Genomic DNA, 543,275 nt, shown 5'->3' with positions numbered 1-543,275 from the left:
TGGAGAAAACCAAGGAGAACATGCAAACACAGAAGGGTCCCAGTGGGCCAGCAGGTTGAAACCCAGAACCTTCTTGCTGTGAGGCCTCTGTGCTCACCACTACACCACCGTGCCACCACACATCAGAAATCAATCCACCTTAATTGGTCACATTTCATCAGGCAAGCCTTGACTGTTTTAACCATTCCATTGTTTGTTTGTTTCGCTGCTGCCGGAGGCAGCGACTACCCAACAAGCATGTTGATCAAAGATTCCTTATCAGGGTGGCTGGCTGTAGTCTCTGAGGGCAGAACCAGAGCTACCAGTCAATGGCTGTGTCTAGGATCATACCTGGCAGGTAGCCCCAACAGAGTACAGGAGGGAAATCTGAGATGCGCAGCAGTGCAAAAATACTGAACCACAATGGCCTCACAATTTAGGAGGCACATTTGTGCATGGACCTGAGTAATTGTCTGATGTGCCTTAACTTTGAAAGAAATTAATGGTGTTCTGTAAGAGTTTCCAATACTTAAACTAGATTAAAAAGAAGTAGAAGTGCAGTCAACACATCAATGCAACTTCAGAATTTACTTAAAATACTGGACAAATTAGCATGCAGATTTTTGCAGCCTGCATTTCCTTCTAAATAATTCCCGATTTTAATAATTTTTTTTCCAAACCATTGCAAAAACTTGAAGCAGTTCAGAGCTGAACGTCTGATTTCATCCAACCAGCATCCATGCTGGTGCTGAGCCAGACCAAAAGGGTTTCAATTAGAGCCTCAAACTGAAGAGAAATAAACCTAAGAAGTTTTTTTTTTCTTCTGGCTTGCGTGTAGCCTACTGCAGTTTGCAGTGAGCTTTAGGCAAAAGATGTGTCCAGTTGAATTGGCTTTACCACCGTGTGAAGTATTCTTCTGCAGGCTGTGCATTCAAAAAAGGATTTACAATCAAGCAGCTGAATTTTTACATCATTTCAACAACAACAAAAATATATATTATTATACATTATTATAATATATTTATAATATTATAAATATTTAAATATATTTTTTCAAGCTATACATCATCAGTGTGCATTAGAATGAAATTTCTTGCACAACTGCGGACATACACAGATGCAAAAGAAAACACAGTGTGTGTGTGTGGTGGGGGGGGGACAATAATTAGCATATTGCAAGTAGTTTAGCATTTCTTCCATCAGCCTGTATTTTTTATTATTATTTTTTTCTTCTGTCGAGCAAATCCTCCAGTAACTCAGGAATTTCACCTAACCTAACCCGACTTTCTCTCCATTGTTACCACAAGGCACACCTTCCACACCTTCCAGTCAGACTATTACTCCTCCTTTTTCTAAGTGTAGGTTTGTGCAATAATAATAATAATACTAATAATAGGTGCCCGTTCCTAATAATCATATAACGTGAACTCTCTTTTGTCATAATTTCTTTTTAGAAATGAATAGCAGCTGCTTTGCTGTCTATTATACTGTGATTCATTAATGAGTAATTACAAGCCATAACTGCAACTTTGGTTTAGTTCACTCTACTAATATGATTGCTTTTGTTATTTAATCCGAGCATCACAGCAGGTCTCAGTTATTGTAAACTTCTGTATTTATTAATTCGATGCTGGTAGAATGCAAATGAATCTGATGTGTACAGTCTTCTACAGTTACTCTGTGCCCTGGATAAGCACAAGTTACATTTTACTGTTGGCACTACTTACAGTGAGAAGTTAGAAAACCAGTCCAAGGCTAGAAAACCACTGGCTTCTCCTGAAACTCTGTTGGAGTCATAAAGGTGTAGTAGCTCAAAGAGAATATGCAAGCAGATTGATTTGTTCCAAGAACTTATCTGGAGGATGTTTCTACCAAAACTTGTAGAAGATGAAAACAGACTCAGGTGGCATTCTCTTCAGCTAATTCTTCCATTCCCAGCTCAGTCACTCAGCACAGCAATTACATTAACTAAGAAGCACACTGGAACACATAGGCCTTCTCAAAATATCATTGCCTCTGTTTAATTCAAAGCACTTGTGTTTAGACTTCTCCCACACTAATGAAACATCTGTCCCTCACATGAAAAACTGTGGAAATATTCCAGAACTGAATGAGATAATCTAGCAGAGATGTGTTAATTGCGCAGCCGTTTAAATTACTTACAAATACAATGAAACAATAAAACAAAAGAATCTAACAAGAGTTTGTGCTTGTATTGTGCAGTCTCCAAGCGCCTACCAATAAGCTTTGTGTCTTTCATTTGATTCTAAAGGACTGAGCAGCCTTTTAAACCTTAAGTCTCCAGATAGGAAAGGATGATAATCTCACATTCAGTGCTTCCCACGCTCTATCATCACTCCTTGATACAAAAGAAAACAATTGCAGCGTGATACCATCTGTATAAGACCGTTTAAGTGAAAAAAAAAATCTAATAGTGCTGTCGATGAGCACAGTTGTCATAGCAGAGCAACTAATGTGGATACCAGATTGCTATCATATCTGCCGATGGTTTTCCCTCACTTATCTCTAGCTCCTTCTTATCTAAGTCCCACAGAGGCATTCTGTCACATATATTCTATCCCAGCAGCACTCGAGGATATTGGGAAAGGAAAGTGTAAGATAGCTTGAAGTTGGCCAACTGGTCTTTTGACATTTGATTTGACATGCTCTGTGGTCCCTGCCAGTCTGCTATAGGAGCGTTTGTCAGAGGGTCCTGCCTTGCTGTTGTGTGACTAAATCCTGCACGAGAGAGTGAATAACAAATCTCAGATTTAGCCAGAAATAGAACACTGGCTGAATTTAATAAGGGGCTGTGGTCAGATATGACTGAAGAAAACATTAATGTGCTTGGTGGAGGATGGTGGAGCATGAAACAAAAGTCAAAATGCAGTGTGGCGAAATGTGCGTATTGTGTGCCCCGTGACCTTAGACCCGGGAAAAGAGATGGGACAAGCAACGCAGCTGCCTGAAAGACCACATTCAAAAAGCTTTCTGTAAATCAATGAAACTGACCACATGGACAGGAAGGGCTTTTGTCTTCACTTGCAGACACAGCTAAGGCATCCAGCAGTTAAGAGCTTGACTCCAGGTCCATAGTTCAACAGCATATCTTGTGTTTACAGAGGCTAAGTGGTAATATCCCCCTCTTAGCCACTGCAGAGGAGGAATAGTTATGAAGAGGGTCAACAGCCGTGCCACGTTCAAATAAAGTACCCCCCTACCCCCCTCGCCGTGTTAAAGCATACAGAGATGTGCTCTTTGCTTTCCCTCCCACTTCCTTGCCTTCTTCTCAACACCAACATGGACGCACACTGTTTATTTTTAGTATTTTATTCCCACACCCACAAGTCTCATCTGCAAAAACTGAGAAACACATTGGAAAATAATGACTCATTTTAATAAGCAGTATTTGGCACCAGCTGCAAAGTTATTGAAACTGAGAAATCTCGAGAACCATGGTTTTGCTTGAACGACAAGAGCCACAGGGTTTATCTGAAATATATGAGTGTGAGACCCAGTAAGGGAGTGTCTTTGGTTGATATTCTCCTGATGGTGATCAGCTCTTTAGTAACTGTCACTTTGAGAAGAAAAGTAGGTAAATAAATAAACAGGCCAGCTTTAGTTTTTGACTCAGTTTCACAAATTAAATAAAAATAGCCTTGCTGCAAGGCTGCTGCCCAAAATAAAGGACGAACGTGTGCCTGCTGCTGAAGTTTCATCAGTGAGAGTTGATCTAACTTGAACTACAAAATGAAATAAAATGAAGTAGAACATTAATAAGCCAGCCCATCAAAATAAAAATGAAAATAAACCTTAATCCTAGAGGAAACGGAGAAATACTGCACAGCCTTTACTTTGCTCTTGCTTGGTTTGAGATTGGACGTAGTTGAAGTTTCTTTCAGCACTGTGAGGGTATTTGTGAAATTAGTGGTTTGTTGTAACACAGTGTCTTTTATTTAGGAGCCGCATTCCACTTCCTGAACAGCATCAATACAGCTGAAACTTACAGAAAAGTAAGACATGTGCATAATAAGCACAGAAATAATGCATCCATGCAAGCCACAATAAGGACATTTTATTTTTAGTATTTAAGATATTTGTATAGTGTGGAGGAAATTTCTGTTGTAAATGAAGAAATCAGAAGACTCTGGTCTTTCTGTCTGTTTAATTCAGCCTCTGCAGATGGGCTCACAGCACAGACAAAGCACCAAGCACTGAGAGTGGCAAATGAGCAAAGAATACACAGTGAAGATCTGTGTTATACTTCTTATCTACAGGAGGTCACATTGTTCAATCATTTCTGCCATCTGTCTAGCTCCCAGACACAGGCCCTGAAAGAACACAAGGATACTACAGAACATATGACATACATCTCAAGAGATTTACAGTTTAAAGCAGCATCCAAACAAACAATGTGTATTGACAGTGTGAAAAATTGCCATTACAGCAGAAACGATCTATTCTTCTTGATCCCTACAGAACAATCTGTGCACCTTTTGCATGGCTTTAAAGTGGACTGTGCCATTCAGGAACCCTTTGTGCAAACCTGATTATAAATTAATGAATGAAATGAAATATCTGGGACTGATGGCTGTTGCTGTGAGCTGGAGGCCTGCAGGTCCAGCAACTGTTGCTAGGATGGCTTGATCTTGGTCAGGAAGTTTATGTGACAGACTAGTTTGGATAAGTTTAACACAGCTACTCACTCACAAGCAGTTTCTGAACTGAACGCCAGAAAAGTTCACGTTACCAATTCTGTTTTACTTCAATATGTTTTACTTGAATGGGGACCCTCCCATGCCCCTCCCACCTGCAGACAGAAGCACAGAAATGCCAAGTTAAACGTTTTTCATATGACAAAGTGGGAGCAGCCCCCTTGTCATTAGCTGCAGACTGGGCTGCAGAGTGCTGAGGATGCAGAGCAGTTGGCTTGGTGCCTTCACAGTTTCCATGCGAGCAGCCGAGCTGGGTCCTGCACAGCTGTTTGTGAACCAGAGGTGCTGTGACCAACAGGGCCATGTCTGTTATCTTTGCAGGTCAACAGCTCTTTAGAGGGTGAATAAAATAGACATGGAGTGTCTGCGCGAGGGATGGATAAACTTTCTTTGTCAGCTGACACCTGCTCAAATCCAACTGTACAGTTTTCTTTGTAACAGGCGCAGTGCGCTACAACATGAGTCCCTTCAGAACGACATCAAACAGTGTTATTCAGAGGCAGTTAGGCAGAGAGCTGCTCTTTGTTGAGTCACTTCTGTAGTTAAATAGTGTGAAGTGCTTGTCAGCTCAGTTGTTGCAACAATGCTTTGCTTCTCTATCTGGGGTGAAGTCTGGCTGAGGTTAGTGCCATGTTCCCTCCCTTGATGAAGCTGAGGGTTAGTTGTTCGGGTGCTGCCCCTGTGCACACAGGAACATTCCAGGCACACAAATAAAGCCATAGCCGTGCCTTTTGTTGCAGTGCTGACTAGACAAGAGCCTTTCTGCAGGGCTGCTGCCTTTAAAAAGATGAAGTCGTGCAGCCCCGCTGGTAAATGATCTGACACACTTTTTACCGCTGCAGTCTTTTCACAAGCTCTTGTTGTGGGGCTGTCGTTGTTATTCCCCCTCACTATTCCTGCTTTCTTGGTTCCTTCATTGTCTCCCCCTCCCCTCTGTCTTTCATACAGTTTTGCACACACATTGCAAGCAGATGGAGAAAAGGTGTCTGTTTCGAAGATACTCCCCCCCACCCCTTCTGTAGGCAGGCTTCCACCCTGCAGAACCAGCATGGGATTAATAAATTCAATATGAATTGAGAGCTAATGAAATGTGCTCCCCCCCCACCTTTCCCTCCTGACTGTCAGCCACTGGGAACAAGGCTGAGCACAGAGCTCCTTGAGATCAGGCAGGGAGAAGGAGAGAATGAGATCATTGTCACAATTAAACCATTAAAAGCAGCAGTCAGCAAAACCATAAAACTGGCCCGCTGTCAGGAGGCTGACCTGCGTGACTGGCTACAACATGCCCGGCATTCCTCTCTGACACGGTGCTTTGTCATTTTCTTTGCAGTGACACTGAGGAGTGGGCAGCATTCACACTGTGTCAGGGCGTGGTAATTATTCGGGTTTACAAAGTCTGCTCCTGTGTAAAATAAATAGGAAATACAAACTTTAAAATGATAAATGTGATCTCTTGGATTGTGGAATCTTCTGCCGTACAAAAAAAAAAAAAAAAAAAAAAAGGACACAGCAGCCACTGGAAATACCTATAGGTTTGCAAACACTGCAGTTTTCCCACCATCCATATGGACTGCTGCTGCAATTAGATCAGATAGACAGAGAGGGGAGAGAGAAGGAGCAAGAAGGGACAGTGAGACAGAGAGTGATGGAGATGTTAGAGTTCAACTCAAGGGCATGGTGAGTGGTATGGAGTAGGGTGTCTGAAGGGCTGTTGATGCAGGGGAGGCTCTTGTGCAGCAGGACCAGCCATGTTTTGAATTAGAGCAGCCCAGGCCCCTAATTGCTTAATTGGAGGCTGTGTGTGGGATGGAGGAGGCTCCAGAGCCCATGTGTTCTCCCCTACCAGTCAGCTGATTGATATAGAGGCCCGTTAACCGCCCAGAAGGCTTCCAGTACTCATGATAGGATCTGATTGCCCCATCAGCAGCGCCCCCAACTTGCATAACCCCCCTCCTCGCCCTCCCCCAGCCTCAGCTTCCTGCAATGAGCCCATTACATTAGTTGATGACGCTGAAAAAAAATGCAACACTTGCAGAAATGTGTAAATTAAAGTGGCGCTGTGATTGATTGAACATTTTCAAACAAACAACAGATGTAAGACACAATGAAGCTTGTTGGAGCCGCTTAACAAGTGAGTTCCGAGTCTCAATTCAATTTCCAGCTCATAAGTGTCAAGGTCTGAGATACAGTGTGGCTGCAAAGTCACCTCACCAGCATACGGTGAAACAAGTGGGGTCGTATCCAGTTGTTGCCTAGCAAACATTTAGAAAATTATTATTTTCTTATTACAAAAGTCTTTCATATGTTCAATAAATCTTCTATATCAGTGCATCATGTGATTAGTTACAATATATCATAAATATATATTAAATGAACCATCACTCACATTTAGATTTTGATTAATGTTTGATTAATTTATGAAATTTAATCTAGAAATCGTACGTATTTTCCACTAGTAACAAGAGAAATTCCTCAGGTGTTTTTCACACTTGGTGTGAAAATACAAGGTGTCATGGATGGCAGAATAGCTTTCTTCAAGGTGCAAGGAGGAGAGAAAGCAGAGTCAAAACTCCAGCAACACTTATTGGAAAACCCACGTTTTATGTATAAGATGCGTAACAAACCTAATTATAATGTTATTTGTAAAGGTTCTTCCAGCAGTTAGCTGAGTCTCATTATGTATGACATTTGAACAGGCTATAACATCTCAGCTAATGGTATATTAATAAAATCTAACATAAATTTGGACGACATTTTGGAAACCATTAGGTTGGTAAATGAAGAATTAATTTCGAATACGACATAAACATTGAAACCATTAAATGATGAATTAAATGTAGGAAGTTTCTCTGCTGGTTTTCCAGACAGCATCCACACACTGTAGCTTTGGAGACATCACCACCAGGTTCTACTACACACAAAAGTATGACTAAAAGTATCTATATACAGTGTATATATATTTTTAGTTAAGTTAAGCTTATGTAAAAAAATAAGTAAAATGTTATTTACTCAAGATTCTAAAGTTCATGCAAATACCATCTATGCATGCATCTGCAGGGAGACGCACAAACACACACAACCAGAGATCGAGCGGAGCACACTCGTCAATATTTTATGGGACTTTGGTCAATATTCATGAGCGAGGTTTATTTGAACATACTAGTTCCTGGTCAATAAGTTTACCAAGTGCAGCATCCAAGGTCTCTGTAAATAGTCTTTTTCCAACAGAGAATACAGACAGATACAGTATCCTCCTCTGCCCAGTGATCAATAGCTGGAGCACACTAAATCTGTTCTGGATTCAAGGAGCTGCATGATAAAATACAACCGACAATCTGGTGAGTGCTGTAATGCACATTTTTATTAATAATGTGTACATGCCATTACTTGCTCAGTGCAAGCCAAGCTAGTAGTAAGATACAGGGTGTAAACTGCCAACAGGACATCCTTCTGGGCTGTCAATAGACACTGGATTGCTCAGTGTGTATGTGTGTATAATGTGCATGTGTGTACACATGTGAGGTTGAAATCATTATTCACAGTGCAATATGCCATAAATACTCTCGGTAACGCGGTGCACTCACATCACAACGGGAACACTTGCTCCACACTCATGCATAATGCATGTTTGCATCTGCGCCTTACGTTTACTGTGTAGAGAGTCTTGTTCTGAGGGGCAATGTGGTTGGCGTGATGTGTGTGATCAGCTTGAACCATTTTCCCGTACTAAGTGGAAGGTAGCAGACATAAGCTCAGAATTTACCATGTGATATTATATCTTACTTGAAGAAGAGTTCATTTCAGTGCACAGATCCAAATTGCCAGCCTTGATCACGGTAACTTGCAACGTATGGACAAAAAAGACGAGCATGAAAATTACAGTTTATCTTATCTAAAGCTTCCTCCATCCTAATCTCAAGACACTTGTCTGCATATTGAATGAGACATGTGTAACTTATCATTATATCAGTTTATCTGCAGCTGTGAAAAGCCCGTATCCCCACTGTAAGTGATATGATCCAGTGTTAAATGTTATTAGTATTTTTTTTTTTTTTACATACTCCAGTTAAAAACAACTGAAAGAGTGTGTTTTGGCTGAGGGTATTTGGTTTGCAAATCAGATTTGCCCTTACATGTTTGAATGCTTTCATAATACCACTTACAAAGCTCGGGAAGGGCGCAGCTGGCTGAGTTCTCTTCATTCTCATCATCAGGGCTCTGACTGAACCTCTGCCGCAGAAACTCAAAGCCGCTCAGTTTAAATTCCCACAACAGGTGGAGCAGACAACAACAGTATATTTACTGGAGCCACTGTGTAATAGATGACAGATGATAAGACTTTGCTGTAATCTCTTTGTGTTCATATTGATTAGAGATAAACATCTGCCAGGTAGTAGCAGCCACACAGGCTCTGTGTTGATGTGGTTCTGAGGACATATTAAACCCCTTTATTGCACTCTTGGCACCCCCACCCACTGCCCACATACACAACGCACATACACCATTTGCTCCGGCCTTTTCTCTCTGATTCATGGCAGTGTGTGACCTGATGAGTCAGAGCAGGCCTCAGTAAAGCACGACTGTGGGGTGGGAGTCAGCTAACTTCTGTGCCACTCTATGGCATTTTAAACCGTACAACAATTACATCACAAGACCTCTACCTCCAGTTACGCGAAGCCTTTTCAGTGCACAGTCGACTGCAAAACAAAAGTATGTAAGATAAACATTTGCTCATTTTCCTTAGAACTTGTCCATCTCCTGGATGTTTAATCATAGCGCTGCATAAACTGTTTCTGATGATGGAGATAAAACCATAATCATAGGCTTTGATTCACAGTTGTGTTTCATTCAAATTATCTCTTGGCAGACATGTGGTAGACATGAGGGTAAAGAGGCACCAGAGTTCTCTGTTGAAATCATTTTGATGACAGCTGGCAGCGAGATAAATAATTATAAAACAATGATAAGTTTACAACATTTGAGTGGCTAAACAAAGTTTGCCAAGAAAATCTGATTCATTGAGATTGATGAGAATCATTGGTGTTTTACGACTGCGGATGTAGACGTGCTCAATTGGAAAGTATGCCTACAGCTAAAGCAAACAAAATTATTACATTTAAATATGAACAATTAAATACACTGATCAGCCACAACAAGACAGGAGGATTAAATAACATTGACCACCTTGTGACAATACAATTCTGCTGGGAAACTTTTGTACCTGGCATTCATGTGGATGTTACTTAGACATGTACCACCCACCTAGACCAGACCAGACACCCCCACCCCATAGTAATGACACTCCTTGGTGGCAGCTGCCATAACACACACACAAAAACAGTTTAGGAACAACTAAAAAAAAATGAAGAACAGCACAAGGTGTTGACCTGGCCTCCAGATTCACTAGATCTCAAACTGATCAAGTTTCTGTGGCATGATCCACAGAGGCCCCTCCCCTCAACCCATAGGACCCAAAGGCCCCCACTAACACCACAGGACACCCTCAGAAGGCCCATGTCCATTCACTGATGAGTCACGACTGTTCTGGATGCACAGGGGATACCTACACAATATTAGGAAGGTGGTCATAATGTTATGCCTGATCGGTGTATATTTCAATATGAAAAAACAACTCAGAACTGTATCGGCTTCATACGCAACATGAAAATGATGCAGACTGACAGATAACCATGTGATTACACAAACTTCAGATTAGTCAGACCAGTTATTGTTACGCCACCTCTGGGTGGAATGACAGTCAGATTCCTGCCTGGAATAACTATATCACCAGTTGAGAGAAACACAATCGATCAGGAAAGCAGCTAAAAAGCTTTTCGGTCTGATCAACAATAGGTTTCATGCAACATCTCAGGTGGATCATCAGAACACCTTAGAAAAAGCTATTTAAGGCATCATTTAATTGTACATTTAAAGTACAGTGGGGGGTTTTATCACAGACCTTGTGGGATCAGATCAACAGGGAAGAGGAAAGCTTCTCTCAGTCAGAGTCTGTGAATGCAAATTCCATGTTTTTCCATCTAACAGTCACAGCAGGGAGCCATACATACTGGATGTCCACTACCTGTGTTCATCAGGGTGAGCTACTGCTGAGAGTCAAAGAGGTCTTGCTGCACTGAGCTCACAATGAACCCTTTCCAGAACCGGAACTGCCCTTGAGTGCAAATTTAAAAACCCTCACTGGCCTTTCCACCCCCTTGTGAGAAGACCTATACCTACACTTATACTGTGCTTTTTGGAGTCCAAAAAGCACAGTATAGGTGGAAGTCAAACCAGCACTGAAAAGATGACTGATTCTTCCTACTACTTGTTATTTATTTATCTTTTTAATGGCTCAGCTTTGCCAACTCCTTCTGAGACATGTTCAAATAGAAAACATAAAGGAAACTGCATTATAATTCCCAACAGCATTACAACAGTATGTGTGTATTTTAATATTGGTTAAACCATTATGCGGTTGTACACTTTACTTCCCGAAGGAAAAAGCCGAAAGAACCTCAGAAGAGCAGAGTGGGTGTAAATAATTTAGAGAAAATGGTCCTGGCCTTCTATAATGACATTTTTACGCCAAGTGGGCATTTTCTTACAATCGTGCATGTAATCATTTCGAAACTGACCTGGGACCTGAAATCAACTCACACTGCAGAGTAAAATCTTTTCCAGATTGCAGAATTGGAAATAAAAGAACTCCAGACAATAATAAACCATCTCATATTTAAGCTCTAAACACACACAGACAACCTTTACTTCCTTGCTTCCTGGAATAATTTTCATATCTGCAACATGTAATACATTTGGTGCACATACTGAATGCAAATGATACCTGCCACTCAGCAATTCATTTCCATCACCACTGGTAGGTTTGAGGTCCAGAGTTAATGGAATTTTCTAGAGGAAAGGCACTTTCCGATGTGGGAAATTAGCTTTGGGTGGTATAAAAGGTAAAAGCTTTATGATTATCTGCCTTTCTCTGAAGTCCAGTTTGCAGTATGTACTAAAATTTATAAAAAGCTAAACCACAACACGCATTCAGCAACTGGTGTACTGATGATTCAACAGTTTGATTTGGCTCCAACATGCCACCTGATGTTTTTCCTCCCGTGACTACTGCATTCTCCAGACATGTCCTTCTGTTGTGTCTGGTGGCTCTAGCCTTAAGTAAGAGGTAGAGGACTCTTTTCAAATGTCTCTGGATGCTTGATAAAATAAAAGATCAGATGTGGCCAAGACGAGACTGGGAATGACTCCTCTGGCTTCTCAGGATGTTCATACTTCTGTCCTCATGAGGACCAAAAATAAAGATACTTGGCACATTCAGTACACAACTAGTTACTCTAGGGCTGCCCTTCCTCCTCTGTAAGATGTCGTTATGCTCATTTTAAGTTCATTAAAACAAGTTGTTGTATTGCTTTTCTCCAGAAACCAAACCTTAATGACTCCCCTGACCTTTCTACTCCTATAGCACTGCCACGATGCTGATGGTTTTAAGTGAAGTGTCTCCACAACTGCTGAACTCCTTCAGAATTGGATTTTGGCGGATTATGAATGAACTCACTAATACTGATGATAAACACAATACCTGCTAAACACGGGTAAAGATTCACAGAGCTGAAATTCATGTAAATCCAGCTTCCTCCTGACCATGTTGCGTATCTTCTGCATTTTATAAGCTGATTTCAACCAGTTATTTTCAGCTGCCATTTTCTTTTCTTTTTTTGACAGCAGTGAAGAGAGCCATGGAAATAGCAAGAAAAAGTACAAGAAAAACTGAAGAAAAGAGTTTAGGAGATATGTATTTTCTGTGCATCCTCTCTGATGTGTTCCCCTGCCTGGTAGTTAAATAATAATGCAAAATTAAGAATCTGGAAGTTTGTTCTTGGATTAACCCCAAAACTGTGAACGATGTCTGCAAACGCCACTTGAAGTTGTGGCCTTTTCAAATGCTGCTGTCACAAGTCATCAAGTCATCTAATCTGCGCTGTGTGAACAGGTAAATTAACACACACCAAGAGCCTCTATGGAAACAGACTCGACTGTTAAGCACACAAGTTCAACTCCGACTGCTATAATTAGACTCGGTTATTAATCAGTGTTAGCCGTGTAGCTACGTGTAATCTTAGCTGTCACACATGCTCCACTTCTTGCACCGGAACAGCGGCTTCAATTTTGACATTGGCAGGAAAAGAAAAATCTGATGAGGATGCATTTGATGAACAATTCATATATTTAGCTTTTCTGTCCTTGTTTACTTTCTGAATATTTAACACACACATTTGATCAGAGACACATTAACCGGATTGTCGGCTCAGCTTTTCCCCCCAGACAGCTTTTCCTGCCTTTGTTTCTCAGTCCTGTCAAACATGTTCTCCCATCTCTCTCTCCCTCTCTCCCTCTATGTCTCTCTTTCTTTGTGTCTGCCTCTCTCTTTCCAGCCCCCTCCCCATACAGCTCGGAGAATACCAATTGAATGTCAGAGCAAGGAGTGTGTGTTTAGATTTCTGCTGAAGGAAATACATATTTAATGACAAATCTGCAATGGTGTCTATTTCAACCTCACCCATCCCTCCGACACCTCTCTGGGGATAATGTCCTTTCCTATCCCTCTCTTTATCCCGCCATCACTGAACACTGAGACAAAGGGCAAGAAAAAAAAAACTCACGCACATGCTTGTTTTACAAGTAAAGCTTTAGCAGCAGTCAGGCTCACAAAATGCAGGAACATACGTCCGGACTAAGTTAGATTTGCTGTATGCCTTTATTTATTTATTTGCCTTTCAACAACTGATTAGTCTCCCATGGCCCCGGAGTTTCATGCTAGACTTAGCATTTCAATTCAGCACACATCTAGCTTTATCCTGAAGCCAAATAAGTGTCTGTCTCCAGTGGGAGTTTCAGCCCACAAGAGCGCAACCACTTCTGTGAATGGTGGAGGGGTGCGTGAGCAAGGACGGAGGGGGGGTTAAAGAGAGGAAGGGGGAAAAGGCATGGCACGCTCACTCGCGAAGATGAAAAATGACAATGAGTTATCGCCGCGAGGGGAACGAGATCTTGTGGTGTAGACGGCATTGCAATTACGATAGGCAAACTGGACAACACATAATACTCTTCCCTTCAATGTGAGCTGCAAGCAGCTGGAGAGGCAGCGGGGCTCTTCTCTTCTTCTTCCTCCACTGCTCTCCACAACGCAGGCCCAGAAGCAGCAGCAGCATCAGCAGCACGGTGACTGAGGGGGCTGAGGGAGCTGAGGGGGGCTATTTGTAACAAGAAAACACCTTACCAGTACATCTTAATGACAGGTGACAAATGAGCCTCAAGTTCGGCTGGGTTATTCCCTGTTCATAAATCAAGGCAAACTGCAGACAGGGGTGTATGTGAGAAGATTGGTTTACTCACTGCTCCAGAACAAACCTAAATGACACCAATGAAGCAAGCAATCTAGATCACAGATGTAGGCAGGAGGACGCAGAATTCTGCCCGTAAGCACTTTGTCACGCCAACAGCAGCTCACCTTTTATAACCCGCCACAGAGCACGTCCAAGTGAAACACACCACCTCATCATTTAAATATTCTAATCATTGCAGGACATGGAACGCAGCCATCACGATTTCAGGCTTTTGTTCAAACTTGTAAAGTATGCTCATGGGATCTCAAGTTACCCATGAGGAAGCCCTTCCTTTAATCTCCATGTTTATCATTGAATCAAGGATGGTGCATGTGAACATCTGGAAGACACATACACCTATATAATACGCTAAGACTAAAAGCTCTGGAAAAAAAAAAAAAAAAAACTTGCTTGTGATTTAAGGCCTTTTCATTTGGCCATCTATCCTCCCAGAGTCCCATTTTTACTCTTCCCTTGTCCTCTTACTCCAGGCAGTGTTGGAATAGACGGATGCTTTTTGCCGGACTTTTCATTTGCCAGTGAGCTTGGCACAGGAATAATTACCTGTCTCTATGATCAATTACCTGATTACTCACCAGAGATGCACAAGATGTCTGAAGAGCAGAGCCTGGGCCTGTGCTGTAGTGGAGGACGGGGCTGCTGCACTGCCTGCACACACAGAACGCACAGAAAGCAGGCGCATGAGGAGACAAGCGTGTATGCTAAGCAGGGATACACACTACATATAGATGGCACGCGCACACACGTGCACACTCATGGGATCACATTCTCTTTATGTTCTCCAGGCAGCTAAGCAGCTGACAGAGTCAAGGACACGCTGACTGGTGGGCCATTGAAAACACAAGGAATTCATTAAGAACGATCCTGACACACATCGCGGGTAGAAAGTGTCCCTGTGCGAGGCAAAATAATCTAACTAAACTGCCTTGTTATGATGAGAGATGTTCACCTGGGGGCAATACATGAGGAGAGAATAAGCTGTAAAAAGGAAGTGCTGGACGTTGTAATGTGATATTCAGATATCATCCCCATGGTCTGAATAAACACTTGAGTCAGATTATCGTTGTGGTTTGCAAGGCCCCTGCAGTACCACTCATGATATACAGCTTGACCTCCAAATAACACTTACACATGAGCTCAGCAGCCTCCTGATCTACACGGTGATTGGCCCCACGCGCGACACAAACAACGCAGATGGAATCACCATGACATCCCCTCCATCCACCGCCGTGTCACATCTAATCCCACACATGGCACACAATCTTGTGTAATGCCTGGTCGTGAAGCAATGTGTGAAGAGGCTTTTCCAGACACCTCTAAAGAAGAATATTTGTTCAAGCACTGTGCATATATTTGTCTTCTTCGCATCATGTGACACTAAACTTACACTCTGTTTCTTTTCTCTTAATTGAAAGTTAAATTCAACATAAGCCGTGGTGAGCAGACCAGAGCTCACAGGAAAATATAGATCACACACCGTGGAACGTGCAAGGTGAGTGTCAGGTTTGAAGATTTGAGTCCAGGAGTTGCCCCCTTTTAATAAGGGATCAACAAAAACAAGCTGTTTTATTTCATCCACCTCCTTGCTCAATATAACATAACAGTGTTTTAAAGGAAAATCATATAGATAAAGGTAAACATATTTTTTGACTCACAGAAGTCTGCAGTCTGCTTCCTCATTAAGGGTAAAAAGATCTTTGGCAGATATGGAAACTTTTACTGTACATGGGGTGACTCGGGTTGGCAGAACGTATGGATTCCTTTCTCATCTTCTCATTTCTTCTTTTCCTTGCATGGCTTAATTTGTCATTCTCCTGTCCTCTCCTTCCTGCCTGCCTGCTTTTCCATTTCTCTCCATATGTTCAGTGCTGCCCAAGCCTTCAGCATTTTCCTGCTAAAAATATTTTGAAATTCCTTCTCCACTTTGGTTTTGTACTGCGCGCCAGTTCAAATATTCTGTCTTACAGTAGCCTCGTCAAGATGTGAAAGAATCTGGATAAAATCCATGTATTGCATTACTCTGTAGGCAGGGGGCTTGCAGGCTTTCAGTTGTTTGAGGGGCACGGAGTCACAAAATTGACACTGGAGAATTCCAGCTGAGCCGTTGGGAGGCCGTGGCTCTGTAGGTAGAGCGGGTTGGCCACAAACGACATGCCAAAGTGTCCTTAAGCAAGACACTAAACCCAAGGTGAATGTGTGTGTGCTTCTGTGAGTAAGAGGGTAAATGTGTATATAAAGTGCTTTGAGTATCAATAGGTAGAAAAGTGCTATATAGATACAAGACCATTGACCTGCAGAATAGGTCATTTCAAATGACTAGAATGGGAAGAGACAACATATAAAAATATGTAAAAGGTTATTTGACTTATTTTTCACCGACCACTATTGCATTTAATAGAAAACTGAACAAGAAAATGTAGTTGAATTTTAGTTAAGTTGAAAAATTTTACATTCTCTATATGTGGCGGCTGTCTTTACTATTTTAGAGTGTGTCCCCATAGGTCTGCTTCTCTCCTACTTGTTTTCATTCCTCAAATTCAGAGCACACTGCTGAATAGCTGCTTAAAAGTCTAGATTCAAGTGGTCTTCCGATATGAACCTTGACGAAGACACGCCAAAGTCTAAATTGGTTTGTTTTTATATAGTTTATTGAACAAGCTGTGTAACCAATAAAGTCTTGCTATTGTACGTCGACATCAATCCCGTTTCTTTACGTGTGAGTGCATAAAGTCTGACGATGTAGCAACTGCCAGGTGGCATTATGTCAGAGCCGCTTTATCGGATCGGCCTCTATATTCTCATTTGCTGTTATTATGCTGTCCAGTCACTGCACATGTCCATGCGCCATTACACAGTATATAACTCACTCAAACACGTATGAACAGAAATCAGTTCCCTGGGAGTCAGCTCTTTCACTCGGAGAAAATAACAAAATCTTTCCAATCAATTTACTCCATTTTAGCCGGTAATGAAGATTGGCGGGCTTGAAGACAGCATCTGCCTTCCAGCCACTGCTGAAGGAACAAAAACCACAAGGTCTGAGTGGGGATAGGTAGGGTAGTGTTCACAAGTCAGACTCAGTGGAGCTGGCTGCTACAGCAGTGCCCTGCTTTGATTCACTGCACTCACTCCACAGCAGGTAACTCACAGTCTGCGGGAGTTGAATTAATGCGCCACACTCCAGATTCCTAAAAAGAATTACTAAAAATGAATTAATTATTTTAAGCCTCTCATATGCACGCACTAAGTAAAAAAAGTCACACAGACACACAGTCAGTCATTCCTTGTGTCTTGCAGCTTGGCAAGTCAGTCACACAGACAAAGCTGTGCTCAGGGGCGATCAAAGCTATGAATAGCTCTGGTTAGTACACACAGAGAGTGAAAACCTTGAAGCTGACTGCTTTCATGAGACGCCGACTCTGAGTGGCAGGAAAACACAAATACTATTCTACAGTGCTTTCTTCTCCTCTAGCAGACGCCACATTAACATAATATAGCCTGCTTGGATTCCTTCGTCTCCGCACAATTATGGCTCCCCATTTAGACTCGTCTGCTAGTCAATAAATCCACGGAAGCGAGTCACAGCCACTCTCGCTGGCTCATAGATATGCAGGAGTTATGATCCAGAGGTCCTCTTATTTCCCTCTGTGGGAGAAGCCATTGACCTTTTCCAGTCCCCGCATGTGTCAGCGCAAACAACAACAAAGCTTGGCAGAGGGGCACTGTGGCCCAGAAGCCCATCATCATTCAGATTACATACAGGAGGCAGATCACAGGGAAATGACTCGCGCAAGGACAGTGGCACTATTGTAGTCGCATGAAGAATATAGAAGCAGTGGAGCCAAATGTGTCATTAAAGCTGTTAAAGCTGGGATGTCTTTGAATGAGCAAACACTACAACCAAAAACATGTTCTTTACTGCAAGGAGCAGCAGCAGCAGCAGCCTGTGTGTGAGAGAAACAGGTTCAGAAGTGGTTCAATTCTGATGACCTGCCAGAAAAGAAAAGAAAAAAAAAAAACTGGATAAATAATATTCTTTGATGTCCAAGAAAATGCGTCCAATGTGTACCAAGGCTTCAAACACTGAGGCTCATTCACCAAGCAGTAAGCTTCCAAGAGAGTTTGTCCAGAGGAGGAACAAAACAACTCCACATGGCTCCAGTCATGTTGCTAATAAACACCAAGCTTGTGAAGCGTGCTGTATAATGTTACCATTTGGACGCCGTCTCAGAAAGAAGTTTTACCCAAAATGCCCCCGACAACAATGGAAAATTAATTTACACTTCAGTCTGAGTCATTTTTCATACTCCAAAAAAAGAAAAAAAAAAAAACACAGTACAGTTTTCCGGTGAGCAATATTTTACAAGGTGCAACAGCTTTATTAATGCATAATTAATCGTCTCTAGACCAGAAATAATAAGCTAGGCTATGACTGACCTGACTTGACTCGGCCGGTTTCACATTGTTCTAATATTAAAATGCATTTATAGTCGAAAGGCAGACGGTGGAATGTGTTCCCCACCTCTTCCATCTGAATCCCATTAGAAATAAATTTCCTCATGACCTGCATGAACCAGAGAAACAAACTAACAAATATCTCAGAGTGCATATGGCAAAATGTGTGTGCTGAATTAAACTAGACATTTTAGGACGTATTTTGATGAGACGGGAAGACGATCAGAGCTAGTTAAAAAACGACAAGGAATAGGAATAAGCTGCAGCCGAAGGGATTTTCACACCCTGTGTTATTATAACTCATTACTGATCCGTGCCAGTACTTAACCCCTTTTTAAAGACTGTCTGGTAATGTAAAGATATACCATATTCCGGTAGTCTCGTCTTTGCCACCGACTTCAGGACATATAAGATGACGAATGAATGGAGAGTGTACCAATGTCTTGCCCACTGATAGCTCTCAGCTGGGGCCTACACAGTATATCTTACATCCTATAGGTCTAAAATTAGAGAGCCGCGTTATATGAAGAATCCCTCGTTCCCCGGAGAGAGGCTGTATGGCTGTCAAAAGCCTGTAGTGGGAGGTTACCACTACTGTTCACTACACAGTAATTATAGCTCTTTCATTACTAAGCTGTACTCTACGCTACCTTTCTGTAGAGGGTGTACACATCCAGGGAGCTCTTTTGATCACACAACGCAGGCAAACTCTCCCAGGACAATTTCAGCATGCGGGCTATGGTATCATTTCAATTCCTCTCCAAGGCAGCGCTGCTTATTTACTGCACGCAAGCTGTTCTCTGTAGTTTTGAAGTGGTTGAAGGTTTGCTTTCATGTCAAACTGCACTACACTGCATCTTAACCATTTTCTTCCCCTCTCTCCTGTCTCCACATGCACTTCAGCAACCAACCTCGCCGCAAGAGCGAAGAGTGTGTCTAATAATCATCAGGGTAGGCGGTGTTATTCTAATAGATGTTGTATCTACGAGCAGTGTGAGTCACTGCAGTTCCACGGAGAAGGTGGTGACGCTCAATTATACAGTGATCCAGGAAAGGGCGTGAGGCGGGGATAAAGGGGGGGAAGCAAGGGTGGGAGCCTGGCGCCTGTTTCACAGCACGCCGAACGCCTTCCTGGGAGCTTTCCGCCTGCTTTGATTCCTGACACTGCGAGATGCCAGCGAGAACCTGCTATCAGAAGAGAGGAGGGGTCAGGAGAGAGGAGGGGAGGGGGTGAATGAAATGGGAACAGAAAGAGATGGGGAGGGTGAAGATGGGCAGAGATAAAAAGAGGTGGAAGAAAAAAAAGAACTCACCTCCTCGTAATACATTGTGTCCCACTAATCAGAAGGCTAACGGCGTTCTAATTATCGTAAGACTTCATTTGAGAGCAGAGTCTGAAGCAAAATGCGGGTTAACCCCACCTTAGCTCTGCAGAGACGTTTGACATTGTTCACAGTTTTCATCGCCAGCATGTTGTGTCATGTTGTGTCATTCAAGCGTCATGGTTCCAGAGATGGCAGACTTAAATGTTCAGTCCTGAAATATGAAGACAAACACTAGGAAGATTTTTGATTTATAAATAGTCATTTTAAAAAAAATAAAATAAAATCATCCAGTATTTTAGGTTTCTGACCTGAAAAACGTGTATTTAATGCTAACTGGCGAACGTTCCTAATCACACCTCATAACATCAACATGCAGCTATTATTGTGAGTAATTGAGTTGACATAAAATAGAAAGCAGCTTTAAAAAGGATCTCTCTTAAAAAGCAGAAGCTTACAGACAGGTGACAGGCAGCCGAACAACACCAGAGGGCAAGTGAGTGCAGAGATTGTGGCACAGACAGGCAGAAGAATATAAATACAACCTGTCAGCGGAGTGGCTGTGGAGAGAGAAAGTCTGCATACTGAACAGTTGAGCTGATTGGTAATTGGTCACCAGGTGAGGTGGGTGCGGCAGACCTGGATCAAGGAGAGAAACTGAGGACATCTGCTGGATGAACGGGGGTGAAACACGGAATGTTAAACGAGCCCGGAGCGAAACCGTGACATCCACTCCCCTTTTCACTCCTGACAACTAACAAAAGCCGGCGTTTCGCTTCATCAGGACACCTGGACACAATTTTGACTGGACAAGTCTAGCAACAGGGGCCAGTGGAGACTGTGTATTATTATTTCTTTTGAGCGGGTCGAGGGTGAGGAGGGGGCAAGCTGAGGACTGATTACACAAGCCAGCGATACAGGCAGCTGCACAGGCATATTCCCCCCTGGCACTGTTGGTTCTGCCTGATTATTTAACAGGAGCAACTGGAAGTGGTTGACATGGTTTCATGGGCTTTGTGCAGTGCACACTCCTCAATTATGGATGGGAAAAGTGACACTGTGACAGCTGTAGCTCTCAGGGGGTCGGAGAGGGAGGCAAAGTGAGAGACGGAGTGAGAGTATGCAAGGAGTAATTCTTTCCTCCTCAAGCGGGAAGATATGAGACAGTCTGCAGCATAGATGTGACATACACACAAAGGCGCGTGCACAAATACGCGCACGCACACTTCTCTCTCTTCTTGTTAAATTAAATATGGCTTGAAAATGACGGGAGGGGTGGGGGTAATGAGGAAATTATTCACAATCTTTGACATGCTTTAAATCAGATTATACTCTCCGCCTGCCTCACCGGGCCCAGTCTAAAGACACAGACCAATCCATTTCTTGCTTAAGGCATACCGCCTCCTACACACACACACACACGCGCGCAATGAGAGGTATAGAAAACCTCATTTGCATCCATCTCAGTTAGAGACAGGAAAGAGAGAGAGGGGAGGTGAATTATCCACAGCTTTGCCTATGGCTGAGTGGAAAGTGGGTTTGGACCTACTGCCATCTTGGAGAATCATACCATCCAGTCCTGGAGGGAGTCCTGCTGTGAGTGGAAGAGACGAGCCAAAATAGCATGGTTCCCGTCTGATGAAATGCATATTAACCAGTAGAGAGGGATAGGGAAAGAGGAGAGGAGGGTGAGAGAGACATCACCGGCTCCAGCCCACTCCCCTTCTTGTCAGCTCACATGCTGTTACATACCTCCACAGAGGAAACAGAGGTCCCATTGTTTAGCATTAAGGGCTCTTATACTAAAGAGACACCCTCGCTGGTGCACCCTGCAATTATGTGGAAATGAGGTCCATGCATTTCACATGCCTTGAGTGGTTATGGCAGGTAGCAGTGCATATAGCGTGGAGCAATGTCAAATCTCACGTCTATAGCTCCTGAAGTAAACCAAGGATGTGCTGTCACGGCTTTCAGACATGTTATCCTCCCAATTATACAAGGGATCTTTTCACCAGTGACCTTGCTAGCAGCCTCAACATGTATGATCTATGGTAATGTATGTAAATGGGGTACACTGATTGCATAAACTGGAGCTTAAGATGTGTGTTTTGACGTGTGTGTGTGTGTGTGTGTGTGTATTTGATGTGGTGGGTCACACAGCCCACAGCAGCTTTGGTTAAAGTCCGCAGCTGGAGGCGCTGGATGGGCCGGGTCTCAGAGGCAACAACATTCAGCTTTTACAAACACAGCCAGGCGAAAGAAGTCAATCACACACGCGTGCGCACGCAAACACGCACACAAACACACGCACAAACAGGTGCAAAGACAAATGCATCAGCACAAGTGCAAGTTCTAGTATGTATATGCACGTGCACACAAACCTGCACACACCTAATTCGCAGAGTTTCTGCTGTGTGGGCTCATTTGCAAACACACACAACCTCTGACTATTTATACAGCAGTGCAGTGGGGCTGTATATACCTGCATCCCTTCGCACAACAAGTTCATCTGCACAGAAGCATTATACCCGCTCTTCACTTCCTGGGATGCATTCCAAATCCATTCTAAATCACATTCTGTCTTACAATATAAATACACTAAGTAGCCCTTATCGGAAGCAGAGGTGAGCTACACTAACAGGAATGTTGACCGTCCTGCTAGCTACAGTTTTAAACGGCCAGAAGCATCAGTCTGCGACTGTCCCTGAAGACCGAAGAAGAGAGACAGAGTAAGCGGTTATCTTAGATATCTACCAGCACCACGGCTGAGGCCGAGGGCAATAGCAACAATTATGACAGAAGAAAAAAAAAGGTAAAGACACAGAGGAAATGAAGCAAGGGACAAATGTATGACATACAAAAAAATAACTAAAAGAGAAAGGGGCGCAGGGAGATGATGAAAATTCCAGCCTTCGGTGTGAACAACAAGAAAGACTTCGCCTAAGATGAATGGCTGCCTCTGGATGTCCTCAAATAACCGCAGACACTCCAGGAGAATTGCACAAAACACATGCTGACGGCTGAGTGCTTCACACAGTGAAGGGAGGGATTCAATACATGTGTCCTGTCTGCACAGGACATCAGGAATTTTGGAGGACGGTGTACAGTAAAGATGTTACAACACGTCCTTTCATTATACAGAATGTGTATGTCTTTTCTTGGGATTTTTAACTGTGTCACTTCACTTGTGGGGCTCTACATCCGTCTTTCAAATCCCATATGGGCAAAAAAAAATCCTTGCTATTAAAATAAAGGTTAAGTTCAACAAGAAAGTGGATTTATTTTAGAGTCTTTAAACTGTTATTTTATGCAATAATAACCTGAAGTTGGACACCCTCAAGAAACAAGTAAAATCTGTTAAAGTCACATTTCAGTTGCACAATTTTAGCTGCTGACGGCTGCCAACGTTTCCACAGATACCAAATGTGTCAGGTTTAGGTTTATGTTTGTACAAAAACACAGTTGCGTGTCTTTAGCACTTACTTTCATTAAAAACATTTCCAGATCATTGCTTAATCATAACTACACACGAGGACCTTGACAGAAGACCAAAATACTGATTTCCCCAATAATAATAATAAAAAAGATAACTTCCTTCTGCAGTGACAAAGAAAGCATTTATTAATTAGACTGATCGCCCGGTGGTTGTATGACTTTTCCAACTAGTTACAGTTTAAGTTTATCCAGACTGCAATGTAGACTTTGAATGAATTAAAAAAAAAAAAGGGTTTTCACAGATTGATGCTGCCCTTTTTGTCCTCTTTGTCGTTGTATGAAATTTTTCATGACAGTTAGTGCCCCTGAGCTATCCCTACAAGCACAGATGTTGTTGGCACAGAGGCATGGACACACTTGACAACATGAGTCAAACCAGGGTCACATGTCACAGACTCTCACCTTGGAGCATCTGACTGTCTGATCCGTGTAATACGAGCACTATGGACGTCCAACGACACCATGTCTGGGCACATTTCTCAGATGTACTACACTTAGGACATCTAGTTATTTTAGAGTCATATCACTGGCTTTATAACTGGCCTGAGCTGAATGCAAAATTGTGTCGTCTTCCTCCTTTTATTCTGTCCCCGCGTTTCATTTGCACATACGATATGTCTGGAGGAGCAGCTGCAGGTATGGCTAGAGGTCACTCTTAATACTATCATTTTGCACAGCTGTGAGAACGGTGTGGAGGGACTTACTCGGTACAAGGGCAGGATCATATTTTAGAGCTGACTCAACTTCTTGTGAAGCATAAAGGATCTTTTGCTTCAACGGAAGAGCTCAAATCACAAGTTTTTTTTTGCCATCAAAGGCTTATAGACGTATAGCGAGAAATAAAAAGTGTTACCTTGACGCCTTTGCGGTACCACCTTCGTGAATTCAACTCTTTTGTTTTAAACGTATTCTGACAAATCCATTTCATTTCAGCTTATAACATGAACCGCAATGCGAAACCCAGCAACGCCATGACTTCCTGCTGCCGTTACCCTTTTTTTCCAGAGCTTATAACGTATGCTTTCAATAACCAGCAACTGGGGGGAACAAGGCTTTCCATCAGCAGTATGTGTTTCTTGTGTCATGTTGCATTACCAGATCTGTAGAGGCCATAAATAGTCGATAACACTGTTGTGTGATTCTTGCCCTAACCTTCCCAGGCACGAAGATCTTGAGGGATGTGCTTATAAAAATGTATTAGGATGCAAGGTCAATCAAGTCGGCAGCCCAAAGCTGAACAGAATACAAAAAAGCCATACAGTAATTTCATTTTCGTCCGGAAACAATAAGTAATATTTATGAGCCTTATAAAGGAAATATGGAGAGGGGAACGACTCTGATAGAAGCTCATCAGCTCTACCTGTGCAGCTGTTTTATTCTTTACCGCAGAGAAGACTCCAGCAGTGGCCAGCTACAGCAACATTATTTGCTTAATGCCTTGAGGAAAACAATTGGTATCCATTCTACTGTACTGGTGGAGGAGTTTCGGAGTAATCGCACACACAATATCATTAAGAAGCCCGTTTTACACAGTTCAAATTATCATGATATAGTGTAGCTCGAAGATAATTAAGTGGAGGTGGAGGTTAGTCCTACTGGAGATAAGAGATTTTGAACAAATAATTGCAGTCCGTTATTAATGAAGCATAAACAATTACCCAAAGTTTAATACATTTCCCACGTACCGTACTGAGATGGAGTGTTCATGCTTGAGAGGTCTACCAGCGCTCGGCTAATGTGAGCGTTCAAATCCAATCAGGGGCTCAAGTGAAGGTGAAGAGGCATGGTGTGGAGGTTTCATTCTTGCCATCTATAAGTGGACATTTCAGCCCTTGAATCGGTTGAAATATGAGCGAGCGCCTGTGCTATGACATATTCAGTGATGAAAACTAGCAAAGGTGTCATGCCTTAGTAGTGCGTTATATATTGGGAGGCCTGTTTTGGAGAGTAACCTCCAACATGGAACAAAAGTGCGCAGCATTGTGCCCGTGCGATCACAATCTTTCAGTGATCTGCATGGCTATGGCGTAATAAAGCCACCATTTTGGCCGTGTGTGTGACAGCTGAGTGCTAAGTGCACCTTGTTATCATGATTTAAACAAAGGTGGAGGATGGCGCGTGTACCCCCAGGACCTTGAGATAGATGGGACGGGAGACAGTGAGGGAGAGAGAGCGTGATAGTGAGAGATGGATCAGTGCCTGGGTTGGTACGGGGAGTTTATCAGAGAGAGAGAGAGAGAGAGAGAGAGAGAGAGCAGAGCTTCATTTGCATTCACGACAGACCGACAGTGGCGGCACAAACCGAACCGGGCCCACCACCACCACCCTACCCCCCCACCGTGCCCCAGGGGAACCGCTGCTGCTCTTGCCCAGAATGAAGAGATGCTCGGCCTCCTCTGCTGATGAGCAAGCATGATTGTATTAAACAAATACCAGAGAGATGGGGAGACAAATGAGAGACAGAAGGGAGGGTGTCCAGGGGTGAATTTTGTTTTTGCCGTGCGGAGGACGTGAACTCTTGGATATCTGGATGCAGGTTTCACAACAATGTTATCACTGCTGTGCATAAATTACCACAAAAGGGTTAGTCACTAGTTTAATCTGTCAGTATGGACTGTATTTTATGTCATCATTTGTTTTATGTCAGATCTTAATCTGAAGAGTTACTAGTACATATGCATGCAGTGTCACAAGAGTAATAATTCTCTTTGAAATACAGTAGAGCAGAGGAGTAAAAATGGAAATGCAATGCCTTAAAACCCCAACTGAAGTACAGGAAATACAGAAGATGAACTTAAACATGTTCCCCTTGCTACAGTTTATTTTGATGAAAACATTCTCTTTGCCGACTGAGCTCATAATTATTGTTATCAATGAGATAAAGTTAATTAAAAGTGGTATTATCAACTCTAACACGCTTCGTCCCAATTTACTCTGACAAACTTTAAACCAGAGTCTATCAGCTCAGTTCACAAGGTCAAACGCTGGGATTCGTGGCATTAAGTTAGAGAAAAAGCTGTCTTTTTCCCTCAGACAGGAAGGCATTGAGCTAAGTCCTGGCCCTGATACTCTGTGGGCAGAAGGGTCAGCCGATGCCAAGCACAGTTGTGGATCCTCCCATTCCTGTAGGATCCTGCTGGGCCACACAACATCCGCCCACTGCAGTAATTAAACACAGCCCACGTGCATACACACTCATGCACTAATTGCAGGCAGGAGGTCTCCTACTCATTATAGGCCAAATTAAAGCGATCAATTGAAACTAGAGACCAGCAGGGAGGTATTCAGTCATGGGGGTCTGATCTCCCCTATAAAGGCTGCACAGGCTGCGTCCGGCATATATCTAGACAAAAAAAACCTTCCCTACTGACCAGGCTCTGACACGCGATCAGGCTGTTAATCATCTCAACAGTCAGATGAGCTTCAAGAGATGCAAATACATTTTGGCTATTCCATGTTGTATATGAAACCCTTCACTCTCGTTTACAACACGGACTTATGCTCCTCTCACTGCCAAGAAAAATCTCCCGGCTTTCACGAGTGGCTACATTGCTGCGCACATCTGCAAGGCATTTCCTCGTCCAAGTGCTTCTCTGAAGACAGTCCTCTTTCCTTTTGCTTTGTCCAACACAAACACACACACCAGAGGGGGTCAAAGTGTCACAAATAGTGGAGAAAAAAAAACGAGTGAGGCAGGTAGGGTAATGCTCTCTGATTGTCTCTGTGTTTAGCACAGGGAGCTTGAGAAAATGAACACATCTGCCAAAATCAGCCTCTGCATCTCCGTGTAAGCCTGCTTAAGGGAGAGTGTGAGCATATCCAGTTCCAACATTCTCAGTGTTTTTACAAATACATCACACTCCTGTCACCAGGGAGCCCCCTCCCCTCCCCTCCCCTCCTCTCCTCTCCTCTGCTTTCCTCTCCTCTCCTCTCTTCTCATCCCCGCCAGCCAGGCCAACTGTTGCTCCAACTCCGGGGCAGATTAGGGGAAGTGCTGGCTCCTGAAGAATGCAGGCCTGCTGCTGCTGCTGCCGCCACTCTCAACTGAGGATTTATTAGGACTGGCATGGAGGCCCAGGCTCTTGGCCTCCAGCTAGCAGGGGAGAGAGGAGGCGAGGGCGGTGGAAGAGGAGGACCTCTGCTGAGATATTACATGCCATCAATAGAAAACATCATGGTGCCTCTTAAAGAACCGCAGCAGCTTTTAAGTTTAACTTCACTCCGATGCTTTCTTTACACTGCTTTCATAAGTCTGACAGCTGTAAACAGCTGTAGGGAAAAAAAAGTAGGGAAGCAGAGTTTCGGGACAAAGATCATATTTTTGCTTCTCCTGTAAACTAAAGGTTAATAAAACCATTTCATGAGTACAGGTAAATTGTTTGTGAGTGGCTGCCCTGCTATATCTCCAGTCAAGCTGACTGTGAACAAATGTAACAGGTCACGAACGTTAAGCTGCTCGGTGCGATGTGAACATTTAAATGGACACCACATTATACCCAGCCTGAGCCACAATAACAAAACAATTACACCACGACAGCAACAAGATGTGAGCAGCGATGTGTCTCCATGGTGAGCGGCTAGGAGCCTCCACAGCTAATGCAGTGGCCTAGATCCAGGCTGCGCACATCGATCAGATTGACAATTGAGGGGCCGTGTCGTGGTTGGTAAGGCAGTTTTTTTTCCTGCCGCCGCTGGGGAGAAGCCCATCTATTAAGATGAAAGGGAGAAGAACAGAAACTGTGCCACTCTAGTGGCATTGAAACAGACTTGAGTGAGTGGCTACCTGGCCTCAAGAGGACTTGGAGATCAGGAAAGGTGAGGCTTCTGAACAAGCAGCGACACAGAGGTCACTGTGGAAGGATTGTTTTCATCTTGGCCACTAGTGTGTTGTAGAGACGAGCATAGAACTACATTAATGTGCAGTTCACCTTTCTGAGAGAACTGTTATATATTCTGCAGCTTAGTTAACCTGTGTATGCTGATGTTTCTTGATGACTGATTTAAAATGCTAATACTAATAAAGAAAAAAACAAGAACCCCACACTTGTAATATATCAATGCAGCCCTAAATTTCTTCAGTTAATGTTACTGTTTTAAACAGTAGTCTTGAAATTGCATTAACTACATCTTTGATGGCAGTGGTTGCCATACTGTATCACTGTCTTCTGTGAAATCAATAACTCATCTGTGCTCCTTCTTCTGCTTTCCATCACTTATCACACAGCGCCACCTGCTGGGCAGAAGAAACTAGTGACCTGCAAAGAGCTGCTGTAAATGATCAGGCAAATGATGTCCTTCGGCATCTTTGCATTCCTTCCACTTGTGACTTTATGATGCATACAATAAATGTGGGAGGCCAGAGGTAATGTTTGATGCTGCTGCACGCAGTCACATTCCCTGTAATGTTTGTATGGAAGGCTGTAAGTTGTGAAATTGGGGAGACATTTTCACAAAATAGGTTCAAGAATAAATATACTACTGAATTTTGTCTCACTTAATGAATTAGTCAGTGGGGCAACATTTTTATTTTTTTTTATATATATATATATATAAACCTGATTTGAGAGATGTAAAAAGTACTTATAGACATGTATGAGTTAAAGTAAGCTTAGAGTCATAACCATATTTAAGGCGGAAGATGAACAGTGTAATGCATGATATACAGTATAGAAAATGTGCTGTGGGAGGACAAAGATAAGGCAGGAGTTCTTCACTAAATCGACAGACCATAAACAGAAAATACTACATGAGCATTGCCTGCAAACTGATTTGTCTCAGGGAACGAGAACAAGCTTTACAAATTGTACGGCGTGAGGAATATATCCAACACTGGCAACACACATTTCCTCTCCAGACCAGACAAGCACACACACAGTAAATGAAGGCTCCAGAGGTAAAGCATGCTTCCTACAGGCAGCTTGAAGAACCCATTATGCCTATCTGCAGTTTGCTAAACATGTGGACAAACCGGGAGACTATTGGAAAAATGTTTTGTGGACAGAATAGACCAAAGTATAATTGTTTGTCTTAAATAAAAGGCTCATGTTTAGAGACGAAATAACACTGCGTTCCCGTTCATGAAACATGGGGGTGGTAATGTCCATTTTGCTGGTTCTGGACCAGGATGGCTTACCATCATTGATGGACCAATGAATTCTGAACTATACCAGCATAATAAAAAAGAAAATGTCAGGACGTCTGTCCGTGAGCTGAATCTTAAGAGAAACCGGGTCATGCAGCAGGACAATGTCACCAAGCACTACAGAAGAATGGTTAAAGAAGAACAAAGTGATCGTTTTGGAAAGACCAACTCAAAGTCCTGACCTTAATCCAGTAGAAATGGTGTGGAAGGACCTGAAGCAAGGAGTTGATGTCAGGAGACCCACCAGCATCTCAGAACTGAAGTTGTTCTGTACTGAGGAATAAGCTAAAAAATAAATAAATAAATAATAAAAAATCCCTCCGAGCTGCTCTAGATGACAGATCAGCTGTTACTGGAAACGTTTAGTTGTGATTATTGCTGCACAAAGGGTTCACTTACTTTTGCAGCTCACAGATATGTATGATTATTTTTCTTGAATAAGTAATGCACAAGCATGATATTTTGGTTTTATTTGTTTCTTTGTCTACTTTCAGGATGCTGATGTTTTGTGTCAAACTTTTAAGCGGCACTGTACATATGATCAACTTAGCACATGCACTCTGAATAATGTTTGATATTATAAAAGTGAGAGATGTTCAAAGTCACAAATTACACTGATGCGTCTAATCGCATGTGCACAAGATAGGAGAGCTGAATCTCTGGCAGCTCCAGTAAGACATCAGAGGAAGCAGCAGCTGGCTCTGTGTACAGAGAAAGGAAGGGAGAAAGATGACTGGGGATATACGGAGTCTGTCAGAAGAGATGTCAGGTCACTGCTCTCCTCATCTGCTCTCTGGCGAGTCCCATTCATCTTGGCAGATAGCAATTTATATGTCAAGTTAACCTCGCTGCGCAGAGTTGGCTCAGATGTCTTGACTGGGGCAGTACAGCTCCGCTGACAATTGTACGGTGCAATAACACAATTACAGAGAGCGAGGCAGAGCTGGGGAACAGCTCTCATGGCCGCAGTACATTAACCTCCGTCTGCCACAATGGCTGACTTAATGCTCATGCAGAGACTAGAAAAACCAAGGCAGACTTTGGAGAAAACAAACCTAGTTTAACAGAAATAGGTCAAAGGGACTGCAGTTAAAAACCTCTTAAATACACAGACTCAGATCTTTAACTGCCTTGTACACAGGATGTTGGAATGTTTTATTTGAGGTATTGTTGGTATTGCAAGTAAGATTTTGGAAACAGGCGCAATAAATGCCACTATGGATTGTGTTATCTACAATTTCAATTCATATAAAATGTTCCCAATATTGGATAGGTTTGAATTTTAGCAGCTCACAGTTAATAACATAATAAAGATTATCTCCTGTCAGTGCATATCCAGCAAGTACCCATCACGGCAGTGCTTTAAAAAAAGAACAAATGTGAACACACAATCACAAACAGGCCGAGGCCATAATCTTGAGTATATTGCACAGAATCGTAAATATTAATGGTGGGTTTTATAGTCACAGAGTGTGTTTAAGGGGCTGGATGGCTTTGGGGAAAACTGTTCAACAGGAAAGAAATACCATATATTAGATGGTAAATTGGTTCTTTTCTGCAACACGTTGATTGTGGAAAAAGGGAACAAGTGCAAAGACCTGAAGGTCCATGATGGTCAGGGCACCTCCACAGAGGAGAGTACCTCATGCTCTAGGCTGCAGAAGGATAAACCATGAACTGCCTGTGGTGCTTGATGTGCTGGAATAAGTCTGGCCCATTTACAGCTCCAAATCACAGCTTAACAAGACTTGATGAATCTGCTACCGATGCGTCAGTGCCAGAAAGCGCAGGGACTCTTCTTGTAGAGCTCTGCTGCGTTGGCTTGGAGAGGTTTTGGCAGGGGCAGTCGTGACGGTTTAGCTTTTGAGTTTAAATCTTTCTATAAAAACTATTTTCTTTTAAAGCATTTCCTGGTTTTCATGTAGAATTTGAAACCTAGGTACGACTGTATTTTTTCTTTTTTACACTGTAGTATTGCTCCTGTTGTTAAGTATCTGATCACTTGCACCATAGTCCAGTCAAGACGGTTGTTTTACTGAGAAGTAGCTTAAAATCTCCACAAAAATACCAGAGGCATATTTCATACCTCTGCCAGTGCTGAAACTTGGAGTCAAATCCCACAGGAGGAACTGAAGGGAAGTAAGTGCACAGTATAATCCACAAAACACAGTCTGTCACAGAGGAGATTAGGTTCAATAGCACTTTCCGCCCTCTTCCGCTTTGATTTCCACAATTTGTTATATCGTGGAAGATCATATCAGCTGCAGGTGAGCAGAGGCAGGCAGGCATGGCTGTGAAAGAGCACACGGTTGGCCAGGGGCCCAGAAGCAGCAGGCAATAGAAGAAGATTAACAGCATACATATTGTAAAAGTTTGTTGGCTCGCTCCATCTGACTGCAGGAGGAGAATCAAATAGCCTCATCAGCGTTACATACTGGAGTTTGATCGATACGAAGCGATAAAAGACGCAGTTGAGTTGTTTTATGAGCATTGTAGTGTTCTGCGTTTTTTGGAACCGAGTCATTTTAGACAATAAAAGTCTAAATATCTCAGCCTCTGCTGCTTTGATTGAGACTTTCTTTTCTTGGAAAGCTTTCCACAAGCCTTCATTACCTAACCGCAGGGGATTTGCTAGAAGTCGGCCATAAAAGCGCTGGTGAGATTGGCCACTGATGTTAAACTGCCATGGCCGGGCTCACAGCTGGCCCTGTTAATCCCAGCGGTGATGGATTGGGTTGAGATTTGGGTTCAAACAAGATGTTCCACACGGATTTAACTTCAACATAAGGGTCGTAAAACAAACCACAAAAAAGGAACGCCCAAATAAATGCAAAACTACAAAGTTAAACCACATAATGTCAGTAAATTTAGGATGCATCTAGACTAGCTGACACACATCAGCACAGACAACAGACCTCTTTCACAGTAGTCATGACACAGTTACATTTAGTAACCCAGTAGCCATGACAATGACCCAACATGTGCAAAAGGCTTGACTTACATCTATTGTAAGTACACACTGAGCACCGATCTTCTAACTTCTTCTGTCTCATTCTCCGTCCATGTGCTACTATTGTAGCACGTCATTAACTCTCATTAACGCTTTTCTGATCGGCGGAGCAACAGATTTCTCATCTGTGGTCCTGCTCCCACCAACTACCACCATTGTATTTAACTATCATCAGTGTCATGTAACCTGCATCACCATCATGTACTCTTTATGAATTCTTCTAGCTACTTCTGCTGCTGTCTTCTTACTCTCTCCCTCTTTTTTTCTGTCTGACTGGTCTCAAGCAGAAGGGTACCACCCTCCGCCCATATGAGCTGTGTTCTGCTCAAGGGTTCTTTCTGTTAAAAAGAAGGTTTTCCTTTCCACTGTCACGTTAGTGCTTGATCAGGGAGGTTTCAGGCTCTGGGTTCTATAAAGCCTCTTGAGACAATTTGCATTGCTATTAGCTCTATATAAATAAACTTAATTTAGCTGCACCGAATGTGTTTTCCCTACAGTGGCAATACCAATGGCTGCTGTGAAAAAGGTCTTTTCAGATTCACTAGTGGAGGTATTATGCTTTATGACTTTGACAGTATTACTTCCTGCAGGACATACACACAAAGCAGCAAGACTGGATGAAAGAATAAAATTCAGTTTAATGAAAACTCACTCAAGGTAGTGACATAAGGTGCTGCCATGAAAAAGCAGGTAGTCTGAGCAAGAGTCCAAACAAAGGAGTAATCCAACAGAAGGTGATTCATAATAATCACAAAAAAACAAAAGAGTAAAGAAAAATAAAAAATACAAGCAGATAGGAAATCACTACTATAAACAGCAAAATAAACTATTAAAGCCATCAGGGGAGACAAAAGACAAGGTGACAAAGGGAAAAGCAGGACACACACACTGAGACTAATGAGGCTCAGGTGAGACTGAGAGCAGAGCACACAAAGAGAGACCAATTAAACAATCAATGGAGAGAAAACACAGGAAGTAAAGCCAGAAACTAAACACCAAGGAAGAAACTCTCAAGGCAGCAACAGGACACGCAAACAGAGAATCTTCAAAAGTCAATACCTTCACTATCCCAATGATAGAAGCAGTAGTGTCACACACCGGGCACACTGACCTGTACTTTTTCTAGAACTATAGAAATAATTTCTCAACTATTTTTTGAGGGTGAAAGGTCTCAAAAGCTTCAGAGAGCTCTAAGTTCTTACTTTTCTCCTTTTAACATTTTAATATATCTGCTACCATGATAATCCTGATACCTGATTTATTTTACAGTGACGTTAACCATGAGAACATTACAATAAATAACCATGGAAAATATGATAAAAAATGACTAACCAACTACCAGTTATAGACTACAGGAAGGCTGTAATTCAAAGTTCAACACATACATTAATGTCATTCATAAATAAATTGTATTAACACTTACATTGTTAACTTCATTTTGGCATCTAAGTTCAGTTCAACAGTTTAAATATTTTGCAAACAGTGTTTTAATTTGGATTTTAAACAGTTCATGATATTCCAAAGTCTGGCTGCATAACATGAATGTCTAGAGTTTTATGCATATGCTGAAAGGCAAAGAGGGTCTGTCGCTGTCTTTTAGAAATCAAATTCCTTTCCTTCAGGCCTGCACTGTGAATTACAAATCTCCTAGATAAATACTGCATGAAGAGATGTCTGTGAGAAATCTCAGTCAGTGAGTCGGCTCCAGCTTTTAATCTAAAGCCTTTACCCACAGCTTTTTTCAGAAGTCCTCTTCTAGCAAGAAACTATCTCTTCACATCACAAGATATGGCACCTATTATCAGAACGTAATGTGATATCTCTGGCGAATAACCGGATCCTAAATCTGAAATACTAAAGCTTCCTGCTCAATTTTCCTGCTGTGGATGTGATTAAAGCCAGTGATAATAGTACTAATGTAGATAGATAGATTGCTGGCTTCGGGAAAAGGCAAGCTCTCTTGTCGACTGGGAATGGCTCGATGACTTCCTCAGCTGAGGAGCTCAGGCTGTGATGTGTGGAGGAGAAAATGAAATGAAATGAGAATGAATGAAAGGAGAATACGAGAGCTAGTTTGTCAGAATCAGCAAAGCAAGAACACTACTGTCTGCATCCTGTGGTTCGGCTACATCCTTTTTTACTCAGCATACCATTCTGTGAGAAAACGTGAAACTATTTCTGGAGGGTGAGCAGTAACAGAGCTGAGCAAGTCTCTCATTTGCATTCATCCTAATGATCACAAATAACTCAGTTCACAGTAGTGTTAATTTTTTTGTGCTTTAGTTAAATCAGAGGAAAGTGAAAGTCACTAAATGTGGTGATAAATTAGGTATAATAAATAGGAATAAAATCAGGTAAAATGAAAAAGAAATATCAATATGCTTTGAGTTAATGATCATAAATTGTAAACCTGAAACTTGGGTATCATTATACATATCCCCAGTAGGTGGCGGCATTGCCACATTTTAGATCCTCTACGCCGTAAAACGCCAACAGAAGAAGTTTGCGACGTCTGTTGCCGTAAACAACGTCAGGATGTCTGAACGGGCAGCTTATGGCTTAGCCTGAAAGCTAACAGCTTAGTTTTGTTTTTAGTTTCCTTTTTCTTTAGTATTATCGTTTTGGCGTCTGGGCCTTTGTACTAGATGGGGACTAAGAGCTTACCATGAAACTCCGGGTGCAGACTGACAGGTGAGCTGTAGCTCTAACAAGTATGGCCTAACAGAAAACATCTGTTAGCTGCTAATGCTATTGCTAGTTCTGTGTAGGAGACGGCCAGCTGTGTGTTACCTGTGTCTGTCACTGAAGCTACTTTTTGATTTATTGATAGCCTATATCTAAATCTATATTGTTACAAAGATATGATCAGGATCAGTTTCCGCAGTGTTAGTTTAGTATTATTATTTCTGACATTAAATTAATTTAAGCCAGCAAACAAAAGTTTAGCTAACCTAACTACAGTCATCAGACATTAGATTATGTCTGGAATAAATTATTACCAGTGTGACACCTACGAGTTATACTTCATGTATATCTCATGTATTCAGCGCTTTAAAATGAACTAACGTCGTTTATTGTCACTAACCTTGGACGTAAACTTTGTTCAGTAATACAGCATCGATGACTAGATTATTTTCTGTGACCTTTCGCCACTAATTATTGCCGGATCATAAAATTAAACATAGCCAGACTTAAACGTAACTGGCTGTCTTCAAACACGCTGCTTTACCAGTTAACTTAGAAGTCATCAATACATCTGTAGTGACAGTGGTTGTTGGACACATTGTGACTGAGACTATACCTACCAACCACAACACTAAAACTACTGATAGGTTGATGTTAATAACATTGACCATTGTGGGACAACTGACAAATGTTCTGCTGGGAAACTTTTGGACCTGGCATTCATTGGTGTGGATGTTACTTAGACATGTACCACCCACCTAGACCAGACCAGGCACCCCCACCCCATAGCAATGACACCCCTTGATGGCAGCAGCCATCCCCAGCAGGATGCAACATGACACACACACACACAAAACAGTTTAGGAACAACTCAAAAAACATGAAGAACAGCACAAGGTGTTGACCTGGCCTCCAAATTCACTAGATCCCAAACTGATCAAGTATCTGTGGGATGCACTGGAACAAGGACTCAAAGGCTCCCACTAACAACATCCTGTTGCCAGACACCACAGGACACCCTCAGAAGGCCCATGTCCATTCTCTGATGAGTCATAATATTAAGAAGGTGATTTTAATATTGTGGCTCATCAGTATATAAAAGTTTGTCTTTTGTGTCTAAGGAGTGATTCCAGAAGAAGCCTAAAACTGAGAGAGTCTCCGACTGTAATGCAGCCAAATTCAAGCGAGAGGGCGGATCATGCAGGAAACGGTTTATCCCTGACTCTGCAACCAGAGCTTCTCATCAGGGCACCGGGCACCGGTGCTGCTGCTGCCAGCTCTGAGAGCAGTGACGTGCGGGTACCCATGACGGGCGGCCCCGGGGAGTCGAGTGGAGGCGCGTCATCCAGGAGGTCCAGGGTCAGCTCCCACGGTCACTCCCACTCGCATTCGCACGGACATAATCGGGCGCAGCACCACTCCAGTTCAGATCCTGAGCATGACCCGTCTGACCCTGATCTGGACTCTGGAGAACCCAGCACCTCCCTGTCTGAGCTCCGCTGCCTCTTCCGCTGGCTCCAGAAGAGTCTTCCTTTCCTTGTCATACTGTGTGCTAAGCTGGTCATCCAACACGCTCTTGGTGAGGATGAGTAATAAGCAAGCGTCATTCCTGCAGCCTGGAACACAAAACAACTTGCCATAATTTCTCTCTTGATCCACCAGGTTTAGCTGTTGGGGTCGGGCTCTTCACAACCTTTTTATATGTGAATAAAAACATTCAAACTCAAGTCTTTCTTCAGGTAAGTGAAGAACTGTAAGGGCACCCATGATGTATTTGTGAGTATTGCTGTTAGATTCCTAAAGCCTGATGTTGTATCCCCTCAGGACCGTCACTCAAAGCTGCAGTGCATATGGCTGCTCGTCTTCCTGATCTCTTCCACCCTCCTGCTTTACTACACGTTTCTCACTGAGACACTTTACTATTGGTAAGGCTTAGTTTTTTTTCTCTCTCTCTTGTGGTGACAGTATCTCTTAGTCGGTGAGTCAGCAGTAGCCGAATCAACAAAATCATCTTTCACTTTGTCATATGCTTGTCTTATATGTGCTGTATAAACTGAATGTGACCCTTCTTCTAGCCTCATCCTCCTGAGTCCAACCATTGAGCCGCTGGGTTTCTGGGAGATTCTATGGGTCGTCGGCATCACCAATTTCATAATAAAGTTCCTCTTTATGGGAATTAAGTGCCTTATTTTGCTGGTGCCCTCTTCGCTGGTGACCTACAGAACCCAGGTAAGATCATCAGGTTTCTTCTTGGGATTGTTGATTTAAATGATTTAATTCTGTGTATTGGCAGTAGCACAAGTTAGTTTATGTCTCCAGGGGCGGTGGCTGATGCTGACTGAGGAGCTGGGTCAAGTCCACCAGGCCACAGCACCTGCTCCACTATGGTTCCGCTACCTGGTCACCTACCAGGAGATGGATGGGGGCCCTGGACTCACGCTGGGGGTCCTCCTGGCTCTGCTCTACCTCATACTGAAGGTCCGGTGGCACAAACTAACAAGCAGTAATGTTCATAGTGTTACTGCACACACCGTCTTCCCATATTTAGAGTTAAAGTGAAACGATTTTTGTTCTTTTTCTTTCAGCTTTTAGGATTGTACACACAGTCCACATCTTTACTGAAAACTGTGAGGATATTTCTAATGGGCGAGGTCAGTGGTAAACAACTTCCTGGTTAAATATTAAACGTTCAGACTCGGTGAACAGTAGTGAAGTGTTTGGGTTTTTTTTTCTTCGATTTCTCAGCATACAGGCGCAGCAGCCACAAGGAGTCAGTGCAGCGAGGCTGGAGACATCTGTCCCATCTGTCAGGGAGAGTACAGGGAGCCTCGATCTCTGCTCTGTCAGGTAAAACACTACAGGATCTGTTTAGACGTACACTCTTAGTGGGAGAGAGTTCACTCCTTCTCGGCTTGCACTTTTCTTTATCACTACATTTTTCCTTTTTTTGTTCATACTTTGTGGTCCCTTATGTTCCTTAAATCATAATAACTTTTTACGTCTTTGTTGTACAGCACATATTCTGTGACGAATGCATCGCTCTGTGGTTTAACCGGGAGAAGAGCTGCCCACTCTGCCGTACGGTGATCACAGAGAAGGTCTACAAATGGAGGGACGGTGCCACATCTCCACATCTGCAGATTTACTGATTAATAAGGCACAGATCGGGAGCCTTTGGGTGTGGGACATCGGTATTAGCTTGTACGTATTATGAAATTTTTTATTTTATTTTTCATTTTTTCCCCCACGATTGTCAAACCCGACTGACAAGTAATGTCGTAGACACTGTTTCATTAATCATCTAAGGGCTGGGCTCTCTGCGGGCTGGGCTGAGGTCAGTACTTGCACCTACAGTAGGCTTGTTTCTGGCTTTTTAACCAGTACATCCCTACTGATCACTTTCATTATATTCACGCCCTCAAGTATTTTTCCCATTTGAAATTGTTTCTTTTGTTGTGTTGATTTTATTCACCTGCAATTTTGATATATACTTTCCTTATGACAGAGGTGAAATTGTCATACTCCAGTTTCTTCTACTTGTAAATATGGGAACATAAGAAAATTATACAAAAAAGTATTTTAAACAGATTTTTCTTTTATCATATATTTGAACAAACATGAAGCCCATGAACCCTGTCTTATCATGTGTCTAAATTTGTGGAAGCAACTCTTGTAAAGGCTGCAGAATTCTGGTTTAGATGGATCCCTCGGCTTGAAATTAAAAGCGAGACTGAAGGGCTGACAATGCAACACCTCAGTGTACGCAGTAACATGACACAAGTATGGACAAGGCAGGCTAACGAATTAGGATTTACAGTTGCGCCTTTTGCTAAACTTTACACGGCCGATGAAAATGATGCAGCCGAGCTTGTGAGATTGATTAACACATAAATTATTTTTCTATAGGGGTGACGCAACCCCCTTTTTGTTAAAACCAAAGACTGGGAGAAGCATCTATTTTACGTATGAAAATCATTTCACTGTGTTATTTTTATCCATTAAGATCCACAAAGTATCTGAATAAAGATCAACATTTGAATTACAGTTCTGACTTTTTCCTTCATGTTGCAAACTGGGAACAAGCTCCAACAAATATCAGCAGGTTAAATGAGTAAATCTTACTCACCACTTGGCTTCATGCTGTACATTCGACTGCACTGACCTGGTTCACAAACAGGACGCGTTAATTGAATTCTTTTATTTTGATTTAATTATGTACAGGATACATACATGATACATGCCCATCAGAAGGGGCTGGTCTAGGAGTGAAACAACAACAGAAATAATGTTATTCAGTGACCACCAGTGATTAAAAACATCCCTTCTACTCAAAAGATGTGTTTCCCCACCAGAAGAAGCTTGATAAGGTTCCCAAACATCCCAGTGTGGAGGGCGTTTCTCAATCCCGCCTTAACCAGAAGCAGAATATCGTATTTTTTGTTACCAATCTCTGACAGACTTGACACATGATCCCACTAAGATCAAACCACAATGAATTAATGAAGCAAAGAAATGCACACCCTGGAGAGACAGGAGGTGAATGTTAGGGATCGATCCCAGCCTTTTCCCAAGAACGATTACAATATACAGCTGTACATACATGATGTACTCGGTCAGCACAAGGCACAATGCCATTCCCATTGGTTTTTGCATCGGTTGTCTTTTTACACAATACTTTAAGCACTGCAAAAAGGAAAAAAAAAAAAAGTTCAAGTTTTAAGCAAGTCTTAAATATCGAAAAATGTCTTCTGAGGATCCCCTTTGACTGTGATACTCTGCCACAAAATAAATACCGCAAGACATTCAGGCCAATTTTGGAATATATATATATATATATATATATATATATGTATGTATGTATTAAAAAAAAACGCATCTGAGGTTGTTGTAAGACATACTGTACATGACAAAATTAATCAAATTATCACACATTCTGCTGCCTCGTCTAAATAGTACTACATAATAAATACATAGTTTGCATAGTGTGGACAATGCAGTGGAACCACAATGGCACTTGAAATAAATAGAAACAGAAAGTCAGTGGAGTAAAAAGTGGAGTGACTGCTCTTGGTTATTGTAGTGGAATGGTAGAAGACGATCCGTTCAGCCCGACAACGATCCGGACAAAAACTTCACCCATGTGTGAAACAACTACACGGCGACTTCCATGAACACGTTAAGCGTCAGTTTAGAAAGTGTCGTTATGATCTAAAGTCTGACGGCATGAAAAAAACAAAAACAAAAAAAACATTTGAACTTTGAAAATGCGGTTAGAAATATCAGTAACACACGTCTTCGGTAGTTTTCCCATGATTGAAACAGTGTCTTTTGGTCATTTCGTTAAAGTATTTGGATAGACAGAAACCGTTCAAACGTGAGATAATTTTTACTCATTCAGTTTTCATTAGCATGCTGGGAATCGACAGCCGACAATGTGGTCAGTTTTAGAAGGAGTGTGTCGAATGGCTTGATTCCAGAGGCTCATGTAGCAGCTTCACATCACACAAACAAGTCAATTCAAACTAGTTCTTGTATATGGTCCACTCATATACAGTACCGATCAAAGGTCTGGACACACCTTCTCATTGAGTGTCGTAGATTAATACCGAAGACAAACTATGAAGGAGCACACATGGAAATGTGGAGTAAACAAAAAGGTTTTTAACAAACCAGAATATGTCTTAGGTACTTCAAATTAACCACCTTTAGCTTTGCACATTTGTTCCTCCTTCAAGACCTCATGAAGATGACAGAGAATGCCAAGAGTGTGTCATCAAAGCTAAAGGTTGCAATAATATGTAGAAAATAAACAGAAGCATATTCAGTGAAAAGCTGTGTCCAATCTTTTGACTGGTACTGTGCACCCGGGCATACCTCCTCAAACACAGAGAGCCACGTTAATGTAAATGCACTCACAAAAAAAAAATATACTCAGAAAAAGCACCAAAGCACCCCAGACATGAATGAATCTGTTAAAGGCAGTGATACCCAATCTGGCTCAGAGTATTTTTGGGTTGACATGCTTGTTAGTCTCCAGTCGTAACCCGTGGCAATGAAACTGCATGAGTACAAGAGTCAAAAAATAAAATGAGCGCAGGAGATTTAAGTGAGACACAAAAAGGCTTTTTTGGAGTCTGTTTACATTCAACACAAAGAAACCAAACGGTGCTTTCTGGACAGGCCTCCTACTGAAAACCTTCCAGTCAGGGAAGCAAAGCAGTGCCAGCATTTGGTATTGATTGTGGTGGAAGTGATGCTCTCAGCTGAAGTTTCACATGTCTTTATATAGCTGCTTTCTCCACCTACTCCTGACCCACGCTACAGTGACAAAGGCAATGTGTTTCTTTCCCTCAAACATAAAGGAATACTGTGATCATTGTGGATTCGTTATCCAGTAAATCTACCTACTGACAGTGTTACCATTCACTAAAAAGCCTGGCATGTTGAGGCAGAAATAAAGACTCTTGTAACCACATTCTCTCTCTCTGTGAAGAGGGTAACCAGTCATAAACCTCACAAGTAACATTGCCCAGACTTGGGAGCACCAGTAAATCCTCATGATAATGCCAGTACACCGAAACCACCTCAGCCCACTCATCTGCTGGCATTATTGAGCCAACAGCCGAAAAGACTTTTCATTAAAGAGCACCTCTCACACACAACACACGCCACTCCACTGACTGATCAGATGTCTACTGCTGATTATCTGCGGCAGGCTGAGGAGGTCAGGCTGAGTCGGGAGGATTCCAAGGAGGCAAAGGAAGGGAAGGCGCTGCTGGAAGAGCTGGTGATCGGCGTTGACAGTGTCAGTCAATTTCTTAAAAAAATCTACAAGTCTCTTTGAAAGGAAACAATAAAAAAGGAAGAGGAGGAGAAATTGAAAGAGAGCTAGAGTTCGCAGGCGAGCCGAGCGTCATAGGTTCATGCGGAGATGTTCGGGCCGCTTGGAGTTCATGGGGTAGGCCTGCTTTTTGTAGGGCCCTGCATTGATGCCTGAGGGTTGCCTGATGGGAAGCGGAGCCGAGGCTTCAGTGGTGCCACTGCTGCTCGTGTCCATTTGCTCCACTGTCGACACCTCCATGGGTTGGTCCACAGAGCTGCTAGGGGACAGCAAGGAAGGGCTGCCGGTGGCTGAAGGTCCTCGGGGCCAGCAGTCCCCTCCAGCAAACTTCAGCGGACTGTGGTAGAAGATATGAGATACACCTATTATTCCTCTGAGCTATCCTCAAGGAGGTCATGTGGTATTGTGTGAGAAGTGCGATTATGCCGTATAAATAGATAACTGTATACTAAAACCTCCTCCTTTTAGCTCCAATTATTTTAGGTCACAATTTACCCAGCTCTCCTAATGGTGGCTTCATTTTAGCCAAGCAGGCAAATAAGTCAACACTGTTGTTCAGGATTGTTTTGGGGAAAACCTGTACATGACAACTACAGTTCTACAGAACTAGAGAGACAAACAACATGCTGTTACCTCACAGGCGTCCTCGGGCTCCCTGGGAACTTTCGGGGTGAGCGGACCTTTGGCTCGAAAGAAAACTTCTCTTTGACGTTCTCAAGCACAGACGGGGCTACGTATGTGAAACCCTGGGGAAGGGTTGGGGGACAAAAACGGAGAGAGAGAGAGAGATCTAAGTCCACCTCTTCAAAGAGCATCTTTCCAAAAACAACCCACAGCTGATGATGAGCAATGCAACGCTGAGTAAAGCACATCATGCAATGTGGTGAAAAACAGTGAGTGAAGCTTCCAGGAAAACCAACAGGATTAAACCAGATGGGACGCATTAACTGATTCTCGTAAGACATACTTGTTGAAAAGGAAATATAAAAACACTGTGTCCAGAGCTGACCTCCGTTTGTATGTTTACTTGCAGATAACACAGAAGCAGTAGAGGCCGGGTGTAAATGCTCAATTTTTCATTGTTTACTTAAGCAAGTTAACTTGAGCAACATCACCTTCAGGAATATCAATGTTGCACTAAAACGTTAGATTATTATGTACCTTGCAGCAACTGTGAGTTACATTCAGTTTTAAAAACATTTGAAAATGGCTCCAGGTTTTGAGTTTTCAGTCACATAAAGCTGAAACAAAGGCAACTGGACTTGTAGAGTTTATAGATGAGTTTCGCGACTCATCCAAGTCGCTATATATAGGAACACAACACACACAACTAAGAACTGTTTACAACCAGATGCTCATGTGCAATTTGAGGAATCTGTTTGAAACCTTTTAGGGGAGATGTTAAGATCGTGTTGTAAGTGGCTGAAGAATTAATTCCTAGTCCACCTCCCCTGTTTAGACAGACGTTTTCCCTTTTTACATGAATGGCCTCCTCTTTCAAACCATCCGTCTGCTCTGGCTAAAATGTGGACGTTGTTGTCCTCAGAGGTTTTCCTTTGTCCTTCTGGTGTAGGTGGACGGCGGACTCCAGGGCTGAAGAGGCATGGAATTTGCAGATGGGCAACGCTCACAAATGTTGCTATAAAAGATCCAACTCCCAACAAGTCCAGTTTCCCTCGTTTCAGCCTGTTTTTTGGATGGATGACTGAGCAGCTTCACAGCCATCAATAGCATAGCTCTTTCTTCATCATATACACTTCTTGATTTTTGTTTAATACTCTTTCCAGACTCCAAAAATGAAGACGGTGCCAGTAAAAAGTGGCCACACTCTATATAAAATTATCTAACTTTTGTCCTTTGAATTATGCGTTACATTTAAATCGCAGCATAATTTAGCAGGGATTATTTCTTGTATAGCATGTTACGTTATGCTACCCACCAGGAAGACTTGATTGGCACTTTCGCTGAGCGTGGAGTCATCAGGGCTGTCCACTGGAGTCTGGCTGGTGAACTTGGAGTCAAACTGGCTGACGTCATCAGCTGATTGCTGCCAACAGAAGTTGGTAAGTTAATCACCATGCAGGGACGGTTTGCAGAGGAAGCTGATGCACAGAAAACAAACTCACCAAAAATGGTTTAAAAGGAGGCTCTACTTTGCGAGCGAGGAGGTCATCCCAGTTTATATGCCGGAAGAATGGGTGGGCCTGTGAAGGACAATGACAGCTTCAAGTCTTTTGTATTTAATGAGTGCGCTCATCTTTCTCAGTTATCGTATTAAGTATCAGTGACACAGTGCATACAAAAATGTGCAACTCTGCCCATAAGAGACATATTTACCTGAACCTCAGCAGCATCTCCTGGTCCAGCCCCGAGTCTCAATGAGGCATTTCGTTTCAGCAGCTGCAAAACAAAGACTGGAGACTATTGTTCTGCCTTTCTAAATGTTTTTTTTTTTTTTAGTAGGGGCAGCACAGCCAGTGAAGCAGGGGGCAGAAGGAAGGCTTTAATAGCTCACCTTTTTCAGGAGGTCCCTGGCTTCTTGAGTGAGGTATGGTGGAAGGCTGAGTTTGCATTTTAAGATTTTGTCAATCGTCTTCTTCCGGTTTTCACCAGTGAATGGAGGCTAAGAAAGGGTAGCAGTCAGAAACAACAGCTCAGCTACACGTTAGCCTACTTACTTACTTACATTAGTAATGGTACAATGGGACTGACTGGTGTGTACTTACTGCTCCTGTCAGCATGTCGTACATGAGCGCTCCCAGACTCCACCAGTCCACGGCACGGTTATGTCCACTCCTCATTAGAATCTCTGGAGCCCTGACGAAGGAGAGAGGGAGGACAGGTTGATACAGAAGACACGCCACACTGTGTATAAAGTTAAGAACATTATCTGAATGTATATACAAGTCAGAATAATGATCACTGTGTGCCATACATGTATTCGATAGTGCCACAGAAGGTGTGGGTGACCGTTCCGTCGTGGATGGACTCTTTGCATAGACCAAAGTCGGTCAGCTTCACGTGTCCTAGAAAGCAGACGTAAATTACAGTGAGTGCAAATAAACAACCCATTATCAATACATTAACTACTCAGGCTCCATTCATTAACATCCGTCCTGGGCAATCCGATAGCAAGTGACCATCTTAAAGGACCTGTGTTCACACCTGGCCTGCGTCTCCACATGAGAGCACTTCAGATCCAATTTTTATCCAATCCAATATTTTAATAGCTAGTGTCCCTAATGGATTGCTACTACCGTTTCAGAACTTGTGTGTCCTTTATGACGCCTGATACATATTATGGAACAAGCTCTGAAGTCTGATTATTATTCGTATTAAGCAGTGATTATTATTCATTTATTGCCACCCTGATGTTATTTGCACAAAGCTTAGATTATAACTGAACCGCAAAAGCTTCCATGTATAATAGTAGCGGTGCGTTGTTTTTCTTGAATGAATGAGACAAATTTTCATTTATGCAAGAGCATCCCTGCTAAGTAGGTGGTCTTTAATGTTCACACTATCAAAGGTATTCGGTCAAATGTGGTCTGAGATCAGAACGCTCAAATCCGTCCTCAGTCCTGAACTTAAAGCTGGTCACTTGCGTTTGGATTGCTCAGGACCTGGAGAAAGGACTTCATGTGGAAACAAAAGGTCGAGTTTGTGAAGGACAAACTTTTATTCAATGTGCCTTTTTAAAGAACACTTCAGGTTTCCGTACCGTTGTTGTTGAGCATGATGTTCTCAGGCTTTAAGTCTCGATAGATGATGCCTTTCTGGTGCAGATGACCCAGCGCCATCGAGATCTCAGCCAGGTAGAAACTGTCAGCAGAAACAAATGAAAATTTACTGGCATTCATACAGTCTATTTTCCCTTCTTACTCATCACTGATCATGTGCATCGTTTTAACACAATTTTCTCCCACATATAAAGCTTATACACCAGTCCTCCTCACAAAGCTGCAGTGAAGGTGTTACTCTCAAAGCCACTTAGGTTATTCCAGGAATATTACACACCCTTATTTGTCCAGCAGTTTGGTTCATGTAATCACCATTTTCATCTACCGGCTGTGTTTATAAAACAGAGGAACATGTTTGTCCCTGTACCACATGACACTCACACCGCCTGAGAAACAGTGTCACACAACACATCTGTGTGCTGCTGTCAGAATTGAAGGAGGCCTTGATTGTCTTTAGAAGCATTTGTTTAATTTTAATTAGTTTCTGACCCTGTACTGAATGAGTCAGCAGAAAAGATCACTAAGAAAAACAAAACACAACACTGGGTGTTTGTTAAGATGCCCATGCGGTAGTCATTTGGAAATGGTTTAGTCCTTTAAATACAGGGGGTGGCTTTAAAATATATAATGTGCAAGTGGAAAGCAGATGCAGCCATTCCAACGAGGAGAAGAAACCCCATTGAGGATCTGTGTTTGGGTTTGCTGCCGGCTGATTTCCTGCTTGACTTTAATCCTTCCTCTGAACGGCAAGTTTCTTCTTTACATCTGGCGCTTGAGAGATCTTTTTGGACCCAGGTTTCATTCTTCCTGACTAACAGAGAACTGATAGAACCCAAGTTACATTATCCGCCGTATCCTAGTTGCTTCACGGCATCGTATCAGTCATTGCGTTTTTTCCCCTCTCCAGCTCTGGCACACAATCTGTGCTTGCCAGTACAAGCACTACCAGTGTGACACGTAGGAAATTTAAAAAAAAAAAACACAAAAGATTTAAACCTCTGGTATACTGTGAAATATAGCAATTTACCTGCTATGAACTGGCTTCATTGTGTGAATTTGTTTGGCAAGTGACAAACGTTCATTAATTTATAATAGTCCTGCAATATAGCTTTAAAAATCCTTTTCTTGCATTTATCTTGCAGGAAAATGTCTTTTTGATCAGCAGAGACACCGTAACTAAATCAGAGGAAACATAAAGGGGAATGTTTTCTGGCAAGATTGTTCAGTCTTGCCTTCAACAAATTAACTCACCATGCTGTGTCTTCCATGAAGATGCCCTCTCTCTCCAGCTGCATAAACAGCTCCCCTCCTGCAGTGACCACATGCAAAAAAAATAAAATAAAATAAAACAAATGCCATTCATATGTGATCACTTTAAGACAAATGTTTCTCTATCCGTCCACTATCATAAAATGTCGACAGATCATCGCTATGCTCACCGCTCAGGTACTCTAGGATGAGGTAAAGCTTTCCGCCTGTCTGGAAGGCATAGATGAGGTCCACGATGAAAGGATGCTTCACCTCCTCCAAGATATTCCTCTCAGCTTTGGTGTGCGCTGTGTCCTTTGCATTACGCACAATCATGGCCTGGCGAGGGACAGAAAAGCAGTCAGAATGAAAATATTCATTCACAATAAATTGAACCCTGTTAGCTGGCTTGCATCACAAGTTCAACATCAGCTACAAGGGCAGAGCAGAATGAGGACGCCAGGATGGTAGCTGCAGTCTCATTAAGTCAATAAACACAGTCATTAACTAAAACCTCAAGCTTCTGGGAATGTGAGCTGGCTTTTCAAGCAAAGTCAGTCGTGAGCTCTGTGTCAACTGCAGAGACGTGAACAGAAGAAGCAGCTGTGAGGTTTCATGGGAAAAGTCCTGGTGCCATTATTTTGGGTGGTCTGTCCTTATTTTCAGGCCTGATCTATCAGTATGTCCCCAGAAAAGGCACACAGATGCGACTCAAGCACCATTTCCACATTACCACACTACCATGTAAGTGCACTAGGGGGCAGTTAAGCCTACCTTTAATAGGGTGCTCTAACATGACATAACTGGGTTACTCTATATATTAGTGAGCTACAGGCACATTTACTTACCTTCTTCAAAACTTTCATGGCAAAGATCTTCCCAGAGGCGGCTCCTGACACCTTCCGAACTTGAAACACCTGTACAAATGGACGGGATATGAAGAGGAGTTCAGACAATCACACATATTTAAATTCAAGACTTATTAACCCTTAACATCACACATACTCTTGTGTATTTTGTTTTACAGTCATACCGGCCAAAGTAAGATGAAAGACCAGTTGTGAAAACGACCTAAAACTATTATATCAGATGTGTTTTTTTTTTTACATTACTTAGTAGTAATAGAAGTAGCCGAGTACAACGGCATTTACTAATGACAGAGCTAATTAATGTGACATGGATGAAACATCAACACACGCCCATAAAAAAAACAAAGAGGTTAAAACACTAGTGCAAAGAGGTTGCACTGGGGTTTGATGTTGCCGACTGACTCTTAATAAAGTTGACTAGTATTGTACAGTACTTTTCACTGGTCATTGTTTTTTGACGAGCTGCAACCACATATGCAAGAGAAAACTACAGATGATGTAGAGTCACTAATCCTTTGGCTGAGACGATCAGATATGTCTCAACTATAGATTGTAAAATTATATTTTGCCATGCATGGAACATACAGAAAAAGCATGAAGATGAGAAATTATTGATGTGCATAATTACTCTGCATGAAAAAATATTGATCGTTTATAAAAAATAAATGAATAAAAAAAAAAAAAAAAAAAAAAGTCTGTACTGCTTCTATTGTTTTGCCTAAAGCTCAACTGGGAACTGCTTTGATTCTGAGTGAACCAAAATCAGCATCTGCATCTCTGCAGAATTCCTGAAAGACTGCTCAGGCTATCAGGGGTGAGGCAAGGAAACTTCAGACCTATGCCAAAGCTTGTGCTGTCATAAGAAGATTTAAAAACAAAAGCCACTGCGTTAGAACAAATATGCATTTACTTTGTAATGCTAAAAAATTCCCGAGTTACAGAAAATGACTCCTTAGTCATCACAGACAAAACCGCTTCAAGACAGAGTAAGTCATGCATCTGCTTGTTCGGTGAAGAATGTTTCCAAAATAACACAGATGTGCACTGTCATTGTCAAGTTTAGAAAAACATCAGAAAAGATGTCAGGCATAAAAACCCCCACAATATTTACACTAAAATATAACCATAAAAACAAGACAGATGTCTGCATGCATATATTTAGCTATCAAACAAGTGGTGCTGTAGATTACAGTGGATGCAGGCAAAACAGTAGACAATCCATGACGCCAGATCTTACAGCTAAAGGTGCAAAGAGATGTTCTTTAACAGCAGATAAACACACATTGTAACACATCTGTGGGAAAAGAGTTGTTGATAAACAGCAGTGACAATGAAAACACTGCTGAAATTTCCAGCATGCAAAACTCAGTTTCCAGTTACTTTGTTAAAAAAAAATCCCCACCCATTGGAATCTCACAACAACTGCAAAGTCCTCCCCCACACACTGGTAATGTAGCAGGTCCTGAGCCAAGACAAGCAAATGACAAAGTGGTAATTCCCACACATTCAGAAAATAACTTCTTAAGAACGCTCCAGTGACCTGGAGTTTCAAGTTTAGATTTCAGATATCTCACCTTTCCATAGCCACCTTTTCCCAAAACTTTCAGCAGCTCAAAGCATTCAGGCCTGATCTGCTCTGTTCCCTTGTTCACGCTGTTCTCTGAAATTTCAAACTTCTCACAGTCATCCATGTTACTGGCAAAACAAAACAAAAAAAATAAAGATGAGACGAAAATAAATTAAAAAATAAAAAAGCACATTGAAAACATTTACTCATTGTTCTGTTTACAATTTCCAGGGCATTCAGCTGTAATATTAACAAGTGTTCGAAGCACTTGAGCCTACACATAGGGGTCGGTGGTGGTTGAACTGAGGGTGATACAACAGTTTTGTTTGAGGGAATAAACAGCTGACTGACGGAGACCAGTGAAGTGGTTGCCAAATGTTTTATTACAAAGATCCCTCTAATCGATCCAGATGAGTGCAAAGGGATTAAATTAAACCACTGCACTGTGAGATCATCTTTTTAGGGTAAATGCCCAAGGGGACCAAGTGTCCGTGAATGCTTTGAACAGAGTATCAAATAATGGCAATTTTAGGCCCTGTTCAGACCTTGCAATAACATCTGTCCCAGGCAATCCGATCGCAAGTGGCCAGCTTTATGTATCTGTGGTCACACCATCCATTAAAATGGGAGTCCACGTGTGTGTCCAACCAGCACTGGCCAACAGTTTTGTGCTGAGTATTCAAACAAACGCCAACATCACTTGTGGTACAACGGAATATACAACAGCTGCTGTCTCAGATGCACCAACAGCTGTTTGATGTGGCATGTCATATCATATCATGATACCTATTTCGGAACAAGCTGCGAAGTCTTCTCACATACCGAAATCACAAGCGTTTATTTATTTATTGACTACCGCCCTGACGTATTTTGGAAACCTACACAAAGCTAAGGTTATGACTCAAACATTAACTAATTACCAGAAGAACCTTGGTTAATAAAGGTAAATACCAACGGCAGTCATCACTGAGTATATGTCAGTAATGTGTCACTAAACTGCATGCAACTTGTTGTAGCCTACAAATAATTTCAATTCTTGTTTAGATTTATATATTATTTAGCTAACAGCTACAAGGACAGAATATTTTAAAATAACCTAGTTACGAATGAACAGACATTATTTACTGTGTTGTTGTTTTTTTTTCAAATGATCATTAATAATAACGATTGTGTGATTTTTCTGAATGAATAAAGCATACCATCGCTTGCACAAGAGCAACCCTGCTGAGTAGGCGATGGGATAAATAAAGGATTGTCTTATTTTATTTTATCTTATCTTATTAATAAGACCCAGGAGTCGTTGTGTGTTCGCGCTACGGTCAAATGCGTCCAAGACAACCTCCAAATGTGGTCAGTGATCGGATCACTGAAATAATACTTAATGTGTCAGATGTTAATACAAGGTCTGAGTGGGTCCATGGGGCATGATAATGTAGACTTCCACATGTCTGCTCTGGAGGCGTGTGATGCTCCCTGATGTTTTGTTACAGTCAGCCATCTATTACTCCTTGTGGACTGGGGAGAATACAGTAAGCTGACTTAAACTGGGTCAGTGAAAACACTCAATATAAAATACAAAAAAATACATGGAAAGTTAATGCATTACAGGTCCATAAAGTCTGGTACTTTCCCCTCCTTCAAGTGAATGATACATCTGTTGTATACTCACAATTCAAAGCTACTGCACTGGTCCATGTATTCACTGAGCTGACCCTGAAAACAACAGGACACAACATTTAAATACAGGGATGTAGGGAGGACTGATATTTATATGAGGAAACATGATTTAGTTAACACTGTACATTGTTTCAACTAGTCATATATTACAGCCTAGTTCTCTAACACGATAACTACCAAACTAGTTAAATAGACCTTTCCCTTTACATTAACTTAGCAACATTATGGAGTAAGGCTAAATGATAACCAATGAAGCAGTGGGTACAGTAGATACCTAGTGGTGTAGAGGCTAGTAAACAGTGCCGTCTCTTTAGCTAGCATCGCGTTAGCATTGATAGGATTTTAGCCAGTTGTTGGTCAGCTGAGGAGTGAGTTTTTATTTTATTTATATGCCACTTATAATACACAGGTCGCCATTCATGTCAAAGCAGTTGTCAAACAGCAAACGCCACCTTAATGGAACAAACAGCCGGTTAAACGGAGATGTGACTACACCTCTCACAGGCGAATGCCGATACAGCGCGTTAGCCGCTTATACCTCCATTATCGGACAACTACGTACGCCCGCCGCAGTGGAGGGGCAAGTACTTTTTGTTTGAACGCGGCTTTTGTTTCGTTTCATCCTTGGCTTCGTTTTAGATTATTTCGTAGACTATTTATAGACAGGATGGCGTTTAAAACGCCGCTGTCTGCTCTCCCAAGAATGAAGCATAATGATGGTCACTTTAACTTGAGCCAAACTGTGCGCTGTTCCAACACTTTCGGTGTTGCGGATGCGCCTGTCCGATATTGGTGATGAAACTGAAATTGTGCTCGGCAATCATTTTAAACGCGACGGAAGTGTGTATATGTTTGTGTGTGAATACATTGTATTTCCTTTTAAATGGAGCGCAATAAAAATCCGCGGGAAAGGGCTGGTCGATGACTTGTCCGATAATGGATTAATGACCAGCGATATTAGCAACGCAGGCCTACGAGCGGCTACTCGCTAGCTAGGTAGCGGCGGCGGCATTAGCCTCGACGTTAGCGTAAACTCACCCCATCCTCGAGTTCGTCGTCAGAGACATTCTCATCCGGTTGATCCAAATCGATGTCAAAAACCCCGGCCATGGCCACGGCACTACGCTCGGTATTTAATCAGAAAGCACAGCACCGCTCTCCCGCCTCATGGGAGAGCCATCGCCGTTACAACCGGCTACAGTAGAAAGCATGGGCTAACCCCCAGCTAAACCAAAACAACGCAGAAGCCGAGCGGCGGGATGAGCCTCTAGTGTCGGCCACCGGCACTGCCCGGCTCAGCCTGGATCAGTCACAGCACAGTAGCAGGAGAGAGATATACATCTCAAGAGGATACGATGTTAAAAATAAAAATTCACACACAAATTTAAAAAAATTCTCTCGAAATAAAATGTGTCAACGAAAATAAATAAATAAATAAATAAATAAATAATAATAATAAAATAAAAAATCACAGAAGGTTGATTTTCATAGTATGTGTGTCTTATTGTCACTGATTAAGTTTTGTTAAAGTGGGTCTCAAGATAATATTATTAACTGTAGGTTAGCTTATATTTTAGAGCTCAATTTATTTAAATTCCCTTGGATATGACTACAATATCTATAATTTTAGATTTAGGTGTATTTAATGGAAATCTACATTTCATTTTCAAGTGTGTGAATGATGAGAAAATACAGCCCTGTCAGGCACTCTAAGAATACACGCCTCCAGATGAGCTTTATGTCAAGGGTCATAAACAACGGGCAAAATCTCTCGACGATGTTCCAGCGCTTCCCTTTAATCTGAGGCATCATCTGATGTCCTAATTGTTTTACTGACAGCAGGATGTGAACATGTAAAAGTAGGCCTCTACTTATCAGACTTCTCACTTCCTCTGAATTCCTCCACCTGCAGCACACACAGTCATCTTCATACCGTTCAAAGTCATAATCTGATCATGTAAATATGATTTACCTGTGGTTGGGTTGGTGGTTTAATTAAGAAAGTAGAGCATCCGGTTCATTGCTCTGCAGATTTCCAGAAGACGTCAGGTTGCTCTCATTCTTAATCTTGAAACTTATTTATGCAAATGAAGGTGGTCGCTGTCTCTGATCATCATCAGAAGAAAAACACACAGAACAGACAGAATATTTCCATGCTGTAATACAATATATATCTGTAGTTCAGTATTGTTCTGTGATGATCTATAGTGGCTCCACTTTAGATAGATGTTTGGTAAGACCACAATACAAATTATTCAAGCAAGAATGTTCACGCACAATAACAACATCAAGTAAGTGAAGTATATAAATCTGAAATGATTAAGCAATGAATCAGTCAACAGAAAACCAGTTTCTAGCTATTTTGATCATACTTTAAATCACCAAAACATTTTTAGAACAGGAATTTGCTGATGTGCATCTTTCTTTCTTTCTTTCATTCAGATCCAAATTCAGAACTGATAAAACATAAAGGCTCTAATTATTGAGATTGGATGTCAGAATCAAGTATATTTTTACTTATATATTTTGAGCAGAATTATTCACCATTTACATTTAGTCTGAAGACGTTTCAGCTAGTCACAGCGGGAGCAAGCGCAGGAGGAAACAGCACAATGAATGACGGTGCACTCCTTCTAGCTGCTTCAGTTTCAGGGTCCTGGTGCTGTGCATGCTGACTCCCTGTCACACCGTTATAGCTCAGCGTTATCAGGATCACCGGTGCTTTTCCACCTTTCCACCTATGACAAGACCAAATGTCTGCTGTTGAAAAAAAAAAAAAAAAGCCTGTTTGAGTCTGTACACTGTAAGAGGTTAAGTCTCTGCTTGTAGTGGGCTCCACCCAGTCATAATCAGATCATATCCCTGTAATTCACTGCAGGGTCTCTCTACAATTTTCCTATCTTACCAGTAGGTGGCACCAAGAAAAAGGGAATTCTTTTCTGGATGTGAGACCCATTTTTTAAAAAAATTCATCCTAAAATCTGCCTTTATAGCCAAGGTTTATTGAAACCATTCAGTCCTTACAATATGTTAATACATTATTAAATGTTAGGGGATTTTGTTGTGGACAATCAAGACTTGTTGGTCCCCCTTGTGGTTTAGAACGTCATCACAATGTAGATTTCTTTCTTTCTAAAATGACGAATGAAGAAACAGAGGACAAACGCCATGGTATAGGATAAGAATATAGTTGTGAGTATATAGACAGGTGTTATACCTCTCACAAAGGCATCGTAGGAGCACCTCAGCCTGAGGCTGAATTGTGGCCTCTCAGGTTGATGCTATATTGGGAATATTTACTCCACAGTAATGTTTGCAGAAAGATGGTTTGTTGCTGTTTCCTCCCACTGTATTTACAAGCCTAAAAGTCTTTTGATTTACTTCCCTGTGTTGAGAGAGACGAAGAACTGCATCTTTTAAAATGGCAAAAATGCCAAAGCCAGATCGTGTCTTCACAGTGCGTCATTTTCATCATGCTTTCCGAGATACTGTCAGATTGACTGGGACGTTGTAGACGGCAGAAAGCCGCTAGGATGTTGAGACGTCCTGGATGGTTTGTGAGTTCAGAGCGCAGTGAAAATGTAAACAAGTAAAACATTTTCAGTACAACACATTTTAAAGTGGTAAGTTTGTGGCGGTTTCCCAGCTCAACTGAATGCCAGAAACAACTTGATATTTGCTCCATAAAGAATACAAACATGGATCTTTATGATGTATATATTAATGTTTTTAAAACCTGCGACCTTGGTTTAAACACATTCCTGCTTATACACATCTGCTTCCTCACTGTCAGTGAAGAAATCTATATTATAAACGTTGCTGAACAGTCCATTATCACCTTATGTGCCCATTAACTTAAGTGTCAAGGTGACCACGGAGACACTTTACCTTGTCCTTTTGTTTCAAAGTCCGCATGTTTTGATGGAGCTGGACTTGAAAAAGTTCATTCGGGGCAGATAGATTAACCTCCCAGTACAAATATAAAGCTATAGGTCAGGAGGATTTTCTCAAATGGAGGAAACAATGTCGCGGCCAACAAGCGTGCGTGTCGTGATTACTCATGGTGATGATGGGGTAAACAGGAAAGCTTGTTAAGTGCGTATTAAATAAATTGAATCATTCCCTTCTGCTCCTTTTCTTCAGTACATTCAATGGGAAAGCAGTCAGCAGGGAGTCCTGGCTGCAGCACGACATAAATACCGCTTGCTTAAAAGAGAGCTCGACAGTTAAATTAAATTTGACCTACACCGTATTTAAGTAAAAGTGACTGTGATTCCAGATGAAATTCCCAGCATCCTCAGCTTTGGGAGTTAGAAGTTCAGCCTTTACCACAGCTTCTTTTTTAGTGGGAGGTTTGCCTGAAGTCTTAGTCAGGAGGCTGAGGAAAGCCCCCCACGGGTCAGCGTTACTTTGAGCGCTGCCTCGATTCCATCTGATAGTTTGTTTAACTTTGATTGCCCAGTGATCAAAACCAGCTGCACTGCATAACAAAATATGTTTTCTGTGTGTGTTCTCTGTTTTGTTTAGCTTTGTTTATGCTGACGAAAGAACAGACCAGAGACTGGTATAAGGTCGCAGCGCTCTGTTGTGGGCCCGTGTGATGACTTGAGGTTGGTATTGTGTCCTTTCAGAAATCACTTTGCATATCAACTGACTGTGTTGTGTTCTCGTGTTTGGACTTTGTCAATATGGAAGGCCATTAATTTGAAACTCGGGGTTAGAGCTGTCAGCGGCTTCATTTTTCTCTTTGTTGAATGCATGCGCCCCGTGTTTACTGCGAGGCCTGTGGAGTGTTCCATCGCAATCCGAGTGTTTTTATGTGAACAATAAATACCAATAACGTGAGAAAACAGTACAGTTTTTATGATTCTCAATTGGCCTTTAAATACGCAACGGCTTAAATGGCAGGTGTTCCCCTTTAACTGTACAGCGGCCTGTAATTGACAAATTTTCACGGTGTGAGTAAGCTATCTGATCAGAGCGCGGAGCCAACGTCTAACATCAAGTGAAAACGTGACAGCAGAATTTATTGTGACACACTGGACGGGGTGGGGAGGACCATTTTCAATAGAGAGTAGGGCTGACAGCCAGATCTGTGTGTGTGTGTGTGTGTGTGTGTATATATATATATATATATATATATATATATATATATATATATATATATATATATATATATATGTATGTATGTTTAAAGAGCCATGGGTCAGTAATAATGTATATGGCAGGTCCGCTGTGCTCACAGGTGAATAAATGGTGCAGTTGAAATTAACGAATAGTAGTAATAATAGTTTAAAACAGAGGTATGGTGTAGCAGAAGCATGGAGTGTGTAGAAATAGGTCTTGTATAGAAGCCACTTACTGACATAAAAAAATACTACATATAAAAAAAAAAATTCTGAAAAAAAAATTGAAGGAGAAAACTGACACATTTAGAATAAAATTGGCAAAACTCGTCGAAACTGTTGCTGTCTTTGACTCGGCAAGCTTTGGGGTGCTTTCACACCTATATTTCATTCCAGTCCAGGAGTAATTGATACAGCATTGTTACCATGTTGCATTTATTCTTGGTTTGGTTCGTTTTCACAAGGCAATTGAGACATGTCAGCCGAGACAAAGTTCTGACACGTCTCGACACTACATTCTTGTCTCCTTTTTTGTGATTGGTCAGAATCCTGTGTGGGGGAGAAGGATTACAGGAAATCAGGAAATAATCAGACTGAAAACGGCGCATCGGCAGCGAGCTTGGGCACTGACCTTTACTTCTGCTCTACGGATCATGTACAGACACCTCGGTTGGGTGTGCACTCCACCAAAGATGCATCAGGTAAACTGCTTGGTTACGTTATTACAAGGTAGTCGTATTGGCCTGTGGGCTACATGTGTTCACTGCAAACGAACCGCCCCGGGGAGCGACTGCCACTGGGCTGAGACCACCCTCTCTAACTGGGCTCAGCTCGGTTCACTTGTTCCGAAACGAAGTGTGATTGCTGTGTTTCCCTCCAGCCCAAACAATCAGCCCGGCGGATAAACGCTCCCGGTTTCGGAACAACGACCTAGCTGTGAAAGCACCCTTAGTGAAAAGTGTGGCATAACTGAGTGAGCTATAAAAATAGGAGGGGAATTAGACATTTTGAACTGCTGTAATTACTTTCTGATTGATAATAGATCTCTCTATGGAAGACCATTTCAGACATTTATAAATCACTGACTCTTTTATTTTATTAAAAATGTTATTTTCCTGTCAGAAATGGGCCTCCGTAGGACTAAATATTTGGAGGGACATTCAAAGAGAGGTCACAAAATAAATGTTTAATTTCCTTTTAGACATTTAATTTCCCGAGAGATTCTGATTGGAGGAGAAGATAATGTGAAGCACTGATGTACCTTAATAATCAGGGCAGCACAGGCAGATTTCCATGAACTCCTGACACCCACTCTTGAGTCCTGTGTCCGCTTTTGTTGTGAGTTCTGTGGACAAATGCAGCAGGCGAAGTCAGGTACAACGATTATGATAATGCTGCTCAACACCGAAGCTGCGACATCAATATTAAGATGAGAATCATACACCACGGAGGTTCAGGTGAGGCCGGAAAACAGTAAAAGTCCTTTTGCAGAGGAGCTATTCCAGATGAGCAGGGGCCACGGCACATTTGCTGCATGGTCTGCTGTAAATGTGTCGGTTTTGTTTGCTCTTTGTGGTCGTGTGCAGCACGTTGATGGGCATGCTGCACACAACCACACTGTACATGGTAAACAGACCGCATGCAGGGTACGTGGACAAGAGTAAAATTGGCTCTGATTGCGATGACATTAAAGGGAAGAGCTTACATTTGTAAAGTAATGTCATATGGCTTCGATGTCTGTATACTGGCATAGAAGGATTCTGTGGTGTGTCGGACAGATTTCTGTCTGTACTTTGGTGGACTTAAGAAAATGTTGAATCTAGAAAGTAGTTCCTCGATTCTCAAGGACTGACGATCAGGACTCCAAGAATCTGATACAGGTTTGTATCTGCGCTGTTGCTCTTTAAGTTTCTTTGTCTATGTCAGTTAAGTCTCCAACATGGATATAGAACGGTATATTGTGAGACACAGTCCAAAAGCCTTTGCCCGACATGTTGGCACTGTCTTGTGACGACTGGCAAGTTGCAGCAGCACATTCAGTTACTACTACCATCCCTACTAATGTACGATAACATAACATGGAACATATTTGCTACGTGGTGTTGTACATCTGTGCTTTCCAATATCCCATGCATTCACAGATTTTGAAAAAGAGAACATTAATCCAGGCATATTATGAATGCCAAGCTCAGGCTGATGACAAGAAGTCACAACTCCAATAAATCAAAAGCTTAAGCTACACAAAAGACCGAAACCTGTTTTAACTTTTCTTCATTTTTTGCATTTTCACATTCTGGTTTTACATTTGTTTAGCGAGGGAGACGTGCAAAGTAAGAATGTTTGTTTGTGTGCTCTACACTGCTGTTTTTACCGTGCACATGACAATAAGCGTCTCGAGTCTCGAATCTCGAATCTCGAATCGTATGCTAATTAAAGACAAGCGTTGAGTGACAGCTCATCTGTCATGTGTCACTCAAAGCTGCCACGCTCTAATATAGGCCTTCATAAAACCTAAATGGATGACTTGCATAACCTCTCGTACGTCCGTCATGACTGGAGAAAATAGCTAGGCTGAAACCATTTTTTTTACATACTCTCTCATGGAGCTGTAGTTTTAGGTGCCGGTGCAATGACTTCACCTTACCTTCATTTTAAGCTAAACGATCCCCTTCAAGTTGCCTCCAGTTTCACAATTAGCACACAAACAAAAAAGAAGAGCATGTATATTTGCCTAAATTTCAGACTGTTCCTTTCTAATGCTAACTTTGACACGATGTACAAGTAAATCAGTGGCTGATAAAGATTAATGAAAGATGAACTATGTGGCTACAGATGACACAATACACCCTTTTGATTATGATAAGTAGTTTCCTCTGATGCCAAACAGCAAGGTTTTATATATATATTTTAATGAATAATAATAATATTATTATATGTTATATATATTAGGTAAAGATATCCATGGTCCCCAGAGGAAATACCCTTGATATTCATGGATATATTAAACTTAATATGGAGAGTGACTATTTCCATTATTTCCCAATCATTCAATAAATGCTACTCAGTGCTACAGGACCTAATTCAAATCACCTATTAGAAGTTTTGCTGGTTCATTGTAGTGTTGCCTAATTTGCAGTGGAAAAGGGGAGACCACATATTAGCGGCGGCGCTGGTATGCTTGGAAGCCAGTATGAGGCACTCCTGAGAAATGTTTCTGAGATGGCATCATGTCATAACGCAGAAACCTGTGTTGACGTGTAAAGCTGTGCTCGAGCGACACTCGGCACCCGAGGGTGAACGGGCTCCGGAGGAGAGTCCATACCATCAGATTTCAAGTATTCCAAAGGTTGACTCAGTGGCTGCTTCTATCAGTGTGCGCTGGACGTACACTCGTGACGATTTCCGCCCACTCTGCTCCCAGGCACGCTCTGCCTTGTTGTGTTTCCTAATCTTGCAGCACATCCCCTCTTTACGTATGGCACACCTGAATGACGCAGTTTCCTTGGCAAAACTCCCAGGGTGAAAGTAGGACAAATGAGTAAGCATGACAAGCCGTTATGAAGGTTTACCACGTATCCGTCTAACATAGCGCATTGCAAACCTAAATGAGAGTGCCTTATGGTGAAAGCAAACAAAAAACATATACACATACAGGCAAAATTCACCCCTTAAAGTCCAATTTGCCATTATTTTAAAAACTATGTATTTAAATGTTTAAAGAAATGCGATTAAAACACATAAAGGCCAGCGGCAAGATAGTAGGAGGCAAGCAACTTCACGAAGGGTAGAGGGTTGTTTCCTTTTTGCAGAAGGGACAACTAAAACTACTACTAAAACTATAAAAACTGATTCTTCTCATCGCAATCACCTACAAATGATTAGGATCAATATGTTCATTTTAAGAAACAGAAATTATTAGGACAGGGACAAAACAATTGGTACAGAACATCTACAAAACATAGTAGATTACGTAAGGGTGGGCTGTAGTGTGTGGGTGCTAACTGAGTCTAGAAGGAAGTATATGTGTGAAAAGGAGGAAAAGGAAAGAAAAATGCAAAAATGAAAAAAAGTTTTTCACGCGTTTAAAACGTTTAATTGCTGATCTTGAATTCTTCAAGATGGGCTTTGAGAGTACAACAGCGAACACACTGACTTAGATTGGCTTGAGACAAAGGGAGGGCGGAAGAGAAAAGGATGTGTGTGTTTCGTCATGGCGTCCTGGCATCGCCACCTGGCATCGGCCATTAGGCTGTCTGCCACGTTGGCACCGTGTGGGCAGGAAGAGCGGACGCTTATGCCAAACTATGCTCTGTTAAAATACCCACACATAATTTAGCTCAGCTCAACGCAGGGAGACATGTTTTGTTGTGTCAATATCAATTTGTGAAACCATGTATTTTTACGCAGCGATGGTTTGAGTGATCGTATTTAAATAATTGTAAATCATCAAAAGCAGAGGCCAGCCAAGTGCCTGTTGATAAGTTCCGTTAGACACTCAATCACGCTGAACTGATCCCATGATCTAGCTCAAATGTGACCAATAATATCTCTTCTCCCAGATGGAGTGAATTATGAGGAGTCTGAAGCCGCTGATAAGTCCGTTTGATCTTGGCATGCCAAAGCCACAATAAAGGAAACAAAGGCTTTTGGGGCCGGGGCTTTGCACTCACCACAGTTATGATGTATGTGTGCACGCATAAACATGTGTAAGAAAGAGATACCCACACAGTCGCTTTGGTCACTTGTGAATACAAATAGGACTTCTATGTAGCTCAGACATGAAACAAGGTTTATGTGGGCACTCACAGAAAACATTCATCTCAAAATGTCATCCTGTTTTGTTTTTATTTGCTTCTCCAAGTATGTTTTAATTTATTTATTTTTTTGCAGTGTTACTATTAAGCAATTTGTAAAGTAGTATTGGACCGTGATCATGATTAAGCCAAAAAAAACTTATATAATGTGTATTTATGATTTGTGACTGACAAGGATTCTCTACAACAACAAAAAAAAAAGAAAAGTAAAATGACCTGGTTACTCCATTCTATTACGAGACAGAAGATGTCTTTTTCCTTAAACAGTCAATTCTCAATGTATTTGCTCTGGAGGTTTTAGGTTTCACATCACACATGTGTAAATTTCATTCTGGAGCAGAATTGGTATGTCCAAGTTCTGAGCTGTGATTTAAGCAACCAGAGCTTTGCTGCTTGGCATTTCTGTATTTAATGGAGTAACATATCCACGACCTGTGAGCAGCCTTTGGTACCTCAGTACCATTTGGTCTTCCTGCTCACTCCACTGTGCTCTGATATGACCTCCCTGGCTGCTACTTACAAAAACAAATGACCTTAATGTGATTTTGAATTTAAAAAAAGGGAAAGAAAAGAAATCCACATGGTCAGCATAATTTAATGAGACAGAGTGTGAAAGGAACTAAGTGGATAACCAAATGCAGAGCGGGCTTGTGGGTGGGTGGTGGATGAAGTCAGTGATATTTCAGCATCCCCCGGTGGTTAGCCTGCTGAAAGGGAGGGGAAAACTCCAGAGAGTGAGAGACACTGAGGGAGGTAGTGGAGGTGGGGGTAAGTGGGTGGGAGGGCCACTGTGCCAGAAATGAAACCAGCACGTCGGGATTTAACTGTAGAATATGTACAGCACATGGAATGATCAGAGAGAGAGGGAGGAAGGACAAAAGCATTGTCATTATTTGAATATGAGTCCCCCAGCCTGTTTAGACAGGCAGGATTTGCATGTTGGGTTTTCAGCCGGAGCCCCGGGGCAGCATGGGGTGGGGTTGGTGGAAACAGTCGTCTTCATGGTGCTCTGGGTGTGGCTGCGGTGGGAACTGCAGAGGACTCAGCACAGGTCACACATCTGACCTCAGGACACAAAATCATGCTATGTACCAATGTGAGGTTCCCGTTTTCTTACTTTCACTTCTCAGTCACACAGAACTGAGCTCTAAAATACCCACATGACGTGAAACCAATCTGTGTGTATAGGGTGTGTGATATATATATATATATAGCTAATATATATGGTGTAGTTCTATAACCCCTTTGTATCAAACATAAACATTTCTATAAAATGAAGCCTCTTCAAAAGGTAGAATCATTTTGCACAAAACCGTTAATGCATCCAATCATTTTTCACCTCATGTTTGTTTACTAATAACAGTATATATTTATTTAAAAAGTGCTGAGTTTAAATCGAGAGCGTAATTGAAGCTATAATTCAGATCTCAAAGGCTCAGCTTGGAATCTGAAATGGAGATGATGTCAACGTGGAGAGGGCAAATCAGTAATGTGATAACGGTTTGGATGTGAAACATTAGACGGAGAAATCGGAGTTGTGATGCACTCGGTATCCTCCTTGTCCCTCTTTCTTGGCTGACATGTGAGATTCTTTAGAGGCTTGAGGGTCAACACCGACCCAGAGTGGTCACAACTTATCACATAATGAACAGAACACGGATCTTCTTTTCAACAGACTTTATTTATAGTGAAAGCAGGAAAACGTACAGTGCATACACCTTTAAAATAACCCAGGTACAGACATTTATTAGACAAGAAACACAGGCACTTACACAGAGAAATATAAACAGAATTTCTAGACAAACATGCACGCACACACACACACATTCAGACAGTGGTGCCAAAAGGGGGCTCCCTTATGGAACAGGACATCCTGAAACTGCCAAGAAAAACACTCTTTAAGCCAGCGAGCCACTCCAGTGTTATCCAGTGATTTTGCTTTAATGACCAGGAAAAAGTCTGACCCTTTTGCTCTGTACTAGAAAAAGAAGAATCCAAAATAAAACTGAGGCTTTGTGGCAAAAGTATCCACTGGTCAAGCAATGATTTTCAGCTTTGTATAATTACCAATTTGTGGCCCTTAGAAAAACAACCCCTCAAGAGAGCTGTTCCAATAAAATGCAGCCTCCTACAAAAAAGTGCACATTGAGCAACAGAAGAAAGTTCTCAGTAAAACAGAAGAGGGAAGTGTAAAAGGGAAGGGGAGAGCTGGGTGAGCACTGCGTGTACTATACCTAGGAGCGGGTGTCACAATGTGATGTGTTGCAATAAGGTGTGTACTGTCTGGATTCTCTGGAAATTCAAGAGGACAGAGCCAACTCTCACACACACACGTACACAAACACAGAAGTACACTGCTGACATCACTACATCTGCATTTGCAAACATGCGAATGCACAGTTCCTCACATAAAACCACACAAAAACCCTCAAAGACATCAGCATGGAGGAAATAAACAATAGACCCACATCTCCGACGTTTCACAAGCGGTTGGGATAAAGGGAACTGACATCGCAGCACACACCTCTAAATGGGAACTGATGCTAACTGAAACAATGACAATAACAGAAGGAGGACAAAACAGGATGCTGGTCAGATGAAAGAGCCCGAAATGTCAGACAGCCTACAGACTGTTGTCGCCTTGCAATCTTAACAGCCAACACCAGTCTGATAAGCTATCTGACAGGCCGAGAGTGACGGACATGCCTGAGACATATGCATGTACAGAAACGACAACAATGGAAAAAAAAAATAAAAGAACCCTAATCCTACTTACCATGATAGGAGAAAAAAGGAGATGTGAATGTTCTGACTAGAGCTGGTGCAGAGCGCAGGATTCAGCTCGCTCAACAGTACCCCTCTGTTTTGAATCTACTCGAGTGATTCGTCTCCTGGCTCCGTGACTGGGGCAGTGCAACGAGTTCATTCGAAGGTTCAGCTGAGGTAACGGCACAGACGCTTTTCACTGTGCGCTTGAGGGTTTTTTTTTTCCCCCTCCTGCTTGTGCCTGCTCTAGCGCCCACTGCGCTCAGTCCACCATAGCACAGCAGCGGTACAGCGAAGGAGAAGAAAATAGCACATTTCACTGGCAATTGCAGAAAAAAGGAAGGTATTGCGTATATCGAGAGCCAGTAGATGTTATCCAATGAAGAAGAAAAAAAAAACGACAAAAAGCAGAGTTTTTTTTCTAAGAACTGCTCATGTAATGTCAAACACGAGCAAGCCGTCCTCGTCTGAGGAAAAGGGATTAAAAAAAAAGCTCCATGGACAAGTGAAGACAAAGAACACATCATGACACTGACCCTGCCTTTAAGTTAAAAGCAACAGCCACTATCTGGTACACCGAGTCTTCCAGGCAGGCTCCTAGTCTATTAGTGGAGCACAATCTGCTTTAATCCATAAAAGATAAAAAGGAGAGCAACAAATGTGGCAGCAACACAACCTACTATCTCTGTCTCGCTCTCCGTCTCAAACACTGGCACGCGCACACACAGTTGTAGATCTGATTCAATATATGGCTGCATCTGGTAAAGTAGCCCGGGGCTGACTCATGCGCTCTCTTCCTGGAAGCAGAACAATAAGGGCAGACAAAGGGACCAGCAGGGTGATTCATAGCTGATTTATCATTTCTCATTCACAAGTACTACGATGAGCTTTACCGCAAACACAAGAGAAATGCTCTTCCAAAGTACCATGTACAGTCAGAAACATTCATTAACATCTCTACTACAACTGATCCAGAGCACTACAATATGTAGAAATTAGATGAAGCATTTACATGTCTTGCCTAACCATAGCCAATACTGGAAAACAACCCTACAGTGCAGTAATAAATACAGAATCTATAATTAATAAACTCGCAAATATCGCTAATAAATAAATAGATTATTAATCAAATAGCTCTCCGTTGGTTTTATAAAAACACAACATAATTAAAACAATCTAGCTTATTCAGATAAAGTGACTCTATGGACATATGAGAGGTTCTTCTTGTGGAATAAACAGCTTAAGGCCTTACTGAGGGGAATTATTGCCAGAAGCTTCTTCTCACGTGCTCGGGAGCTGCTAAAAGCAAAGCACCAACATGGACCCTTTAACAACACAACAGATTCGAAACACTCACACGCACCCCAGCAAACACCTACCTTACACAGAATAATTGCAGAAATCACTACCAAATGCAAAGCCTTCGAAAACAAGTAAATGGTAGTCCAAGTTCAAAATAAACATGTTGCTACAATAACAAGAGAGAAACCAGATGGGGGCTGAAATTTTGCTTCAGATAATGGTGGGTTATTGGCCAGGAGAGAGAGCGATATATGGAGAGGAATGGTGGGAGCTTAGAGAAGCAAGGAGGCTCCTGGAGCTGATGGTCCAGCATGATCTGGAGCTGGCCTTCACTCTGTCTTGCTCTCCGAGTATTTCTCCTGCTGCTTGCGCTTGGCGTAGGTCTGAGCCATGGAGTTGACAATGGAGCAGACAAAGAAGCATACCATGATGACCACAACCTTCTCAAAGAGCCACGACAGCCAGCTCTCCTCCTGCCAGGAACCACAGGGAGAACAGAAAGAGAGGAGAGGCGCTCAGTCAGTAAGCTAAAGGCCACCCCCATTCACCCCACACCCTGCTCTCCCTTCTGCTCCTGATGCTGTAGGCTAGGTGGGGATCCAGCTCCATGTGCAGGACAGATAGAGATCAGGGGTAATAAAACACGCGGCAGCCCCCACCGTCCTCCCTCCTAACGCCCCCACTGACCCCAGCCTGCAGCCTGCCTCCACCAAGTTAAATTGCCTCGCTTCTCTCCTGTAACTGCTGGAGGCTCAAGTTACAAGAAAAAAGGAACATTGTTCTGGAAATGCCTTAATCTGTCCTTGTGCAACTCAAAGTCTATCCTTTTTTTCTTCTCCTTCCTAGTAAGCACATAAAAAAGAAAAATATCTTTCAATGAATCACTTGAAAAAAGAAGGAAAAAAGAGGGAGTGAGAAATAGAGAGGAGGGGAAAAAGCTTTGAAAGAGAAACAGGCTACAGCTACAACTGGCTCTTTTTGTTCTAGACAGGGGGGTTTGATGGATTGTCACTGGCAGAGGGGGGGGCCACCCCAGTCTACAGTTAGTGCTGGGTTCAGGCGGGGCACTGAGTGCAACTGTGTGTGTGTGTGACACATAGGGGAGTGACCACACTCTCACACACTCTCCCAATTGGTAAGATGGAGCATGAGTCAGCACGCCCCGCGCGCTACAGTAGTACAGTTCAATACAGCAAGTGAAGCCAGACCCCACACTGGCCCCTCTCCTCCTCCCCTCTTTCTCCTCCCTCCCTCCCTGAAGCCCGCCCAGTGCAGTGCTAACCTACTCTGTCATTCTGGTCCTAAACAAGTTTCGGTAATTTACTGTATCACCATAAGTTATAGCAAAAATATAAAACATGGTCATTAGTGTTATAATGAAATTATCCTTAAAAATACATGTATATATTTTTTTAAATAGTTAGAAGCAAGAGGAACAGGTAAAGCAGGTGAAAAAAGAATTAATTGTGCCCATGAGAAAAAATGGGTCAGGGATATAATGGAAGGCGTAGATAAAGAGAAGAAAGGGACAAAAAAAAGTGGAGGAAGAAGCAAAAGAGGCAAAAGTAAGGGGCCGCATTCTTGTCTTGGCGCGCACACGTGAATGAATAGAGTCTATGAGCTGGGGGCTGAGGCCCCTGTACTTACAGTTGGGATCCCCTCTCCAGCGAAATGGTGCAGCTTGGCCTTCTGGGCCTCCAAGTACTCCCTGAAGGGCTTCTGCAGTGCCGCACCCAGCAGTGGAACAGCTCTGTTTCCACCAACAGGGGTGGGGGGAGCGGGGTGGGGTGGGGGGTAGGAAGGGGAAAAGAGGGGGAGGGGTTGGGGTGGTGGGGCACAAATCACGTCACATCATTGTTACTCACCAGCCCAAGGGCAGCAACAAAGAGAGGCATGCTGTCCTATCTCCTGTACACTGTCGGTCTCACCGGCTTCCTCTCTCCGAGAAGAGAGAAAGACGGCGAGAGCAACGAGTGCGATCCCTTCGTTGCTCATCCCCACAAACACACACATAAACACACACACAGACAGCAACAAAAAGATAGACACTGCTACAGAAAATAATGCCGCGCAAACAAACAAAAAAAGAAATAAATAAAAATAAATAAAGAGACAAAAATAGCAGGAATAAAGTTGGCCGGTCCTCATACGGCAGCTGCGGCAGTAGTAGTCACCCACATTCTCCCGCTCTGCTGTGCTCTGCTCTCCTCTCTCACACACACGTACTCGGCTTCCTCTCCCTCTCACGCACACACATCGGTGAACTCGTTCAACTCCCCTGCAGTGCCTCCTCTGCCGCTGCAGCGAGGAGAAATGAATGACTTCTCAGAACTCTCACATTTATCACTGGCGGTTCCTGTAAGAACTGGTTTCAGCCAATTAATGAGGAAGTGAGTCGTACCCAAGCTGTGTCATCACTGGCTGAGACCTGGGGGGATGGCCCACAGGGGAGGGCACTCTTCTAAGACGGCCCATATTAGGAAACCCTTTACAAGACTTAAGCCACTAACTACAAGTATACTACTGAACCCCCCTTCTCTTCCCTTCCCTCCCCTCTTACACACACACACACACACACACGCACACACACTCAAAGAAAAAAAAAAAAGACGTAAGAGACTGCAGAGAATGCCCTAGAACAGCGAATCAGTGGCCCATCCCTAGGCTGGAGTTAGTGATTAATCATTAAACAAATACATACTAAAGACCATATTCTCTTTTGTGGCTAAACACCATCAACTACATCCCCTGAGCCATTGTTTTAAAGCACTGCTTATGTTCTACTTATATGTCTTTTGTTCATGTTTAGGAGGCATCATCAAAGCTCAGACACACTTCAAAGATTTTATGGCAGTTTGCGTGGGCAGTCATGTCACATACGGTTGAGTTTATAGCTGATAACTTTCTCTGAAGGAGGCAAGTCATTTCCGTCCCTTCCCACCTCCACGCACAGAGATACATGAACACTATGTTACGGTGAGAGAATAAAGCCTTTTAGTAATGATTAACTTTATAACAGGTAATAGATATCCTACATGTGAATAAGCATAAAGCGGACAGGAAGTCTAACAGATGGATCACGTTTTAAATTACACAATAGGACACATGGTATCAAAAATCAAGCTAGGATTTTTTTTTTTTTTGGAGGGAAACAAAGCGTCTCCTATTCCCATCCCCCACTTTACAAAATTCCTAACTCATTCACATACAGAAAGTTACCAGGGTAATCTAAAAATAGAGTATATAACCTGGATGATGAGCAAAACATACGTTTGCAGAAGGAGAAAGATTACAAAACACAGGAGAAATACATTACTTTAGTAGTCAAATCCAAACAGGCAAGAACAAAGAACGAGAGAAACAGTTTTGAGAAATGGCGGGCGAATCATCTCCTACACGATGAGCAATACTGAGTCATGAGCCTGGGCAAATCCACCAACAAAGAGGCTCAAAGCTACCAGTCTAAAACAAGAATTTAATGGCACAGAGTTAGGACTGGCTCTTCGTCTTTCCATTAAATATTTGAAGGTTTTCATGTTTTTTTGGGGAATATATTTTCACTTTCTGCAGAAGGTATTGACAAATTGTTGGATTTAAGAATTCCTACTTTAAGTGTGTTCAGAATTTACCCGTGAGTACCTGTGCTGAACATCTTTCTCTGTGTGTGAAACCAGTTCAGTAGATTACTAGATAAAGTTAATTTCCTGTTAGTTGAGAATTACATGAGAATGTTGTGTCACTTGTGCATGCATTCAGTACAAGCAAACATGCAATATGTTGTGTAGTAACTGTTGGTTTAGATGATTTAAATGTTCAGTAAAAATGTGGAAATATAAAGCTGGGTATTTTCTTCTTTCTTTCTGAGTTGAGGTTGCGGCGGAGGGAAAAAGTAAAAGCTGAAATTTATAACAGCAATAAGATGTAATTTGGCAAACAATAACTCTTTACTGCTGCTGAACAAACTTTAACAACTGCTTTATAAAAATTCTGTGCTTTAAGTAAAACAAATCCCCCTACTTGTATCTTTATTCCTTAGAGACTTTACAACACAATGGACTTGAAAAATAAATCAGGGAAATAAATCAGTTTGGACAAAACTATTTACCACACTCTTTAAAAAGTCTCATTTTTATACTCAACAAAGTTATAGCTACATATCTATATATCTATATATATAGCTTTATATCTCTCTATATAGAGAGATATACAGCTATATATATATATAAAATTTAAATATCACGAATAAAGGCTGATTTAAAACAAACAATGACCATGTATAAATTCCGTGATAGAGTAGAATAGGTAAAAATCACCCAAGCTGCATGTTAGCTGTAATTCACATAAATGTACAAAATGCAAAAATATGCATAATAAAAATAAAGCTCCCGGTGTCATGAAATTTTATTCAATGAATAGTTTCTCTCCATTAGTTCTTCTCGTCATTTAATGTGATATTGAATGAGAGAACGTCACAATGGACTCTCCATGATTAGTAATATATAGTATTTGAATAAGCAACAGTTTTGTGTTTGTTTGATAATCCTCTGTGTTTGCATTCAAAAATAAAAATGGAAATTATACATTTATTATCAAGTATAAAACAAAAAAGTTGCAGTTCATTTTAACAGAGCTATAAAATGTGACTCTTCTCACATTCTTCTCCTAAAGAGAAAAATCTGGGCTACTTTAAAAGGATAATAATAACAATAATGAAACGTCTTAAAATGTAGGTGGTTTACAACCATAAAACCCTGCATGTGTGGATCCTATCAAACTTTATAACAGTCGTTCTCCAATTGATTAAATTACTTCCAGAAGCAGTGCAAAAGCTAAGGGGTTTCACTTAGTTGGGTTATAAAATGATTTCTAATGTATATGTGACTAATTATTCACACAGTGAGTATGTTCTATATACGAGCACATATTCTTAAAACAAAAGCAGCGCAGGTGGTAATTTATTAATCAACATGAAATAGGGAAAGCGTGGGCTTCTGAGTATTAAGAATGACTGACTGTAGTGTCATCGAATTCTTTCCCATTAGTCTAATTGAAACAATAAAGCTCTTAAAAAATAAATAAAAAATAAATAAAATATTGCAGTCAAAGGTAAATATTTAAAAGATACAACTTTTATTTACTCAGTTATCTGATGTATCAGATAAACAGTAGCTGTTGCAAAAGCACTACAGCAAAGTAAAGAAAATCCACTTTTAAAAGTTGTTTAACATGACTGACTGGATTATGCAAAGCTCAGTAACTCTAACAGATGGGTTTTTAATTTTTTCTTTGTTGATTTAGGCTGAAAAAGGTTTTATATCTCCTGGGAGACAGAATGAAAGTTGGCATTTAGCATCACAGTTTCTTTGTCCATGCCTGTTCCATTTAAGTATGCAAAATTACTTTTCTGAGAAGGGGAATACCCCATCATCCAAGAATACATTCGAATTAGACCAAAAGAATCAAATCAATATTTCTGAACACTAACAGCTCTTGTCCAGAGATACAGTAGGAACCGCGGCACCACCACTCTCCTACCATACCACTAAACCAATCACTTTTTCCATTTTTCCAAATACTTCTTTGTGCGGTCACACTGCGCATCTGTGCAACATAACCATAAGAACAAAAGACAAAACTGTTTGACAATTTGCATCAGTGTGTTTAGTGAAATGCAACAGAGCTGCCAGTAAGTGGACTTTATAAAACAAAGTCAATTTTAATTTAATGCATCAACCCAAGGAACCTGCTTCATTACGTGATTGATTAAGGAGAATTGAGTGGTTGGTTGCCATCTCTCTCTCACACACACACAGCCACACACACGCGCACTATATTTAAATGTTTTATTGACTCATACAAAATAAAATTATTTTAAGCATTAAAACCAAAACATCGCTAAATACTAAATATTTGGGAAAATATTCCTTGTGAACTATACCTTTACACAGGGATGACAAAAATATTAAAAACACAATCACCCACTTTTGCGTAGCTTTTATGACACAGATATCAAACAGTGTTTCTGTATTTTGGGGGATAATGCATGTTGCTGGGCTTGTATATCAATATCATTTACAAAATACCCCATTAACTGTACCTAGGTGTGTATAGGAATGTGTGTATAAATGTGTATATGTTGAGAATGTTCTCGGTATATATATGTTTTCATGTGAGGCTCTGTACAAACTGTGGCAACACATTTCCTTAAAAGGACAAAAAAAGCATCTATCTATCTATCTATCTATCTATCTGTCTATCTGTCTATCTATAAATTTGCAACTTTAAAAATACAACTACATACGACATTATTATTATAATTATTATTATTTTACTCCACTTGTAGTTAATTTTCAATAAAGCTGCATGTGTGTCCAGTAGACAGAGAGGTGGGGGCATTGGCAAAACAAGGAAATATGAAGGGAAAACCCCACATTTTTCAGCTTCCTGCAGCTTGATTATTGCTGTGAAGAGTTAATATGCGTTCAACATCGCAGCTTTTTTTTTCCTTGTTTTTCAATGAACCATCATTTCCTTCTCATGGAGTATGGAGTGTGTTTAATCGTTCTGTGTTCGTTTCATGAAAACTAAATTCCACAGACCATGAGTCAAAGGTGACCTTTGACATGTCTGCCCCTTCTGAAGGCTGCCGTCTACAATGGTCCTTGAACACACACACAGATACACATTCACAAAACCCTCTAATTTTGGTCTTTGTGTTAATGAAATCCCAAGAGCCTGCACACAAAAAAATGACACATGCAGGAGCACACAGACCTGCCCTGACGTCCCAGGCAAGGGAAGATAGAGAACAAGGGCTCACATGACAACCAAACCCTTGCCAGGTCCAACAGGTTGCAACATCATCACACCAACTGGTTTAGGCAATCACTGTTATTACCCAATTCTCCACAGGGACATAGTTCACACCTACATAACAGCCCCAAATTGCAAGATGCACAGTGTTGGCGGTGCACTGACCTGTGGTTCTGAAACTCTGACCTCTTCACCATGTCTATGCAAAACAGTGACTCTGAATTTCTTTTTTTTTCTTTTACAATCAGCTTTGTTACTTTATTTAACTGGCACTGCTCCAATTTGTTATATTAAGTGTTAGAATCATGATATGACGGAATTAGGGGAGGAGGAGTGTGATTCACATTTAGGTAAGGAAAGATTTGACACACGTGCATATGTTGTAAGGTAATATCTGCCTGTGTGTTTGCATGTGGGTGTGTGTCTGTTCCTCCTCCAGTTCAACCAGGCTTTTTCCCAATGACTTCACCACTAAAGCATGGAGCCCACTCCTGGATGGAGATCCCCCTGCCCAGGGTGTTTATCACATCCTTGCTCCGCAGCCATCTGTGTCAGCCAGCACACACACATACATACATTATATACACAAGCATGGACACATGCTATCCCCTTGGGAACCTGCAGAGTTGCCAGGAAATCTGGGGGCACCAATTATAGCAGTCTATTATTCCTCTCACTTCCCAGACAGCCACATAAAACAGCCCTCCAATCCCTATGACCCCCCCCAGGTTCAGGTCAGCATGCCTACACAGGCCCTCTTGGTCTGGGTGTGGAGGGGTATGTAGTTGCTGGGTCACTGGGTAACCGAGGTCCAGATCATTCCATGGACAAAAAAAAAAAAAAAGGTTGTTCAATGAATCAGTATGACTGGAGACGCATCCAGACAAGTCATACTACTACTTGTAGAGCGGCAGCAACAAGCGGGCTACAAATAGAGGAGGCCAAAGAATAGAAGAAGAGGTGTTACTCAGAGTGTCTCCGTCCATTCTGTGATGTTATGTTTGGAGGAATGGCTGCAGTACAGGATCTATATTGACACCGTTTCCAAATATCTAGCCCTTAGAATATCTAATGAACCAGTGATATTGTATATCAACTTAAATGTACACTACTAGTAATGGGAAACCTTGGTGCAGAAATTCAGAAAACCAAAAAATACTTAGGGGTTAAATGATCACATTACGGTATATTAAATAAATGTGAAGGGCAGAAACAAACCAAAGAAACGAGGTCAAAGAGGTGGAAAATGAATGGCACATGGAATAAATGAGAACATGATTGTTCCATAAATGCAATGTGTGTGGCTAGCTCAACATACAGTAGCAGCTTAGCCTGTGAACCCAAAAGTGTTTGTGAGGGACTTTCACTATACAATACATTGTGGGGCTGTATAGATCCTGTGTGGTATGTCATATAGATGCGACAAACTGCTCAAACAACCACATAGGTTACTACGTACCTGTCAAAAGCCACAACATATTCTATATCTTCCGCTGCAAAACTGTATGCTCACTGAGGAAGTGAGTTCTTAACGTAACAAGAGGAAGCAATTAAGCACTACGACGGGCAGCAAATCAATCAAATCTTTTTTTCTAACATGGTTTGCACAAGGCGGAAGCTAAAAATAGTAAAACTGATTACCTGATTTAATTTCTGATCTGTTGTATAGACATTGTAGATTATTCTTTAATTTCACATGCTGCAGAGGTTGTGGTCAGAAGTCAGCCGACACAAAGTGAAAGTTCCAGACAAAGTTGCTGAAGCCTGTGTGACAGTATGCTACATAACGTCTTAGTTTGCTGGCACAAGACAAAAAAGTAATGTAGCAAAAACTTATTTTTTCTGAATATGAATTAAGCCAGCTATCTCGTCCTAAGCTCTACAAGATAATAAATAGAACTAATTGTTTTTACAGTGGTGACTCTTATATATAAATAATAGGCAAATTATTTATGTGTCTGGGATGAAACAAATAAAACACAGCCTCTTCATATTGCATTTATAATATATTAATTTGTGATTTCACTGGTTTTAGACTAAGGCCAAACACAATTACGAAATAAGATTGTCGTCTTACTTAAAACTGGACAATACAGTGCACATTCAGTAAGACTGATCACAAACAACCCTCTTTATTATTTGTCCTACTTCTATATTACTTGTCGCTCTTGAATAGTGTTGATGGGGGACAATTTGTCTGTTCTGACTTAGGTTTGATTGATGCTGGGTGGGGTGTAAGAGGGGTCCGGACGTCTGCCGGCTGGTCTCTGAGTCAGGGCTCGTCTGGGATGACTCCTCTCACAGAACACAAACAAGACACACATCCTCATGACAACTGGCGAAATTACAGCACGCATTACGATGGTTATGGGATTTACAAAACAATACACTTCAGTGGATGATGCTGATTAAGAGTGTTACAAATGGACGCTGTGTTCCCCTGGTAAATGAGCTGCTCTAAAAATGAATCAATGGCGTGCTGTTTCCTAAAACAACATACAGGCCATTTGCTGTCCTGATAAATGAATACATTACTAATTTCAAAGCCCTGGCCTGAGCATCTGCAGGAATGATTTGACGAGTGACCAGCATGTGTAGTGTGGGACAAAGTGTGAGACTGAGGACCAAAACAAATGAATCAGGGATGAATAGAGCAGGAAGTCCTGGGATACATGCTGTGCCTGAGAGACACATAATATGACACCAGACCTGGAACACACATCTGACCTCTCCCTTTCTTTGTGTCTATCTCTCTTACAAACACACACACACTTAGTAAAGCTACAATTACATTCAGATCTTTGTGTACCCCTTCAGAGTCCCTCAGTGTGCTATTAACAACAGAAACAGGCCCGCACTAAGCGACGTGTACAATAAGTCTTCTTGAGCGATTGAATATTATTCTAAATGACTGCAGTGAGACTTTTTGGCTCCGAGTCAAACCTCTCACTGACTGTTACTGCCTCTGTGCCTCTTACTGTCAGAGCCTGAGGCCAAGATAATCAGAACTGAAGTGGGGGAGATGAGAAAATAGACGCCCCGCTGTGCCTCGTATTAAACTTAATGATGCCATATAAAAAAGGAGTTGGTTGCGACCTGCCACACCACCCCTTGCTCCCACTGTCTTGCCCTGTTTGCTTGTAATCCCATCATCCTACGGAAAGTGTCTGACTGTGTTTGGGTGAGTAGGGCAGGCAGTGGAAGGACTGATCAATGCCATCTTTGTCAGGGCGCTTCTCAGGTGACCAGAGCACCCAGTGACTAATAGGATCGAAAATACTCCCTCCCTTCAGATTGGGTTAACAGGAAGACTTCGCTCATATGGCTCAAAGAAGGCTATTTACAGGAGCAGTATTGTGACAGAGGTACCACAGAGTTCACCACTCTACAACAAAAAGAGAGGCAACGTTTTAACTTCAAATACAAACGTAAGCTCAGACTGCATTTCACATTTTTGTGTTGTATGTTAGATACACAAAATAAAACACTGAACAATCACGAAAATTGAATGCACAAATTGGGTGCACTGTGCTTCATGCAGACACCTGTGGTGACATAGATAGCATAAAAAAATCCCTCCCTGCAAGGTGACTTTCAAACCTACCAGTAGTACGCCAGTTAACTTTAACCCAGACAGCCCCACATTCAGTATGAAACCACACAAACCCAGTTTCTATATGAGCAAAGACGAGTGAAATTCAGTGGAAACAAGTAGCAACGGACTTTTCTCCCCTCAAACTCCAGTAGTTCAGTTCTTCTGCACGCACACAAATAACTGCACTACTGCGAATACTCAGAATAGTTTGATTTGCATGATTCTCAGCAATTTCACTTCTCCAGTAACCCGAGTTTACATCATTGCTTTAAAGTTTATGTCTTTGAGAAGATTTGGTAACCCCGAGGCTAGTAGGGAACAGAATTAGAAGCAAACAGAATAAACCTTTTATCACATGTATGAATTCAAAGATTACATTAGCATAATGTTCAAAAGCTGTGTTATTCCCACGACCACCAAAGCCTTCTTCTTGGTATTGCTGTTTATTTTGTTATCTTTTGGCACCAAACAGAAAGGTTGAGAACGGTGCAAATGCAGAAGGTCGAAAAAATTTCTTGCTGGTATTTTTTCTTACTCCAATGATAACCTTGGAGTACCCAGTTAAAGTGTAGCAAGACAGTTTCTTTATAATCATACCATTACATTGAATGCCAATTGTGATCTGGAAAGTCCTAGTATAATCCAGTGAAGGGCTCATACCTCCACTGGCCTCCCTCTGAGCAGGGCGGCCTGCTGTGATCTCCTAATGCTTACAGTCTTGTGAAGCAGCAACAGCCATCTGCAGGTCCATTGTGCTGGTAATGGACTCCTGCCTTGGAGATGGACTCACATGGAAATAGGTGCATTCACATGGAGACGTGCTGGTTCTCCCCATGGCCCCAGCACACCAGTTTCTACTAGATAAGCCTTTCAGGTCTTGACTCTTCCTTTCTGCATGTCAATGGCTTTCTCCCTGAGATTTTAACAGTGATACTCCCTCCCTTGACAGATGTCTGTGAAAGATTTGTCAAGCTCCATACAAGACACAGAGAGTGGTTGACTCAATCAAAATGATGGATTATTGAGAAGACTTATTTGAAATACTGGTGTGAAGCTGGCAGATACTATACATGGAAGTCAATGTTGTTGCCATGCTTCTCTCCTTTCCAAATAACCTGCCTCAAAGTTTGTCCTCTCCAAGACCTCTACAAACTAAACCAAGTCCCACCACAGTCACCACTGACAAGGTGTAAACACATTGGAATCCTGCAGCGGGTGAATCAGCAGCACTTCAACGCCAAAAGCCAGGTCTCATCACTACAGCTTTTCTCATAATTAGGGAAGACTTCTGTTGTTTCCTGTTTGTGTATCCTCACATTGCTGAAAAAGTGGCATGAATTAGCCTAAACACAACGACTCACAGCAGAACAAACAAGGAGACTGGAGACCCAGACAACATGCCAAACACAGGGAAGCTTCCTGTTCCATTACTGCATGCAGTAGGTGATTTTGAGTTTTTCCCGCTGTATATCACCAAGTCACTGGCTGATGGAGCTCTCGCCAAGATAAGAAAAAGGAGGATAGGGAGGGATGGGGCATAGAAAAGCATAAATCTGTTGCCCCAGAGTTATATAGAGCACAGCAGCAGGGCCTTGACTGGCCTCTTAAGTCTTTCTGGGGTTATGAACCTCACTAGCACAATAAATAAAAAAATCTGCATGATGTGCATAAGGCAGAGCACTGGTCATAAATAAGAATTTAAGGTAATCTTTAGTTTTATTTTTTTGAAGTGAATGGTACCAAATACTTTTTTTATTTCATAAAACTTACTTACTTGGAAGCTTTGATAAAAAAATAAAAAAATAAATAAAACGTGGAAAGCATTTGTGGGTGCTTTGTGACTACACTTAAAAAATGCACTTATACAATAACAGCGTGAGAACTCTTGACATATTACTGCTTCAGATCTTGATCAAAGCCTTGCAAAATGTGAGTTTGCAGAATTTTCTCCTGATTTAAACAATGAGTGTACACGCACGGTTGGTCTTGAAGAGGAGACAGCTGTACATTAGTCACAGGACGTAAGAAACCTAACAAGTCTGATCAGACACACAGCTTCATCCGACCTGCTTATCAGTTCTTGTTATCAGCCCAAAAGGCATTTGAGGAGGGGGTTATTGTGACTTTGTGGCAGTTCAAAGCAAAACTGTCTTTATTATTGTCCCACTACTGCTAACAGAAGGTTATAGATTTAACCTTAAATGCTTGCGCTGCAGGAAAAGACTAAAAACATTCTGCCAGAGATACACAAATCTGCTTTCACAATACACACGTAGAAGTCATACATCAAGTTTGAAATGTCTGACATGCATTTTTTTGTCCCAAATTGACAGTGATTAGAAAAACAGTTGAAAAGGGAAGAACAGTTTATTTGAATGAACAAATGTCAAAGGAAAGAACTTATTTTTCCACCAGGTCAAGCTCTCAGAAAGGAATATCAAAAAGTCATAAATGTATAATGGAAAATTTAAGTCATTAATATTCTACATGTTCTAAAATGGTCCTTTGCATATTCTTAACTTTCAAAAAACGTAGAAGTGGGTCATTTATGTCAAGAGGTGTTAAAAATATTGTTGACAGTTTTAGAGCCCTGTGACGTTAAAGCTTCAGATCTAAATCTCTCCTGTGAGACTCAATTTCAGCAACACACATTTTCCATTTGTCATTCATGGAAGAACTACTTCCCTGATTTAAAGTAGTGATAAATGACTGAAAACTAAAATTTCCCTAAAATGCCTGTATTTGGAAATAAACTCATTTATAAAATTAACTAAACCGGACAGAACATCATCACATGATGGTGAACAACTTTGATTACCAGATGTGCCACTGTGCTGTGAAACACAGAATAGTATTTTTGTATTTTAATTTACTGTATCTCTGGATTGTTCCTGTAGAACATGATTATCCCTTGTCATGATTACAGGAATATCAGACAAATAGACATTACTGCTGTACTGTAGAGCTAATTTTATTAAGATAAGAAAGGATAAAATAAAATAATCCTTTCATTTGTCCCAAAGTGGGGAAATCTGCAATGGTGCAGCAGGATACAGTTTAAAGCTGCACACAAGAGATGAAAAAAGTAAACATTAAATAAATTACAATTAAGTACAATAGAACCATGTATGGATAAGAGAGTTGTGTGTTGTGATTGTCCAGTGTGTGTGTGTGTGTGTGTGCGTGTGTGGTCTACTGGGAGCAGGCTTGGCTGTACAGTCTTATTGTGGACAATCACACTACGGCATCTAGCAAGTAGCGGGTGTTTGACTATTTGAATCTCTTCAACTTCCAATGATCCCATCGATGTTAGAAAATACAGGTGCCAATCAAATATACAGTCTTTCCCACACACACGCCACATTTTTGTCATCATCAAGAGAAGTGCATATTTTCACTATTACTGAAACTCAAGGCCTGAACGTAGATAAAATGTAAAGGTCACATTACAACACACTTGGCACATTTTGAATAAAAGGCTAGTTTTGATGGACTCATGCTGAAAAATGTTACACTATATTTTGTCAGAAAGATGAAATGAAATAATTATCACATTTAAGAGTAATAAATAACTTATAAAAAATAAAATCAGAAAACTGTGCTCAACCTAAAAAACATTAGCACTTAAAATCAGTGAAAAAAAGTTCTGTAAATCATCACACCCATGACAGTAGAGCTATGGACTTCTGTGTATTTGGTGTGTGCCAACTTGCTCACCTAATAATCAAAAGCTGAAAATACACTGCGTAGCATTATATTATGTCATGTGAGAATGATATCACCATGGACAAAGTCCAACGTCCACCTCATTCACCCACAAAGACAAATATTATTATCTCAAGTTTAAAAAGACTCCAGATACAAGCAGACAAAAACAAAACCTAAATATTACAAGACATAAATTGTGTTTTATTTTATTTATTTAATTATCGAATGCTTCTTTTAACCTTTCTAACCCTAACAAAAAATAAATAAAAATTAAAATGCATGTTGGTATTATATCTTGGAATACCAAACGATAGGTCACAATCCAAACATAAAAAAGTATTTAGTGAATTTCTTTTTCAATATTTATAAGACTTTCTGTTTGTAGACATGGCTCTGTTTATGCAACACCAAGAAATCAGAACCTTTGAATTTCCATAATATCAAGAACAACATTTTCAAACAAATAAATAAAAAAGCTTTCACTGCAGTTCTAACAGCGGCCAAATTTGAAATTCTTCATGTTTTTTCCCATTTAATTTCAAATATGAATTGGCGGGACATTTTGAAAAAGTTCTGTGGCTGAGATGAGAAAAAATCATGATATGAATGAATTGTTATAACCAGTTATAACCAGAAAAGGGCATCCAGAGGACAAGTAGTTGAATTTTTACTTGTGCCTGTGCAGATGTGTGTGCGTAAGAGATTTGTGTGTGTGCGAGAGAGCACACACAACTGTGCAAGTGCGCAGCAGGCACAGGCAAATGCACACCTAACATTGTGGTTTGTCAGTGAAAAGGGTTACATTGGAACGGCTGTCACCCATTCATAAGGTGATATCTGATTGATAGTGAAAGTAAAGGCGGCACAAAGAATCAGAAGTGAAGGTGGAAAGGCCTCAGTGCGGAAGGAAGCCGACGGTTGACAAGTCGTGATGAGGGAAACTTCCTTTAGAGAAGAAGCGGGAAGTGAGTCAGAGTGAAACCTGTCAATAACCTAGGAGCTGACGCTTTGAGTCTGCAGCTCAATGAAGAGTGACTGCCAGAAGATACACAGGCACGCACGTACATGTATATACACACACACACACACACACACACACACACACACACAAATATGGATATGTTGTGGCCCTGCAACAGGATTAAAATACTGTCTATAAAACCAAAAAAGTAAAAAAAAAAAGAGCGACAGAAGTTTTTTGAAAGCTGTCCTTGACTGAGGTCTTCCAAAACTCATTTTAGAAACAAAGCAAAAGACAACATAGCAAGGAAGAGATCTGATGCAATCTCATCGCCTGATTTCAGCAAGTCTGTGCGTGAGACCAAGAGTACCTTAGTGAATCACATTTGTAAGAGTGTGAAAGAGACAGAAACTATAGAGGAGTATATGAATGTGTGTGTCTCTTTGTGTTTATCTGTGTAATAAATGGCACTCCCACCAGCAGGTGTGTTGAGGACAGTTGGCCCTTCTACAAGGACACCCATCATGTCACCCAACAGCACCCACACCCAACAACAAGACTATTTTAACTGAAATTATATCAGGCCTTTATTGTCAAGAAGCCCAGAGTCTGTATGTGTATGTGTGAGTGAGTTTTAAATTTGCTCGGCACTAAAAGCAAAACAATGCAGTTGGCATATTCAGTAAACTGAACCTACAGTATATGCTATTACTAAGCTTTGTGAAAGCTCTCTGCGTTTCTTTCCTTCCAAGAGGTTCAAGGCTAATAAAGATTAGCACATCTTGCCAGGATGTCTGAAAAGGCCTATTTTATTGCAAAGATAAAAGGCTGTTTCGTAGTGATCTACCTCAAAAGTAGATCTCCTTTGGATTATGCTCCCCATGACAGACGGTGCGGTGCGTAGGTAATAACATGGAACAAAAACAGTATATCATGAGAGATAAAGCAGAGAAGAGGTTACTGTGATAGACAAGAGTTCAGCCTGTCCTGTGAAGCAGCCAGAACATGATCATGCCCATAGTCATCCAGTGGAAAAATCCAAGCCATTAATCTCCATGCAGACTATCAGCAGAGCAAGGAGCCAAAAGAGGAACAAAATGTGACAAAACCTGAGTCTGCACCAGTTTTAGTTTAGTATATAAAACAACAAGCCTTCTTCCAAAATCACCAGGTTAAACTCAAAGCCTGACCTCAGTGTGCACAACGTGTATCAGGGTCACGAACAGAAGGAGGAGGAGGAGGCAGAGTTCACACAAAGGCACATAAATTACCTGAATGCCCCATGACCACCCAAAAGGTCCCCCAAGTTCTGCATTAACTCACACTTTCATGTGTGATATCTGTACACTACACAAGGTACTTTTAGTGAGCAAACACACCCACTGGGGTTTACTCACCCGATGAAGGAGACCATCTGCTCTACTATGTGCCTGCTGAAGGTGATGATCACAAACAGTTTCTGTAAGACAGAGAAGCACATAGAGAAACAACGAGTCAGTAATTGTATCATGATCTCACTGCTGGGGTGCTGAACAAGGCATGTGTATCATAGTTCGCTCAGTAATTTCTTTATTCAACCTCACACACACCCTACTCATTATACCCAAGCTTATGGCTTGCATGACCAAGGCAGTTTGGTCTAAAAGCAGTCATGAAAGGCAAGAAATAAAAAGTCGGGTTCTATGACACACCGCCAACTTAGTACACTAGGTCAGCATATCACGGTGGTTGTCATCTGATGAGAGTTGGTGTGTGTGTGTGTGTGTGTGTGTGTATACGTGTGTGAACGCTTAAAGGACGGATGGCTAGAAGAGTGGAAGAATCAAAGGAGATGTGTCATTGCTTCAGAGGAGGTCCGGATCCGGCTCCTGTCCTGTCTGATTCCTGATTAGTCACTATGACAGAACGGACAAACAGACAACTGGCAGCCATTCTGGCTCATTTTAGCCTGGTCACCCTGATGGGGGCTGGGACGTGCAGACACCAACTGACCAGATTTTTCAGTTTTATAAATGTGTTTCAACCACTAAAAGTGTGGTCTAGTAACATTTAGGTTGTCTTCAACATGCCATTGGAAAGGCTCAACAGCTACAACAACAGAGCATTTAGCGGGTCCATCATTACAAACTCACATTGTACATAAAACCCACAGAGCATTATTTTAAATTCAAGTCCAGATCCCAAGGTTTCCAAGGATGCTAAATATATACTGACGAATTACAGGGAAAAGTGTATAAAATGATACATGAGACATTTACAATTTTCTCTTTTATGTAATGATGCAGCAATGAAAATGCCATCTGGGAAATGAATGTGTATGAAAATCTCTCTCACTATAATTGAGAGAGATTTTTCCAATTAATACATAGTATAAATGTGAAACTGTCTCAAAAGCCACAATTTTCAATTACAATCAGCACAATCATGATTCGAATATTTTGCACAAAATCTTCTGCAACCGAGTAATCAAATTATCTGAAACTCCTGACACGCAGAGAAGTTTCAATACTCAGTCTTGGCTTGCTACTGAGTGAGGTAATTATATTGACTTAAGGTTTGCAAATTGAAATGCTGCAAACTGTTATCTCAGAGAAACTTTAAAAACAATGAAAGGGTGCAACTGGAAAAAATTGTAGAGGGCATACAGAGTAAGATAAAGTGCACTATGGTTGGACAAAAATAAATGTGACAGCCTTGTCAGCACAAGCCCCAGAAGCTCACATCTGAACGTTCACACGACAGATCGCTCAGCACCAGGACGCACTAGGGACAATTTTAATTTCATGTGACAGGACTCTTTGATCAATGCTCTGTTACAGTGTTCGCTGTAAGGTTTTCCAGGTCATCCAAGCATTGCCATTTGTTTTTTTAATTAATTTACCTCACAATATTATTGTGAATTAAACAGTGTCAAAATTTTACAACGCCACAAAAGTAATAAAACTCAAAATTGGCTTTTACAAAATCAAAAGACTGACCTTTGCTATCACATGATTTTTCTGCCTAGAGGGAATAAACAATAATGTCACCGTCTCACTTCAACTTCTTAACTTTAACAACAGTTAGATATTTTGGAGCAATGATCTTGGATATTGCTACCACAGTTCCCTTACAGATACTGACAACTGATCTTCTATCTTGCACAAAGCAAGGAGGAAGGGACAGACACAGGAAAGCTGACTAAGATGTCTTAGATGTGTCTGCTCGGAAAATGATGGTGACATGCTTGCTGATTGCAGTTAACTGATATTGCTTCTAAGAGCGACGCACATCCCACTAAAAACTCTTTAACACACTTCTACACACACACACACACACACACTGACAAGAGGAAGTCATTGCATCAGTTCTCAGTAGTTTACAGAAAAGGACAACTCATAATTGGGAGCGATGAAACGCACGGAGGGAACTGACAGTAATATGGAAGTGAGAACATCCCGTTTTAAAGGCACTTTAGTGACTGACACGATACACTCAGATTTCTTTTTATTTTCTATATGAACGTCCACATCCTTTGCTACATCTCACCACACCTCTGTTCACCAGACAATCTCAGGGGTCTGAAACGTGCCCTTCCATGACATCACCCCATGATCCTCAAGTGACCTGCCGCTGACATTAACCATTCAACAGTGGATATTCAGACGTGGAGCTTGCTGAGCAATAAAAGGAATTGTTACAGAATAAAAAGCCTCTCCTTGGAGACTGGTGAGAACACACCTGAAGCACAGGTAAAATCCCAGATCAAAAACGTGCTTTGAAGCACTGAGGCTGCTCACATTTTTACGCCCACACACACACACACACCCACACACACACACAAGCCTCAAAATCCCCTTTTGTTCCCTCTTGGCCCAAGAGGGAGAATGTCACCTGCTCTCTAGTACGCTTTCTTCTAATACGTATTGTTTTTCTGCTCACACACCGTAAATCACTGAAGCATTTACATTAGAAACAAAACTTGAGCTTGAAGAAAATTAAACTGAGCAGATACAGGAGAGATTGGGGCCCCAAGACATGCAGGAGAGCTGGGTGAAGTCTTTCTTTCCGTGAGACAGAGAGGGACACACCTCTGTCGGTGGGGAGCCCCTGGGACCCCTGGGTGTAATCTGGTCCTGTGTGTGTGTCTGATTGTTACTGCCTTGCATGCAACCCCCCTCCTTCTCCCCCCATCTGTCCCTCTCTCTTTCTCCATCACCTCCCACAGACAATGTTTATCTGCTTTAGCTTGAGCTCCCTCGGTTCACATATGTTTTTCTCAGACTGGTGGAGAAAAATACTTTCTGTGTATGAGGAATAAGGCCAGAAAATACTTTTCTATTTTTTTTCAGTTTTAGCTTAGAAAACAAAGTGTCGAGCCCCTGACGGTAATCACAGACATACTGCAAATTCCTGGACACAAATTGAAGATTTTCCAGGATCAGTACGAAGGTTTGTGATGCCAAGCTTTCAAACTGGAGCTTCTCATTCCAGGTTTACTGTGTAGCTTTTACCCTCCTATAAGTTTTAGATCTACTGTAGCCTGGTCAGTCAACTGTACAATGTACTGGGGAGGCTGCAGCTGCAAGCACAAAATGGTTGACTCCCCCTACTTTTGCTACACAAAATGGCCTCCTTACTGCCAGCTGAGTACAGTGCAGAGATGCTTTGGCTGAGTGTGATTCATTATTAATCACATTCCTCCCTCTGCACAACATTAAAATTGCATTCACATCTATGGCTAAAATATGTTTTAATGTCTCTGCAAAATGAAATAGATAAATGACAAATACTATGATATCAAATGTTGAGAAACTGTTCTTTAACATCAGTACACTGTATTTTAACATAATCATTTGTGGTGGGAGTGTGTGTGGGGGGCAGAGCTCTTGCACTAGTTACATGGAAACAGATATCATTTAAATGCGACTCACCTGAATGTGCATTTTGATGACCGCTTTCCCTATGAGTGTTGCTCCAAAGAAAGTCCAGAATGGGACCAGGAAATGTCCACATGTTATCCCTGCGAGGTCAAACAGGGGATTTGGAATCTGAAGGAAAAACAATATAAACAATTAAGCTTGATATTGTATAAAGCCTCCTAAAGAAATACAAAGCAGATACAGATAGAGAAGAGATAAATAATGTCACAGGATACTGAAGTGCATTCAGTATCTTTGCTTACATGTGTTCTACAGGAAAAAGAAAAAAAGGGTGATTGATTTTGCCATGAGAACTACAATATTTATTTTTTGCTCAAATGTTGAGTTATTTTAAATGCTGCACAACTGTCATATCATGTGAATATGGATATGCAAATATTATTTAGAATGAAAACCCCCATAGAACCATTGAAGAATATGTTTCATATATAAAAAAACAGACAATTGTTGTGTGACTTACAGAGGCGCAGGCTAAGATCCCAAAGAATCCAACCTTCTGGATGAGTTTCTGTACCGCTACTTTTGCCCGGGTTGCAAAGTCCTGAAAAACAGAAAAGACGGGAAAATGTTTGAGTCACCTTTTTGAGGTTTACTGATCATATACTGTTGATCTATTCTAAAGACAGACAACAGATGGACAGCAGACAAACCTTAGAAAACCTTTCAGAACAGAGTCACTGATTTCTTTTTTCTAAACTGAAAATTGCAAAACAAATAATTACTCTTCTAATTACTGTCGTAGAGTTTCTATCAGATACGTGTCATGCTGTATTTATAATAAAAGATAATTTCTGACAGTTTCAAACGGTCAGAAGTAATTAAAGGATAATTGGTGATGTGCAGTTAATATGACACATTATCAGTAATTATTTTCTGGTAAATTTCAGCTTGATAAGTAAATAGTTTTGAACTGAATTAATAAATTGCAGTGCTGAAATTCAATAAAGACAAGTTGTTCCATTGTTTTTTAAGCATTTAAGCAGAAGAGGGAATATCACGGAGTTGAGTGAAATAAATGTGTGTAGTCATCACCACTGCTGCTTTTGAGGTGTTATGCAATGAATGCTTTATAACCCATTCCAATGTCAGCATAAAACAAATGAAGATTTTAGTATAACTTAAGTTGGGATAATATTATAAGATGGCCTATGAGCTGTGTTTTCAGGATTTCTCTGTCTTCTCACAATGTTTCCTTTTCTTTACAATTTCCTGTCTCTGTTTCAACATTAAAGCTTTCCATTTTAAATCTAAAAACACACTATTGTGTAAATGAAACGAAAAATAGGTGAATTAACCGTTTTTTGAATCACTGCTTCTTTCTAAATGAGTGTGAAGGAGCAGCAGCTGCAACAGGACAATTTTCTAACTTCTGTAAATCTGCCCTCAACTTTAATCAATTACGGTCTAAAATGTAACCAGACAAACAAAATATTTAGATCTTGAAAATAGAGAAGTACAAGAGTACAGACTGTTTAGAGCTTCAAAGTGCACATAATTTAAAGAATAATGAATGAGTGATTTTCACTTACTAAATCTAAGATTTCAGTTTCTTAATCCTCCAAAATTTAGATGCTTAATTTTAAGTGATAAAAATACACAAAAAAACAACACTAATGCATGTACTTTTTGAAACTATTTGTATAGTTGTGTGTATAACTCATCCAAATTTATAAAAACAATGTGAAAAGTACAAGTGATTTTGAAGTCTTGGTGGCAAAAAGTTACCACTGTGTGTATTTAGCACACTAAAAAATTACTATTAAGCAATTTAAATGTAAAAATATGGATTTCAAGATTAAATCAGTTCTTGTGCTTAATTCTTCACCACTCTGCCAACATAAATACAATGAAGTTCACATCAAAATGCAGTGAGTCACCTGTCACATTTTCTAAAAGAATTTCAAGGCTCATCTGTAGACATGTTTCTTCATATAGGAGAGTAGAAAAATGGTTTTATCATGTCTGTATCTTACCTCTAATGACAGTTATTAACTCCTTTGTCACTGGGAATGTGAGAGCAAGACAACGGACTTTGGTCATTCCAGTGACTCACAAATTCTTAGCTTTTCTGCTGGTCTTACCCTATCCCTCTTGACAGCTCCACAAAAGCCTCTATTCACAGCAATGACAGTTTTTTTCCTCAATATACCTTTTCTGGGAAAAGAAGCTTTAATCTGTTTGGATTTTACTTCTGGGAACTTTGTGTGAAAACAAAGGAAAACCTTGGACTTTTCACATGTTTGGATGGACATTCAATATCCAGGTAATTTATAAAGTCACTACTTTAATATCATAACAAGATTTGGAATTGTAAAATTATTATTTCTTCCCCCAAAGAAACCGTGATGGTGGGTGTAAATCTGTACACTAAACTTTAAGAATTAAGAATATTGTTTTTCCAAAAGTATTTATTGGAAGTTTTTCTTTTATTTGTGATCTTTTATGTGTGTTCCTCATTTCATCAGCAAAATTAATATTTTACAGCGGAAAAACTGCACAGCGGCTTTCATTCTTTCTTATTTCTACATTTGTCTGAGCATCTCTTGAAGTTGTTGAACTTTTGATGATGACGAATAATAGGATAATTCTTTGCATGCAAAGCCAATTAAACTATGTTGTAATATTGTCTATTTTTTAAATAGTGAGAACTTGTAATGTATTTAAACAATTATTTAAGCACTGCAAAATAAGGCATTAGTTTAGCACAACTCTTTAATAGGAAACTTTTGTCTAATGGTGTCTAAATAATTATTTTGCAGAACAAAGCATTAAAGGCATGCTCGATTTATCCTGACATACAACTAAAGAGTAAAAAAATAAGAGATTTCAGGCCTGTAATCTGAATCTGAGTCTGCTGCAGAGACAAAATGTTTGTGTTTTGTCACTTTGCTATATGAAATTAAATACATTTTTTAAATTAAAAGCAATCCTTTGTGCCTTTCAAATCCAACTTCAAATCCATTTTCTATTTCAGCAGAATATTTTAATACAAAACAAACTCATATTACTTGCTTAACATGTGCAAATACAGTTCTCAATAATAAGTACAGGAAGGCCCTTGTTCTAAAGTGACACTGGAAAATCCTCTTTTTAAGCTGGCTGCAGGTATGAACATTTATGTTTAATTTTACATATAAGACATTTATAAAACTGTTTATTTTTGGAGTTTTCTGGTGATTTTCAAGTGCAAAATGTTTCCAAAATGCATTGACTGTACTTTAAATAAAATAATCAAATAATTAGTGGTCCTTGAGGAATATTTGCTCTATTTGAAGCAAATTTTCCTACTGAAAGCACATTTATTTTCCACCTAAAACAATACTAAATCAAAAGGGAAAGAAGCTGGAGAAAAAAATAATTTGTGTCATAAGAAAAGGCAAAGGAAAGTGGATCTCTTTTACAAAGTAAGGCCTCAGTTCTAAAACATATTAGTTTTTAAAATGAGGTGCAGGAAGGGGGCTTCCAATACATGATCATACCTAATATGGTCAACAAAACCAGTACAGTGCTGATGACATTCTTTGCGGGGTGTAACCCAGTGGACAGGAAATTTGAGAGACGTGGGAGGTCGCCTAATAAGGTGGTAGTGGGGGGAGCGAACGGACGCACTATTTCATTGGTTGAAGATTTGAATTTCTGCCTCCACTGATGTCCAATCATAAAGGTTTCTCCTTGGACAACCCTGTAGTTTTAATTCTAGCCTGTCCCCATGTGTGCACATGTGTGTGTTGGTGTGTGTGTGTTGAGTTGTTCAGCTGGTGGGAGACAGGGAGGGAAGGAATGTGTATGGCTGGTTTACAGCTGAATTGCAGAGGACCGTGTCTGGACCGGGACACCTGACAAACACGCCTGTTTCAGCGCAGACAGAATCCTACAGAACCAATCAGTGCCACTGGCCCTTGAATCCCTTTCATTTTCTTACGTCACATGCACTGTTTACATTAGGTGCTGTAGTTAAAATTTTGGCTCATGCAGAGAGAGAGGATGGAAATATCACCACAGTGCGAACACAGGGTCCCCAAGGAGGCAAGGGGAGGGTGTAAAAGGATGTGTGTGTGTGTGTGTGTGTGTGTGAGAACTTGTGACACTGTGATTTACTATAGTTGAAGTGTGTGCTTTGATTCTCTCTGTATTCTTCATTTCTGGGCCAGGGAAGCGTCTATCTTGGATGGCTGGGGTTCAGACATCCAGACTCTGCTGTTGGCGGCTTATGGAAAATCACCATTTCTGCCAGGCAGCATGCCAAGGACTGTCTGCTGACCCCCCACCCCCCCAACCACACCACACCACAGCTCCCATCACTGCTGGCCTGTAGGGCCGGGCTTAGCAGCAATTACATTTGGTAAGATCTTGTCAAGGGTACAGCGTCATAAAATGATGGAGGTTTGGGTCCGGGTTTACTCAGCAATCTTCACCCCACATGGAGTCAACCCTTGTGTGAAACAGTGCTTTGTAGGTTTGTTTTTCCCCCCCTTATGCTTGGCATGGTGAGATTACCGAAATCATCATTTTAATGAGCAAATGATAAGTACCGGTAAAAATTGTTTAATTTTTGGTTTGGTTGTTCTCTTTACATCACATTCCCACCATAGGAGCGGAATTATTTAACTCTTTGGAAAATATAGAGACTGTATCTTAAGTTAACCTCACAAACATAAGAAAAGCACTGCATTTGTTTTCATATAACTGTGGCAAATATACTGTAGATTAATTAATGCAATACATAGGGAATAGCAGGGTCTGGTCGGCACAAACTAAAATATGTCACTAGGATGATAAATGAAAATAATTCAAATAAAAATCTGCTGGAATGGAACCGATTTAGATCTCACACAATAGTCTGAATATCTGAGGTTACAGTTGCCAGGTGATGGTTGAACAAAGAGAAAAATTTTTTTTTTGAACTACAGCAACCTCAAAGTAAAATAAACTCTGATATTGAGGGATGTTTTCTTTATGCGTTTTCATCTAAAATGCATTGTACAACACACAGCATGATGATATCTGTTTATTTTGGATTTACTGAGAAGTTCTTCACTTTTCATTGTGAAAAAGTTGACAAAGTAAACAGTCTTCAGTAGGCTTTGGTAGTTCTGATGAGGTACAAAGTTCAGATAGACAAAAAGCAGGCAACTACAGGGCACTCTGCTCCATGTGGAAAATTAAAGTGTCAGACAAGGAAAAATCTATGCATAGCCTATACACAAGTCAACACCCACGCACATTTTTCTCTCCCTCTCTCTGTGTTTTCTTTTTTTTTTCTCAATGAAAGTCTTTCACACAGAAGACACACATCTCGGGAGCAGTCGCGAGCCCCCTGACACGAAGACGGCTAAAGTTCATCTCATTAACTCCTGACAAGCCCGCGCCCGCTCTGTCTGGCACAGGAAGTGGAGTGATTAAAGACTCCTGACGCAATCGAAGCTACAGTCCTCTTTCAAGAAAAAGAAGATGTACGCATTGAAATCTGTCCAGAAGCGTACACGTGCCCGCACACACGCACGCACGCACACACACACACACACACACACACACACACACACACACACAAATGCACCCCTGAGTCCACGTTGACAAATTCTTTAACAAGCTGTGGTTAAAGGGAAGCTGGTTTTACTCTGACTCACCCCCCTCCTTTCAAACAGTTTACTGGAAATAAAGAGGGAGGAGGAAGGAGGGGGCACTTTCAGAGAAGTCACGTGACGGGGCTGGGCAAACCACAGCACAGAGAGCCTTTGAGTGCAGTAGGCCAGGGGGGGAAGACAGGCATACGCCCAGCGCAGATGGCCCTGATTTGAGTTACAGGAGATACAATCCTGGGAGTTGGCAATCAAGAATTCACAGCCTGTTAACCCTTTCCGTGCCAGATGGAAAAAAAAAAAGAAAAAAAAAAAGCCAGGAAATAACTTCGTATCAAGTTACAAGCTATCACAGACATGACCCATGCAGGATCTTCCAAGACTGTCTGTGTCAATACTGAGTCCTATCCTGCACACAGTGTTCTTGTACAGAGCAAAAGATTTAAGAGGGGGGAAAAAAGCTGATGTTCATGACATCAGCGTCTGGAGCCGTTAGAAAAGGCATGACTTCATTATTTTTGAATAGCTCTGTTGAATGAATGAGAAAAAAAACCCAGAGTGCTTTGCTGCCGCGCATCACGTGCACTTGTGGCAGGAAGTTGGCACGTGTAGGCTGGGAGAAATACCACCGCGTTTAAGTCAAACTGCTGGCACCTACAATCCTCTGTAACTTGAGCGCAGGGGACGATGTCAGCATCTTAATCCAGCTCTGCTGCCACAGGGTGGAGTGTGTGTGTGTGTGTGTGTGAGGAAAGAGTGTGTATGAGGAGCAATGCAAGGTTGTGCTGTCACATCCTTGATTACAAAATTCAACTACATCCTGTCTAATACACAACAATCCAAAGATACCAGAGTTTCCATCCCATGGGAGCCTGTCTCCACTTTGTTCAACAACTACTGATTTTTAAGTAGTTGTCCCAAAACAAACGCTGACACAAATCCACAGCAGATGCATCCGTCCTCCTTAAGAGACGTAAAAGTGTAAAGGGTGGAAAAGTGCGAATCAGAGAGATATTGCAGGAGCGCCTTGAGTAAAACAGGGAACCCCAAGAACATCCGAGTAGTAGTAAAAGCCCTGGTGAGAAAAAACTATTTCCGTATGTGGCAGGTCCTTGCTGGTGCAAGCAACCTGTCTCCAGATGCTGTCCAATCACGCAAGCACACACAACATACATACAAATACACAGCTGCCAGATACCATGAGTGAGAACAAGAGAGACAGAGAGAGTAATACACAGTAGAAGACAAACAGACTTTGTGAGAAAGAATAAGAGCATATGAACGGAGGGACCGAAAAAGAAACAGAGAGGAAACAGAGAGAGAGAGAGGGAGAGAGGGAGGGAGAGAGAGAGAGAGAGAGAGAGCGAGAGAGCGAGAGAGGCTAAGGCTGTTTACAGAGTCAGCAGCGTCACTTCTAATCTGCTCTTCCACGGATGTGAATCAAACAGATGATGCTCCTCCTGCGTCACAATGTTAGTTTGAGAAAAGACACGCACAAGCTCTTCGATGCTGGGGCGGTCATTTAGACAAAATCTCTTCTTCCCAACGCCGCCCATTTGTCTCGCTCTTCCACTGTCTCTAGCTCTTTCTTTGGTGGGAAGCGCCACTTTATCAATAAGTGATGTCAGAGCTGTGCTCCCACACACGTGGTCTGAACTATGGACAGGTGTTAGTGCCAACCAGCAGCCCGGAATCTTCTCGCTGTATAATTTTGAGACTATAACATTAGTGTCTCAAAAGGTCACTTTGGTTTATGTATTGGGAGATAGTTAAACTCCCTCGATCATTAAAAAATGTGGTTGATGCAAGAGTTCTCTGGTCAACATTAATTTACAGCATACATAAAGCAAATCTGCAGTACAGTATATCTCGACTACCAACAAACATGCTTTTTATTTTGAAAAATATATAAAGTAAAATTTAATTGTTTACTTGATGATAATTTTAAACTCCGCAAAAAATCTCATGCTTTTAACCCATGTCTATCCATTTCAGTCTAAATACATGCAGAAAAAGCAGACACAGTGTACAGATCACCTCTTACAACTTGGGGAATTTACAGTGAGCATGAGTAACTAATTAAAGTCAAAATACTGTACCTGCTTTGGTTGCATGTGGTTCAAAATGTTATCTTGAAGAAAGTTCCCCAAGGGTGATTTTCTGCCACTAGAAACCAATGTTTTAATTCAGAGTCCAGGGGTTCTTAGATGAAAAGAGTCTGAATAATAATTTGTGTAACTTTTTTCATCTATGACAATAGTGGTGATATTCTTGAACTAGTGCAAGAGAAACCATTCAAATTATGGATTTGTTATTTATGTGAATGGAGTAATATGTAATTTAAAAAATATTTTTATTGTTCAGCCCACTCTTTGTGAAACAAATGCATAAATAAATTGTTGTAGCTTACAGTAAGTGAAAATTAAGAAATATAAATATGGAGAAGATGGAACAAAAAATGAAATATTCGGAAAATAGTCATAGAAGAACTAATAACATGAAAAGAAGGCAATGATTTGTACGGGATGCCATTTTCATACATACAAAAAGCATGGAATACCATGGAATATGTCGTAAACATAATTATCAGGCATTCAATCTAAACTATGGCCAGACAGTTTATAATCTCGCATGCATGCTGAAAAGTAAAATACACACTAAAAATGATCAAAAATGTTCCTCTGAATCAGTCCCTTGATTTTGAGATAGTCTAGTTAAAAAAACTGGGGAGTTATCATTCACAATTTGGTACTGTCTGCTAAGGTTTATTTGCAAAGGGAAGGCTAAGTGATTCTATTGTAAAGTTCAAAACCATTTACGGGAGCAGTTGTTTAACTGCACTTGACCTGTCTGATTGTTTGACCGACTATGGCAGAGTGAGAAAAGCATTCCACAGACTGAACACTGGACAGACAGATTTGATGAAAAGCCTTGACAAAACCACAAGCATGTTTCCCTTCATTCCTCCTCCTCCATTCATAATCACAAGATGGTGGGAAAATAAATATTTACAATGAGCAGTTAGGCACTGTTGAAACAATTGCAGGGATGTTTGATATAAGAACATATTGTACCAGCGATTTCTAAATGAGGGGCCGGAAATGGCAAGAACATTTTACTCGAATGCATCATTGCTGTTCTCTTTGTCATAACGTTGTGAAAGCACTTGATTCCTCTTGTAACGTTGAGACACTGGGATGAGGTGTGGTCAGGACCTACACACACAGTTTATAACGTGCGGTAAATTTGGCACACCAGATTTGACTTTAGAGAGATGGCAATGACTGATTTATAGAAATACTTTGAAATAAACAAATACTTCAACAATATAAATCAAAAATTAATATAAGATAAGATAATCCTTTAATTTATGCCACAGTAGGGAGAAGCGCACACATTGAAAAAGAAATGTGAGAAGTTTGTAGAAGTAAAAACGCATTGCATTGTGGGGAGTAAGGCAAACAAAAACAAAGTGAGGGGATTACTAAATGGAGAGTGAGAGAATGATGGGTGATGCGGGGAGTAGTGTGTCACCTGTGCGGACTCAGTCTGGTCCAGCATTTCCTCAAATTTCTGGTAATCCTCATCATCAGGTTCAGCCCCAGACAGCCGCGCAGCCCGTGCCATAAAGTACGGTGGAAGCTCTCCTATAGCTGTACCCGCTCCCTGTTCACACAGAACAAATACACAGACATATACAGAGATGTTTAATTGGTGCGTCTCAGCTCTTCATGTTTATACCACTCACCCACAAAGAGTGAGAAAGACGGAGACAACCGCTCAGAGATAAAAGCTATCATCTCTCTGTGCACATGAATACTTCTACATAAATGCAGAGTACGGGTTTTTTTATTTGTATCCATTTCAGTGGACTTTATTTCATGTGGTTTATTTCTTTGCTTTGCATTGTTATGGATTTGGTAGTTTGGCTGTAAAAATGCAATATATAACTTTGCTAATTCTTAACACAAGTACAGCACCATGGTGCCTGGGGGGTTAATGTAGCAGAAATATCAATATCCACTTTCCAAAGAAGCTTGCACTGCTTGACGTCTGGGATTGTGTGATCAGAGCGCTTAAATGGGAATAAAACGGAAAGGATTTACGAGAATGAAAATCCCAGAGATTATTAAACGATCATGGATACATTAAACAGAGGCCCAGGGATGGTGAAAACCCATATGCTAGCCCTAAACAGCACATCAACAATTGTGCTGTTAACTGCTCTGTGCCAATATGCTGTGGACATGTGGAATGCAATGTTTTTAAAATTTAAGATGTGTTAAAAAGTCCAAGAAACAAGATATCAATGTCCAACAGCTAAAAGGAGCTTGTAGTCATAAAGCATTGGAGCCTGTGTGATTGAGAGGGATTTAACAGGAAGAAAGCGGAAGTGATTTGAGGAGAATAAATCCTCAGCATTTCAGTCGGTTCACCAAGTTCATCCACCAAAACATGAGAAAGGGGCAGGAGTGGGGGGAGAGATGGGGTAAGGGTTACAGACTTAATTAACACAATGAAAACAGCCGCCAAGAAATGCAGTGTTTTTGGAGTTTCTCACAGCTCATTATTTTAATGTTTCCAGGCACAATGCGGAAAGTGTGGGTGCAGGGGGGATGAGAAGATATGGTTAGTGTAAGTTACAATTACAGATTGGAAATGATTTCAAGCCTCAACGCATCTCTAACATCCTGCAGAGACAGCAATTGAAAAATCTGTCTTTTGCACTGAAATTCAGTCGTCTAGGTGAAACGCACACAAATCACAGCCTCAATCTCTCCCAAAAGAGAATAACTAACTAATCACAGGCACATTACTTGTATGTTGCTGAATGGCTGAGCCAGAAGATGATTAGTGGGTAGTTAGCAACCATGGCAGCGACAACAAGCCCAAACAATCATTCTCAGGAGGCGGTGCTATCCCTAAACCTGGCAGACTGCATCTTTAATCTGGACACCCTGTTCTCTTGTTAACACTGCAGTCTTTGATGAAATCTGCCAGTTTTTTCTCATAATGGAGACGTGTCTTAATCTCCCTGGCAGCTGCTCCATTCAATAGCCCTGCCTCTGTTTGTGAGCATGGGGCTGTGTGTGTTTGTGTAGGGGGCAATGAAATACGTCCACCTGCACGGTGGTGGTGTTTGAAGTGGAGCACTTAAGGGACCTACAGTAGTGGACGGAGAGGCTTCGAGAGGGAACAGAAAAGACAAAGAAAGAGGAGGAAAGAAAAAGGGGAGAGGAGGAGAAGAAGTAGTGGTGGTTGTGAGGAGGGAATGTCTCATGTCTCATCTCCGGCATATCCAGAAGGTGGGAGGGTGGTAGGAGGAGGGGATGTTGGCGTGGGTGCTTTGAAACTGTGGGCGCAACAGGTGTCTCCAACTGTAGAGCTGACAAGCCGAGGCGGAGGCGATGCCAGGCTGAGGTTACAGAGGGTAGTGGTGATTGGGTGGCTGTGAATCCAAGGGGATTGGGTGGCACACACACACCCACAAACACAGAATTGGATATCACTCCTCAGAGCATGATGCTGTTGCTGGTGTGGCTGCAAATTGGCTCAGGAAATTTGACTCCATTTTGAAGCCAGAAGAAATAAAATGCTGTACCTATCATTCAAGCGTACATGCTGTTTTATGTGCATGGATAGGATGAAGATATATTAAGACTAGAAATATAAAAAGGGTATAATATACTAGAGATTTAATATAAGAGTGTATCAAAATAATGTGAACTGACGTGTGAAAGCTGAGGATGTCTGTATAATTTATTATGGTATAATTTTTTGATATTACATTTATATATTAATGGAACAGGCTTCATGTTAAGGTTAGAGGAAGGATAAATATTATCAAGAGAGAATAGTTATCCAATAAATTAAATACCAACAAGTTTGTATTACACGTGGTGACTTGATGTCTGTGTCTTAATTTGACATTTGGACATGTGTGTGTTTGTAGGTGTAGTTAAAATATTACAACAATAAGGAAGCACAAAGGCCAATTACAGTAGACAGCAGGTTATGTAAAGTCTGCCTTGTTCCTGTAAAACCGGCCATAATGAAGAAGTAGCTCAGGATGTGTATTTCCCCCTGACATCAGCACCTTCCATATTATGAAGAACAGGGAAACAGATAACAAAGAACGATAACTCAGATAATGTGACCATGACCAAGTTCTCTTTCCCCAGTGTTCAGAGGTTCTGCCTTTCTTTGATGAGAAAAAAAATTAAAAAGGTGATGAAAGTAGACATGGAAACATTTGGTAGTTACAATAAAGTTGATAATGGAGTGTGACTTCTACACACCTCTGTTTTTGCGTTTTTATGTGTCCTGCATGTGTGTGTGAACTTTGCACAAGCTATTGTCAGTGGTTTCTCTGAGACACATGCAAGTCATTGATAAACCACCAGAGCCCCTGCTTATCGGGGCTTAACTAAAAACTTAAGTATAGAAGGCTGCTATTTTTTTAGAGTCAAATCTCTAAGAAAAACCTCTGACACTGTGTTTAATTTACCAAGATATTTTTATACATTTTTAGTTTAAATGGTAAAATGTTTCTTTACAAACCCTGAAAATAGATTGCTTGAAAACATTTTATCTTTTTTGGCAGCCACAGATCTGGTTAGAGGTGTGAAACCATTGACGCTGCTTGAGGGAAATTCATAGTAGCTGGGGTTTTCCAAGTAAATGAGTTATCAATGAATACATTTGCACTCTGTGTCATTTCTAGCTCGAGTCTTTACTGGTGAAGGCTCTGTTAAAAAAAGAACATAAAAAAAAAAAGGAAATGATGGCCAAGATGACAATGACAAAATTAAGTTGCAATGAATACTATATGTTCAGAGAGTGTGCTAAAAGAGTTTAATTATTCTTTGTATTAGGATGTTAATAAGACAAATAAACAAATAAATAATTGTCTCTTATGTACACCTAATTAGTGTCCTAGGCTTGTACAGTTTAATCCTGCCCTTGGTTTAAAAGCCTTCAATATATGTAATTTTCATGTTTCTACCTCCCTCTGTCTAATGACACCTTTCAAACCTACTGGATAAATTCAAAAATGCACAGTGGTCAAGCTGAAAACAAGATTGTTTTTCTTAGCTCCTTAGAAACGGGCTTTTAGCAGATATGAGGTTTTCACCTGACAGCAACAGTATTTCAAAGCATTCACTATGAATACTGGTCATGGCTGTGGCAACAGTGCAAGGTCACTGCAAATTGCAACCAAAAGTTAGAGTAGAGACATGTTTAGAAAAGCTTAATTCTGCAGAATCTTTAGTTGTTCAGGTCTATAGTTTCTACAGCCATAGTATAACAAACTCACCCACATACAAGCTTCCAGGCGGACTTTTGACATGATTGTCCAAAGAGAGATGCTTCCTTGGAGGGTTGCTGATCCCACCATCTTGTCCACTCCCAAGGACTCCACGCCCACCTGCTCAGCATCAGAGCCTGACGTTTGTGCTTCCTGCTGGGGACAGACTATGTGGTCCGGATAAGGTGGCTCTGGGAAGTCCACAGAGCCACATTCATAGGCTGCCAAGGTCACTGATGCTATGTGTGGTCCCTAAAATATATATACATTTAAAAAAACAGAGAGAAAGACAGAGAGAAAGAAAGACAAAGAGAAATGAGTCAAGAGAAGAGTGGGAGTAAATGTGTCTATTGGAAGTATTCTGAGTCAGAGGAAGACCCCTTCGTTATTAGCATAGGAAGAAAGCAGTGAGTCATATACTGATTGATAAAATTAAGACAGTTATATGTGGGCCAGTCCTGTATGAGATACAGTATCCATGAGAAACACATAACGATCAAGTTGGACAGTTCCACAAAAACTATAATATGCCCTTTAAAAAAGGAGGATCAAAGTGTCAACAGATATAGAGTTGAGAGCCCCAAATGGAAACAATCAGAGATGAAAACCAAAGCTGGGCCACAGAACTCAAATGCTCTTAATTATGTGTGCACGTACACTCATTCACAAATAATAAATAGCAATATGGTGAGCGAAACATTTTTGCATTAATATAATTTTATTAAACTTAAATTCCACTTTTCAGCCATGAAGAGCCACGAAGAAAAGAGTACAGAGATAAAAAAAAAAGCAAGGTCAGGTTTTGATGGTTCCTGATGTAAACACTTTAGCATACTTGAGGGCTCACTTTTTATTATATGGCCTAATCTTGTTAACCATTCTGGTTCTTGTTTATTTACTTGTTTCAGGTAGGGCTCCTCTGAGAAAAAAAATGATGGTTTGACGTCTGGTGGATGGTGAAAGTTTTGCCAGCTTTTTGAACAAGGAAATCCTGAAATAACTCATTTCAGTAATGTCGCTGTGAAGAGAGACTCTGAGGCCACACGCACTGATAGCTAAAGTGAACTACACAGAAGTAACAAATTAACTTATCAGGGTAGGAAATCTCTATTCTAACACATTTCTGGCATGTTACGAAACGTACCAGAACTGGTTATTTAAGTCTCTTTTCTCTAATTGCATCCTAATATTTTAAACACATGCTGTTGAACTTTCCATTGCTTCCTCACAAAATGGGTTCAATAATTTATTTTAATTACAGTTTTAAAGAGTCATTTCTTTCAGCACAACTATTGTGAGGGGTACTTTAGCAGTCAGGGTCAAAGCAAACGTCAAAACGTGAGCACCAACTGTACCCTGCTGGCAGTATACAAAAAGCAATTCCTGTAAAACGAAGCAATTCCTCAATTCAAATTCAGTTATCAGTGTTTGTTGTCTGAGAAGAACAAGGAAACTGTTCAACGCAGGCTTTTTGACAATAAGGTTGACGACATCGTTGGAGAGTACAGCGTTTGATTTGACTGATTTTATATGGAACAGGGGCCAACCAGGAAGAAAAGGGCATGCAACTTTGCATTTCCTCTGTAACAACATATTATAAACGATGAACAATTGTACAATTGTACATGGCGGGGAATGACAGATGATCAAACAGGTTTGTACCACTAGTATGATTCCTGCAAATAAAGGCAGGTCCACAGAGTTGGCCAATTCAGCAAGGCACTTTGTTCTCCATCTATTCCGTGTGTTTACACTCGTGTGTGTGTGTGTAGGATGGGTGCTCCCAGTGACGCACAAGGGCAGTTTGGCATTACACAATGTAGAGCCAAAGAAATCTGGCAAACCTGGGGTGGGGCCTGAACTTCCGGAGCTGCATTGGAGCGGGCAGGACAGAACAGGATGGGACATGGGAGGGACAGTGGTGTGTGAGGCAACAGGAAACAAATGTCTTCTCTAGTGCACTCCCTTTAGATGACACAGATTAATTTCTGTACACACAACATTAGTAAGCAGACACAGTAATACTTACAATAACACTCCCAGGACTCACAGAGAAACAATCTGGTGCTCACACAGTTGTTACCAAAGCAGAAGACAAATAGGAAAATCTTTAGTGACCTACAAGGAGAAGTCAAGAAACTCCCACCACTGACCCAGTCAGACTGGACACTTCCCCAGCTCATATCTTCCCACTGACTCTTCATTGGGCTCATGTTGCCCTGACATCCACACGCACACACAAACTCATCAAGGAGTTTGTGTGGACAAGAAAAATTATACTGCTCCCGTTCACACCTCCCAGGTCTACCTCAGGTAATGTGTGTTTACCAAACACACACAGACAACCTGCCAACAGTGTGTTGCGTGACTGAGTACCTGTTCTCTCTCGTTCTCTCTAACACTGTGTTGCTGCTCCTCATCTTACACTAAAGTCCAGTCCTCTCATGTTGTCCATGTGACTCAACATTAAGTTGCAGCCCAGCCCACAACAGCATATCTTCACCCAGGAAAGCATAATAGCTTAATAACAGCAGAAAACATCAAATACACAGTGAAGTATTTGTTCCCTGTCTGACAAAGCACTGTTCCACACTGTTTACTATAAACAAAGTCACGGTGGCGTTTTAAATATGTGTACTGAAATAGCAATGTGAAATAGGGATACTAAAATTGTTTTTCTACCACCCAGCTCCGTGCGCTTTGACACCTGCCTAATGGTGATGATGATGTATGCATCCACTAAAATACACATTAGTACTGACATCGTTCCTCTCTCTGAAACAATAAGATCCATACTGGAGGCAACATTTCTGGAATTCCTGTGGTGCCCTGCAGAAACCAACGGCTGCCTTCTAAAATGAGTGGGAACCCCACTCTTGGGTACAAGTATATCCACGGAGATAAACACATGCTGTAGTGTGGAGAGTGTGTATGTGTGACAATATATCATGTAGAGCAGAGCAAATGAGTAAGCACACACAGTGAATGTTGAACGCTTCCGTCAAAAACAGTAAAACTGAGTAAAAAGACTTAAAAATAAATCAAACTGGTCAGTGATTTTAATGCCACCTGAATGAGCATGGTAATTCATTTCCTCCATACTCTACTAATTATTAGACACACAATTACAAAACTTGCTAGTATTCCTGTAATTTAAATCGGGGGATATTTCAGTTCAGTCTAAAACCTATATAGAAACTGTGAACATAAAATGGTTTCTGCTCATTGGGTGGATGTTAACACCAAAATATAAGCTTATTTGGAAAACCAATTCAATTACAAATTTATAAGAATCATGAGTCAAAGAGGCTAATATATGAACTATTGTAATGACAGGTAGCTACTGTTAACTGAACTAACAACAAATTGTATTATTGTAGGAAACTGTTCCTTGAGCTCAATCCTGGACGAGTGACAACAAACATGGCAGTTGCTCAGTGTCACAGTGAGAAAAGTGTATGTCAGTGTGTCCGCTGAGGGAGGGCTGAGCACCTCTTTTGGATCATAGCATGCAGCAGTGTTGAATTGTTAAACACATCACATACGAGCAATACTTTTCCTTTTGTCTGTGACCTTTTGTCCTTGTGTGTCACAGTGAAAGTGAAATTGGTATTAGACAACAGAGTCATAGCTTTAATGGAACAGTGCAGTTGTCATCAAGACTTAGATGCAATGCAGCTTTTGTAAGGATAATGTATTTTAAACGTTAATTCTATACACATAATGTGATGATGTGGAGAGAATGCATTCATGACTATATTTAATTGTGCATCAAGTGGAACTGCAAATCCAGGACATTCGCAGATTCAGTCTGTACACATTATAAAATATAGAATAGGATTTTCGTTTTTGTGGGGACATTCCTTTCCTAATTCAAATGTTTTGCACGAGGCTACCGGACAAATTATTTAACATTTTGTTTTAAATGTGATCCAAGCTGATATGGTCCATAATTGTCCCAGTCACCACTCATGGTGTGGCTCCTCTTGTTAGTTTGTAGTGAAAAATGCTGTTGCTTCTGAAGCCCAAACCAGACATTAATGGGTGACCATAAACTGACCAGTTCTCAGTGACCACAGGATGGTCCAGTCATTAACAGGTCGCTGTGGTTGTCAAGGGCCATTTAAGCACATTAGACACGGTCTGGCTAGCATAACCTGTTTACCACTTCTTACAGTGGGAGACTGCTGGAGGCAAAGTAGGACAAACATTAGAGGTTACTTCATTATGAAGAAGCCCTGGTTAGGATCTCTCAGGGAGGTAAGAGAACATTGGACGGAGGCCAGTGAGCAGAAATGGAGGGGCTGGGATATTTTAGAGCTGGGTGGTAAGTCCACACACACATACACAAATGTTGACTGTGAGGAGGTTGGAGGGGCTGGTGATATATCCATGTGGTTTCACCATATGACTTCATGTTCAGAAACCTCTCCCTAGCAGACAGACACAGACACTCTGACCCCCAACTGTGCAATGGATTACACTTTCAAATAAATAACGCTTTCATTTCAGTAAATTCAAATTATTTTCCACTAACGCTTTCATTTCAGTAAATTCTAATTATTTTCAACAATTATTTCATGTACAAATTCAGAGAAAATTATGAAATCTCACATTTAAATGAAAATATGCTGCGTTCATTTGCAGTAACTTCTGAGATTTGAGTGCTTCATAAATTATAATAACTGAAAAAAGCGGAGTTTTTAATATTCTTTGTTCTCTTTAAGCAATATTAAACAACTGAATCCACTAATATGCAGTCCTTTTTCTGCTAAGGTCATGCATACAATTAAAAACCTGTTTCACTGTGTTACATAGTAATGCATGCTTTGTATTAAAAATATTGATCAAGCTCAAAGCTTTATTTTTACCTGTAAAACTCTATAAGATAATCCTTTATTTATGCCACCCTTCATTGCCTTTAATTTTAATTTTGTAATGAGTCATCACAATACGAGCAATAACCATAAGTTGAGAAATATAATTAATTACATTCAAATTTCAGGTGGAAAAATATTCAACATTCTCTGGTTGGACTTCTGGATGTAGCGATTTAAAATAATTTTTTAACAATTTTTGTTGCAGATTCCAAGAAATGGTAAAGAAAGAATAATCAAACAGTTAATAATAACTTGCTAAAAGCCCTAATCACAATTAAATTTGACAAAATCTGAAAGGATAAAAAAAAAAAAAAAAGAAAAAAAAAAGGAAAAAATAGCTATTCAAGCTGAGGCATCTTTCACTCTCTGGCTGATAAGGTAGATTTCTTGCATTAGTGTGTCTCATTGATCTAACTGATATATGAGGAAACAAAATGTTGGTACACATATAACATGTGTGGCAGGTAGTGAAAAGCCCTGAGTGACCTTTAAGGAAGAATTTCATAACAAAACCATGCCTCAGAAAACCAAAACACCTGCAGTTTGCCAGCAACACTCTGGTTTGGTCTGGTCAGGTTTGGCTTGTTCTGGGTGGGTAGTTGGTATCATTCCAGACTGCACACTAAGCCCACTTTGGCCCACGATTTGCTTCCTATGTGTGTGAGTGCATGTCTTTCAGACCATTGGTTATTGTACTTGGTATTAACAGGAATCCTGGGGCCTCAAAGACAGACAGACGCATGCCTTGGATGACTGAGGTATGACAGTTAGGACTGAGAAGCCATTAGAAATATCATACACCCCCCCACCCACACACACGCACAAAGCTCTCATTTACACATCTTGCTGGTAGTCATCTTTGAATGAGTTTGGTGAAGATGAGTAAGTCACAAGATGTTTGGGCATATCTATGTCTCCAACCTTGTGAGGAAGAAAATGAATTAATTAAAAATCATGAATGAAAGCAACTGTGTTGCTGGTATTTTTTTAATGTTTTTGACAAATTTTTTTAAACGCTAAGTTGGGTAATTCCCTCTTACTACTACTGTTCCCCAGCTTAACAGTGTAAAATTCCCAACCAACGTATCTTTATGGTATGTAAGTAATACTGCCTCTTCAGCAGTGAGAGAAAGAAATCCAGGCGATAAAGTTCTGACATACTATCTAGATGTAGTTAAAAATGAATGGCTTCAAATTGAATTTAAGAGGTGCTGAAGTTAAAGCGAGAGATCCGTTACTGCCAGCCAGTGGTGAGTCAACAGTAGCTTTACAGCTTTTCAAAGAACAACTGAATTTGATCTTGATGTGTCATTCACGTTCTGGTAACATGCATGCAGGGTATCAAGTCTCACCTTGGTGAACAGAGGAATGATTGTGCTGTGCTGAATCATGTCCTATATCTAAGCATACAGAGAAAAGTAAAAAAATAAATAAAAATATGAATCAGTGTCATGGCAAGGTTTATGTATACAGTCTGTATGGTAATTATTTCAACACTTTCTTAAGAGCTGGATCTGGTCCTTTACTTTGAGCAACACCTGTCAACACCTGCCATAGTGGAAAATTTAGACCAGGTCATATAGACCAGCAGAGTATGTGAGTCACAACTCAAACAAAGCAACCAGTTTCCTGTCTATGTGAATGTGAAGGTGCCCTATTGTTTGCTTGTAGGATTATTGTAACGTTCGTCACTGTAGAAGCCACACAATGATCAGATGAGTGAGGGGTAGGGCATCTCACGCACACACACACGCACACACAGACACACACTACTACTTCATCCGATACCCTGCCATGCCGTGACTGTGTGACCTTAACAGACACACAATCTTGAGATGTGTGGGTGCATTTGACTATATAACAGCATGTACTCCAGAAAACATTAAGGCCCAGAGGAGTAGTATGGGACTGTGCTAGTAACAATAATGCAGGATAGTGTGTGGAAGCCACATTCTGAGACCTGCTTAGCGCTTCAAGTGATAGTTGGTGCTAATTAAAGCTGTGCTCCTGGTAATTGCCCACAGCCAAAACTTAATTTTAGGGGGGTTGCTGGGGAAAATCTGTATATTCTACACAAACCTCCCCTGCAACCTATAATTTAGCAACCCTAAAAGAAACTGAATATAGAAAACTACAGAAAGTTCCTTTATTTAGATGAGCCACTGGTTTATTTTTTGAAAGACAAGGGACAGTAAATCACAAGTCATATGAAAACATGGTAAGATATTTTACTACCCAATTTCTTCCCACTGACTGCTGATATGTATGCTCCTGGAGAGACATAACATCTACACCTCTCACTCATAAAATTGCTCAAAGCTAAGAGGGAGAGAAGAAAACACTACCCTAGTTGCTGTTATGTAAACAGCAACGTGCGCAGCTTCAATTATAATGACTTTAATGCTTTGTTTCTGTTGATTTAACGTCGAGCACAACAATTTTCATGCTGCCCATAATGACTTAATGGCAACAACCATTACTGAAAGTAATTTAATGGTGGATGACTCAGATGAGCTCTCTTCTAAAATATTTACAGCATTCCCAAGCTTTCGAGAGTCACACTCATTGCTAACCCCTTCTCCGTTAAAAGAGGATTTACGGAGAGCAGTGACACTGGTTGTCACTATAAAACAAATACTTAAAAATGTAAGTGGGGATGAAAGCTGGTCCCACTCATAACTGTGATCTTCACATTCATTATCACGGATAAATGCACAGGTGCAGGACTCGGTGTGCATACACATGCGTGATGATCCTTGCCTTCACAGCTTCTGCCGAAACAAGATCTCTAATGTTCCTGTGTGATTTTATTGTTTCCATGGTATGTATTGTAATCGGCCACCCACTACCTCCTCTCTCTGAGCAGCGGGATAAAATATACTCGTTGATGTGCCATGGGTGCCTTTTTTTCTTCTCTATGCCCGCCTGTATTGCTGCATTTTATCTTTCTCTATTAACCAGTTGTGAAGCATGTACAATGATCTCCCGCAGTCTCAGCGGGATGCAAACACAGAGAGGAAACACAGGGCAGCAACTGACAATGTCAGGAGAGAAGCCACTTCTGCTTAGTTTCATTGTACTGGTTTTGTATCACCCTCTGTTGGTGACTCTGCAGCACTCACACAACTTTTACCGCTTCCTGCCCAACACAAAAGATGTGTGCTTTCAGAATGTTGTGTGATCATTTATTTCTAACAAAATATCTATCAGACAGCTGGGATAGGCTCCAGCCTCTCCGCGACCTTTCACAAGACAAGCGGAAGACGAGTGAATGATTGAAAATACCTATCAGAAGTACAAGATTGTCATATCAATATCACAAAGCTTAAAGAGAAACCCTGCATCTAAGAGTCTGAGTTCAATGAAGTCAACACTGTGTTGACAGAAAAAGAGGATTACAAATTTACTCTAACTGGAGGAAATGAAAGAATTAGCGTCAAACAAGAAGAAAAGTTTTTTAAATAAGTTAGATATAAAGGACGTAAAGTCCGCTGGACATGCACAGGAGGTCATTTTAACTGTAGAACAGAGTCAAAGATTTGAATATAATGTAGTACAATATAATCATGAAAGTTCTGCTGTAGCCTTTATGTGAATAAATTATTAATACCTGTATCAATATAAAGATTATTGACATCTTTAGACCACTGGCCCCCTCTACTGACTCGTCACAAAAAATAATACAGTCAGACTGGGTTATTTACAGACCACAAATGAAACCAATAACAATGATGTAGAATGATGTAGTCCCTTTCAAAAACAAAATTACTAGGTGCTGTACAAAGCAGACACTGACATACAAATGATAAAAAACTAGAAAATAATATATGAAAGAGCGGTCACCTCAAGTTCAGCAAGAACAAGTTCACAACTGCACAAGTTCAGCGGGAACTTGAGGTGAACTTCTCAGTTTAAACACCAGTCTTCAGTAGTGTGCCATGTAATGTTAACCTTAAGGGCTATATTGTTAACTGTTGTCAGGACTGCAATGTTAATAAAAATATAATATATAAATAGAATATAAATATATAATCATATTTGTGATAATTTGATCCAGCGGAAGATAATAAAGGGCCAAGAATGGATACCTGTTGACTATATTCTCTAATTCTAATATGCCATACGGTTTTGTTCCAAGAGCTACTTGTGATTTTGTTAAAGTCAACCTTGTTATTATTTCCCAGACCCATGATGGTACTATTGAAGTTCTGTTTGAGAATTAACTGCTCATAGTGTTGTAAAATGAAGACCACCTAACAGTCCACAGCTTAAACCAGGTTAGTTTGACGACAGAAGAAAAACAGAAAGAAAAATATTCCAAATTCTCAGTTACAAAAAAAGTACTTCCATCATGTTTGCTTAAAAAAAATGACTTGTTAAATTGATTATTTAAACTGTTAAAACAAATGCTTGGTGGTCAGCTAATCAACTGAGCACCTTATCATTTGAGTTCTGTTGTCTAGTCTGCTAAGCTCCTCATAATTAGAAAGTTAGTTGAAATGAAAATGAATCAAGGGGTTTACCCAATTGTAGCCTTACAAATAGATATATTTGAGATACTGTGTACCTATCTACCCTGTGCTGGTGTACATCTACAGCAGAACACTTGCTTTACCACTAAAACCACTAAAGCCAAATGTTGACATTGGTGTAAAGTCAGAAGTTAGAGTTTTAATTAGATTTGTAAGTTTGTGGAGTGTGCTCTGAACTTGTTTGACCCAGTTACACTAACTGACCCAGTCCAGTCCTAGTTTGAAAAAACAGGGCACCATGCCCGGAAGTATTCTTCAGTTTTCACTTACCACATAAAGTCTTTAACTCTTTCATTGTCAGATATCAGAAATGTCTTATTAGGTCCCAGATATCAACGAAATAACATAGGAATCATTATTATACATCTTAGATTCCTATCTGCAGTGATTTTTGTGCTTCTCACTCATTGAAGCACATACTAGGTCGGCCAGTATTTGGCTATATTTCTATACAATTTTAATATCAGCCAAATGAAGAAAATTACCAATCACTGATCATAGACTCTTAATATCTTCTAGATCAGGGGTGTCAAACACATTTTCGTTCAGGGGCCACATACAGCCCAATTTGATCTCGAGCGGGCCGGACCAGTAACATAATAGTATAATAACCTATAAATAACAACAACTCCAAATGTTTCCCTTTGTTTAAGTGCAAAGAAGAAGAAGTGCATTATGAAAATATTTATAATTAATGAGCTGTCCTTTTACACAATAAAGTGCGATTTTATTGCTGTCTGATGTTTAGTTCTGGATGTTGTGTTCTGTTTGCTAGTCTTACTAAAACAGTGGATACCTAAATTAAGAATAGCAGTCACTTTTGTAGCGCTCTGTTCTCTTATTTTACAGGAGGGTGGGTAAACCGCCTCAAAACTATTCTGAGTAATCACTCTTTGCATGGGAGGTGAATGGATGACGGGTCTGCTAAAGTATTAAATTTGGGATGTGTGTATAGCAGCAGTCAGAATGTATGACTCATTCTAGGGTTAACAAACATTAACAAAACCACTGTAGCCCCATAGTTCCCTACTCGTTACCAGGAAATACATTATCACAAAGGTACCTCTCGAAGCACACATAACATTGATTTTTGACCAGGTGTTGAATTTAATATCAAAACAAACAAACAAACAAACAAAAAGTATTTTGAATAGATTCTTAGTTAATTAGTGTATGGTACCAAACCACTGGCGCGCATGTTGGAGCTCATTTAAATCCAGTTCGCAGTGTCTAAACCGTACTCACAGTTCCTGGGATGCAGGATGCTGTTAGATATAGTTTGGCAAACCCCTCCTTCACCAGTGTCCCGTCACTGTGATAAAGAAACACGTCCTCAAGCTCCGTCTACGTTCGTAAGCATCCAGTAGGTTCTCGGCAGCTTGGTGCAGTAAGTGTTTCCCAAGAACTAGTCTCTCATACTGCTAGCACTAGGAGCTAACTAGCAACCGTCCGCAGTGTGGTCACGGTTTAGCATCAATTAAGTAGAATTCCCGACGGAAAAGGCTTCCACTGAGCGTCCATTCTCTCCAGCAAACAAATACACCAAGTCGTGCAGGCAGGCACGTAACTAAATCACACCAACTTAAATAAATATAGCTTATTGAACTAAGTTTTAGCGGTGACTTCCATCTCTTTCCTCTCGGTCCCACCCACCTAACTTGAACGTCACTAATTGGCTAATCAAACAGACTGACACCTGTCCATACAATTAACGCCACAAGAAAATGGTGCGTTCGGGAACCACGTTGAACGTAGGACATTCCATGTACTTAATGGACCGTCCTAAATACCAGTAATCTTCTATGTTATTTCCACATTTTGCACTTTGCAAATTCACGCAGACCCACCAGGTTAGATCCTCTGGCGGGCCGGTTTTGGCCCGCGGGCCGTATGTTTGACACCCCTGGATGTTTAGTCAGAAAATGAATTGGATTAATTAGAGGTGGACTAGTCTGTCTGTACAAACCAGTGACTAAGTGATATTTTGTTCAAGGCCATGAGCTATGTTAAAAAAAGAAACTTTTTTTTTTTAAATTTAAACTCTTTTAGTAGATTAAACCTAGAATATCCATAAATGTCGATGGTAGTATCGGCCTTACGAAAACAATATCAGTCAACCTCTAAAAAATGCACAACAGCAGCTCAAGCAAAGAGCACCAAGTTCTGCCATGAACCCAATGACACCACAGCCTGCAGTAGCAGCCATGCTCACTAGATGGTGACATCGTACTTTAAAACCTTCCAAATTAGCGAGCTAGCTCAGTAAGATAGACTTGAAAAAACTCTCGAATTACGTTTCTGAGCATCACAGTTTGCCTGTTAAAAGCAGAAGAATGGAGGACATGTACTTCAACGTTTCGAGTTCAGCTCCACTGGGCAAGGACACACAAGTGTGACAGTGGACCTCATCATAGCAGATGGACTCGGAGCAGTGAAGACAGGCAGATGTTTTAGGATCCTGATCTGATAAGCAGTACAGAAGCAACACCCCATGCTCTAAGTTAAAGAAAAAACAATGCTCAACACATAGACTTCAAGAGTTATGGGTAAAAGCTGAAAGAAAGAGAAGAAGGGAGAGAAGAAGGGAGAGAAGAAGAGGAGTAAAACAGGGAAGCAGAGGAGAGATATAAAAAGGAAAGCGAGTAAGGGGGAGGCAGTGTCGGAGAAAGTGAGAGTGAGCAGCACAGTGGGGAGCAGGAAAGTGGGGAGAAAGGAAAGAAAGAACTCAGAGAAGGGAGGGAGAGTGTTTTTATCCTCATGTGCACTCAGTCAGAGGGGTCACTGAGTGCGATTGTTCCTGGACTGCCTGTCAAAACAGTGTGGCTACCACAGCCTCTATTCATCTCCGCCCCACTCTGAAATGCATGCGCACACAAACCCATACTAGCATACTAACATATGCAATAGCAAATGCATGAGAAGCCTCCAAAAGCTTTTAACAGAGCTCCTACCTTAGCAACAACTTAGCAACACAATCAACACAGCCTTTTTTGATCTGCGTCACTGCACCACCATCATCCACTGTGTTTGAGGTAGAGCTTTGTCATAAACATGCACAGGGAAGTGAATAGCAGCAGTGTGAAAGTAGCGAGCAACTTGTTGTGAAGGGCATAGAGAATCTTACCAGGTAAAGCAGGAAAGTGTGCAGACCAGTGCCAAGACCCACAGAGGAGAGGATGCCCAGGCCGACCCAGTAGGCACACCACAGCGTCTTCTTCTCCATGTAGCGCACATACTGAAGAGGCCAGAGAGAGGGACAGTCAACCACATGGTAGAGACACATGCACAGAGTGTGAGGAAAACAAGAAGAGGGAGGGGAGGAGGGGGGCATCGTGCGAGGAAGGGAGGGACAGAGAGTGAGAGAAGGTACAGAGAGTGAAAGTGTGCAACACAGAGGGCACTTTAAAGGGTGGGAGAGGGCAAGTGAGAGAGGGAGAGTAAGAGAGAAACCTTTCGAGACAGAGGCTGTTGTTGAGTTTAGAGGACGGAGCCGTAGGGTAGGAGTGTTCAGCACACTGACAGAAGAACAGCTCCATTATTCTTTTTTGGTGGCAGCTCTTACACAACTTGTCAAGCAAGGCAAGCCAAGATCTCCCCATCTCCCTCTGTGTTCCTCCAACTCATCCAGCATTATCACTCCATCTCTCACTCCATTTACACCTCCCCCTTGCGCTAAGGCAGGTTGTTTTTAGGAGGAAGCATGGAGTGTGTAGATTACGGGAAGAAGGGAGGGGACTGGGAGGGGGGCTTTGACCGAAAACTCAATTTCCCAGGAAACCCGGAAAAACAACGTCAGTATCCCCTCTCTCTGTGCTGGCAGAGTGCTGGGAAGTGCAGTGCAGGCCATGGGCGACTGTTACGTGTAGTTACTGAGAGCTGATTACACAACTCCTGAGTCTCTGCATAAAAAACTGAAAAAAATGTTCCATGGCAGTGGGTTTCACAATAGCACAGCTCATGGCAGGCATACACACAAAGTGGAAAAAGCCAAAGTGGAAGTGCCAAGGGAGATATAAAGCAGTGTTCTGTAGTTCACACACACAACTCAGATTAGAAATGGAGATAAGATATTAGCAGGTGAAAGTGAGCTTTGAAAGAAGTTAATAATTAAGCAAGTGTCATGTGGGCACAGTCACATATACACTCAGAGATATCCAAAGGCTCAGAGAAATAGTAAATTATCTGCACTTTTATAACACAAGTGTCTTGTTATAGCAGACTACAACCTGTACACAGGAAAACCAGGAATCAAAACCATTAACCCTGCAATGTACAATGTAGTACACATCTTGACCACAGCTTCGCTAAATACACGATATATTTAGTGTTGTAATGGCAGAAAAGGTAGAACACTGTAGCCTCTACTGACACAAACCAAAATGTATTAAATTGCCCACCTTCTGATGTGTTCCTTCAATACGGTAGGCGATGGACAGAAGGAGAAGCAGGAGCAGCAGGCCAAACACCGTCTGTCTTTGCTGCCAGAGCCTGGGTGAAAGAGGTGAATGAAGGGGAGTGGAAAGGATCAATTAAATGTGAATTTACATGTGAGGGGGAAGAAAATTCTGAGTAAGGAGAAGAAAGTATAAGGGATCATTCAAGTATGAGTTAAGAATATTAGCAAAAGAAAAACACTGTGAGGGGCCTCTGTGGATCAGGTTTGTTCCAGTGCGTCCCACAGATACTTAATCAGTTTGGGATCTAGGGAATTTGGGGGCCAGATCTTTTTCATGTTTTTTGAGTTGTTCCTAAACTGTTTTTATGTGTGTGTGCCTGTGTCAGGCTGTATCCTGCTGGGGATGACTGCTGCTGACATCAAGGAGTGTCATTACTATGGGGTGGGGGTGCCTGGTCTGGTGTAGGTGGGTGGTACATATCTAAGTAACATCCACACGAATGCCAGGTACAGAAGTTTCCCAGCAGAACATTGAATTGTCACAAGATGGTCAATGTTATTTACTTCTCCTGTCACTGGTCATAATGTTGTGGCTGACTGGTGTATGTCCTCACCAGTCTTCACCAGCAGGAGTGACTTTTCCTCAAAGATGATATTAAGATGAACAATAGATCTTTTTTACAGCACACATTTTAACCTATCAATGTAGAAAAACACGGGTGGGAATAATGTAATATTGCACTAAGGAGAGATCCTTGTCGACATGAAACACCTGACAAATTAAGAATCAAATACCCGGATGTAAACTTTTATCGGGAGATGAGACAATGACTGTCCTTCGTGCTAGTCTGTACTTCAGATTCGAACAGATTCAGATTTCAAGTCCCAGTAACTACCAAGTACACGAGTCCGAAGTTCACGTAGTAGGCTACATGGTACGAATAAATAGCCCCTGCTTTTTAGCATGGCTTAATGGAAGTGAGCCATCTTACACCTGCGCTACGCCCACTGAGACATGTCCAAAGGTCAGTACAGTCAACTGGTATTTTAATAGGAACACCTGTGTTATTAAACCAACGAAACAGCTCTACCATAAAGTGGACTTTAACGTTCATCGTAATAACATACATTGGGAGGACAAAATACTAGAGTCACCTTTTAATACACACCACCCCTGTACACCAATGAAAACCTCAACAATAATAAAAGTACAACATGCAAAAACTCTTTGACAATATGTCATTATATGCAACGCTTCCTTATCTGGTGTGTCAACGAGTACGCACGAATGCCTGCGCTGACTGTGCTGGTATTAAGAGATTATAAATTCAGATATAAACACACACACAAAAAAATGTGTCGACATAGCGACTTTAAAGTTGCTATGTCGACATTAAACTCGACATTTCGAGAATAAAGTTGAAATGTCATGTCGACTTTAATCTCGACGTGTCGACTTTAAAGTCGCCATGTCGACATTAAACTCGACATTTCGAGAATAAAGTAGAAATGTCATGTCGACTTTAATCTCGACGTGTCGACTTTAAAGTCGCCATATCGACATTAAACTCGACATTTCGAGAATAAAGTTGAAATTAGTTCAAAATAGTTTGAGACAGGATACCCGCACTGAATCCAGAATCAGACAATTGGCTGACGATTCAACACAATGCCTTGTGTAGATGATTTGGTCAAATTGTAGGCTACTTCAGAATCGGGTTTAGCAATAAGGAAATCCTCGCTCTTTCAGCGCAGAACCACAATGTGGTGATTAGTGTAAGGACGCTGAAAAGGTTGTGCCGAAAACTTCGTCTGTTCAGAAGGAGAAATCATACAAATTTGGAAGAAGTGGCCGCATTATTGCATACTGAAATTGCTGGAAATGGGCAGATGCAAGGATATCGATGGTTACATCTGCGTGCAATACAGAGAGGTTATGTTGTATCGCAAAATACAATAAGACAATTGATCAAGTTGCTCGACATTTCGAGAATAAAGTTGAAATATCATGTCGAGATTAAAGTCGACATGACATTTCAACTTTATTCTCGAAATGTCGAGTTTAATGTCGACATGGCGACTTTAAAGTCGACATGTCGAGTTTAATCTCGTCATGGCAAAAAATATTTTTTCTTCATGTGTGGCCCTAATACTCCGTCGTAATTTTAATAGTAGATTAGACAATCGAAGTAAATTCACTTTATTTTGATGATGGAGAAGTGCGTCAAGTAAAACTATGGTATACTAGACAGAAAAAGCTGGTCCTTTTGTGTGTAACACTGCATGTCTTCAATCTAAATATATGTTGTCTCAAGGGCTGCAAGACTCTCCCCTTTGTATTGAGTGTAAGGTTTTTGGATGTAGAATTTTCTTTAACTTAACGATAAATATTTTAAACAGACCACATCCATTATTTCACAAGACGCTTACATATATATATATTAAAAAAAAACAAGTGAAGAGCCACAACAATGGACAGTATGTCGCCCCAAAGACTCCCTCAGCATATGGAACACATGCTTTAGATTACAAACCACTCCTAACGACATTTAGGTCTCTGTGTGCTCGTAGACTCAGCCATAATGTGTTCCCCTGCAGCAGGAACAACACCACGTGTTTAAAGTGTTGGTGAACAGCAGCTTCTCTCAGTCAGAACGCTGCTCGTGGTGCTTGTGGTTCACCACATCCTCTTGTAGTTCAGAAAGTAAACACGTTGTCCTGACACATTTAGCCACAAAAGGCCCCCCTGAGAGAACACTCTGACCTTCTTCTGTGTGCCCTCGCATCAACAAAGATTATCAGGTGTGTAAAAGACATACAATGCAGCGCGTGGAACTGCAGCCAAGGCGATGTCTGACATAGTGTGGTTTGATGATGCTGCTATGTTGGTCTCATGACATCAGCCTGTGAGGCGGAGAGACTTTATTGGATCAGTGAACGGTAAGTATGAGGAGTAAAAAAAATAAATAAAAAATGATAAGCAGATCCTGTCATGTTTCTTTTGTGCTGTATTAACTGTCTGGCTGAAGTCTAGACTGCGAGGGAGGAGGTGTGCTGGGTTGCTAGCTTTGAGAAAATCAAGGTCACTTTTTGTCTGGTGGTGATTGTGTCATTTTGTGAGAAGCAGAGCGTGGAAATGTATGATATATGTACATCTTGTGTTTCAGTCAAATTTGCACTGTGGCACAAAAGGTTTAGAAATGCATACTTTCGATTGGCTTCAGTGGTTTTGTATGAACAGTAATAAGATTTTTAACCTTAAATTTGACCAGAAGCGTTAATTCATGATGCCACTGGTCAAATAAAAAATAAAATAAACATCGGTTTGTGTGACAGATTGCATTTATGGAGAAAAAGTGCAGTTAGTTCACCTCCGTATCCAGCCTTCAAGGGTGATGAGCAGTTCCATAGTGAAGTAGTGAAGCGTGAGCACAGGTTTCTTCCATAACACCAGGGTTTCCCTCTCCTCCCTCTCCCTCTGCTTCCTCTCATCCACAGGAGGCTCTGAGTCTGGCCACACAGTGTGGGTGTTACGTGCACACACACACACACAAATAAACATATGAGTAATTAACTAGCTTAAATGAAAGTCAAATATGAGAGAAAGGGTTTGCATCTTTTCAAAGACATCTTAGAACTGATGCATTGATAATAAGGGCATCTTTAAGAATACATTTGATCTATTACTAAGCTGCATATCTGTTGTTTTTTGTTTTCCACCTGTCAGCTCTCCATTTTGCTGCTCCTTCTCAACTCGATGCATCTGAAGTAGTTCACAGTCAGCCCCACGTTCTGCCATGTTGTTCATCTGGAAGGAGTTCTGTTGAGACAAGAGACAGCATCACACGCACCACTCCCCAGAGCTGAAACTGACACGAGTTCAAAACAAACGCAGACTCACATGCAACAACACACAGACACACAAACGCCCAAAGCACCCTTCACTCTCAGACACGTTCGTACACAGCGGACCAGCTTGTGTTGTCCTGCTCCTGCATCCTGCAGACCACTGGTGACCTGACCGGGCTGTGCATGACCGAAATGAGTTTAATTAACATACATTTTGACACTGGGATATTTTCTGTGTGCGCTTCTTTTTTTTTTAGAGGCAAATCCCCACTGGTGATAAAAGAATATACATCGTGGAAGAAATGGCAATATGTGTAAATAATGTATGTAAGACAATACACAAGAAATTCCCACACATTGAGTCACATGCATTCAGACTTGTGAATGTCTCACTGCAGGGCCTCAAGTCTTTCAGGAATCTGTCAGTGAGCAGTGAGATGGGGACTCTGACACTGAGGTATGCAGCTCACCATCTGGTGGAATTGTCAGTTTCTCATGTAGACACACACACACTCAAACCTTAATCCCTCTATCCTGTGCCCTAGGTCTGGGCCTCTGGTTTCTGTTTCCAAGAATTCACACTTACTCAGTTTTGAGGCATCGGATAGACTACCTCACAGAAATAAAAATTCAGAGGTCATGATATCTTATTAAACCTGCAGAAAGTTTTGTGAGATTTTTGAGAGTTGCTTAGATTTTTTTTTTTTAGATGGCTCCTCCGGTGGCAGTGACATTTCCAATAATTGCTTGCTGTAGAGCCAAAGACCTGAATAGATGACACCACTATGTAGTTCCAGCAAGTTTAGGTATCGAGTGTCAACCTGATGGGCACACACCGCTGGACAATTTGTGCGACTGAAGTGTCAAACAGGGGGGAAAAACTTCTCAAACTAATAGACTGCGAGGCATTTTGAGCCTTTCTTGGCTTTCACAGTGAACCGCAAAACAAAAGCTTTTCATCACAGATTTTAAACCTTAAGCACACAATGTTTCTGGTACACCGGTATTAAATGCACCCTAGCATTTCTCCTCTTGCACTGGGGAGAACAAAACACTGTCCGACAAAAGGACTCAACAAAGTGTGACAATTTATGACATCCTACAGGAACTCAAATCGGTGCTGGACAGGCCAGCTTGTGCAAAATTTAGCAAATCTGCTGTTAGTGTGCAAGCATATGTTTTATTCTGCAGAACACTTTGATCTTCAATTACGTCTCAGTGCATTCTTTAGGACCAGTACCTTGGAGACAGTTTCATAACAACACTTCTGCTTGTGTGAGACGCAGTAGCACGGCACTGCTCCAGCACTCCATTGCGCAATCACTGCTACCAAAACAACCCAGACCTGTTGAGTAACTCTAGAGCGGGGGGGACAATGAGTATTTGAACACAGAGCACATACACTTCAGGATGGGAAATCCAATAAGATGTAATCAGTTTCCACATTTCACACGGAAATGACCACAGTGCACTGACACATTTACACAAAGTGTAAAACAAAGCAGGGCTGTAATATAACACTATAACATATTTTGGCAATGCATCATGCACAGAGGGTAAACTCACCGTTCAGCTGATGTTCAGTCCACAATGAGCTCTGAGCTCAAATAAAAAACTGTGGTGGAGCCCCAGTGGCAATGTAGGCCAACAGTACGCTACGAAGTGCATCATAACTTGAACGCAGGGTGTGGTGATGAAGGGGGCCAGTGAGGGATAGAGCGCTGATACAGGGTTGCTGGGGGAGGGGGTGGGGGTAGAGGGCATTCAGGCTGATAGAAGAGAGACACAGAAAGAGGCAGAGATTTCATCATTTGCCTAATAAAACCTCCAGAGAGCCAGTCTAATTAAAGCTCTATAAATAAGTGGATCACTTTCCTGGAGCGCACTTCTAACGCTTCTCAGGCCTCCGTAGGTTTTGCACAGAGTCAACGAATGGCATTTGGGCAAAGAGAGCTCAGCAAATCCCCAAATGGAAACAGAAGAAAACAGGACACCACAGTTTTTCAGGTCATAACTAGAGACAGAAGAGTGAGAAAATCTTTCAGAGCACTTCTTACTGACTCCAGCAGGTCACTCTATTCTCTCTGCTGGAAGTTGTAATTGATTGACACAAATCACATGTTCTGAATTACTGTCTCTTGGGATCTAGTTAGGAAGGTGCAGTAGGAGTAAGACTTAAGATTCATTCACCATACGATCACCTGAAATGCATGGCAGTCTTTGCAAAAATAAATATTCTTAATTATTCTAAAAACATGCAAGACCTGGCCGACATCTGTGACACAGCCGCTGGTGGCTGCCTGGAAACCATAGCCCTGTAGTCAGATCAGTTACACCTTTCTGGGTTTTGACCTGGTTTTGACCTGTAGTACTGCTGAGCGGTGAAATTGCTGCGAGGTCATTTAGTTTGTGCAAGATAAGCACTGGATTTAAAAGAAAATGAGTCCAACAGAGGCTGGTGCAGGCCACAGAAATAAGCCTCAAATCTGTACACAGTATAATATCACAGGACGAATTATGACCTGCAGTTATGAAATGAAACTGCACCACAAGACTTATTCATTATTGCCATGGGTGACGTTTTTCATTATAAGTATACGAACCACCTGTTGATACTGTTTTTTTTTTTGTCCTGAAGGAAGATGTTTAAATCATGTTAATAGAAGCCCACTGCGATGATCTGCAAGAAGAGATAACGTTGAACATGGCTATTTTCCCAGCAATCCCAGCATATCGTGCCTGAAAAATGTGAAGGACGAGAACAATCACATGAATTTACCATATACTTCAAATGAACCGTACATGAAGAAAAGCTCTAACACTTACCAGTCAGCTGATTTCACCCAGTTGTCCCACTTCTGATATTGGCAGCTCATGTTTGTTCTGGGTCATGTCTTGTTCAACAATGCACATTGCACCAAATTACATGGAGCCCACGTGTCTGAAACATAAGAGGGAAGTACATCCAGAGAGGTATCAGTCTATTTGTGTGGACACGTTTAAAAAGGAGAAGAATGAATAAAACTACACATGTGTCATGAAGAAAGGGAAGTTTATTGTTAATGTAGAAAGACAATGCATGCTAAGAGCACAGATACTAGATAGCTATATGATGAGAATTTATTTCTGAACAGAGATTTAGCTAAAGGTCAATGGCCCGTACGGGGATCGAACCCGCGACCTTGGCGTTATTAGCACCACGCTCTAACCAACTGAGCTAACCGGCCATGAAACTACACATTTCCAGAATAGCTGAAACACTAAAGCATGGTTTGGTACTGCTAGCACATTCTTTTAACACAACTACAGTCTCCAAAAGCTGTTCATCGTGCATAGGCTACTGATAAACTGTAAGGAAAAGAAGGAATGAATCCCCAAGGCGCAGGAGGTGGTGACGAAGCATGGCTACTTTCTTTGATTTAAACAATCACCAGCGCTTGGTAGGAACGACGAAATATTTTCGTCAGTTTGTGAAATCATTTTTGACATCATGCCTTGAGCTGCATTTTTGTTTTTAGTCACATCAACTTTGACCAGTAGAGGGCAGTGTTACCTTTCCTCACTAACTGTCGGATCCTCCAGACAGAGGCGCATTTATTTGATCAACAGAAAGTGACTTCACATTTAATAAGATAAGTGACTTCTAATCCAGTTAGCTACGATAAATTAAGTGCCTTCTGTGACGTGTATAATAATTCAGACTGCATCCTGTACTTTTTATTGGTGCTGTACACGGACAAATGTCTGTTGTCCCATTTTTGTCTCATGTTTGGTTTGACGAGTCCAGGACATCAAGTGAATGAAGACCACCACAAGTCACAACAGTGAAGGATGTATACTACTAATACAACTATTAAGCTCATGCTTAACTAATTATTAAACATACAGTATAAAGGCGGCATGCACAAATATTGCAGCACCTAACATAGTCTCTTTTCTCCTGTCTCTCTCGGCCTATGATGCCCATCATTCATACCCTATGGGGATGCTTGCTCAAGGTTAATGTTGAGGAAGAGGTGTTTCTGATGAGCAGTTCCATAGTGAAGTAGTGAAGCGTGAGCACAGGTTTCTTCCATAACACCAGGGTTTCCCTCTCCTCCCTCTCCCTCTGCTTCCTCTCATCCACAGGAGGCTCTGAGTCTGGCCACACAGTGTGGGTATTGCGTGCACACACACAAACACACACAAATACACATATGAGTAATTAACTAGTTTAAATGAAAGTCAAATATGAGAAAAAGGGTTTGCATCTTTTCAAAGACATCTTAGAACTGATGCATTGATAATAAGGGCATCTTTATCTATTGCTAAGCTGCATATCAGTTATTTTTTGTTTTCCACCTGTCAGCTCTCCATTTTGCTGCTCCTTCCCAACTCGATGCATCTGAAGTAGTTCACAGTCAGCCCCACGCTCTGCCATGTTGTTCATCTGGAAGGAGTTCTGCTGAGACAAGAGACGAGTGCATCACACGCACCACTCCCCGGAGCTGAAACTGACACGAGTTCAAAACAAACGCAGACTCACATACAACAACACACAGACACACAGATGCCCAAAGCACCCTTCACTCTCAGACATGTTTGTACACAGCGGACCAGCTGGTGTTGTCCTGCTCCTGCATCCTGCAGATCACTGGTAACCGAATTAGGCCTGTGCATGACCTGAATGAGTTTACTTGACATCAGTTTTGACACTTTAAAAAAATTCAAAGGCAAATCTCCACTGATTACAGCAATGCACAATGTAGATGGCAAAGAATTCACTGACCACTAGATAATTCACAGCATTAAAATCTACTGCATTTCTAGTTAAATTACATTGTGTTGTGTAATCTGTCTCAATGGTTTGAATCACAGAAACATGTGACTGAAAACTTACAGTGTCAATCCTGCATGACATCTAATGTTCAGTGTAGGTGAAAACATCATCACAAAAGGTGACAATTCAACTGTATTATTATTCGGAGGATGTAGTTTGTGGGACTGTTAGACTGTAATGAATTAAAAACTAAAGTGTTTCTGTCATTTAGCCGAGCACACTGACTAAAAGGGGGTTTAGTCACACAATAAAATCTGATATTACTACAAACCACAGCCTACAAAATGGAAATAGATGATTTTACAGTTCTCTCAGTTATGTGAAACAAATGCTGGACACCATGACCTTCATGAAGATGAGATTTAGTGCAGGACTGCTATATCAGAATGCATTAATTTTCACTAGCGTACCCAGTGAACTGGCAAGTGAGTGTATACAATAAAACCACTGACAGGAGAAGAAATAACATTGACCATCTTGTGACAATACAATGTTCTGCTGGGAAACTTTTGGACCTGGCATTCATGTGGATGTTACTTAGACATATGCCATCCACCTAAGCCAGACCAAGCACCCCCACCCCATAGCAATGACACTCCTTGATGGCAGCAGGCAGGATGCAGCCTGACACAGACACACACAAAAATGCTTTAGGAACAACTCAAAAAACATGTAAAACAGCACAAGGTGTTGACCTGGCCTCCAAATTCAGTAGATCCCGAACTGATCAAGTATCTGTGGGATGATCCACAGAGGCCCCTCCCCTCAACCCATAGGACCTAAAGGCTCCCAGTAACAACATTCTGTTGCCAGACACCACAGGACACCCTCAGAAGGCCCATGTCCTTTCTCTGATGAGTCACGACTGTTTTGGAGGCACAAGGGAGACCTACAAAATATTAGGAAGTTGGTCATAATGTTATACCTGATTCGTGTATGTTGATAGGCTATACATAGTGGATTTAGGATCCGGAATACAACGATGTTACACAGTCTTGTCCAGTAAGTGGCAGAATATACCTCAACTGTTGGTTTGGTGTACACAGTAGTCGAGGAAGAAGAAGAAGAAGAAGAAGAAGCAGCAGAAGAAGAAGAAGAAGAAGAAGAAGAAGAAGAAGAAGAAGCCGGTTGTGTTACGTCATCACCAACGGACCATAATCGAAAGAGTTTTCACTCATGTTGTCGGCACGTCTGACAGAGCAGCAGGTATGAAATGTAACAGGTGTAGTTATCTACGAATCTATTCTTCTGTTCTTGGTCCACACACTGGGACTTGGACATTTCATTTCAACACACTCTGTAATTCTTTAGGAAAATGATATCTACTGTACCGAAGCCATGACGCTAGAATACGCCTTGCTTGTAGCCAGGAAGCTAATGCTAGCTAGCTAGGCTGGTTGTGCATGTGAAGTTAGTAAACTTGTGAGCCCACGAATTGGTCATTAACTCGTACATCATCATTGTACAGTAAATATACGCATATGTGGGAGATTTATAAACTGAACTGTGTTTAAATCTTCAGAGGAATTACTCAGCCCTGTACTAAACCAAAACAAACAACCATATGTACGTCCAACATTGGTGAGGCGAATGAGCAATCCATTCTGGAGCTCTGAAGAATGTTTATTGATATTTGACATTTGAACTTGAATGTGGAGAAAAGGTGTACCTTTAATATATAACTTACCTCAATGTATAAAGTAAGTTTACTCTTAGTTTACTTTTGATCATTTTCATTTACGTCTATTCACTTAATACGTTTTTTTTATCATCTGATTTGATCGATCTTTCCTCTTTTGTGCTGAACATTAGTAACAAAGCGATATTACTGTAATTTGATCAGGGGCGTTTCTATGACATCAAAATGGAACCTTCTAATGAAACGTTCAGGAACGGTTAACGTCAGTGACTCTTGGTGTTTTTCAACTAACATTTGGGTTTTGATCTGCAATACTGCTGGTCATGTACAGTAGTTCATGTAAGAGAAGCCCTGGATTTAACAAAAGGTGAGTCCAGCAGAGGCCGGACATGATATCAGAGGACAAGCTCGATCAAACCTGCACCACAACACAATGCATTGTTGCCATGAGCGACAGTTTACATTATAAATCTATGGACCACCTGTACATACGATTTTTACCTCTGAAGGAATATTGTTCACTGTCATCACATCACATCAGTATCTGCCAGAGGAAATAACTGAAATCGAGTGAATGATACAACATCTCTTTGCAGTAAACCACATGAGGTCTGGCAATCCCAGCATAGCCTTCCTGGGTAACATGGAAGAATATGATATTTACATGATCTTACTGTATACCTAAAATGTACATGAAGAAAAGCTCCATCACTTCACCCAGGTGTCTCAGTTTAGATCTTGACAGCTCTGGGTCATGTCTTGTTCAACAATGCACATTGCACCAAATTACATGGAGCCTACGTGTCTGAAACACAAGAGGGAAGTACATCCAGAGAGTGTTCACTCCAATTGTTTAGACACGTTCAAACAGGAGAAGAATGAATTAATCTACTCATGTGTCAGGAAGGAAGGGGAGTTTATTGTTAATGTTGAAAGACTAGAAATACTGGATTATAACTTTTTATTGAGATAAGACCTGATTTATTTCCGAGGGGAAATTCCAGGTAACAACACTGGCCCGTACCACGATCGAACCCACGAACGCCACGCTCTAACATTTCCAAGGTCTAAGAAGGGGGATTTAACCAACTTTAAAATGATGTTGCTGGTTTAGACTTTCTCTTTTTTTTTTTTTTTTTTTTTTTTTTTTAAAACTTTTGTTTGTGTGTAACATAGCTTCACCTTTCTGTTGTGTTTTTGGTTCTGCAGGTTTAATAATATGGATTTGTGGTATCGTCCACTGGGCTTGGGTGTAGCAGCAGGACTGGGCTGTGGGCTCATCCTCGGTTGGCACCTTCAGACCCGCTTTGGCGCTTCGTCCAAAAGCCAGATGACGGCGACGGGAAACGACTCCGGAGAAGCAAGCGTGATGGGAGAAAGCGGAGAATTCAAGATGATTCTGGTGGTGCGAAATGACCTGAAGATGGGCAAAGGGAAGGTTGCCGCCCAGTGCTCCCATGCTGCTGTATCAGCTTACAAGCAGGTCCAACGCAGGGATCCCCGGATGCTCAGACAGTGGGAGTACTGCGGCCAGCCCAAGGTGGTGGTGAAAGCCCCCGATGAGAACACCCTGATAGAACTTCTGGGTCATGCCAAAGAAGCGGGGCTTCATGTAAGCCTCATCCAGGATGCAGGAAGGACACAAATTGCACCGGGGTCACGCACTGTGCTGGGTATCGGCCCCGGCCCAGCTGATCTGATTGACAGAGTCACCGGAGACTTGAAGCTCTACTAGACTTCCAGCTTGCATCTATAGGACTTGAACATACAGTTTCCTGCTTCTTAAAACAAATTTCAATATAAAACAAGCTGAGCCACATGTTTATATTTTTATGCAACACCTGCCTCAGTTCAGTGCATTTATTCCTTTTACCTCAGATGGATATTGAACAGCAGTAATGACAATTTGGTGAACCATTCTCATGCAGCAGTCGGTCGAATGCAGATGCTCAGAAAGAAACTAAATACATGATGAGTCAGTACGATTGTTATTGGTCTCGTTATAATCACAGCACAGTGAAATAAGGCGTTATGTCCCCAAATTACACACTGTAAATAATAAATATACATTTTGAAATTAAGTTATTGTCATTCATCATAATCCAAGGTATTTAATACTGTTCTTTTTATCACAAGTAACAATTTTACATGAATTTGCCTCGCAGCATAGGGTTACATGAATGTAATATCAATATTTTTGTCAGACTGGACATTATAAAGTGATAGTACTTTTTCTTGGTCAGTTATGTGCTTTACAGCTATAATTTCGGATTTCTATTATGAAGCAATACAGCTCCCATAAAGGACTGCTACAGTAAAACTGCACTACCTTGAAGTTAAGGGGGCCTACAAGAGAGATTTTGACGAAGAATGGTCAAATTCACCAGAGGCTGAAAATGCCATGACCTTTATAGTATTGTTGAAACTGCAAAATACTGAACCCTACAAAGTGTAGGGGGTCCTGTCGTCCTCTCTATTCTCCCCCTCTCTGGAATTTAAATTTATGAAGATGTTTTGCAGAAGAACTCTTCTAACAGATCAACCTTTTACACCTTAGCCATAAAGGTGCCATGTCCAAACACTGAACAGTGATGCTGAGGACGTCGTCTGAGCCAAAAAGACAGATTTATACTTCTGTGGAATTTCCCACTCTGGTTTTATGATCTAATTAGTCCTGAATCGAAAGAACAGCAACACTATATCAGGAACTACAAAGAATGAAAGTTTCCTCTTCTACTTCATAAGGACAAAATCAAGAAGCCTTAATGTGATACTAATTATGTTTTAAATCTGTGGTCGATTAATTCTTCATTTTTAGAGACACACACACGCAAACATAATTAAACACGTTCTTGCTCCCCCCTCCCAGGGTGACCAAGGGAGTGAAACACAGATAAGCAGGTCGTAAATAACTTTCTTTCCCCAGAGCCAGACTCTGATCTGCATTCTCCTTTCTAAAAAGAGCCTAAGTTTGATAATATGACTATCGAAATTGTAATAACCTGGTAAGTTATATATTGTTGTTCGGGGAGTGCTTAGGCTCACAATGAGACGATTTGGATCCTTGTACGATAAAGCTAGCCCAAATTCACATAATTTGTCACAGTAAGGATGGATCAACATTGCCATCAAGTGGCCATCTTTAAAAGTATTTTCTTTCTTTTAATCATTGTTGAAGTTAAAGCATGTAGAACCTTAGATATGTTCTTATATTAGTAGCTATTAGTTGAAATCATAACTATTGGAATTGTTATTTTAGAAACCCCAACCTTTTATTATTTGCAAAATGTCACTGTAAAGAGAACCTGAGTTTATTAATTAGGCTACTCTTGCTTATGAGTTATTTTGATGTGGTCATTCTGATACGCCATCTTGTAATGTTGAGTGTTGCCGCATAGGCAAGAACATCGCAAACAAGCCATGATGAGTGATGGAATGATTAAATTTAGTAATATAAAGTGGGTTAAGAAGATCAGGCAATAAGACATCTTGAGACAAAGAAGTACAGGCGTCCCCTTCTCTTTCCGCGCGAAGAATTGGGAAACCCCAATAATTAACACATAAACCAGAGACGCTCCCTCTTTCTCCGCACTTCTAACTTTCCACTTTCCGTTTACGTTTTACTTTTACTTGCTCTTCTTTTAGTCTTCTTCTTTACGTACCTAGTCACGTTTATACTTAGTAACTTTGTTTTAAGAACAACTTGAATATTGTTCCGAGGTCATTTTCAAGCTCTGTTAGTTTCTCGTCGGACTTTTTTTCCCGACGTACAGTTTTTATAGTGACTTAAATATTTTTCTAGTTTTATTCATTTTTTTACTCTACAAACCGAAGTAGCTACTGATAAAGAGAACCAACATCGTTTATAAGTTAGCCAGCGTAGTCAGCTGGGATATCAGAGAAAGACCCAATCTCTTCGACGGATCAAGAAACCGTGGAGGCTGTTGTCATAGCAACGAGCCGAGAAAACGTGACGATCCGGCTTCCTTCTTCAAACACAAAGACATTGCAAAGTGTCATCTACTGCCTTCGACTGAACACCTACAGCGCTCTCATGCAAAGCTGGGTGTTGGAGGTTGCAGACCAAGCAACAAGTCCCGTCTACCGGTCCAAGAGAGACCTGCATCAGCTGCGCCGTTTCGCCACCACCTCGTCACACCGACGCTTCGCCATCACCGTGCCGAGAAGACCCCATGAAAAGTAGGCTGAATCGTTCCTACCGCTTCAGATAAAGAGCTGGTGTCACTACTTTGAAACTCCCTATTAACATATTTTAGAGAAGATTGATTAGATTAGGTATCAAATCCATTCCCGTTAGATTAAACCTTAAAACATCTCCATATCTCAAGAAAGAAATTATTTCATACCTTATCATATTCGTTTTATTTGATTACACTCCTATATTCTATTAGTCCCTCATTTATTCATAGTTGTCACTTCATTAAATAAATATTTGTTCACACTTAAGTGTTTGTTTGTGATGTAGAAAAGGATTCACTCCTTCAGATATGCAAATTATTTAACTGAGACTGATAAAATGATTTAAACTGTGTTCTTCCTACGATAACAGGTGGTGGTGCCCTAACGAGACATTTAAAAGTGTAGAATATCCTACAAAAGCAACTGAAATGCATCTTTTGTTAGACTTCTCTGTGCCACTGTCAAACTCGGCGTTGATCAGAATGTATCCACTACGAACTGACTATCAGTCAGTTACGAACATTATTGTAGGTCTCCCTTGCGCCACATCAGTGAATGTTACTGGGCCTTCTGAGGGTGTCCTGTGGTGTCTGGCAACAGAACATTGTTAGTGGGGGCCTTTGGGTCTTAAGGGTTGAGGGGAGGGGCCTCTGTGGATCATCCCACAGATACTTGATCAGTTTGGGATCTAGTGAATTTGGAGGCCAGGTCAACACCTTGTGCTGCTTCTTTTGAGTTGTTCCTAAACCGTTTTTGTGTGTGTCTGTGTCAGGCTGCATCCTGCTGCTGCAATCAAGGAGTGTCATTGCTATGGGGTGGGGGTGTCTGGTCTGGTCTAGTTGGGTGGTACATGTCTAAGTAACATCCACACACATCCAGCAGAACATTCGCCTGTACTTCCGTCAGTGGTTTTAATGTTGTGGCTGATTGGTGCATATAGTATAAATAGAAACGGCTCACCCCAAGCAGAGAAGACCGGCTGTGTAACTTCTAGCAGCTTCCTGCACGTACCAGCAGAGGGTACTAGTACTTCATCCATGTCTTAAGTGACTCACTGCTGTTGAAGTCATGGCAGACATTCCTCCAGACAGATGGATACAGGAGCATTTTACTCTTTTCTTCAACTGAAGCCCGTGCAAATGTACCTTCTCTGGCAGTCTGCTCTTTCAGCTAATGGAGACAGTTTAAAGCAGCCTTTTATCACATGGTCTTTTACAACATTACTGAGCCATGACATCATTTCCCCTTTTGGGAGCCAAGGGTTCAGTCAGTTCTCTGGATAAAACCGCGCATGTAAGAGACGTTCACACTGTTCTTGACAAACAAGAAGCCTTTATTTAAGTGGAAAACAAAACCGCTGTTTCATTCATTAGGATCCTGATTATGCACAATCAAGTATCTTAAGTGCACAATTTAAATCTAAGGTAATTTAGATAAGAATATAAGTTCAAAGGAGTTAATGATTGATTTCCTGTATACACGCAAGCCTTTGATAAAAACTTCAAATTCCCACAAATGTTGTGATATTGTTTCCGATTTGGATAAGCAGGTCAACTGAAAAGGTTAAAGGCGCCCCCCGATGGGACGTGAGGAGAAAAACTATTTGAAAATCCTCTCCTGCGCCCTCGGCGACAGCGACCTAAAGTGATATCCGGCAGAAACAAACCGCAGCTTAAAGAAAGGGGGCGTGGGGCATGTTAGTCAAACACAAACAGGTCTGCAGTCCCTCCTGAGGTGGAATGGTCCCACGTTAGAGCATATGTACGGAAAGCACACGGACAGGTCATCTGACGTAAATTTGTTTGGAGAGTTCTGCATAGGCTTTGCTGGAAAGAATCACGCTTTCCTGAAAATCGTATGTAAAATACTCTCTTGGATTTTCTTCCACAAACAGCCCTAAAGTGTGAGTGTGGGCACATGACTGGTACGACGTAGTGTTTCAGGATTGTGGTCATGAAAGCGGCAGTCTCATGTTCAAATACAGGAGAACATAGTAGCGGTTTGTGTGTCTGAGTACAATAATTAAATGCATTTTACAGTCAGACAGAAGAAGCTGCTCACACGCATCAAAAGGAGGAGGTTCTACATGAATTTCTTTTCACTACAGAGTGCAAATCAGATGCTTCACAACAGACCTTTTTTTTTTTTTTTTTTTTTTTAAACTGAGAAGAGGACTAGCTCTTCCCACCAGCCCCCCCATTGTACATAAACCATTTCCCATTCAAATAAAATAGACATAAGAAAAATTAATCTAGTCAATACGGAATGTGAGAAAATTAATCTTTGTGATTCAATCTTTTTCTTTCACAACAGAAATAAAACTGAGTCCTTCATGACAGTTTAAAAAGGGGGAGAAAAGTAAAAAAAACAAAAAGAAAAAAGTTTGTTGGTGTTATCCCCTGTTCCTTTGTGAGGGGCAGAGGGACAGTAATGGTCTGGTGAAGGACTGTGGGAGATGGATGGATGGTAGCTCCAGCCTAGATGTGGAGAGAAGCGGGGTGGGTTCTTTACATGCCGTAGCCGAAGCCTGGCTGAGCTGCTGGCTGAGGGTATCCTGCAGGCGCCTGGTAGCCGTAGCCGTAAGCTGGCTGAGGGGCCACGGGTACGCTGGGGCCCGCTGTCAGCATCAGCTGTGGTGTTCCTGCAAGACACAGACATACAGGGAAGGTTTGAAACTCATAACCCGTCTCTTTGTTGTAGTTGTTAAAGCAGAACTGATGTACAACTTGAATGAATGGCCACAGTGCTTCCTCATTGGTGCATTGTAGTTACGCTCTTTCAGACCGCAGGGACTTTTTCACTTTAACTGCTGGAGAAAGTAGATCCTTTTTAGTGTCCCCACTGCAGGAACTGAGAACTATCAGAGTTCCTCCTAGAACTCAGTTTCTGGGGTGTTTATAGCTGCTACTTCAGGGTAGGTACTTTCTCAGCAATGTTAGATTTGAAATATATATATATATATCACACAGAGCAAGGTGATGTTGCAGTACCATCCATCAGGCAGTTATCATCAGTCACCCTTTTAGACCTGGGACTAAAACTACTGCTAGAATGATGAAACTATCCTTGTGTACGGTTTGAATAGGCCTTCTTCATTTGTTAACGTGGACATATTTAGTCACATACCAAAATATTCTTGTCCTTTTCGGGCTTTAATATAATCAAATTCTCAAAGTTCTATGAAGCTCAACAACCACAGAGAACTTGGAGAAGATCATTCAGATCAACAAGTTCTTTATGAGAAAAGACGAGTGTACCCTTTGATAGTGATCACAGTGAACGGCACATGGATGTCAATATTGCATTTTTACCGTAGACGATGGGTTGCGTCTCTGTTGCCTGCTCCTCTTCTTTCCTTAGGGACTCTGAGGTTTCTAGTTTATCTACCTGCAATGGAAAAATGCGAATGCATTTAGAGCGATGCAACAGCACTTAACAGGTGAACAAGCTAATCATGATAAAAACTTGAATTGATGCAAATGTTTTAGGCACTGATGTGATGTTTAGACTCTTAGCTAAGATGACCTCAAACTTCCCCGAAGTCAGCCAATATTCCGAACAAGCAGTCCAGCATGATCTCATCTTTATGGAGTCATTCTGGTATGACATGAACTAACAGAAGCAACCAAGATGCTCAGATTTTTTTCTGTTTACTCTTCATGATGGTAGGTGAAAAAAATGGCAACTGCACTTTTAGTGCTTAAAACATTTGCACAGTACTGTTTAAAACTCGACTATTTCTTTTCTGACAGGAATGAAACTACAGATTTCTACAGTTCATACTGAACATGTGTTAACAAGTAAGCTCCCTTCTTGTGGATAAAATAAAAGGCATAGATTTCCAGCTAGTAATCTAAAAAAAAAAAAAAAAATCTTCTAATCCTTTTCATTTCTTCTGTCTGACAGAAAAAATAAGAACAAGAAGAACTTCTTCAGGCGGCAAGTCAGATGCAGTGATAAACAAAATGCACATACGAGGTCCTGAGGGGAAAGCAGCAGCACCTGGATGCAGGTTATTTCTAGAGCTGAAAGCAATAAGGGCTTGCTCAGCAGTGCACTTCCATGTCGTGTATACATATGCATTAATCATTCAGTTTCTTCATGCCCCGTCATAAACAGTAGCTCTTCAGATCGAATTCTTTGCACACAACGTCAGCAAGCCGAGAGAGAGTTGCTGTAAACACAGACAGTCTCATGCTGAACGTGTTAACACAGCATTCAATAAGTAAGCTGCAGCACTGAGATGCAGTTTGGTGGGAGGAGGAGAAGGAGGAGGGGGAGGAGGGGGAGGAGGGGGAGGAGGAGGAGACTCTCGGGACACATGTCCCTAAAGTTCAACACTTTCTGCAGGAAGCTAGACACAATCAACATCCTGACGCTATGTATCAGCAAGAGACATTTTCACACATGCGTCTTCCAATAACCAGGAGAAAAACATAAACACACATCAACCTTTTACGAACACATACAGCTTCATATTATGCAGTGTCTGTGAGGAAATGCACTTTTTTCAATTTATTATATTTGTTGAAACTTCACCGTTTTGAGCACCAGGTGGCAAACAAAAGGATTTGTGTTCTCATGAACTCAAAAGGTAAAACGTTAATATTTAAAGTGCATTTTCTCCAACAACCCTTTCAATGTAACAACACAGAGAAAACAAAACCTCATATCCACTATGCAGCTACAGTTACACGTCCTTGAAAGATTTATTAGTGGCTATATGTCTAGAGTGTTGTCCAGCAATTACAACGCCAGACCGACAGATGTATCAGTGACTGTGTCCAAGTGAGGGTGCAATGCGGGTGACAGCTAAGACCATGCACACTTGAGGCTGCAACCTTCCGAGCTAAACACTAAATCAAAAACAGAGCTTTTAGCTTTCACCTGTTCCTGTACTGCGTCAACCTGGAAGAAAAGAGGTGCAGCATAGGAGACGACAATTAAAAATGTTTTCCCATGAAGGAATAGAGTGGTAAAGTGGTAGAGGAGGGAGGCGATGCTAAGCTGTTAAACGTAAGCCCTCAGACAAACTTCTGGGTCAGTCTTTCATTTGATGCCGAGTTAGTTTTACTCATTACAAAAGAATGACAACACTACGTTCATATTTTTAATCCTATGAAAATTACGATCTTCTAACGATCCTCTCTGACAGTAATCAAAGGTCACTTAACTCTAGCCTGAAAACGGCTGACCCACCTTGCTGAGGTACTCCCTCATGACCTGAATGAAGTATGGCATAGAAAAGTCCATGATGTTGTGCCTCCAGGCCGTCTCCAGCACCACGTCAGGCCGCAGCAGGTCATAGCAGGTGAACAGGCAGGCGGCAAAGCACTCCTTCTTGTCCTCCTGTAGGAACCAGGATAGCAGCTCCTCTGCCAGCTCTGTGTCCTTGGACTCTGACGCATACTGCATGGCATCCTGCAGGGGGAGACACAGCATGGACAGGGTCAAGAATAGTACAAGTCAGATGCTGTGGACCTTTAAATTAACAATGGCATCATATGTTCAAGATGTCTGTGTTCAGGTTTGACCATGTTAATTATCATGACTATTTAAAGAAAATAATATGGAACGATTCAAGGAGAAATGAAACGGCACCTTGTAGAGCTTGTCCTTCTTGCAGAGCTCCACACTCTGTTTCCAGCGGTTGTTGCCCTTGAAGAGGTAGGCAGCGATTCTCCTGAACTCAATCAGCTCGTGCCTCTCCAAGCGTTGGGCCAGCGAGATGTTGTCGAAGTTGTCGTAGGCGTCTATTGATGTCCTCAGCGCCTAACACGAGCGACATGGATATTAACTCAAAGAACAGCGATGCATCATGCATTGAAAAGGTTCAACAACATAAATGTCAAATGTGCTCACCTGATAATCTTCCTCTGTGATGAACAGGTTGTTAAGTGCTTCGTTGACTGATTTGTTGTTGTGGTTCTGTACTGACCGTAGGTAAGGTTTGACCAGAGGCAGCTGTTTCACCTGTTGACAGACATATCCAGTGATCATCTCAGAGATAATGTGCATCTTGGTCCATCTGCATCATTATGAGAGACATTTAAGTGTACCTTGTTGAAGAAGTTGACGGCACGCGAGTGGTCCAGTCTGGGAGAAAGCACTATGAGCAAATCATTCAGTAACAAGGGCTTGAACTCCAGATAGAACTGGATGGCTTTGTAGTACAGCTCCACATTGGCCACCTACAAGGAAAGGGAAAGTGTTTAAGAAACAATGATTTGGTAAAACAATCAATGTTTGTTTTAAATAAAAAAAAATAAAATCACAGTTAAAAGAGAAGAAAATGAATATATAATACTACAAGCTATGACATTAGTGTCAATTAAACTAGAAGATACACCCAGTTAAAGGCATGTACCCTTTAAACCAGGCTCTCCACTTGGATATCAAATCAAATTGTACCTTGGTGATGATGTCTTTGAACTGGCCCTCCTTCCAGGCGTCTGTTGGGTGGTTCATCATGGTGATGATGGCGTTGTCGAACTCCTCGTACTTGTCGTACAGGAAGACCAGTTCGGCCCACAGGTGAGCCTGCTCTGCTGCTCTCAGGACCTTCGGGATGTTAACTCTGGACCAGAAGAGCTCCAGATGCTCCCTCATCTTCTGAGGTTTGAACTTGGAGTAAAGGATGGCCAGCTCTGTGAACATCCCCATGTGAGCACGCTCCAGGCCCAGGGCGGCCTCCAGCATGGTGATCAATTCCTCAAAGTAGCCGCGGTCCTGAGAGAGGGGAACGAGGGTGGCATAAGGTAAATGTATGCTTGTGTGTGGGGCAATTATTAAAGTAGCATGTCTCAAAGCTGTAATGTAAAGTATAATTTCTATCTTACTTGGTAGTAGTTAATCAGCTCCTCCAGCTCGTCAGCGTGCACCACGATGTGGAGACCGCACATCTGGGCCAGTCTGAACTCTTTTCCATCCACACAGGCGAAGCACACTTCTTTCCAGGTGCGGGTGCTGTTGGCCTTACGGGCACCATCCACAGCAGCCTGGTACTCTCCGAGGTGCACCAGAGTTGAAGCCAGACGTCCAAAGTTGGAGACATTGTTGTATAGCAGTTTAGCTGCCTCGTACATTTTCTCGTCGTAGCAACGGTCACCAACCTAAAAAAACAACCGTACAACAAAGACATTTCAGTTTTGACCTGACAGCTTAACGTGGTTAGGGTTGTATGGGAGCGAGGCTAACCTGCTGGATGTGAGCGTTGTTGGGTCCATTGATGAATTCCTCAAGTTCAGCCAGGCGATTGGTTTTGGCCAAGGCAAAGATCAGCTCCGTCTCTACATAGGACTCACGGGCCTTCTTACGAGCCATCTGAAGGAATTTGACCAAGTCCTCCCAGTTACCTGAAATACAGGTACAAAAACGGTGAGCCGAGGTTCTGTTTTCATATTTTTCCCAGTAGATGTGGAACACTGTCAAATATCCCTGGTGGACAAAACTTGAACTCAAACAAGTCAATACGATTCATTATTTTCAATTAAAGTGGCAATGGCAAATAATATAACTAACAGCTTTCACTGAAACCTAGTGATCTATGAAACCTATGAAATAAAATCAACCAAATTCAGCTTGAACTCAAGTCGCCTTACCGCTCTTATCGGCAGCCTGTACCACTTCCATGTATGCAGAGGGGTCATCAGCTTTGATGTAGGAGTCAATAGCCTCCTTAACCAGCTCTTTCTGCAGCTGAGCCTTGGCCAGCTGGCTCCACACAGCCGGCTCATTGCAGCGCTCTGCGAACTCATAGGCCCGGTCCAGGTTTCCAATGTGCTCGATCAGCACCTGGGGGTAAAAAAAATTGATGATCAACCTTCTTCAGTCAATAAAGTATTAAGCCTATGCGCTATAGAGTCATGACAGACCTGCACAGCAGAGGTGTTAACATCAAACTTCTTAAAGATGGCAAAGGCCTCCTCGAAGAGCTCATTGCTGATGGCGATGTTTGCGATATCAGGAGCATCGTAGTTGTCCAGCCTGCTGATGTACTCCATCACACGGGTACGATCAGCCTTGATTGCTGTCAGGATCAGCAGGTTCTGCAGATTCCTGTGGGAGACAGGGAACGACACCCTCAGTACACGGCACTAAGTAAAAGAAAGTGTAAGAGAAAGGAGCCGAACATTGTCTAAATAACATTTTACTGCTAAACACCTGTGTTCGCTGAAGACAGAGTTGTCCAACACGATCTTCTCAAGCAGCTCAATGAGCTCGTTGGGCAAGTCAGCTGTCATGAAAGCCTTGACAGTGACGGACACCTCCTCTGGATCCTGGGTTTCTGACAGAGCTGTCTGCACCACCTGAGAGCAAACACAGACAAGAAAAGAAGCTTAGAGAAGCACCAGGCAGGTGTATCAAATAAGATGCAACTCCTCTTGTGTTCTCTGTACCTGATCGATAAGTGGTCGTCTGAAGGGGTTTGTCTCAAGCAGCACACTGGCCCACAGGTCAGGGTCTTTGCGTCGGACCAGGTAGCGAGACAAGCTCTTGAAGAGGGAGTTCTCATTGCACACCTGATGTACAAAAGATAAAAATTAAAATGCTTCCAGCAGCTGAATAGACAACATCAACAAGAGATGAGTGGACCATAACAGAGACATTTGGAGAAATTGTTTGCGTGTCAAAAAAATGTCTCCTCACATTGATCAGCTCCTGGTCACACTGTCCCCTCTCGTAGGCCACACAGGCCAGATGGGGGTCTCTCTTCTCGCAATACTTTCCCACCACACGGCTGTCATAAAAAGGGTTTTCTCTCAGGAAACGTTCAGGGTTGTTGTTGCTGTCAATGTAGATCTTGGCCAGGGCATTGTGGGTGGCAGGCTCTTCACATCCTTCGTGGATACGAGACTCCAGCCAGGGCAGCAGCAGCTTCAGCCTGTAAGAGACAATGAACGTCAGGAGACTCCAATATAAGATCTAAGATTCTAAGATAATAAAGTAGTAAATGTTACTAGGAGAACGTTCATGTTAAGCCAACTTAACAACTGCAATAAGCAACTGCTCATTGGTAGCACATTTATTGTACTTTTTAAATTTTAATCAAACATTCAGATCAATATCAGGGAATTCATTCAACAAACATAACTGAATGAGACCAGTACCTGTTCCTCTTTTCCACCTCAGCAACCAGTTCATCAGTGGAGAACTGTCCCCTGACAACCAGGATCAGGCTCTTGATGACATCCTCAGAACAGTCCACGTCCAAGAGACCACCGACCACAACAGGCAGACGGCTAGGGTTCACCTAAGGCAAAATATTGTGAATTAATCTTGTATGCCTTTTAAAACCAGGCTGCAGTGTAATACTAAGTGGAGTGTCTCTGCATTGACCCTTACCTTCTGAACGTAGATCTCAATGTACTTCTGCAGGTTGTTGCGGTACAGGTAGAGGACCAAGTCATGGACAAAATCAAAGCGGTCGCAGACGATGATGAGCGGCAGCTGGTCGGTGAGTTTGGCTTCCTGTGTGTCACATGGGAGGAGGGAAAGAGAGTGAGTAAGATACTGTAAGCAGTGGGAAGACCTCGATGCAAGCTGCAATCAAACAAACTTGGTGGAACAGGGTTGACCTTTAACTACTTTTGGTATTTACTGGAATACAAATTAATTTTACTGCACCTATGCTTGTGCTGCAGATAATTTAAAATGTTTCACATTAACAAGACCTTTAAGTATTTTTTTTTCTCCTATGAACAGACAGAGCGGTGCCAGTTGTCAGGTCACCACCAGGCAGCGCTGACCACTCGTCCATGTTCCACTATTTAGTGGTGTGCTGACACACTGCTACCAACCACAGGATTAACAAACTGGGATTGTGCACTATTATTCAAGAACATGCTCCACTGACTAGAAACTCGTATTACAGGACTACACACTCCACAAGAAACTGTCTTTAAATATAGAGTACAGAACCCTAACTTGTACACTATTAACTGAAATTACACACAAAACATCCAATGAATGAATGAATACAACTATGCTAAATTTAAACAGAGCTGGTTGTACCACAGTGGGCGTATGGATCGTGGTGTATAAACATATACACCTTCATACAAATCCCAGTTTCAATCCTTTATCTAGAGTTAAAGGAGAGGGGGGATAGAAAAAAAGAGAGAGCTAAGTCCTGCACTGTAGGGAGGGATAGATTTACCTGATAAATGTCCTGCCATTCCAAAGACAAACAGGAAAAGCACAAAAGATAATTGACTGCCATCAGGATTGTTGCTTGAACATTCATAACCAATACAGGCAAACTGCAGAGGCTCTATGAGTGATGGTAATAATATTCTTTCGAAAAGGGTAAAAATATAAAGTTGTGAAGATTTTCTTAGTATAATTTGTAATTTAAATATCCATCCAAGTAAAATACGTGATAAAAAAAAAAGAAGGCATATTGAAATTTGAGATTCAATAGCAACAATAGCATCATTTAAAAGTTTTGTCTTCAGACCAACGTGGCAAAAAATTATGAAAACCTACTGAAGTTCCAACAAGATGTTACAATGAAAAGAGCACCAGGAACAGACTTGGGAACAGAAAAAAACATGTAGTGTACGAGGATGAAAGAGCGAGAGATAAAAGTAAAAGTAGAAATGAGCTGATAAGTGTCAGTGTTTGATCAGTTCATCTGTCCCCCTGGCTTTACCTTGAGGAAGTTCTTGACACGCTCAGGGTCGTAGCAGTTGCTCTCTCTGCAGATCCTCTCCACCTCTTTTATCTGGCCTGTCTTGCAGGCAGCCTGGATGTATTTGAAGTGAACTTCAGGATCCTGACTGAAGTTTACAATAGAGCCCAGGAAGTAGAACAAACCTGAGGGACAGACAGATGCATAAAACTTAGAACAATATGTTTTTTTACAAGCACCCCGGGTCTAGTGACAGCATTGTCTTTAGGAAACTCCCTAGGGCTAAGGAAATCACCAGCATAAAGGGTCAGACAGTAGAGTGTGTCGATAAATATAAATACCTTGGGACTATCATTGACGATAAATTAAATTTTGAGGCAAACTGTGAGACAGCGTACAAAAAGGGGAACCAGCGTCTATACTGTCTGAGGAAACTGTCCTCCTTCCACATCGACAGAAAGATGCTCACCATGTTCTGTCGCTGCTTCATAGAATCGGTCATTTCTTTTAACCTGGTGTCTTGGCTCAGCAATTTACCCCTAAAAAATAAGAACTCCCTGAACCAAATTGTGAGGTGGGCCAGTAGGCTGATTGGAGAGCCACAGCTGAACCTGGAATCCCTACACAGCAGGCAGCTACAGAGGCTAGTTGGGTCTATCCTAGAGGATGGATCCCACCCACTGCATGGTGAATTTCAGCCGCAGGTACAAAAAGGCCGCAGGTACAAAATGCCTGTTTGCAAAACTAAAAGATACAGAGGCAGTTTTGTTCCCTCAGCTATCAGAATGTTAAATAGCACTTAGGCTATTGTTAGACTACACACTAACTTATTTAACTTATTCAACTTATTGACTGGATTTATTGACTGCATAGCCTTCTTAATGTATTTATTTATTTAATCTGGCTTAGCTCTTGTATCTGCTATGATGACTTTTATTCTGCATTTTTATTTACTGAATTTTGAAACTAATAACATTCATGTATACTTTTTATCTATAGTTTTATGTCTGGAGCACTGTTGCCACTGTTATGTCACTGTTTTCTGTCAATGTCGTTAATGTTGTCTATTTGTGTGTGTGTGTGTAAGAAAGCCACTCTTTTTACCTGCAACCAAATCTACCCTTGGGTACAAATAAAGTTACCTTACCTTACCTCACCTTGTGGATCCAGTAATAAACCGAAAAGATAAAACTTATTATCTTGTTCCATGACTGAAACAGTTCTCTTCCATAACTAGCCTTCTTAACCTTTGTGCTCCATTATGTCAGTAATAGTGGAGGAGCTGCATTAGTTCACCTCCAGGTCATTTTACACAGCCTATTGATTGTCCTGCCTCTGCTCTGGCCTGCTTGTCTAAGTGATAGCTGCGGGATATCTATGGACCCAGGTCCAGGCAGGAAGCAGCATAACAGGGTGAGAGACAAGTTGAATGCTACTCTAAAGTAGCATTTGACTCGTTCAAGTAGAGAAATATTTTAGGTGAACTGCTCTCTCATGCAAATGAAATTATGTTATTATGACTGTACTGACCACTTTTCAAGACTTTCTGGCTCAACGTGAACTGGGGTTTATGAGGAAGATTTACATCAGCGTGTACAAACATCTAAAACTGCAACATTTGTGTTGTGGGATTATAAATATCTACTTATCAATGCCGTATGAAGTTTGGGGTCTCACCTTCAAAACTCTTGAAGGACTCAAAGAGTTCGGTGAGGGCCTGTGTGGTGAGCTGTTCATGGTACTTGGAAGCCACCTGGACACAGATCTGCAGGTTCTGGCGGATGTTGGCTGAGAGCATGGCCCTGAGGCACTCCAGAGAGTCCTCCACCGACAGGGAGCCAAAGAAGTTCACCAGCCACTGGAGTGAGGGAGTGAATGTTAGTTTAAGTCAAAGGTTGCTCAGTTTTTCATAATAACACACGATGTACAGTCACTGAAGCCTACCTCTGGGTTGAGCAGATGTGTGTGCACCACAGCACGCTTGATGTCGTACAGGTCAGTGTAATGCTCCAGTGCCCTTTGCAGGAGTCCAGCCTTCTCACACAGCTGGGCGATGTGGGCGCGATCATAGTTGGTGAACATCTGGTTGCCCAGGATAGCATCAGCAACCTATACCCACGGCAATAAGCAATAAAAGGGTTAGAAATTGACGGAATGCTTAATTGACTTAATTTCACTTGGCAATGCATGTGTCACTAAGTCTACCTGTGGAGCATGCATGAGGTTCATCTCCAACAGGCGAGTCTGCAGTGGTCCTTCTGAGGGTCTATTGTTCTTCAGAGCATCCAGGAGGAAAGACGTGCACTGCTGGATCAGGTTGTACTCCATGAACACATCCACAATCTGGACAGAGACACAAAGATGAGAACTTTAACTCCACACAGAGACAGAGAGAGAGGGAGACCATGCTTGTGAGGCTGTTAAAACTATACAAAAAAATTGCCAAAACCCCCTTTTTTTTGTATTAAACAAGGAATGTTTCTGTTATGGCTTTCCTCCATGAACATGAGCCCAGTTGCCACAGTTCCTTAACATTCTGCACCACTGGCAAGATTAAATTTGAGAAATGAAAGGCCACACACCTCTCTCGAGCTTTAGGAACAGATTGAATGTAAAGTAAAAGTTGTCTGAGTGTAACACATTTCTCGGGACTCCAATCTAAGAATACCCCTGATTCAACGGGTTGCATCCTTAAACGCATTATTATCTGCAAGTACAGCACTTCAGGCAACACAGTAAGCTGTGTCAGCAGTTGACATTTGCAGTGCAGAGTCTGCAGTGGCAGGAAGTAAAGGAGGAGGTGCATTTCCTTTATACTCCATGACAGCTGAGGCAGATGTTAGAATGTGTCAGTCAAAAGCATTATTTGTTAATAATTTGGAACTTTTTAAGCAAAATCTTGTCTCCTGATGAATTGCTAGAAATTCCTTTCGTTTTCCCCTGACCTGTGTGATGTCAGCCAGCGGCTCTTCATCCTGCACAAGCATCTGCGCAAACTGCAAGCCTTGTTCTGGGTTGATCCGCATCACATTCCTGAGAAGGAAGATCCAGTCTGGAGTGTAGCCCACCTGAAACAAAAAAGATAAATTAATTAATAAAACAAGTTTTAGGGACATCATTCAAATTCATTCATTCATGTAGCAAAGTCCATCAAGACGTGGCCTTATGTTAATTTATACTTAACAGAGACAAACATCTTCATTAAGGATGTAATATTTCTTATACTGTTATAACTAGTGTATTGAACTAAGAAACAAATTCCATCTCAGACATACCTTCTTGGCATACAGGACGATCTTAGGGAACTGACCAGTCTCTGCAAAGCACTGAATGACCTTGTTGGGGACGTTGGCCCTCAGGTAGACACTGAGAGCCAAGGTGGGGTCCACTGCCTTCACTAGGTCACCCAGTTCCTCCGAACACTCCAGCTGAAACAGGTTAACATCGGGAGTTTAGAAATCAGTTTTATTTGAATTTTTTAGTCTCATTGTTTCCATACTTATACTGAATATGTTTTAATTCAAAAAGGTTAAAAGGGCAAATATATTATTGTATATAATATATAATATGATATATTAAGTCATTATATCTGTTATGCTAAATGATTAAAAAATGAATATCAAACATGGTAAGGCTATGTATGACAAACATTTCATTTCAGAGACATGTTTATTTTAAAATAAAAAGTTAAATACATGTTATTTACACCCCAATCCATAATTTTCCTTTTTACTACTGAGACATTTCAGATCCACCCAGTTTCTACGGAAATTTCACAAATTCCTTTCCTATCCGATGATCTCATGTGATCCCAGATAATAGACGAGTTACATAAACAAAATGGTAGCTCAGGAAGAGCCTCTTTGTGAGAGTGCTCGCTAAAACGGACATTTACAATACCTTGTCTTCCTTCAGCCACTTCTCCAGCAGCTGCTTTCGTCCCTGCTGGAGGACGGGCCTGCAAAGCTCGAGGGACTCAAACTTGTTGAGCTGGCCCTGGTCCAAGAGGATGCCGAAGTACTGCAGCAAGGGGGATGTCTGACCTGGCTGAGTGGGAACACCCTGAAAGCGACGGATTGTGTCTGGGGTGCGCAGGATACCCTGAGAGAGAGGAGGTCAAGTAGGTAAGAGCAGACAGAAACGGATGACAAAGTACAATCCAATAACCCTTCAAGAAACACAGACATCCGGCGCTTAGATTAGACTAGGTCAGAGAGGTGAAGACTGACCTCATGCTAAAAGAATGAGTACCTTTGGTGCATTAGCAGCAACCTTGGCTGCCTCGGAGTAGTTGCCAGCAGCAAACAGGTTGTTGAACTTGCGTGCAAACAGTTCTTCAGCCCCAGCGAGGTTGTTGCGGACAGCCAAGCGGAGGGCCAGATCCGGATTCTGCAGCACATTGGTGATGTAGGGAATGATGTTTTCCTCTTCCACACAGACAGACAGCACCTGCATCACAAAGAAAAGCAGAGAATGTTGAAGTACAGTTCACTAGAAACCAGATTTGGTAACATTTGTTTATTATTTTTTTAGTATTACCCAACTTAATTCTTTGGTATCGCAAAGACATACTATGCACTCCTTCAAAGTTAGTCTGTAATTCCACAGTTAAGCACAGAGATGTTTGCTCTCCATTGTTTCATTTGTTTTCAGCATAAATAAACCACCAATTAATATGAGACCAAGCGCACTGTTCACCAACGGCTACATTCTGTGGTAGGCAATATTTTTGTGACATATTCCTTCTCGGGTAATGGATGATCTTTTATATTTGAAAAAATCTAAGATACATGAGGACAACACTGGTATGAGTCAGCGTATTCATCGTTTACATCCTGTGCCAGAAATCAGACTGAACAAGCTCAACTGAATGTAATTGTGGGCAATAGCATTAAACTCCATTAAACACTGTCTGGCCCTGGGATGTGGACGCTGAATGCAAATGTTTTATTACTGGGTCAGTGTAACGCGGGGCTTTTGTGAGTGGTCTGGCAACAGAGAGAAAAAGGAGACCGAGTCGAATGAAAAGAGCAGGGTGGAGAAAAGGGGAGGGGGGCTGAAGGAGAAAGACGGCCAGTGTTGGCCCCACTACAAACAAGCCCAGCAGGTCAGTGCCCCAGCTTTTCATACGGGTGAGTAGAGCTCATTCTTTCTGCCACTGAAGCAGGGTCACTCACTCACTACAATGTGTGAGGACTAATTGGGAGCAGTTGAAACAAAAAGGAGGAGTAAAAATAGGTTTCTTAGTTGAGGGGCTGGGTTCTACTCAGTATGTAGTAGGCGCGATCAGGGAGGAGCCTACAGTATTACCAACAGAATATGTGAGTGAGACAAGACTGGATACTGACCCAAATCAGCTACAAACCTCAATAACATGAGCTGTAGTGTCAAGATTCACTTGTCCAGGCATAATCTCACACACAAGAAAAGTAAACTTGTCTATAATATTCTGATGACGTATAAAATAAGGTGGAGACTGACTGGAGGAGTGGACCTGCTCTAAGAGGATTGAGGGCACCAGGCTCTGCCTCCCACTCACATCATGTGGTAATGGGAGGTGGGCCCTTTTCTCCCCTCTGTCACTTACTTTCAATATTTTACCAATTCTGTTCCCGTCTGTTTTTTGTGCAGCAATCAGTGCTACATATACCATCGTTGCACATCACTGACAGATCTGGCGATGTATGCTACCCAGTCTGAGACACATGCCAGACCTGATGCTAAGACCGAAAAACCTGCAGTCATTGTTAGCACTTCAGCTACCAACAAGAACATTGTTGACACCTACAGGGATCAGTTAGGGCATTGTGCAGTAATAATGATGAGATCTGACCAGATATGATTGCTAAAAAAACAAAACCGGGTGAACAAGATCAAGTTTTAAAGCTGAAGAGGGGGGAAGGGTTACATATAATTGAGATAACAGCTTTATAGGGAGGTTGTTTTCATTTTGTTTACTTACTTATAATACTAGACAAAATATTCAGCTCAAGCTTGTTCCATTTGTCCAGTCAAGACAGAAAGAAAAATATTAATTATGAGTTTCCAGTCATCCGGTTTGCTTTATGGATGTCTTTGTGAAATGTATATAGTACTGTATTAATGTCAGTGTCAGATTACTAATTTTGTCAGTAACCAACCCAACTTTACTGGTATCACTGAAGGACCGTGGCCCATTATCTCTCAGATCACTGCCTCCGTGTACGCATTTGTGTGCATGTGATGTGTGCACACAGACGTAGACACAGGCACTTCACTGCGCCAGCATACAGGGAGATCTGTCACTGCCTCAGATCAGCTTTCCTCTCTTCACTCAATTATTCATGTGGTGTGTGGCCTGGCTGGAACATTATTCATCAGCTGGCTGTATCCAGTTCTCCTCTCTGGTTCAGCTTTACAAAAGCAGTAAGACACCGCTCTGTGTGAAACTCTATATCTTGGATTATTTATAATGTCTCTGGGTAAAGTCTGAGTCCAGCCTGATGTTGACAGACAAACAAGGGCCTGCTGCTCTCCTTAGCCTACACAACAACTGATGTTTGCTGTTGCACTTGTACATTCGTTGACTTGTGTCACATGCTGGACATGTGGCTGCCCATGAAACAAGGGCATAATAATGAAGTGCGGCTGCATGATAGAGCTTACAAAGATCATCCTACTTATTTTAATTCTACTTTGACATTAACAAGACTGAGCAGCTTGCTAGAAATCAAGGTAATTTCCCTGAGCAGATAGGACGAGCACTGGTTGACATTCTTACCTGTCCCTTCCTGTTGACCCCAATGATGCCTGAGGTGGCCTCATGCGGAGCCGTGACAAAGATGGTCTCTCCACTGATGCGGTTCATGTAGATGCAGGTGCCGGTCTCCAAGTCATACAAGTGGATGTAGCCGTATTTGGTGATAAGGAAAACCACATCCTGCTTGGAGCTTATCTGTGGAAATAAAAAAAAAAAAAAATGAAATCAGTGACCCTACATAAATCTATGTCATCTGATTTGCTTTAACACACAAAGTTTGATGTAAATAATTTAAATTCTCTGAACTTTTTGCCACAACAATCTCAGGGATCCTTATGGGGGTTTTCACAGCGTGTCTGGGAAGCCACTAACTTGCTGTGGGGTCGACTCGATTTACTTGTATTTTGTGGATACTGGATGTCAGTTTACTATCTTACAAATACAGGTGACCTATAACTGTGTGCAAAATTCAGTTTGACAAAGCAATGTACTCATTTAAGCTAACATACCTGCATGGCCACGGGGAAGTCATTCTGGGCCTCTGGAGGGAAGAAGACATCCACGGCTTTCTTTGGGAAGGGCTGGTTACCAGTTGGTGGGGTGCCCACTTCAATAATGTGCAACTAAGTCAAAGGAGGAAAACATTTATGAGAAACAGATACAGTATTTTTCTAGGATAATGCCTCTAACATTAGATGAGTTTTCTCTTATAATATTCACAGTCACCTTTCCACCAGCCTGGCCTCTGACAGCAAAGCAGAACAGAGTGGACTCCTCTGAGTTCCCTTCCATCTTAAACTGGGCGAAGCTGGCAGCATGGCCTTCGATGGGCTGAGAAACTTTTCTGTCAACAGAGTACAGCTGCATGGCTCCCACCACTCGATTTTGCTGAAAAAATTAAACAGTATACATAAATATGAATACAGAAATGAATAAATGTACATTTTCTGTGATGAAGACATGTTTTAAACTGCACAATACTGACCTCAGTATTTAGTGTTTTTCCGAAAGAAATGGAAAACAAATCACCTGAGCTGAGATACCGATGAGCAGGAGCCATTTCTGCTTGGCGTCAGTGCGGTAGTTGATGATCTGGCAGCCTGCAAGGCTGGAGTGGCGGTCAAAGACTTTCACAGGCTGTGAGTCACCCTCCATGCTCCAGTGGTAGACAGCGTTGTCAGTTACAAGCGCAACTGTGTTGAGGGAGATCCACTTCCAGAAGGTGACATCGTCGGTCATGGTGTGCGCCTTCATCTTGCTCTTCATCTCAATGTTAAAGATCTGAAGGGTTTTGGCGGCTAGAGAGGGGAGAAAGAGGGCAGGAACCAGGCCCCAGAAGAATATTAAAGTTTCTGACACGTGTGTCTGCACACAGACACAAAACGTATGTTCATAGGAAAAGAAACACAGAAAATTTGAATTGAGACGGGAGATTCAAGTTTGAAATATTGTAGTCATCAGACAACGATGCCATGACTGATAGACAGGGGTATGCCAAACATGCTGTAGTCGGAAATTGTGTCATATGTAGTGTAGTGAAGGTTGAATAGAAAGAATGAAAGAGTGAATTTAACTTCAGTCTCGTGAGAGCCTACACAAGGTCTGACTCTATCAAATACACTTTAGGAAATAGATCTTCCCATTCCAAACACTACTTGTACATTACGCTGCAGTCCAATAACACTGCAGCTTAGCTAGTGAACAGGTTCAGGACTTTTTAAGTTACAGGTAACAAGTTATTTTCAATGTGCAAGTTAATTAATAAAGCAGTGAGCAAAACTAAGACGCAAAGTGGGTTACAGGTGCTGCTTGTGATCTGTGAGTGTGAATGGCTGAATACAGGCACACCTCTTTCTTAGGACAAGTCCTTCAGACCAAAGATTAAAATGTGTTTAGTAAATGCACTAAGTGTGTGTCATGTACCATGTCCGACCACATGGCCAACCCCACCAAATGAACACCCCTCAGAAAGAGAAATAAAGCCGAAGGTAGAAGCAAGAAACAACTCACAAAAAAGGCAAACACATCTGCATCTGAGACAAATATACTGTGTAACAGTGGAGCAGGACAGTTAAACAGAGGTGCAATTAAGGGCGAGGGGTACATTTTGAGCAATCAGAGATTTTAGACGGGGATGGAAGAGGTGTCCAATAATGATTATGGTTGATTGCCTACAATTGAAGTTAAATATGCTGTGTGATCTCTGAATAACAGACCAGAGACTAAATGTTTAAAAAAAGATTCACTCACCTGCGTTTTTCTGTTTTATTAGTGATTGTTAATTTAGTGAGCTAAAGCTTTATTTAGAAGCAGTGTGACTTCCTTATTTGCTCATTATTTAATACTCATCGACAACGTGAGAAAAAGCAAAGACCAATGCGTTAGCACAACAACCATCAAGATAAGTTTGCCATCACTAAGCCATGGGATCAAAGTATAATAAGCAGTGTGGCAGACGGACCACTTTCAGCCACAGCCAAATTTAAAAGAGCAAGCAAAGGGATTGTTTTTTTTAATTCAACCATGATTAGCAGTTGGGAGGTGTGTGTGTGCGCACTGTGTCCGTTCTTCAGACGTGGTTACGTGAAAAGGTTAAGGCTCATACTGTGTCACGTGACAAGGTCAGCTGAGAAGTATAATGATGGTAGACTGAACAAGGAAGACAGTGAGGGTGGAAACAGAAAGGAGGGTCTACACTGACCCTACGCTGCATCATTAGAGGTAAACAAAAAGGCACTACAATTTGATAAGCTAGGAGGACCATCAGCAAAACTAAGAGGTTTAAATGATTTTAACAAGACTATGTAGTATTTAGAGAGCCAGGTTCATGTATGCACACTATCAGACCTGTCAAATTGTTTTACTATTACCAAGCCATCATAAACATTCTGCTGTATCCACTACAACCTCCTTGTTGGAAAATATTAACATTTACTGAGCTCCATTAGATAGAATAACTTGAAATAAATACATTTGATCTGGTTACTAGTTTACACAATTTCACATGTAGAATGAACTGAGGTAGATACACTGATAATAAAATGGTGACCACAGGAAGGTAGTCTAGCCAAAAATACTACTCCAACTAAGTCAAACTTTTTGGCTAAATAAATGTTATTTCAATTGCTGAAGATGGATATGGTCAAGAGCTGAACACATACAGTTGCTGATGCTTCTAAACTCTTCTAAAATCTAAACTTACTCTCTAATTTGAACACCCTAACAAGCAAATCCCACTATCCAAAGTCTGTTTTTGGCCCAGTACCCTCTTCATCTGGGACTACTCACGATAGCACGTGAAATCAGATCAATGCTGATGGCAGACTACAAGCCAATGCTTTCATTCTATGCTCGCTACGTAGTTGGACCAAAAGGTAATCTCTCTTTCTTGAAAACAACAAATTTGTCAAAAGGTACAAAATGAAATATCAAATATTAAGCACAGCCGGGAAACAAGTGAAAATCAGGTTTGGGTAATTACAACTTCACACAGATGGAAGACGACATGGATTTCAAATGAAAACCGAGAAATGCGAATTAAAATGAAATCATTTTTACCCATAATATCATCACACGTACAACAAGTCCTAAATCACTTGAACATAAAAATGATGGAATGCCAGCAAGCTGTAAGGCTGTGAAAGCTAAATCCTGTTTATAAGGAATATTTTCAGTGGCCTACATGTGGAAAAAGTTCCAAAAACGTACCCAGTTAAAATGTGGAAAATATTAAAACCTACCATTTAGCTTACATGCTTTAAGAGCATTGGACCAAACCCAACAAATAGTAGAAGTTATGTCAGTTATAATAGTAATAGTGTGTAATTAATAGTAATAGTGTGTAATTTGCTCATAAATACTGTCTTGAAAACAGGATTTTACTTCCACAATGAAGTAGTTAAATTTCAACTCACCATCTGCAAACACATAAGAAAGCAGTAAAGAAAAAAGAACATAGAAAAGACAAAAACAAAAACAACAAAAAAGTCAAAGCAATCATGGATGCTGGACAAAAAGAATAAAAATATGCTATTCTGAGTATTTACAGGACAAATGTCTGGAAAAAAAACATACATGTTGGTCAATAAAACTGCTTTACAGTGAAAAACTAAAGTAGCTGAAGTGTATGGACATAAATACATGAAAATCACTTATAACTCTCAAATTATTAAATGGATAATGTTGCTTTAAAGAACATACATGTCAGAACTGAACGCTGAAAGCCCCTTACAGGTGGTTAGGTAAAATACAACAGTGAAGTAAAAACACAGATCTCTTTCTTACAAATAATTACTCACTAAGTTTATTTAGACAAATGTGGCATCTTTAATGCCGATGCATTGCCATACCTTTGAGTGCAATGACCTTGCTGGCTGGATTCATGATGGCGCTGTCAGCAGAGATGGGCCTACGGATAGGTGTATTGGGGTCGGCCATGTCGATGATCACCACCTGAGTCTGCTCGCCCACCTTCTCCCGGATACAGATGAACTTATCCGACTCCATGGTGAGGGTGCTGAAGCCTATGTTGGACGGATTGATGCCCAAGTTTTGGAGCTAAACAAATAGAATAAAAGAAGAGGACATGTCAGAAGGTCAGTTAGAAAGTCTTTTACCACGCTGTGGCCACAGTTGCATCACAAGGCGATTGTAGAGGCAGAATGTGTTACAGCATATAGCATACACATAGCAAAATACATGGAGCCCGGCCTAAAATTCCATGTGCTCTGGTCACTGTGTTAAGTGAAAACTAATATGAATGGTAAAATTATTCAAATTGTCTGAACCTGACCAAACCACCACAATGCCCAATAAGAAAGATGTGACTTTAAGATACTTTGCTACTTTACCGGAGTGATCACAACAGTTGTGAGCTGCGTGGAGAGCTAATCCAGTGCCAAGTCTTCAAAGCATGGGCCAAAGAGGAAACTACACCATATTACACAACCCTGTAGTCTGAACATCAGCTAATTTTCAAGGTCAGACTCTGCTGTAACTTACTTAGAAATTGCGTTTGGTTAGATGGAGGTTGTTATGATGATGTGTGGCAATATTGCTGCATGAATACACTTGTGTATTGTCATGCTAAATGACCAAATACAAACATGAATCCTAAGGCTGGGCTGGGCTATCCACCAACAGGAGTATAGTATAGTTCAGCTGTGTTGCATCACTCTCCCTGACTTGCTAGTGTCCCAACAGAACAAAAATATGATACAGGACATTAAGAGGCTTAACCTGCACAGGAACAAAAGCCTGAGGCTGTGGGTGAACTGATTTGCAACACATTAAACCAACAAGTTCTGCAGACCAGCTTACTGCCAAGGCTGGAAACAGGGCATGCTGCTTGCCTCACACAAACCCTGACACAGCAGTACCTACTGAGAACAGCCACAACGGATAGCCGTGCCAAAACCGCTCTCAGCAGCAGTGTCAAGACTCTGGTACAAGTGCAAACCATGATTTTTGGTTGCAGTTCTAACATAGTATCACTGCAACACCAATTAAAAAAACAACCATTACACATATCCCAGTGTCGTCCTGTGCATCAGCTTCAAACGGAAACGCTGTATGAAGTGAACTCTGAGGAAATGAAACTACCAAAAACACTTACCATAGCCCACGTTTTGCTGTTGCAACTTCCTCTACTTTTGCAATCTATTACTAATATACAACTTTTGTAGAATTTCCTACAACTGTGTGGAGCACAATATGCTGTGCCTTGTGGTTAAGTATTTGTAGCTTTGTTGTGACACAGATTGTCACAAAATGTCACAGACCTGAAGCACATTCCTGATTTCATAAAATATTTAACATATTTCCAGACACCAAGACATCATCAGACCACAAATGTCTTAAAAATAATCTTAAAAAATGTCTTAACCACTGTACAATTTGGTCTGCAGAGGCACTAATCTGAGATATTTTCTCTCTAGTAAGAAGCATACTCATTCATGGCCATAAATAACTGTCCATGATCAAATTACATAACTAAATGACAAGTTAGCTCTACTGCTTAGCCATATAAAGAAATGTTATACTTGCATCTTAATGATTTGTGCTTGAGGGACAAGTATTGCTGCTTTACTTGAGCAGTGATATGTCAAAAGTAGCTTTGTGAATATAACCTGGATTTCTGCCAAACAGACTACCAGACTTGGCAGCAACAGCCACAACATATCCATGTTTGCTGGCGAGCGTTCATTTTAGGGCTTAATGATAAAATGTGGCTCCACTGTCAACAATTTGCCAGGGTTCGTTCTAATCAGCAAACACAAACCACCAGTTCCGAGAACTGCCCAACGAAATGGGAACACCTTTTATCAATGACAGGACACACCCTTCTCTCAGCCCTGCCCCACCCACATTCTTTTAACAGTGTGTAACCTGGTTCCCTCTCAGTGACATTGAAATAAAGGACCTGGCAGAACAAGTATGTGGCTACCAACTATGGGAAAAGAACTGAAAACTGCTTTAAAGCAGTGTTTTTTTTTTTTTTTTTCTTTGGTGGGGGGTGACATCATACAGTAACGTCACTGCAGCTTCAGTGTTTCTTATCGTTGCCATTGTAAAGCACAGAAGCCTTGTTTACCAAGACAACATTTATAGAAGCACCAGACAAGGCAAACAGCCTGTAGAGAGAGACCCTGGTTACATCTGCTCTCAGTAATTACTCGCGACAGTTTGCATTATCAGACACAGTATAAAAGCCACCATCGTCCTTGAAATTCACTAAACATAGATCCAAACACATAGTTAATTTGCTGAAGAATATCCCATGCAGTGGCTATGAGCTCCAAGTCTGTGTGAATAAACCGTTTGCCTTTAAACCATCTCTCTAATCTGGGTGAACCAGACCAAGGTATGTCTGCATAATCACAAGAGGGAGGTTGTTCCCTACGATTACACAATACTCCTAGACGGATTTAGGTGCATTCTCTCTCTGTCTCTCTCTCTCTCTCTGACACTGCCATCTGTCATCTATTCTGGGGGCAGCAGGAAGCCCTTTCATTCACAATGAAAAGCATTCGTAAAACAGGAAAGAGAACATGGCCTAATCACAATGAATAAAAAAAAAAAAAAAGAAACACAGATAGGTGGCGGAAGACTGACCACACCACAGTCTGGTCTGGCAGACTGGTTTGCCACTGAAGCCTTATGGTAAATCGCTTCTGCGGGCTAACACTGCTGTGACATCAATGAACAGGAATTTGGGGGAAAGCAGGTCAAACCAGTGGAGCTACAACAAACATGGAAAATCATTTAGCCATTCAGTCTAACTTTCCCTGGCCTTCCTGCTGATGCTTTTAGCTTAGCTGCTAGCTGCGTTGATTAAACTTTTTAATCCATTAACAGTTAATTAATAGCAGGGTCGCAAAAGGAAAGCATTTGAGAGACTGGATAGTTATCCAAGAGAAGACTGAGAGCCAGACATATTTGGTGATGATGTATGTAAAAAGATTGTTGATAAAAACAAGAGAAACTGTGCAATACTTTATAAGGATAAGGAAAGCATATGGTACAAAGCTTGTAAATGGAGAAATTAATACTAAGTTGCACCAAACACTGATGTATCTGAGATCTCAGTTGGCCAGTGCAACGGAAGCACCAAATAGCCAGCAAGAGACATTAGTCCCTTATTAAACCATTAACCCCACCTCATTACCCCATGCCTCACATTTGATAGACACGACATTACAACTGGGTCTATCTAAATTGCTGCCTTACTGCAAGGCAATGTTTTTACACCAGAGAGGGTGAGCAAAATTGCCAAGCAATGTGAACTTCAACTTCTAGTTTAAAAGGCAACCAACAGGGAAAGTAGCAGAGCAAAAGCACCTTTAAGTCTCGCCACTGTCAGAAAATGAAGGCCATCTTTATCAACTTCCTGGAAAATGAAGTAATGAACATCCTGTACATTGACTGGGGGTACTAGAGTTTTCCTGATTTATTTATTTTTTAACTATAACACTTGGCCTGACGCAGAAATCTAATTAAAAACGCTACCAAATTTGAACTTTCGTTTATTACCAGCAGTGCCTGTTATTGTGTGCTTCAATTTTAATGTGTAACAGATCACATGTGCAACGTGCAACAGACTACAAATGACACTGACCATCCTTATAATTTTCTTTAGCATCAGAAGCCCATAAAGCTGGAAACTGGTGCAATATAATCAGCCATCTATTGAATATTGTCCATGACATTGTTTGATGCAACTCTTCTGAGTACAAATAAATAATACATCATGCAACCCTTGTGAGGATGTAATCTGATCCATAGCAGGCAGTTATCCAGCTCAGAAAACACTGTGCTCTCTTGCAAGGAAGTCATGTCAAACAGTAAATTCACATTCACTGTCATACAATTGAGCTGATAGTTGCTGCATCATCTTACAGAGATAAGGAATCAGTCAGCAGATTTGAACTACTCCAAATGACCTTAGGGGAGTCCCTTCTGTTGATTTAACCAGTATTGCCTTCCTTTAAAGGAAAGCAGCATCTTGCTCAGCAGAAAAAAATCCGTATGTATGTCCTGCACATGTAAAGTTCAAGGCAGGGCATGGAAGGATGTGCTATGCAATGTGCTGAGGCTTGCAGCACTTCATCGCAACGCTCCACAACAGGAAACCGGGAACCCATTGTCTACCAGGACTGAAACAACAGGTCTGCTCAGTGCTGTGCTGCCTCCTCCACTACCATGGTCCACTGGCGGGGGACATGTGACCAGCCCAGGGGTGAGGAGCAAAAAGGCTGCCTTTGGTGTGAGATAAAGAGAGATGAGGGAGGGGGGACGATGGAAGGAATGTGTGCATATCTGGAGCTCATCCATCTCCACTCCAGAGCACTTCTTGCTGAGGTGGCTGTGAGACAGCAGTTTCCCTTTTCTCTGCTTTATCGTACATTTGGACCGTGCTGCAGAATGTGGAGTGTTCAGCAGATCTGTATCCTCACCAGTCTGTCACGAGGTCCCAGCTGGTCATTTACTAGCATAGTTCAAAGTGCAAGGTGCAAACTACAGGTGGTATATAAAGGCTATGGTGCAATAAACGCTATTTCCCAGAGGACAAACAGAAGGGATGTATGAGTGCTACAAAAATCTAAAATATTAAATTTACTATGAAAGACTATTGAAAATACATCTAAAGCAAGTATCCATAGCTATTTGCCAGAGTTTTCAAAGAACTAAATCCTTTCCCAGAGCACCAGCATCTAATTTAAAGCTAACCACAACATTTATTTGAATTAACATCCAAAGCAAACTTGTGTATTTGGTTCACAGCCTTCCTAAGACAATGGAACAATGTTGATGCCCAATTATAAACAGTAATTCGCATTCAAAACACTTTTTAAGTCTTCTTCATTTTTGTTTGAGTGGGGGCTTATTTTATTCCTTTTGGTTATGACACATTATTTGCAACATTAACTGCTGGGATCTGAAGATACTTTGCACCCGTAGATAAAGTTGGAAAATCATAGTCATGTCCAAAACAGATATTATACTCTTAGCAACAATGTGTTCAGTGTTTCGTAATAACTTCAACCTGTTGGCAACTTTCGCAAACATGAATTACTGTGTATACTTGGGAAACATCCATGTATCCACAGAAAGGTAAATTAAGAGTAATGCATCATCATGGAATTGTATGGGAAATACTGTGTCTGTGTTGAGTCAACACATTATCACTGGTTTCCCCACGAAAATAGTCAACACAAACCTGGGTTGTTAAACCCTGCCTACTAATGACTAGTTGCAGGGAGAGACTTTGTCAACAGAGAATGGACACCATGTCGCCAATGCACAAACCGGATCAAAGAGTCAATTTTAAAGATGGCACACAGGCACCTGCCAGGTGAAGAGCGGGTATTGAGATCCCATCTTAATCTGATTCTGGTTTAAAACATTTGAGCTCCTGGGCAGTCAGTGTCAATTCATTCATTAAACATTACGTATTCTCAGTTTTCCTACTGTGGTGGTGTGTAATATTCTGCAAGCAGCATTCCAGTTGATAGCCGAAGAGATACAATTCCTACAACAAGAATACTCATACAAAAGTGGAGTTGAAACGTGGCCTGTGTAATGTGAGGAAACAATGCACTTTTATTGGCCATTAAATGTCTTTAACGGGAGGCAACAGCATACAATATAAATGGTTGATATATAAAATTGCAAGGCATGCAAGTTGACCAGATGACAGAGGACACATATTTGCAGAGTTTGAAGGAGAGAGTAAGGGAAGGGGAAACAGCAGAAAAAGACTAAAGTCAATATCCAGTAGGAAAGGCCAATATTAGTGCACGAGTCATCTGTACATCTACGTTATTCATTAGTATTATCTTAACTTTACATATATAAAGTACATGATATTTGTATGTGTTGGATCATTAAATAATGTCATTGTTATTCTTTAATGTTTTATTTCCATGACAAAAAATAAGTGAAATAATTCCATTAATGTATGTGCTGGAGTTTAGTATAATGTCGGACAGAGAAAACAATCAAATTCTCATAATTTAGGAGCTAAAAAACATAAAATATTTTTTACTACATTTTTGCTTAAAACGATTACTAAACCGACGAGCTGTTGTTTGATTTTCTGTGAATATAGTAATAGATTAGGCAACTAACATTTACTTGGTTCTCAACTGTGGCAGGATGGCATCTTAAAGATCATGTGACTCTACTGTACCAATAAGGTGGTAGAATGTCTTTCCTACATTGCACTAGCATCATATTATACTTGGAAATCAACTAAACGAATGGGCTGACCAATAAAAAATGAGCCAACACACACACAAAAAAGATTATTCCTAATATATATTTCAGGTCAAAATTTTCAGTTCTAATAACATACACGGCCCACCCCATGCCGTGAAACATGCAAGAAATAGCATATGCAAATCATGCATTAGTGATAGTTGCTGGAGATCCCTTGGTAGTTGATTTCTCATACAAAATGACCTTATGAGGTGCCAGTGACACAAATCAGGTCAAGCCATAGCCTGGCAAATCATATCATTATATAAGACCTACAGTGTGGTATAATACGTAATGTGATTAAAATATTACTGAATCATAATTCAAAATTGTACAAGAACAATGCTTCAAACAAGAAGTAGTTTGTGTATAGCTTAATGTTGTACATATACATATTTGTCCACTGAATTAAATCAATCTTATTTAGATTAAAAGTTTCAATTTCACCGCAAAATTGCCAATTTAGTGTCATAGCACCAAAATTATAGTGTCATTTTTACACATTTGGCTGAAGATAAAGTATTAGTTGAATTTTAATACAATCACATTGCAATTCACCACCTCTGACTTGCTCCCTCGCTCTTCACTCCCACTCCTCCAGTCAAAATGACTTAACAAGGGAGTCAAAAATCATTCCATAATAATTTCATTGTAACTGTAAGCACAAAAGCCCTTTGCTTAGCTGTGTGAGAACAGCCTCCATACAATCTCTTGTGATAGGCCTACTTATTAACTCATCATCTCCTGTCACACAGCCTAAGATGGTAATACCACAGTGTTGGGCGGCGCTGTGACTTCAGTTGTTTTATTTTAAGACAAAGTTATACATCTGTCCGATTTTGACAGAACACAGCAAACAAAAGTCTGAAAAAAACCTGCAGCATGCATCTGTTATGAACAAGAACACGACACCTCACTATCATTACAAGATCTGCAATCTGGATCACGGTTTGTGAATAGCAAGAAGAAACCACAGGTTTGAAAATGCAGTCTGCTGAACTGAGCGTCATGATAGTTACAATTAATTCCCACGGTACTGACCTTGACCTCTGACCTCTCTTCAAGGATCAGTGTCCACACATAAAGGAGGACCAGAGCAGATACTTTGGTATCAAGTTGTTGCCAAAATTCTAAACATGAGAGTGCTTGATTTTCTATGGCACCAAATGTACTGTAGATGCTACAGGTACTGGAAATACTGGACAATAACAACATGCAGAATGGTGGTGGCAAGTGCAGCTGCAGCAACAGGTCTGCTGTGACTTATGATAAAAAAAAAAAAAAAAAGGCACATACTGAATTGAGTGTGGAGCTATTTAGTGTTTGTGTGGGATGATCAAATTATAGACAACCAAAGCCCACACAGAGAATTTGAAACGAAAGCAGGAGGGAGATCAACTTATTTAAGCAGCTAAAAGACGGGTATCTAGATTATATATAGAATTCCAGTTAAGAGAGTCATTTGCTTCAACTTAATACTAAAGAAATATCTTCAAAGTGCACAGATCCTTAAATATGTTTAGTACGACAGCTGCATCTGTTGCACAAATACTTGACGGTGTTTAATAGGGCTAATATTAGCTTGCTTTGGCTAACATAGCAATTTCTCATAACTGACCTGATTGAAGCCCATTACTTTAGTACAGTGCAGTTATCTAATCAGACTGTCAGTGAAATTCAATGGTACTCGTACTGCCCACTAAATTTCAGAAAAAGTGTTAAGAAGAGAAAGAGATACTTAGAAAAGAAGAAAAACTATCGAAACCAAAGGAACAGGTAAATGTTAGAAGTCTTATAAGGCACAAAGTTGTTTATGTCTACAGACAGGACACACATTTGCCTAATAAATTAAAAGCCAACAGACGGGCGGATCAAATTTTTCATTTGGAGTCTGAACGAAACACCCAAAGCCACTGTTTTATTCATTACATCTTGAAAATCAGCACTGCAGACTGAATCCATTAGCTTCCTGCTTCCTCAACCTGACCTGTTTTATTGAGGCTATAGTAAAGGTGTGGCCATTTAAGACAGGCATAAAGGGCAATCCTGGTAGTACATGTTGAGGAAAATCTGAGCAGCTGTATAAAAATATGTGACAGTTGCTTCCGTGCAGCCACATCAAGGGGAAAGGTTGTTATTTTATTTATTTATTTATTTTTAAAGGTGAAAGAAACCGAAATAAACTGAAACTGTTCACACTTGAGCCTCAGCCAACTTCGTCAAAGTCATTCAACAGGGGTAGTTGGATAGCTATCTGACACACCACATGACCATTTCTACAACCAGCCAACGTGATATCCTCCTGAGGTCGGATAATCGCTTTCAAAGAAACAGGGCGACGCAAGCACAAGTTAACAGTGAAAGTTACGATATAATTACTTTTTATTTGGCTGCCAAGTCATATGAGGTGACAGTTAATGTACTGATGTCGAATCGCTGTTGACATTACACTTGATCGGAATAACTAGTGAATGAATACATCTAACAATGACACAGCCTTGACAGCGACAATCGGTACTAACTACAGCAGGGTTCACTTCGAGAAAACACTTTTCTAGCAATTTGGTTACGGTCGATAAAACTTCAGAAAAATTCACATCGCATTTTATTACGACCTACTCGCACCATTTGTATGCCATTTGGTTGTATATACTGCAGACTTCCATTATTTAAATCATGAGCAAGGGTGACCAGTCAAAGAGTTAGCAAGAGGGCTAGATTCATGCTAAGATAAACGTCATCCACCCTGCCAGGCTAGTTAGCATAGCTCGCAAAAGCTAACTTAGCTTGTTAGCAATTTCTCACTTGTATTTACAAAGTCTCTGAAGCGACAGCCGACATCGCAGTGGCTGCGACTGGTAGACAAACTTTACCAAACAATTTAACCATTCATTCATCCACATACCTGCAGGTGCTCCTGAAAGCGAATAGGCAGGATCTGAGCCATGGCGGTTCCTCTCTCACTCTCCTCCGGTTACTTCTAATGCTAACAAACTACGGCTGCGTCTCTCAGATCCTAACCAGACAGCCAGGGAGCCTCTAGTCTAAAAGTCCAATTGAGAATGAACCCTAAGCCTTGTTTAAAACGTGTTGTCGGTGCGATGGTGCTCTTTTATTCGTTCCTTGACTGTTAACTTGCGGTCTTCCCCTGGCTAACGACTGACTGCCACTACACCGACTCCCTGGACCTGCAATGGCGGTGGAGGTTGGTCAGCACAGAAAACATCCCGGAAATGGAAGTGCACTGACGGGGCGGATGAATACGTAGTCGCACTTTTTAAAAAGTCTATTATGCCGTGTATACCTACTGTTTCTTCAGCATATTTACAACATTTTATATTCTCTTTGATATATCAATCTGCCACAGACTTGACTTCTTCATAAAACAACAGAAGAACAAACGCAAAAGTGGATCTACTTCTTTCTATTCGCCCTTTGATTTTTGCCACATCATTCGTCTTTGTAAATTAACGTCATTCCTACGCGTTTGTACAGCGGTTGAACGCTTGTTCCTCTCAGCCAATCAGATCCCTTTGAACTCAAATTAAACTTTTTCTTGAATTCAGTAAGCATGTAAACAACGTTAATTGTATTTACATGAGGTTTTATAGCATAACTGTCATTATCATTTTCTTATTACATATATAATTGACTGAATTGCATTTTTATCACACATTATTAGTGTATGTGCATTTAGAATGGTCCACTTCAAAGGACTAAACTCTCCCATTACCTGATTACACAACCTCAATGACAGATGTAGCACTGGTCAGGTAGATTCATTCAGATGACCATAAACAACAGCCATTGCACAGTTTGTGCATTCACGAGTAGCCTTCATGGAAGAATAACATGTTAATGAAAATGTGTGTAAGTGTGTCTGTTTTGGTTGGGACCTTGGAATATGTGTTGGGTGGAGTGTGCACTCCAGTATTCATTTCCCTTTTTTACATCCACAATTTCTGTTGGCAGAGGATGTCTGCTTATTGCTCAACGTAAAACTGAATGCTGTGAAAGCTATCTTTCGAATGAACTAACCCTTCTGCAGAGATCTCATTCTGTTGAGCCAGCAATTATGGCTTATGAGGAAAGAGACTTTGCAGGAAAATGACTACATGGTATTTGTCAATCACACACCACTGATGTCTGTGGAATCCAGTAAGGTCCTTAAACAATTTCCCTGCAGTTTGACACTTAAGATTACTGGCACCTTATTTAATAAGACTGAGTCTCAGGGAAGGTCAGATGAAAAAGAATAAAACTGTGAATCAAAACTACAGACACATTCTTAATCTTATGTGTGCTTAAAACTCTAAAAGGGGAAACCCTAACCCTACATGTCAAGTGTTTTTGCATTGATGAATGAATTATCTCAAGTATGAAATGCATTTGCAAGCTGTAAACAATTTATTTTAGGGATCCATATCATCAGTTCCAACATCATCCACATGCATCCAGACAATTCAAATTTGAATTAAGTTAACTTCAACACCGTGTCACTGCTGTCAAAGGATTTCTTTGAAAATCTCTGCAATGCAGTCACTGCTTTTCTTGTTTTTCTGCTGGACAACATCTGGATGGTGATCCGTCCAGTAAGCTCCTCAGGCCAAAGAACGGAAATATTTCACAATCAAGTTAAGTGCTGAGGGTAGGGATAAATGTTTATAAGTGAGCAAGAAAGAATTTTTGCCTTGTGCATAAGCTGTATGTTCATTTCAATGGTATGTTACAGTTTAATATGAGTTAATAATATGAGAGTTTAATAGAGTCGTTGATATGTAGAGTTTAAATCTTTGTTTCGTTTTGTCAAGCTTTAGCCAATTTCCTATAGTAAAGCAAAAAGGAACTTCATTTTATTTTTTTCCTTAATTATTTGATGAGTTTTGTTTCTCCACCTAGGCCAAATCTAACGGAATAACTAATTTACTTGTCAAGTTGACAAAACCTGGATCCAAGCAGCCATGCATTTTGTTTACTAATCTATAGTTTCAGAGGCAGAGCGTAGTGGAGGCCACTCTGAATAGACCATTCAAGCTGCTGTTGCCATGGATTCATCGGCTGAGGAAACACAAGACACAGACACTCACAGAGAAGCCATGTGTGCCGCGTTAAAAGAGTGGCCTTCGGACTCTCTTCAAGGATGTCACACTGGTCTGATGAGGCTGGAATTAGCCTCAGGTTCCAAGCGAAATAAGAGGCAGTTCTAGTTCTGCAGCTTTATCTGAAGTCTTTCTGTCCAGGTTCTCTAGCAACATGTCCCCATCTCTCTTTACTCTGTCTCATCCCCTGCAGCTCGACGAAGAGTCAAGTGAGGTCCACAGAAGAGAAGCCATGCTTGGACAGGAGACATGTATAACAAATGGGATTAAGTTTACAAAAAGGTAACTGTCTCCCTCACAGATTTCTGACCGCAAGTACACTCCAGTGCTTTGGCAAGGCTTTAGGCACAGATGGGAGCTCCGTGTCTTCCTGTGGCTGGGAGGATCCCATTATGGACAAATGAGAGGGACAGACACTTGGATCCGGAACTAGGATTGAAAAGCCCCATTGGGCTCTTTCTGTTTCTTTCCCATTCCCTCTTCATCACTCCTCTCGATCCAGGAAACATACTGTAAACACAGACTCTCTGTGTTTTGTTTTGTCTGACATCTAGCAGGTTCAAGTTTTTTTTAAGACACTCATCAACCTCTTTAACCTCCCCTGACACATGTGGTGGGTGATTCCCAGCTATTGTAAACTTAACACTGGGTTAAGAACACACATTCTCAATCATGCTTGCACAAATCATCTTGACTGATTTTCATTTATTTTTCACAAATACCGGTCAATCACGTGCAGTATATTGTTGCTTAACCTTTGAACAGCAGTTCAAGTGAAGTTACTAATTGACTGTGTGTGGGCCTTTGCTCCGTTCCAGCTGGAAGAAGTATATTTAGTTACAAATGCTTGCCTAAGGCCGAACCGACAATGTCATTTTGATGCAAGAGTTGAACGGTGAACTTCTCAGAGCATAGAGCTGTGGTCGTCCTGGCAATAAAACCAGGATTCACAACCTACATTGGGAATGTCAAAATTTTCCCAAAATTTAAAGACTTAGAACTTTCTATTGATTTGAATTGGCATGCATACAAAAATATGATTGAGTAACAACAGACCAACACAATTAGTGTAATTTCAACCAAAAAATAAAAAAAAAGTAGTAGAACTGCCTGTTGACAAACTGATACTGATGACAATATTTGACTTGGACTTTGTTTCCATCTAGTGGACTGAGTGTAAAATTAGTGCTGTAGTGCTGCATCTACAGTACGTTCTCATGTTAAAATGAGGTACTTTCAACAATATTTAATATGTACAGATGTGCTCTTATGTCTTTCACCAAATCCATGTATACAGTATATCCTTAATGGCATTTCAGTTTTTACAGTACTATAAAGTGGCATTGCCAGTTTGGTCCTGTAGTGGCATGTCTAGTTTGTCCTGAATTGCAGCATGCTCTTCCCTACAAACTTCATACTTTAATCCTACCTAAGTGCAAAGACAGTAATCACTTGTTCACATTGGTGATTGAACCTCTACATTTTCCGGTTAAAGTTACAGGTTTTTAAGCAACATTTCACCCAAAAGTGATCTGCAATTATATTAAAACTGTTATCTCGACACATGAGACTTGTTTAGCCAAAAGTTGGAGAGAGTGCAATGTGCAATGTGCACATCTCGGTTAGTCATGTGGGCTGTTAGAGCGCATATTTGGACATGTTAAAAAAAAGTGCTTAATAAAAATATAAATGCGTAAATTCATGCACACGGCTAGATTGGAGTGTTTTCCCATTAATGCAAAATTTCTTGCCGATATTAAGATTGAGTGACTTTTTAAATATCTTTCTCCTCAATAAATGTCACTCAAATCTATGTAATATTGGCCCAGAACATATGGTGAAATGACAGAAATCTAAACAGGCAGAAATTCTCCCGTAGCCATAACCCTTTGATTGTTCATCATCCTCGTTCTTCCCATTAGTTTTTATATTCCATTCCCACCCGGTTAGTTAAAATCTAAATCAGTGCCCAGATATTTCCTGTTTGTGTAACTTCTCCCAAGCTTTGGCCTTGGTCGGGATTCTCGGGCACAGATATGCTGTACTTTGTGCTCACGGCTCACTTGTGACTATCCCAGAATTCCTAATTGAAAGTATACTGTTCAGACAGAGCAGTCGGGAACAATCTTGTGACACATTTTGTACTTTCAGTCCTCAAACCAATGCAACAAAGACTTCACACACTGGTATGTGGGCTGAAAATACATCATAGGCAGATTAACCATTAACCCTGGTGTCCCTGAAGAGGAGGAGTCTCTGTGGTCAGAATTAGTGTTTGGTCATAGAGCGCTTCCACTGTTGTGTCCTTCTGAGTGGTTTGCTGGCCCGATGGGAATGAAACACAACATGAGATCAGATACAGGTATGATAATTTGATTGTCTTCTTTGTTCTTCAGCTGCATCTGTCCCATCAGTGCTGTTTTTGGGTCAGTGATTGCATTTATTATATATTATGCACCACTCGTCTTCTATATATGACCTTTCTGTGTCTTTCTTATTATCTTTGTCTTCTCTTGGGCTGCATTTGGATTCAATTATGACAGAATATCACGACTGCACAATATAAAACACTAATGAAGTAATGACAATAATTTCATTTAATCCGTGTGAATCTGAACACTATCAATGCCAGTAAAAAGTATGGCAAGTCACAGCTAATGCAGTATTAGCTAATTATAGTATTCAAGAGCTTCAGCACTTCATCTTTGTTCCTACCTGATGGATCGTTTTGTCCCAGAACGTTAAAAATAAGGTTTATGGTAGGGAAAGGCAAACAGTGAGCCATTAGCTGCACTGAAGTGCCTTTGTAAGTAAAGTAAGTAAAGTGCTTTATTTTTTTTTTATTATACAACAACACTGTACAACGAAATTACATGGTCGGAAGGAGGGTTAGTCCTGAGCCTCTGCGACCGAGCACGCCACCACTGTGGGCCAACCTGACCCAGCACCTAGCACCCATGTTTTTTGATGATAGTTGCACGCTTTATGCAGGGGAGCTACATACTGTAGATGTGACGTGAGAGCTGGAATTCACATGGGAAAAAAAAAGTGTGACGCAACTCACTCACCATGTTTTTATTTTTTACTGTCAGAGAAGGAAGGACTCAGCGTCACTGACATGATGCACCTCACAGATAAGTAGTGTTACAGATTAGAGGACAGGGACAGCTCAGTTTGTCAGCTGTAGACATTTTCATACCTCCTAATGGCCACCATGGGAACCAGGTTATCCACAAGTAGATATAACATTTAAATAGGTCTGATAAGCACGTACGCATTTTTTATTTTTTTTTGCAGCAGCAGGAGGTTTTTGCAGCAGCAGCAGCAGCAGCAGCAGCAACAACCTCCCAAATGTTTACATTGTCAGAGCAGCAACAATAAGAAACACAACGGCCTCGCAACGTCAAGGTCTTTGTAGGTAAAAAGTAACAAATAAGTGACACTAGTTTTTCTTTCAGAGAAGGTAGGTCAGCCAACTTTATGACATAGAATGAATGTTGTAATTGATGACTGATTAAAGATTAAACTCGAGGGCAGATTAGTAAATGCAGTCTTGCAGCCTCGGATCCTGATCACCCAGAACCGACAGGAAAACAGGTTAAACGCCTTTCTACTGCTCAGAATGAAGCTGATTCTATTTCTGCACAAGCCTCTGTCACTGCTTACTAAGAATGTTAAACTGTATGTATTAGCTTTGATTTCCCATTGGATGCCAGGATTTTTGCTCAGTATCTTATAGAGTGGGGACATGCTTTTTTTGTGGTGTGTGCATTGTGGTGTTAATTCTGGAGAAATGCATTAATGAAGAACCAATTATTTTATTATTTATTATTTTAATTAATCTGTGGCTAATGGGGCTCAGAAACAACATCCTCTAATGGAGCCCTGTGCTGGTCTAATGATAAAGGTGCATAACACGTAACTATTCCACTATGTGCGCCTCCTCACACGTTTCCTGCCAATGTCTGCACTGATAATCGAGTAACATCATCTAGTTACGAATGAATTTTACACCCAAACAATTCAGAGCCAACTCCCCAAAAGAGGACGCAAGTCAGACGGTTCAGCAAGTTTTTCCACTTTTCAACAGAAAAGACTTTGCAATAATAATAAACAGAAAAAGCCCGAAACGGATGCTTGATAACCCAAAGGAAAAGAAAGAAAGAAAAAATATAAATTATGTCTTTATTATTCAGTCAGCCATGTCCCTGACCTGCAACAGAAATGCTAAACCAATTTGTGTATTATATACAGAATCTAAAGAAATGAGGTTTATGGTTTTCCTCAAAAAGAGCTTACGCTTTGTTCATGTCACTGAGGCTCAGGCTGCTCTGGCTCAGATTTGGAAAAAAGAAATGAATACACTTTGAATAGTAGTATCAGTCAGTTGTCTCTGAGGCAATAATCCAACTGCTAGTCTTACAGCATTTGCTTGTTTAGAAATGCTATTAGAGAGTTATTTGAAACTTTCAGGGTTTTGATGTGCTTTAATCCCCTCCCCTTTTGGAGGGGACAAAGACTAACTGTAATTACATAAAGTCATAGGCTGTTTTATGGCGTCTCAGCTGGTAGTTAAAGTCAGCAGATGTGTTATCCGGGGCTCAGACGGAAGTCTCGCAGTTTAGTAGACAGGACGCAGACATTCGCAGAGCTGTAAGTTCAAATTAATATGTCCTAATATGAATGGCAGTTTCATTATCATGTTAAATTATGCTACAAATTCTGATACAAATTCTGGGTTGTATGGTAGCAATGCAGGTTGAAAATGAAAATGTGTACCGTGTTACATATCATGGTAAAAGTGTCTGTAAATGTGTGGATATGGAATTTGAGCATGCGGATTTTATGCTGCCAAACTCAGTCCATTCGTGTGTTTTTTGTCTTTCAAGGTCTGGTGGAAGTCATAGGTTTGACCACGTAAGTCTGTTTTTCTAATCTAATTGTCAGCCTCATCATTTAACTTAACTCGATTCAAATGTCAATGTGAATGCTAATGATATTAAAATAAGACGATCATGCAAATCCCAGAGCAGCCCAGGATGCTGTAAAAAGAAAAATGAAACATTGATTAGAAGAATTTGAATTCTTGTATTTGACTTGAGTTGGCATGTTGACTTTTGGAACATAGAGAGCTTGAAGACTTTGGGCCCAAGATAAGGCCTACTGTACAGAGATAAGAGGAAACTAATGTGTACTATGATTTGTAAGTTATTGCAAATGATGCATCTAATTTACTGACAATAAAGGTTTTCAATAAACATTTTGAAAAATAAGCTTTAGTGCACAGTTTATGTTCCAAAACTAGACTTCAAATTCTAAGGGACATATGGAGCACAGAAGGAAAAGAGTACTTTGATTTGTACCTGCTTATTTACCAGGTCAGAATGTTACTTGAATTAAATTTCTCTTATCTCTCCCTTTGAAGGAAATTTACTTTCAATCCTAAAGAGGGAATAGACAACCCAGTGATGGTCATCACAGATGGTGCCGGTATCCTTCATGCCTATTTTTAACATCAGTGTGGTAGAGCATGAGAAAAATCTGCTCAATATAACAGCGCATTTCTGTCTGTTCTGGTTTAGACCTTGAGTCGTCACCAAGCCCACGCCTGTGTGTTCTTAAACGCGATGAAGGCGAGTCCTATGGCTTCAATCTGCAGATAGACAAGGCTCAACAAGGACACATAATCAGAAATGTGGTATCAGGTGGGATAGCAGATCGTAAAGGCATTCGAGATGGAGACAGACTTCTGGAAGTTGACAGCCGCTATACTGACGATCTCCCTCATGCTGAGGTAAGATGAGCTTCCTCCATTATAAAACAGAACAGAACCCACTCTGATCATATCATTTTAACTGTATCTGCTATGTTTCCCGATTATACATCAGGTGGCTAGGATGATAAGGCAAAGTGGACACCAATTATGTTTGTTAGTGTTGGATGGGAAGGAGTATGAGCAAGCCGTGTCCCGAGGTCAGGACATCCGAGGTCTGACCAGGGAGGACAAGAACTGCAAACCACCCAGACTCTGCCACATCACCAGGGATCCTGCCTCAGGTCTGGGCATCAGCTTTGCACCCTTGGAAGGTAACACGTTTCCCAGTAATCTCAAGAGGTCCAAGGTTAAAGATTAGACGTAGAAGCTGAAGTCTTTGCAGTATTAATCAGCCTCTCCTTCTGTTTCTGCTCTGTAGGAGAGAAAGGTCACTTCTCAGTGAATCTGGTGACTGGAGGTGCAGCTGAGAAGGCGGGGGTGTGTAAGGGAGATCGCCTGGTGTGGATGAACGGAGCAGTAGTATCTGATCTCACACACTCCGCTCTCAGCAGAATGGTTTGTAGTTTGACTGTCATTAGAATAAAATATATATATCTCAACAAGCACAAAAACATTGGCAGTAATATCCCTTGTCTGACAGTAATAAATAATGCAATAATAATTTTATATTTATTTTGTTGTAGATGAAAAAATGTGGCAATCACATCACCATCCTAGTGATTGACAGTGAGAGTGAGAAGTATTACGTTCAAAAGAGGATGCCCATCCTGCCCACCATGGCTGTACCATATAACCTGCCTTATAGAGCCAGAAAACTCCACCTGGTCTCTGGGCCCAAGGGCTACGGTTTCCTTCTTCGACTGGAGAAGGTGACATCAGGACGCACATGTGAGGAAACAAAAAAAAAACAACAACTTGGATTTTAGTCTTTGATGTCATTTTTGGTATATTCTTTATGTATATATTAAGATATATTATTAATATATATTTGGTATATTCTTAATAGATCATGTTCTGCGTGAGGTGGAAAAAGGAAGCCCAGCAGACAAGGCAGGTATGAAGGATGGCGAGATACTGCTGGAGGTCAATGGAGAGTCAGTGGAGTCACTGAAGCATGAGGAAATTGTGGACAGAGTGAAACTGAGTGGAAAGCAAGTGTCCCTCACCGCCATCTCTCCTCCGGGGCTGGAGTTTTACACCCAGGTGGGTATAGCTTCAAGGTCTAGCGGTACAGAACACACATTTTATACTCTATATCCAAATGCTTTCATTGGCGTCCCCTCTGCACCAGCGACAACCATGGCTGGAGGTATTGTGTTCTCAGATTGTCAGTTTGCTCCATTTGATTGAAAAATATTACTGACTGTATCATTGACTGTGTTCTATGCTCGCCTTACCTTCAACTATAGACTAGTTAGTCAACTAACGCATCTTTATGATTGGATTTAGAATGCTTTCTCATCTATTCTTCTGCCTTCACAATGTCATTGCACTGAGGATGTTGCGAGCAACAAGTAATAAGGGGCTGATAGTACTCACATTACCATGGAACCCCCAAAACAAGATTATCGGTATAAAAGCTGTGTGTGCAGGGGAGAAAGCCAGAGGAGCTTCTCTCCAGAGAGAACCTGTAATTAGACTCTCTGTGAATCTAGGTCAAGGTCACTGTGTCCTCACAAAACACATTTTTGGCCGTAACTCAACACTAATTACTATAAAATGTTGCACAAATGTAGTATTATATGATGTTTTATGTTCAAAAGGCCAAAGGTAACTTCACTGTTACATCATAATGTTCTGCAAAAAAAAAAAACATATTAAATTCCTTTAGTCATTCCCATATTGTATATTATATGAGTCTGGACAGACATGACAGTAAACTACAACTTGAGTGGCTGGTGCAGATGGTGATAACAGTTATTAAATATTGCTGAGGTGGTGATTTTAGTTTTCTTTCCGCAGCTTGGTCTGTCTCCTCTCCTCTTCTGTGAGGACGCTGCTGCTGAAAAAGAGAAGGAAAGCAATGTGCCAGCCTCAGCAGAGTCCCCTCAGCCACCACCAAAAGAAATGGATGGCTCGTGCAAACCTAGACTCTGCACTCTTCAAAAAGGCCCTATGGGGTTTGGCTTTAACCTGGGCCGTGTCCCACAGAGTCCTGGGACTTTCATCACTCAGGTGACATATCGGTTTGCTCTTATACAGAAAACACAGAGAAAGGCGTGCACGTCTTTCACAAACTTTATACACAATTTGTTTGTTAAATATTATGTTTGTATTTTTTTTTCCTGCCTCGTAGGTGACTCTTGGTGGTTCTGGGCAGAGTGCTGGACTGGTTGTGGGTGATGCGGTCATAGAAATCAACGGACAAAATGTAGAGGACAAAGATCTGGAAGATGTGATGATGCTTGTGAAAAGAGGAGGACATTCTCTGTCGTTACTTGTCATGGATGGGAAAAACTACAACAAGACGAAAGAGACAGAGGCACCTTCCACAGATGTCACTGGAGAGGTGACAAAAATAACTACTACTATATTTTACATACAATACATATTTACAAATTTCTCAACTTATCAATGACCACAATCTTTGCCATATGTTCTCATTTGTATCTCAGCAGGAGGATGACGGTTATGAGTTAACATCTTTGTGAGTGTGAGGATACGGAGCTTTGAAGACGTGCCCAGGCACCACACGCCTACTGACCAAACTTCAGACTGAGACTGAGTTGAACAGGAGACAAGCCTCTGATCCCAGAGTTTTAATGAAGAAATCCAAATGACACAGAGGAACAGAGGTATAACATCATATTGCCATGCCACTGATTCCATTGTGTTAGACAACTTCAGTGCAAAATAATGGATGTGTTAAAGCAGAAGGACATTAAATAATGTAAACTGTCGTCTTCTAGGAAGTGGCCAGCAGTATAAGAAGTGCTGTCATTTGTAGAACACAAAGAAAATGCACAAATTAATGACCATTTATGGCTGGTTCAAATGTATTAATTGCTGTTTATAAAAAGTTTATTCTTTGCTCAGATTAAACTGATGAAACAGCTGATTACAACTATTATAGCGATTATATGTCTCTAGTTTCATATCAACTGTCCACTGGCGATGACAAAGTCTCTAAAAAGTTACAGCATCTAATGTATGAAATACAAACACAAAAACACACCAATCTTTGCACGTGGAGGTTGCATGGTCTGCGTGGGTTCTCTCCGGGTACTCCGGCTTCCTCTCAGCGTCCAAAGATATGTTAAGTTAATTGGTGGTTCTAAACTGGCCATAGGTGTGCGTGTGAGTGTGAATGTGAGTGGTTCTCTGTCTCTCTGTGCTGGCCCTGGAATAGACTGGAGACCTGTCCAGGGTGTACCCCACCTCCCAACCAATGAATGAATGAAACACAAAAATAGCACCATGTCATAACTATATGAAAGCCTGAAGATTTGGACAGTGCCGATGAATGGTGAATTATGATGTGCACAATAACAGCATTCTGTCAAATTCTGTAATTAATATACACGCATACATATCAATCCATATAGTGAAGCATTTATTTCGTAGAAAAAAAGAATTATGTAAAGTCTATTAAAATGCTTTGGCATCTGTGGTTTGATTATCTGTCCTAACAAACATAAGAAACTCTTAACAATTTTCACTTTGTTGTATGTAACAGCAGGTTACCTGATTAATTAATCACCAGGTTGTGAGAAACTGTGAGCTCTATGAGACTGTAGACTAAAGCCCGTATTGCTGAAAGTCCAGTAACAAAACGTTACTCCCTGGATATGTTACTCAATACGTTAATGTCGCTGGAATAACCAGAGTTTAGTTGTTATTCACCGTGTTTGCTTTGGGTGCCGCTAAACTATTAGGGAACTTGAATATTCTGTATGACGTCATGGTGGTGTCTATGTACTATACTGAAAATCTGACACACAAGGTTGTAAAAGCATTTTACACACATAACAGAAACGCTCTCTTAAACCAGTCTGAAAAGGTATCATAAAAACTAATGAAAGTTACTGAAATAATTCACACATACTAGAGGGCAAGAGGATTTCAGTTAAACAGGAAGATGCTCAAACTGTTTTGGAAGTGGATTTGTTGGACAGATGAAACTATGATCAACATGTGCCAGAAAGACAGGAAGAAGGAAAAAGCACGGACAAGGCTTATGATGACTTATGACTTAAGTCTTGCAGTGGCACTGGATCTGGATCACTCGAGTTTATTGATAACGTGACAGAAGAATGAATTATGAATTATGAAGTATATATATATTGATGTACATGTGCGTGTCTGCTCAGATTTAGACAAATGAGACAAAGATGGTGAAGTGGAGTCATACAGATGGATAATAAAGAAGTGGAATATTCTGCAATGGCAGATGTGGGATCTCAGCTTGACAGAGCATGCGCTTCACTTGCTGAAGGCAAAATGAAAGGCAGAAAGGCCCTCGAACAAGTAGCTGAAGACAACTGCAGTAAAGGCCTTGCAAAGGATCACAAAGAGGAAACCTGTTGTTTGGTGATGTGCATGGTTTAAGACGTTGGTTTCAAAGGACTCCTGACAAAGTATCAAAAATAAGATTTAGGATTAGGTTAACTGGTCCAGTTAGACTGGAGGCCATGAAACTACAGGGCTTTGAATAAAACTTGTCGCAACTCCTAAAAAGCTTGTACAATATTTTTATTCAACTCCTTGAATTAAGGCTGAGAGTTTACACCTAAAACACATACTCATTATATAACTATAACTCACTTTTTGTAAAGACATAAGATAACATTTTGTCAGTGTCTGCCTCATGTTTGCCTCATTATTTTAAATAGAGCCACATTTCACGTTAACATCCTAGAATTTAACATCATAATGAACTGTGTTCTATATAATATTTTTTAAAAAACTGCTGAGATTCTGAAGCAGGAACCAGTAGAGCTGTGGTGCAATCAAACACACAAAAAAAGATGTTTTCATACCAGCCAGTCATACAAAGATATTCATTGGTAAGTCTCTGGACTGCAGCTTGCTAACAACTTTCCTGCTCTGTGTGTACAAGTCACTTACAACAACATATGGTGTAGTCTGAAGCAAGTCAGATATCGTGTTTCTCTCTCCAAACAGAAATCTCAAAAGGAACTGTTGAAATCACGTTTTCCTTTATTTCTCAAGGTGTGTGTGACTCATAACCAACATCAAGCCTTGACAAGCTTTGGTTTTTTATTTTTGTACATTGTCAAACATAATTACTGTGTAAATACTGCTGATCGTTTCCAGTGTCTAAAATGGAATACAGTATCTGGTTCAGTTCAGGGAGCGAGAAATGCTACACACTTAGTTGTAAATGCCATGAAACCATATAAACAGAAGATTATCAACAGGGAGTTTCCCGCCAGCACATAGACCAGCGTGGTGGTCCAGAAAGCAAACAAGTACACAGCTCTTTCACAGTAAGGCACTACACTCGTGACATTATGTGTTTTTGGAGTGTTTGGGTGGCTTCTGTTTGTCTCATTGCTGATGCTACCTCGGGTAAATGTTTGAATCAGAATCCTTAAAGTCTGGTTGTTGTCTCTCATCCATGTTTGGTTGAGGTTTGGATGGCTCTGGTTCTCCAAGGTGGAGCCAAGTTTGCTATCAAATACAGTCGAATTATGGATGACACGAGTGGTGTTCTTGTCATAGTTGGGTGGATGTATGGAATAAATCTGGTAACTCCCTGAGAGCAAACAAAATTAATGAATAAATGCAGAGACATGAAACAACAAGACAAAACAAACAAACAAAAAAACAATGCTATAATAATTAATATAAAATATAAAAAGAATATAAAATGCAAAAATGTATTATACATGAACATAATGAAGATGTTGCATGCATAAACAGACACATGACGAGAATAGTGTGGAGAATCTTAAGTGTGGCTTACCATAGAAGAACCAGATGAAGACGAACAGGACCAGGCTGATGATGAGCACAGACCAGATGGTGTGATTAGACGCTGCTGGGCAGAGGAGCTTTGGCAAAGCCAGCAGACCCATCAGCAGCAGGGCCCATATGCCTGTCACCATCACATACACTGGGATAAATGGTGCCACTGGGCACTCATACAAGTACACTGCACCTGTTTACAAAGTTAACAGAGGCATTTGTTAGAAACAAATGTAGCGTGTTGCATTCATCTGCTCTTTATTGTGGATTTGCTGCATGTAGAAAATGTACTGAACTTGGCAATGGCCATCCATCTATTGATGATCACTGTGGAATGTCTTCATTGTAGAGTCAAACTCATTACAGATATTGGCGGCTTCTTTCCTCAAATACTGTATAGTTTGGTAGTTTAAGGAAAATCTTTGTGGTATGTTGTCATCTAGTGGTTACACGACAATGTCTTGTCAGCCAGCTTTTAATTCACCAATTAGATGGGTCACTTTAGCGATAATTCCCCCTGCATTCTGTGGTTATTATATTATTTATTCATGTTTCCCAATAACACAAATCTCAAATTTGCCTTAAATAGCTGTCCACCCTTTCCAACACCCTTTGACTCTTTGCTTTAGACCTTCTCATATCACAAAAGCTCGACCAAAATCCAGGTATACTGGGGCTAAATACATCTCAACCCTCCGACCGGTACTTTCTTCACAAAAGTGTTTTGCAAGAACTACTCAGATGCATAACGCAAATGGTGTCAGCATCCTGTTTCAGAAATGTCAATTGCAAACTGCAAATAAGCAAGTCTGTTCATGCCCATGGATGGCTTGCAAGTATGCTGTTTCTTCTAATCAGTTAACATGGTCAAAAATCTACATAATACCAGATTTGTTTCTTCTGTTCATTTTGGCACGGCCTAATAAATATGTGTGTTCGCAAATTTATCTGGAAACTGTGAGTGATGACGAGGGATTTTGGCAACATTAGCAAATCTTGCAAATTGATTTGGCGAAACATGTCCTAGCGTTGTCACTCACTGCCAGTCAAAAGTAAATTTGGATATCTCTAAAACAGCCACACAGTCTTCCACACAACATCCAATTTCACACCTTCCCCAGTTTTGCAAACACAGCGAGTTACAATCTGTTACACAGCAGACCACTTTATAATGTTGACATGTGCAAAGCAGAAATGTTTTAAAAATACATACACCACATTGCCGGTAAAAATACTCTGAATAGAGAATGAGTAGCTCACTTACCTATGGTGATCTGGGCAACTGGGAAGGCTGTGACAAAGATTGTGGCACATCCTACAGGAGAACACAAAAAATTGAAAATCACTGTAGAATGATTTAACAGCTCTTAACCTTTGCCTAGTTTTACTGTTACTAACCTGCAATAAACATGTTGGCACCAACATAGCTCCATGACCGGCTTCCTGCCATCGTGCCACGAGGAACACGCCTAACGTGATGTGCTTTAAAATAGACAGGAAAGTTCCATCAACCCTTGGGTAGACAATGCTAGTCTCTTCTGGCTTGACTGACAAACACCTGTATATTAGCTCAAATGACAAGCTTAGATTCTGAAGGGAAGTCCTGTTACAGCCTCTCTTGAACATCTAACTGAAGATTTCTTAATGTCTCTATTCTTTAGTGTTGCACTAAAGAGATGTGCTCATTTTTTTATTACAACACCCCTGGAGTTAGCATGTAAGCAGAGATTTTCCTTGATTGACTCAAAATTTCAGTGTTACAGCAATAGTACCACTCCTACCCCTACCACACCAAGTGATGCTCACAGTAATCCTATTACTTTGGCAGAAAGGCTGTGTTTCCTGAAGATGTCACCTGGACCATCTGAGATTCAAACCATCTTGTCTGGGTTTATTTCAGAGGCCAGCATTTACAGTGCTTTTACGTCTGGCAGTCCATCAGCCAGAGTAGCAACTGTGCGTTTTCACTTAAGGTACACAAAGTGCGAGCGGACATGTGGCCTGTGTGACAAAGTACTCCTATAAGTTTCAAAATGAGATGTAAAATCGGAGATACGGTCTCATAAACCCCTAAGGAGACATCCTCACCAGATCCCCGGGCTACCTCAACCGGCCCCTTTTAACACAAAGGAGTAGGGCCTCTAGTCCAAGCTCCCTCAGGATGTCCGAGTGCTTCATCCTGTGTCTAAACCAATGAGGGATCTCATTTCAGCCGCTGTACGCCATTCTTTCGGTTGATACCCAAAGTTTGTGACCATAGGTGAGAGTTGGAATACAGAATGACTGGTAAATCATATTGTTTTTGTCACTAAAAAACGTCATCGCTTGGGACAGGAACTTACCCCGCAACTTGGAGAGAACACTCCACCTTTTTTCCTGCAGAGCAGGATGGACTGGTGACATCATCTGCAAAGTTGTTGAGCACATCAAACACATTTTTTTCTTTAAAGGCATTGCTTAATAATATGAGTGAATGACTCAGACAGAGGTTCAGGGATAGAACAAGTTAAGAGTAAACAAGTACAGAATTCGTACCCTTGCAGATGTGGTATAGTTGAAAGGCATTTCATCTAAGGAACATTTTAGACTTGAGCTTGTTCAGTGTTTACTTTGAGGGGTCTATTAATTTATAATAAAATATGAACTGATAATATCTTCTACTAGGACATGGATGACATCAAACCACACATTTTCCTGTGAAGATACTTAAACTCCACATGACGTCTCTTCTGGTTGCCGTGGATGGGAAACTGTGTCGGTTTACTCAATTTCATGTGAGATTCATATGATATGAACAATTACAATACGAAATGTCTCAAGATGCTTCACATAACTGAGGGCCTGATCCCCACAGAGCAAGCTCTTTGCAAGGAGTCTTCCTTTTAATGTGACAACACCTTGAGCAGAAGCCAGCTCATTGGGAGTAACCCATCTGCTTGAGGTAGGGACAGAAAAGAGAGAGAAGAAAAGGGTGGAGAGGAGTGGAAGATGTCACATTGTCACATTTCCATCTGGACACATTAACCCTTTATTCTTCATTAACAAGTCACTGGTAAACTCCAGTCATTGTTACGCTGGACTCACCCTGAACATTAAACTCAACAATAAAGTTTTTGCCCAGATCCTCTTCTTACTTTTGTACCAAAGGATTGTATAACCCATCTTGTTCTATTGCTCTTAGCTGTTTCGTCAAAAATGCTCTCTCTTACAAATCAGGGCTCACAAATGCATCAAAACCACGCTTAAAATACAATAGGGGCAGTGTCTCGGGGCTTAACTGTAAGGCCTTCACAGGCACTACAAATGCAGCAGCACAAGATTCCACACACCCAGTCAGTTGTAGAGCCCTCTGGGTGCAGGTGCGCATAAGGTGCAGAGGGGCTTGTTTTCGCAAAAGCCTGTCACCGGCAGCCATAGCAGCTTTAGAGGAAAGTACGCACCATGCTTTCATGTGGTTCTGCTTGCGTTAATATGTTTTATGTTACGTTGATATGTTCCCTTTACATTTTTTTATTTTTTTTGGAACTACCTACTCATTTTGGCTAAAAGCATTAGGCACAGGTTTGGACAGTTTTCTGAGGTGACAGGAGGACAGGACAAGTGGGAAAATCAGACACTGTAGGAGCGACCTGACTCCACAGGATGGCAGCATTGAGACGTGAAGGACGTCAGCTACCGTTAAAGCCTCAAAGAAGAAGTAGTGGTCCGTTTGTGTTCAGGCAGTGGAGTGGTCAGCTGTAAACCGAGGTCTTTCGACTGGAGGTGACATTCAGTCGGCTAACAGAAACGGGGAATACTTAGCTTCGATAAACCCTTCAACATGGCAGCAGTGCAGAAACTGGTGGCTAAAGTACCTACCATGATAGGCGGTACGTTGTGTGTGTTATGTTTTTTAGTAATAATAACAAGTAGCTAACAGTGAGGACTATGGCGACATATCATGTTCATTGACAAGACCTGCAAAGGCCGAAGCTGTCAGTGAAACTGTGACCTAGCTATCAATGAATGAAGTACACGATAACATTAGCTGATGCTGTCTGGTGCAGAGGACGCTACATTCACATGAGTGCTGTTTTCATTTGTTTGACGAATGTGTGTTGTTGCTAGTTAGCACGGATGTTCGCATTGTTTACACACCATGGACATAAGCTATGCGGCTAATGCTAACAGCTAGCATGTAGAGAATAAACAATGAAGCCGCTGCAAAGGAAACTAGCCTCAGAGGGGATTATTGACAGCGACGTATGTTTTTTCTTTCTCAGCCGCTGTCACCTACTCCAAACCTCGGTTAGCATCCTTTTGGCACTACGCTCGTATTGAACTCGTGCCCCCTACTCCTGCCGAGATCCCCAAGGCCATCGAGGGGGCCACAAACCTCCTCAAGGCTTTCCAGTCAGGACGTATGGCTCAAACCACCGTGAGGGTAAGTGTGTTGTTGCCATACAGACATCACTACTACTACTTCTTCGTTTCCTTTCGGCTTTTCCCATACAGATATTCCTGATGTTGTGTCTACCATCATTTAGTTTTTGCAACATTCAGAATAATAACAAGTGAAGACTTTCTATTAGAATATTAAACACACAGAACATTGTGTTGGGTTTGACTCCCAAACTATTAACCAGTTTACATTTAGTTGACCATAAAAAATGTAATTGTAATTCAATTGTAAATGTCCTCCAATGTGTTGATTTATCAAAAGTACACCAAAACATTGGATACTAAGATGTAAGTAATGAGTATTTGCTTTGACAGTGCTTTCATCATCAAAGCGATAACACTGTGAATTGAACTGAAATATCTTTGTTGCTCAGAGACCTCACAGTGAACAGCTTTATTTTACAGCCAGTGAGAATTATGGATTGTACTGGAGGACCAAATCTCAAAACATTTTAGTTTGAATAATTATATTAACTGAATAACACTAATGAGTATACACAAAGTGCTATAATGTATTAATCACTGGTTAATCACTGAGTTATTCATTAGTGTCATTTACATACATCTGCATCAGCACAGAAAAATGTTTTTAAATTTAAAAACCAGGCAAAGTAAATATCTAATCGTTGAATGCCAAAATAGAGTTATCAGTTTTTATTTCTCAGTTTGTGCTGTTTGAAGTAAAATTGGGATTAAATCGATAAAATAAGATTATCAGTGGAGGCTGGCTAATCTAATGCATTGCTCCATAAGCAAATCCAATTCTTTTGGCTTCCTCACAGGACGCTGTGAGGAATGGACTGGTGGCCACTGAAGTGCTGATGTGGTTCTACATCGGCGAGTGCATTGGCAAAGGAGGCATAGTCGGCTATGATGTATAAATTTTGGACTGTCATCCATTTATTTTCCTTTGAGCGTTGTATGCTCAACTTCCTGTAAAAATTTGGGATCTAATAAATGTGTGTATTGTTAAAAAACAACTGCTCTAGTTTTTTGTCTCATTGCTTTCTTTACATACTGTTCTTGTGATGTTGGATTATATGTTACTCTCAGGTTTAAATCATTTTATTTTTACAATCAACGTATTTGAAAGTCTCCAGTTAAATACTTATTAGACGATTTGAATACCACATGCAGCAAATTCTGAAAGAAACTGTCAGGACATCTGTCCGTGAGCTGGATCTGGATCCAGTAGAAATGTGGAAGGACCTGAAGGACAAGATGGCGAGAAGTGGGTCACACTACATACTAAAGACAAGCATTCACATAGTTTTGCACCTCACAGATATGTATAATATGCATAAGTTGTAAAAGTAAAACTAATTCTGTTTTATTTGGGGTTCTCCTAGCCTACTTTTTTGGACTTGTGTGAAAATCCACTGATGTTTGAGTAATCCGTATGTAGAAATGTGTTGTTTTTTACCGCAGTTTATGATGTTTTACAAAAAATGTTAACCTTACCTTAGTTCTTAGTATTAACGAGATTAACAATTGTTAATGTTGCTCTGTGAATGCTGCAATTTGTTTCCGAGCAGAGGGTTTAGTCATTCACACATACACGGGATCACAAATGCTATGGTTCGCATACTGTACAGTGCATCCGGAAAGTATTCAAGCACTTCACTTTTTCCACATTTTGTTATGTTACAGCTTTATTCCAAAATTGATTAAATTCCTTTTTTCCTTAAAATTCTATACTCAAAACCCCAAAATGACAGTGTGAAAATTTTGAGTTATTTGCAGATTTATTAAATATGAGGCATCACGTACATTTGTATTCACATTCTTTGCTCAGTACTTGTTGATGCACCTTTGGCAGCAATTAGAGCCTCAAGTCTTTTTAAATATGATGCCACAAGCTTGGCACACCTATCTCTGGGCAGTTTTGCCCATTCCTCTTTGCAGCACCTCTCAAGCTCCTTCAAGTTAGATGGGAAGCATCAGTGCACAGCCATTTTCAGATCTCTCCAGAGACGTTCAATCAGAAGTCTGTGCTCTGGCTGGGCTTTTCAGAGAGATCCAGAGAGTTGTCCTGAAGCCACTCCCTTGATATCTTGGCTGTGTGCTTAAGGTCGTTGTCCTGCTGAAAGATGAACCGTCTCCCCAGTTTGAGGTCACTGGGGCTCCTCTCTCCACAGAGTAATGCTGGAGCTCTGGCAGAGTGATCATCAGGTTCTTTGTCACCTCCCTGACTAGGGTCCTTCTCCCCTGATCACTCAGTTTAGATGGCCGGCCAGGTCTAGGAAGAGTCCTGGTTTTTCCAAATTTCTTCCATTTACAGGTGATGGATGCCAATGTGTTCATTGGGAGCTTTAAAGTAGCAGAAATCTTTCTGTACCCTTCCCCAGATTTGTGCCTCAAGGCAATCTTGTCTCGGAGGTCTACAGACAATCCCTCTGACTTCAAGCTTGGTTCGTGCTCTGACATGCACTGTCAACTGTGGGACCTGATATAGACAGGTGTGTGCCTTTCCAAATCATGTCCAATCATCTGAATTTACCGCAGCTGGACTCTAACGAAGTTGTTGAATCATCTAAAGGATGATCAGTGGAAACAGGATGCACCTCAGCTTAATTTTGAGCTTCATGGCAAAGGCTATGAATACATGTGATTTCTTAGTTCAAAAAGAAAATTTTCATGTTGTCATTATGGGGTGTTGTGTGTAGAATTTTTTTGGGAAAAAAATAAGTTTAATCCATTTTGGGATAAGGCTGTAGCATAACAAAATGTGGAAAAAATGAAGCGCTGTGAATACTTTCTGGATGCACTGTTTGGAGTTCAGTTTCTAAAGCACTGATACATTTGCCCATGAAGCTTCTGAGTCTTCCAGGATGTGGTATATCCAGAAAACAATCTGAAACAAAGCAACTGGACTTAGAGTAGTGATTCTTGAAGATGTTTCGCCACTGATCCATGTAAATCAGTTCTTAAGGACTGGTGAGGAGTTGGGTTTTTAATCGGACCATTTGTGGGCGGTGTCCACTTGAAACTCACATGATACTCAACCAGATTCTCACTTACTCAAGGTGTGAACAGGGGTGAAACATTTTGCAGACAGTTGTTAAAACTGTGTTGTAAATCATTCAAATTCTATCCCTGTCCACTTCCCCTGTTTGGTGACATACTGACCTGAAATAGTCGTTCATGCAGTTAACCTAAGCCATAGTTTAAAAAGACAAAACTCTGTTCATGTATTTAGTTCGTTATTAAGAACTAACAATGATTTTTATTATTTTTCTTACAAAACAAGCCTTCTGGATAGGAATTATACTCTAGTCATCCATTATCTAAGTAAACATACACAAAATTAAATAAGGGTTAGTTCATGTGAAGAAAGAAATAACTGTAAGGACTCTCAGCAACTGATACAACGGACAATATTAAAACATGTCAAAATGAAATGAGTACATTTAAAATAATTATGGAAATATATTGCCCAAGTGACGCTATTTCAAAATTACATCGTCACTACACTAGCAAACATTTTGGGTATACTTGAAAAAATGTATATTGGTTTTATTTATTGCATGCTGACATATTATAATATTGTTCATCAGATATCATCAGATACTGAAAGGGATAACACTTCTCTTTATGTTGTACTTGTGTGATTAAGCTGTAATTATATATTTCAATAATGTGTCAGGAAAATGTGATTTGACATCACAGTGCAAAACATAATACAGTATGTGATGTCTATAGTTAAAACAAAAGTATATACACTTTTTAAAGCTACATTTTCTTTAAAGGAAAAAAATCTCTTCATTCATGTGGTTTGGTACAGTTTTGAAATTGTTGCCAAAATATATATAACTGTTTACTCTGAAAAAAAATATTTCTAAATGCTCAAATATCTGGGTTCACTTGACGTTGCAGATCTTGACCGAGGTTCCGACTCCGAAGCCCGGGTAGAGGGGCTCTACAAACGTGGTCTCAAACCTGTGCAGGAGGGTCATGGTGTTGCCTATGCTGTAGAATGCCAGCACGCCTGCCGTGTGATCCAGGTACACGCCTATCTTGGGGGAGTGCGGGCCGCTGACGGGCTTGTCCACCCGGTTGTGCCAGGCGGAGTAACCTGAGTCAGAGCAGAGGAGGCTCCACGATTTGTCGTTGTAGCCCAGCAGACACAGCGAGCCTTTGCCCTTTCGGCTGATGCTCTTATAGGCCACGCCGATGGAGAACTCCCCGTTCCACTCAATCTCCCAGTAGAAGCGGCCCCCGGACAAGGCCTCTCGGCACAGGACCTGGGCAAAGCTGTCAAACCTCTCTGGGTTGTCTCCGTAGGGCTGCAAGTCTCTGGTGCGGATGACTTTCCTGCTGCTTTCGGAGATGTACAGCTCTTTGTAGGCTGTGGAATGATCCAATTTCAGCTGGCAGAAGTCTGGAGGAGATGAATTAACAATCTTTACAGTGTTTTGAATAGGGTCAGATTTAAATTGCAGCAGTAGTGGAAGAAGGACTAGGCAGAACTTAAGTAAAATTTGTCAGTAATAGTGTACTTTATAATATATTGATTATAAAGTTTACCTGAGCAGCTTAAGTAAAAGTATTTATTATGAAGAATGGACAATTTCAATTTACAACAATTCACATTACCGATGTAATAATGTGCAGTCATCATTTTAATGTTGTCAAATAAGTCTTAAACTGATACTAAACTTCCCCTTTACATTATAGTTAGGTGGAATGTATGTAGCATAAAATGGAAGTGTTCTAGTAAAGCAGTACTTGAGTTAATGAGTTACTTTCCACGGCTGCATTGCAGAGAGCTGTTTCAAGTAAATACACCAGTTACTCACATTTGACAAAATCAGCTCTGGTCCGTGGCTCTGGAGGAGGAGTGTTGTCCACCGTCTCTTTTCCTGCAAGTAACACTGTGTTAGGTCAAGGTGAACCTCTCAAGCCCACGCAAATGCCTTTCATTCTTTCTCTGATGTGGCTACTTCAGTGTTTTAAACTGAGCAGTGATGCAACTGCCTTGTGGTTTTTCTCCAACAATAGACGTTGACTGCATTAGCGACCTAAATAATAATTAACCTCGTACAGTCTTATATTGACACAGACAGCCCTCACCTCTGCTCCTTCTATCCAATGTTCGAATCTCCGTGGTGTAGACTGGGACCTCGTTCACTGCGAATGAAAGACCACATTCCCATTTAGCAAACTGAGCTTTTTGTTCTTGTACCGGTATCGTGTCTCTTCCGCAAAGGTCAGACCTGACTTAGAGATCTTGAGCAGCTCTTCTCTGCCAAACTCCTCCAGACGGTCCTTAATCTCAGCCACGGCTTTCCTGACCGCCCCGAAAGAGAAGTCGGGGTTGACCGTCACCCTGGGTATGAAGCCGTCATCGGTGGGGGTGCAGAGGTAGTTGAAGTTCTGACGGGAAAAGGAAAGCGGGTGTGGTGAGGAGGAGGATTGTTTGTTCGATGTGTTAACCAAATTTACTTTAACATGTGAAATTTGAGTCATCCTCGGTTTAGCTGACATTAAATTCTTACTAACTGACTCAATTAACCAGCAACAAAGGACATGTATTTTTGGTGATATTTGCTAGTATTTGACCCAAATTACAATAATTTACAAGCTTCTGGAAATAACACCTAACATTTACAGGATTACTGTGATACTGCAGCAGCTTGTGAGTTTAGTGGTGCCACCAGCCGACCTTAAGATCATTTAACCACACACAGTGAAGTGCTGTGAAGTTGCATGTTACCTGCAAAAAGTGGATGTGGTCCTCAGTGCTGTACAGCTGCTTGAGGCCGGACTCCTTTTTCTGCAGCTCGTCTATCTCTTGCTCCAGTCGCTCGACCAAAGCCTCGGCCTGGTTGAAGGCGGCCTTCTCGTTAATGCCGATCAGCTTGCTCACCTCCGACCTCATCCTCTCGATGGAGCGTATCATGTCCTCAAACATCTTCTGGCTCTCCACCATGGCTCTTTGGGCCGAGTTCTGGACAGAACACCCAGATTGTCAGTGCTTCACAGAAGAGACTGAATCTCGGAGGTCTTTGTTTGGTGTGAAGATCAGATGGTTAGTAGAATGAAACTAAGTATTATCACCACAAAGACCTTACTTTTAGTGAATCCACTGCAGTCTTGAGTTCCTCCAGCTCCTTCACCCTTTCCTGGCGTTTTTGTTTAATCTCAGCTTGGGAGACTCCCAAGAGTTTCTGCAGAATAAAGAAGTATGACAAGGCCATTTATTTCACATTCTAAACACACACCCCTGTTCTGATCGCTTGCATATTACATTTATTATGCAGTATTAAAATCACTGACCACAAAGGTTTCATTAATTCATGCAGCTGAATGCTTTGCTCTTTTATTATACAAAATATAAAGCCTCATATTTGTTGGATCAGCCCAAACATTCTTTCCCATCAAGGAATATCTGGGAAGCCCTTCGGAATGCCTAATAAACCCCACTCAAAGAATCTTCTTAATACAGCCTGCTTTTATCTCCCAGTGAGGAGGGGGGGGGGGGATAAAAAATCTGTAGAGGAATTCTGTCCATGTCAGGAATGCGAATATACCGCTGTGTGACTTTTAAAGAGATGTTTCAAGGTGCGCACGGCACCGACATGCAGAACAAGAGGGCTTCTAATTCAGCTTTTACTCAAGCCCACCAACCCATTCTTCAAGATAAGCTTGAGGAATGCGGAGAATCTAGGGAGGGGGGAATCAGTGTGAGAGGGGGAGGGGATAGGGAGAGAGCGGGAGATGGAGTGAGATGTGTGAGACTCAGGTTGTAAATCTTTGGATGTGAGGAACCAGACTACCCGTGTTGTAAAGACAGCAGGAGGATAAAATATTACTTCATCATGTCTTAAATATCTATTGGCTCATATTCCTCTCAGCCATAAAAACACACCTTTATTACATCAACTGAAACTTCCAACTACCAGTAGTAAATACAGAGTCTGCTGACATTCTTATCTGTTCTACATAGTTTTACAGGAAACATAACTGATGATTCATTTGAATGTGCATCTCTGTGGTTACAACTGTGATTACACTGCAGTGTTGAATGTCTTCCCTCCCTCACATTCCAGTATCATTGCAAACCCACTCCCACAGGTGGGAAACAATGCAGCGAAGGGAAGTCTGAAGTTTCTGTGTATTTATCCCACAGCTGGATCACCACATTCTCTGGAAAGCAGCTTTCGGGGTGATAACTATAAGACACGCCCCTATCCGGCGCACAGCTAATCAGAGGGCTGGATTTGTTTTGGCGGCGGTGAACGCTTGCCAGGGCAGCTGATAGCGTCGGTGAAATGGGTCAAAGTACAGACACTAGTCGTAGTGTGGAGACATCAGTTGTGGAAAAAAAACACCTTGTTTGTTTTAAGTCAAGTTATTCTGAAGACTACGTAACAGTCACGCACCAAAGAACAGTCACAGCTCACGGTTTCTCCCATGTGCCTGCTTCCTGTACCTACTGCTTTTAAATGGTTAGCGTGTTAACATGAGGCATCGACTGAGAGAGGAAAGCTTCTTACCTGTTTCTCACTCCTCTCTGCCTCAGCAGAGACAATGTCATGGCCCCTGTGTTCACTGACAGTACAGATAGCGCAAATACACATCTGATCTGTTCGACAGAAGAGCTCCAGGGACTTCTGGTGCTGCGGGCAGATCTTCCTGTCCAGGTTTCCCAACTCGTCCACCAGCTTGTGCCTTTTGAATGTGGCCGATTCATAGTGTGGCTTCAGATGCTTCTCGCAGTAGGACGCCAGACAGTTCAGACAGGACTTCACAGCCTTTAGTTTCTTCCCAATACAGAAATCACAGGGGACGTCACTTGGTCCGGCGTACATGTTCCCCTGGGAGGTGTTGAGGTTGAGGTTCAGACCACTCTTCTTGATCTTCTCAGCTACCATGCTCAGAGTGGCGTTGGGCCGCAGCACAGGCCTCTGGGTGAACGTGATCTTACATTGGGGACAAATGTAAATTCCTGTGTAGTCGGCCTCATTCCAGTAGCCACTGATGCAGTCCATACAGTAACTGTGGCCACAGGGGATAGCCACAGGGTCCCTCAGAAGGTTCTGACACAGGGAGCAGCTGAAGTAATCCGGAGAGGTGTGATCAGCCATTGTGATGGACTCAGAACACAGTCAGACCTGTGGAAGGAGACACAGAGAAAGCTACGAGCAGACAGAGATTCCGTCGAGTGTTCTTTGGAGCCCGCCCTCAAGAGTGTGGTACAGCCTGCCAGAGACAGGACCTACTTGTATTTCTGAATTCCAGAGGTTATTGATTGAAAGCAGACAAGGCCCTCCCCCTGTGCTGTGAGTATATCGAGCCCTGCCCAGTTCAGATAAGCAGGTTGAGCGAGGAGGGAGAGGGAGAGGGAGAGGGTGAGTAGGCAGGCAGACAGGAGAGGAGAGAGAACAGAGGGAAAGAAAGAGAATGAATGAAATGTAAAAAAAACAAAAGCAGTGACACTTAACGCCCAAGAAAATATTTCCATTTTCCCTGTAGTTTCCTCTTCTCCTAAATTTCTCATGTGGCTCATCTGTGCATGAATTGCGCACACACTCCTCGGCAGCTGTATTTCCACCTATTGTTGTCAGACAGAATCGCCATTGTCTCAAACCGGTTATAGTCCGACAAACATAAATTCAGCCTAAGGTACTGTAGGAATTCAAGGGACCACCCAATAAACAAACACAGAGACATTCGGAGCACAGTTTTGGAGCAATTTCAAACGTCCTTGCTTTATTTTTTCATCACGAAACAAAAATGTTTGACTTGCTGCAGGTGCTTTGTCAGAGCAGCTTGTTCAGAGTTGTAGTATTTGCTCTGTGACTAGTCTGACCGGTCTGCTCACCATTACAAGTCAATTTGTAACTGTAGGTATGTGGATAGTATCTGTTTGTGCAACAGGAAGAACATAGTTCTGGAGACAGCAAACGGAAATCCTCATGCATGCGTGCGCGCACACAAGCAGAACATTCCTGCCATGTCCAGGTGTAATGCAATAGATGTTTTAGGTATTTGTGTGCATGATACATTCATGTTCTGTTGCTTTTTTTTCACACCATAAATTGTCCCTCTCATAGGTTCTTATGTGCTGTTATTTAAAACCAGTCAGGGTGTGCAGCATGAAGTGTCTGCTGACGTCATAGTCTCTAATTAGCATTTCAAATAGGCTGAATCTAGTAGTTTCTACCAAAACTCATGCCCTATTCACAGTATGTTTTCAGTTCGCTGCTCATTTTTCAAATGAAAAGAATCCAGTTAAAAATAAATTCATTGTATTTATGTATATATAGTATATAGCAATGTATTCTGCTGATCTGGAATTGTTAAACTAAATTCAAGGTTATAAGAAGTGATTTGGCTCCACCTTTAATTCATATCTTAGCATTACTTCATACACTAGGTAGTTTCACCTCTCCATATTTGGTCAGGTTTCTGATAAGCAAGTTTTTCCTTCCTTCCTCCAGAGTAAAGGGAGCGCTCTGTGCTTACAGATTAACTGCCTGCCAGTGGAGAGCACCACTGCCAAGAGACAAAACTTTGAATCTGGTTTAGATTTTTACAAGTGCAACAGACAACTGAACAGCCCGCATTTGTTCAAATGCATCAGTTTCTTTGAGCATGAAGCGTGTTATTGTTCAGGACACGCTTCAATAACATGCCTCGATAAAGAGTGGCGAGGTTGTTGTGAGTCTGGTTTTTCTACCGCGAAGCGCACAGAAACGCCACAGTCATCTAGGGCCCAGTTCAAGTTCAAGGTGAAGGGTCAACCTTCATTAAGGCGCAGTGAGTGTGCTTTTTTCATGCCGCCGGCGGGAGAGCACAAATGGCTGTTTAATCAGAGGAAACAAGGGCCCACTTCACTGAGTGCGAGTAATAAAAACAGTAAGACACGGTATTTAAAAATGCTACGGGAGCACAGAAGACACATTTGTACAGATATACAAAGTTCAGGAGTGCTGAAATGGGCACAGGCCACATGTGAATAAACAAAAGCTGCACAACACCAGAAACCATCTCTGCACTAAATGTTAGTGAGACTTGCATGACTTAAAACTTGAACTAATCCCAACATGCTGGTCCCAAATGTTTAAATAGAAATATGCAGAACTGATATAAAATATAAAGTAACGAGGTTGGTTGACATTCATTTTAACTTACAGCTGGACTATGGCGCAATGTACAGCAATTGCAATTGCATTTGTTGCTGAAAAAAAAGTGCAGGGAACCATGTTTGTGTTTAGGGACACGCCCTCCTAAACTGATAGAAGGTCGGTCACATGTAAGTCTGACCGTTGTCTGTTTGATCTCGTTTGCTCTCATAATTCTGTCAAACAGATTATTAGGCTTGAAAGGTTAAAGCATGCGCAGAAGCTGATGTGAAATATGTTGCATCTGGTGGTACGGACACCAAGGTTAATGTTAAAAGCAGGCCAATGGGTTTTGCAATAAAGAAAATCTATATTTTTGTTTTATGGAAACAAAGTCCACCTCCTGGCTAAATACAAGGATTTATGGGACAATTGTGCGTGTAGAACAAAGGACAGACGAAAAGAAGAGGCTGTAAAGAAGGCGAAACTCACTGCGATACTTCACATGTTTTAGGATGTTGTTGTTGAATCCAGACCAACTTCAATGTTAGTTTAGAAGGACTTGTTTTTACCTTGTAAATGTTTCGGTATGACATAAGCATAAAAGTCAACTGAAACTCCAAAACACTGAAAGGGATGTTTTTGTCATATTTGTCACTGTAATGGAAAATAATAAGATGATTTAATATTAGTATTTAGCTCATTTGGCATCATTTAAATTAAAATGTAAACCTTCCTTGCAGATGTGTAGTATTGCCTCCAGCCATGGGGGCAAGGTCCGTTGGAGGTCAAAATAATAATTTGAAATAAAAGGAGCAATTTGAACTTTTTGTAAATTAACAATTAAAATTTCAGTACTGTTTTTTGTAAACACTGATTTCATTTTATTTTCTTATCTGTTATAAAATATATATATTTTCTTCTTTAATCTTCATCATCTTGCAACTGAGTCTCAGTCACGATAACTTTGCATTACATGCAGTGAAGAAGCGTAAGACCCTGGTCGGAGGAATCTTCGGTCGAATAAGATGCTACATTTAGTCTTGCATGTCAGCTGTAGTTACTGTTGTTGACAGACAACAGACCCTATAATGCCTGGCACTCTGGTCAGGCCCTGCTGGCTCTAACACAATGGAATCTTTTAAGCAGGCTTTCTCGGCCCTCCTGTTATCTGGGCTATCAAGTGTAGTTGCATTCCTATCTCCGTTTCAACAGCCCTGAAACTCCATCTTGGCCAGGAGGTGTGTTCACTGTAAGATAAAATGTACAGAGGAAGGGTTTTAGCTCAGGAAAGGAAACATTCTTGTAAATGCACCGCGGTCCAAAAGTGAACGTATTTGTTTCACCGCTGATCTTATTCTACTAAAAGAAAAGAGTCCTAGTGTTGAGTCACAGAAACTGTGGGCATCCTGTTAAAGGAAATCAGCTGTAATGCAAAGTACAATGAGTTAATGATTAACTGGTCACAGGTAAGGTGAAGGTCAACATCTCACTGGCTCAAGAAGAAAACTGACTGATTTCAGCCATGATAAACAAAAGGGTTCATTTGGCACCATGTCTCTCGAAATGGAATCACTGTGTGCACCAGACTCATCAGACTGATTATATAATAGAGTTAATACGGAATATGAGCTGTATTATTCTTATTAATATTAGTCACAGTGCAGAAATTAATCTCTTAAGGGAGAGGTCAGATTGTGCTGTGACTTGCGCGGGTATCATCGCAAATACAAAGGGAACAGTCTGTCTCCAAGCAGTCTCTAACACTCAGCAATTACGACGCATTCGAGTGTGGAGTGTAACACACCTGTGGTTTCCACTGTGCTTTTTTTCCACGCACTTCTTTAATATTCTCCTTTGCTAATCTGTTTGTAAAATGCAAATGCTAGTAAAATATTCGAAATATTGCTGTCCATGCTCTGTCTGCACCTATTTCCTGTTCAAAACCTAGACACCAACAGTATCTAGTTTTTTTTATACATATAGAGTCAAAACTAAATAAAAATGAAACAATATTTTTGCCGTCAGCACTCGATGCCAAAACTCGTGTCTTTACATCACACATTTCATTCATTCTCTACACATTCTGTAACAGATGGAAGCATTCACTGTGTCCTTTATTATCCCCGCCCTTATTTGACTGGTTTCGGCTTAACCAGTTTAGGCTCCCGCCCTGTTTACTCTCTATAACTTGCGCTCGTACTACCTGTTCAGTCATTTTGCCACTGTGCTGACACAGGTCACAGTCAGCTCCTCAACATTAAAGGGAACAACACCCAGGTCTCCATGTCTGATGACGACAGCTGCCACCTGTGTAAGGAAGATCTCAGGGACCCTGTGTCCATCCCGTGTGGCCACGAATTCTGCTCTGTTTGCCTGAAGACCTATTGGGACCACACTGACCCCAGTGGCTCGTACCTCTGCCCGCAGTGCAGGGTCTCTTACAACAAGAGGCCCACTCCGAGAAGAATGGCCAGCCACCGGCACTCCTCCTCGCACCGCAATACAGACTCCTTTCCACCTCCACCTCCTTCACCGGATTACAACTTTGCAGGACCCCAAGATGTGGGCTGTGACATCTGCGTCGGCAAGAAGCAGAAAGCCGTCAAGACCTGCCTGATGTGTCTGGCCTCCTACTGTGAGAACCACCTCAAGCCTCACTATGAGTCCAACACGTTTAAAAGGCACAAGCTGGTGGATGAAATCGGCCACCTGGACAGGCAGATCTGCCCGCAGCATCAGAAGGGTCTGGAGCTATTCTGTCGCACTGATCAGATGTGTATCTGCGTGCTGTGTACGGTGAAAGAGCACAAAGGTCACGACATGGTGTCGGCCGAGCAGGAGAGAGCTGAAGAACAGGTAGGTTACACTCTGCAACACAGGTGTGTCATACTGCCACTGGATTAGCACCGGAACAGTTTTGTCAAAATGTGCTTTATTCAACATGGCAAGTTGTTAAAGATACATGAACACATACGTATGTTTGTCTTTTTATGGGTAAAGCTGTTAAGCACGTATAATGGTTTACTGACATAGTGGCAGTAAAAGCTTGAAACAGCAGCCAACAATAGATCAAACAACCCCATAAATTTATGATGTAGAGAGAAGATAATAAAGGCACATGAACAAGAAGCTTCAACTCTGAGCTGTGCCATGTACTAAAAAAGCCCAAGATTCAAGTTTTAAAAATTCCCACTAAGATGGTAAATTTCACTTGTTAATTTGTGGATTTGTTTTGTCTTAATAATAATCGACAATGTTTGCTGTTTAACTCATAGCAACGACTGGGCGCCACCCAGGCTGAGATCCAGGAGAAGATTCATGACCGCCTCAAGCAGATGGAGGAACTAAAACAAGCAGTGGACTCACTCAAGGTTTGTGCCCCCATCATCCATCAAGCAGATAAGACTCGATTTACCACTAGAAACTGAATGGAAAGTTGAATCAGCTACCAACGCTGACAGCATTCCTTCTTGTAGAAGTACTGACAGCTCCTCTCAGAGGGCTACTGAAACCAGCGCGACACTCAGCTGATTAATGACATACCTCCACGTCTCTTGTGCAGACCTCGGCCCAGAGAACGCTGCAGGAATGCGAGAAGATGTTTGGCGACATGATGCGCTCCATTGAGAGGATGCAGCAGGAGATGGCCAAGCTGATATCCACCAACAAGAGGGCGGCGCTGAACAACGCCGAGGGCCACATGGAGCGCCTCAGCCACGAGATCGCTGACCTGAAGAGGAGAGACACCGAGATCACTCAGCTGTCCCGCACTGAAGACCACATCCACTTCATCCAGGTAACTGACAGCAGCTGCACACAAAGGAGGTGTAAATTAATCAAACGATATGACACTGATAAAATGCTGCAATCAGTTTTGTAAACAGTGTTGCTGTGTTTCACCATCAGAGTTACCAAATGCTGATAGCCCAGACCGAGGCTGAGGAGCTGCCTACAGTAACCGTCAACCCCTACTTCACCTTTGGCCCTGTGACTAAGGCTGTGTCGGAGATGAAACAGCACCTGAATGAGTTCAGCAACGAGGAACTGGTGAAGGTAGCCAAGACAGGTGAGTGAACCCCCACCATAGTCTCATTCTTTAACACATGGGGAGATACGGAAGTACTGTTCTGATCCTCCTCTACATTCTAAGGACACGTCATAATTTGTGTTTTGTTTTTTTCTTTTGCAGTTAACAAAATGACCTTCTGTGAGCTGGATGACTCCAAAAAGAAACGCTCAATAAAAAGTGAGTCAGCCTTTCAGGAAAGCCAACTGCTGATGCAAACAACAAAGCAATATGGGTAGCATGAGCATTAGTGAGGAGTATTTACTTTGAAATAATGTTGACTCCGTCTGACTGTTTAGCAGAACTTGACCGGGAAAAGTCAGAGAGATTTACAATTTCCTTTGCACTCGACAAGGCTTTGCGCAAGCTTGTTTGATGTTTGGCTGCGATTTTCATTAGAGGGTATCCCGAGGTCACTCAGTTGCCACATGGCTAAAGCTTTACTTTGATTAAGTATGTAAACCTACCAGTGAGTTTACATTAGCACACTCATGTGTGTTAGAAATGAGCTAAGTTGTATGATCTTTGAGTGCCCAGACCAGGCTGCGGAATTTGGTTAACATCAACGCTTCTGACATTAGATCTACGTTCTTTTTCAGTCTTGTCAAAATCACAGATTGATATACAACGTTGACTATTTTCATTTTCTCATATTTACTCCTACAGGTGACGAAGCTCCCATGTACAAATCTGTTCCGGTCCACGAACCCCAGCACAGGGATGATTTCATGAGATGTGAGTTTCGGATTCTCTGTACTGTTACCTGCAAACGACACAGTTCGCTGCTCTCTCTGCTCACCTCAGAGCAGGAGGCAAATTAGATGCTGATGAGGTTCTCTGTCAGGCCCTGTGGCTCGCCGCAAAACCTTATTTAGTCACTACTGCATGTCCAAAAGTGTTGACAGAGACTGGGACTCGCTGTAAAGTTTTACACACCTCTGGGATATTCACTTAATTTAACTGTGTCCTTCTTTGCAATGCATTCATGAGCCAGTCAGAAATTAAAAAATGGCAATTGAATGCTTCTTTCTAATATATAAGTATATCTTCCTTAATGAGGGGCCATTTTTCTTTTAACATGTATCTAATTTTGGTGGCTCAGAATCTAAAGCTTGGGTGAAATTATGGGTCTCACCCTCAAGACGGTCTTAATTAGGTGGACTTCTGTTTGTGGTCAAACTCACAAACAGTGTTGATAACTCTGGCATTCCAGATCATAGGCCGGGCAGATCAGGCCGAGGCCACCGGGTCTCCCACCAACTGTGACCTGCAGAGGTGGAGGCACACAACAGTCAGGTGATATCTAACCACCAGAGGGTCTCCCAGTTTTACTTCAAATCATGTTATTGCAGATGTTAGTTAAACATCTAACAGAATTAGAAATGTTAATTATATTCTGCTAACCTCTTGGACCTTGCAGTTTGTGGTGCAGGGGTGAGGGGTGCTTTAGCTGCTGTGAAATAGAGGCTTTCTTGGGTTTCCTCATTTACATTCAGGGCAGGTAATTTAAGTTAACTGCTTACTCTCGAGTAAATGTTCAATTTGTGCTCTGTCCCTTCCCAGATGCTTGCCAGCTCACTCTGGAACCAAACACAGCCTACAGACAACTCTACCTATCTCGCGGCAACCGGAAAGCTGTCCTCAAGAGAGACCCCCAGTCCTACCCCGACAGCCCCGCCAGGTTCGACTCCCTGCCCCAGGTCCTGTGTAAAGAGCCCCTCTCTGGCGGCCCCTTCTACTGGGAGGTCGACTGGAGCGGGGAGGGGGCTGCCCTCGGAGTCACCTACAAAGGCATCAAGAGGGTAGGCTATGGCGACAGCTGCCGCATCGGCTACAACCGCAAGTCGTGGAGCCTCTTCTGCTCTGATTCCAGCTACTCAGCCCGCCACAACAAGGACCAGATAGACGTCAGCGCGCCATACTCCTCCCGCATCGGGGTGTTCCTTGACCATGCCGGGGGTACTCTCTCCTTCTACGCTGTAGGGGACACCATGTCTCTCATCCACCGCTTCAAGGCCTCTTTTAGTGAAGCCGTCTACCCAGGCTTCTGGGTGTGGTACGACTCAGGCATCACCATTATCCAGATGTGATTGTGTTGTTTGATCAGTGTCCAGTGATCAGTGTACAGACAGCAGTGATTTAACAAAAACATTACCACCCTGCAATGACATGATTCTTTACACGACTAGAGATGATGGTTTTTTACACTTTATATTATGTGTGATCAGGTGAACTGTTTTAGATCAGTATAAATATCCTGCAAATCCACATTTGTGAAATGTAAAATTATATAATGTGATATTATCATTTGAAAATAACGACTGTGGTGCTTGATTGAGGTGATGATTTATACAGGTTATGATGCATATATTTTTATCAATAAACATTTATTACCAAACATAAACTGTAATACTGTTGATTCATGTTACTCTAATCTTTGATAAAGACTTATCTCTTTCTCGGCATGCACTACATTCCTGCACTAAAATATAAATTCATTCATTCGTTCTTTCATTTATTCTGCCAAACATGATTTAATTGTTGTTACATTTAAAGACAGTATTCATTTTTTAAGGTCACAAACCGCAGTAATAAAACAATAAAAGTAAACTGTATCAACTTCCGAAAATGGAGAGAGCTTTGTGTGTGAACAGCAGCTTTGTACACGTTTGAGAAGAAGAAACAGGTGAGGCGAAACTGAGAGGCTCCTGAATTAGCCTATGCTTGAGACTCTTCTAGTGGTATACTAAGTAAACGTACGATCCAGTCGCACTCTAAAGATCTTTCTCCAAAGTTGTTCATTCAAGCAGAAAAGTTTTAGTGTTGCAACACACCAGTTTTTTTCTTTATAAAAAGTGGCTGCACAAGTTCTGCTTCCTCATACTTATATCATATTCAAACTACATCCAGTCTAAACTGGCGGCAGTTTACTGTAAAGCAGAAGTCCAGTTATTATACACCTCAAAGCATCACAACCGTCAACAGTGACAAAAAAGATTATTTAATCGGCTGCAACTTTCACTGTCCTCCTGTTGTGATGTTGAAATGAAGTGACTTTAGCTTATGGAATCTTAAGCCTCAGCCTTAAGGTAGGACTTTGAGGATAGAGAAAGGATATGAAACCCCCCTGCAGAGTCCTTTAGTTATGTTACGCCCCTCTGCACCCACACTGGCCTTGCAGTGGCAGTGAAATTATCTTTTCTTTGAGCATGGGGCTTAATTAGCCTAGTCGCCCACACTTGTCAAGGTGTGAATAAAGGTCCTGGTGGAAAATACTTGAAGGAGATGCCACTCTTGAGCCGCAGAGGCTGGCCCTGCCTCATTTTTGTGCTCTGATTGTGTTTTAATGTAATAAACACATATAACACATTACAACCAAAGCAACTTAAACCAAACCAAAAACTAAGTATCTTCTGGAACGTGACAGGGTCTGGCGGCCTCAGAACATAATTAAACCCCAACCACATGATCGAGGCCCTGACAAGTTTACCCCCACCAAAGAAACTTGTCTTCACCTAGGATTACTCCAAAAATAAAAACGGCAAAACAACCAACGAGTAAACTGATACACAAAACTCTTACATTAAGTCTCCGCACAAATTCAAAATATCCCAGATTAGCCCCTATTCATGGTGCAGCGCTCGAGTCTGATCATAAGCAGATGAAGTTTGATATTATTTTAACATTTTCTCCTCTTTCTCTGTGGGCTAACTGAAAGATTCGCGTCTCTTACAGTAGGGACAAGTGATTGCACTGTTTTTGTTAATATAGCAAACAAATGATAAACTCATGGATCTTAGTCCATGTGCATTTGTGGTGTTCTTATCACGTTTAAATTCAGATTGAATTAGTATGTTTCTTATCTGCCGCCTCTTACAGATAAGTCATAGTGTATTTGCTGAACCGTTGTTATGTATTTTCTGATTTTTACACTCATAGTATGCTGTTGACAAAGACTTCAAAAAGAATCTACTGCTGCCGCATTCTTTGTTGGTTTGGTGTGCAGTCAACAGAGGCAGTTTCCTGTAACTCTGTCGGTGGAAGCCGTTCCTTGACATTCTTAAACCTGTAAACTAATGTATTAGCCTTGCTACCTCTAGTGGGGAAATGTGTGCAGTGTTGCTTGCCAAAGCTTTCTTCAGGATCAATTTATATTCATTGTCACTTTGGAGAGATGAAATGAGCACCAGAGATTTAAAAACAAAGGTGGAGGAATCAGCGGAATTGTGCAAAATTTGTTCATTGCCCAGAGAGTCCAGGCCTAGTTTCAATGCAAACATTTACAGGTCATGTTCCTCCATTGTGTGATTGGCTATGTCAAACAGGCTACCTCCTTAAACAAATTCACTCCATACTTGTACCTTTGTTTGGAAATGACCACGTTGCATAACAGGCTATTTAACTTATCTGATTTTTTCTTTTTTTTTTCGTTGTCGGTTTTTTCATTCAGGTGATATGTATTTAATACAAGTGCTTTTAAGTAAGACACAATCAGAATCAGTCTTCACAATAGTTTATGGGGGAAAAAAAACACCGAGTCCAACGTTCAAATGGCACAAATGTCTTGATGTCAGTCCCTGAATATTTGACACCTTTTTAAATAAAGTAATTGTGTATATCACGCCTGCATAGTGGTAGTTATTTACCACCGAGCCTGTAGAGGGCAGTCGACCCGCAACCTTCCACCTCCAAGCAGCAGGACATGTTTCTCTTCGGACACATTTACCCTGCGCACGTTCAGAAAGAAGCGCCGCATTCTCACGTCTTCCCAAGTGTGGCTCCATAGGTGAGTGTAAACTCAATACAATAAATGTTAATAAAGGCTTAGGGTTCACACCCTCATTTTGTAGCATAGGTATTACAAGTTAAAATCTTGCTATTCACTCTGGCACCACGTCTTCGTCGGGGTGTAGCAGTAGTAGTTTGTGAAGACAGAAAGCCATGAATGGAGCTAGCTAGTTCGCTAACATAACATTAGCTAGCGGTAGCATGGAAAGTCGCTATTCTTGCTTCATCAGTACAAGCACGATTTGTTGCTTCTGTAAGCCAGTTTACTAAAATATACCTTCGAGATTAATCGTCGCTTATGTAGAATATTTTAATATAGCGAATACAACGCTGTTATAATAATACTAAGCTAATGTTATAGGTGTGCTACACTTGTGTTGTGGCATGCCTTTCAGTTGTCACTATGACAACGGCCTGGGAAAAACGGACTCTTTTAAGTTATTGTAAAATAATTAACTTATTATTGGTATTGTCAGTGATATTTAGTTTAGGAACCATTTCCTCTTGTGTATTGCTGGTTATTAGAACTTTATTATAAATGGTTGAATCCTTGTTGGAATAGTGTCACAAATGTTTTAGGTTATCTTTTGCATGGTATTCTTTTTATCTGAAAGATATTTATGCTGTTTTCTTTTAATGTTATACAGATGGCGACTACAAAGGTTCCGGAGGTTCGTGATATCACACGGATCGAGAGAATTGGTAGGACTGTCTATGGTTTATACTGGGACCTTTAACTGATGCACATTATGACAGTTTACTGTGTGACAGCAGCGTGATGATCATAATATTTGTGCAAGTGCTACCTGGTATTTGTTCTCCCTTCTAAAATAACTTGTTTTTATCTTGTTTTTAGGTGCACATTCTCACATTCGTGGCCTTGGTTTGGATGATGCTTTGGAACCAAGACAGGTAACGTAATGCCTATTTAATTAATAGTCTTTAACTGTTTGACTTTTACCAGGTAAATAAAGTGACCAATTACTGCATTCAGAGCCCTTACAGAGAGGTCCTGCCACTCGGCAAGCATCTTAGAACCCCCCCCCCCGGGTAGTTAATTTAGGTTAACAAGACCTGGTCTCTGTTTACAAGAATAGAGACAGAGTCACAGCTGCTATTTCAGTGGTATTTGATACGTTAAAAAACTGCACATACAAAACACCACTCATATCTGATCAGGAAAAGCTTAAAACATTTTTCTTGACTTTGCCCCAAAATAATAATAATTATACTTGTTCATGGTTTAATGACAAAAGCTTAATCAAGAGCGCTGCGACGTGACCAACATCTCTGGTTCTGTACGTTTGACGAAATGCTTGTTCATTATGCTAGTAAACCTTAAGTACATTTAAACTAACTAACTCACATTTTACTAGTAATAAATAATAGCAGTGAGCTTTGAAGCCAAACTAGCCATTCAAAAGACATGTTTCTTTATTGAGCTCTGCTTTTGTTGTTCTTCTTCCTGGGATTTTTGGCAGTTTTGATGCTGCAGGGCATATTACTGCCCTCAGCAGGTACATTTATTTACTACGACCACACTTCAGATTCCGTTTACTTTCAATTGTCTCACTGCTGCTTTGACCTCTTCCTGATTTCCCAAACTTCAATAAACGTGTTAGTAATGTATTAACTTCAACAGCTCTAATTAAATTAAAAATCTATTATATTATACAGTATATAATAATATCTGATGAAATGCATATTGTATATATAGAGACATAAACGGGGGTTACAAAGATAAATGTTGGGGACACAACATTATAACATTATATATTATTATTATATTTATCATATACATATCATTACTAATATGAAGTCTGCCTGGAACTGTTCTTGTGACCACACAGTTAAAACAATCATGAACCTCTCGTGCATGATAGTTCGATATGTGTCCCATTTTGACAGCTAATAAAGCAGATGGTTGGTTTTTAGGGGGAAAGTACTCTGGTGTTGAGCTGCTCAGTATATCTGTGCGTTATGCATTTCATTTTGGCTCAACTATACGTATCCGCTCTTGTTCACCTGCAGGTGTCTCAGGGGATGGTTGGCCAGCTGGCCTCCCGTCGAGCAGCAGGGGTCATCTTAGAGATGATCAAAGACGGCCACATAGCTGGCAGGGCAGTGCTGATCGCTGGCCAACCTGGCACAGGAAAGACGGCCATTGCAATGGGTAAGAGCTATGATGGAGGATATCATAATATCAGAATATCATTCTCCTCTGGAAAGTGTTTATGTAAATGGTATAAGTTATGTTTTTGTTATGACACGGGTTCTTGCTCCCAGTTTGACCATTTGAGTATAGGTTCAGCTGAGACTTTGTTTCTTTCCTCAGGGATAGCCCAGTCTCTTGGCCCGGATACACCATTCACAGCACTGGCTGGCAGTGAGATCTTCTCCCTGGAGATGAGCAAGACAGAGGCACTCAGCCAAGCTTTTAGAAAAGCCATTGGAGTGAGGATCAAGTGAGTGAGCAAAGACAGTAATTGGGTTATGCAATTTCGCTTGTCTAAATTGAATTGTTATTCACTTTGTTTGTTTTTGATGTACAGAGAAGAGACAGAAATAATTGAAGGAGAAGTGGTGGAAATCCAGATTGACAGACCGGCCACTGGAACGGTAAGCTACTTGCTTGCTTGCTTAATTCAGTGTCTTACAGTCTTGCTAAATGCCAGCTTTGGAGAATATTTCACAGAGAACATTATCACTGGTATTAGAACTCTGTTGTTACTGAAACTACATGTATAAGGAAACTATGGCAGTGGATAAACACTAAAATATCCATACACATTCATGCCATTTACTGAAAATTCTATACCTTTGAGCAGGGTGCAAAGGTGGGAAAGCTGACTCTGAAGACTACTGAGATGGAGACAATATATGACCTGGGCAACAAGATGATTGACAGTCTCAGTAAAGAGAAGGTCCAAGCTGGGTGAGTTCATCTCCATTTCATTGATCGTAACATACCAGGATCTTTTATCTCTCATTACAGTGTCGTGTGGTTCAGACCGATCAGATAGCCGCATCTGATCTGAGTTTTATTTTTGTTTTTCTCAGAGATGTTATTACCATCGACAAAGCTACTGGAAAGATTAGCAAGTTAGGACGTTCTTTCACCAGAGCCAGAGACTATGATGCCATGGGAGCTCAGGTATGCAGCAAACAGCAGCATATTTTCACAGTGAAAAGGCCACGGTATTGGCCTTTTCACTAAAGAAATATGATTTTCAGCTTCACCTCTTTCACTCAGTGACCTTTGTCTGTAGCACATTGACAAAATCTAATGGCCAAAGCTTGTTTGAAAATAATATCTTAATACAACCATAATACATTTTCTGAATAATTTTCTATTTTACAGACCCAGTTTGTACAGTGTCCGGAGGGAGAGCTGCAGAAGAGGAAGGAGGTGGTCCATACAGTGTCCCTCCATGAGATCGACGTCATCAACAGCCGCACACAAGGCTTCCTGGCCCTCTTCTCCGGAGACACCGGAGAGATCAAGTCTGAAGTCCGAGAGCAGATTAATGCTAAAGTGTGTGAGTGGAGGGAAGAAGGAAAGGCAGAGATCATTCCAGGGGTAGGTTTGACTGTGTGCAGGTGTGTGTGTTTGTACTTCTTTTCTCTGTGATTGTACTTAACTCGTTTTCCATTCTGTGATTCCAGGTGTTATTTATTGACGAGGTCCACATGCTGGACATGGAGTGCTTTTCCTTCCTGAACCGTGCCCTAGAAAGTGACCTGTCCCCAGTTCTCATTATGGCAACAAATAGAGGCATCACTCGGTACAACAGGCTTTCACAGATTTATTCACATTATCCCATCTGGTTTTAATTTCTTAAAGTCTTGTTATTGAATGTTGCTGTGAATATGAATGCGTTCTCCACATGTCTAAAATACTATTCTAGGAAAAGTCTGGAGTATCTAAACAACAATTCTGCACATTTACATTGTTGGTGTAATTTATAAAACTCAATGTTCATTCTTTTTTTGGCAGCATCCGCGGCACAAACTATAAGAGCCCTCACGGCATCCCCATCGACCTGCTGGATCGCCTGCTCATCATCGCCACCTCCCCATACACTGAAAAAGAGACGAGGCAGATCCTCAAGATCCGGTGGGAATTCGCATTGATCATCTGTCAGCAAACTCTGTTCCTGTCTTTCCAGCATTAGGGAAGAGAAGTGAACATGCAGTGTTTATGTTTCAGGTGTGAGGAGGAGGATGTGGAGCTCAGCGAGGAGGCTCACACGGTCCTGACTCGTATCGGCATGGAGACGTCGCTGCGTTACGCTATCCAGCTGATCAGCACTGCAGGGCTGGTGTGTCGTAAACGCAAGGTAAGCTCAGAGTTAAGGAGTTGATTGCTGCAGCTGTTCAACAGAAGTGTTTTAAATAATGTTGTAATATTGTAGTTGATAACGATGATAACCTTCAGTGCTGGTTTCATTTGTGTTTTTTGTGTTCTGCTCCTTCAGGGAACTGAAGTTCAAGTAGAGGACATTAAAAGGGTTTACTCTCTGTTCCTGGATGAGGCCAGATCATCTCAGTACATGAAGGAGTATCAGGATTCCTTCCTCTTCAATGAAACACGTAGGTTTGCTGTTCATTCCAAGTGTCTCTAGTTGTGGCAGAAAGCCTCTGCTGTGTTGGACTGATGCTGTGTCCACACGAGCACAAGTATCGAAATGCCAAAGTAGTCTCCCCAGGAGAACCTGCTGTGATCTGCCAGTTATTAGTTACGTTCAGTTCTAACATACTTAGTAAAAGTGCTCTACATAGTTATGACTACACTGTAGTATCACAGAAAAGAAAGGAGAAGAAGATCTATGGTTGGGGTCACTCCATTTAAGGAAAAAAATATCCTGTGAAATACATATTTTTTCTACACAAAATGTACATATTTGACATTACATTTGGAAATAAGAAAGATGTGTCTTTCTTTATATTTCAGAAACCGCTGCCATGGACACCTCGTAATGAAGACTGCTTTGTTTTCTTACTCTGTGAAGTTTTTGTTGTCGATCTTCTGTGGTTTGAGTCCATTCGGAACAGGATTTTACCTAAATTTGAATTCAGCGTTGACTTACACTGAAGACAGAATCAAAACGTGTCGAGTTTACCTCAGTTTTCCCTCTGCTCACCTTTAATTGCATGTCATTTGAATTCAGTTTTTCGCCCTGAAATTTGATTTATTTCTGAATTTACAACAGTTCTGTTCATCGTTGAGGCCTTGTGGCAGGAATATCCATTCCTTGAGTTTTTTTGTTCAGTTCAATTCAGTTTTTTTTTGTTCAGTTACCCTTTACATGGTTTATTTTTTATGAAAATTAAACTGGCTTTTATAAGCATACTCAGATTTTCCGTGTGTCAGTCTTAACTGATTTGTTGGAATATCATGCCACATGTTTTGTTTAAATTTAGATTATTTCGCTATGAATCAACAATAACTCTTGGTTGAGATAATTTAAACCAGGAATGCCAAACTCATCAGAGGATCTAACCTGGCCCATGGTATAAATTTCAAAGTGTGAAAATTACACAGAAGGCTTTAACTGCAGTTTTTCAATGAAAGTACCTGCTATTCCTACTTTGTCCACACAACACCAGAACTAAACAGCAGATGGCAGCAATGTGCACTTTTTTCCTAAAGAATTTTCAGGTTTATAAAAGGTTTTGTAAAAGGATAGTTAATTAAATGTAAACATTTTCATAATGTATTTATTCTTCTTTGCACTAAAAAATGGAAAAATCCACAGTTGCTGTTATTTATAGGTTATTATGCTATTATGTTACTGGTCTGTCCCCTTTTGATCAAATTGGGCTGTATGTGGCCCCTGAACTAAAACATGTTAGTCACCCCAACTTTAAACAATGTTAAACAATGGCTACTCCAAGGTTGTTTACACGCAAACATCACACAGAATCTGTGACTAAAAGCTATATTGAAGTACTTGAATGAAAAGGCATTGCCATCTTTTCATTATTGCAAACAACAACACAATCTTGTAAAGACCCCACATCACACAGGCCAGGCTATATGTTATGGTCTCCAAAAAAGGACGCCACCCAGGTTAATCTGATAGTTTCATCTAATTTCAGGTGAGAATGTGGCTGTGAACAGATCCTCGTGGAGACCATGACCTGGATGACTGAGAATCTTTACACGTGTTTACTAGCGTACAGTACATGCTAAGGATATACAACAGACACACACACCTTATGTCTTGTCTCGGAACGGATGACTGTGCACATAGTTATCCACGGATTAACTGACCTAAGTATGGAGACAATCGCATAACCAACCCAGCAAGGTATTCTGCTATTCTTATGACCAATGAGTTTGGAATTGCAGCCACAAGGTGGAGCCCAAAGAACTCAGTTGGGAGCGTCTCTCGATTAAACATGATGCGAAAACGGTGCCAATACGAGTATGAATCTTTACCAAGCTTTTCGACAAGCAAGTCCGACAGCATTACAGGCGGCTTAAAATGTGTTTGTGTTGAATCATTTTCATGTTGCCGTATGACGGGTGTGAGCTCGTCCTGTGACTGGAACTAGTCCACACCTCTACCTGGCTTTGACACATACACATACTTCCTCACACCTTGGGTTTGCTGCATTTGGCACTGCAAATCCCATCATCTGGTCTTCATTTGTGGTACTGTATTTTAGGTTTATAAACGGCCTTATTAATCAGAAAGTTGACATTCAAATCATAACTGAGTGTAATTTAAAAATATATTTTCAATTATACACATCAAATCATGTAATTTCCAACAAAATTTGTGACATCACAAATACAAATTGAAGAAAAAGTAATATAAAAAATATATATATGAAAAAAATAAATAAAAATAAGATGCATGAAAAGTAAAAGAAACAATATTACACAGATAATAACAATAGTTTTGGTAACTATTCTAACATTTATTAAAACATAAATTATTAAACTTTTTATTGCATTTAGTTGAAATATCAGATATCAATTCCAATAAGTGCTAGATGTCTAATAAAACCACATCCCCACAGTCAGACGTGAATATTGAGACGCTACGTTTCTTTCATTATCAATAGATTAATCATTTCTACTGCGGACGGTAGAGCTGTGCAGACTCTCGTACGATAATGAATATTTAATGTTAAGCGGTGGGAGAGAGTCCTGCGTGGATTACCATGCTGCCTACATCCCATAAATCCCCCTCAGTCCCATGAGTGCTCTGTTGGCTGCTTCCCGTTCACACATGTGATGGATTCACTGGTTGGATTTATGCTGGGATAAACTTCATGAGGGTTCAGTAGCTCGAATGTAAAACAGGGTTTGTACGCTACCACGCTTCCGAGATTAACCCATCTCATTTTTAGCATTTACAGAAGCAGTCTGGTGCTCTCATACATAATTCAAGCCATTATGGACATATTTATCATTAATTTGTCACATACAGTGAATCCTCGTCCTCTTAGCAGAATTACAACTGTCGAAATGTATTTAATATCTGCTCGAATACGCTCGACCCGAGGACGTTTCTTCTCCTTCAGTGTCAGTTTGAATCCCAAACACTGCTCACAGATCATATTCAGCTGGGCCCCTCTGGGTGTGAGCTGGTTTTCTTGGATGGGCTCCCCCTCTTTGTCCCCACACCACTGTCCACAGGCTACAAGGCTTCCCAGCATGCAAACATGCTGTGGCATTTTGCCTGCTGCACAGATTTGGGTGGCCTTTTTCCCCTGCCAACATCGAGTCATGCTAGCGTTATGCAAATGTCCCCCTCGCTGAACCTTACCCCGTGTCTTTGTTGTTGTGCTGGTGAAACAGAAATCAGGGGGGGACTTTTAAAACCCTGCCTGAAGGTTTTCACCTGGGTCACAGTGATAGGCAGAGGGGCTTTCTGCACTATCGAGTGTGTCAGAGGTCAGCGGACATTCTGTTCCCGCAGTTCTTTCCACACGGAGGTCATTCATTAGCTAAATGTGTCCATATCAAAATGAGGCCCATCACTCGGGAAATGTATTGACAGGCTGATCAATGAAATGGATTTAAGATATTGGCAGGAATAGCTAGGATTAGTAAATAGATTTACCCGTCAAACTGGATTTGACCACAAGTAGTCTATTCACAAATAAGCCCCACTCAGGGCCAACTTTACTGTAATATCTTGCCCTTTTTTCTTTCCATCTATCACGCTTGACTTTTGACACCACGCTAGACTCAACCAATTCTCAGGCACATGTTTATGTCGAGGTTGGTGACCTTAATGTCAAAAGGTGGGCCAGAATGAGGGCCAGAATGCCTAGAGAAAGACTAGAATCCATCTGCTTGAACATATTTCCTCTCCTCTCAGCCTGTATTTATTGTGTCTGCCTTGCCACATTTTCTCTTTTCATGTCATGTTCTTTAAATAGGATTTTAGAACTTAAGCACCATTTGGATCCGAGGCGTTCCTGAATGGACAGAATCTGAGTCCATTTCCTGAGGTTTCCGAGAAAAAATAAATCTCCATCCTATGTCTCTCGCTGCCATATGTGAAAAGGCAGAGCGTGCGATTCCTGTGGTCGAATCAGAGAAAGAGGTCAGTGGAAGTGCAGCGTGCTGCTGCTTACACTTTCACATATGGCAGCGGCTGGATATATTTTAGCTTAATGACACGATCACATGAGATCTGACACTGAGTAAATTTGGGAACTATGAAAGGAAAGTTGTGATTTAACTGCTACTACCTAGTGGTACTTAAAATCAAATAAATTAAGTCAGGAATATGTATTTGTTATTTCTAAATAAGCTTCCCTACCACTCATTCAGACTGTTTTATTCATCACCATTTCATTCATACAGCACGTTATCCCAGTTCAAGAGCGTTCAAGCTCCAATTTTCTTTGTGGACTGATCTTGGATCTTGGAGTGGCAACATGCAGTCAGTTTCCCATCATTGTCTGACGGCATGCAAAGCCTGGTAGGTGACCTACCATCATGAATAATCTATTTATCACTCATTCCAGAGTCTTGCCTCAGTGACGTCCATTCATTTGTGGTTAGCAGCTCTCAGTTCTCGTTTCTCTGGCCGCGTAAGAGGTGAGGAAAGTGAGAGCAGAGCATGAAATGACCCAGAGTTGACCATGAAATACATTCTTCATTCAGCTGAGAGTTTGGTGATATTAATACTCGAACAATATGTCATGGCCGGGGTTTATTAAGAGAAGTAATTTATCTTGAAGCATTAACCAAGATTTTAGACAAATCTGCTTTCCAATGACAGTTAGGTGATTTGACACGTGTATTGTTCGCAGCTATTAATGTCTTGTATGTAAATGGATTCCCGTCTGCCAGATTTGACAGAACCACAAGATGTATGATGTAAATGTAATGTTACCACACTGGTGTTTAATGTTATATTGTCTTATCAAGTGAGCATGCTAACATCTATTCATTCACTCTGAGTACATTGTACTTATAGGGTTTTATGAAGACTTGTTACTTATTCAGGTCGCTTCTTCAGTTTTAAATGACTGGTGGGAAGTGGGGTTTATAGGAACATCTGTGGGTGTTGTCCACCTGAAACTCGCATGACTAGTGTCTGTTAACGACCAGCCTGCATCTTAGCTTGAAACCTGTGAGTGATTACTATAATCTTCAAGTGTCCTTGATGTCCTCTCATGCTCCCACACTAGTCGAAGGGTGCTTGTCCCAAAGTGTGTGGCAAGTTTCGGCGAGCTTCAGGTGGACAACCTCCACAGACGATTGTAATAAAAGCCCTAAACTCCCCACCAGTCATTTAGAACCGAAGTAACTACTTGGAGGAGTGGTGAAACATCATCAAGAAACCCAGTGTAGCTGCCCTCGTTTCAGCTTCAGTCCACAGGCATTATGATCATCCAGAATGTATTCAAGCCTAAAGCATTTTACCAAAATCTCTAATTGTGGTACTACATGAAAAGTCAGGGGACCAGCAATGTCATCAGGAAATTTCAGCCTGGATTAAATCGTTGGACTGACTGACAAACCAACACTGTCGTGTACAGAGCTCTGCTGCTGATGTTCCTAAAAATGTCTTGACAGTCTTGTAGGTTTTGCTGATGCAATTTGCTGCTTTGACAACTGGGGCTTATATCATATTCTCAACTCTGCCTCAAAATATTAGAGCATAACTGATTCAGCCCAGTAGGAAATAATTACCCAGGAACGTGCAATATTAGCTGCATGTGTAAAGTATTCCACAAGAGAGAGGCCTTTAATTACACAGCACAAAGTAACAGAATATCCTAAAATATATGTTTTTTATTTCTGTAGCTATTTAATGATGAAAAATGCTGCAATTAACACATTTGACCTCTCATTCTCTGTGCTGCCTGTGTAATGCTGTGTGTGTCGTTACGGGTGTTAGCTGTTTTATCTGTTTGTCGGCTAAACACACCCGTATGTACCATCGGTTACGTGTGAGTACATACGTTGCTATATGTATACCGTGTAATTTGCCCTTCTTCCTTCATTCACACAGAGCTGTTTCCATTCACGGCCTCAGCCTGTACTCCACACACAAACCATTCACAAACCTGCTTCCATGCCTCTGCATTCACGTGTGGGACACATGAATGCAGACGCTATAGGCACATGCATAAATAGCCTGGAATTTTTTCTGAATCAGTTCAAGCTGAAGTGGAAACAAGCGTTCTAAATATGGAATCACGCGAACTAAATATAGCAACTAAAAACCAAACAACATTGTTCACTCATTGCCAAGTCAAACATAAACTCATGTTTAATTCAGAAAAGTGTGGGATTCATAACTCATGCTTGCTTCACCCTCAACTCTGAACCCATCGCGGCACATAACAAGCACACTGCGGTAACACTATTCCACTGTCAATTTACATTACATCCTTGTTAGTAAGCATGCAAATCAGATTAATCCCTCATCTCATTGGGGACCTTACTGGCACAGTTTGAAATGAAGCCACCCCTTCAAGGTCTGATGGGAAACGAGGAGAGATCATTATAACTAGCTGAAGGCTAATGACGTCCTCTGCTACTATGCCTCCAAAGACAGCAGGCCCGGACATTACTTGCCATTCACATCTTCTTGAATCGTGCGCATTGGCTCCTTCATTGACACTGCTCAGCCCACCGTGAAGCACATCTCTTATTCATTCCACATGGATAGACAGCAAAGAGGATGGGGGCATTTTCTGCTTCTCCTGAAACATGTGTCAGGTTCTTTAATGGCACAGTAACACATGCAGAGCCATGCATTAATGCAGACTCTGACAGCTGAAGTTAGTTTGCTCCCCGGGCCTGAACGTCCATTCACACATGACAGCAGCGATGCTCTGAGAAGATGTGCTTGACAACAGAGGAAAAAGAAGGAGGAGCATCTCTCAGCTGTATGATGTACAGTGTGGGCAACAAACATGGCAAGTCTTTTGTGGAAGAAATTTGCTGATGTCTTTTATTATTTTTTATTGTATTGATTTTCTTTACCAGTTGGGTGTCATTCCGGTTTCCAGCCTAAAATCGTAATTAAACAATTGCATGTCCCCTTTTTTAGTACTTCTATTTTAAGTTACAGTAAGAACATCCTTTGTTTGTTTGTTTGTTTGTTGTTGTAACATTTGGTGTACCTCAGGGATCAGTTCTTGAACCGCATCTGTTCTCTCTACACAATATCAAATTATGTGGCTTCTTTTCACAACTGGATGGCTAACTAGTAGTTATAGTTGTATATTATACAGTATATACTTAAATTAAAACACAGCGGCTCAGTAAGCTGCTGATGTAAGAGTCTAGCACCACTGGCAGTGTTCATTGGATTGACTGGACTGCTGTGAGATGTGGTTGAGATAGGATAAACAGTAAAAACTTCAGTAAAACGATTTTTTTACCAATGAAAAACTAATCTCAGATAGTTAATATGGCAAACATTTTACCTGCTAATCATTGACCATTTAGCATTTAGCTCAAAGAACCCTCAGGGCAGATGGCGTCACCGCAGACTTGTTTTAACTGTGTGACTTTTCACACAGTTAAAACGCCGTATAGTATTTCTACATGTGTGTCTAACCTGTCTCTTTATGCCAACGGACCTGGCAAACGTCCTGTTCTGGATTGGTTCCTGACTTCCTGGTTCCACCCCTGATCTGCCTCCTCATTCATGTCGTGTCAGCAGCCACCAGTCAGAACACTGTCATCATCAGAACACCTGCTAAAGAGTAGTCTTCGACTGCCATCAAGGCAGCTGTGTAGTGTTGTGAGAAGCTTGCGTTTGTGTCTCTTTGTCTTTGGCAATCTGATTGTTAGTAGTGTTTTTAATTTTAGAGCTTTCGTGCTTATTTGTGGAAGCTAGTATTACCCCATGGCTGTGCCACGTTTGCTGTGTTACGGTGCCAGGGCAAGGTTGTAGCTGCTAGTTTGTTCTATTCAAACACCTGTCATATTTTCACAGGTTTAAGGGTGCTACTCCCTCCTGTTTTCTGTTTGGTTCACTTTTAATGCTTAGCTAGGGAGGTTTTTGTTTTAGCTCAAAGAGCAGACTACTTTTGTTTGTTATTTTTATTTTGCATAGGCTCCACCACCCACCCTTGCTCCTCTTTTTGTGTGTTATACACGTCTCTTGTTAAATCTGCTCATTTTAAACAATGTGTTGACCATTTTTTTTTAAAAAAACTGTTGCTAGTAGTTGCCTGTTTAATTGATTTTATGCAAACTACTTTTATTAAATGAGAAGATACTGTGTGATGAACTGACTGCATTGATCCTCACAGTCAAAGAAACAAGCTCCAAAATACTTTTGTTGGTCGACACAACAGATGAGGTGTTGCGCAAAAAGGGAGACTGATGCGACAAAAAAAATAATAAATATAGTTTGAGGCCACAAACTGGCAGCAAAATTAACCATTTATTTACAAGTTTTTGCATATGACTTATACATTTCCCATTTTTTTGGCACAGGCTTTGATAAAATTCTGGTGAGCAAATTGTCATTTAACAGTTCATTTATGATTCCTTGTAAACTCACTGCGAAAATGTATTTATTTCTCATTCTGCTATTTACATTTCCTCTACATTTCCATGGTGATATTTTATTGGGAACCATGATTGTGTAAAGGTCACTCGTTTGAATGCCTCACTGTGTCGTCTCGTAATGACAGTAGTTGAAAACTTGAGCACGTCCCTGCCTCTAGTCAACCTCTGATGAAGCAAAGAGCTATTTTTGCCCTTTTCCGCCAATTGCACAAACAGCCTGGAGAGTCATTTGTAGCCTTATTATGTGTTGCTCCTTTTAATCCCATCATCTCCAGTCCCGTTGGCAGAAAGAGAAATGTGTGAGCGGGCCACGGCGCATGACTTACTTTGTCAGTTTGCATCCTCACATGGCACGTCACGCACAGGATGCGTTTCTTGTGTCACCATTCGTTGTGAACATGTGAAAGCTAAGAGAAATCCACACTGAAATTATATTAAGACCGGATCCTGGGGCTCACGTTCTCACAAATACAGACAAAACCATTTAACATCAAACATCTGACTGACTGCAGATCCCGTAATGTTTGCGCCACACATGCTTTAGGGAAGGTGACAGTGTTTGTGCTGTGGAAGGGGGGGTTGGAAAAGTCGGTGGGTGCCAGCAGAGAGAGGTGAGACATTCACAGCGGAGGTGTGATCCTGCACATTGTCAATTCTACTGTTTCATGTGTTCTTCCACAGACCCACTATTCTATTTGAGAATAAAGATGGTGTCTCCTATTTTTTAACCCCAAACTTTACTTGTTGTGGTTTTCAACGCTGCGTTCATTAATCATCAGGCCAGCCTAATTACAGTAATGTCTGCCTGCAACCTAACCTTTTGTGAGGTACTGAAAACACAGACACTCCTACGGATATGGCAGTATCAATTACTTGGCTGGTATCCCTTATTTCAGCTCAGGAGGGCAAATTTGCAAAGACAGACAACATAAATCATGTGGATTGCACTTCTTGCTGATGTACATATTCCCTGAAGCACAGTGAGTCATGTTTCTTGATAGATTGTTATTTTAGAGCCTCACTATTAAAAAGTCACAGAGCAGTTAAATATGATGCGGCTTTCACCACAGCATACAACTATTGTTCTGTTCTAATTTTGTTATGAGCTGTTGCTGGGATGAAGAGATTTGATTTATTATGGAATCACTTTAGGTCTTTAATTTAAACCTTTTACATGTTTTCAACTTCTTGACACTCTAGGGATGCTCTGTCTAAAATGAAAGCAGAGTATAAATGTTTCTAGGATTAGCTACATTGTTGGAGTGTTTAAAAAAATGAAAAATACCATATATTTATCTTGCATTTGAGTTGGATCAACGTTGCTTTTTCTACATTAAATAAGATGACTAATAAAAGTAGAACCTAATCTGTTGGTACATGCTGGGGATTATATGTTCTTACATAATGTTCATGGAAACTAGTCAAACCTAAATATTTTAAGCCATTTTCTGGGGAAAAAACATGAACACATTCAAAGACAGCAAGTTATTTTAAGTGTAATGGGCTCATACTACATCATATGCTTTATTTATTTGAGCTGACTTTCTTCTTCATGAGTCGAATAAATTTCAAAACTGCAGGGCAGTGTTCCTTGAAAACGTGCAGCAACATTTAAAAAATGGATGTGTCCAAACAATGCCGCCTTTAAGCCCTCAACAAGCTGACATTTTGAAGCTTCACATCCACCGGCGGCTATTTTTCAACCTAATTTTACCCTGTGTGTTCTACAAAATTCACCCTCTGTGAGTTGAAGTGGGTAAAGTGCAAATGGAAATTCCAGTGCTCGCTAGAATGGCTCCCCTTTTCCTGTCTACGCCCCAGTGTTTCCTGCCTGCTGCATGACTAGGTGTGTTGACTTTGAGATTGGAGCATCTGACATTGGGGTACATATTTGTCTGTGTGTGGGAAAGGGTGTTGGTTTCTCTGGGTCGTTCACCAACCAAACACTAATTCTCCACTTTGAGCTTCCTGCGGCTCCCATATAATTTTCCCTTCTTCAAACTGAGGACACGTCAGACTGTGGGGTCTGTTTAAAATGTAGCTCTGCCTAATTAAATGCCTCACAGTTAACATCTCAAGTCTTCTTTTGTCACAAATGCAGTGTATACTTGTTCTTTGTGTTTGTGCAGCCTTGTCATAGACAAGTCCATTAGTGCTATTAGGAGCCATATGAGATAACTGTCCTCTCTACAGAACTTTGGCACAGAGAGGGCCATCAGACGAGGACTTCCTCTCTTCTTGTGAAGGTAAATATTATGTTTTTGGTTTTTTTTACCTGCCTCCACAGTATGGATGGAGCCCTACGTCTGTGATGTGTCAGTGGGTCTGTAAACCACTCAGGGTACTAGGAGATTACTTTACAAACTGAGCCTCACAGAGCCCTGCCTGACTGCACCCGGACAATACAGTAGTTCATTCATGGATCAACTCCGGCCTTCTTTCACTGTGATAAAAATCAAGTCTTTGTAAGCCTCTGCAAAGATGAGAAGAGGATGAACTAAATGGCATCGAGCTCACAAAAGTGGTGTTTATTGCAAAAGAAAAAAAGCTTAAATACCTTTGACCCACCTCAGGCTTGAGTATCATTACTCCAATAGAGCGGAAGAAATGAATGGACACATGCTAACACTACAAAAAGGTGCACAGACTACTGACTAGTTACAACACAGTGAGCAAGAAAAAAACTTTTATCCCCCTGAGCAGTAGTTCCAATCTTCTGAAATGACGCTGCACAGACTCTTATTTGCAGCTCTACTCTGAAAATGAGAATTCTACTCTACAAAGATGCTGTGGCATCTCACAGAGGCACGCCACATAATAATAATCAAGCTAATTTGGACATTTGTGTGAATTAATTCACACAAATTTAGAATTAATCTAAAAAAATCTACTCTCTCAAAAATGTGACAGCCCAATAATAGACTGGTTGTTCTCATATATTTGTGAGCCAGCATACTGACAACTTCCTTCATGAGCTGTTCCTCATTAACTGATTAACCTGAGTCAGCTGCTGTGTGGCACAAAACTACATGCCCCCTCTCGGTACATCATGAGTCAGAACATGGATATCCCTCAAATTATTATATGTCTTCTTGTGCCAAATAAAATAAAACATCATTCTAAAAACAACTAGGAATTAGCAACAAAAAACAAAACAAAACATTAACTTTCTCACATTCAGAGTACGGATTCATTCCTGGTCACACCCATGCATCTCGTTACAATGCAGTGTTCTGCTGGGAAACTTTTGAACCTAACGTTTGTGTGGATGTTACTTAGACATGTACCACCCACCTAGACCAGACCAAGCAGTCCCACCCCATAGCAATGACACTCCTTGATGGCAGCAGCCATCCACAGCATGATGCAGCCTCACATAGGCACACACACAAAAACGCTTTAGGAACAACTAAAAAAACAAAACAAAAAAAAACATGAAAAACAGCACAAGGTGCTGACCTGGCCTCCAAATTCACTAGATCCCAAACTGATCAAATATCTGTGGGATGATCCACAGAGGCCCCTCTCCTCAACCCGTAGGACCCAAAGGGCCCCACTATGTTATGTTATGCCCGATCGGTGTATATGTGATATACTGTATATATACATGTTAGAATGGCTGGTGATTTTAAATTAGCCATAGGTGTCCACATGAGTGTGATTTATTTTCTTTGTCTCTCCATGTTCGCCACGTCCTAGGCCCCAGTGCCAGCTGGCTTCAGCCCCCCTGACCCTCCACTAGAGATTTTTTGATAATAAATGAATGGTTTGTTCTTTAGCTGACATTAACAACTGTATTTTCAACCCTACATAAACCCCTCATAACTAAACAAAACTTAATATATTCTCAGGACACTATTCTTGATCTGTAAAGTAGGGAGCTCTGAACCAGTTTGTAGAGACTTGTAAATGAAACTGGACCCGGGAAAACAACAGTGTAGTCTATTTATAGCTCATCAGCATCACCGATGCTTCACAACACCATGAAGCACATATGGATGTGAATATAAATGAATAATAGCTCTCTCTGGTTTGTCAAGGGACTAACATGCAGGCAAAGCAGTCTCTCAGTTGGGTAACACTTCTTTAGAGCGACAGCTAACTTCTTTTCTTTTTTTTTTTTTGTAAATCACACCGGATAGATGTGTCCTCTCCGTGGAGAAGCAAACTGTACATGAAAGCCTCTTAAAATAGATCAGGGGTTTCTTAATGAAGACGCTGTGGATGATTCATTTGGATCCGACACAATAAAGAGACGGCACAGTGGCTTGAAGTGATTAAATAGGTTTATTTGCTTTACAGACATGTACTGTACATCTTCTATCAACCCCCCACGGGAGCATCACAGTTCAGTTCTAGAATAATATCCTTTGATTTCTCAGACACTTCTCTTGTATTGACTTGCTCTAAAAATAAAAATAACCTCTGTTTTCTGCTCAACATCAGAAATAGGTTTCTTTATACAGGATTCTTGTATGACAAGAAATAGCACATCTCAATGCATCACCTCGGTGATTATTAACATAGAATTACTCCATACAACAGACTAAAGGATTGGTGCTAAATCAACTAAATTTTGGCAAAAGTGAAACTCTATTCATGACCCATCTGACCAGAGCCAACGTCCCTTCCGATGATAGATGACACTTGGAGTGAGCACGGAGCGGCAGGCCTCTGCGACGGAGGCCGTGACGCTGCTGCGAGGCTGAGGTTCAAATAAATCCCTGAACGTTAAGTGTGCAAAATGGTTTGATCAGTTGCTCTAAAAACAAAGACAATAACACACACAAGAGCTACAAAAATTAATGCAAGAGTATCGCCTCCTAACGATGAGACCGATACGCCGTCTTGAAACCATCACATTTCTTTTCTTTTTGTGTGTGTATACATGTAAGATGTCCAATTGACAATCACAGTAAATAAAATGAACCTCAGAGATGTAAAAAGCTCTTGTGTACTTTCACCATGAAACAAACAGGCATTTTAAAACCCACTGACACAAAGTGTAGCATACTCAAACCTCAAACGTCCCTTTATACTGATTATTCTTCATTATGGTAACAAACAAATAAATACATTGCATCCAAGCCATCATTTACAATATATTAAAGTTGCTGCGTGATATAGCTATATATATATATATATATAGATTTATATATATCTCTACTGTAGTTATTAAAAAACTCATTTGGTAACATTAAAAAAGAAATACAATTGATAAAAGGAAGGTAAGAAGCTTAGTTCATTAAGAAGATGAAGGTGTGTAAACACGTCAGGTTGGACAGAATCACATTCAGAGAGCTCCACGCAGTTGGAGGAGAAGCTAAAGCTAATGATCTGGCAACAAGGACACAGCCCACACAGCACCCCACACACGGCCAGTGAGTCATGCTCGCACATCTATGCTACAAGATCCACCTCAACGTCTCCTTTCATTCCTCTGCTGAGGTCAGTCCATCCTCCTCCTCCTTCTGTGTGTTCTTGGAGGTCTGCAAAGTGCTTTTTTTTTTTGCCTTTATGCACATGTTTTAAAACCTCGGAATCCATTAGTGGCTTCAAGGTTTCAGTAAAATTATATTCATCACTTGATATTCTACAGAAGGTGGCTTATAATCAATTAAATCTTTGTATATATAAACAACTAGCTATAGCTTAATTTTTTTTTTCATACTAAGGGGGTCTGCATTACATTTGCAATTACAATAAGATACTCTAATGAATGCATAGAGTGATGAGATCAAATTCTTTGTTTTCAGACTGTTGGGCCCATTTTTCTATATTTTAAAAGCCGTTTTCCGTTGCACGTATTGAAGCTGCTGCAACAATATGTGAGGACACGCTGCTTTCAAAGGGGGATTCCTCGCTTATCTGTTATCAGTGATAAGAACTCGCCATCAGTATGACCTGAGGCTGGAGGATTTCCTATTCCTGTCTGGGATTTTGATTCCCCTCACTAATAAGCCAATGACTGTGTCTCCGGCTCTTTTCAAAGGTCCTTTCTGCTAATCGTGGAATGGGATATCTACAATTGCAAGGGGAAAGGTCTCTAGTGACAAAGCCTGTTATTGTAACCGGTGAGGACTGGACTGGAATCCATCATTAAAAGCGACTCCGTCTCTGTGTGGGCGTTGTGTCCAGAAATTCAAAACCAACCATCAGAGAGCTACATGTGTAAAGGGAAACCCAGCTCACTGATAAGGCAGTGTGGATAAAAATGGTTGGTTCCCTCTACATTTTTTTCCTATTGCTTCTCATGAACACAAAACAAATATGTCACTCCTCTTAAGTCAAAAGAGTAGCATATTATTTACTTTTGGGAAAGGTGTATAATAAATTATAAAATATATAATCCAGTGTTTGCTTTAAATGACCTTTGCGTCATAATCCTTCTGAAACAATCATAGGCAGCAACCTCCAGTTTCAAATCCACATAGAAACAAGTAAAGAAGATAAAAATCACAAGATATATCCTTGTGATAAATAATGTGCAGAAGTCTCTCATCTCTGTCATGTTCTCTGGCACTGTCTACACTGATTTAAGTGCTAAAAGCTAAAAATATAAACACACATGGGCGTCAACGGAAACATCTGTAGATGTGAAAAGTCCAAATTTTAAGGCTGATCCACTGACCTTTAGACAGTAACACTTTTTGGCTCTTTCTTGACTGATATGTTTACATGCACAACACGATATTAACCATATGAATACTGCATTTATAATGTAAACACTAGATTTCTGTTCAAATAGAGAATACTGAGATTAAGATTTGGAGCGTGATCTGATACTGCCCGGATTACCGGAGGCTTGTTTGAACAGACAAACAACACGGAGAATTCTATTCCTGCAGCACATTTTGCTGCTGTTGCATCACTTGCTCCGCATAACTTTAATTTTACAGCTCCTGTCTGTTTACAGACTCTGAGCGCTGAAATCCAGGGCTGGATAAATTGTGGAAAATTGGCATGGGAGCAACAGAGATACCAAATGAAGCATTATGGGTGCAGTTTACAAATGATGACGCTTCTAGACTTCCGCAGAAAACACACATACGCCGCCTAACCAAACATTTTTCATATTCAGAAGCTGAACTACAGTGTGCATGTAAACATAGCCAGTGATGAAGCATGAGGGTTGTTGGTGGTCAGTGCAAAGTCTGAAGGAATGTAATGACGCTATGGCACTTGGTGCAGATTGACAGCCGATGTAAGAGACAGACAGGCAGACATGTCAGAGACAGGCCGTTCAACAGACAGGCAGACAGACAGGGCAGGTTCATGGTCAGCATTCAGTAGTATGGCATCAGGAGTTCAGAGGGGTCACGGGCAGGAGAAGGGGGTTGGGGTGGTGACTTTGCCACCCCACCTCCTCCCAGGAAGGTTCAGTGGATCCTCGCAGACAGAGGTGAGGAGGACACTAGCCGTCTGGACGGTGGCTTCAGCACTCAGCGGAGCACCTTCTCATCAGCCTGTGATTTAGAGGCAGTTCAAGGAGGGGCAAGACGCTCCCTCATTCCAGTTCTGAGTAGCCTCGATGATAGTGTAAAAAGGAAGAGCAGCAGGAGGAGTCGTGAGGAGGAGGAGGAGGAGGACGATTATGGCGGTGACGACAGAGAGGAGGACAAAAGCTTGGTTTTAAAGAAGCTGCCCTAGCTTTTTATCACCACATTGTCGTCCTTATTCAGTTTGGTTGTGCCTTCAGAGCTCCTCATTGGCTTGTCACCTAAGAGAAAGACAGGGAGAGAGAAAGAGAGAGGGAGAGGAAATAGTGGGGTTAGAGTCTGGCCTCACCACAGGACATTCTCATGTAATTAATGTTGAGGTCGAAAGCTCCTGAGCCATCTGGTAGGACCTTCCTGATAACGCCTGCACACCAGGACCACCCCGTGACCTAAATATCTTCTTGCACACAGCATACCGACACATTACAGTTTGTTTAATGCAGATCCTCCCCGATCTGTACGGCAGCAACCTATAAGCCACAGCCTCACACAGCTGCTGTGGCTCCAGATGGAGCTTTGTTTTCATCTTTCTGCCTCCGTCTGAATGTCAGATATGTTACTAAGCGCGTACACACAAAATCACTGAAGAAGTTAACCTCTGTTTACTCGCATTACCATTTTGAATTACTTATTCAAGTGAGGACCAAACTCCCGATATGCATTAAACAAATGGAGGGATATTATTTAACAACTCTTTATAAAATCTCTTCTAGCTGCTGAAGTACGCATATACTCCAGTTGGGCATTAGACCATTAAGCGTTCATGGTGCCACGCTTGTGATCTCTTCAAACTGGATTGGAGAGAGGTGGTGGTTTATTGTGGTCTGTCATTCTGTTTCCCCAGAGGCTCCAATACACAAGCCTACTGCTGCTGCTACAATAGGATTAGTGCAGGGGGCTCGGCGGATTGATGGAGCTAGTGTCTCACATACACACACAAATAGAGACACAGACCTGTGCACACACAGATAAACACTCATGCGTATACTTTACACTGCGCAAAGCCATTGACGCGCTCCAGAAAACCATCTTACCAATGGGGGTAATTAGCCTAAACAGGAGGATTAGTGGATGTCGGAAAACAATGTGTTTCGGTTCTGCAGATGCAGATCCAATCCTCTCTGGGACAAACCATTTTCCTCAATTACTGGTGTCAGTTGTTGCTGTAAACTCGTAAAATCATTTACGAGCCAAACTTGAAATGAAATCTGCTCGAAAGGCCGGCGCGATGCCGAGATAATTAGAGCTGTGGATGCTTTGATATGTGAGAGATTGGCCTGCCTCCTCACAGCTTCACTACAGTTGCGCCGGAGACTGCTGGCTTCAGCGGCGAAGGGGAGGGTCGAACAAACAAAGTCTAATCATACCAAGTTGTAGTGTTTACTGGCCGGGAGGATGCAAATCATAACGGACGCCTCAACTGACACTGCTGTAGATTCACATTCAGATTTGAGGATGGATCAGAAAATAGTGCATGGTCCAGTACACTAGATTAAAGGTATGTTAAAGACGATGTGTGAAGCAAGTCTTTCTCAGTGCATTAGAATACAGGTCACACCAGAGCCTGGCACACATGTTCTCATGTGTATATATGCTGTATATTTTGTGTGTGGTCCGTGGTTGCTGCTCTGCCCAGCACCATGAACCCACTCAGCATCGCTGACTGAGGAGTTTGAGCTTTTGTTGAATGATGAGAGTGTGAAGAGGAAAAGTATGTGCCTGCAGCTGTATAAACACATTTAACAGTTTGGAGTGCAGTGGCTAAACAGGAGTTATAGTGAGGTTGCTGGTTTGAATCCCTCACATGTCCAAGGCTGAGGTGCCTTGAGCAAACACCTAAAATCCCCCAAACTGCTCCCCAGACGCCTTGCATAGCTCCAACTACTCTGAGTGTGCTCACTTGCTCAATGCAGAGAACAAATTCCTTTTATACAGTATATACTTGGCCAATAAAGCTGATTTCATTTTGATTTGAAATGAGTTAGTCCTACGTCAGATCTCACACTGGTATTCTGACAGCTCACTGCTTAGGGATGTCCTCCAGTTCCCATGTGGTGGAGGGTGAACCTGGTCAGCGGAGGCCTGTTCCTCCCGCAGAGGAAGTTAATTGGATCTCAGTGTATCTGCTCTCCGTCTGGGATTGCTTCGCCGGAGATTAATAGCTTGCGATGTATAACAGTTTAAGCCATTACTGCTTCTCTTCATCCTCATTCATTCTCCGGCAACGTCTCTTCTCTCACCCTCTTAATTCCTCTCATTCACTTCCACTACCTGTCACATCCAAATACCTTTTCTTTAATTTAAATATTGTGCTTGAATATGTCACCACATGTTTTCTCCTCCCCATCTTCCCCGCCTCATTCTCAGAGGCAAGTTGCAGCTTGAATGGGTACAACCGTTGTCTGTCTGTCTGAGTATGAAGGGTGATCACTTGTCATCGGAAAGCAGGTAAGCTGTGAACCGTATTGATCAGTGAGTCAGACCCAAGGGAGGAAACATTGCCTGTCACTGATTGGATTATCCCCCAAAAGAAATGTGTTGAAAATCAATAACCACAGAGCGCCTCGGTGGCTCTAGTGCCGAATAGAGATGATCAGTTCACAGGCATGTTCAACTCTGACCTCCTGTAGCTGTAATCACTGTTCTCTCTAATTAGCCCTCTTTGACAGCGGGGACAAAATGCTTTAGCTCCTCTGTGTGACAGAGAGCTGATGAAACCCTCAGGCTGAGAGCACAAGCTGCCTTTGTAACTTGATATGTGCGGCAGCATGTGGGAACCTTTCATGTCACCTGTCATTAGCTGTGCATGCTAATATCCCCCTGCCAATGGTAATGACACTGCAGCATTTACAGGAAAGGACAGGAAAGGTGGTGGTTTTGCATTCTGCAGCCCATTAAATACACACTGCACCTCCTTTACATTGCTGCAGACTATTTTTATAAAGCATACTGCAACTCCTTTGGATTGATTTCCTGCCTTCGAGGCAACCATCGCCTCCCATCCGCCATGCAAATCAGCTTGCTGAAATGTGAAAGCGGCTTGTAATCAATCACAGTGAGCAGTTTGTTGCTCTTTCTTATTTTCCAAATTATGCAATGTCATATGGTGATGCAGCTGCAAAAACAGTGTTTTGAACGCACTGAAACACGCATTCAAGGACATTTTAACACAGCAGATTTGATGTTTGGCCCATTATGATCTATTCTAATAGGAAGAGAGAAAAGAAAGACACATCATCCCTGTAGCTGATTAATCTTATTATTCCGAGACTTCCAACAATTCTCATTAACATACTTGTTTGTCTTGTATTATAAACTGTAAAGTAGTTTTAAATCTTCCTTTTGGTTCCTCATTATTTGTCCCTGTACTTTTAATCCCTTCAGTGTGCCACTTGTCAGGTTGCAATGTTACAGTGGAAACATCATTATCCAGGTTATAACTGCATTACAATGGACAGCTCAAAAGTTAGGATAGATTCCACTGTAAACAGAACAGAAACTAATGGTCGTCAGGGAGTGAACACGTAGCTAAAACTTTAAGGAATAAAATGGTCAGCAAGATCCTGAGGTCGTCCGGTCTGCAGGTGCATGCGTTCGCACCTTTACATGTTTTTTCCAAACAGTCGAGTGTTGCGCTCAAATACTACAGGGAGTTGCAATTTTGGCAAATGATCACACCGCTTTCCTGAACTGAACCTGCTCCATCCTGGCAGAAATCCTTCATGCTTTGATTTCTTAGTTTTCACAAGTTGGTGCAGTTTTAGCATAGAAAATTCAGATTAAGAGAGAGAGGGCTCATGTTAAGCCTTTGTGTACTGTTCCGGACAAACAAAGGCAGAGTATTACTGGAAGTACGTAAAACTAATGGTCTGTTTTTTTTTCAACATGTGTACTTACAGTATTTTAACAGATGTTTAAAGGACAAATAAACCGGCACAAGGTTACAAAGAAAGGAATTAAACCTTAACCTTTTGTCTAAACCTGATAACCTTTACAAACAAGCTGCAACAGATTCCTTGTCCTTCTGATCAGAGAGTCAAAGTTTATCCTTGTTATTCTTTACTGGCAGCTACAGTAACTATCCATTGTCCAAGAGTTGGCTGGTGAGCTGCCAGTTATTGTGTGTTTTTCTGCTGAGTTAATAATTAGACAGGTTTTGCACCATGTGTATTTGTCTGATAAAGACAGGACGCAGGAAAAGCAGCTAAGGTCTTGATAAGATGCCAGATAGTTGGTCAAAGAACCAGAACTCAAGAATCCCCAGACGCTCCCCGAGTACAATGGGATGAAAATGGGTCATAGATCAATCATTTGTGTATTATCATGTTTATCACCTCCACTGTGATAACGCTCTGGGAGGCTTTTAGGTCCTCCAAATCCTTCTTTCCAGATCCCTGCGCCATCTAATGAAAGCTATCCTATACGGTGCTTGCCAGATAATGAGAAGAGAGCTCTATAAATGTTAATGTTCCAACACTGTCTCTTTGTTATCAGCCACTCAAACTGCTTGTAGAACGGCTGATGTGAAAAGCACTAGAGTGTAAAAGTGTCTTTAGGAGAAAAGGCAATTTACCTGGTCATACCTTGATGGCGGAAGGTGGTCGAAGCTGGCTCAACCTGAAGAAAGAAAAAAATGTTTTTAGGATTTAAGGAAGCACACAATATTTTAGGTATTAAGGCAGCAACAATTCTATTAATCTGAGCATAATTTACACATTTTCTTCTAATTTCACTCGTCACTAATCATCTGTCTTTTTCTGTCTTTCAATCACACTCCATCGTTCTCTGCTTCTCTGATCCTCCAGGCTGTAGTATGCAGCCTTTCTTGACCCACGCTGAATCTGAGTCTGCACTTTTAAAGACTCGCTGGCATGGCAGATGAGACGGTTGTACTCTCACACATCACTAAGTGTAAATGTGGACTGGGTGAATGCGTTCGGGGTGGGGACCGGGCATGCACTGAACCCAATCTATTAATGGCAACCCTGCAGCCAAAAAAAGCTAACAACCTAGAAATAATAAAACACTCTTTAGGGCTGGAAATAGACAGGCGCGCTCCACTGGGTTACTTCTTCAGCTCCGTGCCTTTTATAAATAGCACAGAGTTTCTGAGGACACACTCAGAGCAAGAAAGAAAAGATACACTGCACTCTGTAAAGTCAGGGGGATTGTATAAATTGGTGGGCTTTATGGCGTGAATGAAATCCATAAATATAAACTCATGGAACAACCCTAGCAGTATGGAGTTGCGCACATTGTCGTGTTGCTTGGTCCCTGAGGTGCCGTTTGCAGCTTGTTACATAAGAGCTGCCGCTGTTTAAGTTTGAGTTTTTTATTCAGTGGCGTGTTTAGGGCAAATCTGTTCAGCTCTGTGGCCTTTTGTGTCCTCTGTGAGGTATGCAACAGTGTGCCTGTTGTGCATATAGGGTATGTACCTGAATGTACTCCAGCAAGCTGGTGTATGATTAACCAACCTATCTAGGAGGCAAAGATGTAAGTGAACCAGTGCTTTGTTCAGCGACAACTATTTTGAAAGGACAGTGCTTTGTAGATACTGGTGGAAAATGATTTGAGTAAAAGGAGAATAAAGCATTTAATATTAAATATTAATATAACTGAATGTATTCTCAGTGTAACATGTATTTGCTGAGCGGCTTTCATTAAAGGGGTGAGTTGTACACTGAGCTGTCACATTTAACTCCATTAATGACTATAAATGAGTCTTTATTCATTCAGATTGTTGACAACTTGGCAGACCAAAGCTTGTTCTCATTAATGGACTATTATGGACGACTGACTAACATTCAAATGATTTATTAATGATTATTAAAAAACATTAAGTCAGCACACAGAAATCTCAGATACTGTATTTGTTTTGAAATGTTGTACCCTCCATGGATCGTAGTCGAGGAAAAACAGACACAGAAATCATGTCCGGACTTTCAACTCCACCGACCGCAGCATTAGTTTTGCCCTACAGTGTGTCATGTAAAAGTGAATGGGTTTGCGGTTAGATATACTCGTGCCCACATTGTGCAGTAATGTGGTCAGATAGTTTGAAGTCTTGGACCACAGACTGGTATCTATTACTGGCACGACGGCAAGAGTGTGTCTTTTCCTTTAGTCATTGTTCTGCATTTTCTTTTCTTCTTCTTTTTTTTTTTTTTCCTGGAATAGGGTCAACAGAAGCCACAGGACCGCTCACTAATGGCAGCCATGCATGTGTGCCTTTGCAGAGACCCTTTGAAAGCTGTATATTAACTAAAAGGAAACAGTGACGGTTTCTATGATAGTGGTTTTGCTACATGTTATTATTTTAGAGGGAAGCTGAAACTTTAACAGCTTCCACATTCCTTTGTAGAGTATTTAAACTTTATTTATTTTGGTTGAGCCGTATCAATCTCTTTATAAAAGGCTTAGGCGTGGGAAACAACAAACGCACAACTCCACAGAGTGACGACGAGGCGGCTGCAGGCGGACACCAGACATCAGACTGGCATCCTATCTAAAAACGTCCCTCATCTTAAACAGGAAGGAAGTCATTTCTGAGAGCGCCGGCAGCAGGGGAGTAAGTCGCTGAGATAAAAAATAGGACAAAGCAGTCAGAAAGAAACAAGAAGTCGTGGCTCACCATCTCAAAGAGGATGCGTGCGTTTGTTTTAGCCTTTTATGGCCATGACCAGCTACTGTGCCCCGTGGTTCACGGCTTTGGTGTTTGAAAGAGGAAAATATGAATGCATGCAATAAGAGGGGCGGTAGTGGGTAGGAGTCTCAGTAAGAACACTTTAACAAATTGATGGCTAGAACAGCTTGTGTCAGCTCTGGAGCGCTTTTAGCTGACGGGGACTTTCTATTGGCTCAGGGGCCTTTCTGATTCTTGTGGGGTCGTTACCATTGTTGGCACCACTTGTGCAGCTGATTTGCATGAGACTCTATGCTAAAAGAGCATAGAATATTTAACCTCTTTGTCTGCATACTCAGATTAAAAATAATAATACTGCTGCTTCTTCAGCTACTTGCACAGAGGTGGTGTGTTTGGATTTTTGAAGCGCTTACTCATAAAGCCAGTGGAGCACAGCTTGAGCAAGTATTAAATATTTAAAGAATGAATGACTTAATAATAAATAGAATAATGACGACGAGTTATTCAAACGGTGTCTGAGTCACTTACTGTTTGTCTGCCTTCTCCCTGTCATCCAGGAAAAACAGCGCAGTGGCCAGGAAAAACATGCCCCCCAGGACGATGATGAAGGGACAGAGCATGAGGGCATAGCCCAAACTGAGGAACTGCCATAGTGCTGATGTAGCGTAGCGCTGCTGAAGGGCGTCGGAGATCTGCACCCACAAACACACAAGGACACACACCCAGAAACACCACACACAAACACAGTCACAAAAACAAAAGGGGAGAGATTTTACTCAGACGAATCATTCAGCAAATGTTCCAAGAATATCCTGTCATGCTCTGACGCGCTACACGATGCTCTGCTGGAACTCACAGTAAGCACTTTGCATGTTTCATCATAGCAACACATAAAACTGAAACGCAGCGTGATGTAAGTCACACAGCTTTTGTCTTAGGTGAGGCCGAATATCACACTTAAAGCTCATCTTCCTGTCTCTGTTCATCTTCAGTAACGCTAGCATTCAGTCTGTCATGCGTGGCACCGAGGAAAACAGCAGCTGGAGAACGGTGGGTGTGAAGTGACCATTCCTGCCTCCCTGCGTCACTCATAAGCCAGCCCTCGAACAAGCGTGGATCACTGTATCACTGTATTGACAGTCATGGCGCAGAGGAGGCTGCTGATGGTTGCTTTCAGTAGATTGTGTGGAGGCATGCACCACAGGAACGAAGGAAAGAGCGGGGGGATTCTCATCTGTGTGTGAGCAAGAGTCTGAGTGGCCATAGGTCACACTGGCTGAAGCACATTGATTTCATGTTAGCGTCAGCAGAACGAGATCCTCTACGGGGAGAGAAGGGGAACTGCTGACAGGGGGATGTTGGAGGGAGTGGCTGCGTGCGTGCAGTATCTTCTCATATTTGCATGTGCATGGAGCTTGTGTGCTTAACAAGGAGTGATTACAGAAGGGGGGAAGACGTTGGAAGAAAATATCTGAAACGTGCAGGTGTTAAACGCGTTGTTGGTCCAGCAGCTGTGTGTGTGGCCGGTGCAGAGCCAATTTCGTTAGGTACAGTAAATTGTCTGCAACTTGCACAGTTCAGCGTGGCTAAAAATACACAGAGAACTGCTGCGCGTCTAATTATTGAGCTGGAAGGCTTTTCTTGAAAGATGGCTGAGAGATTGTCACTGGCGTTCCCCTGGCGTTCCCCTGCTACCCAGTCTGCCTGCGGCCATGTCCTCCACATACAGTATAGATGGACTCCATTATGTTTTTCTCAGGGGATTCTTAAGTGACAACTGCCTTCGCCTACGTGCTGATGGAGGGGAATCGTGGCTCAAGAAGATTTCAGATAAAGCAGTATTTCACACAACGGGAAGTGGTAGTTGTGTGGCATGCGGGCGCCGCTATCTGCAGGCGTTCCCACAGAAAGCAGCTATGGTGTGGTGGAAGAAAACACTGGTTTGTCTCTAAAAACATCTTATTCATATCCCAGTTGTAAACCAAATGGACTCGGCCGTTTGCTCACTTTCTCCTGTGGTTGCTTAGCAATAACCACATTTTGTTTTTTCTTGAAATTCTACTCACACTACTCATAGTGCATGGGCGACAGAATCTCTGCCTGCGTCATGACGAGTCCATCACATTCGCATGCTAAACCTCAGTTCAGGATCTGAGACACGGAGCAGTGACGTACTTGGAGCGTCGTCAGCTCCTGTCGATGGGGAGTGAGAAACCCCCGGACATTCAGTATGCCGGTCAGAGAAGCGAGATTCCAGGGTAGACTTCCAGGGAGTATTCCAGGGCCATGTCTGTGTAATTCTGGTTGGCAGTGTGTATGTGTGTGTTCGTAGGGTGCGTTATTCTGACACTTGGAGCTTGGACGGCTGTCGTTGAATCATTACCAAATCAGTGGAATCACACAGATCGGTCTCTTTTTAACAAATGCACTTGAAACTCAGCAGCAACTATGAGTTATTTTAACTGTCAATGAATCTGTTGTAATTTTGACCATTTCTTTTATTGTTTATAGTTAGTCAGGTACCAGAAAGTAGTGAAACATTTGTAGAGAAACATAGAGTCCATGGACATGTCTTCAGTTGTAGAAGCAGCAAATCTATGGCTTAATTGTCTCATGAAGGACTGAAATTATCAGTCATTTATCAAAATGTGTTGTTGATTATTTTCTGTGGTTTGACTAATTGCTAAAGCACTAATGAAACCTTTTCATCAACAGAAATAAAGTGATTTAAACTCAATCACATTACTTCTCTGACTGTGTCAAAAGGAAGTTTGTACACACGATGAATTATTGGAACTGCACAAGTAATACGGTGCCAACCACTGAGCCTGATTCCCAGAATTTGGATTTTTCTTTTCAATGCCAGTTCAGATGAGTCTTTTGAGGAGCTTGCCTCATGCTTGGAGGTAACTTGCTGCTTCTTTTATCTGGCTTTGACAATAGTTTAACATTTCCATTTAAGGAAGAAAAAAGAAAGGCAGCACGTATTCAATGCAGAGCTGCGTCTGTTGCCAGCCTGTCAGGCCCTGACAGAGAATCTCACAGATCAGTTTGATTCACTAATCAAAGACTTCCGCTGCCTTTGTTAACATATCCCAGGCTGGGAGCCAGAGGCACAACAATAAACCACTACTTAAACGTGTAATGATAAGGCCGTCTATTCTCTCTCAGCAGTTTAATCTCTCCAAAGTAAATCATACAAACTAAAAGTTTAACATTGGAGTAGATTGTGATATGCAGTATGGATATGTTTTTGTATGTTGTCTACCTTTCTGTATTCTCATCTAAAGCATACAGATTGTGTGCCTCCACTCAGTTGCTATTTACCTTCAATTTAAAATGAGAAGAATGGTGCTTGACAGTCTGAGGTGAATCCTGTTTCACGCTCCATTGAATAGCAAGCAGCACTTCTATTCAGACCTCCTGGATGCCATTCTTTGGGTGTATGCGCAGTTTGAAGGGTGGATGGGGTGGGGCTGACTGTGACCTTGAGAGGCCCAGCGTCCCAGTAAGAACCTTCACTTATCTCATGGCCAATGAAATACAGAAACACTGGCCCCTGGGGAGCAGGAGATTTACTAGAAAATGGCACTGACGGCCTGAAGAGCAGCGGCGAAATCACAACTCTGTTCACCGGCTCTCCTGAGACGTGTGCTAAAAGCTCCCCTTGTACCTCACTTTGCGCTGGCCTACTTAAAGCAAGAGCTGAACCTGGTACCTGAACACATAGCAGAACGTTTGAGATTTCTGAGATTGTGGTAAATCTTAAATATATTCCACTTCACTTCACACCCAGGTCACCACACAGAGCTGCTGTTGGGAGAGTCTTACCAGGCCTATCAGGTACGGACTTCCCGCGTCACCCAGGAGATGAGAGGTGAAGCTTTGAAACGCGACCGCCGTCGCTCTCCGCGTGGGGATGACGACAAACTGCACGGAGAGAAGAGAGATCTTGTAAGGTGATGAAGAGATGGAAGTAGAAAGATTCACTCAGACGTGTTAAAATAATTCCTGCAGTCGTCAGTTATGTACACAGAGATCACCTGGATGAGTCAGGAGGCCCTAGACAGGCCTGTCAGTCACAATAAAAATGTCCTGTAATGGCCTGTCGGTGTCTCTACATACTCACCACAGTCTCCAACCTAATTGCAAATTAAGGAGCCGGCTGCACACCCACCTTACTGGAAGTCCAATTTCATTTGGCTCAATGGAGCTAGTGTTTTCACTTTTAAATACCAAAACATACATCAGAGAAAGGGCTGCCCTCCGTTTGTTTCCACAAGCAGCCTATGAATCAGTCAGGCAGTAATTATCAGCCCCACCCGCACCGTAGCCTACAAGACCCACTCACACGTTTCAAATCTCAAAATGCAGTCGACCGCCATGTGGTTATAGTTTGTTGCAAGGAATTTCCAGTGACCCAGAGGATAAGTATAGGTTCTCAGCGCTTACCATTAAAATGTCCGCTGTTATGGCCCAGTTCAGGAAGAGCAGCGTCTCTCCGATGAAGATGCAAACCTAAATAAAGAAGGAGAAATTTCACATCCGGTGGTGCAAATCATGATCAGCTAATTTGCACTGAGCACAAAAACTGGCAGGACATGAAGCCAGGAGAGGAGGTTGCAGACGCTGTTATGGTGTGTGGGAATCCACTGCTGAATAAAAGTGCTTTGGTCGCGGTGGTTTAAAAACATGTTATTATGCCGTGGCCCAATTATATGTGAATGTGCAGGCATTCATTTTGGTCCCGTTGAGCGGAGCGCTTGGCCCATGGGCAGAAAAACAGCACCGAATGATAAGAATTGTTTATTCCTGTCAAAGCTATATATTCAACGCGGAAAACATTAACACTTGCTAACTTTAGGTTCAGCTGCAAAATTTGAATTTATGTCCTGCTACTGGGATAGAGGAGAAAATATAAACTTTAAATAACATAATGAGTATACAAGCAGGCCGCTGTGTGCACACTGGCTGGTAGCAGCTGATGTTGCTACTTGGTTACTTTCTTAAAACTCCCAGAGAGATTTAGCTGTCTCGAGTATCTGTATCGCCCAATGCAGTTTAACACAGACGACTGATGTGTGTTTCCTGCTGGGGAATAAACCTCCTGCCAGGATGCCAGACCTACAGTACAGTACAGAGAGCTACACAAGGAGCTTGACAGCGGAAATGTAGACAGGTCCGTTCTGAGAGCTGCGAACCAGACACCGTGACCGACACCGTTGCCTCCGAGAAGACAGAAGCCCAGGCTGCCCTCGCATTAGCTATGTGTTCACAGACAACAGCTGCGAGGGGTCAGCCGGCCCGGACAGTGCAGCAGCGACCATTACAACCGCGTCACGCCTTATAATACGACACATCTGTCAGCTTGTTGCCATGAAACTCGAGTTGATCGCTTACAACTGCTTCTGTGGCGTAAGATGATAGAGTGGTCCAAGAACAAGTGAAGTCATATGTTTGAAATCACAGCCTGTTAATGTTGAGAGATGATTGCGTTTGGATATAGGAGATTTATCAGAGCATAACTGTCTTTTTACCATTTGGGATTCATGAAAAAAAAAAAATTAAATCCCAGGTGTTACATGAGTCAATTACCAAAAGCCTATTTCTGTAACATGGCGACTGTACAAAATTGAGTCGGACAGATCTGTAATCATATAATTAATATGGATACTTCAGCACCTCAGGACTAATAGGCTGAGTCATGCTGCTGTCAAACACCTGATAAATGTGCGCCTTTGACCCGATGGTAGTACGTACAACTCCTACCTTATTAAATTGAAATCATTATTTATATCAGTAATTATTTGTCACTTGGGAACTACTTTGTTTTGCGGCTGTAATTGTTTTAATGAGTGAAAAAACACTGCGCAAGGATCCAGTTGTGAAATAAGAAGCCAGACTTGCCAGAGTCAGTCAAGGTCACATATCTAGGACATGGAAACCCGCTTGTTATGTTCCTTTACACGCATGGGAAATATTTTCCTCATTTCCACCACTATTACTGGCCCACTTGTTGAGAGTCAGTTCCTATTTCTGTGTTACTGATAACAGTGAGAAATGCTAAGTCCAACAGCCCAAAGTGCATTGTTTCAAGTCAGTGATTGTTAAGTTGCACCCTTTCCTGCTTCTCAGGGCATATAGGCTCATTTAGGCTGCGATTACCCAAGATTCTTTTGGCCAAATAAGGCGTGAACCTCAGCTACCTGCTCCTGTGGCCATCTCAACCTAACTTGTAATTAAAGCTGTTCATTATCAAGAGCAACATACTCTTACTGCCTAGGTTGAACTGAACTGTGATCAGTCCTCTTATGACTTCCAACATTCGCCCCACACCGATGGGCTTTCATTAAACCTTATTTTGTTAGACTGGTTGCCAGACTTTGTCTCCTGATATCACTCTGTGACAGGGGGACATTTTTCAAAGGAGACGTGGTGAAGTGGAAGTAGACAAGCACAATCAGACTTGATCACATCAAGTTCCTCTGCTGCAGACACAATACATGGCCAACACGAGTTACAGGAAGTGAGCCTTACGTAAGCTCCGACAATGCTCTTCTTGGCCACCACGAAGATGAGGCAGATGAAGATTGCTGAGCCAAGCATGCTGACGGCGCACACCAGCGGGTCGGCTCGTTCCGTCTTCTGGCGGCACAGGCGTGTGGTGGCGGCGCCGATGACCACGCCCAACAGCCCCGTCACACAGGTGATCGCCCCAAAGATTAAGCTGTAGAAATAACATTTTTTGCACATGAATACTGCACCACTGAAATAGTTCCAAAATTAACAGGGCTACAGTTTATAATGGCATAGATCCACCTTAACCCAGTCTGTCAACTTTTTTTTATCCATGAACCACAAATGATGCTGGTAGTTTCATATTACAAGTTTCACATACACAAGTCAGAATTCAAAGCTCTACCCTGTGTAACCCCTTACCTGTCAGTGCTGCTGCAAATATCTTTTGTGCAGGCCTCTGCCGTCTTCTGCACCACTTGGGCTCTGGTCAGGTACAAAGGAATCCACATACCAAACGCACCTGTGGCAAAGGACACTGCCGACGACGCCAAGGAGGAGAACACGTAGCTGCGACTAACCACAAAGGAACAAAAAAAGTTATTGGTTGGCTTACCAAAAAATAAAAATAAACAAGCTACTGTTACCTCTTACACAATCTCAAACTTCTCACTTGCTCTTCCTGTTTGTAAAACCCGAACAAACAGTAAGAGAAATGGGTCAGTGAAACTATCTGGCTGAGCAATGAACTCGAAGTGGCTTTAATGTGAAATGGTACGTGCACTGACACGATGTGAGCTTAATCTGGCTGTTGAATGTAGGAGACGAATATAACATTTGGTGTTTCCATAGGTGGTGAATGTGCGAGACTGCTTGCAGTTAAAAGCCACGCTACAGATCTCCTACGTAGCCACACTATGTAGGAGATGTGTTGCTTGGCTAAAATGATTCCAGGAAATCTATGCAGCTTCTTTAGCTGTGTTAAACTCTATAAACTGTTTTTAAAGAGATCTAGCACATGGGACATGTGTCGTGGATGCAGTGCAGCAGTACTGCAGGGTGGTGGAGTATTGACATTTCCATGTATTTAATGGTAACAACATCCAGATATGTGCATTTCTTCAAGGTATGATCTTCAGTATCAGTTTTTAACCCATATCTAATAAAGAATTTGTTCCAAATTGTTCAGACTTACACTGGAAAAAGTAAACTTGGATGTTGATGTTGTTGATATAATATAATTGTTAAGTGGGTGAAATCCGTATAAAACGTTGTCAACATTTAATAGCAATCATGGCTCTTAGGGATCTGCCACCTTAAAATTAAAAAGCCACCTTGGGGCTACGCTCATCACTGGACAGCCTGTTTCCTGAAACTACTGTCTGAAGCTCAGGCTTACTTCTTGGCGAGGGCTTTCATGTCGCAGACCCAGGAGGTGCGGGTCCTGATGCGGACTCCCGTGTGGTCGGCGATGCCTCTCTTTGGCTCAGGCACAAACAGCAGGATCAGAGCTCCCGCAGTGATCCCTAAGAGCGGGGACACCTAACATGACAAGAAATCAATAAATCAATCCCGACTGAACAGTTCAGAGAGCCATATGAGGGCTCATATAATGGCAAGACATCACAGTGGTGAGTGGTTGGGGGGGTGGGCAGACATTAGATGGAGGACAAAGAACAGCATGTCTACAGTCTGAATGGATGGTCACTGTTTGCTGTGTTACGGCTGACATCCTATACAAGCCCTCTGAAACTAAGAACATTCCCTTTGCTTACTCTGCTGGCACTGTGTGTGTGTTCATGTGTGGGCGTGGGCTTGTCTCTGTGTGTACAAGCATACAAGAGTCTCAAAGAGCTTTTCGGCTTTTTTAGAGGTGCTTTGTGAGACCTGCACCAAGGTGAAAACCTCATAAGAGCCCATCTGCTAGCATGATCCCTGTCATCTTTTATGGGTTATTCGGCAGCATGTTTGTACCTGTGTGTGTGTCTGCGTGGGGGAGACAATGACAAAAGGCAGGATGGGATGTGTGAAAGAGGATTTGTTTGAGTAATACAAACTACTCCCAAAAGCGAAACCAATTTCATATGTCAGGGGAAATACATCACATTATATTTAGTCGCTCATAAAAAGCCATTTATATGCGCAAGTACTGAGCTAGAGTGAGATGCGAGTATATACTGTAAAGGGGTGCGTATGTGTTTGTGTATGAGCGCGTCTCAGTTTTTCACTGAGGGAGTAATTCCGTGACGGATGCTGCTCGTAACGTTGCTGATAATGTGGCTCAGCGCAGTGTCTTTGGTCTCAGAAGAGGGATGATTAAACCAACCCCGATTATTACCTTTCCTATATTGTGTCTTCTCTGCAATCTCTTACTATGTGGAGTAAGATAATTGGAAAGACGGCTATATGAGAATTTCATAATGTGCTTTCTTAATGGAAGTTAGAGATCGTCTCATGGAAAATAAATATTAGATTTTTATTTTATTTTTGTGCACATGTTTTGCACTCAAGTCCCTTTATAATTATTTAAAGAGATGCCAGGATTCTGTGACCTTTGACCCTGACTCCCACAGGGCCCATTAGACGCTTCCTGTAGAGAGGGCTGGCAATCAAACAAATTAGCTACTGCCCTCTCCTGCTACACATTCTATCTCTCCCTGTGTTCCTTGATAACATTGACATTTTCAGGAAGGTAGCTGGAACATGTAAGGCAAAAACAAGCGGAAGCTCTTTAGTGTTTTTTCCTTAAAGCAGGATACTGGCGCAGAGGGGCCGTTTCATGTCTTGGTACTTGCTTTCCTCTGCATGCCACACCGGTGATTAATTGGCTTTGAGAATGTTTTATTGGAACGTCATTGTGCCTGCTTTGGAACAAACTGCTCCGCTCATTGTTGTCAGGGTTTTTTTTTTCTTTATGCTCCAGTAAGACGAGAAGAAATTGACTTCCTGCCTAGCAAGCTGTCATGTCCAGGAATCTCTTCCACTATGACACGCTGAAAGAATGTTTAATTTCTTCCTTTTTGTCAATTTTAAAAGCTGACCCTGAAGTCAATGGTATCTTGGAAGCCCTAGTAGAACTTTCACTGACCCTCTCCATGATGGTTGGTATGCCTTATAGAGCAGTAAACCTCAAAATCTTTTGTCTCAAGCTCTCAGTGCAGTCCCAGTAAAAGAACATGCTATGACAACAGTGATTTATTTATGATTTTGCACCCGTCTCCTCTAAAAGTGCGCTACTGCAAAAAACAGCCCACTAAGGGCGTCTTTTAGTAATACTCCATCAGCAAATTTCTACAGATAAATTTCTCTTGGGGGTTAAAATTAGCCACTAATTAAAAGGGTTCCAGTTTAATGCTCTTGGAACACCTTTGGGGCATTTTGCGGGCCAGTATGTGGTTACAAATGTGTCTTTGTGCCAGGTCAAAGCGCTACTCCCTACAAACAAGTACAGTGTGTTTTCTAGTACAGGTCTTCATTTCTTCAAGTGATGAGTGCTTTCTGCGACCAATGGGTCGACCAACTTATTTGCATATCATGTACTTTCCAATGTTTTTTTTAAAAGAATTTGTTTTTGGCAAGTGCTTGGTGTGAATGTTGGCACAGCGCTTTGTGATGTGACGTAAGGAGACATTTGCTTAACCAGTCACAATACAGAATGGGTCCACACAGGCTCCTGGAGCATTCATTTACTACAGCAGCACAACAGAAACCATGACCTAATGGCAATGTTTTTAAACTCGTGTTGTGATTCATTTAGTCCCTGCAGTGTCAGAGACACCATACACACACTGAGGAACTGACACCTCGTTTTTTTCACTGAAGCTGACATTGATTCTGTTTTGCCGAAGACAACCACCATAGACAAAGTGCAATGAAAGATAAATGTGTTTGGACAACTCAGAAAGAGAAAAACTAGCACCGGCCTTTATACTAAAGAGAAATCCACTTCCCTTCTCGCAGCCACTAAATCACAACTGCACTGCAATGTTTTTTTTTTTTTAACTTTGAACACATATCAGAAGCTTTAGACTTTACTTGATGCTAAAACGTTTGGAGAGCTTTTTTGACATGTTTGTTAAGGAGACAGGAGGCACAGCTAATGCTGATGTGCAGAAGGCATTTATTCAACCTGTCGCAACCTGTTCTGTCGCTTCTGTCTAATGTCCGAGGCAGCGCAGTCTGTTCAGCCATGTGTGTCCCCCAGCCACCGCTGACTCCTCTGATCCCAGACCGAAAAACAAGCCTCACGTCAGTCCCAGCAGGAGGGGCTCTTCATCTGTCTTTGTGTGCATGTTTGTGTGTGGTGTGAGCTCAGGATGATGATGCTCTTACCCGTAGTGCCCAGTGCCAGTCTCCCGCAGCCTCCTTGGCACCGGCGCCCAGGATGTAACCCAGCCCGCTGCAGAGGAACACAAAACATCACATGTGTTAATCTGATCCAGGTTTATTCAGGTGTATCAGTGCACATTATTTACAAAATATATTGGTCACCGTCATGACTCAGCTGTGACATTTCCATCTCTTAAGCTTACGCCTCCACTACACACATCCTGCTTGTGGTTTAATTAAAGCTGTGTTAAGTGTTTGAGTACTTGACATAAAGGATATATGACGTGTAGTTGATCAAAGCACCCCGAGCGACTTGGCTGGTCTATTTGTGGATGTGAGATTTGTGCATTTACAATGCAGGTGGAAAGTCTGTCTGGAAACAGGCTGTGCTGTCAAAGGAACTGTATTTTCACTGCATTATACCCAACTTAAAGGGTGTTTTTTGTGTATTAAAGGAAAACAGTGGTGGAATGTTTAAGGGAAATGTTGCTAGATCAGATCAGGTCTTATCAGCTTAAGTGGCCGCTAAGCTGTGACGTGCTTCTGGCCTCTGACATGTGAGCATTGCGGTCAAAACGATGAATGCTAGTTAGATATTTGCCATCATCGCGGCCTGAACATCTTCCGGCAAAAATTCTTGAGAATGCTGCCGCTGTAAATAGGTCATGAAATGATTTAATGATTACAAAAATGAAAGTATTTGCCATGCCCTTCAAAGTCGCTGCATCTCAACCCTTAACACGAAAGGGCACGGTTCAACAGAGACATATCGTGACTGCAGCTGAGATCAAACTATCATTCGGCCCTCAGATAGATTCATCTAGTTCTTCACTGTCATCGCTGACACAGATTCGCTCGAGTTAGGAGCTTGAAGTTCTGCCCTTTTAGATTTTTACTGCCGCTGATCACCGGGTGTCACAGGCTGTTACCGTGGAAACATGGACCTTAGCTCTGAGTTAGTCCAGTGGTGGGGTGGCAAATTCTGTGGGCTCAAAAAAGTGAAACTTTATTTTTGTAAAGCTGTATAAACTGCATTAGACTAAATACGAAACAAAAAAAGCCAGTCCACTGCTACAATCCAGTCTAAAATATCCACCACCCTCAAACGATGGAATGCCTTTTATGGCACTGATGCCACCAGTAGTGAGAGACAAACTAATAGATGTAAATGGTAATACGATCACGAGTGCACAGCTTTAGTCGCATTAAGGAATCACTGAGGTTCGATCGCTCAGACCTCATTTGGCGTTGGTCTAAGCCACATTTGGCCACACTGTTAAAAGCAGTGTGAACGTAATGAGTCCTGATTTGCAGTGAAGGACCGCATATTGAGCAGAAATCCACTGTAGCGTCTTTATCTTCATTCATTTTGTGATGCAATACATTTAGAAAAATATTTTGTCAAGAAGCAGTGACACCGTACCTTACACCCAACAGATATCTTGTTTTTCCTTTAACATATTATGTTAGTTTATTAAAAAGGCAATCCAGCTGCCTGATTTCTAAGCTTACTTCAGACCTGTTTGTCTACTTGTGCAGAGCCTCTAGCCAGAAGGTGCTGGTTTCCATCAGAATAACAGATTGGCACAGTAGATTGATGGTAAGCTTAAGAGTGGGTTCTTATCAGTTTTGGCTGCTAAAGGGCCAGAACACGATCAACTGGTTTAACACAAACTCACGATGAAGCTTGTAACAGTCTGTAACTGTGCTTTCGTGGCTGGCCCGCCAAAAATAACACAGCAGGACAAATACGCGCAGGCAGCATATGATATTTCCAGTGAGTGACTAATGGCTAATCTTATCAGAGTCCACCCAGAGAGTGTTTGGAAAAATCAACACCAGCAATAAAACTTGAGCATGAAGAACACGCTCACATCAAACGCCAGCGCAACCCAGAAACATATCAGCAATATGTGTGCTGTATTTAAAAAAACAAAAAAACTAAGATTTTTTAAAAAAAAGGCAAGCAGGAGAAACCATTTCCTGTGAATGCTGTCTGATTCCTGAGGTCACTTCCTGGAAGCGGTCATAACAACCTCAGTAAAGACAAACAAGTGGGAGACTGGCTAGGATGTTTGACTGCACTTTACTGAGGCCAACTCTTTCACCTTCTATTGTCTGTGTTGCTGGGCAGTTTACAGTGACCCAAACATTTTTGGCAAGCCATAACACGACCACTCAGAGGGCGGTTCAGTCTTTCCCTTCCTCATTTGTCTGACTGTCTCCCACCTGACATTAAACACTGATACGATCAGCACACTAAATTGGTTGTATAACAAATTCTTCACTGAGATTTCCTCTGAAACCACAAACCCGGGTTCAAATAAGAGAGACCTTATCTATTTTTTTGGGTAATTTTGAAGGACAGGCTAGTTTGGATAAAAAGATTAAAAGATTAAACATCATCGGATTCATAAACATCTCACTCACTATACAGAACATCATATATCTTGTTTTTGCTTCAAGAGTGCAGGGTCTGCCTGCTGCTTACCTTCCCAGGGGGATGGCCAGGTAGAAGACAGAGAGCATCATGGTGCGGCTGTTATTAGTGAACAAATCTCCTATGATGGTGGGAGAGATGGAGGAGTAGCTGGACTCTCCGATCCCCACTAGTCCTCTTGAGAGCACAAATAGCCAATAGTACTGTGGAGAAAGAAAGAAAGGAAGGGAGAGAGAGAAAGAAGGGCTATGAGTTTTGTTTCCTCTCTCTGCAGAGAAACTTTTCTTCAGAGCACTATGTCAAGCCAGCAAATTTTTCTCCAACTTTTGTTATTTCCTTTAGGGGAGAAAAAAAAGCCCCTTTTAGTCCTCACATGACTTGGTAGACTAAACAAATTCTGACACTACATTTGATTTCTAAAGGTTTATTGATTCATTGATGATTCAGCATTGGTGTATGCCAGTGTGGGTGAAAGATCACATAGCACGGCTGCAGACACACCTCTGCTGATAATCTTATTTACCACTTCATCAGAGCTGGACACTCCTGAAAATGCTGAAAATGACGCATGGATTAAGGCTCATGTGATGCACCCAGTCGCCATGTGTATGTGATTCTTTATTAATGACACATGTATTACAAAGATTTATTGTCGTGAGACCGTTTCCTTGTTGTACAGCACGTGATATGACAGTCTTTCACCTTGAGTTTGAATGCATGCCAAAAAAAAAAAAAAACACTCACAGGACAATGAAATAGCCTCGCGTCCGCGCTGAATAAACTTAATGCGTTTAATCCAGTTAAGCCATATTCAATTATTACAGCATATTATCTTCTCATCATCAGATGTAAATAATAATTAAAAAAAAAAAAAAGAAACCTTAAAAGGCTTTAATAGGAGCAGGCAAGCTGGCCGAGGCACCTGTGTAGGCAGCTGGATTGTTAACTGTTTCTATGGCAACCACTACTCACTAGATGCAGACTCCCGTGTCTGCTTGTGAAGCTGCAAAGAAATCTGGTTCCCCCACACAGTGGAATGACGCAAATACTGGTCACTAGAGTGTGTCTTATCTGTTGATCCACTGAGTCAAATAAGCTGAATGTAGACGAGAGCTCCTTAATGTGGCAATCAACTCACACTGTGACTGTAAGAATTTCTCATCAGCTTTACTTAACCTCACATGTAATATCTTTTTATTTGCTGCTTGAACGTATTGGCTCTCATCACACACTGAGCCCGAGAGCATGATGAGATTAATGAAGGGGCTGCAGGTAGGAGAGGCAGAGCTGAGACAGCGACCTCAGAGCTGACCTGAGCCCTCAGCCGTCAATCCAGGCTTTCTGCTGGTGGATGGGACATTGTGTCATGAGGTCAAACCCAAAGCCATCAAACATCCTCTGGAGACTACACCACACACACACACACACCTCACTGTGAAATGTCACCCAAGGGACACATCCAACACAGAAAGCTCCGCTGTGGTATTCACCCATATTATTTTCCATGATACGTGCTTCTGGTCACCCTATACTTTGGCTGCTGTATATCTTTGTTTTTGTCACATTGTTTCAAGTGATTCCCAGTCTATTTTATTCCTTTAATGGCCCGCTGGTTAGTGGGATCATAGTGGCAGCCCTTTTCTTTGTGTGTGGTCACTAGACTATCATCAGCTTTTGGAGGAGAAATGCTGGTAGCAGTGACAACAACAAAATAAGATCCAAGCAGCAGTTCCAGGCAGGCGCCACAAAAATTTGGTTTAGACACTGTAAAAGAAAAGAAAAGTTTGGGAAATGCCCACACTTTTAACAGTTTTCAGTCTATTTTAAGAAAAAAAATATATACTCATATACTCAGGCTGCATTAAAGTTAATGTGGACGACATTTTAGCAGGTATTTGCATGCTCATCGTCACATTTTAAATAATTAAAATGCACTGGTATAGTGCCTTTTTTGCAGAAAAAATATCTTAACATATTCTTAATTTTAGTTTTCCAAAATGTTTTTGTTTTTCCATATCCTGCAGTCGATTGCCTGTCTTAATGCACAGACATGCAGTGCTTCACGTTTATTAGTAGGATTACAAGTTTCAGGTTTTTCAGACTATAAACTGTGTAAGAACTGTGGTCAGATCATTGACACTTCAGTTTAATCAGTTCAGTCAGTCAGATCTATTTGCCGTGGTGACACTTTGAGCAGTGGGCAGCCTTGCATGGCACCTGAGAAGCAGTTTTTTTTAGCTACTTGCTCAAGACACCTAAGCTATGGATATAGGGGGAGGCAAACCCATGACCTTATGGCCACAAAGCAGCTTCACTGCATTCAAGGGGATACTTTGCAGCAGCGTACTAAAATTTACTGCCCTCTTCACTGCTACGTGTGTCATCCACATCTACTGCATTCACTTCAATAATGACCCATAAACTAAAACTGTGGATAGGGGAGAAATGATCTTTCTCATGTCAGGAGTGAAGGATGTAACAGCCAGTCATTACTCTACATCAATAAAAAACTACATTAATGGCTATTATTAATGGTTTAATGGAGATCAGTTTCATCCTATGTGTGTCATATCGTGAGCTCCAACCTCCAAAATTAGCCTACTTCATGACTGCTTGTATTTTCTCGTCCTAATTTTCTATTCATTCTGTTTTCTGCCCTTTTCTGTGTCCCTGCTTCTAACTCCCCTGTCGTTTCAGACCGAACCACTCCCACCTGTGCTGCTTTCCAGCCGATTGCATCACCTGATCTTCACTGCTCTCCTGCAAACCTGCATCCACTTCACTCATTAGTTCCCTCAGTATATATACGGTACCACAGTTCCATCGTTTTTCCTTGCCACCCTTTCTTTGTGCACTTTCATCTGAACTGTCCTGTTTGTTTTTAACTCTTTTCCTTGATCACTTTTTTCTTGTCTGCCTTCCTTGAAAGTGCACTTTTTCCAAGTAAGCTACGAGGAGACTTTAACCTGCCTGTCCCCGAGTCATGCATTGGATAGCTGCAAATGATGAATTATCCTGAAAAGACTAAAAGATCTTCATCAGTCCATCCAGTCAGGTCCCATTAAAACAATAGTTCTTATTGTCCACTATATTTATTCTAGATGAGTATGGGCTATGAAGTTAAACAAAATACTAACAAATAAATACATTTTGCCGTTGAAGTGTAATTTGATGTATTTCAAATTACCTACAAGTAATCATATCGCAGCATTCATCTGTCATGGCAATGCCATTATAAGAAATGATGCAATTCCACTTTGTGAAAGTGATGAATTTCTCTTACATAAGAGCTGAACTCCATAGCTGCTGCAAAGCCTTCCAAAATGCCCGAGAGTGACTTAAATGGATAATGATAGGACTCAGTCGTAAGTGGTCATTAACATTTCATTACATGTCATATCTTTCATCTCTCATGGCGACAGCGCCGTAGCGCTATTACATAACAGCCTAGTTGTCCCATTTGATTGACGCTCTCAAGAACATGTCTTAAGGGGTAGAGTTAAAGTTCAGGGTAAAGAACCGAGTGTGCTGACGATGATTACTCGTCTCCTCATCAGTAGTGTGCAGCATTTGTCAGAAGTGAAGTGGCCCGTCATGTCAGCTCATCCAGTGTATTTCCTGCTTAGGCAAATGGCTGCAATCTTGTGTCCTATAGGAGACGGGTGTATAGGGGATTGAAGTCGAAGGACGCTCTCTTGAGACCATCGACATCTCCAGGCTGTCATTCAGTTCCACAGCTCTGGGCTGAAGAGCCATGGCAGCGAGCAGGCTGACTCACGAGAGACTTGACACTGTGGCACACTGCTCTGCAGTGTGCTGCATGAATTTAATGAGCAGAGCTTCTAATGCCACATATCCCTGGGAATGGAGCAACTTTAGATAGGGAGTCTGTTACATTTTGATTCTAATCACCATCAAGACTGCATAACAGGATATGTCAACACGCTGCCACACAAACGTCAATGAACAGAGCCTTTTACTGTAATATGATGTCTACTCTCAGCTGGATACCCTTCCCCCTACATCACTGCCCCCAAGAATAATGTTATTGTTTAATGCATCCAACACTGCCCTGTACACAGGGGCTTTCAGAGATAGCCAATCTAAATCCACTTGTCAGGGGGCACTGAAATGTCAGTCTTATCTTCTAAAGTATTGTAATCGAGACAACTGTGAGGCATGGGCCTTCATTAGTTGATTGGCTGGTAGCCAATGAGAGAGAGAGAGGGAGAGAGAGGGAGGGAATGAGACATAAAGTATGTCTACAAAGGCAAAGCGGGTGTCTCACTTGATGAGCGTGTCATTTCATTCCACTTGCCTTAACATCGAGCATATCCAGATCATAACAGAATAATTAGCTCGTAAGCGCAGGGAGGGGGCAGCCTAATAGAATAAGACTGGAGGCCTAGCGCTGCGACTGTTTGAGTTCCCATCAGAGCTGTGTCGTACCTCTTTGCTGATGAAGGAGCTCGACAGAGTAACAATGGACCAGAAGAAAATGCCACAGCTCAGGATGACCTTTCTGTTGAAGCGGTCGCCCAGGTAACCGAAGATGGGAGCTGCCACCATGAAACTGCAGATGAAGACTGTAGAAGGGAAAAAGGAGAAAACCTTAGAGTGTATACAGTGATGGAATTAAGGTTACTGCTGCTGAAACATATTTGTACACGGATTCAATTTCCTTCGCTTTAATGCACTTTTGTTGTAAAAATCCTCGAATTCCGACTGGACTGAGCCAACTTTCAGCTCTCTGGTTCGCTTATTAAGTCAAGACCTGTCCAGATCAACTGTGTGATACCAGTCAGCCAGAGACACGGTGAAGGACTGCCAGAGGACACCTCCACTCAGCTCCAACCGATTAGGAGTACATTATACTTGCCTTACACTTAGTGCAAGAAACCAGGCAAAGGAATATTAAATACGGATGAAAAAGCACCGGTAAATATCACAGAGGAAAGATTTATTCAATTGGTGAGATAGGAGGAGAAGGAGTTAGGCTAATGTAGAGCTGTAGATTAGAAAAGAAATACAGTTTGGAATGTAAATGAGGCAGTTCAGGCACTTCGCAGTTTAATGTGTCATTGTTGAAATTGCAGTTAAACTAACTAGATAAAACACAATAAAGCAGCAGCACTGATTCTTTTCCACTTAACTCCAGGGAGAGGACCTTGGCATCTTCGTGGCCATAAATAATTGCTCCATCTTAACTTCTTACAAGTGAACTTGTGTCTCAGTGAAAGGAACACAAGTGCTCCAAAATGTGCTCCCCTAATTGCACTGCTGACTGGACAACCAGGCCGCGTTCCCGGGGCTTTTAAGTCAGCATTTATGAGGAGGACCAGCCCAAACAGACCTGAATTCTTAATGCTCTCAAACTGAGTTTTGTGTCTTCGCAGAGAGAGAGAGGGCAAGAGATGGTACTCTCGACGGCGACGGTGGGAGCTGGGGAGGCAGGCTGGAGTGTTTTGATATGATCATCAGCATAAGCATACAGAGGAGGAAGGGAACAGAGGAGAGGAGAGAGGAAAGTGAGGAGGGGGTTGTTATATAAGATAGAGGCACCACAGTTCCACAGTTGCTGAGGCCAACCAACAGGATAAGGGACCGTAATCAGATTGAAGCACAACTGTAGTTTGGAACAGGCACAATTCTGGTGTGATAAAATAGAAAAAGGATAAAGATAGCCATTTAATCCCTATTTTGAGGCAAGGGTTATCTAATACAATGCCAAAGCAATCATGTAACTTTGTTGCAGGTATTTAAATGAAAAAACTCTAGGCAAGTGATTAAGGTGCTATAGTCCATGTTTTATTGACTGGTTGACTTTTAGGACTATGTATTATTCAGTAATAGACCAATGCGTTGATTGTGTAATGTCATATTTCTTTAAAGAATACAGAAGGAAAAGTTCTTAACTAAAATGGAAAATAGCAGGAACATGCGCATTAAAAAGAGCATTAAGTGTACTAATTTTTATAAAGACGGAAATAACAGATATATCTTGTAATGTATTAATCACACTTGTTACAGAAAAACATGGTTGTTTGTACTGTGTGTGTGCTAATGTAAATTAATGTTACCACTCCACACCATTCAAAATATAAATTAAATTTGGTATGATTGTCCGATTTCATACAGGAAACCTCCACCCTGGAATATTCCAACTCGGATCTCCCTGTGTCCCTCTGGAGAAAGAAAAATCTAATTTTAGAATTTGAAATGTAATCTAAAATCTCATTTAAAATTAACTTGCACTATTAATTCAAATTAGTTTGGGTTTTCACTGGTGCTGGGATTACTTTGTTCATTGCAAATAATGAGCGCCGCGCATCTCTCCGGCTCTCAGTCTCACCATTCTCCCTCTTGTTGCCTGCATTTCCTTCTTTCCCTCCCATCCTGCAGCCCCCATCACGAGCATATATATATGGCTAAGTGCTGCAGGTCTATTGTGTAATGCTAAATGACTCTGATGACTGCTCCCCGCAGGTCCAGCTCTCTGAAAGAGCTTTACCGCCACGCTCTGAGGCCACGGCACTGCTGGAGAAATGCGCACACACAGAACGTGCAGTTCTGCAGTGCACGCTGGAGATAAGATGAGGGAGAGGTCCACAATCACCCACTACCAGCTGGTTCACGTGGGTTTTAAAAGCCAGGGGCCACAGATCATTACTCTCACTGTTCTGCAGCTTGTCAAAAAATAAATATCCTCACATCATTAGCTACCCTATTTTAAGCCATAAGCAGGACCACACATCACCAGCTCTCTGTTCGCCTTATTTCGTCTACAGTTTGTTGATAAGCTCCGGCATTTTCTTGAGGCTCATTATCACTTCTTAGCAGAATCAGCACATGCGATGTTAGAATGCACGGAGGTTAACACTAAATAAATGTGAGCACACAATCGAGACCTGAGCAAGAGCAATGAGTCCCTTGGTTTTACTGGTGTAATAGTATTAATTTTAGCTTCAGCGTAAGGAAAGAAGATACTACGTAAAGGGGAGATAATACCAACTACATGGTAGAAAACTTTGAAATCCAAACCATACATTTAAAATACCGGATTGAGTTTTAAAGTGAAAACACACATGGGAGAGACGATTGAGCAGTGATTGTCAGAAAAATATGTTCTCACGGACATGCTCGAAATGCTAAGACAATAATAAAATGTCACACTTGACTTACAAAGAGTTTGACACTTGCACTGGGAATGTTTTGATTGTTTATTTTGAGCAAAAAAACAGGTACACCCTGCCACAGAATTAATTGGTTTCAACGTCGCTGTATTTTTTTTTCTCGTCAAATTCTTTCCGGTCAGAGTCAGCGCTGAAAATGCTTTAAAGATTTGGATCTAGAGAGGTTCTGTTTGACTTAATTCATACAATAGATCTAAAGAGACTCAAGCATTTGAAGTGAGGCGTTTTCCCGTACTGTTGAAAATTCGAGCCTGTCACTGCGACATGCTCGGGTAAAGGTTACAGGGCACAAAATACATCATAATAATGACTCGCAATTGAGACATTTTCTTGTGTCTTCCAGAATAGGGCAAAGGAGTGATCTGCGTGATACAAAACACGTGCTGTCAGCGAGCCCAGATTCAAACTTATTATTTGGGGGTGCTGCACTTCCTGCCGCCAGGAAGTGTCTGGTCACTACAAAGACCGTCTATTAAAGAACTCAACTCTTCCTGTCAGTCTACACTTAAGCTTGGAAATCCGTAAGGGCCCAAATAATGACATTTGTCACACTTGGAAACAACATCTCATTTTGAGATGCTCGATATGATTAAATAAGCTCAGGCACTTGTCCGTGACTCTACATGCTATGTATGGGATTATATTGCAAAGTTAAACATTACAATATATAGAGGCAGTTTATTACAGAATACCTAATCGTATGGTTCTGTTTGGCTTGATTAGCAACAATAGAATCCAGTAGCAACTCAGTGACAAGAAAATAAATGTGTTCAGTCTATTTCAAGACCTTGTAGGAAGGACAAGCAACCTACAACCAACAATACGTCTTCACACACAGCAGGTCACGCCCAAAACCCTCAGGGCAGACAGACACGATCGCAAGTCTTAATAGGAAAAGCTCAATTATTCATACCTCATTCTGCGGAAGATGAATCTAATTTTGTGGTCTGAAACACCTCAAATAGCCCTGTTGAAAAGGTAACAGGAATGGTTTCGCTGGCATACAGTAAACAGCTTTCGAATATGAAACAAGTTTGAAATGTTGCCACACCTCACAAGACGCATTCCTCAGCTAACCGCCATTGTCTTTATGTTTATTCGCGTATTCGAGCAGTGGAACAGCACAATGTCACACATTTGTGTGATCCCCTCAGTGCCATCAGGGAGATAAGAACTGGCAAATCACCAAAGATGGTAATCTTTAATATGTGGGAGCATACAGGGTGCGGAGAATACATGGCAGGAAAGCCCAAACAGACTGGACGTCTGGAGTTGACGTCCACTCTGATGTTTACACTGCGGGCCAAGGGGGAGAAAATAAATTCATAACCTCATTTATTGAACAATGGCGTGCTTCGACTACGTCTTCTGACAGCGTCCTGTTGGATCACAGGAGCCGCATTTTCAGTGAAGCGTTAAAGCAAAAATATCTCTGAGCGCTGATACGTCTGTTTACATCTCGACAGATTTACTTTGAGGATACGGAGAATGGAACTTAAGAAATGCACTAGTGCAAATAAAATCAACTTTAAAATGCATTCTCATAATCAGCGCTCAGTGCTGGTGTGTAATTAAGATCATCGACAATGACTATAATACATAGCCACGTATCTGGGCGGGAAGTGACTCAACCGTAGACTGGGAAAAAAAAACTTTAACAAGGCCTATGATATCAGCTCTGCCTGACATCCTGCCTTTATCATTAGGCTTATGCAACAGATTCCGTGCTATTAGCTCAACAAACACACATTCCTATCCTTTAAAACCATTGTTTACCTCCTCTCAGGCAGTGAGTAATTGTAAATTCCACACCAGCGACCTAAGTCAAGGAAACTGTTAATTAATGGCAAGGGCGTTCATGACTAAATTATTGTGTATAATTTAACAATGGGGGAAAGAGCAATACAATGAATATTGAGAAGGTTCAGAGTAACCTTTCTGAGGTGTTTTAACCGTTAAGGTCATTTATCAGACTGCAGGGATCACTTTGAGGGCAGTCTACTAGAAGTGGCTTTGTATTCTGAAGCCTCTATAGAGTAGATGAATTAATCACTATCTATTTCTCTTTATGGCAAGGGTTTGAGTCTCTTGAACCCTCTGTACTTCTGACGGAATAGATACCAGCAGTCCGATGAATAAAATCCCACAAAGTATGCATAATTTCAGTTTTCAGTTCAGTTCAGTCCTCTGTGTGCCGCAGGTAGGAGTGCCAAACCTGTTCTGACGTTCTTCAGAGTTCCAAATAAGATGCTTTGCATATTTCTCTAAGTGTTCAAGCGAACAAATTACCACGGTCTCAGGACATTCCAGTGACAGGACAATGGCCGTGCGAGAAGTCTAAAAGCAGACACAATAACAAGTGAGCCGGAGACTCTGAAGCTGTGGCGTCAGAGTGATGCTAAGCGCAGCTGAATCGTGCCGTTCTGCGCTTATCTGCAAGTTGCCTCTCTCCGATGTGGATAAAGGAGAAGCCTCAAGAAAAAAACCATTACTATTTAAGTTTATCATACTATTTATAACTGTCTTACCGTAAAGTAGAATAATTCTTGACCTTTAGCTAATTAAAGCTTAAGTCTGCAGTTATAAATTAGTATAATAAATGTCAACGAGTCTTTACAATATGATTCATCACCCAATCTTATCATGATTTTTTTAGATTTCATCATTAAGGCACCTTAAGATCCTCATTAACATATTATCAAGTAAACTCATGGTGAATTACTACCAAAGCTGTTCATCATTGAAGGGTTTTAATCTCAAGATACATTTAAACTGACTTGTTCTAATTATGTCATGGTTCACGTGAGAAGTTTGAGAAATTTTCTCAAACTGTTTCACCACCTCTCTGGAGCTCATGTATGTATGGAACTCGGCTCGCCCTAAACACACATACACGCAAACACACTTTCCTCCACATGCCACAAAGCGGGAGGCCAGAAACACCGGACATCCAGCCATCGCTTTGATTGACCAACAGAACAATGCCTCCTCGGATGACTCACCCCCTATGATTCAATGCCACTGTGAATGGTGCATCAGGAGGAGATGCAGGCACACATATGTTAAGTGTGTGTATGTGTGCGTGTGCGATTGATATTCACTGAGGCTGTGCGGATACATTTCCCTATGAAACACTGGATTCCCCTGAAGAGAGCACCTGTGAGGCTCTGCATCCGGCAGCAGGATTCCAGTTGCTCAGCAGCCCATTTGATCCTTTACTTTCTCACAAAAAGACACTTATCTGTCTGTAAATGAGAGAGTTCACATTTCTCATGAGGGTAATTGACAATGATTCACATTGGAATAAGAGACAAATTTTCTGAAAGGTACAAAAACATGGTATGACTTGATCCCCAGTGCACCAATGCAGATGTATGCAGAAAGTATTCGGCTGCTTCCAAGGTCTCCCTTTAAGCCTCTACCTTTGAGATTGGACTTTTGAAGTAAATGTGATTTGTCACGGATTGAAGTGCTGCTGCTCGGAAATAAAATCAGTTTTTCATTTAATATAGAAATCTAGTGGGACAGAGCTTCTTTGGGCTGCAGTGGCAGAATGCAAAATTGAGAGAGAAGGTATTGAAAATACATTACAAGTGTTAGCTGAACAGAGGAGAAAACATCGAGGCCCTTGTCATTATTGTGCTTGCTGCTGCCTACAATCCATATCCTATGAATTTCTCTGAAAACACCACCTTTCCTGTCATCTGTTTCTCGTGATTTGGGTATTTCCCACAGGAGTTGAAGCCACTGACATCCTTGCAATCACTGCTGCAATACAACCTGACAATCAGGACAGACAGTCTGACTGATCGAGGGACACCAGTTTGAGGAATCTGAATGTCCGTCAGCTGCCAGAGACCAAATTAGAGGAACAGGAGAAGCCTATCCGCAGGTCTGTACATGTCTGAAGGCTAGGCGTTGTCATTCTGTGGCTTACAGAGCACCGCCAAGTGTCACTTTGGCCCCTTCACTGTGGACAAGGTGTGTGTCAAGGTGTCAGTGCTCAGTGCAGAGCAAACACACTGCCTCCATAAATACATCTCCCTTCTAAAGTGTCTGTTGACTCTCCTCCACCTTTGTGCCTCTGTCCTTTCCATCATTACAGCACCTGCTGCCACCGGAGGCAATAGATGGAACGGATGAGTTATGTTTTTACTAAAAACAGATATCTAATTCTGTTCTCAAACTTGCATCAGCTAATTTTATCTCTGTTGTGATTGGATAATCAGTTTTATAATGGTAGGTAGGAACAACTGGCTATTATTATTACGTCAGAAAGGTCAGTCTCATATATTGGTGCTTCAAATAGCTGTATGCCTATTTAGGAAGAACAATTCAGTCCAATAATCTGTGAGATTTTGCACTTGCTATTATTGGTTGACATCTCTGTGTCGTCATGGGATCGTGGTGACTCACCAAACTGATGATAAAACACCTTTGTCATTTAATTATAATGCTAGGTAATCCTTACCCTTAAAGGTTCAGCCACCGTGTAGAAGGCGCTGAATGTGCTGCGGAATTACAACAGGTAACCCAACCCTACATACCACAGATGTCATCACGCACACGAGTATGTCAGGAACTCCAGCCATTTGTAACGTTTCTCAGAAACGAAACACAACACGGTCTCCTACGTACTGACAAAGATGAGATGCATGGCTGAAGTTTTGGATACATCGTCAAATGAAACTAAACTAAATGAATCTGTCCACAATATTAGACTTCCACTATACTGTGTTTGGCAAGAGCTGCTGCCTGACACATATCTGACAACGCCTCCCACTATATCCACGGTAGAACCAGATTCTGTTTTAGCTTGTTCTTAACAATGTGAATCATTCATAATAGAAGAACATCAGTCCAAATTGTGGATGAGAAGCTACACAAACCAATTGTGTACATTCATGTCCACACAGAAAAGTACCTGAAGCTTCAGGATATGTTAAGCAACACTTCGTGTGCTTCTGAATAAACTCACAAGGTCGATCCTTCAACAGTTCCACAAAATATGGAGACAGTGTAAAAATCAAGAATAAACGATCAAGAGGAAAAACAGTAAATACCTGAGAAGAATCTTCTTTTATGTACTAGATTACAATAAAGGTCGGTGGTAGAATCACTCTTTTCTCATCAAGCAAATTTGATTCAGAGTTAATCATGTTACAACATGTTGTTACACTTGACAATTGCTGTTTGCTTGAAATAACACAGAGCTTAAAACAGTTTAAAACTGTTAAAACTGGCTGCTGTGGTAACCAGAACGCATTTGTTGGTGCACAGAATGCAGGGTGAAGGATTGCACTGTCTCTGGTGTGTTATATTTAGCACAGCGCTAAATCTAATGCTGTTTACAGGAGTTACGGGTCTCATAAATGGCCGCTGAATTCATATAAAGCAGAGTAATTTACTTCGCCTGCTTGCTGGCTCTAATATCCAGTTGAAATAAGAATGGTGATAAAAATGATATTACAACAGATGTTGATGAGGTGTTCCATACATTTATTATTATTATTATTTTTTATCTTGCGCTGCTAAATGAAGAAACGTCTTAAAACATGGGAGAAATAGCAGACTACCTTGACCAGTGCACCAGTGGCCCCACTGTGTTGTGTTTTCTCTCAGGTGTGCAGCATTGGCCCATGGTGCTGGCTTTGTTTCTACCTGTAATGATTAATGGGACTGCCTGTGCAGGGTGTGACAAATAACTTTGATTGGAGTGGGAAACTCAGACATTCTTATACATCACATCTCTGCCTCCTGGATTCCCCTTCATGTGGAGCCCCGGACATTTCTGCATTCCTCACATTTCTGATTGCCACTAATTCGCAGAGAAATGCCTTCAGTTCATATTTCACCAGTGTTGGATTACCAGCGTGCTCGCTGCATTTTGATAAATGCCACATGTGGCCTGGGAAACACCCATGCAGCACTCTTTCTGTCAAACTGAGCAGCTAATTCCTGCAGAAGCTGCCATCAAGGGCTACTTGCCAACTTAAACCTATTTAATTTTATTCAGTATTCCTGCTTCTCAGGGAGCTGATAGCTTGTCACTGCAGCTGCAACAATTTCTACTACCTGATCAACGTGCGTGGTGCAGCTGGGGACGATTACACGCTGCTACAAATACCAGCCCGGATGGCAGGAGTGCACTGGAACATCATCTTTTGCACATAACCAGCACATATAATCAGCAAACACGTGTGGGAAGACTAAGAAAAAGGTGCTTGCTTGCTTCTTCTTTTTTTTATTTTTCCAAAAGCAAAATAGCAAGACGTGCATTCTCTTCAGTTCCAGCCGGCTATTCAAGTTGCAGCACCAAGAAAAACATGTAGTTATTTTTTCCCAGGCATGCTTCTCTGTGGCTGGTGACATGGCATTGAACAGAAAACCAGCAGCAGAGCACTTGAGCGCAGGGCGAGGAGTTTTTCTTTCCTGCTATTTCCTGCAGTAACTACAGGAGCACCCAATTTAATGACATGCTCCGGCTGAAATGACAGAGGGCCGTGCTTGTCTGTGTTTGTGCTCTTGTGTGCTGCCCTTGTTATTGGGACTAATGGAATATGAAAACTGGGGCTGACACACAAATACATGCGCACATCACTTACACATACACTCACCCTTACAGCGATCAAAGAACACAGACCGTTTGAGCATGCAGCAGCCCTGTCTTTGACCTTGAGAGGCTGAGGTTGTGTGTGTTCCAAATTGATCTGTTGATGTCACACGGAGCTGAATGAATGAAGCAGCCTCCCGTAGCAACGGGCAATCGATCAGCGTTTGACGTCTTTTTTTGGAGATGCAGTGAAAAAGAAAACAAGCCAGAATCTTGTCGGCATATCTGCTTGATCACTCACACAATGATTACTCATTGTGTGAAATGCCTATTTTCAAATGTGCATGACTCCACCACAATACTCCCACCTCTCTTTCGTTGCTTCTGCTCTGCTAAAAAAATAAGGGACAACCAGAGATCTGATCGATCTGTTACATGATAAGGTTGGTATCACGGCACTGAGGTTGGCGGCATGCTCGTTTGAGTGGCCTCAAAATCCCGCTCGGATTGTCTGTGACTCGTCTGTGGTGCTATTGGTTTGTCAGCAGGAAGTGAAGGGGAAGGAGATGGGGAGCAGGGTGCCAATCATCACCCAACAGCTGCCCTCCTCCGAGACATGGCCTATAAAAGCAGCCTGAGATGGAGGCACACATAGAGAGCGTGCACACGCGCTGGGATGTCGATGCATCATCAGGTCAACGTTCTATTCTCGTCGCACCATCGCAATTGCTTGCTTTGGGAGATCAAAATTTGCTACCATGCATGACCAGAGGGAGGAAATCGCAGGTGGCCCTTCTTCTCCCTCCGTTTCCCTTTGTGTCTCCTCCTCCTGCAACTCACTACCACTGGCAACTCACCACCGCTGGCAACTATAAGTTGCCTATTGCCAGTGGTAGTGACAAAAAGGCAACAACAGCTGCCAAACTGCTGAGAGAGAGAGAGAGGCACAGAGAGGGGGGGGGGGGGGAGAAAGAGAGGGGGAGGGAGAAAGAGAGGAGGTACTGAGGGATACCAACGAGGGCAAGAGACAAAATAGGAGCAGCTGTGAGTGGCCAAAACAGCTGATAAAGCAACGATAGCTTGACTTCCCACTGTGCAAAATGAAATCAAGCCTCCAGACAACATCGGAGATTTTTGATTGATACGGACCGTAAACCTCTTAGACTTACACGCCACACCTCAGACCCAGTAAACCCAGAGTCCACACAGGCTCGACAACACCCCAGCCTCGGATAAACTCTCAGTGGCATTAAAATATAAACCTGGCTTCAGCACAAAACTGACTTACTGCGGTTCAGGCTTAACACTTTTCTGTGTGCAATGGAAATCTGACTTGTTAGCGGAGCTCAGGCCATAAGTCTCACACAGCACCTGTGGCCTCATTCCTTATAGCTCACATACAGGCTGAATGGCAGACTGACACCATGTTAAGACTGGAGCAATGTCAGTTGGTGTGTGCTGGTGTCATGTTTCAGACAAGGTGGGCAGACACACACACACACACACACACACACACACAGAGCAGGGCGCAGACAGTCTGTGGGCTGTTTTGAGCGACGGCTGACTGTACAACCAGACCGACTGACCCCAATAACTCTGCTTCCATGCTAAACCAGTGGAGGGTAATTATTCTGCCAGCTTCCATTATAGGAGATAATTCAACCCATTAATAGTATTTTTCTTTTTTCTGATTCGCCTCAGAGCACCTGAATACAATAACCTCAGAACTAAGAGGAGAAAGCTTTCTCTCAGCTTTGTCAGTGTGGTTAACAAAAGGGCTCAAACCAAAAGGTAATACCATCCAGGTGAACCCCCTCTTGCCTTCCACTCTTCCATTAACCTTCCCCTGCCCTCTGGACCCTCAGGACTGGTCTTGTTCACAGCTGTGTGTGAATGAGTGTCACTCATTTCAGATAGCTACAGCCCGAGGGCCATTCGCACATAGTCCTGCCATTTCCAGTGGGAGAGCTGAAGTAAGTCAGTCGTGGTGCTTTGACAGGCTTGCTGAGTTCAGGTAAGAACATCCCCGCCTGCTGACGGACGGGGCCGGAGAGCTCCGGGCCCAAACAGCATGCCTTTACGTTAACCTGATAGACACCTATGAACACCTCATCCTCTTACACCGAGAGCTGAGCCGAGAGCTCCTCAGGCAGTAATGACACACGTGCACATATTCACACATGGACAATAGAAATGCGCACATTCCTCGTGTCAGTTTGTTTTGTTTAAGCCGAAAGCATCTGTGTTGCACAATAACAGAAATAACTAGGGCTGAGCTCACCACAGGGTATTTTCCTTATGTTGTCCTTCAGCGTGTAAACACCAGCTCACACCATCACAGAGCAAAATGCATTAAGGTTAATGCTTGTGGTTATCAGTCTGTTAAACTTGCCAAAGTGGGAGACATTAGTAAGTGGCAATAATAATAATAATTTTGAATTTAGGAGCAAGAAATAGGGCAAAAGAGCTTAAATCAACATTTACAAACTGCCGTAGGTCTAAAGGGTCCTTCATCTGCTCATTCAGGCTAGTATTTCACAAAAGCAAACATCTTGTCTGTAACATCTAGATTTGGGAAATTTTTCATTCCAGTAGTTCTGATCAGGAGCCAAATAAAACATTCAAACCTATTCCACCTCTCAAGTTCATAAAGTGCTTATTCTGTGACTTTGTTCTTGCAGTGTGTGATCAGAATTTGAGGGTGACCTGGCAGCAGAGAATAAGAGAAAGCCTCAGTACTCACAACGCCCACCGCCTGTAAAACACCTACATAGGCAGTTTACATATCCCAGGTGGACGAAAGCTGCCAGGGCGGTGAGGAAGGAGAGAAGGCAGAGCCAGCCTGGCCTGCAGGTGCTCACAGAGGTGGGAATTGTTCCCTCTGGAGAAGGAAGTTGGGGGTTGGGGACACCGGAAGGGATATGCGCAGATTGTAAATATATACACACGCAAACTGAGATTTTCCCTTCTAGCATCCGGGTTACGTCATCCTCCTAACCTCTTCTTAACACCTAGGCTCCCCGGCTGCGCCCACCCGCTCTCGCAGCTCAAGGCCCGGACACCAAGAATTCCTCAGGCCAGTGCGAGGAGGAGGTCGCCTGGGGATCAGGGGCCAAGTGGAGTCTGAACCACAACAGCCTGGAACAGGCCCGGAAAACCAAACACACAGCTTCCAAGCTTCTGCCCTGGCCGGTTGGGTGCCTCTCAGAGACTTGCGAACGCAGACGGTGCAAAGGGCAAATCAGCTGTGCATGCAACTCAACTAACATACTCTGTGTGTGTGTGAGAGAGAGTCTGTGCCAGTATGGCTGTGTGCATAACCCAAATAATGAGCCAATATAAACAGAATTAACAGTCAAACACCCTTCACGGTTTCCCGTTTCTTGTTAAGAGTTCGCAAAAACGTGTTGGTCCGAGCAGACAACACCTGGAAAGTTCCCTTTTCTTAGCCTTGTGTTTTTCATCGTTCCAGGCTACTAAATATGTGCTTGATCTCACACACAGGACCATTACCCGTCTTTAGAGTTTCCATGTGAAGGAGCTTGGTGTGAATTTGAATTCTCTGACACACTAGAATTACTTTTTTAACTACTGTTGCCAGAAATGGAGAGACTCAATTAAAAAACATACATAAGAACATTAAGGAGAAAATACTACTAACTGAAAATATAGATTATACACACTACAGTCAATGGGGTGAAAATGGGATATTATGAAATGGCGTATTCACTGAAAACCCACCAGAAATTACCATGCTGATTTTTCCTGTTAAATATTTTTGTCGCCATTCAGCTCGACCCCAGCTACTAAAAGCAAGTGAAGCAGAGGAAAACACTGGACTGTATTCTTCCCCCCCAAAAAGCTGGAGCCTGGCTGCTTGTCCTCAATGGCACTTTGTGTGCAAGTTTGTTGGTGTTTGAATGAGTCTGAGGGCGCACAGAGACAAGACGGGGTCCTGTCCTCCAATGAGAGGGCTTTGCAAGGTGTCTCCCTAAAAGGTGAATTCATTGGGGTCCCGAGTGGAGCAGGAAACCCTGCCCTAAGCCAGAGCCCTCACAATCTTAGGGTGCATGCATGCGTTCTCTCTCTCTCTCTCTCTCTCTCTCTCTCCCTCTCTCTCTCTAGAGAGCAGCCAGCCTGGCTCCTGACTGTGTTTTCCTTTCGATTGACCTGCCCTGCTGCTGTGAGGAAATGCTGCTCCCACAACTGCCTCAAATAGGGCAGCCTGTGATACACCGGCGTAAAATATAAGCAGCTTCAGTTTCAACATATATAGATACCTCGAAAAAGTGCGCTCATATCAAATGTGAACTGAAAAAATAAGTGGTTTCTGTTTAAATTGTAAGAAAAACGCATCTAAATATGTAAGGATATAGAACGAGAAAGGTTAATAATAGCAAAGGATTAAGAAAAAGTGTGTTTGTAATGTGAATGTGCTGTCTGCAAATTGCGCTGTCGATTACTCTGTTGCAACAAAAAACATGATTGCGTTTGAAAACATAAAAACATGGCAAGCATGTACAGTATGCTGTTAACTCGCGCTTAGCTTAAATTGCACTTCAGACCTGTCATTTACAGAAGGCATATTGGGGTTGTAGCCTTTCTGAGTCTCACAACAGAGGATGTTTCAGGTGTTGAGGCAGCTATTTTCACACGTGTAATTATGGCATTAAAGGAGACTTACCTGTTTGCAACAAGCCGATTCCACTGTCTGTCACTTCAAAATTGCGCTGGATGTCAGACAAAACACCTGTGAACAGGAGCAGAGGGGAAAATGGATGTAGTTTTGAGTGATACTAAAAAGCATAAACACAAGTACTGAAACTCAGAGGTCTATCTGACTTACAGCTAAATTAAGTCTGTCTCATGGCAGGCTGTTGTGATTATTGTAGGACACCATGGATAGTCATAACTCAGAGGTTCTCATTCACCTAACATCCCCGAGGAGCAGTGATTTATCCCTGATAAGTGCTCTCTTGGCTGCCTTACAGGGGGAAACTTTCACCACGGGTGTTATGTACGAAGAGTTTCTGGTGTTAAATCGCTAAACACATCTTCTGCTGCGTAGCGAGCACGCACACACACTCTCTCCGCCATTAACATCTCACTGTTTCATTTAAACAGCAGCTTCCAGTGTAGCGCCTGAAGCCGATTTGGGGTTTCATCCGACGACACCGCAGCCGACTGTGTGAGGTCACTATGTGTGGTGCCTGTCATCAGCCAATGCAGACATACAGCAGCGTCACGACATCACACCGCTGTGAGAAACCACAAGGCCTTTGAAGTCGTCTCAAACCTGTTGCTGTAACCGGAGCAGTAGCAGGGGAACGAGAGAAATTCACATTCTGTGCATTGCACTGATGCCTCAATAAAGCGAACGGCACCTGGTGTATTCTGCAAATCGTAAGACAGGGAATGCAACAACTTAATATTTGCCTGTGACAAGATTATAAATTCTTTGTGTTCGCTGAAGCTACCCGGTTCAAGAGAACCTCATAAACTTTTTAATGCATCATAAACATCAGATGATCAAGATGAAGAAGAAGATCAGACGGTGTTAAATTATAGTGAAAAAGAAATCCCTTTATAGCTACTGTGCAATTTTAAGAGCAACAAGTCTCATCAAATGAATTCTGTTCCTCTTGAGACCACCGGATTGACTTGAAACAAAAAGAGAAAAGGAATAAAACATTTCCATGCTAGAAATCTTTACAGTCCAGACGCAGTGTGGTGTGCTTGATGGTGCTAGCTGACTCTCTCTGTGAAGCTGGCAGCTCAGACCTGGGGATTGCAACACGGCTCATGAAAATGGAAAAGATTCATGACTAACATTTTAAAAAGCTGGCTGCCTCTGATCTGTCTGCTTTCTTCCTGTAAACCCAGCAGACCACTATCACGTAGCCAACCTCGAGACAAGTGCACCTGTAACTTTCAGAAACAACTCATCTCGGGGACATTGCTCTGAGGGATGATATAGAGATATCTCAGCCGAGCCGTCAAATAACTGCACCGGGCATGATAGATGATGTCGATTTTTCCATTCTCTTCGCTGGCATTGCTCGTCTGTTTGTCAACAGAGGGACATGGCGTGTTTCATGGGCGGTGTGACACGGAGGCAGGTGCAGGTTGGCCCGGGGACGGGAGCAGAGACATACGTCAGATTCCTGTCAACTGAGTCAAGATAGCCACCTGCTCACATTCTCACACTACAGGCAGCATTCTTGCTTAAGTGTTGCACTCAAAACTCTTTCTTCCTTCATAATGACCTGACTTAAAGGACCATCTGAGCTAGTTCAGACCTGGTTTCAGCCCAAACACCCACGTCGTCAATAATGAGGAAAGTGACAATCTGAATTGGCATGCGGTAGCTGTGCTTCCTGTTGGTTCTCACAGAGCACGCAGTGTGGCATTTATGCAGGAAACCGAGTCAAAGATGCACAACATCATTCATAACCAGCATTCATCAAATCAGAACCCACGTAAAATATACAAGTGACCATTTCACACAAACACATCAGGTTATCATCTCTACGGGCCTTTGACAGGCTGGCTACGACAGTGACTCTGTCCACCGGTCATGCATGTCAAACACCAACAAAAGTGTTGAACAGTGACTTCTACAACTGCAGCTGTACCGTAATTAGCCTTGGAGTACACACACACACACACTCACACACACACATATACGCAGCCTGCTGGGAGGGGGATTCCTATGCCAGATGGTGGAGCGTCCCTCCTGGACAGAGTCTGAGTTCGTCTGAGCCACACCCGTCTACACTTACCACGCAATTACCAGACGATTAATAAAGGTACAGCTAGCAAAATGTTATTTAAGATTAGAAAAACGGAGCAAAGAATCTTAAATAAAGCAGAGCTACAGCCTCGATAAAGGCATGTTGTGACAAGTCCAGACGTAATTCCAGTTAAAAGTTCCATTAAAAACACATGACAACACTGTATGGGACGCTGATGTGACACGCACTGGATTCTGGGTTCAAGCTCTTTTTTTTGTGTGTGCATTTAAATAAGTGATGGAAGTCTGATTAAAGCAACAGTGTATTGAATGAAAATCAAGCGCAATGAGCTGTGTAATGAACTGTAATAATCTGCAAGGGATTACAGAAAGCCAGCAGTTCTGTGTTTGTGCAGCAGCCTATCAGAGCTGTCATCTCTCCTCCCATCAAGGCCTTATGAAACTTGGCAATCAAACTCCATTCTTTTGATTGCTCTTCCCTCACGATCTTCTTGCTCTCACCTACAGTCACCTTCCTCTGTCTTTCAGCAGGTCTTTTCACGCATTATTTTTAACAGATCATTTCTTCTGAAGACTATAACGGCCATGTCTGTCTATGCATGGAATACAGAGGACACAGATACACTGGGGGATGGATTGGGTGATGAGATAATACAACCCTTGCCCAAGCTGGCAGCGCCCTAGTTAGTTACCACGGCAACGCTGTTTGGGTGCTCAAAGAGATAAAGGTCAAGAGACCACAAAGGAACATAGATTTCCAAATGTACAAACGTTCCACATTGCACCTCCACCAAGTGATTCTGATTCAGTGGGAACGTTTGCGCAGCAGACTTTTCTCACAATGCAGCACTTACTAAGTCCTCCCTAAATTTAACTGCTAATTATACAACACAAGAAAAACCCTGGTACAATGCCATAGCAACTGTGAAAAGAGCAATATTTCCCATTATGGCTACATATTCTTCTCAACGTATAACCACACATATAACCCCTTGAATCAGTTTAATTGAACAACGCTAATGAGTTTCTCAAGTCTCAGGGCTCCAGGGTGTCTGCGTGCATCTGAGCATGATGCCAAGCAAGAAACATTGCAGGAATGTGGCTCTTCCTGACCGGCACACAATAACAGCAGCTACTTCCATGTTCATTCAAGGTAACAGCAGTCACACAGAGCTGCACACTGACAGCTACTTGGCAGGCCACTCCCTCCCTATTATACTGTACCTTGGTTTAGTTTTAGACAACGACAACATACGGAAGAGGTTCAAAGACGTGGGTCGTCATTGATTTAATATTCTACATGTAGCAGTCACTGTTTTGGCATGTTTTGTGACATATTCAGAGCCGCATTTTAAAACTTCATTAGGATGCTCAACTGTGCATAGAGTGTTTTCTGTAGTTAAAACAGAACAGACACAGAGTCTGGTGCAGTGTGGAGCCGACACTGATTCCACGCGCTCATAGAGTCTGCCTTTATGAGCGCTTTTTTAGCGAAGCATTCGAAGAAATGACTCAAACCGACGAACGTTACCGTGCCACCAAAATGCCGCTTTCAGACCAATGAATGGTGAATGATTATTCTTCGATATGAATAGTACTTTCTTCCAGTATTTGCTTTTTCCAATCTAAGGAGTTCTCTTTTCTGGAGCATCACACAGAAAAACTGAAAAATAACTCGAACCCTGACAACGCTGCACAGGTATGTGTTGCCGTTGTTGGAGGTGAGCCTGCGGTGTTAACAACATGCTGCTGTTTTTCAAGGCCAGCTCTCGTGCAGTTAGGCAGACTGCCGGCATTGCTCCCCTGGGTCCACCATACACTAACAAATACACCATAAGTGCACACGCCCACACATACCGCACCCAGCACAGCCATACACAGATATGAACACGCAGACCTCCACCATTTTTTAGAGGACAGATTTCGTATCAAATCCCCAGCAGAGACTTGTGGATCTCCAGCCCTCCTGGTTCTATTTCTGCTTCAAGAAACTAGGCTAAGAGGAAGGAGAGAATTGCAGCCCAATTTAATAGTGATGGGTGATGGTGAGGCACAGAGATAGAGGAGGGGAGTCATGAGCGGCAAAGAAATAGGTGGTGCAAGTTAGTCAGACCCGAGTACATGTTTCCATTGTTTTGTAGAAGTGTGTCTACGTGTTACCCTTTCCCCTGATTTCACTGTGTGTGTGTGTCTGAGTGAGAGGGAGCCAATGGATGGAAGTCATTCATTCTGGCCAGAGTGTAACAAGCAGCGGTGAACCGCTCTGCTGATGTGGCCAGATCCTTCCCCTCCGTTCCTGCATAGAGGGTGATCCCTTTTCATGTGTCACCCCATCAGTATATATAGTCTGGGAAAGAAGACATTCGGGGTGGGGGTAGGGGATAATGAGCGAGGAGAAAGTGTAACTTTTCTGCTTGTTCTTGAAATAAATTTTTGGATCTGAGTGTTTGAGAGACAGGAGAAACAGTGCAGGGGGACAGAGAGAGCGGAAGAGCGCGGAAGGCAGACCGAGCTCCACAGACTGCAGCAGAGGAGAAGGCCGACCACAAATATGCCCGACTGTGGCCGGCGGGCTCCTGACCGACTGCTCTCCTCCCTTGCCATGCGGCTGCAGTGGGCGGGGAAGCAGTTTTTCCATTCCACTTCCTTTGCCTGCCACACAGAAAGGAAACGTGCTGCAGATGTTGGGGAAAAAGAGCCCAGAGCCGCCTGCACAGGAGGGCTTTAGAGCTCGGACAAGAGGATCCCCCAATAAAATCAACAAGAGACGAGAAGTGTGCGAGTGCATGCCAGAAAGTTCAGCTCCCGCTTTCCTGTTTGTACAGAGTTAAACACACAGCTTCACCCAAAACCACTCATACTGTACACTCTATGAGAACCACAGTAAGATCTTACGTAGAGGAAAGCAACCAGGGCTAATTTGTCAGGGTTGAATTCCACGCACTGACACCATCTATGTAGAGGCAACATTAAGGTCAGGCAGGATTGTGCATTGATTCTTATCATTAGCATTACTGCTAATCAAATATCAAATATCAGCAAGTACAAATTTACTCTGCTTAATAACATGAATGGCATTCGTCCTGCAATAATCCAAAGGATAATAAAACAATTGTCACCATGATCATTTTCTGGGGTTGTAAAGTCTTCACTACACATTATAAACCATTGGGCAGTTTGCATAAAACATTCATGAACTGAAAGGTTATGAAAATGCCAAAGTGTACTTTCTGGATCATTTTCCATCTTCTCACTAACACACCCACACCGTTATAAATACCCTTGAGTAACTCCCATTCAGGCACTTAAAGAGCATGCACAATAAAAAAAAGGAGGCTCAATCAAGTACAGTAAGCTAAATTACTGGTTTCACTTCACGTTTCTTTTTAATTGTGCTGACTTTAAGGGTGCCTTAAGGGTTCAAACAAACTGTACTGAAGTGGATGCTCGCTCGATCAAGTCCGTGTAACAATGGTAGTTTTTTTTTTTTTTTAAATGAATGCTTTCAAATCAGGAACTCCTGCCAGGGTGCGGTTGAATGTGCTGTTATTTCAGCAATAAAACCGCAACGACATCTGAGACAGCTTTTAAATTTGTGACAGCCAAACTGGGGCGAAATCAAATCAAAAAAAGCCTGCAGGTTTGCCAGCTTAGCAACTCTGATTAATAGAGCATTTTTTTTCTACCTAATTTTCCTTCACTAATCAAAAGCTTTAATTTAGCTCAAGGGCTGCTGTGCATTAGCCCTAGCCGTTGCGCGCTAAATATTTGATAGCAGCGGAAAAGACGCACAAGGGAGCAGACTAAACCTATAGCTCATCAATAATACATCCAGGGGCTTGCCCACTTGTTCGTATGTGATAATGCATTAGATGTGTTGGAAAGAGACGCAGTGAAGCGAAGCAAAGGTATTTGAGAGGAGATGAGACTGTCTGACTGCCTGGGGTTCTCTGTGAGCTGCACTTGTTCGCGTCGGCGTCTCTCAGGAATACTGAACGGCAGTTGAACCCAAACTTCGATGTCGACCTGGAGGAGTGTTGTTCATGTGGTATTTTGAAAAGGAGCCATGTTGAGCAGATAACTCATTATTGTAAGATGGCGTAAGAGGGGCTTTTGGTTTTGTGCAGCTTTGCCAAGTGATAGGCATTATCCCAGAAATATTTTAAAATAAATATCCCCCTGTGAAAGCAGGGAGAGCTTACTACTACATTGTATTGTAGATATTACATATTTTGTCATAATCCATAGGATTACACAAAGAAAATGTACTCTAGTAATCGTGGTTAAGGAAAAATCATGCAATAACTAAACTTAATGTAATTAATTCCCTGGGGAACATGCATGCCAGTCCAATTAATAACTGTAGGGAAAAGTAGGGAAAAACGAGACTGGGACTCCAAGAGTAACTCCGCAAGTGTAATTAAATTAGACTATACATATGAACATACAGTATACGTGCACAGACACACGTTTTTCACCCTTTTACCCACGTTGTTGCCAAAAATGGCAAAATACATGGACAGGTAGTTCACTCACATCTGCCTTATGCGTCTCTGTACCTGGGTGCATATGAGCATGCTAGTGGCCTCCACACAGCCGGGGCCAGCACATGTGGATCTGAAAAAACCCCTGTCAGTAATCCCAGTGCTTTTTTACATAACAGTGTGCAGGATTAAAGTCATTATGTAGTGTTTTTAATGAGATTTAATTTCTCATCTCTCGTCCTCCCTCTGCTTTCTCTATGGTTTCATGAAGGGTTGCATAAATTGTACATGAAGTCGAGCCTTAGATTGGATTACTCAGTGCCATCCATTTACATTTTTAATTATTGGGAGATGAAGCAGTCTGGGCTAAAGTGATGCCAGTGTATTAAGTTAAATACTTGACAGTTTAAACCTATTGTAACAAGACTCTGCTTCACCCGGCTTCAGCTTGATTCAACCAAAGTGTGGAGTGTATTGCGTTGCACGGGCTGCAACACCGACTGACCATGCCTTGTTTTTCTTTCTTTTTTTTTTTCTTACAATGAAGTGACTCAAAACTGACTCCGAGACATCATAAAAGGCAGAAGAAAACAGTTTAGATTTTGTATTTTCAGCTCAATTTAGCATCAGTCAAGCATGACGTGGCAATCTTTTCTGGATTATCGCACTGCTGGAACCTCACAAAGTGGAGAATCACGGGGCAACAGGAGCGCATAAAAACCAAAAAATGTATAGTTTATTGTGATTTCGTGTTTTTTTCTTTCTTTATAGAAAGAAGAAAATAAAAAAAGTCCACACCTTTGGTAAAAATCTGAACCATGAGGAAGAATGTGGTCATGTTCATGTGTGAAAATGAGTGAAACAAGCGAACTGAAATAAAAATGACACTCTGCTTCACTGGCCTGAATCACTAAACTCCCATTAACAGTCAGACATTAGGATCTAAATGAGTCTCAGGTTTCTTGACTCATCCATTTTGTTTCAGGACCGCCTGACTGGATCACACAGAGGTTAAGTATGACTGATAGGAAGAGCTTTCTGACATATTTAGGTTTTATCGGCACGGTGATAACATTGGCCACAAAGGAGTTGTGTCTGCTCACACACATCAATCACGATTCTCCATTGGAAGCCACCACTAACCTATTTGGACCATAACTAATGGGATATATCTGTCACTCCCATCCGGCACAATTTACTAGACTGAGTGCACTTTACTGTAATGCCAGCACCCCCACAGCATCTCTTACACAGTGACCCGTGCAAGTTTATAGATGTATTTAAACAGGAAAGTCAGACTTGTTTTTCCCATCTCCGGGCTTTCTGCTATATCCCGTCATCCTAACTGCAGCCAGGGAGAATAAAAGACGTAAAAGCGTTTTCATTTTGATGCTGCCAAGGTGGCCGCTCTACATCTGGACTCACGCTGCACAAGAGCAATTCTACTACCTAGCAGGGTGCCTTTACTTAAGGAGGAAGCCACTCATTTTCTACTCAATCTCATCCTAGTTATGAGGGAAACAGTTTAGCCAAGGGCACTGCCCTCATCTTTCATTGTCTCATGAATTACGAATACATTTCATCACTTGCTCTGCTATCAAACACCCAGAAAACCTAAATGCATCTTCTCTTTTAAAAAAAAACAAGGCCGGATGGCACCTTGAATTGATTTCTCAGAAAATGTACGGATGAGAAATGTGACACCTTGTTCCAAAACTGAACTTTCAGACTAATTTGTCAAACACAGGCTGTGAGTGTAAGGTGAGTTTGAGCTCTTCTTGGCGTGGGAAAACACCCCAAGGAGCTTGTTTTGTTCTTCTTCTTCCTCCCAAACTTCCTCTACGTGCCAGGCCTGTTCCATCAAAGGACAGCCAACATACCTGCGCAGTCGCCTCGAGCCATACACAGTTATAAGTCATTAAAGTATACTAAGAAATATGCGCGTTAACGTTGCAGTGCCGATACTTCAATCAACAATGGCGCGTGCATCACTGAACATGTAATTAAAAAAAAAGCCCCACTGCTTTCTGTGCCACCGCTACCAAAATGAACAACAGATTCAGCCAGCGTATATAATGATAGTGAGATAAATCCACACAGTCAGTATCCTCTCTTTTTGAAGTGGTGTGGTGACTGCAGGGTGCCTGCGCAGTAATGTATTTAAACATGGACCACTAAACATTTATGGTGCGGAAGAATCAAAAGAATGCTGCGATAACCCGCCCTGACCAGCGAGGTGCAACCAACCATTCTGGTGTAAAGCTACACAGCAAAAACAAACACCTCAACTCAGCCTGTCATTGCCTGAATTATGCTACAGTGCAGGCAAAAAACAAAAAGCACAGAAGTGCAGGTGTAGTGTAAAACTAGTCAGAAATTAAATTAGAGGCTGGACTGATTAGGATTGTTTATACCACGATGACGGAGTGTAGCCTAATATTAAGCTTCATTTCTGTGTGAGCACTTGCGTTGTTCTTGTGACAGAACTGACATCGTAGCAACGCAAAAGCAATGACACATTCTCACAGGAATCCAGTCCCATGCGTGAATCTTTTGCAGGAGGAAAAACCCACCCGGTGCTGTTAGTGCATGTGCGTCCACCTCTGACCCACGGCATTAACAGAAAGATGTAAGACTTTGACAGAGGTCAACGCCCTTATTCAACCCCTCCCCTCCCTACAAACACCGTCACACACACACACCGTCACACAGTAATGAAAATCCTGCTGCTATCTCATCCAGCTCTGACGACAATGACAGATATCCACAAATCAAATAAAAATAGGCCCCGATGAGGCGTCGCACACACATGACCTTATCCGTGACCTGGTTAGTGGATATAACAGATTACATAATCCCCCAGCCAGGCTCCAGTATTTACTCTATCACATGAAAATTGGGGAAAAGATATGTTTTTTTTTTTCCTCAAGAAGGAAGGCTTTTAAATGCAGAGGCTGCTGCAAATAAGCACTCAAAATATTATTCTAGTAGCTATGGGAGCGTCCAGGAGCGGAGAGCTAATATTACCGCTAGCTGCAGCTTAGCTTTCACAAGCTGGGTGAGACCCGTGCTGCAAACGGGTCAATATTAGATTCCAATCCTCTCAAGACCAAGTTGTTAATGTGTCAGAAAAAAAAGAAATCCAATTTCAGAACGTCTCAGGACGACAAGGTTTCGTCACTTGCAGCGCATTCCAAGCTGGTGTTCTGTTGATCAATATTCAGTGATTGCATTGTCTTTTATTTCCATTTCTTCATTGCATGTGTCATCAGTTTCAGGCGAAGCACTCAACTCAGGGGAACAATGATTAACACTAAATTTTTCTTTGTTTTTTGTTTTTTTTGTTTGTCTTCTTACTGCGTGTCACCGAGTGCATAGAGTGGCTGGAGGAACTGGGAAACAAACCAGTGAAAAGGTCAGTCGTCTATTTTGGATGTTTCTATTACTTATGGTGCAGCCACACATTTAGAGGATATTACAAATTAAATATATTTTTATTTTACCAACATCGTTGCTGTATCATTTCCCCGTTAACAAAAACTGCAGTGATAATCATGAGAGCAGGAATGCAGGGAGTGAGGAAAACAATTTTTTTCCTATCACATTTTTTAAGCAAGGATGAGCTGTTACTTGACAACATGTCAAACACAGCAGACTGCTCAACACATTTCAAATCTCTCCTCCTTCCTTCCTTCCTCCTTGCTGCGCGAAGAGACCAATTTCAGCATCTTTTCAGGTAAACAGTCCAATCTTCTAAGATAATGGCGCAGGAAGGGAGGGGCACGGTTTAAACTGTGACAATCAGTGTTTGGAGAGGGCTGCACGGAGGATGGGAGTATCCCTCTGCCTCCATGATCACGATGCTTCATTTTTCATGTCACTCCAACGCGCCTTAAAAACCCTAACTGGACTGAACTGAGCGGCTACTGTGTTCATCTTGGGGGCTGTAATCCTAAAGCAAACTCTTTACACCAGAGAAAACACCACCTCCCCATCCTTATGTCCACACACACTCCTGCGATGACAAAGGGGAGGTCAGTGATTATCAGGCTACCACTTGCCTTCACATGTCAAAGATCAATCGGGGGCTTGAGCAAGCGCCGCGGGCTTTTACAAGCAGGCTCGTCAAACTACTGGAAGTTTAAAGATAAGCCCGGTCAAGAATTCAAACGATAAGATAACGAACTGTGTGTTGAAACACGGCCTCTCAAGTTCTTGTCTGATACTGGGTCTTGTTAAAACCATAATGTTTTCTAGATGGACCTGTAGTGACAACATTGTTTAGTTTTGTTTTTTTAGCTTATTAATGTATGTTTTGTGGGAGAGGTAACATTAAAATCAGCTATTGGACATCCCTGTATAATATACCTATAAATACACAGATTGCTGTTACTTAATTACTTTAAGGTTGAAGAAAATTAAATGTGAATATCCTCAGGGAAGTCCTCAAGTGAAGAGGTTGTTTTTTTCCCATGATTTCTGAGTAGATTTATCCATGTAACTTCAGAAATTCTATGTCATGCTGATTTTAAGAGAAGCAGTACTCTGTTAGATGAAAATTGCTGCAATCAAACAACCGTAATTGCCTCTATGAGTTCCATTGGCTTATGGTGTACAGTAGGTGAGCACTTCCAGCTGTTTTTGAACCACTGGTGTGCACCTGTCCCTTTCACCGCAAGCAGCATCTTTGCCTCATGTCTTCTCCCTCTCTTTGAAAACTTCTATTCTATAGCATAGTAGGCGCTGAGTAAAAATATCCTCACCAGAATGTAACCCATGTAACTGCCTCTTATGCCTGTGATGAGTGATGTAGGATGAAAGGTCAAGTTGATGCCAACAGCTGTACAGACTGGAAGAGTGAGAGAGTCCACCCCAAAGTGACCGTCGGCAGAGCCATGAAGGGATAAGTTCATAGCCGCCGGGGTCACAGGGTGAAAGCTGCTGCGATGGGAGTGCGTCTGCTCGATGGTGAAATCTGGAGCAGCCACATGAAAGAGCCCTCCACTGGCGTAAGAAGTTCTGCCTAATTCCACGGGTTACTATTACAGACATCGGCTAAATCTGAGCCTAAAGAACACACAGACTGTTTTCTCACAGCAGCAGGAATGGCACGCTAGGATACAGACATAAAGAGATTAGTGGGATATCTGTGGGAAACCAGTCTGGAAAAGTCCACTTGGTAGGAAGTCGTGTAAGGGTTAGGGACTCCACTTTAACATCTGTTCAGTAGTATCAATATTTTCCTTCCAACGGCGAAACAAAAGATGTCAGGATTTTGTGGGAGGATCTTGAAATAAATCAAAAAATGTGCAAAAGTGATGAAGCCTTCTTTCGAAGAGGCGTGGATTCATACGCTGCGCATTGCAGTTGGTCTAATTCAAAACAGCTCAACGTCAGACGGGAAAAGCGGAGCAAGAAAGAGGCTGCAACCCTATAAAATAAATTGCTAGAGGCCCTCACATCTTTTTAATGCCTCTGCTGTTGTTCAGGGACCTTGGATGTGAAACCTATAAAACAAGAGAGGGTGAAATGTTGAGGAGAGCGCGGAGTGAAACGACCAACAGCTAAACCCTGGAGCAACCCGGGCATGGCCCACACAACCTCTTGCACAGTTTAGTAGTGACGGAGGAGACGCTTCCTTGTCTTGACATATGCAACACCTCACGTTACTGAGAAGATCTGCTGCATCATGAAGCTAAAGAAGTGTCACAGAGAGATTTTACAGCTGCTGTTGTGACATCTACTTTTATATTCAGGCAGAATTTTATTTATTTACGATTCTCTCCGACACACACACCTACACTATATTCGCTTCTCTTCTTCTTTTGTCTCTGTGGAACTGAAAGTGGAGTGCTTTTTTTTCTGTTTTTTCAGAAAGAGCAGTTTAGGTAGCGACAACAGACAGGATAACATGCAAAAGACAGAAAACAGGAACATTTACTCGGCCTTGCTTTAAGTGCAGATGCTAATGCAGAAGACTGCCTCTGGCATTTGTAGACGGTGATAATGAGTAGGCACAAAGAAAACTGGACAAAGCTAAGAGGAATTAATGTGCCTGGCCTGTCAGACTAGATAGATCGCTGTATCTTTCTTTCTTTTTTTTTAACAAAGAGCTTGCTTTAAGAGGATTATTACCACAGGGTCATGTGTGTCTAAATGTGAGATGCCCAAAGTTCACATGTAAGGCCCTGCATGTGTCCAGTGGGATGTGAGTGTTTGGAGGTATTCCTGAAATGACAGCTTGACTGAGACAACTCATTGTAAAATGACTGGCAGAAGTGTTAATCTGAGGCACCCCGATATTTCTGTCCGACACAGATTAGGATGCAGTCCTTACCCGTCAAATTGTCCCTTTGCTTGCACACAGATGGGTTGCTAGAATTAAAACACACCGGGTTCTTCTTCCTACCTAGGCAAATAACTTTAAGTGCTGCGTGTCTGACTCACATATCCTCATATTCTCTGAAAAAAACACTTAATCCCCTCTTTATGATAAGCTGTCGGGGAGCTTGGACCGTCTGCTGGGGGACTACTGAGGGACCAACACCAGGATTTAAGGTTTCAAAGCCACCTCAAATTAAATTAAAGGCAGTGGCCCTCTAAATCTCAAAGCTCTTATCCACTCTAAGAGACAAATGGAATATAAGGCTGTGGTTTAAATGGCTCCTTCCAACGGTCAGATACAAGTGACCAACCTGGAACATCGTAATTCATTCAGATGCGCCGGCCTCCACTCTAATCTCGTATGGTCAGATCTCCATCTCGTTTTCCTCCACCACTGGTATTCTGTGCAGTGAAATCCAGGTCAGGACACCTTCAAATGTCCCAGACACCTCATTTTTGCATTTTCTCAATCACAGACTGTCGTAAAAACAAGCACAAGCTTGAGAGGGAGCACTGCAGGTCAGGTCTGACCCACCGGCTGAACAGCTGAGCCTGAAGTCCAACTCAGAGTTTGTACCTCAGTGCTATCCTCCGCACCCTCCTTCTTTTCAGCACTTCTGAAAGTTAATCTTGGTCTCTTCTGTGTCTGTTAACACTTTGATTTGGCCCATAAGTGTGTCTGACTAAAACCAGATCACTGTCTGCTTCCAAATCCATGACACAGAAATGCAGCAGCTCAAACTGTTTTTATAGCCCTTTGATGGTCTGTAGTTGAAGCCATCACATTACAACAATGAAACCAGTACCAAAGATGACAGAAAAGTCAATTTAAGTGATATAAAAGTTGAAAACTTTGCTGGCATTACATCGCATTCCTTTTCCAGACTGAAAAGGAAGTCACTGTCTAAACCAGACTGTTTGATAGACTCAATATTGAGTTTGTTTTTCATTTTTCTTGCACCATACTGAGACCTTAAACAGAACTTCCAATACGTAGCAGCTTAAGTCTCACGTAATGACTTTGTTTTGAAGGGATCACTCCTCACAAAATGGTGGTATTAAATATTCGAGCCTTGTATAAAACATACTGGCAGTAAATCTATCAAATCCAGAACAAAACAACCTCTCATAAAAAAAGACATTGTGACTTCTCCCTTCTTTTGTGGTTCTTACCGTCATCTTGGCTACGTCAAGTGTTGTAATCATAAACTGGAGTTTGTGGGTGCTGGTTTTATAATTGTGTGTGTGTGTGTGTGTGTGTGTGTGTGTGTGTGTGGCTTCACCTCTGACACGGGGGCTCTTCCAAGTCTTTGACTCTGCTGCTGTGTGTTGCTGGGTGCAATTTTCTCATCATTGTTGTGGATCAGAATAGCCCTGGTGTCGAGAATGGTTGCCCTGTGTCTCTGTGACAATGCTTTAGTGATCCACACACACTACAGTAATGGCTGTTGGTACAAAGACCTTTTGACGTGTGTGTGTTTGTGTGTGGTGTGTGTGGTGTGTGTGTGTATACGTGGGGTGGCAGCGTCGCCCTGGCTCAAAGCTGCCTGCATTCTGCATCCACTTCCCTCTGACTGCCTGCCTGCCTCTGCAGCAGCCAGCCCTCCCTTTACAACTGCCCTGCCTCATTCAGCCCCTCTTGAAATGGTGGGGAGAGTCTTTTCTCATGTGTGTGTGCGCGTTCTGTGGCTGTGCGCTCATGCTCGCTTAATTGACATTAAGATCTATGAGTTGGGATGCGCTTTGGGTACCTGCTACTGAAGGGATTTGAATTTGAAAAAGAAAACGGAAAGCAGAATGGATGGAAGCACAAAAAAGAACCTGACGCAAGGTAAGAAGGGAGGACTGAACAATACAAAGCATTTAGAACAATCTAATAAGCTCAGAAATGGCAGAACATTTATATTTACAATAGCCAAATCCCCCATGGTATGTTCCCTCACACACTTGCAGCAACCAACAGAAGCACTGCTTCCACTACTGCACAGTTCACACTGCAAGAGAGGAGAGTACGGCAAGGTGGAAGAAGACGAGGGAAAATGGCAGATGCACTGATGCTGCAGCTGATGCTGTTGTGTGTTAGTTTTGTTGGATACACATGAGTGATTGTCTTCATTCCATGTGAGACGCACACATGCTGCCCATGCATAATGCAAACCTGTCCAGCAGTGTTCAGGAGGAAACCACGGTAAGGGACCCCCCTCTGCACAACATGCACCCAGGACAGCCTCTTGCCATGAGGGTTAACCCAAGATGCATCCACCACCACCACCACCACCCCCCTTCTCCCTCTCTAACTCAACCATTCCCCTCCCTATTCCCACTTTCTCCTCATCTCTCGTCAGTTACTCTTCCACTTGCCACACAGGAGGTCCAGCCTGGTTTACACAACAGGATTTTCTCCCTTGTTGTTCATGAGACATTCTAAAATACGGAAGCACGATCAGGACAGAAATGACGGCAAAGGATATGGTTGCTTTTGAGCTCCTTAATGAGGGGTTTCCTCTGATCAAAGCGCGAGGAGGTGTGAGGGGACAGGATTACAAATCGCTTTTGTAGAGGGGGACTGACTCATCAGTGATTGAGGATGAGGACGTGGCTGTTAGTTGTGTCTGAGTGAGTGGTGCTTGAAGATGCTAAGATTAGATATGCCGGCGTACATTGACACATACTCAGCATGGCTGTAGGTTGAGAAGCTAAAGCCGCCCCCCTGTAATGATCATTTTGGCGCCCCAGGCTTTGTGGCTTAACTCTCTACAGTTGACAGACTGGACCTGAAGCCTTCAGGATGATGAGCCACAGGCATGTAGCTACTTAAGTGTACTCATTGTTGTGCTTAATTTAGCTGCTCCTCCTTTCTGCCAGGGGCTACAGAAGGAACCAATTTCTTCAGAATATTAAATTAAATAATAAAAAAAAAAAAAGATAATTGTATACTATTACCCAAATAAGAATTATAAATGTCACAAGTTATTTTCATGTAAAATGTTAATGTGTGACTAGTGCAGCAGCTGAAAACTGCACTTTAACCAGAAAGCATGCACAGAAGAGCCTTTACTCTCCCCACGAACACACTTCCCTCTATTCTCATGCTGCAGCAATATTTTTAACCCATTCACTGCCGCAGTCCATGCCTTGATAAGAATCCCAAATACAACATCCAGCTATAGCTCAACCGTGATGAAGCTAAAATGAGAATAAAATGTAAACCCTGTCTGAAGCTTTCATGTGCACCGGATGATGCTTTACAGTGAATCAGCCATCAGCCACAACTAAAATGAACTTTTAGTAGTCTAATATTTTTCATGCAATGTATTAACAGGAAAAAAAAAAAAAAAATGCAGCTCTTCAAAGTCTGCCGTCTATTAAGTTGATTTTTGATTTACCATCTACAATTAGAAGCTCCGGTCCATTTATCAATTTCACATGAGGCTCTGTTCCAGTGCTCCACCTGCACACAGTGTTCAGTTTCAATGAAAGCTCCCCTGGATGTCAGGCACAGAACAGCGAGGGAATGCGGACACTTGACGAGAATTAACAGCACATGGCCTCATCGCAGCATCACACAGCGAGCTGCAGCACAAGATACAGCCTGTTAGATGCTGAAGCAGATTGCTCCCAGAACTAATGACTGATTCCTCGTAGTGATATGCTGTCTCTCTCTCTCTCCCTCTCTCTCTCTCTCTCTCTCTCTCTCTCTCATTTTGCATTTTGTAGTAGCCGAAACTGGTCTGCTTCGTGGATGGAGAGCCGCCGGTCTCCTTAATTGATCGATGTGCGATTATCGACTATAATCATTACGGTCGAGCATTTCTTGAGTGATAAAGAAGGCATGTGTCTGTTTGATTCAATCACCACTCGCAATCTACAGCGATGAAAGATAGCCCACTGCGCCTGGGCAAGCCCATTGTTCCGAGCGCCTCCGCTGAGGTGAGCTGGTTGGTCTATAAGAGTGGACCAGCTCACAGGCAATTAGCGCACAATCACTCCAGCTCTACTTTCTCTACTAGAGCCTTCCAGACTAATAATAATAAAAACATATTCAGATTCAGCGCTGATAGATAGAGAGAAGAAGTCAGGTGACTTACCGACTACAGTATATCTATCCATGTAATTGAGGACGTTCCCAAAACTGAGGATCCCCGCGGCAGCAGCCGGCGAGCGGCATCTGAGCAGCGCGGCGCGGAATTTCTGCCCCGGCTTGCAGGGGTGAAGGTCCGGGTTGGATTTCAGTCCGGGACTCATGCTGCCCGACAGCGTGCGCACCTCATCCGAACTGCTGCAGCCTTCGATCTCGCATCCATCGCTCTCCACGCACATTTTCTGGCACGAAAGATCCAGCGCAGAGAAGACGGATAGATAATGAAGAGGAAAATAGTTTAGCAGGGACCGCGCTCAGCGATGCCCAGTGATTTCAAGTGGAATTAGTCGCAGCGGAACTGTTGTCTTAATTGTTGAAGCGCAGGAGCCGCTCTTCTCGGGATCATATTTTTCTAGCAGTGCGCTGTGACGGACGGGTCTGTGCGCTCCTTAGTTTTTTTTCTCTCTCCTGCTCTCTGTTTCTATGCCTCTCTCTCTCTCTCTCTCTCTCTCTCTCTTTCTCTCTCCCTCCTTAGGATCAAGTGCTCGTGCGCTAGGGGTGTGACCTGGCACCAAACTCCTCCCCTGAAACCCTGCAGCGAATGATGGAGCCGCACCTGATACTGATACATGCCGTTGAAATGCAGTGGACTGTGGTGCGGTCGGAAAAAACATTTCGGTCATTTGTCAAGAATCTTGCAATAGTGGGAAATGGGTGGGTGTAAAATCATTAATATTTTTTTTTAACTTACCATAATTGCATATGATCGCATAGTTGACTGAGAAAACACTGCTATCATGACTAGGGAATAACCAGGCTAATAGACGTCCACGAATGCTGCGCAGACGCATTCAAAGATCAGAAGATTATTATTATTAATGCTGTTGTTGTTGCATTATTCCATTTTATTTTTATTTTATTCATTTTTTAATACGTGCAACTTGAATTGAATTTGTTTATGTTCTGTATATTTATAACAAAAGACTCTTTTTTAAAATTAAACTTACACAGAGAGTGTCTAACCACATATGGACACACAATTATACAACATTTAATGTGTTTGCTTTTTTTTAGATGTAGGTGTAACTTCAGGCACATTACCACAGCTATACAATTGGGGAGAATTACTGAGCTCCCTCAAGAGGAAATATTTTGTGATTTAGATGAGCCTTCTGAATAAATGATCATAAGAAAACAAAAAGCTGACTTTCTTTATTTGAAGTTTTTTGATGCAGTGTAATGAGTTAGGTCCGTATACAGTATGTTTGGATATTTCAGTAGTCATAGCTAATACAGTTACATAATGAATGAATTCAGACACCCAGCTTTTACTCCAGTATTCATTATATAAATGTAACCTGTAACCGCTGTCAATGTGTGCACGGATCAAAAGCCCACTGGATACTGTGCTTTCCCACCACAAACCATGACCTCTGACAGAAGTGCAACTGACATTCGGCAGTCACTGTCCTACGTCACTGAAACTGTCGCATGCACAATAGGCTGACACAGAAAGTAGCAGGTAGAGTGAACTGTTTAGGTTAAAGCACACCATACACTACACATTGTGTACATTAGAATTTGTGAGGCCTTTTTTTATTAGTCGTAACTATGGGTTGAGTTCTATTGTTGAACAGGCAGGAAGAAGAAATTAGGGTTTTGTCCGTCCTGAAATCCCCTTGAGCTCTTTATGTAGGGGCGGATATTACCGAGAATTGTCGCAAAGTTACGACTAGGAAATTTTCAAACACCATAATCTCACTTGCAATGCCCATAAACTATATCAAGTGAAGGTGATTCCTAATTACTCCCTAATGCACAGTCTTTTTAGAAAAACATCATAACACTTAGATAATAGTGTTGATAGTTTTATTTTCTATGAGGAAAAAAAAAAAACACACACAAAAACTCTGGTTTCCAGCATCCATGGAGATGTACAGAGCCAGGAAGCAATAGCTCGGGCGGGGGGCAATGACTGTGATGATGAATTGACGGCAAAGAGTGACAACACAAACCAAAAAAACAATATTCAAGAGAATTCTGCCCATTACTGCACCTCAGGACAAATTTTCTCTCATACCACTTTCTTATCAGTCTCAATCTCCAGCTCGTCTGTTGGGATTCCTGCACTGCCCCAATTTGGGACAAGATGTTTACTCAAAAGATAAGCGCAGTGGTTAAGACAGTCCCTGGTTGTCAGGGAAAATAAATCATTATTGTAAATACAAAGCTGAAATTTACTTACTGAGAGTCATTTTTCTCTCACCAGCACAGCAAGCTCATTAGATTTTACACTCGATCTGAACAAATTATTCTTAAACTGTTCAAGCCACAACAGGTAACGGACAATAATCCTGGATAAATATCAGACACACTGGCCTGTGGTACTCCAACTGGTTTCAGAATAAACCCCCACTCTGAAGGGGGAAAAAAACAAAACATCTGCTGTAGTTAAGAGAAGATGAACACAGCAGCGCTCTCCGCACTCATGTCGCAGACACCGCGGTCCCCAGCTTCATCACAGCCTGGCAGAGAAGCTGCAGACGAGCTTAAATGACTGCAGGGACTTTGTTCTCCGCAGGTCCCATACAAAATGTAGACATAACTCTCTTTATTGTTGCTGCTCAGAGACAGCAGCTCTGTTTTTATGACTGCCATGATGATTTTAATAACACTGAAGAAGGTGTCACTTTATCTGGATTGTCTCATTAAGTAAAAGTTTACAAGGTATTTACACCTGAGTGAATTTTCACTGGCAATGTCTATTCATGAGACGGGCCTCGGAAACTAAATGCGGTGATGGTGGCACCGGAGTTGTGGAATTAAAAGGGAAAATACCATGTTCTGAATGGCTGGGAGAAGTCCAGCTCTGCAAGCAGATGATGCATGTATCTGTGCCAGCTGTGTTTAGTCATAAATAAGCCAAAACCTCTCCAGCTAATAGTTGTCACTATTATATTGTGTACACAACACTTCTTTGACATTGCCAAGACAGGAATTACATAGCATGATCAATTATATGCCACAGAAAGTTTCCAACCAAAATGTACTGATTGACTGCAAACAGAAAGATGCATGGCAGAGGCACAAAGCTGGAGATGTTGTTGACTTAGCATGAGCACAGAGTTCAGTGTATTGAGTGAAAGGTGTGCGTGCAGAGGGGGCTTTCCTGACAAGTGTAGTCTGATTTTGTTGAAAGCCAGAGGGGACCCCTGCCAGTAGGTTGGTTTCCTGATGAACTGGGCTGCCTACTAATGACTGTGTGGCAGACACTGAGTGGACACTTTATGTGCCGTATGGGTCACAAGCTATGAACCTATAATCAGAGCGTTTGTCAGTATACAAACCAAATGTTTAACCAGATCTGTGTGGAGGTAAATGCAGAAGGTGCAGGAGGCTGAATCATTGGCATCGGTTAGGCAGAAGGCTGGGTTCTTGCCTGGATGTGCTCTGCAGGCGTTTGGCATTGCAGAAGTATCAGACTTGAGGTCTGAATGTGTTCCCATGCACTGAGTCAACCTTTATTGTTTTATTTAGACTGAAATGAGAAAAATCTGCCAGCCAAACCTAAAGCCCATCATTGCATTTGTTTTGCTGAACTACTTTCAAAGCAATCATCCACTTACTTCCCAATATCTATGATGTCTGAAAATCCCCAGTGTTTCAGTCTGGAAAGTATGATGCAAACAGCGCAGCCTGGCAGGCTTAGCAGAAAATGATCAAGCGATACCGACAAGAATTGCTTTTGTAACAATGCAGTCTGACATCCAGCAGAAGTGAGGATGCAGGAAAGGAGGAGAGGGCCAAACCAGCCAGTGGCCTCATGTGGAGGGCTTAGGGGGGAGCCCCAGTAAACAGTTGTTCCTGTCTTCTTTGTGGAGCCCCCAGATCCCCCCTCTTTCTTTGGCATGTGTTTGATATGCTGGTCGTGTCTGCGGGATCCTGTGTGTTTTTCCATCGTTCAGAATGGCTTTGTAGGCCTGGACCTATCTCTCGCGTTATTCAGCTATGTGGCCTGGAGCCATCTAGTCACTGCCCCGGCCTTCCTTCCTGTCTAAGCTCAGGGCCAAGCCTCCAGTGCAGGATGGGAGATAACCTGCTAATCGCTGGGCCCCGCGTCTGCAGGACGATAAGGCGTGCTCTTTCTGTATTTTAAGATGTGACTACCAGTAAAGTTTAAATGTCCCTCTGACACGTGTGCTCTATCAGCTGTGTGTCTATCAGCTGCTCTCCTGGTGAAAACATCTTCGTCACTTGTAGCTTGTGATGCTCACAAGAAGTGTATCCATCAATTATGGTCCCCATCTTGCACTGCACTCAAGCAAAAACTAATCAAGTACAGTAAACGTTTTCTAGCATTTTCCGTTGACTCTCCAAGGAAAATAAGAGTTTAGCCAAGGCAAAATATTATTTCTGCTAATATTTAATTTGAATATAGATTATATCCATGTAGCATTTGTGTAAAACTGTGCACTTGTGCAGTTCTTGTGCAGATGATTTGGCTACTTTCTACATTTCTGGCCTTCAATTGTTATAACGAATCCTTCCGAAAGCTGCACACCGGATGGTAGTGATGTTGTTATATGAATGTTATTGTTTAAAACCTATGTTAATGTCTATTTCAGGATCTATCTTTCAGCTTTTGCTTGGTCTGGGAAGAAATTGAGACTGAAATAAACAAAAAGACTTCAAATACTGTATTCACGTAGTAGTTTCCGATTATCCCATTGTTGTCTCGGTCAGGCATGTTTAGCGTCCAGTTAAATATGTACGTTTGTCCTTCCTGTACAGAGGAACAGCGTCGTCGGCTCTCTTGGAACACTATGTACATTACATATCCATGGCGTGAAAATGAACAGGCCTCCTTGGGGCTCATTGTACATTTGAGTTGTCCAAGCAGTATTATCCATTAGGTCAATTTTTAACATCTAACATCTGTCTTCGTTGAACTTCAGAACATTTGATTGTGTTCCGTCAGAAACAGGCTGCGGTAGTGCCCCACAACTCTGGACACGCTCAACACGGCCTAAGAGCGTATCCCCCACTTCTGTTGACTGTTAACAAGGTCATGGTAAAAAACAGAAAATGCACAATTTTCACAGTACATTTCAGTTTATTACGATATGTCACACAGTTTGTTTTCTGTTCGTTTCAGTGTGTTTGTTCACCTGTCTGGTCAGATGGTGAAGCATCTGACCGGACTCGTTTCACAAAGACAATGTGAGCAGAGGGAGCTTGGAAGTGGTTATTATATTCGTTTATTAGACACTCAATTGGTGCATGAATGTTAACCAGAAGGGACTGATAATACTTAAAACACGGAGCAACACACAGCTCTCTGTCGCATCCAGCTATCTAGCAAAATTTAGCAACATAGGCCTGTCTTGAGACTAACTTGTTATCACTAACACATGTTGAGAACTGTGACTTTTGACCATGAGAGCATGACACCCTTGCTATCGTGGCATTAGACCACCCCACTTCCTTACATCCATTTGTTTTTGGAGTCGGAGCCGTCTAGGTTATGGTCAGTCTTGAGGTGTGGGCTCCGCTACTATGACCTTTTCTCATCCTCTGTGACCCCCTGACCCGTGGACTGTCTGTAGCTAGCCGGAGCGACAGTAGCCCCTCCCCCAACTCCTGCCGTGAACTCCCAAATTCAAGCAACAGTGTCTGGCAGCAGAGCAGCTGAGGATTTGAATAGATCTGCCCTGATGTCTCCACTCCTCGGAAGTCTGATCTGGAGGCTATACTGTAAACTAGAGCGGCAGGAGGCAGAGAGACGGCAGCTACTAAATATAGTGTCCAGGGGCAGACACGGCGTCTTTTATCTGCTCGTTTAATTATTTATTCGACAGCTCCATCCTAGTTGGACTCCTCGGTCCGGGGTCATCAGTCTCACTTGATCTGTCTGGGAGGTAAAACCAGCTCAGACTCCACTGTCTGCTTTGATATCATCATGTTGATTTCCGTTGTTTGAATAATTTTCCTGCCTTATTCACGCAGCTGGAAAACCTACATCAGACTCTGCCTAACTGGAGAAATTAGATGTAGCTGGGGCCGGCTTGCAGTGAGACTAGTTTTCTGTGGCGCTGCAGCTCATATTTATAGTCTGCATGGGTCTTTGTAATTACCCTATTGCCATGGCCATGTCTGTGAATCAGCTCTCTCCAGTGCAGTGGCCAGCAAACCTCTGAAACAGGAATGCTAAATACATGGGACCAGAAAGTATATGCCATTATAGGGCCAACCTCAGATCTGACTGCATTTCTGTTGCAGTCCACATTTGTACTCCTCGCTTGAGACAATTGCACTTCATGATAGCGTGAAAACACTAAACTGATCTACTGTGCATCCTTATTTCGTATAAAATGTGGTAATACAGGACAAATGAGTCACATTACTGAAATACAGAAATACTTAAAAATAGCAAAAAAAATTTTAAACCAAGCTGAAAATAACTCTTTTACTCACATTGTTGTTTTTCTCCCACTTTTTCTTCTTCGACTGGCTCATTTGCTGTCTTAGTCACCAAACTCCCGTGTTAATTAACCACCAGCAATTACCAGATCTTTGCATGCTTGTATATCTGTGTTAATCTTCACCCCCGAAATGTCCAATCAACACATTTATTTTGTTCACCCGCAACCGACACTGTTTTTCGTCTAGTCCTGACAGTTTCCAGTGAAATAGGAAACGCTCATTTGTTCTCACCAGTTGTTTATTGTTGTTTTTTTATGTAAATATAGCTTCATCTTAGTTTCAGTTAGCTTCGAGAGGGGCTTTCCCGTTTCAGCTTGGTTCCTAAGTGTTCCTGTATTAGTTGTAGTTACAAAACAAACACAACAATTTGTGAATGCGGTTGACTCGCAGTCACGTAGACAGTCTCAGAAAACATATGCACCATTAATCCTCGTGCTTGTTGCGTTTGACAAACTTGACAAAAACTAAAACCCAAAGATATTTCATTTATGTTATTAATTTCAGTTACTGATCCTTTTTATTTCCAGAGTGTAGCTTTTATTATTGTTTTCTGACTCCTCGATTTAGTTAGTTAAGCCGTAACGTTCATCCTTTCCTAAAGACAGGAAGGTCCACGTGATGTAATTGTCCAAATAAGTGACAGTACAGGGGGTGGTGAGGGCTCTTCCTCCGTATGACGTCATGTTTCTGCAGCAGTTCGCTGTCGATAAGGAAAGAGAGCAACTTCCCATCTACACATGTGGTTTTGCTTCCTTATCGTCGATTTGCGGCTCATGTGTGGAAGGGTGAGAATGACACGGAGCCGATAAGCTGTCCCTTCTGTTGAATGTATGTGATGCGCATGAAATATCTCTGGTTATACTGTGACGGCATTCTGATTGAGGACTGTATGGACATGTTCTTTCGTGTGACCACGTCTGAGGCATGACTGTTTTCCAGACTAAAATGCTCCCCATCCCTGAGTAAACACTGACTGTATCCGCTCTGCCCCTGGCTCCTGGCTCCCTCATTGATCGGCCCGGACAATTTATTAGCCATTGTGACGGTTTCCTGTGCAGCCAGGGTCGACAGGGGAAACGGAGAGGTATGCAGATAAAGTGCTCTGAAACATGGTTTACAATACCTATTGTGTTTTAATTACAGGTCGAACTGTTACCCCTAGAATGTTTTCCACATACCTTTTGCAGTGGGTGTGTGCGTCTTGGTTCTTGTTATTCAGTGTCATTCTGGACAATCTATTCCCTCAGCATCCTGAGTAATCGCATTTCTTCTGGAAAAATACAAGCTTAAGGCTGCTGATATGCTCAAAAACAAAAGGAAATACCAGGGAAATCCACAAGAGAATAATGAACCCTTTAACAATGACTTTGTGTCCTTGAACTACAGTTTTCATCCATTTGTAAACGTCACCTTTAGTCAACAGTACCAACACTTAAATGGGAAGTGTTTGGTCAGAGACGCTATAAATCAGCAATACATTCTGATACAACAATCTACTCCACCCAAGGCGTCTTCCTACGCAGCAGTTATTTAGAGGAACTAATGATATGATGACAATGCAATCTGATTACTGCATGACCTTGTACCTGAGAGTGATGGAGGCAATGACCTTTGACCTCCCTGTGTGGTTTACCGCAGTGCAAAACAATGGGAACGTGCAGTGACGTGCAGCTGTTAAGATTTGCCAGGGGACGTTAGATACCTCTGCAGCAGCTGTCTGAACTGCTTAAGAAATTGATTGACAAGGGGCCGTCACGTCAGGGTATGCAAATATGGCCTTTTCATTGACAAGACCAGCCGAGCATGAGATGGCGATCATGTCCCGTGAAACCCAACGGAGGCCACAGATTTACAGTCACTGTTTAGGATTCAGCAGATATTAAAAGTCACGAGGTTGGTTTATGGTGGATGGATCTCCTGTGCTGCAGGAAGCCTCGGCATCTCTTTTATTGATGAGGAGAATGTATAAAATCTGAGAGCAAGATTTAAAGCTCACTGCCGGATTTGCTGTGTCTGTGTTACATTCCTCTCACCTTTTATATCGGTCCTACCTTTTCCACACAATATGCAAACTGATAATATGTGAAAGGAAAGGGGAAAGCCCACTCCTAAAGAGCAAAAAAACAAGATTGAACACCTGTGAAATTTCATTCCTACCAACGTGTCGTTAAAACATATTTGCCATATGATTGCATATGGTGTAAGTACACATACGGGACTGGGCAACTTATTGATTTAGAGATTACTGACTTATGCGCTGTACTTAAGTCAGGAATTTTAGTCTTTTGTTTGAAAAAAAATAAGTCACAAATGTAAACACTGTTTAAAATCCCATGTGTGTTCATTGGATTATGGAATAAATTGTAATAATGTCTGTGCTCTGTTACGGCAGGGATATGCACATACTGTATGTAGGTTTATGCTGCACCGCTAACTCTGTTTATATAGGTGGTTTGTGAAAAGAAAACTCAATATTAACATGAAGAAAGGAATAAATATTTTCTTTTGCAACAGAAATTCTAATTACATACACATATTATCACTACTGATACTGGCCCACATGTAAGGATATTAAAGACCATCACAATATATCCTATACATGATGTCTTGGCTGCTGCAAACTTGAACGCCTTCATGTGAGGTCTGCTGGAGGTCCCAGTGAACATCTGGTAAATCCATTGCGCCTAACTAATGCAAGACAGCTGTGAGCTTCATAATGGCATTTTGTCCACAGTGCAACTCCGCCACCTAGTGGGCAAAATCCCTCAAAGCCGGAAGGAGTGGATTCTTTTTATACCCGGACCACATACTGTACAGTCAGAGTTTTAATACACTTCCAAGCAGAATCCACTGAAATCTCTGGTAAAAGTGGAATTCCGAGGTGGATTTTTAGGAAATGTTACAGTAAGCACATTAATTGAAGAATGAAAATCGCCCTTAAATCCATTATGTGCACATGTGGTCCAGTCTAAGTTCCCCGTGGTCCTCATTAGGAGGCAGCAGCTGCACGCTGGCTGGCATATTAAGAAATTAAGAGGTTAATGTGATGATCCTCTATATGGAGGATGCTTGGGCAAATTCAGCTTGTTCTGTTAATGTCCACATGGGCATGAATGTCAGCAAAATTAAGACTAATCATTAAGAAAAGAAGAACAAGCAGCTGATGGTTGCACTGAACTGAGCCAGTTTAATCATTATGAAGCAGTTGCTCTTTGTGAATTGGAATATACAGTATATTTGGAAAGCAAATGCTGTAAGAATGTAGTTTGGATGTTGCTGGGTTACTGGACATCCATTTTCTTTTAACTCTCCATAATACTCTTTGCATAACACAGAAATCTAAATCAGGGTAAAATGGTCAGCAACTGATACAAACCAAATGAACAGATAAAGGGGTTTAAAACATCTGTTTTACTCACAAGTTACAGGTTCCTTTTGTTCTTTGAGGGAAAAGGACTTGCAGGCCACAGGAGGTGCGCTTTTATTACATGGGCCCGTGGCCAGGTAGCAAGGATGTGATGTTTGGAGGCTGACTGAATGACTTGTGATTCAACGGTAAGATACTTTTTACTAAGACTGGAGATTTAACCTGAAACTCATAAAATACAACACTTTGCAAGAGATTAAAGACATGGGGAATCAAACTTGGAAGCCAGGCAGGCCGTTTAGCTTGTCATTGGTAACTTTAGGCTTCACTTCTTCTATCTGGGTGACATAAATACAACCATTTGCAACCAATATTCTTGAAATATCCTTGACAAAACCATCCACTTTAGTTCATTCACACTTTGTATGAATAAAGACCAAACATTTCATTAAAATTAAGAGTTACAGTGCCTTATTACTGATAGATAGATAGAGTCAAGGTTCAAGGTTCAAGGTTTGTTTTATTTTACAAATCATTTTAAAATACAACATACAAATTCAAATTCACAATATACAGTAAACATGATCTTGTAAAAAAGGGTAACCCCAAAAGCTTCTGTAGCTTATGAACGGGGGCCCATAGACATCAACAGATAGATAGATAGATAGAGTCGAAAGGAAGGAAACACTCGAGAATATGTGAGTGCAAATTTATTAAAATGTTTTAAAAAAAATACAGTCACAAAAATACATAATTACATTTACTTTTCAAGTATACTGCACAGTACCACTTCCACTGTGAGAATACACTGAGGAGTTGACGCAAAAAAGCAAAAAGCAAAAAAAAAAAACGCAAACAAGTGTTGACCAAAAGAACCGAAATGTCTTGTGGGTGAGGGGGAGGTTTTTCTCACTGGCGGTGGTGTATCCTGGCACCATGCAAATTAAACTGACCTGGCTTGACTTCAGCCGTAGACAGTACAGTTTAAATCTGAGTGAATAAGGGAACAGACGTTTTAACGGGTTTTCTCTGCAGCTATAACCCGTGTGTGGTTGTGAAATGACCACACACAAAAAAGGATTCAAGTCAGCTTATACATCCTGTTCCTCTCACCAGTGTTTTATATATATATATATATATACACACACACATATATTAATTGCGCAACTGCTTTCGTCCGACTTCACTCCTTTGTCTTCTCATTCAGTTCCATGGAAGGCTCAGGTGCAGGACCCAACTGTGGCTGGGGAACTTCTGGTAACACACATACACAAAGACATGCTTTAAACATTTTAAATTAAAGAAGTGAACACACACACATACACAGCCGGAACCCTCTCTGATCTACTCAGGTGATGTCCTGCTAAGTTGTCCTGTTGGTGCTGCTGCCTCATACACTGAAGAATGAGGTCAAATAACAAAGACAATGTTGTCTTTATCATCTCTGCCTCAGTGTTGCCAAAAAATCTAGACTGCCAGTGTGTCATTAGGGTATGTGTGCAAAAAATGAGAGAGAGCTCTCTTGTAGAAAATGACTTGAATAGAGGACTATTGTTCAGAAAGGGGCTGGACACTTGAGACACTCAAATGTGTGTGACGCAGACTTTACGGAGCAAATGGGGAAGACATACAAAAATGTCATTCATACAGCAACCATGCACAAAAACACCTCAAACACTCACATAACTGGCTAATTAAAGATAAAAGGAACTGCAGAATTTGCGGAGTTCTTCTGTTTTTACCTTTCAACAGTTCCTGAACAGCCTTCCTGTCTTCGGTAATGTAGACAGCAGTGATGAGGAAAAACACTCCACCGATGATCCCAACAAACGGACAAAGCAGGAGGCTGTACTTCAGACTACGGAACTTCCAGTCATCAGATTTAGTAGCTTGTATCGCGTCTGAGATCTACTGGTGCGGGTGTGAAAACAGCAGTAGTGCTTAGTGGTTTTCTCAAGCTCATGGATGAGCTAAACAGAAAGGTTAAAGAGAAGACAGAGAAAAATCTCACCACTCCTAACAGGTAGGGACTCCCAGCGTCACCCAGGAGATGACCGAATGTAATCTGCAGAGCCTCAGCTGTGGCTCTTCTGGTTGGCACAACCACATACTAAAATACACACACACACAAAAAAACGGTTGGCTTCACGTTTCACCGGACTGTTTAATATTATTTCTTTTTGTCCAAAAACACCTTTCCAACTCACCAGCAATATGTCCGCCAGGACTGCCCAGTTCAGAGAGAGCAGCAGTTCTCCCAAGAAAATGAATACCTGAAATGAGACATTCAAGGCATCGAGAAAGCAACGGATCATTTAATTATCATTTAATAATATTTAATGTGTCATGGTACATAATTTGGAACTGTTTCTGTTCCTTCAGGGTACAGAGTTTTGGCCTTTCTCTCTCATCATGTTTGTTTTTTCTTGTTTCCTGTTTTATTTTGAAATTGTCCTTCGGCTAGTAGTACTTCCTGTCGTTGTCTACCCTCCTCCTCTTCCCCAACTGGTCTATATTCTTGCCTTTTTCCCCTCATATTTTCATGTCAGTGTTTCCTTGTTTATTGTGTTTTTGTGTTACCCTGCCTACTCTGCACTGCTTTTTGTTACCTTCTTTGCAAGGGTCATAAACTGAACTTGTGGTCTTTAATTAGGATTAATTTTATCCTCTAAATGTGCACAATGTAATTCCTGTACGTATGCGTATCATGCTATCAACGTTATCTCGAGATCATCTGCATGTGAAACTTTGACCAAAACGATGCTCAGTGGACGTTGATACCACTGGTTAAATGATTATTTGATTTGATGTTGGAGTTTTTTGTTCTTTTTTTCTGGAGGCAGACGAGAGTGAGTGTGTACAAAATTCCATGGCAAATTATCAAGAATTTCAATGTAGATGTGAACAATTCAAATACACATTCAGAAGATCACCATACTCAGTAGGATTCATGGACCGACAAACTCACATCAAAACATCTAGATCCAAACATAAAAATGATAATTCCTCTTACATAGGTGGCTGGAATACTTGCTGATGCCACAAAGATCATGATAAAAAGGCAGGGGACCGATCCAAGCATGCCCACAGCGCAGATGAGCGGGTCCGCGTTTGACCTCTTATCCCTGAACCATCTGGAAGAACATGTGCCGAGAGCCCCCCCTAGAATGCCCGTCACCACTGTCACAGCACCGAAGATGTAACTGTAGGGCACAGAGGCGGTCAGCATTGTGAAAAACGAAATGATTTTTAAAGAACGAGGCAAAGAGATGCAGGTCAAAGGTCATGCTCCACCTGTCTGTGGAGCCGCAGGAGTCGTCTTTGCACGTTGGCCGGAGTCCCTGAGTGACGTGAGCCCTGGACAGAAAGGTAGGCAACCAAAAAGCCAGGGCCCCGGTGAGGAAGGCCAGAGCCGTCACTCCCAGCGTTGACAGCACATAACTTTTGCTAGGGTTAGAAAACATAGGCAAGAAGATTAGAAAATAGCAGGTTAATGCTTACACTTCAGGGACTGAGGGAACGTATTTGAGTATCCACTTATTAATTGAGATTAGCTTCTAGTAGAAAAATAACAAAACTAAATAAAAAGTTGATCTGAACAAAACCTTGCAGTAACTTGCAGGAGAAATCTGGAAACTATTCTGGGAAACCATGACATAGTTTGTCCTCCAGGGATCAGTTACAGTAAAACTGTAAAAGTCCCTGTTTTTTAACAACCACATTTTTGCAGCGTGTACACTCAGGGTAGAGGGTTGTTACTTGTGCAGGGGCCGGGGAGTAGTTTGTGGGTTAGGTGGTTCCTCAAGGTACCTAACCCTGAAAGCTGCTTCAGTAACCACTACACCTCAGCTTGCTATGATTCAATCCGCTATTAGTCTTCACATCCTACTTTTTCAGAAGATACTTGATGTCCTCCAGGTACGAGGTCTGCCCTGTTAGGCCCTCTCCAAGGGTTTCTGCAGCACCTCTGGGTGGGTTAGGGCATAAGAAGATCATCAAGATGAGTCCCACTACGCCCATGATGGGGGTGATCTGAAAACACAGAAAAACAATAAGATATCTTTGTCAATCACTGATTTGTATCGATCAGTGCTTTCACATCAGTGACAATGAAACTGTTTTCTCACCCTGAGAGCCCAGTGCCAGTCTCCTGTGAGAGCAGCACTCCCTGCCCCTGTAATGTATCCAAGACCGCTGAAATCACATGACAGCATGAATGTGTATTCTACTATCCCACATATTCCTGTCTATTTTACGACAGATTAAAGCTTTTAGGCAAAAAAGAATGCACTTGAAGACTTGAATTCATGGCAATGCTTGTGTTATCTATGTATTGTGAAGCAATTTCACCATCAAAACAATACTGCACTGTGGTTAGATCTGACATTACAGAGTTTCCCGCCAACACTGATTGTGACATTGACAAGATTGTTTGGACCAACCTGTGGTTTCAACATCACTGTCACATAGCAGTAAACGATATAAAACATGCAAAAAGAAACATGAAGTCTGTTTCTAACCTTCCAACGGGAATAAAGATGTAGAAGATGCAGATCATGATGCTGCGCCTACCCCCAGTAAAGAGATCGCCTATGATGGTGGGAGCGATGGTGGAGTAGCTGGCTTCTCCTATACCGACCAATGCTCGCAACAGAATAAGGAGCCAGAAGTGCTAGACAGATCAACACAACACTTAGAAGCAATTCAGCATGGCTCAGTCCCAGATACCCCAACCATCTTCTCATAGCTTAACAGTACCAGGAAAGAAAAGAAATTGCAGAATATATTTCTCCTTTGCACTTAATGTTGAGATCCAAGGAGTTCATAAACTAAATTTAAAAAAAAATTATTATAATTACAAATTATTATTAAGTCGTGTATTGTACGCTTCAGAATCTGCAGTGGCAAGAAAACGTCAGTATGTAATAAGCTTTGCAGCCTCTGGGCCATTATTAAGAGGAACGTTCATTGAGGTATCTTTCTAAATAACGTCAAGGTGACTGATACCTGATTTGAAGTTGGTGCAGAATGCAGCATGCAAAAGCACTTCCATTATGAAACTGGGTTTATTTCCCAGTAAAGCATGAATGTTAGTTCATGACTGAATGGCAGAGAAAGCAAACTTAGCCACAGGAAGTAGCATCTTGCACCCGCTTCTTATTTCTTCTTTTTTTTTTCATAAAGCCTGCATTAACACATCTACTTTTCACGTACCGACTCTGTGACGAAGGAGCTGCCGGCTGATGTTATGAGCCACACACTCAAACCCCCAATCATGATGTATTTCCGGTTGTAGCGGTCCCCAAGGTAGCCAAAGAGAGGGGCCAAAAGTAAGAAACTGCAGATGAAAACTGTAAAAACATTGATGCAAAATTCATTTCTCAAAAGGGAATATGCTGACTCGTTTGTTTAACCCCAACAAAAAGGCATAGAAACAGATCTCTGACTAATTTAGAAACTGCAACACAGTGTGTGTGTGTGTGTGTGTGTGTGTGTGTATGTGTCTGACTTCATGTTTTAGAATTGCATTAACCAACTGTGCTCTGCAAGTGGCTTGCAGCACATGTTCCTAGCATTTATCTCAAGTAAAAAGAGGAACCACATGCATGTGGTTTGAGAGTGTTTTTTAAGGACATGCATGGTCTGACCTGTTTGTAGAAGTCCAGCAGTGCTGTCTTTTATACGAAAGAATGGCTGAATGTGGGAAAGGACACCTAAATGAATAGATAAATACAATTCACTGTAAGAGCCACCAAAGTAGAGGCAGTAGCTAGTGTATATGCAGTGCTGCCATCTGTACACAAGATATCATCCAACCTGCTATCGTGTATCGTTCCATGTAGTTGATCAAGTTGATGTAGCATAGAACGGCTATAGCTATATAGGCGCGTCTAGGAGATATGGCTGGTGTTTCCGATTCTTTCGGTGTGAGTGATGAAAGGCTGTTTACAAAAGAGCCATATTGGAAACCAGAGGCGGAGCCCACACTCCATCGAGGTACTGGCCTGTCCAGCGGGGGTGTCACTGATCCTTTTGCCTCCATAATGAGCAGCTCTTCCTTCACCTGGAAATGAAAACGTATGACCTCGTGACAACTCAATAAGGTTAACTGACAGGAATGTGTATAAAATGAAGGGTACACACACTTTTTCAAGTACAGATTATGGCTCCTCTTCATCTAATAAAGTGGATTACATCAGTGAGAACAACAAGTGTCTGTTTCTCACAGTGTACATTTATCTGATGAGTAGTGCAATACATAATGTTCAGAGAAGCCCTGAACACCTCAAGTAATTTAGTTTGGGAAATCACGGAACATGGTTTGTGGAAACACAAAAAAAGAGCAATTACGCAACAACCTGTGTCAAAATAACAGCCAAAAGGAGAACAAAGACATTTGGTAAACATTTTTTTCAGGTATTTCACAGTCCTTATGAAACACAAAATGTTCTAGATCGACAGTTGCTGGCTGATTATGGAGGGAGTTTGTTATATATTTAAATAAATTAGACATGGCCGTGGGTGCCTTCATAATGTAATAAGATAAGAATATAAAACACAAAAGACATGATGCAGTAAACAGATAAAACCATTTAAACTGATCATTTCAAAGAGGGTGTCCAGTTTTGGCACATATTGGTCAGAGCAGAAAAGCCCACAGGTTTTCTGCCCAGGTTGGAGAATCAGTGGCAAATCCTTTCTCTAAAAAAACGTAGTTCTACTGCTAAATTTCTGACTGCGAGAACACGCTGATGCAGATCCAGATGATGCATCCATAAACATTCAGCTGCTAAAACTGTCGATTTAAACAAAAACTAAAATAGACTCACATACGTTCCGGTGGTGGCTTTTTATTCAGTCCTCTTGGTTTGTTCCATTTCTGCAGACATGCAAGAAAACAGTGTGGCTCTCAGAGTGTCTCAGAGGCATAAATAAGAGCTCACAGACGCCCACATTTCTATGAACTCAAGATATATTAAGTTAGGGAAGAGACCAGCCCACTCGGGGTTGGTCATATGCTTTCACACAGAACTCTTTCTGTGATGCAATGCAGCAAACAAGACAAATGTCACTTCTTCTGTCTTTCTTTCTTTTGTTTGTTTTTTTTCCTTCAATAATTAGCAGAAAATAGAGCAATACTATTGAGAGACATTATATAACACCGGCCTGATTCATTTACGTCTGGCAACTTTATAACACATTTAGATGCATACACATACAGGAGAGAGGGCTGAGAAAACGGATGTGTGCTCATTTATGTGCCACAGTGCAGACTGTAATGACTTTTCATCGTGGTAAGTCACTCTAAATTTTAGAGAGTACTCTAATTTCTGTGGAGAGTACAAGGTCAGTAGCGTCAACTTGTTCAGAGACTTCCTAATCTTTCATCAAGATAGTGTGACAATACAATGAAAAAGCTATAGTAAGTGAGGTACCAACTTATGTGCAACCACAGCTGCTCAAGACCTCACCAATGCCAGGAAACTGCGACTCTTATCTACCAATCAACGTCATTTACTTCCCCTTAACCCAAATGATAACACTCTATGAACCACCCGGGTGAGACCATTTCTCACTTTTAGTTTTAAAGCAGTTAACACTATCTAACACGACAAAAAAGAGATGGGGAGAAAATTGTCCATACTATGCTTTTTAAAAAATGTTTTTGCCTTTCAGCACCTCATTTTCATTTATATTGTGACTGCTTATTTGGATCCGGGTTTGTAGTTGCAGAAGTAGTGCTGGTAATAATAAGTGGAACAAAAGAGACAACAAGAGATGTCAAACCTCACCAAAGGCTATATATTGAGTTAATTGATATATCAGTTGCCTTAAGATTACATTATCTGTTTTTATTTTAGAAATCTAGAGATAATGACTCTGTAATAGGTTGCCATTTGATCTCACAGCTGTACATGAGAACTTGTCGAATGGTCTTTGAGTAATCTTTCCTCATTTAGCATTCCTGCCGAGATGTTGTCTTTTAAACATTTCTATTTATTCTGGAAAATGTGAAAGATCGCATGATTTGGCCTGTTCCGTTTGGCGCCTTAACAGGTGCCATATGAGTGAAAGGATTAATATGAGGTTAAGAGGGCAGATATTGAAAACCAAAAGTAAAGGCCAGATTAAGGCCAGGCAATGGTGATTTCAGCAACCCAGATAAAAGAACAAATATAGCACTGACTGGTATAAGTGAACAAGGATACGACTCGTTTATGGTGAAAACAAATATAATGGATTAAAGAGTCCGTGTACATCGTAGAAGATTGTTTTACTATCTTTTGTTCTAACAAACAAAACAAAAAAAACGTTTCAACGGGGAAGACTGAAATTGAACAAAATCTCCACAAGGTGGCAGTAATGTGTCAACGAGAATCCCTCCTGGTAATTTTCAACGAAGAAGAAGGACCAGTCGCAGCCGCAGCAGGAGAAGGCGACGAAGAAGAATAATGACGAGAATGCTAATCGGAGAATAGAAGGGACGGAGTACTGTATAGTGAAGGTTAAATTAACGCTGTTACCTCGAAATATTACCATTGAGCATAGCTGCATTACATTTGCTAAACTATGACAGAGCCTCAGTCAGCGCTGTTACTCAGGAGACAGCTAGCAGGTAATTAAACTTTGGTGTGAACTGATGCTGGATGCCGAGCTAACGATGGCACTTGAGGGAACGTTGCCGTTGCTGTGATTCAAACGATGGTGCTGGAGCAAATTGTTCTCTTGAACCTTGCACATTGGCGTTAAAGTCCCATGACAGGTTAACTGCACCGGGATTATAGCGACGGGAGTCAACAAACACCTTCCTCGTTTGACAAATAAACCTCCCTTGTGTTTTGGGAGACCAAGTCATTAATGTATTCCGATGTCGCGTTCTGCTCTGCAGCTGAAAGCCGCTGTCAGAAGTCCCAACGACTGCCTATTATCAGGCTAGCTAAGCGCCTAACGTTAGCCTCTAGCTGGTCGATGTGTTTACATATATTTTAACCAATATAACAAGTGCTGTTTTGTATTTTTAAGCACAGGATTTGACAGTGACGTGATTAACGTAACGCCAGTTACTATTTCTATGCATAAATGTGTGCAATATTTCACTGGTTAACCCATTTTTTTCGAGCTAACCACATTGAATTGTTAACATATTTAGCCAACTCGCTGCATCTGTGTGCTAACGCTAGCCGCTGTCACTGTTGTTCGCTTTAACACGCCAAGCTAACAAGCTAACGTTAACCTCGCATTACCTCAATTCGCCTTTTTTTTTTTTTTTACCAGAGTCAGCAGCAAAATAAATTTAGCTGTCCTAATATTAGCCACATTCCAAAAGCCGCTGAGACGATCACACAACGTTTACTGCGTTGAGTATTTAACACAGTTCAGGTTTTGGTTAAGATGAAAGCTGTCAGGGACACTGTTTGCTGCTTTGTAGTAATACATTTATATTCCTAATTTCTCAGTAGTGCGACGCAGTTTTAGAATGATAGTTAAAGTAATTCTTGTTCGGGTTACATAATAGATAGTTCATATTCTTATGGTCATTGTATACTCGTTTGGATCTCTTGTAGAAACTACTAAAGACTAAATATGAGTGATTTCATTGACGAATAGGCTACTTTGTTGTAGACCTACACAACTGAATGTATAGTCTAAAGTTAGTACCAGTGAAACGCTCTTAAGTCTTATGATGCTTCTAAATCTATAAAGTAATTACCACTAAGCACCAGACTTCACTATTAAAACACGACAGCTTTTTTTGAAATAAGGTTGTAATTGTATAGACTGGTAGAAACTTGTTTGTGTGCCAGCTGATTGGGAAATAATATATGACTTGAAAGCACTGACAGAATGCACACTGCACTTCTGCAAGCTGACCCGTAAAACTAAGTAAAATGCCATAAAAGTAATGGCAACTGCCAACCTCTAAATCCTATTGGTTGTTGATATGCCTTCGTGATTAGCACAGGTGGTAAATGTTAATGCAAAATTTTTTTCAAGCGAGGCCTCCTGAGGCAGAGGTTATGTTGTCTATTCAGCAGTCTACATGAGTCTAGGTATTCTAGTTAGTGGGATGTTAGCCCATGTTATTTGTCTCTGTTATTTGGTTTTATTTCTAGAGCTGAACAAAAACCCAGTGGAGGGATTCTCGGCAGGCCTGATTGAGGATAATGATCTGTACAGATGGGAAGTTCTTATCATTGGGCCTCCAGACACACTGTAGTAAGTATCGCTGCCTTGTGAGGAGTACCTTAGGAGAAGTGTGTTATGTTGTGCTGTGAACAACTCGTGGCGCCCTTTGTTGATCTGGATGCTTTAAAGCATGTGCAATGCTTATTTATTAAATTGATTTTTCTCTGTTTTCTTGTTTACAGTGAAGGTGGTGTGTTTAAAGCTCATCTGACATTTCCCAAAGATTACCCTCTCAGGCCACCTAAAATGAAATTTATCACAGATATCTGGCATCCAAATGGTAGGTACAAGGGTCAAATAAGTAATATCTCTTTGTTTGTTGAGAAAGTAAGGAAATTGAGCGTAACTGACTTGTCCTATTCTGACTTTTGAGAAACTGGACTAAATTTAGTATCACTAGGTTCTATTTTGTTCACACACTTACAATGTTGCAAGACCAGATGTAACGTTTGGATGCTTCTCCCTTTAGAACCGGATGAGACATTGATCATTTTTATATGATGTTGTTTGCAAGGTTTTTCGGAAAACCCTCATACTTTAGCATGTTGTTCTCATACAGTGCATAGCTTTTAGAATGCTTTGTAGCAGATGTCTTAGGTCTTAATAAGACAACATGGTAATGTATCACATGCTACGTGTTATAGAATTATACTAACTGCAGGCCCATGTCCTAAAATAAGTTCGGACACTGTCAAAGATATGAATATCAAAAGAAGATGGTGATTTGCATTAATTAAACCCCCAATTTTTTTTTTTTTTTAAATATATGTTTGTTATTTGATATTCGAAACATTTTGAAAATAGACAGGACACCTGTGTTGCTTCACCACTTTCTTTTAACAACACTATAAACATTTGTGAACTCTGGGGAGCTATTGCTGTGGCTTGGAAAGAAACATGTTATCCCGCTTTCGCTAGATGTGGGATTACACATGCTCAACAGTTTGGAGCTTTCCTTGTCCTATTTTTTATTCAATAATGCGCCAACTTTTCAGTGATTGACCGGTCTGAACTGCAGGCAGCTGCTATTGTCCTATCTGTATCGGCTCAAAGTTGAGGCAGATTTTTTTGGTGGAAATGTTCGGAAGCCGTGAAAACAGTATCATTAATCATATGCTGATTTGTTAAATATCATGTCTACACATATTAATAGGAAATATTAATGCCCATTATGCCATAAGAATAACAAAAGCCTTTTCTGCTTCTTTTTTTTTGTTTGTTTTTTCCAGTTGACAAGAATGGCGATGTATGTATTTCTATTTTGCACGAGCCTGGGGAGGACAAGTATGGCTATGAGAAGCCTGAGGAGCGCTGGCTGCCTATTCACACAGTGGAAACTATCATGATTAGTGTTATCTCTATGCTGGCAGACCCAAATGGTGACTCACCAGCCAATGTGGACGCTGCAGTAAGTTTGCTTGTTAAAAAGTTGATTAGACATTCTGTTTGAGTGAGTAAAATGTTTCTTACTTTTAAACAGTTTGAGAAAAATTTGATGGTTTTATGGTTTCAATGCTCGTAAACAATTGAAAGGCAGTGGCAGGAAAGTTATAAAACATAATCAACTGATTTGTCTTAACCTTATTTTTCCTCTGCAGAAAGAGTGGAGGGAGGACAGACATGGTGCATTCAAAAGGAAAGTCGCCCGTTGTGTACGAAAAAGCCAAGAAACTGCGTTTGAGTGATGTTTAGCAAGAATCTAGCTTCATGTTTTCAGGGTAAGTATTTTTGACTGCAACCCTTTTATAACCTGTACACCACCAGTCACAAAAACTTGAGATGTTCAGAAATGGCTACACTAGCTACACTCAGTTATATTGTGTTTATTACACCTGTTACACCTAGCTCAAACTAATGCAGTTTAATAGAGTAGTTGTAAAACACATTTATTGTGGAGGATATAGCTTATGTTTCTGCTGCCATTAAAACCACTGACAGGAGAAGTACATAACATTGACCATCTTTTAACAATACAGTGTTCTGCTGGCATTGGTGTGGATGTTACTTAGACATGTGCGATCCATCTAGACCAGACCCCCACCCCATAGCAATGACACTCCTTGATGGCAGCAGCCATCCCCAGCAGGATGCAGCCCGACACAGGCACACACACAAAAACGGTTTAGGAAAAACTCAAAAAAACATGAAAAACAGCACAAGGTGTTGACCTGGCCTCCAAATTCACTAGATCCCAAACTGATCAAGTATCTGTGGGATGATCCACAGAGGCCCCTCCCCTCAACCCATAGGACCCAAAGACCCCCACTAACAACATTCTGTTGCCAGACACCACAGGACACCCTCAGATATCCCATGACCATTCACTGATGAGTCACAACTGTTTTGGAGGCACAAGGGAGACACACTCAGTATTGGGAAGGTGGTCATAATGTTATGCTTCATTGGTGTAAATGGTAGTTTAAAGATAAAAACTCCACACTGTGTAATACCATTCCAGAGAACCACAAAACATCCCTCATAATGACAATACGGCTGAATCAATAGCTTTCTAAATCATAATTTCGACAAAAAATGACTATAAAATTAATGGAGTAAAAATCTGTTGTGTTATACTACATTAGCTTAGATAGATGTGCACGGTAAATCACAAAGTTTCTGTCTGTTTTTATCCATCAACGTAATTGTTTCCACGATGGTGTATTGTTCATATCAAAAGTATTCACCCAGTAAATTCTGTAGCTTCTTTCACTGCTTTAACACAAATGTTTATATAAGGAGGCTTACATGTGTAAGGGCTGTCGGGTTTTGTTGTGTGTGCTCGTTAAAGAAACAGTGGTCAACGTAGGCAGTACTACCAAAGCATTTACACACCAAATATTTGGTTTGTCAGTATGTATCCTTTGTTATCAGCTAACTAACATGCTATAAAGGAGCATAGACGTATTTATCATCGTGTTTTTGTCTCCCTGTTGTTGACATTTTGACTCGTATAAATGGTCTGCTTGTGTCCTAACAATTTTCTCCCCTGGTTCATTTGTGCTTTCTCCCAGGTCTCCAATTGAAAATCAACATGGCACTGTTTCCTGCACTCTTCCACCCTGTCGCCAGGCTTGTCCTCCTTTATTTTGGCAGGAACAGACTGGCTACTGTAGGCTGCAATAGAACACAACAGTGACTACAAGGCCGACAGAAAAAACGCCAAGCAAGTGCCAACTCCAAAAAACAAACATAAAGCCGAGAAGATGTTAAAACATTTTTCAAGTCTATGAACTGCTTCAACATTCAGGAAGATATTGTAAAGACATGTATATAGCACAGACTAAGCCGGATAATATATATGCTCCCTTGCCATCCATCATGACATTTAGACCAAATGAGTAGTGCTGGTTTGAATAGATTTATTTTTGCCCATGTCATGTCCCTCTCTCAGCTCCAGCATGCATTCGTTCTCTTGAGATTGTTTTCACAGGAGGTCTTAAATGAAAAGAGAATCACATTGCTGCTGGAGGAAACTCATCTGTGAAGAGCTTGGCTGATTCAAGCAAGAATGATGTGACTAAGGAGTACCGCCATATTAGAGTATGCAGGGGTTCTCATGGGTTCTATAACACTCTCAGAACTCAACATGTGTATGAGAATGTTTTTTTTTAATTTATCCGTTATAAGTCTTACCATCCTGCTCAGTTGACTTAAAACAGAAACTCATACCCCTTCATTTTTGTGCATGCAAAATTTTGTTTATCTTTTTCAAAAGTGCCTCCTAATAAAATGCTTGGCCACTTCTCCCTGCATTGAAAACGTGTTAAAAATGATGAAAAATTATTATGTACTACATATAGTATGAATTTATTTAACAAGTACACAGGGAATCTGCATTATTAGGGTATTGGTAACAATTTGGTGTAGCAATAACTCCTCTAGTGTGAAGTGTCACATGTTCATTTTTGATAAAACTTTGCGGTCCTCCAATATTCATTTTATTTACGAACTCTTTCTTTTGTCTGTGTTGTCCTCGGTAGGAATTGTTATGCATGCTTTATCTTACTTTTTTCTTTTTGCTGAATGTGTCTTGGATTTTGTTTGCGAATGTTGGAGTGTTTGTGTATACAGTATGTATGCCTCTTTTGTTTTGTTGCTCTTTCCCATCATCCACAGTCTCATGATTATTCTGATCACTGAACATTTGCGGTTTGCCTGATGTACAAAGACAAGATACTGATGTATATTTTTCATGTTATGAAACCTGTCACCTGTAGTGAGTTCTTCTAAAATATGAATTTTTTTTTCAATATTTCTTGTGTATTTAATTCAGGTTGGTACAACATAGATCACATGATGAAGTCCAAATATATATATATTTTTATTGTTTGAACACTTATTTTTAGAATGGCTTTTAGCACAGGTTTATATTTCCAAACAAATCAGACAGAGTGAACACAAAATACTGCATGCATTTAGATGGCTAAATGTTCTCAGCAAGGTCGCTCGTCAGATCAGTTTGTGGTTTAATATTTGTGAATGGGTTATGATGAATTTAAAGGACCGGTGTTTTTGTTTACAATTTCTGTGAAGGTTCTCAGTCGGCTAATCAATACTAAATATTTTTTTTAGTCAGGTATTTTACTTGCAAAATTGCCTGTTCACAAGAACAATTAGGAAATTTTATTACACACACTGGATTGCATATGATTTTCCATTTTTTTTGTTTAAATTGGTATAAATTAAACTTCAACCATGATGGGTAAAACAGAACCTTGACAAAACAAACTCCTTACAATATTGTGATTTAGAAAAAGATTTTTTGTTGTTGAGGGCAGTAGGTTTCATAAACATTTACAACTTAAAAATGGCTTGACTGTATCACATTTATAGTCAAGATCTGCTACTTACTCAGCAGACCACTAACTTGAGCTGCTTTCTGCAGTTTGTTTTCTCTAATATTAAGCTACCACGAATGAAACGATTAAACGCTCAGCATCTTAATTACACAGATAATTAGGAGTAGAGGGGATAGTTTTCATAGCAGTCATGTGACAAAACTGACAACTTACGTGTTTTTGTGAACCACTTGAACGCAGCACCACTGCCCACTACCACTACGAGCCGCTTCATCATATCGCGATAGACAGCATCGGGCCACGGAGCTAACGCTGAGCAACATGGCGGAAGGTATGAGATTGATTTTTTTTTTTTACTACTTGATACACTCCCTTATATCCAATTGTTTGTATTCAAGGGGGCGACTGAATTAACTAACACATTGTTAGTTTAGTAATCCCTGCATTGTCTGTAAATGAATGTAAGAAGCACCGCGATACTCTTATTGTCACACTCTCTTGCCAAGCTGTGTCGTTAGCTCTCGTTAATGTTGCTAGCTGAATTTTATGGGTACGAGTTAGCCGAACCGGACAAGAAACGCTGGTGTGTTGGACTGGACAGAAACAAAATTATTTTTTACGGAGAATGGTGTTTTTCCTGTAATATAAACCTCATGTTAACTCACAGAATTAGCGGAGAATGTGTGTTTTGATAATAAGCTAACGTCATGTAGGGCATCAAACTGTCTAACGTTGCATTGTCAAGCCATAGTTGAGGAACAGTTAACGCTCTGTTAACTGTCGCAGTTTAGTTCAAGTGTAGACCTTTTATTGACAACATTTGGTATCAGTTCTGTAAAGCGGAGGGTGAAAACAAGACTTGACAGGACAGGGGAAGTGTCACTCTCTGTCAGGTATCATCTGCTCCGCCTAAAAGAAGAGGTTTCCAGGGCCAAGGGCACCACCTATATTTGGATTAGACATAAGAGAATGTCTTCTGTGGAGGGAAAGCAGCTTACCAACTTGGACGCTCCTCTGGCATTAAAGCAGTGAATGAACAGAGCTGAACCATTGCTGCTGAGCAGAAAACATTTTTTGACACTTAAATGATTAAAATTTGGATTTGGTGTCAGTGAACCCGTTTAACGGTGTTTTCATTGCATTTTAGTGTACATTTAGTGTCCTGGGTTATTGCTGTACAAAGTCTACAAGACACTAGATCATATGCACATCTCCTGACAAAACAGAACATCTCATGCAGGCTGTTTCAGTGCTTGAAATGTTTTTGTCTCCCTGATATATTAGCAGTGTACACTGTAAAATGATAAGGATTTGGGGATTTTGTGTTTCTCCAGTGGCTGGTCAGTTGGTCCTAAGCTGCTTCATACTGCTTTCCTGTGTTGAGCTGATCAGGTGGTTTTCAGATACACCCCCTCAGCGTTCCTCATGACCAGTAGCTCTGCCAGTAACGGTTTACGAGGGAGGACAAAGTAACGTGCCGCATCAGCAGTCTTTCTTCACTAAAACTTTACTTGCTTAAAGGAAGGAAATGGGCCTCAGTGAATCTCGATTGGCAGAGACATGAATTTGTGTTGTAACACGAAGATCTGTAGAACATGCATTTCCCTTATGAGGAACAGGGAAATGTGTGGCTGAACAAAACTTCCACCATTAGTAGTCGATTTAAAAAGTGTTTTGAAACTCAATCATTGCTCGAGTCACCTTTCTCAATCTTTTAATACTACAGGATAAAATCCCCTTTCTAGATATATTGTCATGTCAAGTAGCAACTATAAATAGATATTTTTGTGAAAAAAACATCTTTGGAAATAAATTGTATAACATTAATTCCAAATACTAGCTAATATATGGTGGGACAGTTGTACTTCGGACCACCCCTTTGCCTTTTAGGTGAAAGGTAACTCAGTAAACCAGTTCCAACCTGTGTTCAAAAATGGGTCTTTCTTAACCTACTTTCTGTATTCCTGCATCTTGTTTTGTCCTCTGTCTGTCTCCTTTGCTTTGATGTGGGTCAGAGGAGGTGGCCAAGCTGCAGAAGCACCTGGCCCTGCTCAGGCAGGAGTATGTCAAGATGCAGCAGAAGTTGGCCGACACGGAGAGGCGCTGTGCCGTGCTCGCTGCTCAGGCGTCTGGCCAGAACTCGTCCACCCCAGCAGCTGCAGACACCTTCATAAGCCGTCTGCTGGACATCGTGGCCAACCTCTATCAGCAGGAACAGTACAGGTGAGGGTCATGATAGGATTGGATGGGTTTGCTTGAGTTTGTTTTTCCAACTCAGACGCCCCATGGGTTTATCTCACTACACATTGTCTCTAATGAACATCCAGTTTTGGTCATGTTGTTTGTTTCCCCTTTTTTCTTCGTACAATCATGTATATAGTTTCAGCTGATGAGCTTTCTATTTAATTACATTGAACAGTGCAATAATCTAAACAGCTTATTGATTCTTGAACATATTGATCACAAATAGAGTTTCTTTTCTGAGGTGTGGAATATTTAAAAAAAAAAAATATGTTTCTCAGAGATGAATGTGTTGGTTTTGCAGTGATCTGAAAGTGAAAGTTGCAGGGGAGCAGCTCAGTGCCCATAAGTTTGTGCTGGCTGCTCGCAGTGATGTCTGGAGTCTGGCCAACCTGGCCTCCACCTCTGAACTGGACCTTACTGGTAAGCAACCCTGGTGTGTTAAAAGATTGGCTTAAATCAAAAGAAAAACTCACCCCTCTTTCAGTTAACTGACTTGAAGGTAAATAGATGATGACAGAATATTTGCTTTGGTCCAAAGTCCAGTGTTGAGTAGAGTTTTGCTCTGGAAAGGTTTTAGCAAATGACTGCATGAGGAATCATAGTACAACTAAATAATTTTTTTCTCTTCCCCATAATGATGATGGATATTTATTAAGTCATACATTTTCTTAGCATTATAGTTGAACACTGTAAATCTACATCATTATAATAATTTCATTGGTTTTCAGATTGCAAACCTGAGGTTGCCATGGCAATGTTGCGCTGGACATACACAGATGAGTTGGAACTCACTGAGGAGGATGCCTTTCTAATTGACTTGATGAAGCTGGCCAACCGCTTCCAGCTTCAGCTCCTCAGAGAGAGGTCTGCATATGTCATGTATACTATGTTTTTGTTTGCAACCTACTATGAAACCTTGAAACTAAAGCAGCCGCATCACTGTTACACAACATTCATACTGCAATGTTCTGTATGTGGCTAAATGGCATGAAATTACATCTGCTTCTCCACTGGGACAGGTGTGAAAAAGGCGTGATGTCCTCTGTGAATGTCAGGAACTGCATTCGCTTCTACCAAACAGCTGAGGAGCTAAATGCCACCACCCTTATGAACTACTGTGGGGAAATCATAGCCAGTCATTGGGCAAGTACCTTAAGACACATGTTTGTACATGCTAAACTTGGCACCTTAGAAAGGTGTGTATGTGTGGGATGCATGAGCAATAGTTCCTCCTCATTTCCAAAAAAGCTGGAATTTTGTGCAAAATGTCATGTTCACACTGAGAACAGATTTTGTATTCATTTTGAGTTTGACAACAATTTCAGTTAAATTGTTAGAAACCAGGCAAACGACTGGTGGACCATCTCACAACTAGTTTGGTTGATAAGTACAAGTAGTGGGTATAAAAAGAGAATCTCGGTGACTTTCAGACATAAAGACAGAGAGGGATCCACCACTCTGAAAGACTATAAAGACAAATATGTCTTTTTTGTTATCTGTAGTACGTAATGTCAAAACTCCCAAATGCATGATGCTAAAATATGTAAGGCAACACAGTGAAAACATGCCCCATATCAAACTTTTTGAAATGTATTTCTGCCAGCATTTCCAAATTGACCATTTAACTCATGAAGTTGTTGTGACGATAACTGTCTTCAAGTTCAGATATGTAACACTGACTCATTGTTGACTACCATTTATTAGGATGATCTGAGGAAAGAAGATTTCAGCACCATGAGCGCCCAACTTCTGTACAAGATGATCAAATCTAAAACAGAGTATCCTCTCCACAAAGCCATCAAAGTAGAGCGAGAAGATGTGGTCTTTCTGTATCTCATTGAGATGGACCCGCATGTGAGTTCTTCACAGATAAACAGATGAAATATTCCCCAACTTGTTTCCCTTCATGCTTTAAGCAGCTTTTATGATTTATTTTTGATGATGTTATCTCCTGTTCAGTTACCTGGCAAGCTAAATGAACTGGACAACAATGGTGACCTGGCACTAGACCTGGCACTCTCCCGTAAATTGGAAAGCATCGCCACGACACTGGTTAACCACAAAGCTGATGTGGACATGGTGGACCAGAGTGGCTGGAGCCTCCTACATAAGGCCATCCAAAGAGGTGAGGGGTAGTCAGATGTGCTCTGCTTTTGTCATTTACATGGCTCAAACATATTTAAACGCTGGAATCAGGACTCTAAACATTGTTGAAGCTTAATCTTTCTTTCTTTCTCCTCCAGGTGATGAATTCGCCTCCATCTTCCTGATTCACCACTCAGCTCAGGTGAATGCAGCCACTGTGGGAGCAGTGGAAACCCCACTTCACCTGGTCTGCTCTTTCAACCCCAAGAAACATTCTGTGGAGGTGATGAGCGGCATGGCACGAATCGCAGAGGCTCTGCTCAAGACTGGAGCTAACCCCAACATGCAAAACAGCAAGGGCAGGTACGTCCCATGACTCCTGATTGATCAACTTTTTATTGGATAGCAAATGTAGTTAACTACAGCTGAGTATGATGGTGCTTCATTACTGTCTATTGTATATATTATTTTTTTTTTAGAACTCCTTTGCATGAAGCTGTGGCATCAGGGAATGAGCAAGTGTTCAACCAGCTACTACAGTGCAAACAGTAAGTTACATTCAGCCTTCAAATATAATTAATGAGTTTCAAATGTAGTAATTCCCAAACATTGTGCTTGATGTTCAGTTAAAAGAACTCACTGGATCACAACTATGAAATTGACTAAACTGGATAATCCACAATTGCTTTTGAAAACGTATTTTTCATTTTGTATGTATTTAAGACCACGGTCATCACTTAAAGATAATCATGTGTGTAACCTTGTGTAATTTGTCGTCTTTTAAGGCTTGACCTGGAACTCAAAGACCATGAAGGCAGCACGGCTCTGTGGCTGGCTCTGCAGTATATCACCATGTCTTCAGACCCCTCAGTGAACCCATTTGAGGATGATGCTCCAATAGTGAACGGCACCGCCTTTGACGAGAATAGCTTTGCAGCCCAGCTCATCCAGAGAGGGAGCAATGCTGATGCACCTGACACTGCCACAGGTGCTCTTTAATAACCTCTCTTTACATCTGTCTAAATGCAATGGTGTCTGGGCCTTTAATGCATTTTAATTTTAATTTTCTCCTCATTTTGTTACTTGCAGAAAACTGCCTCATGCAGAGAGCAGCTCAGGCAGGAAACGAGGCAGCAGCTCTTTTCCTAGCCACTCATGGGGCAAAGGTCAACCATGTTAACAAATGGGTATGTACGAGCATTTGGTCATATGATAGTCAAACAACTACATAGCTTCAGACCTATAATCTGCATAAAGTATCTCAGTTCTCACCTTTTATTACAGGATCTTAAGGCCAGTTAGTGTATTTTTTTACACTAACATGGTGCCAAATATATAAATTTTTTGAAACTTACAAATTGGGACAAACAACTAAATAGCATATACTTCAGTGATAAAAGTTTGAGGAAATTGGTCTGTGTTTCTTATAAATACATTCTGAATCCCTCACCTTCCTTCAGGGTGAGAGCCCGCTTCATACAGCGTGTCGATCTGGCCTGGCAAACCTCACAGCTGAGCTGCTTCAGCAGGGATCCAACCCTAACCTCCAGACCCAGAAGGCTCTGCCTGATGACACCCTTGATGTGGCTATGCAGACACCCCTCCACATGGCCATTGCTCACAACCACCCAGATGTGGTCTCTGTCATCCTAGAGCAGAAAGGTCAGCCTATGTTAGAGGAGTTTTATGCATTTGAATTCCTGCAGCTAAACTACTAAACATTACAGGTGTCCTAAGCTATTTCTACCACACACTGTCCCTAATGAACATCTAATGATCATCCCAAATTTGACCACTTATTTCTTTCTCTTTTTTGCAGCCAATGCACTTCATGCGTCCAACAACTTCCAGATCATTCCAGACTTCAGTCTCAAAGACTCCATGGACCAGACAGTGCTGGGCTTGGCCCTCTGGACAGGTACTGAAGTATACACCTCAGCAGAGAAATTTAAACACGGTTGCTTCTGCATTGTCAAAATAATGTTTGCAGTAAATAAGGCTGACTAGTATGTGTGATGTTAAACAAATGTAATCTGTCCCTGTTAGGTATGCACACCATAGCAGCTCAGCTGCTGGGCTCAGGGGCTTCAATCAATGACACTATGTCCAACGGACAAACCCTGCTTCATATGGCCATCCAAAGACAGGACAGCAAGAGTGCCCTCTTTCTTCTTGAACATCAGGCAGACATCAATGTTAGGTAATGCCAGGAATATACATAAATTGTGAACCTTTTTAGCAATGAATCATTTTTGACTGGAGCGTTTTTAAATTGTGCTTACTGGAATCCCGTAATCTTATAAAAATATATATTTTTTTCCTACCAGGACTCAGGAGGGACAAACAGCACTACAACTGGCCATCAGTAATCAGCTGCCACTGGTGGTGGATGCCATTTGTACAAGAGGTGCTGATATGTCAGTGGTGGATGACAAAGGGGACCCTCCGTTGTGGCTGGCTCTTAACAGTGGCCTGGAAGATATTGCATCCACGCTGGTAAAACAAATTCACCTTTAACAGATTAGAGATATGTTATTTCCTCATTGATTTGCAGATGATTCAGTGTACATCCAAACACTGACAGTATGTGTTTTTATAATGAGCATTTATTGCACTGAAAGTCCCCTTGTTTTTCTATTATTTTTATTCAAATAAAAAAGGAATTTTATGTAAAGAAATCCAATATCTATAATGAAGAAAAAACAGTACTTATCCTTGAATTACTATCACCTGAAACAGAAGTGATGTATATGTCTATATCATTTACATTTTACACAGATTCATCATCTAAAATGTCAGAGGTGAACAATGATTGGTTCCCAAAAAAATCAGCTGATTTTCTGAAGCCACAACAGCTGCACAAAACGTATCCACAATCCAAAATTGTATCCACATCATGAATGATTTGAACTAAAGCCATGTTACAGGCAGTACATGTGTTTCTATTGTTTTCTGGCTTATAAACAATAATGTGTTCTAGCATTTTGACAGTTTGCGTTGTGTTTTTTCCCACCTAGGTCCGCCATGGCTGTGATGCGACTTGTTGGAGTACAGGGCCCTCTGGCTGCCAGCAGACCCTCCTGCACAGAGCTGTTGACGAGAATAATGAAGTCTCTGCTTGCTTCCTCATCCGCAGGTCTGCCAATTCTCTTGCAGTGGTTCCATATATTTAACCATACAGTGAATCTTTTTTTTTATATAGACATAACTCCTTTGTTGGTTGTGTCTGGATCCAATTTTGATGTTTGCCAGTTAAAATTGTCCAAATTTGTTATAGCTTAAGCTACTGCACTTTTCAGTTGTTTCAAACAAGTCTCGTCTGTCTGCATAGATTATAAATGTGCATTACCTGTAGTCTTCAAAGAGCTAATGTTGTCCTGTTTGAACTCTAACCAGCAGCTCATCTATTTGTAGGCCTCAGGTGCTGAATTGTGTATAACTAGCTGTCTTAACTTGCTGTCTGCTATATGTATGTGTAGTGGTTGTGATGTAAACAGTCCAAGGAAGCCCGGTCCTAATGGGGAAGGAGATGAAGAAGCCCGAGATGGACAGACGCCCCTCCACCTGGCAAGCAGCTGGGGACTGGAGGAGGTGGTGCAGTGCCTTCTAGAGTTTGGAGCTAATGTTAATACACAGGTCAGCCCAATCAATAGGTGTACTTTGCAGAGTTTGAGTTGTAGATAAGGCATTTCAACATATCCTGTGTTCAACGCTGCATGTTTCTATTCTTCTGTCAGGATTCAGAGGGAAGAGCTCCCATCCATGCTGCCATTAGCAGCCAGCACAACGTCATTATACAGCTCCTTATTTCCCATCCAGACATTCGCCTCAACATTCGTGACCGCCAAGGAATGACCCCCTTTGCCTGTGCTATGACACACAAGAACAACAAGGCAGCAGAGGCCATCCTCAAGAGGGAGCCAGGTGCCGCTGAACAGGTAGCCCTGCTATAAACCAACTAGTTTGTCTCTGTAGCTTTAATACATTGAAATAGTGTTACAGTATTCATCTCTTCTGACATTAAACTTCTCTCCCCGTCCAGGTGGACAACAAAGGGCGAAATTTTCTCCACGTGGCTGTGCAAAATTCAGACATTGAAAGTGTCCTGTTCCTTATCAGTGTCCAAGCTAATGTCAACTCCAGGGTTCAGGATGCAGCCAAACTCACGCCTCTTCACCTGGCTGTGCAGGCTGGTTCTGAGATCATCGTCCGCAATCTGGTAGAAACCTTTCTCTCTTTTTTTTTTTTTTTTTTTTTATGTTAGTGTCATGTTATGCCAATGTATGCCAAAGTGTGGTGCAGTTGATCTGGTTTTCATTGTGCATTTTTCTCTTTCCAGCTGCTTGCAGGAGCCAAAGTGAATGAGCTGACCAAACACAGACAGACAGCCTTACATTTGGCTGCCCAGCAGGACCTGGCCACTATTTGTTCTGTATTGATTGAGAACGGAGTAGATTTTGCGGCTGAGGATGAGAATGGCAATAATGGTACTTTATATTCTTCAATATTATTCTTTTGTTTTAGGTGGATTCAGTTTAAAAAAATAAAAAAAGGGGGACTCAAACTGAGAAATTCTCATCTAAACAGTGATCACATCATCATTGATATCGGTCGACAGCTGAGTTAAATCCTTATCAATCAGAAAGTGGCTTTCCTTCTGAATACCAATGTTATTGCTAGATAATAAGTGCAGAGTGTGTCTCCCAGCAGTTTCACAATAAGATTGTAATTTAATTATTGTCAGTGGCAATTTCTAAAAGCTCTGGAGAAGTATATTTTCCTTGACGGACAAAGATTTAGGGGAAATGTATCATCAGCAGCCAGAATAAGAAAAAGTTCTGTCCTAACTTTGATCCAGACTTTTTTGGACTTGTCTGTAGATATTACTTTGTTCTTAGATAGCTTTGAACAGAAATCAGTTGGAGTTACTTGATTGTTTGTTGTGTTTTTGTCTCATTCATTATTTCTCCACCAGTGCAAGACGACATAATGTGCATGAATAAAATTGTGTTCTTTGCTCTGCTCTTCTTGTTTTGTTCCCAGCTCTGCACCTCGCTGTGATGCAGGGCCGCCTTAACAATGTCAGAGCCCTTCTCACAGAGTCCAACATTGATGCTGAGGCCTTCAATCTCAGGTATTTTTCACTGTCAGATGTTTCTGTGAGATCAGCTTAACAGATAGAGACATAGAATAATAAGTATGTATCCCATCAACAATTAAAACACCTAACAGATAATCTTCTCTCGTCTTCATTTTCCTCTTTCCTTTTCATGATATAATGTCTGCTTAGGGGTCAGTCACCAATGCATGTACTAGGCCATTATGGGAAAGAGAACGCTGCTGCCATTTTTGAGTTGTTCCTGGAGTGTATGCCTGAATACCCTCTGGATAAACCAGACAACGAAGGGAACACAGGTACTGTTGCTGACAGTGTACACTTGGTATATTAATACCAGCCTTAGTGCTAAAATGACTGTGGCTTGTGTTTCATTGCAGTTCTACTCCTGGCCTATATGAAAGGAAATGCAAACCTGTGCCGTGCCATTGTGAGGGCTGGGGCTCGACTGGGGGTCACTAATAATCAGGGCATCAACATCTTCAACTACCAAGTTGCAACCAAGCAGTTGCTCTTCCGCCTTCTAGGTAAATTTTCTCACTTCTTTTTCCGTCAAGGGATCACCAACATAAATAGGATGCCCCAGATTCAATAATAAGCTCTGACGCATTGCATTTGTCTCCCTTAGTAATCTCTGGGTTGATAACTAGGATTTTTTGGTTTAATTTATTAAGATATGCTGTCCAAAGAGCCCCCTTGGTGTGATGGGTCCAACTGCTATGAATGTACCGCCAAGTTTGGTGTTACAACACGGAAACATCACTGGTTAGTAGTATGGCTTCTTTATATGTACAACAAATCTTTAATTTATTTCACTTGTGTTTTCATTTCGTGGCTAACTCTTGTCTCTTTCTTGACTTATCTCCAGCCGCCACTGTGGGCGTCTGTTGTGCCACAAGTGCTCTATAAAGGAGATACCCATCATCAAGTTTGACTTGAACAAGCCAGTGAGAGTGTGTGACATCTGTTTTGATGTACTAACTCTGGGCGGGGTGTCGTAATGTGGCCTGGATTTCTTTAACCCTCTGGCTCTGGCCATGCCAACCTGGCACTGTTATTCAGGCACACTGGGAGAAGGGCATCAACAGCAGGACTTACTAACAAGAGATTCCCAGACAGTTATGGACCATCATCTTTATATTATTCCAGTCTATGAAAAACTATTCATGTTCTAGAGGGATGTTTCAGATAGAAAGTGAAACATTGTCTTTTTTTTCCGTTTCAATCAAAGTATCTTAAAGTGGATATAAACAGATCTCCAGCTCGGCGATGGTTGGAGTAATGAGTCTTCTTACTTTCCCAAGCTCTGTGATGTTTGTGCTGATTAGCTCCTATTTTCACAAGCAGGTAGCTGTTGTACTCGGGCAGTTCAAACAAATAACATGATCACCTTTGGAAGGGGTTTTCTCTTTCTCTTTTGGGATATTTCACCATCAGCAGGATTAATGCTGACCTTCCCAAAGACAACAAATCAATGCTACAATATGAACATCTACATTCATATAAAAGCTGAGGCTGCTGTCACCCAAGAGCAGAGTAAAACTGTTAAATCCCCCTAGATCACTAGATCTACAGGGACTGATTTATTCATATGTTTCTGTAATCTTTAATCATTTCATTTCCTCCAATTCTGTATTGACTGAATCAAATGGGACAAACAAGGATTTAAAGGGAAAGAAGCTCAACTTACTTCAAAATAATCATTGTTTCCAAACGACATCTAATCTCTTTAGTTAGATTCACAAGTTAACATTGAAATTGTACAACTTTACCGCTGAAGTGGAAGATGGCACAACTGAACAAAGATGAAATGCGTTTTGTTTTTTCCCCCCACAATTGGTAAAGTGTATCATGTGTAGGCGTCAGCCAAAATAAATGGAAAAGTTCACTTTTTAAGGTAGCAAGTTAAAAACTGATCAAGCCTATTTTATCATGTCATATAAATGTACTCCCAAAAAACAAAATTCTCTCAACAAGCAGTTACAGAAATGCCTATAATGCCTATGCATGTCATTTAATTTGTAGCCTTTGTACATCATGTTTATAATCATAAATCATATTTTAAAATCCATCACCAAAAGAATACATTCCATTTTTGACCTGCCAAGAGGTCCCCTAATCATTGACCCCACAATGTTGCCTCATGTCAAGTTGTTGTCTTGACTCATTACATTTGATGCTTCTTGATTTCTAAGCCTAACAGGTGCACTTTATCAAGATCACATGACATTTCTGATCATTGGGGAGAATGTGGAGTAAGCAGAGGGATGGCCAGATAGTGGGGCCTCTTTAAGTATTGTTAAATTGTACAGATAAATGTGTGATATTTTTGACCACTACAACTGTTTTGTACTTAAATGCAGTTTGTGCTTGTCATTGTGACAAACCTAAATCTTGCCTCTGTTAATCTTTTATGCACATTGTTTAATCTTTTATGCACATTGTATTGTATCTGTATGCTCAGATATTTAGCCTGTCTCTTCCTGGTGTATTCTTTTAGGGAAAGGGAGGACAACTTTACATAAAGGTCATCAAAAACCAAAGCATACAGGTTTCTTCATTTTTCCTTTTTATTGTGAAAAAGTTGACCGCTATCATTTGCAAGAGGAGATTTGTGCTATTTAACAGTTGGCTACAGATAAGTTCATTTTCTGGGTTGGCCAAGAGACTAGCTCTCTCCCACAGAGCATGACTCAGCATGAGGAGGGCAGTCATCGTATTTCTGCATGTTGGGATCCTCATCTGCTGCAGATGGGTCTTCAACACAGACACAACGAACGCCACTGGAGCCTGCGGAGAAGAGTTTCCGTGGAACACCCGTCCATTCTCTTATCACGCCACCGCTGAAGACAAAAACAAATCAGTCCTGTTGTTAACATATCTCACCCACTAGTGTAAGAAATGTTCTATTACAGGTAAGCAGTGCATCACGTCGCAAAACATTGCTATCCTGTGCCCTGTAGGCTCGTTAATATTTGATAAGACCAGAACTATTTCCATACCTTTTAGTAGAGCACCAGACTCTTCCCCCAATGGAAGGGCTCCACTCTGAGTTGCAGGCTGGGAAGCGTCTCATCTCAGCCTCAGACTGTGCCTTCATTTGCTGGCCTTCTGCTAGAGATGCTTCCGCTTGCAATAGGGCCTCTGTGGGCTGCCCCGACTCGCTATAGAAGCGGCCTACTACAACACCTGAATATCAATGTAAGATATTTTACTGACGTTATTGCATGTCCACTTGCATGATGAAATCATGTGAAGTATTCTGGTCAGAATTTATTCAACCTGTCATAGACTGTGGCCATTAGAAATACTTCACCGACTGTAGTTCAACAACTGAAAAGAATAAGCTCCATTCATCTCTGTATGTTCAATATATGTCGTCACCTCAGTTTGTTCCATTTAACAAAAAATAGGAAGTGCACGACAAAAAGCCATTTTTTCCTAATCCAAAGTATAATAGGCGGAAAAAAACACATCTCCCATCATGTAATACATCAACCAACATTTAAAAAATATAAATGGTTATCCTGGAATACATTTACATTTTTATCCAGTGCTAATCATTTTGATACGTATTAATATGATGTTTCTGCTTGTCTTTTGAACAATATCAGGACATACGTTATCTCCAGCTACTGGAGTGAGTAACATGCCATTTTCAGTTCTTTGTATGCTCTGAAACAAGTGTTCTCCTCAGATAATGTTTATTAGCTATTCTAATAAATCTGATCAAGTAAATATAAAACTGTTATCGGGTTTGATCCCCAAATAAGGCATTTCTTGCACACAGCAGTAGGACTAGGCTACTGCTAAAATCTAGAAATAGACGTTTAAACATCCTTTGTTCATGCTGAACTGAACCTGACCTAAAGGCAACTGCTGAGTAGTCCTGGTTTGGATGAAATGATTTGGACACATACCTATAGGTTGGTAGTGCCCGTGATAGAAGGCCAGCCAGTCATACAGCGCCACCATCTGCAGGGGGGACAGACTGGACACGTCATCTGTCAGGCCTGTCTCTGTGAAGTCTCCAGTGACGAAGGCCAGGGAGGCATCTTTGCCTAAGAGCACAGTCACACATTTAGAATAGTTTGCTAATGCGCTTAATAGCTGTTTATGTACTATTATTAGACTGGAACTGATGTTTCCTTCTTTAGGCTGGTTGAGGGGGTCCAACAAATAAAGCACAGAAAGATCTATTTGTGGTTTAATATTTAGAGCTTGTGTGTTAAACACAGCTAAGAGAAGCGGGGAATCACCTGTCATGGAGTGATAAGCACCACCAGGACCATAGTGCTTGCGTCCCTTGTGTACATCAAACACTTGTCCCAGTATGGCCAGATAAAGGCCCTTGCTGCCTTCCTCCCCGGTGTACAGTGATAATTCACGCCTGCTCAGGAGCCGTACAGGGGCCCCCTTTGTAGATTCATTTCCAAATTTAACGGACCACTCACGAGGAAAGAAAAACACTGCCAAAAACACAGATATAAACGCGACCAGTACATAGCTCAGCATGCTGTTATTTAAAATTTCTCGGTATGGCGTCCATTTACATCACATAATAAGCCCTCTATTTGAAAACAGTGACATAGCAGGTGCTTCCGTGAACAGGACCACCACTGCGCGTGCGCAGGAGACGAACGTAAAGGACGTTACATTCAGACTGACGTACCGTACGTCAATGCGGTAGTAGTGAACAGTAGAGTTCTCGCTAGGTTAATGTTTGAGAGGTCTGTGTACAGACCGGTACTGCCGTTTCGAAACTGACACCGAGTGGTTCGCAGAGATTGTCAGGGGAGGCCTAGGTCGGTGAAACAAACATGGGGAACGCCGAGAGCGGCTGTGGCGGCGGCAGCGGCGACGACGAAGACATGGAAACGGAGAGCCCCGGTTTCGCGGAAGACAGTCCGGCCTCTGCGGCCACTGGCGGCGGTGTCGGAGGCGGTGTTGGCTCCGGTTCTGGGAGAAGCGGAAGGGGATCGAATAACCAGCCCGTACCCACCGGTGGACCACCTAGCCCTGGTGTCCTATTAGAGCAAGTGAAACTGAGGGAAGCAGCAGCTCGAATTAGTGACTCAGGGGTCGCTATTCACGAGTCTGTCCTGGCCGGGAATGAGGGAGTCTTGATGCGGTGGCTGGAGGACCGGTTGAACCGAGGAGAAGAGTCTGTCAATGTAGAACAGTTTTGCGAGATGTTAGAAAGCAGAGATGCCCCGAGGGATGAGTGCGAAGAGGTATCAAGCTTACGCGACTTCCACAAGTGTCTTTTCTAGTGTTTGTCCCATGGTAGGAGTCTGTATGTGCTGATAGCTATTGTCACGCCCATTTATTGCAAGTAATTAGTAAAACTGTGAGTTCCTGAAAGGGCCAGGAATATCATATAAACTCTATAGTGATCTTAACTGTGTGCATTCAGTCAGACTGATCAGCCATAATGCTGCTACCTGTGCTCGTCAGGTTTATTGTCACTGGGTGTTCAACTTTGGCCCCTTGCTACAGAATGCACTGCTTTGTTATCTGTCTGACTGGCATTTGTTGTTGAACCAAAGCTTGCTGATGAATGGGTTAACTAATGAATATGAACTGTAGTCTGCACTGGGTAGATATGGACTACCACTGCTGTGCTTTACATAATGTATTCCACGATGGTTCCTTCAAAAATCAAACACCAATTGGCATCTAGTAGTGGACCCACTCTCTGGCTTTTTTATTTAAAAAGGTGACTTTTGACAGGAAGCATAAGTAAAAAAAATCACTAAGCACTAAATTAATGGAGCTAAATGTGTGCTCTTTATGTTAAGAATACCAATTATTTGCCTTGTTAGAGTAATGTCATTATAGTTTTTGTGATGCGCAGATGTGGGATTGATTGCGTCAGTATATGAAAGGATCAGCACAAGTACTGTCTGTGTCCCCTATCTCAGGCTTTTGGACAGTTTGATGCAGAGGGCGATGGAGTGGTGGATGTAGAGACTATGCTGATAGCTCTGAAGAACTCCAATGGAGCTAATCTACAGGGAGAGCTGAGTCACGTGATAAGACAGCTGCAAGCATGCTCCCTTACCCCAGGTATGATGTGTGATATGCTTACCTTGGATGTACAAGGTCCGTCTTATTTGGATAGGTACTGGCCAGCATATGACAGACAAGTTAACCATTAATACTGTATGTTTTCACAGGTTTTGTTGACATATTCTCCAAGACTAAAGACCGATTAGGAGCGCATTCCTCTAAGATCCTCAAGTTCTTGCATAGGAATCGCATTCCAAGCAGTGCCATCCCTTTCCCTATTTTAGAGGGCTATAACAGTATCTGCACCATGAGGTCAAGTGTGGTCCAGGACTTCTTGGAGTTCATCTTGCAGAAAGAGAAAGGTAGGCACCAGATCTAGCTTGTGCTGGATAAAACTTTCAACTGTAGATTTCTGTTGTTTTCTTTAGCAGTACATCTGTCACAATTTTGTAAAAGTCCTTCTCATCTGCGTTTGTCTCTTTCAGATTTAGATATCCAGTACAGAGCAGAGCTAGACCGTGATCCAGACGTAGACAAGGTCAAGGTGGTCACACAGTGCTACAGCACAATAGAGGCTTCATCCAATGTTTCTGACATTTACAAGATGACAAATGGGGAAACTGCATCTTTCTGGCAGTCGGACGGCAGTGCTCGCTCACACTGGATAAGGTAAAATGTGACTCAAGGCCTTCCAGATGGTGTCTGATCCTTAATCAATCAGTTTTTGGTCCATGGATATTATCAGTATCGAGGTGGAAACTCAACTCTCTTCTGTTCCCAGGCTGAAAATGAAACCAGATGTGGTTCTGAGACGTCTGGCCATTGCTGTGGCTTCTAATGATCACAGCTATATGCCTCAGCTGGTCTCAGTTGCTGTGGGGAAAAACCGGCGTTCCCTGCAGGAGATCAGAGACATCCGCATCCCTAGCAATGTTACAGGCTATGTACCTCTCTTGGAGAATGCCAACATCACGCACCCCTGTGAGTCCCCATCTGTCAGTTTGTCTCTTAGTTGGGTGTTTAGATTATTTATGTACTGTGGGTTATGCTGCTGCAATGATGCTTGAAGATTAACTATGTATCTCATCTATCTGGTGAAGACAAGGCACAGTTTGTTGGATTCGTAGTTAGTTGAGTGGTTACATGGATCACTTTTGGGTCCACGTGGTACCTTCCATCAGCATATGATTTAACGGATTGTGTGTGTCTGGTCATAAAGGACCGCATGTAAGGCCAATAGACCACAGAACTGTTTAGCCACTCTGAACCTCACTTTCTCCTGTCTCAAGAAATAAGCTTTTATTGTCATTGCACAAAGAATATAGAGATGTTCTTCATCTGAAATGAGTGTCAGATAGTTAGTCAATAAGATGTCAATAAATAATATAAAAGGGGTTAATAAATAATGTAAAATGCAAACAAAATAGTGTAAGGACACAATAAGTAGGTAAGATAATGCGCTACGACTGCAGAACAAGGTTTGGATTTGTCAGCCTTAGTGGCCGATGGGTCTGGACCTTTTTGCCTGTTTGTGAATGCCTTCAAGCTCCCGCATCTTCTATCAGAGGGCAGGAGAGAGAAAGAACAGTTCATGTCTGGGATGGGAGCAGTCTTGTATCATGTTTTTGCCTCCGTTAAGGTATGGGGAGCTGGAGCTGGAGATGTCCTCCAGTAAAAGGCAGATTGCAGCCGATAATTCTTTCAGCCACCGTGGCATCAACTCCGTTAGGCAGCTCTGATCATGCTCAGTCAGTTATTAGCAGATATTCAAATGATGATGATAAATCGGGCAATGCGTTTTTTCAGTCACAGCCCTGTATTTTGTAAATCATAATGTGGTTTGTAGCCGTGAGTGATGTGCAGCTAGATCACTGTGAGATGTGCCTACGTTTAACTTCCCGTTGTTATTAGTAGAAGTGATCTGTTTAATTTGTGTCTCTCTTTATCAAATTATATTTGAAGTCCTTCTCAGAGTCCTTCTCAGCGACTGACTTGAATTTGTGCACATAACATATTCCATCAGTAAGATAATCACATTATCTCTTCACCAAATCCCAGACATCCAAATCAACATTAAGCGGTGTCTGAGTGATGGATGTGACACGCGGATTCATGGCTTGAAGACATTGGGCTATCAGATTACCAAGAGTAAAGAGGTATCTGTTTCGGATGCTTCGGCCATCTGGTACCTGTCTCTCCTCACCTCCTTGGTCACTGCATCCATGGAGACAAACCCTGCACTGGCTCAGACTGTCCTTCAAAGCACACAGTAAGATACAATACTCAGGATTTTGCGACACCCTTTGTAAGCATTACAATGTTTTTGTTGTTATCCGGTTAACTCTAGTATAGTGATTTGTTCTGAGATTTCTTTGTGTTGTCTTCTTTCCAGAAAAGCCTTACGACACATGCCACCATTGTCACTAACACCGTCATCCACCGAGTTTCCCAAGTTCTTTTCTTTGAACATCCTGGAGGAGGTGGATGGATTTCTCCTCAGGATAGCAGAGTAAGGACCTTCAGGAATTACATCAGCACACTGAGATCATGAAGCTGACATCATCACAATGAAAAACAGGCTAAAATCAAAGTATTGATTGAGTGTGGTGATGACACACCATTTCTGTTCCATCTGAGTTACTTTAAACAATGATCGATCAAAAACAATACAGTAGATAAGTCACACATACATACTGTACATTGTACAGTACTGTACATTGAACAGGTCCTTCGTCACTGTAATTATTTCTTCTGTCCATACTCGAAGAAAGAGACCCCTTCCTAACCCAGATTTAATTAAATTTACAGCATAGAGGGCCACACACACACCACAGTGGGAAAATGCAATCTAAAGTTCAGCTGTAACTAATATGAGTCTAATGTATAAATGGTTGCTGGCACTGTGGACATGAGGAACAATTACAGTGACCAGTAATGCTTTCACAGTACACAGAATTTGACTTGAAGAAATGTAAACCATTTGTATGATATATGAAGATACATTTATGACCACACATACATACTTACTTAGCCCATTTGACATTTGTCATATGAGTTGACTTCAGCTAACTCACGTTTGTTTTTTTGCTCCTGTGCAGTTGCTGTGTGAGTCCTGATGCAGAGTTGACCCTCCTGGCCTTTGCCCTGGCCAGAGGCAGCGTAGCAAAAGTACTTCAGGCCCTGTCCTGCATCAGTGATCATTTGGAGACCAAGTACAAGGCCTCCTCCCTCATCATCTCCATGGCTTCTGTTCGACTGCGACTACTCTATCGCAATGGTAACGTGGCCAACTCTCATTCACTTGAGGATATTTGAAACCGTGGACCTAGGAGACAAAGTGCTTAGCCAACAAGACGGAGATGCATTAGTGGACTGTGCAGTGGATAATTGCTACTTCTGTTACAACGCTGCACTTCAGTGTGGCGATAACTGGACCTCACTATAGGAATGAAATTGCCAACGTTATGGAAAATGATCAAATGATTAAATATGGTGTCACTGAAAATACTGGCTTGTTACAGGAAAGCCCCTCCAGCTGCACCTACAGGCCTGTGATGTAAAGAGCAAAGAGGAGAAATCAGGACCCGAGAACATGCTCACAGAGTCGTCCACTGGAGATGGTACAGCTGAGAGAAAAACACTTAAACACTTAATCTTGAATTTAAGAACATGGCTTCAAATGTTAACCGAATCCTTGCTCCTCACCAGGTTTTCTCACAGAAAGCGGCAGGAAAAAAGCCAGCGTGATCCTGTCAACAGAGGACCAGAGCAACTTCCAGGTCACTCAGATGAAGATCAAAGTGAGAGTCTTTATGATTCCATCCTTACAGTGAGAACTGTAATGAAATTAAATTTGATTGCCAAGGCAGCACATAAGAATTACACTGTGGTTTGTGTGACAAGGTGCGAAAAGGAGCCATTGGAGCAAAATGTGGCTTGGTGTTTGCATACAAGGAGGATGAGGCTTTTGATGCAGAAAAGCATTTCAAGAGGTTTAAAAAGTACGACACGTGGGACTACAAGGACTACAAAGAGTTTGTACAAGACAAGTAAGAAATCTTTTTGCTTTTCAGGTAATAAGATAAGACTGGTGATTAGCGAACTGAGGATTGAAGAGTGTATGTACTTAAATTTGAACCTTCTAATCTAATAAGATACTAATAGTACAGTACTGTTAGTTGGTCATTGAAGTCCAAGATACCCTTCAGCAGTGATGGGGTCTGCCTCAGTGGTTTATGTGGTTTATGACTGACACCGTGCTGTCACTTAACCTGCAGCGTGAGGATTCCATCACAGTGTGAGGATGAGCCGATTGGCTGGTTTGAACTGGAGGATGACTGGAACGATGTTGAGATCAAGCTGCAGCAGTGTCGTGTTGCAAAGGTACATACTACATCCTGTGACTCTGTTCCCATTAATCATTTGAACTTGATATAACTTTTGTATATTGTATCTCACCCCTTCTAATACTTCTTAAAACAGCGTACAAATGTAATGTTGTAAAGCAAAATGTTTAAACTGTTACATTTGTTGTCATTATCACGTCACCACGCCTGTCATTTTTCACCTTTCTTTGTCTTCCCAGTTCCTGATGGTGAAATTCCTCTGCACCAGGCAGGACTCAGCTGAGCGCCTTGGTGTGCAGTCCCTCAGCTTCAATGGATACTTGTGCCCTGGGACAGAGAGGCTAGGAGACCTGGATGACCTCCGTCCAGAGGGAGAGGGCTTTGAGCGTGATGCTGTCACTGGCCTTTGTCTGCTAAACAAGACACTCTTTTTCATACAGCAGCTTACACGAGACATGGTAACTACTTATTACATATTAGAGGTACTACATACTGTATGTGCCCTATTATTTATAATGTTAGTAGTATCATTACCAGTAAGTGAGAAAATCCTTTGTCAAGAAAGAGAAATGCACTGTATATCAGTAATATTTCCGTTTGACTGGCTGTTGGTCTAAGACTGTAAGTCTTGTGCAACCACTAACTATGGTCTTGTGTTGTACCAAAGTAGTTTATATAATGTGTTTAACTAACTTTATTTATGCATTTTTCTCTTTACTCATCACTTTCTTTCACTTTCACCTTGTTCATTGATTTATTTATGATGCGTTAGTCTGCCTCCATGTGGCCATTTAGAGACAATGCAACCGCTCCTTTAACGGCACTGCTGAACTGTTGAATGGGTGAATGGATACGTCACATCTGTAATAGTATATTTTTTGTTTTATTGTTAAACACTGTCAGATAGTAGTCAAGTCTGTCCATTTCTGCAGGATGCCTCTCACTTCAAGCAGAAGTATCTTCTGGACTTCAGTGGTCTCAGCCTCAAACTCTTCTGGAGCTTCTATAGTAAACTCAGGGAGATGTGAGTACAATTACAATTACCCTATTTTATTTGCAGAACAGTAACAAATGCCATTTAGTATGATAAGGCTTAGTAGTTAGGAAATAAGAAACATTCATCCATGTTAAGATCTTGCCTGTAATCAAGTGTATGTTTGCTTCAGTGAGGGAGAGGAGGTGTTGAAGAGCAGAGTTCTGCTGCTCCAGTTGATGCAGAACTGTTTCCCAATGCTGCCTAACCCACTGGAGCCCCGGGGCCCAGAGGAGAGCAAAGGGCCAGAAGAAGGTGCCACGGCAGCAGCTTGTCCATCTACATCCAGCAGTGGAGAGTCTCTTAATGATGCTGTCAGGGCAGTGTGGGAACTCTACACTCACCTCTGCCACAGTAAGACCCTGACAACTTTAATATAGATAAGAGCAGTATTTGGTCATATGGTGACATTTCTTGTAAAGTAAATGCGTCGTATTTTAAGTAATTTCTATAAATTAGTCAGTCATTGTTTCAAAATTTGTGACTTTTGTGTTTCAGTTGTGGATGGTACAGAGGGGGAGACATTAGTAGAAAAGGCTTTGCACAAGGAAGCAGTCAAGGCTATTCTTAACGGAGCAGCTGTTTTCTTTCCTGATAAACACATCAGGAGAGACAAGCTCTTTCACATGATGGTAAGTTTAGAAAAACCATCACCACCAGCAGCATCATCAACATAATATTGATCAGAGGAATCATGATAGTGTGCTTTTTTTTTTACAGAAAAATATTACAGAGGAGGATCAGCCGGAGTCAGTGAAGGTGACGTTTGAGTCTCTTTGTAATTACTTCAGGTAAGCATAATGTACATACGCTGTACAAACACATCATCATATTCTTATGTTCACTGAGCACAGTGGATCACTAACAGTTGTGTTGTTGCTACAGTGACCAAGATCCAAGTGGCCTTCTCCTGCTCCCTCCTAAAGGAGCCCCCTCGGACTTTGACATCAGCCCAATACTGTCAGTCATGGAGACGTTGCTACTGGTGGCAACACGAGAGGTGAGTGGTTTCATTCATTTATTTTACATGTATCAGCTGTCATCTCTTGCCCTTGACGTTTTGACTGGAAATCAAATGTCTCTATCTACTTTTCTAACATTCCTCTCTTTTCTTCTGTCTCCCATCTTTCAGTGTGAGGTTATGATGGTGGAAGAGAGTAGTGGAGCCAGCAGGGCAGTGTTGCTGTCCTTGTTCTGGGCTCTGCAGGGAAGTTTGCTTTCCTGGTGCTACCTGCAGCTCAAAGGAGGAGCTTCCACAGCTGTGGCAATGGAGCTGGCCAGAGATATCCTGTTAAAATGTGAGAATCATTGACAGTGTTGCATTGTTGACACAAAAGGCCTTCTTACTTATCTTCCTATTTTCAGGGTTAGAGTCTGTTTTTATAAGCATGCAATTTAGTGCCAATCTGTCAAATGTTATGAAACAGTGTCTAAATAAGTTGTATAATGATTGTGCACAAGCACTGTCTATTTGTAATCCACCTTTGATATCCTTTCAGTGTGATTTAAATGGTTTGTTTTAATAGATGTGGATCTGTTCCTGGGAAATATCAAAACTGTCCTTACTTCCCTTCTGGAGAAGTACACCGGTGCTGAAATTACAGACAAATTGGGCAGCTCCATTCTTGCTACAGTCTTCAGACAGCTGGTAATACACTCTCATCCAACGGCTTTCACTTGCTTTCATGCACAAATATGGAGTTTGCTGAAGGAGTGGAATATTTGTTGCAGATGATTTTCCTCTTGGAGCTGTGCTCTTTGGACATCCCCCACAGTGTGCTGCTGAAGTGCTTCTCCTCTCTGGTCGAGCTACTAAAAAACCTATCAAGTGATACAGGAGACATCTTTTCTAAGGTCAGTGTGCTTTACCCACATACTTTTTGTGCACTGAATAAAGAATTAAGAATGCGGAGCAAGGATGTAGCATAGAATGGAAATACTCCCTTAAAGTGTTTAGATACATTACTTACATTCCACCTCTGACAGTAACTGTTATTAACTGTATAACACTTCACTGTAAGGTTGATCAAGAGAGCTGGCACCAGCCCCAACAGCCTGTGGTGCTGAGGACCTGGAACATGGAGTCACCTCACAACTACGAGAATAGCCGCCATGAGACCAGCATTTTCGCCTGCCCAGGTGCAACCTCGTTTGAGGTGGAGTTTGACGAACGTTGTGAGACAGAGAAGAGGTGACTGCTGTAAAATATTCAAATGTTTTTTCTTTCTCCCCAGTAACATTATACTTATACCCTCTGTGCTTTTGATATTTACAGATACGACTACCTAGAATTCACAGACTCTAGAGGTGGGAAGGTCCGCTATGACATGAAGGTTGGAACTGAGAAGTGGCCAAAGGTAGGCAACGGAGAACCGCTCAGTTCTTTCTATACTACACACTGTTGTTGCTTAATTGCTTTAAATATCTGTTTATCTTGTTGCTCCTTCAGAAGGTGACATTTGACGCGGGCCCTCAGCTGCAGTTCCTCTTCCACTCTGACAGCAGCAATAACGAGTGGGGTTACAAGTTCACTGTGACTGCCCTGGGTTTGCCAGATATCACCATTTCTTGGATGTCTGACCTGCAGCTGCTGGTTGCTCGGCTGATGGGTCGTCTTGCTTCCAGAACCCTGGCATTGAAATCTCCCCACGGTGAGACTGTTCGTGGTCTGAGTATTTTATTTTTTTTTTCCATAGTGACCTTAACCAGAGAAAAGTTTGGAAATGACTTAGTTTTCCCTACATATACGATTACCTGAGCATTATGCAAACCCTCGAATATAGACAGAAATGCTGATATTTGTGTGTTTCTGTCCAGAAATTCGCACTGTAAAGGAGCTTCCACCTGGTAAAATGTCCCACGTTCAGTCTTCACCTCTATGGAAACCCATCCTGCGACACGGGTTAAGTGAAACAAGGGAGAAAAGTCGAACTATAACAACCACAGACCAGGTAAAGTCAAATCTGCTTAATCCAGTTAAGGACAAGTCACATTCAGAGGATTACTCTGAGTTGCGTAAAGACCTCAGCTGGAAGAATTTGTTCTGATGTTTTCTTTTTTCTTGTCTTTTTTTCCCGTGTTGTAGACAAGTACATGGAATCTTGACGAGTTACTGTGCTTCCTGGAGGATTTTGCCCGTTGGAACCCTTCCCAGGAACTGACAGACAGCAGAACAGAGCTGATGAGGACTCTCATGCAATCGTGCAGAAAACAGTCAATGAGGAATGAAATTGCTGCTGGATCAAAGACAGACCAGGCTGTGAATGCCATTTGGGCAGTCATGGTATACCACACACCAGCTCTCAAACATGCCCTGATGACTTATGGTAATACTTGGCTATGATCAGCGGTCATTTTGTTCACTTATTTTTGGTGTGTTTTATCGTGGTACTTCGTTAACTTGACTGATTTCTCGATTCTGTATTGTCTTTGTTTGTGTAGTGAACCAAGACTGCAAGTCCTGTCTAAGTGAAGAGTTTGTGCAGGTGTATGCACTGGCAGATAGCATCAGGACATGGATGGTGAGTGTAATGGACAGGATTTTATCTTTGTTGATTGTTTGCTCCAAATCATCTTTCTAAAATACTGTTGCTGTCTTTTTTTTTTCCTGTGTCCAGTTGGAGATGAAGCAAAGATACCTAGTTGGAAAAATGAATGTTCCTGATGAGAAGGAAGGGGGTCAAGATGAGGTTACCATGGACACACTAGGTGAGGACTCTGGCTAATATAATGCCAAACCTCAGCTTTGTCTTTCAATATTTCAATGTTGTGTTTTCATTTTATGTGCTGATGTCTGTTTTTTGTTTCACCCTAGCTGATATGTGCATTGAGAAGAGCCTCTTGCTGTTCCGATTTGCTCCTTGTGGAGTACCTTGCCAGGGCGGTGACTCTTCCAAAGCTGCAGAGGGCAGCATTGCTCCACTTTTGCGCTCAAGTTCTATCTCAGAGGGGGACTTTCAGGCAAGCTCCTCTTTGGGACCTCAAACTGCAGGGTCTGAGGAGGGCTGTGACGCCAGTGAAGGACAGAGTCAGCCATCCAGTGCTCAAGTTCCAAACCCTTCTACTTGCGGGCACGGCAGACGAGGCCACAGGGGCTCCACAGAGAGTCTCTCGCCCCAGCCAGGGGAGCCAGCGTCACCATCTGCCTTATCCCGTAAAGCTCCATTTAGTCGGGCACGCCTGCGCCTCTTATCCTGCCGCTCTATCGAAGAGCCCCGCATGACCCCCTCTGTCAAGGATCGCTACCCAATACTCAAACACATCCTGAATTTCATAAAGGACCAGGCTCTCACAACAGCAAGGTGACTGACATCTACTCCTGTTAATGTGATTTCCATTTTGTGTTGGTGTTATTCATGACATGCACGGTTTAGTAATCAAATTCTTCTTCCTGTAGCATTTTGCAGAGCCTTTCCCTGAACAAAGCCCAGGCTCTGAGTGTGTGCAAGGTGCTGGAGATGGTTCAGCAGTGTTTACATTCCCTGGGACGGCCACACCTCTTCCAAGCCCCGTGCATTCTGTTCTTACAGGAGCTGCTGGCATGCCAGAAAGACTTCACCAGGTATATCTGTATTCCAGAAATGTAGTGTAAGAGGAAGAATTGCTAAGTATGATGCTGCAGGGGGAAAATAAATTTAAAATAATTTCTAGTTATTGTATATTTTAATTATCAAAACAATGATTCTTACATGCACTTCCATAATGCACTTTCATCATCAAGTTTAGAACAATGCTTTTCCAAATTGGAATGACAGTATAGTATAGTCGATTGATTTCATAGACCTCTATTATTGATGACACAATTAGAGTTTTCTGTCTCATTTGCAATACTTGCAAACATACAAGTGTTCGGTGCTAACATGTTATTTTTCTTTGTACTTTTTAGTTATTTTTCTCAGCTGTCAGACAGTGGGCAAAACCTCGGAGAGGAGGTGAGGCGTTCCTACCATAAATTGGTGCTCATGCTAGTGGAGGCAGTACAGGGCTTCAGTAGCCTTAATGAGAAGTAAGTTCTTTTCTTCGAACCCACTTTGTTTACTCTCACCTACAAAACATTTAAGTAAAAAAAATGTTTGGGGCTGTGATTAATGTTAAAGTGTGTGCACAGTAACCTGATCCTCATCAATGTTTTTCAGAGCTCTGCTACCAGCCCTGTCATGTGTGCAGACCTGCTTGTTGCACCTTCTAGACATGAGCTGGGAAGTACATGACCTTCCTCTCTTCCTGAGCATCAAGCTTCCCGAGCTCCTGCTCAGCATGTCCCAGGAAAACATCAGTGTTCATGACATTGCCATAAGGTAATATCAGCCATCTCAGAAAACGAGAAAAATGTCACCTTTCCTATTGTATTGATAATTGCGTAATACTTTTATAATTTTTACACAAACGCCACATGCTTCGTTATTGCATTTTCCAGTCTCTTACAAGATGGTGAATTAGATGTTTTCTTTCATCTTCAGTCAGTGGACAGAGGACGACGAAATCACAGACTACAAGAAGAACCAGGAGTGGATGGATGAGTGTATGGATGGGATGTTTGAGAAGTGGTATGACAAAATCGATGAAGAGGACTCCATGGAGGACAGGAGAAAGGTCCGTAAAAGATGTTCAGTTGTCATTAGCAAACAACTGAGTGCAACTGAGTAAACCAATGGCACCCAGTTTAATTTGACTTTCCCCCAGCATCTCGACTGTGGAAATTGACCAGATTAGTTCCGCAGGTTACACTTTAAAAACTGAGACTCCTGTGCCACGTAAAAGTGAAACGGGTAATATTGTTATATGTTATTTAGGTTTCTTATCAATAGGGAAGTAAAGGTTTATGAGCAAATAAAAACAGGAATTTGCAAAAATCTGCCAAGCACAGGTGAGAAAGTCAGGTGATAATAACACTCAAATAATTTATCTGGTCCTTTCCACAGATGCACATGTTCATTGCACGCTACTGTGACCTGCTCAACGTTGTGATCTCCTGCGACGGCTGTGAGAGGATGGCACCTTGGCATCGCTACCGATGTCTGCAGTGCATGGACATGGACCTCTGCAAGACCTGCTTCCTCAGTGAGCTCACACACTACGCCACAGGAGGAACAGTTAGTCCAGAGTTTAGGGAAATTCGATTCATTGTAGGAGTCAGACTAAATGTGGATGTTTGCTCTGCAACCAGGTGGTGCCAAGCCTGAAGGCCATGAGGACGATCATGAGATGGTGAACATGGAATACGCCTGCGACCATTGCCAAGGGCTCATTGTAGGCAGCAGGATCAACTGCAACGTGTGTGAAGACTTTGACCTGTGCTTTGGTTGTTACAATGCAAAGAAGTATCCTGACAGGTGACACATTTCAAGTTCAATTTTATCCTATTAAAGCACATTTATTTATTTGTACTTTGCAAAAAACCAGATTGCTCCTGTAATCATTTTTCAATATTCTTCTCTAGTCACTTGCCCACACATCGGATCACAGTGTACCCCATGGTGACTATACGAATCAGTGACCGCCACCGCCTAATCCAGCCGTACATCCATAACTACTCCTGGCTGCTGTTTGCTGCTTTGGCCTTGTACACGTCAGAACTGAGCAGTGAGAAGCAGATCGATGGAGAGTCTTTGGACAGCAACACTCTGGACCAGGCCTCGGCTCTTCAGACACGCTGCTCACAACTCATCACCGACTGCTTGCTCAAGGGGCAGACTGGAAAAGGTAAATTCAAACCACAGTTCAATTTTTAAAGGAATTGGTTTGCACAGAGCCAGGCTAGTTGTTTCTTCCGCCCAATCTTTATCCTAAAGGTAATCACATGTCCCCTCCAGCTTCATATTCAGCATACAGACATCAGAGACAATAATTTTTTTTCTCAGTAGGAAAGCATATTTCCCATAGTCTTTATGTTTTTTCCCTTATATGGCAAATCATCTTGTTCTGTCCTCCACATAGGTCTGCGTTCTTCAGCCTTGCTTGCTCTGCTGTCCTCCAATGACTCCGCTTCTGACAGTGAACTGTGTCCAGTCTCTCCTGAGTCCTCTCAGGAACTCAGTACAGCCACTGATACGTCCTCGCTCCCTGGCAGCACCGCAGCAATCTGCTCCCCATCATCTCCCAAGGACAAGGTGAGAAACAGAACTCATAAAATCGTATGAAGTTGAAATTGTCTGTAAATAGGTGTATAATGAAGGTTATTAAACCCCAGTATTTTTGTATTTTAACATTTGATATCCTCTCACCACCAGAGTAAACCATCAGGAAAGGAGAAAAAGACAAAGGAGGTGAACTCTCCTCCCCTTGCTCATCCAGAAGTGCCATTCCCTATCAGCACTGCAGAAGGAGACAAAAAGAAACTGGTTACTCAAGACACTCTAGACTCCCCCAGCCTCAGCCAGACTCCTTCTGTGTCCAGTGAAGACCCCCTCTCTCCTGTGGCCCGACGTAAGTGCTGAGGACAACTCCATCAAGCTGAATGTTGCAATTCTTCTGTTGTTGTTAGTGGTTTTGATTGTCACATAGCTGTGGATTAACCCTTTATGTTTTTTTACTGTTGTCAGATTCAGAGTCTGGACCAGGAGCAGACAACTCCCCAGCATCTGTTGTCATCAAGGAGACACATGAGAGGCTGCCACCGGTGCCTCTTCAGGAGCATGTGTTTTCAGAGTGCTCCAGAGAGAGGATCCTGGGACTGCTAGCAGCAATGCTACCACCAGCCAAACCAGTATGTGAAAGACCTTTTTTTTTTCTATGTAACTATATATCATTTTCTGTGTAACATATAACATTGACGAAATAGTTTGGTAATTCAAATAGAGTTATATTAGAACGCCGATACCACTCTCATGTCTGTCCATTACACACAAAGGTACAGAAAACAGCTGATTGCCTTAGCTTGATTAGCCTACTACTACTACTACTACTACTACTACTACTACTAGCCTGACTGTAACAGTTTGGAGGTCCTGTTGATGCTACATTATTCCACACTCACTCATTTTGCAGAAATTGTCACTATTCCTAACAGTATTGTATCAGCATTAATGTTTTATCCTAACACTTATATTGCTTTGTTTGCATCCTCAGGGCATCACATTGTCTCTGCCCAGTCTGCGCTCCATCCTGCCCCAGCTTTTCAGGGCGGTCATTTCTAATGCCGGCTCTCTGAATGAGACCTACCACCTCACCCTGGGACTCCTGGGTCAGCTGCTGCTCCGGATCCCTGCGATGGAGGCTGATGCTGCTGTAACAGAGGCCCTGGCTGACAAATACGAGTTGCTGACACAAACGGAGGCAGCCTGTTCAGACACACAGGGCTGGAAGACCGTCCAGTTGCTTTTCAGTCTCGGGGCCGTCTGTTTAGACAGGTAAAAGAAGGAAGACCTCATGAAACCAAAATATTTCTTATTATTGTAATTTACTGATCTGTACTCTCGATGACACATTTACACATTGCTTCTAGGACAAGTCGTAACTTGTTAGGTTCTTCTTGAATTTCAGCCTATCCAGAACAGAGATATTTTCCTACCCTGATGAAAATTAAAGGGAACTTGAAAATTAATCACATACAAGTTTATGCCTGTCTTTAATATGTGTCTGGATATTTGTTTGTCCTTTTTTATCATTATCTACATTGTTGAAGCAACATTGTGTAGTTTGTACACTATTAAAGTTAGCAAGCTGAATACATGTGGCTTATGTTGTCACTGGATTTTCATGTCAGATACTATTTATAATAATGTTAATGACACAAAATGTTATATAAGTAAGCTACAACACAGGCCATGGGTGTCCTTTACCTTCTTGGTACCATCTTGTTTCTTAGAAACTCATTTGTTGTTTACAGTCATTTGCATGCTATTGACAACTTTTATTGTTTTATTGTAATTTGCAGTCGTATCGGTTTGGATTGGGCATGCACAGTGGCAGATATTTTACACAGTCTGAACACTTGTGCTGAGTGGAGCACAGTCATCGCTGCCTTCACTGACCACTGCATTCAACAGCTACCACAGACTCTCAAACGCACCAACCTCTTCACCCTTCTGGTGCTGGTGGGCTTCCCTGAGGTAGGTAGAGTTCTGTTTAGGCTTGTGCACTGCAACAGATTACACTGATCTGAGTGTGCTTCTTGACTATGTAAACCCAGCGGTGACGTCTGTGTTTATGTCTGTCAGGTGCTGTGCGTGGGTACTCAGACGGTGTTCATAGACAACGCTAATGAACAGCACAGCATGATCTTGCTCAAACACTTCACAGAAAAGAACCATGCAGCAGTGGTGGATGTTAAGACACGCAAGAGGAAAACAGGTTAGTGCAGTAGTAGCACCAGTACAGTGTTGCCAGTGTTGAGAAATAAACATTTTATGAATCATCTGTGTGTTTTCTCTCTTTCATAGTGAAGGACTACCAGCTCATTCAGTCTCAGGATTCCACCACATCAGGTCTCCCAGGGCAGTCAGAGGGCCAGGGCTGCCCAAAGACGATGCTCAGTCGCTACCTGAGCAATTTCACCTCTATTATCAGCCACCTACTGCAGACAAACCAGGAGAATGGTTCTCCTGATGCTGTGGAGGCTTCCTGGGTCCTGTCATTGGCTCTTAAAGGCCTCTACAACACACTCAAGGTATCTGCTCTTACCAAGAATCTACAAGCACCCAGGGCCACTGGGCCACATTAGATAAAGAATATTTTCATCAACGTAGTTTTTATTAAGAGTGCAGGTTTTGTACTACTTAGAAATACATCACACTGGTTTCTTTGGATACGTCTGTCTGTCTAGTGGTATTTTTCTCATTCCATGATGTTTTTGTGTAGAAACATGGAGTGGAACAAGCACAGGAGGCCATCCAACAGTCAGGGTTGACCCAGTTGTTGGTGAGGAAATGCAGCAAGGGGACTGGCTTTAGCAAGCTATGGTTGCTGCGAGATCTGGAGATTCTCTCCATCATGCTATACTCCTCCAAGAGAGAGATCCATTCAATGGCCCAGGACCCTGAGCGAGACCAGAGAGAACAGGACAAGGAGCACGACTCAGACCACTCGAGTTGCTGTGCTGACGACACTGATGTCAACAAGCCCGACCCTTTAGAGGGTCTCGATGAAGAAACAAAGATTTGCTTCCAGGTGATGAGAGATACTTGTCTGATTACTGATCATCGGCAAAATACAGTATGATGCAATCATATATTATCCTTTTATTTTTCTGCTTTAGATCACCCACGATGCCTTAAATGCCCCTCTACCCATCCTGCGAGCCATGTATGAGCTGCAGATGAAGAGAACAGACTCCTTCTTCTTGGAGGTGCAAAAGAGGTCGGCTTCAGGAATGTTTCCTTATTTCACTTTCTTGATATGATCCACCATGGTAAATGTAATGGTTTACATTCTAATGTCACTTTTCTTATATGCTGTGGCTGTTTGTTACTTTCAGATTTGATGGAGAAGAGATAAAAACAGATGAGACAATCCGTACGCTAGCCCAGAAGTGGCAACCCACCAGGCGGCCACGCTCTGAGGAGAGGAATACTAAGGCCGTGGACACTGATATGATTGTGGTGTCTTGCATGGTGAGTTGTTCAAAATGTGTCCTAAAAAATCCAGTTTCATTATGTCTTACCAACATTACACATAACGTTTAAGATTTAAGATGCCAAAAAATAACTTAAACATGTCTGCTTGAAACATTATTAATGCTGACATGAGTAACAGTGCTATGTTATGATTATGTGTTTTCTATTGTCAGTGTTCTTATCAATCCCAACTATTGCTCTCCTCCCACAGTCTAAACCCAGTCACTGTGAGAAGGCCACAGAGGAAATCAACGTTGTGGCCCAGAAGCTCATCACCAATTCAGAAAGCGACTTACAGCTCAGTTATGCCAAACAGAGACGGAGCAAAAGCTCAGCTCTCTTGCACAAAGAACTTGATGTGCGCAGTAATCGGGCAGTTCGTCAATACTTGGTGAAGGTCAACCAGGCCATCGCTACACTGTATGCACGCCATGTGCTGGCGTCGCTTCTGGCCGACTGGCCCGCAGAGGCAGCGCTTAGCGAAGAGGCCCTGGAACTCAGCGGAGCCTCACACATGGCTTACATCCTGGACATGCTAATGCAGCTGGAGGAGAGGCCACTCTGGGAAAAGGTGGGCAAAAGGGAGAAGAATGTGGATTGGTGTTTTGTTTCCATTTATAATTGAAAACTGTCTTCAGAGTACAAAATGTGGTATGAATATATGGTGCATTAGGTGTTTTGTGGAATAATGTGATTGTGATTTTCCATTAAAAACCAGATTCTCCAGAGGGTGTTGAAAGGATGCAGCGAGAGTATGCTGCGCAGTCTGTCTCTCACTGCTTGCCAATTCATGGAAGAGCCAGGTATGGCTGTTCAAGTCAGAGAGTCCAAACATCCTTATGATAACAACACCAACTTTGAGGTGAGTAAACAGTTTTATCGTTTATCGTCACTACAAACACAACTGTTTTGATGCTATTTTTAGTTCAGTGGTCCCATGTTTATCATGCTAGTGTCTGCGTCTGAGTTGGTCACAAAATGTACCCTGTGTAGCTAAAATGATAAAGCTAACTATAAAGCTGGCTATTAGTGCAGCTGAAGCTGAGGGCTATGTTTCCTATTACGTTCTGCTTTTTTAAACTCATTTATTCCTAGATGCTTTTCTGATGCAATTTGAAAACTTTGTTGTGTCCATCCCATCTCTCTTTAGGACAAGGTGCACATCCCAGGGGCCATCTACCTGTCCGTAAAATTTGACTCCCGCTGCTACACAGAGGAAGGCTGTGATGAACTCATCATGTCAAGTAGCACTGATTTCCTCCAGGATGTCCACAACTTCAGTGGATCTCCTCAGAAATGGTCTGATTTTGAGATCCCTGGTAAGGATAGTTTTTAAAAATAGTTTCCTCTGTGCTCTAAGTGCATTTGCATGTGCATTTGAGATAGTTTGTTGTTAAGTTTATGTTGAAGTTGTGTTTAACAACGTGTCCTTTGGGTTTCTTTCAGGTGATACTCTGTACTACAGGTTTATGTCCGACATGAGCAACACAGAGTGGGGCTACAAGTTCACTGTTACAGGAGGCCACAGGGGACGTTTTCAGACAGGTACTTTGCGTTGGATACATTAGACATACTTGGAAGGCTAATTAATACATTGCAAATTAAACTATCATGTTTCAAACTCCTTGCACTCTCATTTCTGAAAAGGTTTTGAGATACTGAAGCAAATGTTGGCAGATGAACAAGTGCTCAGTCAACTGCCACTTGCTGACATCTGGGAGTGGCAGGTGGGCGTGGCATGTCGCCAGACTGGAAACCAGAGACTCAAAGCCATTCACTTGTTGCTCCGTCTGCTGCAGTGTCAGTCCCAGACGTAAGTCCAGGCGTGTTTGTGCATTTCTGATTCCTTCTCATTCTTGCCCATGCTTCTTACACATTTTCTGTGAAACACATTTAAACATGTTGGGTTTGTAGACAACTAAAGTCATACTCACAAACAGACTCAGTGCAATACACAACTGCCATCCATCTGGTAAAAAGTAATTCTAACTTTATTGAGAATGCTCAGTGCACACATTCAGCACAGCAGTGTGTCTTGTGAAAAGGTGTAGGGTTGCACGTCCTCACACGGTTTGCATAAAGGCATTCATTAATGTCCCCGGTAACCACCACGGAACTGAGGTCAAGTACGTGCTCAGGAGTTTGCATATGTGCAAACTGACTCAGCCACCACATGATCATGATGAGACACATTTAGGGAAGAAAGTGCTCACGCAGACTGTGAATCCACAATTCATATTTAAATTTGATTGTGAGACACAGAGGCCAACAATAGTTTAAAGTTTTTATTGTTGTGGGAGACCTGCTATGTGTCTGGTTATACAACTTGTGAAGTTTTGGGTTTTTCAGACGGGCAGAATGTGTAAAATAAAATGTTGAATTTTTGTGAAAAACTATATCAGGCAGCCATTATTATACATTATTATACACAGCCATGTTTTATGTGATATTTTAATTAATATCAGTATAAAATCACAGAATATCTCAGACCATTGCAAAGCAGACACCATGCAGATAGAGTGATTTACTGTTGATTTGTTTGTGTTCCAGAGCCTGTGAGCTGACGCTGCTGCGACCTCTGTGGCAGCTCTTTATGTCTATGGAAAACAGCCTGAGCCAGGATCCCACTAGTATCACTGTGCTGCTGCCTCTTCACAGAGCCCTCACTGAACTCTTCTTCATAGCAGAGGCCCGTGCCATTGTGAGTGATGCAAAAACACCCCCATTCAGTATAAATATTCAGGCTGGTATTGCATGGCCATTGTTGTTAAAGGTAGAGATGTGGTGAGGTTACATTTTAACTATTTGTTCCTTGTGTTTGTTGTTTCTGCTGTGATGACAGCTTTATTGACTTTGTAGATTGTATGCTAAGGAGATCAAATAATGCTTATTGTGTAGAAACCATTTTAGTAAGTCGCTTTTCTTCAGGACAGACTTGGCCATGCATGTTTTTTTTAATTATTTTTTTATTGAGATATATCTAAATTTTAGGTACTTTAAAAGTAATGGTAATAATATACTTAGCATTTCGTCATCTTCTTGTCTTTCCCCTTCTCTCACTCTGTTTATATATATATATATATATATATGTGTCTCTCTGTAAGATGAGCATGTTTTTCCCTCAACCCACCTGTTCAGTGCTGGGCTCAGGGCCAATGCCCAGCCTTGCCATCTGCTAGACACCACAGTTCCACACAAGCTCCCTCCTGCAGACTGCTCAGGAGAGCAAGAGATGCTATTCATTTTGTGATGTGTATGCACACTCTCTCTATCTCAATTGTCTTGAATTATTAATTAAGAGACGTCTAAAGAATTATGAGTACGCCATCAGCCAGGAGTTTCCCATCTGTAGATGCCATTGAACCAGACATTCCCAGAAAACGGCCACCTCTCCTCTACCATTCTGGCCTGGTCAGTGAAGCCTGAGGCTTCAGATCTGACAATGAAATGATATCACTTCACTTGTCACACTGCCTTTTCGGGAGAATGAAGGGCTCAGGTGGAGCAGCACATGTGGACAAACACCAGGGGGCAGTAGCAGTATTCAGGAGTTTTGTCTGGGTTGCCCTTCATGGTCACTGTAAGGTTGTGTTATGATGGAAACATGATGGTGAGTGTGACTCGTCTTAGCGCCTCCATCCAGCAGAGGATCATCTGTCATTCACACAGCCGTCACCCCCAACTCCTCAACCGCAGTTTGAGGTAGTCTGAAATGAAGGATGTAGCAGAGATAAATGAGAGCTGCATCAATTGGATTTTTGTAGTGTTTTCACAGTCACAGTGGTTGTTTTAAAAAAAGATAACTCATTCACTTCTGCTGTCTGTATTTTGCCAGCATTTTCAACATAAGAGAGTGAAGAGTGTGAGTGTGTTTGTTGGTCAAATAGGGTCAGCGGACTTTGCACCTAGATAATATTTCAAAGAGTAGCGCTCAGTTGAACAACACCAGTGAAATGTCTTTAAAACCATCTTTAATTATTAATAAACCATGAATGTTCAGAGGTTAACATAGGGCAAAGTCAAGTTTTTTGAAACACTGTCTATCCCAAATTGAAGTGTACATATCAGAGAACAACCATCAGCTGTACGGATCCATTATCTACATCAAATACATGTTGACACTATTATAAAATTGTGGGAATCTAAGCAAGACACGTCATGGGCTCCTCTGAGGCCATATTTGGTCTGAGCCTGCAACCAGCTCATTTAAAACGTTTTAGTTGTCCTCATTCTTTGTATACAAGTGGAGTTCTTGGCCGTATCTGCTCCAGGAAGTGAAAGCTATATTTAGGAATCAAAATAGTATGTCATGCACTATTGACTGTACAAATCATTCTAGGATGTTTCCCCAGCATAAACATTTGACGTGCTGTGAGATGAATGGTGGACCAGTGCTCTGGACTTTGTCTCCAGCACTGTAAAAGCTCCATTTGGCCATTCTCAGCCCATTTAGCCTCTGTGTAGTCTTATATCTGTTGCTCAAGTCCTTGTACTTATGTAACCCAAGATATGTCTCTCCCGTAGGGCTTTAGTAGAAGCACTCTTTAGTTTATAATTCTGAATGACTTTTCCAACATTCCATAGTTTAATTTGATGCTGAGATAGAGGTGAAGAGTGGTTATTGAACTGAATGCTTCTCTTATGTAACCTCTTAGGATAGTTTGTCTTGGGAAGTTCCTTCATTTTGGGACAGGTTTCTGGCCTGTGACGTATGTATGTATGTAATGGTGCAGAACACACATTAATTACCAACATTTTGTGTGTTTTACAGACACAGGGCATTCTCCAGGAGTACTTGTTAGCCATGACCACTGACGAGCAGCTCCTCAATCACACTGCGATGGTAAGACTTTTTTGTCTTTGCATGACAGCTGTTGACATGTTTCTAAAGTCTAATTCTTACTTTAGCCGCCAGACTCTCAGTTTTCTTTGATGTTTTCAGTTGTGAATCGTTTCCTGATGCTGATGATGGCAGATTAGAGAAGCTGTCTGTGCACCCTGAACTGTTATGTAACTCTCTGTGTTAGCCACACAGTCCCACTGACTGAACAGACTTCAGTCTCTATGAGTCAGCTCACGGCTGGAGTTCCTTTTAGTAGTGAATCACCAAGCTGTTGACACCCAGCAGATCCCTCGGCACCCTCTCCTCTTGTTTTGAATGTGTGTGGGCCACGCTCTGGACTAATGTATTTGGTAATCGCAGTCCATTAATATTCGTGGTAGAGCAAGCCACTGCGTCCTTTCTACTGAGGACCCAGTAATACAGCAGAGGAGGATGAAGGCAGTTAAGAGAAGCAGAGGATGTGAGGCTGTGAAAAAATGCCTCTTGGCATTTTTATTTATTTATTTATTTATTTATTGTATAAAGCACTTTGTGCTACATTTTCTTTGTATGAAAAGTGCCATACAAATAAAGCCTGATTGATTGATTAATTAAAAAAACATTGTAGGTGGTTCTGTTGAGCAGTTACCTGTCAGATTGAGACTTGGGAGACAGGGTGAAATAGCTGAAGTTCACATTCAGACAGAAGGAAAATGCTGTAAAGCCACCAAAAACTACATTTTCTTCAAGCTGTCTTAGAGACCCTTGAAATAGAATTTGATGTGTTGTATATGATATGTCTTGGTTCTTATGACACTTGTACGCCAGTATCTGGCACAGCATTGCCAAAGTCAGCGGCTGATCAAAACAGTAAAGTTGTAGATTGAAACTTAACCAGAAGAATGTATTGGTACAGAAAATGGGTCCGATTAAAGTAAATGCTGCTACTCAAAAATCTTACTGGTTACCATCAGGTTTCTTGTTTATCATCATGTTACATGCAAACCACAGTGTGGGTGGAAGTTTCAGATTTCTCATGGCTCCTTGTATAATTGCATCACTATATCAGGCAGCCATTTCTACTACTATTTCTACTCCCCGCACCTATTCTTCGGAATTTAATTCATGTGCTGATCCACTTTATTTATTTATTTATTTTATTTTTTTTTACATTGTGCAGGCTCTGAAGAATATTGCTGCCATCAGCCTGGCCATCAATTACCCCAATAAATCTACCAAACTGCTCAACATATCCCCTTGAGAGATCCCCAGAGAAAAAGGAGGAGAGCAACGTGAAGGGGACACATCCTGAGTCAGCTGGCTCACTTAGAACAAGAAACAGAGTTGAGGGAGAAAGGAAAACCACCCTCACCATTCAGTGCTTTCTTCCAACAGGAACCCCCTACACTTCCTTCTCTTCTTACACCGGTAACTCTGCAGCACTGTGGACATGAGCTGTGGAGTGGGAACTCAAAGAACACTTTCCACACTTACTCACAATCCCTTTTGCCTTAGGTGAATCCAGTATATCAGCATGTGCATTCACTCAAACAAGAACAATCGGGGGGGGGGGGGGGGGGGTCTTTTTTTTTTTTTTTTTTTAAGTTTTAAACTTGAAGATGCCATGCTAAAGGACATGAGGACATGAACTGTGCCAAATTCGCAACCTTCAAGGGAAAGGATATTCCTTTTTTCTGCCTTTTTTCACTCCTAAACAGCAGCCACTCTGGGTTACATAGTCGATCATGGTGAAAACAGGTCACCTTGGCGACTTGCGCGTCTCAGTGGACATGTAGAGCATCCTAAAAATACTGGCCAGGACACTGGAATCTCATTACTCACCACAGAGAGAAAGTAATGACCTACTAGCTCGTTCCACACCTTCCTTCCTTGTCTCTTCCTTTCCTTATCTTCCGATGTTTCCACTCCTTCTACTCACCTTTTATCCTTCTTCTGTCCTTATTTACTCCTTTCTTTTCCAGACTTAAATTCTGGTATTTTTACGACTCTTGTTTAAAGGTAAGATCAGTATATTACCATGGCTACCTTAATCATATATCTGATCTATGCTGGTGATGGTTTGCTCGAGCTGAACGGGATAACAGTGATACAATAGCCATAGTCTTTGCATTGGATGGGAGCTAAAATGAACATTAGATCTGAGGGAAAACTGTGATCGTATACTATTGCAATGCATTCCTCTGTGTTACTTTAACAAGATGCTCAAGTATTTTCACTAGGAATGAATGACAGACCATTATGATGTCAAATGATGTTCATGGAAATGAATGTCGGCAAAATATGTAATTGAGAAACGCTGGATCTCTCAAAGGCCTTCAGTTTTATCCACAATTTATTATTTATTTGCTATTATTTTATCTCAAGTTTCATTGTGAGTAAAAGTAAAGCTGAAATTAATAAAAAGTTCATATAATACACAATAATATACAGTAAAACAGTGTATAATAGACATGTTATCCCACTGACACACTGACGTTAATAGAGTTGTATTATTTTATACTGAGTTACACCAAATATCTGTTACAAAAGATAAGGTGACTCTTGTGACTTCCAATCACATCACACTAACCCCACATCTTGTTCTAATGCTGTGATGCACCTGTAGCCACATCTAGCACATACGTTCACTTCGAAGAATGCATCAAGTTTTGTTAGTTGATAAATCGGTTTTCGAGTAGAGTGAGTTGAAGGAGGGTTGTTCTCCTGTCATTATTGAAAACATTTCATAAGGAGAGATTCTTTTAGTTGTAGGAAGTCATGGTAGTTTTATACCAAAGAAACCAGTTATTGTGAGTTATGAAACATCTCTTGAAACAGCTCCTGGTAGAGTTTATTCTCTGTTTTTCACATATCGGATAGCTACCCTGTGAAAATCTGGATCAGAGGAAACCTTTACACTTTTTTTTTTTTCTTTCTTCCTTTCTTTTTTTTTTTTATTCTTGTTTTTGAATTGGTCCCAACAAGGGATAGCTTGGTGGTTTTGTTTACACAAACATCAGCTGCAGTGAGGAGAGAGGAACAGATGCATGGCCTCCGTTGGGCTTCTACAATGCCTCACTTATCTACAATGTGCCTATGGTTAAAAATGAAGCAATCATAATTTAACTCATGATAGCGGAATTGTTATTAATTATATTTTAAAAGAGAAATATATTGTTTAATTTGAAGTTTTTTTGTAACTTTTTACTTTTAATGTTGGTTTCTTTTTGCGAGGATGCTTGATATTTGAGGCTGACTAATTTGAATGTACATATCTGTGAATACTGATTGCACAGGAGAAAGACTTTGATATCAACCCCTTACAAATGTAAACTCTATTGGGAACTAACAGTTGGACACTTTGATTCAGATTTTGTATGCATGGCACATTGAAGGTAAAACAGAAGTACTGCTTGGGGTGAAATGTGTTCCATTTCTAATAAAAATAGAAATGACTTAAATATAGCATCCGTTGTCTTCTCCCTTAACATATAGGCTCAACAGTGAATTACTCAGCTGCAATAAATAATGGATTGGTGACTTGGTCAGCATTGATCAGAACCTACACACCCGCTCCCAGCAGAGCAAGAACGTACGGACGTCACAGTGAATCAACACCATCAATAGTTCTTGTTCCTGCGGCTTTTAGCCGTTTAACCTCTAAGAGTACAAATACGTACGTCTGTTTATTCAGTCTCTTCTTACCTCAAAGGCCCACTGAGCTCCTGGTATGTCTGCCTGCCTGCCTGCTGTCTCTGCCCTACCTGCAATCTGGAGTCTCAGGGACAGTGCTGATGATGGGAGTGATCATCTCTGGGGTGTTAATGACATCAAATGGAGGAAATATTCAATAAGGCTCCAGATGATTCAGTGCCCCTCTGTGCCACCTAAACCCCCACACTGGAGTGAGTCAGCTCTCGTGCCTCTCCTCCTCCTCCTGCTCCTGTACCCTCCGATCTGTCTCCTGCCTCTTTTAGATTGTCCATGCAGAATCGCAGTGCTCTCATTTACACAACGTGGAAATGAGCAGCTGTGAAGGTTGAGGAAAAAACACTGTACTGCCATCAAAAATGAATCCTATTTGTTTGATAAACATATTCACATTCTTAGTTTTATATATCTGAGTATTCATAATATGGGAATGATCTCATACTGGATTTTTGTTTTCAGAATGCTCAAGCTGAAGCCTGTTTCCCTTAGTTTAGACAGACCGCCCACAAGCTCCTCGATTGGCTCTGCCGTTTTTTGTGTGATTGGCCGTCCCCGCTGTCACTCCACCGTGCTTGCACACCGGTCTGCTAGTCTGCGGTCAGGACCTGTGATGCCAGTTTGACCTGCCCACCACTGGGTGGTGCTATGTAAATGAGGTCTGTTTACCATATATTCCATAAATAAGTGTAAAATTGGTGGTACTGAGTTGGAGTGAAGTTGACTAACAAAGTGAAACACAGAATTGGGTGATAATGTTTTGCTACATGCTTTACAACCAGTCAAACCAAAAAAGGGAACGTTAAACTTGAAAGTAGCAATAGAAAACTAGAAGAACTACTAGAAAAACACAGTGAACTGAAAGATTAGAGTTTTATTAAAAATACTTGTGTCCCCCCCCACCTCTGAAATCAAAATTTCGTTCTTGTTTCAAAATACTCTTTTTCAAGTTCATCCTGTCCTCGTCAGTATTGCTTTTTTTTACCAACACTCACATCACATCCTGCCTGATAAACAAGGAAACCACCAAGTACTGATACCAGAAGTGAGTCTATCCCAATACTGTAGAAATAAACAGTCTGCTTCAAAAACGATGATGGTCTCTATTGGTAATGTTGTATACCGTCCTCTAATGGTGTAGTGTTTACTATCTTCATGAGAAAATGCTTTATGAATGGTCTTCTCTAGTGGTTTTCATTTTAAAAAAGGGACCACTTCCTGAGTCCTCTACACAACTTTCCACATCAAAATCATAAGTTCACGATTTAAAGGCAGCATTAATTCATGACAACTCTGAAACTCACCCATTTATACATTGCCTGGCCAAAAAAAAAGGTCACACACTGTAATATTTAGCCTTTAGCTTTGATTACAGCACGCATTCATGGTGGCATTATTTCGATAAGCTTCTGCAACGTCACAAGATTTATTTCCATCCACTGTTGCATTCATTTTTCACCAAGATCTTGTACTGATGATGGGAGAGTCTGACCACTGCACAAAGCCTTCTCCAGCACATCCCAAAGATTCTCGATGGGGTTAAGGTCTGGACTCTGTGGTAGCCAATCCATGTGTGAAAATGATGTCTCATGCTCCCTGAACCACTCTTTCACTATTTGAGCCCCATGAATCCTGGCATTGTCATCTTGGAATATGTCCGTGCCATCAGGGAAGAAAAAATCTATTGATGGAATAACCTGGTCATTCAGCATATTCAGGTAGTCAGCTGACCTCATTCTTTGGACACATAATGTTGCTGAACCTAGACCTGAGCAACTGCAGCAACCCCAGATCATAGCACTGCCCCCACAGGCTTGTACATAGGCACTAGGCATGATGGGTGCATCACTTCGTCTGCCTCTCTTCTTACCCTGATGTGCTGGTTCCCCACTATCCTTCTAGTTTTCAATAATGCGTTGGACAGTTCTTAACCCAATTTTATTAGTTTCTTCAATCTCCTTAGATGTTTTCTCTGCTTGATGCATGCCAATGATTTGACCCTTCTCAAACAGACTAACATCTTTTCCATGACCACGGGATGTGTCTTTAGACATGGTTGTTTAAGTAATGAGTAGCTGCTTGTTGCATTAGTTGGGGTTAAATAACTTGTTGCCAGCTGAAAGATAATCTCTCTAATGCAGTAATTATCCAATACGAGGCTCGTACCTATTTGCTTAGTTAAATCCAGGTCCAGGGTCCATCCATGTTCCTCCTCTTTGACCATTTTTGAAATTGCCAGGAGTTACATGGAGTCAGGCACTGCCAAGATGGCGACGGCCTGGAGCCACACCAGCCAGCTTCAAAACCGTTTTTCAGAAATCCTGTGGAAGAGGTCACAAATGGTTTGTTCACCTTTATATGGAATAAACACAGCAGACCACACAAACACAGAGCTAAGTTAACAATAACAATTTACAAGTTTACTGCTAACAATCTGCCAGCAGAGAGGAGTTGGGAACATAAGAGACATCTTATCAGACACAGGTAACTGTGCTAATTGCATTTCTTTCCACAGAGAAGAGACACAGTCTTTCTCTGTGATTGCTGAACCCAGCAGGAGCTAGCAAACACTGCTTATACAGTTCATTTTGATGTTAATATAAGCTAACAAGCTGGCCTAGTTAGCCAACTAAGCAGCTTGAAGCTAGCTTAAGAGTTGAGAGGCTGTCTGTGTAGTGTGTTTATCTACAGCAGCACACTTTAGTTGGTTTATTCTGAATACCAACCTCTGTTGTTTCTTATTTATTCTTTACTGTGATAGCATAACAAAATGGCTGAATCCACAGAGCTTCTTTCATTAGGCCATATGGACTGAGCAACACAGCAACATTATGCCTCAGACCTCATTTGCTTTTGATGATCATTTCCTTCAGCTGTTTACACTTATGAATCACAACCCACCATGAGTGTCAGATGAATCGGGTCGGTAATGTTTTATAAAACACCCCCTTTAGCAGTAACACTCTGCCATCCTACCAGCATCAGTAAAATGATATGCTACCCCCAGTGGTTTCAAGTATGTTCCTCTTAGATCACACAGACAAGTTAGACAACCACAGAATGACTCCAGTAATTAAGATCAGCTGATGGACAAGTTGCCCATTTGAATCATCTGCATCTTTTCTCTCTCCTGCTGTGGAACCGCCCATCGAGGGCTCTTTGTCAGCGCACACATGCTATGCGTGTCATTTTCAGAGGCACACACTCAAATGCCTCCTCATGTGCGGTCACTTGTTTTGATTGCAAACCGTGTCTGTCATGATGATGCAGACAGTGCATAGCTCATCCTAAAGGTTTAACAGCTGTCTGTTCGGCAAGAGTTTCGCTTATATGAACCAAATAAATAATTTAGACAACAATATACTTCCCCCCTCTGCTCAAAAAGAGTTTTGCTCCTTGTCACACTTTTCTCTTCACTTTCCACAATGATGTATATGTGGAAAGCAGATATATGTGGATTCTAGAAGTCTGTTTTAACATTCACCTTCTAAAATGGAAGTGACAGTGGAAATATCCAGTATTCAAACACTGATAATGGATGTTTCAGAGAATTCAGAAAGGGGGGAAATGACAAGTAAAAGGAAGTAGATAAAAAAAATAATGATATAGCCTCAAGTTATAATCATAAAGTACAGTTATATGTATTTTCTTGTGTATTATGGACAACATATTGTCACTTGACTTTAATGTTCTCCAGTGCCGAGGGAAAGGTGTTTTCTCCCTTTCAACAATACATACAGATATCACATAAGCCCTGACAGCTCGTGGCAACCAGCGGAGATAAAAAACAAGTTATTTTTTAATTTGTTTGCTTTTTATGCCTTCATTTTTACAGGGAAAATTGTAGACACAGGAGTTGGGGACAACATGCAGCGAAGGGCACAGGCTAGAATGGAACCTGTGCCACTGCAGTGAGGGCTGTAGCCTCAGTTTATGGAGTCTCTATTTAACCAGGTGAGTCAGCGAGGCGCACCTGCTCCACCTCTCTGCTAATTTTTAAATTAGCCACAAGTCAAGCGCTATCTTCATATGAAATGTTTTTCGTTTTGCTTATTGCTTTTTGACAACAGCTGGTCACTAGTGGACATTCTGGGCTCTGGTCGCCTAGGTAACCATATCCCTACTGTGGGATGAATTAAAGGATTATCTGATCTTATTATCTAATTTCCCTTCCCAAATGTTTCTGAGGGAAACAAGCAGAACCTAAACATACTGCTATATCACTGACATTCTATCAGCAGGGTGAATTGGGTGGTAAGAACCAATGCGGTGGAGTTTTCTTACAATACATGTTTTGGGAATGTTTACCAGGTTAGCTCAAGGTTACCTTTGTAGTCACATATTCCATGCATGTCATTTATTTGGTGTCAGTTTCCAATGTATGACGCATTCCTTTATTAATATGACTACTTCAGCAAAGAGTTTTGCAAAATCAGGGAAGTTTTTATTTTGCTTAAATTGAAAATGTACATAAAAATATGTAACTCCTATTAACTCAATAGCAACAACTAGAATTTGCATATCGTGTTGAATCTAATAAGGGTAAAATACCTCTTTCATGTCTCTGTCTTTGAGTTTACTGGTCACTGCCACCCTTCCTCTCTGGTCATTTTTTAACCTCCACTTGCTTATTCGTCTTGCACTTTTGACCCCACCTAAACCCACAACTCTGCTGTTGAAACTGTTCCCACACTGGAGGAAACTCCACCTTCACCTTGTCATAATGAGACCTAGTTTCTCTCACCCTCTTGGGACATGAGGCCGTTGTGGGTCACCTCTCATGAGGCTTGGGGATAATTGGTTTGTTTAAAGAACCCAGTGAGAATAAGACGCACCAGAGGAACTACACCCATATTTAGCAGCTCGGCACATGCTATTGTGTGATTGCACTGGGCGAGCGAGAGAGAGAGAGAGAGAGAGAGATAAGCTCGTTGTTTTTGATCTAATTTTTCGCCTCTCTTCTATCTGGGTTAGAGATGGACTGTTATTGGAATGGCCACCTGTGGCACCAGGAGAAAGTGGACTATAATGGATAGCTGGGGCTTCCAACATGACAGCCGTGATGCTGAGCGTGTTAAGTAATCTGGATCATTAGGATGAGGGGTGCATATGTCTAAAAGGAGATAGTGGCTCTAATGTGATGAGATGAGAGGAGATGGACTGCCCTGTTGTGCCCGGAGCCCGTGTCAAATGAAAGGCTGCATGTTTATTCCTTCACCCGGGCGAGCGACTGGTCACTGATTGGCCAAATTAGTAGAGGACATAAGAGGACGTGAGATGACTTGCTGAGTGATATGTAAGAGGTAGTTTTTGGATGGCTGCCTTGCTCACCCCTAATTAAACTCCTATTTGCTAGTGTGGATATAACGGCACCAAAACAAATTTTAGTTGCCTCATCTATACCCATTAATTCTTGTAAGTCAGACACTATATAAATCGTAACTTATACATAAGTAGAATCGACAAATTGATCTGAAAGGCTGGTCATGTTATTGGCAGCGAGTTGGAGACGTTTGTCTCAGTGTGGGACAGGTCTGGTCTCATCCACTAGACCAGACTATAGAGGGCCAGCGAAGCTCATTCTCCAACAGATTGATCTAGCAGCGCTCCCAGAGTGAACCCTACAGGACTTCTTTCATACCCTACTCTATCCACCTGTACAACAACTCACCTTTCTGTAACAGATAACCCCATGTTATTTATGTTAATGGACACTATTGCACCTTACTAACATTCCTGTGTATATAATATACAGTATATTCTTCCATTTCTATTTCTTGTACATTGGTTCATAAGCTAATTCTGTACATTTTTGCTTATACTATTTTTATTTCCATGCGTTGTTCATTTTTCTGTGGCTTCTGGACTGGACATTACTAGACAGCTAATACTTACACAGTTGTGACTGAGCTAGCATGAATGAAACAGATTATACTAATCAGCTTTTTTCCCCAGGTATTTGCAAAATACCTCAAAGCTACTTGTCAGATCTGACAGTCACAATTTAGTATCAGTCAGTTTGTTGTGAAGATTCAGAGTCCATGCATTTGTTGAACTCCTCACTCTGTTACATGAATGTCCTCAAATCCATTTGGCCTTTTGTCCCCAGAGTTAAAATGTCATTGCTTCTGCAGCGAGCTGCTGGTGTGAGTAAAAGGTTCAAAGGCACGCACGCACGCGCACACACACACACACTTACACACACATGCGCGCTCTACACAGTGTTTCTTTTACTTCAGAGATGCATTACATAGTTATATTAGTTTCTGGTTCCGGGAGGCTCATCCTGAACACAACCATAACCGCTGGCCTAATTTTTTCTCTTGGTCTCACCATAACCTAAATTTAAATCCACTGCTCAACCCAGTCTTCAACCAAAAATGTAATCAGTAATATTGAGGGGACACAATGTCAGCAGGAGGAAGTCAAGTCCCCACAGCGCGTCAGATTTATGTTACCACAACATTTATCATTGATTCAAGCACACACAGGTGACAGGTTTATTGTATTAAATATGTACTGTGTGTTTGTTATCTGTGTCTGTTCTTCAAATTATCAGTGTTCATTCTGTCTCTTAAGAAGCAAGGATTCAAGGATTCAAGGATTCAAGGATTCTTTATTGTCATTTCAACACATGTTGGTACATGGGATGGAACGAAATTAGTTTCTCTGGTCCCGATTCAAGCCATAGCAGAAATAGAAAATAGAAAAGTATAAATATAAATAAAATTAACTAACTAAGAATCTGTACAAAAAAAAAAATAAATAAAAAATAAAATATCAAGAAGTATATAAATAAGCACTGTAAGCACAAAGGGAACTTAATTTTGAACCTGAGTTTCAAGCTTATCTCAAAGTTATCTTAAAGTTTGGCATAACCTATTAAAAAATCTGCCAACCAGCAAATGTGACACGGTAACAATTGTATCTCATTTCTTTAATTTGGACAGAACAGAAGCATAAAGTCTGGTAACCGGCAGAGATTCACCCCCTGGTATAAATCCATTAAGAGAAATTATGTTCAGCACATAACCTACCATGAAACCTCAGATTTTTTGTGGGTTTTGTTAATTTTGAATAGAGCAGAGCTTATTGTTTCCCCTTGTGTCCAGTCTTTATGCAATGGCTATTTCCCAAAATGTCAAACTTCTCGTGAGAGATCTGTGTGTGCGTGTGTTTTTTTTTGTTTTTTCATGTCCGTATCTCAATGGCCAAATGCCACTTAGCCAGTTTTAAACTGTTGATTCGCTCTCCAGCTACAGCATAAACATGGCTTCAGAAGATGTCTGCGACTCTGAAAACTCAAGTGGGTCTGCACTGGCTTCTCCTTTTTGTTTTCCAAACAAATGTCGTGTTTGTGTATTGTGCTTCTTCTTTTTTTGGTGGAAAACATTTCACGGCCTGGAACAAGAACAGCAAAGATCAGTGTGGAGGGGGCGTGGTGCATCAGCTGCAGGAGAGAGGTGTGGAGTGGGCTCAGGAGAGCAGCGCCAGGTGAGAGTGATTGGCACACCTGCATCCTGTTGAGCTGATCACTCTCTCCTTTTAATACAGTAGCGTGTTGGACACAGACACAGAAGGATGTGTGTCTGTGTTGTGATTTAAAATAAAGGAACTAAACGTCATCGCCATCTGAGCGATTCTCTGCTGAAGAACCCACAGTGGCATCAGAGTACGCCACAATCAAGCAAGAGATGTCCTCGGGATGCACTGCCATCAGCTGCGTAGCTCTCTTCACTGCCCCATCTGTGACACATGGGACCCGCTCGTGGTCATGCAATTTCTTGTATGAGGCTGTCAGGTGCTGAGAGATGGAAGAGAATCATAAACCCTTCATTAGTCCCTTCATTAGACGGCAGTTTCTCCCTCTTCTTCTCTCTTCGCCCCTCCTTTTTTTTTATCACAGCAACCTCTTTCTCCTCTCTCGATCTTTGTCGTCATCTCTGTGTTTTCTCTGTGACATCTGAACTTGTTGCGTTTAATAATTTTTATCAGACAATACATACAATATATGATATACTGTTTTTCATTTTTGACTAGACGTTTTTAAGATAATTTCAGTCTGTTTTATTGCAAATTGCCAACCTGCACCTTATACTGTTTTGTTTCTATTATTTGTACCGAATGCAAAACGGATGCTTTTGAGTAAATGTTCCGTCAGAGCTCTGCCTCCAGCAGAGACGAAGCATGTTGAGCTGAGCCCAGGGGAAAGGCAGGACACTCCTTAACCCACAAATCCATGCACTGGGAATTCTGAAAGTGATAGATCACACGATGAGACCGAGAGAAAGGGGATGGTGTGAAATTAGGAACAGAGAAGACACTGTGCAGAAGAGAGTCCCAGCCTTGGCTCTGAAAGGCAGTTGCAACATTTGGGATTGAAACCCCTACATGCAATTAGGGTAAAGCACTGCAAAACTTAACCCACTCATCTGACTGATGACTATTTTTTTTTTTTTTTTTTTTTTAGGGGAGCATGCATTGACATAGAAGCCTGTCTTGGGGGCGGTAGCAGACTAAATTAGATATGAGTTCTCATTTAAAAACACAGACCTTTGTTTTAAAACCGTGTAGTTTTAATGCAGGCCACTGATCTAATTAAGTTTATCCTATTTAGGGACCCTATCCTGGCCTGGCGTGTGTTATTTTATGGAAATACGCTATACCTGCAGAAGTCTGATCACATGCAGGAAAGAGAAGGGTATCAAGCACCGCCTGCATCAACTTATTTTATCTCCGATCCCCTTGGTTTCAATGGAAAGGTCAGTCATGCGCACAGGACCTCCAATCTCCAGTTTATACATACAGTATATCTGCTTTTCACTTTGATGTGGAATTTATGAGCTAACTAAACCTGTACTTCACTTGTTCCATATCCCCTTGTCCCAGATTCAGGTCACACCTTGATGCACAGCAATATGCTGCAGTGGTCTACTTGTAACTCTATCATTACCTTGTGGCACAATGTGATGTTCTTAAGAGATCACTGTACTAGAACTCATTCAGGTTGAATGTGCACGGTTCAGTGGAGTCATGGCAGTGAAAAATGATATTTTAATTCCCTCGTTTTTATTGAGCCCTTGCGGCTTGGTGTTGACCTTGACAGACAGCGAAGCCTCAGCATAAATGAATGAGAGCTGATTAATAGTTAATGCCCATTTCTATTATTACCTGAAGCAGTAGAGCTTGTACGCATGCATGTTTTCAAGGTTGTGTAATTTGATGAAAAGCAACATGACCCACTCATTTTTGTTTGTGCTGCGAAAGACAAACCTTTTTGTTTACCGATGACTAAAGGAAATGTGTTAAATTACTGGTGCAGTAATAGCTGAAAATTATTGGCAGCAATAAATGACTGCTTTCCGGCCCTTTCTCCTCTGCTTAAGAAACTCCTAAGCCTCTTAAAAGTCCCTGCTTTTAACAGATCTCACCTTGGAAGCTAAGATTCTTTAGGAATACCTTTATCTTTACCATAAGTAAAAAAAATAAATAAATTACACGTATCACGATGGAACCCAGGAAGAAGTAGTGCAGACTGGAAAATGTCCTTTCAGCACCCTTTAAAACTAGACTTTTAACACTTCTTTCAAGTTTTAATCCTGTAAGACTGGATCACTATCACATCAGACGAGCTTTAGCCTGTTTCCACTGAGCACTGTGGAGAGTTTATGCCTGACTGCAAAGGTGGCCTTGTGCCAAAAAAGCTGGTATCATCTAAATTAGAGCCTGGTAACTCCTGGTAGTATGGTGTCTTTCAGTGCTTTTCAAAATACAAAAATGAGGGAAACAAAAGTCCAGTGAGCATGAGCACATATTTTCTAGTCCATGAGGATTTTGCTTAAAGGCCAAATAAAAAAGATAAAGTCACTGATGTTTTCCCAAGTGAAATTGGCCATTTGATATGTTTCATTTGGAAATACAGACTCTGTCCTGAGCTAAGCTTTTACTCTTAATAACAATATTTCCCCCTTATTTGTTTTACCTTTTTTTTTTTTTTTTTTTCTCCTTTTTGTCCTGTCCAGCATCGAAGCAAGCAGAATAATGATCTGTTCTTTATATTGTGCTGAGCAGATTTTGATTTGCCAAGGGGAGCTTTATGAATGATAAGGCTCCTCTTGATAATCTCAGTTAAACTTTATTTTATTTTTTATACATGTTGGTGGATGGACCTTTACATAATATTGCTGAACCTGACACCTTCTTAGGTAACAGCCATAACAGTGTGTGACACATAAACCAATGCCGGTCTATTATCTCAGCCTTATTTGCATCCAGTGTCCTTTACTGCTCTCCAGCATTTGTTTGGCAAATTTTGAACATGCTTCAGGTTGACCACGTTTGACCTCATTTCCTACAGGCTGCGTTCTGTAGAACTGGATATATTCTTTGTCTATACATTATAATATGTCTACAGTTCTACCAGTAAACCCACCCAAAAAAATGCAAGAGACATGTTAAAATTGAAGAACCAGCAAGGACAGAGATATCTTGACCTAGTTGACCAGTTATAGGAGTTGTAGAACTAAATAGCCTTGTCATGAGCTACTTCCTGCTCGGTAAACATGCTTGAGGCCTCCAGGCCTGTCTCTGCCTAGAGTATATTAGCTATGGCCATGCATACCTGGGAGTCCAGAGAATGGGACCAAGCACTAAACCTGATTTGCAACTGGGCCAGGACCAGTCCTACTGCCTTCACCAGCTCAGCAAGCTCTAAGAATTACCCTTGAACTGCAAATGTGTCCTGCAGCAAAATAGCACATTGACAAAATTTATTCATAAACTGTTGTGAAATCTACATAATGGATCTCTCAATCCATTCTCATCTCCTCAGCGGTGCCATGGAGATCAGGCTAAGCTGTAATACTGATACGTAAATTGGACTTTGTGTGTAAAATTTGTGGAATCTCTTTCTAAAATCCTTGTTTCCCCAACTTCAAGAGAAACAAAACTCTGATTTAACGCAGCTTTACAAGATTCCTTCCCTAAAACATATAAAGTGGATTAATCTCAATTCTAGAACAAATTTTTTTTTTGCTTTTAAATTGAAACCGGTGAAATTTTTTTCACTGTACTGGAAGATTCTTGCAGTGTGTGTCTGTGACGGCACAAAATTCACTTACCACAACTATTTTGAGATGTGTTGTGTAGTCTTTGTTGTGTTATACTGTTCTTTACTGTTCAGAGCTGGATTTGCATCTAGGCCATATAGGTAAGAAGCCTTCTACTGCATGTGTCTGAAACTGAGCTCTGTGCAGAGAAGAGAGTACTATAATCAGGGCAGTGTTTTTATTTAAAGACTGTAATGTGGGCAGTGGCTATTCTCAGGGGCTTCAGTGCATCACTGCACCACTCTCCTAGAGGTGATCAGACCTCCTACTAACTTTGAACACCTCAGCCCTTTTCTACCCCACCTTGGAATCTGGTGCAGTCTGGTTCTGGATGTCCACTTTCTCCAGAGTCCTTTAAGCGTTGGCAAGGGGAAGGGATAAATCAAGAAAAAGACAAGGGGAGGATTGATGTCCTGTTTTGCATACAAGTCAATTTGTCACTTTTGTTTATGTGTGCATGATCAGTACCTTTATGTGTTTAATTTATGTTGTAGATATGTAGGCGGACAAGTGTTTTGTCATATTTGCTGATGTGCCTCTAAAACAAGACAGAGGGGTATATTAATCATGTGCGGGCATTTTTTCTGCTTTGAACCTTTCAGTGGGCAACGGAGGCCTGACTGCTGCAAGCGGCAACCAACCAACATTTTCATGTCAGGATGTCATTAACTACAACAATGAAGTGCACTAAACACAATTGTCATATAATGGTGAGTGGTTTCATCTGTTGGGTTTTTTCGCTGGAAAACAAAATTCGGTTCCACAAGGCTCATTACTGAGGACTAGCAGACGGATAGAATTTTTTCCCAGTATGGGTACACTGCAGTAAAAAACGATCTCTTGAAGGGGAACTACTGTTTTTTACAACCTGAACCTTATTTCTGGCATAAAATACGATTGTTTATTCACCCATATAACTTTTGTGTCATTTGTATTCCTTCGGGAGATAATTAGATCAGCGTATATCCATGTAGTGGGAGTGACTGGGGCACTGAAACGCAGCCTCTAAATAGCGCATTATCTATGGTTCGTCCACAGCCTCAGAATCGGTAAAATATTCAGCCATGTTGTAAAAAAATAGTAGTAGCAAATTACAGGTAAACAAGCCAATCGTCGGGGTGCTTGCAGCGCTCAGAGGCAACATCATCGAGGTCAGAATACATCATCTGGGGTCTGTAGGTCAATCTACAGACCCCAGATGACGATAACAGTTAACTGCGGACTCAAAAGGGAATAGCACTAGCGTACGATTACAAAATATTGGTGAAATGAATGAGTTTCGCGGCAGATAATGTGTTAATTTAGAGGCTGCGTTTCGGTGCCCCGGTCACTCACACTACATGGATATACGCAGACCTAAATATCTCCCGAAGGAATACAAATTACACAAAAGTTATATAGGTGAGTAAACGACCATATTTTATGCCAAAAATAAGGTCCAGGTTGTAAAAAACAGTAGTTCCCCTTTAAGGCTATAGTCTTTGGCTACTGAAACCCTGATTTCAAATTTTGCAGAACTGATAGATGTAGCAATCTCGAGTGATTGCAGCATCAGGAAGAAGGAACACAAGCAGCTCAAGAAATACCAAGGGCTGAAAAAAAAACAAAAAACTAGAAAAGATGTGTAAGATGAAAGCAACAGTGGACCCCGTGGTAATCTGAACACTAGACACGGTGACCCCCAAAGTCAGATTCCAGGAACAACATCCGAGATCTCTGTCCAGTAGATGCAGCACGAGGAACCCTTGTACCCTGAAACTCCTTGATCTCTGGTAGAAAACCCAAGTTTGAAGGAAATAAAGACCACCCACAAGGGTTGAGAGCAGAAAGACATTTGGATGTTTTGATATTTGCGACTTTTCTTGTTAGCCTTGTGTTATTTAAAGCAGTTTGATTTCCCTCCTAAGTGTTTAACACAATAAAGAAATTTGCTGAGTTGTCATCTGACCTTTGACAGACAACGAAAAGTAACTAAATTACCCCACAATAATACGAGGAGTTCCACCCACCAGAAGAAGTGAGAACAGTTTATGAACAAAACCGGTCATGTGAAATAACCAAGCTTGAGTTATATCTCCCAGAGTAGGACAGGGTTTCATAAGACTTATTGTTTATTTTCCACTTGGCATATTTCCTTAATATGGCCATTGTAGTGTACCTTGCACTCCTCACCTTTGTTGTAGAGAATTGGGGGAAACAAGGAACTGCACGAAACACAGTGTGAAAAGCGGTTATCAGGGCGACTAGCCTGAGCTCCCTTTATTTACATTAGTCATATAAACCATTCAGTTTCAGCATGTCATTAAGTAAACACAGGAATTGAATTGGAAATATTGCAGGTTAAATTAAAATTCTCCTTTCAGGTGTCAGTGTGAAAGACACCTACAGGACACACAACACTCCCTGCTGCCTGCCTGATCTTTACCTAAGGTGTTGGTAAAGCCTTTTTGGAGCTTGTAGTGTGTGGTATTACACACCCACAGAGCTATTGAGCACTCGGTTATAAAACAGAGTGGCAGAAAGAGGGAGTGTACAACATCTGAGAGGTTTAAAGATGGGAGAAAAAGAGTAGGTGGATTCCAAAAAGATTTTTTAGGACTGATCCTAATTAAGGAAGTTCCTAAGTAAGGAAGTTATCTGCATATTTTCTGAGAATTGTTTTCTTGTTATTGTATTGCAAAAGTTATTCTTAATTAATTAGAGCGTTAAGATTCAACATTCAAGTGGTGTTTGTCACTTCCACAATATTTAATGAAAACATACAGAGGTGTGAAATGCTGTTTCTCCTCATCGCACTGTGCTACATGTTTGTTGCTGAGAAACATACACTTACTACAATTACTGCAACTATTTATAGAATCCAAAAGGATTGTCTAAACAGAAGATGTCGTTAAATGAAAGAAAGGAAAATTCATAATGGCATCTAGATATGTCCACATTGCCGAGGTTTAACTTTTAAGCAACTGATCATGTGTTAGACACCAGCCTGACTGTCAGATTTGCTTATGAGCAATTTGTCCCCTAATCAGACTCATCACAGCCACCTGAGCTACTTCCCAGTTGGTGAAATAAATCTGCAGCGGTCTGCTTGATGTGCAGGCCTCGAGTTGTCAGGTCTGTTCTCCACGCTTTGACTGCACTGACTTTTTTAGAGATAATTTTACCGTTTTGCTGAAAAAGAATGTACTACTCATCCCATCTTCTGGGGGACTGGAGAAAGATTCTCTTGTACGAGTCTCTCTTGAAATTTCTTTATGTGCTGGAGAACACTTTTGTATGTTTATTGTTTTAAAGGACTGACATACACCGAGCAGGCATAACATTATGACTATCCTAATATTGTGATGTTCCCCCTTTGCTGTCAAAACAGTCTGACTCATGAGGGTGTCCTGTGGTGTCTAGCAATAGAATATTATTAGTAGGGTCCTTTGGGTCCTCTGGGTTGAGGTGAGGGGCCTCTGTGGATTAGGCTTGTTCCAGTGTATCCCACAGAGACTTAATCAGTTTGGGATCTAGTAAATTTGGAGGCCAAGTTTTTTTGAGATATTCCTAAACCATTTTTGTGTGTGTCTGTGTCAGGCTGTATCCTGCTGGGGATGGCTGCTGCCATCAAGGAATGTCATTGCTATGGGGTGGGGGTGCCTGGTCTGGTCTAGGTGGGTGGTACATGTCTAAGTAACATCCACATGAATGCCAGGTCCAAATGTTTCCCAGCAGAGCATTGTATAGACACAAGATGGTCAATATTATTTATTTATCTTGTCAGTGGTTTTAATGTTGTGGCTGATCAGTGTACAGTGATTTCTTGTATGCCATTTCTTTTCGCACTGGTTAACCCAGTCCTTTGGTTCCTTTATTTTACACACACCCCCTGCAATGTAGGTGTTTTTTAATCTTGACACAAAAAGAATAAAAGAATCCATTCATGCAAAATCAAATGCAAAACTCCCTGGACTTTGGGTAAATCACTGATGTCAGGAAGCACCATAAGAAAACCAGATCTAGACGGTTTGCTTATTTTCCATAAATCTGTCTATCCAGATTGTTTACAGTAATATTACCCAGAGTACTCACAGGAACACACTTCTCCTCGCATACATGTATGTGTACACCAACTTTCAACCTGCTTTTTGTCAGTATCTGATCCTCAAAAACTTAAGTTCTTCCAGCACAGACAGCAGGAAATGCTCTGTCCTATTTAAAGTTCCCCTCAGCTCAAAATGTGCTGTCCTTATTGTTACTTTACTTGGATGTTTAGGCTGCACTCTGCAGAACGATATACTGTATGCGCAGAGTTTGACACTAGAAAGCTGCTTTTATATCCATCCGCTGAAGGCTGAAACCTTCCATATACACATTTAACAGAAACCTGATTTGTAATAACTGCTTTTGCAGCTATTTATAGTCCAGTATCATGTGCAACCTTGAAACCACCATAGCAGAATAATAGTCACATATCCACAGATTCTGAATTATCTAATTTTCACACAGATTATTACTAAAAAGCAATTTGTTTTATGTCTTTATATGTTACATTAATGGCAGACGGTGGGACAGCAATCTGCAAGAACAAGGCTGAGAATTCTAACTGTGTGAAATGTACAGAGGAAGCCTTGTCCTGACCTTTTGTTTTTCAGCAGTGTTAACACAGAGAATAGGATGTGTTTATCATTTCTTATTATGAAGCTCTGCTGCTCATCCCATTTTGTCAACATCAACCACCATTTCTATGATGAGATGATAATTCGAGTGACTGCTCATGGCCGGCGGGATTCCTACTATACGATCCAAAGTGACCACTTTGTTGTATAAATGCTTCAACAAGAAGTGCCAGTAACACAATGTAACACTACATGTGTGACATGGAATTAGAGATAGACGGGGTGAGCAACACACCCCAGCACCTTTGACATTCTCAGAGCCACAGCTTGGAAAATTTAAGAGCAGTTCATCGCTTATTAAGCTGGACTGTCTACTCATCTTGTCCCACCCGCAGACAAGATGCAGCCTCTCACTGTTCTTAAAGCTTGTGAAGCACTATGCCTGCGTGTGTGTGTTTCACATGAGCTTCTGGGAATGCTTTGTTCTTTTTCTTACATTGCATTTGTAAATTTATTTTCATAACCATGGACTGGACAGCATATTCCTCCTTTTGCAGACATTCTCTTGATGTATTCTTTGCTGCATAAATCGGAAGTGTTCCTTCACGATTGCTGTTTAAGTCTGAAATAAATAGCGACCAGTGACTCTCCCAGGCTGCCTCCTAACAGTGAAGTGTACAAGTAGTACATATGCACTGTTTAGTAGAACAATATTCCTGGCCACTGGTAAGAGCTCAGTGGTAAATACAAAGGTTAGCAAAGCAAATCTCAATATTTATTTATTTATTTTTTTTAGGAGAAGGATGGCAAGAGACAGAAGTGACATGAAAAGAGAAACGAGGTGTCACACTCTCAGCAGAGACTATAAAAAGAATGACACTTCCCAGAGGACCAGGTCTCCCTAAGGTATCAACATCCGCCGGGTAATCTCTGGCCTCCATCATTATCACTCCTCCCTCTTCCTTCTTTCCCTCTCCTCTGTCAGCTCATACTTGCATCCACAGACCTCTCCAGAGTGAGGCACATAGTAAAACCTTCCAATGTTATTATGACATGACAAATTATCAAGGTCTATTATCTGCCTGAGTCTGATAGTGTGACAGCTCATTAAGGAATTACAAGGCTGCATAATCTCCCCTGTCCCTCTCTGTCTCAGTTAAAATCCAGTCTGTGTTGCAAGGCCTCTCATGAGGAGAAACATATCTTAGAAGATGAGTCTGGCATGAACACACGAGAATAATTTTGTTTTCTTCCCGGTCAGTCATTTGGATATTTTTATTCATAGCGAGTGGTTATATATGTAATTAACAGGCAGATAAGCGGGGTAGGACAATCGCTTGACAGTTAATCTTAATGAATCTCCACATTATATTTCTTTGTAATTATATACAAGAGTTCATATCGGACCATCAATTCGTTCACACAATTGTGAAATGATGATTCATTACGAATCCACGATGAACGGTTTATTGAGGTAGTTATAGTTACATTAAAGGTGTACTCTCTTCTCTCAAATTTCACTCCTCTGCTTCTTGTTATTTTCTTTTACTCAAATTGTCTAGACGTGACTGGCAGTGGCAAGTGGGAATGGCTTGATAAAAGACAACTGTTGTGTGCTTTGCATGTCGATATTTAGTACAGAATGTAGTTACTTTTACTTATGGACCATTCCAGCATTTTTAGCATGTATGTGTGCATTAATGTTATCAAGTGAACCCAGTCATGAACTCTGCTCTTTGGCTGGAATTAAACCTGTCCCACTGTGCTCTTTTAGCCCTTTAGACTGGGAGTTAGGACTAAGTAAAGAAGTGTGTCTCTCTCTCTCTACTCTAAGAGGATGTCACAAGTTTATAGCTCCTTGTGGGCATAGCAAAAGTAACCCGTATGGCTGTATTTATATATTTAAAGACATGCAATCTGTGACATCATGTAAGATAAGATAAGGTTTTATTTGTCACATGCACAGCTATACATAGTACAATGCACAGTGAAATGTATTTTTGTTACTATCTATAATGATTCTCCAAAATATGCAACCTGACAACACTAACTCTCAAAGCAACTAACACCAACAACAGCAACAAACCAACCTTCTCTGCAAAGAAACATTTAAATGAACACCAAACACACTCGATCCCGCCAAGTGATTCACAAGACAAACCGAAGCAGTCAACTGCTTCGAACGTCACTCAAGTGTTTCAAACATCACTAGTCACGTGACCGAACCACACCTCAGTACAGTAGTTCAATACAATCACTTCATGAGCTACCGCACATGTGTCTGAGCCTTGGGTGTCAGAGGACCATTAGTGCCTCTGTCTAAAGCTCCTTTTATGATAAAACTTGAAGCCTCCACCAGTCAAACTGACAAGTGGTGTCAGAAGTGTGTGGGCTTTCAAATGAAGAGGACTGATGACCAGAGGTGGGAAAAATAATGATTTAAATGAAATGGCAGATGATGATGGAGCGGATACTACAGATGACCAAGGAGCTAAAGGAGGAGCCAACCCTGGAGATAAGCTCGATGAACTTTCAGGCCTGGACAAATCATTAGTAAGGTCTCAAGCTGCAAGAGACCAGCAAATAGAGGGAGGATAGATACGAAATAATAGGGATGGATATAGTGCGCCCACTTGAGAGAAGTTCAGATGGCAATCGGTACATATTAATGATCTGTGATTATGCCACTTGCTACCCTGAAGCTTTTCCCCTCAGGTCAGTTAAAGCTAGACATGTTGCCAATTGTCTTCTTCAGCCGGTTACTAGGGCAGGCATAGCTAGAGAGGTCCTCACAGACTGTGGGACAAAGTTCCTCTTAAAACTTCTTCAACAGGTCTATCAGTTACTGGATATTAAGGGCATCAAAACCACCACATACCATCCCCAGTCAGTTGGACTGGTAGAACGATTCAACCAAACACTAAAGAACATACTGCACAGGTTTGTCTTGGAGTCTGGTTCAGATTGGGACCAATGACTGCAAATTACAAAAGGTTTTGGGAAGGAGATGTATGAAATATACATGCCTGACAGGAAGAAGAAACACCAGATCTTTCATGTGAACCTGTTGAAGGAATTCCAAGCTCCAGCATAGCCTCCTGTCCCATCTGTCCTGTCCACTGCTGAATCATGCAGTCAAGGACTCTTCCCCAATGACATTTCAGAGCATCTTCAGTCCTCACAGCAGGATGACATGTGACCTCTCCTTAGTCCAGAGTTGTTTTAAGAGAAACCTGGTTTCACAACTGTGGTACAGCACAAAGTTCATCTGAGGGAGAATGCTCAGCCTTGCCGGAAGTTTAGAATTCCTGAACGTCTGGTACCACAGCTTCAAAAATAGATTGAGCTGATGCTGAAGCTAGGAATCATCAAAACATCCACAAGTGAATGGTGCAGTCCAGTTATATTGGTCCCAAAGAAGGATGGATCTCTGAGGTTCTGCAGTGACTTCAGGTACCCCAGTGTGGTGTCTAGGTTTGACCCTTACCCTAGCTTTGAATTGATGAACTCTTGGAGAAAGTGGGAAGGTGCAGGTTTTTAACCTCTCTTGACCTGACCAAGAGTCACTGGCAATTGCCCCTAGCACCGGAGACAAAGGAACTGGTGGCCTTCCTTTGGAGTGTTTTAGTTCAAGATGATGCCCTTTGGTCCACAGGGGGGCCCCAGGAACATTCCAGTGACTCATGGACAAGATATTGATGGCCAGACCTGGAAGGAGCATGTGGCTCATTTACAACGGGTTCTTCAGGTGATCAAATCTGGTGGCCTCACTATTAATCCTAATCCTTGGACTGGGACAGCTCAAGTGTCAGATTGGGAAAGTGGAGGCAATCCATGCATATCCAGTACTGACAACCAAGAAGAAAGTGTGTGCTTTTATGGGACTAGTGGGCTGGAACAGTAAGTTTATCTCCCACTTTGCTGATTGGACAGCAGCCCTCACTGACCTGACAAAAGCCTCTGCTCCAAATAGGTCAAGTGGACTGACATGTGTGACAGAGCATTCAAAGACCACAAAGCAGCCATTACTGGTGACTCTGATGTGCATATCCCTGGCTTTGAACAACCATTCACACGGCAGACAGATGCCTCAGGAGTGGGAATAGGCACCGTGCTGCTGCAGGAGGTGGATGGAGAAAGGCATCCAGTTGTGTTCCTGAGCCAGAAGCTTCAGGACAGAGAGACGAGGTACTCGACAGTGGAGAAGGAGTGTCTTACAATGAAGTGGGCGGCCGTCTCATTGTGATATTATCTCCTGGGATGACACTTTGTCCTAGAGACAGATCATTGGGCATTCCAGTGGCTCCATAAGATGAAAGACTCCAACATGCGCATTGCAAGATGGTACCTTTTCTTGCAACTTTACAGTACACTTTCACTCAGGGAAGTCTAACCTCGTTGCTGACTGTCTGTCACGTATGTATGAAGACTGAGTGACTCTAGTCTTAGGAGAAGGGGGGAGGAATGTAATGGAGACCATAGGTCCCATTCCTTACAAAATATATACGCAGTTAAATACTTACAAACATATTGATTTGCTTTAATCGGTTAAATATAAGTTTACATTTTTGCAGGATAGTTACAATTAAAATACAAAGCTGATTGAGAAAACAGAGGGGGACTGGCCATACTGCCAGTGTAAGAAAGAGGAACCTTTAACAGTGTAGTTTTGGTATTTCCTTTGTTAAATTAAGTGTAGTGATGGTCCTCTGACACTCGAGGCTCCGACACATGCGCGGTAGCTCATAAAGCGATAGTATCAAACCACTGTGCCGAGGCGTGGTTCGGTCACGTGACTAGTGTGACAGAGTTTGAAGCATTTGAGTGATGTTTGAAGCAGTTCAAGTGCTTCAGCGGGCAAACGGATAACCTGATGGGTTCAGTTTGTCATGTGAATCACTTGGCGGGATCATGTGAGTTCAGGGATATCCCGGATGTTCATTTGAATGTTTCTTTGCAGAGTAAGTTGGTTTGTTGCTGTTGCTGTTGCTGGTGTTAGTTGCTTTGAGAGTTCGTAGTGCTGTATCAGACTGCGTATTTTGTGGCGAATCATTGTAGCTAGTAGCGTTGTAGAAAGTAGCAAAGCATTTCCTACGTACCCCAGCCTCATCTGTGCCGTGTGAACGAATTATTCCGAAGGCTGGGGAAATATTATGCAAAAGAAGAAATTGCCTAAGTCCGAAAACTATGGATAAACTTTGATTTCTTAATAAAAACTCATAAACAGTAACACAAGCATGAACAGGAATGTGCATGGCAAATCAAGTCTCATACAAGCATCAACCAGTAAGACACGTCTCGATTGTACTGCATTTTATTGTCCACTAGATGTCCTAATAGAGTACTGTGTCACTGAAGCTTGAGGAATGAACCTTTTTTTTTTTTGATCACTTGTTCAGGCTTCAACAAATGGACTGGCCATTACTTATTAAGTGTATTTTGGTTCTTATGTTTAAATCTTCATTCAGGGTCAGTACTCACCTCTTTGTCTCCTCAGTTTGGTACAAAAGAGTTAAGCATGGCTAATCACCCATTTTTTTAAACTCAAGGGTTAAACCATTTCCACAAGACAGGGAGCAATAAATGTTGATTTAGTTTTAGTTACAATAGTTTATACTATTGCTATTTTGATGAGTGTATGTATTTATGTAAATAATTATTGTTGGTGTTTTGTTTAATATGGTGTTGTTGTGATGTAAATATTAAGCGCGGATGATGTCCCCTGTAAATAGACCAGTCCTGTTAAACACCTGGGGAAGGAGGAGGGTACAAAAGGGAGCTAGTTGCCTCTGTCAAGGGGTGCGTTTTAGTTGATGTTGGTGTAATTGTTTGGTGATTGTTGAATTATATGGTGGGTCACTGGGAAGTAATGAATAGAAAAAAACTTTCCATTAAATTGACCTCTGTCTCAAGCCTCTTTTATGATAAAACCTGAAGCCTCCGCTGACAGGTCCGCTCATATGTAACCATGAGTTTGATACAAACTTCAAGTAGTTGGAAGATGTTGCCTAGTCATAAAAGCAATTCCGCTGCTTCTCAATGCAACACTGACGTGACACAATCTTTAAAGGCATGAATGACATCAATGCAAAAAATTAGTTGGAAGATATTGCCTAGTCGTGAAAGCATTTGGATTCTTCCACAAGCAATCATGAAATTGTGACACAGTTGTCAAAAGCATGAATTACATGATGTTGCCTAGTCAGTGAAGTTGATTTACCTCCACCCACACTCATCCATGGTGTGGTGACACAATCTTCAAAGCCATCAGTGACATTATAGAAAGAATTCACTTAGATATTGCCTAGTCATGAAGTTGATTTGGCTCCACATACATGCAGTCATGGTGTGGTGACATATACATCAAAGTGAAACATTCACTTGGAAAGATTTTCCAGCTCATAAAAGCAATTAGGCTGTGTCCCCTTGCAATGCTGAAGTTGTGATAAAATCTTCAAAGGCATAAATTACATGAAAGCAAAGCATTCACTCTTGAGATGTATTCATAAAAGTGATTTAGGGTCGTTGCCCATGCAACTATGAAACTGTGACACTATCTTCAGAGGTATGAATTACATCAAAGCAAAAAAATTACTTTTAAGATGTTGTCTAGTCATGAAGTTGAGTTGGATCTATACACACGCAGTCATAGTGTAGAGATATAATCTTGAGTTTTAGGAGGCAGACTGCAAGGTCTCAGTACCAAAAATGTGATTTTATTTTACAAAAGAGTGTCACCAAAATGCGCATTGAACTAAAACGAGGGTATTTACAAAAGGTAACTCATCTTAACTGGAAAAAAAACCCCTCAACATTAAAGTAAAAGAACACAATGTGCACTCTTCTGCACATGTGGCATCTCCTCTCTCTGCCACGCCACATTGAACTGCAGTTCCCCTTGCCAACTGGGAGAAGAAGACCGAATCCATATGGACTCATCCAAACAGCAGGGAATATCCCCCTTTCCTCTGGGAACAGGTAAGTATTTACATTAGTAATTTCCACTCATCAAATATTAGGCAATTAACTTGTCCTTTTCACACACATCTGTGATATCAAATACTTTATACATTTCACACTCCATAATACCAATATTCCCCCCGTAAATGGTATCACCTGCTAACATCACTGATGAGGTCATCAAGGTTATAAAAGCAGGTAGTACAGAACACTTCCTCCTTTTGCTTCTGGACCACAAGGTGAGTATGAAACTTGAACTGTACCAATAAACTGATTTAACTTTAACGACACTTGTCATGATGGGTAGATGAGGCCTTGTGAAGTGTTGCGGAACAACTTTTTATTCAAAACAAGTTTTTCCAGTGTCTTGGCATTCAACCGAATACGTTTCTTGGAAGAAAGTTCTCCAGCTTTGGAGAACACCCGCTCGCAAGGCAATGATGAAGCTGGACTGCATAAAAACTGTAGGGACAGCCAGAAGAGGTTTGGGTAAATGTGTTTTTGGCTGGCCCAATATTTCAAGGGATCCTGGGATCTTGGCAGGTTGCTCTCGGCGAGGTATCTCTGGACCTCAATAATGGAATCCTTCCTCGTCCAGCTGCTGCCACAGGTTATCTAAACAACAAATTGACAATTACAAATCCGTACATGATTTGCAAGCAAATACATGCACAAATAAACTGATAAAACTGAACATAACATACCTGAAGTGGGTTCTGATAACTGTTGTGAAGAAGGTCCAGGCTGTGGCTCAGTTGATGTGCGCCCAATTACAGCTGCACATTCCAATTTCAGTCTATTGGCTGCTTTACTGAATTTCGAGGAACTCTGAAATGTGGGGTCTAGAAGTCTAGAAGCATACTTAATGTCTCCAGATTAGAAGCGGGGGGCTGTGTCTCGTCAAGGTGTTCATGGAGGTGTATTGCTGCCTGTTTGTGCAAAGTTGAAGCGTTACGCTCAAGTGCATGGTATAGCATTTTCATCATGGAGATGACCTTTGATCCTGAAACTCTCTTCTCCCCAGATAACTCCACTGTGGCTTGATGGAGAGGAGCAAGCACAAGAAGTGTTTCTCCTATGATAATCTCATCAGCTGTAAGTGGAGTTATGTCTGTTGTTAGTGAGGCAAGAGATACCATGCTCGTTCCTTCTCATCATTTAGCCTTGCTAGCATCTGATATGTGCTGTTCCAACGTGTTGGGACCTCATTGATGAGTACCACCACCACGTCCAATCACATAGCAAAGGTACTGAACCTCGGGCTTGGCAATGTGACACTTCCTGGCATTGATAACCAGGCCCGCACTCCTGATGCGTCAAAACACGTCGTTGAGATGTTGCACGTTCTCTTCCTGGTTGTGGCTGAAGATAGCGATGTCATCGATATAGGCCAGTGCGTAGTCCTCTGCTCCTCTCAACATCTCATCCACCAACCTCTGAAATGTTGCTGGAGCTCCATGCAGACCAAAGGGTATCATACACACACACACACATTTAGAAAACAAGGTTGTAAGCATGGGGTCTTCTCTCTGTAGCTTAGCAATGTCCCCTGGAATAGCAAATCTGAGTCTACAGGCTCGACTACATATGCTCAGCTACCTTGGTTCCCTTCAGTTTCTCCTGTCACCTTTGTCTCCTTAATCTGTCCATTGTGCTGAACACCTGGCACTTCCTCATTTGCGAATGGTAACCCCTCCCACCCTCCTCCTGTTGAGCTAGCCTGCTCTTGGCTTCTTTTGAATCTTGCGACCATCAGCAACTTTTACTAGTACAGCTATCCCTGGCCTCACAAGACCTCTTAGTGATCAACTCTGCAGGAGTAGTAATATCACAACCCAACACAACCTGATAGGGCAGATGTTCCAGTACCCCCACTGACAGCGTGTACTGTTGGCCATTAACCTCGATAGTTACCTCAGCTATGGGATATCCTATTTTATCGCCATGAATACAAAAGACAACAGTTTCCCCACAAAAAAAAACATCCCTAGGGAGACTGTCCTGTCTGACCAGAGTGTGATCACTTCCTGCGTCTAGGAGAGCTACACAGGGTCTGTCCTCAACTAACACACCTACTGTGAGCTTCTCAGTGACATTCTAAGACATTATCCCTTTCCACCTCTGTAATGGTTAGCTGAGGAGTAAAACACATGTAATTTTTGAAAACATGTGTCTTAGGACACCATCTTAAAATTAGCTTTCTGACCACAAGAATGACATGCTAAGAGAGTTTTATTTATTGGCTCAAATTTAGCAGAGTTTGAAAAGGTGGGGTTATGTCTTATGGTCCTAGATCTCAACTCATTGCTTACAGGCTTACTTGGTGGTGTGGGTCGGTGGGGGTTGGCTGGGAGGTATTCTTTTGGGAGGCGCAGTGCAGCAAGGAATGATTCAGCCAACTCTGTTGCTTCTCTGGTGGTCTGTGGGTTTTGGTCCTTGAACAGGATTCAGGCCTTTGAAGAACTGCTCCATGACGATGTCAATGACAATTTGCTCCTTTGTCTTTTTTTTTTTTGTCAATTTTCATACAGGTCCTTGAGACGGGCCTGTAGTTCTTTTGGGGTCTCCTAGTCTCCTGGCACACTGGATCGGAACCTCACACAATATGTCCCTGCATAGATTTCAAATCTCTGCAAAAGAGCACATTTAACTGTCTCATAGTCCATAGTGTCATCAATGTCCATCGCCACATATGCTGAACGTGTTTTGCCAGCTAGCAGTAGTTCTAGGTGGAGAGCCCATTCCTCCTGTGGCCACCAACAGGCATGAGTGATTTTCTCAAATGTGATTAAATAGTGCTCAATGTCCTCACCATCACTGTATGGCTGCATCTTGGGACCTTTCCAACCCAAGAACCTCACCAAACTGGAAGGCTGTCCTCCATTAGCCGACTGCAGTGGCCAGCCTCGGGCTTGTGCTGGATTCATGGGCTGTGAGATGGTTCCAATTCTGTCTCTGTGGATGTGCCTGGTGCTGCTGCTAAATCAGCCCTCAGCTGCTGACAATCCATACGGTCCTGATGTACTTCCTGTTGGAGATTGGTAAGCTGATGTTGGAATTGTTGCCACCTGTCCTCTTGTCGTCTGCCTTCCTGCTCTGCCCTGGCATCATGATCTTCCTGTTGTTGCATTAGACACTGCAGAAGACTTGAGAGCTCAGGCATGCTCTCTTGTTTCTGAGGTTGACCACCTGCTGTTTCCTGCTGGACTTGGACATCCTGGGACATGGCGGACACTCGTGGGCAGCCTGGCATGGAGTAACTGGACAAGGTAAGCCTATTGCAACTAGCATGTATATGTATTAAAAAGACAGACCAAGATTAAAATGTAAAATATACAAAACAATAATACATTTCAAAAAGTTGTGTGAATAACTATTTACATTTTCTGGTTTAAAGGGCGACAAGCTGAATTGGATGAGGCATTGGTAGACATGATTGTACAGGACTGCCAGACATTTTCTGCGGTTGAGGATAAAGGCTTTAAAGCCTTTGTTAATAAGCTTGACCCAACATATGTCCTGCCCACATAACAAGCATTGAGAGCCATGGTGGAGATAAAGTATAAAGTAGCCAAAGAGAAAGCTAGAGCAGAGCTGGAAAAGACTGTGACAGTCAGCTTGACAGCAGACATGTGGACATCTGTAAATATGGATGCCCATATAAATGAGGAACTGAAATTGTCGTCTGTTCTGTTAGGTGTCACTAAATTCTCTCAGTCCCATACAGCCGAAAACCTAAAGAATGCCTAAGAACTCTTAATTGAAACAAGAATCACTGTCTTGTCACTGAAAATGCTGCAAATATGGTGGGTTGTGCAAGGCTTCTTAGACTAAGCAACATACCTTGTTTTACACATAGCTTAAATTTGGTGGCAAAAAAGTATACTGGCACTCAAGTTCGTCAGTTTATCCAAATGTTTACAAGCTTGCCAAAGAATATTTACATATGCCTGCAACTTCTAAGCCGTGTGAAAAGGTCTTCTCCAAAGCTGGAGAGGTGATAACCAAGAAGAGGAACAGACTAAAGCCCAAGTCTTTAGTGGGGCACGTTCTTGCCTTTTACCTCAATGAGGTTAAAGTAGTGCCTATACTTCCACCTTGAAAACGGCAACTTTACCTCTGAATGCTCCAAACTCGCCATTGCTGCAGTCTATCTCTGATCGCTTGTGTGATACTGCTATGCGCACGTTTGTGTGTAAATAACACCCACCCAACTGAACACTGCCCTGCCGCTGATTGCTTACCATCTTACCCTACCTTAGCCAATCATCATCACTTATGCGGCTACCGCCCCCACCCCACCCAGAGGGGGAAAAAAAAAAACACCTTCACAGCTCTTGTGGCTGGCTGACAGCGCAAGTAACGCACCATATTTAACTGTCGGTAACGGTAACGGCATTGTAACAGAGGAAATAGTAAATAGTTAGATTACTCGTACTGAAAAAAATAAGGCCGTTATTCCCATCACTGTTCATAACCTTGAAGATTGTGTCACTACACCATGGCGGCATGGAGGAAAAGCAACTTCATGACTAGGCAACATCGTCAAAGAAAATGTTTTGCTTTCATGTAATTCATGCCTTTGAAGATTGTGTCAAAAACTCATGGTTGCATGGGGAAGGAGCCTAATTGCTTTTATGACTAGGCAACTTCTGTCATGATTCTGAGTTTAATTTTTCCTTTGACCCGATTTGTTTTTTCTATTTCCTGTTTTATTTTGTGTGATTCCTTGGTGTTTTGTGTTCTTTCCTGTGTTTTCCCCTTTTGCTTCATTGTTTTCTTCTTGTGTGCTCTGCCCTCAGTTTCACCTGTCTCCTCACCCACTTGTGTGCATAACCCTGCTTTTCCCTTTGTTCTGTCTCGTCGTGTGTTATCCTTCCCGTGTTCTTGTAACTTCTGCTCTGCAAGCTTACCCCTGTGCTGTTTTGTTTCCTCTGTTCTGCTCGGCTTGTTATACCCGTTTCTTCATGTTCTTTAGATTCATCTTAGTTTTAGTTCACACCTGTTTGTATTTGAGTTTTTGGATTACCCTGCTCCTTGTGCAGTGCAGTCAGTTACCTGTTAGTTTTTTTATAGGCTATTTTGTTTAATATACCTGCCTCGTACCATCGTGGTCTGCATTCGGTTCTACTTCACCTCTTCTACTTCATGACTAGGCAACATCTTCAAAAACTATTTACTTTGATGTAATTCATGCTTTTGGAGATTGTGTCACAACTTAAGGGTTGCATGGGAAAGGAGCCTAATTGCTTTTGACTAGTCAACAATTACATTTTTTCTTTGTTGTTCATGCTTTTGAGGATGGTGTCACAAAGTGTGGTTGCATGGAGAAGAAGCCTGATTGCTTTTATGAGAAGCAACATCTTCAAGGCATATGTTTTCGTTGATGCCATCATGACTTTAATGTTGATGTCAAATGGTCATGTTGTATGCTAGTGGTCCCTAAGTCACTTTAATGAGAAGGCATCATCTTCAAACTTAATTGTTTCCATGATGTCCTTTGAAGATTTGTAGCCTACAATCCACTCGGCCGTCTTGATGACCCACTGCAGTTGTTTTTTCTCTGCCGCGGTGCAGCTGCCGTACCACACTGTACATCCGTAGGTTAGCACACTCTCTATGGTGCAACAGTAAAAGTTTTTCAGGAGTGGTGGAGGGAGTTTGTTCTTCCTTAGCGTTGTCAGAAAAAAGAGATGTTGCTGGGCTTTTTTGAGAATGTATGTGGTGTTCACGGTCCAGCCCAGGTCCTCTGAGATCTGCAGACTGAGGAACTTGAAGTCTGTGACCCGCTCCACCACCTCTCCATTGATGCTTAGACCTGTGTGTGGCACTGTCCTCAACCTCCAGAAATCAATGATGATTTCTTTGGTCTTCCTGGTACTGAGGTTGAGGTGGTTGTCACTGCACCAGGCCACTAGCCTCTGGACCTCCTCCCTGTATGGAGCCTCATTGCCATCGCTGATCAATCCCACGATGGTTGTGTCATCAGCAAATCTGATGACGGTGTTAGTATCGCAGTCGTGGCTACAGGCCGGTAATTATTCAGCCCTGCGATGGAGGACGTTTTGGGCACAGGGACTATGGTAGCAGTTTTCAGGCAGATGGGGACTGTGGCTTGCTGCAGCGAGCAGTTGAAAATGTCTGTGAACATGACGTGACTGGCATCAAACTACTCTCCGACAGCCCGTCGTCAGACAGATACTACTGAAGAGGAGTAGCAGACACGGACGTTCACACACTCTCTCTGGAAAAGTAAAATTTTAGCTTGCTAATGTGACATACTCTGGATTATGTCTTCCGATTGGGGGCTTGAACCATATAATCTGTGTCACTGATTTTTCTTTCCACTGTGTATGGACCAGAGAACTGGGATTGTAAACTGGACATAGGTAGTGGAAGCAGCACCATAACTTTTTCAACTGGGTGAAATACTCATACAACAGACTTTTTGTCATAACGACGCTTCATTTAAGTTTAATTTTGTGCCAGATTTTCATGGGGCCAACTGACAGGTGTGGTGGAGATGCTCACGAAAAGTACTGACATAATCCAGCACAATTATGCTCAATTTTTGGCGACTGTGACAACCACATTCCTTTAAGAAGTTGAAGGGGATCGCACACTGTATGGCCTAAGACCAGGGGCCTCATGTACGAAGGGTGCGTGCGCACAAAAATGTTCCGTACGTACTTGTTCATGGAAAAGTTCAGATGTATCAAAAGTGAAATGACCGCAAACTTGTACGTGCCTCACGCCAACGTCATGGCTGGCGTACACTGGCTTCTACAGCTGTTGGTCCTTTGGCCACCCTTAGAGGTGACGCTGGGAAACTGTCATGAATGTGAAAACAGTTAGTCCGACCGATTGGGACTGTGCCGGTCGACCCTGAGCAGAGCCATGCCAGCCGTGTGGGATGGAATTATCTGCATGTCAGCCAAGTATATCAAATTCCTATACAATGCATCTGATCAGGTCAACCCACGAGAGCTGGTTTTCCGAATGTAATCGGAGCTATCGACTGCACACACATTGCTCTAAAAGTACTATCACATGATGAAACATTTTTTAAGGGGAAAATGAGGGCGTGGAGGCGTGGACAGGGAGGAGTCAGGTACAACATGTGCGCTCGATTGATGTACAAAGGAAATGTGCTTCTGGATCTGAGCGCAAGTCTTTGTACATGAGGCTCCAGGGGTAGACTTGTATATCAGTAGACTTGTACAAAGGATTTCCTACTGAAACATGGCGCACGCTCAAATCCAGGAAATGTTGTATGCCCAAAAACATCCAGATGTATGAATCTGTGCCCACTCATGAATCCAAGCACAGTTCCTATGTACATCACAGTCAACGTGAAATTGAGCACACAAGTTGGAGTACACGACCCCGCCCTGTCAAGAGCAGAATCTCAGGTGCAGGTTCCATTTAAATATGATTTGCATATTTAAATAGCCCTGCACCTGAGATCCGCTCTCTGCATGATCAGAAAATTAAAACAAAAAATGAGTAAGATGGGAAAAAAGAACTTTGCAGAAAGCGAATTGGAGACGCTACTCACTGAAGTGGAGGCGTGCAAAAATTTACTCTTTGGCATGCTTTCCTCCGGCATAAACAATAAACGCAAGAGGAGTGAGTGGGATAGTGTGTGTTAGGCTGTCAATGCTCTAGGGTCAGAAAAGCGTACACACGCTGAACTGAAAAAGAAGTGGTCTGACATCAAGGATGTGAAGCAGAGGACGGCTGCCCGCCTCCAAAGTGTGGCCAAAACAGGCGGGGGGACAGGAGAAGAGGAGCTCACCCCATTTGAACAGAGAGTCGCCGCAATCGTGTTTGACACTGCTCTCTCAGGGGTGGTGGGAGCAACTCACAACAAATGTGTTCATACTGGTCACACAGTAGCCTGCTACTGCCACATTGTGGAGGACACCGCACGCCATCACAATACGGCATACCTTCTCAGGACTGTACAGCAGCATACCAGGCAACGCCACTGTCCCTCCAGCAGACTGATTGTCCTCTCAACAATTGACCGAGGGCGGGAATAGAGGTCATTGTACCTCCGCTCTAGGTCAGTCTGAGGGTTGGTGAGAGGGGTCATCAGCCAGCTCTTAAGTGGGTAGCCACGTTTGCCTGGGGTCAGTTGAGTAAACTGGATTTACAGTTTCCATTTGTTAATCGTATACACCACTTACATGGATCGCACACCATTGTTGCAAATTAATACAGAAGTGCTCTAGGGAAAAGGTGAAGCTGATTAAGACATTTCGGCCGCAGCTCTGCGCACAGTTCCAGGAGGACTGGAACTGCAACCTAAAGTGGCTGATGAGCCAGTTGTCATCATGTGCCAGTAAAGCCTCTCTGTCTCTGAACACATGCTCTCTTCATATTGCACCATTTACAATGTCTTCTATTACTATTAAAGCAGTCATTGTTGTTAACCGTATTTTCTGCACCACTTTGAGCATGCTTTTATATCCACTCATATAACTGGAGACACCTGGGGGTTTTATTTGTTCAGTGTTAATTGTTCATGTGTCTCTGATGTGCACATCACTCAGTCTGAGGACTAATTGTTTTCCCATTTATTTATTATGACAGTTTCCCACCACCACCTCTAAGTATCGCCAAAAGAATAAAAAGATGTAGAAACCAGCGAACGCTAGCCATGAAGTTGGTGTGAGCCACCACAAATGTCCACAGTCAATAAGGACACCTTCTGCTCGTCTAAATATACGACAATTCAGTCTTGCAAGCACTTCCTAAATTTTTAAAATTAACTCTCTCATTTCCACCACAGTGGTGCTAGACATCACATGCCTGACACCAATTATCGAACAAAACACTCTTATCGCGTGCAACTCAACATACGTCTGGTTGGCAGTCTTATCACTGTTTCCAAATTTTTGTGTGCAAGCTTCAGGGACAAGCTCATAAGCCTACAGCACAATCTTTTTCAGGACATTATAATTACTCAGTTAATAAATTGGCACAGACTTCTTGGGCCTTCCCCACAAGCTTGCATTGCAACAGAAGTGGCCAGAACTCTTTCGGCCACTTTAATGCAGCAGCTATTCATTCAACAGCGCTGAAATACGAGTTTACTGAGGACTCACCAAATGGCGGGACTAATGCAATGTGCTTACTGAGATCAAATGCAGGAGCGGAAACACCCTGGTTAAGAGACATCGGGGTGGAGACTACAGGTACACCTCTTTCCAGCTCAAGAGCCCCAACACGGAGATGCCCTGCTTGCACTTCAAGCTGTTTATTCTTCGTCTCCACCTCCTTAATTTGAAGGGCTAAGCAGAGATCCTGCGGACATGTTACCAAATGATCAAAGACAGGCTCAGGCTCCACACCAACAGTGAGCATGCCAGCAACCTCCACCACTTTCAGCTCCACCACCGTGCATCACCAACAGCAGCAAACTTGGGCAGCACGCCTTGCTCCACCAACTTCTCACACACAACTGACCACTGTAAGGCAATTGCACCCCATAGAAAGACGCTAAAGATGGACTGCCTCCCACCTACACAGCTACCAGATCAGCTGCCAGTAACATTGATGCTGCCGCAACAACCTCAGCCTTGCAGTCTCAGGCAACAGCACTATGTGTACCAGGCAAGAGGCAGGACAGTTACCTGTTGGCACAGTCTCTACCACTAACAAGATTTGCAGTAGTTTTGAGGTCATCAACCCCCACTGCTACAAGTTTGGTCATGGTGCAGTCCAACCCTACACAAACACTAGGCCACAAAACAACAACAAATAGCCCATGACAGGGAATTTACAACGCCCACCCCTGTAATAACATGGTTATTAAGTAAACTAGATAAATTCCCTACAATGCTGCAGAAGTCCCTGGATCAGCATTGTCATCTGGAACAGCAGGTAACTGAACAAGACATGCTTCTGGTCATAGGTAGGTCCTGTCCTTGACCTGTATTAATATAATTAGTATATTAATATTAATTAGTAATATCACAGACAATTTCACACTTGGCTATATATTGTGGGCCACTGGCTTGCTTTCCTATTTTAACATTCTACGATGTGATTTTTGGTTTCTCTCTCCGGCTGTCTTTCAGCAAGAAAATTTTTAAACCTTGTTGTACACCACTTACCATCAATCCCAACTGAACTGTCAGTACCAGCTGACAATTAAGCTAGCCAATAGCAGGTGGCACATTTAGCTGCAGCTCCAGTATTATTATTGACAAATTATCTTTTTGGAACTATCTTTTTTTCAGTAACTTTGAGAAAGGACGAAATTTATACATAGAGGAAATAAAGCAGAGACTAAACCAACCTAAACAGAACTAATGTCAAATTACTCTCAGCAGCCCCCAACTCACTCATTCCTGGGGATTACTGCTCTCACTATCACTTGCTCCTCTCCTTCTCCAGCTACCATATATTGTATTTCCCTGGCCACTGATTGGTAATTGGAGCTGTCTAACAGGAAGTAGCTGCCTTTTTTTGTTTCTGTAAAGAAGCGTGTTCATTGGTCATTTACATAAAAGGTCTTGCAGACAATGAACAACCCAGCACTTGATTCTGTTTAATGGACTATTCCGTCCTTGATGGTGATCAGTTTGGAGAAATGATTAGAGGGTCTTACTTTTTGTCACCAAAAACAGTGATCGGACTTATTTTATCATCAATCCTGACTAACTGTAGTTCACAGCATCTCTGTCTGGATAATTATAGCATCAGATGTAATGTAAAAATAAAAACATTGGCAGTTTTCTGGTGCCAGGAAAACTGCCTCCAGCTGAATGTAACCAAGGAGCTGGTGGTGGATTTCCGCAGAAAGGAACACACACCACACATACTGTTGAGCATTCAGGAAATTGGACATAGAGATAGTGGACTCTGTTAAATACCTGGGTGTTCACCTGAACAAGAAACTAGACTGGATTGACCACGCCAGTGCACTTAATAAGAAGGCCAGAGTCTTCTTGAACCTAAGTGTCTGAAAGCAAAGGACACTTGGGTCCTTCAGAGTGTAGGGAGCATTCCTGAGGACCTTTTTGACTGGTATCAGCCATCTTCCACAGAGTGGTCTCTTGGAGTGGCTGCATCTCAGTGCCAGACAAAAAGAGACTAAACAGACTGGTGAAGTAGGTCCGCTCTGTCATCCCTGATGGAAAACCAGTCCCACCCCTTTCATGGTGCTATACAAGCATTGCGCAGTGCCTTTAGCAGCTGACTGCTAAAGGCGCATTAGCGCAGGTTCTTCCTTCCTGCTGCTGTGACCACATATGTATAACTACTATTGTGTTTATTGTGAGTGTTTTTTTCTATTTAGTGTTTTTTTTGTGTGTTTTCAGCAAGTGTGTCTATTATTTTTTAGAGAAAATAATCACACTACAACAAATAATACAGGTGCAAAACAGAGCTATCACAGTAAGTCTTATCTCACTGTGATTATCAATAAAACAAACATGACAGGGCAGTAGCATGCGATAATTGGCACAGTCCAAAACATAAGTCATCCATAAAAATCACCGGTCGTCCAAGAGTGAACTTATCCCGAAGTGACCTGAAGAGAAAAGCACTTCAAATAAAACAAAGCAAACACAAACAGACGTATACTAAATACATAAGCAATACTCATTTGTTAATGGTTGACTTACAAGGAGAGCATGTCTCCAATGCTTTTCTCCCCTCTAAGAACACCATAAAAGATCTCCACATACTGTCAAAGATGGGATATTTACCCTTTAACGTAAAAGTGAGTTTTTCTAGTGCAAGAGAGTCTGACAGTCCTGCAAGCCAGAGAAGGTTATTGTTAAATAAATCTGCAATTTTACGCAGGCCTTTGTTTGCCCAAATTTTGAAGCCCAAATCTTGTTTGCAAGGTGTAAAACCACTGTTTTATATTGTATCTCACCGATATGTTAATGAACCTCATACCATACTAGAATCGAGTTTTTAACAAAGGGTCTGTGTGTTGATGTCTTTAATTGTTTTAATTTTGCTGAATATAAATATAAATTGAGCGGTAGATGGGATGTCATATTTCTTTACATACTCGTCCAGGACCGTGGCGTTTCTTGTGAGAACCAACAAGAGGCAGTAGTAAGTTGGGTAGCCCAATAATACCATTGGAGGTTTGGGAGTTTCAGGCCTCCTCTATCATAGGGGAGATGCTTAAGGAATGCTCAAGGAAAAAAATAGCAGATTTGGATTCATTAATTTTGTAACCGGAAAGCTTACTAAAAGAGGTAATGGTATTAAACAAGTGATGTAGTGACTGTTCTACGTGGGATAAAAAAATTACAATATCATCCGTGAAGATCCCTATTTTTGTTGTCAGTTACTCCTAATGGCAATAGCCAAGGGCTTGAGAAGAGGTGAAAGGGGACAGCCTTGGCTTGTGCCTCTTGAAAGCTTAAAAGGTTTGGATATAATATTGTCAGTTAATACTGATACAACTGAGTTATTATGCAAAACTTTAATCCAGTTTGAAAAATAATTACCAAAGTCAGTATGTGCAAGTACTTGTAAGATTTCCGGCAGCCAGGTTTGAAAGAAAGCGACCGCGTCTCCCCCTTCAGTTTTCTCGGGCAATCCAATCAGCTGTAGGTTCGACCTTCGGTGTCTGTTTTCCAGGTCATCAAGTTTTAGTGTTAGTTCTTGAACTTTCTTTTTTTTAAGGGACTTTTCCTTGCCAGTTACCGCTGAGATGTCATCTTCAGCTTTGCTAATGAAAAAGCACCAATTTCTTCTTTTATCTCTTGGTTAGACAAAACGACTTCACGCAATTGAATAGAGAAGTCAGCTCTCATTAAATGAATGGTGGCTAAAATGTTAGACCCATCGGCTTGGTGGCCTGCATTAGCATCCTTTGAATCTACCTCGCCATCCACCGAGGTGTGGTCCATGCTAGCATTGTCTTCATCATCGCCACCCGTTGCCATTTTAATGTGACGCGTCTTCTTTATTGGCCTTTTTGTTCACAGCATGAATGAGAAACAATTGTTAAACTAAATTAGTTGGTTGAGGGTTGATTTGGCAAGATGGAAGCGCAAAATGAGACACACAGGATCGGAGCTCAAAAACCTGCCGCCTCTCAGGTAGACGCCATAACCAGAAGTCCTTTTATTTAGTGTTTTACATTTTTCATCTCTTGTTTTCACTGTCCTTTGTGTACTGCTGGCATGGTAACAGTTTTTTGGCTCACAAGTATAGTGATGGGTCAGTCGCGAACGAGGCGGCTCTTTTAAGAGAATGACAGGAGATGATTCCCATCGTTGGGAGCCAATTGGGCACCGATTGGGCACCAATTAGGCATTTTTTTTCACGTCTTTTTTTTCTGTTAAAGCCGAACGTGATTGGCCAAGATGTATGGTGGCGTCTGTGTGTCTACACTGAGCAGGGGGAGGGGATGGGTGACACACACACACAGCACATGGTGCACAGTAGCACACGAACATGAGGCAGGGAGACAGAGAACATTGCAGAGACAGAAACTACATGAGCTAGAAAGGGTAAGGAAAATGAGTGAATGAAAACAGAGTACAGTCTGGACGCATTTTAATGTGCTTGATAGTACAAAGACAGAGTTCAGACTGTGTAAAGTTAAAATTTCATACTGAGCAGGTTCCACAAACAACTTGCACAGGCACATGCGAACTGTCCATCCTTCAGTGTCATTAGAGGAGAAACAAGCAATGGACAAGCAATGGAACTTGCTAATTAAGGTGCCAGTATGTCCACTGCACGTGTTGCTGCAGCATCATCCAGTACACCACCTAGACCTGCAAGCCAGACCTCTATGAGCCAGTTATTGCAAAAGACTATGATCTGATTCAGAAGCTATACTCTTCCTCTCAATCCATTGTATGCACTTCCAAGCAGGACAACACTTTCCCCCAAAATCATCCCAGGCCTATATGACAGAGAACATGCTTCACTCCTAGATCAAGGGTCAAAAAAGCCACAGCCCACAGATGGGCATCCCAAACCACCACATCCTGGCGGTGGCGGTGGTAAGGAAGGCAAAAATGTCAAAAACGGGACCCAAAATAATTTTTAAAAGATCATACAAATGGTTTAAAACTGAGTGCTTTAAGGAGGAGGTAAAGTACCTAAGTTGGGAGGAAATTCTAAAAGAATGTAACCCAAACAAAGCTCTGAACAAATTTGATGAAATTCTGATGCCGGTAATAAACAGGCATGCTCCTCTCAAAAAATTCACAGTCAGAAACACCCGTACACCATGGTTAGATCACGAAACCAGAGAGCACATGAAACACAGAGATCAAGCAAAGAAAACTGCAATTCTAACAGGATATGAGTCAGACTGGATAATATATCGTAAGTTAAGAAACTGTGTTACAAAGTTAAATAGGATAGGAAAATAGGATTATTGATATCAAAAATGATAAAAAAAAAAGTATGGAAAACACTGAATGAATTAATGGGCAAAAACCCTCAACAAACACCATCATTCTTAGAGGTGGATGGCAACTTCCTCACTCGAACCCACCAGGCATTGATAATCTTGATAGTAAGCTACTAAAGATGGTCGCAGAGGAAATTGCACCTCCTATCTGTCACATTATAAATATGAGTTTAATATTGGAAAGTGTAATATTTGAACAAATGACGAACTACTTATTTTTGAATAATTTACTAACAGATTTCAACACGCATATCGTAAGGGTCACTCCACAATATCAGCTCTAACTGGTGTGGTTATGCTTGATTTCTCAGCCGCATTCGACCTAATTGACCACAATTTATTGTTGAAAAAACAATGTTGAAACTGAAAAAAGAATGTTATGGGTTTGAGGTGTCCTCTTTGTCCTTCCTAAGGAGTTGTCTAACTGATAAAACACAGACCGTATTCTTTAATGGGTGTTTTTCTGAAGAGAATGTTGTGTCATGTGGAGTACCACAGGGGAGTTGTTTGGGACCGTTACTGTACATTATTTATACCAATGACCTACCACTTGTTCTGAGAAATGCAAACATAGGAATGTATGCTGATGACTCAACCATATATGCCTCTGCCCTAACCAATGGGGAGCTAAATGCGGTTTTGAAAGAAGAGTTAAAAGCAGTTGTGAACTGGGTTAACTGCAACAAACTTGTTTTGAATGTATCCAAAAACAACTGTGTGGTAATGGGCTCGCAACATTAGTAAAAATTCTCAGTTAGATCTGAAAATCAAAGAAGTATGTATCAATCAGGTTCAGGAGACCAAGCTGCTGGGAGTTGTCATTGATGACAAACTTACATGGAAAACACATATAAACATGGTTGTTAATAAAATGGGAAGTGGCATCTCTGTTATCAGAAGATGCAAAGCATATTTATCACCAAAATCAACTAAACTAATAATACAGGCTTTAATTCTGTCAAATCTTGACTACTGCTCAGTGGTCTGGTCAAACGCCACAGCAGATATAATTAATAAACTTCAAAAAGTGCAAAATAGAGCAATTCGCATTGTCCCGGGTTGTGATTTCAGAACGAATGTATTTAAAATGCATAGAAATCTCGGTTGGTTGATGGTTGGTTGATGGTTGGTGATAGATTGTTTTATTCATTACTGATATCTGTAAGAAATGTACTTCTAACAAAAACCCCACAAGTTCTATACAAAAAACTACAGTATAATTCAGACAATCATAGCTATACAACGAGACATGCAGCCAGTGGAAAGTTTTCACTGCCAAAAATAAAGACGAACTACGGTAAAAGAACAGTAATGTACAGAGCTATGCATGCTTGGAACCTACTCCCCAAACACCTTGAACAAACTATTGGCACAAGAGAATTTAAATTGTTAGTGAAAAAACATCTTTTAAATGGATACATACAGAAGTTATGGAATTATCCTAATCATGAATAATGTAGGCCTGGATGGTTAAAATATATATAATATCTTAAAATAAATGGATAGTAGGCCAGCTAGGATAGACTCCAGCCCCCCGCGACCCTTCACAGGGGTGGCGCAGCAGGTGGTGGTTAGCACTGATGCCTCACAGCAAGAAGGTTCCGGGTTCAAATCCATGGACCATGGGCCGAATGGGCCTTTTTTGTGGAGTTCTCCCTGTGTCTGCGTGGGTTCTCTCCGGGTACTCCGGCTTCCTCCCACTGTCCAAAGACATGCTCTTTAGGTTAATTAGTGGTTCTAAATTGGCCGTAGGTGTGAATGGTTGTCTGTCTCTCAATAGACTGGCAACCTGTCCAGGGTGTACCCCGCCTCTCGCCCAATGACAGGCTTCACAGGACAAGTGGTTACAGAAGATGAATGAATGAATGGATGGAAAGCTTCAAGGCTTCGTGGGGCTTCATCTGGCCATGACTACACGCAGGGTTTAGTTAGTGGTTTGGGAACAAGGTAGCTGGTGTTTGTTTATTGTTTTGGCCTGGGTTCACCCTGAAGCAGCGCTTCACTTTGTATATAAATTTGTTACTTGTTGTGTGTCATGGTCTAAGTAAAAGGTTCACATTTTCTGCTCATTGCGTTCCTTGCCTTCTTTTTTGTGTTACGTCCTCAAACCCTTAGACCAGGCTGTAACAGGGATAAATAAAGGATTATCTTATCTCATTTTATCTTAATTAGTGTAGATGACCACTCAAACCAGCAGTCTACGGCTAGAAATTTGAGAAGCTCACAAAGAGATAGTAGGATCCTTCAGAGGTTCATCATCACTGCTTCATTGGCAAGCTTGATTACAAGCTAGAAGAGATTCAGTTTGTCGCCTTTACAGGAAAATAACACCAACATTTATTTTTCATCATTGTCCTTCCTTTGCCTGAGAACAGTGGAGCATATTGTGTTTCCAGCTTCTTAAATCTGAATCTGTGCTACTTTGATTTTCAGCTCCACAGTCTTGACACTAAAAAGAAGATTTAAGTGGGATGTACTTTACATTCACAAAGTTATTGTATTTGGCATAACCAAGAGAGCTGTATGTCTCTTTAACACAAATAAATTAGAGCTCCTTTAGGTGTTTGGCTTCGAACTACAGTAAGGGTAAAAATTCATATGGATTGAACTGTTTGGTCCCAGTCATATCTGTATCTGACAATAGTGAGAAACAGACAACAACAGGTCCTGAGGAGGACTGATTACTAATTCATTTGTTCAGTGTGAGGAACATCTACACCACTGATCCCTCTGTGAATGTGATGCACCAGTCCATTTCTCTGTAGATAACTCAAATATATCTGCTGCCCATCAGTGACTAGCGTAATTGGCTCATATGCATTTGATTACATTACAGACAGACTGATTGACACAGTGAGCCTCGTCATTATTGCACTGTGACTCATCGTGTCCAAAAAAATGATTGAGTAGCAACATGCCTGCCTGGGTGTGATGATGGTGATGAGGTGGTTTGAAATATTGAATTTAGGCAGAACAGAAAATGAATAGTGACAGGTGAAAATGGGACTGTCAACGATTGTGCAGTATCACACTGCTCACAAATATTAACATTATTCATGATAATCTTTATGAAAATCATGATAAACAACCACAAAGGCGGCTGTTCTGAAACACAACTGATTCCTTCAAAATACCAATGTATATGGACATACAGTATAAGGAAATTATATAACAAATATATACATGGTTAATGTATATGAACTTATCTGTTTGTTCACATTTTATTTGTATATAATGCTACGCTCTTCCATTTATGTGGTTATAGGCTCAGTGGTGTTGACATAGATAGCCTTGTGTTCATTGGAGGAAGGGTATGTTTGAAGCTTTCTTTGTTTTTATTCTTTAAATCCTTTAACCTGGAAGCACTTTATGTTTAAGCTGTACAAGTGCTATACAAACAAAATTATTCTTATTACGTCACTTTATTATAGGTATAGCACACCGGATTAATGTGGTTACAATGTTTTGACAAGAAAAAAATGACTGTGTCTGATGTTGTTATGGGAGTACAGTGCTACGTATTGGTCAAAATGCGCTGGTCAAGTGAAAACTAACTTTTGTTCCATTTCAAAAACTTTTTCACAATACTTGTCTAGAAAGGCTATTTGTTATTTCCCCCACAGAAATGACAAATGAGCTGGGTGAAAACAGGGACCATCCACCCTGATGGGGAACTTAAGTTATGTCTAATTAAAGGTGTTAAGTAACACTTTCACATTACAGCAGAACTGCCTCACAGTTGCAAGGCTTTTCCTTGCAACTGTGAGGCAGTTCTGCTTGGGGACTCCTTCCATTCTCCCCTGACATAAAACATTTCTTTACTCTTCTTGGGTTGACAGGAGGCACGGCATCCTGCTGCACCAGGCAATGAAATGATGACTTTCTCATACATGTGCAGAGCCTTCGAACGGAGAAGACGCAAAGCAGCAAGGGAACAGAAGAGAGGTTTATTACTGGCAAGGGGGCTAGGTGGGGTTGACTTGCTGCTTGGGTTGCTTGTCAGGTACAGCTGTTACAGACTCACGTCACCATCATCTCCTTGATTCAAAGTCAGTGGCAGTAGCAGCTGTTCGTACCCGAGTCATCAGCACAGGCATCAGAGCTGCATGAAAATATCATGAGCGGCTGTTTTTCCAGAGTTTAATTATTCCAGAGTAAATTTAACAATCTTATTTTCATATCAAGCTCTCAGTGCTCTCTTCAGTGGTTCAGATAATGGCATGTCTTGTCTTAGATGGACACACAATAGGTTTGCGACATATCACGTGCAAGGTAGAGGCTGTGGTTAATTTCCCTTTTGCAAATGAACTGTGCATGCATAAGGGGAAGGCAAATGCTTTTGGAATGCTGACAGTGCTGTGTGGAAAATGTTGTGTGACTGGCACTGAGACTAGCACAGTCTCCCAGTGTGTGCTGCTGAGGGGAAAGAGGGAGCAAGCCAAAAAGGAGGGTCGGGGTGGGGATTTCCTTTTCAAATGAACTTTGGTGTTGAAGGGGTTCTCTTGAAATGTATGTCACAATGGGCCTGACACAAAGATTTTAGCTCACACGGACAGAGAGACACACTAATGCACAACTTACTACGGATGACTAGCGGTGAGTGGGCAGCGAACAGCCTAAGCTGAACCTGTGGATATAACCATGACTGTCTGCTGGACATCTGTGGATAGCTGCAGCGAGGTCTGTTTTTTTTTTTTTTTTTTTTAACAAAATGAAATATTTGGATTTGAATGTTAAAACTGACAGAACCTCTAAAGCAAGTGAGATGGCACTTGTAGGTATGCAGCATCCAAGAACTTCATGCGGCCAGCAAGCATCCTCCAGACAGCAGTTCTGGAAGTTACGTAAGCTTCAGATATAAATATACTTTTTTTTTTCTGCCGTTAGAGAAGAGGCCAGCTGTGAGCAAGGACAGAATTGGAGCACCCTGTTCCTTTTATACTTTGTGCGCAATGAGGTCCCAGTCGAGCCCCCGTGATCTCCAACAGTAGACCCATTTCTCGGTCTGCATACTGTGGGGAGATTTCGCTGCAGTAACCTGACACTCAGAATAAAGTGATGAAACGGAAATCTGGAACATTGTTTCCCTACTTGCATTTAGTTGGCTGAATTTTCCCGAGTTGTCAAGGAATGGGCAGATCCATTAAACGTCTGCCACTGCATCAATACACTGCTCATTTCCCATATAAGTGTCAGCTCTACACAGGTCCTACACGCAGAAGCTGCAAAGCCTCGTGAACAGTGATGCTTATTTTGAAATAAATAAATAATAGTGGTTTGTAAGAGATTTAGGTTACATAAACTTTGGGGGACCATTGTGTAACCATTGGGGTGAATGTGCAACCAAACAGGAACCAAAATAGATATCATTCAGAAGTTTAAATAAAAACAAAGAAACAATTGGAAATCAATTAGAGGGAGAAAAGAAGTCTGATTAGCCAGTGTGGGATAGTTGGAGATTTTAGTTACATCCACTGTTCATGTTATGTGAGTTCATCTTTACTATTTTCCAGGAAACAAATGCTTTCCAGGAAGTTCAAGTCCCAAAGGGGGCTTAGTACATGATATGCAAAATAAAGGTTCTGTGCACACTGAGAGCAGATTTGCACTTGCTTCTGATGCAGTTACGGTCTTGCCTGATAATGAACATGTGTTTTGCGTAAAGTCACAGGGAACGAACATTTTGATGTGAAGGCTGAAAAAAAGGCTGTTGTAATGGGCCACATAGACCACATTAGACCACATTAGACCACAGTAAACAAGCAAAGTAACGTTATGCTAAAGATTATTTGCGACAAACTATGGAGTCATAATAAAAATTATGTTGAAAACTGTGATGTTTGATGACTGTTAAATTATCAAATACAAAATGCACTCAAAAAAGTATTACCACAAATTAATGCACCTTTATATATTTCTTCTTTTCCGCCTCCTAAATCATCTCAACAACCCTTCAGATTGATTTTTTGTTATCCACTGTCGCCAACCCATGGACTAAATTGCCACACTTTTGATCATATAAGCTGATCCTGGATAAGCTACAACAGTGCATACTCATTCCAATGCTACTTATGAATTGATACATTACTATTAATGCTCAAATATTGTGATGCACAGCGGTATATCATTCACAGAGGACATTTTCTGCAAAAACAAACCATGCAGTGTTTTTTTAGTAGGTCACTTTGTTGTTGTTGTCGTTGCTTTATTCATATTTTAAATGTTAAATTTATATGGTGTTTGATTTCTTTTTTTTTTTCAATTTTTACTTAGAATAAGCTCTTCCTCTCTTTGAACGTCCTCAGTTCAGACCCTACATCTGCAAACATCTTCTGAATCAGTGACATTCAGCGTTGCTCTTGAGGACGGCTAAGAATGGACTTGAGAAGGACACACTCACCAAGTCTCCTTGAGAGAACAGTCTGGCAACATCGCAAGGACGGAGAACACAGTGTCAGAGTTTGAGATGTTCTGCTATTGTGCAACTCAAAATTAACCTTAATTTCTCAAATGACGGGACAGAACTGCCATAATGTTTGATCAATTCACATTTATTTTGCTGTTTTGGACTGTATTTTCTACTACCTATGTTTTATGCATGCTTTCAGTTCGTAAAAGTCCTACAAATACTGTAAACAGAAGGAAATCATTGGCAAAATCTGAGTTCTAGAGTTGAGCTTCAGAGAACATGACAGAAAGCCACCGCTTGTGTATCTTTCTACTGTTTCCAGTTAGGTGAAGTAGAAAATGCAAAGATTGTGGCAACTGGTGAATGTACACCAGTTATTAAAAGTAAAAACTTGGGATTGTCTTGCCATCTTTCTTGCAGTGACTCATTTGATGCCTGGGTTTGTATTCATAGGTCAAATTCAAAGTATATATGTCACATAAAAAAATTTAAAAAAATAAATAAATGGACAACATTTCATCTCTGAACAGAAAGCCAGACATTGCATAACTTTGTTGATTTAACAAATATAGTTGCTTTCTAATTCTTGGCTAACTGAAACAAGAAGCATGCTGACAAACTAATGCTTTTCAACTATTATGCATGAGGCTTCAAGAACAACAATGATAATTTATTAAGATATTCACTGGAGAGTGAAACAAATGCATGAATTGAAAATATACGAATCCCCCCTTATTCCATGCTGTATTCATGCTGCACGGGAATTGTGTGACGAATTTCGCCATTCTGCGGCTTCACAGTGGAAAATAGCCTGGAGCGTATGAGTTGTTATCTCTATAATCCGTCTCATTGTTGTCTTGAGCATTTCAGGGGGAAACAAGTACAGCACCGTCCTAATTGACTAGATCAACATAATCTTTGCGTAACAGGCGTCAAGGTTGCATTCAAGACGCATAAGTCAACAGACATGTATGATGAGGGCTTTCAAAACTGTCTTTTAATGCTGTGTTTGAACGACGCACTTGAACGCCCCTTGCAGCTGCAGACCGGCGAAGTGCAGCTGATTGTATTAAAGTCTGACTGTATTAAAGTTAAGGCAAAAGATAAATTCCCAAAGGGGCAATAAGCACGGCCGCTTAAGGACGAATTAGTAGACTGCGCTACACTATGTTTTTGCCAATGTAATTTTAAAGGAAGACGATCGAAGTGTGATCCTGCGCTCAGGTACGCGCAACCAATGAGATCGCAGGAGGGAGTGCTCAACGGCGAAGAGGCGGTACGCGCCGGCACACACACAGCACACCTTCAGATGGATAAGAAGTAACAGCAGCAGCCGAGCGACCCAGAGACAACAGCGACTGAACCGCGGACCGGGAGGATTTCTTCAGGGGGGACAGGTGACCGACAGCTCGAACATCCATCGGTGGAATTTACTGCCGTTTCACCCCTCCGAACAGCCCTCCGATTGCTACAATAGATGTTACTCAGCTGCATCCGTTTCGAGCAATAATCTAAGCCCACATCCACCAAGATGGAAAATGCGCACACTAAATCGGCGACCGAAGTTTTAGACAACTTCGGCGTGAACGAAAACACTGGGCTTACGCTGGAGCAGGTCAAAGGCAATTTGGAGAAATATGGACCGAACGGTGAGTAGTTTCACGGCAACACTATTTCCTCTCCTCATTTTAGTCCAAATGTGCTGCGCATTACTGCCTGTGTAGATCAATTGTAAGGTAATCCCATATAGCTGCCGTTACATTTCAAACTGGGGCAGATCGTGTGCGCAAAAAACAAGCAACAAAAAAAAAAAAACAGTCGTGTTCCCTTTGGCGCACAGTCCGTGGAAATGAAAGTGGCACATTCATTAATGCTCATGCAAGTGTTGAAATCATTCTTCTCACATATAATTCTTTAAAGTGAGCAAACACACTCATCTGGACGATGCCAACGTGCTCAATTAATTCTCATTAGCTGCAATAATGCAGCTGCGTTTTTATTCAGTTCGCCCCCCGAGGTCGCCTCATGTCAGGTCTGGTGTGGAAGTATTTCAAGTGGTTCAAACGATAGTTCCCCAGTGTTACCAAAAAAAAAAAAAAAGAAAAGGAAAAAAATGTATCTCATCGACAACAAACCCTCCCTGACCCAGTATTGACACAGTTCGTGCAGCTGTGTGTGTGAGGACAGACATCCCAGGCTGACATGCAGGGATCAGGAAGTGCAGAGTGCCCAGGCTCAGCTACTGGGGTGGAAGATGAGGAGGCAGTGAAGTAATGAAACAGAAAATCTTGAACAACCTGTTTTCACTTTCAACAGTTGTTCTTTACTGGCTTATACTTCACAGTTCAAATTACAAGATAAGAGGGGAAGTGGGTGTGAGAAGTAATTTCAAAAAGGACTCTTAGAACGATACACATCATTAACCTGCGTGCTGTCAAAACAGCAGCTGCAAAGTAAAGTTGGATGCACAGTACACACACACACGCACGCACACACGCACACAACCGACCGAAAGATACGCATGCACACCGCCACATCAATTTTCTCAGACCTGACATCAGCACACCTTTCACTCCTGGCCTGTCATTTGCATGTGCGGCCAAGCTGTGGAGTAGAGCGGCTCATTGTGCCAGTCAAACAGTAGCCCTTTTGTTGCAGCCAGCCACTCTACCCAGGGGCTTGTGATGACTTCATGGAAAAAAAGCAACGTCTTGCCACAGATAACATCTCTTTCGCTTTTAGCTGTGAACTTCCTGCCTTGTGCGAGCGCATTGCAGATGAACACTGGAGGGAGGGAATACCCTTTTTCCCGTTGGGGCTGGCTGCTTAGAGGTCATCCACTGCTTCTTTCCTTGCCAGTAATGGCAAAAACAGCACGAAGATGGCTCGGGCTTGTTTACCGTTTCACTGCATGTCATTGCAGAGTGATGTACGGCTGCTAAATGTCTCCTTCCCCTCTGCACACAAACCACAGACTTTGATGAAGCAAGGACTCGCGTAAGCCTTGGTGTTTTGTTCCTGAGAGCATGCTCAAAGCAGTTTGCAGGTGGTATGCTTACCTACCTTGCTTCCACTGACATGTGTGCACTGTCTGCTTAGCATTACCTCATTATTAACAGGCTCATTAAGGCGAAACATTGTCCATGAACAATATTTCCACGGCGTGACTAAGCTCAGTTCCTCAGTTTGGACATGAGAAGGTGAAAAGTAGGTGAAAATCGCATGATCTCCTGTCTCCAAGTATGGTTGGTTGTCAGTTCTACAGATACTGTAAGCCCACAATGAGATGAAGCATGTAAGGTTATATTTTGGCCTGGTAATGCTATTGCCATTAAACTTTAGTGTTCATTAATTTGTTTTAATTGGAAGAAGAGGTTCAAATTCTTTATTCGTCATTGTAGGATACCACATATTATGTTGCTTGTCAGTGCTGCACTGTAGATAAAACAAGTGAGTGGTGTCTGAGCTTTCAGGCTTTTGTGGTACTCTAGCGTGGTGTGACGGAGAAACCCCCCTGAGCGGCGTCAAAGTTTCTAAACCCTTTCTGAGATGTTGGAAAATACACTTAGCCACCACATCTGGGCCGCTGTTTCTACAGTGCAGTCTGAGCTGCAGAAAGGACGCAGCAGGCCTTTTATTTACACCTTCCGTTTGTGCTCTACCAGCAGCTCTGTTATTCGGAGCTTCATTCACACTCACGAAAGGCGTCTAGCTCGTTTACTGTTGAGAACGACAAGCGGCTCACGTTGGAGACCGTTTATCACTTTCATTGTGAAATAGTTTGTTCGGCTGTAGTAGAGGAGGAGGGAGGAAGTCACAGGCGTCTCTGTCACATACAGCATCACACACATACTCAGACGCACAAGCACCGACACACACTCTCTCTCTCTCTCTCTCTCTCTGTCTCTGTCTCTGTCTCTCTCTCTGTCTGTCTCTCTCTCTGTCTCTGTCTCTGTCTCTCTCTCTGTCTCTGTCTCTCTCTGTCTCTGTCTCTCTCTCTCTCTTTCTCTCCCTCTCTCTCTCTCTCTCTCTCTCTGTGTGCGTGTGTGTGGGTGCACCATGGAGGTTTGTGTTGTTACATTTTGTGGTGCTTGACAATTGTGTCCTGTGCACCCACAACCCCTATTTCAAAGGAGCACTGCGTTCATTTTTAGAAAATGTCAGTAAGGCGCATATTGTGCCCATGAGCACGCCACGTTTTTAGGGGCAATTTTTTTAAGGAACTAACACCCTCTCAGAGTTTCGAATCTTAAAGTGTTATTAGAGAACCATTATTATAATCAAACACATTTTTTTTTCTTTCATTTTATGTACGGTGCGCCGCTACAGAGCCTTCAAAATTGGCCTAGCTCGTAAAAATGTCACTTGACACTCCCTCTACGGGACGAGTCCAATTGCGCAACGTATTCAGGTTGAACAACCCAGTGATGCATGTGATTGCACCCTCATGATAAAGTGTCGGATGTGGAGACGGATAAATTAACTTCAGTCTGCACAGTAACGCTTTCAGTAACATCAAATATTGGTGGTGGCAGTAAAGCCAAACCAGTCTTTTCATCTGTAACCAAACACTGCACCAGACTCCACTAAGCATCGATTGTTTTTAGACATTTGGACATTCTAAGTCCTTTTATTGATTAGATGATTAGACTTGTGGCTGTCTTCCCAAACTGGAAATGCCGTAAATCTCTTGCACCAAAAAGGTGATTGTTCCCTGGACATGATCTAGTACCACAGGTGCCTGATCTTGTGGTACGTAGGTGATATCAACCTGAGTAAATTATGAAATGTTACTGCACTTTCTCCCCTCTCCCTTCAGCTACAAATAATGACAACAACTTCCTCTATTGAGATCTCACTAACAGTGTTGTTTCTCTTCCTGTTCTGCAACATAAAAGCGGCCTAGCTTACTCGCTCCTGTGTTTGAAATATGAGAGACGTTGTACTGTTTCCTGCTCCTCCTCCCCCTTCACACCGGCATGCTCATGATTGCACATTGCTCTACACTTGTCAGTCAGGGGTTGGCGGCTTCCACTTTGCTGAAAACTGTCTAGTTGCGAGTTAAGCGGTGGTAACAGTATTGGCGTTATGTGGGCTAAGAAAGGAGAGTTAAGTCCTAGAAAAGTAATTTGAAGTCCTTGGGGTGTTGAGTCACTTCCCTGTTCTAGTGGGCTCTGTGAGTGCCTGCCCAGCTGCCTTCAAAGGAGCTGCGATCCTGTTCTAGCTTGTCACTTGTCTTCCCTCCCACCTCTGCATCTGTCAGCCATCGTCATGCCCTTATGTTAAGATGATGTTGAGTCACAAGCGCAGTCCGGTCCTCTGAGGAGACGTGTACTTAAAAGTTGTTTGTGTTTCAAGGAGTTGGTTGTGTGTACACAGAGCACATGCTATGCATTATGTTTCTGGCTTGAAGGTTAACTGTAAATCGTGTTCTTTAATAGTCATCAAATAGTATTTAGAGAGGGCTCTAGCTGTGTGTATAGTATAATGAGCTGCATGAAAGCCATTATGTGTGGCGCAAGAGTCTCTGGAAAAATATGTAAATAGTAGTTTCGATACAGTTATACTAAGATGATCTGATTGTTAAATCTTCTGTGTAACCTTAAATGAGTACTACTAACACCACGCAGAAGAGAGCTTATTAGTGTGTGTGCCAGCAATTGCACAGTTTGATATAAGACAATAATTTTCAAATGGTCAAAAAGGAGATAAAATCAATACTTGTGTTATTTCTAACAAATCCTACGGAAAGACCAAAACAAAACATGTGCTAGTCTGTGTCTCAGTACTTTTTATACTTTGCATGTTCAAACTAAAAATGTTTTTTGTTTTTTTTTGTTTTTTTTTTAAAAAAACACTGTCGCAAAAATGAACTCAAGGCTAAATGATTTGCTCAAAAGCTGGACACTGCGGGTTTTGCTCAAACGTGAATTTATCTTGATCCGTTTTAAGCAACTGTAGTGTTGGATGTTTATGGCTGCAGGATGAGGAGTGTGTTTCCAAAATGGTTGTGTTTGGAAATAAACTACAGAATCCAGGTTAGCGTATTCATGAAACATTGAGGCTCACTCGTATGGCTTGTAATTAGTTTTGGTCAACAGTGGAAATGTGTGGCACAGAGGAAGATGATATACCAAGAGTTAGATTGTAGAATCGGTTCATTATTGCTTTTGGACTTTACGTTAGATTATTTAAATACCACAGAAAATTATTACTAGACTGAATATTTTTAGATTAAATCTTGGGGTTATGTAATTCATCTTGCCAGAAGTGTAGGTTTTATTAAGCAATCCTTTTTATAGTAACATTCACCTCTCGTGTCAGTGGGTGTATATTTTGATGTTGTTGTTTTTTTGTTTGAAATTTTCACCACTACTTCAGGGCTGAGATCAGTAAAGTTATGCTGTAACCAGGCGTTTCATTGGATAGAAGTGCCGTTCTGGTTTCTAAACCTAGACTAAACGGTATAAATAGCACGGTGTTAACACAGATATTTTGGTCTGCCGCTCAGGGGATTGCTGACAATTTTTCACAGCATTCAGATTCTCCAGTTGGCTACTGGGTGGCTGGGTGCCATCTCCTGTGCCTGGTGAAATTTTCAAAAAATGGCTCTTTGCACAGCTGTGACCTTAAAGAGGAAGCTACGAGCCCCGACAAGATATCGGCTCTGTGCTAATCACCTCATGCATGTCCTGCTCAGTTGACAGGCCCTTTTCCTTTTCCTCTGTAACTTGCCAGCAGTGTGACTAGCAAAATGCCTGTGTGTATTTGTTTAAAGCTGAATCTAATGTGCAATGAGCATTATATGTGTGCACTTAGACACCTAACTCATTTGCAGTAAGTGCACAAACACATGTGTCTTATATTTGATTTCAACTCACTAAGATAATCTGTGGCATGGAAATTTTATCATCTGTTTGACCAAATTGGTCATCTGTGAAATTTGAAAAACCATATTAAAGTAAAATATACAAGACCCTCCTATGTGTATGTAGGTGTCCCGGATACACTCACAGGACAAATATTAGAATGATGCTGCAGTTTGATGTCGGTATGCAGAATCCTGTCCCTTAACCACAGTCAGAAACAGTCCAGCCAATCAACAGCTGCGTCAGTCACTGGGTTAAATCTCATGCCATCTTCTGCCCTACTTGGCCTAAAAAGGAAAAGTCTCCACTCTGAAACTATTTCTCTTTCACTCCCATGGAAGCTTTTATGATGCAGGCTATGCAGAACAACTTCAGTGCTTCATTTGATGGCATTTCCTCTCATGCGTGAGACAGTTACAAGTTGATCAGACAATCAAACATAGCAGCTGAAATAATATTAATTCCCATATTGTTCATGTTAATTTGATTTGTCACTGACGGCAGGTTTTAAATGTTTGACTAATGTTAGTTTGAGAATGTAACCGGAGCTGGAAAATCTGTGGTGGACTAAATTTCAACCTCTTAAATTCCATTAGTCGCTGACTTTGATGTGGACCTTCACATAACTTAATCATTAATACAGAACTAGTTGTATACACCGTATTGTGAAGTTGCTCACATTTGAATTCATATAAGCATAAAATACAAACTAATATAAATATAACTGTTATCAACCATTTAAAAAAAAAAGTACAGTGATAATTGTTTGCCTTTCTTGTCCAAAACAACTAGTGGCATTTCCATTAGCTTCCACACCTCTTCTGTACTTTATGCTTAGCTCCAATAAGTATATGATCCTAAACTAGGCTAAACATTATACCTGGAAAAATGCATTCTAGCATTACCAGCGTGTGCATATCGGCATGCCGATGTAGGGGTTAGCCTCACAGAGTCGCTACCCTGGCTCTAGGGTCTCAGTCTTGTATTGTTTGATCAACGTGTTTGAGCAGAGCGTCGTCAATCCAATATGGACTCAACATAAGGCTTCCGGGCCATTAATGACTGTAGGGTAGCTGTACGTGAGGGCTTCATCTCCTTGTTTCATTAGGCTGCAGACAAGTGATCAGAAACACGGGACTGCTGCTCCTGTTTTGATCTTATGGGTTGCTTTTCAGAAGTTGGAGGGTCATGTAAAGATGGTTGATGACACCACTTGACAGCAACCACTTACCACTTGAAGAGAAGGGAAACCCTCTACTGCAGTGAACGGAACTATGCCTTTGCCAGTCTGTGGACATCACTTAAGCAAAAATATGTGATGCTGTCTGCATAGCATAGATAACGTTGGAATGGAGAATGAGGTGCATTTATCATTCACTTTTGATATGGTTAATGCATTTAGACCTTTTCCTGTGGGAGAATACATTAAGAGATGGAGTGGATATAGGAAGCTATCATTAGGGGTTTACCATCATGGTATTTATAGGCCTGTTTTTCATTCTCATGTTTAGTGGATAGAGCAGGATCCTGGAGCTAGAACCACTGAACGAAGCAACATGAGTCTTCCTACCTCCATACACCCACTCCTCCACTGTCCCCAGCTGGTTGAGTGCTAGTTGTTTATTTGGAGGTGTGTCTGCTTGCCTGCATGTTACCACTCATGCCACCGGTGTACGAGCAGCCCGTGGAGGCCAGAAATGAGCTTATCCACATCACAATGTGTGGGGCCTTTGATTCCTGCAGACGAGAGAATGCTCCATCAAGGCCCTGCTGATTGCATAACAGTTATTCTGGGTGGATTTTGACAGACATTGGCACATTACCTTGTGAAACATTTTCAAGGAGCCTTAATGAGACAAGTTGCTATGGTAACTGCTGAAAACTTTCTCGTGTTTGTAGTTTTCACAAGGCAGCATCACCACGAGCTTGTTACTACTGCTTAACCACAGTCAGATGTGAAGTTTTGCTGGGGGTCCTAATAATCTGGACTTAATTTGTTAATGGGCTCAGTCAGACTAAAAGGAGATGGGAAAGAGGAGCTTGCACTGAAAGCTCCTTTATCAGCAGGTTGTTTGCAGTGCAGATAGATAGATGGACAGTTTCCTGCTTTGCTTCCTGACTCTCTGGACGCAGAAACCATCACCCTGTTGCTGTTGTTGGCAACTGTCTCCAGGAAGTGTCTCCCCTCTGCTTGGCATCGCTTTTCTGCTGCGCGTAAACAGCCTCTTTTATTCATTGTCTGGGATGGCTGGGAGGGAAGAGGAGGGGGTGGGGAGGTACTGTGGGGACACGGAGAGAGCGAGAGCTAGAGAGAGAGAGAAAGAGAGAGAGGGAGAGAAGTGAAGTCAGTATTCAGGAATGTGCCTGGGCAAGCCTCGGGTTGACACAGCCCAGATGACTGGGAGGGAATCCTTGGCAGAGGGAAACCGGGGAACCCCGTTCAACACCTCCAGCTCTTTCCCTCTCTCTGACCCCCCTCCTCTTGCCCTCTCGGCTGTCTCGTCCTTTCAGTCAGTCCGTCTTTGTCTCCAGCACTCGAGCCACAGCCAGCCTGTCTGCCATAAAAACATTATACAACCAGAGAGGCACAGTAATGGGGAAACAGGCTTATGTCAGACTGGTGGAGTATGGAAAACAGCAGAACCCACTTCTCCACATTTCTGCTGCTGCTGGCAGAGTGCAGCCAAAGTCCCCTGTGATTTCAACCGTGTCCAACCTGAACTCTGAAAACCCTCCAGACAGCAAGTTTGAAAAGCTGTTCACAATGACTCATCAGCTATTATTACACAGGATATGGAGGGTCTTTTGTGGTGCAGAGAGATGGGCCTCTGCACACGGACCAGTCTCCCCAAGAAGGCTGCTTTCTAATCGATTATGCAGAATTAATAATATTCAGCCGATTATGTGCAGGTTTGCCCGGAGTCATTATCAAGTCCAAGTGCTGGTTGTTTTAATTGCAAAAAAACTCTTTTACTCCCTTAATTTATTTATTTATTTTAGTTATTTCGCCTGAAATGATCAAACAAATCATCTCATTGGGCAAACCCTAAAAACAAACCCTAAAAAACTTCAAGGTTGCCCTTTGCTGTGTCTTCACCACCAAAAATCATATTTTATCTCAAAATTATGCAGAAAATACATTTTTCTTCCTGCCATTTCTACGTGAGTGGCTGCAAGAGTTTTGTTTTTGGAAGGAGGCTGCGGGCTCACGTCATGGCCCTTCCTCTTTCCAACTCCTCTCTACACAGGGTCACGTTTGATGCTCGTGTTGCATGGTGTGGTCAAAACATGCAGAGAAACATTAGGTTTCCACTGCTTAAAGGGGAATACTGCTGTCATTTAGGGTTGCAGCCCACTGCCTTCTAAATATAGCTGCCTTTCCTCCATCATTCTGTAATTTTAAGCTTTTACTTACTTTATATATAATTAACATTTGGCTCAAAGAATAATAATGTTGTAAAGGCATTACACAGGGTGTATGAAAACCCACTTTTCCAGGAAAATAATAATGAAGAAACTTAGTCTTCAATCCCAGACATTTCCATCACATTGAGCAGAATCCAAACCGGTCAGATTTATCTGATCAGAACTCGACATGTTCCTCCGATATGATGGATGCTGTTTGTTACATTGGACCAGTCATAACTTTGCGTTGGACTTGATGAGGAACTGACAAACTCGGTGACTAAGCATGGCTGTGTCTCATTGTGGTGACACTGATCAACAGTACTTGTCAATTGGAGTGTTTTTAGAACACGAGTGATGTGTTTTCTACTCACACCAATGACTCATACGTGTGGGGGGGAGGGTGTTGTGTTCTCGTAATCCAATCAGATGTGGACAAGATGCTCAGCTTGTCTCAAAACGCAAAAAAAAATAAATAAATCAACAGCAAGAAATTCTTTTCAAATGACAGATTAGAAAATGAAAAGATAATGCCAAAGACAAGAGCAACTTGTTTTTTGTCTGATGCAGAAAACAAGAGGCATTAGTACAGTGAGCACTGTGCACTGAGTCTGAGAAGTAAACTCCAACTGTTGAGAGGCTGAAGCTGCAGTATGAATGTCAATGACATTAGCTCAGTTCCCATGAAGAAAAAGAATTGCCTGAACAAAGACTGCATTTATTCTTTCATTTCAGACAAGGCCCTAGTTATTCATTGTTTTCATTATTGTTCCATCTATCAGTGATTTATAAATTCATTAAAAATGTAACGCAGTGTTGCAGTGATCCTCATAAATCTCAATAGACCTCATGAGGTCTTTAGTCTTAAGATTCTCTCATTTGACAGGAGTATGTTGATTAAAATAGTTTGTTGCACTTGTACGCCTAACTAGAGAATCCTTTCATCAACACACTGCACGCTGCATGCGCTTCATCCTAGATATAATGAAGCCCATCTCACCAGTGATTTAAAACCGTTTCATCAGATCATTCAGATCATCAGGGATTTCAGTTAACAATTACAATATGAGCAGAACTTTTTTAAAACTGCATTGAATCTTATATGTTTTGAACTCATATGAGGTCTGAAGATGCATCAAAGGTTTTGGATATGGAATTCCATATAGGATATCCTGCATTCACATCCGTATCAGTATGACTGCAAACTGTAATCCAAAACTTTGAAAAACAGCGGTGTTGCCATTCTGCTTTCCTGCATGGAGCGTTTAATCATCGTAACCAGGTGGAACGATTCTGCAGAGCAATTTGTCCGTGTCTGTGCATCTCAAAGTCAGCTTGAGTTAATCAAATGTATTAACTGCTCTTTGTCTTTCTCCTCCACCCCGCAACCCCCCACCCTCTCCGATCTCTATGGTGTCCCGCCAATTTTATTCCTCTGCAACCGCCGTGGTGACATCCGCAGAGCTCCCGGCAGAAGAAGGTAAATATTGATTTTTCTAATGAGCTGCGATCCTCCACCCTTTACTGCCTGATTAAGTGTCATGAGCCAGGATATTTTCTTTTCTGTAGACTGAAGGGCTAAACTTTAGGAGTGTCCACTACAGCAGCCTTCTACCCATAGACACACACCATTACTCCTCTGTAAACACAGCACATGGGCTTGTTTTACAGTTGCCTATCTGTATTACGAAGCTAATGTCAATACACCTTGTAGGTCCTTTCCACACTTAAGAATAAAGATACACTTTTTATGCTGAACTTTGCATCATGCTAGGTGCATAAAGGTGTGTGTCATGTATTTGCATATTTCAGGGAAGTCCCTGTGGGAGATGGTGTTGGAGCAGTTTGAAGACCTCCTGGTCAGGATCCTGCTGCTAGCTGCCTGCATCTCCTTTGTAAGTCGACCTAATTAAAATGCCTGGCTCTCATCATATTTGTTCTCAATCTTGATCCTTAAACGTAACCCTATGGGATTTGAGACCCAAATTGCACAATGACCAAGAAATTGCCACCTAATAGACTCCTCTATTAGCCTTAGGCAGCTTTATTCCCCTGTTAGAACTCCACTCAACCTAGTTTGTGGTCCCTTTTCATGTGGAAACTCGTGTATTACAGTCTTTTCCACCCAGCGTTCATATGGTTTCAGTGAGTGGAACAGGCACAGTACTTCTGCCGAACTGGAAACAAAACTATCAATCAAAACACCTCAAACTGTGAACCATGTAGCAGTTGGAGGATAGTGAAGGTCAGAGAGGGGTGGAGTGGGGGAATCCTGACAGCATAATAACTTTTTTCCATCTGTTGCAACACATCCCTGGTGTCTTGGGACGGAATTGCTGTTGCTATTTGTGAAAGTAGGAAAATTGCTCTATAATTGTATATGAAACAGTATATCTGTAACTGTTCTCCCTGTTAGTGTGGGACTTGAAGTGTAGGCGTGGGCTGTAACTGCATGACTTTGGAGTCTGAGCAAACTTTACTTCATGCAAATTAGGCTTTCCTTACTTTTAAAAAGTTGTTTATAGTGGAACAAGGCCTCTGTTCCACTGCCGCACAGACCCTAATGCTTTACAGTGTCATCGTTTTCTGGAGTGGTTTCAGCTCAGTAAATAAAGCAAGGTTTCTTGTGACCGGATCTGACTCCAAATCCAAAACATGTCACGCTCCACAGGAAGTCTTCTTATAACACACATTTCAGAGGTCGTCTTGTGATAAATTACATTATTATAGTCCTTCTGAACCTTTTAACTTTTCTATTTGCAAATTGTTTTGCATGTTTCCAGTATAATCAAGGAGTGGCAGAGGCTGAGTGGCGTGGAGTTGAGGCTAAACCCCAACCTGGGACTCATTTGGCTGTTACTTTGAATAAATTCAAATTGATATTATTAGACTGTCTGCTTCCTTCGCATGGCGCAACAGAGAGGGTTATCAGTTCACGGGAAGGCAAAACAGGGCAGGTTAGGCTGCTTTATCAAATATATACTGTACCTGTGAACAAGTCTACAGCAAAATATATGTAACCCTCTCCATGACAGCGTTTACGACATTTAATATATTATTCTCGGATCATTCAGACAAATATTGAGCCATATCCCTAATTATGCTTCGGTTTACATTTATCTTTTTGTTATAATTTATGTAACACATTTAATTTTGTTGAAGCCGCAAGCCGACAGTGAGCCATTTCCACGGTAGGGGTATTATACGACAGATTTTCTTCGACAATATGTATGGGACTACACCCTAGTTTGAGAGATCACAAAGTGATCAAAGCAGCTGTAACCGTGCACTCATAGTAAATAATTTTACCCTGCGGAGGGCAGTAATATGTCCTGTAACGCATGAACTGACAAAAGAGGAAGAAGAAGAAAGCATCCAGAGACATATGAGCAGAAATGGATAAAGCAGCAGGTCTTTTGAATGGCCAGATGGCTCTCTTGACAAAGAACAAATTTATCTGCGTTTACTGTTGATGTGAACTGAGTTATGAACAGAGCAAGGAGCTTTGCGAGCAGCTGACATGAGAGAGTAATACAAACTTGAAAAATATCACTAGCAGGCACATTTATTACAAATATACAAAATGTGTAATTTGTGTTAACGTGCATTAATAAATATTTTAATCTATTGACAGTCTAGTTTAAAGCCTCAAGGAGTAGTTCATTTTGTAATAAAGCCTTCATTTTAAAAGCCAGAGGTAAAACTGAGCTTAATTTTGTCTCAGTTTGCCAAATCCCCACGGTTAAATTTTCTCCAGCTTCTCTTCTCTCCCTCTGACCCAATGTTCAGAATGAAAGTAGGAGTTAGGCATTCCAACCGCTCTCTGAATGTGTGCTGATGGAGTGAAGTGTCTTTTGAACCGTCCTTACGGAGAGGACTGCCATTGTTGCCCTCAGCTCAGTCAGAAGGGAGATTTACCGTTCCAAATGATGGGGAATGATGAGCTATCGACCGCGCTCCGGCTGCCGTGACGTACAGATGGTTCTCAATACTCTGCAGAGAATAAACGCTTCTATCATTTGATGAGCTCCATCACATCACTTTATCCACTTCTCAGTCGCTGCTGCTTTTGTGCTGCAGTCATTTTGGTTTCTACTTCTGCCACTGATAAAATAATCGAAACATAAGCATAAAATCATTTCCGTGTTCTAGATGGATCTTTTTCTGTTATTCTCTCCTAAAGATGGGCTTCATGGCTTTTTATAACGGTTATAATCCAGCTGTATCCAAACTACCCTATATCTATTTATCTATCTATCTATAGACCTATAAGTAACCAGAGCACATTAACACAAAGGAGCCTGTTACATTCTTTATAAATACTATATGACAGTTCAAAATGACATAGTTGAGTATGGGCGTAGAGTTGTCTTAACATTTCTGTGAACAGATCAACAGTGCATTTGTAAATTTGTAATCCGTAATATACCGATCTGAAAAAACACAAAGCAAATATCTGTGATGACCATCAATTCAGTTCAAATAAATGAAAATAACATCTAATAGAAAGACTGCAAGCTTTTACTTTGAAATGTGGAAATGACATTGACAGCAGGCGGTCGCATGCCTTCCGAAAATGGCGTGCTGATACAAGGGGACTGTTGTTCAGGACTGGCGTAAATTCTGTCTCGAAAAACAAAGGGAGAATTGGAATCCACAAATACATACTTGACAGTTATAAAGATTAACAAGAGATTTGCAAATGCTTTTCATCTTTTTCCAAATACAGGTAGAATGATCAAGTGCTGTAACTTTTTATCAATATCTGCTAGGTGTTTCAGAGTGACCAGCGAAGACATAGTTTTTTATTATTAGTGTATATGCAGTATTTTCTACTGTAGCTGGTTGAAGCTATTTAGGTAGATCATATACTGTATAGTGAGGATATATGGTGTAGATTAATAAGAATAACATTATTTACCAGTTTAGTAACCATAGATTTTCTATTTTCTAACTCTGAAGTAATTAGTACAGCAACTGAATCCCTCACACTACTTATCCTAAGTAGTCTAAAATAGAAAGTCCTAATGAAATGATTTTCAAGATTTATCATATTGTTTTAACAAGTATTGTTTGACAAGTAGCAACAACTTGCACATTTTGGAATTCCAATTTCTTAAAATATGTAATGCTGGCTGTCAAACCAACGCACATATTTACAACTCCAAACTCCTCCTTTGCATTACAACTATGAGCAATATGTTAGAATTCTGCATGACAAAGTGTGTTTAACCTGGTACAGACTTGTTATAGTGAGTTTAGTTTCATTTTAATCAATGTGCCAATTAATAAGCAGTGTCACAAATAAAATGGATAAACAAACCTGTAATGACGGGAATTTCTTTTCTCCTTTTGGCTGGACTGCAACTGCAACAGCAGGACATAACATAAATCAACATAAATCTGGACAAACACTGCAGGGATGAGTGAAGCTCATTCCAGCCAATTTAGCCAGTTAGTGAGTTATTAAAATCACCACTTCAGCAGAACAGACCTCAAGATCTGAGGGGAGTAAGCCAGCAATATGCAACCAACATTAAATTTGGGAGATAATTTTAGATCTAACAAAAAGGATGATATCATCATATTAGAAGTGGGAGACCAACTGACCGGGTATAAGATCAGAAAGAAAAAAAGTCATCTAAACAAAAGTGGAGATGACTGAACTCTTGCCTTTACTAATTGCATTGTAGTATCAAAGGTCAGTACTCGGTAATATTTGGCAGACCGTCTAAAGCCTTCTCTGTTTTATCGGTAAATGAGCAGGTTTCTATTAAAGCACATATTTTTCCAAAGCACTCATTGTTTCAGCTGTTGTCATTCAAAAGAGTATGCACCACTGAAATGGGTTCATCTAGTAAAATCCGTATGTAAAAGTTGATTTGTTTGTGTTTCCCTACCATCTGTGGGCTTTGGCGTGCAGGATGTAAGCTGGGCTGAGAAATACACTCCTGTTTCAAATTAGTCCAGTCCATTCAGCGCAATTCCAATGATTTCATTTGCCCAGGGATCTCATTTCCTGAAGGATTAAATATACTTTTATTGGTCTTGTCTTTTTAGGCATCATCATTTCTTTTTATTATTTGAATGTTTTTTTCTTTTTGATCACACCCTTCATTTGGTTTAATTTAGACCATTTTGAATGAAACTGCAACATTTAGGACTGACTGCTTAAAATGAATGGGACACTTTGCTGAGTGGATAGATCAGTGCATATTAGACTAATTAAAACTGCATGATTGAAATACATTTGTTTTCAGTCCCAGCTATCATTGTTAAAAACACTGTCTTTTCCTTCTGGATATGAGAAATGTTCATTTTCTTTCCGTTTTTCATATGCTGTGTGCAGTATCTTGCAGTTACTTCCAAAAATGTTTGTAACCCGCAGTGGTATTTACAGCAGAAAAACAGGCTTGGACTCTCTGGCCTTTTCCCAGCCTGTCTCTTTTGACTGCTAGGGCTGTGAATCGAGCAGACTGTGAGGGGACCTATCCTGACATAGGCCGCACTTTACCACCTGCTCTTGGCTGTGGAGGTCAAAGTGTCACTGCAGTCATTATAGAACAGATTCCCAACCGATGGTATTTGTACGGCAGAATAGCTGTTGGCAAATTATTACCAGAACTAACAGTACAAATACTGGTAGCTAAAAAATTTCATTTATTTTTTTTATTGTATAAACTATGGTTAAAATTATATATCAGTGGATAAGATGATGAAATAGCCAACAGCAAGATGAGTGGCACAATGACAGGTTAATTGTAGGGTAACTAGTGGCTAAAAGGCTGAAATGATTGGCAGTGGCTTAAACAACGAGATAAAACTAAAGATACACAGATAGTTTAAAGTAATGAATATATAGTTTAAATGACTTGCTAAAAATATGTGGATAAAAGATTGAATGACTGCATGAGTAGAATCAGACTGAAAATGAAACTTACAGCTCACTGGCACTAAGCTAGAGCTGTTTTCTCAAAATACCTTTCAGTTTCTTTTTCTTTTTCCAGATTATCCTAAATCTGTACCATTCAGATATTTTTGCACCCAATATTTCAAAGCAATCTTCCTCTGCGAGAGGTACTTTGAGCTGCTTTAGGACTCGAGAAGGGCAAGTGTAATAAACTGGCTAAGGTAATGTGTTCTGTATGTTCGTCTAGGTGTTGGCTCTGTTTGAAGAAGGAGAGGAGACAACCACCGCCTTCGTTGAGCCTATTGTTATTCTTCTTATCCTCATCGCCAACGCAGTTACTGGGGTCTGGCAGGTGAGATACGCTCTTCATCCTATGTCTCTGTGTAAACTGTACACACTTATCGGTTCTTTCCATTTAGTACACCACTTTCTACAATGGCCAAGAAGATAGCAAAATTAAAAAAGAATCTCCCCGAAGTTAGAGAATACAAAGATTGACAGATCTTGTTTTTTTTTTATCTGTGAATTGTACTGAAATAAACACCATGCTAACGTCTCTGTATCCAAATAGCGCATTTCAATGGGATGAGGTTGTCAGTAAGGGAACAATTGTTTTGTCAAGTCAAAACATAAACAAAGCACAGAACATCATGCACAAGGCCTGCTCGGTTAATTTGTGTTGAAGAGGAAGCAGGAATTTTTGATGCAGGCCCCGACACCAGAGACAAAGCATCCATGAACCTTTTAGAGAACAAGGCGTTGTGCATAAGCTCTGAGTTCATGCTTGCTTTCTGCATGTCAACAGTGTAACAAGTCACCCTACAAAGCAATATCAATATTTCTACACTTGTTAGTGTCTAAAGATTGGTTCATTTTCAATGAAACTTTGTATGTTTGCCTTGCATATGTTTTCATAACGCTGCAAAGTGCAGACTGACATGTTAATGTGTGCTATTATTGTAAAACAACAGTTTAACTAGAGAGTTTGTACTTTTCTATATTGCCTTCCACAGGAGCGGAATGCAGAGAACGCCATTGAGGCTCTGAAAGAATATGAACCAGAGATGGGAAAGGTGTATCGCATGAACCGGAAGGCTGTCCAAAGGATCAAAGCCAGAGATATAGTCCCAGGAGACATCGTGGAGGTGGCAGGTTAGCTGCGGCTGCACCCAGCCAAACTCTTGCTGCCACTCACTAAGACTAATTTATGCTTTTTCTACCTCCAGAGAACTCTTACAGCTGTCACCTAGCTGGCTGTATGCTCCCATTGCCACCGACATACACAGGAACACTCACTCACACAGGGCTTTGCCACCCATTCATGAGTCTGGAAACACTACTGGAATATCTCAGACACGATTACATAAGAGTCTTTTCTCTGGATGTGCAAGTGCCAGCGCTGCTATCCAGTTGTGTCTGTGTGTGTGAGGTTCTGTGCAAGTGGCTGCGGTCACTCCTAGTATTTAACGTCCAGTTTGATTTTCCATAGCTGTCCTCTTCCCTTTGCTTTCCATGCTCTCAGTCTCACCACCTGGACGCCGCTGGATGTTTGTCAGCTCCTCACTCACACTCCCCCATGTTACATTCACATACAGACAATTCCCCTGCTGTAAACTCGTCCATGTGTGGGCAGCCTTAGCTAAAAATAGTCTTGTTGTCACTCTGGCTACAGAACATCTGTGTAGGCCAGAGTTAATGTGCAAGCGCGCGCGCGCACACAAGCAGCACCAAGGAGGTCACTTTGCCATCAACATGACCGGTGTTGGGAGTGTAATCCTCAGCTTTGCATGGTTGGTGATCTGTCTCAGGTGGCTCGGGGTGATGTGTGGGGAGAGGAGGGAGCGCTCGGAGGGTGAATGTGCACATGTGTGAGAGATAACAGCATTCATTCAGAATCGTAAAAAGGCAAAGAGAGGGATTGTACTTGCTGAAGGGAAGCCTTGGACTTCTGGGTTTCAAAGACAGAAATTCAATATTCTGAAGGCCTCACAATCAAGTCAGTTAACAATTTAACACACATGCCTTTGTGTGTGTGTTTTGTGACGGGTAGCACTTCCTTGGAATTTGGGCTTGTTACAGCCGGTGTCCTCAATCACACATGCGTGCACACACTGCCAAGCTCAGGCAAGCCCACACAGGTAGCAAGCACCGAAATGAGTCTCCTCAGCCCCCCACCCCCACCCCCCCAGCACCACTACTGCCATCACCGTCACTGTCAACACCAACAGCGTCACCATGACAACACTGCCTGCTCCATTCAGCTCATCTCCGTGGCTCTGAAGTTCACTAGGGGTTGAGGTTTTAATGACACTTGTGATGACAGCGTGGAGCAGGGAGAGATGTGACTTTTAATGAACCATCTGCTGTTTGAATAAGGGGTATGATATTAGTGCTGGCTGTTGGCAACCGCTAGAGGATCCCTGATGGTTGTCCCATTGTGAGATAAAGGAGGGGACATGCAATTACACTACACTTTCCATGTTTAGTATCGTTTTATGCTATTTTTATTTAGAAAAATCAATAGGAAATCAACCAATTTAACCAGTCTTGCTCCTGTGAAAACAATGAAAACAAAAAAAAAAGCTTAGCATTTGATGCGGGGAGTTAAGTCACTTAAGCTCAGTTTAAACAAACCAACCAAGCAGGGTTGAGTTCATCAGCTTGACCTTGATTTTGTTGGTTTATAGCAGGATGAGATATTGCATGGCATAAAAGGTACGAATCATCATCTGTGTTGTAGATAAAGGCTCTTATCAAGGGTGGAAATCCAGCTTGTCTCAAGTACTGAATGCATTTGCTGGCAAAGTTTACTTAAGACTAGGTGTGAATGTGGTGTTGTGTACCCTGCTGTGTTTTTGTAATAATGTACATAGTCATATATTCATTGCTGTGCTCTGACATAAAGTGTTGCTAAGCATTATCAAACAGGGGTAAACAGCTGAGGTAGGTAAGGCACCACCACTCTCTGCTCACTTAGAAAATATGCATGTCAGGCATCTTTCAAGCACACCCTTTCTGACCGAAACACGTAGGGATATGGTGGCAAAGAAAACAAATGATTATTTTCCTTTCCTCCATTGATCTCCCAGGCTTTCCTGTACTTCGGTTTAGCCGACGGTTGTTCCATGGGAACTTGATGCTAGGGGGTGAAATAAACTGCACGGAGGTATCGGAAAAGGACACTGTTGACCAAAAGTGCCTTTGAGGAGAGAAAAGAACATAAATATATTTACTCAAGTTTCCACCGCTGCTGCCCGCCTGCCTTCTTGTACACTGCTGGCAGTGCCAGCCACGGTTACGACACAGTTGTGATTTGCGCCTCCACTGGAACTTTCCTCGTTTTTTTTTTTGTGTTTTTTTTTAAGTGGGTTGAGTGCCGTGGTCAGGTTGTCAGGAACTCCTAGAGGGTTTACACAGGACCTGAAGTGAAGGAAACCTGCAGTCACGGTTATCCTGCACGTGAAGGAATATCTTTTCTCCAGAATGTTATGCAAGACACTCAGATTTTGTTTGGAGTCCAGTTTTACCAAATGGAAGGAGAACAGGGCCTGCCTAAACAAGCTGACTGTTTGTTTTGATCCGATATGCTTGTGTTACATTCCATCTTATTAGTCAATGCTAAGCTCATTTAATACTTTTTCTTGCTAAATTATATTCAAAGCCCAAATAATAACAACCAGACAAATTTCTGATCTTTACAATATTTAAAAGTCGGCTTATCGGATCTGAACATGGCTGTATTAGGATTTATACTTCACTTTCAGCTCATGGAGAGTGTCTGTGGGAGGCTGAGGCAGAGAGGGGAGAGGGAGTCTGTGGGTAGGCGTTTGAAAAGCCTCTCTTTTCTGCCCTCGTCCAGTCCTGCTACAGCGAACCTGTACCCCCCTCCAGCCATCTCCTACACAAACACAAATTACACTTCTCTCCCCCTCCACCTCTCCCTCTCTTGTTCTCTCACAACTCATGGATGGCAGCTGGAGAAACGGAGAGATATGGAAATGAAAGTAGACTCTTAAGCTACACACATACACTCTCTTTCTCCATCTCTGTCCTGTCAGGAGAAATATCCCCCCAGTGTTTCAGAACACTGAGCAAATGTCAGTAGAAGATGATGGAGCTCAGAGAAGTGGAGAAAGCTCAAGAAATGAACATTCAGAAACTTATTAGCGTGAGACCACTTTGAAAAGTTTTCATAAGTGAAGTGGTTCCGGAAAGAAGACGTCTGCCTGTTGAGTGTCTTTTATCATTCGAGCAGTGAGAAGCAGAAATTCATCAAAATGTCCAACCTATTACATGGTGAGAAACTCTAGAAGATTTCTGGGAGAGTCCTTGGTTTTTGTTTTCGAGGACTAGCAATGATGAGACACTTATTACACGAAGTAATGATCAGGGCTTTTCCTTTTCTCTCATACTGGAAAGAAACAACTGAAGCATATTACATCTGTTTGGAGTATTTGGAGAAATTTCCCACTCCTCTGCTCTGAGATCATTGTCCATGACTGCATCAAGCAGTCCATTTTTCCCGAGCCTGCTCTGTCTCGCTGTTATAAAAATATTTCCATTAAATGTTCATCATCGAGCTCTGATAAAGAGGAAGTAATAACCGTTTTGTTTTGGGGCATGAGATAATTGTAATGCCCCGGCTCTGAAATACGAGTTTAATATGCAGACTTGATAAGCAGACTGTGGTGGAGAAGATGAAATACACTTTATACGTTTAATGCAGCCTTCATCTGTAGTTTATGTCTGACACGTGTGAGGAAGTGGTGTATCAGAGGGAAAGGAGAGAGATGCAGAGAGAACAAAAGGGAGGGGAGATAATCGATCATTTTAAAACAGCTATGTGACTCCATCAAGGTTGTATCGAGCTGTTGTTTACCTGCAGCTGCTGCCTGAGCCTGGACCGAACCCACCGATGTTTCTTTGCTCAAGGATTTATAGTTCGAACTCGAGATTCAATAGCTAAAAGTTCACCTGCAGCAACGCTGGCAGGCACAAGTACACTTCCCTGAAGGGTATAATATAAACCACATCTTCACAGAGCAAAGTACATATAGTTTCTTCACTGTGTCTGTATGTTAATATATGTACAGTAAGTGGTAGTAAAACTCAAATGAGCTGTACCCACTGGGTGAAGTCGAGGTGCTTTGGTGTTCCAACTGACCTTTCTTCTTGTGGTGTGAGCAGGTTGACATTTTGCGTTTCAGAGTGAGATATTTGAGGAACTACTGGACAAATTATTAAGGTCTCTAGATAATTCATTCTAATGACTTTAGGGATCTGCTGACTTTTGCTTCTGGCACCACTGCCAGATGAAGGTTTTCACTAATTCACTGACGGAGATTAACATGGAGATGGCATCTACTAGATGGGCTGGTACAGTTATTGAAATATCTCAGTATCTCCCAACTTTTGGATGGGAAATAATGATATCACCACACCTTTAGTTGGACTGCAGATGTTAGCATGCTAACAAGCAAATCCAAGTTAATGGATGAATTGATCATACTTGTCATTGTGAGCATGGAACAGATACACCTTTTCAAATACTTTAATATTTTGACTTTCATTTTTATTGATCTCAGTTTCTTTTTGTATGTATTTGTTTTATTAGTTGGTGACAAGGTGCCTGCTGACATCAGAGTGACCTCAATAAAGTCCACCACCCTCCGCGTCGACCAGTCCATCCTGACAGGTACCACACACCACACCAGAAACCAAACCCTGCTTCAAGGATTTCACATAATTGTGACGATACGGTTTTCCTCTTCAGGCTGTAACTGTAACTTTGTTTGGCTTCAACACTATTAAAACACGGTGTAATAATCACCTCACCTTGTACAATTGTGTTGATTTTTCCTTTAGGGGAGTCCGTCTCTGTCATTAAACACACCGACCCTGTGCCTGACCCCAGAGCTGTCAACCAGGACAAAAAGAACATGCTGTTTTCTGTAAGCACTCTCCCACACACACTCGCACACACACACTTCTGCCTTCAGATCAGAAATCTGTCATCATAAACGAAACTATACTACCCTGACATTTGATTTTGTCTCAGAAAGGTTATATCACTTCACTTATTTCGTGTACATTTACGATTCATTTTTCCTCTTTATTTGGCAATATGAAATATTGTTATATAATTTTATTATCTTTTTAACTAGTCTAAGAGAAATGTTTTCAATGTCAAATTTAAGAGATGGGTTTCTGCTACACTTCTCGTTACCCTTTTCCATTTCTACGCATTTTCAGGGCACAAACATTGCTGCAGGTCGTGCCATAGGTGTCGTCGTTGCTACCGGTGTCGCCACAGAGATCGGTAAGATCCGTAATCAGATGGCGTCTACGGAGCAAGAGAAGACGCCGCTGCAGCAGAAGCTGGACGAGTTCGGCCAGCAGCTCTCCAAAGTCATCTCCCTGATCTGTGTGGCTGTGTGGGTCATCAACATCGGGCACTTCGGAGACCCCGTCCATGGTGGCTCCTGGGTCAGAGGCGCAATCTATTACTTCAAAATTGCGGTCGCCCTGGCTGTGGCCGCCATCCCCGAGGGCCTGCCCGCCGTCATCACCACCTGCCTGGCCCTCGGCACGCGTCGCATGGCCAAGAAGAACGCAATCGTTCGCAGCCTGCCCTCAGTGGAGACCCTGGGCTGTACCTCTGTCATCTGCTCTGACAAGACAGGCACCCTCACCACCAACCAGATGTCCGTCTGCAGAGTAAGTGGCAGAAAATGCTTTGGTTTGAATGAGTATTTTACTACAGACAATGGAGTCCAACACAGAAACCTGCTTATTATTTCCTTACTTTGACACAGCTAAACTGGTTCAGTGCACAAACTGTGAAATCTTGTCATATAATTGCCATTTCTCAAAAAGCTTTTGGGAACTGCCTCTGAAAATGTTTTAGGGAGGTGAATTAGTTCAGGCAAAACTGCGCAGGTCACCTATCTAGTTTTTTTTTTCTATTATTTTCCCATGTGTGTTTTTTTCTTTTCATACAGTTGGGCTTAAGCAAGGCTGGAATGCCTGGTGTGGTAATGTTTACCTCAACTTGGCAGGTTTTTTGTTAGCTGCTGGTGGAGGAGTGCAGACTGGAATGACCCAGGAGCGCCCTGAGCGCTACCCTATATCACCAGATCAGCTCACAAATGCACAGTGAATGTTTTCAAAATGTCACATTCCCCGAATAGACTCATTACTGGGATCCATGTCCTGAGCAGCAGATTTCAGTGCATAAATGGTGTATATATAACTACACTAGACAACAAACACTACAAGATCTTATCCACTTCTATTCATAAGTAGCTCTGTAGCAAATAGCCTCACCCTTTCCTTTGTCTTTTAGTTAGCCCAGAGTAAATGCCAGCATTGCTGTTTGTCTTGGCTCCTGTTAAGAGTTCAACACACACACACACACACACACACACCCACACACACACACACACACACACACACACACACACACACACGTCCCTAATCTCCGCTAATACCACTTGTCCTTACATCCTCTATCTCACCTCAAATAAAGACCTTTCATTTATTGCCCTCTATGTATAAGGCAGCGCCAAAGCAGTAAGGGTAGCACATGATATTGCTGACCGCTTGTTTATTTACTAAAAGGGAAGTCATTACTATTAATGCTGATAATTGTTAGTTATTAATGAATTGTGCAGTGAAGTCATGGAAACCAATTCCAACAATAATGCTTGCGTGCTTCAGGGACAAATTTAAATAAATAACCATTTTTTACCTCCCCAGACACAAACGGTTCCGATTCTGAGAACGATTCGAGTGTAATTTGGAATCTCTGCAAGAAATAGACAGATGAAGTGTTCTGTCCTAGAGTTAAGTTTCTGCTAAAGCCTTTTCTGATCCCTCAAAGCCAAAACAAAAAACACAGAAAACCCCAGCTAAGTGTTAAAGCTGGAGACATCTATTAATCAAGAAGACACAACCCATAAATGGCACTCTAAATACCGTAAGATGACTGTTCAGTTATGGTTGTATGCTCACTTTAATGACTAATTAATACAGGAGATGACTGCCCTTCAGGCTCGGATTAATATAGTCAGGAAAACCAAGGAGAAGAAATTATCCTGATGTCGACATGTTCCTTGTGTCTGTGAGTTTCCGTCCGTTTCAAAATGGATACATAGTGCATTCGCTGTGCAGCAAAAGCTCAGCTCTCATCGTGTAAATTCCCGCCCCTTCTCGCTCCACAAGATGACGTGGAGTGTCAGTGTGATTAATGCGTAGCTGCAGGGAGTTCCCTCGAGCAGGACGGACACGGGGGAGTGATCTCACCACAAATTCCCCCAGACAGAAAAGTAGTGAGGCAGGCTGATGGTAAAACCGGTAAATATTGACCTCCTGCTTCTACCTAACTTGCTGCTCACAGCTCAGCGCCTGCACATAAGTTCAACACATGCACATTCACATTCATGCAAAGACAAATCAAACTTCCGCTTTACTTTTTTTTTTTTTATCAGGGTGTTTCCTGGAGATAGTATTTTTTTGTGGTTATTTAACTTGTCCCTCCTCGTGTTCATTGTATGCTTGGACCACTGTGTGTGCTCTGTTTTTATGGCTTTTGTGCGTCACGGTTTAAGCGCTGACATGTTTGTCCAGGCTTATCCGTCTGTGCTTATTCTTGGACTGGTCTCCAGCCAGTGGCCCTGATAGTGCCATGTGTCTCCCTTGCCTCGGGGGGTATCCCGGTATCGGCAGGATTTCCAGGGATTCCCTTTTGTATCCTGACATTGTGCTTCCCTTCTCCCTTCACGCACACACACATGCAGACGCACGCACACATGCACATTAAAAAAAGGGTTACTCACCATTCATCCCTGCACAAGCTCAGTGGAAGAGAGTAGAAAAACACAACGTCTGCTGCTACCAGTGAGTCACATGGATCACACTGTGTCTTGTTTCCTTGGAGACCACAGCAGATCAGATAGTGGGGGGAAAACTGACCACGGATGAAAGAGCAACCTTATTTCATACCTCATTCTGTGCTCTGTAAGTGCTTTTGTGCAAGTTATTGGGTCCCTGAGTAGTCATTGTTTATTTGTTACAGAATAGTGGAACAGAGGGCATTGTGCTTGATGACCTTTGTAAAATTGAGAACGGAACAAAAGGTTGAAGCTGTTTAAAGGGCAGTACGGTAACATGTCACCTTTAGCCTCCAGTTTTTCTGGTAATTATAAGAGTAACTACAAGTTATATCTAGATTACTAACCATCTAGTTTACCAACCCCTCGTGTGAAAAGTGGCTGTTTGAAGTACAAGTCCGCCTTTGCTGATTTGGTCACACCCGTGTTTACTTGTGGTACAGCCTGTGTTTTAACCTTGCAAGAACTCTTGAGCTGGTTTGTCCGTAACGCAACCAATTCATTTGCTTACAGTGTGTCCAAACAAACTCATGTTGTTTTTATAAAGTCAGTCCTGAGAAAGTTGGTAGTCATCCTCACAGCAGCAGCTGGTTACCTAGCAGAGAAGTTAAAGATGTGCAGCCCGCCACCTGCAGCTGCTCATCTAACAACTCACTGTGAATCCTTCCTCTTGTTAATACTCCTGTGGCTCTCCCTTAATCCCCACGGTGTGTTTGTATTATTTGCTGTCAAAACACAAAGAAAGATTCGTTTTTTGATGAACTATTGTAGTCAGTGCTAATTGCATGACAAATGCTTTGGGTCTTGGCTCGTTCTCAATAAAAGGCGCCTGATGTTTTACCAGTTGACTGTTTTAAATGTCAGCTGGCTGGGCTGGATGAATCCAGCACCCAAGAGGAAAAAATTAATTGTGGGCCCTGATCCTTGCGCTTCCAAATCTAGCTTGGTTAAATTAAATGCAAATATAGGAATTGGCAAACCGTAATAATAGTTTCAGCAAACAAAATGTGACACAAGGTAACAAGATTACTATAGGTACAATAGGAAAGAAGACCATTACCTGCTTCAGTTTAATAATTTAAGAGAGCTCTAATACTGTGTAGGAAGTGTTATAAACAGTAAGGTCGATTGTAAACAACAACCAGTAACCACAGACTCTGAAGCGTTGAGTTTAGCATTTTGCCTGTCACCATCTTGTTTTTTTTGGAGTCTGTAGTGACCATATTTGGAGAAGAGGGTGAAACTTCTGTTTTTTGTTTTTTTTATACATATATATATATCTGACTGACAACATGGTGGCGCCGCTCATGCATTACAAACTTGTTGATCATAAAGTTGAAACACACTTGCAGCAAAATTCACCAGGAAATATTTACTGAGGTCTCAAAAAGTCCTAAATATTTTTTTCATAGACCTCCATACCATTTGACTTCTTGCGTCCAGTGGAGTCGCTCCCTGCTGGCCATTACAAGAAATGCAGGATTAAAGGCTCAGTCAGTATGATGGCAACAGTGAAGGACATGCATGCGTAATTATCTGTGATGCTATTGTGTGTAGGGAGGAATTAAATTAATCTGAGACAACTGCAAATTTAAATCTCCCCAATAGTCCACCCTTGGTTGGGAGTAAAGACCGAAAACACTGTTTATGTCAAAGTACAAATGCAAAATTGCATGTTCTCGCAAACACTATAATCTCATAGAGGCTGTAATCACGAGTTATTAAGAACTGTGTTTCGTCTTGTCCAGGCTAGACCACATCAGCAGACTAAATGTAGCAACCCTGCTGCCGTGGAGAGTTTTTAGGAAGTAATTGCTCCATTAAAAGGCTAAATCTTACCTCTTAGGCCCTTGTTCTGGAGGAATCATTGCTGCCTCTCATGTGAAGTCTATCATTGATCTTGTGTTCTTTTTATACTGATGGGTGCTGTTAAGTCAGCGACACACACAGACACATAGACACATTGCCAGAAGAATCGAGGATGGAAAGTTTAACCCAGTAGCTGCTTTATTAATTCCCCTATCAGTTGCATGGAGTGGGTCTGAAAAGGTCTCAAGCTAGGTTGTCGGGGTGTATATGCATGTGCTTACAGTTGGTCAAATGTAAGTGTCAACTTATTTAAAAAAGCTAATATTAATAAAGGAGGGGTTGGCCAGGGCAGTCAGATAAGGTGTGCTGGACAATGAATGATGGTACCTCTCGTTCTTATAAAACACCAGCCACTGCACTCCCTCCTTGTATTACCAGTGCATTGTGAACTTGAAGTGGAATCTCGAGAAGAAGACTTGCTAGCAAAGCAGGCAACAAAGCAAATCCTTGGGCAGCTCTGGGACTCCAGCTCTTTCTCTTGCTTTCACTGACTGATTATTTTTTTCCACCTCTTGACTGGAGCATATTTGATTCATGAAACCTTGCATCATGACGTGAGCTGCAAGCTCTGCAGTTCCCTTGTTGTTTGCATGCGGTTGCACTTTGAACGCCACCTGTTCGTTGTCCCTTTTTCAGCCTGTAGACCTCTTCCTGTTTGAGTCACTGATTTTAATCCAGTGTTTGATTTTCATAATCCGTCACAACCTTGCTCACATGGTGTGGTACAACCAGTAGTTATTGGTGGATAATGTTCAAATCTAGATGTATTTGCGTCTACTGTTGTTTAATTACCGTTAGTTGGCCACAGTGACCTCTGTGCAGAGGTTATAGTTGGTGACGGTGAATTCAGTGGCAGTATCTTTGGAAACCAGGGAAGTGCCTAGAAATCCTAGATCCATGTGTTGCATATGGCTACATGTACATATTGCATGAAGGAAGATGAAGCCACAGCGGTACTGTATTCTTGGGAAAACTCTTTTGGTTGCAAATGTTGAACTTTTCACAGTTGTATAAAACAAGTTGGCTTCAAACTTAAGTACAGACAGCAGTCAGTACTGTGATCACCTTCTCCCATCAGCTCAAAACTACCTTTTAGTCCACAACACAGTCCAACAGTGGGTCAACTTCAGCATTCTTATTAACTATTGAAAATAATTCGCTTTTTTCTTCATACAGATTTATGCATTTGACACATCCTAATCTTTTAAAAGCGCTGGGCAGCCGCAGGACACAAGGACCAACCACCGCTCTGACTAATTAGCTAACTATACTGTCTCTGGTTTCGTTTGATTTTTCTCCTCTCCAGATGTTCATAGCAGACAAGGTGGATGACTCGGGCTGCGCCCTGCATGAGTTCTCCATAACCGGTTCTACATACGCCCCTGAGGGACAAATGTGAGTGTCAACGTTTAAATATTTATTACTTGATTAGGGAAGTATGCCCATTTTAATAACTTATTACACGAAACATGATTGTTTTTGGGCCTTTTCAAATTTGATACTTGCCTTGCTACCTTTTTCCTCTTGGCTCTCTTCCTTCCAAAGCAAGATTAAATCTTGCAATCTGTGATGTGTCCTGATGGTAGATTTGTCTTAGTGATTCCACACTTTGTTTCTATGCTTTATGTGTTGCTATGGGGATGTCTTTGATAACCAGTATGCTTACATTGCAATATGTTATGTGCACATATTCTTCATGCTTTCATAATTACACACACAACACCCATTGGTTGCAGTTGGGCCAAGTGTAGTGAACTTGGGCAAAGCAGTTTTCAAGAATGAGGCCATTTCGACCTCTGCCATGTCAGATCATTTTACATAGGTTATTATGTATTTGGACAATAGGTAGGATGCTATTCACTGTATAAGAGAAGGATTTCAGCAGTTTATTAGGTATGCATCTTGTTTATTTTGCTGTTTGTTGAGTACAGCATTCTGACTGTGCGTGAACCTGTCGATTTCATAACAGCAGAGTGTGGGTTATTGTGTGGGAGCTTCACTAGCAACGGTTGCAGTCTCTGGTGGGAAGGGATCCATGGTTGTCATGCAATCAGCACTGCTTGTCAGGAGCACACACACACACACACACACACACACACACACACACACACACACACACACACACACAAATCCACTATTTCCTACCGTACAGCCCATGTTTCGCCAGTCAACTTTGGAATGCTAAACAACTGTCATCCCCACTGCATACATATTTATGACGTTACTGTGTCTGAGGTGTAGTGAACTGTGAAGAGTTTTGGTGTTGTGAGTGATGCCTCTGTGTGTCTTTGTGTATGTGTTTTTCTTCCAGACTCAAAGGAAACAAGCCTGTCCAGTGTGGAGACTATGACGGACTTTTGGAGTTGGCCACTGTGTGCTCTATGTGCAATGACTCTTCTCTGGACTACAATGAGGTTATTAACACACACAGATACAACACCGATACAAAGTTTCTATGCAAAATAGGTCTTTCTTTAACACACTCAGCATTGTGTAGGACAGGTTTTTTCCTGCAAGTCATTCGTGCACTCAAAGTATGCATAGACTCCATAAAAGGTAGCACTTGAACGCACACATACTGCCTTCTCTTCTTCAGCTGAGCTAATTTTACTCCGATGTATAATCTTTTTCTCTGGTTTGGATTGCTTTTCTCACCTCTTCATCATCGTCATGGTATCATGGTAACCACACTGAGGAGAGAGGCCAGGGATACGGCACTTCTCAGCTACCACGAATCCTCCCTAGAGTTAACTGTTTCTGTTCTCCTAAATGGCCGCTTTGCCACCAATTTGGTACATTTTTTTTGAATGAAAAGCCAGAGTGTGAAATTAGAGTGTGTGAGAGAATGAGAGAGCGAGGGAGCGGAGGAGCCGAGTGCTGGAGGGGAGGAAGGTGTTTTATTGCTCTCTATGGCCAGTCACACAAACAAATGATGCGTGGTGTGCCATTACTGCCTGATCTCGCCGACTCCACTTCTCAGTTGGCAAGGGCACGCATTTCAAAACCACTTTGCATGTATGACTCAAAGTTTATAGTGGAGGTTGATGTGAAGGACCTGCAGATTTCTCTCAGCATGTTTGTGTCATTTCTGTATAATTTTAGAAGAGAGTCGCTCTTAGCAATGGGTCTGTTAGATTTGGCTTAGATTTCACAAACAATATGTCATTTTAAATTATTCTGATTTTAATGGTTGTGACAAATAGAAGTGTACAGTATTTCTCCTCTTAAAGTCTTTTAAAATACTTGAAGTTCAAGAAAGAATGCAGGCAGCAATGTGTTTTTTGCTCTTTTACAGGCCAAAGGGGTTTACGAGAAGGTGGGTGAGGCCACAGAAACCGCTCTCACCACCTTGGTGGAGAAGATGAACGTCTTCAAGACGGAAGTGTCTGGACTCCCCAAGGTAGAACGTGCCGGGGCCTGCAACTCGGTAAGTGACATATGAAGATAAGTGTGACCCTGTGTTGGGATCTTGTGATCTTGATGCGTATTTAAAAGGTTTTGGTGCAAACGTCTGTATATAAGCAAAAAAGGAATAAAAAAACAAATTGGCTCCAGGTAGGGAAATTAGCAATGTCTGATTAATGGTCATTTGGACCGAAAACGACAAGTTTAGTCTCATCTCTGCTTGAGACTTGTTTGAGGATAAGCCCATATTAGCACAACACAAAGGAACAGCTGATTCAACGGCCCACTTCCTCTGTGACTTATGCCCTGTGACACATTGTCGAGAACATGACAGCTCTTTACAGACTTCAAGGGCTACTTAAAGCACACATTATACAATACTGAGATGAGGATCTAATGTTATAGAGCACATCCTTGCATGACGTTGCATAAAAATGATGAAATACTGATTTCTCACATATTTCTGTAACTCCTTAACAATTTGTCATTCATAGTGACCCCAGATATGTTCCACATAATGGCAAATATTTGGGCATAAAACTTTTTATTTCCTAATTATTGAATTAATTTGGTTTAATCAGTAAAACAGGTTTACAGATTAGGCGATAGATTATCTGATTAGATTTTAGAGGGCCTTACAGAATTATTATAAATCCTTTAAAACAGATTTCACCATAAACTCCTTGTAGTGTGTTATTGAGCTAGTAGCATCAACACTGCTCTTGGCATTTAAATGGTGGATCACAAGGCAGTTCCACTTCCTGTTTTAATTGTGTGAGCTTGTCAGTTACAGAAACGCAGTAGTAAATCTGTGGAGCGTGTCCAATTAAATGTGCATACTCCGAGTCTGTGGAGATCTGTAACTTACTCATCTTAATTCATTCATTCATCGACAGTGAGCAAACTGTTTACTCCCACAACTGGCTGCAGGCTTTGCACTACGGAGCGCCAATAAGACTGTAATTAGTCAGCCCATAATATCATACTGTACACTGCCTGTGGACAAGACCTATAGTAATGATCGAGTGTACCCCTGCTTGTACATTTGTGCCAGATGATATTTAGACTTAAAAAAGATGTATCCAGAGAATCGAACAGTGAGTCGGCAGGTCAGGGTTTAGTGCCTCACACTAGGAGAATCTAATAAGGCACAAGATTGTTGATGCACACCTTTGACTTCAGAGTGTTAACTTGTGTTTGCTTGGCTGTGGGATAAAAAAGTCTCCCACCAGAATATTTAAAATGATGTTAACATAAACAAGACAATAATGACAGTATGTCGTAGGTGTCTGAGCGACCATAAGATCTGCTAAACTAATGCTGGTGCTTTAGTGCCGATCGGCTTGTCATGAGCTTTTCTGCTGAGAGTACGGTGTAAAAAGCCTTGTAATATCTCACCGAATGTTCTTTTTCTTTTAGTACTAAACCTCTACATAGGCCCAATGCACCTGCTTGATGGATAAACACATGACCTTACTTAACAATAGCATGCATCTTCAGAAAATTTTAGATGAGACCTCCTTAATTTTCCAAATCTGTTCTGGGCATACACAGCTCAAAGAGAGGTGGAAAATTCCTCTCTCTCTCTCTCTGTCATACTGCCAAATTTCAAGGCATCCATCAGATATTATAAGTCCCCCAACAGAGTCTGTGTATGATGCAGCTGTCTGATTGGACAGAGTGTCATTGTCTGTGTTAACCTTCCACCCTTTCCACAGAACAAGGGAGACACCTACTGGAAGACATGACATTTAATGCAGATCACACCATACAATATGAGGGATAGGGATGTTTTCCCTCTGACTTTTATGTTCTCACAGTAACCTTACTGTATTTTGCCTACTTTTTCATTAGCATTTTGCTACTGTTGTTCCATATAATTCCAGCTGTCACTGCTAATCATTCTCAGCCAGGTCCAACATGCTGCCACACATCTGAGGCAGCAGCTCGGCAAGGTGGATGAGTGTTGGGTCTGAAGTGTGCTCATCCTTCAGATGTCTGCAGCTCAGCCAGATCTCTCAGGCACCCATCAGCTGCCAGCCTGACGGAGGCTTACTTTGTCCCTTTATTTTCCTTCTTCTGTTTCATTTCTACTGTTTTCCCCACCAGGTGATCCGGCAGTTGATGAAGAAGGAGTTCACCCTTGAGTTCTCTCGCGACCGCAAGTCCATGTCTGTCTACTGCACCCCCGTCAAGCCGGGCTCCCAGAGCAAGATGTTCATCAAGGCATGACTGGATAATACAATCTGAAAGAAACGCATAAACATACATTTTCCATTTGCACTTAACCATTTTAATGATCTTCTTTATTGCAATGTGTCTGCTCAGGGTGCTCCAGAGAGTGTGCTTGAGCGATGTCAGTATCTGCGGGTTGGAACGACAAGGGTGACTCTCACTCCAGCCCTGCGTGACCAGCTGACGTCTAAGATCAGGGAATGGGGGACAGGCAGGGACACCCTCCGCTGCCTGGCGTTGGCCACGCATGACAACCCGCCACGCAAAGAAGACATGGACCTGGAGAATTCCAGCAAGTTTGCAGAGTATGAGGTAGATATTGTGGTAACTTCTGATATTTAAGAGTAGGAAATCATGGTTGTCCAACTGGGTCATATTCCTCTTCTTGTGATTAATGAGATCAGTCAAATTGTATCCATAAAAATGAACATTTAAACAAATAACTAAGAGAAGACCGACTCTCCATACTGTGCCTCATCTGTTCATCTAGTGCAATGTCCTAAGGTAGCAGACAGGAGAAAAAGGCCATCGGCTATGTATAGAGGCGCTCAAGCAACTAGAGCTTAGTTTAATAGCAATACATTTAAAAATCACTTCAAAAAGAGATTGGAAGCCAATGCGAAGATGTTCATAAAATATTACCCAACTGTTCTCTTGGTGACCTTGTTGCTGCTGTGTGTCTTTACTTTGAATCACCCCTGTGCTTAAACCTTTGTTCCTTTAAGAATAGACCTTTTACTCTTAGTTCTCCTGTCCTGAAACTATTCTTTTGTTGTTTAGAAATGGAGATCCCGTTGTCAGATATAGTCCTGTGAAACCTAATCCCTCTCTCTTTGTTCACCTTTCAGTTGGGGCTCACTTTTGTTGGCTGTGTGGGCATGCTCGACCCACCCAGGAAGGAGGTGATCGGTTCGGTGAAATTGTGCAACGCGGCAGGTATTCGGGTCATCATGATCACAGGAGACAACAAGGGCACGGCCGTGGCCATCTGCAGACGAATTGGCATCTTCGGGGAGGATGAGGATGTCACAGGAAAGGCCTACACAGGGCGGGAGTTTGATGATCTGCCGCCGGAGGATCAGAGAGAAGCTGTCAAGCGGGCGCGATGCTTTGCCCGAGTCGAGCCGGCTCACAAGTCCAAGATCGTCGGATACCTGCAGTCATACGATGAGATCACTGCCATGGTGAGGAGATGGGGATACCAACTTGCTCAACTCGCAGCTCTGACTAGTATACATCTTCTTCCAGCCCTGCACTGGCGCCCACTCAGCATCCCACCCACCAACCCGTTTCATCTTTCTATGCTGTCTGTAGATATACACATTGTATACTGTATTTTTCTCATATTTCTTATAGCAAAAATACATTTTCATCTTTTTCATTGGTTCGTTACGTGAATGACGTGTCAGGGATGCATGAGAAGAGGCCAGTGAGGCATGACGTGTTTCATGCCTTTCCGAGGCTGCTCTCAGACACTGCTATCAAAAGCTGTCATCTCCGGTCCGCTCTGCTGCTTCCTATCTGACATACGTCTCAGAAGAGCGGTTGATCCAAGGGGAGGGAGGGAAGGAGGGAGACAACAATATCACCATTTTCCTATCAGACTCACTCCAGCACACTGTGCAATCCAAAGCTGCTTTAAGACCTGCAATGACAGATAAATATCTCACTTCCTCAGCTTTGGCTTAATCCTGTCTGAATCTGAAGGGATAATGAGATTTCTCATAGGGAGATAGGAGTCCATTTTCAATCATTGTTAGTGCGTTAGACCCATAACTTTTTGAAAGAATAATTGTCACCACAGATTTATTATGGGCCTTATATTTTATGAGCAACTGATATTTGAAGATTTAGAAATAGTTAGCGCATTTATTTATCAAGGAGGCATGTCCAGTTTTCTCATCCTAGAAACTAGTTATGTCTATAAAATATCCCTCATTTTAAAATTAGCTTTGCATGGATTGTTTACTATTCAGGAGTTAATATAATCATGTGACTCAGGTTTTTGTGCAGCATTAATGACACAACTAATTGCATCTTTACCCAGACAGGAGATGGTGTGAATGATGCCCCCGCCCTGAAGAAAGCAGAGATTGGTATTGCCATGGGTTCTGGTACAGCGGTGGCTAAGTCAGCATCTGAGATGGTGCTGTCTGATGATAACTTCTCCACCATCGTGGCCGCTGTGGAGGAGGGCAGAGCCATTTACAACAACATGAAGCAGTTCATAAGATACCTCATCTCTTCCAACGTGGGAGAAGTCGTCTGGTGAGAAGGAAAAACGCCCTGAGACACAGATGTCATGTTGGACTTTTTCCAGCTTCTTGTGGCATACTGATGTTTGTTTGTATCTTCTGTGTTTGTTCGCAGCATCTTCCTGACTGCCATCCTGGGTCTCCCTGAGGCTCTGATTCCAGTCCAGTTGCTCTGGGTTAACCTGGTGACCGATGGCCTGCCTGCCACCGCGTTGGGCTTTAACCCCCCGGACCTGGACATCATGGACAAACCACCCCGCAACCCTAAGGAGCCACTCATCTCTGGCTGGCTCTTCTTCAGATATCTGGCCATTGGAGGTAGTATTCGCTCTGAATGAATTACTGTTAATCAATACGTGGTTCTGTCAGAGTACAGACTGCTTGCTACTTGGGAGTTAAGATGCATGTGCAGCAAAGCGTTGAACACATGTTCAGCTTGCAGCGACTTTAAATAATAACTGAGACAAGACACAACTCCTAGAGTTAGTTATATATTAATTGTTAAGCACAATACACAGATCAGGCCTAACATTATGACCACCATCCTAATATTGTGTAGGTCTCCCTTGTGCCTCCAAAACAGTTGTGACCCCTCTCAGGGTGTCCTGTGGTGTCTGGCAACAGAATGTTGTTGGATTCCTCAAATCTTCCAGAAAAAGGTAGCATTTGTAGATGTAATTTCAATTTAAATGGTTAGGTGAAAGCTATTTGCGAGTGGAAAACGTGTGTGATCTGTGTGAGTAAATTTTTCAATAAGCAGAATTTCTCAAGCAAACAGGACAAGGAAGAACACTCTGTACATCCGTTACTGTTTATTTTTAAAAGCATAAAAGCTTGATGCATTTTTCATTCCAAATCCATCACTTACCTGTTCCAGACTGAATTCAATTCTCTTCTGATCAGCAAAGCATTGTTTGCAGTTGTTTTAAATTTAAAGCCTCTTGGGATTTTCTACAAGATTTGTGCAGTTTAAATCACAAAAGATTAATCCTCCTGTAATCTCCCTTTAAGCTTAGTAATTCTTGTTGGTTTCATACTCCTTGTGTACACTAACGTATGGTACAGTATAGAACAAATTTCAGACTCCATCTGTCTTCCTTGTTATTTTTGAACAATATAAATTGACATCCTATGTATCTCATGTTTTTTCTTGTAGGGTATGTGGGTCTTGGAACAGTGGGTGCAGCTACATGGTGGTATCTATTTGATGACGAGGGCCCACAAGTGTCTTTCTATCAGCTGGTGAGTCACAAAACGTGGTTTTGTTCCGCCTGTCTTCTTTTGTCTGATGAAGCGCAGTCCTGTCCTTGGAGGATACGAGTTTATTTTCCTGTAATATTTTCATATAATATGCACCCCCCTCTTCTTTTTCTTCCCTGCTGCCGGACACAATAATGTTTGGTGATCCCAGCAGTTGATAGGAATAGAAAGGGAAGTAAGACCCATGTGGTTTGATCGCACACAGGGCTGGAAGGAAGCCAGCCAAGTTCTGCAGCTGTTCCCCCATCAGATCTGTGTTCTATCAAACCAGGTCGCAGAAGGTCGTGGTGACATCCGGCCAGCGGACACGCAGGAGCACACACGCTCCTGCTTACACTCACACTAACTCTGTCTCTCGATTCACAGCGACACTTCATGCAGTGTACCGAGGAGAACCCCATGTTCCAGGGCATAGATTGTGAGGTGTTTGAATCCCGCTATCCCACAACCATGGCCCTGTCTGTGCTGGTCACTATTGAGATGTTCAACGCACTCAACAGGTCAGTTCTGTTGTGATGTCACGATAAGGGATGTAACAGCTGTGAGATATTTATTACGAAGAAGAGAAAATGTCATCTAACAAGACAGCAACAAATCACACAGCTGTCTGAGGGATAACATGTCAGACAAACGGCCATCATCAAGTCTGCTCAGGCAACAAGATGTTGTTCATAAAGTTCACATTCTTATATCATGTTTGTCAAAGGAATCAAACTTAGCCACACATCTTAAAAAAACTTTTAATGCTTTCGTGGGGAGAAAGCATATCTGTCAGTAGCTCCTTATAGAAAGAAAAGTGAATTTCTCGCATAGGTAATAATCTGAGAAAGAGAATATTACTGTAAAACAAAGGACTGCCTAAAGTGCTACATTAGATTTATTTGTTGTCTGACAGAATAACTTCAAGGCAAGTCAAACAATGCAAAGTTGAGCAATTATGTTGTCAACATGTTTTGATCCATTGAAACTTCTCCCTGATAGTTTGTCTGAGAACCAGTCCCTGGTGAGGATGCCTCCCTGGGTCAATATTTGGCTGCTGGGAGCCATCATCCTCTCTCTCTCCCTCCATTTCTTTATCCTCTACGTGGAGCCTCTGCCGGTGAGTACACAAGAAAGTTTTTAGAGGGTCAGGGTGGATCCTGTATCTATGCAATGATGTGAAAAACGCACCTACACCATTATATGTCATCCGTACAGTGTCATGGCCATAAATGCAAGGCTGAGTTTGTTTTTTTGTATTTCCCCTGTCCTCCAGCTGATCTTCCAGGTGACACCTTTGCGCTGGTCCCAGTGGATTGTAGTCCTGAAGATTTCAATTCCTGTCATCCTGCTGGATGAGGCCCTGAAATACATCTCCAGGAACCATCTAGAAGGTATTCTGAGTGTTATTTGTCCAGTTTGCAATTAATTAAAGCCCACTGTATTTGAGTCGGATATACCTAAAGTTGGTGAAGTTACTGAAAATATGTTTGTGATATCAATTCAGTTTTTTGTCCACTGATGTTTTCTCTGCTCTTTTTCCTCTCTCCTGCATTTTTAATTCAGCCTAAATTATTTTTTTTCTCACCTTCTGAGAAAAGGTACTCCATCTTCTTTGTACCTTTTGCTTTCTCTAGTAGAACCCGGAAGCTATAAACGGATCACGCGGCTTACTATGCACTCTAATCGTGTGTTTTGTTGTGTTTCTGCTAGGTGATGAGGACAAGAAATACCGGAGGACCTGGCAGCAGAACTAAGACCTCTCCCTCCACACACTCACAGTTAGACACACAGCTACCCTCTTCCCTTTATGAGCTAGGAACCTTTTTCCTCTCCCCTGCCCTCATTCCCCACTCCTGCATGTCCAACAAAACCACCACTAAAAATGAGCAGGGCTTGCATGAGAACGAGTGTGCAAGAAAGAGAGCAGTTGTGTTCCTGCGAGCATGGCTTTGTACGTGTGTGTGTCTGTGTGAGAGAGAGAGAGAGAGAGTAGATGAGTGCGTGTGTGTGAGATGGAGTAAACTGGCAGATGCAAGAAACAACCGCAGATATAAAAAAGATACAACTGCCCACGGCTCTACTTTTTAAAGATTTCTGCTCTTTTATTTTTTTTTGTTCACTGTACAGTACAAACATGGTGGTGTGCAACTGGACCTTGGGGAGGGAAGGAGAGGGAGGACAGGGGATTGGATGTCAGTAATATCGGGTGGGCGGGGGGGGAGTGTTTTCAATCAGCCCAGAGACTGAAAGAGAGATTGAGAGGTGAAGCCGGTCGTGGAGAAGAGACTGGCGGACGCACTGGCAAAAGAAGAGCATCGGCAACACTGCGGAGGTTGAAAACGGCGTGAGCGTGAGAGAGCCACTGTATCCATGTGTGTCCACAAAAGCTGCAGGTGCTGCCAAGGCTACTGCCACACACACACTACTGGCAGTGAATTCCACTTAGCTCTGCAGGAGCATGGCCTTATCAGCGTAACACAATTGTATCTCTGGCCAGTATGTCACAACGCTGCTCCTTTATCCTTTGTGTTTGCTCTCCGAAAATCCAGCTGATGGCGTTTTATGCAGAATTCCTCTCCTTTTGCTTGCCATGTCCTCTCTTTCTCTCTCCGTCTCTCTCTTTCTCACTCTCTTTTTGAGGAGGCAGCTGTGGGCTCGTGTCCGTGGCACCGACGGGCCTCTTTGAGTTGGGGTGTTTAGATGTGGCTCCGCCTTAAGGTGTGAATATCTTTACGCAGCTCGGCCGCTTTATTAGGATCTTAATTCGAGGAGCTGACTTCAGCTCACACATGTGGCAAAAAGGAAAACTGACAAAAAAAAAAGATAAAAACCTCAAAAATCAACCAAACCAGCATATCAGTAGAGTGCAGCAACCAGCTCCTCCAGCTGGTTCTGTTTAGCCTCGCTATAATGTCCTACTTCTGTTCTGCGACTGAAGTTTCCACTGTTAAATACCTTAGCCAGTTGTTCAATGTATAAATTAAAGGCTGATCTGAACAACAAGATAATGCTTTGTGGCATTTTATTGGAGCACCTTGCTGTTTATCCACCTTTAATTCATACAGTTACCTGTGCCCCCGAAGCAGCGCTAAGGTATGTGTGCGTGTGTAGCCTTACTTGAATCAATTTTTCCAATTTGACTTACTTTTCAGGCATTTCAGTCGATGATATAGTAAAATAAGTTAAGGAAGTAGACTGCTTGATCGTCTCACTCTCACAAATCATTTTATACATGAAGCCCATTAAAATTCCATGCCTTAAGCCCACTGCACCTCCACATTGAAGATGTGGTTCAAATGAATGTTTCTGCAAACCTTTAATGAGTTATTTGTACCCACTTCCACACGTACGTGCCCCACTAGTGCCCTGATACTCCCACTGATTGTATGAGGTTATAAAGACTCTGAATGTCCACCTGGTCTGAGACATGTTTAATAGGAAATCCCTTTTATGTTTGTGCTTTATGCGCTGCTCCCTCAGCTCCTCCTGCTCTCAGTGCTTTGGCGATTCCTTTGGGTATTGTTTTATAATGACTAAATAATAACGTATTTGACTGAATGAACCCACGGGGTTGGATTGTGTCTTTTAAGTCTTAATTATGGGTTTTTGTGTTGGGCTCTGGTGCTCTGTTGACTGGGTCAGCTGCGTTTTTGATCTATTGTTGCTTCCACATACTGTAGGGTAGAAGAGAGTGTGCACATTACAAAAAATAATAATAATCACTTCGTATAGGTGCTGGAACAGAAACAGGAATCTGCACACTGTGTCAGTTGCTTCTGAATTAGGAGTTTTTCATTATTATTATTATCAGCTACAAAAGACAAATATGTTGTGGTTTCAAGTTCTCACTATTCACTATTCTTTTTTTTTTTTTTTTCTCTTACATGATAGTAGTTGGGTTCTGGTGTGTTGGTCAGACAAAACAATGCATTTCTCGACGCCACCTTGTGCTCTAGGATATTTGGGTTCTTTAGTTCTCTGATCTTTTGTAGAGCAAATATTTGAGTATGACAATATGTCTGCCAGTAGTTTCTGTCTGACTTCAAGGCAACTGTATTCTGATGAAACCGTGAAGTCACACAGCAACCACTGGCCTCTTGGTTTAACTGAAACGATTTATTGACTCAGTGTGCAGATCTTTCTTCTTTCCTCTCTTCACTTGCTTCCAGACCTGATTCAACCGTGTGATTTAGAGTACGGTCTAAGATCAGAAGAAAAATCCATCCTTAAACACGCTATAGACCAAGCTGCTTGTGCTTACTGTACTGCATGCAGTTGCATTCATCTATTCTGTTGCTTGGTGATGTGTGTGTTTTTTTTTCCCTGTTTTTTTTTTTTTTTTTTTTTTTTTTTTTTTTTTTTTTTTCTTACTCCAGAGTATAACTAGCGTGGCATGTCATGACATCATGGAGTCCCCATGTCTCCAGTTTCACATGCTCTCTGGGGTCATTCTTGGAAACGCACAGTTGGAAATCACTAACTTAAATAGACATAGATGATGTAAATTTGGAAAAGTACACTATAAAAAGTCATTAAAACAAATCACCAGATATATGAAACAAACTTAAGATTTAAGGGTGGACTATTCCTTTCATTTTAGACCAGAAGCTGGATTTTGTCTCAAGTAAATAATGCGTATCCGACTTAAAACAGCTTTTATGTTAAGAGAATTTCTTTCCGTTATTTATTTAAGTTTTGTTTTTCACCACCATGAGAATGTGGCGCCTCTATCCAGCCGACCACCTGTCCCTGTCGCAGGTCTCCATGGCTCTCTAACATGCTGGCACTCTGGCCACCAGGCACTCTAGGTCTGTATAGCCTTTTATTTACTACTGAATCCTCAACTCTGTACAGACAATGAGAATATGATCGCATGGAACCTTGTTACTGTAATAATAACCTATACAGTATATAATATTTAATTTTTTGATAACTTACATCAGTGACACCGACTTTACGGCAAGAGACAGACTTACGAGAAACTTTTTTTTTTCTTTTTTTTGAGCACATTGTATCCTAGGATCTCCTTTGTTTTGGTTTTTCTGTTTTTGTAGAATAGAAAGGTTGTTTCTTCATTGTTCCCGTTTGGTTTTTTAACAGTTACTGGGGTTTTGTGTCTTTTACTGTAGGGAAAAGAATATGACATTATCATGTTATAAGATAGACAAGAATAATGCTTACGCTACTTAATGGCAATGACGCGGATCATTTCAGTGATAGCTATCTATTGTGAGAATGTTCAAGAATTTGTGAATGAACTGTGTCTGGTTTACACTGAGCGATGAGCAGTGATGAATCCTGGGATATGAAGTTTATGACGTGCATTGAAGGGCTTGGTGAGGGATGCAGGCTCTGGAGACCCCTGACAATTCTTCTGGGTCTGACATTTGGGATGTTGCCCAGCTCTTCCAGCACGGTACTCAGAGTCCTCCACAATCTGTAAAAGAATAACCTCTCCCAGTAACGGTGAAGCAGCAACCCGGTTCAGTAACATTTGACCCCTGCTTCCCTTTTTATTCCCCTGTCTACAAGTGAACAGTCTCTAGAGCCTGAGTTCCAACTCTGAGAAATAAAAAAGGATTCTCTGTGTTGCCTTGTTAATATTAATTGTGGACACATAATTTTATAAATGACAAAGACGTGGAAATAAAGATTATTTATCTTGTTATTTATTCAGAGGTTGTCTTCATTTTATGCACAGTATTTGCAATTATAAACTATTTTCTCCAAAATTGCATAGAGTAATGTTGTATACTGATGTTCTACGTTTGAAAAATATCAACACTGGAAATAAAATTTCCAAATTATTTTTAATAAATTGGTTTTGTGTCAGATTAACTGTAAATTGTGAATAGTTATATTGTAACCATACATTACATTTATGGTTACAATATAACCATGTAAAGGACAAAAGGACAGATGGGGGCACTGAACTCATCACATAAAAGGGGAACTACCGTTTTTAAAAACTTGGACCTTATTTCTGGCATATAATACGATCGTTTACTCACCCATATAACTTTGGTGTTATTTTTAGTCCTTCGAAAGATATTTAGCTCTAGTGGAGCGCCGCGTATATCCATGTAGTGGGAGTGATCAGGGCATCGCAACGCAGCCTCTAAATAACGCATTATCTGTCGCGAAACTCGTTCATTTCACCAATAGTTTGTCATGATACGCTAGTGCTATTTGAGTCCGGAGTTGCCTGTTATCTATTCGTGGACGTGCAGCGGTTTGTTGTTCTTTGGCCAGCTGTTCCTCGCTCTGCCTCTGCATCCTCCTTTCAACGAGCTCCTCATCCGTATACTCTGGCTCAAAATGGTAAGGACGTCCATCATAAACAGTTGTCGTCCACAACCTCAGAATCGGAAAAATATTCAGCTATGTTGCAAAAAAACTAGCAAATTACAGATAAACAAGCCACGCGGGTGCGCGGTGCTCAGAGATGACGTCATCCAGGTCAGAGGTTAGTAGGTCAATCTACAGACCCTGGGTGATGATAACCAGTAACTCCCGACTCAACAGGGAATAGCACTAGCGTATCATAACAATATTGGTGAAATTAATGAGTTTCGCGGCAGATAATGCATTATTTAGAGGCTGCGTGTCGGTGCCCCGATCACTCCCACTATATGGATAAATATGGAGCAAAATATCTTCCAAAGGACTAAAAATTACACCAAAGTTATATGGGTGAGTAAACGATCGTATTATATGCCAGAAATAAGGACCAGGTTGTAAAAACCTGGACCGGTAGTTCCCCTTTAATTGTAAAACCATTTTATATATACATATAACTTGGGAAAATGGATGTAAATACACAAAATAATAGTCTAAATATGAATATCAGTTATGAAAGTTTAGCGTCAAATAGCTTTAACGAATGTATTTTAAGTTCAAAGTGGGAAACCAGTTAACAGATTTAACCTGTTGGGACCCATCACAGAATCTTATCAGAAATTATCTTATTACTATTTTTTTTAATAAAAATAATAAAAATGGGGCGTCTACTATAATCAGAGTTTAGTTCAGTCGTCTGGCCAGTTTAAAGTACAAATGTGAAGAAACCCGGGACGTATCGAGGACAAATTTGAGTGACCCAATCTCAGACCACATTTGGAGGTGGTCTCGATTGATCACTTTCCTTTGGTAGTGTGAACACGATTGCTCCAGAGTCACATTAAAGAACTCCTACTCAGCATGGGTGCTCTTGGGTTAGCAGAGTTTTGCTGCATTCATTCTGAAAACCCCCCCCCCCAAAAAAACAAAACACACAGCCACCATTTCTACTATTTTGAATGATCGTCTGAAAAGGAAAAGAGGACAGTAAGTGGTGTGTCTGAGCTAGTCATGTCGGGAGATCATTCATTTGGGTCTTAGATTAGAGTAAGAAGGAAAGTTCGAGTACTAGAGTGGAGACACGTTGGACGGTCATCACTTTGTTGTTTGAGTGCTGTGGTTCAGGGCAGTTAGGGAATGCATTATAATAATGAAGGCCTTCACAAATGTGTACAGTTCTGCGTGTCTTTTCCTCAGTGACACACTAAAAAAAAAAAAAAAGAAAGTCTAATCTTCACAGAGAAATGGAGATCCCTGACACTGACACTGTGGGGTTTACTGCTGCACTGATCTCTGATGAAACCTCATGTAGTCGTTTTTCTCACCTACTGTTCAACACAACCCTACATCACAGCTGGTGGCCAGGTTTATAGCTGATTATAGACGTTGGTAGCTCTTCATATTTATTCACTGTGGGTAGACAGCTCTCACCCAGTGTTTGCATTTGTTTGGATACAGAAGGCATCATTAACATGAGATAAGAGCGTAAAACAAAACTGTGATCGCTGCCATCAGGACACAAACTGAAGTACAGTTAGGATTTTAGACCAGCAGAGGGAGGTGTTGTACCACATTTCAACCTCAGTGTTTTAAGCGTGGCCATTATTCTCAATCAGCTGGACTGTTTGTGTTTTGTAATAACGATCCAACAGTCCAATGCAGTGACAATACAAACATTGGAGGGAATAACAATTCAGTAGGACAGTCCAAGAAGGAAATGTTCCTGCTTTTTAAACTTCGCCAGGAAACACAATCTCCCTCTGTCCCAGTCTTGAATATTTTGTCATACTTCCTCAGACCTCACAAGTGAGAATGACACACACGCTCATCCTCCCCAGAGGGGGAAGTTCCTGGAGTGAAGGAGGGCTCCCAAGGGCTGCAGGGAGAATAGAAAAGGATCTCATTAGTATAAGGCTGTTATTTTCACCCTGAGCCTCGGAGGGATGCAGGATAGGGAAAGTCAGCGGGGACTCTGTCCCAGTGACAGGGACACAAACACACAGGCCAATGATAGCAGCTGAGAAAACTTTATAGATCAGCAACGAAATTGTTGGAGTGGATCCTTTTGGTCTTCATTTGCAGTGATCTCGTCTTTACTTACAGACGATGTCCTCTGACTGAACTGAAAAGTCACAGCAGTAGCACTCAAAACACAACACAATCGTCTTGCCAATTCTAACATAGCGCTGCCGTTACTGGTTTCACTTCCCATCAGGATTAAAAGGCCTGTGATAAGGATTGTTGATTTGTTGATAAACACGGGGAAACCCAGGGCTCTCTGGATTTTGTGCAGGTATAATACCAGGACCTTATTAATCAAAATGAAAGCAAAACAACTGAGCCCAGTGAAAAACATTTCTGCAGAAAGGCGGCTGAAATTCAAAGTGAATTTGCTTGGAACCATTGTGGCTTACTAGGAATTCTTGCGGTCCATGAAGATCTTTGTGTCATCGTTCTGTTTCTCCACCATAACTCATCCATTTCTTTGGTTTTCTATTGTTTACTTGTGTCAAAAACCTTGTACGCCAACCAGTGAAATACCCAAGACATCGTTAAAAACCTCACAACAGCTGAACAAGCTCAGGCAAAAGCTGCAGTGGCACGGTTTTTGATAATGATCTGGTCATGCAGTACGCAGACTTTGAGCAAGTCTCATGTGGCCGTTCTCCACTATGCACATACAAGGCCGTGCTGTGGCTGATTTGCACGATGACTCATATGAGAACAGTGCAGCAGGCTCTGTGAGGACACACATCTGAGAAAAAAAATGCCTCGAGATGGAAAAGACTTTAAATTTGTGGGGTGATTGTGCTGTGAGGGAGGACATTCTGCCCCTTATCCCATGGTGTCAGCTTGTGCAGTGCTGTGAGGCTGAAGCTGTTGCCAAGAAACCAAATGAACTTGCCATGAACTTCCACCATGGCTTCAACTGGGAAGGGAAACTGCTCTCAAAGGCTGTGTCCACAAGTCATAACAGATAGGCAGTTCGATACTGTATAGTGTACTGTGGTAGAATGTGAAAAATAATCTACTTTGGTAGTTCTGAGGCATCAGTCCAAACTACTCAGGTCTAACTTTTTCTTTCTAACATTGAGTGGAAGTAACCTATTGTTGCTGGTTAAAGTTTGCCCATTATTTTGAAGGCTCACTCTTTCTTCCTCGATCTTCTTCCTGTAGCTTTAACTCAGGTGATCATGCCGTGGTACTGAGTTTTGAATATTTTCCGTGACCCTGTTTGGTTTCCTCCGTATTTCCCGTTTTTATTTTTTAAGCTACTTCCTTGGTGTTCTGTGTCCTTTACTTCCTGTCTGTGCTTCCCCTCTGATTATGACTGGTTTCTTCCTTGTGTTCCTCCTTCATCAGTTTTTACCCAAGTCTCGTCAACCCCTCCACCCGTATGTGTATATTTAGTCCTGTCTTTTCATTTTGTCCCTTTTCAAGTCATCTGTGGATTACCCCTGTTTATGTTTCCTACTGTTTCGGTTCAGTCCCTTGTGCTTCTTGAATTCTTGTCTAGCTTTTGCTTTTTGCATTTGTGTTTTTGGATACCCTGCACTGCGTTTGGTTAAGTTTTCATTAAAGTTCTTTTGTTTCTTACTCTTGCCTCCCCTTGCGTCTGCATTTGGTTCCTCCTCACCACCCAATACACGTTAGCTATGTGACACTCATCCAACTATTAACTCTCCAACATGGTCTGATAGGACTGCAAGCTACCCCAAAGACACATGTAGACTTGAATTAGTAATAATGATCCCAGATGGAGCAGGCAACTTCTCCTTAATGTAAGCAGGTGTAGACCACATGTTAAATATTTTTTGCGAGCAGGTTTGTACAGCACTCTCCAAATGCACCCTTGCACCGTGCGCCACAAAATACTATTAAAGCACAACTCTAACGTGAGCTTATTTACGTGTCAGCGGTCACCATGGATCCACTACAGTTAAAAGCCTGATACTGTAACAAGCAGATGGAACGCTCCATTTGTGTTCAGTCAAGAATGCGGTGCATACGGTATAAAATATGTGTATTGATTATGGCGTTATCTGTGGCTAGGATCAATGAAGCACTTTAATAAGTCTGGTGATATGCTGTTAAGATTTGATCAACTATTTCTGGGTGGATGGAAAGGAGGATGGATAGATGGGGAAGGCCAAGAGAGGCTGTGTTTTGAGTATATCTAATCAATAAATATTCCAGGCTGAGTGAACTTTAACATCGGCTCAGTCATTTTATATGCAATTGTTAGGCTTTTATCTGGTGGCGTATTATGTGTGGTATGTTGCCTGTATCATCCGCCTCCAAAGGTTGTGACTTCTAAGAAGGACGTGGAAATAAAGCATGGAAGATTGTGATGCTTTATATTTCCACAGTTGGTAAAGGTCATCCTTTGTGCTGAGGTGTGCAGCCTAGTGCAGCTGACTACAACAACTCTGCCTTGAATAAATTCTATGTTTACAAAGCTTTATTTTGGCCCATCAGGAGTCCAGTACACTGCCACCCCAATGACCTCAATGTTAAAGTGGAAACATCAGCGTTCTGACAACACTAACAGGGTGAAAATCTTTGAAAGCTTTCATTTAAAATGATAGTTCATGACAAAGCTGTGACTTCTATACTGGATTGTATAAGTATTCCTTACAAAGTACTCACAAGTGCACAGACTGCATATCCCCTACTACATACTGTATTACGTTGTTTTACAATAAAAGTGGAAAAAATTATGTTAGTCTCATATTATGTAAAAGAACCAAGCTAATTATATATATTTTTTAGTGAGTTTGTTCACTTATTGCTGTTAGATTACTTTTTTTTGTAATTTATATTATTTATTTTTTGAATTGTGTCTGTTTGTGTTTTGGACAGTCGCGCACTTACCAGTTGATTAGGTACACTAGTGGAAGCAAATGCATTCTACTGCAACAGTCCTGCACTAAATCTTATCTTCATGAAGGTTATGGTATTCAGCATTTGTTTGAAATAACTGAGAGAACTGTTGGTTCAATTGTGTTTCCGCTTTGGTGGCTGTGGTTTGTGGTACTATTGAATTGGCTGCCGCGGCTGCGTTGTCCTCGAAGCGGTGGGTTAGCGGTTTGATCCCTGAAACGTGCCAAACGCTGAAATGCCCTTCAGCAAGACACTGAGCACCAAGTTGCTCCCAGTTCATGTCACTGGTGTGTGAATGCCTAGATGTGTCACTGTGACTGTAAAGTGTTTTTAGTATCAATAGGTAGAAAAGTGCCATATAAAAACATAACCATTTGTATTGTGTTGTGCCAACACATGTATCTATTATTTTGATAACCCGGTTTTAGTCGGGGGGCTAGGCTAAATAACTGAAACACTTTAGTGTTTAATTCAATCCGGTTTAACAGCACCACAAACTACATCCTCCAAAGTGATCATGCAGTTGAATTACCACCTTTCTGGTGCTGTTTCAAGCTAAACTGAACATTAGAACAGTCCTGAAGGGAGATTTAGTTTAGGACTGTCATATTTGGATGCATTCATTTTAACTAGTGCATCTAATGGACTTCAAACAGAATAAATACAGTAGTTAATCAGGAAATAAGTATGCTCGGCTGCTCACAAGATGAATGTATTGCCTGGAACATGTGGAGCAGGCTACAGTATAGGTTCAGTAATTAGAGCGCTCTGCTTATCTTCTCTAATTGCTTCATAAGAATTTTGTCATTTGGGAAATGGAGGAGGGCCATGGCCACTAGAGGCGCTATTTCTACTGAACCCACTGCCCAGTCTTTAATGGGGGAGCACTTTATAACATGCCACGTGTGTCATTTGTGATTATGTAATGTATAATTGAATTCAGGGAACGTTTAATTGCATGGTTTAAATGCACACTGGAAGTGGTGGCTCTGCTGCGCACAGAGGTCCACTGTGAATAATAAAGGCAGGGTCATGCTGCAGAAACAGGGCGGGTCTTAGGACCCATGGATCCCACTGCTGGTCGAATAATAAAAGTTGGTGGGATCTGTGTGCTGTCGACGTGCGACGAAGCAGACGGAGTGTGTCAAAGTGTCCGTGTCCAGCCCTTCCGCCGCCGTGTGCACATTGCAGTGGTGCAGCAAACAACAGCAGCAGCAGCAGCAGCCGGCCGCGGGGCTGTGCGTGCGTTCAGCCGCTGGGGGTGGGGAGAGGGTACTAGAGGCTGGTCTATCCGTGTTTTCCGGAAGAGAGGGTGTGAAACATGGGACACATCTCAGGTCAGCTGCTGATCCCGGCACACACATATACACACACAGACAGTCACTCACACCTAGCAGAGAAGAAGCCCGCGTTTCTGTCAGTCAGCGCCAACGATCGGCTGTGAAGAGGAGTCAAAACAGGCGCCCCTTCCACACGGGACATCCCTCTGGATCCCTTTGACTGGAACAATTAAAGGGACTCGAGCACGCCCGGGTGAGTGAAACTTTTAAGATCATCTCATTCCCTGGTGCCCTCGCGTTCGGTGACAGCCGGTGCTGTGTCTGGTCTGCGTGGGGTAAAGTGAAGCCGAATGTGCAATGCAGATGGATCTGACCGCACGTGTTTCCCGATCGTGTTTTATTGACGTTGGGTGCCTCTGCAGATTGTTGCACTGGATTCGGAGCGCGTGTGATGCGCCACCGATCTGTGCCATGATGCACCTGGCATATGGTGATGTTGCCCGACATAGGAACGAATTTGATTGATTGACTGACACACTGTGGGGGACCCAACCCCTCCTGTAACTGCAGAATTTCTTCTTAGTTTGCTATCTAGTAGTCCAGTTACACACTCTGGTGCCAGGTTTGATTAATCTATTAGTCAGTCAGCCAAAGACTAAGTATTGAAGTCATTTATTATGCAAATATCCCAGAATTTTGCTGCTCCCAACTTCAAAAATGCGAGGATTTTCATCTTTTTTTAGAAAATAATAATAATAATAATAATTTGAATATTGGATATATCAGTATATGCAGTATGCATAGCAGTATATGTTTCTGTTGCTTAATCTGACCAAAACAGAAACATATACTGCGTTGAATATTTCATTGACAAAATAAACAAATGATTGTATTGCAGCTCTGTGGACAAAGATCTGTGGGGCCCAGGTGTAACTGCCTGCATTGAAGATATAACAACTGTGCAAGTAAAAAGGTTTTTTATTGAGAATTGATCTTATTCCTCTGAGAGCCACTCAGATTGCCTCTGTGAAAGCCACGAATAGTCGTATTGAAAGTGTCTGATTAAAACAAGTGAAGGCTTCATGTACAACTTAAGTGGTGCTCATTTTAGACTATTTACGGGTTGTTTCATCTCACTTTCATGAGGCACAGTGCTGAATTGTTCCCTTTGAAGTCACTTGAAAGATGAGATGACTCCACTCCTCTGACGGTGCACCTCCACGTCCAGTCAGTGGGAACATGATTGACTGGCAACAAATTACTGCCACATGCCCTCTTTCGTCCTTCCCCTCACACTAATCAATTAGCAGAGTGAGGCACCGGTGTTTGCTCAGCAGAGAGACACCAGTTTCAGTTTTGTTTGGTAGAAAATATGACAGGCTGGCGCTTAGAATGAGCTCAGCTGAATTGGTCGGCGGCAGTTCTTGCAACAGCGCTAATGTATTTGTGAGTGTTGCTGCTGTGCAGTTCAACTTCCCTCTTGGGCCAGCGGCTTTATGAGAGCGTCATCAGAAATGGGACCACGAGTGTTAACGGTAAGATGCAGGGGCTGAGAGCTGAGAGCTGAGAGGAACACTGAAAGACACTCGAGTCTGAACAAACCGGCGACAAGTGGCTGAATTGCATTTTGTCCTGATGTGCACGCTTTGATGAACGTTGCTGAAAAATTGTGGTTTGTCTAGTCATGTGTAAGAAGAACAAAATAAAAGACAGCTGAAAGTTCCCAGAAATGAATGGTGCTTTGCAAATAGCTGTTTATTTAGTGTGGATTTTTGCTCAATTTCCATTTTTTGTTTTGATTGGAAAAAAAAAATCAAGTTTATCGCTTTTGCACTTCAGTTTGCTTCGCCTACTTTAATGCAATGACAGCTTTAACACTCCTCCGAACATTGGCTTTGCTAACCATAATAGAGATGTCCAAGCTCTTTTAGCTTCCCCAGGGAAATTAGTTCCACAAGATCTACGAAAAAATTTCGGCACTGTGTGCGTTTCCTTGTGTGCACAACATTTCTGTGTTAGTGTCTAAAACAAATGTCCGCAACAGTTTTGCACGGAGGCCTGATGATCATTAACACGTATTATGTCAAGAACGGCTCCGCTCTGAGGCTGAGATTATAAGCAGATAAGTCTGCCCCGCGACTGCTCCGTGCTGCTCGCCGAACACTGCTGCTGTACACTGCAGCCTTGCTCCTTGTTTGTATTTTCTATTTGCAGTCATCATACCACTTGATTGTGAGCCCAAAGTCTCTAGCAGAAAGCACATTTCTTTGATATAATCAAACCAAAAGATTTGTGGTCATTTGCTGGATGGCTAATTGCTTGATGTATCACCTAAGTGATGATCATCAGGGGGGCTGCACCTCTATGTCTTTGTGTGTATGTGTGCGGGAGGCACTCAAGCTGGATGAAAATGGAAAGCCGTGCCTGACCTTGACCTAGAGGGGCGTGGCATAGGTGGGATTTGATGCTCTGAAGCTCAAAGGAGGCCTACATTTAAAACAGAATAGGTCGTTTAGAAAAAAAAAAAAAAAAGCTGTTTGCATGAGATTTAGCAGCATAAATACTGTCACAGAGTGGTTCTCTCACAGAGAGGTAAGACAAATCGTAACATGCGACGACACATGTTTTCCAGTCTGGAGTGTTGAGAGGCTCAGGCCTGTTGTATCCACAACAAAGTGCTGTGTATTTGATGTCTCACAGGCTTTCATGTTACAGCTGTGAGAAAAGAACAGCGGCCGCCTCTGCTGTGGAATCAGCCTCCGATTCCTGGAAGCTCTCATGGTGTGTTTGAGAAGCTCCGCTTCCATGGAATCACTCCAGGGTCCCAAGGTGGACGGAAACACCAAGTTAACAGCGTAACAGACGAGCTCTCCAGTAGAAAGCAAGCTAAGAAGAGTGTGTGAGCTTTTTTTTTTTGGGGGGGGGGGGGGGTTCAATTACTTGTGAAGGTTGTGCTATTCTGTAGTTTTATGTGTTGTTTGCCTTTCCTGCCAATGCACCTGCTGTCAGTCACTTGCCAAACTGTTCAACCTGTCAATCTTTTCTTCAGTTCATGGTCTATAGTCATTGCTCCCTCACCAACAACTTTCAAGGCTGAAAACTAAAGCCAAGGTAGAAGTGCCAAAAACTGCAGTTCCTCAAATGGCCAATTAAGCGCTGGCTTCAAAAGCGAGTCATTCCTCATAGACCTTGACCATGTCCAATTGTCCAGCAGAAATAAAAATGTTTGCAGCCTGTTTTGGTTTCCAAAGCTAATTTCCCAATTTAAAACAACTACACCGGTCTTATTTTTATATGACTCTTTTAAAATATAACAAGTTAGGCATAATTAAGGGCGTGGTCATCTTGAGTGACAGTTGGATGGCTCCACATATTGCTAGCTGTCTGAATGGTCCGTCCCGCCCCGTCTCCGTTCAACCTCTACATCCTTGGCCCCTTTTCTGATCAGGTGGGAGTTAGGCAATCCTAACATGGTGACCGCTGTAGCAGCCACACCGAGCTTTTAAAAAAAAAAAGAACTTATGGATGACGTCATGGAAGGTTTGCGCATCTTTATATCAGGTCACATCCCTCACTCTATTAAAGGTACACAAACACATTGCATCCTTTCACTAATGAGCGAATCGCTGCTCCCCATCTGCCCGGTGACGAAGGAATAAACAGAACATAACTGATCCTTACTGTTGCTATGCTCTTCGGCCCTTTTTTCTATTAGGTGACCATGCCACCAGTGAGGACAAATGAGTCTTAGGTAAAGGATGCAGACAGACATATACCACATTAAAAGGACAAAGTTACATCCAGTGTTAAATAACCTCCATTGTGCTCTCAGTGCTTTAAATGAATAAATATTTTATCAATGCTGATTTGAATGCATAATCACACCGCTTCCTGTGTTCTGACACCACACTACATAATAAAAACGCAAATGCCAGCACAATATGAGTCTGGGATTCAGCCGGGAAACGCAAAGATCGGACCCTAAAGACCCATTTCACTTCCTCATACCGCATGGACCCTGCAGCAGACTGTGGCATCGTGGCCACTTTGCTTTCTTTACCTTGTTTTACAGCCGGAGTCAGAAAATACAGATATTGAGAGACTGTCACTATTGCGTCATCAGATAAGCAGAAACGAGTCGCATTCAAATTTTGGCGGAAGTGCATTTATTTATTATGCCAAATTTAAAAATGTTCTCACAAGCCCTTCTTAAAGAGTTTACCCATATGACCTGAGGAAGATTTCTGCATGATGACTTGCTACATATGGCTACTGTTAGTCACTATAGGCGTGCCTTTAGTGCCTTTTTCAATCCCTTGGCTGCATGATCTTCAAGCTAGGGCTGACTAGGTGTTTTGCATTTGGTAAAAGAATGCAAATGGTTTTAAATGTGTTAAATATCCTCTAGATTTCTAGCCTCACGTAGTCAGACCCAATTTTCATTCGAAAGTGAGTCTGGTAACACTCCACTGGGGTTTCATTATGGAGCAACTGCTACAGAGTAAAAGATAACTTTTGTACGCAAGTGGATAGTCTTGCAAACAAATATGTGACATTAAGGCACTTTCTCAAATGCCTTAATTGCTTTGTTGGTCCCCTAAAGTTATTTCACTGCTAATATCTTTTACAACAGATGTGATAATGGACCCTGAACAGCTTCCTTATCTGGCAGCAGCAATTCCACGGCCTCAAATGATTTATAGACGGGGGACATTGGTCTGGCTTCCAGGCTGCTAGATTCCTGGCCCTTAGAAGATCCCGGAACTGTCCATATTGCACCGCCATAATGTTGACTATTGGTTCTGAGTGGCGTCATAGTGACATTGTGAACTGAAGGCAGAGTAGCAGGGAACGGGGTATGTCTCTGTGACTGAATGGTACCTTTAACACTTGCACCTTTGCCCCATATTCTAAATATGATCTCAAATGCAAACGACACTAAAAGAAACATAATTAGGACGCCCAAAGTGTCAGTTACAAGTGTTTTTTGGGTGTTTGCAGGGAGTGAATACATGAATACATTTACAAGTCCTCATTAGTTTGTTCTGTAGCAGGCGCGTGGCCACATCTGCATATTAGGCCTCATTATTCAAAGCACGACCAGTAAGGACTCTAGGGGTTCTCAGATCTCTCAGTTAACCTCATCCAAGTGCTATCCTGCGCTCCACCCCATTTGCACTTCTCCCCCGTTCCTGTTAGCCTGTGTACGAGAGACACCAGCGTTCATGAGACGCAGAGCAGGTATCCTTATGTCCAAACATGTCTAAGGTGTACGAAGACAAAAACTTAATTGCTTTTTTGGAGTTTTTAGACCTGTGTGAATGTTTTTTCTCCAACCTCTTATAAAAGAAGTCTGAATTTCCTTTAAAAGCATTGTTAAGATGAAAAGTTAGTCAGTAAAGTGACAGAGTTCATTCTAATCCGTAGACACAGACAATTATCTCTTAAAGCTCTTAAAGCTTTACTTCTATTAATGTCCTCCTAGTTCCAGATGTTACTCTGTGCTCCCGTTTGCTCTGCTGTTATTTCTATGTGGCCAGTGAGCTAAGTGTAATAATTGATGGCTGGTTGAGTTTGTGTCCTTCCCCTAGAGAGGCTGTCTGTGTGCTGTCCAAAACCCCAGCATTTCCTCTGCGGTGGCTTGTCATAGCGGGCTCCATTGGGTATACTATAGACAGCCAAAACCCTGCCTCCTATCCAGGTTAGCCCCCTGCTCCACACATGAGTGACACTTCATTTCCTTCCATTGCGGCTGACGGTGTGCAGAAAGGTTTTGGCTTAAGCTTAAATGCTCCATGGCTAAAATGGCAAATGCATATCTCTGTGATTTCACATGAAAGCCCACACGCTCACAGAGTCGTATGTAGTTTACCACCCAACCCACATATGACAGCTATGTGATACATACAGTAGTAATGAGAAATGTATTAACAGATGGTGTTTTCTTTGTTTACATCTGAGTGATACATGGTGGGACTTGGGTTTAACTGAGTGGATAGTTTTTCTGTTACGGCCAGGTGTGTGTTGCACAGAAAAGCAGGGGGTGTTTGGCACACTCTGGCTTCTACACAAGAAAAGAAATGGATTTGTTCCATCTCCTTGAAGCTGTCTGCTTTCCAGTCCCTGCTCATCCATCTACACGTATGCAGCGTTGCTTTAGAGATGCTGGTGCCGGCCTGTTTGTCAGTCCACCACTTTGGTGCAGACTGAAATACATTGATTCCCATTAGATTTGGTTTGTTAACCCCCCCCCGCCCCCCAGAGGCTGAAACCTAATGAATCACTAGCAGGTTGACATTTATAGTTTAGAGTGAGATTGCTTTTGGGTTGATTGGAAATTGGTTTGAATGTTCATGTCCCCCTAGGGAAGAATTATTCTAACTTTGTTGATCCCTTTTTATTTTGCACCATCATGCCATGTTTAGTTCAGGTCTAATTTATTCCACCATGTTCTAACAGCAAATTATTTCTTCATTATTCTTTGTGCAGTACATTTAAAAAAAAGTTTTTAACTGCCTGTGCGTCTGTAAATTGTGTGTGCAGTGGCGGTGGAGGAGGCTTGGGCAGATTGTCTCCTACTGCTTAGCAGTGACAGCGTTGCCGGGGGAGGAATCTGCTCTCATAGCTCCAAAGACAAGCTTGTGATTTCAGGGAGTTCTGCCAGCTAAAGAGAAGGAGCTTAAACCTCTGCTAAGATCTCTGCTGACAGTACCCCCCTCTTCAGCTTCTCTATTCCATATGACAAGCTTTACTATTTCTGCTCAGGTGGCCTTGCATAGCAATAGCCCTATATAAATATCTCTCTGTGTGGATGGTGGAATTGCACGAAAGAGCAGAGCCGGTAGTCTTTTTAATAATATCCTGGAGGAGTGAGAAGCAGAATCTGACCCCGAGCCAGCTGACACCTGCGCTCTCCCGTCGAGAAAGAAGCCTATTTTAGTGAACAAACCATTCCTAAAATCCATTCCAGTTCTGGAGAATTGACCAACTCTGGCTCTCCTCCCCGAGCTCCCGCATCAAAATTTCTCTTTGTAGCTTACACCAGGGTGGAGAATAAGAGACTCTTGGATGCTGGCGTTAACATCACTGATGAAGGGAGAAAGAGGCTCACAGATCAGAGCGCTGAAATCCTTGCATTTCTCAGGAATGCATCTGGCCCTCATGCTGTTGGAACAAAAAAACATAACTGGCACGACGGAGCTGAGAAAAAAGCTGCTAACATTATTCACTAATCGCCGTCAGTTAATGTAAAAACACGTCTTCTGAAATAGAGAAATTGAGTCTTGTGTAGTAGAGGTTGAAGGCTGCTTAATTGTAGTGGCTCTGTGTACTTCTCCGTCTCCTACGGTACCCTGAAGAGGACGAATAATAAAAAAAAATAATTGTTCAGAAATTCAGACATCATATAAAACTGGAATACTCTTCATAAGTTGACGCTGAAAAAACAACAACACATTTTTGCACATTTCCTTGACAACTCACTGAATGATTTTACTTACCCAGCGTGCAGTCACATTGTCTGGCCACTCAGATGGAGGCCCCAGATTAATGGGTGTCATTTTGGTGGCGAGATTAGTAAGCATGATAGCTGAGGAAGGAGAGAAGAGTGAGGAAAAACCAGGCTGCATGTCATTATTAAGTCATATCGTCTTTGCAGCAATTTCATAGAACATGGCAGCTTCTCTTAATATCGAGGAGGCCAGATTGTTGCAGTTTATCTATCAGTTTATCGTTGCAACTCTAGCATTAAGCCATCAAAGGCAGAGGTGTTTGACGCAACTTTGATTTCCCAACTTTTGTCACATTAGTCTTTTTACTATTTGCTGGTGTCACGTACAGGGTGTCAAAGAGGCTCGACCGGAATAATGAGCTTTGTAAGGCAAATGAACTCTGAATAATGCAAATAGCGATCATCTGTCTTCAGGGAGTAACATCATTAAGATGAGTCATCAAAGCGCTGCTGGGCTAAACATTCTTTCCCTCTGTGATACCAGCAGCTCGCTCATGGCGATGCCTTCGTAGTCGTCTGCCTGTGACCTTTACCCCGCACAAAGAACACAACCACATATCTTCCTTTGTTTTTTTTCAGGTTTAATTAGCTTTGATGCATATTTTAGGAAGCTGTTCCGAAGAGATAAGGGCTCAAAAAATAACATATGTTTTGATGTCTGAACTGCAGAGAGAAACAAATATGGTGGAGAATAGTGTTCATTGTAGGGTCTCTGAAATACCATTTAGGAAAGAGCTTACTTCAGCCAGCTGAGAATGTAGCGGTGAGCACATGAGACCAACATCAAGGGCCAGACTAAGTCCCAGGAGGAAATGGCTAAGTGTCCATAACATGGCGAGTGTAATTATGTGGTAAATTGTGCTGATTAGATCATTATACGCAGTTACGGGCTGTGAAATATAGCCGTGTTGCCATTTCAGACACCTGTGTTGTCACCTTCACCTGCATGGCTTCACGCACATGTTCGCGCCGTCAGGTCACACTCATTAGACCATAAACACACATGAAAGACATAAAGACGCACCTGAGGGTAAAACACCTGTGTGCTTTGTGAGGGGAGGATGTGGGTTTAATTAGTGCGCCTCTGTAGATCATCATCTTAGGATGGCAGTCCTCCAGCGTATGGTAAAGTGTTTCAAGCACTGTCATGTGTGAAATGTACATACTTTAGAGTTAACCACGGTGCATACACACACCATGCTCTCAGACTTGTAGCTTCTATCATTTTTTTTATTTTTTTTGATGCACCCTTACATGTGGAGTAATGATGCTGCATGGTCTCGTGGGACTGGTTTTGCACGACAGATCTCACAGCGATATTTCTAATGAGAGGATGCAGGAAATTGCATATATTTGGAAAATCAATCCAAGGATTTTATGAATCAGTGATTTTTTGTTTTAGTCGAGCCCTGTGGTTGACCTTAAACTATTGAAGATAAGCTTAGTTTTAGATGACCTCAATTACCAGAGGATGAATCAGAGGAGGAAAGACTGTGTTGGTCCCCTGACCCTTGACCTTTTCTCCAACGCTGACATTAGGTTGCTGTTGGTGAAATATAACTGGATAGATCACATTTAAAATTTCATACACACATCCCTTTAAGATGAATTACAAAAACAATTTTAAAAAAATTTTTTTTATTATTATTTATGTGCCTTAAAGATGTGATTGGTCCCTTAATACATGGACATGCCTTCAGGCACACTGCCTCAAATAGTGCCGACTGTATTTACTGTACACTGGTGAATGGTAAAAGCTGGCCTTGTTTTCTAGCTAGAACTCACAGCTTTATACACAGCTCTGGATACTGATTTAGCGAGACGATAGCAATCTGCAGCCAGCACCAGCTTCTGTGCATCAGGACTGACCTGGCAGCATGCCCTCCACCTGATCACAGGTTTCTAACAGCGATGAGAACGGATAGCTATCACTGGGCTATTCTGCCTCTCTGAGGGATTTAAGAGTATGACTCCCAAGGGAAAAGATAGATGGCTTCTCATTTCCCGCAGCAAGGGATTAATCCTCTGCAGGTTCCACATCATCACAGATTTCCAGCATCATGATTTCAAAAGCACTGATTGCATTGTGCTTCACTTCTATATTAACTCTTGGTATCACTTCTGGACTTGACCCTGTCTAAAATTAGATGATTAGCTAGTAGCGGGTCCAGCCACCGGCAAGCCTGGGCAGAGTCACAAGGACAGAGGGCGGGGCCACAATCAAGACCTGTCCCACTTGGTGAATCCTAGATGGCACAAATCTGCAGATCAGCTGGCATCCCTCTGGGGAGGGGGAATGGGGGGTGGGGTGGGGGCGGCGTTGATTCTAGGCTGGTCTGTCCTTGTTAGAGGCACCCTTGTCAGGCGACATTTCTAGGATTCCAGCAAGGTCAGCCGTGGTAGAAGCTGCAGGCTCATTGTCAGTGTGAGTAGAGGAGAAATAATTGGCTCATCCAACATGCCAGTTTGCACTCTTATATCCTGTGTAATCCGAGGCTTATTATTGCCTGTGGCAGCCAACCGAGAGGGTGGCCCCGGATTTGTTTGGGATTGTCCCAGAGTGTATTTCTCTCCAGTCAAATTGATCACTTCTCATGGACTCTGTGTCCAGCTGTTTGCCCGGGGCGAGAGAAGCTACCTGCTTTGTCCATAACATCCCATTGATTGGCTTCACAGGGATGTGTTTAACAGGTTTACGGACACATTTAGTTACATGTCGTACAGTTGCCTGCTAATCCTCTGGATTAAATTAAAGAGTTCCAGAGATTAGTCTGTGACAGGTGAACATACTGGAAACTGCTTTCTGCTGAAAAATACAGCGAGTATGGTGTTTGTTCCTGTGTGTCTAAAGGAAGAGTTTGTGGAGGTGGTTTTGTTGACAGACGTGAACTTCCAGTGCTGTCAGTTCATCAGCAATATGTAAATTGACTTTTTGTTTGAGACAGGACCGTGTTCCCATTGAGTTTTCTTGAGTACATACTGAACATTTTCAGTCATTCCACCCAATTCATCGTCCTTTTGAATTAAACAGGAAGTCCTTTGTGACGTGAACTATAAATGCATTAAATTATTGCTAATCCCTTGAGATTTCCCCAAATTTGGTGAATGTGTCAGTGTCCCTCTTGGGACGAGTTGCAGTCACTTGGAGGATCTTTCTGAATTTTTCATTTCATCGAGCGCCATCATCAGGTCAAAAAACACTTGAGACTTCCTTACACTTCTCCCTGCAGCTGCTGGTTTGATGAAATGAGAGTCATTGAGTCTGATGTGTCATTCCTAGTCTGTTGTTGTCAGAATTGGCCGTCATGATCAGTTGATGGCTGATTAGGTTCTCTCACTGTTTCCAGAGGCCCTTAAGACGCTGTACACTGCTCCATATGAATGAGGCTCATTCAATCAAAGATGGTGAGGCATAAGCTCTGTCAACTGTTTGCTACCACAGGAGGAACATTGGGAAAAGATCATTTCATTGTGCACATGCGCGTGAATAGGAGCAAGAAATGTCTTCCTTCCTTTCCCAAAAAAAAATAATTCAAGTTTGTGGGTTTTTGTGAGTGGGCAGGTGTGTGTGTACATGCACAAAAAAGGTCTACACACTGTTCCCTTGGCTCTCTCTATCATCCACCAGGAGCGGTCGGTTGACATTCCTACTGGGCTTTCCTCCCTGCCTATACCTGCTTTTTTTCTCCCCCCAGCGGTAAAAGTGACCTATCCTTCATTTGAGTACAATAAAATGTGGCAGGAGAAGACAAAAGGAGAAAGACCTGATCAACCTGTGCGCCAAAGGAGAGCGGAGCTGCAGGAAGGAAAAACCTCTTACATGATATTAATAAGCTTTAGATGATGAATTGGTTTTGGCTGAACCTTTTATTAAATATGGGATAGGAGCCAGGGAGAGTTGTGTCCGTAGTCAGTAAAACCTTGCATTAAAAATCTGCTTTCCTTATTGTTTTTTAACAAGATTCTTACTGCAAGAGATTTTCTTATCACTTAAATGTATGACCACCGTTTCCACCAGTTCAACACAGCCAATGCTGGATTTAGAGCGCTGAGTCTTTATTATTTTGCTATTAGTTTGACATTATAATAGTCACAAATTAGGACTAAATATTGTGTATGGGCAGGTTTGTGATGATTATATCCGCTTCAGCACGGCAAGGTCTGCACTGATGGTCAACTGTGACACTAATGTGCCTAAATTGTCTATTTAGTATATGCCATTGTATAAATGAAGTTAATTTGATTGCAGTGCCCTTTAATTAGACTCCCAGTCATTCCTGACATTTGTCCTTTAATCAGCTCTGAATAGTTTTGTGATGATGTGAGCAATGGGGATAAAGCTGCGCGTAGCCGTTGCAGTATATTGTATTGTTGAAGTCAACCATAATTGGCCTCCTCGCACTGATGTTAACTTTTGATTAGGACCAAGATACAAATGGCACATGCACAGCATATACAGGGGACCCAGCAGTCTGTTGTATGTGTGCTGCCTCAGCATGAGTAGCACTATAAATGGTTATCATTTGGTCCTCTCTGTAGTGAAAGATCAAAGATCAGAGATTCAGTGTGTACTTTTAACCTCAAGATAAGACATTTAATTTCTCTTGATCAGTTGACATTTACATAGTTGTTGGTGCAGTGACATAACAGCAAGTCCTCCTACACAACTGTACAGCTGTTTTTTTTTTTTCATCCTACCCTCTGCTACACAGGCTAAAGCTGCCACTGTTAAACTCCCCACGTTTAACAAAGAACCTGTTTGTCATACTATTTTGTTTGTTAAGCTTAAAGGACTAATAATTATGGTTAAGTTAATGAGCAATTGCATTTATTGGTTTGATGCTGGAAGTTGACAGCTGTCTCCTGTGTTAAAGTCCAATGGTTTGTCGACCCCTCCATCCACCCACCCAAATTCTTCTCTATACAGAGATTGTATGGCTTTATATTTGCATCTCCTGGCTTTCTCATTTGCTCCTCTAATTGTGGAAATCCGTAACTGCCACAATCTTTGTAGAACCTGACTGTTAATTTCTTTAATTATTGTTTCACCTACCAGCTGTTTTAGAAAAAGTCCTCCACAGAAGCTAGACAGTATCATAAGGTTTTACAACGGTGATTAATTTGGTCTATGAGTCACCAGGTCATAGTGAAACACAATCACCCATAATATTTGTCTGTAGTTATTCTTGTGTCTAACGGTCTAGTCATGCCAATTTGCAGTTTACCACCAGGTAAGACGGAGAAAAGCCACAAATACTCATTTATTCACCTTGGCTTTTGATCAGTATGCTCTAATTGAATGATTGTGTACAACAAATATATCCATACATGCCTCTGCTTTTGCAACATTTAGATGACCTCTGTAAGGCATCTTTAACTTTCTTACTGAGGAATCACTGTAGGCATGCACCCACAGTATGGCGTCTGTCAATATGTGCTCTCTTCCGCACCAGGAGTTTCCGGTTTGTCAATATCACCATATGCTATATGCGTCCAGTCTTACAACACAGACCTTCCTAGAAACCCTGACGAAATGGCACTCCCCTCATCTCTCAGTATGTTTTAATGTTTTAAGTAATACAAAAAAAAGACAGTTTTAGCTAAAGTTATTACAATGCAGATTGCCTCCAAATCACATCTTTGTAATCAGAGCACAATCAAGTTGATTGCATTTGATCCCGACATGTTGAAGTGCACCTCCCTTAAATTGTTCAGTTTCAGGTGACGGCGAAGAAGGACCTCGCTGCTGCTTAGCTTTTGAAGGCAGAGAGAACCAAACGTGTGCTTTCTACACACAGCCGTGCCCTCGACACCCAACTGCTCCTTGTATACTGCAGTTACACGGATAAAAACTGTATTTTTCAGAAATCGTGAATCACTGCAGGGCTGCCAGGTCAGACGCTTGCATCAGATAAACCGAGAAGCTTTCAGCCCTCTGTGCACCGTGTCTGCTCCTTGCATTTTGTCAAGGACCCCAGAGGAGTTACAGAACAACATGGGAAAACATACGCACAACCATGTATGAACAGCCTTGTGAAGTATTCTTTAGGTACATTAGTATTTTCTTTATATCTTTCTTTCCAATGAATAAAGGATTTCATTTAGGTTTTGGCCCTGGGAGGCTCTGTTTGCTGTCTGCAATTGATGGGAGAGACAAATTGAAGGCAGGTTAAGGGTGGAAGTGGTTTACTAATGGAAGCCAAATGGATTCATTTGTTCCCCCTCCACAGCCCACTCTCCCCTCTTACTATAATTTACTCTGCTGAAGCTTCTTCTGTCTATACCGAGTTGAAAGAAGGCATTGAAAACTCTTTATATTCTAAAGCAGATCTCATTGATTTAATCTGTCCACGTTTTCCCTCGGCTTATTTACTTAATTATAGAAAGATGTTGTATAATTATGAGCTTGAAATATGGAAACTAATTTTGTTTAGAGAATGCATCACTCTTCTTAATCGTCTTCATTTGCTGCAGAAGAATTTATTTCCTATTTCCTATTATTTCTACTGCACGCAAATTTAATATATATTTTTTACGTTTAAATATGAATTTTACTGTAAATATGCGAATGGGAAGGAAGAAGAAGCTCAAAAAAATTGTCGTCACTACTGCTCTAGAAGAATATCAACGTACAGAAGTCTTTATTGTAGTACCAAGTGACTAATGTAGCCACGCACATGTCATAATAGATGGCTTATGTCAGTGTAGATGTCGCTGATATCTTTTTCAAAGGTAAGACACTGTGGGCATTTTTGGCCATGCTTGGGGTCAGCACACACATCAGTCAGCCTTCACCGCCAATGACCGGGTCACTGTAGTTGTCTAGCCCCCACATTTTGAAACTCTCTCAGACCCTTGCCCATGCTTTCTACTACCATAACATCGACCTCAAGTATTGACTGCTTACTTGCTGCCTAATATGTTGTTGTTGTTGTAGTTCTGCTGTCAGTGCTATTCATGTCATTGGTAATCGGTGTCCTGCTAGACAAAGAAATTGTTAGTCTGTGTAGCTCATATTTGAATTTGATAGTTCAAGTCCTCACTTAGTTTGAGTCTTATCAGAATGTGGTCCTGGAGACACCTACTGATACACTAACTATGCTGTACCACTAAGGCAGTTTTTGAACAAGTAATTGTTTTAGCCCGGAGGCCAGCCCGACTTCCCCTGCCAACAGAATTTTGCGTCAGAAAGCCTTTCAGGGGTCTCACCATTGGGAACTGATTATGCTCCGGCAAAGATCTGCCAGGCCAATCAAATCACTTAGCTGGGCTTTATGTGGCGATGGACAGAACAGTAACAGCGACTTAGTCATACCAGTCATCTGAGCGATGTGGAGTTGAATTTGTTTACAATAAAATGGCACTGATTGGTAAGACCTCCAATTGTATGCAGTGCTGCTTTTATCTTGGTATTGGTTGAAACACTCATATAACATAAAATCCAAACGACGTGTTACCACTCATATTCTGAGGACTGAGTCTGGCTACGCTAAGCTAACGTTGTGCGGTAGCTAACTATGATTATTATTGCTACGTGATCGGCATTTTTTCACTTCTGATAATCACTTAGCAGTGGTGGGCCTCCACAATTAAAACTGCAGGCGGCTGAAGCTTGTTTTGATTTTCTTGAACCCACAATTTGGTTGGAAATCTACTTAGAAAGCCATTATCACGGGCTTTCCAGGAAAAGCTGGATATTGTGAGGAAATGCCGCCCAGCCTTGTTGCTAGCTAGACTGACCCAGCCGGAAAAAGGGTACTTCTGCCTGCCACTTTCAGGTCAGCAACTACGAGCACTGTCCTTGGCTGAAAGGCTCCGAGGAGAACTCGAAATTGTTTCTTATATTCTGGTGAGTAAAATGAATTTTATTGGTGGTGTCATAACAATCGTATTAAGAGGTGTTTTGAATAAGGTTGGAGGTCATTGAAGGCCTAGGTGGAAGATCCACGGCCTTCCACTGTCACATAGCAACAGTAATTAGGCTAATTAACAACACTTCATTTCTCAAATGGTCAAGAAGTTTATTCTTCTGCATGTGTGTTGTTAAATGTTATCTTCATGGTCACACACATCCATTGTGGCTTTTAATTTGTACTTTCCATTAATTTGTTTTTAAGTTTGCAAAGTGTTTTGGACATGTGGTTGGATTTATGTCTTGCAGTGTGATGAGCTCTACTGGCTACTGATAAACCTTATCTTTAAAATACATATATCACTGTTGTTTTCTTTGAAGACTGAAGATATTAAATTGTGCAGAAAAGATATCAAGCCCTTTAATTTTATTACCAGCCACAAGCAGTTGTTTTGATAGCTAAAGAATATATCCACCATGATCATGAAGGGTTTAATGAATTGGTAGCATGTTGTTGCATTTCTGGGAGACATTACTCCAGTTGTCATGTGTTAAACTGGAAGATGACAATAAATAATAAACATTTACACCATGTACGGAGCTTAGTTTAATTTAACCGTGTAACGGGCAAAATATGTCACAGCTGAGGGTAGAGAAAAAAAAAAAGTGTTTCATTTTATCTCAAGCATATCTCTGACTAGATGGATCGGAGCAATGGAAATAAAAAGGTTAGATGAGAAAGGAAATATGAAACCTAATTTAAAAAAAAAAAATTGTCCTGCAATAATGGAAATGTGTGGTTACCTGCGTCTGTAAACAAATAAAAGTCACGGTGCAGCTAAAATTAATAACCAGACCACTCCTCCGCCTCCCACCTCTGCCAGGATATTGCTCACACATGCAGAGGGCTGAATGCTGCTGCAGTGGAGAGAACCGTTTCAAGAGACACATAATCGCTAGTTGAGTTAAGAATTAGAAAAATATGACAGTTCCTCTTTGTTTTCTCAAATGAGTCAGGAATCAAATAATGAATTTCTCCTTGCTGCTGGCAGTTAAAGTTTCTTTTTTTTTCTTTCTCCCCCTAGCACTCGCAATTTACATAGTCTGAATAACAGTCATTTGAACTATGCAAATGGAGGTAGGCAAATTATGATGTGTGTGTGTTCCATGGGCTCCTGGCAGTCCTGACACATACAAGGACCAACATACAATATATCATTTATGACAAGCCATTATCCCTGTATGAATAGAGAATAATTTACTGGATAACAGTTGTGGATGAAAGCTACCATTTTTTTTTTAGAACATTACGTTTTTGCTCCTCCAATCTGCGGAAGTGTAGTTTTTGTGTTGTCATTGTTACAGCCGATAGCTATGTCATGTTAGCCCTCTAGTTATATTTTAATATACATGTATTATCTTAAAGCTACAACTGCTACTGCTACTACTGTTTTTGTCCAACTGGCAAATCTGTGTATTATGCTTAGAGCTCAGAGCACCACTGTGCATAAATCCAGCTTTGCAAAGCAGCAAGAGTGTAGATTCTTAGTCCTCTTAATTGTGAAACAGAACTGTGACATCTGTTGATTCACTTCAACATTATACCACTGTTATTCACTATTAAATCTTTGTATCATCACTGGCGTTTTGAGGGAAACATGAATGCATCCTGGAATATGTTCGACAGCTTTTGTATTGTAAGACATTGTCAGGCAAAACTACTAACATGCCCTCATTAGTCATAACATCATGATCACTTTGTATAACCACCTAATATTTAGGTCCCCCTTCTGCCACCAAAACGGCCCTGACCCGTTTAGCAACAGATCCTTTAAGCCCTGCCACTTGCGATGTGGTGCCTCCATGGTGGAACTTGTTTATCCAGCACATCCCACAGATGCTTGATTGGACTGCCCTCTGGAGACTTTGGTGAATGGGATTGTGTTGATATAGCACTTTTCTTCCTTTTGGAGCTCAAAGTGTTTTACAGTCACAATGTCACATTTACCCGCACACATTCACACGACAGTGCCGAGCATCCGAGGTTCAGTGTCTTGCTCAAGGACAGTTTAGTATGTGATCCATTTGCCAAGGATTGAAAAAACCTGCTCTTGTTAGTGAGCCTCAGTCTGATTTGGAGGCCATGTCAACACCTTGAGTTCCTCAATCCATTCCTGGTCCCTTTTCTGTTGTGGCAGGGTGTAAACAGCCACTGCCATCCGAGAATACTGCTTCATACGTGTCAAAGTCATATCCACAAAGTGCCAGGACTCAAGGTCTCCCCACAGATCATTGTCCAAAGCATCACACTGCCTCCACAGGCTTGCCTTCATCCCATAATGCATCCAGGTGGCATGTGTTATCTCTATGTGATGCAAAACAAAATGTGACTCATCAGACCAGGCCACCTTGCTCCTTTGCTCTGTGGTCCAGTTCTCTTGCTCACATGCCCATTGTATGTGCTGACGCCAGTGGACAGGGGTCGGTGTGGGCACCCTGACAGGTCTGGGGCGATGCAACCTCATCCAAAAAAAAGAAACTGTTTTAACACATTTATGTCAGAACCAGCATTAGATTTCCAGCAATTTGAGCTACTGCAGTTGGTCTGTTTTACAGGACCACAAAAGCCAGCAAATGTACAAACATGCATCAGTGAGCCTTGGCCGACTGGGACTGGGGACACCTCGCAAGAACTAGAGTCTTGGAGATTCTCTGACCCAGTTGTTTAGCCGTCAGAATGTGACCCTTGTCAAAGTTGCTCAAATCCTTCCAGTTGCCCAACACATGAACTTTGAGGACAGTTCTCTTACTGTCTAATATATCCCACCCACTGACAGTTGCCATGATAACCAGATAATCAGTGTTATTAACTTTACATGTCAGTGCTCATTAGGTTATGGCTAACTGGTGTGTACTGTCATTTGGGTTTACTTTGAACATTTCACTTCATGGCAGATACGACAGATAAAAAGAAATTGGGAAGACTTCCTAACAACACATAATTGCTGTTTCATATTAGTTGTATTTCAACATACACTGATCCGCCACAACATTAAAACCACTGACAGGAGAAGTAAATGACATTGACCATCTTGTGACAATACAGTGTTCTGCTGGGAAACTTTTGGACCTGGCATTGGTGTGGATGTTACTTAGACATGTAGCACCCACCTAGACCAGACCAGGCGCCCCCACCCCATAGCAATGACACTGCTGCTGGCTTTTGAACAACTCAAGAAACAGGAAATACATCACAAGGTATTGTCCTGGCCTCCAAATTCAGTTGGGATGCACCGAGACCCCTCCCCTCAACCCATAGGACCCAAAGGCCCCCACTAACAACATTCTGTTGCCAGACACCACAGGACACCCTCAGAAGGCCCATGTCTATTCTCTGATGAGTCACAACTGTTTTGGAGGCACAAGGGAGACCTACACAATATTAGGCCGTAGGTCATATTTATGCCTGATCGGTGTATTTAACAACTTTTTTCAGGAAACTGATTTGAGAGCAAAAATAAAGAGACTAATTCTAACAGTGTTCCCCTACTGGCAGACCAAACTTTAGTGGGTTTTGCTTTTTCACAATAACGGGCTCCGTACAATCATACTGATTTGCTTCCCATAGAAAAAATTTGAGAAAGCATTGGTTTTACCAGAGCCATGCTGCTAGCACTGCTTTATCTGTTGCTATTGATAAGGCGGGGTTTGAGCCACAGCTGTGCAAATCCCTGAATGAATTTGACACACCTGGGCGAAGTGTAACACTGTGGTATTTTTAAATATGAAGCTCCTGCCTTCCTGACACACTTCAGGAATAGCAATAACATGGCCCATTTAGCGAACACCTCAGGAGTGACTTTGTATTTGGCTTCATTGGGTCTCTTCAGACTGTGTCTTTTCACGGCACATATACAGATCCAGGTGGCTCCTCTTGATTCCTGCTGTCACACAGATGCATTAGGGATTTAAGTGCTCCTCTCCTTGGATGGCTGTGTTGGGCTCACTTTGCATGTCTGTGTTCTTCCTTATGCAGAACAAAAACCCCAGCCAGATGTACTAGAGAGCTTTGATATTCCATGTCTTTGGCAATCTGCCGCTGACTTGATTTTAATTAGAGATCAAAGGGGAAAAGCACAGTAAACAAATCCTTCTAAATGTCTGGGTATATACACACACATACCATATGCAGACAATACCATCACTGTTTTTGCCTGTGCAATTTTATTTTATTTTATTATTTTTTTGACGTGTGTTCGATCACAGTCATTTGGCGGGGATACAGGGAGCCATGACCAAAGGCATAAACCATAATTAGCTCTGCAGCGAAAGGCTCTTGCTTTATCATGAGGTCATTTATTTGAATTCATGAGTGCATGTCTGCTGTAGGTAGCTTGACCCACAAGGCCACCCACCCACGCACACCGAAAGAGGACTTTTGCTCTTTCATCTGACTGCTTGATTAAACTCCTGCCTCCATTCCGTTTCTCTAGTACTTTGAACCGATTTGGTGACAGAAATAAACTATCAGCAGCGTTGAAAATATTCATTAAAGCGGACTGAGGAATTTATATAACACTATTTAAGATTGTAAATATGTAAATGCTGTTTTCTGTTTTGTGTGTGTACGCATTTGTATCGGTTTTGCAAATCGTATCCTATTACGGAATTGCGCTTGGGGCTCTGCTGAGCACAGGCTTTTTCTTTTGTTCTCTCACTGATGTTCGATCTTTTTCAGTAGACTGTCTGTATAAATAATGTCATACCGCACATTAAATGAATTATTTTTGTAGGAAATGTGCCAAGGAGATTACAGCGTTTTTATTGCCCCGAGTAGCGTCTGCAGGTCTTTCTGTTTGACTGCAAGTATGATCTAGGCAGAGCAGTAGCCAGTAGAGCTACTGTGCGCTGCAGTACAACTAATGTATTTATGAATTTGGAGGGGTAAAAAAGCCCAGGGGCAAATTAAAAAGTCGAAAGTACTCACTGTTCCTTGTAAATATTTATGTATTTTAACATTTCTCTTGTTACCGCTGGATATTGGCACCCAGTGTTAAAGATTGTGATAAAAGATTTTTTTAATGAGTAAATCAGTCTTTTAAAGTGAGGCAGAAATCCACTGCTAGTGTCTGTTGGCTCAGATGCGTATTGTTCAGCTCTTCTTACTGTGTCCAACTGAGCTCACAACCTCTTTCCATCTGTTTTTCCAGCTCTGGTGAGACCCTGAACATTGCAACCCAAGGCTGGCACAGGTCACGTTGATGCTGGTGGGCGCTCCCCGATACTCTCCCCGCCACCTGCTCCTGCACCGCTCCCACCTGCCCAGGCGCCATGGCTATGAGCAGTGACCCTGGCTGCGAGAGCCTGGACGCCAGCTCTTCCGCACAGACTGGTAGTCTCACGGACATCATGGCCGCCATGACCACTAAAGACTCCGGCGACTCACCTGCCCATTGCGATAGAAACGGCGGGGTCCAGCAAGACGGGGCTCAGGCGAAGAGGACTCATCCGTCGCGGCCTCACCTGACTGGGAGGAAGCTGTCGCTGCAGGAGCGGGGCACTTACCTGTCGGGCTCCGGAGGAGGTTACACGCACATTTCCCCTCGAGGGGCTCGCAGGCCCACAGTGGAGTCCAAACGTGTGTCTATATCAGACTCTCAGGTGAGGATGTCATTTTTGTTTATATTGTATTAAAATTATTCTTTTAATTGTTGTTAACAGCTTAGCTACACCAGAAATGAGAGATTTAGCTTTTACAGCAGCAGCAGTGTCAATGTGTGATATGCATAGAAGATATTCCGGTGTTATTCCAGCTATAAGACAAATCCAAAAGCAAATTCTAGCAAAGATAAACCCCCTAACTTTACTCTCTTTACTCCTTTCGTTTTGCAATCTACAGTCCTCTAATTTGGAAGTGCAGATATGTATTTCTGCATTTGGATGTGACAGGTGGTACCATAGCAGGGAGTGAGACACAAATGGACAGAAAGCAGCTCCATCGTGCTATGCGAGAGCATATAGCTCGATAGCTCCGAGTTATCACACTTGATTTGTGTTAATGCATAATTATCCCAGCTCCTATCACGGATGTGCAGTCTATATAATTCTCCTCCTCTGCACTGTGAACAGATGTGTGCCATAATGACATTTGAGAGCGTTGTGCTTTGGCTTTGACAAAAGCCCCTTTGACTGTTCTATTAGACACGCAGGAAATACATTCTGGCCAGCCTTTCAGTGGTGGACGCACCGTAGAGTAGATGAGGGGACAGGGTGGGAACAGCTAATGATTTGTGGACGATGATCATGTGGACCATTTCCACTTGTTGTCCTGTGTATGCAACAATGTGAAATATGATGCAGCTTTGGTGGCAGCTGATGCCTCTCTGACTGCATTTTACACACTGTAGCTTCAGGTTTATGTAGGCGTGGTGACGGCATTTCCCTTGCAGTGTTGCAAAACATCACATTAAACAACATAAATTTGCTGTCATTTTTTGCATGCAGTACAAAAATCCAATTTCCACCTTCATAAACCACCCACCTCATTGCCTGCTTTCCAGATCTTCAGGTAGGCAGGTGAAAGCTGGGCTGACAAACCCAAAGCAATTCACACAGCAGATCAGCAGAGCTAGGGGAGGGTTCGATGCTGAATGTTTTCCCAAGGAAAACATGTGCTCGTAAGTTAAAATTTAGGAGTGCGTACTTTAAGAGAACCACAATGAAAATGTATCACGTTATATTCATTCTTCATTCTGCCCTACTCGGCTCTCCCTCAACAGCATGCTGGCTGCTGTCCTCCTCTCCAACTTCTCTTTCTTCATTAGCTCCAGCTATTTCGACCTGTCATTGTTTTGCTGCTTCAGCTGCCACAGAAAACAGAAGCCTGCTAATATTCAAAACATATTAATTGGATGGCCCATCAATCTGGTAATCTGTTTACCTACGTTTCCATTTTTGCAAATAGCTGTGGTCCAAACTGTTGCACTTTTGCATCTTTAAAAATTGTCAAAAGAATTGTTACCTGGATTATTCTAGAGTGCTACCCTCGGACACCCAGCTGTATTCTAACATGATATTGTATCTATTCTTACTACCTAGGCTCGTTATTTTCTTCCTACTTATCTGGCTTGTTGACTTTGACACCATCATGCTAGGCATAGACTATATAGATATGGACAATGCATCCCCACTTCCTTGCACTGGCCAAACTGACGCTATTCTCCTGGGGATATGGTTGCCGCTATCTTGCGACTTTGGAGCCAGAGTCGGCCCGGTATGGCCTGAGAGTGGAGCCACGAGGAGCTGCTGTATCGATGACCAGCCCACATTTCTGCTAATACTGTGCTCTACCTCCACTAGTTACAAGGAAATGTTGGATTATACACTGTACTTATTTATTTATTTTTTCCTACTCTCACAGTCCTACAGGACTGTCACTGTATGTGGCATCATGATCACTACAAGTTGCCATGCAAAAACATCCTTTCTCTATAGTGTTAAATAACTGACTAAACCGAAACTTCTCCAAAAATTGGACACCTGAATATGCATTATATTAAAAAAATAATTTGACGTATTTTGTTTTGGTCCCATCCATTAACATGAGGGGGTGGAGCTTATGACCTATAGTGCAGCCAGTCCCCAGGGGGAGCTCTACTTGCTTTGGCTTCACTTTTGAGGAGCTGTTCGCCGTCCATCTTTAATACAGTCTTTGATGCTAGGTACATATATAGATCAGCTTTTCAAAATGAATTTGAATGCATCAGTTTGGGAAATCTGTGTTGAGTCATGAGTTCGGCACAGCCAGCCATTTTCTCTACGGTGGACGGTCAACAACAGTCCTTTCTCCTGCCACTAATGATGTTTGTGTGCACAGAGAGGAAGGCCTATTCACAGACTGTCTGTTGTGTTAGTGACACACTTATTTTTCTTTTTTGCACCTTTTAAATTAATATGCAGTGGCCAATATTGATATATTATGCAAGCAGACACATGGACATCAGTGAATGGGAAAAGCATATTTGTATTCACGCACATGCTCCTTGCTAGTTATTAAGTTTGCATCCATCTCTTTTGTAATCTGAAATGCAAGTGTGCATCTGTGTATCAGCAGAGATTTTACAGTCAAAGCAACCAGACCCTTATGGGGTGCAAACGACAACTGATTATTTCGTCATTAGTGCACTAGGTTGCATCATTCTGTTTTTTTTTTTTAGATCCTCTTTAATATTGCTTTTGGATAAGCTGTCTCGCATCGTGCCATGCCTGTAACAATTTTTTTTATTATTGTGACATTTTGGGAAATGCATGTTTCTGCTTACATGTGCGGAGGAAACTCTGGCTCAGTGCATCAGGCCTAGGGATTGTGTAGACACGAATAACATGGAGGATAGGCATCTGTCCCAAGATAATAATATGCACACAGGGAGCACCTCTGAATCTTACTATAGTCACAGCTACACTTTGGTTATTGAGCACACTGACAAAGCTCTAGAACCTTTTATGCACTTGAGCCGCATGTGCTGCAGTTTTCACCTAAATTACTTTGCTAGAAATGGTTCGATGAGTGGAGATTATTTTCCTTTTTTAACATGATCATTGTGTTACATGGTAAACAGTTGGATATCAGATCTGTATTTTTTTTTATTTTTTTTTTATGGCGTTTTACAAACATCTTAGCAGTGGGTTGCCCGACCCCTTGAAATGGGTCTTAAAACATGTCCTCTAAAGGGTATTTCATTTCAGAATATTATGTTGCTGTTGGGAAAAATTGAGTCTACGCCATTCAGCTAGTAATAGAAGAGACAATACAAAGAAAGTATCTCATTCAAACATGAAATGGGTTTTTCCACAGTAAAACGTGACATTTTGAACAATTGTTAACAGCAACCTCCTGCTACGAGTTCTGCCATCTGGTAATCCTTGTGCTCCCACACTGATGGATCATAGAGATGCTTGTAGAGAGACCGCCGTGCTCACAGACTTGTGCCCCAAGCTCACCCCTTTTGCACATGAGTCAGTCGACAAATATTCATGTAACTTCCAGCGGCAACTGGACCCGGCCAAGAAATAGCCCCAAACATCAGCCTCATTGTTAGTTTAATATGTATAGAATAATCAAACAAGATATAATGCACTAAATGACAAGGTTAAGAGAAAGATCTCGTTACCTGTAGACAAAGCCAAGCTAGTCAGCTATGGATTATGGTGATAAAACTCTTAATATCATATCACAACTACTTGGGGTATCATGTGGCTGTGGGTGACTCCCGTATCTCCATTCTCCTCCTGCTTTTTTCAGAGTGAGCATTAAATATTCATGACATCTGCCAGAATGCGGAAGCCCTCCGAATTTAACAGACTGCTGCCACAGTCTCGCAGACCCGTCACCGTGTCCCATCCTATCTGAAAACGGAATCGCAGCTGTGGCACTGCACCGTTAAAAAAGGACTCTTGTGATTGCTTGGATTTTGCTGCTTCTCGCCGGATCTAAAGTGTGACACAGTAAAGGGGGAGAGAGACGGCAACATTTCCTGCTGGCACAAACATAAGTTATGACTGACTTTTGTTTTTGTTTTTTTTTAGAGTAATGTATATTCGACGATGACCGTTATTGTTGTTTTGGTTTGTCCATCTCTGCAGTCTGGGCAGGTACACAGACATTTCCATGTATTCTCATGGTTATGTAGTACAAAAGCAGCGGATGCATTGGTTAAATGATTAAGAAGGACTTGCACCTACATGTGTTTCTTTCATATGCTTTCTAAAAACAATAAAACGCCCCTTCCTCTGCAATTTGGGAAGTCCTGCAATAAGCCTCATGAGAAAATACTTAACGTGCATGTTATATAATCTCACCTTACTCTTCTCACTGTAGTCCAACTGTCTTTACTTTGTTTTGTACACACGGTGAACATATAATTTTCTCCCATCTCGGGCAAAGGGCTACATTTTATAACACAATGACTTTGCGGTTTAAAGTAAATATAAAGGGAATCCAGGAAGTGGCAAAGCAAATAACATTTCAATGCATGGCTTCATATTTGGTTTGTGTCAAAACGGGAGGTAGAGGATGTATCAGAATATAAGTACAAGAAGAAATGTAACAAGAGCGCCGATCCAGTTGAGTCATCATTTACAGGTACATAACCGCACCTTTAGACACAATAACTTCACTGGACTGCTGTTCACAGACCTGGAAATAATAAACACGAACTAAACAGCCGCCGACAGGAAACCAAACGTTTTCACATTACCTAATTCGGCAGTGAGGACTCTCAGAGTGACTGTGTAAAATGGATTGCGGCAGTCCTTCACTGATAAGTATCTGCTTGTACACAGATGCAAGCTGTTACACCAAAACTGGTGAACTTGAAATACCCTCTTGTTATGTCGGACTGTCTGTACGTTGAATTAGTAGCTGAAAATATGTGTGTGCTGCAAACAATCTAGACCATAAAAAACATCTTTCACTGCAGTGAGCTCATCTGCTATCAAACATGATTTTAAAATGACAATTTACACTTTAAATACTATGAAACCCAAGTTTCTCTTTTCAGCCCACATTTCCTGAGGCTGGTGTGCTCGTTATTTGTTATAATGCATGGTCATTGATTTTGACCGTCTCAGTAGCAGCAATCTATTTGTTATGCACCGATATCGATCTGTTGTTGAGTAATGGACGGAGAAATGTGGAGGCTTTGCTACACATCAGAAGTCACGGAGGACAAAGTAAGGTGTGAAGTGAACGTTTGGGGCTGTGCTGTTAATGTGGAGCAATCGTCTAATGTGACGGCAGGAAAAAAAAAAGCCCTTGAGGGATTTGTTGTGACCCAGTGAAGCATTTGAGTTTGATTTATGCAAGCAGTGCGTGTATGTGTGGTAGACATATTTAAAGCTTTCTGCGTGGCCCTCTTTATCCATCAGCCTTGACAGAGTATTAACTGCAGTGCCACATCCACTGAGCATGTGCTGGCAAACTGTGAACCCAATGGAAGCCCTCGCAGACCGATCCCTCCTACTGCTCTTTTCTTTGGATTCTCCTCATTTGCCCTTCCGCTTTATCCTTCGCTGCCCTATTTTCTTTACGCTTTTTTTTCTCCCTTTTCAACCAATCAAACCAATCCCTTTCTAAGTTGCACTTACCTTCTAAAGCCTCTATCTTCTATTCTATTCTCTCCCTTTGTTATAATCCCTGCCCACAGTGCTTCGCACCATCATACCCTGCAGTGCATAACCCAGCGATATACAATCCTCGCATCTCCTGTACCGCCAACAGTAATATCCAGTACAAGCTACATAACCAGCATGTTATGTAACGAACATATAATGCCATATTTTCTAAAATACCTTGCCTGATGGTGTCCTGTCCTACACCATGAGTCGGTGCTGCACTTTCATTCCTGCCACATTGTTACATCTGTGCTCTCCTACCACCTCTCATCCTGTAAACACATTCCAGTATCAAGCCTCAGGCGCCGGTCTCGCTCATAAGACATCGCCACCCCCAGCTTGTACTGAGAGAACCGCTTTCAATACATTTTTTTTTTTCTTGAACGGCTACATCTCCTTCACTTTCACACTTATATCCCTGCTCACTTTCTGCTCATTTACTTGCGGCGTTTGCACCGTCTGTGCAGCCCACCACTCAGACTCATCCCCTTGACGAAATGCTTCCCCACCGCCAAACTCTCACCTTGCCTCCCTCCTCCTCTATGTCCTGCTGTGGTCTGCTCTCCTGTGCCGTGGCCCTGGCTGACTCTGAGCTGTAGCAGTGGTTGCTATGGAACAGCAAATCAGCCATTTAAGCGGTAGCACTCTAATGGATCTGCAGACAGTAAACAGAAACTACAGACTGCATCGTTACCTACATCTCAGAAATAAACGTCTATCCCCGCACATGCATATACACACAGTGGGAACATTTTGTTCCTGCATCAAATACGGTCCTGTTTCCTTTTGCTTAAAATGTTGAAAGGGTGAACTGATAGTGTTTACACTGATGATTTAGACCCCATCTTTTCTCTTTTCCCGTCACAGGACTGTATCCAGTTAAACCAGTATAAGTTGAAGAGTGAGATTGGAAAGGTGAGTTTATTTGTTTCTTTTTTTTTTTGTTCATTTTTTACCTCCATCCACTTTAGAGCGGTTTGAGAAAAAACCAGCAGCAGCATGGTCTAACCTTACTAAGGTTAGCCTTTTGTAAGTGAAACACCAAAATCATTCACAGCATGCTGAAACGAAAAGTCGTGAGTTGTCTTTATTATATGCCTTGCACAAATTCTACTAACCTCTTGTGGGGGAAGGAAAGGTTGCTTTAGGAACTGTTCAGGTCATATCCTCCACTGTATCATTAGCTTTACCTTTACAAAACAGCTAGGTAATGCTGTTTGATATTTTATCTGCAAAATAGTTGATTTTTCTCTTAATCTTCCTTTTTAATTGCCAAAGTTCTTCTGTTCTAGAAACACGTCATCTTCCTATTATCAACAAAAATACATTTACAGCCAACTACATCTACAGTGTTTTAATCGAAACCCTAACATCAGCATGCTAACGTTGCTATACTAGCATGTTGGCGAGTAGCAGGTTTTTGCTGCCTTTAAAGGGATCACGTGAGCTCCTATTTTTTATGACATGGAAAGTCTTGTACACGAAATGCTTCAAGTGGTAACGTCAGCCGCAATGGGGCGTTCACACTAGCAGGAAGAGAGCGACAAGCTGCAGTACATTTTCAGTGGAAGCCGGCGACATGAAGCGACACTCTGATGTACAACGTCGTTATGTGTTGGGGGAGATGTGAGACATGAAAGTGTTATATAAACAGTCAGCACCCGTTCCAAACCACACGCGTTAAGGACGTCACTGAGCATTTGAGTGACACTCCAGTGTCACAATGTCACTGGCAACGCTGACCAAATTGTAGGTTTTGTTGCTTATAGAGTGAACGCATCATTATGCTGTGTTCACATTACAGGTGTGAGTGTCACTCAAGCACACGGTGACGTCATCATTGGTGAGCATTGGCTGTTAATATAACACTGAAATGGGGGAAGCCACTGCATACGATTGGCCGACATTTCACCACGTCCGAGAATCGACCAAAACGTTGAAGCCTGTTTAACTTTCAAGTTGCGGCTCTTGCCCGGCACGTAGCACCTGACAACGTGAAGTGACATGAAGTGACAGGCTGACAGCCCACACGGAAAGAACCTATATAAACATATAGGTTTTAATATAAGTTTTGAATGTATGTGACATACATAAAATTGGCCATTTTCATATATACGCATATATGCTATATATATATATGCTATATATATATATATATATATATGCAGCATATATGTTATCATATATGCTGCATATATAAAGTATATATGCAGCATATATGCACAGATAAACTGCATATAGGTTTCATATATGCGCATATATCGTCATATAGGTTCTTTCCGTGTGGGTATATGAGGATATATGAAACCTATATGCAGTTTATCTGTGCATATATGCTGCATATATACGTTATATATGCAGCATATATGATAACATATATGCTGCATATATATAGCATATATGCGTATATATGAGAACGGCCAATTTTATGTATGTCACATATATTCAAAACCTATATTAAAACCTATATGTTTATATAGGTTCTTTCCGTGTGGGAGTGGTTGGGCTCTGTGTTGGGCAAGAACCACTATATGAAAGTTGAATTGACTTCAACGTTTTTGTCGCTCTTGTGATGGAGTGAAATATCCGCCAATCGTAAGCGGTTGCTCAAGCGCTCGGTGATGTCATTGATGTGGCTGTTTGGAGTGGGCATTGACTGTTTATATAACACTTTATTGTCTCACATCTCACCCGACCCATCACGTCAAGTGTCCGACATCCAATAGTGGCTTCATATTGCTGGCTTCTTTTGGAAATGTGTTGTAGCTCATGTGAACATAGATGTGAGAACGCTGCTATTAGGCAACAAGGCTTACAGTTTAGCAAGCGACTGGATAACTTTATGTAGGAAATGCAAACACATAATGAAAAGAGAATTATCAACATTTTCCTCAAAATTATTGTTAAATCACCAATTGTCAACTCATGAACTTGCCCCTTAATGAGATTTTCATTTAGGAGTTACAAATACCACTAGAAGGGGGCATTCATACAGAGTTTTCTTGTGAAGACGGTAAGCACAACCCCTTTTGAAAACAAATGTTTCTAATCCTTATTTTAGTTTGAATGTTAGCACTGTATCATTTGCTAATTAGCACACTGCAAAGTAGACCTGAAGTCAGTGCCAACCTGATGACTCAAAGAGTCAAGGCCTCACCAAAGTAATTAGGATTCAAACTCTGGGAGTAGCTGTGCAAACTTATGTGGTAATCCATCAATAGACAAATTTTAGTTGGGACTTAAACAGGCCAGCCTTGGCACCCTGTAAGCATGCTGGTCTCGCCAATAAAATAGTAAAAATGTCACAATGTTACAAAAACAGCATATTGGATATCATGCAATGCTAACTTGTACTGAATATGAATGTCTTGAGGAGCTAACTCAAGCACTGTAACTTTACCAATGTCGCATCGGGCTTCAACACACATCATTACTGCTGTTAATTTGATCACATGTCAAAAAGTCACAATTAGAATTAAACCACTTTTGTGGTTAAGACACGGGGAACTCCACTGTGCTAGCAACAAAGCAGAGGGAAGCTGAAAGAACTGCTTAAGTTCCACACAACGAAAGCATCATTTTTAGCCTCAGATCCCAAAAACAGTTACTCAAAAATATACATTTGTGAGTAGAAGAGAGCTTTAAGGTGTTAGCATGTGAGCAGAGTGATTTCAGGGTGATTTTAAAGCCAATCTTGGGACATTTATGCACCTTTAAAATCATACAACTTTAACTGATTTAAAGATTTAGTCTGTTTTTTTTGCATGTACTGGAGAAAAAGCAAGTACAAACTCACATCCTGGGGAAGTGTGTATGTGTGGGAGGAGCCATTATGTGCTGCCAAGGAATAAAAATGTTACTTTTGAATGGAAACGGTGCTGCCTTGAAGACATTCTTTCAGTATGGCGCTGCCGTCTGTTCACGAAGAGACGCTTTAGGAATCTTAAAAGAAACTTTTCTTTCCCTGACTACTTTGCTTTAATGTGGAGCTGAATGACAAAACCACAAAATTTGAGTATATTCATATTTCAGTGAACTATCTGATCAAGAGGGTCCACACATAACAGTCTATTTTGTTGTATTGCAGGGCTCCTACGGTGTGGTCAAACTTGCCTACAATGAAGATGACGACAAATATTATGTAAGTCTATGTAGTCCTGTTTACATTTCAGCAACCTCTTTCCGATTAACTGGTGAAATGCATTCCCTCTGCCGCACAGCCGCTGTGGTGTTTTTGAGCTTTCATCAAGCCTCTCAGCCTCTTGTCTAGACAGGGGACCAGTGCTATCGATTTTTTTTTTTTTTTTTCTTGCTCCTGGTTGCTTAGCTGTGAGTTTCATCCTCCAAATTTGTCAGTTGCCTCACAAGAAACTTGTAAATGAAAGTGGCCTCTGGTGCCATTTAAAGTGGATCCAAGACTTTTTTATCTATCTTCAAAGCAGCACCGCTGCTGCTGTGTATATCAGCTGCTCTGAGTTTAGTTCCCAAGGGAAGTCTGGATATGAGCCAGCACACTGACTCAAGGTCATTTTAGGTGTTTCCATCAAGGTGATTTGTTCCAGTAGAAGCTCGGCAACATCAGCCCTTCCAAATGTAAACTGTTTTATGCCTTAACATAACTAAGCTCCATAGTAAAGTGACAACAAATAAATTGTTTTTATGAGTCATGTCCACTTATTCTGCCAACTCTGAATGGGTTTAAGATGTACTTTTGAACTGGAGCCAGGAGGAGCTCACAGCTAAACGCAACCCAATATCAAAACGGGATCTTGTAAATGTGCTGATGCAGAAGGGTAAACAACAGGACACTTGCGTGAAGCCACAGACAAGCCTTATACAGTGAGTGAAATATTACAACAAAGGGGTGCTTACGTAAACTTTGACTCTTGAGTGGAATGATGACATGCAGCCTTTACGAAGGTTGACCTGTAGGGCTCGTCAGATACATAGCTGGATGCAGCCCAGCACATCCAAAGGATATTTCATTTATTTAGTTGTCCTACAACATTTCCTGTTAATACCGAAAGCATGATATACTGCACAGTTCAGCGAACATGAGGTAAGGCCTATAAGAGGATCTCCAGCTGAGAAAATTTGAGGGATTCAATTACTAATTGCAGCAAGGATACATCAGTGGGACTAGGCTTTGTGAAGACTTAAATACAGCAAAAGTGGTAAATAAATGAGGACCCAGGACACAGCCCTGAGGTACCCCTCTGAGTCACCGCCAAGCATAACAATGCGAGTCTGATATAAACAAGATAAACTGATCCTGAGTGACACCATTGACACATAGTTCTTCGCACAACTGTTAAAGATGCTGTCGTCTGCTTTCAAAGGTTGCGCTGAGGCCAAGGACAATTTAAATGGACTGCAGGCATGAAGCTGATACCAAGTCATTCGTTACTCTTAGCAGAACAGATTAAAACTAAACCATATTTTCACTTTTGTTTATAAGATTGATTGAGCTAATTAAATAAATCTAAAATTCATTAATTCATCCATTCATCTTCTGTAACCGCTTGCCCTGTGAAGGGTAGCAGGGAGGCTGGAGTCTATCCCAGCTGTCATTGGGCGAGGGGCGGGGTACACCCTGGACAGGTCTCCAGTCTATCGCAGGGCTAACACAGAGAGATAGGCAACCATTCACACTCACATGCACACCTACGGCCAGTTTAGAATCACCAATGAACCTAGTCATACCCGGATATTCTTGCTGTGAGGCATCAGTGCTCGCTATAAATCTAAAATCCTTGATAAAAATGTCATTTTTTTTCACTTTTGGGTTTTGCATATGTCGTTCCTGTTTTACTTTGAAAAGATTCTTGTCCCTGTATCCCTGCATGTTCTGTTGGTTTTACTTTGTTTGTGCTTTCCCAAGTGTGATCCCGTTATCCTATCTGCCCTTGTGTACATAGCCATGTCTTTCCCCTTGTCAAGTTGTCTGTTGAATTAGCTGCTTGTTGTCTGGTTGTCCCTGCCTGTTTCCCCATATTCCATTTGCCTTTGTTCTTGCTTCACTATTTGGATTACACCTTTTGTTGGATTGATGTTTTGGACTCTGTGTGCTCACCTCGGCAGCACATTTTGTTCTCTAAGTCTTGCCTCTGAATTGCATGTCTTGCATTTGGGTCCTACCTTCCTTGCTACACCTGTGACACAAGATGAGCCATGAGTCAACACATATGCGTTGTGGTAACTATAGGCTGCAGTGTTTTGGTCCCTGATACATACCAGAGACGACTTTATTTAGACTTCTGCATCTTCAGTTTTAACCTCTCTTTTCTTTTATTTTATAACGTTATAGAAGTGCAACACAAAACCCCTGGATTACTCCTTTAACTGACGAGGCAATGTGTCAAAATGTGTGGTTCCAGCCACGTGTTTTTCTTTGAATTTGCGCAACTTTCCTGTCAATTGAAGAACTGAAAATGGGTAGAGAGAGAGAGATCTGTGTGGAGTGATGAGGAAACTTTAACCTTCCAACATAAATGGCATAACTCCACCTTCTACATGGCTTATCATGGGTTTGACTGGTCCTCTTTTAATTCCATCATATTGTTGCACCCCCTTCCTCTATAATGTTGGAAGGGCACCCAACTAGAGAATTAGTGCCAACAGTAATTCTTGTCAGTGGACTCCACTCATATTATTTGGAGTCCATTATGTTGTACACCCACAATTAACCCTGATCACCTTTCCACAACTAGTGTGTCGTACATAAATCTAGCTCTCACACCAGTAGATTTCTTTTCAAACCTTGTCAGAACACAGTACAGTTGTCCATATACTGTATAATATATAAACATAAGGAATAAAGTGTTGCAGTATGACCGAATCTATTTGACTCTAGCCTAATATTTGTCAAAACAACTCAGTCTGAGACCTGAAATTCTTAAAAAAATATTTAAAAACTCTTCTTGCCTCAACGTGTCCCATCAATCTCTAGAATTTCCGAGCTGGCATAAGCGCAAAACCTCTCTTCTTTGCTGCACACATCCGGTTTTCAAGTTTTTAGTTCAGTCTCTTTGAAAGTTTTCTCATTTGACGCGGATTCTTGACACTGACAGAAAATGCTGCTTTCCAGGACAGATTGCAGGTTATTGCAGGACGCATCTGAAATAACAATGACACAAATTAAGTGAGGAGGAGATGAGTAATCACTGCATTGAATGGTGATTCTATTTCCTGGCAATCTGAGTTGGCTGCGCACTAAACTGATTGGAATCTTGCACGCAGCCCACGTACAGTATGCACAAATATCACACACATACCATAGACAGAAAAGATAAGATAAAAGTAAGAAAGTTAGGTAGGCCTGCTGTTGGTTCTATTATATTTAAGAACATATAGGCCATGTGTTTAAAAAGAAAGTTCTTGTAGTAAACTTAGCACTCAGTTAACTATGTTGATGAAGCGGTGATGGTGATTGCAAATAGCCCAGTTTTTCACTTGACGAATAAAAGAATGTGGCTATTGTTTTACTAACACAGAAGTCCAAGTGAGTGTTTGAGATCATGCACATTACTGAAGCTCTTTCACTCACATGTGTTTGTTTCAGCATCCCGCGTTGTGTAATTACTGTGCTCACAACTTGATGGGCAGGCATCCAATCATGATTATGCTGTTTATCAGGGGGCTAAAGTAAACCTAAATTATGCCATATTCACTCAACTCATTTTAAATAGGAGGTGAATTTAAAGTTCTAATCATTTGCAGGTTTTTGCTCCCGGAGAAGAGCATTTGCAAGGACTCATTTGCTTAATGAGTCCTTGTCTCTCCGAGCCACTTTCCAAGTCTCAAAAACCGTAATCTAGTGTGTGTGCAGTTGTGTGTATGAATGTGTTATTTTTGTTTTTATAAAATGGTAAATGTGGCAATGTGTAGTACTTAGATTTGTTGCAGATAGATTAGTAATATGAACCATTAAAGCATAAAGTGGAGAGGTCTTCCATTACTACACAAGATTCAGGAAATACAAAACCCGCAAGAATTACTAAACTCGTTGCAAGATTAAGTAAGGATTGATTTTTGTAATTTAAATTACACAAATCTTGTAGAAAATCCCAAAAGGGAAACTTCTTGGTTAGCAGAGAATACTTTGGTATTTGTTTATTCAGGAAACGAGCCAGCATCTTAGAACTGTAACGGTTCTGTACTGAGGAATGGGCTAGAATTCCTCCAAAGCCTCTGTAGATGACTGATCAGCAGTTACCAGAAATGTTAAGTTGCTGCTGTTGCTGCAGAAAAGGTTCACACCAGATACTGAAAACAAAGTTTCGCCTACTTTTGCAACTCACTGATACGTACAAATCATACCTTTTCTTGAATAAATAAATGAACTAGTGTAATATTTCTGTTCCATTTGATTGATTGAGCTCTCTTTGTCTAATTTCAGGACTTTTTTGTCATTTTTTGCAGCAATGTAAATGTATTAATCATGAACGTGCAAAATCAGCACTGTATATCAGCCTCATTGTTCATGTCTGTTTCATTTCATTATGTTGCTACGACCCTGAAAATGGCAAAAAATAGGGAGTGGCAGCTGGTGGTGGTCACAGTCATTTTCATCATATAGTTGACAGTGACTGGGCTTTCGAAATTGCTCTCAGCTATTAAACAACTGACCTTTTTCAACAGACCTTGTGCGCTGTAATACTGAACAAAACATTTTGTTACCACTGGTAACCACAGGACTTGCAATGAAAGAAATGGGAATTCAGTCTTAAGAATTATAAATGAATGGTGGCTCCTGCATTTAAACCTCATACAGTCTGTGATTTTGCTGGAGGGAAATTAAATGTTACGATCTTTAATTACATACATTGGTGCATAGTGCTATATAGATTTGTCACATAAGTCAAAATTTCACTAACCTAAATGAAATATACCATGGGTCAGGTGATTGCAGTGAAGAGAGCAGAAGGGCAGTAGAGATTATCAGCTTATTTTTTCCCTGGAGCTTAATCCAGTCATGCTGTCAACACTGAATAAAGGTTACCTTATTCAGTCTTTTGTCAAGAGATGAGCTCAACTTAAGGTGCAGCACAGAAGTCTTGTTTACTTAGAAAGGGGTGATAATCTGTAGATTAGACGGATGAACTTCATGGTGCAGAGAAGAAACAATTTTCTGAATCAAGCTTGAGCCTTTTTATCTTCCACCTCACAGAAAATCAGGCTTCTATGTTTCTGGCTGCATTTAATCAAAAGGTGTCGTCCTCATTGTTGAGTTTGGTAAAATAAATTTGCTTACTAAATCTGCAAAGAAGCAGCTACACCTACCCACACAGTCAGAATTTAGCTCTGGAGATGGAAGCTTTTTACTAGAGCTCCACCATAATCATTTATTGTCCTAGTAACGGACTCTGGACAGAATATTGTCATTTATGTTAGTATAATTGTAATGAAGTAATTCAGAACATTGCCGAGCAGTTGGAACCGTTTGCTGTGCAGCGGAGAGATGCTTCATTTCACATTAACTATCCTCCCACAAGTCTGTGTTACACACCAACACACGCACAGGCAGCACACCATGGAAACTGTGGACAAGGGAGGATCTGCTTTCACGCAAAACCTGGTTTCTGCAGAGTCATAGCCATGGCGACCACACTTTTAAAAGAAGAGGGGGATTTCAGTGACACAGTTTGTGCTGTTGTAATAGTGAAAACAACATGTTCCACCTTTACATGTATTGTAAACATGTAGTCCTTTGCTTCTTTTTAATAACCAGTTCCTTCTTGGATTTTTTCTTTTTCGTTTTACGTTTAAGGGGACGACCAGTGTTGCCGGATTTCATTTGGCGAGTAAAAATAGAGTTGGGCGGCTAAGCGAAATTTGGGCTGGTTTGGGGTCATTTTGGTGGATTACTTTTTTAATGCTGATTTGAGACAAAACCAAAGTGCATTTACAGTGTGCTCACTGTGTGTGGGTGTGTGTGTTTGTTTGTAAGCTCGCTGAATGTGCACTATTTATCCCTTTTCTAAAGTGATAAATCCGCCCATCAGTGGACTATGTGACATCGTGAAATGACTGGTGGTTGGCTGCTGTAGTTACAGTTGCATTCAGAATCATTCAACCCCCACTGCAAATTAGCTTTATTGGAAAAATGTACAAATATGTGGTTTCTTCAAAATGCCACATTTAATGACTACTGCAGTCTCAAAATTATTCAACCCCCTGAACAGAATTCTGCATAAAAGCGCTTTTGCAAATCAGATACAACCAATCAAGGGCTTCGTTAGTTGCATCAGGTGTGCTTGAGATGGAACACCTCAATACCTGGACTGTTGACGGTGACATTTGATTGCATGTTAGGTTAGAGAAGAGATCATTGCAAATGAAACCTAGCAAATGCACTGAATATTCCCAGAGATACAACTGGCAGCCTAGTTGGCAAGTTTAAAGTTAAAGGAACAGTGGCTACACTACCTGGACGTGGCAGAAAAAGTAAACTATCAACGGCTGCCACCAGATTCCTGAGGAGGTGGGTGGTCAAAAGCCCTCGAATGACTGCAAAAGACCTGCAGCAAGACTTGGTGCAGCAGGCACTGAGGTTTCAGTTTCCACAGCAAGGCGCATACTAAAAGCTGAAGGGCTTCATGCCCGAACTCCAAGATGTACACCACTAATGACCTAAAATCACAAGAATAGTCAACTCCAATTTGGTCAAAACTACATGAATAAGCCAAATAGGTTTTGGGATTCTGTTCTGTGGAACGATGAAACAAAACTGGAACTTTTTGGGCCTGCAGATCAGTGGTATGTCTGGAGGAGGGAGAATGAAGCATATGCTGAAAAGAAGCCTACAGGAAAGCATGGCGATGGCTCAGTGATGCTCTGGGGCTGCTTTGCTTCTTCTGGCACTGGAAACCTGCAGTGTGTGGAGGGCAAGATGAATTCAATCAAGTATCAGGAAATCCTTGGAGAAAATGTCACGCCGTCTGTAAGGAAGCTGAAGCTTGGGGCGCCAATGGCCCTTCCAACAGGACAATGATCCTAAGTATACCCCTAAGTCCACAAAGGCTTGGTTCAGAAGAAGCACTGGAAGATACTAAAGTGGCCATCACAGTCGCCTGACTATGCATCACTTTTGCAGCAGGTCATAACCAAAAAAGGTGCTCTACTAAATACTAAAGATGCTTGTCATGAAGGGGTTGAATAATTTTGAGACTGCAGTAGTCATTAAAAGTGGCATTTTGTGTTGAATTTGGAGAAACCACCTGTAGTATTAGTTGTGATGAGCTATTTAAATTGTTCTTGTTTGATTTGTTTGTTGCAAACAGCTGCTAGTTTGTACATTTTGTCAGTAAATGTAATTCGCAATGGGTGTTGAATAATTTTGATTGCACCTGTTGCTGGATGATTTCTATGGTTCAGCTGCATTGTCTTTTATGATAGACTACAATAATGTAAGTAATCACGGTGGTTTAAGTACAAATGAAAGTATCAATCTAATATTTTGGTGGTTTTGTGTGTTTTTGAACAGCCTTTGGGCTGGAAACCATCAGCTTTATCTAGTAACACTGAGAACGAAGTGTACAAATTTAAAACGCATTGTTCTCAGTCCTCCCACCTACCCCTACAAAATCCCAGTTATTTCTTGTAATGAGACGCCATTATTACTTTGAGTTTGTTCTCACAGAGACACAAACACAGAGTTGTCCTTGAAACAGCAGTCACCGCTTTTTTCCATGAAAGATTCAGCGGCCTCAGACTTAAATGTTCTGACACTCCCCTGACCTTTTTACAGAGGAGAAAGACACAGATAACAAACACACTGGAACAAAAAAAAAAAACCTTCATCTTTCACACTTTGATGTATGCTCGTGTTAGGACTCTGCTGAAGGTTGCATCAGCAAGAATGTTTCTGGTTAAATCTTCAGGGTGTTTTGTTGAATTATTTAATGTCACCTATGATGTCCTTGCGTGCCCTCCATTCAGATTCGATGCACAATACTTAGAGTCTATTTCATTTCAGTTAACGGTATACCTGCTGCAATTCCAGTTTATTTTCTGTTTGGTGCTCCCATACATTATTTATTCGCAGTATGTGATCACACTGAATAATCCAAATCCCCTTTCGCTTTCTCAGGCCATGAAGTTGGTGTCGAAGAAGAAGTTAATGAAGCAGTGTGGCTTTCCACGTAAGTCCCGTTTTATTCTGTGGTAAAGAAAAATAGTCAACAAATGCAATAAAAGCAAAAGCAAAAGAAGGTAAGCCATAGAAACTTGTAGAGCGAATGGCAGCAGTATAAACTCCCTGAAAGTGCGCCATTGGATAAGACGAATAATTGACTGTGTCTAGAAGTGTTTGCAAAGGATGTTAACCAATAATCCCAGTGGCACGTTAGGCATGTTAATCTGGATGACAGTATTTGTCAGCAACAAAAGAGATCAGACAGTCAGCACATGGACATTTATAAATAACAGGAATTACAAACATGTAATATATCCAATTTGCTTTTGAATGTTTTTACTTCGTTATACAGAGAGTAGACATGGTTCATGAAGTTTATGTGATTTTTTTTTGTGGTCTGCAGGTCGCCCACCTCCAAGAGGGCCGAAGGCAGCCCAAGGAGATCAGCCCAAAATCTTAGGGCCCCTGGAAAGGGTCTACCAAGAGATCGCCATCCTTAAAAAACTGGACCATGTTAACATTGTCAAGCTGGTGGAGGTGAGAACTTGTGTGTCTTTTGTTGGTTGTGGTTGAGCACAAAAAGTAAATGGGCAACCCAGTTAGATTTAATTCTATTAGTCATTAATTAATACAGGAAATAGGTCAAATACTTTGCCTTTTTTTTTGTTTGTTCTTTTTATCTTGTTTTTTGTTTTTTTTTTAACTCCCAGTGTTAACGTCCTAAAAGGTCAATGAACTTTATCTTGATAAGCTTTTTGCAGCTGCTAGCGGCAGTTAACTATGGATGGCAGTGCAACTTGGTCGCTCCACCACTTTGTTCCAAGTGTTGGATTCTGTAGTGAAGCCAGGACCTCTGGATATGATGTATGGATGTGATTCAGGTCTAAGAAGAGGGGATACTCAAACCAGAACAGACATACACACGCCACAACCAAGAAACTGGATTGTGTGCGTTTGTGTTTGAGAGGAGAGAATATTTACAACCAAATGGAATTAGTATTCACATTCAAAGACATGCAGCTATTTACTGAAGCTTTAATCCATGAGTAAACATTCTTCTACCCTGAGATAATCATGGAAAGAACTCTGTTGGGGTATGTTGAAAAGGACATTCAACAGAATGAACATTTGCTGCAGATGACCTACCATGCAAAAGCATGCAAATATTTAAGTTAGTAAAACAAATGCCACCTATTGATAAAGACAACCGTATTTGCTGAAGTAAAACATTAGCATGTAGCTGAAAGCAGGTTTGTGCACAGTCTCATGGAGCTGCCTGCATGGCTTTTAGGCTGTACGGATGTCTTTGTATATGGAGTGCCTGCAGACATTCTGTAGACAGACACCGCTCCTCAATGAATCACGTTTCTTACGCTTGCTTTTTTTCGATTGAGGTGAAAAGGTTTTCTGCAGAAGGAAAATGCGTCGCTTGATATTTCTGAAAATGTCACGTGTGTGTGCAGGTTTAAAATCCACTGTGTTCAGGATAATCCTTTACCACTATGTCTTCAGATAACCTTCCTTGTCGCTTGCCTTGGCTCGCGCTTTGTATTTATGTTGTATCGGTTTGTCAGACCAAAAAGGCGGATAAGCCCCGAGCTGCCGAGAACAGCTGGGCGATGTGAGATAGGTCTACCCTCCAGCACATTAATCACGCTCATGATGTGATATGTTCAAAGCTTTCACCCGGTAAATGGATTCTTATAGTTCAACCTGGGGAAATTTTTGAAGATGGATAGAGTTTCAGCTTCCACAGAGGCGGTTGTTCAGGAAAGATGATACCCGATTTTGAAGACGTGACTCAAGATGTGCGCAGCTCCCTCGTGATATCATCAGAGTGTTTTTCAGTCCTGGCCAGATGGCGGGGCCACTGCTATCATCGCTGATCTCGGGTAGTCAGTTGGTGGGAAGGCATTCTGGCTCACTTTTGTGAAGTGCATGCCGAAAAGCGGTGGTTTTTAAATAAAAGTCGAGTACTTCTGCTCCCGCGTGCTCCCTCCAGCACAGAGGACACTATCCCATCTATCCCCTCTTCATCCGCCTTCGCTCTCACTCTCATAATGGCCGTATGGGAGCAACGTCTCCCTTGCTCCTTTCATCCGTTTAAATGGGCTGTGCTCGGGTCAGGATCACATTCATTAGGGGTATCCAAGTGATTCCTTTGAGACCGCAGTCCAGTCCATCCAATTATGAAAAGACTTTTGCTCTCGCATTGAAACATTAAAGCCCACGCCGCGTGGAACAGATTAAAACTGATGAAAGTGATACGGTCATTTGTCACAGATGGTTGGCAAGAGACAGTCGAACGCTGGCCCCCGTTCTCACCGAGGCGTTCAGTTGCTATGAGAGAAGACGTTTTTATTTAAATCCCTAGCTCAATTTATGTCATTTCACCAAAAGCCATGATACCCTTTTAATGCACTTTATTCACTGCTGGTATCAGCAGCCTCAAATAAAAAAGACTGAGCTAGTAATAGTCTGTACTTTGTAGAGCAGCTCATTTTGTTTTTGTGCTTTAAAGCAAATGCAAAAGGTGTACTGCAAAAAACAGTTTGAGGCCGTATTAGCAAATATTTATCTACTGATTGTTTCAATGCTTGTTAAAGCTGATATGAGTAAACAGTGTTTTTGACAGGTGATTTCCTGTACTTGTTTTTCCAGTACTTTGTGTCCTTGGCTAACTCCTACCTTCAGTGTAGTCATTTAAATTCACCAGGATGTTGTGTGTCCTGTGCTTTGTGGGAGCTGTGAGCAGAAGCAACGCACGGGCCATGCAGTCCTCTGGGAGCACCTGTTCTTATTAACCTGGCCAAGGCTGAGTTATCGGCCCTGAAAGCTCCATGCAAACTCTGTGTCAGCTAGGTTATGTGAATGTGGACATACCTCCACTAAAGCTCAATATTTACCTGGAGAATGGCCCGCAAGGCGAGCCACTCCACTGATTTGGCGTCACATTCCCATAACTTCATCAGTCACGATGGACAGTTTAATCAAAACCTTGTCGAAACCCACAATCCGACCCTGAGCACGTAGCATGAGTCGCTAGCCTCAAGCAGCAATTAGGAGCAAGCTAAAAATGTCTGCGAAGTTCATCTCTCTCTGACTCTACACCACTGGATCTTTTTTATTATTTTATTTTTTTCACATTTTCACAATCTTCAGTTCTGGCAAACACGAACTTAAATGACACGTAAACAGCCTATGATTAATAATAGTTAATTGGTTTTCATAAAGATAGATATACCTGTGTGGGTTAGGAGGAAACTGCCAAAGAATATGACAAATAAAATGATTGAGTTGATCGTCTAAATTCTCAGATCAACAGACATCAGCAACACGTTGTATTTTCCCTGCTGATGTTTTCTCAGGCTTTAAATGCAGACAGACACCTTCATCTTTTGCCAGCGGCATTTCCCTGCCTGTAGTCTGGCACGCAGTAAGTGGAGTGAAGCTCATTTGGCCAGTCGACGATATCCAGCCTCATCACACTGAAAAGCTCTTTGTTTGCCCGTACACCTTCATCCCGCCGCTTCCATCAGCGGTGAAATCATCAATAAATGCCAGCGGGCCAGTTCCTCTGGCAACCATACATACTGGAGGCATAACAGAAGCTCCGCCATGTTTGACGGATGAAGCAGTGCTTTGACTCATGAGCACTTTCCTCTTTCCATCATTTTTATAGAGGTTGACTTTTGTTTCATCAGACGTAGAATGTTCTTTCACAGCTCTACACGGTTGGATGATTTCGTTTTTCTTGACCTATAACTTTGGTTTTGGATCTTGAAGCCTGTAAAGTACTGGTCAATCCTATGAAAACTGAAGACTGAAAATACCCATTGTCATGGGTGTATGCCGTACTTACGACCTGGACTGCATGGTGCTTATTCCTGGATGTGGGATGTGTTTTCTTCAGTAGAACACTACATATTAAACTGGTAGCCAGAGGTATTGGGGTTAAGAGGGCAAACTGCCAAATTTTACCCTGAGGCCACATTGTCGGGTAAATCTGACCATGAGCCTGGTGAAGTGTCAAATGTAGAGATGTAAATATGCACAAATCATGCATGCTGCCTTTGCACCACCGACGTTCCTAGTGGTTACAAGGAGCTTTCATATGAGAATATAAGAAAGGCAAGGAAGAAAATACTTCTGCAATACGTCTGCAATGCGTTGGTTCAGTGCATAAATTTGATTGTCTTTGTGCAGAAGTGCTTAAAATAATGAATAATCTGACAATTTTACATTAAAAAATCGCAGCAATACATAAGAACATTATACTATACTGCTTCTTTTTTGAATTTTTGAATGCTTGTCATCATCTTTTTTAAATAATCCAGAGAAGATGTGTGTCGTATTGAAAGACTATTCAGTGTTTCAAAGGAAGGAGGTTTACACTGATTAGTGAATGAATGAATGTCTTCAATCATTCATGGAGATTGCGTTAACCTTACAGGTGCTGGACGACCCATCTGAGGACAACCTTCACATGGGTATGGATGCCATTTTTTCTCTTAGTTTGAATCATTTCACTATGCCCCCTCTCTCTCAGCCTTCGGCTCTTGACACATATGCCACCAACAAGTGATCATGTAATTTATTCATAATTTAGACCATCCCTAGCTCCCAGGGCTCACATATTATGCAGGAACCTTCCATCAGCAGTGCCAGGTCGCAGTCAGGACGCCTGTTAGTGTGAAACATCAAACTCTTAATGAGCTAATTCAACTCTCTTGACTAATGTGATGCCCGGGTCTTGCCTCTACGCCGACGGCGGCTGAGCCCAGCTGAATGAATTAATAAATGAATGAATGAATGAATAAAATGTTTGGTCTTACGTGTTCCTATTTCCTTCTCCCTCCCCTTCTTTCTGACAGTGTTTGAGCTGATGCGCAAGGGGTGAGTAGAGCACATGTCCTTTGATTTTTAAATAATTTAAAGCCTTTCCCCTCTGTTCCTTCACCTCCTCACTTCTCCTCCCTGCCGTCCCCGCCTCGGCCTCTGCAGCGTTCTCCTTCATTACTCCTCTGTCAGTGCTGGTGTTTGTTCCATCCCCGGCTTCAAAGGGATTCATAATGTTCTTAGGTTTTCACAGTTATTACCAGTGGCAGCCTTCACTGTAAGTGTTTCAGGTCCCGATGCATGAGCCATTCCTTCCTACACCACTAAAAATGTGTGATGATCTAATGATGTGAGACCTTTTGTTGTTATAAGTGAATGTAGCTGGGCTGGTATCACTCACATATATACATAAGTCACATTCTCCTTTTTATAAGAAGAAATATGCTCTACTCTTTTTTTTTTACAGAGAAACTCTACTCTCTTGTTGCCTTCAGGAGAAAGATGATGGGCAGTTGAGCTGATTAATACATTTGCTATTAATACAGCTACTGCTAATGTTTAAATAAGTGCTCTTTATGTGCTGCTGCTTTCATACTTCAGGTGCAGCTAAGAGAGCTACTGCTGCCTCTGCTGCCACGCCACAGCTAATATACTGCAGGCACAAGTGGCTACTGCAGTACAACAGGGTTTTGCTGGATTTTGCATCAAAATAGTCATTTTAACCACAGGCAATGTTAGAATGGATTTGTTCTTTGAGTTGGTTATTAAGCATGTCAGATATCAGGAATGTCGATATAAACTCCTCAAAAAAAATAAAGGAACATTTTGAAAACACATCAGGTCTCAAGAAACAAAAATTGCTGGCTGTCTGTGTTAGGAACAAAGGGACACCTCATCGTTTTATGGAAATGAAAATGAAAATGTTCAACCTACAGACCACCGAAAATCAAAATGATGCGGCGGGCTAGTCCGTATTGCTGAAACTTCGTGGCAGTAGCTCAAAATGGTACTCAGTATTTTGTACGACTCCCACGTATGCATGCCTGACAATGTCGGGGCATGCTCCTAATGAGATGACAGATGGTGTCCTGGGCTATCTCCTTCCCAGATCTGGACCAGGGCATCACTGAGCTCCTGGACAGTCAGAGGTGCAACGTGGCGGCGTTGTATGGACCAAAACATGATGTTCTTTTGGATTTAGGTCAGGCGAGCATGGGGCCAGTCAGTGGTATCAATTCCTTCATACTCCAGGAACTGTCTCCATACTCTTGCCATACTCGTGCACCAGGAGGAACCCGGAGCACACTTCACCAGCGTAGGGTCTAACAGTGGGTCCAAGGATTTCATTCCGGTAATGGCAGCCACGGTTCCATTGTCTAGCCTGTAGAGGTCCGTGCATTCCTCCATGGATATGCCTCCCCAGACCATCACTGACCCACCACGAAACTGGTCACGCTGAATGATGTTACAGGCAGCATAACGTTATCCACGGCGTCTCCAGTCACATGTGCTCAGGGTGAACCTGCTCTCATCTGTGAAAAGCACAGGGCACCAGTGGCGGACCTGCAAACTCTAGAGTTCTATGGCAAATGCCTATCGAGCACCATAGTGCCAGGCACTGAGCACAGGGCGCACTACAGGACTTCGGGCCCTCAGGACCCTCTCATGAAGTCTGTTTCTGATTGTTTGGTCGGAGACATTCAGACCAGTGGCCTGCTAGAGGCTCTGGCAGTGCTCATTCTGTTCCTGGTTGCACAAACAAGCAGATGGGTAGAGGACCTCCTACGGCGCTGTCCAGCTCCCCTAGAGTAACTGCCTGTCTCCTGGAATCTCCTCCATTCTCCTGAGACTGTGCTGGGAGACGCAGCAGACCTTCTGGCAATGGCACGTATTGATGTGACATCCTGGAATAGTTGGACTGCCTGTCCAACTCTGTATGGTCCAGGTATCGTCTCATGCCACAAGTAGTGACACTGACCCCAGCCAAATGCAAAACCAGTAAAAACAGTCAGAAAACCTGAGGAGGGGCAGAATATTAGTAGCCTCACTAGTGGCTTTCATTAACACCAAAGCAGCAGAAACTGATTAACAGCCCCCTCTGTTACTTACTTGACCAGATCAATATCTCAGAAGTTAAACTGACTTGATGCTATGCTCTTTTTAAAAAGTGTTCCTTTAATTTTAAGCAGTCTATCATTTTAATCAACCCTGCTGAGAAGGCACTACTGTATATATGTCCAGTAAATTTTTATTAACATCAGTACAAATATATCCCTTTTTAGGTGTTTGTATATGTCTTTGTTGCAGCTAAAACTCATGTATAAACAGGATGTTTTGCGCATTATAACATCTTCAGTAGATCTACAGTACTGTGCAAAAGTTTTAGGCAGGTGTGAAAAAATGCTGTAAACTAAGAATGCTTTCAAAAATATAAATAGTGATTGTTTATTTTTATCAATTTACACAATGCAAAGTGAGCGAACAAAGGAAAAACCTAAATCACATCAATATTTGGTGTGACCACCCTTTGCCTTCAAGACAGCATCAATTCTTCTAGGTACACTTGCACACAGTTTTTGAAGGAACTCAGCTGGTAGGTTGTTCCAAACATCTTGGAGAACTAACCACAGATCTTCTGTGGATGTAGGCTTCCTCACATCCTTCTGTCTCTTCATGTAATCCCAGACACACTCAATGATGTTGAGATCAGGGCTCTGTGGGGGCCATGCCATCACTTCCAGGACTTCTTGTTCTTCTTTACGCTGAAGATAGTTCTTAATGACCTTGGCTGTATGTTTGGGGTCGTTGTCCTGCTGCAGAATAAATTTGGGGCCAATCATACGCCTCCCTGATGGTATTGCATGATGGATAAGTATCTGCCTGTATTTCTCAGCATTGAGGGTACCATTAATCCTCACCAAATCTCCAACTCCATTTGCAGAAATGCAGCCCCAAACTTGCAAGGAACCTCCACCATGCTTCACTGTTGCATGCAGACACTCATTAATGTACCGCTCTCCAGCCCTTTGGCGAACAAACTGCCTTCTGCTACAGCCAAATATTTCAAATTTTGACTCATCAGTCCAGAGCACCTGTTGCCATTTTTCTGCACCCCAGTTCCTATGTTTTTTTGCATAGTTGAGTCGCTTGGCCTTGTTACCATGTCGGAGGTATGGCTTTTTGGCTGCAACTCTTCCATGAAGACCACTTCTGGCCAGACTTCTCCGGACAGTAGATGGGTGTACCTGGGTCCCACTGGTTCCTGCCAGTTCTGAGCTGATGCCACTGCTGGACATCTTCCGATTTCGAAGGGAAATAAGCTTGATGTGTTTTTCATCTGCTGCACTAAGTTTCCTTGGCCGGCCACTGCGTCTACGATCCTCAACGTTGCCCGTTTCTTTGTGCTTCTTCAAAAGAGCTTGAACAGCACATCTGGAAACACCTGTCTGCTTTGAAATATTTGTCTGGTAGAGGCCTTGCTGATGCAGTATAACTACCTTGTGTCTCATTGCTGTGCTCAGTCTTGCCATAGTGTATGACCTGTGACATGAAACTGTCTTCCACAACCACACCTTGGTAGCAGAATTTGGCTGTTCCTCACCCAGTTCTGAGCCTCCTACACAGCTGTTTCTATTTCGGTTAATGACTGTGTTTCAATCTACATGTGACATTGATGAGCATTAGCACCTGTCTGGTATAATTGGTTGATCATACACCGACTACAATCCTACAAAATCCCTGACTTTTTTCAAGTGTACCTATAAGAATTGATGCTGGTTTGAAGGGAAAGGGTAGTAACACCAAATATTGATGTAATTTAGGTTTTTCCTTTGTTCGCTCACTTTGCATTGTGTAAATTGATAAGAATAAACAATCACTATTTATATTTTTGAAAGCATTCTTAGTTTACAGCATTTTTTCACACCTGCCTAAAACTTTTGCACAGTACTGTATATAATGTTACTAACCATTTGAAATGGTTAATATGGGAAAGGAACCATGTGACTGAATGTGTTGCTCAGTCATAGTATTGATTTCTTGGAAGAAAGCAAGCTGTCAGGGATGATATTTAGTTGGGATGAACAAATTATTTGCCTGTGGTCAAAAGATGTGTACATTGTTCAGCAACTTCAAGTCTGTTAAAGCATTTTACTGGAAAAAAAAAAAAGAAAAAAAATACACACTGTGTTTAGTCTGTGTAATTAGCAGTAGGCTGGTGACTTTGTGCACAATCCATATTTACGACATCAATATCTATTTTTTCTTATGAAGCATATGAAGTATTGTGCAGCTTCCAGCTGCCTATTGTCCCAAGGACAATAAGAAACAAAGGCCTAGTCGGTTGTTAAGATAATGAAACACTGAAATTGCTCTGAGAATTATATTTAGTTCACGAGTGCTTAATATGCCAGAAGATGCTTGTTTTATCAAGCTCAGATTGAATGAAACTAAAGTCAATCAACCCCTTTAAATTGTTAATAAATATGTTATATGTTGCACAGTAAAACTGATCAGCAAGTATATTAAGATTTTGATTCATCATTTAAATGCAATGCATCATTGATTCAGTTCACATAGTCTTTTATGTCCTGTGAGAAATCTCATCCACTCAGATTTTAAGCTGTGTTTGGAGGTGTTGTTTGGGTTTACTGTTTGCTGTAGAACATCGGTGATGTTTGATCAGGATGCTTCAGTCTATATCCCGTTTGGAGTCAAACTCCAGTGCTGATAATGAAGCATCTGATACACATAATCTCTGGATTTGTCTGTCATGCTGCCTGTGCATCTGTTTTTCTTGTGTACTGCTTGACTGTCTGCCTCTGGATTTGCAGTCCAGTAATGGAAGTGCCCACAGACAGTCCTTTGTCAGAAGAGCAAGCTCGCTTATACTTCAGAGACGTCATCCTGGGTATAGAGTACTGTAAGTACCGCACACATCAGAACTTGTCTTAGTTTTGGCTCTATATAACATACCTGTGAAGTGTTGAAGTGAAATAAATGTTAATTCTCTTCTACACCATTAACAACCAAAGAGCTATTTATCGCACACATCATGACACTCTAAGTTTAAAAGGTTTGGCAGTATTCTCTCGTGCTTTGCCTTCTAAATAAACTGATACAGTAGTATTTTCTTTTATTGCTGAATGGAACAATGTGTTCTTCACCCTCCTCATCTTGGCTGCAGTTTGGTGCTGTCCTCCTCATCAGTATGTAGCCTCTGTTTAGCAGAGTGGTTTTTCTCAAGCTGGGTCATCACTTGGTGTAGTGGATCAATTTCACTGGGCTATGAGCCTAATCATTAGGGATCAATACTGCCTCTTTCTGGACTTTGGAGTCTGTCTGGAAAATAAGGCAACAGAGAGACTGCATGTGAATGCACATGCTGAGCTTCAGTCATTGTGACAGTTGAGGCTCAGCTACATTTCCTGTTCAAGGGCACAGCAGGCAGATGAACAGGCTCCTTGATTGAAAACCTATTTCCTAACCACTTGGCGTTATTGCAAGGATGAAAATCCCAAAATGTTAATGCGTCAACTTGGACAGCCCTAATACATCACTCAAAAATATTTTCTCATTCCTGTTATTTTGTCTTAAAAAAAAAAGTCATAAAATAGGTTAATACAATTAGCTAGAGCAAAATCTCTCCGAACTCAGAACGACCAACACATGAATTACAGACGTGTCTAGCTGGTTGGCTAGGTATATAACAGGAAGTGAATTATCTGACTCGTGTTAGCTTCTGCTAACACTGTCTCTTCGCTTCATGCTGAGTAATAAAACAAGCTCTTAACTCGAGCACAAAGTTTGCCATTGGTGTTGCTTCAGCTAACAGGAGCTATCAGATAAAATCTGGTAACAGTGACTGAGCTCGTTTCATTAAAAGGCAGGAGCCACGTGATTGGCTGAACACTGAGAGGGCGGGGACAACACCTCTGACATTAACTGCTATAAGCCAGTGTGAAAATAAAACTGAAATAATATTTTATAGTAATTACTGTAAAAAAGTAAAGTATTAGTAAATAAAGAATTTCTTAAATTATTTCACAAATTATTAGTTTCAATTAAATACTACATATGTACAGTTTATATCTGACATGATTATTTTAGAATATTTAATTTAATACTGAACAATCTCCCAAAGTTGTTAGTGCCTGTTGTTATTGTCTTGATGAACTCTATCTGTCATTTGTGTTCAGATGTAGGTGAAATAGCATGTCTCCTTCAGCCTAATTAATTAAGCAATATTTTATGTATGAACTGTTGTTCTGGATGTCACCGACATGTGTTTTAATTCTGAGTGTAATTAGTGCCAACAGCATTTAATTGCCAAGGCCCTTCAGTGTGTGAAGTGCCTCGTGTCTCAATACTTCCTCCTCAGACAAGAAGGCACCACTTATCCAATCAGTGGAGCGTCCAGTGCTTAGAGCCAGGCGGCTGTTAAGTGTTAAGGTCTGAAGATGTGCTCCACTTTGAGTCTTTGATGACCTTCACAGGCCTCACGTCATTCTTGTGCAATCAAACTGTTCACAGCCATAGTCACAATGCAAGAAGTATGAATTTGTGTTCTTACATTGGGAACAAAGTAAAAAGAAGGGGAGAGAAGAAACAGAAGAAGCTGTTATTGTCGGGTGTTAGTGCGTAATAAATATGTTGATGCTAGACTGAAATAAAAAGAAAACAATTATATTTGCTCAAATATTAATCCACTACATTTATCTGGCGGGTGCAGATACTGGTTAACTTGCAGGTAAACATTTATAATACCCCACATCGTTGAAGATTAGAACAGTTCCCAACCTTTTCAGACTGGGACTCCATGCTGTGGTTAGTCATATATCTCACCACAGGATTTTGACGGTCCCCAACTTTCTGTGCAGCGTCTTGAAAAGTGTCTCGATAGTGAGTGTCCCAGTTTCCCCAAAAAGATGACGGAGACATTAAAATGTTAGTGTAGCAGATTCATTCTCACTGTCGCAGGGGAGAAACCATTTCCACTTTAGATGCTCGTTGGCCTCCTCTGCACACTCAGGACACAGCCTCAATCTTTACCCCACTTCTCCAAGAATAACAAAACCATCAGGGTGTTGTTTGTCAGGTTTTGTTGTCGTAACAATTTCCTTTCCTTCCTCCTTTCCTCAGTGCACTACCAGAAGATTGTCCACAGGGACATCAAGCCTTCCAACTTGTTGCTGGGGGACGACGGCCATGTAAAGATAGCAGACTTTGGAGTCAGCAACCAGTTTGAGGGCAACGACGCTATGCTGTCCAGCACTGCTGGCACACCTGCATTTATGGCACCGGAGACCTTGTCGGACAAGCGAAAGAGCTTCAGTGGGAAAGTGAGTGAACTCCTAGAGTATATAAACAGCATTACATGTCTGAGTCGGGTGTGTGCGTGTGTCTCTGAGTGAAATGAACTAAATGCTGTAAAAGCCGCAAATCCTGCCCTAAGCCTTTACCCATATGACTTGAAAATAAGAGCTGTGACAAGTCAGGCCTTTACTGGCCTGCTAATCCATGAATCCATGTAACGAATCATCCTCTGTGCTGGCTGATATTAACAACTACAACCCAGCAGCAAACAATAATAATAAAGAAATAGAGTAGTCAGTTTATGATATAGTAATTATTGATTCGGGAATGTTTCTCATCCTTACACCGTGTCTGCCTTTCACAGTTAAGCAACGATCAAGGATAACAATCATCTGTAATGATTGGATTGATTACCACCTACATGCTGTAATTAATAGAATATTTGGAAGCAAACAAACAAATTACAGCACACTCATTCAGATCTGTTCAGGCTTATTAACCACTCTGCAGTAGTCGAGTAGTTTCAGGCCGATCATTGTTTAATGCTTAACTTCTCGTGCAACACGGGTAACGACTCGGTAATGCACTTTTACAGAAGCATCCATGTAAATATAAGACATAAATAAACCATATTGCACGTTTTTTTTTAACAGTGCAACTATGAAATCATGTGAAATAAATAGAACTCTAAATATCCAGCCATCCACATCGTGCTATATTCTGAAGAAGCAACTCCAATGAAAATTTTCCCATTGCCATGTTTTATATGTATACGGAAAAGTTTTGATATGCACATGGGGTACTGCAAAACGTCTGCCTAGGATTCTGAGCCTCACACTTGTGTGGTAGTTTGATTAGTTTGAACAAATAACATGTAAACAGACTGTAGGACACCGGTGTCCACGCACCAGGGGGTCTGGTGCAGAAAAGAGTTTACCAATCAGCTTTTGTAACCTTTCCCTTCCACCCCCGTCTCTCTTGCCTTTGTATCACGGTCATGCTCCTTCCTCCAGTGGTTGCATGTCCATAAAGGAGGGGACAAAATAGAACATTTGATTGCGGACCAAAAGCCATCAGGCTGTAAGAGACGTTCAAGTGCCTCAGCCTGCTGTTTTCCCGAAGCTTTCACAAAATTATACGCCCTTTTCTGTCTGATTAGTCTTCCGAATTTGGATGTGGTCAAGCCGTGTTTCAAAGAGCATGTAAATCAGCGGTGAAATCCTTGATATCCAACACTTATATGTCGCCTAAACCTCCTCAGCTGTCAGTCCCAGTAGTACATTGGGCCATTAGGGCATGTTAGTCATACATCACCCTGTCCGATAACACACGCCACTGGCATTGAGATAGATTGCACAGATTCAAGGGCTCATTTAATTATTCCATATCAATCAAGGAATAGAAATGGATTTCCAGTCGAGCTGCAGGGCGAGAGAGAGAGGGAATCTGTGTGGGACGCAGAAAGCCTGATGGCTAGCAGCAGTGCCTCGGTTATATGATCACATAAATCCATCTTCAAGGTATCTGACGGTACACGCCCCCTTAAAAATAACCTAAAAATGTCCCATAAATCATTGAAAGGCAGTCTGCATCGATTCGGGGCACTGTGTTTGTCTGTGAAAGTAGGTCCTGTCTTTACTGCAGTGTTGTTTGGCATTCAGCTGCCCTTAACATCACTTTTGGCACTTTCTTAAAGGCACTGGACGTCTGGGCCATGGGAGTTACCCTCTACTGTTTCGTCTTTGGGAAGGCAAGTCTGCACGTCTTCTACCTCTCAGTCATTTATTAATATCTGTTGCACAAATAGTAACGGAGAAGGCTGGAGTAGGTGTTTATTTTACAGACTACACAGCTTGTTAACAGCATCCAGTGGCACTTCAGTAACAACACTAACTGTCACCTTTATTTATTTATTTTTATATAGAGGCTTTCTAGTGTCATCGTTCATTTTAATGATCACTGAAGGCTGACTGCTGCTGTTGTTTTTTTGTCTTGGCTCTCTTTAGGGCTGCAGGTTCTCACTGGTGCATGAGTAATTCAGCGTACTTTCTTTGTGATTTTCACTCCCTTTCTCCTCTGTTCCACCTGCAGTGCCCGTTTATTGACGAGTACATATTGGCTTTGCACAATAAGATAAGGACCAAGCCTGTGGATTTCCCAGAAACGTAAGTCCATCTCCTGCAGCCTTCCCTCTCTTCCGCTTTATTAAAAAAGACAGCAGTGCTGCTCCAAGCGCCTCCAGTCCACAGCAGAAACCGGCGTCTTCGCGGCAAGCTATCCTTTCAGCTTCATCGGAATCGAAAAGCATTTTCTTCTCTGATTTAGTTTTACTGCTTGGCCAAAAAGAAAAGCGAATAGCCTTGCACAGCAGTCAGCGCCAGCGCGCATTAAATGTCACCTGCATGTGATCAAAACAAGCATTGAAAAAGCAAACAGAGGCATCAGCGTCCTGCACACATGCAAGCTGTTGTGTCTCACCAATCTTCCTCTCGCCAAAAGGTCAGATAAAAGCATGGAGGCCCTCTCGGGTAAATAACTCTTAAAAAAAAAAAAATCAGACAAAGGTGAAGGAGTGTAAACACAGCTAAAGTGAAGTGGCTGTGAGTGGCAGTTGGAGCATGTGCGAGGACAGAGTGTCATATTATTAATGATGAGCAGCCTAATGCAGCGGTCTTAATAGCATGTTTGTGCGGAAAGCTTGTTCATTATATGTGACCTTCCTCCATAACGGAACATCACATAACCTAATGGAGTCATCTCTACACTGTACCAATCAATGAATTAGCAACACCTCGTTGTCAGCACTGGTAGAGCTGTTATACTGTAGGAGTTGTGGAGTTAATGTCACACCACTGTCATTATGATCAATGTCTGAGCTCATATGAACTGTTTTACTGAGACAATCAGGGCCCCAGGGGAAAGTAACTGGCCTGGCATTTGGTTTTTATGGGCGGGCCTTGGCAGTCAGTTGGAGGGATGCAACAATGAAGTGGCATGTTTATTTACTAAGTCACACAAAAGTGACTTTATTCACCAGCACCATGGACCACACTACAAAACAAGCAAGATTACTGCACCAGCTCAGGGGTCTTGTTATCTGTCTTTTCATCTACCTACCTACAGTGCTGCTTAAAAGTTTATGAACCCTTCAGAATTTTCGACATTTCTGAAGTCCTGACAGTGGACAGAGAGAATCCAGTCAAACAAATGAAACGGAAATAATATACACATGCATGTATTTATGCAGGAAAGTTAATCACTGTACATGTCTGTGAGTTGAAAAAGTAAGTGAACATTTGTTTTCGGTATCTGCTGCACCCTCTTGTGCAGCAACAGAAGCTAAACGTTTACGGTAACTGCTGACCAGTCGTCGATCAGGCGGCTTGGGGGAATTTTTCCTCCAAGATGTTCCTCACGTAAACTTCTTGCTTTAAATCCAAAATGTAGAAATATTCCGGTTGTTGTTTTGGTCGGCCCTAAACTTTGACTTGTGAGTCAAAGAAATGAGTGAATCGTTGTTCTTGCGCCTCATTATTCTGAAATAGTAAGGAAGCAAACTTGTTTACCCTAGAGTTGTCTTGACAGTATATGTAAAAATACGCTGTGCGATGTCATTCCTAATAAAAACTTAATTGAGTCAAAGAAGGATACACGAAACTTTTTTTTTTTTGATGACCATTTGGTGTGGAGGCAGGAGTGGTTATTTGTGTCTGTTGAGGATGACTACCATACACAATTAGTTTTTTTCTGTGTAGTATTCAGGTTCTTTCAAGCTCAGATGAGTAATTATTGCATTTTTTCTTGGTGAAATTCTGAACAGAACTCTGATGACCTCTCAAAAAATACTCATATTAAGCAATCTGAGAAAGCATTTTCAGTGTTTGGTTAAATTGCTTACGACTTATTGAACCTGTGGGAAGGTGCTACCGATAGACAGGGCTTCTGTTTAAGCCCCCGCACGGCTGATAAAGACAAGATTTAGAGTGCAACCTCAGTCTTAGTGCTTGCCGGATGCACAATTTGTGATACAAACATAAGACGCTGAAAATACATCACCCTTGTTTGAACAGGGTGTCATTGACTTTGTTTTCCATGTTCTCATCACATGGCGTTTGCAAATTACCCAATCTCCTTTCCCCAAATCATGATTTTGTGTATTTTGCAGACCAACGATAAGTGAAGAGCTGCGGACTCTGATCTTGCGGATGCTGGATAAGAACCCAGACACCAGGATCACCCTCCCTGAGATCAAGGTAACATGAAGCAGATGCAAAATGAGGCTACGAGATTAAGAACCTGTTGTTGAGGGAGACATGTCGTTAATTTGAACGCAATCATAACAGGAGGGTTTCATTGTTCATATTCGCACACAGCAAAACTGCTTTTTTCCCCTTCTGTGATCGACTCTGACCTCACTGCGGTACGTGCAATAAGGTTCATTAGGCATGCCGTGTTGCTCCGGGGCATGATGAAACTTGTTTGTCCCTGAGGAGGACTGGGCTGAAATTGAGTCAGTCCGTATTACAGGGGCAGAGAGGGTCCAGGACAGCCATGGATGGATGGATGACATTACCCACTCCCCACTGTGTTTCCATGACACAATCTAATCATGTCAGTGACTCATTTTTTTTCACCAGAGACTGTTTGTGTTCATGGAACAGGAGATAATGAGGCTGTCAGACATCATGCCTGTCCTCGGGCGAACGCTCACGCACAAACACTTTTCTTGACACAAGTTACAAGAGACAAAATACTTCGTGCAATCCTCCTCAGCCTTCTGCCGAGTTATAAACTACTGCACTCAGATCTCAGAGAAATCAAAGACTGCATAGGATGAAAGTGTCTGCATACCATTGTTGTCTGTGTGTATGTTTAGATGGACCAGTGGGTGACCCAGGGAGGCACTGACCCCTTGCCCCTGGAGGAGGAGCACTGCTCTGTGGTGGAGGTCACAGAGGAGGACATCCAGAACTCTGTGAAGTTTGTTCCGAGCCTTTCTGCTGTGGTAAGAAACGCTGAGTGTCCTCCATTCATAAAGGACACAGGCCTCGTTCACCTCCACAGTGATTTTTAACATTAACTAGACTACATTGACATCTTTTCATGTGGTTGATCTTAGCTGAAATTCTGCTGCATTTCCCGAATCTGGAAATCCAGGTTAAGCCCCAGCTCTCTACATTAATTTAGAAACATGTTCATAAAGTGGCATAGCCCTCCACAGTAGAGTCACCGTTGCCAGCTCTCACTCTTCTGGCACAAGGCCCTCGCTTTCAGACTTGCTCTCATGCTCTTATGCTGCCCAGTTAAGTTAGGTTAAACAGGTTAGGCTTCTTCACACAGGTGAAAGTCTGAACATCAGGCTTTTACACATTTCAGCGCCAACACTAGTCCATAACCATTACAATGAGCAAAAAAGACACGGCTGACGTTACGTTCCCCGGTAGTTAATCAAATTCCTCTTTGTTTGCAGCAGTTTACAGCAGACGATCCACATCTTTATTCTCGACACATCTGTACATTTGTACACCGAGAGACAAATGAGCTGTCTCACGCAGAGTCACAGTTTTACAGTTACATTTGTTTTGCAGCCACTCTGCTTTGATCGAAACCATTTATTAGTTACACTTGTTACATAAAAGTCAGTAAAAGTCTGACTTGAAATGTTTTTCCTGTTTTTTTTTTTTTTTATGTATTCGCTTTACTGCTTAAATTGGTCTTTGCAGTAAATATTAATTTGCACATGGATGTGTCTCATATATAAATATATATAAGACATGACCTTGGTAATCATTACAACAACAAGGAGCCCAGTAACAATGAAACCACATTTTATTTTACCAGGAACAGAAGAGTAACGTTGGCACAGGTTGCCGCTTGTCTGTTGCCCAGTCAAGAGCATGTATTCCTCCTCATTGTGGATATTAGCAGTGTTGGTCTAAATGAGCATTAGCGGCACATTAACAGCAACTTTAGATTCAGAAGCTTGCTATGTTAAAGCCTCTCTCGCAAGAAACTGTCTCAGTAAATGGCAAATATTATTTATCTGCTGCAGGATGTCTCAGGGAGATATTTGATGATCGATCTCGGCAATCACAAGTTGTGATTGCTGAGATGTTGTGATTGTGATTCACGACAACAAATGACGTCTACAGCTCTGTCAGTGGTCACCAAGAAACCGATGATTTTCCTGGAATTACATTTATATCACTCTCATACGCTCTGCTATTCTAGTTTGTTTTTAACCCCTCACGTGCACATCTCACATGGAAGACCATCTACTCACCTGCTCAAAAAAAACAGTGGCCCTTTTGGATATCTTTGTAACCATCCTGTGTTGTGAATGTTTCAGATCTTGGTAAAAGCCATGTTGAGGAAGCGCTCCTTCAGTAACCCCTTTGAGTGTCCGAGCAGGCGAGAGGAGCGGTCCATGTCTGCACCTGGCAGTCTGCTCATGTAAGCATGCACATCATCACGATCTGATCTCCTTTGCATACTTAATATGTACATATCTCATCCAGGAAGACAAAAGCGCACAGGTCCAGTCTGATCGGAAACATTGTTAAAGATTCTGACGGATCAGTACTCCGTACCCGTTTCTTCTTTCTGCAGTATCAGGTTAACTAGCGCTCATACTTGCAGCAGCAGCCGCAGCTGCTGCTTTGTGTTGCCATAGCACCATAATTCATTCTTTCATTGTATGCACTGGAGCTTACAGCATTTATAAGTGTTTTTTTTTTGTGTGTTACTTCTAGCGTTCAAGGCTAGAAAGATTCAGAGTGACACAGACCCGCTAGCACCGCAGGCCGACCTTGGATTTCTGTTACATGGATTGAAAGCATCACATGGAGAAATTGACTTCATTTCATACTGTCATGAAATTTTAACATATACAGCCAAGGGCAAATGCCTGCCTCAGTTTTTGTTGCCTGCTGCTCTGCAGGCGCTTTTGGAACAATATCCTGTGTTTAAGTGTCCAGCAGAGTTTGTCTTGAAGATAGATTGCTGTTGTGCTCAAAGTGGAGCAGACTCTAATGTCACATTGTGAGCAGTTTATTAGATAATATCTCCTCTTCTCCTCTATATTGGCCGAGGTTTCCCCTGTTTCGCTCTAGGCTGTCAGAGAGCTGCTGTCTTAGTTGAAGGTTGTTTTCAGAGGACGTGTGGGGAACATGAAATAATACTGCCCCCTGCTGGAAAATGAAAAACCATGGCTACATCTAAAGCTCAAAATAGTGAGGCGTGATCTGGAATGTCGAGTCTGTGAAGAACTGAGGCTTTTCAATAAAGGATACTATCCTTTATTGAAAGGCATTATTAATGAACACACACTGTGCGGGACCATTACCAAAAGCACTGGAAGGCTCTGAGAGCCTTGAGCGCTGCTCTACTTCAAAGCTCAGCTGCAGCCAAAGCTTTCAGATTTCTTTTCAGAACGTTGAAACTAACGAATGTCTCAAAAAACAATAACTAAACACTTTTTTTTCTCCCCAAAATGAAAGAGAAAGCAAATGTAGGCTGAGTCATGCTCAGGTTATGATATAAGTATGATTCTTTTGTGACAGGAAGCAATTGGATTTGGGGATAAAGCGGCTACATGTTGTGAGACGGACGCTACCTGCCATCCTGACAATGATCTAATTATTCTATGCATATTCTAACACAGTTGATATTACTGTTAGTATTCAAGCTACTGGATGTGAAATATTATTTGTGGCTGCTTCTTACATCTGTCTTCTATCCTCATCCAGTTAAGCTCTGCTGACATTTGAAATCTCCCTTTTTAGCTTTCTGGCAGACAGCCATATTGGTTGTTTACATCGTCAGTGTCATGGAACGCCTCAACCTCCAAATTTGGTTCAGCGTGTAAAACTTATACCTTTCTTGTAATGCTCTTCCCGCAGTTCTTAATGCAGACTCGGCACTTATGACATCACTGTGACATCACAAGGGCTCCTCCTTTTGACATATGAAGTAAAAAAAAAAAAAAAAAACACGAACGTCCTTTTGCGTATATTGCTTGCGATTATTATATCATTATGTCGGTTGATTCATTGACTGCTCATGTCAGGAGTAGTACTGAATATCTGACCCCAGTCCCCTCAAGTTGGGTCAGAGGTGGGTCGTCTCCGCCAGCGAGCATGTCTTTGCCCTCTCACCTGTGACCTCTCCATCTTTTCTCCCACTTTGCTGCAGGGACTCGTGGCCCTTCCGGCCCTCTTTAAAACTTCACCCCTCACTCAGGTAACGCATTGCGCCAAGCAGTCTGGCACGCTGTCTGTCCAGCATCCACCAGCCGCTGCGCTCATCGCCATCTTAGTCCCCACTCTGAGCAGACCCCCCCAGCTATCATGTCCCCGCTGCCATCATTTAAATGTTGTGCCGCATTGATAAAGCATTCCGTGTGTTTTTAACATCCATCGTGTAACTAGAAAAAAAAAAAAAAGGAAAAGAGCTGCTCCGATTGTCGTGCTGCATTTGAAGGCATGTGCTTGATAGTGTGACCATTTAGATCTCTGCCTTCAATGCAGCTGCCCAGGCTGAAATGATCAGAAGAGTCAGAATACCTGCTGATCTTGACATTCTTCTCTCTCTCTCTCTCTCTCTCTCTCTCTCTCTCTCTCTCTCTCTCTCTCTCTCTCTCTCTCTCTCTCTCTCTCTCTCTCTCTCTCTCTCTCTCTCTCTCTCTCTCTCTCTGTGTCTCGTTCTTTTAGGAAGGGAAGCACAGGCGATGGACCCAGAGAAGGAGAGCTGGAGGACCTGCATGAAGACGAGCCCTCCTCTTGAGTCTTAATGACACTCCCGATCAACAGAGCTTTGTCCTAAATATTAAACCATCCACGCCTTCATCCATGCATTTCCTTCAAATGAGTGACACAACGCGAACGCTTCATTCTGTAAACCTGAGATTGAAAAACTCTTGGCTTTTTAAACCTGACGTTGCTTGTGAAAACATTCAGGCACTCCTGATGCTTTCCCTTTTGCTTCCTGTTTGCCTCAGAACACCTGTTTCTCCATTGTGGACATTTTGGACACTATGCTTGACGGTGTTGCTTGTCCTAGCTGCTCAACCGTTTACCGCCGTGACTGGCATCAGTGAACCGATGAGAGGAACTCTAACAATTCCAGTTTCAAGTTATTGTTTGCGGGAAAATACGAGGACATGTTGGACAGCAGGCCTCCTGCTGTAATGTGGAAACAGGCGGATGTTTTTTATCTTTATGCATGTTGAATTAATAGGCCTCATCATCCGACTGTTTACAGCCACATGTCACATTCATGGCGAGAATAGACATCCCTGTCCAGCGCTTCAGCATGTAAATACACTCCATTGTTGTTTCAGTGAAATACAGGGCTTCTGTTTTCTGATCAGCGATCAGTCATCGTTGTGCATCAGATGTCTTGAGGTACCTTCTGTGTTATCACGACCCTTTTCTGTTATTTGTGTTGAAAGTCAAATTGTTGATAACTTATATTTTAAAGCAGGGTGATGAAGGACAGAGTCCTTCCTGTGCTACCTTCACAGACCTCGACTGGCAGCGCTTCTGTGAGGAAGGAAGTCAGCTGTCTGAGGGTGATCTGGCAGAAAGGACGTTTAAATGACTTTCCCTGCTGTGTGACATGTAATTATTTTTGTGTTAGGGGTCATTTGACGCTTCCCCTCTTACTCTGTTAAGTGTTAAGTTTCCTGTTCTCTGTCACCGTCTCTTTCCTTTCGTATCATTCCGTACTGTTGGCTTTGACGTGAGTGAAACTGGAACGCGCTTTAAATAATTCCACTTCCAATTCGGAACACATTTTTATGTGGACCATTCTTGGATGCAGAGCTGATTTAAAAGCATAAATAATGTCCACGTTAAACATCAGCGAGCACCCTTGCGGGAGAAATTGAATCAACTTGTACAAAGCTATCTAAATCGAAGGGACACCAATTATTCTGAGGGAAGTTATTTGCGTTTCTTATGCTCAGGAAAGTGACTTTTTCAGGCCAGACAGAAACGAGGAAGGGTCTTTTTATTTCATTTTCATCATTAACACTGGTTCAGGTAACACTGTGCTGTGAGGTACACTTCATCATATGCAAAGGACAACAATCCTGTTACTGTATTATTTAAAAAAAAGAAAAGGAAAAACTAAATAAATGCAGAACCTATACTAGCTCATAATTACCATAGACTAGTAGCAGGGAGAAGTAATTCACTGGTAACTTCCCGTTTCTTCTAAAACAAGAACAGGAAATACAGTGTTGCACACATGTTAATGTAGAAACTTTCAAGCTTAAATATATGAAGGTTTAAATTCAGTTACACCGGTACTGTTCATATTTTGATGTTTTGGCGGGATGGTGTAAGGTGCAGGGTTTGTTTTTATGTCAGGCGTCTTAAAAAGCTAAGGGAGCATCAGGGAATTAAAAAAACAAAACAAATATATTGAATCAAACGATGGGATTTGTGGCTCTTAAAGGGATTAGGATCTTACAGCTGAGTTTCTTTCCATCGTTCTTTTAGGGTGACGTTTGTTTGATTTGCAAATGTCCTATTGTGTTTATTATGCGCTTTTACAGCTGAAGCGCACACGGTTCCCAGTGTTAGCTCGACACGCGCAGCAGTCTTGCCTTTCTGCCGGCTCCCAGCCCCCGCGTGCAGGGAACATGGTAAATTGTAGCCGCGAAGTATAACCTTATGAGGTCTGGCGTCGTGCTGCTCTTCACAAGTCATTTCCTCAACCTCTGGGAACCACTGCTCTGAAATTTGGTAAAAAGAAGAACTCTCTTTAAGCACGACTAATAATTCCCACAGTTTGCTCACGTAGCGAGAGCCTTGCAAAAGAATCCTATTGTTTGTAACCACATCACTAATTTAACCTCCCTCCGCAATTACCTCTTGTAATTTTCACACAGTTGTTCCTGAGTGACCTCTGGTAGTTCAAGCATGCTCTGCTAAAGACGGGAAAGTTGATTAGTAAGCATGTTAACCTTGTGAGATCATAATAGGCACTGTGGAGTAGTGACGGAAAGAGTTTTGTATTTTTTCCAAGTTAAACTGCTGATCTGTGCTCACTTGTATCATCATCGAAAAAAAAGAAAAGCTTCTGCCTCAGCTCCAATATTTACACTGCTCCATTTTGAGTCTTCTTTTGGCGGCCTGCCGTGTCAGCCCCTGTGAAAGACCGGCGCTTTCTGCTGGCAGACTGCTCTGAACGCTTGAAAAGGAGCATTTCAATGTCATGATTAGCCCTTGGCTGCCAGCAACACTTCCCCATCCACTTCAAGTGTCGTCCCCAGTGTGGCTGATTAAAAACAATGAGTGCAGCCCTCTGTATTTCCTCTATTAGTCTTGCCCTCTGTCCCCTCCAGTGCTGCTGCTGAGCCGCCGCGTTTAGGGCTTTATTACCACAAGGCATAAAAATCCTGAAGGATGTTGACATTTGAGAATCAGCTTTATTATCTTGCGGGTACAGGAGACGGTGAAACTTTAGTATCTGTAGTTTTTAGTTCCGTGAAAGAATCTTAATGAAAGTAGATGCTGATTTGTCTGTCTGTTTGCCGGGTGGCCTTCGGTGAAGGGCTCTTGAACCAAAAAGTGTGATACGGCGTTGTATTTGCTGTATGTTTTTTTTTATATTATTATTATTATTATATCTAGGTGTCGCCATTTGTGTGGATGTTTGTCACTGTCAGAGGTGCAATATTGCTGTCATTTTTATCGTCAGTGCGTCACCGGCTCTTTCCCCGCTGTCGGAGCACTCAGGTCACTCCCCCTTTAACGTGTGCGTTAGTTGTTCAAGGTTTAACTTAAACACTGCTTACATTTACACTGTTGCACGTCTCCACTTGTGAATACATACTGCAGTCATTGTGATTACGTACCGCTAGCAGCCGCAAACCGTGTGGTTCACCTGTAAAAGACCATATTTCCTGTGCTTTTTGATGCGTTTCTCGTCACTGTCGATCTGCATGTCGCAGCATTGCTACCTAGTTTGTGAGAGTTTTCTACAAATGGCTTCTGTCTGCGTGGAAAGGCTGTAACAACTGCAGAGATTGATTCTGAATGCTTGTTTTTGTTGTTCAGCTCCACATTCGATCTGAATGGTGAATGTTGAACACAACTGGGGCGAAGGACATTGCTGCTGAAAAGAAGCAGGGTGTACTCTAAAACCTGCAAGGTTTAGAGCACAGGAGGAAAAAGAAGAGGCCGCCTTGTGCTCAGATCCTCTCAAGAGATGCAGTGATGGATGATGACTAGCCTCCCTTGAATATAGCACAGTTGCTTCGTGTTATCTTGGTTTCTTGTCCTGCTTTTACCCTGTACAGTATATCCACAGCCTCTAAAGAGACTGAAGCACGGCCATGTGTGAAGCACTTTACTCTGTAGTTCCTGAAGTAAGGTGTACCAAAAAGAAAATCCTGATGTCAACCACAGAATCTCCAGAGATTTGTCTCTATTTAATTAATTTTTGTCTGTGTATTCCTTGTTTTTTGCCAATTTGCTGATCACTATTTTATGTAAATGTTGCAAATGATATCCATAACCCTTGAACGCATCCTATTTTTCAACGGCCAAGTGGTCACCTGTGAGGCTCATCCTTGTAGAAATCGCTGCTTGCTGCACATCTGTGGATCCCGAATGAGCTGGATGGTGCAGGGTTTTGCTCCGTCTGCGTGCTCTCTAGCTTTGCGTTGTTACTGCAGCGAGCGGGAGAGGAGAAAAATCAATGGGTGCCGTTGCCCCGGCTGCAGCACAGGAAGTGAGTGGCAGGACGAATTTCTTGTCATTTTCAGGTCATAATTATATCCAAAGTGTGTGTGTGTGTGTGTGTGTGTGTGTGTGTGTGTGTGTGGAAGGTGTCTGCTGTCTTTTCTGTTGCTTTCTGTCTCGTGCATTTCTCGCCTGTGTCAAGTTGCTAAAACAGAAGCATGGCACATCCCTATGGAATGCAGTTGTTACACTGTAAATATGTACCGATATATATAAATAAGCTATTTTTTGCATGCTTTTTGTACACCTAAACATTATCAAAGACAATAAAAAAAGAACATCTTAAACTCTCTTGATTATTTTCTCTGTTCTTGTTCGACAAAAAAAAAAAAAGGCATCACCCATACTGTACACCCTTTATTCAACAGTTGATCACAAGATGCACAAGAGGGATGAATCACTCTGAAAGTGGCACGTCAGTCCACACGCTATGTGTGTATTTCCCTGACAGTGGCAGCGACGGAGGTAATGGACGATTTGTGTACACACAGAGTTAAACTGTCACCTGTACGCATACAGACAGTTTAAGAGGTGAAGGTTACACCCAAAGAAAAAGTAAACTGAGCTACACCCAAAGAAGTACACACGCACACACAGCCGAGCCGGGCTATCTCCGGCTCTACAGACAATTGGCAAGAATCACAGTGACTCGGGATGGCTTGAGGAGTGGGAGGAAGTTGTTGGTAGAAGACGTACAGGACCAGTATCATTGGATCGAGTCCTTTCCCAGCGTCAGGAGTCCATTTAGAGTGTGCGTTTTCTTGCATGGGGCCTGTGGCATAGTCCCGGTGCAGTACACCCATGAAAGTCACCATCGCTTCGCTTGCTCCCAAATTACTTCTGTGCAGATGAAAGATAAATAATCAGCCCTCACAAAACTCATAGGCTTTATTGGTCTACAAATATTTGTGAATCCCTTACATTAGATACCTCAGTCTCTGTGCTGCCTGCCTCTGAATCAGGGTCCTGTAGGACAGAAGCCACAGGAGAGGAGCCATTTAGACCTTGAAGGTAACTCGCCAAACGACATTCCTCATGATGACATGATAGAATACATAAAATAAATTTAAAAAAACAAACAAGAGAATCTAATCTTTTGCCCAGACTACTTTGTGCATTCACATTGGACTGGTCAGTTGCTTTAAGGGTGTAAGGGACGCATGAGTCCTGCTGTAAATACAAAACGTTCTGTCTCTTTCAGCTGAAGAGGGAAGCTGTCTGGGTGGGACAGGCGTAGATTTCATCTTCTATCAGATAACTGGCCGTCCTCTAGCGAGCACAGAAAGGCTCTGCTCTGCTTCCGAATGTTATGGGGATAAACATGGAAATCATCTGATTTGTTACTGAAGGTTACGGCTCCTGTGTGCTAGCAGGGGTTCTTAGCTGGGATTTATGTGGCATTCTGCTGAAATGCATCCAGAAGATCCTCTGAGAAATGATTACACCTCCACATCCTTTGTTGGTGTCTGCTCTGTGTCTGTCTGGACCGGTGCCGTTACATGCCTCTCTGCTGCCATCTTGTGTTCATAATCTGCTTTTCTCTATTTAAGGTTAGTTTGTGGGAAGTATAGACCTTACCTGAGTTTGTGTGTGTGTGTATTTGAATTTCATGTTCTTGTAAAATTCTCTTTTTGGCAGAAAATAGAGCAGCACTAAGTCACAAACTACAGTTGCCTGAAAAGAAAGAAAAACACAACGGTGTTAGTTTGAATGCAACTATTCTGAAGATGATGTGTTGTTAATGGCTGCAACATACCACTCCAAAAATTCCCACTCCAGAGCCTATTGCCGTCAGTGTCGGGATGATATCAAACTTTCGGGCCTGTGAGCAACACAAAACGCCCTTTGATTATCACTGAAGCGTGACATAGTATCAAGTAAAAATGAAAACCAATCGAAGATATTACATACCAGAGACTGCACGATGATATCGATCCTGATGCCAAACACTTTGAAAAGAGTTCTTTTCGGAACTTTATCTTCCATATAATGCTTTGCATACCTAGGGGAATATCACATAAAAAGTTCCTCACATATGTTCAATGCTTGATTAACTAGAGGAAGTAAATAATAGGTTTCACTCTTTCTTCTAATAGCACCATAGTGGAGAGAAATGCATTGTTGCGAATAAGAAACTATGGGAGGCTCCTCATGCAATTACTCTATAATCAAGAGCCCGACTGGCTGAATAATAGCTATGTCTGTGTGAAGCCGACTGGAAGACCATCGGCAGCAGCAAGTATCAGTTTGAGACAAATCTCAAAGAGCCAGGTTGAGGTGTTTTACTGAGCGCAAGTAAACATCATAAACCTCAGTCAGACTGTGCTCTGCAAGCTCGAACCTAAAGCAGAGCAATAAAAAAGCAAAGGAGCAAACACAGAGTTCACGCTAGTCTACGACAAATAAAGTAATGGTAAATATTGGATTAAGTGGGAGTATATCAACGTGGAAATAAACATTTCTATCAGCAGTGTCTTGTTGGTAACAAAAAAAGAGAAGGAAATTTCTCAATGACATTATGTAAGATGACAAAACAATGACATTTTGGGAAATATCCTCTATTGCTAACAATTACCCTGGTAAGACAGAGTTGTGGGCCTTTCCAGTGAGGTTGTGTTTACTGAGTTAATGACAAGAGTCCATCCAGATAAAGACATTCATATAAAGTTACCAGGCTGCTACCGGTATGATTTTTTTATTTAAAAATAACTCTAGACACAGTTTTTATTGTACACGATTTTCCGTGTCATATGATTATGATCCTGCAAAGATCTGAATGGCTAATCAAATCATTTAGGCAGGGATTTTGCAGTGATGGACAGAAGAGCGAAGAGTGACGTAGTCATGCACGTCACCTGAGCTCCGTGGTGTTGAATTTGTTTACAACAAAATGGCTCGGATTAGTTGAAGAACTGTCCAGGTCTGTGCAGAGGTATTAGCGGTTGAAACACTCCCCGTAATGGAATCAAAGGGATTCATCAGAATATGACTTTTTCATAAATGAGAAATGTTGAACAGTCATTAGCTAGCTAAGATTTGCAATGGTGTCTGAAGGCAGCAATAAGTGCGGTTTATGCCTCTGTGGGACAAGACGCACATATGCTACGCACGTAGGCTACGCACTCGCGTAGGCTGCATAGGGTCTGGGCTGTTGCCGTAGCTACCGCGTCAAATTCAAGTCAAATCCACACCATAGCATAAACCTATAATAGGTGTATAATAGGGGGTTTATGCTTCTGCATCAACAGAATCAACAAATCAGCATATTTTCCAAAATGTCAAACTATTTCTCTAGGGGCCATAGATAGGACTACAAATATGTAAATGAGGATGTTTTATTGCAGTGTAACAACATGTTACATGTGAGTGTAGTATATTTACACACCTGAAGTTGTAGCCCACTGAAGCTCTGGCTTTGTCTGTCTCAGCGGGATTCCCATACAGACCGTGGAAGTTGTACTGCGGTTTACAGTGTTTCTCAGCCACATCAAAGTTACATGTCCAGTCAACAACAATACCAATGGCCCCTCCCTGTTGGAAAAAGGTATAACACAGTCCGGATCATGACAGAAGGAAAATAACTTCAGCAGAAAATCTTCATGCAGCTGTGATTAAATCTAACATAAATGTCATTTACTTCTCCTTTCAGTGGTTTTAATGTTGTGGCTGATCGGCATAGCTGAAAGACATTTACTTCCCTGATCAGATTAGTACTTCTTTTTCTGTCTCTTTGTCTATTGAGATTGTGGCTGAAAGCAAATATAGCAAGTGAAGCGTGTCAGGGCTCGCTGAAAGTAAACCTGGGACTGAACAACAGCAAACAAACGTCGGGAGGACGAATGTTTTAGGTGAACTGAATGAAACTAACTGAGGCACACTAATGTAACCCTTCACCACAATAAACTTACCACTCGGGCAATTGTTTCAAAGGTGAAGCCAGACTGCTTAACTATGTCTCTCAGTTTGAATATGGGACACAGTGGATCATCCTTTGGGTCGTAATTGCAGTTGTTAATGTACTGCGTGTCTATGCCCTCCACCAGGTTACTCCTGAAAGCACAATGACTTGTTATAAAACAGTTATTAAATTAAAGATTTACTTCTTTGCACTCCTAATGGCCACTTCATTTTTTCCATTTCTGTCCTTCAACCCCTTTCCCCCTTATCTTATGCATGACTGAGCACTTAGCTGTTGTTCAATTTCATCTTTATTTACTCAGATTAGGAATATAGCGTGAACAACATCGTTTTTTTTTTTGTTTGTTTGTTTTCAAGGCTTAGCTTCAAAATCTTTCTTCATTGTTAATCTGATGAACTACAATCTGCTTCAGCTTGGATTTCTAGTCCCTGCCTATGGATTTTTATATGATAGCCTAACAAGACAATACTGTATGGCTGACATTGGACTGTCCAGAAAATGAGCTGCAGAGAGAAAACAGTGACTGGGAGTTCACCTAAAATTGCTCTCTGACGCCAACACAAACTGAAACATTCTGAAACAGCCCACACATGAATTTCAGCGTGGGTTAACTCCACCCTGACTGATAACCCGCAGGCAGCGAATTTCCCTTTTAAGACGAGGGACTTCTCAGAGACAGAGGTCAAACTGTCGTATTTATTTTTTCATTATGTTGTCGTTATCTAAATCCACTTCTTAGGAACGAACTCCATCACTAAGCAGATATTAGGCTTTAAAGAGAGCTATGTTTAGGGCTATGCCTGGCTTAATAAACATGTCTTTAACGACTACAAAGCCATTCTTAGTTAGATCCACCCATCGCTCCTCCCCAGCTCCTCCATTTCATCTGTATATGGTCACTTTAGGCTTCAAAAATAAAGAAAAATAAATAAATAAAACAAAGGCAAAATGCCATTTTTGGAGCCTTAGCATGGTAGTTCACAAATCATTGAATGGCATCACTGTGGCTATGTCCATCCTTTATATACAGTGTGTGGTAAAACCCCCAAAACTCTTGGTCCTATATTTTTGCATAATGCATCTCAATAGACTGCACCTGCCTGGTAAATTCTCTTTATCTTTAGAACAAAGTGGCCACATACAAAATACATATTTCTGAGTGAAATATCAAAAGCCTGAAGGTAAATTGAAGCTATGCATTCTGATGTCAATATTTTCAGCTGAGTATGTGTAAGTATAGTTGTAGCAACCTGTCTTATTTGTATTGATTTACTTAAATTTTGTCTCGTTTGCTTGGCTAAATGCAATATAGGCTGTAATTATGTATTTCACCTTGTGACGTTAAATAATGGGAAAGTTACAGAGTTTTTGATGAACAGTGTGTAGTTCTCTGCAGACATCAGCAGAGGAGGACTGTAAAAGGAAGAGAGACGAGAATTATATGTCGTTGCCGTTCTTTGTTTCATGAATCGTGATTTGCAGACAGTTATGTATACTCATTACAAATTCAGTCATCACAAGCCAGCTTGTAGTATGACTAATTAAGGGTGAGCACGTACTCTGGTATGTTGTTGTCATCCTCAACCGGACACCAGGCTAACACCTCACAGGTGTTGGTGGTTTGCGAACACACTCCAGTCATTTGTCCTTGAAACAGAGATATAGAAGTCCATCCTTACAGGCAAAACTTCAAACTGGAGCAAGAATTATGCAGAAGTGCAACAATCGAGCGAAATTGGAAAAAAAAGGCCCGAGCTTTAAAGCAATTTAAAATATTCCCTGCCTCCACATTTTATCTTATCTTGAACAGGCATCAACTGCAGCAAGCGAGATGTAAAAGTGAAGCACAGCAAACGCTGAAATAGCTGCTTCCCTTATCACCCCCCGATCCTAACATATCACTTCTCCGCATGTGATTAGCTCTGCTGCTATCGGTGCCTCTCATCGTACGCTGGTAGAGTTCACAGACAGCTCTCCAGCAGGCGTTTGGGTACTCCGCTTCTGTCCGTGACCTTTCTCTGGAAGCCCAGCGGCCCGTTTAGCTACGGGCGCGCCTCCACCCTCCGCATGTTTGCTTGTCTGTGAACGTAGAGACAGCACGCCGCCTCTAATGTGACACTGGCACCTCAAGGTGAATTTGACTGGTGGAAAACAGACAGATCTAAAGCTCTGGCTAACAATGGTCTTATTAAAGTTGATGTCGGACACAGAGTACTTGAAAGGCTTATAACTGAACAGACTGAACAGGACAGATGGAGGACAATAAATTTATGTAACTGCTCTTTGAGCTCAACAATGCTGTATGCAATTGAGCCTATAAAAAAGATCATATGCGAAGGGTTATTTTTTTTACGTTTTCTCTGTTTCTATATGCATAGGAGTTATGTCTGCTTGTATATGCACATCTGCTTGCTTAGGGCAGGGTTTTGCTTCCTTGCTTGCATGATCAACACTCGCGCACCAAATGTTTGGTTGCTAAGACTGGACCTGTTGATTTTGTTCGTCCCCCCCCCCCCCCCCCCCCCAGTGCTGGGCAAGAGCAATCCATGAATTACGTCTACATGTTTGCCTTTGCAGCGATGAGTCAGGGCTGGTGTATTTTATATTCCACCATGTGAGCCCATGCTAAAGCGGTCCTAAGGAACCACAGCCCATTGTGCAAACTTTCTTCATAATGCGACATGATCTTTTATATCCCTCAGCACGTCATCAAGTCAGTGGCTTCAGCAAGTTTCAAAAGGGAACAGAATGAGTTAGTAAGAAGCCAAGGACTGATCTGAGTTCGGCACAGACAGTGACTCAGTGGGGACTGCTGAGGCCGTCGAGATTTACCATGTCCCGTACGTTTGAAACTCCCTCCTTTACAGTCGGCGTCCGAGGTGCAGTTGTGCTTGCCTGGGAGCTGTGATAAACAAGAGAGCAGAGTCAGGGTCTTCTCACAACTATGGAATGTGGATGTGAGGAAACAAGCTGATTTTAAACAGGAACACAGCATGAGAATGTACAAACAAAGGTTTGCATTTATCATGGCATTCTGCAGCCAACACAAAACGCTTTTCATGTCATCTTGAAGCCATTAAGTTTAAAAAGACACTTTTTTTTTAAATTCAACATCTACGCAATTGCCCAATTACAGAGGCAGTCCTGGAATGAGATGCAATTTCCGTTTTGTTTTACTATTTATGGCAGTGTAGAAGTGTACTAGAGAAGAGGGGGGTCAGGGAAATCGAGAAACATAAAAAAATAAAAAATCCTTTCCAAATACCTCTGGACACTTTCCCATCGTCTGACCTTCGGTTATGATGTAGTTCGTCATCACTACAAATGACGAGTCTCCCTAAAATTATGGATTAGAAGAAGGAATGTGTTTAAATGTTTATCCCATGTAGTCCCACAGATCACACAATACATGATGCAGTGGTAAATGAAGCTTGCTAAACTTAACTGGAGCCAACCTGTCAAACACATATCAGCTGTATCCTGCTGGCTAGCCTGCTGATACCACTAACACCTTCAAACATAAACCTTTACATCCCAGAAAGTCGTATTTAGTTTTATCCTTTGTCAGTTGTCAGCTTAAAGGGACAGTTTGACATTGTTTGAAATGCCTTTTGCTATTAAGTACAATTAATGTATTAGTCCAATACTTAGATCCTTGCACCAGCTTCCAATTAAACCTAGAATCAAACTAAACTTCCCACTTATTGTCTGTTAGTCTTTGAATGATCTGTGCACCAACTATCATCTATCAGAGATTGTTTGCTGAGTACATGCATAGGTAGGGCTCAGATCTGTAAGGGCTGGTCAGTGGTGTCCAGAGTTTAATCCATACAAGGTGAATTGACTTTGTTATTATTCTGTTGACAGCTAGAATAAACTCTCCTTGGACCTTAAGTACACATCAGAAACTAGGCTAAGGACAGGCATTACATTATGACCACCTTCCTAATATTGTGTGGGTATCCTTTGTGCTTCCAAAACAGTTGTTCATTAGACTCATCAGAAAATGGACATGGGCCTGTCCTGTGGTGTCTGGCAACAGAATGTTGTTAGTGGGGGCCTTTGGGTCTTATGGGTTGAGGGGAGGGGCCTCTGTGGATCATCCCATAGATACTTGATCAGTTTGGGATCTAGTGAATTTGGAGGCCAGGGGGGTATTCCAGGAAGCAGGTTTAACAAACACTGAGATAAAACTTAACCTCTGGGTTGTCTGAACCTGAGGCGACTAAACCCGAGCTGTCGGTTCCAAAACACCGGTTAGCAATCAGTTCAATCAACCCCGGATTGTTTAACCTAGAGTTGTGCGCGATCACGGCGAAGTTATAAAGGCATCATCTATTGAGAGTCGAAACCATGAGTAAAAATGGCAAAGCGCAGAGCAGCCTATTTTTCTGAAGCGGAGCAGCAAGTTCTGCTCGAGGCGTACGAGGAGGAAAGAGCGATAATCACGAAAAAAGCAATAGGCTACTTGCGCGTCTGCCAAGGAACGAGATCTTGCTTGGCAGAGAATTGCCGACCCCGTAAATGCGTAAGTTTAGTAGGATATAGCACACTAATGTGTCAGAAGCACAATAATTCAGTAGATATTAGGCTACATATTAACTGCTTTGTATGAGACTTTCTTATACTATAGAATACCTTGTCATATATTGTATTAGTTTTAATTAGATGTAACCCGACCGCCCTTAAGAGAACGTGGCCGCAGGTCAAAACAAAATATAAAAACATTGTCCAAGTTGGTAAGATATATATGGGTGCATCATCTTAGACATCACTTATCCAGTATTATATTCTTGAATTGCCATATTGCAACAAGTTACGTTCATTTCAAAGCCAATAGGAAGAAAGCAGAGGAGAGGAAGACCGGTTCTGGGCCAGCGGTGTCCCCCCTCACCCCTGTGGAGGAGTTGGCGATCAGTATCAATCGAGGGCGTCCGATGATGGAGGGGATTCCTGGGGGCACGTCATCGGAGCCCTCAACCTCCCAGGAGGAGCAAAATGAACAAGTGCAATGTATTTACCCTAATAGGCCCACGCCTAAATCACTTATGTCTAATTTGTGTAGCCTTGCATGTTCGAAAATGACCAATTTATAGCCAATATTACCGTTCATATAAATAATAGGAGGATGAATAGACATTCTCAGCAGTCACGGAGGAATCGAGGTAAAGAAATGCTGTGCAGAGACTAGAGCATAGTTTCTTCATGTTTTCTGTCAGTGCATGAGAACACTGGATCAGAACATTTGCTCTATAATTAAGTGTTTTCTCTTTTCAGGCCATGAAACACGCAATGGGCAAATAAATGTGTGAAACAGTCTTACGTGCATTTATTTTATTTTTTTTGGTTGAAGTGATTGTGACAGATTTCATCACGCATTCTTTGACCATCTCTGATGTCAAGTTGCTGAATGTGTTCCTATCTGCTCCTCAATAGCAGGAACTAATTCATTGCGCAACGTTGCAATGTTGTGCAATAGGCTATCGCACGCGCAACAATTACGATGAGCGAATCCACGATGCGTAACGTTCGAAATGTGGGGATGGAGAATGTTGTTTAAATATATTAAAGATTCCGCAGAAAAACAGTAGTGCTCTGGCAAAAACTCATCAGGAAAAGAAAGGATATCAAGTCGTGGTCTTATCACCCTCTCACGGTGAATAGCCCGAATGATTTGTGCTTCAATGTCAATTGGATCTTCCTCAAAAGGAAACGTCATTGTGTGACAAGTGTGGAAACAGCGGTCTGGCTGAACGTGCACTTAAATACCCGAACATAACCTGAACAAAACCTACCCCTACCAGGTTAAGTTCAGAGCCTATGTTACCATAGTTACTTACATAGCCTGATCATTTTTGAGCGTTCTGGAACCGAAGTCCCAGGTTTACCGCTAACTCAGGGTTTACATACCCAGTTAAGTTCAGAGCCTATGTTACCATAGTTACTTACATAGCCTGATCATATTTGAGCGTTCTGGAACCGAAATCCCAGGTTTACCGCTAACTCTGGGTTTACATACCCAGAGTTAGCGGTAAACCTGCTTTCTGGAATACCCCCCAGGTCAACACCTTGTGTTGTTTTTCCATGTTTTTTGAGTTGTTCCTAAAACGTTTTGTGTGGGGGGAACTGGCTGGACATAGTGGAGGAGATAATCAACATGGAAAAATTTACTTATATATTGAGACTTCAACAAACAAAATTTGATAAGAAATGTGAGAAATGGATGGACTATAAAACCCAAAGCAGAGTCACCACTGAAAACTTGGACTGATCTCAGAGACAATTGAGGACTATTAATAACATGCACCCCACTGACCCTGTTATATGTTCTGTAATGTTTTTCTTTGTGTGTTTCTTTTTGAAAAAATTAATAAAATTTGAGTAAAAAAAAAAAAAAAAACGTTTTGTGTGTGTGCCTGTGTCAGGCTGCATCCTGTGGGGATGGCTGCTGCCATCAAGGAGTGTCATTGCTATAGGATGGCGGTGCCTGGTCTGGTCTAGGTGGGTGCTACAAGTAAGATCCACATGAATGCCAGGTCTAAAAGTTTCCCAGCAGAACATTGTGTTGTCACACTTTGGTCAATGTTATTTATTGCTCCTGTCAGTGGTGGATATGTTTGTATTGTTTAAACTAGGGTCTGCTGTTAGCTTAGCATGAAGGCTGGAAATTCTGAGCTATGTCTAGCCTGGCAAACGCCGCAAAGTCCACATTTTGTTCTTGTATCAGTCACTCATCTCACACATTTGATGGCTTTTCTATGTTGATTCGCCTCAAAAAAGGCAATGCACCAACTGTAGAGACATTGGTTTTAAGCCAGCAAACAACCTTGTGTCATTAGCTCTGATCAATTGGGCACCGAATATTGCAAGCCCGTTTTCACCCTGAAAAAGGAGCTGTTCATAGCAGATTAAAACCCAGTGTAGCATAGGGGAAATGGAGTTGCTGTTCTTGAGGGAGTGTGTGAGTGATTTAGCGTTGCACAGCGTTGATAGAAGTGCGCATCAAGATTAAAACTTTCTGTTTGAAGAACCATCGGAGCCTTCTTTTCCACTTCAAGAAGAAAGGTAAATAACAGAGCGTTGGTAAAGTGAGTGAAGGTTCTCCTGCTCCCTCTGTTCAGTTCAGCTCTAGCTGCACAGTGTTGCAAACACAACTGGGGAACAAAGCCCTGTGCATATAGGCTATACTGGTGAACCCAATAGTCAGTGTAGATAGTGATGGTCATGACGAACTGCTGCAGACACCTGAACCACAATATTAAAGAGTGAAAGAGAAAGACATACAGTATGTGTATGATCATATAGGTCTTGTGAAAATGAGATTTTGGACATTGCAATATAATTACGGCTTAAACGAGATTATTTATTTTATAAAATAACATGTTATGGGGGCTATTAGTAATTTAGATCTCTAATACTATCACATCAGTGTTGAGATAAGCAATAAGAGCAATACATTTAAGAAGCGAAAAGGTGAGCAGTGCACAAATCAGTAGAAAAGATCAACAGAATAACAGCTGAATGTGTGTATCTCATAATACTTTTCATAAACGTAGATAGCCCCTGATCAGCCCCTGATCTTTTCAAGAACTACAGAAATTCCTTGATGCCATGACCATGTATATAGTGAATCTATGATGTTATAGTTGTAGAGCCACAACGTCCGCAAGGGGAGGAGGTCCAGGTGGATGGATGGGTTGACAAAACACTGGCTTTTAACAAGACTGCCGTTCATTTCCTGTGTCAATCAGTCAACATTACTTTTAACTTGACCGTTCTGTAGCCTTAACTGAATGTTCATTGTGGTAACTATTTTCACCCAAACCCTTGACGCTTTCCCTAAAACTAGCCATATTGTTTTTACCTAAACCTAACCCAACTGAGGTGAATAGTATCTATGCTCTATGGTTATACTATAGGTCATCTTCAGAGGATACAGGCAAACAACCCGTTTGTTTGTTTGTTGGGGGATTTGCAGCAGTGGTAGTGTGTGCTTGTGCGAGAGACATAATTAGAGGTGCAGGTAGATGGATTTTGCTACCTTTGGGGGAAGCTAGGGTATACCCTTCCCCCACCCCGTTTGAGTCTTTATGCTAAGCTAGCCCAGCTGCTGGCCGTAACATAAAATTTAGAATACTGTTAAGAGTCAAATGCATGTCAAGGAAGTGAACAAGCCTGCTTCCCCAAAATTTTGTAATCACATATTTGCTTTGGTTTCTCTGGTTTCCAATGGTATTTTTTTGAAGTATGGCTCTATTGCTGATGACAATATGATGGTGGATCCTCTACTGTAATACATGATAATGCAATGTCACAATAAATGTCAGGGCCATTGTGACGTGAAGTGTGGTCTGTTTGAAGTTTCTTTCCACATCCATTATAGCAATGAACTTGATTGCTAAGACAATGATAGCCTGGGGCGGTGCTGCACAAAGAGATGGGGATAAAGCTGGTAGCCGATACATACTTGATGAAGAAAGTGACCTTCTAGTCTTGCATGTTGGGTTTATCACGCCATACTATTTGCTGATCCCGCTTTGAATTAAAAAAAGGCCCACACCCACACCTCAAAGCAAACATGACTCCATTGTGTCTTTTTTATTTCTTTCCCACAGATAACAGGACTCTGCGACATTTTGGGTAAACAAAGAGATGCGTTTGAGCTGCAGTCTCTTTTGGCAAGCTGTTTGCTCAACTCTTGCACGCGATGATGTCTGGAAAGTACTCAGACACCTTGTTGTTGACAAAGCCCTACTACTGCTGTCATCCATTGGATTTGACACAAAATCACAAACACTGGTGTCGTACAATTTGAGATTTTTCCAGTTTTGTCTTTCTAGCTTATCTTCAAGGAAAAAAGAGTTTTGACCTTATTTGTCTGACAGCCTGATGTTTATTCACTCTGACTGTTTGAATTTCGGACTGTGGCTGTTGACTTCGTGACATCTGACTCTGACCCAGATTTACTGTAATTCTAACACACATCACTGACTTGTATCGGGTGCATCACTAATTCTTGACGTATTGGCAGATATGCGACAAGCACATATTGAATGCTCCGTGCAGTCACCGACCTGAGGAGGGAAGACGTAGTCGGCCTCATCCCAGACTCTCTCGTTTCCGCTCACGTTGGTGTAGCCCACACCTTTCATTTTGGTGAAGACGGAGTGGACTGCTGTGTCCGTGGACTGGTAACCTTTCTCGTAGATGAAAACCCACCTGTGTGAGACAGAGAGAGCACGCCTTCAGTCCTGTCATCACACTTCGACACCCACCCCGCCCCAGTCGAAACATCTAACCCTGCAGGCAAGGACTTGCATAGAGTATGAGTGATGCTGACATGACATCCGGCACTAAGTGAAAGTTCAGTTTTGCCGTGGTTCTGCTTCGCCTTTCGCCTTTCGCCTTTCGCCACTGCCACTGCCACTGAAATGGCACACCAAATCTCACAGTACAAACAACTTCAAAATAGAAAGAATCGTGAGAGGGCTGCATCAAAGTTTCAAGATAGTGAAAGCATCTCCGGTAGAATGTAAATCATAAGCTTTATCGCAATTGAGATCAGTGCAGATATGGGCGGATCGCTGCTGTGAACCATAATGAAAATGTCCTAGCTGATAGCACTGATGGTATTTCTAAAGAACGTGAATGTCACATTCAGATGTCAGTCTGCATGTCTGCCGGGATGGATTCTTGATAATCAGTTTATTATCTTAAGTTATTTATAGTCTGTATAGTTCTTTGCAACTTTTTACAACCACTACTCCACTACACTTCCCAGACTGTTCGGCTTACAGCCAGTTGAAGCCCGCTGTCTCACTTTCAGATGTTCTGTTAGCGGTTCCACATTTAGAGGTTTCTATGGACCTCTTTCTCTTCTGTAATTGCTTGAGGAACAAAATCAGTATTAGCAAGAAGATTAAATAAAGAAAATAAACGGATTTCTTCTTTGCTAAAGTGCTCCTCCAGTTAATGCTGTGACCCTTTGGCTCGACCCCTGTTTCAGGAACCACTGGTTTGAGCTGACGATGTCATTAAAAGTACCTCCACCTCTGCCAGCTGCATCTGTTAAATCACACTGACGCATCCATACATCAGTATTTTCAGGCCTATATAATTAAAAGTACTTTTAGTATTGATTGTGTAAGTATATTCTTATATTTTTTATGTTCTTTGTGGTGATGTGATGTGATGATTCTTCTTCAACCACTTGTAAAAATACAAACAGCTAAAAGATCCCCTATGGGACTGCTTCAAAGGCAATTTTACTTTATTCACCAAATGTTAATTATGCAAAGTTTGTCCTGATGACAAATTGTTGTTATATGGAGTTGACAAAATGAAGCCCCAGTCCTTCATCGCCTGAAAGGATTACCATATTGCAAAAATGAGCACGGGGTGCAGCACCTTTTGATTTCTGCAGAGTGACGGTTCTACAGTAACCTGCTTGGGTTTTGCCAGGAGGTGCGGGCAACAGCTGGTATGCACAAGAAGATAGTGTACACACACACACACACACACTGTCGTACCTGTACAGCTATTTTATATAGGGTGTGAAAAGCAATTATTCTGATGACAATGAAGCACCTCACAGCATCAGATGAACAGAAACATCTTTCAGGCCGCACAGTGGAAAGCGGTACGCGCAGAGGCCGCATTTGCTATCAGCGAAGCCAATCAGACTGTATGAGTTGGAGCTTGCAATTAAGGGGAAGCCGAGAAAAAAAAAAATAGAGCGCATTAATGGAATAAAGAAAGCGTTGAGTGTGGAAATAATGTGAGGATCTTCCAAAACAGCAGTCTAAGTGAGATCTGTATCTGCTGTGACAGAAGCAGAGCAGAGAGGCAGGATGGAGGCTATGATGTGCGCAGGGCTTTTCTACGCGCCGTACTGTGGTGCTGAGATTAGTTCTTTTGGATCAAGACGAATTAGAAAGGAAAAACACCAACCTTCAAGTAAAAGCTCTAAAATGCAAACAATGGATTTCCTTTTTTTTTTCAGCTTTAAAAGTGAAACAAAAGGGAGTTAATTGAATAGAATAGAATAGTCATTAAGGTTTTCTGAAGCCTCTGCTGCCTGTTAAATTAATCTTTGCTTCTGGAGTTTATTAAGAAATATTTCCAGAACAATAAAAGTGTAGATTGTCTTTGTGAGAGATTGATGGAAAGCGCTGAATGGTCAAAGTCTCATTTTTTGTAGGCTAACCCCCCAAAAAAATACTAGAATGTTTTAATTTTCTTCTGGTTGAAATGTTGTCAGAAACTGGACAAGACAACCGCTGGTTCGCCGCTTCTCGGCTCATTGCCCGAGAGACACAAGCTGACTTCTGCTCAGACCTGTCTGCCCCCTGCTCAACTCCTGAGGAGAGGAATGCGGACAGCTTCGCAATCACGTCTACTCGCAGCCAAACCTAATGCGGCCTGATGGCTGCAAAAGGCAGGTGATTGGGGGAGAGGGAGGCAGAAGAGTCAGATCTGCCATGCACAGGCGGACAAATGTTTGAAAGACACTTTCTTATGTCAGTACGCAGTGCAAACTAAAACCACACTCTGACATTTTCAAGAAAAAAAAAAAAGAGGATTGCCTGATGTCTGATTGCTCAGATTGTAAAAATGAAAGCTCCAGTCAGTGCTTTCTTTTTTAATAATAAGCTTGCCATTAGCCGGTGAGGAGCATATTTTTGTCTGTCCCGTCTCTAGTGACTATCACCAGCAGAAGGTAACGTGTCCGTTTGGGAGCAAACTGGACAACAGTTGATTGTTATCCGTGGAAGCATGTGCCTCAGCGTATTCATCACACACAGCTCCTTAGGTTCTACTGCTCAGAGAGGTGCAATCACACTCATGCTCAGTCACATCAAACTGAATAAAAAACGTACACCCAGTTCTGTGAAGTGGAGTGACGTAGAACCAACAACAGATTCTGCACTCTTGAATTTCCAGCAAATAACTCCTGCATGTCAAAGCATGTGCATGTGTCGGTAGTGGGCGGGTCAGCGTGCGTAAGGTAACAAACACGCAGGGGTTTTGTGTTTCAACTTGACAGAGGTGGATATGAGACTTATCTGTTCCGCTATCTCATGCTCTCTTCCCTTTCTGCCGTCACTCAGCCTTTGCTCTTAAAGCAGTTCACTTGCAGTGCCTGTTTGCTGTGTCAACAGATCCTGGCAAATTACAGTATTCATCCCTGACCTACACTGGCACCCTGCACAAGTCATATAATCCATCAACCTTTCCTTTTCTTTCAACCAGGATCTCTGTAGCTCTGTACAAAACCACAAGCCAAACCTGAGTCACTCTAAGAGGTAATTCCAAGGAAACTGAAGCAAAACAATGTGAACTCTCTATACTTGAGTCTGCCTGATGCCTGATGCCTCTCTAGAATGCAGATTAGCCCAGGATGTATGTGCGGGTCTTACCCTATGATGTAAGCCAGGACCCCCAGCTGGATCAGCCGGCACACCACTCCCACCCGCCTGTTCCTCACCAGCACCTGGCGAGGGGTCTCGTACTCAAAGAAGAAATCGGAGAGGGCGTTGGTGATTTGGCTCTTCATCTTCTGTCAGCGACTGACCCACAGAGAGGAGGGTCTCTCTTTTCACTCCACGTGCATGTAAAAAATTACAAACCAAGAATTCACTTCTTCCCCGTCTGGTCTCCTGGTCACCCTTGCCTTTTTCCCTCACTTTGCTCCTTCTCTGGGAAGTAACATCTGACGCTCTTGATGAGAAGTCTTAAAGTATAGAACTTCCTCCCTCCCACTCTCTATCTCTTTTGTTCTCTCTCTCTGTGTGTCTCTCTCTCTCTCTCTCTCTCTCTCTCTTTCTCTCTCTCTCTCCCTCTCCCTCTCTCTCTCTCTCTCTCTCCCTCTGTAGACAGTGTGAGTCCTCGGTCATTCACATTTGTGCATCCCGATGTCCACATCACTGCATGCTCTGGCTTTTCATTGCATCTTGTAAGCACATTAGATTAAGAAAACATCTCCGCTAGGCTGCAAGTTTAAATACCTCAACAGTACGAGCACCGGACCTCCTCCTCTCTGTGTGCAATCAAACCTTATCGTCTCTAGTGACACTCTCTTCCTGCATGCTAGGCAGAGATAGAAAGCACATAAGCTCAAGCACAGACACGCAGCGTGTACTCCACAGCTGGGCTTGTTTGCCTACTCTCATGTCACCGTTTGTCAGGCAGTAAGCCTTCTTATTTTTTTTATCACCATTTGGTGTGGGGGCACGCAGACAAACAGGCTCTTGCCCCACTCAACAATTCACTCATTTCAATTTTTTAATCTTCTCCCGTGGAAGGGAAGTGGCAAGCGAGCAGTGATAATGAAAGTGACTCGCTTCCTTTTACCGTGAAGAAGCTGGGAATATTACATAAAAGGTTTCTCATCTGAGAAAAACATATTTCTGCCACTTGTGTGCTGTGCTTTCTAATCCAATGCGATTAGTAAATGGAACATCTTAGTTCGGAATCATGTTTAAAACCCAAATCTAAATGAGGTTAAAGCCTAAATTCCCAATAGGCCATATGAATATGTTTTGGAAAGTAGTGCTGTCTGGATTTGACAGGATTGTGAGGATTTACGACAATCTAAATAATAGGATAAATGCTCTGGTAGAAACAATGTGATGCGTGGCATTTGGAATAAAAAGCTGTTTTTAGGGACACAGGGTGATAAAAGATTGAGAGACAAGAAAGACGACGTATTTCACCCACTCTGTTTTTTTGACATTATATTTAAATATCCAAATTCTGTCTTAAAAGATATGGCCAGCTGTTAGCAGAAGGTAGACCACATGCCATGGACTCAATTGTTCCATTATTTGAGGTCACGCATCAGAATTTAGACTCTCAAATAAAACGGTGGACAGTAAATCAGCGTGAGGAGGGTGGGGAGGATGGTGGGCACGCAAAGCACTAGACTCTAACTCCAGAGACTCACTTGAGTCTGTGAAAAGGTTAAGGCCACAAACGTATTTCAGAGAAAGATGATGGTTTACTTGTTTGGTTGCACAAATTTCAAAATTGTTATAAATCATTATAAGCACTTGTTTAGGGACAGTTTGTGTTCTTGCTTACTCAAAAAAGTATAAACCACTTATGTATGACTTGATGTTCTTAAAACAATGCAATCCAGATGCTGTCACGTTTCCTTGAGAATGTGCTGTTCAGTTTTGTCAAAGCAAACAGTTTACTATTGTAGAAACAAAGTACAACTGTGGCTGATAGGAATGTCACAGGCCGTTCATTTAACAACACGGACTGACATGATCATGGTGAAAGGTGAGAAGATATCATAGCCAAAACTGTCATCTCTTTCAGCCAAGGCAGTTCCATTTATGGCAGAAAACACCGAGAAGCTTTGGTCTCTGAAGCCTGAGTGTAAACATCAGATTGAGGGCAGAGCTGCAGTGCCAAGCTCCCAGTGTAGTTGAGCCCCTGGTCAATAGCCTTAGTTAATATAGACAGGGTATGGGATGACATAAATAAGATAGAGGTTATCTTGATTCACCAGGTTGTCTGGAAAGCTCCAGACCGGCACGTTGTCCGTGGTTGTCACTGATTTAATCACAGAGAGGACTTCTAATCTGTAAAGAACTCAAGGTTATTCGGGTTACAGCAGGGGGAAGCACCTGTTCAAAATGAACGTCCAATAATTACAAATCAGCACTGGAGAGAAAATTCAGCAGGAAACAAAGCACTTCTTCTGCGTGTGAGTGTCAAATTAAAAACAAATCATCGCACATTCACCTTTCATGCTTCAGAACCTGTTTTTCGACCCACAAACATGCCGATGCTGAAACGGGAATCTTCAACAGTCACGTCATTGTGGTACGGCTCTGCCCTCCCTAAAATCTATTGACATGCTGGCACAGGGCATGGGAAAGTGATAATAGAATATAAGATAAGAGTGGATAGTGGATAATGGACAAATCAGTAGATAATGATTATAATAGGAACATTAGAACATCTTTTCACCATCAAAACACTTCTAATTTTCTGTAGCTCTGAAGAGCTAGAAATATTTAAATAAATTCTTGCAGCATAAATGAGCCACCAATTTTCCAGGTATTTAAATATTCAGTTCTGAAGTGCATTAGCACTGCTAAGCAGTAGGCTTAATCCTGCATCAGCAGGTTCCTTGAATGAATCAGAAATAAATGGTGAACTTATCAGTTAAAGTAAACACACATGACAACCTGCAGCAGGCTGCCAAGGCTGGTTTACTGTCTGTCTGATTACCTTCCATTTGACAGTAAATTTGGCAATATAGCTGAGGTACTGTGACATTGAGACAGAGTCACAGATAACACTGCTCCAATGCAGCTCATATAAAGGGAGTCCACTTTTAACTGGAGTGTCATCTGTGACATTGTGTTGCTCAGTATTAGTTCATGATTTTTATTCTAGTGGATGCTTTAGCCTCAAATATTTTTGCAATGGACACAAGTCACACACAGGTGAATTTCTAGTTTAGAAAATGTCATTTCTACTCTACAGGCTTCCAGTGTGACATCTGAGCCAATCTCTAAGGAGATCACTCAGATCCACCAGTATCTGTGTGAGGCCGGCATCGGTCGACGGGAAGTGATCGCCATCACTCAGCCCTTTCGAGCTGCTGCGATCTCACTGGCAGGACGGGTGGCAGAGGAGAGCACCGATTTAAGAACAGTTTGTTACACAATCATCTGTGTGTTGCTTAAGAATCTGTTTTTCTTCCAGTGAACATGTTGATGCTGGAACGGATTTCCTTACAACAAACAGTAAATCTTCAAAAGTGACATCACAGTGGTATGGCTCTGCCATACCTAAAATCTGTTGACACACTGACACAGGGGATGGGAGAGTGATAATATGATATGTCTAAATGCTACTGATAAAATAAAATAGGAACATTAGAACATCTTTTCACCATCAAAACCAGAACACCAGATTTCCTGTAGATCTCAAGAGCTAGGACTATTTAAATAAAATCTTGCAGCATAAACGAGCCACTGGGGATTAAAGGGATTAGGCTTAATCCTACATCAGCAACTTTCTCAAAAGAATCAAACATAAACGGTGAATTGATCATTTAAATCAGACACACTGACAACCTGCTACAGGCTGCCAAAGCTGGTTCCCAGTCTGTCTGATTACCCTCCGGAGGTGATTGTACGGGAAGTCTCTTTTATAATGGTGTCAATTAGTTTTTGTTTTTTATTGTGCAATGTCACAAGTGGCCACTGGGACAAACTATCAGCAAGACTGAGTGGGGAACAATCTCACTACAGCTGTGATCATGCCAGTTATGATTAGCTTCAACCACATTTCCGCTAGCAAGCGGTTGACAGCCTCACATATTGAAAAAGAAAAAGAAAAGAAGAAGAAAGAAAAGTTTCCTAAAAAAACATAATAATAGATAATGATGGTCTATGTTGTGCCTTGCTGGACGACACTGGATCAGTACACTTGATATACACTGCCTGGCCAAAAAAAAAAGGTCGGCACCTGGATTTAACTAAGCAAATAGGTACAAGCCTCCTATTGGATAATTACCGCATGACCCATTATCTTTCAGCTGGCAACAAGTTATTTAACTCCAACTGATGCAATGAGTAGCTTCTCATTTCTTAAACAACCATGTCTAAAGACACATCCTGTGGTCGTGGAAAAGATGTTAGTCTGTTTGAGAAGGGTCAAATCATTGGCATGCATCAAGCAGAGAAAACATCTAAGGAGATTGTAGAAACTAATAAAATTGGGTTTAGAACTGTCCAACGCATTATTAAAAACTGGAAGGATAGTGGGGAACCAGCACATCAGGGTAAGAAGAGAGGCAGATGAAGTGATGCACCCATCATGCCTAGTGCCTACTGTACAAGCCTGTGGGGGCAGTGCTATGATCTGGGGTTGCTGCAGTTGCTCAGGTCTAGGTTCAGCAACATTATGTGTCCAAAGGATGAGGTCAGCTGACTACCTGAATATACTGAATGACCAGGTTATTCCATCAATAGATTTTTTTCTTCCCTGATGGCAAGGGCATATTCCAAGATGACAATGCCAGGATTCATGGGGCTCAAATAGTGAAATAGTGGTTCAGGGAGCATGAGACATCATTCTCACACATGGATTGTCCACCACAGAGTCCAGACCTTAACCCCATTGAGAATCTTTGGGATGTGGTGGAGAAGGCTTTGTGCAGTGGTCAGACTCTCCCATCATCAATACAAGATCTTGGTGAAAAATTAATGCAACAGTGGATGGAAACAAACCTTGAGACATTGTAGAAGCTTATGGAAACAATGTCACAGCGAATGCCTGCTGTAATCAAAGCTAAAGGCGGTCCAACGAAATATGTGTATGTGACCTTTTCTTTGGTGGTGACTTTGGCCAGGCAGTGTATAAGTGATTTGAATGTGGTGTGGAAATGTGTGAGGAGATGCACAGCCCAATATGTATCATTTTTATGATATTTTATCATATTTTATTCAGTTTTTTTTTTTTATAGGAAATCAGTATTTTTATAGGGTCAATTTTCTGAACATTCTGCAAATTTTATTTTATTTTATTTTATTTTATTTTATTTTATCACTATGGGTGGTAACAGAAGTGCTTTGTGTACGGTACCTGACAGTCCTTACTCAGGTCATATTTCGCAGCGAGGCACTGACGTCAAACGTCTGCGCCGACTTTTTGACCACGTGGGGACGTTTTTGCAGAGGTAGCAAAACATCCGCAGTGATGCTCGCCCGTCTCAAAGTGGGCATGAAAAAACTTTGTTTTCCTGGTTTTTGACACCGAACCACCTCGAGCCCGGAGCCGCGACGGTTTTGCCACCACGGTCACTCTTTCTAGACCATGCCCCACGACCCCGACACTCCTCCGGCTAAAAAGTTCAAGCCGGGGTCAGTTTTTTTCCGCCACGATAAGAATAAACCTGGAATGCTGCTGCCCAGAAAGGGAAATGCGACCACTCCGATAGAAGTCCAGAGGAAACAGCTTCCAATCTACCAGGCGAAGCCTCAGCTACTGAACCAACTGAGACAGCTCCATAATGCTATTCTGATAGGTAATGTGCTCAAAGCTCCTGTTAGCTAACATTGCTAAAGTGCAGCTCATGTATGGGGAAAGTCGACTTTTACTTAGAGCTTCATCTGTGACATCGAGTTGCTCAACATGATTCTGGTTCTAGTGGATCTTTTAATTCACTCAGATGTTTTTGCGACAAATACAATTCACACACGGGTGAACATCATGTTTAGTAAGTGTCATTTCTACTCTACAGTCTTCTAGTGTAACATTTGACCCATTCTCTGTCCTACACCAGGGGAGACCGGCTCTGGGAAGACCACTCAGATCCCCCAGTATCTGTATGAAGCCGGCATCGGTCGACAGGGACTGATCGCCATCACTCAGCCCCGACGAGTTGCTGCGATCTCGCTGGCGGGACGGGTGGCAGAGGAGAAGAGGACTCAACTTGGCAAGCTGGTATTCACAACAGACAAGTCTCCACATCACATACCTGCACAGTATATCCATTTATATATTAGCAGGATAATGTTCAAGATCTCATCGTGTGTATCACATGTCTGTGATGGATGATTTGGTTGTTCTCACAGTTTATAAATCCTTTCTTCCTTTTCTTTCCTCCTCTTGGCATGTTCGAACTACAGTGTGACATAGCATTCCAGACATGTGTTATGCCCCTTTTATAGGTCATGGGTGTTGGAAATAATTTCACAAAGGATGCAAAAAAAGCCTCCTCTCTCCTCCTGATGGATTTTGGGTATTGGACCGATATCCATTTCTGGATCATAGGCAGAAGCACAGAGGAAACGATGGAGCACAAAATAGTGAAATGAGATGAGCCTTTGGTGATATTTGTGTTTCTGGTGACTGAAATCAACTCCCTTTTTTTAGGTTGGTTACACTGTGCGTTTTGAGGATGTCACCTCCTCGGAGACGAAGCTGAAGTTCATGACGGATGGCATGCTCCTGCGCGAGGCCATCGGGGACCCCTTACTGCTGCGCTACACCGTGGTGGTGCTGGACGAAGCCCACGAGCGCACCGTACACACCGATGTGCTGTTCGGCGTGGTGAAGACAGCTCAGCGCAGGCGCAGAGAGCTTAACAAGGTTCCTCTGAAGGTAGGATGGCGACCCATCTGCTCTGGCTTCAGTTGGATAGTTTAGTTTGAGCGTAAACGCAGGCCTACCCCATCTTAAATCATTACTATAAACATCTGAAAGTCAACTTCTCACCAACCTGTGCAGGTCATCGTGATGTCAGCCACGATGGATGTGGATTTATTCTCTGAATACTTCAACAAGTCCCCTGTGTTGTACCTGGAGGGCAGGCAGCATCCCATTCAGATCTACTACACCAAGCAGCCCCAGTCAGACTATCTGCAGGCTGCACTCGTCTCCATATTCCAGATCCACCAGGTAGAAACTTCTTCTATGTTGTTGCAGAAGTTCGGTCGTTTATATTTCCTTTTTAAATCCGTTGTGAAAGACAATTCCTTCTTGGTCTTCAGTATTTGAGAACCTAGAGTAGTTTTTTCTGCATGCCTGTGTACCATGATGATTCTTTCTGACATACTGGCTTGTTGCTTGCGTGCAGGAGGCACCTCCGTCCCACGACATCTTAGTCTTCATGACGGGCCAGGAGGAGATCGAGGCTTTGGCGAGGACGTGCCGGGACATCGCCAAGCATCTGCCCGAAGGCTGTAGCCCCATGGTGGTCATCCCTTTGTATGCATCGCTGCCCCCTGTACAGCAGCTCAGGGTCTTCCAGCCAGCTCCCAAGGTAAAGGATGTAACACAGTAATGTAGACAACAGGACAGAATGTCTCAACACTTGATATTATTGTATACTTCCTGTAAACTGTTGGGCCTGTCCCCCTTTTTTTTTCAGGGATCCAGAAAGATCATCCTCTCGACCAACATCGCAGAGACGTCAGTTACAATATCTGGGATTAAATACGTCATAGACACAGGGATGGTGAAGGCCAAACGTTTCAATCCTGGTGAGAAGATTCAGTCATCACACACAGACCGTCACATATCTGAACGTTTGATGCTACTTTATACTTGAATACCACAGAAATTTAGTTTTGACCCCAAAGTAGGAAACAGCTTGGCTAAACTACAACAATAAAAAGAATACAGTCAGAGTAATTGTATTGTGTAATTGCCACGTTTACTCAAAGTTTATGACTACATTGTGAATTTGTTCGGTGTGACTCTCAGACAGCGGTCTGGAGGTGCTGGCAGTGCAGCGTGTTTCTAAAGCCCAGGCGTGGCAGCGAGCGGGCCGTGCCGGCAGGGAGGACTCTGGCTCCTGCTACCGTCTCTACACTGAGAAGGAATTCGACAACCTCATCCCCATGACCGTGCCTGAGATCCAGAGGTAGGATGTGGTGCTGTACAGATAATAAATCTCAGTGCAGTGTTAGGTGATCTGCAGGAGTCTCTATTTGGGGCAGCGTGATTGAAAGGCCCGTTCTGCTGTTGTGTCTCTCAGGTGCAACTTGGCCGGAGTGATGCTGCAGCTCATGGCTCTGGGGATTCCAGATGTGATGAATTTCGATTTCATGTCCAAGCCTTCTCCAGGTAGGATGCTATTTACTTCTGGTGTTGAGCTCCATTTATACCTCTGTCTATCTACACAGTAGGTACACTGTAGTCAGACGTGCAACTCAGACCACAACAACTGTGATTGGTCTGAAATTCTTTTTCTCATCCGTGTCTCTCATTGACCCGACAAGCACAAAACATTTGCTCTCCTTCTGCCTCAGTCGTTTCACTGGTTGATACGGTGATATAGTGACAGAGCTGCGCACACACACCGGAGCACACAAGTATAAGTGTTCACAGCAGTATAGGCTACAACGTAAGCTCTGTCACAACGCAGAAGTATAAACCAAGATTTGTTTTTAATCCCAGAGGCCGTCCGCTCTGCTGTGGAGCATTTGGAGCTCCTGGGAGCTGTGGAGAAGAAGGAGGGCCAGGTTTCCCTCACTGCTCTGGGAAAGAAAATGGCCAGCTTCCCTCTGGAGCCCAGATATGCCAAGGTGAGATGTGCTGCTGCTTCTAGATTTGGTCCAAAATAACCTGACATGGCTCCCGTGCAAATAACACAAGTAGAACTTCAATCAGGAGAGACTTTGTTCTGAGAGTGAACAGTAATGATTTTATTTAATAACATGCGCAATAGAAAAAAGTCTTTGGTGTTTAGTGCCAGTATAGAGGGATAGAAGATAAGGCCTGCCTCGTGTCCTCATTCCTCCTTGTTTTCTCCGTCTCAGACCATCCTGTTGTCCCCGGACTACTCCTGCTCCGAGGAGGTTTTGAGCATCGTGTCGCTGCTGTCAGTGGACACTGTATTGTACAACCCACCGGCCCGGCGGGAGGAGGTGCTGTCAGCGCGCAAGAAGTTCACCTCCAGCGAAGGAGACCACGTGACGCTGCTCAACATTTACAGAGCGTTCAAGAAAGTCAGTGGTAATAAGGTACGTGGGGCTGGATCAGGAGAGGAAGGATTTGACTGGGATGTGACGAGAATCAAAATCTACTGCTGCTTTACCTCATCATCTGCCTTATGTTTAAAGGAGTGGTGTCGGGAGAACTTCGTCAACAGCAGGAACATGGGTCTGGTGAAGGAGGTCCAGGCCCAACTCAAAGAGATCTGCCTTAAGGTACACATCTGCTGTTAGTTTGACTAATGTGTGAATCTGAATGTTCTGGGATTTCACTGGAATCCAGAACATTTACGGTTGTATCGATGAATGAATCAATGTTACAGTGAGTCTCTATCCCCATACTAGTCATACTGAGCAATATTTATTTTACATTTAGCTGTAAAGAACAATATTAGTAAGTTTAAACAGGAAATATCAATGGAACAGCTGGAAATGACAGCTCATTGTCAGCACTTTGAAGGTGACCGAGTGATGCCACTTCTTGGCTGGAGGCATTAGCCACTATTGGCATATGTATAACACCTGGGGCCTGTTTGATAAAGGTGATTTGGAAGCACTGCATAAATGTGCATCTTAAATGCATCCTATGGATAACGTATGCGCCAGATTTTCACTAAAGTAAAAAAGGTTTAATGGTGCACCTTTGCAGAAATTATGTCACAGTAGCTTGGTAACCAGACAAAATTCCCCACCCACAGATCTTTGGGGTGAAATTTGGTCTAGAACCTCTCCTCAATCAAATCATTTGGGTGGACTTTATGTGATAATGGACAGAAGAGTAACGGCGATATAGTCGTACACATCATCTGGACGATCCAGTTGCGTGGAGAGGTTTTTTTTTTTTCTCTGTTTCGTTTGAAACATGACCCCATAATGGAATCCAAGTGGTGTGCTATCAGACTCCTATTCTCAAGAACTGGAGGCTGCTTTTTAAAGTATCCACTCTATCCATAGATCCAGTGTTTAGAAGCAACCTCTGCTAAAGCAGACAGTTTTGACTGTCAAGAAACAACCAACAAATCCTGATGTGAAGACCTCAGAGACATACTATTGACATGTACCACACAGGCTAACCTTCTAGAGCTAAAGGTCAACCACTAACAAGATGCTGATAGGGACATCATTATTTTCAGTAAAATTAGGACTGCTACCTTTCAACTGATTGTCTGTCTTTACTTCTATGTGCAGACATGAAGGATCATAAGTGATGAAGACTGCAGTTCATCTGATCTTGCTAACTACATTTTGTTTTCTTTCAGCTGAACCTAAAGCTGGAGTCATGCGGGGCAGACATGGGGAAGGTTCGCCGCTGCCTCGCCCACGGGATGTTCGTCAACGCGGCGGAGCTGCAGCCCGACGGCAGCTACTTGGCTCTGGACACCCACCAGCCCGTGGCCATCCACCCCTCCTCCGTCCTCTTCCAGGCCAAGCCAGCATACGTGGTGTTCAACGAGCTGCTGCACACCTCCCGCTGCTACATGAGAGACCTCTGTCTGGTGGACGCCGACTGGCTGCTGGACGCGGCGCCGGATTACTTTGGCCGCAAGCTCCACCTCAACAAGAGCTAACCAACAGAGAAGCAGGACATCTGCCTCAAATCACAATGTGTTCTATGGATTAAGACACTGATTGCAAGTCAGAACATTTTCTGTGTAGTACGTTCTCCGGATTCCACTACCTCCCAGTTGACAAGCATCTAGCATGTGTCACTGCAGCAGAAATCTGCATTTTGAGGCCTCACAACTTTGACTTCCTCTGGACTGTAATTCCACTTTTATAAGCTGTATTTCTTCTGTGTGACAGCATTTCATCTCACCATTCAGCCACATGTTTAACACCTAAAAAGTAGATTCTTTTTGAGGTGTCATGCTTCAGTTCCTTCAGGGTTTGCATGCATGTTAGCAGCATAGATAACCTCTCAGAGTATAGTTAGCACAGGAGTCGCTAAAGTTCAAATGCTACTCTTCATATGTTCATCTCACAATATATTGCACTAAGTAGTTAAACTACCTACCAAGCACCATTCAAAACATCATAGCAGACTGGCTAGATATTTTCAGTGTAATTCTGAATAATAGTGATGAAATGTTGTCTTTAACTTAGCCACTGTGTAGTTTAGATAAAAAGCTTTTCTTTTTCTACACACAGTAGATCTGTTTTAATCTGAGAAAACAAGGAAAACCACCAAAGTTTGAGCTGAAGTAGGAACTAGATATCACACAAGTTCACTGTTTGAACATACTGTGTATGTTTAATAGACCTCATGTAACACTTGCCCTGTTAGCTTGTGCATGCTCTTTTTCACATCCACAATTGTATCACCACTGAAACAGCATGCACGTCAGGATTAATAGCATGCCTTATTCTCCTGGTTCTAGTCTTTACTGTCATGTGTCTCAGATTCTTACTCAGCCCCAACACAGACTATCCACACATCTACTCTGACAGCAAATGTATGCAATGCATGGAGATTATAGTCAATGATCTGATAGCTCAGGTCCTTCATACTTCATAGAATGTAAAGCATAGTGTTGAGGAATAGGATGAATGCTCTGCTTTTCTTTTGTTTTGTTTTTTCACACTGGACTCAGGATTGTACAATATATACTGGAACCTGAATAAATCACATAAAGTTTCTAACTTTGCAATCAAACACCAAATGCATCTGAGGTTGCCGTAGAGAATTATCAGCCTATGCTGTACTTGGGTACGAGTCATTGAATCTCTTAGAGAACACGCTGCCCATGTGGTTGATAGGTAAAAGTGCACACTTTAAGATCTGCACGTGTGTAGTAGATGAAATGCACGTCTTTGATATAGTCTTATATAACCACACTTGTTATAGTTTCTAATAAAAACATCCATCCACCTACATGAGTAAAACCTCAAAGTGGCACGTGGGATTTTCTGTATGTGTATTGGCATTTGTAGCTTATCCATTTCACTTATCTGAGAGGGTTTTACAACCTTCTAGTAAGTAATGAGATATTTTTGGGGGAAAGCTCTGAAAACAGCCCCATCTTCTGGCAACAGGGCGTCATGTCTGAGTGATGCAACTGATGTCAAAGTCATGACAGTAAAACATACACTCACATGCCAGTTCAGTATCTACACTAGTGAAAACAAATGCATTCTATTATAACAGTACCCTATATATACCCTAAATCACACTTTATGATTGTTGCATTGTTCAGTTTATGTTGAAACTGTCAAAAACGTGGTGATTCAACTGTAAAATCAATTTTGAATTAAACACTAAAGTGTTTTTGGTATTTAGCCTAGCCTGCTGACTAAAATGAGGTTGTCACGTGTCATTACAACAAAATACAATTCAATATTACTGAAAACCACCACTTCCAAAATGAAAACACAGTTGAATCATCCATTCTCTCAGTTATTTGAAACAAATGCTGAATACCAGTGATGATTGTAGTTCACTTTCCATGTTCTCTTGTCTTTTGTTGACTGATGTTGCATTTACTTTCAGTCACGTGCAAGGAGTCATAGACTGGAGCTGATGTAAAATTGCCTTATTGAGGGCAACACTACAGAACATGTCATGCTGATTTGAACCACCAGGGGCGCTGTTAAGTAGATTAATATTACCCGTACTACTTAAACAAACAATTCATTAAATTCATTAAAAGTATAAAGAGGTTACATTATAAATGTAGCCGATACTACACATATTAGTTATCCGTTGGATATTTTTTAAAAGATACAGGGACACAGTTTATTTCTTTCGCATTTTAATGTATTACTTCCGGCGCACAGGTCATAGTTACGGTAGGTCAATGTGTCCTTCCACACGTGTTATCTGCATCTTCTAGAAGCAGCACTACCGGTAGAGTTGACAGTCCGTTGTGTAGCGTTAAACTAATTTATTGTGTTGCTACGCGCGTTAATATTTTATACAGTCATGCTAAAGTCAGTTGTCCGCGCGGTGGGAGCCGCTGCTCGCCTTTCTTCCGCCACCACGTCCACATCGCGAGCTCTGCCGCTCAGCTGCCCCGCGATGCGCTCTTCAATTTCGGCAACAACTCGGCCCTTCACCCGGTCTCTGTGGATGCTGAACAGCAGCGGAGCCTCGTCCGGGTACAGGCCCAAACTTTTCAGCTCAAAAGTGTTGAGTCCCTCGGGTTCGTGTGGCTGCGGAGGACTCCACACAGAAGGTGAGGAGTTATTTAATCATTTTAAACGAGTTAGCAGCTAGCTAAGCTTAAGCTAACGCTAGCTAGTCTTAAAGAGAATAACTACAAACTGGTGGATAGTTAAAACATGACTTTCTGACATTTATAAGCACACGATAAAGTGTTAGATGTGTACTTTAACCTGTCTTAAGTGATGTTAGCATTCAGCATCTTCTCGCTGTAGTAGCTGGCATTCACCTTGAAGGATAAGGTTAGTGGCCGTCACTGGAAAAGGTGAACAACTAACTAATTATGAATGAAAGGACTCCAGTGGAACTAATAACAAATGTTTCTTATTTTGTGCGAGCATAAGAAATAGCATCCTGAGTATCCAGTTTTGGATTGAAAGAAGTAGTAATATGGAGCATCAGAGCTGTCCAGTGTATTTATATTAACAGCTGCAGTTACACAGTAAAGTTTCATATTAATGAAACTAAGTCTATTCCCGTGTTTGTTTAAACTGTTGAAAAAATGTGTGAAGTTCTCATAACGGAGTCTTACACACCACTTGTTTCAGGTGACAAAGCGTTTGGCGACTTCCTGTCTGATGAAATTAAAGAAGAGAAGAAGATCCAGAAGAACAACACTCTCCCTAAGATGTCTGGAGGATGGGAACTGGAGCTGAACGGCACAGAGGCCAAACTCTCAAGAAGTGTTTCTGGGGAAAAGTAAGACTGCCATGATCACTCGCAATATCTAAAGAAAATAATAATAATTTAAAAAAGACTAAATGTGTGGGTGGTGCCCCCACGGAATCTGGCATGACTAGGGTCTGTTGACAGCACGTGCAGGTGAGTGTTTTGGTGTTAACAGGTGATAGTTATGCAAGTTTGAAGTGTGCACCACCCACAGATGTTCCTAATAAAAAAATATTACAATTAAAAAAATAAAAATAAAAAATCCCTCCAGCCGTTTAGAACTGAAGACACTTGATGATTGAGAATCTTAACATACTTTGCCTCATGATGTGTCGTCTCTTCACAGAATATCTGTCACATTCAACATCAACAACAGCATTCCTCCTAACTTTGAGGAAGAGATGGAACAAGGACAGCAGAAATCAGCAGAAGAGGAGGTGAGCCACGGCAAATCTTATTATGGCGTTCTAATTTAGGGCCTGAAAAACTGACTTATTAAAGCTGTTCACCTTGAAATTTGAAATCAATTATAATGTTTTTTCTTTACAGCCAGAAATTGTGTCAGTACCCAACTTTGTTGTTGAAGTGACAAAACAGGCTGCAAAGCATTCCCTGGTGTTTGACTGCCATTTTCCTGAAGATGAGGTAAAAATCTGTTTTATTTTGTCAGCAGTGAGCATCTCTCAGCCTCTTCTCTGGTTAGTGTTTCTAATAGACGAGCTTGATGTGTGTTTTGTAGGTGAGTCACGGTGACGGAGAAGAGGAGGCCGACATATTTGCCATTCGTGAGGTCAGTTTCCAGCCAGAGGGAGATGCGGACTGGAAGGAGACTAGCTACACACTCAACACAGACTCTCTGGACTGGGTAAGAGCCGACTGTACACAAAAAATATCAATAAATAAATATACACGATAATAGTTAAAGAAGGGTAGCTGTGCCCAAGACTGTATACTCACCGTGCTGTTTTTCAGGCGCTGTACGATCACCTGATGGACTTCCTGGCTGACCGCGGCATCGACAACACCTTTGCTGACGAACTGATGGAGCTGAGCACGGCCATCGAGCACCAAGAGTACATCAAATTCCTGGAAAACCTCCAGGGCTTTGTTAAATGTAATTAATGTTAGTCAAGCTAAATTTTCACTTTTCTTCAATACGCATCCTGACAGAGGTATGGTGATACAGTAAGACTAAAGCACTCAGTGAGAGATGGATGTACGATTGGTACAGTAAAGAGACTGATGAAGACTTGCTTTAGTGTCTGTGATGGTGAGCCCGGTTGCCAGCCCTTCTCATGTTAATACTTGGCTCAGATGTGTTCTCTTTGTTAAAATGTGACTTTATTTTCCTGTAACTTAAGTGAAATAGTTAAAACCATATGTAATGATAGCCACAAATGATGCAGGTCAGGTCAGGACAATGTGCAGCAATCCGAATGATCAGAAATGTCTACATTTAGCGGCTCATGTCTCAAATGCACTGGTTTAATACAGTTCCAGCTCAGTATGTATGAATGTTTAAACTATCCAACAAAGGGAGAATTTGTTAAGATGTGAAATCAAACCAGAAATTCAAACTGTCAGTCTTGATCTTGGTTGGCTTGCAAGAGAGGTCGTGGCGATTAATATTGATTGGACTCTGTCTTTCCATAATGCAAGACGTCTAAATTTGAATACATCATCCATCATGGCATACATCCATGTGTGCCAATGTCCAATAAAACAGTTTGATACCAGTAGCTGAATTTTCTTTTTTTTTTTCTTTTTTTTTTTCCAACCAAGTAAATTGAACCATGTGGCAGTATTTAATTCAGGAGTACAGGCAAGATTATAATGTTCTCCACAACTGAGCCTAATTGCCAGCTTTTAGACGTAAACTAGTTCAAATCCTTAGCAGTTTACTTTTTGTTTACTTTTTTCATTCAGTTAACGCCTGTCAGTTTAAAATCCTTGTCAAATGACACTCGGTGCTGGTTAAGTGGGTGAGCACCAGCTCAGGAATATTACCACAGAAAAAGAGACCCTTAAAGCTCTGGCTTACTGCAAAATACAAAATGGTTTTATCGGTACACCATACGGTTTGTTTGCCAGAGCTGAACGGAAACAATCATAGCAAAGGAGATGGAGTAACAGCCACTAGGACTCTGGTGGAAGAACGTAGGAAGATTTCAAGGAAATTTTGTTATTCTTTAGGTAAAGTAACGAACAAACACCACTTACCACTCGTGTAGTGTGAATGGAAATCGCTGAAGTTGGTAGAGTTGGTAGGATACGCCGTTGTCGACAGTGTAATTATTTTCAATGTCAGAAGGGGGAGACAAACGTTCTATGCTGTAGCTTAAAAGCTAGTCCAGAAAGTAAAAAAATTACGGGTTGCATCTTTCATGTTTTTTATTTTCTGGATATTTGTGTTCAAAAAAATGCTTTCCACAGTACAAGACTCTAAAAATCAAGATTAATGTTCAAGGAGAGCCTGCAAGTATTTCAAGTTACAAAAAACTGACCTGCTTTAACCTTATGCTTCAATTAACGTAGTACATAAAGTGACTCAGCTGAATGTTACATAATATCTATGTGTGAACAGACTTGCCATATACCCTTTAAACCTACCCGTGCGTTCGAGCTTCAATTGTCAGTGTCACCATGGAAGACGAGGAGATTTGACGTGTCATGTCGGCGTAGCTCAGCCCTGAAGAACCAGAGTGTCAGCTTAGAGAAGCCAGATGGTCATTGGTACAATCCTTGAACTGCCATGATTAAATCTGATTGAGAACATGAAGAAGCAGAGCTCGTCCCTCCTACATTAACATCACTGTGATGCCTCGAGTGCAACATGTCGGTCTGTAGTTGTATTGGACAGCTCAGGTGTGAATGATCTGGATGTTCGTACAAAAAAAAAAAAAATACAGAAAAAAACTTTACTGTGAGACTAAAACCAAAATAAAAGGTGAAGTGATGTAGTGGTTAGCACTGACGCTGCATAGCAAGAAGGTTCCGAGTTCCGTCCTGTGTGGGTTTTCTCTGCATGCCCCACAACATCCTTGTTGGGTCTCGATTCTAAATTGGCTGTGAGTTTGAAATGTCCTTCCCACATTAACACCATGATGCCTGAGTGCAGCTGTTCAGTGGCCAGCACTCTAGTTGTATTGGGCAACTTCCAGGTGTTTGTCTTTGTGTGTTAGCCCAGTGATAGACTGGCAGCCTGTCTAGGTGATCCCCAGTTTCTTTATTGGAGGTCTGGGCTTTGACCCCAGTAGCTTTGCATGCTTTGGGTCGTTATCTTGCTGGAAAATAAATCATCTCCCGAGTTGTAGTTCTCTTGCAGATCAAATCCGACTGTCCACCAGGATTGTCTGCTGCCCAGAAGCACCGCCACAGCATGATGATGCCACCATCATGCCTCACAGCGGGGGATGGTGTGCTTGCGGTGATGTCCAGCATTTGGTGCCCACCAGACTTAGCATCTAGTCTGACTGATGGCTCATCAGACTAAAGAACCTTCTTCCAGTTGATCATGGTCTCCTAAATGCCATTGGGCAAACTAGCGATGAGATTTAATTTATCTTTGCCTCTCTCCCATGCAACAGTTGTATCCAGCATTTCCCATCTCAGCTGCTGAAGCCTTTAACTCCTTCAGAATAGTCATAGGTGTCTTTGTGGCCTCTCTCACTAGTCTCCATCTGGCGCTGCCACTCAGTTTGAGGATGCTTGGAGTGTTACATCATTATTTGCATAGTGTAACTGTAACCAGGAATACTGATTAAGAATACTCCCAGGCACAGTTGTCTTCGTGCCACAGACATTTGAGACGCATTAAGTGCACTCAGGTGATCTCCGTTTCACTAACCGTGTTTAATTACCAGCACCAACTGAGTTTTTATGTTTGTTTTTTTGTAAATTCTTGTCAATAACTTAATTATATTGATCACAATTCCATTTATAAAAGCAATGAAAATAGAAAAAAATCCAAGGGGGTCTGTTTTTTTAGGCACTGTAAATGTATTTTGTCTGCAAAGTACATTTATATATATATATATATATATATATATATATATATATATATACATTTATAAAATATTAGAAGCTACCCTATAACTTTGACGAATGGCAATACTTTTTTCCCACTAAAATCAACAGCAATAGTGTGATATGATAAATCCCAACTCTAGGCTAAATCAAAAATATTAACAGTCATAATTTTGGGAAGTTTTGATCTATTAATAATTACCATCCACAGTGGTTTCCTTGAAGGACTTTACCACCATAGGAGGTTGACCCAGTGACAGTGGGCCTGCGCTTTTACGCAACAGTCCACAAACCGTGGTCCAGAAGTGTAGTAGTAGTAGTGGTGGTGGGGGGGGTGGGGTGGCTGTTGTCTCTCAGTTGATAGATGTGGTTCCTCACTGCTACTAACAGGTGACACTTCCTAAGAGAAATATCGGAATAACCGATGAAAGCGGGGAGGGAGGGGAGGAAGGGGGGAGTCAGCTGAGGAGAAAGTTCACCGTCTGCAGGACAGTCTCTTCTGATTTGAACCGCACCATGGCGAGCACCGAAGGCGCAGTTTGCCCGGCCGGACAGGGTCAGCTGCAGGACTCCTCGGAGTCGGAATCGGAACCTGAGCCTGAGCCCGCTCGGCTCGTCGGCCCTGGACCGTCCGCCGGCTCTTTTCCCTGCGCCCAGGTCATCCACAGCGGACACTTCATGGTGTCGTCGCCCCACAGCGACTCCGCGACGCGCAGGAGGAAGAGTGGCGGGTCTCTGCAGTACGACTTCGACACGGTGAACAGGACGTGGTGTCTGACGTACCGGTACGGGCCGTTCAGCTCTGGGAGCCTGAGCATCGACCCAACTCTGACCCGCCTGTTTGAGTGCATGTCCCTGGCCTACAGGTGGGTCTCTCTATTGTCACCGGGCACCTGCTTTTTAAAAAAACTCTAACACTCACTAACTTTTTACTTAAATTCCTCTTGACCAGATTTCCATATACAAGAGTAGGTCTGCACTTAACCTGGGTGCCTTTTTGACATGCGTTTTAGCCGGAGAGATTTGCATAGTGTGTTTTGCAACCAAAGTAATGATTTTAGTTTCAGTACAAATCATTTACACAAATGAATGTACAGGTCATAATTGAAGTTTGCACATGTTACATTAAAGACAAAAAACACCCCACGCACTGAAGCTGCACAAGATCCAACAGATTTCCCTTTTAAAACTGATAGTCAAGTTGGTGACTATGTTTGGATTTGTTGTCAGCGCGTTGCACAACCGCTTGGAAAATCTTCACTGAAAGATGGACTTTGATTCTAGTTGGCAGGACAGGAAAGATTGCAGCACAACTGAGGGAAAGGAGGGAAAGTCCTAAAATGATGCCCTGGATTTTTGTCTTTTAGTCTGCATGTTGCTTTTTCTAGAGTACACATTTGTTACAGGATATTAGATGGATGTTACAGATCTGACATGGGAAGTTATACTTTTATTCCATATGTAAATGTTTCTAACTTTGAGTTTGACACCATACTACGCTTTAGTTTCTTTTTCTGGTTTTTAATTTAAACCCCACCAATCACTGTGTATAAATGTAGGAGTTTTTTTTAAAGGCACGTGCAATATAGCTAGAAATGTTTAATCATTTTTATTTTTTTATTCCTCTAAGTGCTTTATATGTAATGTATTATGTGCAACCTAATGCTTGGCTGCACAGTATTTGTCATTAACCAGACTACTGTTAATTGCCTCTTTTCCATATAGTTTTTTTGTCCTTGTCTTGTCAGTAATGTGCTGCCTCTGCTGTTTTGGAGTGAGTAACATGCAGTCATGTCACTTCACTTAAAGCCCGTTGAAAAAGATTCCCCCGGCTTCCTAGCAACTCCCCGAGCACCTTGCATTAGGAGCCGTCTTTTCAGCACTCAGCAGGCACAGAATAATAAAAAAAAAAAAAAAAAGGTGCAAACAGCCTGGCAGCGTGATGGGGAACACGCTGATTGGATGCTATTAGTCAAAATCGGGACAGGTTTCCAACAGCGGGTGAGGAAGTGGCGCCGCTAATTTTGTTCCATTGTTCCTCTGAAGAGTGTCCTGTCATTTCTCCACGTCCACCCCTCATGTTTTATGGTGTTTTAACATAAAGAGCGGAGCTTTGAAGTTTTCACATTTCCTCTAAATAAATATAATGTTTTTTTCCTTTGCAGTGGTAAGATAGTCTCACCCAAATGGAAGTCTTTTAAAGGTCTGCGGTTGCTGTGGAGGGATAAGATCCGTCTGAACAATGCGATCTGGAGGGCCTGGTTCATTCAGTGTGAGTCCGACACCCTTCACCTCCACTTACTGCTGCTGCCTGTGTCACTATCATACGCAAAGAATAGAAAAGAACAACCCAGCGACCTGAATGAATCCATATTTCATGCATTAAGGCACCAGAGTAAATGTATACACACAGCATCTACGGTATGAATCTGCTGATTTTGTCACTCTTTCATCTGCTGTGCTCAGATGTGGAGAAGAGGAAGAACCCAGTGTGTGGGTTTGTCACCCCGCTGGAGGGATCGGAGGCAGACGCACATCGAAAGCCTGAGGTAGGTGATTTAGTGAAGTGCGAGCTGGACACTTTTACAGCTATGCATTATTCACCTGATAATGCACATTGATCAGCCACAACGTTATGACCACTGACAGGAGAAGTAAATAACATTGACCATCTTGTGACAATTCAATGTTCTGCTGGGAAACTTTTGAACCTGGCATTCATGTGGATGTTACTTAGACATGTCCCGGCAGCAGCCATCCCCAGCAGGGTGCAGCCTGACACAGACACACAGAAATGGTTTAGGAACAACTCAAAAAACATGAAAAACAGCACCAGGTGTCGACCTGGCCTCCAAATTTCCTAGATCCCAAACTGATCAAGTATCTGTGGGATGCGCCGGAACAGATTGGTGAATATCTTCTGTGCACATAGGAAATCTTACACAAAAGTCTTAAACTTGGTGTCTTTTTCTGGCCTCACGTCAACAGGCGATTATATTAGAGGGCAGCTACTGGAAGAGAAGGATCGAGGTTGTGATCAAGGAGTATCACAAGTGGAGGATTTACTATAAGAAGAGGGTGAGCACTCATCTCTTCCTCATTATATATTTAATCAGTGTTAGTTGGTGTACTATTTTTGTTCAGACTGCTCAGTAACTATGACTGATATTTAGATAATCATAGTCCTCAGAGTGAATTATATTGTTGATCCACTGACTCTTTCTGTAGACTTGTGTGCAATTTGGTGCAGTGTTTATGTGTAATGTGTTTAATTTAAATCACTTGTTCAATTGTATGTTTTATCTGAGTTATTTATTGTAGATTGATATATTTAGCCGAGGGTTTTGTGTTTTCCTTCGTGCGTTCTTGACGCGCTGTAATTTCGCTCTGCATCTTACATTTAAATGACAATAAAATGAAAATGAAATGACTGACTAAACAAGCATGAGGTCGGCTTGCGGTTTCGAGTGAAATTTCTCAACAACCATAGATTTGAAGGAACACTCTGGATGGAACACCTCATGTCCCGTAGGACGGCTTCTTATTATAGTGGATATTTCCAGCACTTTTTAAAGGGTCAGAACTGTAATTTGGAGCATATGTTGGTTTATGTGTCTGTACCTTGTGTTTAATTAGCTAGGAAGATAGTGAAATGGCAAATTTTCATTTCCAAATCAAAACTGCGGTCTTTCTTCTTTTTCTTTTGCAGCTCCAGAAAAAGAAAGATGATATTCTATCAATGCTACAAGAGGTATGTCAAAAGACGACAAGTCCGGCTTTAATAGTAGTACAATGTCTTTCAGCTGGCTTTGGGAACACTTAAAAGCAGGCAAATATTGATTTAGACCCTTTGAAGGCCGAAGTTGGCCGATTGACCCAGAATGGCGTGGTGTGTGTTGGTGACCTGCTAGCATTGTTTACTTTTGAATGTGGTCAGACCCAACATATGATCATCAAAGTCCTCCAAGCGGCTATTTTTAGCATGTGAATTTAGCCTCCCTCAGTTTAACGAGAGAGGAAAAGAGAGCAACAGAAGTGGGCAAAACAGCTTGCTTCATGCGTCACAGCCTGACATTTGTAGGCAATTGACACACATTGATTGCCAGGCAGCAACAATACCACTAACACCCCTTTCTGGTTTTTATCTTTATTCAACTAGGTGCAAAATTTAATGTCATTTAAATCAAACCTGACCTACTTCCAGCGGTGCTTTGTAAATGTTGAGCAGCAAAGGGGCAGTGGGTTTGACAGTCACGCCAAGAGTGTCAGAAACAAAGGCTTCAGAGGGGAAGGGGAGAGAGAGGGACCCTGGGGAAGCACCTCGTCCATGATAGTATTCACATGGGAATGTGACATGTGCCCTCGTAAGTCACAGCCACCCCCTCTGTTCTCTCACTCACGTTTGTCATAATCAGCCTTCTGTTTTTATTCCATTGTCGGTTGACTATGGCACCAGAACATTTGAAATAAGGTCAAAACACCAATGAACCAGTCCTTTTGAATGTGACCCTCACCTTGTTGATGAGTTGTGCGGCACATCAAAGGGAACATATCAGCTCATACCTGACAGGTCAAAGATCACTAAACCGGGTTTTTATGGTCCTCATAGTCAAGTGTTGTCTTGGCTTTCGTATAACGGGATACATCCAGTGGCTGGAAAACACCTGATTAAAACCCAAGAGTTGCTTTTATGACTTTAGCGTTTACGTATTATACTCAACAACAGTTTTCAGCTGTAACTGTCATAATCCCAAAAAATGTAATTGACTGTACAAATCTACTGTATTATGGACTCAAGTTACTCACAAGGCACTTTAAAACTGTCAGTTTGAGAGCAAAGCAAAGTCCCCCCATGGGACAAACCTCAGACCATAAATAGTAGCGAAACTGCTTCAACAGCTGACTACGCAACCAGTGAAAAGTCTGTGCTTTGACACTAACAGAATATTACTATTGATTTTAGCTACTCAAACCGTGTGGCCCCAGGGACAGCAAATTCTGTCGTCTGATCAGTCTACACCTCTTTAGTTCAGACTGAAATATCCCAAGAACCACTGGGACAAACCCCTCTGGTGATCACCCTGACTTTTTATTGAGTTCTAACGTGATGTTGACATATGTGGGTCAGAATGAAAGGTACTGGGATTGCCATGAAATTCTCTACAGATATTTTTCGTCCCTTTCGACCCTCCTTGATCCATTGTTTTCCTGACAAGTGGATTTGAGGGTCATTGTGGTGTCTTCAGCCATGACCATCTTGGCATTGCCTGACTTTGCCCAACTCCCGGCTGATCCAACAATGGACAAATTGGTGGAATTTGAATGGAGTTGAGGCAGGCAGGTGACGCTCAGGCAGACGGATAACAACCTGTGAGGGCATCCATGTGTCACTTTAAGCCTAAATACAGTTTAAACAAGGGACTTTGAAGAGTCATCCATGGTCTGGTTGTCATAAATGATATATAATAATTAGCTATAGAAAACGTAACCTTTTGTTGTCGCACCAGGCTGTTAACATGTTTATTCCTGCTGTAAAATTGTGTATTTTAACATGGCGTCTATAGTAAATGAGTCGCCTTTGGGGTCTGTTGAAGAACTACAGTTTCCGGCCTCATTTTTCAACCCTGAGGGATAATGCCTCTGGTTTTCCATTATCTATTCTTCTAATGCCAACATCAAGGCAAAGTTTTAATTGAGCTTTTTAAGCGCGTCTTTGGTGCACACATCCATGGTCCCCCAGGAGGAGGAATCTTAATGACTTAAATGATTCCCTGGCTTTTCATCTAGCACCACCATATTTGGTTTTGCACAACTATTTGATCCATTGCTCTAAAATAAAATAATAATAAAAAAAAATAACACAACTTTTCAAGATCCGTTGTGGATAAGTCCTGAAGAATTTGACACTCAAAAATGGAATATGCTTTGAGCTTACGATGAAGTGCCTGCAAAACAAATGATGCTCCTGTTAGCCTCAGCTGTACATTGTGTTTAAACAAATATTTGAGTGCTAACAGGCTAAGCTAAGATGGTGAACTTGTATATGTGAGTTCAAGGCCAGCCAAACTTGGCAGCACTGTTATTAGACGCTTGCTAGCATGCCATTGTTAGCTTTTAGCACTACTATGGCTAAGTATAGCCTCACAGAGCAGCTAGCACGTCCTAGTAGTCACACTTGTGGTATAAGCAAGTAGTCAAATGCCTTCTTCTAAGTATTTTCAGAAACTTGAACGCACAGCAAAGCACTCAGTAGTAAAAAAAAAAAAAAAAAGTAGGTGCTGGAACAGACCTTTAATACTCTTAATATTTTCCTTTGTTTTCCACATGTTCTTATCTCTTTCATTTTGCATTAAAGTACATTTAATGGAATTTACCAACTAGCTGCAGGAAATCCCTCAAAAAATATAAATGCTTCCCATCGGAAATGAGAAATTTTGAGGTGCTCATATGCATTTATGTTTTTTTTTTTTTTTTTTTTTTCCCCTCACCTTAGCAAAATCATTTTCTACTGGCAGAGGCATCAGGTTTTCCTGTTTGCATGCACGTGTGTGTGACTCCCAGAATTAGGTCAGGGACAAAAGGCTGCCACTCTTATTGAAATGGTGAGACATCAAAATAAAGAAAGGAACAAAGCCGACATAATGACAACCTGCAAGGGGCTAATGTTTTTGAACAATGTGTCGAAAGTGCTTTTCCATCATGCTCTACACACTACACACATGCATATGCGCACAACAATCTTACCTCATTTCGGCTTGTACACATTTATATGCTAAGAGGGGATGTCGTGTGCTCAGACGTAATCAAAACAGTTTCCGGCTCAATCTGGGCTTCCCTATAAATGTGGCCTCAGACTTGGATGTGGAGTGTAAAGGCAAAGAAGGAGATCAGGGGGAAGCAAAGCAGCTGGAACAGAGAAAAGGCTAGGTCTGGAGCTTCATTTTATGTGAGTTTTTTTTTTTTCTGGGTTTCAAGAAGAAAATGGAAACTTGTGTAAGAGGACATTAATGTACTCCTGCAGTTTTGATACCTACATTTTAGCGATTTACTTTTGTTTATTTGGGAGGCATTACCATTTTTAGTTTCTGTAGAACACCAAAAGCAGAACTTGTGCAGATGAGGATGCCATCAACGCGTCACTGTCTGATAAGGCCTTTTCGGTCCTATCAGCATTGAGCCCTCTGTTGGATAGATCAGGCAGTGATTTTCGTTTGACTTTTTCACTTGTCGCTTCATGAATCCTATAAGTGTTTTGACTCCTGACTGATGTGCTCCAGGGCCAGATCTGCCAGGCCAAGCTGGAAAGGCGGTCCAATCTGATCTACCAGGAGCCCGAGGCTGCCCCGGTGGAGGCCCACATGTTCGACCTGGACTGCCTTCTGTCCGACATCTCCGACACCCTGTTCACCATGACGCAGAAACCGTGTCCCTGGGCCAATGACCGACACAACAGTGAGTAGTCCACGCTACGCAAGTTTTAGGAAGGACTTTCAGGTGTGAATTTTGTCTCTAATCAAAGAAAAATGGATGATCAATAACAGTAACTGGAACCTAGACAACAGACTTACAGAACAAGTGCAAGTGGAAAGATGTGAAAGGATCTAAGAGCGAGACGACACGATTGATACCACTCTCATATCTGAAAACAAGGGCAAATTTGTCTGATTTGTGCTGATTTGTCTAAAGGTAACAAAACATGCCCATCCCTAACTCTAAAGCTCAACTAAAGTTGGGGAGGCGCTTGCAGGCCAATTTAACACCTTCAAACAGGACCAGGGCCTTGTCTTAATGCTAAGAGCTTAACTAACAGCTCTGGCCATTCGCCTTACGTTAACAGATATTGGAGTTGTATTAACCTTCTAACTCTCTCCCAGAAAGCGAGCAAGTCTAAAATTTCAGACAATTATTCGACTGCACAGTAACAATACCACTTTTCTTGACCGCAGCAACTTTTTTTTTTTGTCACTTGATGTGGCTGATGGTCACATGGGTCCAGTCGAGGAAACCCACCCCACAAATAAGGAAATTCACTATGATGAAAGATGGTACTTCTACAAACCACACACAATAACACAGGGGCATTTCTCCGTCTCTCTGCCATGTTCTCTTCCTCCCCAGCATACACCAGCAATGCTGATATTATTCAGCCGGGCCTTACTCCGCTGCAGCCCAACCTGGATGATTTCATGGATATTCCAGGTACTATGTCTGTCTGTGTTTATGTTTATTTGCCTATGGGATCTTCAAATTTTAGAAGAATGGAAGCATTTATCTGGCCAACTGCTTGTTTTGTCCAGGTTATGAACTGTTAATTTAGTACAGTTTACAGCAAAATAAATGATAGCAGCTAGAAAACCTCTTGATTAAACATTTTCTGATCAGATAATTTGTTTTCAATTGTTTAGTCTGAAAGCCTCAAATCAATGTTTAAACGACTTAAAATACATTATTTATAATGTATTTTAATATGATTTTGTTTTTCTAGTTGCTGATGAATCAAAAACAATCTGCTCTTGAATGCCACTCCTTTTGATTATGTGCTGTGTCCGCAGTACATGATTCAGTCCTCAGAGTTTAAAGGGTGGACAGAGGCAGGGCTGAGCTGGGAGTGGGAGAATAGGGAAGTGGAAGAGGATGTGTTTAACCACCACTGCTGCCTTTGGCACCACCTATAACACTGGGGGGAAATAAAATAGAGTGATGTGCTGGGAGACGAAACCCGGCATAGTTAGACTTAAATCTTATAAGAATATGAGTATAGCAACACGCCTTTTGGATTTCATTATGAGGCGTGTCTTAGCCCTCACAGGTTGATAAAGAAGACTGAAATGACTTCAGACCCAGCTTTCCGCCACAAAAAAATGACGACCCACTGTACACTTGCTCAGCACCAACCAGTTAACATGTTTCCTTCTATATATATATATATATATATATATATCCTAAGAGTTTTCTGCCCTTGGCCTGCTTGCCTCAGCTCTTGATAGGAAGCAGTTAGTCTGCAGAAAAAGAGCAGAAGAGCCTCAGCCAGGCGTGAGGGAGCAGGTTGGAGTTTAATTCCTTGGTCAGGGGTGCAATTGCTGTGTTTTTTTGGCCTTTGTGTTCCTTTCAATGACGCAATCCAGCAGCTCTGTGGCTACAAGTCGGCATTGTAACAGACAGGCAACCTACTGCCCACTGCTGTAATGTGTGTGTGTGTGTGTGTGAGTGCCAGTGTCCTCACAGCATTGGCAGGGTCCTTGGGGATCAGCTGTCTGCCTCCCTGTCGGTCACAAGGTCCAGGGAGCTAATGAGTGTCTGTCAGAGCAACACAGCTATGAGATTAATTCATGCACGGTGCGTCTCTTAAATGGAAAATACAGGATGCCATGCCAGAGGTTTCTCCTTACTGAGATTAAAACACAGACATTGTGGTATGTATTTTTGGATTGGGATATCATTCTGAATGCTGTACATGTTTATAACAGCTGTTTAATTCTGAAAGAGCTGGAGTCAGTGTCTTGTTGAAGAAGATGTGACGATATCAACGTTTGTCTGCTCTAAACTTCAGTAATGTCATATACGAAGAAACTGTTTTTAAGCCCAGGTGGCAGCTTGCCATACTCGGGTGCCACCGTGGCTTCAGAAATATGTGACCTGGCTGATACAAAGCAAATACCTTGACTTGGTACCACATGTCAATATTGATACTGGCTTACAAAGAGGTCATTGTTTGGGCCATTTTCTGATCTGAACTAGTTGTATCAGTGCTTACTGACCCGCCTGCATGTGGATTTTTTCCAGATATCTTCATGAACTACCGGGGCCAGCCCACCGAGCAGACTGGTTTTGCTGACTGTGGCTATTTTGAGAGCTCATCCAGCACGGCATTTGCTCCAGTTCCCTCCCCTGTGGTAACGGCTCCTCAGCTACTTATCGACACCCAGCTGGCTCAGGTACGGCTGCTGATAACATGTCCTCCTGCTTGAGTTTATCAGGAAGTTTTCATTTGGAACTAATATTCCTACAGTTTAATATGAATCTTTCTTTTCTAGCCCAACTTGTCATCTGACAGTTTGCCCCAGCCCTCCACATCCAACACACGGCCAGACCAGACCAGGCCGGATGAGGACTGCGGTGAATACCACACATCTAGCATCATAACGGGAGCCATGCCATATGGACACCAGTCATACCACAACGCACCAGCTTCTGTAACATTTACGAGCAGCACAGAGCAGCCGGCCTCTGCAAGTATTCCTTTTGTGTACCCGCTGCCCTGCCACAAGTTTGGCTACTACACAACGACCAACATGACGTCCACCGTCATCACTCACACGGCCTCCACCATGGGGGGTCAGGGCTCTGTGCACCAGGCTCATAGCTACCCTCACACAGGGGAAACATACTCCCAGACTGCCTGCCACTCTCTCAGTTACCCGGCTGCTGTGTCCGACCCAGTTCACGCAGCGCTGCCCTCCGTCACTGTAGCCCACTGCTTCTCTGTCCCGGAGCAGGTGGCCGTTACAGGGGTCAGAGGGAAGCACAAGCAAAAGACAGGGGGAGCGAGGACAGCCGGCCCCTCTGTGGTGCCATCTGGACCCCCGTCCACTGCCCCCACGCCCACTAGTTGTCTGGCTAAACTGCTCTCCTCCAGCGCCCATGAACGTGAGTCACTACTGACACGTGTCCGGTCTCTTAATAATAATCTGAAAAGATTGATCAACTTTCTGTGAACTCATTAACTTGAGGTTTTTGTTCTTTCAGGAAAGCCAGCACTAGGATTTGATACTGCTCTAGTGACAGCCAAAGGTCAGAGGTCATCATCTCCCAGCACTTTGGTGAGACTGTCAATAATTAGTTCAGCCTAGTAGCTAACTTATCATTGTACAAAAACCTTTTTACTTTCCTGCCAAGAGTTAAAGGTAATATATAGTCCTGTGTCACTTTGACTGCATAGGTGTGGCGTAGCTATGGCGTAGGTAGAGACCCTACGTCGTGACCTGACTTGCAGGTCTCCACAAGGTCTCTACATGTCGCAGCGATGCAGACCATAACGGCTGTGATTGCGCACGTGTTTCAGTGGCCGGACAACTTCTACCTAGTTCGGCCTCCTACCATCTACTCAGACGTTCTCTATGTTTTATTCTGCAGTGATTACAGAGTGAGACTCAATACAGCTGGCTAGCTGCTTGGCTAGCTGCTTGGCTAGCGGTTTAGTGGTATAATTACAGAACAGTACAGACACATTAGCTCACAGGTGTAAATGCTTTTGACGGTTTTGACCGCATAGACCGGTTGCAGGACTACAAACCAATCTTTACAGAAGAAGATTGATACAGCTATAGCCAGCAGCTGGTTAGCATAGCTTAGCATATTCAAGGAAAAAAGGGAAACAGCAAGTCTAGGTCTACTTAAATGTTAACAAAACCTGCTTACCAAGTAATACATGTTATAACAATTTATTTTTTGTGTTGGAGAAAAATTTAACAAAAGCTGCCTATCAGCTCCCGCAAAGCTCAAAAAAAGCAAATAATGGTAGTCATTGTGCAAAAAATAGTTTGAATGAAACTGCTCGTGATACCGCAGACTTTTTAGAGTTTAGTTTTAGTACGAACTAAACAACTTGTAACATGTGATGGATATTGTTTTCACTGTATATGCTAAGATGAGTTAACCATCTCTTTTCAAGATACAGATATGAGACTGACTCAATGTTCTCACACCCCTCTCAGCAAGGAAACACAAACAGAGACTCCTAGATGTCAAACTAATTCTCTCTCTTTTTTTATTTTTTTGTTGAAATTTAGCATCATTAATTCATTTCTTGTTGTGCACTCAACATAGAAACCTGTTTCCTTTCTTTGCTGTGGTTACAGCAGCAGATTTAACTACTCATAGATGACTGATATCACTAAAGCATTAATGTGTCTGTCACAAAAGATAATTGATAATAATAAGTTCTTCCTATTATTATAATTAATAAGATAATTGTAGAATCTAGGTGACTAAGTAATATACAGTCTCTTTACTGCAGCAGCAAATATATTGTATGTGCATTAGAAGTTCATAGTTCTGATGAACTGTATTTGTGTGAGAAGACACTTTTAACTGGACATCGTCTTGTTCAGCAGACAACCTGCAGCACACATGTTGGTGAAGCTTCATCACAGCTGCAGCACGGAGCTGGCTGGCCTGCAGGGATCCCAGTGTTGACACCTCTGCACAGCCAGACTGCCACCCTGGGCCACAGCGGACCTCACGCCAGTACCTCCAGGGGCTCGGCGGTGTCCGCCCTGCTCACCCACGGCTCCACGCACACCAGCACAACCCTCCTCATACCCAAGACTGAGAAGCTCTCGCCTGTCCAGCTATATGGCACAGACAGGAGCAGCTTAAACGGTAGGACCTCGCTGCTGCAGCATAACATACCATGGCTATTTCATATGTTCGCAAGAATACACTGCAGAATGTATCAAGCAAGCACAGGGGGCAGAGAGCTTCAAATTTCATTACTTATATGCACACGTTGCAGTACATAGTAGTGATTTAATTTTCAACACATTTTTGTCTCTTTTAGTGAATTTTCCAGTACATCCAGGCCAAACATCACCACCAAACCCTTTAGACAAAGCCTCCAACCCAGAGTCTCCACATTCAGGCTTCTCAGGACTTGGAAAAATCGAATCAAGTAAGGTAGGACATCCTGTCTCATTTAATTTACAAATACAAGTTTATTTAGCTATATCTATAAATACTGCATTATATGTATGTAATATCCAACTCAGTATGTGTACGTCAAGTATGATGTTCATATTTTTGAGCTGTGCTCTCTCCAGCAAACGGAGACCAGGAGGATAACGCACATCTCTGCAGAGCAGAAGAGGCGTTTCAACATCAAACTGGGATTTGACACTTTACATAACCTTGTGACAACGCTGAGCTCTCAGCCAAGCATAAAGGTACTGTGAAAAGATGAGCAGCTGCATTACAGATAGATGTGTTGAATGGTGGAGGCGGTGAGCATCAAAGAGCTGCTGAGTTGCTTCAGTGTTTAACTGGAAAACTGCAGTGGGTGACATGTAAATGCAACCGAGGAAACGTCTCGTCACTGGCAACCACAGTAACGCTGGGAATGTGTAAATAATTATGCAATTAGGGCACATGTCTGACACGTGGTAATCCCTCTGTCACAGATCAGCAAAGCCACCACCCTGCAGAAGACTGCCGAGTACATCGGCAAGATGCAGCAGGAGAGAGCCCAGCTGCACGAGGAGGCTCAGAGACTCAGAGAGGAGATCCAGCTCCTGAACTCCGCCATCAAGTGAGACCTTTAACTGAGTTCAACTTTTGCACATGTGGGTGATGACGGGATTTAATTTAAAGTTCATCATTTTGATTGGACTTTGGATTTTCGCCTGTACTTCCCTTATCTGCTGGCATGAAGAAACACCACGCTTGTTTTGTTGACTCTGTGTTTTCTCTTTATGCAGTGCGTGCCAGCAGCAGCTACCAGCCACAGGTGTCCCCATCACACGGCAGCGCTTTGACCACATGAGGCAGAAGTTCAGAGAGTATGTCCGGGCTCAGACTCTACAAAACTGGAAGTTCTGGATTGTATCCTTATGAACGTAAATCTACAAAGGGCTCTTTAAAACATCACACGGTCACAGTTGTTCTCTAAGACTAGAATGTGTGAAGAGTAAATGTAGCTTTCTATTCCTGTGTGAGGTTCAGTGCTGTAGCAGGCTACAGCATCGTCTCGCATCTTCAGACCTCGGAGGAATCTCAAATTAGGTTTTGTTTCTGTGTTTGAATCCAAATAAGCCAATTACACTAAACATTATGCTAATCTGGATGGATACAAAGAAGATATTTGTGTTTTCAGTTGGTTAAATATCCCCAAAATGGAATCTTTGGAATATAATGCATATGGTACATTACAAGTTTTAATGCCATGGCCCAGAAAGAGCACATAATTCAATTGGGGTGTCTCAGAGTAACCAGGCAGATAAGATTAATGCCTGTATGTTGCAGTGAAAAAATATGTAAATGTATCCATAACTCTTTCCTTAATGATTTCCTACATCTGCCTTTATCTTGCAGGCAAGATGAGATTAGATGTTTATTTTATCTTTGAGTGCTGCACAAAAACACCTTGAAGGCGTCTCCTCTCTGTGAATATTTTTATGGATATTCAAGGGATTGTGCTTTTATCTCAAAGCATATTTTCTGAACTAAAAAAAAAAAACGACCCTTAATATCACGCTTTTCTAATATGAGTTTTTTGATGGAAGAAATATCCATTAAATATTAAGTCTGGACCGCCTCAAGGAGCTCAAGCTCAATATTTGTCTGTTTAACTGTGTGAGCTTAATTTACCAAATGGATTCTCGAGCGATGGATTTATACATTCATATTACAAATGCTGAGGAAATGGGAGGTATAAGGAAATAGAAGCCAGCTCGCCTTCAACGCCAATCAGAGACGGAAAGTAAAAAAATAGTGTGTAGTCCCGAACAGTATTGTTTTCTGCATTTAAGGAATTCCAAACAAGTAAAAAAAGAAAAGAAGGTGACAATGCGCCCTCTGACTGTGTAGCCTGTTGCACTCCTGACTGCCTGCTAAACAGTTCCTTTCAAAGGGTAATTTCACAGTGCACACACAAAAGGCATTAAAGTATTGTGTGTGCCTCCGAACTCAGATATGTCTTACTCATCTGTGCCATAGCGCTCCATTGAGCTCCAAGACTATTAAAAAGACAGCAGTGAGCCACATGATCTTTCATTACAGTGAATTAATCTCCAACAAATTCACTAGCTTCTGAATAGCTTTGGGTGAAAACTACAATGCCTAGCTGTTTAAAAGAGAGAGACTTAAAAAGTCAGCCCACGTATTTACGACATATTCGACAGATTTGTGTCTGCAGTCGAAGCCAGTCGATTTGGGACTGACTGCCACGTGCTGTCAAAGGTGATAAAGTAGGAAAAGCTTTAAGAGATATTTTGGTTTGGCCAGATTTGCTGGTATAGAAAGCACCAGCTTTAACCTTAAAACACACTTTCCTCAACTCAGTGTCAGTTCAGTATCATCATTGAGCCGCTGTTTGAGTCCTATAATGGAATGGTGTCCACTGCTAGTGTGGAAGACCTGTGTCGGTCCACTCTGTCCTGGCTGGATCAACACTGTTCCCTACCTGCCCTGAGGCCCAGTGAGTACCTTTAATTCTTCTTCTCCTGCTACCTACCTACCTACCTACCTACCTACCTACCTACCTATCTATACGCTTGCACTGGCTCTAACACTTATTCCTCATGTTCTTGTGTGCTCTCCCAGTGGTTCTGAGTTCACTCCGTCTCCTGAGTACCACCACGTCCATCCTGACAGACCCCAGCCTGCTGCCGGAGCAAGCCACCCTTGCTGTCACTCAGGGCGACCCCGCTGCTGTCCTGGACCACTCCTTACAGCCCGCCACTCAGCAGTAATATACACCCCATATGACCTTTGAAGAGCAGACTCAGTGGAAACCCATCACAAGGCACAGGGGACCACGGCTCAGAGGACAGACTGTGGAGCGATATAAAGAGACTCAGCACGAAGACTGATAATATTGTATAATCATATTTCCAATAAAACTCAACCAGCTGCAAAAAAAATAATAAAATGTATTCCAGTACATCATAGAGTCATGCAAACTACAGGTAGCTCCATGCACTTAAGACGGCAATGCAGTTTTTGTTGTTTTAGCCATTTACCTTTGCTTTCAACTTTTCACTAATCAGCCACAGCATTATGACCACCTTCCTAATATTGTGTAGGTCTCCCTTGTGCCTCCAGAACGGTTGTGGCTCATCAGAGAATGGACATGGGCCTTCTGAGGGTGTCCTGTGGTGTCTGGCAACAGAATGTTGTTAGTGGTCGCATTTGGGTCTTGTGGGTTGAGGAGGAGGGGCCTCTGTGGATCATTCCACAGATGCTTGATTGGTTTGGGCCAGGTCAACACCTTGTGCTGTTTTTCATGTTTTTTGAGTTGTAAGGGATGGCTGCTGCTCTGGTCTGGTCTAGTTGGATGGTACATGTCTAAGTAACATCCACACGAATGCCAGGTCTAAAAGTTTCCAAGCAGAACATTCTATTGTCACAACGTGGTCAGTGTTATTCACTTCTCCTGTCAGTGGTTTTAATGTTGTGGCTGATCTGTGTATTTTGGCTTAAAGGGCAGATTCTCAGCTTTCACATGCAAGTTGAATGACAGATGCAACAATTTTTATACACTGTCCCCCATTTCCATGGACTCAAAAGTTAATGGGCACTTTTCACACTCTTCTGTTTCAGGGGCATATGTGGGATACTCTCTTCATTATTTCTTCATCAGTTAAACAGGTCAAAGGTCTCAATTGATTCCAAATGAGATGTGAATTCCCCTGAATTAAAGCTGAGAGTCTGCACTTTAAACTTGCACTCACCAGCCAGTTCATCAGTTAAACCTTGCTAGTGGCAGGTTGGACCCTTCTTTGTCTTCAGAACCACCTTAATTATTTGTCTTCATGTTCAAGAAACCAGTTTGAGATGATTTTAGCTTTGTCACATGGTGCGTCACTCTGCTAGAAGGTGCCATGAGAAGATGATTGAGCTGTGGTCATAAAGGGATGGACACGGTAAGCAACAATATTCAGGTGGGATGTGGCATGTAAACGGTCCTCATTTGGAAGTAAGGAGCCCAAACAGTGCCTTCACATCATTACATCACTACCACCAGCCTGAACCGTTGATGGATCTGGAAACTGATATGTATCACACCAGGCAATATTTTTCCAATCTGCTATCATCCAATTTTGGTGAGCCCTTGCAAACTGCAGCCTCAGTTTTTTGTTCTTATCTGACAGGAGTGGGAGTCAGCGTGGTCTTCTGCTGCTGTAGCTCATCGTCTTCAAAGTTTTCTTCAAGGTATTGTGCGTTCAGACCTTAGTTCTAATGAAAGTTTTTTTTTTTTTGGGGGGGGGGGGGGGGGGGCTTTCTATCAGCTCAAACCAGCCTGGACCTGGACGTAGTTATGTGTAAAAATCCAGGATA

At 41.8% G+C, this 543,275-nt stretch overlaps 22 protein-coding genes across 38 annotated transcripts; 14 read left to right on the top strand and 8 right to left on the bottom strand.

Moving 5' to 3' along the window:
* The first annotated feature begins 35,069 nt into the window (after positions 1-35,069).
* Positions 35,070-39,269, top strand: rnft1 (ring finger protein, transmembrane 1). 2 transcript variants are annotated; one of them, XM_084565518.1, is made up of 9 exons: positions 35,070-35,231; positions 36,350-36,804; positions 36,888-36,964; positions 37,050-37,150; positions 37,301-37,454; positions 37,545-37,703; positions 37,811-37,876; positions 37,971-38,072; positions 38,240-39,269. In XM_084565518.1, exons 1-9 carry the CDS (start codon positions 35,206-35,208, stop codon positions 38,372-38,374), a joined length of 1,275 nt encoding a protein of 424 aa, XP_084421644.1. In that variant the 5' UTR covers positions 35,070-35,205; the 3' UTR covers positions 38,375-39,269. The 2 variants fall into 2 exon arrangements, with proteins under 2 accessions (XP_084421644.1, XP_084421643.1); XM_084565517.1 differs by having other exon boundaries at positions 36,347-36,804.
* A 157-nt stretch (positions 39,270-39,426) lies between these two features.
* rps6kb1a (ribosomal protein S6 kinase b, polypeptide 1a) lies at positions 39,427-52,426 on the bottom strand. Its single transcript, XM_084565516.1, has 15 exons — positions 52,206-52,426; positions 51,160-51,203; positions 49,498-49,618; positions 47,903-47,971; positions 47,246-47,393; positions 47,058-47,115; positions 45,788-45,888; positions 45,002-45,092; positions 44,793-44,883; positions 44,582-44,689; positions 44,404-44,466; positions 44,193-44,270; positions 44,006-44,113; positions 42,700-42,812; positions 39,427-42,403 (listed from the first exon to the last, which is right to left on the bottom strand). The coding sequence occupies exons 1-15, from the start codon at positions 52,275-52,277 to the stop codon at positions 42,139-42,141; spliced, it is 1,530 nt and encodes a 509-aa protein (XP_084421642.1). The 5' UTR covers positions 52,278-52,426; the 3' UTR covers positions 39,427-42,138.
* Positions 52,427-64,661: 12,235 nt separating this feature from the next.
* Positions 64,662-115,551, bottom strand: LOC311502088 (vacuole membrane protein 1-like). Its single transcript, XM_084564201.1, has 10 exons — positions 115,242-115,551; positions 111,872-111,962; positions 110,599-110,709; positions 98,072-98,314; positions 94,288-94,419; positions 85,635-85,715; positions 85,166-85,282; positions 81,650-81,711; positions 66,823-66,925; positions 64,662-65,648 (listed from the first exon to the last, which is right to left on the bottom strand). The coding sequence occupies exons 1-10, from the start codon at positions 115,430-115,432 to the stop codon at positions 65,505-65,507; spliced, it is 1,275 nt and encodes a 424-aa protein (XP_084420327.1). The 5' UTR covers positions 115,433-115,551; the 3' UTR covers positions 64,662-65,504.
* A 6,070-nt stretch (positions 115,552-121,621) lies between these two features.
* Positions 121,622-124,415, top strand: ptrh2 (peptidyl-tRNA hydrolase 2). Its single transcript, XM_084565241.1, has 2 exons — positions 121,622-121,744; positions 123,387-124,415. Exon 2 carries the CDS (start codon positions 123,397-123,399, stop codon positions 123,910-123,912), a length of 516 nt encoding a protein of 171 aa, XP_084421367.1. The 5' UTR covers positions 121,622-121,744; positions 123,387-123,396; the 3' UTR covers positions 123,913-124,415.
* A 3,274-nt stretch (positions 124,416-127,689) lies between these two features.
* On the bottom strand, positions 127,690-157,753 carry cltca (clathrin, heavy chain a (Hc)). 2 transcript variants are annotated; one of them, XM_084565374.1, is made up of 30 exons: positions 157,413-157,753; positions 148,099-148,306; positions 144,779-145,047; positions 144,476-144,637; positions 144,259-144,372; positions 143,771-143,944; positions 141,262-141,459; positions 140,911-141,111; positions 140,286-140,438; positions 139,956-140,078; positions 139,216-139,353; positions 138,955-139,119; positions 138,688-138,868; positions 137,032-137,195; positions 135,723-135,848; positions 135,488-135,630; positions 135,027-135,261; positions 134,777-134,899; positions 134,541-134,686; positions 134,252-134,435; positions 133,979-134,171; positions 133,575-133,732; positions 133,217-133,489; positions 132,789-133,106; positions 132,437-132,568; positions 132,240-132,350; positions 131,979-132,149; positions 131,577-131,798; positions 129,689-129,764; positions 127,690-129,018 (listed from the first exon to the last, which is right to left on the bottom strand). In XM_084565374.1, the coding sequence occupies exons 1-30, from the start codon at positions 157,452-157,454 to the stop codon at positions 128,885-128,887; spliced, it is 5,037 nt and encodes a 1,678-aa protein (XP_084421500.1). In that variant the 5' UTR covers positions 157,455-157,753; the 3' UTR covers positions 127,690-128,884. The 2 variants fall into 2 exon arrangements, with proteins under 2 accessions (XP_084421500.1, XP_084421501.1); XM_084565375.1 differs by lacking the exon at positions 157,413-157,753 and having other exon boundaries at positions 144,779-147,666; positions 148,099-148,227.
* A 4,187-nt stretch (positions 157,754-161,940) lies between these two features.
* Positions 161,941-167,960, top strand: nherf4b (NHERF family PDZ scaffold protein 4b; the record flags this gene model as incomplete). Its single annotated transcript, XM_084564273.1, has 10 exons — positions 161,941-161,968; positions 164,496-164,523; positions 165,032-165,096; positions 165,189-165,400; positions 165,495-165,693; positions 165,801-165,937; positions 166,066-166,270; positions 166,389-166,585; positions 167,345-167,557; positions 167,679-167,960. The coding sequence occupies 10 exons, from the start codon at positions 161,941-161,943 to the stop codon at positions 167,958-167,960; spliced, it is 1,566 nt and encodes a 521-aa protein (XP_084420399.1).
* Positions 167,961-174,884: 6,924 nt separating this feature from the next.
* atp5l (ATP synthase, H+ transporting, mitochondrial F0 complex, subunit g) lies at positions 174,885-176,733 on the top strand. The gene is made up of 3 exons (XM_084564925.1): positions 174,885-175,182; positions 175,576-175,736; positions 176,536-176,733. Exons 1-3 carry the CDS (start codon positions 175,134-175,136, stop codon positions 176,632-176,634), a joined length of 309 nt encoding a protein of 102 aa, XP_084421051.1. The 5' UTR covers positions 174,885-175,133; the 3' UTR covers positions 176,635-176,733.
* Positions 176,734-178,949: 2,216 nt separating this feature from the next.
* ftr82 (finTRIM family, member 82) lies at positions 178,950-184,090 on the bottom strand. Its single transcript, XM_084564532.1, has 7 exons — positions 183,253-184,090; positions 181,828-181,923; positions 181,470-181,703; positions 180,970-181,129; positions 180,827-180,883; positions 180,553-180,615; positions 178,950-180,134 (listed from the first exon to the last, which is right to left on the bottom strand). The coding sequence occupies exons 1-7, from the start codon at positions 183,841-183,843 to the stop codon at positions 179,614-179,616; spliced, it is 1,722 nt and encodes a 573-aa protein (XP_084420658.1). The 5' UTR covers positions 183,844-184,090; the 3' UTR covers positions 178,950-179,613.
* A 3,698-nt stretch (positions 184,091-187,788) lies between these two features.
* ftr83 (finTRIM family, member 83) lies at positions 187,789-192,512 on the top strand. Its single transcript, XM_084564166.1, has 7 exons — positions 187,789-188,682; positions 189,102-189,197; positions 189,389-189,622; positions 189,733-189,892; positions 190,016-190,072; positions 190,559-190,627; positions 191,456-192,512. Exons 1-7 carry the CDS (start codon positions 188,110-188,112, stop codon positions 191,980-191,982), a joined length of 1,716 nt encoding a protein of 571 aa, XP_084420292.1. The 5' UTR covers positions 187,789-188,109; the 3' UTR covers positions 191,983-192,512.
* A 1,792-nt stretch (positions 192,513-194,304) lies between these two features.
* Positions 194,305-200,039, top strand: ruvbl2 (RuvB-like AAA ATPase 2). Of its 3 annotated transcripts, none has more exons than XM_084564039.1 (14): positions 194,305-194,678; positions 195,328-195,382; positions 195,537-195,592; positions 196,712-196,853; positions 197,016-197,145; positions 197,233-197,299; positions 197,509-197,615; positions 197,741-197,834; positions 198,042-198,260; positions 198,347-198,465; positions 198,678-198,797; positions 198,891-199,020; positions 199,159-199,273; positions 199,635-200,039. In XM_084564039.1, exons 2-14 carry the CDS (start codon positions 195,328-195,330, stop codon positions 199,658-199,660), a joined length of 1,380 nt encoding a protein of 459 aa, XP_084420165.1. In that variant the 5' UTR covers positions 194,305-194,678; the 3' UTR covers positions 199,661-200,039. The 3 variants fall into 3 exon arrangements, with proteins under 3 accessions (XP_084420165.1, XP_084420166.1, XP_084420164.1); XM_084564040.1 differs by having other exon boundaries at positions 194,305-194,933; XM_084564038.1 differs by having other exon boundaries at positions 194,305-195,382.
* Positions 200,040-211,963: 11,924 nt separating this feature from the next.
* spns2 (SPNS lysolipid transporter 2, sphingosine-1-phosphate) lies at positions 211,964-271,788 on the bottom strand. 2 transcript variants are annotated; one of them, XM_084564596.1, is made up of 13 exons: positions 270,579-271,788; positions 253,553-253,618; positions 239,572-239,708; positions 235,174-235,325; positions 232,686-232,752; positions 229,753-229,895; positions 228,777-228,929; positions 228,375-228,564; positions 226,290-226,355; positions 225,669-225,767; positions 222,366-222,529; positions 219,778-219,811; positions 211,964-215,415 (listed from the first exon to the last, which is right to left on the bottom strand). In XM_084564596.1, exons 1-13 carry the CDS (start codon positions 270,808-270,810, stop codon positions 215,401-215,403), a joined length of 1,518 nt encoding a protein of 505 aa, XP_084420722.1. In that variant the 5' UTR covers positions 270,811-271,788; the 3' UTR covers positions 211,964-215,400. The 2 variants fall into 2 exon arrangements, with proteins under 2 accessions (XP_084420722.1, XP_084420723.1); XM_084564597.1 differs by having other exon boundaries at positions 219,768-219,811; positions 270,579-271,786.
* A 9,195-nt stretch (positions 271,789-280,983) lies between these two features.
* On the bottom strand, positions 280,984-287,623 carry spns3 (SPNS lysolipid transporter 3, sphingosine-1-phosphate (putative)). Of its 3 annotated transcripts, none has more exons than XM_084564546.1 (13): positions 287,252-287,623; positions 286,239-286,485; positions 286,070-286,135; positions 285,636-285,772; positions 284,942-285,093; positions 284,549-284,615; positions 284,311-284,453; positions 283,716-283,868; positions 283,435-283,624; positions 282,629-282,694; positions 282,433-282,531; positions 282,164-282,329; positions 280,984-281,675 (listed from the first exon to the last, which is right to left on the bottom strand). In XM_084564546.1, exons 2-13 carry the CDS (start codon positions 286,462-286,464, stop codon positions 281,605-281,607), a joined length of 1,536 nt encoding a protein of 511 aa, XP_084420672.1. In that variant the 5' UTR covers positions 286,465-286,485; positions 287,252-287,623; the 3' UTR covers positions 280,984-281,604. The 3 variants fall into 3 exon arrangements, with proteins under 3 accessions (XP_084420672.1, XP_084420671.1, XP_084420670.1); XM_084564545.1 differs by having other exon boundaries at positions 287,256-287,623; XM_084564544.1 differs by lacking the exon at positions 287,252-287,623 and having other exon boundaries at positions 286,239-286,947.
* A 1,125-nt stretch (positions 287,624-288,748) lies between these two features.
* ube2g1a (ubiquitin-conjugating enzyme E2G 1a) lies at positions 288,749-294,861 on the top strand. Of its 2 annotated transcripts, XM_084565286.1 has the most exons (6): positions 288,749-289,038; positions 290,537-290,639; positions 290,792-290,889; positions 291,839-292,017; positions 292,208-292,327; positions 293,621-294,861. In XM_084565286.1, the coding sequence occupies exons 1-5, from the start codon at positions 288,993-288,995 to the stop codon at positions 292,292-292,294; spliced, it is 513 nt and encodes a 170-aa protein (XP_084421412.1). In that variant the 5' UTR covers positions 288,749-288,992; the 3' UTR covers positions 292,295-292,327; positions 293,621-294,861. The 2 variants fall into 2 exon arrangements, with proteins under 2 accessions (XP_084421412.1, XP_084421411.1); XM_084565285.1 differs by lacking the exon at positions 288,749-289,038 and having other exon boundaries at positions 289,047-290,639.
* Positions 294,862-295,374: 513 nt separating this feature from the next.
* On the top strand, positions 295,375-307,399 carry ankfy1 (ankyrin repeat and FYVE domain containing 1). Of its 2 annotated transcripts, none has more exons than XM_084565281.1 (25): positions 295,375-295,739; positions 297,424-297,631; positions 297,954-298,072; positions 298,381-298,516; positions 298,672-298,795; positions 299,357-299,506; positions 299,612-299,777; positions 299,896-300,100; positions 300,217-300,285; positions 300,523-300,725; positions 300,827-300,924; positions 301,198-301,399; positions 301,557-301,655; positions 301,784-301,937; positions 302,065-302,233; positions 302,755-302,873; positions 303,217-303,373; positions 303,475-303,675; positions 303,780-303,956; positions 304,077-304,224; positions 304,781-304,871; positions 305,028-305,152; positions 305,234-305,380; positions 305,528-305,618; positions 305,722-307,399. In XM_084565281.1, the coding sequence occupies exons 1-25, from the start codon at positions 295,730-295,732 to the stop codon at positions 305,852-305,854; spliced, it is 3,501 nt and encodes a 1,166-aa protein (XP_084421407.1). In that variant the 5' UTR covers positions 295,375-295,729; the 3' UTR covers positions 305,855-307,399. The 2 variants fall into 2 exon arrangements, with proteins under 2 accessions (XP_084421407.1, XP_084421408.1); XM_084565282.1 differs by lacking the exon at positions 295,375-295,739 and adding an exon at positions 295,746-296,877.
* Positions 307,400-307,464: 65 nt separating this feature from the next.
* Positions 307,465-309,402, bottom strand: cyb5d2 (cytochrome b5 domain containing 2). Of its 2 annotated transcripts, XM_084565284.1 has the most exons (4): positions 309,113-309,402; positions 308,774-308,914; positions 307,856-308,042; positions 307,465-307,696 (listed from the first exon to the last, which is right to left on the bottom strand). In XM_084565284.1, exons 1-4 carry the CDS (start codon positions 309,366-309,368, stop codon positions 307,522-307,524), a joined length of 759 nt encoding a protein of 252 aa, XP_084421410.1. In that variant the 5' UTR covers positions 309,369-309,402; the 3' UTR covers positions 307,465-307,521. The 2 variants fall into 2 exon arrangements, with proteins under 2 accessions (XP_084421410.1, XP_084421409.1); XM_084565283.1 differs by having other exon boundaries at positions 308,774-309,402.
* A 242-nt stretch (positions 309,403-309,644) lies between these two features.
* Positions 309,645-333,168, top strand: zzef1 (zinc finger, ZZ-type with EF hand domain 1). Of its 4 annotated transcripts, XM_084565278.1 has the most exons (54): positions 309,645-310,087; positions 310,778-310,922; positions 311,033-311,227; positions 311,351-311,534; positions 311,647-311,846; positions 312,924-313,134; positions 313,258-313,374; positions 313,964-314,142; positions 314,387-314,485; positions 314,574-314,665; positions 314,769-314,914; positions 315,143-315,248; positions 315,451-315,669; positions 316,144-316,235; positions 316,378-316,598; positions 316,743-316,876; positions 316,965-317,035; positions 317,130-317,244; positions 317,377-317,542; positions 317,771-317,892; positions 317,976-318,098; positions 318,266-318,435; positions 318,520-318,601; positions 318,694-318,895; positions 319,062-319,195; positions 319,330-319,570; positions 319,686-319,765; positions 319,862-319,952; positions 320,059-320,545; positions 320,641-320,805; positions 321,130-321,249; positions 321,380-321,541; positions 321,704-321,836; positions 322,166-322,304; positions 322,411-322,576; positions 322,684-322,946; positions 323,181-323,353; positions 323,474-323,669; positions 323,786-323,949; positions 324,312-324,592; positions 325,120-325,294; positions 325,403-325,535; positions 325,625-325,851; positions 326,043-326,351; positions 326,440-326,540; positions 326,659-326,794; positions 327,009-327,368; positions 327,516-327,659; positions 327,948-328,116; positions 328,244-328,342; positions 328,445-328,610; positions 329,348-329,498; positions 331,569-331,640; positions 332,800-333,168. In XM_084565278.1, the coding sequence occupies exons 1-54, from the start codon at positions 309,674-309,676 to the stop codon at positions 332,878-332,880; spliced, it is 9,123 nt and encodes a 3,040-aa protein (XP_084421404.1). In that variant the 5' UTR covers positions 309,645-309,673; the 3' UTR covers positions 332,881-333,168. The 4 variants fall into 4 exon arrangements, with proteins under 4 accessions (XP_084421404.1, XP_084421402.1, XP_084421403.1 ...); XM_084565276.1 differs by having other exon boundaries at positions 317,130-317,542; XM_084565277.1 differs by lacking the exon at positions 332,800-333,168 and having other exon boundaries at positions 331,569-332,385.
* A 46,818-nt stretch (positions 333,169-379,986) lies between these two features.
* atp2a3 (ATPase sarcoplasmic/endoplasmic reticulum Ca2+ transporting 3) lies at positions 379,987-418,056 on the top strand. Its single transcript, XM_084565209.1, has 21 exons — positions 379,987-380,467; positions 390,555-390,572; positions 390,905-390,987; positions 396,250-396,354; positions 397,016-397,154; positions 401,617-401,697; positions 401,868-401,953; positions 402,255-402,719; positions 408,069-408,157; positions 409,074-409,176; positions 410,058-410,189; positions 412,277-412,393; positions 412,496-412,714; positions 413,251-413,586; positions 414,450-414,670; positions 414,773-414,975; positions 415,814-415,899; positions 416,284-416,417; positions 416,899-417,016; positions 417,173-417,290; positions 417,610-418,056. The coding sequence occupies exons 1-21, from the start codon at positions 380,350-380,352 to the stop codon at positions 417,651-417,653; spliced, it is 3,015 nt and encodes a 1,004-aa protein (XP_084421335.1). The 5' UTR covers positions 379,987-380,349; the 3' UTR covers positions 417,654-418,056.
* A 10,393-nt stretch (positions 418,057-428,449) lies between these two features.
* Positions 428,450-492,104, top strand: camkk1a (calcium/calmodulin-dependent protein kinase kinase 1, alpha a). Its single transcript, XM_084564783.1, has 16 exons — positions 428,450-428,655; positions 448,975-449,425; positions 455,804-455,851; positions 459,024-459,077; positions 467,028-467,079; positions 467,476-467,609; positions 471,526-471,562; positions 471,947-471,968; positions 476,744-476,832; positions 479,052-479,251; positions 480,922-480,975; positions 481,317-481,390; positions 483,391-483,478; positions 484,102-484,230; positions 485,575-485,678; positions 487,937-492,104. The coding sequence occupies exons 2-16, from the start codon at positions 449,096-449,098 to the stop codon at positions 488,007-488,009; spliced, it is 1,488 nt and encodes a 495-aa protein (XP_084420909.1). The 5' UTR covers positions 428,450-428,655; positions 448,975-449,095; the 3' UTR covers positions 488,010-492,104.
* Positions 492,105-492,321: 217 nt separating this feature from the next.
* p2rx1 (purinergic receptor P2X, ligand-gated ion channel, 1) lies at positions 492,322-508,952 on the bottom strand. Of its 4 annotated transcripts, none has more exons than XM_084564784.1 (13): positions 508,319-508,952; positions 504,974-505,118; positions 499,165-499,236; positions 498,732-498,801; positions 497,459-497,546; positions 497,232-497,312; positions 495,889-496,030; positions 495,366-495,511; positions 493,892-493,982; positions 493,737-493,802; positions 493,559-493,654; positions 492,902-492,946; positions 492,322-492,820 (listed from the first exon to the last, which is right to left on the bottom strand). In XM_084564784.1, the coding sequence occupies exons 1-13, from the start codon at positions 508,453-508,455 to the stop codon at positions 492,815-492,817; spliced, it is 1,185 nt and encodes a 394-aa protein (XP_084420910.1). In that variant the 5' UTR covers positions 508,456-508,952; the 3' UTR covers positions 492,322-492,814. The 4 variants fall into 4 exon arrangements, with proteins under 4 accessions (XP_084420910.1, XP_084420911.1, XP_084420912.1 ...); XM_084564785.1 differs by having other exon boundaries at positions 492,322-492,817; XM_084564786.1 differs by having other exon boundaries at positions 492,911-492,946.
* A 4,572-nt stretch (positions 508,953-513,524) lies between these two features.
* On the top strand, positions 513,525-520,005 carry dhx33 (DEAH (Asp-Glu-Ala-His) box polypeptide 33). The gene is made up of 12 exons (XM_084564531.1): positions 513,525-513,954; positions 514,213-514,373; positions 514,806-515,033; positions 515,160-515,330; positions 515,509-515,694; positions 515,803-515,914; positions 516,138-516,297; positions 516,412-516,500; positions 516,834-516,961; positions 517,196-517,399; positions 517,499-517,585; positions 518,629-520,005. The coding sequence occupies exons 1-12, from the start codon at positions 513,744-513,746 to the stop codon at positions 518,935-518,937; spliced, it is 2,046 nt and encodes a 681-aa protein (XP_084420657.1). The 5' UTR covers positions 513,525-513,743; the 3' UTR covers positions 518,938-520,005.
* Positions 520,006-521,139: 1,134 nt separating this feature from the next.
* On the top strand, positions 521,140-524,548 carry c1qbp (complement component 1, q subcomponent binding protein). Its single transcript, XM_084564511.1, has 6 exons — positions 521,140-521,541; positions 522,077-522,227; positions 522,544-522,634; positions 522,747-522,842; positions 522,937-523,062; positions 523,170-524,548. The coding sequence occupies exons 1-6, from the start codon at positions 521,289-521,291 to the stop codon at positions 523,317-523,319; spliced, it is 867 nt and encodes a 288-aa protein (XP_084420637.1). The 5' UTR covers positions 521,140-521,288; the 3' UTR covers positions 523,320-524,548.
* Positions 524,549-526,711: 2,163 nt separating this feature from the next.
* On the top strand, positions 526,712-542,736 carry mlxipl (MLX interacting protein like). Its single transcript, XM_084565084.1, has 17 exons — positions 526,712-527,089; positions 528,389-528,495; positions 528,690-528,772; positions 529,212-529,301; positions 529,933-529,974; positions 533,501-533,675; positions 534,342-534,422; positions 536,007-536,158; positions 536,258-536,870; positions 536,970-537,043; positions 538,334-538,604; positions 538,783-538,898; positions 539,042-539,164; positions 539,399-539,526; positions 539,696-539,819; positions 541,284-541,413; positions 541,539-542,736. Exons 1-17 carry the CDS (start codon positions 526,740-526,742, stop codon positions 541,685-541,687), a joined length of 2,808 nt encoding a protein of 935 aa, XP_084421210.1. The 5' UTR covers positions 526,712-526,739; the 3' UTR covers positions 541,688-542,736.
* Positions 542,737-543,275: the final 539 nt, after the last annotated feature.

The sequence above is a fragment of the Chelon labrosus genome (assembly GCF_963514085.1).
Source record: "Chelon labrosus genome assembly, chromosome: 17".
In the NCBI taxonomy this organism is placed as follows: Eukaryota; Metazoa; Chordata; class Actinopteri; order Mugiliformes; family Mugilidae; genus Chelon; species Chelon labrosus.
The sequence above is the reverse complement of the archived record's forward strand: the minus strand, read 5'-3'. Positions and strand labels throughout refer to the sequence as shown.

Coding starts and splice junctions, on each gene's coding strand:
- rnft1 (XM_084565517.1), top strand. CDS start 35,206: ATGAAACTCCGGGTGCAGACTGACAG. Junction 37,877..37,970: donor GGATATTTCTAATGGGCGAG/GTCAGTGGTAAA, acceptor TCGATTTCTCAG/CATACAGGCGCAGCAGCCAC. Junction 38,073..38,239: donor CTCGATCTCTGCTCTGTCAG/GTAAAACACTAC, acceptor TTTGTTGTACAG/CACATATTCTGTGACGAATG.
- rps6kb1a (XM_084565516.1), bottom strand. CDS start 52,277: ATGGCCGGGGTTTTTGACATCGATTTGGATCAACCGGATGAGAATGTC. Junction 45,093..45,787: donor CATCATGCTCAACAACAACG/GTACGGAAACCT, acceptor TCTGCTTTCTAG/GACACGTGAAGCTGACCGAC. Junction 44,271..44,403: donor GAGATGCTGCTGAGGTTCAG/GTAAATATGTCT, acceptor TGTCCTTCACAG/GCCCACCCATTCTTCCGGCA.
- LOC311502088 (XM_084564201.1), bottom strand. CDS start 115,432: ATGTTTATTTGTGTGTGTGTGTGTGCACGTAACACCCACACTGTGTGG. Junction 85,716..94,287: donor ACCAGACTGAGTCCGCACAG/GTGACACACTAC, acceptor TCTGTTTTTCAG/GACTTTGCAACCCGGGCAAA. Junction 66,926..81,649: donor CAGATGGTCTCCTTCATCGG/GTGAGTAAACCC, acceptor TGGTGGAAACAG/AGCTGTTCCACTGCTGGGTG.
- ptrh2 (XM_084565241.1), top strand. CDS start 123,397: ATGGATTTGTGGTATCGTCCACTGGGCTTGGGTGTAGCAGCAGGACTG.
- cltca (XM_084565374.1), bottom strand. CDS start 157,454: ATGGCTCAGATCCTGCCTATTCGCTTTCAGGAGCACCTGCAG. Junction 145,048..148,098: donor CAAGGTCATTGCACTCAAAG/GTATGGCAATGC, acceptor TCCCCTCTCTAG/CCGCCAAAACCCTTCAGATC. Junction 131,799..131,978: donor AGAAGGACAAGCTCTACAAG/GTGCCGTTTCAT, acceptor CTCCCCCTGCAG/GATGCCATGCAGTATGCGTC.
- atp5l (XM_084564925.1), top strand. CDS start 175,134: ATGGCAGCAGTGCAGAAACTGGTGGCTAAAGTACCTACCATGATAGGC. Junction 175,183..175,575: donor AGTACCTACCATGATAGGCG/GTACGTTGTGTG, acceptor TTTCTTTCTCAG/CCGCTGTCACCTACTCCAAA. Junction 175,737..176,535: donor TGGCTCAAACCACCGTGAGG/GTAAGTGTGTTG, acceptor GCTTCCTCACAG/GACGCTGTGAGGAATGGACT.
- ftr82 (XM_084564532.1), bottom strand. CDS start 183,843: ATGGCTGATCACACCTCTCCGGATTACTTCAGCTGCTCCCTGTGTCAG. Junction 181,704..181,827: donor CTGCAGTGGATTCACTAAAA/GTAAGGTCTTTG, acceptor TGTTCTGTCCAG/AACTCGGCCCAAAGAGCCAT. Junction 180,884..180,969: donor GCTCAAGATCTCTAAGTCAG/GTCTGACCTTTG, acceptor TTTCATTCGCAG/TGAACGAGGTCCCAGTCTAC.
- ftr83 (XM_084564166.1), top strand. CDS start 188,110: ATGTCTGATGACGACAGCTGCCACCTGTGTAAGGAAGATCTCAGGGAC. Junction 188,683..189,101: donor AGGAGAGAGCTGAAGAACAG/GTAGGTTACACT, acceptor TTTAACTCATAG/CAACGACTGGGCGCCACCCA. Junction 190,628..191,455: donor CAGGGATGATTTCATGAGAT/GTGAGTTTCGGA, acceptor GTCCCTTCCCAG/ATGCTTGCCAGCTCACTCTG.
- ruvbl2 (XM_084564038.1), top strand. CDS start 195,301: ATGCTGTTTTCTTTTAATGTTATACAGATGGCGACTACAAAGGTTCCG. Junction 195,593..196,711: donor ATGCTTTGGAACCAAGACAG/GTAACGTAATGC, acceptor GTTCACCTGCAG/GTGTCTCAGGGGATGGTTGG. Junction 197,146..197,232: donor GCCATTGGAGTGAGGATCAA/GTGAGTGAGCAA, acceptor TTTGATGTACAG/AGAAGAGACAGAAATAATTG.
- spns2 (XM_084564596.1), bottom strand. CDS start 270,810: ATGTGCGTGGAGAGCGATGGATGCGAGATCGAAGGCTGCAGCAGTTCG. Junction 226,356..228,374: donor AGAGCATTGTCGGAGCTTAC/GTAAGGCTCACT, acceptor TTCTTTATTTAG/GTTTGCATCTTCATCGGAGA. Junction 219,812..222,365: donor AGGGAGAAGGCAGACAAACA/GTAAGTGACTCA, acceptor TTCTTTCTTCAG/GTTGAGCCAGCTTCGACCAC.
- spns3 (XM_084564544.1), bottom strand. CDS start 286,599: ATGAAGAGGAGCCATAATCTGTACTTGAAAAAGTGTGTGTACCCTTCA. Junction 286,136..286,238: donor GGAACGATACACGATAGCAG/GTTGGATGATAT, acceptor CTATTCATTTAG/GTGTCCTTTCCCACATTCAG. Junction 285,094..285,635: donor GCTCCTTCGTCACAGAGTCG/GTACGTGAAAAG, acceptor TGATCTGTCTAG/CACTTCTGGCTCCTTATTCT.
- ube2g1a (XM_084565285.1), top strand. CDS start 290,464: ATGAGTCTAGGTATTCTAGTTAGTGGGATGTTAGCCCATGTTATTTGT. Junction 290,640..290,791: donor GGGCCTCCAGACACACTGTA/GTAAGTATCGCT, acceptor TCTTGTTTACAG/TGAAGGTGGTGTGTTTAAAG. Junction 290,890..291,838: donor AGATATCTGGCATCCAAATG/GTAGGTACAAGG, acceptor TGTTTTTTCCAG/TTGACAAGAATGGCGATGTA.
- ankfy1 (XM_084565281.1), top strand. Junction 300,726..300,826: donor TGCACCTGACACTGCCACAG/GTGCTCTTTAAT, acceptor TGTTACTTGCAG/AAAACTGCCTCATGCAGAGA. Junction 305,153..305,233: donor AGACAACGAAGGGAACACAG/GTACTGTTGCTG, acceptor GTTTCATTGCAG/TTCTACTCCTGGCCTATATG.
- cyb5d2 (XM_084565283.1), bottom strand. CDS start 309,368: ATGCTGAGCTATGTACTGGTCGCGTTTATATCTGTGTTTTTGGCAGTG. Junction 308,043..308,773: donor CGGGCACTACCAACCTATAG/GTATGTGTCCAA, acceptor ATTGATATTCAG/GTGTTGTAGTAGGCCGCTTC. Junction 307,697..307,855: donor GTCTGGTGCTCTACTAAAAG/GTATGGAAATAG, acceptor TTTTGTCTTCAG/CGGTGGCGTGATAAGAGAAT.
- zzef1 (XM_084565275.1), top strand. CDS start 309,674: ATGGGGAACGCCGAGAGCGGCTGTGGCGGCGGCAGCGGCGACGACGAA. Junction 323,950..324,311: donor TGCTACCACCAGCCAAACCA/GTATGTGAAAGA, acceptor TTGCATCCTCAG/GGCATCACATTGTCTCTGCC. Junction 325,536..325,624: donor GACACGCAAGAGGAAAACAG/GTTAGTGCAGTA, acceptor TCTCTTTCATAG/TGAAGGACTACCAGCTCATT.
- atp2a3 (XM_084565209.1), top strand. CDS start 380,350: ATGGAAAATGCGCACACTAAATCGGCGACCGAAGTTTTAGACAACTTC. Junction 416,418..416,898: donor ATGTTCAACGCACTCAACAG/GTCAGTTCTGTT, acceptor TCTCCCTGATAG/TTTGTCTGAGAACCAGTCCC. Junction 417,017..417,172: donor TCTACGTGGAGCCTCTGCCG/GTGAGTACACAA, acceptor CCTGTCCTCCAG/CTGATCTTCCAGGTGACACC.
- camkk1a (XM_084564783.1), top strand. CDS start 449,096: ATGGCTATGAGCAGTGACCCTGGCTGCGAGAGCCTGGACGCCAGCTCT. Junction 480,976..481,316: donor ACTGTTTCGTCTTTGGGAAG/GCAAGTCTGCAC, acceptor TTCCACCTGCAG/TGCCCGTTTATTGACGAGTA. Junction 481,391..483,390: donor CCTGTGGATTTCCCAGAAAC/GTAAGTCCATCT, acceptor TGTATTTTGCAG/ACCAACGATAAGTGAAGAGC.
- p2rx1 (XM_084564784.1), bottom strand. CDS start 508,455: ATGAAGAGCCAAATCACCAACGCCCTCTCCGATTTCTTCTTTGAGTAC. Junction 497,547..498,731: donor TTTCAAACGTACGGGACATG/GTAAATCTCGAC, acceptor CTCTGTTTCAAG/GACAAATGACTGGAGTGTGT. Junction 492,947..493,558: donor ACACACACACACAAACTCAG/GTAAGGTCTATA, acceptor TCTGTCCTACAG/GACCCTGATTCAGAGGCAGG.
- dhx33 (XM_084564531.1), top strand. CDS start 513,744: ATGCCCCACGACCCCGACACTCCTCCGGCTAAAAAGTTCAAGCCGGGG. Junction 514,374..514,805: donor GGACTCAACTTGGCAAGCTG/GTATTCACAACA, acceptor CCCTTTTTTTAG/GTTGGTTACACTGTGCGTTT. Junction 515,034..515,159: donor TTAACAAGGTTCCTCTGAAG/GTAGGATGGCGA, acceptor CAACCTGTGCAG/GTCATCGTGATGTCAGCCAC.
- c1qbp (XM_084564511.1), top strand. CDS start 521,289: ATGCTAAAGTCAGTTGTCCGCGCGGTGGGAGCCGCTGCTCGCCTTTCT. Junction 522,635..522,746: donor AGAAATCAGCAGAAGAGGAG/GTGAGCCACGGC, acceptor TTTTCTTTACAG/CCAGAAATTGTGTCAGTACC. Junction 522,843..522,936: donor GCCATTTTCCTGAAGATGAG/GTAAAAATCTGT, acceptor TGTGTTTTGTAG/GTGAGTCACGGTGACGGAGA.
- mlxipl (XM_084565084.1), top strand. CDS start 526,740: ATGGCGAGCACCGAAGGCGCAGTTTGCCCGGCCGGACAGGGTCAGCTG. Junction 533,676..534,341: donor GGCCAATGACCGACACAACA/GTGAGTAGTCCA, acceptor CTTCCTCCCCAG/CATACACCAGCAATGCTGAT. Junction 539,165..539,398: donor GCTCTCAGCCAAGCATAAAG/GTACTGTGAAAA, acceptor CCTCTGTCACAG/ATCAGCAAAGCCACCACCCT.